The sequence below is a fragment of the Lissotriton helveticus genome, chromosome 3_2 (assembly GCF_964261635.1).
Source record: "Lissotriton helveticus chromosome 3_2, aLisHel1.1, whole genome shotgun sequence".
In the NCBI taxonomy this organism is placed as follows: domain Eukaryota; kingdom Metazoa; phylum Chordata; class Amphibia; order Caudata; family Salamandridae; genus Lissotriton; species Lissotriton helveticus.
The window spans coordinates 261,488,362-262,065,077 of NC_136062.1; the positions used below are offsets into that span (position 1 = coordinate 261,488,362).

General features: G+C 43.9%; 1 protein-coding gene across 1 annotated transcript; it reads left to right on the top strand.

Annotated features, from left to right (window-relative positions):
- Positions 1-119,292: 119,292 nt before the first annotated feature.
- On the top strand, positions 119,293-376,743 carry AQP9 (aquaporin 9). The gene is made up of 6 exons (XM_078685164.1): positions 119,293-119,507; positions 208,975-209,101; positions 285,022-285,159; positions 306,650-306,768; positions 337,633-337,850; positions 376,374-376,743. Exons 1-6 carry the CDS (start codon positions 119,406-119,408, stop codon positions 376,576-376,578), a joined length of 909 nt encoding a protein of 302 aa, XP_078541290.1. The 5' UTR covers positions 119,293-119,405; the 3' UTR covers positions 376,579-376,743.
- Positions 376,744-576,716: the final 199,973 nt, after the last annotated feature.

Here is a 576,716-nt window from a genome sequence, read left to right on the forward strand (position 1 = left end):
TTAAACCCAACACTACTATGAGTTTTCCTTCGGTGGAAATGTACTGCACAGAGTCGGTGTCTCCTGGTTGTCTGAAGGAGAAGATAAAAGAGAGGGAGGCACAGAAGGAAAGAAAATTATGATATATGTAAGCCTGTAAAGCCAATGTTACTTAATGTCAGAGATTTAGTAAAGATTATATTGCCCTAGACTCACTTAATAAAAATTTACAGAGTGACAAAAGTGTTCCAAGGAGCTACCAAAATGGAAGTTTGATGCATTTAGTATTTGGAACTAGCATAATATGTTGGTACTGTTTACTTGTATGCGTTTCTGTTCTTGTTAGTTAAAGGGGCGATATGTGGTAACGTGTACTTTTAGCTACTAGTTTACTCTGTGTTTTAAAATGGTTTATTCCCTGCTCTTTCCTCTAATGGTTCTTCCTTAGTTGGGTACTCCATATAGAATGTTTATCCTTGATTGTGAAAACTGTAAAAGGCAGTTAATATGGGAGGAAGCCTGCGGCTGAAGTTTCTTCCTTGTTGTAGTAAACGTACTTAAAGTTTTCCTCCACGTTTTGGAATTTCTTTGGAGACTTAAAAGCACTTCCAAACATAGCTTTTACAGCCCCTCACCACGGTCATGGTTTGCGGGTTCCCTAGGGGTCTGGCAGCCAGATTCATCAAGCGAAATGCGCTCGCAAAAGGGCCAGATTCTGAGAATCTGGCCCTTTGCGAGTGCAATATTTGCATTTGGGATTCATCATCCCAAATGCAAAAATCGCTAATAAAGAATTCGCAAATTTGCGAGGATTAGCATTTAAGGAATCTCTATTAGAGATTCCTTAAATGCCATTCATGAAACATTTAAAAATTGCGAATTCGCAATATTTGGCCGCTATTAACCACGAAGTCAGACTTCGTGGTAAATAGCGAAAAAAATAGAAAAAAACACTTTAGTGCATTATTCTCTGTTGCATGTTACACACACACATGTCCTTTGGACATGTGTGTGCGCAACACCTGTTTAATGTTGCATTTCAGGGGTGTTACAGGGTGTCCTTTGGACACCCCTGGCACCCTTGAAATCGCATCCTTATTTGCGATTAGCAAATTGCTAATAAGGAATCGCCTGTAGGCCCATAGGAATGCATGGGGAGTTATTCCTTATTTGCGATTAGCAATTTGCTAATCGCAAATAAGGAACATGTAGGAATCGCAATATTTTTTGCAATTCCTACATGAATCCCGTTTTGCAAGTCCTTAATAGCGATTCCTTATGAATCGCTATTAAAGACTTGCAAAACGGGTCTTTGATGAACCTACCTGATAGCTGCGATCCCGGGCTTGCTCTTTGCGACCCCGGTCACTGCCTTTTCGACCCCTGACCTCAGCGGTGGCAAAACCAGTGCCAGAAAGACAGGAGCAGCTTGTCCTTATAGACGTCAGTGGGGCACCACTTTACTTGTTTCCTGTCAGTTTTTTTTATCACACTAATAGTGAATAATATCATATTATTCACTATTGGCGTAATAAAAAGAAATGGAGTACAGTTAGCTGGAATATTAGCCTATCTGGCAGCTGAGATAAGTAAAAAATGCTTTTACATTTATTTTGTGTGCGTGTTTGCGGATGAGAGTGTGCATATGTAAAAGAGAGTGTGTGTACAAGTGGATGTGTGTGTATGTGTAAGCATGTGTGTTTGAGTGAAAGTAAAAGTCAAATGGTGTTTGTTGTCACTTCCATTATGCATGACATTTTGGTGAATTGACCTCCATTCCCCTTGCCTCGGATGTTGCACAGGCAGAGAGTCAAGACCCAGGAAAACATGGTCCTGAGTAACTTTGTTTACTCTCTGTAACTTCCAGGGCCACCAAACTCACAAGCTTTCTGTTTTACAAAATTAATAGATTCTACATGACATGCATGCCCCATAGAAAGTAAAAAACATTGGGGCATATCAGCAACAGCCAGCGATAATTATCGCTAAGCGCGCTTATCGTGAGGATAATTATCGCCAGCTATCGCTGGATCTTATCGCTGAGATAGTGCGCTATCAGCGACGCTTATCTCTAATGTGATAAAAATCTAAGCGATAAATGTGCGATTATCGCTGGAAATCCAGCGATAATCGCACAGCCGTAGGCGATAGCTTGGTGATAAGGCAGGGCAGACTTAGCCATAATACCACCTTCCATTGGATATAATGACTAAGTCGGAAAATAAAAGCAGGCATAAGAAAAGTAGCGATAAGCGCGTTTAGCGCTACTTTTCTTATCACTCTGCAGGTTAGCGTTTAGAATGATGATAGGAGAAATGTCGGTTAGCGACATTTCTCACTTTATTTTGGCGTGGAATGCCCACTTTGCATCTCATTAGAGATGCAAAGCTGGGCGTTAAGGAAACAGGCGCTGAAGGCATGGATTCACGCGATAGCGTGACCTTTCTGATATTGTGATAAAATTATCGCCGCTTTTTGCCCGAAAACGGACGCTAAAGCGGCGATAATTTTATCGCAGCTCCTTGATGATATGCCCCCAAGTTATTATCCACCTTTTAAAACAACAGGACGCTTCTTCACACACTAGAGCCTGCTGAAAAAGCATGGCTGCGTGACTTTGGTATAACCTCTCAGAGGAGCGTTAGGGATGAAGGCTCACATACAGGAAGAGTAGAGTCAAGGAGTGGGTGAAGTTAACTCTCCCCAGACCACAACCCTTCTGTAAACGGTAAGTTTTTCATTCCATTGAGTACCCTAACCTGGCTGGGAGGCTTCCTCGGTGCAGTATGCAGTCTTTCAGGCCAGATCATGTGATCCTTACATACTAAAGCTCTCAGGACTACTGATGGGCTCAAAACATGAATCTGAAGGATAGTACTCGAATTGCACTGTTATAACCTATTTTTCAGATGTCAAGGCGGGTGTCTGGCACACTCATCAATATGTGCATGCACATACAAAACTGCCAGTAAGCCCACGTCATATGGGAAACTGTCAGCCAACCCTGACTTTTTACCCAACAGCATTTCGCTTCAGGGAGTTATTCAGAACCACAGGTCAGAACCTTGAAACACTCTAATGCCAAGCATATTATGGGGCATTGCAGGCCCAAGGTCCTTATGTAGAATTATTATTTTTTGTTAAATCATTGTTTAATGTTTTCTGTACAACAATGAACACATTCTGTTTTAGTGCAACACAGTGAAAGCATTGATACACCATTTAATCACTTCACCGGCCACCAGTTTATCATTCATTGTTCTCCAGTCCAACATAAGGCCACCATTTTGCCCCACGTTTTAGTGTGTTTTTGTGGACAGCCCCTAGCGTGATATTCGATTGTTCCATCCTTGCGAACCCATTCACCCCCATCTGCCACTCCGTCAGGATAGGGGCATAGGGACCTCCATTTGCGAGCAATTTATGCGGAATTAATAATGCTAAACCAACTAGTGGGCATTTTCTCTTACGAGGGGGTCGCTGATGCATGTAGGCACAGAAGCTCTGAAAGAGGTTGAAGTTCCTTACTTAACCCCAAAGAGCACGAGTAAGTATGACTTTACTCATTAGAGAAGTATTCAAAGACCCCTGCTCGTAAGATTGCCTAGTTGCTTAAAGGTCCTCAGTAAACTATGCGAAAATAATGGCAGGGCCGATTCAGCTTTTCATCCTTCTCAGGTGAAGAAATTAACCGTATTACCTGGGGGTTACATGACACTCCAGTTCATGACGTGCACTACGCAGTCTGCACAAATGCTTAACCTTATCATATTTATGTTTATTATATTTATCACGTCTTTGTTGTTTGCAGGTGATCGTCTGTCATCTTGTGACTGGCTTCATGTTAATACTTTGGAATTACAGACCATTTTGTGATATTTTATGTTATAATAAAAAAAACGTTTTATATTTAAATCAAATTTAGTAGTGGTACGAGGTATGCCATATTCTGCTCTATACCTTTCATAATGGATTAGTGTCATTTGTAAAAAAAAAAAAAACACATTAAGGAAATGCTTAAATAACAGAATTTCCCTTAGTACTGTGTGAAATAATGCACGCAGCACTCCTGTCATATATAGTAAAACCATAAAATAATGTAAAATGATTCTTTATTGGCCCCTCTTTTCCCAGCAGCCTCTCTTAAACTACCTTGTAGGGTGAGTAATGGTCTCCTGCTATCAGACCCCTCACCTCTGCTGAGTGTAAGGTATCCCATAGGAGCGTTTTCTCAACCTTTAAAGTCTGCCATATCATTAGCTGATCTTTAATTTCATTTATTGGGCATACTAATGTACACTATATGTTTAATTGCTCTTAAAAAGCTCACTTTGCTTTTATGGAGGATGTTTAAACAGTCAAGCCTCTATAAATTCTTATGGATGGATTTTATAGGAAGGACATATATCAGAGAAGGTTCTGCTGAGTTTTGTTTCTTTCCTAGAAATGACGGGTAATTCTTAAAGCCGGCCCCATTTGAACAAGCATTGGCAAAGCCTATATGTCTCGCTTTTGCAAAATCTATTTGCGTATCCAATGTCTCAACCCACTGAGGCCTTTGGGAGATGCACAGCTCCAGGCTGAGTTGGGTCTTTGCAATTGTCGAGTCTAGAGCAGGCAGGCAGGGTACGGTGCCAAACATCTTCAGCAGTCTTCAGTTATCACGATGATCGGCTCTGCAGTGTCCTCTTCTTCTGTTGTCAGGTGAATCTTACGTTATGTGTCAAGGGGCCGCCTTAAAACTACATTTAGGGCCTTTAGGGGAGTGCAGAGAAGTAGCCAATGGGCTACTTACCCTTGTGGTTACTACGCCCCCTATATGACTACTACCTGTGGGAAGTGGGCATAACCATGTCCCTGTGTTCCTAATTCTGCCGTCACCAAGATAGCAGAACTTTCCTAGAGTGGGGCACAGCAGGCAGCTCACCTTAAGGGTGTGTCTGACCTGATTATGGTCCAGGTCTACTCGTATATCTAATGTTCCGTCTGTCCTGGTGCCAAATGGGCATCAGGGCAGGGGGTGGCATCTCCCAGGTCTGGGGGAAGCCACCGTTACATGTAACAAGAAGCAGCAGAGGCATTGAAGCCTCTGGCGCTGGTATGCTGAGGTACTAGCCATCCTGCATGAGGTGGTGTAAAAACCTCCTGCCAGAGCAGGCATTGATTCTGATCTCTGAGAGAGGGACTCATCTCGTAGGGTCAGAAGTGCGTCTGTGGTGGCAGGCTGGACTGTACCGGTCAGCCAGCATGCTAGAGGACTAGTGCAGTTCGGGCGTACTTCTAAGGTACCCTTTGGGTTCAAGTAAGAATAAGTCCACATGTGTAATATAATGTACCCTTCCTTAGGACTGTAAGGCCTACTGTTTGGGTGACTTACATATATTGCATGCACTGTCTGCAAGCATGGCACACTGGATGTGTGCCATTTTTAAAAAAAATTTTTTGCAGGGTATTATATAGCGCGAACTTGACCCGAATCCGAATCGGTTATCAGAGTGCTTTACATAGCACCAGTTACATTACATGAGGACACACATTCATTTTTAGGGCTCGGGCCTAAGCCACCACGAAGTGGAGGCGGAGCTTCCGAGCTCTTATGTGTTAAAAAAAAAATGCAGAAAGGGGTCCGGCTGGCACATTCCGTCGTTTTTAATGGCATCTGCCTAGTGATTCGTCTTCGCTGTGCTGTGTATTTAGTAGCGTTGACGTGATAGGCTATAAGTAATTTACGCGTGCCCGATGTGGCATATTCTGTGCGAGAACGAGCACGGCAGAGTGATTAATCTTAATTAGGAGCTGTCAGAGTGCCCGTGTAATGCAATCCAGATGGTGCGAGCGCGTTCACCATTGCATTGCATGTATCATGCGCGCGTTTAACATTTACCTTTCGCGCACGGCAGTCCATTCATTTTAATTAGGAGCTGTCAGAGTGCCGCGTTCACGGCGGAGATAATGGAAAGAATTTTGCACAGGTTTAGTTTAGTCTGTTGCTGCGTCACGTTGTTTACTAGGCACATTGAGTATTTCAAAGGACCACGTTCTTCAGGTTATTTGCGTGGTGTCTACCTGGAAGTTCTTGCTTCGCGTTTGTTTTTGCATTATGAATTTGCATATGATTTGTCATGTGTAGGTGGCCTTTAATTAGGCAGTGTATTTTAAATTGCATTTTAAGTACAGTACACGCATTAAACGGGTCGCTTGGCGCTAGAAAAGTGGAGGGTAACGGGAAAACAATCCCACCAATAGAACTTTTTACCACCCCATGTGCAGCTATGATGTGTAGATTTGCTCAAGATGGCACGGTATTTAGCACTTGAATGCAAGAAAGGTGCAAACACCCGCCTCTACTCAGCCTAATGCTGCTGGAACTTTCTGGACTTGCGCAGAGTTCCACGTGGCCTGCCCTGGCCTGTTTTCTCCCCAGCGGATTCCACGCGGAGATAGTCATGCACGAGGACAAAAACCGCGATGTGGAGAGCATTCCAGCAGCGGCTGACTGGCTGAGTCACCTATAGCTTTGGGGTGCGTCGGCACTGGAGGCCCCGCCTCTTGTAGCAGAGGTGGATGGCACCAGTCCGCCCCCACACGGAGACATTTCCAGACAGTCCTCTGCGCCTGAATATGCTTCTGAGACTGGAATGGGTCAGTCGCATGTCAGTCCCCCCGACGTGCCTGACTTCTCTAGTCCTGCCAGACTCTTAAAGAAACGGGCCAGTCCCAGTGCAATTGACTGTTCCCCAGTATTACCAGCTTTTCCAAGCTAGTTGAGTCTACATATGACCGTCAGACATAATTCCACTGGCAGACACTTCCATTACCACACCTCAAAATAACCCAGTCTGCGACTATAGTGAGGGATCAGGTCTCTGCCTGGACGCGCCAGTCACCAGCGCGTTAGGAACCCCATGGAATGGGCTTCTACTTGCCTTGTCCGTGAAGCTTCCCAATAAACAAAAACAGCTATGTAGATTGCGGCGTGTTTTATTTGCCATCACCTTGAGTTGATTTTTACGTACGTTTTTCACACACACACAGTAGTGAGGATGACAAAGCATATCTACAGGCTAGCGATGACAGTGCATCTAGGCTAGCAATGACAGTGCATAATTACAGGCCAGTGATGACACTTCATATCTTCAGGCTAGTGAAGGCAATGCATATCTACAGGCTAGCGATGACAAAGCATATCTACAGGCTAGCGATGACAGAGCATATCTACAGGCTAGCGATGACAGTACATATCTACAGGATAGCAATGACAGCGCATATCTACAGGATAGCAATGACAGCGCATATCTACAGGCTAGTGAAGCCAATGCATATCTACAGGCTAGCGATGACAGTGCATATCTACAGGCTAGTGAAGCCAATGCATATCTACAGGCTAGCGATGACAGTGCATATCTACAGGCTAGCGATGACAGAGCATATCTACAGGCTAGCGATGACATTGCATATCTACAGGCTAGCGATGATAATGCATATCTACAGGCTAGCGATGACAGCGCATATCTACAGGATAGCAATGACAGTGCATATCTACAGGCTAGCGATGACAGTGCATATCTACAGGCTAGCGATGACGGTGCATATCTACAGGCTAGTGAAGCCAATACATATCTACAGGCTAGGAAGCCAATGCATATCTACAGGCTAGCGATGACAGTGCATATCTACAGGCTAGCGATGACAGTGCATATCTACAGGCTAGCGATGATAATGCATATCTACAGGCTAGCGACGACAGCGGATATCTACAGGATAGCAATGACAGCGCATATCTACAGGCTAGCGATGACAGAGCATATCTACAGGCTAGCGATGACAGTGCATATCTACAGGCTAGTGAAGCCAATGCATATCTACAGGCTAGCGATGACAGTGCATATCTACAGGCTAGCGATGAGAGAGCATATCTACAGGCTAGCGATGACAGTGCATATCTACAGGCTAGCGATGACAGTGCATATCTACAGCCTTGCGATGACAATGCATATCTACAGGCTAGCGATGACAGTGCATATCTACAGGCTAGTGAAGCCAATGCATATCTACAGGCTAGTGATGACAGTGCATATCTACAGGCTAGCGATGAGAGAGCATATCTACAGGCTAGCGATGACAGAGCATATCTACAGGCTAGCGATGACAGTGCATATCTACAGGCTAGCGATGATAATGCATATCTACAGGCTAGCGACGACAGCGCATATCTACAGGATAGTAATGACAGCGCATATCTACAGGCTAGCGATGACAGAGCATATCTACAGGCTAGCGATGACAGTGCATATCTACAGGCTAGCGATGATAATGCATATCTACAGGCTAGCGACGACAGCGCATATCTACAGGATAGCAATGACAGCGCATATCTACAGGCTAGCGATGACAGTGCATATCTACAGGCTAGCGATGACGGTGCATATCTACAGGCTAGTGAAGCCAATGCATATCTACAGGCTAGCGATGATAATGCATATCTACAGGCTAGCGACGACAGCGCATATCTACAGGATAGTAATGACAGCGCATATCTACAGGCTAGCGATGACAGAGCATATCTACAGGCTAGCGATGACAGTGCATATCTACAGGCTAGCGATGATAATGCATATCTACAGGCTAGCGACGACAGCGCATATCTACAGGATAGCAATGACAGCGCATATCTACAGGCTAGCGATGACAGTGCATATCTACAGGCTAGCGATGACGGTGCATATCTACAGGCTAGTGAAGCCAATGCATATCTACAGGCTAGCGATGACAGTGCATATCTACAGGCTAGCGATGACAGTGCATACACTCACAAGGAGACCACAGCCAGCTGAGGTGCAATCTTCTCCCACTCACAAGAACGACATCACAGGCAGCAGCAGTGCAAGCTTCTTACACTCACAAGGAGACCACAGGCAGCAGAGGTGCAAGCTTCTCACACTCACAAGAAGGACATCACAGGCAAGTGGTGCAATATTCGCACACTCACAAGGAGATCACTGGCAGTACACACCACATGAACACACTCCATAACACATAGCAACAATACATTGGCATTTACAATGCCATTAGCTCAAACTCAAATAAATCCGAGCCCGATTGCATTTCTAATGCTTGTTTTGTTAGGCACGGGGAGATTAAGGGGCCGATTCCGATCCGGTAAAATGCGCTCCGAATTGTCGTACGGAGAGTTTTTTCCCCATACGAATCGTACCCGTAGACGTCCCGTACGTACGACGAAGTACGATCCGTACCAGGTGCCAAACTCCGTACGAGTCGTACAGGACTCCGTACGACTCAAATCTCCGTACCAGTCACACTCGGAACCAGCTGTACGCGACATCACTACGGTTCGCGGCTGGTTTTTACGACCCAGCAAGTACAATTCGTGTCGGGTACGCGCCGTACGACCCTTTTCCTACGGGAGCCGAAAACAGTCGTAAACGCAGAGTTCGCGCCGAAAAAGGTACGGAACGCCCCCCCGGGTATGGCACGTACCCCCCATGATCGCAGGGGTACGCGCCGTACCCCTGTGATCATGCGGGGTACGTGCCGTACACCCAGCGTACATGGGGTACGCACCGTACCCCATGTACGGTGGGTGTACGGCACGTACCCCATGTACGCTGGGTGTACGGCACGTACCCCGCATGATCACAGGGGTACGGCGCGTACCCCTGCGATCATGGGGGGTACGCGCCGTACGGTGTGTAGGTGATCGTGCGCTTTTCCGTACGAATCGACGTGTACCGTACGAATCGCGTCCGGGTCGGCCGATCGGGATCGGAATCGTCCGGTCGTACGGCGTCCGTACGAGTCGTACGGAAACGGCTCCGGATACGATTCGTACGGACGGGGATTTTACCGGATCGGAATCGACCCCTAAGTGATTTGCCCAGAATCACAGGATGTTTAGCGTCATTACCGAGACTCAGACCCAGTTCCCTAGGTCCGAGGTCGAGCGCCCTAGCCGTTAGGCCAACTCCTCTCCCCTGCCATGTTGTGTTTTCACTTTTGTCAGCACCATTTCACGCGGCCTGCAATGGCAGTCTGCATGAGTGAGTGAGGGGTCCCTTAGGATGGCACAGTACATGCTACAGCCCTTAGGCACCCTCTTTAGTACCCATGCCTTGAGGTACCAGGGGCACCATTTAATAGTGGCTTACTGGGGTGCTAAAGGTCTTGCCAATTTGGAGAACAACTTCGCAGTTTTAGGGAATTAATTCTGGCATTGGGTACCTGGATAGCAGGAACCCAGTGCATTTCTTTCAAAATTGCATCAGATACCAGGCAAAAAGTGGTAGTGACCATGTAAAAAATGGACTCTTTCCTACAGGTCTCATCAAGAAGGCATATCTATAGGAATAACCAAAGCAGTCTTTGTTCCCTTGCCTGAGTTTCCATGGATCAAACATATCATCCCGTCTCTATATTAACTGTAACCCAATAAGACACTGACCTCCATCAGCACATTAAGAAGGGAAATAAATACATTTATGGGGTGGTGTGGTACAGAAGTACCTGGCAGTTCAAGTTTCACCAGATTAAATGGTACTGTAGAATTAGTGGTCATCTGCTGATAGTCCTGTCTATCCACATGGATGACAGGGTAAAGGACTAGCAGGGAGGATTCTTGAAGAAGTCAATATGGACAGTGGGAACACTTGAACATTTAGATGAGAACCTATGTAGCCTTCTAAATAAAGTAGACATTAAGTCCTCTTTGGAGATATTGAGTGCATTTCCTTGCAAGCAAATGACATTGTGTAGGTAGGTGTTCTAGAATCAACTCATTTCATGGAACATGCATCTTCAACATCTTCAGACAAATACTCCCCCATGATGCTTGTCAAAGAGTAAAGATCCAATGAAAATTAAGTTACTAGAAGTGAGACCGGACGATTACAAAATGTATTCCATTTAGAGCTTGATGAGCTGGTATAACAATGTACTTCTTGGCATTACTGGAAGGTGGTTCAAAGACACACACATGGCTTGTAGATGAAAATAGTCATTTGCAATATAATTTATTTTGTAGAAACAAAGAGGAGAAAGCAGTCACCTTACACGTGCCAGGTGCCGTTAAACCAAAAGAAATTTCTGATGAACAATTCTAAAAACTATTTTAAAAAACACAGGTCTAGTGGTACTATGCAAACAGCTCAAACAACCTAATTGTGTGGGTCATGTGAAGCCCACCAGGTTGTTGCAATTTCATTACAAGACCAGAGGCTACTAATATGCACAAACCTTTTATTGCTGCGCCAACATGCAGCCTTTTAAAGAATATTAAACACATCGTACACAAACATTCCAAGTTGGAACATTCAAAACTATATATAAGTCCACGTCACACAAGTGACATGGACTTATATACACACTTGCTCCTGAACAAGATAAGTACTATGGCTTTACTTTACATGTATTATTGTTAGTGTTTTACACCTTTTACTTACTCATGTAGGTAGGTGTTCTTTATTTGGCCCTCAAATTTATGGTTGGGTTTCGTTCTTTCTTTTTTTTGCCCAACACATTTTATTACATTTTGTTTTGACATTACATGATGGGCAACGTGGCCTGTCAAACTTGCAGTGCCGTAACACCCCGTCGCCCACCCCCAATAATTCCAACATATTTTGCCAAAATCAAATGTACCATTCCTATCATGAACAACAATCTTATTGAGGATATGTGGATGTGATAGGGGACCAAAGACCTCATGGACCGCCTGCAAATTGCTCTATATTTGTGTCAAGGAGGGAGTCTACCAAATGGAACGTTGCAAGGTCCATGCCCCTGTGGTGTGCCCATCACTGATATATTTTTGCGTGTTTCTGTGGGCACCCCTTTGCCCGATATACTGCTATTTCCATGCCCATACAATGATCCATTCCTTGCTTCAGTGTACCTATTGTGGGTGGTGACACATCTTTCCACAGCCGTGCAATGTCACGTTTAGCTAGAGTTAAGCCCAAGAAGAGTAAGTGTCTCTCATATCTATTACCTCCAACTCCTTCTGTGCTATGGAGTAATATCATCTTTGAGTGAAAGGGAATCTTCTAGGACAGGACCCCTTCTAGGCTGGCAACCACTCTGCGCCACAAACTCTCAAGTGTTTTGCATTCCCATACTGTATGCAGGAAGGTGCCCTCAGTCATCCCAAATCTTACACAGACCCACAAGGCAATTCCCCATAGGCGATATCTCATGAAGTAAGCTCAATGAAGGAGTTTCAATTGGATTAGATGTAGTCTGGACGCCATGCTGCTTCACGTGGTACCATTAGAGCCTCTGTTCGGTCATCATTATCGAGTGTGGGCAGGTCCTTCTGCCAGGCCTGTCTTAAAGTTGGAAGTGTGGATGTATTGTGTGTCACCAGTGTCTGGTAAACCTGTCTGGTTCTGTGTGTACCCAAATCTCCGGTTAGTAATTTGCACTCTAGTGGGTTGAAATCCGGTAGTTCTTGCATATCGTGTAGGTAGGGAGTAAGAGCATGCCGTATCTGGAGATATCTATAGAATTGATGTCGATGCAATGGAAAGTCTGTCTGCAGTACCTGAAGAGATTTAAGAAGTAGACCCTGCATGATATCTCCTAGAGTTGGGATCCCAACAGGGACATTACCTGGCCGAAGAAGTTCCCACCCCACAGTGGCATCATCTGAGTCAGTTGGGTCCACCAGCCTATACATATTAGTGTCAATTTCCACAGACGAAACACTGTTTGGGTTGCGTGTGGGATATGACTCTCTATCTTACCACCATAAAGGAGGTGTATAGGCAAAACGTCTCCCATCACCCAGCGCTCTGTTGCATACACTGGATCTGCCCATTGTGCATACCACTTTTTATTGATAATGAAATGAAATGAAATAAAGTATTTATAGAGCGCACGGTGGCCAAACGGCTTCCTGGCGCTGAGAGCTCTACTGAACAGAACAGACAGGGCCAAGGAATCTAGCAGGGGTAGGCCTGAGCAAACAAGAATGTTTTAAGCGCTTTGCGAAAGTGTGAAAAAATAGGGCTAGAGCGCATGGAAAGAGGGAGAGAATTCCAAAACCGGGGGGCAAGGACAGAGAATCTGGTACCACCAGTGCGGGATTTACGAAAACGAGGAATAGTGAGAAGGGCAGAGGAAGATGAGCGGAGGGTACGGACAGGGGTGTGAGTAGAGATCAAGGAATTGATGAACGCTGGAGCAGAGCGATCAACAGCCCGGAAGACTAGGCATCCAAGTTTGAACAAGGATCTCTGTAAAACGGGGAGCCAGTGGAGAGATTTAAGAACAGGAGTGATATGATGGGATTTGGGAAAGTGAAAAATGAGTCGGGCAGCCTGGTTTTGGATTGCTTGAAGGCGACGGGTTTCGTAGGCAGGAATGCCCACGAACAAGCTATTTCCATAATCGAGGCGGGAGGTGATAAGGACCGAAATGATAATTTTAAGGGAGTCAAGGGGAAAAAAACGGGAAATCTTACGAATCAAACGGAGGGAAAGAAAACAGGAAGACACTACAGATCTGACCTGGCCGTGCATTGAAAGGTCGTGACTGACCCTAATGCCCAACGTTTTGACAGAGGGGACAGGGATAGGGGGGGGACCAAAGATAGGGGGCCAAAAAGCAGAGGACCAAGGGCTGGATGAGCCGCCAGTCAAAACAAGCTCAGTCTTGTCTGGGTTGAGCTTGAGATGATTGGCGCCCATCCACCCGGAAATAAAAACCAGAGTGGAACGAAAAAAAAGTAGGGAGTGGGGGGAAGAGAGATCAAAAACGAGCTGGAGGTCATCGGCGTAATTATACACAGAGACCCCCAGATCGAGGAGAGAAACAATAAGGGGACGGATGTAAAGATTAAAGAGAAGAGGGGAGAGAGAGGAACCTTGGGGAACCCCACATGACACCGGGAGGGGAGAAGCAGAAAAACCAGAGAGATGAACAGCTTGTGAGCGTCCAAGAAGAAAGGACGTGATCCAAGAAAGAGCAGGGCCCCGAATGCCCGCTGCGCTGACACGGTCAAGGAGGATGGAATGATCGACCGTGTCAAACGCAGCGGACAGATCCAGAAGCACCAAGGCTTGAGGGGAGTTGGTATCAGCCTTGGCCTTCAGCTCGTCAAGGACCGCGAGCACCACTGACTCGGTCGAGTGGCCCGAGCGGAAGCCAGCTTGGTGGGAAGCGAGGAGGTTGTTCTGCTCAATATAAGAAGAAAGACAGGAAGTGACATAGCTTTCAAGAATTTTAGCAAGATAGGGGAGAAGAGAAATGGGTCTGAAATTAGAGGGGAGGGAAGAATCAAGGCCAGGTTTTTTAAGGATGGGAAAAACAATCGCAGATTTAAATAAAGAGGGGACCAAACCGGTTGAAAGGGAAGCATTAAGAAAAGAAAGAGGAGTGGTAGAACAAGAAGTGAAAAGAGTTCTGAGCACACGAGCAGGGGCACAGTCGGCGGGAGATCCAGACTTAACTTTAATGAGTAGAGCTAAAAAAGAATCCAAGGAAATGGGCGGGAAAGAAGTAAGAAAAGAATTAGGTACAGAAGGGGCGGAATGAAGGGAAACGGAGGGAGTGGGAGGGATATTGGATTTAATTAGGAGGAGGAGATGGGAGGCGGCATAGTAGGAGTAAATGTCCGGGGCAGCAACGCCCCCATTGAAAGTGGACTGAACACAGGTCCGTAAAGCAATATGCACTGCACCCTACCCCAAAGAAACTATGTGAGGTCCGCATTGACCTGCTTAAACCATGTTGGGGGGATGGTGAAGGGATAGTTCTGTAATTGTTATAGCGTTCATAGCATAGAAATCATTTTAAAAATCATTGAACGGCCTAGTAGGGAGAGAGGCAGCGGGGACCACACTTTGATCTCCTCTTGTATTCAGGGCAGTAAAAGTGCAATATTGTGGACCCAAGCTATCGCAGGTTCTTGAGCAATATATACCCCCACATACTTAAAGCCGTCACTTTCTATGTTCAAATGAGAGACCCATGCCCTGTTCTCAGCATTCCTGTGTAGTCCTGATGTCTCCCCTAAAATACGCAGAATCTGCAGAAGTCGTGACCCGGAGGTGCGTGGATTAATGAAGAAAGATAGAGCATCGTCAGCATACAGGGCAACTCGATCTGATAATGCCTATGACCACTAAAATCCCATCAGCAAAGGGTCCAAACGGACCCACAATGCTAGAGGTTCTATTGCCAAGTCAAATAATAATGGAGAAAGTGGGTATTCCTGACTGGTGCCCCTGCCCACCTCGAAGGGAGTCGAAGTCGCTTCCGAGACCCACACCAAAGCAGTCAAGCCAATGTACAAGAGTTTCACGTAGTTGAAGCGCGGACCGAAATTAATTCTCTGCAGTAAAGCAAATAGGTATTGCCAGCTGACAGAATCAAACGCTTTTTCCATATCAGCGAGAAGCACTGCTGCCGGTAGTGCCAGGCGATCAACCATAACCAGTGCATTATAGATTTGCCTGATGTTATGACGTGTGGACTGCTGGGGCATAAAGCCCATTTGGTCTAGGTGTACGAGATCGGGCATGCATTTCAGTAGTCTATTGGCCAGAGTATTGGCTAAGAGCTCCACTTCAAAACTAAGAAGGGAGCTCGGACAGTAGGACTAGTGTAGATCCGGCAGTCACCCGGCTTCAGAAGTACAATAATCTCCACATGTCGCCAGTCCTGGGGGAGCATGCGCCATTTGATGCCTCCTGTATCTCTTCTAGTAGGGTACTGCCAAACTGTGGCTAAAAGACCTTCAAGAACTCGCTTGGGAAGCCATTTGGGCCTGCCCTGTGTGCATCTCGACCAATGGCATCGCCAGTTCCTCCACCATAAGTTTCTCCTCCAATTGTTTGCATGCGATAATGCATGTGGCGGGATGTCCCTGAGCAATTCCTGGACTAATTCTATGCTGATGTGATCATTTGGAGCATATAATATTATAATAATCTGCAAAACATTGGGCTACTTCTGCCTACCCTGAAATCAAACCCCCTTAATGGTCCCACACCACCGCCACCGGCAACACACTCCTCCCGGTCTGACACAGTCTGTGCAACATGCAACTTGACTTATCCCCTCATTGATATGTTTGTTGCTGTGTGACCTGCCACCCTGTCTTCACCTCATTTAGTAAGGGCTGCTGGTATAATTGTTGGGCCAGACTAAGCTGTAATCTCTCTATCTCTTATTGCCTGACTTCCTATAATCGCCCTCCAACTTCTCAATTTGTGTTTCGAAGGCAACCCGCTCCTGTGCTCTACACCTACGTTGTCCAGCACAAAAGCTGATGTCCAATGCTCGAATATTTGGCTTAAGTGCCTCCCATAGAACTACCTACGCGGAGGCAGTGGGTGAGTTGAATGAAAGGTATTCCGTTACCGCTTTTTGTACAGGGGTCCTATAAGTCGGGTTCTGGAGATGCCATTGAAATCCAGGGTGATTGACGCCAAAATGAAGCTCCAAGGACACAGGGGAGTGATCGGAGAGCTCCCGCGGGTGAATATGGGGCGATGACACCCTGTGGAAATAAGTGGTTGGGATAAATAGGTAGTCCAAGAGGGAAAAGGACAAATGGACCGTTGAGTAATGTGCATATACGTTCTTGGCAGCATGATAGGCCATCCATGTGTTCGCCCAACACAGTGGACAGTCTAGAGTCATATTGGACATCTCTCCCACCCTGTGGTTGCCATCTGTCCGCCCCAGGATGAATGACGTCATTCCAGTCTCTCCTTACCAAACAAATGCCACCTGGCATCTTACCCCACAAGTGGAGGAAGCATTCAGTGAAGGCGGCTCCTAGCGAAGGAGAGGCATTGACACTCAGGAGCATGAGCTGTTCACCATGGAGGTCATTCATCACTGCAACATAGCTACCGTAAGTGTCTACACACACACCCTCTGGGTGGTAAAAGAGACCCTACTATGTATTAAAATGGCTGTGCCCCTGAAGCCCCGCGTAAACCCTGAGTGGAAAACCTGTGTATGGCCCAAACCGGCTAGGCAGAGTTTTTGTGTCGCCATAAGATGGGCCTCTTGTAAGAGGAAAAAGTCCACCCCAAGGGTTTGCCATACTGGACGACAGCCCCTCGTTTTATTTTATCCAGTACCCCCCTCACATTCCACGTTACTGTGTGGAGTTGAACCCCAGTACCCTCTGAAGTGCAATTAGTCATGTATATTGATGGTAGAGAATGATCCAGAGAATGCGTGTCAGATGGGGTGTGAACAACTGAACTGAAACTGATCAATAACCAGCAAAGCATGAATGCAACAAATAATCCCCCACTACCCTCCCCTTACTTCACGCATCTGTTGCGGTATGCACCCCTACCAAACCCCAACCAAACTCCAACCTGGGAAACGGGAAGTAACACCGCCAATGGATCCCGCTATCCCAATGCCCAAAAAACATGACCCCAGAAAGGATTTCTGGGAATGACTCATTGAGGAAGCAGCTTTATAGAAGGCATTCCACCCGGCCCAGCCTGTATCTTGTAATCACATCAAACTCCCTCCATGCAACAGGCCCACACAATGTATGCCGTATGCATAGGCAATATAAATAGGTAGAGGAAGAGTGAGCGTGCTATCCCCTTAAAGATTGAAATAAAAAATGGCAATAGAACGGTTGGAACCGGATATAACAGTCAGTGTATCAGTCTCACATAGGACGACAGTCCTTTAGTAACCGCAATGATCACCATCTGTACGTGCTCTCCTCCAGGACGATTGAGATATGTTATGGGGCTTCTAAGTAGACTTCTTGGAACGGTTGCACCGGTTGCTCTGTTATGAATCAGAGTCTATTCTAGGTGTGGTTTGAGGTTTATCAACATCGATTCGTTCATCCACTGGAAGGCAGCCTCCGGAATATCGAAAAACATTGTCTGGGAATTGTACACTACTCTCAGCCGTGCTGGCTATAGCAGCATATATTGGATCTTGAGTTTTCCAACTTTTACTTAGCAGCTAGGAATAAGTGTCTCTGTTGCTGGACCATTCTAGTATAGCTGGGAAGATCATGATGTGGGCAGATTTGTACATGATTATTCTTGTCTCTGAGCATAACGGTGGACCACATCCTGATCTAAGTAGTTTCGCATTGATCAATCGGGTTGTGCACCAGGAGGGGGCTTCCTCACCAGGGCACGGTGAGCCTGTTCAACCACGAAGCATGATGACAGGCTCTCCGGTGAAAACACAGATTTCAGCTAATGCATCAAGAATTGTTTTTCCAGAGGAGACTTCCCATCTTTCCGGAAAGCCCTCGAAACATAGGTTGTTCCATCGTGCACAGCCCTCAGCATCTTCCACTCGTATGACAAGCTCCTTAGTCTTAGCTGTTAATGTTGTGACCTTTTGCTGCAAGGTTGCCACTGAATCCTCAACCTCAGACACTCTTGTTTCTGCCTTAGTAATGCAGTCACCGACTTCCTCAAATCTTGGCGCTATAAATTCATGTTGGTTCCCCCACCCCAATCTTAGCCTCTAAAAGCTTACAGTTATTAAGTAATGGGCGCAAGCAGCATGGCATTGTCAGGGCAGCCCAAAAGAGACTTTGCTTGGTCCGTACTGCCATGGTCACACTTGTGTAAAGGTCTAATGTGACCTCCGATGCAACCCTTCCTTCCTTTGCTTCAAGAGATGCCTGAAACTCCTCTTCATCAACAAATACTTTTACTCCTAGTTTACGGATCTTAGTAAAATATCGCTTGATCAGACCTAGACCCTCTGTCTGAAGCTGCGGTTCATTTGCTTCTCTGACTTTTAGACTCTCTCGAATTGTGTCTCTAGTGTTGGTCACTCTACTAGCACCTTTGATGGGTACCTTTATTCTATTGAACTCTCACCTCTTATGTTCAGTGCATGATTGCGTTTCTGTATTCTTTCACGATCAATGTGTATCGCTCTGACACCTACGGGTATAGCTAGCGCTATACAAAACGTATATAATAATAATAATAATAATATTGTTCTCCACTTGGCTGAGGTCAGTGGTACTTTATTCTTGGACATTGTGAGGGCCTGATAAACCTCCACTCCCAGGCCTGTCTGTCTGTAGCTGCCACAGGTCCTTGTTCTATTGTTCTACTCGGGCCCCCCCAGTCACAAATCACACCAGGATCTAGCATGGACGCTTCCACACTTTGGGGTGAACCGTGGCTGGTACTCCCTAACAAAGCACCATGTGGATGAGTGTACTGCCATCAGCATCCTACGGAGAGAGCCAAGGATGAGGGCTGGAAATCACTAAGGCCCACTACCACTGCGCACTGGGCAGTACTTCCCTAGACCTGGGCTGTCTACCCACAGTGTCATTTATGACAAGGCCTTACCCGCCTATTGTTCAGACCTGCAAAGGAGGGGCAGCAGGGACTACAGGGAAGCTCGGTTTCCTCCTTTCATAATCGCATTTTTCACCATGCTTGTTTATTTTTCTTCCCATTCATTTTAATTTTTTCATGCCTTTTTGTTAAACCTAACTTACAGATAGAAATTCCTATCCTGATCCTGGGCCTCTAAATTGCTCTCCATGCTAAGAAGGCGGCAGTGTCAGGCCATGTAGTGGGCTAGAGCAGACCCTGGGGCACGTGTCGTGGGCTGCAAGTATGCATCATTCTAGCCCATGGCATCTATTTGAAAGATGAGAAGGAATAGTGCAAGGAATCCGCCTCAAGGGACTAAAATACACACTCCTCCGCTCACCGAAGAACTAGGGAGGGCACATCTTCCTTCAGGGACTGTCTTGTGTTTTTTCCCCGATTGCAGAGGACTCAGCGTTTGGTTGCCATTTTCCCTTGGGAAAGCCCTTTTTGCAAAGCATACATGCCAAGAGTGCAGGGCTTTACCATGGCAATGCAAAATTTAAACTGTTGCCATTTGAGCACTGAGTGGCTGAGAAGGAAGACTATAGCTAGTATGGCTCTTTCTACCTGAAAAAGAGAGCAAGGTTATTTTGGTTATTTTAAGAAGTGTTTCACATCAAGGAAAAGGGATTCGATTCAGTTTCTATAGCAGATGAGTCCGTTTCACACGGCTCCCTGACTCTGCCCTCAGTGAGGATATTTTTAAGAGATACTTCGACAGGGAACTCAGATATTCCACTAAAAGAGGCAGTAGAAGCTGTTTTTGCCAAAATTAAAAGAAATCCTCCCTCTGATGAGGATATTTTCTCATTATCTGAAGATGATTCTCCTAGAATTTCCAAAAAGGGAGGAATGGTCTAAAAAATCACCTGACATCAGTCAAGAGAGACTTGGGACAAGGTAGCCTTGCGTGGTAATAGACTGTGGTGTCCATAGCGGCACAATAGGCAAGAATGACCATGTTGGTGCATAGGAGTTGGGCGTCCCTTCATGGCACAAAAGATGTTAAATACTCACCCAGTACAAATGCTGATGACAATTTATTTGAAGATAATCTATGTATGATCTATGGAGATCAGATGGGCAAATATGTATTTGTCCACAAGAGACCTTGGAAACTGAGTTTCTCGATGAAGACCTGGAGCAACCTTCAACCGTGAAGGCTATTTAATACCCATTGAGTGCGAATATGTTTAATCCTAACCACATTATGCACCAACTGGTGGGCTATGGACCATGTGACTACCTTTATTAAGTATTGGATAAAGAAGTCTCTTGATAAGGAGACTCGCAATTTTATATGGGCTGAATGTCCAAGTCTAGATAATAACTCAGGAATTACCCCTGACCTGGATCCCTAATGAATGACATCCCTTTAAAAATGTATTAAAGACCCTAGAAAAGGCCTTGAGCGCTGCCTTAAGCAATGCTAGGTTAAGGTATTTGAAATTCTAGTTCCCCTAGCCAGGATTTAAGGCAGGCATGGCTGAAGAGGCAAGTTAGGTCATGCCCGTAGACGTTGAATTACTCAGAGGTTGGAGCCAACTGGCCTTATGCCTGCTTGGGAATGCCAATGCCAGCTGATTGCAGAGAAGATAAGGGCCACCCTCATGAGAATTAATCCTAAATTGGGTGATCTAGCAAACAAGGAAGCACCAGGTGATCTGAATGGGTTACATTTTGGCGAACATTTTATTAAATCCCTAGACAAGTACGTATCCACATTTACTGCCTTTAGCAGAGCCCACTCCAATTTGCAACGCATGTTTAACGCAGTTATTGGAAGGGCTGACAGGAAGTGCCTGGCTGCCAGCATTTTTTGCAGAGTTTTATATAGCGCGAACTAGACCCGAACTGAATCGGGTATCAGAGCGCTTTACATAGCACCAGTTACGTTACATGAGGACACGCATTCATTTTAGGCACGGGAGATTAAGTGATTTGTCCAGAATCACAGGAGGTTTTTGGCGTCCTTACCGAGACTCGAACCCAGATCCCCAGGTCCGAGGTCGAGCGCCCTAGCCGTTAGGCCAACTCCTCTCCCCAATGGGAGCAATGGGTCACAAAGGTCCAGTACTACTATCAAGATCTGCAGGGCTACGGAAGTAACTTCCATTCCAACATGTGCTTCTTCCAGCAAAGAGGACCAAACCCCTCGCTCCCATGGGGGAAGAGGTAGATCTAAAGAATCAGGAGATCAAGCTTAGCTTCAATCCTTTACTTGGTTCTTCCCATACAAAGGTAGAGGGAAGGTATTTTATTTTCTTTCAAAACTGATTTCATAATAAAGGGTTCATGGGTGTAACAAACTGTAAAATGTTTCACAATAAAGTTTTGGGACACTCTTTACCAAAGGTTTCAACCAAGGGCATTATCTTTAGAGCCGATGATACAATGTAAATCTGCAAAAGAGTTAATAGAGAACCTTAATGTCTGGAAACGAGTGCAGAAATTCACTTCTATCTGAGGACAACTGTTTGATAGGGTCTTAACGTTTGATTCTGAAAACACTCAATAAATAGCGAGTTCTCACCTTGTAGTGTAGTTCCTATTATCCCAATAGGCTCTGCGCATTGGAATAATATCTTCAATAGTATAGACCTAGGGCAGAGGTTAACTAGGTCTTCTACCGACGATATTAGACTTAAAGTTTTGTGTTTGCCAGCTAGCTCAGAGTTCACTAGAAACTTTCTCGAATAGGCAAGGAGGATTTTAACCTCCCTGGATAGACAAGAAGGGATTTAGTTTCTGACAACCATAGAACATGACAACTTTGCTCTCCCCTAATCAAGAGTGTATCTCTAGAGTCGTGTGAAAACAAAAGACAACTTATTTTACTCAGTCAGTTCAGTGCATTCTTAGTTTCACCAGATTGTAGAGAAAAGGAAAAGACGGGCGTGTTCAATAAAAGATGTTATTTATTGATCAGTCTCCTTTCTCATACAAGAGAAATGAATCGCTATTATTGTAATACTTATAGTTAAGTAAAGTGCATACAGTAAAGACAGAATTATAAAATAATACTGTAAAAGCATTGATATGGTTTCTAAGCCATATGATACTTTAAAATGGATAAAATAGATACATACATATATACATTTGACTAATCATACTCAACTGGTGCTTCTAACCACGCCTACCCCAGTGTACCTGACCTAAGCCTAATACGTGGGCGGGAGTAGATAAGTAGCAGTTTAAGTTAAGTTTGTTTTGCCAAGGGACTGATTCGAGAATTCTCTGCAAGGGGTTATTCAGTTCTGTACCTGAGATCTAGAATGATGGAGGGCTGGTATCTCTTATCCCAGGTCTTGATATTCCAGCTGCCTGCGAGGGCTGCTTGGAAGCGCCGGAGCTGGATTTCTCAGCAGGAGAAAGGCAGCGTCTCGTTCTCAGCGCGTCAGGAAGGCGGGGCAGCGCCTGTGGGCTTCGCTCTCTGCTGGGCTCCTCGGCACGTCTCGCTGCTCCAATCTCGTCACCACCGCATGTGTTGCTTAAGGCAATGCCGGTAATATTTATACCTGAAAGGTGCCGAGATTGACGTAAGGATGGACATATATACGTCAATAAGGATGTCATATGAACGGGCTCGTTCGCACATTCTTTTGCTGAAGTTCTCGGTGAAATCAAAACAATGGCTATGGGAATTTCCCAGGTCGCTGTAGGTTTGATTTGTTTTGAGAACTCCGTATGCCTTATCAGGGGCTGGAGGAATATCGCTTGTCTAATTAGATGGCATGCGTTATGACCTAATCAGATAACGCGCTTCTGTGCCGTGGTGTGGCTTAATCAGATAACGGTTTTTGCACCGTCGGATGGCTGCTAGTTAATTATTAACCAGACCAGGGTCAGGAATAGGGGAATCGATACAGTACCTATAGGAATACATCACACCCACTCCACGTATACTATGTCCATATTTACAAATCTAGGCATAGTGAAACCAGTAGCGTTTGTGTATATCGTACCACCCCAAAATACATTCATATGTATCCTGAAAAATTGGAACTACGAAATATACGAAACACAATCACATGTACTATCACATGTACTATATGCACAAGCAGTCTAATAATGCTAAACATATAACGCATATTTTAAATTTATCATGAAAAAATGCGAAAAATACACATGAAATGGCTCCTAATACAGAAAAAAAAAGGTGCGAGACCATTTCATCACAATCATAAAGTTATGTATAATAGTGCTAGAGGATAGCGAATGTCTCGTGACTACCTAAAATAGAAATTTAGTTCTCTAAGAATAATGTCTACTTTAAGCAGAAGATAAGTGTCCCAAAAAATCGTAAATATTTTTGAATTGGGGAAAAAGCTCTTGTAGTCTGAAAAAATGATGAGAATTTTTTTTTTTCATATCCCTTTTTTAGAAGTTGAAGGCCAAATTCAGCATGTAGAGAACTCCGAGTGCTAGTTTGCTCAAAGTTATTCCTGCTGCTCTGGTGAAAACATCATATCATTTAGACTGTTGAAAAAACTGTCAAAAGCTTCTTGCGTAAGTTCCACTAATTCTGAAAAAGTTGTTACCATGCATTCATGAGCCTGAGCATGCTTGCCTCCATTGATGTTTTGATCAGCATAGCTGACTGAAGGTCGTACCTGATCGATGCTGCTTTCATCTTGTACTTCACTACCCCTCAATCGTAGTGGTGAAGTCTCCACGAATGCCGTCATCAGGATTGGTAGCCGCTGGGGACAGCACAATGCATGAGCCGTTACCGGACCCAACAAGGTATCTGCGTCCATTGGCACATCCGATAGTAGTGCCAGACAGGTGTCCAACATGCATTCTTCGCCGCATAGCAAGCACCTTAATACAGGCATAACACAACTTTGCCACATTGGTCTAAATGAAAGAGACCAAGTCATGTTCAGGTCTCTAAGCCGGGATAGTCCAAGGATTTTAGTTACCCGGTCCCGGTAGCCAATGGCTAGGATCATTTCTTCCCTTGTCGCAGGTGTTTTGTCTGTGACATGGTTTGCCATAGCGAAATAACAGGATCAAAAATAGAATACCCGCTACTAGTCCCAAAAGGAGTGGAAGTCCGCCAAAAATGGAATGGACAAAGTCTGGAAAAATACCCAGGATGGCTTTGAATGGAGTTAAAGCACCCGAAAACACTGCTTTAAATACACTGGAGACACCAGTGGTATCAGAAATATTTAAGATTTCGTTCAGTATTTCTGCGAAATGTATGGGGGAATTAGTTGATAATAATGAATGAATCTCTTCTGTTGTCCTTGCAACTTGGAGATCATACGTTTCTTTTGATGACGTGAGCCTGGTCGGCGTCTGTAGGAGCACAGTCTTCATTCTGCTTAAAGTATCTATTCGAATAGAAGCAATTTTCAAATCGGGCCATAACCTTGCCTCCCTGTCTGGAGAATCGTTCGGGATCAATACTCGTTCACAGCACATGACCTTCCTAGTCACGGTTATGAGATAAGGTTTTCCGGGCAGCAAACTACAACATCTGCGATCTACTATTAGAATGTAACTCCCGTTCGAGAGTCTCCTAAAGAATGGTTCTATTTGTGTTGCAGGTGTGCCTAGCTGGTAACATGAAAGGTTATTTGAAGTCCCTTCACAGGCTCCATGCAAGCTAATACCCTGACACAGAAGTGTACCGCTTAGTGATTTTGCACAATTATTGCCACTGAGAAACACTTTCTGGCCTTTATTACTGACACATTCGTGTGTATAGGGCAAGTTCCATATTGACTTAATGTACCCTTTACCCAACCTTTCATACTGGCCTGCCTGTATATATTTTTGGCAGAATTGAAACTGGAACGTAGTTATCGGAATATTTATTATTCCATGTATTATCCATTCAATGACAGGTCGTTCTGACATTGTCAATGGTAATCTCTCAAGTTTTTCAATGCTCAGAATTGTATAGTCAGCACCCTTCTGTGCCAAACTGATTTGTTTATCAGTAAGGTTAAAGATATTAAATAATGACGTTGTGTTGATTAAACGCCAAGGCACATAGCCAGAACGCAGATTTTGTAACGTCCAGCCAAGCTGTACAATAGAACGCAATTGGGACTGACCGTGTTTGTAACATCAGTAAGTCTTGCGATATTATATCGATTGCTGAAGACACAATGCTGTCCAGAGAATATATTCTGGAGGACAGAGTCATTAACCCATTGTCCACCACAGATAGTGATTTTTCCAAATTAATACGGTCAATTACCCGTATTTTTTCTGCTGTCTCAATTTGAGTTACTTTCCAAACTTCGTTATAAGCTGCATATATAGAGGCCGCTATGAAACGTTTTTGACGCTGTTTGCGTGGTCTCAATATGAAATCACGCAAGTCAGCACCTTCTGTAAGTAAAGTTAGGTGTTGCTTAATTTCAGCCACTGTGGACGATTGTAGCCATTGAAGGCAGAGCTTGCCCACGCTGTAGGTGGTTACTATCCCTGGATGTTGTCTTTGGGAATATCTAGGGTCTGGCCTAGTCAATGTGAACCCCTGTTTTTTGTTCAGGAATCTGTCTTGACAGTTATTTGTATCTGTGGGCCAGATCAACCATTTTTTCCATTCAGGATGTGTTCTGTTTTGGTTTAATATATGGTTTACGTCTATCTCATCATCTATAGAGCTATTACTGTTCACTGTTGGCTTTGGAATAGACGGTTTGTTCAAATCTTTGATTTTGGCTAAGCCAAGACAGGTAGTTTGTTGAATAGTGTCATTCAAGAATATAATTTGTTCTGGGATCATGCAGGCTCTAAACAATGATTCTATACCTTGTACTTGCCAATCTCTTGTACCCCAAACAGTTTTTGCTTCAATATTATTGTTCCAGAAATCAAACCCAAATGTATTCATTTGTTCAAAGAATGAATCGGAATATATCAATTTTGTGTTTGTAAGCATGGTCTTCATACCTGTCTTATTTGACAATTTGAAATAAAATGTTTCTGCATTACTTGTGTTAAACCCTGAAAAGTATGAATATTTATCATAAAATGTTTTCGAGCTATCTTTTGGAGGAGTAGCACAATGTTCCCATTGGTTATAATTTAAAACATTTCTAGGTTGTGCAGATTTATGTAGATAATGGTTACCATAGTGGTTGTAGCAGAACATCTGATCATAATTAGACGAACCCTGCAAATAATCATGTTCTGTAAATTTAGCAGACATCACAAGATCAGACATCATATCATTAATACTTTCAAAGTCCCAATCATCAGCAAATGATCTCGGTTTTACAAAGTCACTCAATGAGATCTTGAATTGGTGTGGATACTTCAGGATTTCAACCGGACCATAGATTTCATAATCAGTTTTGTCCCATGCTACACCGCCTGGTATAGGATTGGCTGTGAAGTTCACTGAAGAAAGTTCTCTTTTCTCGATGTGTGAAGATGTGTGTGGTTTAAGGACCAAGTTGATTTTCTGGCTTGCTGTGTCCATTTTAGCATATTTTCCTTCAATGAAATGTCCCAAGCATAGTACCATGATGAGCCAAAGAATGAGGATAAATGCACCTAAGGCCACCCAAAATTCAATCCATGGAGAAATCAGATAGGTTTCTTTCAGCTGTTGAAAAAGTTCCTTAGCTTTGTCTTTAAAAGTTTTTGTTGATGGCTGTTTCTTTGCTTCACTCAGGTCTTCAGATGAATCATCGAAGTTGATGAAGTAGCCGGATGCTGTTCTGTCAATTGTTCCAATTGCTTTTGGATTTTGCTTTGTTTCATTAGCAAAGTCTGCAGTTACATCATCATAGGTTGTTGTTTCTTGATGAAAAGCTTTGATTTGGGTTTTAAGAGGTTCAAGTTCCATTGCTTTGTTGCATAGTCCTTGTTGATTCACTGTAGATTTTCCAAATGTGATCAGTCTTCCAGTTTGAGCCTCTGTATTCGTAGCAAACATTGGTGTTCTGCTACTTCTTGGGAGTCCACTTGGCCTACTGTTTGTTATCGGCCACATGATTGTGGTTTAACCAGGCCGATGGATACAACTTGGTTCTCCTTTTTACCAGCAAGGGGCGGTAGTACTACTGATCTTGTCCCGTTGACAGACAAGACAGGAACTGCTTTTCTGTAAGAAGGCCCAAATTCCTTCTTTACCGCGATCTTCTCTCTGACTAGATCCCCGACTTTTGGAATTCAGACAAGCCTTGCTGGGACAGGTGGTTTCTCTTCAGTGGTTGTTGGCTGTTGTTTCAACTTTATGTTGCTCAGGTCTTTTCTTGTTTCATTTAAGTCCTGTAAAATAGCCAAACGATCTTTGATATCAAAGCTTTTGTCTTTAACCACTGAAGTCTGACTATCAAGATCTTGGATCATCATTCTAGTCCCGAACAATAGTTCGTACGGACTGAACCCTTTCAGAGAATTCCTTGGCAGGTTATTTAGACTACGTTGGACACTTATTAAATGTTTGACCCACCCAGCTCCCGAACCTAATACCTTTGCTGTTATAGATTGCTTTATGTCACGGTTTTTTCTTTCTACGATTCCGTTTCCCTCAGAATGAAATGGACAAGAATAACGCAATGCAATGCCCATGCTGGTCATGGCCTCCTTATAAGCTCGAGAGCTAAATGCAGGACCCTGATCAGAATGTAGCATGCCAATTGCGTATGTGCCGATAAAGACTCGCAAATCTTTTATAACAGTTCTGGCGTCAGCCGATCGCTGGGGCCACAACCATATGAATCTCGTGCATGAATCCACTGCGACCAAGATATATTTATAGTTACCATCCCTTTGTAAGGGACCACAGTGGTCTAGGTAAACACAGGCTAATGGTTTATCTGAGATTAGAAGGTGCGTCTGTGCTGGTCGTTTCACTGTTTATACTTTCATTCTTTGACATATTTCACATTCTAGAACATAGTTCCTTGTTTGTCTTCTCATTTGTGGCCACCAGTATCTCTGTTTTAATAATGACACTGTGGCTGAAACGCCAGCATGTACAGAAGCGAGTCCCTCGTGTGCCGCTATAATGAGTCCTAACCTATGTTCCATGTTTGGAATTGCCCTATCCCCCACTCCAGGGATTCGAGCAAATGGAACATTATTTGCATCAGTTATGTATGAGTACTTTACTGGAAAGCCTTTCGGGAGTGTTTCTATCGCATCTTTTACTGTAGCTCTGACAGCCTGTAATATTTCGCTGTCTATTTTTGTTTTTGACCGGGTGATAGCAGCTACGGAAGCCGTTTGCACTGCTGCCTTCGCTGCTTCGTCAGCCAATGAATTCCCTGCAACGTGAACGCCATCACGTTGATGACTCAGTGTATGTATCACGTGAGTCTTTTGTAGTTCCTTTTGCAAAAGAACTACTTGTTCCCAAAGCATTTTATGTTTGATTGTGCCACCTTTTGCATCTTTAAAACCATTCTGAACCCAGATCTGCAAGTATTCATTGTAAAATTGGACGCAGTAATACGAATCGCACACAATAAGTGTGGGGAATTCTCGATCGGTATTTTCAAGCGCCATCTTGAATGCTAGTAGTTCTGCTCTTTGAGCTGTACAGTCTCCTAGAGATTGCGTTTTAGTGACCACAGGTTTAAATTTTCCTTCGTGCCAGCGCCCTTTAACAATCGCGCACGCAGCACTGTAGGCTTGCTTACCCCTCACTGCGGGTTGTGCTGATCCGTCTGTATATATTATACAGCCGTAGTGTTCTAGAGGCAGAATTTCGGGCGGCGGAGGACATTCGAATTCATATTGGAGAAATTCTTGTGTTTTTAAATTGGGATCAAATTCGTATACCACGTCTGTTGCAGCAAGAGAGTTAGCCCACTGTATCCACCTCGGATGGAGTGCTTTAGCATTCGGAATGCTTGCCTTGGTTACCGCCTCTAGGGCTGGTATAGGTGTCACGATGATTATTCGTTTACCCTGTGCTAGGGCCCGCTCCTTTGCTACAGCAGTCTGTACCGCGGTCAGAATTTTTTCCGTTGGGCTAAATTTCATTTCAGCTTTTGTGTACAAGTGTGATTTGTATGCTATTGGTACCTTCTCTCCCTCATTAGAGGTCAGGTATGTGAATCCGCATCTTCCTGGGATGACTCGAATCACAAGGTTGCATGTATTGTCACGTGTTTGTAATTTTGTTTTAACTAACATATCTGTTTGTAAAGATCTCAAAATTTCTGTGTGTTTTTGAGTCCAATTGATTTTTTTAAAATCTGGTTTTATTAGTTCATAGAGAGGTTTAATTCTTTCTGCATAATTTATAATGTAAGTTCTTCCGAAATTTAGGAAGCCTAGAATTGATTGTAAGTTTTTCAGTGTTCTAGGTGCTTGGATTACAGCACATTTCTCTAGGAAATTGTCAGCCAGGCTTTTGCCTTCACTTGATAGTTCATATCCTAAAAACAGGACTCTTAGATGGGCAATCCTTGACTTTTTAAAGTTGAATTTGTAACCCTCTGCTGCGAACCCAAGTATTATGGTGTTCACTCTCTTCAAGTGAGTATCCAAGTCATCATCTGTTAGATAGATGTCGTCGACATAAGATAATGCCTCGTCATCATATGTTTGTAGTAATTCTGTTACTCTCGCTGAGAATAATCCTGGGCTGTTTTTGAACCCCTGGGGCAAACGACAGAATTTTTTTTGCGTGCCATTTATTGAGAACGCCGTCAAATATCTGCTCTCTGGTGCTATATTTTGACAAAAGAATCCATTAGAAATGTCTAATGTTGTTTTGTATTTTTTGCGCACTATGTTATTCATTAGTGCAGCACTATGCGAGTTTTGTACTGCAAATGTTTTGCAACATGAGTTAAGGTGTCTGTAGTCCAAAACAAGACGATATGAATTGTCTGGTTTGGAGACAGGAAACAAAGGGTTGTTCATTTGTGAGGTGCAAGTTTCAATCACCCCCTGGTATTCAAGTTGATCTAGGATCTCTTTTACCTGTTTTTTAGCTTCTTGCTTAATCGGGTACTGCCTCTGTGCAGTAGGTTGTGATTTTAACTGGATTTTGTGAGGAGGAGAGTCCTCATCCCATCCCACATGATTTTTATATAAGGCAGGGGCTTGAGCTACTGCCCACTTTCTTGCAAGTGTATATTTTTTATGAATTGGAATATGGTTTGAGAAGGCAGGCATAATTATTTCTTCGCCATGTGGGCACTCCCTGACAAACTCTGGAGGCCAGTCTCGTTCAGCTAGAAGGATGTCATAGCCCTTGGAGAGATTATCCCAAAATAGACCCCTTATTTTTCTAGTCTTATCCCCCTCTATACGCAATGTTATTTCATATATTTTATGAGGTTTGCTAACTCTGGTATCTGCAGTTTCCACCTGAATGTATTCATTCGTGTCCACTGTCTCCAGATGATTCATAAGGACTTTGCGAGCTATGCTCACTTCTGCTGCGCTGTCTAGCATTGTCTGAGCCCATTCTCCGTTTTTCAGCTGTGTCCTCAGTATTCTCGGCATTGTTAATTACTTTAATACTGGCTACCTTCTTTTTTGGAAATTGTAATTTTTTATTCAGATGAGCAGGTTCTTTGTCTTTGGACTTGACGTGCTCTTCCCTGTGTTCTGATCGTCCTCTTCTTTCCGATTTCTGCGAGGAAGTCTGAAAAGATTGAGAGGGACGTGTATCAATATCTTGATATCTATCAGGTTTTTTTATATTATCCCTATTTCTAAGGTTGTATTTTTTCACAGAGGGCTCCCTTTGGGGAGACTTGCATCCTTGATCAGGAGATCTATCTCTCCGCCGAGGAGACCTTCCTCTGGACTGGAATCTTTTTTCTTTAGGATTGGATTGCTTATTTCCATCCCAGCTCTTTTTTTGAGTGTTTAAATTATTTTTTATAAATACTTTTTCAGGACTTTCAACTAGTTGGGGTTTCACTGGTATTCCACCCAAACTATCTCTTCCTAGTTCTTCATAGGATTTTTCTATGATTCTGGCAATTTCAGATGGTTGGTCTGCTATATTTGTCTCTTTTAACCTCTGGCGAATCGCCACATTTGCTGCTTCTCCCTTTATGTTGGCTAATAATATTGCAGAGACCTGCTTGAAATCTTTCAGTAGTTTCATACCGAGAGTTAAAGCGGGTTCTGGACCGTATTCATCTTGAATCTGTTTTAGCACATCTGTTATTACTGACATGGATGGTACACCATGTGTTTTTGTGTAAATGGAAGCAAAGACTGTTCCCCAAGTGTCACAGTCCTCCACATGTGGTGCGATTCCCATTGGGAGACAGATAGTCAGAATCCTATGTTTCTCAACAGGGGTGGTATCTGGAAACACCGCCTCTATTTGAGTGATTTTTTGTTCTAGCCAGAAAGGAATTTGTTCCCGTTTTGCGGGTACTTTACCTAGACAGGACTGTATGTTCTGAGGTGTAATTTTATTTGTGTTCCCCTGATGAGTGGTCAGCTGTGGAATTTTAATTGCTGGTTGGATTGTTGAAGTCCGCATTACATATTGGACTAATTGTCTATGTATTTTTATTAATTATTTTAGCTGTGCTAAAAGCTCTGGTGCAGGCATTTCTTCAATGTCTGGATGTGGTGTGTATCCGGCTAGGACCGGCCACGTTGCTCCTGGTCTACCTAGTGGACCGAGCCTGGTGATGTGATTATTATGTTTTAGGGCGCCATGAAACAAGAGCAGGTGCTCTTGGAATTTGAGTGGTATTTCCACCTCCTCGAAAGGAGTGTACTCATTAGGAGGTTCCTCTATTTTGTAATAGTGGAAGTCCTTTGTTACAGCGTTTGCTGCTGGAAAGTTTATCCATGAATAGAATACCTCTGTCTGCCGATATTCGTGTGCCTCAATTACGAATATGACTGTACCACCTCTTGGTGTCAGTCCATTTTCTATAAGTTTTAGGGTTATAGATTTCCTTATGTTGACCGGGATGAGTATTGCCTCCGGGTCATTTTGCAGCAGAGTATTGTCTGCTACTAGGAGTTCAGCTGCTAGTCTAACTGTCTCCCTTTCTTCTTCACTTTCTGTCATTTTACTGACAGGAAGGTTATTCTGTTTGTTTGCAGATCAGGTTTCTATGGAAACAAAGATTAGATGCACAATATTTTGGAACAGTGTATCCTTCAACGTTGAATAAACCAAGAACCATACATAGGAGTCTCCTCCTGCGAGGTTTGGCGGATATGACCTTTCACCCACTCCAGACATCTTTGGAGTATTATGGGAAAAAAGGGGATCTGTGTGAAAAAGCACGACTGAGTTACTCTAATGTCTTGCGTTAGTTTTATCGCCTATCCAAACGTTGGGCGCCATGTAGTGTAGTTCCTATTATCCCAATAGACTCTGCGCATTGGAATAATATCTTCAATAGTATAGACCTAGGGCAGAGGTTAACTAGGTCTTCTACCGACGATATTAGACTTAAAGTTTTGTGTTTGCCAGCTAGCTCAGAGTTCACTAGAAACTTTCTCGAATAGGCAAGGAGGATTTTAACCTCCCTGGATAGACAAGAAGGGATTTAGTTTCTGACAACCATAGAACATGACAACTTTGCTCTCCCCTAATCAAGAGTGTATCTCTAGAGTCGTGTGAAAACAAAAGACAACTTATTTTACTCAGTCAGTTCAGTGCATTCTTAGTTTCACCAGATTGTAGAGAAAAGGAAAAGACGGGCGTGTTCAATAAAAGATGTTATTTATTGATCAGTCTCCTTTCTCATACAAGAGAAATGAATCGCTATTATTGTAATACTTATAGTTAAGTAAAGTGCATACAGTAAAGACAGAATTATAAAATAATACTGTAAAAGCATTGATATGGTTTCTAAGCCATATGATACTTTAAAATGGATAAAATAGATACATACATATATACATTTGACTAATCATACTCAACTGGTGCTTCTAACCACGCCTACCCCAGTGTACCTGACCTAAGCCTAATACGTGGGCGGGAGTAGATAAGTAGCAGTTTAAGTTAAGTTTGTTTTGCCAAGGGACTGATTCGAGAATTCTCTGCAAGGGGTTATTCAGTTCTGTACCTGAGATCTAGAATGATGGAGGGCTGGTATCTCTTATCCCAGGTCTTGATATTCCAGCTGCCTGCGAGGGCTGCTTGGAAGCGCCGGAGCTGGATTTCTCAGCAGGAGAAAGGCAGCGTCTCGTTCTCAGCGCGTCAGGAAGGCGGGGCAGCGCCTGTGGGCTTCGCTCTCTGCTGGGCTCCTCGGCACGTCTCGCTGCTCCAATCTCGTCACCACCGCATGTGTTGCTTAAGGCAATGTCGGTAATATTTATACCTGAAAGGTGCCGAGATTGACGTAAGGATGGACATATATACGTCAATAAGGATGTCATATGAACGGGCTCGTTCGCACATTCTTTTGCTGAAGTTCTCGGTGAAATCAAAACAATGGCTATGGGAATTTCCCAGGTCGCTGTAGGTTTGATTTGTTTTGAGAACTCCGTATGCCTTATCAGGGGCTGGAGGAATATCGCTTGTCTAATTAGATGGCATGCGTTATGACCTAATCAGATAACGCGTTTCTGTGCCGTGGTGTGGCTTAATCAGATAACGGTTTTTGCACCGTCGGATGGCTGCTAGTTAATTATTAACCAGACCAGGATCAGGAATAGGGGAATCGATACAGTACCTATAGGAATACATCACAACCTTGATCCCAGCTAAACGAAGGGCTTCAGAACCAAGTAAAGGTTCCAGCTGATGTTTACCAATGAGAGATTTTGTTAGTGGTCTAAGATTGATCAGGGTGTGGCATCTTCACTGAATTGTGAGAGGCCGTTAACAGGTTTTTTGGGATAGAGGCCAAATAATAGTATAAAGTTTGGAACAGCACCTAACAGTCTATGAACAAATCACAGTTCCCATCAAAGTTCCAAGAAAAAGGATGCAAATGACAAAACTACAGGTCCATGTTCTGCATGTCCCTCTCTAGGCTTGCTAGTTTGCAACTTGAAAAGCTGAGGGGCAGTAGACATACTCTGAATGCCTCAGGCACCGTTACATTGACATCGTACAGCAAAGTTTCTTCTCATAAATGCAGCTAATTGGCAGCTGAATCTCTTGATGGACAACAGTATGCCTGATTGGCAATCAGACCATCTTCCTTATATGTACATCCATCAAATAGCAATTGTTCCAAGTATATCTTGCCAGTCATGTATATATGTGCATATGTAAACACCAGGATGTTGTGTAGCGTTTCAATTTCTGCCTGCATGCAAGCAAGCACTAACAGCCTGATTCATGTAGCTAAAAGCGCTCGCAAAAGGGCCAGATTCTGAGAATCTGGCCCTTTGCGAGTGAGATTTTTGCATTTGGTATTCATCATCCCAAATGCAAAAATCGCTATTTAAGAATTCGCATATTTGCGAGGAATGGCATTTAAGGAATCTCTAATAGAGATTCCTCAAATGCTATTCATGACACAAAAAAAAATTGCGATTTAGCACTTTTGGGCCGCTATTTACCGAGAGGTCAGACCTCTCGGTAAATAGCAAAAACTCAGAAAAATGCTTTTAAAAGCATTTTTCTAAGTTACATGTTGCACACACACATGTCCTTTGGACATGTGTGTGCGCAACACCTGTTCAATTGTGCATTTTAGGGGTGCTACAGGGTGTCCTTTGGACACCCCTGGCACCCTTAAAATCGCTATCTGATTTGCGAGTAGCAAATTGCTACTCGCAAATGAGGGATACTCCCCATTCATTCCTATGGGCCTTTTGGCCCATAGGAATGAATGGGGAGTTATTCCTTTTTTTGCGAGTAGCAAATTGCTACTCGCAAATAGAGAACATGTAGGAATCGCTATTGATTTAGCAATTCCTACATGAATGCCGTTTTGCGTGTCCTCAATAGCGAGTCTCTATGATTCGCTATTAGGGCCACGCAAAACGGCCCGTACATGAATCAGGCTGTAAGTGTCATGATGAGCACACATAAAACATATCCAATTTTTTCTTGCCCTCATAGAAAATGTAGTCCTAAATATGAACGGGGACACAGTCTTACAGATGCACATACGCCTGACACCTTCTATGTAAGTTATCTATGCTCAGGGTCTAATTGCATCAAAAGATGTTTCAGGGGGGTTTTCAGAGGATGGTGTAGATGAAAACAATCCACCAAAATAGGTGAAGACACTTGGCAGCCAGTTCCCATGAGAAATCATCAGGCCCATACCCTTTGGAAACAATGAAACAGAAAAAGGAGCCTTCTTAAATATGAGAGTCAACAATGCCTTCATGCTCTTCTGAAATGACGAAGAAGGGTCAGGTGCTATTAAAGAGTAGTGTCAGGCGTTAACAAACATACAAGGGAAACCAGATGCATCTGCAAGGAAAAAAGAAGGCAAGTACGGTCCCACAATATGAGATTGGGATTCAGGCGGCAACTTCAGATGCATATATTTGGAAGGCAACCAAATCTTACCCCCACCATATACATATGTGCCTCTATAGTTACACATCAGCACATTCCTTATAAAACATCTACATTTTTGTAATTATTCCTGGAATGATTGTCTAACTGAATGAATCCTTAGATGATGTAGATTTATGCATGAGTTATTTTCTATCACAGGGAGGTGGTGCATATGAGAATGATGCTCATAGGAACACAAAAAGAGTGTGATATGGACGTGAACATTAATGAAATGATTATATGCAAATTCAGACCTCCATAAGAGATATATCTGACTGTTGATAAAAAGTATCTCTTGGAACTTTTCCACTGCTTGATTGAAGAATTATGTCTGCCCATCCATTTGTGGACGATAACTGCAATTCAGACACGGTTTAACACAGGCCCAACCGTTGACCAAATCTATTCCATAGTGTTTGACTTGGCCCTTTTTGCAGGGTTAAACTTTTTGCTTCTTCTTCTTATTTTTTTCCTGACCTGTTTTTGTTGGCTTTAGGACTCTGGGCACTTTACCACTGCTAATCAGTGCTAAAGTGCCTTTGCTCTCTCTGTAAATTGTGAACATAATTGGTTATCCATGATTGTCATATTTGATTTACTGGTAAGCCCCTAGTAAAGTGCACTGAGTGCGCCAGGGCCTATAAATCAAATGCTACTAGTGGATCTGTGTTACAGCAAACAAATGATGGACGGAATGCTGACAATGCAAACATTCTCCCCAAGGCAAACAATCTGGGTTAAATCCATCGTTCTTTTGCCCACTACGCCACCCCAGTTTGGACCCAGCCATATGCAAAACAGTCTTGACCCTGTGCCCCATGGGAACAGTCCAGACAGAACTGCCAGGTCCTGCCTGGACCAGAAACAAGCATCCTGGGACCGGTTTCAGGGTATATCACCCTTCTTGAGCCAGGCTAGCTTGAATCAAGTGGCACAGTGAGCAAGGGACCCACGTCTGGGCATACCCATCCCACTTAGGGCAAAAAAGTGTTACAGCAAACAAATGATGGACAGAATGGTGACAATGCAAACATTCTCCCCCAGTCAAAATATCTGGGTTAAGTCCATTGTTTTTTGCCCACTACGCCACCCCAGTTTGGACCCAGCCATATGTAAATCAGTCTTGACCCTGTACCCCATGGGAACAGTCCAGACCGAACTGCCAGGCCAGGTCCTCCCAGGATCAGAAACAAGCATCCTTGGACCCGTTTCAGGGTATGTCACCCTTTTTTCAGCCAGGCTAGCTTGAATCCAGTGGCACAGTGAGCAAGGGACTGACCCACATCTGGGCATACCCATCCCACTTAGGGCGAAACGTGTTAGAGCAAACAAATGATGGACGGAATGCTGACAATGCAAACATACTCCCCCAGTCAAAAGATCTGGGTTAAATCCATTGTTCTTTTTCCCACTACGCCAACCTAGTTTGGACCCAGCCATATGCACACCAGTCTTGACCCTGTGCCCCATGGAAACAGTCCAGACATAACTGCAGGCCAGGTCCTCCCTGGACCGGAAACAAGCATCCTGGGACCGGTTTCAGGGTATGTCACCCTTCTTCAACTAGTGGATCTGCAGCACTGATTGTGCCACCCACATAAGTAGCCCTGCAAATTTAACTCATCCCTGCCATTGCAGTGTCTGCGCGCACATTTTACCTGCCATGTCGACCTGGCAAGTGCACCCACTTGCCTGGCCCTAACCATCCTTTTTTTTACATGTAAGACACCCCTCATATAGGCCCACGGTACCCTGGTGGACAGGGTGCAGTGTATGTAAAAGGTAGGACATGTACTGGTGTGTTTGACTTGTCACGAAAGTGAAATACTGCCAATTTCGTGTTTCACTATTGAAAGGCTTTCTGTCCCATAGGATAACATGGGAGATACTTTGTAACATCTTAGAAGTATAACTTACAACTGGGACACGATGGAGAAATAACATTTAGGCTCACTGAACTCAGAATTTAATAACAGATATTTTAATAAAGATGGTTTTTGAATAGTGTGTTTGAAAATGGCACTTTTAGAAAGTCTGCTTTTTCTTGTCTAACCATTCTGTGTGCCTCTGCCTGTTTGTGTACTGACTGTCTGGTTTGGAGTGGCAGGGGCTGGGGATGTGCATTCACTGAAGACAGCAACGGGGGGGGGTATGCCTGGCCCTCCCTGAATGACTCAGAGCTGAGCTGCATAGACCTAGGCTGCATTTAGAGTAACTCGGAGGAGTTTTCCTTGCACCGGAGTAGGGCCTGTCTCCCTTGCACAATGCTGTCTCGTCCCCCTGTGGTCATACTGCACCAGTGAGGACAGAACTGGTTTGGACTGGGCTCAGAGACTCTTGCACAACGAAGCACGAAAAATAAAAAGGGGTATATGTAGTGAACCTTAAACCCCAGAACTTTAGATCACTTCTGGACTCAAGAGGAACCTTTGCCAAGGAGAAGAGCTGAAGAGCTGTGAAGAGGAGTTCTTCCCTTTGCTGTGTGCTGTGTGGGTTTGGCCTGCAGTTTCTGTTCCTGCCAAGGAAAGGACAACGACTGGAACTTTGCTGTGAACCTGCTTTAAGAAGACTCCCCATGGGCCTGTATGTGCGGGCCTCCTATTTTTAAGTCTCAGGGACACAAAGACTTTACACCCTGCTCCCCTGAATTCTACTGCTAAGAGTTCTGACATGTCAGGAGGTGCCTGTTCTAGTTTGGGGACTCTGGAGGTTGTTACTGCTGTTAGGAGCTGAAAGAAACAGAAGAAATTGCTCTTCTTGCAGCTGTTTGTCCAACGCCGCACTGCCGTGCGGACAGAATCTCCACGCACCACTGCAGCAAAGACGACGCACCGCCTTGTAACAGCAAGAACGGACGTATCATAGAATCACGGCTGAAGAAACTGACGCAGTGCTACTTGCTGCATCGATCGCCAGCGCATCCCACATTTCCATGCATCGCACCTGTGCTGCAACTTTTCCAGATGCATCACCCGCAAACCAGAATCGTTTTGGAGTCAACACATTACTTCTCCCTACAATCCGGATTTGACGCATCACTTCTCCCGTGTGCAGCAGAACTGTTGCATCGCCTTCACAAGGACTCAGTAACTGACGCATTCCTTTGTTTCTCGACGCTTCTCTACGGCTGTTTGGCCTTGTGAATTTTGACACATCTACAGGTACTTTGTCTAACATCAGGCATTCATAGTTTCCTATGGACCAAGTTGCTTTAAACCTTTTTAAAGTAATATTCTTATTACATGTATGTTGAATTTTTGTCGTTTTGGTCTTGTTGAGTTTAGATAAAGATAGCTTATTTTTCTAAACTGGTGTGGTGTCCATTTATGGTGCTATCACTGTATTACTGTGTGTTTAGAGTACAAATACTTTACACATTGCCTTTGGGATAAGCCGGTCTACTCGTGCCAAGCTACCAAGGGGGTGATCTGGGGGTATCGAAAGTCTATATCCCCCTTACCCTGACTAGAAGCAAGGGTCCCTACTTGGACAAAGGTACCTACCTCTTCCAACTAGTGACCCCCATTTCTAACGCATAGTATCAAGCTAAACTGTGAAGTCTTATCAGAAACTATTTTTTCTGACACCCCATGTGACTTGATAATGTGTTGCACTAATAACTTGGCCACAATTCTAGTATTAGGAATAGCTATTAAAGCCATGAAATGTCTTTGAAAGGAATCTATAACAATCAGTATACCATTAGATCTCTTAATTTCAGGTAAGTCAAGAGTAAAATCATTTCCAAGGTGTCCCAGGGCTAAGGATGTTAAGTTAGGAACTGTAATAATCTCTGTGTGTTTTGATGCTCACACTTGCTGCACTGAAATACTTCTCAGGTTTTTACATATTGATGGTATTGACAAATAATTCCAGACTATCAAATTTAACGAAGAAGTAAACCTGTGGTACTCTTTCTATTGGTAATATGTAACACAGTTTTAAAGCATGTAAATGCAATGATGGATTGTACACATATATATTTTTCTCTCTATAATGTAATCCTCTGAAGTGATTTGTCGTGTCCTATTCTTAACATGTTTCTAAATCGTCTACAGCAAGGCAGTCAAAAGATCAGAATAGATCATTAAGTCAATGATTCTAGTTGTCAGTATTATGTTTTGTGGATGGTATGTTCTGTGTGAATAGAGTGACAATGTGACTCTATGAGCATGGTAGGATACTAATTGTCGTGGACCTTTTATATGTCAGAAGGATGAGAACACACACATTAATGTTCTAGATGATTATTGTTCCTCGTGGGAGGAGCAGAGATTTGAGAGATAGCGTAAACATAAGGAGTTTAGAATTCTTATTAGTGAAATCTTCAGCAGAGAGGGAATTTCTACAACTATAATCTCAGAAAACGGGGTACAAATTTTATTCTATAAAAGAAAAATATTTTCAGGAAACATGGTATTATGCATAAATGCAAAGCATTGTATTCTCCAATGTACAATGGGTTAGTGGAAAGATGTAACGGAGTGCTGAGGGAGGGTGTGCAGTCTGCAATTACCAGTGGTAAAGATGTTAGAAACTTTATTGGAGAAAAAATAAGGAGTTATTATGTGACACACCCCTCAACCTCTGGTCTTTCTTAGAAATAGGATACCAAGTTCTGATCTTACTTGGAGTTGACTTTTTAAATATTATAATCTAAAGATTTCCAAGGATATACATAAAATTACTACTGCAAATGTTGTGATCAGACAGAGAAAGGTGAAGTCTGACAATCAGTATGGTGCCAAGCAGGCAAAAATTAAAGTGGGTGGTTATGTCAAAATGAAATCCCCAGTTTTTGTGGAAACAGGTGCTTCAAAATTTCTGGGCACTCACAAGGAACTTGCTGGCACATGCATCAACAATGCCATTTGCGATTCCTTATTAGCGAAAAGTAAGGATTCGCTAATAAGGAGTAATAATAATAATAATCTTTATTCGGTTTTTTAGCATTTGCAAAACCATAAAAGATATCACATAATACAGAATTAATAATTAGGATTGTTTAAAAAGTACGATTTAGAAAAGACATTTAAAAAATGTTGCATTTTCAAATATTAATACAAATTAGTCCACTGTTTTACAAGTTGTTTCGATGTCTCATGATACACTTTAAGAAGTTTAAAACATGATAGACAGTACACTCAGAGTCCAAGGTTTGGAGTGCCAGCATGGCTGGGCGACATTGTCTGTGGCCCCATTTTTTAAGTAGGGGAATTAACCAAATTTTCCGATGGGGATGATAAAACTTACAGAACAGTACTGTGTGTATGGTGGACTGTTTGGAAAGGTCGTCGCATGGACATGGGTCTAACTGTACATTCCAGTTGTTTTTATCAGGTAAAGTCACTAGCCTGAAAAAAAGATTCATTCTGAATCTTGTTAAGAGCATTTTCTCGTAAACTGTTAGCTCCATGGTCAGATATAACTGAATTCTCAAGGACTGCTGGGTCATAATTGCGTGGGTAACAGATTTTTTTGTGATCTGCGTAGTCAGTCTCAGTGATTCCAAATGGCCCAATGCAAGTCGTTTCAGTTCTTTTTTGGAAGTTTCTCTCAAAGTTTCTGGGGTGTAAAAGAACTTTCGTAGGCCCAAATCAGTAAAAAAGTGTCTAACATACGAGAGCCATGCGATTTTATGAGTATGGTCCAAATCCATAGTGTCCTGTAGGATGCTTTTAGTCAGAGTGTTTTTTTCCGACAGCCAGGCTCGCCTCCAGAGCAGGAGAGGTTGAATTTTTATTAAGTCTTCAATGTGAGGGATTCCCAGCTCTAAATGTGAGGCATAGGTGGAAGTGCCTCTAGGAATTGAGAGAAGGAAGCTGATGAAGATGTTCTCTTCTTTTTGTATTGAGCAGGAGGAAACATGGCCCCAAGTCCCTGCTCCATACAATGCAATAGATTGGCATTTTGCGGCGTAGATCTGAAGCAGTTCAACTGGTGCTCTTTTTCCCAGTTTATTAGAGAATTTTATCAGCGCCATGATTGCTCTTTTGAAGAGATGCCTCCTGGTCTCAACCGCCGCTTTCCAGTTTAGGGCATCATCGATCATGATGCCTAGGTACGGGTATTGTGAGGTCTTTTCAATTTTTTCACCATTCAGAAAGATCGACTTGGTTGCTTTTCTTGATCCGCCAGCTACCATAACAAACGTTTTTTTGATGTTGATACGCAGATCCAAAGCCCCCATGAAGTCTGCATATTTGGTTAGAGATTTCTGCAGTTCGTTGGGGGTGCGAGCTAGAATGACTGCGTCGTCCGCATATAGGAGCGCGGGGATCAAGCGACCTTTTACACTGGGGAGGTCCCTCGCCCCTCGCAGCATAGACTCTTCTAGGCCGTTTGTGTACAGTGAAAAGAGAAAGGGAGCAAGGACACACCCTTGCCTTACTCCCCGCTCTACCCTGAATGGTGCTGTCAGTTCTCCGTTTGTTCCGTATCTTACTCTCGCCGTGGCTTCACTGTATAGTTCCCTCAGAAAGTTCAGAAGGGAAGGGTCAACCCCCATTACGCTCAGCAGTGACCAAAGCTTCGCATGCGATACGCAGTCGAATGCGGAGGATAAGTCCACGTAGACCATGTAGATGGAGCCAGGTTTAGCGTGGGTATATTTTGAAGTTAACAGACTTAAGTTTAGGGCCTGTTCGACTGTCCCAAAGCCCTCCCTAAACCCAAACTGTAAGTCCGAAAGGATGGTTTTGTCTTCTACCCATTGCTGTAATTTTTCAAGGAGGACTCTTCCAACTACTTTTCCCAGAGAATCTAAGAGCGAAATCGGTCGGTAGCACTTTGTGTCCTGACGGTCCCCCTTCTTAAAGATTGGGACCATAATTGAAGAGGACCATGACTCTAACAGGCCGAGTTCCATTGTGGCTAAACAGACTCTTGTCAGTATTGGAACCCATAAGTCCGGCAGGTGTTTGAACAAGTCGACTGGAACCCCGTCAGGGCCAGGAGCTTTCCCGCTTTTACTTGAAGACAGTGCCAATGCTAGGTCCAGCATGTCAAGGTCCATGGTTATTGGATAGGCGACTAAAGGGATGTTGGAGTGATTTTCTTCGCTGTTTGGTGTCAGTTTGAAGATTTCTGTGAAATGGTTCACCCACGCATCCTCGTCGATGGCCACATCTATTTTTGGACCGGCAGAGTCAGCTAGCGCGGGTGATTTAACAATCTTCCAGAAGGTCTTACTGTCTTTCAGGAGTGCACTCTTATGTAGGGCGTTCCACAGGGATAGTTTCAGTTCTTTTTTCCTCTCTTTTCTGGAAGTGATGTACACTCGTCGGAGAGCTTGGATCTCTGTTGCATCTCTATTTGGTTTTCCGAGAGCTTTCCTTAATTTGGTTTGTGCTTTTGTACAGTCTCGGTTAAACCAACCTGTGGAATTTATTTTTGTTTGTCTAGGTGTTTTAGTCAGCTGTTTTTTAACTTGCTCTATTATTATGCTGAAGTTTTCCAGAATTTGTTTTGGCTCTGCATAAGGGTCAAGGCAGATCAGAAAGCTGTTGTAGGAGGATTCTACTAGCCCTTTTGTTAGTGTGTTTGGGTCCACCTTTTCCCATTTTATGGTATAACCATTGTTTTTCCCCAGTTCCAATCTATTCTGCGCCAGCGTGTTTGCTATCGATGCCATCAGTGACCTTGGTTGATGGATATAGAAGCTCAGGTTTAAGGCAGAATGATCACTAAGATTATTTTCCAGAATTTTGAAATTTTTGGTAAGGTCTTTTAAGGCTTCTGTCACAAGTACAAAGTCTACGGTGGTCGCGTGGCCCCTTCCTCTATAGGTAGGTTCTAGTTTGCTATAACGCTGTTGTATAGGGTTCAGAATTTGTAGATCCAGATCAGCTAATGTTCTGTTCATGACGGTCCCCACTCCTGAGTGGGAAAAGTGTACCAGTGGATTATCGTTTTCATCCTTTATCCCACATGTGTCGTTCAAGGGACAAGGGTTTATATTAAAGTCTCCTCCCCAGATTATCTGTGGTGTTTCCTTTTTCTGTTTGGCATGCCAATGATCAGTTATTTTTGATCGGATTAGTGAAAGAACATTCAGGAAGATGTCATCCTCTAAGTTGTTGTAGAGGTTTATTATTGTGAAACAAAGTTTTTTCCCAATTATAAGTGTGAGAATCTGGAAGTGTGGAGTTAGGTCTACCTTAGTAATCTTCAGGTCAGAAATTGTGTTAGCCAGGTATGTTACCAGACCCCCTTTCGGTCTACCTGCGATGCTGGGAAGGGCGGGGGATGAAAATGTCCTATAACCCGCAAGATGTAAAGGTATCATTGTCCAGGTCTCTTGTAGACAAATGATTTGTGAGTCCTTCAAGAAACCAGCGGCCGAGCCGTCCTCTATTTTGTTTCGGAGGCCTGCCACATTCCAGAAGATAATGGATAACGGTGAGAGTGCGTTGTCTAGAGGTGGTTTTTCCATTTGAGGAAATTCTATTGTAGAGTTAGTCGGGTCCACAGTTGTTGGTGCTGACTCCGGGGAATTGCTTCTTTGTCAATCGACCATTTCCAGGCCGCTAAAACGATTCATTAACGGTATCCCTTGCCAGTTTTGCCCATTAGTGGGCTCTCTGTAGCTGGTGCCATATGGATTCTGCGGTGGTCTCTCCCACTGCTCCCAATTTCTAGATCTGTTATGTGGGCCCATGATCTGCCATGGTGGTTCTCTTTGCTGGTGGTTTTGGTTTAATGGCCACCAAGGGTGGTCAGGCTCGTTATGTCGCGGCATTAATTTTGGACCCGCGACGTCTAGCTCCCATGGTTGTAGTATTGGTTTCCTCCAAATACTATCGGTATCACAGGAATAGTTATTGTTGTGATATCGTTTTGGATAGAAATATGACAAGGGTCTTGTGGCAATTCCCCCAGAGATATTAAACTCCCGGGAGCAAATATATTCTGCTATGGTTGGATCCTCGAACGTGATTACTACACAATCACCCCGGATGGGTTTTTTTCTGTGTCCCACCCACGAGGTCCGGGAGACTGAGACTATTGTGCTTTTCCAGTGTTGGGGAACAGGGCGATTAGTGTTCAGCCAATACTGTACTTTATTCTTAAGTGACCAGTTGGGTTCGGCCCCCTCCCCAGTAAGTTCAGGGACCCCTGTCATGACCACTACGTATGGACATGCCGCGGGGGGCAGGTTTACAGAGGGTCTTTGGTCAGTAATCTCTCTCGGGATTCCTTTTGTTTTTGTTTGTTTTATATTTGTTATGGCAGGGGTTATGGGGGCAGGGGGGTTTGTCGTAACGGGGGTTTTAAAGGAAGGGGTATTTATGCTTGGGGAATTTACTATTGGTGTGGGAAGTGGGTTGGGTGGTGGGGGGATGGTCAAAGACTTAGGAGTGGTTTTTTGGACAGTGGGAGGATTTGGTACTGTTGAAACCTTTACTGTAGGTTGTTTTTTGGTCTGTGGAGGAGGCAACGTTACCGATTTCTTGTTTGGGTGAGTTATGGTCGAGGAATCTGAAGAAGGCTTTAGAGGGGCTTGTGAGGGTGTGGTTTTGGGAGGGCTGGAGATTTTTGAAATTAGACTCTCGATGTTACTGAGTCTAGATTCTAAAGGACGAATATAAGAGTTCAGCAGAGAAGCTATCTCCTTGATTAATCTGGCTGATTCTCTTTCTTTTCCTAGTTGTCGTGGGCTTTTTGGTTCCGGGATTGGGAAATCTTGAAGATCGTGTGGAAGTTGATGTATCATTGCTATATTACTGGGCGGGGGGCAGAGTGAAGGGGAAATACTGCTGGATTTGTGTCGCCTACCAAGACTATGAGGTCAGCCGTTTCGATGTTTTCGATGTGGTCTGGTTTTTTGCTAACGTTTCTTTTTTTGATAGCTCCCTCCCTCCTCCCTCTCGTTTGCCTTACTTCTTCAGGAGTTGGATCGGGAAAGATGTCTGGGGGTTTTTCTAGGTCACTGTCCGAGAAAGCTACTGAGAGTTGGGTGGCAGAAAGGTCTACATTGTTTGGGAGACTGAGTCTGTTCACAGACACAGTCGTTGAGGTTGGCGTTGCCTGGGCATCTGGGGTTCTTGCGGTAGCTAGTAGTCCCATTGAGGATCGGCGTGCAATGGCGAGTTCAGTTGAAACTCTCCCCTCTATTAAGCTTATGCTTTGATCGATGAATGTGTTTGCTTGGGCGAGGAAATCGTCCATTGGACCAAGCAATTTATCTCCTATCCCATTTTTTTTTGTGGCTTTTTTCTGTTTGTGAGATCGCGTATTCATTTTCCATGGGTGGATTTGAGGGGATCAGAGCGTAATAAGTGCCTATGTGAAGATAGCCGTGGAGGAGCAGTTAGGGGGGTGGGCCGGACCGGACTCTCTCGTACTCGAACGGCCTCAAACGGCCCGCTCTTTGCCCGGTCTTCGCCCCGAACTGCGTCCCGCGCGCGTCCCGCGACGCGCGTTCCCTAGGTGTTTTATAGGAAGTGGGAAATTGTGGGGGTGTGTCACTGGGAGGGGGCGCGCCTCTCACGGGAAGAGGACCAGCTAGAGATGGTGCATGCTGGTCCTCGCAGTCCCGGGGGCGGCGCCTCTCTCTCCTCTGCGGCCACGCGGTGTTTTCCGGCGTCCCCGCCGCTCCAACAACAGCAGGTGAGGATCAGTTGGCTACTCCTGTAGCTTTACACGGTGATTCAGGGCTCCAGCGAGGGACAACAACAACAGGAAAGTTTGTAGCGAGTGGCTATGCATGTAGAAATCGCTAAAAAAAAAAAGCGATTTCTAAACATTCCTTAATTACAACTAGCAAATTGCGAGTCGCAATTAAGGAAAACCTCACCATTCATTCCTATGGGCCTCGAGGCCCATAGGAATGAATGGGAAGACATTCTCAATTTGCGATTCTCAATTAGAGAATAGCTGCATGACAACCAGATGCATCCGTGAAACCGTGAGGCTGGGCACAGGAACTGGGGCAGTGGACAAAGGATGTGGGGGTCCCCAGCAGAGTGACTGGGCGTGGCCCACCCTGAATCGAGAGCCAAAGAGTGACCTGACATCTGCTGACTCTGGCAAGCAGCCACAGGACCGTATTATGATCCTGGGGCTGAGAGGCCCTTCTCCCCGAGGCCGCGACGCCTTAGTGATGACCAAGCTGTGTGGCCCGAGACTGGGACCAGCCGAGCGAGCTGAGACGAGGCACGGCCACGCGCCAAATTCAAAGAGCCGCCACACGATGATCACTGCGGACAGACGGTGAGTGGGGGCGTGACCTGCCCCAGTCAGCCTGAAAGTCGACAGGTGGCTGGGGAGATTGGAGGGCCCGGTGCCGGGGAGTGAGTGCCCCACCCACAATAGAGAAGCTAGGAGAGAGCGGCTGATGGGGCCTGTGCAGGGAGGCCGCAGGAGGGCCTAATAATTTGGGCCCATGAGATATAAAGCTCTTGGCACCCCCAGATAAAGGGAACAATTCCAACAGAGGTGTTGAATAGGAACTGGACCAGGATACCCTCTGGAAGACTGTGAGGGAGATGACATAGCGTACAGGCACACAAATACTAAGAGGTACACAATCCATACTGCTTGATCTCCACATCTCTTAGTGATTGGGGGAAGAAAGGCCTTGGCAACAGCCAAGTTATTGGGTTCCATCGTAGTGAAGTGGCTGAAAAGAACAGCTCAGTGATGATGTAAGGCAAGTGGAGCATATACTAGAGGCAGCGCCTGAGAGAAACCTGATGAAGAGAACAGATTACTGGGACTCAGCCTGGTGCATCTGGGCAAATGTTGGGATACAATATTGAAAACTGCGACGTGCACTTGGGAACTGTGTGGAATGCCCTGTATGAGTAAAATACATGCAAATAACAGTGCAATGGGCAAAACCTCTCTCAGATGGGAACCAGACCCTAAGGGCACAGCAGGGGCTGCTCTGGAGAGTGAGGGAGGGCCCACCTTGCTGGTGCCAGAAAAAGACCCCTCATTATCAGATAAACTGCAAGCTATCACTGCGTCCAGAATGGCGCTCAAGACTAAGATCAACACCCTGAGCTCTTATCTGGGCCTCTTGCGAGATGATTGCAAATGATTGGTCGAGAGGGTCACCACATATCGCCTTCACTTGCCTTGACAGCAGAACGCCTGCAAGCTATGGAGTCCAATATCCACACCCTGGAACTCAGAGCAGAAGATGCGGAAAACCGCTCGCGCCGCAATAACATACGAGTGATGTGGCTGCTAGAGAAGGTGGAAGGTACAGACATAATCGCGTACCTCAATCGATGGATATGAACTGAAGTAGCTCAGGAAGGCCTCTCTACGTTTTTCGCTCTAGAAGGAGCACATCGAGTTCCAGCGCGTTCGCTCATGCCGGGAGCCCCAGTGCGACCGGTGGTGGCGCACCTTTTGCACTTCAAAGATTGAGACCACATTCTCGCCCAGGCTCGCGGCAGAGGAGAACTCCAACACCGAAATATGAATTTTGCCAGATTTCTCCCATGAGGTGCAATGGAAAGTAGTCCCAGTCAAGGCAGCTAAGCTACAGTTGTGTCAGCTTGGCTTCCCATGTACCATGCTCTACCCGGCCAGGTTGAAGGTTGTAGCAGAAGATGGCACCAAATTCTTTCTGACACCGCAAGAAATCTGGGACTGACTGGAGCAAAGCCCGCAACAGGGGAATGCAGACAGGCCACAACACAGAAAACTGCAAAAACAACAGTTGATGGCCAGAATGCAGAACAATCTCATACATTCACCCCAGTACAGAGATCTGGTCCTAAATCCATCGTTTTTTTGCTCACCATGCCATTCCAGTTTGAACCCAGCCATATGCAAATCAGTCTCAACCCTGTGCCTCATGGAAACAGTCCAGCCTAAACTGCCAAGCCAGGTCCTCCCTGGACTGGAAACTGGACTGGAAACAAGCATCCTAGGACCGGTTTCGGGGTTTCACCCCTCTTCAGCCAGAATAGCTTGATTCCAGTGGCCAATAGATAATGGTCCAAAATGCGGCGGCCAAGTTTGTGTTGGATCTACCCAAACGGGCGTCGGCCACCTCCGCGATGAAGGTGTTGCATTGGCTCACTATTGAGGACAGGATTTCTTTTAAAATCTTGTGCCTGACCTATGGCGCCTTAGCGAGAAATAGGTCAGGGGGGGTTGGGGCTCTACTGGCCCCCTAAGCCCCTCAAGGAAACTGCACTCTGCCAACAAATCTCTGCTATCTGTACCACGCACGTCAAATGGGGTGGCAGAGCTTTTTCCACTGTAGCACCAAAAATGTGGAATGCTCTTCCGGTGGAAATTAAGGCCCTTTCCACTCTTCCGTCCTTTAGAAAAGCCCTGAAGACACGGCTATTTGCCAAAGCATACCTGTAGTTTTGCCTCTGCCTTTTTGTGATTCTTTTTGATAGGCGCCTTGATGCCTTCGGGTTTTAGTTGCGCGTTATAAATTTTCTTTCATTCATTCATTCACATGCACACTACGCCAAAGAGGTATAAAGTGTTCTCCTACCTCAATGGGAGAGGAGCGTAGATAGCACTACTGCAAGAGACACACCTCATGGTGAAAAAGTTACAGGTGCTACAGCAACATTGGCGAGGCCAGGCATTCTATTCCACATACTCCGCATAAGCTAGGGGGTGATGATCTAGATTAGAACTTTGGTCCTATTTCAGCACATAGACAACTTGACAGACCCTGAGGGCCGTTACATAGTGGTGTGGGGTCAATTAGAGGTCAGCCATTGACTATCACAAACATATATGCCCTTAACACTGGGCAAACCACCTTTTTTTCACACCTAATGCACCACCTTGCCCCATACTTTATGCCCTCTACACTTATGGAAGGAGACTTCAATTGTGTGACTGACGTACACCTAAATAGATCTCACCTGCCACTTCGCTACTCCCAGACAGTGCACACGGCCTGGGCTTTTGGGACCTGGAGATGGTACTGACTGCGGAGTGGGACCTTGGAGACTTTGAGCAGAGGCTGCCGGGACACCCGTAACTCCAGTCAAAACTGCAGGACACCAAGGAGGAAGTAGCGAAACAGACTGCAAGACATTGGTGCTCTGACTTTAAACAGTGTATGGACCGAACGGGACAAGTTGGAGTCCCTACTGGCTTGGCTGGCGAACAGGGGCTTGCCTGTGGTTGAGCTAAAAGATGATGAGGTGGACAAGAAATACACCCAGGAGGGGATCAACAATATGTTTGCTCAGTACTACTCCAACCTGTACCATAGTACTTCAATACAGGATGGTGTTGCAGTCCAGGACGATCTGGAGGTGTTGCAACAGCCACAGTTAGAAGGAGAAGTGGCAAAGGCACTGGGCACAGACATTTCCCCCCAGGAACTGAGAGCAGATATTAAGCATATGGCGCATAACAAAACTCCAGGAATTGCTGGCTTCCCAGCCGAGGTCTATGCCACCTACCCGGGAGAACAGATGCCTTGGCTGGTGTCACTGTACTCTGTGGTCTATACTGCAGGGACACTATTTGACAGCCCCAGGGAAGCACTCATAAAACGACCTCTGACCCTACTTGCAGGCAGGTCGCCCCCACGCCGCTGCTCGCCACCTGCTTGATGCCCAGTGTTCTGAGCCTGTTTTCTCACCTTTTCCCACTGCCTGTGCGCCAGTTCCCCTCCGCCCCCCTCCGCTCCCGTCTCAGGCCCTTCCCACCGCTACTTTCCTGCGGCCCGCCCCCCTACACACCCATTGGCCTCCCCGCTTCCGCCTCCCTGCTGCTCCTCCCTCCCAAGCCTCCTCTTAGGCAGACCGAACAGCGGTAGCAGGAGTGACCTCTGACCCTGCTTGCAGGCAGGTCACCCCCACACCGCTGCTCGCCAACTGCTTGCTGCCCCGTGTTCTGAGCCTGTTTTCTCACCTTTTCCCCCTGCCCATGTGCCATCTCCCCCCACCCCCCTCCGCTCCCGTCTCAGGGCCTTCCTGACGCTGCTTCCTTGCGGCCCCACCCCCCTACACCCCCATTGGCCTCCCCGCTCCCGCCTCCTAGCTGCTTCTCCCTCCCAAAGCCTCCTTATGCAGGCCGAGAAGCAGACGCACGCTGGCGGGTCAAAGGCAAACCTGTCTACGCCCGTCTGTGCCTGGACCGCACCCAGTTCCAGAACCCCGGGACCCCGCGAACGCCACAACACCAGAATCCACTACGACGCCAGCACCCTCCGCACACTCAACACCGGCCGAAACCACACCTGCTTCCAAGCCGCCCCAAAACTGACCCTTCTCCTGCCATACTTGCAGCTTCACCTGCGACAGAACCACCAAACCTCCAAGCACTGGACGCAACCACCTCCGCTGCATACTCCTCAACACCCGCTCCACACGCAAACACGTCATCGAGCTCTGGGATCTGCTTGACACCTCCTCCCCAGACGTGGCCTTCCTGACCGAGACCTGGTGGACATCTCCTCGGCACCACACATTGCCATAGCGATCCCGGACGGCTACAAGATCACCCACAGGGACCGCGTCAACGGATTCGGAGGAGGAATAGCCATCGTCCACAAGTCCACCCTCAAGGTCGCCACCCACGCGGACGACACCCTCAACATCGCTGAACACCTACACTTCCGGATCCACACCGACCCCAACACCACCCTCAGAGGAACACTCATCTACAGACGCCCCGGACCCCGGGCTCAGTTCAGCGACTCCATCGCCGACCTCGCTAGCACACACGCACTCGCCTCCACGGACTACATCCTCCTCGGGGACCTCAACTTCCACCTCGAGAACAACAACGATGCCAATTCCGCAACCCTGATCGACAACCTTGCCAACCTCGGCCTCAGACAACTCGTCACCCCACCCACCCACGCCGCCGGCCACACGCTTGACCCTGTCGTCTTCACAGGCTCTCACATCACCTTCAACCACACCACCGAACTCCACTGGACCGACCACACTGCATCCATTTCACCTTGAAGAAACCAACCACGTACCACCACACCCAACAGCTGCCTCGCCGCTGCTGGAGCAAAGTCACCTCCCTCGCCAAGAACCCACCAACCCAGACGCAGCAGCCCGCAACCTCAGACAGTGGATCAACGACTGCACCAACACCCTCACCCCACTCGAGAAACCCTCCAACAGCCACGCCAACAAGAGAACCACCTGGTTCACCAACGAGCTCCAGGCCTCCAAACGTGCATGCCGGAAATTGGAGAAGACATGGCTCCACAAACGCACACCGGACAACCACGCAGCCCACAAGGACGCCACCCGCAGACACCACCAACTCATCAGATTAGCCAAAAGAACCTCCTTCAGAGACTGCTTGGATAACAACGCACACGACAGCAAAGAGCTCTTCAGCATCGTAAAGGAACTCTCCAACCCCAGCGCCAACGCCAACGACATCCCGCCCTCACAAGTACTGTGTGACTCTCTAGCCATCTTCTTCCACCGCAAGATCTCTGACATCCGCGACAGCTTCAACACCATGACCGCTCCGACTACGCCAGACTCCACCCCCCCTGTGAACACCACCAGCGCCAACCGGCTGACCTCCTGGTCCAACGTCAACGACGACGACGAGACACGCAAGGTCATGAACTCCATCCACTCACGATCTCCGCCTGACCCACGCCCACACCACGTATTCAACAAAGCAGACGCTGCCATCGCACCCCAACTACGGAAGGTCATCAACATCTCCTTCGAAACAGCGACATTCCCGGAAAGCTGGAAGCACGCCGAAATCAAAGCCCTCCTCAAGAAGCCCAAAGCGTACCCCAAGGACCTCAAGAACTTCCGACCCATCTCTCTGCTCCCGTTCCCGGCAAAGGTCATCGAAAAAATCGTCAACATGCAACTGGCCCGGCACATGGAAGACAACAACATCCTGGACCCGTCCCAGTCCGGATTCAGACGAAACCACAGCACCGAGACAGCCCTCATCGCCCCAGAGACAACGTCAGGCACCAACTAGACAACGGCGAAACATCAGCCCTCATCATCCTGGACCTGTCAGCCGCCTTCGACACGGTCTGCCATCGTACTCTAAAGACACGCCTCTTAGAAGCCGGACTCCAAGAGAAGCCCCTTGACTGGACCACGTCCTTCCTCTCCGGAAGAACCAAGAGCGTCCGCCTCCCACCCTTCCGATCCGAAGCCACCGACATCACCTGCGGCGTCCCCCAGGGCTCATCCCTCAGCCCAACGCTGTTCAACGTCTACATGGCCCCTCTCACACATGTGGCCCGCCATCACGACCTCAACATCATCTCCTACGCCGACGACACCCGGCTCATCCTATACCTCACCAAGGACCCACGCATCGCCAAAACCAACCTCCACGAGGGAAAGAAGGCCGTCGCCAACTGAATGAGGAGCAGCCGTCTGAAGCTGAACTCGGACAAGACGGAGTTCCTCATCCTCGGTCCCACCTCCTCAGCCTGGAACAACTCCTGGTGGCCGACCACACTGGGAACAGCACCAACACCCACCGACCATGCACGCAACCTAGGATTCATCCTCGACTCCTCCCTCTCCATGTCGAAGCAAGTCAACGCCGCCTCCTCCTCCTGCTACTGTTCCCATGAGGCACAGGGTCAAGGCTGATTTGCATATGGCCATGTCTGAGCTGGGGTGGTGTGGAGTGCAAAAAAACGATGGATTTAGGCCCAGATCTCTGCACTGAGGTGAATGTATGACATTGTTCTGCATTCTGTCCATCAACTGTTGTTTTTGCATTTGTCACCCCGAGCTCAGACGTGAGTTCCTTGCTCTCCACACCACTGGAGTCAAGCTATCCTGGCTGATGATGGCTGATAGCCAGAAACCGGTCCTAGGATGCTTGATTCCGGTCCAGGGAAGACATGGCTTGGCAGTTCGGGCTGGACTGTTCCCATGAGGCACAGGGTCAAGGCTGATTTGCATATGGCCATGTCTGAACTGGGGTGGTATGGAGTGCAAAAAACGATGGATTTAGGCCCAGATCTCTGTACTGGGATGAATGTATGACATTGTTCGGCATTCTGTCCATCAACTGTTGTTTTTGCATTTGTCACCCCGAGTGGAACAGGTATGCTCAGACGTGAGTCCCAAGCTCTCCACACCACTGGAGTCAAGCTATCCTGGCTGATGACGGCTGATAGCCAGAAACCGGTCCTAGGATGCTTAATTCCGGTCCAGGGAAGACATGGCTTGACAGTTCAGGCTGGACTGTTCCCATGAGGCACAGGGTCAAGGCTGATTTGCATATGGCCATGTCTGAACTGATGTGGTGTGGAGTGCAAAAAAACGATGGATTTAGGCCCAGATCTCTGGGCCCGATTCACAGAACTAACTTAAGACAAAATCCTAAACTTATTACTTTTGGTATTCATAGAAATTAGGATTTTGTCTTAAGTTTGTCTGAAGACAGACTTAAGACAGACTTAAGACAGACTTAAGTTAGGATTTTGTCTTAAGTCTGTCTTAAGTCTGTCTTAAGACAAACTTAAGACAAAATCCTAACTTCTGTGAATACCAAAAGTAGTAAGTTTAGGATTTTGTCTTAAGTTAGTTCTGTGAATCGGGCCCCATGTACTGGGGTGAATGTATGACATTGTTCTGCATTCTGTCCATCAACTTTTGTTTGAGGATTATGATAGGACAGCAGTGGCTGTGTTTGCAGTGGATATAGAGAAGGCATTTACCAGGCTCAAATGGCACTTCCTCTACGAGGTGCTGTGCAAGGTGGGCCTAGGTGGAGGCTTTCTAACATGGACAAAGTTATCGTATGCGAGCCCGATGGCCAGAGTGACTGTGGAGATTTTGGCCTGCTGCGCGCAAGCAGGGCAAGACTATCAGGGACCTGCAGTGCGGGACTCGCAACACTGCATTGCCCTGTATACAGATGATATCCTGATATTCCTTCGATACACAGGAGAGGATTAGGGGTTAGCAAAGAGTATGCTGGATAGCTTTGGCCAGCTCTCGGTCTGAGATTGAATTGGCAGACATCCTGACTTTTCCCTATGATGCCCAAAAAGCTTCTCCCAGATGATCTAGACTGCCTCCAATGGAAACCCAGATGCCTGACGTACCTAGGGGTATAGATATATCATGATACCTCTGACCTATTGGAGAGCAATATAGGTGGCGTGATTCACTCCCTCTGCCCCTCCAAGGAGTTCTGGAAATCATTGCCGTTATCAGTGGCGGTAGAGTAGCCCTTCTGAAAATGGTGGCGCTGCATCGGCTGCTATACTACTTTAGCACGCTTCTAGTTTGTATACCTCAGGCGATGTTCTGGCCCTGGATTCTCAGGTCACATTGTTTATCTGGGGAACAGGCCTCAGGTGACTGGCGCTGGCAAAGTTACAGCGCTCCACAGTGGCTGCAGAACTGGCTGTACAGGACTATGAAGCGTACTATATTGCAGCACAGCCAAACTGGCTGATCCAGCGGTTGGCATCCAGACAGGTCCATGAGCCCATTTACGCTGACGTCCTCTGACCTTGAATAAGCATTATTACGCATAAGACGACGACCCGCTGGGAACACTAGAGATCTCAGAGTCATAATCCCGTACTGGGCTAGATTTTTGCAAAAGACTCACAGTAGAACTCCATACTCTCCTGATTTATTCCTCGGCACACTACGACATTTGCCACATGCAAGAAGCTGGGCAGACCTTGACACCTGGGGTTGCAGTGGGGGCGACTCGGATGGGAGATCTCTTTCGAGAATAGAATAGTCCTCAGCCTTCCATGCCAAACCCACATCACACCACACTTTTGATAACACCACTGGCTCCTGATACACAAGCTCACACTTCAGACTTCTCATCCACAGCTACAAAGCAGTCAACAACAAAGGTCCTGCCTACCTGAATAACTGCATTAATTTCCACCAACCTTCCAGACATCTCCGCTCTGCTGGACTCTCACTAATACACACCCCATGCATACACAAAAGCACAACATGGGGTAGAGCCTTTTCATATCTGGCTCCTAAAGCCTGGAAAAACCTTCCACAATGCATCATAGCTTTCTCCTCTCTTCTTGACTTCCGCAAGAAGCTGAATACCTTGCTCTTCGAGTAAGCCCTCCAGGGGTGGCCTCAAAAACCTGTATACCCCCAGGGGTAATACGCATGCTATAAAAACACTGATAACATATTGTCATCATGAATGCTCCAATATCCATGTAATTCTTTCGCTTTGGCAAAAAGCAAGCAGATCATGTTCTACAATCGGAGGGACTTTGGCAGGATGTACATGATGTACATCTTGCTTCTGGCTGGTCATTATACTTTGGAATTAAGAACAAGAAGCAAGTGCCAGGTCCCAAATCCCTGGCCACTGAAACAGTTGTTTATACACATGGTTGCCATCCATCAACTATTGCAGGTTCTAGGAGCACACTCCTCAGCATTTTCTCAACTGTAATCTATTTGGCTCAATTGCTAGCAACCTTAAACATTCTCGTACTGGAGATGCTTGAACATTTATTGGACATGTACCAAAATTGGTGAGAAAGGTAGCAGCTATGCTAAGAAAAAGGAAAAGTTGATATGCTGAGGAGTGTATTGCCATATCTTGCAATACCATCCATCAGTTGTCCTGATTGAAGGTCTATGGATACTGGGGGCAAAGAACACCAATATGTGGATAGCCCCTCTCTTTTTAACCACCTCCTCCAGGATTTCCTGGAGTAGTGTGGCTCAATGGTTAGAGCGGCAGCCCCTGATGCAGAGGTCTGGCCGGGACCAGGGTTCAATTCCCGACGCGACGGGGTCTTGGGCTCAATATCCACGGACTCGATAATTCTCGCCTCGGTGCCTACTCTAATCGTGGGTCCCACTCTGCAACTCTGGGCAATAGCTTCCTTAATCTCCACAACGGCCCTAAAAGTGCTGGGATGCCTGGTCTCACCTTGGGGGTGCCCAGTAAAGGGAGCATCTCACAGAGAAAGCCAGGACGGGTTCCACAGCGGTATACAGCGCCAAGATGCCTGTCAGGTGATAGTGGGCTTTACAAGTATACATACATTTACATTTACATTTACATTCCTATATACTCCATTAGTCGCTTTCCTCTTATCCCTTAGCTAAAGCACAGGTGTTCTGCCATTATGTATGCATTGCTGAGGGTCATTCCTTAACACTGAATTTGACCTTGGCAACAACTTTTCAACCTGCCCTTCATTAAGCAAACTTTGTTGGAGTCACTGAATAATTTAAAGGTGCACTGCCCATTAACCCAGAAGGGTTGGAGCAGGTCTCCAGCCAACCTCTCTTGGCTCTCTCAATCACAATGTGTTATTTGCCAAGATTCTTTACGTTAGCAGCAACAGAAGAAACTGTGTCGATGTGTGGTGGCAGTCCACCATGAAAATATTCAATACATACTCTGGTGGGGCTGAAACACTAGGAGGAGGATTTCCTGCTTACTACCTTAGTGTTAACTGCTATAACACTAACAGTAGGAACACTATCTATACACATGGCATCATACCCTCAGGTCACCACAAAGAGTTAATATTGTGCTAAATGTGTACATTTTCTATTTTATAAGTCTTCCGCATACGTCTCACCTTTTCAAAGACACATGCATAGACAAACTTAAAATAAGAGAAAGTACTCTTTTGAGATCTAGGGCATAGATGGATGAAATCTTATAATATAGCGGGCAGATTTCTATATCTTAGACAAATGATAAAATATTTTCAGTGATAAATTCTTAGCAGCCTAAAACAACACTCAAGAACATTTTATGTTATTCAATTCCCTTACTAACTGATGAACATCCCATTGCTTGCTACAAGAAGAACCTATTTCCTTAGATGACAAACAAGGTCTACAGTTATCTAAATTTGTGGCCATAATAGTAGAAGAAGGACTCCTTTATGGTTGGATTCGGTCTTGTTCCAATAAAAAGCTGTGATAAAAATAATATTAATGAAGCCGAGTTTGAATCCTAAGAATCCTGCCAGATACAGGCCAATTTGCCTGTTACACTAGTCCAAACTGTTATGTTTCATAGGGTACCCCAGTATAGGTCAGAGTATTCTCCCAACCTTTCACCTAAATTTACCGTACCATTACACTACAGAACGGGTTTTGGTATTGACCTTTTACCTGGTGCACAGACATAATATCGACTCCAAAATATCGTTTGGACAGAATATCGAGTTTTAAATATCGTTTGGAGAAAATATCGACAGGACAGAATATCGACAGCCAAAATATCGTTTTTAAGGTAAGTGAAGTAATATCGACTGTAAATAATATAGAAAGTAAAAAATATCGTTTTTTATATAATATGTAATTATTTATAGTGTTTTTATGTTATAATATGTGTGAAAAGTGTCATTTTATGTTAAAATTATTTTTAATTAATGATTTTTTTTAAATTATTGTGTAATTTTATTCTGTAGCGGGTTGTGGGTTTATAGGGGAATAGGGTAGGAAGTAATTTAGTTATAATTAATTAAATATGTAAATTTATTAATTGGTAGTAATAATTAATTAATTGGTAATTAAATAATATATGTTAATTATTTAAAATTTAATTGGTAACTAATTTAATTTAATTTATTAATTGCTAATTATGTAAATTAAAATAATGTATTTCCTGTAGCGGGTTGTGGGTTTATAGGGGAATAGGGTGGGAAGTAATTTAATTATTATTTATTAAATATGTAAATGTATTAATTGGTAGTAATATTTAATTTATTGGTAATTAAATAATATTTGTTAATTAATTAAAATGTAATTGGTAATTAATTTAATTTAATTGATTAATTGCTAATTATGTTAAATTAAAGGGGTATTTTTAGGGTTCAGGGTCAGTTTTTAGTTTTTGGGTAAAGGGGTATTTTTAGGGTTCAGGGTCAGTTTTTAGTTTTTGGGTAAAGGGGTATTTTTAGGGTCAGGGTCAGTTTTTAGTTTTTGGGTAAAGGGGTATTTTTAGGGTTCAGGGTCAGTTTTTAGTTTTTGGGTAAAGGGGTATTTTTATGGTTCAGGTTCAGTTTTTAGTTTTTGGGTAAAGGGGTATTTTTAGGGTTCAGGGTCAGTTTTTAGTTTTTGGGTAAAGGGGTATTTTTAGGGTTCAGGGTCAGTTTTTAGTTTTTGCGTAAAGGGGTATTTTTAGGGTTCAGGGTCAGTTTTGGGTTTTTGGGTAAAGGGGTATTTTTAGGGTTCAGGGTCAGTTTTTAGTTTTTGGGTAAAGGGGTATTTTTAGGGTTCAGGGTCAGTTTTTAGTTTTTGGGTAAAGGGGTATTTTTAGGGTTCAGGGTCAGTTTTGGGTTTTTGGGTAAAGGGTTTTTTTAGGGTTCAGGGTCAGTTTTGGGGTACAGGGGTACAGGGGTACAGTGTAAAAATAAAGTAAAATTAAATTTACATTAATTTAATTTAATGAAATTAAATTAAATTAAATTATATTTAAATAATTTTAAATAATTTAAATTTTAAAAAATTATTATATACTTACCAATACTTACGTTGTAATGGTAGTGCGTTGTAAAAGTTGCGTTGTAACGTCATATATCCACTGTTGCACTCTTTTCAGTGGGAATAGTAATTTTTACTCTTTTGTATTTGTACGTTAATAATATTGGCTATTATTTAATTACATTTTGTTACTATATATATATATGTTTTAAGAAATATGATTAAAAAAATATTATTTTTTTACTTTCATTAATTATTTAATTATTAAAAGTTATTTTAAGTATTGTTAATTATATTTTAGTAATTAATTTTTTATATTAATGTAATTAAACATTGTTTTTATTAAAGTCGATATTTTTTACAACTATATTTTTGTAAACGATATTTTGTACTCGATATTTTTGTACTTACCTGTTTGTACATACAAACTCGATATTTTGGTTGTAGATATTTTTTCCTCGATATTTTGGGTAGTCGATATTTTGGTAGTCGATATTATTTCAGTGATCCCTTTTACCTAGTTAAGTACTGCATAAGATGTGTGGTATTCCCCGAAAACTAGCCTCATTAATTATGCATGAAGATTCTCAGAATCAAAGCAGGATTACCATCCTCTACATAATAACTATGTTTAAGGGTATTCCCTTCCGTCATCCACGACCGCCATGACACAGCAAGGTAGAATCCTCTGAGGGTACTTTTGAGTATATATACACCATATCTTTGCCAGGCAAGCAGAGGAGAAAGACTTCCATGCTGACACACTGATGCAAGACGCTGAGGTTCCTGCTCGAAGACACTCCAGCTTGCAGGGGTCTGACATCCCTCGCGGGGTGTCCATCTCCAGACCAAGACAGGGTCCCACAGTCTCTCACTTCAGGTAATGGGGTTGACTACAGCCTAGGGGGATTCTTGGCTCTACACCTACATACATGCTTGGTACACTTAGGTACATCTAGTCGGGGTTGCATCGAAGGAGTGCGCAGTATTATTGTCATGTATTTATATGCTTGCATATATCTATTATTTTAGCATTATAGTAGAAATCTACCATCCATTTACTCTGTTTGTGCTTAATATCGTTTATATCTGTTTCTGTCTTATGGTTGTTTCAGCACACCTATTTTACACTAGAATGACGCTGGTTCAATAATTGCTAATTCAAAATGCCCTCACCGTGTATTCTGTGCATGTCTCTAAGACAAAGAGAGCACAAGTGACTGCGCGAAAAGTACTGTTCTGTTTACACGATCCCTGATGGGACAGAGTTGTCATGTTCGATAGTTGCCAGGAACTATTATTCTCTCCTTGGTAAGAGGAGTTTACAGTGGCACTGTGAGCTAGCTAGGTATACAGGTGAACATACTAGGTGGGGGGTGTGGAATCAGTCTGGACACCAATCCCACAGTCTATGTTGTCTAAATGCACAGATCCTATATAGGTTTTTAGGGACTACACGACATGGGGCTGCCACCGTTGGTTTGGTATGTTTTTAACTGTCAAAACTGAGTTGGTTCAGTCATGCTTTTCTCAGAGACCCCTACTCATATTATTCTAGAGACGTCTGGAGTGGGAGGGAAAAATCCGCCACAGCTCAGTAGACATATCCTATGTATTGGCTGTAGGTTTATTCAAGCTTGAAGGACAAACAGTTCCTATTTGCATAAAACCTTATCTCAGTTTCCTTGAAACTTTTTTAACAATGGCTGACACTGCACTGGCACAACGTGTGAATGCAGTGGAGGAAGGAGAACAAGAAGGCAAAATAAACATTTCAGAAAATGTCAGACCCGCCCTTACTTTAAAACTAGCAGACTGTGGAGTCACAGGTACGGATGGGACCGTAGCGTTTGTGATTGAGGCACATGAATCATATAGAACGGAGGTATTCTATTCATGGGTTAAATTTTCTCAAGCATATGCATGCACAAATACATTTCTTTCTTACACTGAAGATGAAACAACAGAGGAATACTGTCCATATGAGGATATTGAAGGTCCGCTCATCTACCAGAAGCACATAAACTAGTTTAAAGGAACCCTCCTACATACAAGAGATAAAGTAAGACTCAGTCCACTCCGTGACTTGGCCGGTCCTAGCGGCTAACACACCGCATCCAGACATTGGCACAATGCCGGTAGCACACAAAGAAATAATAAATTTTACAGAAACCTGACACCGTTCATGATGAGAACACTCACTCGTCAGCCAACGCTGGACAGATTCAGGGATCTACAACTAAAATAACTCCACAAACGCTACACACAGTTATTGGTAAAATGCCCACTAGACGTGAGCAAATGGCATTCTGGATAGCTCAGAAAAATAACACAGCTACAGGCAGAATTTCCACACACAAGCCCTCAAGAAAAACACAGAATGCTGACAATCTGCTTGCTAATGGGGATAGCTCCCCTGATAGAGGATTGTACCACTTGGGGAACAGTTTTCACTGCCATATGTACCAGAACTCATGGTATTCCCTTTAATAGCAGTAATACCAGATGTATTAAGACAAATCCGGTTGTGTAGTTCCTATATACCCTATACAGGATCTGCACATTTGGATAACATAAACTGCGGGATTGGTGGCAGACTGGCTCCGTGAACCCTCACAGGGTATGTCAGCCTGTCTGTATCAGCTAGCTCACAGTGCCAGAGATACACAGAATAAACATACTGGGCATTTTGTCAATAAGAATTTATTAAACAGTTGTTATTCTAGTGTAGAATAGATGACCTGTAACATCCATAAGGCAGTAGCAGAGATATATGATTAGCAGTACAACGAAAGTGAAGGGATGGGACAGTTCTACCATTTTGCAGTAATCATGAATATATACAAGTGCATAAAATACATGATAAAAAATGCATACTCCTACGATGCCTCCCTAACTAGATGTACCTAAATGTACCTAGCATCTATGTAGGTGTTATGTGAAGAATCTAGTCAACCCCATTACCTGAGAATGAGAGAATATGGGACCCCGTCCTGGTCTCGAGTTGGACACCCGACGAGGGATGTTAGACCACTGCAAGCTGGAGTGTCTGCATGCAGGAACCTCAGCATCTCTGGTCCTTGTGTCAGCCGGGAAGTCACGGTCTCCTCTGTCTGTCTAAGCAAGACATGATGTCCTACCTTGCTGTGTTACTGTGACGGCCTGAAGGATGACGTTAGACCTGAACTTTATACAGAGATGTTATACAGGAGATGTGCATCCTGCTGTCAGTCCTGCTGTGCTTCCAAGAAGCATCATGCATAATGTATGTGTTTCGAACTAGGGAAAAACATGCGTTCTGAATGCAGTGTCGTATCTATGTAAAAGGTCAGTCCCTATGAACCATTATGTATGTAATGTAGGGAAGGATATAGGTGAAAGATGGCAGTGTTAAATGTGCCTATATAGGGTACCTATATGGAATATAACACCCACTCCTCTTTCGACTGGACGACATAGGTAACCTATAATTGTACTACCATTCTAACTAGACATTGGTACCCACAAAGTGTTAAAATCATTTCTTTAGCTAAAAAATGTTTACCAACGACTAAAGATTTCTAAAAGACTTAAAAATGTGATAAAAATGTCAAGCCCTAGCTCTAAAAGTGTCCGTAGCTATAGTCCAAACCACTATAAGCATTAGCAAGCTATGTATGCCCAATACAAGGAATGTCAATTTTGTATCTGAGTTCCAAATTGAGCTTGTTATTAAAAAGAGCGAATTTTCTTCCAGTACACAACGGGCCAAAAATGAGTCAATTGTTTATTTGTCCTGGCTGGTAGACACAACATTTTTGTTGCTTGCTTCCACTTGCTTTCTCAGTAGATGGCCCCTGTAGCACCTCTCAGAGTATGTCAATTGAGCACAGATGATGTTCCATGCTGTCCGCAGCAGGTGCTGGGGCAGCCGGTGCGCCGTCCAAAGCCTGGGTGTCAATGGAGGAGCCGGTGTCCACAGCAGCCTTGACTATTCAGCATCAAGTAACTTCCATTTGAAAGCAGCCCAAATGCTGGAGTAAGCACGGCAGCTGGGGCACCCCTCAGATGACAAGACAAGTTCACTACAGAACCATTACAAGCCCTGTGCAGCATTATATCCTGACATATGAGTGATGCACTTAAACCGTTCACACAGTTTGTACAGCTTAGAAACACTTTTTGATCCCCACTCCGGCATCAACATCTCTATGGTAATTCCAATGTATTCCTTACCTATTTTTTCATATGTGACTGCCTGCTTTTGTTCAAGGCAATACTGAAACTGAAAAGTAGTGACCAGTAGATCATGTGGCCATGAATTAGCCATTCTGTGGACGGTGATTCTGCCACTGTAAATGGTAATCTATCCAGTTTTTCGATACACAGCATTGTATATTTTGCTCTCCTTTGTGCCATTTCTATCTAGTTATCTGTTAGATAGTATTCAGAAAACAGAGACGTACTGTTGATAAAACGCCAAGGCACATATCCTGCATGCAAAGATTGCAGCGTCCAACGTAACAACATGATAGAACGTAATTGAGATTGCCCGTTCACAAATGTTTGCACAAAAGTTTGCTTATTTTTCTGGATTTAATACATCAGATCCACGCACATATTATTATATGCTTGCACCTTCATCTGCAAAGAAAAGTATGCTGACTAACACAAAACAGATATATTCAGTGTCCTTTATTGACTAACTATCTGAACAGGGTTTTGGCCAATGGAAAGACACTATAGACATAAAAACGGTCGAGGGGACTAAAGATTGGCAGGTTCAGGGAACGGAGGCACTATTTAGAGCATGCCTCATACCACAACAAATGATTTTCCTGAACAACACTGTGCAACAGACTTCCTGTCTTGGGTTAGCCAAGATTTAGGACTTGAACATACCATACATTCCCTTATGTTCACACTTCGAGGATTGGCAAAATTACACAGAAAATGGTGAGGGTACACTAGATGACATTATGCAGGGCATTTCATACAATTCAACAGACCCCAATTGGAAGGGAAGGTTAGTTTGGCCTATCAGCACAAATAGGTGTCAGTCAAGATTCAGGGGTACCACTGAAGGGTTTAGTATCCATAGGCCTGACTTACGCTATATACAACAAGAATATCCAGGGGTGGTGACATCATACAGTGTTGGGAAGTTATGCCTAGATAGGCTAAGAACCTCAACACTATCTCAGGTGAAACAACACTTGTCCCTACTGTCAGATGGCATGGATCTCAGGGATTGTTTACTAGGTTCCCGAAAGCCATGTCAGAACGCTTCTTATATGCCACATATAATGACATTTGGAAAATCTCAGGAAGCAGCGGAGAGATTGCGTGAAATTTACAGAATTAACTTGGAAAAAGCTTTGGCTGGGGTTGACAATGGCATGTCCACACTAACATCCAGGATTATTCATTGGACAACATTGTATCTTCTGCTATAGATATAATGGAACAGGATCTGTCCATCTAACAAAACGCACAAACACAGTTACGTTCTATTATGTTATTAAGCTGAACGCTACAATCCTTGCGCTCTGACCATGTGCCCATGCGATATATCAACAGTACGTCTCTGTTCTCTGCATATAATTTGACTGAAAAGCAGATAACAACAGCACAGAGGGATGCAAAATATACAATGCTGCGCATTGAAAAGTTAGTCAAATGACCTTTTACCGTGGCAGAGTCACTGCACCGAATGGTTAATTTATGGCCTTATATTTATTTATTTATTTATTTATTATTATTTATTTTGTGCGATTTTTAAAGCGCGCAAATACCCGGGAGGGTGTCTCGGCGCTAGCGTAACAGAACTCTTCCTGTGAGAAAAAATGGTAATTTTATGCTGAGAACAACCATGTCTTGAGTTTCTTTCTGAAGTTCATGAGCGTAGGAGCGGTTTTAATGTGGAGGGGCAACGTGTTCCAGAGTTTGGCTGTTGATGTGGTAAAACATCTGTCTCCCCAATTGGCCCTTCTTGTACGAGAAACCCTCAGCAGGTGAGCTGATGATGAGCGTAGGGTTCTTGGATGCTCAAGCGGGCAAAAGGCTTTTTTTAGAAATAGTGGGCCTAGATTATTGATGGCTTTGTAGGCTAATCATAAAGCCTTGAATTTAATCCGACTCCTCACTGGGAGCCAATGCAGCTGTTGAATGTGAGGGGAGATGGATGTGAATTTGGGGATGGTTAGTAAAGTCCTGGCCGCGGCATTTTGCACCGTCTGCAGTCTGTTAAGGACCTTTTCTTGGGCATTCAGTAATAGGGCATTACAGTAATCTGTTCTCGAGAACACCAAGGTACTGATAAGAGTTTTGCCCGCAGAAGGAGGTAAATATGGAAGAAGTTTTTTGATCCTTTTTAAAATGTAAAAGGATGAGGAGACCACAGAGTTGGCGTGTTGAAGGAAAGTCATTTTGTTATCAAATATGACTCCTAAGTTGCGTACCTTGGCTACCGGTTGGGGGGGCACACCCATCTGAGGCGGCCACCATTGGGGGGACCAGCTAGGTTGCAAGTTCCCGAATGTCATCACCTCTGTTTTGTCAGAGTTTAGTTTAAGACAGTTTGATGACATCCAGGAACTTATTGCCTTCATACCCTCCTGGAAGTTCGCCGCTACCGAAGTACCATCATTGTATACGGATAACACCAGTTGGGTGTCATCCGCATAGGTTGTTAGGGCAATTCCATAAGATTTTATAACCCTCGCTAAGTCCGAAACATAAATGTTAAAAAGTGTCGGACTTAGCGAGGAGCCCTGTGGTACTCCGCAAGGGAGAGAGAAGGTCTGGGAGATGTAATTGCCCATCTTAACTGTCTGAGGACGGTTGGCCAGGAATGAGGCAAGGAGTTCTTTAGCTTTGTTTTTTATTCCTAAGGCCGAGACACGGTCGATCAAGGTGACATGATCGACCGTGTCAAAAGCTGCGGAGAGATCTAAAAGTATTAGTACCGCGGATCCTCCCTTGTCCATTGTAGTTCTTATCTCATCTGCTGCTTTGAGAAGCGCTGTCTCTGTTCCATGGCCTTGTCTAAACCCAAATTGGGTGTCATCAAGCAAGTTGTTATCATTTATAAATTTCGAAAGTTGAGTGTTCATGATTTTTTTGAAAATCTTTGCCGGGAAGGGAAGACAGGCAATGGGTCTGTAGCTGGCAGGAAAAAGAGGATCTAAAGTGGGCTTTTTTAGAAGTGGCTTAATAATAGCCTCCTTCCAAACAGATGGATAGATGCCTGTTAGGAACATTGCATTGCAGATTGTGGTCAGGGCAGGAGAGATGGCTTCCGGGATGAGATTAAGGATGGCGGGTGGACACGGGTCAAGGGGAGACCCCGATGTAGTGCAAACAACAAGATGTCGGATGTGTTCCTGCGTAGTCGCTTCGAAGGTCAGAAAGTTTAGTGCCTTATTGGTGGGGGGTGCCATAGGGGTGGAAGAAGGGGAGGAATGGGAAAAGGTCGAGAAGATGGAGCTAACTTTATCTTGCTAAAGAGTCCGAGAGAGACTGTGATCCTTCCAATCGTGGAGCAGTGGGGTTGGACAAATGAGTGACCACCTGGAATAATTCTCCTACTGAGTTTTTCGCCTGGTTGATTTTGGATGTGTAATAGAGGGTTTTTTCAGCTGCAATGAGTTTTTTGTAGTTGGAGAGGGCGTTTTTATAGATCATTTTTTCGGCAGGGCTTAAATGGCGGTGCCACTGCCGTTCCAGGTTCCTGCAGTATTGTCTCTGCAGTCTTAGGGGTTCCGTGAACCAAGGGGCTGAGGGGAGTTTTCTACGGCGGTAAGATGTTTTAATCGGAGCTAACTTATCACAAGCTGTGATTAGGTTGCTCAGATAGTTGGTGGACGCTAATGCAGGATCTTGTTCATTAGGGGCAGTACTGTCGCGCATCATCTCCGCAAGATGATCTAGGTTAATATTTTTCCAATCTCTAAAGGAGACTGGGGCAGAAGATATAGAAGAGAGTGTAATGGAGTTGATTTTGATGGAGAAGCAGACGGCAGCATGATCCGTCCAGATGAGGGGAATTACCTGGGAGACTGATATATGTGGGTTGTTGGTGAATAGTCCATCTAAAGTGTGTCCCGCTTGATGAGTAGGTTCTTTGACAATTTGCAGAAGACCGGCTGCAGCTAGATCGTTAATTAACAGCGATGTGTCAGGGTCGTTGTTAGCTTCAAGATGAAAATTAAAATCTCCCAATAAGGTGAAATATGGGAATCCTACTGAGGCCTCAATCAGATTACTTAAAGTTGCGAGGAATTTAGATCTTGACCCAGGAGGGCGGTAGATTAACATACCTTTGAATGATGTTTTTCCAGAGAGGCTGATGGTAAATAGAAAAGCCTCACAATCAGAGTAGTTTGCTTCTGTAATAGTGACTTTGAGGTGCTCTTTATAAATTATGGCTATACCACCACCCTTTTTTTTAGGTCTGTCTAATCTGCATACGCAGTAGTTTGTCGGAGTGGCCGCTCTAAAATCTGGGCCGGAGGATTCGTCCCCCCATGTCTCCGTAATAAATAGTAGATCCAGGGTATATGAATCGATTAGTTCGGATATTTCTGTTTTATGTTTGGGAAGAGATCGCACATTTATAAGTGCTGCTAACACTGGTCGCGGGGCAGTGGTAGGTAGGGCGATTATAACATTGCCAGTAACAACTATCAAGTTTCATTATTGCCTAGAACACCACCAGGTAGGCAGGAATGAAGCAATGAGTAGGGAATTCATCCCCGAATCTTGGGAATTACTGCATAGATTTAAATGTAGGAACGGGGGCACTGAAGTGTTTCTCAGTGGTACAGACTGCGAGAATTCAGGGATTTTAAGGAGAGGTTTTTCATTTTTAAATAAAGGTGTCCTTATCAGGACTGCTAGTGGGCTAACTAAGGACAAGCTGGTTCCATGGAATTTCATGATTAAGTCCTGATTTATCCGTTTTTAATCTGTGCACCGAAAGTTGTTCTTTTTCTAATAATTTGTTTGTTATCCCTGTGTCGCAGTTTAGTTTCTCAGTGATGGACCACCTTACATCGTTGTCAGTGTGTGCCTTCCCTAGATAACGTGCAGTCAGTTTAGTTCATTTTTTTTGCACCGCATTGTGCATCTATGTTCGCTGATTGTTAGATCTGGGGGTCTCTAGATGGCAATGGTATTCACCTTTGTCCAAATAGGGACCCTTACTTCTAAGTCAGGCTAAGTAGATTACACTCCTAAATAACCCCTGCTCACCCCCTTGGTAGCTTGGCATGAGCAGACAGGCTTATCTCAGAGGCAGTGTGTTAAGCATTTGTGAATATACACAGTAATACAGTGAAAACATTACAGATGGACACAACACAGGTTTTATAAAAATAAGTATTCTTTATATAGACTTAACATAAGACCACAAACGACAAAACTCCACAATACTACACTTATGAATACTTAAAGATGATAAAACGTTACTTAGTTCAAGATGATCAATGCGGAATATTTCTCAACAAAGTACCTGGATGCGTAACGCAAAGTAAACAAAAGGCTCGCAAAAGGGGAGATGCGTCGGTTTCGTGATCCGGGGGAAAAAATGCCCTGTGCCTCAATGCTTGCGCAGAGTAGGCGATGCGTCATGATCCTTACCGGTGCGGAGGTGATGCGTAGATTCTCGGCCTGCTGACTCATTAAGGTGCGCAAGATGGCGCCTTGATGCGATGCAATGATCCGGTTGCGATGCGAGAAGATGGCGCCCTTGATGCGGTGATGCGATGACGATGCGTAGACGCCCTGGCAGCCTTGCGACGACTCTGTACTTTGGAGCCACGACAGGCCCTGCGACACGCTTCTCCGGTGATGCGATGGCGACTCTCTCGATGGCGTCACCCTTCTCCGGTGATGCGACAGCAGGCAGCTTCGATGAACACACGCTTCGATTTCAGCTGCGGCGGACACGCTTCCTCTCGATGCCTCGTGCTTCCAGCTCCCAGCTACACGCGAATGCCTGGAGTCAGAATTCCCAGCAAGGAAATTCAGAGGGGAGCTGGAGATGAAGTCTTTTGTCCCTAAGACTTCAGCAGGAGGCAAGCACAGTTCGAGCCCTTGGAGAATATTCTGTGAATGATGAAATTCCTTAAAAGTTCCTTCTCCTTTCCTTGGTAATGAAGCAACCACTGCAGGCCAACCCAGCAAACAGCACACTGGCAGAGGGGCAGTAAAACCCCTCAGCTTCCTTGGTTCTTCTCCTTGGCAAAAGGTTTCTTGTTCCAGAAGTGATCTAATTTCTTGGGATCAGGGTCCCAATATTTATACCCCAAAATCCTTTGTTCTCTGACAGCAGAGAGGCCTCTGCCTAGTCCAAACCAGTTCCTGAGCACTTTGTTTACATGACTCTCTTCTTCCTTTCACTGTGCGGGGCAGAGACATCAGCCGCCCCACAGGAGGTGGAGCCAGCACAGGGGAGGGAAGGCACAGCTCTGGAGCACTTTGTTGACAGGATTCCTTCTCTCCTTTCACAGTGCAGGGCAGAGACATCAGACACACCACAGGAGGTGGAGCCAGCATTGTAGAGGGACAGCCCAGCCCTATTCAGGTCCCAGGTGCAACTCCTCCCTCCCATCTAGATGCAGATCTCTCTATTCACCACTGGGTTGCCCCATCCTGTCTTCTGGAATCCCACAGCTCTGTCACTCACAAACCCCAGACAAGGAATACACAACCTAGCAGAGGCAGGCCTGGACAGTTAGGCAAGAAAATACCTACTTTCTAAAAGTATGTTAAAACCAATTTTACTAAAAAATATATTTTATCATTCTGAGTTCAGGCATACTAAATTTGAGTTTCTACCATGTTCCCTGAGTCAGTTAGGATTATAGGAATGTAATAATCTAACTGCCCATTCTAGTCTATGGAGAACTGGTAGCCTTCAATAGTGAAAAACGAAAATGGCTGTAATTCACTATTAAGACATGCTACACACACCAGAGCATGTCCTACCTTATACTTACAATGCACCCTGCCCTTGGGCCTACCATAGGGGTGTCTGATATGAAGTAAAGGGAAGGTTTAGGGACTGGCAAGTGGGTGCACTTGGCCAAGTCAACAAGGCAGTGCTAGAAAGCCCATAGGCCTTGCAATGGCAGGCCCGAGACATACTTTACAAGCTGCTTCTGTGGGTGCCACAACCAGTGCTGCAAGCCCACCAGCAGCATTTGATTTACAAGCCCTGGGCAGCCATGGTGCACTGTACTAGGGCCTGATACATAAATCAAATAACCCAATCATGAAATCACTAATTATTATATCAATTTAACATAGGGAGCAATTGCACTGCGGCACTAATCAGCAGTGGCACAGTGCCCAAAGCATATAACCAGCAAAAACATATTAAAACAGAGGAGGCAATCCGTCAAAAATGGAAGGCAGACTCACACCAATGATGCCAGGTCTAACACTGATTCTAATTTTGATTAACCAGGTAGTCATCCCTATGTACCGCAGCCCACAGGGACAGGTGATAACATACATCACTTTGCAGCTGTTTCAGGCTTCTCTGTCCCTATGGTGTTTGGAGGCCCAGAACTATTTGCTTCATTTGAATGGTAAGCGGGCATACTAAACAGGTGCCCACAAGGGAAATGTCCAGACACAGGGTGAAGGCCCCAAAGGTCTGTTTGTCTCTCCAATGGATGTTTCCATGTGTTGCTTTTATACTTTTGTTTCGTTTGAATTAAAAAATAGGTTTTTCCCAACTCAGTTAATTTGACGTAAGGGTACGCCAATGTTTGTTTATTACCCTTTTAAGATAATTTGAGGAATAATTATATGCACTAACGCAGATGAGGGAGTTAGCTTCCACTTTGGTTTTCTTCCAAGGATGCCTTGCGAGGGTGTTACATGCTCTTTTCTGGGCATTTTCAATTATCCTAGTCGGATACTCAATTTCTTTAAGTTTTTTCGTGAGTTTTCCTGATTCTGTTTTGAAGTCACGGAGATCTGAGCAGTTTCTTCTGATCCTTGGAAACTGTCCCACAGGAAGGTTTTCTCTAAATGCTCAGGTGGGCTCTGTTGAATGGAGGGGACTGATACAGCTGTTGGTTTTGTATAAAGTAAAGAGACATTGTTGATTATTCCTGTTGGTGGTCATGGTGAAACACAGAAATGGGTTCTGTTCGTTCAGTCATACTTTGAACTCTTCTGTGGTATCCTCATCACCTTTCCAGATCACCAGGATGTCATTGATGTACCGTTGCCATAGTCATATCTGGTCTTGGTAAGGGTTGTTGTTCCAGATGTTCTCATCTTCGAACCATCTCATGTAGAAGCAGGCTATGCTTGGGGCAAAAATGCTCACCGTCGAAGTTTTATGTTGCTGTAAGTAGATCTGGTTCTCATACTTAAAGAAATCTTCGGTCAAGGCCAGTCTGGCTAGTCCAATTATTCATTTGACTGGGGCGGTCCATGGCCAGTCTTGGTTCCAAAGTGTGTTGGCAATTACCCGTAGACTCTCTTCCTGTGGGATACTGGTGTGTAATGAGTCTACATCGAGGTAAATCATGATCTCTGTGGAGGGATCATATTCCACTTCTTTCAAGAGATTTAGTAGATGTTTCGTATCTTTGACATAAGACCTGATGTTGGTGACCGGGGGACGGAGAAACCAGTCTGTGTATTGCTATATTGATTCGAGTATTGATCCAATACCGGAGACGAGTGGTTGATTGGTGATTTAGCTGTAATCACAAAATGTGGAACTGTGCCCGAGGCCAGGGAGACAATGTGGCATCCTCTTGTGATAGGATGTGGTGTAAGGTCCACAGCTGCTGACTACGGAGCTGGGAAACCAGTTTCAAGTTTCAGTGTCAACTTAACATCCTTGATTCTGGGCAAATCACTTAATTTCCCTGTGCTTACAAAAATGACTGTGTCCTTGTGCAAAGGAACTGGGTGCTAATGTAAAGCGCTCCAATACCATCGGGTGGTGTTGGCGCTATATAACAGTGCTCAAAAAAACTAAAAGAATCACAGTATTAGGCTGGTTTCAAGTAGTGAACATGAGGAAATACATTACATCGACAACCACATCAAAAAGACTACTTTTGCCATGACCACATATAGTGTAAACACGCACACACACCTAGTACCCTCAGAGACTACACGTGTGCCAAGTAAAAGCGCCCATGCACACATGCTCCAATCAGCACATCAGCTATACACTAACAAGGCATTATAAGTCAGAACACCACTGACTAGAGTGAACCAGACTACAATGGAGATTTAAAGCAGTGACGGGGTTGCAGCAAGGGGTGATTTGTGGATGGAGCATGCACCGGGAGGAGCGAGGGAGCAAGCAGTGGCTGGAAAGAGGAGGTGGAATATGAAAAGCAGCAATGATGAGAAAAACAGTGACAGGTAGGGGATGATCTGTGGATGGGGCAAGCACCAGGAGAAGCGAGGGAGAAAGAAGAGATGAGAGGGAAGGTGTGGGGGAAATGGAAAGCAGCAACGAAGGGAAAAGCAGTGACGTTTGCCATGAACACTGAGGGGCAGGCAGACCTTGATGACATCAAGACTCAGCCTGGCTCTTATAAAGAAAATTCATGTTAAGCAGCAATGGTGCATGAAAACACATCACCAGTGAATGCCGAAAAAGTAAGAAAGTGTCCAGATCAGAGAAATTTGAAGAAATAGAGCCCCACCCTATGAAATGAGAAGCAACAAGGTGAGACACCAACAGTTCAATCATTTTTCACAGGATAAATGTGGCAATGGAATTACAGCAGATGACACAGGTACTTTAGCAGCTCTGAAGTGCCCTGTGATAATGCATACCTGATTCACTTAAGGTCTGATTTTTCAGCTATAAACACCATTGCCGAATTACCACATATGGTGTAACCATGCACACACACACATAGTACCCACACATGAGGAAATTAAACTACACATGTGGCACACATGCTCCAATCAGCCAGTCAGTAATACACTAACAGGACATTAAAAGGCAGAATACCACCTCTCACTAGAGCGAAATAGACTACAATGAAAGTTTAAAGTAGTGGCGGGGTTGGGGCGGGGGTGATTTGTGGATACGGCAAGCACCAGGAGGTGCGAGGAAGCAAGTAGATACGGGAGGGAGGAGGTGGGGAAACAGAAATCAGCAACAAAGGGAAAATCAGTGATGGGGAGGGGGTGATCTGTGGACTGGACATCAGGGCGGGCATGAGGGAAGAGAAGGGGCTGGTAAAAGCACGAGCACTGTGGTCCTAAAACGGTCGTAAAAATGGGAGCAGTGGATGTTTACCAGTACTTGGTCAATGCTCCGGGGGGAGGGCTAAATACAAGAAGAGGCATGACCATGCATGCCAGGGACAAATGGTGAAAAAGAATATGAGGCAGATGATGGAACGAGCACATGGGAAGCCTTTGGGCGGGCTGAAGCTCACAGATTAAACACAACATGCCTTTTCAAGACAGTGCATGCGCTGTCTAGCCGAGACCTAAAAATGGATTCAATTCAAAGCTGCATGTATCAACTTTAAAATAACACTGTCCCTCATTCCTAATCTGGAAATTTAAAAAAGACCCTTAGGTGAAAAACCCTGATATAAATATCTGAAATGGGGCTGCAAATCATTTAGGTACCAGGGAGCTAAATTGCCGAACCAAATCCACCTGATGTCAGAGCTCAGTCTGCCCTCCAGTCTTTTAGGGCAGCATTAAAAGTGTGGCTGTTTAATTTCTACGTTCATGCATAACATCGTTTTGTGATGCAGCTAACACTTTTAACTGTATGTGAACTTTATAAAAGAATCCATGCATAAAATGCACTTTTTTGTTCTATGGTTCTTGTAGGGTTGCAGAAAAGTACATGAACACCTTGTTGATGACTCACTAGAAAGCAATTGCAGATGGACATTTCTCATTCTAGCACCACCAGCTTCTTTTCAGCCCTTCTAAAGGTTTCATTGGTTTATTTTGTCATCAGCTACTTAGAGGTGCTCGCCCTCAGTCTCTCTCTCGCTTTCTGTCTTTCTGATTCTTTCTTTTTCTCTAGGACTCTTTCTCTCTATATGTCTCTCTTTCACTCTCTCTGACTCTCTTTATCTCCAACTCTCTCTCTGATACGCTCTCTCTTTTTCTCACTTTTTCTCTCTCTCGTCTCGTATGTTGGGTGAGGTTGACAGGAATATGGCCAGATGCAGATAAGGCTGTATGGTACTTCCCTTTTCTTCTTAAACGTCGATTCTGTTAAATACTTAAGGTACAGTCCTACTTTTAAGAGTCAAATGGGTAAACAGGGAGCAAGTATTACAGTCGCAGGCCCTATTTTCAATAATGAAAACAGTGGATGGTTGAAAAACTAAGGGGTATATTATCAAGGGGTTTTATCTCCGCTTTTTTGGCTTTAAAAGCCAAGAAAGCGGAGATAAAATTATCTCCCTATTACCAAGCTGTCGCTAACACCAGTTAGCGACAGCTAATAGGAGATAGCGACCATCATGGGCCCCACTTTGCATGTCAGTGATATTTATCACTAATGATATGCAAAGTGGGCGTGCCAAGATGTTAGCGACTGGAAACAGTCGCTAACATCGCTATCTCCTATTACCAACTTTTGGAGATATTTGCGCTAAAGGCGAATAGCTCCAAAAGCTAACACCTGCCCTGAGCAGTTCTTAGCCATGTTATCTAATGGGAGGTGGATAACTTGGCTAAGAGCATTTGCTCGATAATGCATGAATATCGCTGACTTTTCAGCGATATTCATGCATTGCGGGCGTTTTTTATCGCATTTGCGATAAACCTTGCTTATAGCAAGGTTTATCTGCGATAAAAATCGCCGATGTGCGGCGATAATTTTTGTCTCTAAACAAGTTAGAGACAAAAATTATCGCTAGTTGTTGATAATATACCCCTAAGTTAGTCCAGCGTCGATTTAAATGGTATGCAGCTTACACACATAGCTAAACTATCCCACGGGGATTAAAAAAAACAGGGGGTATATTATCAACAACTAGCGATAATTTTTGTCTCTAACTTGTTTAGAGACAAAAATTATCGCCGCACATCGGCGATTTTTATCGCAGATAAACCTTGCTATTAGCAAGGTTTATCGCAAATGCGATAAAAAACACCCGCAATGCATGAATATCGCTGAAAAGTCAGCGATATTCATGCATTATCGAGCAAATGCTCTTAGCCAAGTTATCCACCTCCCATTGGATAACATGGCTAAGAACTGCTCAGGGCAGGTGCTAGCTTTTGGAGCTATTCGCCTTTAGCGCAAATATCTCCAAAAGTTGGTAATAGGAGATAGCGATGTTAGCGACTGTTTCCAGTCGCTAACATCTTGGCACGCCCACTTTGCATATCATTAGTGATAAATATCACTGACATGCAAAGTGGGGCCCATGATGGTCGCTATCTCCTATTAGCTGTCGCTAACTGGTGTTAGCGACAGCTTGGTAATAGGGAGATAATTTTATCTCCGCTTTCTTGGCTTTTAAAGCCAAAAAAGCGGAGATAAAACCCCTTGATAATATACCCCCAGATTTGTTTTGAAGCCACATGAACCTGAGATACCCAATACGGATTAAAACCTAAGATTTACAAGTAAACTTGATACGTAGCCTGCAGCTCACAAACACCTCTCTTCGGATGGGAATCAACAATATGTGCTATTTTACTGGGATTTGAATCTCTGCAGTGTACACATAGCCCGATTGACATTTCTCAACGGTATATAAAGTACATATAATCTTCAGGCTAAACAGACTGCAAAAGGTGCATCAATCCACAAGGTCCTGATTACGAGCGGTCTGATAATGATCGCATCTGATAAAAACCCAACGCAGAGGTGTTCGGAATTCATCGTATACGATAATTGTTACCTATTTGGATTTTTAGGGAATACCGTGAATTTTGTGGCTTGAGTCATAGAAAGCCTGCATGAACTGGTAAATGCCAGGCATTTTCCTCTTGTTAATGTTCAGCTGTTTTGACCCGTTGCAATTTAACAAACAATAACGGGGTATATTATCAAGGGGTTTTATCTCCGCTTTTTTGGCTTTAAAAGCCAAGAAAGCGGAGATAAAATTATCTCCCTATTACCAAGCTGTCGCTAACACCAGTTAGCGACAGCTAATAGGAGATAGCGACCATCATGGGCCGCACTTTGCATGTCAGTGATATTTATCACTAATGATATGCAAAGTGGGCGTGCCAAGATGTTAGCGACTGGAAACAGTCGCTAACATCGCTATCTCCTATTACCAACTTTTGGAGATATTTGTGCTAAGGGCGAATATCTCCAAAAGCTAACACCTGCCCTGAGCAGTTCTTAGCCATGTTATCCAATGGGAGGTGGATAACATGGCTAAGAGCATTTGCTCGATAATGCATGAATATCGCTGACTTTTCAGCGATATTCATGCATTGCGGGCGTTTTTTATCGCATTTGCGATAAACATTGCTAATAGCAAGGTTTATCTGCGATAAAAATCGCCGATGTGCGGCGATAATTTTTGTCTCTAAACAAGTTAGAGACAAAAATTATCGCTAGTTGTTGATAATATACCCCAACATCTTTTATCACACCTGGTAATTACTGGGTGTGATAAACATTACAATACTTGTAATGCGCGATCCCTGCACAGACACGCGTTTCCATAGGGAGTACAATTCAACAGCGCCTTAATGCCCCTGGGCAAAGCCCGCGCTTTCAAAATGTTATATTCATTCATTCATTCATTCAACGGGCCTCTTTGTGATCAGGGCCATTGTATAAAACTTACATACATACTTGCGGCTGTAGATGGAATATACAGAATATGTACTGCACATTTTAAATCAAATATCTGGAGGCAGTTTTTATTCTTATTCTTATTATTACGACTACTACGATTATTACTATTATTCGTACTATTGATTTTTATTATCATTATTGTTATTTTCGTCGCTATTATGATGATGGCGATAACAGAAGTTACTGATTTCAGCAATCTCAGAAGAATGGAAAGCCTTGTTGGTTCTTCTGAGTTCCAAAAAATGAGCACGAAGGTTCAACAAATCTATGCAGTAGATGTGTTAAATGTGTGATCAACTTTACCAGAAATGGTGGTTCAGAAATGGAGGTTGGTTTCAAACCCCTATTGGAATGCGCTTACCCCATGCGTTTTCCTAAGTGCTGTGAGTGCCTTACACATGAGATCACACACGATAAGCACAACAGGTGGTTGATGAGAGCGACTGCTGCAAAGCATTGCTTGGTTCAATTTTAGGTGCTCTACAAGAAAGCTATGGCTGACTCAGGGCTGTGATATCAGGGGCGCTGTTAATCAGGGTAGAGGTGCACAGAGAGAACGCTGGATGTGTCAGTACAATGGATTACAAAGAGTTAATGCTACGGGATAGGAATGTGTCATGAGAACACATGAGTACTTGGTGCCTGGCTATGTAGTGTCATTGTGCTAAATTCTGAGGGGCATATTTACGTCTTCTAGCGCATCTCTGCAAATCAGCAGGGATGCGCCAGAACCGATGCGTCATGCAATTCCCTCCTTGCACCACCACAGATGCGTCGCATTTACAATGCGGTGCACCATAGTGCAAGGAAGGGCAGATGCGTGACGCATCATGTGGTGTACGGGCGGCACATTGCTGGAGTCGCGTCGCAAGCACGACGCAACTCCAGCAATGCTCAGGGCCGCCCAATACTTAACATGCTGCGTCAGTTCTTACGCCTGCTTCAAGCAGGCGTAAGGAATTGATGGCAGCGTCGCAGAATTGCCTGCGTGAAATCTTGTAGATTTCACACAGGCACTTTTGCGAGGCACACAGGCGCCGGAACGCCCACCCTGCGTGGGAACGCCCCCATTGTGGCGCTGGGCTTTATAACGTGACACGTCTCACGTTGTAAATGCCGCGCAGGGATGCTTCACGTTTACGCCGCTGTTGCGTGATGCAAGGTGGCGTAAACGTGGCGCAAGGGGCTTGTAAATCTGCCCCTGAGTTTTCAAGTTCACCTTTCACATGAAGACCTTTGTATGATAAAAACCAAGACATATTGTGAGAGCTCTGTAGATAGTTAAGAAGTATGAGAAGGGAGGTCGAGTACCTCATCTAATCCAGCCCCCTTCTCTTATAGCCTAATACATGAGGACTTCAGATATCAGCATACAAAATAAATACAAATACAAATAAAAACAGATAAAAACAATAGGTCTGGATTTAATGTGCGAGCAAATGCAAATACCATTTATGCATGCCTTGGTCTGGGTATTCAAACAAAATAGAAAAGCAAAAATATCACCATACCAAAATATTGTGATATGGAAATATTGTCCGCAAGGATTTTAAGGTAATTAAAATTCATTTTTAAAATATCTAAGTCATTAATATCATTTGCAAAATGTTGTTGTTTAAAATGTAGTTTTTTAATTATTGTTATGTATTTTAGTATATATTTTATATGTATATGATGTAAAGTTTTTGTATAATCATTGTTGATGTTTCCTAATATATTTGTTAAATTTGTTGTAGTCATTAAATTAGATTTTATAAATTTTTGTGATTTTTAGTGCTCTAGTGGGTTGTGAATTTATGGAGTATGTGGTTTAATTATAGTACATTAGTGATTATTTTTTATTTCATATAACATTCGTGTCTCCTGAGGCGGAAGCCGGGAGCTAGACTAGCGCATTTTAACTGTTTGAGTGTCACTATTTGCTTTGTTGTTTTTAAAATACTTTGACTTCTCCTACCTTCTCCACGTTCTTGGAATTACCCGCGCAGCGGATATTATCGCTGGCACGGGCACAAAAGCCACTCTAAGGCTTTCCCCACCGTCACCGGCACGAAGCACGGACACGCCCCCTTTGACGAGGCCACGCCCACCAAAAGCCCACTATTTAGGCGCCGCTGACTACAAGCAACGCTGATAACATTCGTGTCTCCTGAGGCAGAAGCCGGGAGCTAGACTAGCGCATTTTAACTGTTTGAGTGTCACTATTTGCTTTGTTGTTTTTAAAATACTTTGACTTCTCCTACCTTCTCCACGTTCTTGGAATTACCCGCGCAGCGGATATTATCGCTGGCACGGGCACAAAAGAACTCTAAGGCTTTCCCCGCCGTCACCGGCACGAAGCACGGACACGCCCCCTTTGACGAGGCCACGCCCACCAAAAGCACACTATTTAGGCGCCGCTGACTACAAGCAACGCTGATAACATTCGTGTCTCCTGAGGCGGAAGCCGGGGCTAGACTAGCGCATTTTAACTGTTTGAGTGTCACTATTTGCTTTGTTGTTTTTAAAATACTTTGACTTCTCCTACCTTCTCCACGTTCTTGGAATTACCCGCGCAGCGGATATTATCGCTGGCACGGGCACAAAAGCAACTCTAAGGCTTTCCCCGCCGTCACCGGTACGAAGCACGGACACGCCCCCTTTGACGAGGCCACGCCCTCTCGAGGCGCCGCTCTATCCCTATAAATATGTGCCTTTTCTGGACGCGCAGCGGACAAGCGCAGCGGGCGCGACGTTTGCGCGCCGAAGGCGCGCCTAAGGCAAGCCCGTCTGTGCCCGTCCGTGCCGCGGCCGGGCCCAGGGGGAGCCATGATGTCCAAACCCTGGTACATACTTCCCAAATACCTACTCTCACCAGAGAAAAGATTCTTTCCCTAAACCATAAGACTAAAAACTGCCATAAACTCATTAACGTCGACAAGTGGTTAGGGCCAATATGCTGCTATACATGTAGAACCCATCTTACTCCTGAGCAATGGCCACCAAATAGTGAACAGGAGATCCCCCTTCGAGGAGGATTGATTAACGCCAGGTCAATGTTTAAGAACGGGGCGCATATTCACGACCTAGTTACGGAGACTGATCTCGACATGCTCTTCGTAACAGAAACTTGGCTTAAAGCCTGGTGCAACCCGGTAATAGCTCAAGCAGTTCCCCAAGGCTACCTTATTCAGAGGATCGATAGGCAGGAACAGAGAGGGGGTGGCCTGGCCATCATTTATCGGGACTCTATCAATTGCACCGCGTTCGAACTCACGGACATAAAGGGGGCAGAAAGCATGGGTTTCTGCATCCAGATAAATGAGGAAAATACCTTTGCTGGTGCTCTAATTTATCGCCCACCAGGACCACAGAATGATTTTCTAGAAAGCTTTGAGGAAGCACTCAGCAATCTAACTCTCAAATTCGCCAATTTTACAGTACTAGGCGACCTAAATTTCCACCTTGATAATACTAATGACCCTAATGCAATATGGCTCAGGGACCTAACCAAGGTTCTAGGACTCACAATACTGACCAAAGTACCCACACATAAAGCAGGTCATATCTTGGACTGTATCTGTACCAACATCAAAACCCTGACAGTTGAATCCCCCCGGATTCAAACTTGGACGGACCATTGGTTGGTCCCTTTCAATCTGACCACAAATAAGAAAAGGGTCAAAACAGCCAATAGGAAAATTGATGTTCAGATAAAGAGAGACTGGAAAAAATTAAAAGATTCACCTAATCTGCATCTTATCGCTGAGGATACTAAACCACCCCTGACTGGAAACACTGAAATAGACTACAACAGCTTCTGAAAATGGGTCACAGACTTCTGTGGACCAGCAGATTCGGAAAAAGTGAGTAAAAAGCGGAACAAAAAGTCCGCCCCATGGTTCTCCCTCCCTCTAAAAGAAAGACATAAAGAGGTGAGAACCCTGGAAAAGAAATGGCGCCGTACTTATGAAACAGATGAACTCATTGCCTATAAAACCTCTAGGAGACAATATCACACAATGATAAAAAACGCCAAAAAAGATCACTTTCTAGAAGCCATCAACTTTTCTAACAACAGACAGAAAGAAATTTTCAAAATAGTTGATGACTTTATGAATCCCAGAATCCTTAGACAAGAGATCCTGCCCTCACTTTCACTATGCAACTCCATAGCAAATTATTTTGAACAGAAAATACTTAACCTTACCAAAGACTTTCCAGACTCACTAGGGTCCTTTTCTGCTGAAAACACAAACCCAATGAATAGTAAAATTCAACTAAACTTTTTCTCTCCTGTTAGTCTTGATGAAACCCGTCAGGCTATCCTCTCCAGCAAGTCAGGTTCCCCTTTAGATCCCTGCCCCCCTCTGTTGCTACATGCTCTAGTGGACACCGTAAATCCAAGCATTAATGCTATCATCAACTCTTCTTTGGTCACTGCCGCCATCCCATCTGAATGGAAACTAGCCGCTGTAAAACCTTTGCAAAAAAAAACCCTAGCTGACCCCACTACGCTCTCTAACCTCCGCCCTATTTTCGCTGCTCCCACTTCTTTTTAAACTCACGGAAGCAGCGATAAACAAACAACTGACCAGGTACCTAGAGGACAATGACATCCTACACCCAAACCAAGCAGGCTTTAGAGCTAAACACTCCACGGAGTCAGCACTACTACACACGGTGGAGACACTCAAGATTGCAATGGATCAAGGAAAAAAGGCCGTCCTGGTTCTGCTAGATCTATCGGCGGCCTTTGATACGGTCTCACACCCCGTATTAATTGGCCGCCTAGCAGAATCAGGAATAGCAGGAACTGCTCTTGAATGGCTGAAAAATGTTCTCAGCCACAGGAAGCAAGTTACGATACTAGGAAGCCATTGCTCAGATGAAAAAGCGTTAAAAACAGGGGTACCACAGGGCTCCAGCCTGAGTCCAATACTTTTTAACCTTTACATGACCCCTTTGATTGACCTTGATTGACACACTCTTAAAAAAAACGGACATTGAACCTGTAAATATGGTTACTAATGAGTTGGACAATCTTGTACAGATCTAGACATAATGATGCACTTTACTGTGAACTTGTGACCATGGTTATTAATGAGTAGGAACATTTTTGTACATATCCAGATATAATGATGTATTTTATCGTGAAATTGTCTTTTAACTTACATTGGAATAATTGTAAGTGTTATTTTGTATGGTTGTAAAAAAACAAATAAAGAAATTCTTCTTCCGCAAGTAAGGGCAACGGGGCCAGGAGTAATGAAGATTACCGGTACGAAACTGGGCATTACTCTGATCCCTGGTCTTCCTCATCGCAGACCTAACACTATGAGCCCCGTCTTGAACACTGTACAGTTTTCCCTATAAAGATTCATTGCTTTACAAATTAATACCACACTCTTTTTGCTGGGACCATAAAGAAGGGATCAACTCGCACCACTATCTGTTTTACAAAAGCATAAACGGTATCACGGAATAAATTGGTGATTATCAACCCTACTCTGAGTGCGCATTCTTCCGTATTTTTGAACTTTGAAAACATTGATCGGCTTGGGCTCTGCCGATAATGCGTCAACTGACAAGGGACTGATTCGGAAAGGACCCACCATATATATATATATATATACACATCGCCCTTCTCATCTGTCTTCCTCGTCCCAGTCTACAAATTATGAGCCAGTATCAAAGTAAAAAGTAAAAAGCAAAAAGTAGAAAACCTTGTATTTTTTCCTTGCAATCATAAAAGTCGTTTATTTTCAATTAGAAAAAAATCAAACAATTCTTCTCAGTTACTGTTAATGCAATACACACATGAAGAAACTACCTCCCCCAACACGTAATTTATAATGAGAAATAAAATAATGATGCGAGACCCATGTAGGAGCTGCACAAATGTCTCTAATTGAAGCTCCGCTGAATGCTGCCAGGATGTATCTGGTGGTATTACTCTGTATCATGGATGGAAGGCGAACCTCTGATTTCTGATATTAGCTCAACCAGAAGGTACACAAAGAAAGTCGGCTTAAACAAAAGAAAATGCCCGTTGAAATCGACAAACCCAGTTAAAATCCAGAGATGCCACTGAATTTCCCGAGAAGAAGCAGGAAAGCGGTACAAACTGGAAGCAATAAATCAAGCAGCAGGTTATAAGCACAAATAGTTTTAGGCAGGAAAGTAGAATCTGATATTAATACCACCTCCTCATTTGAATTTAATGAAAGGATTTATTGCAAGCAAATGCCCTATCTTTTCCAACCTCTGCCCTGAACAGACAGCTACTCGAAAGAAAACTATTAGGGTTAGGAATTTTCAGGAATACTTGCAGAGAGGTTAGAAAGGATCTCCCTGTAGCTTTTCTAAAACTATCAGAAGTTCCCTAGATGGCACAGAAACACACCACTGGACATTTTAGAAAAAACTTTAGAGAAGACGAAAGTCTAGGGAATCAAATATCACTGCGCTGGGATCCATAATGGCCCTAACATAAAAATAAATCCCAATGCATAAAAATATCTATTCCTCAAAAATTCCAACATATTTCCTCCTTCACAAGATTCTGACTGTAAAATTTAGAACTGAACTATTTTCTGTAATTTTCTAGTTCCTTTCATATATTCTGAACATACCTTGCCTTCAGGAATTTTGCATAGAAGAAGCCGTCTCTGTTGTACAACCCAAGGACTCTAATCACATCCTCTCCAGTTCCGACCACCCAGGGACAGATATTTTAGGCCTAAATGTGGAAGATGCTGAGACGTGAGATGTGATGGAGATATTGGGACAATACAAGATGGCTCCTAGCTGTTGTAGGTTTGAAAACTATGGCTTCCGGTTCCAGGTTGCGGCCACTAGTAATACCTCTTCATAATAATCGCTGATCTTTCAGATGATCCTGCTAAGGGAAAGAAAAAGGAGGGAAAATATTCTGAAGCTCACTGCATCCACTATACAAGGTTCCTGAACTGGCAGAAAGAAAAAAAAGGTCAGAAGGAGAGAGTTCTCTGAGGGAGCAAAGAAATCCATCCAAGGCTTCATGGGCCCTCTCCTGGATGCTTAGAAAGAGACAGGGGAGAGATAGAGGCACTGGGGAGCGAGAGAGTTGGCTCAACTTGCCTGTATGCATTTTCTGCCTCCCTGGAAGATAGATCACTGAGAGGGAAAGGAGGTTCTACTCTGCCCAGGTCCTATCTATTATGCTGGGTGTGCTAGGCCTGGAACTCTCAAGTTTCCCATATGAGTCACATGACAACAAGTGATCTGAATGTCCATTTGAACTTGTACATACTGGTCCTGAATCAGTTTAGCAAAACATAGCACAGCTTTGCACAGTGTGCTAGTTCATTCTAATTCTTTCTAATTGGATAATGTTTATTACCTTTATTTCTACTAGCGCTCCTAGGCTAACTCATCTTATAGACTGCCCCCTGCTACTGGCATCTGTTGTAATTACAGTCGAATGAGCAGGAGCTAGAGAAGTGGCCTTGGGTTGATTGTTTTTAATTAACCACCACTGGAGTTTGTGAGAGACATCTGAAGTTACTGATGTTATAAACTTGTAGGGCCATATTAACAACACGTAGTCATAAGTATCGCTAAACGCGCTTACCGCGTTTTTTTCTATCGCTGGATTTTATCTCCATGATAGCGCTGTATTAACAACGCTTTGCGCATTAGAGATATAAAATCCAGCAATAGCAGCCAAAAACCCCTTCAACGCGAGAAATCCAGAGATAAATGATCAGCGATAACGGCAGAACTCGCTGATATTGAAGTGTGGATTTAACTTCACAATCCACCTCCCATAGGACATAATGCTTTTTGCAGATGTTAAAATCAGGCGATAATAGGGGCTTAGCGCTAGTTCAGGCATCACTTTGTGGGTCCCCTGCCGGCTTGTTAATTTGGCGAAGCTGTGTCAGCGCGTATTGCAATGCTGTATTCCTCAGGAACGCCTACTTTGCGATGCAAGGTGGGGTGTTAGGAAAACAGCTGCTAAAATGCGCTAATGCATGTTAGCGGTGCATTGTAAATATCGCAAAATTATGATTGCCGCTTTTCCAGAGCTACGCGCCGGAAAAGTGGCAATATGTCCTTTGTTAATTTGCCCCGTAGTTTTCTGAAGCTGGAGTACAATGGAACAGAAGATATTCACAAGTGGGTGCATTTGCAGAGGTGCCTAAAGAAACAAGAAGGAAGAGGCCGCAGGGTCACCCTGTACTTACAACCACTGCCTTGCTGGGGCTCCTTAGCACTGAAGATGTATGCTCAGAAATTTTTTCAGATTCTATAGTCTCTGTAGATAAAGGAATAAAGCCATCACATAGGCTTGTACTTGCATCCTAGCAAGTTTATTAAAAAAGCCTGTTGCAGTGAAAAAATAAAGGAATGCTTTGTGTTTTGTTCTGAATATCTGTGCGACATAAAGAATTGAATGAAACAAAACGTGTGATGAATGATTGCCCATTTTTGATTCAAAATGTTCCTAAGGTCCCCTAGGTTCCTATATTGTAGTTTAAGCCACTTTATCAACTACGGCTATATTGTCAATCAATCAATCAGGTGGTTCTTGTAAAAGCATGACTGCTTACCCGTAAGGGACTCAAGGTGTTGAGTGTGGGGGAGGAGATGCAGTTCAGTCGTAGAGCCACGGCTTGAGGTCCTTCCTCAATTGAGGCAGTGACAGCGATTGCCTGAGATGCAGAGGCAGGGAGGTCCAGGTCTTCTAAGCGAGGTAGGAGAAGGCAAGTTGATACGATATTTTCAAAGTCTGATTACTTTGACCACAATATTGTGGCATAAATTTGTCTCTCGTACACTGGAATAGAAACACCGTAAAGGAGGCACAGTGATTTAGAGCCTGATTTAGAGTTTAGCGGATGGGTTACTCCATTGCAATTTCCTGTTCTTTTAGGAGTTTTATATAGCGCTGACACAACGCAAGGGGTATCAGAGAGCTTATATAAATGACAGATATCAGAAACAGTCACAGTATCCTAGGGCACTTGTAATAAGTCAGAGAGGATATCCATGATGGAGTAACCCATCTGTCATACTCTAAAATCAGGATTTTAGTCATCACTCCTGGCTCTGGAATTCATATAGCGAAGGGAGCCCTTTTTGCTCAGAACAAATAGTGGCATAACCGGGAATAGGGAATCCTCTAGTGGCATAACCGGGAATAGGGAATCCTCTAGTGGCATAACCGGGAATAGGAGATCCTCTAAGATTTTCTCACATTATGGGCCATCTAAAATTAGACATGGGTGCTTGGTCCCAGTTTTCTTTCTGGGATGTCTGAATCTACTATGTGACTTACAAAGCTTTAAGTTGGGTAAAAAGCATGGAGCACTAAGCGACTTGGAAATAAGAGAGAGAGAGAGAATGTAAACACAGCAGAGAGGTTATTAGGAAACGCAGGAGGTTTGAGAAAATGGGACCGGTTCTCTTCAAGGGAGGACCTTTAACCACAAAGTGGTGCAACGGTGAATTGGTGCGTATCTGTGTAAATGTATGTGAGTGACTGTTGATTGTAATGTTTGTCATTCCTATAAGTACTAGAATGAGCTACTAATGGCTGGCGTGGCACAATTCAGTAGGTAGAGAAAATCCTGCATTAGGGATAGGAATCAGGCACAACAGTGGGTGAACATTTTGTAGGGGAGCATCTGTGTGAAGGGCGGAGGGGAGTCACAGAGGCAGGGAAGGGATGCAGAGACATGGACAATGATAGGAGTGGAAGGTTCTCTGCTGATGAGAAATTACAACACTATTGAATTGGCCCTTTTGCACATGCAAATGCAGCAAGCATTGGCATAGCCAATAGGTCTCACCTTTGGGACCTTATAAGTATTGAACTATGCACCACAATATCCTTGGTGCAACATCAACTGATGCATGGCTAAACATTTGTCACAAAGGCGAGACGTATTGGCTATGCCAATGCTTGTTTTTATGCCGCTCTAACTCTCTAGTACCACCAATGCCTTTGTGGATTCACTTGAACTATACAAATGATCAGATTGATGACTCTACTGGTGAAGCAACTCGCTTTGTGTGTATACACAGACAGTCTCACTAGTACATATTTTACAGTCGTTTGTGAAAAAACCAATTCTAAAAAAAAACATTACTTTAGTAAAACTCAGGAGTTGTGTGATCAAAATTCCCTGACGATTGTGTTACTGTTGTGAATAGCTCATTAATAAATAATAGACATGAACCCTCACCAAAAACACGCTGGCTCAGGTGGTGCAAGACAGTCTGCACACCCTCAACACATAACACACAAATCGGCTGGGCCATGGGACAAACAACCAAGATTTCCATGTCTGCAGTCCATTAAAGCGGCAAGTACCACTCTGGGTGATGCCTAGAGACACCCATTCAAAAATCACAAGTGCGCTGATAAAAGGCTAAAATGTGAAGACAAATCTGTACTCAATGAAAACAGAGGCGGAATCAGCAGTATCACATGTAAATAAAGAAGCTGCCTGCTGTAGTAAAACAATATATGATACAAGTAGTCTTTCGAAATGAAGCACAAAACACATTGATAATATGCTTTGGACAGTAGAATTTGGTACGCTGTAAAACGATTAGCCTACAAATGCATTACTTACTCAATGTAAGAATAGTAAAACCTCTTACTTACCTCTTACAAGGTAAGGCGGTATGGCGCAAGATAATTAAAAGACATATGGCCCCTGCGCGCCTGTAGATGCTGAGGGAGGAGGGGTGGGAGAGTGCGCCCGTGAGCACCCATTGCGCTTCCCTTGCGGGAGCGAGCAGGGGCACCATCTGTTTGAAAGTTAATTACAAACAGATGTCGCCAAGTCTCGCCCCCGCAAGGGAATCGCCCAACGTGCACGCGTTGCCATTGAAAGCAATGCAAAGCGTGCAAGTTTTTGGGCGAAAAATGCGAATCAATTCCAAGAGATCCACTCCTATTAGGCGAGACCTAATAAAAAACGACTCCTGGTCCACAGGCGATTGAACTGAATATTCATGCCTAGAAAGTGTGGAAAATTCATGGCGTGCCTCACCTTTAGCCATTTGCAACACCCTTTAACGCTGGCCCCTTCCCCCACATTGCCATTCAACTCGGTTTGACGAGTACCTGAACTTCTGCCCTCCCCCATTTGAAGCGTTACATTATTGGAGGCAGCCAGTATGTGTGTATTATCTGTGTCTGTCTCAAGTCCATCTATATCAGCATCCGATGTCTTCACCCCGCCAACAGCAATGTCTCCAACATTTCCAAGAACTACTATTTGACAAATAAAATCCACATCTCCTTGAATATTTGGAGAGGGGGTCCTTTCCTTACTTTTCACAACCTATTGATGCCTGCTGGATCTTTGACTCTCTGTGGTACGTTTCTTCTATAAGGTGTGCCAGGTGAATCAGCTGGTGTCTATTCATCATAGCTCTCCCAGTGGCTTACTACGGTCAGGGGGGACATGTTTTAGCCAACTGAGAGCTCGCTGGCAGATGTCTATCTGTGACCTGGACAGGGGAGACACAACCTGTGATAAACTGCTAAGGACAAATCTACTGCAAATGTGAAAGATGTCCTCACATAATACAAATCCTAAGTACCACTGCATTATTAGAACCATTTGACGGTAGTTTTCATCTAAGAGGCATGTGCTGAAACATTCTAATCTCACAGCACCACACTTTATTCAAAGAAATAGTTAAGACATCATGATTTTAACCGAAAGGCCATCCCGAACTACTTATACAAATGCAAAAAATGAAGCCTTGAAAAGGATAATATTTAATCCTTAGGATCGAACTGATTCGATTCTAATGGTCAAAGATTAATCAGACAATGGGTTGCCCACGTCATACAGCAGAAAACCTTTGCATAGGACAGGATGTAGGTAAACTGTTGGAAGCACCACGGGCTCCTCTGATTAACATGAACTGGGAGGCAAGGGAGTTACATTTACATGAAACCTGCACTGTCAGAGGCGTGCAGCGGACGCAAGCCCAATGGCAACCCCAATCCTGACACTGCAACTCGCCACAATGGGTGAGGGAACAAGGAAGTTCATCTTTGTAACCATAATGTAAGGCCATTCCATGATATGCAAGCGAAAATGTGGGCAAGTTCTTCAAATTCTGATTGTGAAATCTCCAGAGTACAAATCTTTTTTCATTGTTTCCCATTCTTATTTTATTGTTTCTTTTCCTTGTAGGAAGGCCCCTAAACAAAAACAAAAATCTTCATACAATCGGGCGAACACACAGAAGCCACATTGTCATAGATATAGTCGGAGAGCAAGCAATTACAACAATGAGAAAAGAAGTCAACAAAATAAACGATTAATACCTTTTCAAAATGAACAACGTTAAAAATAACACGAAAGAGGAAGAACAAAATCTCAAACTGTATCTACGTATTAAGCCATCGGTGATAATTTTAAATAATAGGGTTAACTAAAATTTTAAAATTACGGCTATGTACCATCAAAGACCAAAAAATAAACATGACAATACATATATTTTATTAGCAAAATTGATGTAAAGAAAAACCTCAATCGATAGGGGGAGGGGGCTACAATTGCCACCCCAAAAGTGCTCCCTTTGAGGCCTGGTGCGTGACTGGCGTGCCAGATGGAAATTAAAGGTAATTCCAGGTAGGCAAACCAATAAATCATAATTATGAAGCCACGCAAAGCCACCTTGCGTGGCTTTGAATGCCTCATAAATATAAAATGAAGGCAAGGTCGCGTAAATCTCTGCATATGCCTTGCTCTGCGCTAGGCAGGTTTGACATGGGCATTGCGGTTGGTGTTTCCACGCAATACCCTTGGATTTTGACGCATCTCCAGATTACAGATTTCCTCAGGGAAGGCGCAACAATGAGAAATTTCACTATTTCTCCTAATTTTTTCCTCTTTCTGTGTGTGCTGCATTATGCAGCACACTTAGAAAGAGGATAAAGCCTCCTAGGATTGTTTTTGTACAGGAAGGTGCCCCTTCCTGCACAAGGGTGTCTCTGCTGCCACTAGGCTGCCGAAACAGCACCAGCGCAGGGTGAAAGGATAGGAATAATCTGGATGCCAGAGACACAGCTCAGTCCTGCACTTTCCTTTTAACACAGGTCAGTGCAGCAAGATGACTTGATGCACTACCCTGTGCCAAAATCTCATAAATGTGTCCCTTGATCTACGTTCAAACGACCTTACTTTTCCTGAAAATGTCAGCAATTGTTGGTCCTTTCTAGGCCCTTTAAATATTAAGGGACATATTTATAAGCCCCTTGTGCCACCATGTTGGGTCACTTTTTGTGACTCAACTGCAGCGCAAACCACCAAGTCATATTTATGAGGCCAAGCACAGTCACTTTGCATGGCAATGATTAGCCTCATAGATATGGAGTAAAGCAAGGCAGCGCAAATCGCTATGTTGCCTTACTCAGTGCTAGAGAGCATTCCATGGACGTTGTGGTGGATGTTCCCAAGCAACACACATGGATTTTGAAGCATCTCCAGATTTACAAGACAATGTAAACCTGTGGATGCGCCGAAACATTTCGCCTCTCCAGGGGAGGCGCAACTTGAAGAAATAACTTTTTTTTTTCTCTTTCTATGTGTGCTGCATTCTACAGCACACATAGTAAGAGGAAAAAGCCTTCCAGGATTGTTTTTGTGCAGGAAGGTGCTCCTTCTTGCACAAAAACAATAATTCTGCATACAACGCAGGCACCTTGGCACCATGGTGCAAGGGTGCCTGCATTGGCGCTAGGCTGCCGAAATGGCACCAGCATGGGGAAAGGACAGGAGTGTGCTGTATGTCATAGATTCCTGCCCTTTCACTTTGGTGCAGTGCCTCAAGGTGACTTGCTGGGCTGCCCTGCACCAAAACCCTATGATATGACCGATGACCTCAGGACCAGAAAATGGTGGAATGTGTGTGACAAAGATCCTCGGTCGGCAAAGGACTGAATAGTAACCCAAATAATCTTATAATTCATGGTATTATTCATCTAAATTTACAGCTATGCAACTCAATACAATGTCTTATGTGCATCAGTGGAATGGCTTAACAAGGGATGAAAGCAGGGAGGGTGTGCCTAGCCCCCAGATGACCACAATATAGTCCAGGAAGCAAATACAAAGGTCTGCATCTAAAAGTAGGGCCTCAGAGAGCATGGATGACTTCAAGTGATTGAATTTGGAACATGTATTTCAGGATGGCAGCAAGCAAATTAAAGCTCAATATATTTGGAAGGAAGGGTTAACCTACGCTGCCGTAACCACTGAGGGAAATGAAGGGTAGCAAATCAAAAATAGTGCAGGGACGCAAATAGTATGAACTATGTGCCCAACTGAAGGACCCATCAACCACGAGTGCCATGCAAGGTATAATACTGCAACTGGTGCTTAAATCTACCCAGCTCTTACTGATCCTGAAGTTGTTTGGAACCTTCTGGCTCCTGCCAGAATGTTTTGGCTCTTTCGGAATGTCTCGACTCTTTCTACTTTCCCCTAGAACGGTGTTATTCTGTGACTCCACTCTCCTTCGCCTCACCCCCTGCAACTGGGCCATCCTCCAGAGTTTCCAAGGCTGTCCCACAGCAAGTATGTATTGTGGAGTCCCAGAAATGTGACTGGGTCCGTGCAACAATGGACAGTATCCCCCAGGAGCATGAACTCAGGGATTCCGGACATCCACTTGATTTAACATTTGCTTTTTAATTTGTAGATGCCAAAATTAACAGTATCGTGCTCAAATTAATGCATTTGATCTTGAAACATAAATACTAGACACCGTCATATGCCACACTTTACAAAAGTTAAGGTATTAAAGTGGCTTGAATTTTGTCCTGATGATAACATGCTGAATGGATAATCTGAAAGGAAGGGAACTTGTCTGCAGTCACAAACAAAGAAGCCTACACATTTAACTGTAATTTGAACATTGTTGAAATACTAGTTATTTATTTACCAAAAACTTGGTTGTTTCCCTATTCATGCAACAAATGTCCATCCCAAATTCTCAAAGTGGCAGTGTTAGAACCGGGAGTCTCTGGTTGGCAGAGGTAAGTACCTTAGCCCAAGTAGGGACCCCTGGTTCCGGTCAGGGTGACGGAATAACCCTCTGAGATAACCCCTGCTCACCCTCTAGGTAGCATGGCGCGAGCAGTCTAGGCTAAACAGAGGCAATGTGGATAACATTTGCACTTAAAACAACAATAATCCCCAATCCACCACAAACTGAGACCACACAGGTACGTATATTTTATAAAAATATATAGCTTTATCTAGTTTCAGCATGTAAATGAAGCAGTTGCATGATAATCACTTCTTTAGACAACTTAGCATTTCATCTTACAGGTTGCACTTAATTTCTAGGATGGTACTTGTAAATAGGCAGTTCTTGTCATTTAAAACAATAGTCTCAGGTTCCAAACAAAAACAGTCTCTAGTCTCTCAGATCAGGAGTCTCAAAATAATGCTCCTGATTCCTATTCATTCCACTCTCCAAAACGAGCAGTAAAAAACAGTGCCAAAGCGAAGTTATCCACCACCAACCTCTGTAGGCGCTTAGCCCCCCAAGCGCAGCAAGCGCGCCTCCCCCGGTATCCGGGGGACTTCTTTTCTGCGGTGTGGGGGCTTCCGCGTGCACCGGATGGTCTCAGGCGCCTCGCGCCTAGAAGCGCACACTCGCTCCTTGCCCCGGCCGGTCCCCTGGTGCTCTCCCGCCCGCTCTCGACAATCCAACGAGCGGCGGGGGATGCAGCACCTCGGGGGACGACAGGCCCGGGGCGGGGAACGCACGCAGACTCACTCCCTCGGCGAGGACGGTCAGCCAGCTGCTCCGGCGGTCGGCTCCTCGCTGGGGGGGGTAATCCGGTCGCGATTCCCTCGGTGGCTTCCAGGCTGCTCCACGCTGCGGCCAATCAGGTCGCGGCCCTCTGGTCGAGCCCCTTCAGTGCCCGGGAGTCAGCCAATGGCAGAGCGGCTCCCGGGGCAGGCTGGCAGTGACGCTCCGCTATTTCGGCCAATCACGGCCCACTACAGTTGATGACGCTGCGCCGCACGGGCCAATCCCGTCGCGGCATTAGTGAGGAGGCTCGGCTCCCTCCACCAATGGGAGCACGGCGCCTTCGTTCTTTGGCGCTTCAGCTCCCCTTCGCTAGGAAATCCACGGAGGGTGTTTTCTGGCCCCGGGCCGCGTCGGTGATTTGGCGGCAAGGTTCCCTTGGGTGCTGGGATCGCTGCAGGACGTCTCTGTGGCCCCCCCAATCAGCAGGAGGGGAAGAATCCTCGTTAAAGGACCACACCACGGTCTCTCCTCGCTCCTGGAATCTGTGCCGATGAGCACAGCGAGCTCCAGACAGCTGGCAATTGGGACCCACGGGTTGGGGCCGCTCCCCACGCGATCTTTCTGTAGTTTATGGCAAAGCTTCAGGAACCTTTAGCCCTGGGTTCCAAGCAGGAGGCCAGCTCTTCTCAGGCCCTTGGAGATTCAAGTTGCAGACACAGCACACAGCAAAGTCTTGGCAGTTTCAAGTAGGCAGGGTCACAGCACACAGCAAAGCCCCTTTCTTCTCCTCAGCTTCCAGGTAGACAGTAGAACAGGTCAGCCCTTAGAGCACACAGCAAGGCAATCTTCCTTTGGTTCTCTAGCCGTCCTCCTTCCAGCCGAGGTTCCTTCTTGGTTGCAGAATTTCAGAATCTCCCCTTCTGTAGTCAGGGGTCCTTTCCTTATACCCCTCAATGTCTTTGAAGTTCTTTGAAGTCTTTGTGCATGGAGGCCCTTGGTCCAGTCTAAACCAGTTCTGGGGGTTGCGGAGCACTGAGGTGTCTCTGGCTCTCTTCTTCCTGTCAGCTTCAGGGCCAGAGGTGTCCGTTGTCCATCAGGAGGGGGCTAGCAGTGGGAGGCAGACCAGCACAGCCCAGCACTTATCAGGCTTCCTTCCTCCCACCTCCCAGGCAGGCAGATGTGCCCTTTCATCCCCGGGATGGCTCCGGCCCTCTCCTCTGGGGCTCTGCAGCCCCCCCTGTCACATCCAGACCAGGCAGGCATTCCACAAACCCAGGCACACAGAAAGGTTTAGACAAGAGAACAACCACTTTCTAAAAGTGCTATTCTCCCACACAGGATTTAAAAACACCCTTCACTAAAAGATGTGTCATTAAATTCTGAGTTCAGGGATATCTTTCACTTATGTCCCATCTTGTTCCTATGGGAAGATAGGCAGGTATCACATGGGCCCAGCCTCCTCCATGTTAATCTATGGAGCAAGATAGCCTTTCAGTAGTGAGCACATAAAATGGCTGCAGCCCACTACCAGAGCATATTACCTGCACTAGTACATGCTCTACCTTATCCATACACTGCACCCTGCCCAGGGGGGTACCTTGAGCCTTCCATAGGGGTGACTGATGTGCACAGACAGGGAAGGGTTAGGCCTAGCCAGTGGGGACACTGGCCAGGCTGACATGGCAGTCACTGACTGCACACAGGCTCTGCGCTGGCAGGCCTGAGTCACCAGTTTAAAGCTACTCATGTGGGTGGCGCAATCTGCGCTGCAGGCCCACTAGTAGCATTTGTCATCACCAGCCCTGGCACACCCAGTGCACTTTACTAGGGACTTCGTGGTGATACAAATATGCCAATCAGGTATATTCAATCAATATCACAATTCACAGAGGGAGCACTTACACTCTGGCACTGAGCAGCAGTGGCAGAGTGTCCCAAGCATCTAAATCAGCAAAAACGAAATCCAGCACAGCATCAAAACACATGAGTCAGAGGCAAAAAGATGGGGGAAGAACCACGCCAAAAGGTGTCAGGTCTAACACGTGTCCCCTCCAGCTGAAAGTGGGGAGAACTACCCAACCTCTTGGGAGTCCTCATCACTAAGGCGGAAGAATCTGGACAGACCGTCAGCATTGGCGTGTTCTGTACCAGGGCGGTGCTCCACCGTAAAGTCCATCCCCTGTAGGGAAATGGACCACCTCAGCAATTTTGGATTCTCACCCCTCATCTGCATTAACCATCTGAGGGGCCTGTGGTCGGTCTGAACACGGAAGTGAGTCCCAAACAGGTAGGGCCTCAGCTTCTTCAGAGCCCAGACCACAGCGAAAGCTTCTCTTTCAATGGCACTCCATTTTTGTTCCCTGGGGATTAGCCTCTGGCTAATGAAAGCCACTGGTTGATCTCCTCCCTCCTCATTGATCTGTGAGAGCACTGCTCCCACGCCTTGCTCTGAAGCGTCAGTTTGCACAATGAACTCACTGGAAAAGTCAGGTGCCTTAAGCACCGGTGCTGTGCACATGGCAGTTTTGAGGGTGTCAAAAGCAGTTTGACAGGCCTCCGTCCAATTCACTTTCCTGGGCTGATTCCTAGATGTCAGCTCTGTCAAAGGGGCCACGATGGTGCCATAGCCTTTGACAAACCGTCTGTAATACCCGGTGAGACCTAAAAAGGCTCTCACCTCAGTCTGGGTCTTGGGGGGTTCCCAAGCCAGAATGGTATCAATCTTCGCCTGTAGGGGCGCCACCTGGCCGCTCCCCACCTGGTGTCCCAAGTACACCACAGATCCCTGCCCTATCTGGCATTTACTGGCCTTAATAGTGAGGCCTGCCTTCTGCAGAGCCTTCAACACTTCAGTGAGGTGTTGCAGGTGTTCCTCCCAAGTGGAGCTGAACACCGCAATGTCATCCAGGTAGGCTGCGCTGAATTGCTCCAGCCCTGTCAGTACCTGGTTGACCAATCTCTGAAATGTGGCGGGGGCATTTTTCAACCCAAAAGGCATGACCCGAAACTGGAAGTGTCCTTCTGGCGTTGAAAATGCTGACCTCTCCTTTGCCCCGTCAGTTAAGGCAATCTGCCAGTACCCTGAAGTCAAATCAAAAGTACTCAGGTACTGGGCAGCTCCCAACCGATCCACCAGTTCATCCGCTCTGGGGATGGGGTGCGCGTCAGTCTTGGTGACCGCATTGAGCCCACGGTAGTCCACGCAGAACCGAAGTTCTGGGGTGCCACCGGGGGTAGCAGCTTTCTTAGGCACTAAGACCACTGGGCTAGCCCAGGGGCTGCTTGAGGGCTCAATAACCCCTAGCGTCAACATCTTGGAAACCTCTTCCTTGATGCTGGCTCTGACCTTGTCAGCCACTCTGTAAAACTTCTGTTTCACAGGCAGACTGTCTCCAGTGTCCACGTCGTGGACGCACCATTTGGTGACACCTGGGGTCAGGGAGAACAGGGAGGCGAACTGACCCAAGACTTGGCGACAGTCACTCTGCTGCTCTGGAGTCAGGGTAGGGGAGAGGACCACACCATCCACTGACCCATCTTGCTCCTTGACTGCCAGGAGGTCAGGGAGAGGATCACTATCCTCCTCCCCTCCAGCATCTGTAGCCATGAGCATCATCACTTCAGTCCTCTCAAAGTGGGGTTTGAGGCGGTTCACATGCAGCACTCTCAGGGGCTGCCTGGGAGTCTTCAGGTTAACCAAATAGGTAACCTCGCTCTTGCGCTCCACCACCTCATATGGCCCAGACCACTTGTCACGGAGCGCACAAGGCTCCACTGGCGCCATCACCCACACTTTATGACCAGGTTGGAACTCAACCAGAGAAGTGTTCTGGTCATACCACCTCTTCATTTCCTCCTGACTAGCCTCCAGGTTCTCTTGAGCGAGCTTCCTGAAGCACTTGGTCTGGTTGCGAATGGCCAGCACATAGCTGAACACATCCTGAGGGGTTTTCCCACGGGATTTCTCCCACCCCTCCTTCACCAGAGTAAGAGGCCCTCTGACAGGGTGGCCATACAGCAACTCAAAGGGACTGAACCCTAAGGATTTCTGAGGCACCTCCCTGTAGGCAAACAACAGGCATGGCAACAAGACATCCCATTTCCGCCTCATGGGCTCTTCCAGGCCCATAATCATGCCCTTCAATGTGCGGTTGAATCTCTCAACCAAACCATTTCCTTGAGGGTGGTAAGGAGTGGTGAATTTGTATGTCACCCCACACTCACTCCACAGGGACTTCATATACTTAGAAACGAAGTTTGTCCCGCGGTCTGAGACGACCTCCCTGGGAAATCCCACCCGGGAAAAGATCCCCATCAGGGCACGGCCCACCACTGGGGCGGTGACTGTCCTGAGCGGGAGGGCTTCCGGGTACCGAGTGGCATGGTCCACCAAGACCAGGATAAACCTGTTGCCTAGGGCTGTCTTGGGATCCAGGGGCCCCACGATGTCAATGCCCACCCGCTCAAAAGGGGTGCTCACCACGGGAAAGGGTTGGAGGGGGGCCACGCGCTTCCCTCCACTCTTGCCACTGGCCTGACAAGTCTGGCAAGATTTACAAAAGGCAGAGACGTATGTCTTCATCTGGGGCCAGTAGAAATGGGTGACAAGCCTGTGATAGGTCTTGTCTTGCCCCAGATGTCCTGCGAGAGGCACGTCATGAGCCAGACCCAGTAGGAAGTTCCTGAAGCGCTCCGGTACCACCAGCACACGGGCTGCACCGGGCTCAGCGAACTTAGGCTCACTATAAAGTAAGTCATCCTCCCAGTAGATCAAATGCTCCTTGGACCCCAGGCCTGCGGCCTGGTCTGCAGCCTGCTGCCGCACACCAATGAGAGAAGGGCACTCCTTCTGAGCCTGGCAGAATTCCTCCCTGGAGGGACCACCCTCTTGCTGCCACTGGGACAGCTCAGGCAATTCCCCTAGTTCGGCCACCTGCTCCCCTGTAGGTTCCAGGGCATCCCCTTCCGGGTCTGCCTCCTCCTGGACCGTGGGAACAGTGGGGGCCGGTTTCCCGCGCCCTCTACCCCTTCCTCTCTTGGCAGGTCCCTGGGCCATTGTTCCAGGCTCCAGCTCTGCTAGACCGCCCTCTCTGGCTGTCATTGCATGGGTGGACACACAGATCCACGCATGCAAACCCAACATCTCCAAGTGAGTCCTGTGCTCCACCTCTTTCCATGGGGAGCTCTCCAGGTCATTACCTAATAGACAATCTACAGGCAAGGCATCACTTACAACAATTTCCAAAATACCGGAGACTCCTCCCCATTCAAATGGAACTTTCGCCAACTTGCAGTAGCGCACTGAACTGTCAGCTGCCACCACAGGCCGGAGTACCTGGGGAATAATTTGCTCTTCCGACACCCACCGACACCTAACAAATGTCACGCTGGCCCCTGTGTCTCTCAGAGCCTCCACCACCTGTCCATTGATGGTCTCCTTCTGCCCGTATTTCTTAGTATTGTGAGGCAGCAAGGTTTCCTGGGCCATCTCTTGGTCTCCTAGAGAGACAAGGGTCATCAATGCTAACCCCTCCTCCCCACTAGAAATCAAATCCCCTCCCAAAGCTACACTGGCCAACGCCGGAGCTGGAGCTGGAGCACCAGTGGGTGCTGATTTCTTCTTTGGACAGCTTGGAGCAATGTGCCCCACCTCCCTGCATGAATAGCAAGTAAGGGTCTTTTTGTCCTGCGGGCCCTTATGGGGCCAGGACTTCTTAGGCTTGGGGGGTTGAGACACCTTCTCCTGGGAACTACTTTGGGGCCCTTTAGAAGACTCCTTTTGATTACCCGTGTCCCCCCCACTCTTCTGCTGGGGACCCTGTCCACCTTTGGCTGGGGTACTTACCACCCCCTTGTGGACCCTGGTGCTTGTCCACCGGTCCGCCTCTTTAGCAAGCTCACTGGGATCAGTTAACTTGCTATCCAAAAGATGCTGGCGCAGCTCTGGGACACATAAACTACTTAAGTGCTCCCTACTAATCAAGTGACACAACCCCACATAATCAGTAACTTTGCTGCCCTTCATCCAACCTTCCAGTGCACGCGTGTACATACTCACACACTCCACCCAAGTACTTGAATCAAGCTTCTTGAAGTTCCTAAACTTCTGGCGGTACTGTTCAGCAGTGAGCCCATACCTGAGGCACAAAGCCTCCTTCATGGCGGAGTAGGACAAAGCATCCTTTGCTTCTAAGGGTGCCAAAACATCCCTCCCAGAGGCCTCAAAATGCTTCCACAATCCTGCTCCCCAATTCTTCTCAGGCACTTCATTCATCTTTAAGGCAAGTTCATACGCTCTGAACCACGCATAAATATCCTCACCCCTCTGATAATTCTGTACCAGATCCTTTGGTATGTATACCTTACCCGCCTGTACTGGTTGTGCGCTGCCACCATTAGAACTGGACACCCTCTCTTTATATTTGAAGTCCAACTCCTTCATGCTCCTCTCATGAGCCAATTGGAGCTTCTTTTCCTCCAAAGCGAGAGTATGTCTTCTCTCCTGCGCCGCTCTCTCCTGCGCCTCTTTCTCAACTTCCAGGCGCAGTCTCTTCTCATCGGCTTCCGCTCTGAGCTTTAAAAGCTCAATCTCATGGGCCCTAACTCGCTGATTCTCCTCTATTTCCTCTGGAGACATAACCCTACTGGAGTGGTCGCTGCCGGTCCTAGACCCTGGCTTCCTCACTGGCAATTCACTGGGCAAAAACCCATTCTCCTGTGTGTCTCCCTCTCCAGTAGCAGCTTCCGGGGCACCATGTTTGGCCTCCCACCAGGCCCTCAGAGCTGTCCGTAGCTCTTCCTTATTTGCGCCGCCCCTTACTGGGCATTCAAGCTGTTTGCAGACTTTCCTCAGTTGCTCCTTGTTATAGGTTAACAACTCTCGGATTTCAAATTCCACTTCCACGTCTCCATTCACGCTTGGCGCTTTCCGAGACATGATGCTTCCTAACCTTTTCAACTAAAAAGGTTTCACCAAAAAGAAAAAAAATCTTGTGCAACCTGTTACTAAACTAGACTAGTGATGTACAAGAGTTCACTGCCGGTCAAGTGCAATTATTAGTTCAAAAATCCGCACAGCGAGCCACCAATGTTAGAACCGGGAGTCTCTGGTTGGCAGAGGTAAGTACCTTAGCCCAAGTAGGGACCCCTGGTTCTGGTCAGGGTGACGGAATAACCCTCTGAGATAACCCCTGCTCACCCTCTAGGTAGCATGGCGCGAGCAGTCTAGGCTAAACAGAGGCAATGTGGATAACATTTGCACTTAACACAACAATAATCCCCAATCCACCACAAACTGAGACCACACAGGTACGTATATTTTATAGAAATATATAGCTTTATCTAGTTTCAGCATGTAAATGAAGCAGTTGCATGATAATCACTTCTTTAGACAACTTAGCATTTCATCTTACAGGTTGCACTTAATTTCTAGGATGGTACTTGTAAATAGGCAGTTCTTGTCATTTAAAACAATAGTCTCAGGTTCCAAACAAAAACAGTCTCTAGTCTCTCAGATCAGGAGTCTCAAAATAATGCTCCTGATTCCTATTCATTCCACTCTCCAAAACGAGCAGTAAAAAACAGTGCCAAAGCGAAGTTATCCACCACCAACCTCTGTAGGCGCTTAGCCCCCCAAGCGCGGCAAGCGCGCCTCCCCCGGTATACGGGGGACTTCTTTTCTGCGGTGTGGGGGCTTCCGCGTGCACCGGATGGTCTCAGGCGCCTCGCGCCTAGAAGCGCACACTCGCTCCTTGCCCCGGCCGGTCCCCTGGTGCTCTCCCGCCCGCTCTCGACAATCCAACGAGCGGCGGGGGATGCAGCACCTCGGGGGACGACAGGCCCGGGGCGGGGAACGCACGCAGACTCACTCCCTCGGCGAGGACGGTCAGCCAGCTGCTCCGGCGGTCGGCTCCTCGCTGGGGGGGGTAATCCGGTCGCGCTTCCCTCGGCGGCTTCCAGGCTGCTCCACGCTGCGGCCAATCAGGTCGCGGCCCTCTGGTCGAGCCCCTTCAGTGCCCGGGAGTCAGCCAATGGCAGAGCGGCTCCCGGGGCAGGCTGGCAGTGACGCTCCGCTATTTCGGCCAATCACCGCCCACTACAGTTGATGACGCTGCGCCGCACGGGCCAATCCCGTCGCGGCGTTAGTGAGGGGGCTCGGCTCCCTCCACCAATGGGAGCACGGCGCCTTCGTTCTTTGGCGCTTCAGCTCCCCTTCGCTAGGAAATCCACGGAGGGTGTTTTCTGGCCCCGGGCCGCATCGGTGATTTGGCGGCAAGGTTCCCTTGGGTCCTGGGATCGCTGCAGGACGTCTCTGTGGCCCCCCCAATCAGCAGGAGGGGAAGAATCCTCGTTAAAGGACCACACCACGGTCTCTCCTCGCTCCTGGAATCTGTGCCGATGAGCACAGCGAGCTCCAGACAGCTGGCAATTGGGACCCACGGGTTGGGGCCGCTCCCCACGCGATCTTTCTGTAGTTTATGGCAAAGCTTCAGGAACCTTTAGCCTTGGGTTCCAAGCAGGAGGCCAGCTCTTCTCAGGCCCTTGGAGATTCAAGTTGCAGACACAGCACACAGCAAAGTCTTGGCAGTTTCAAGTAGGCAGGGTCACAGCACACAGCAAAGCCCCTTTCTTCTCCTCAGCTTCCAGGTAGACAGTGGAACAGGTCAGCCCTTAGAGCACACAGCAAGGCAATCTTCCTTTGGTTCTCTAGCCGTCCTCCTTCCAGCCGAGGTTCCTTCTTGGTTGCAGAATTTCAGAATCTCCCCTTCTGTAGTCAGGGGTCCTTTCCTTATACCCCTCAATGTCTTTGAAGTTCTTTGAAGTCTTTGTGCATGGAGGCCCTTGGTCCAGTCTAAACCAGTTCTGGGGGTTGCGGAGCACTGAGGTGTCTCTGGCTCTCTTCTTCCTGTCAGCTTCAGGGCCAGAGGTGTCAGTTGTCCATCAGGAGGGGGCTAGCAGTGGGAGGCAGACCAGCACAGCCCAGCACTTATCAGGCATTCCTTCCTCCCACCTCCCAGGCAGGCAGATGTGCCCTTTCATCCCCGGGATGGCTCCGACCCTCTCCTCTGGGGCTCTGCAGCCCCCCCTGTCACATCCAGACCAGGCAGGCATTCCACAAACCCAGGCACACAGAAAGGTTTAGACAAGAGAACAACCACTTTCTAAAAGTGCTATTCTCCCACACAGGATTTAAAAACACCCTTCACTAAAAGATGTGTCATTAAATTCTGAGTTCAGGGATATCTTTCACTTATGTCCCATCTTGTTCCTATGGGAAGATAGGCTGGTATCACATGGACCCAGCCTCCTCCATGTTAATTTATTTATTTATTTATGAAGCTTATAGAGCGCGCAGCTACCTCCGATGGAGGTGTCCCGGCGCTAAAATTACATGACTGTCCCCATGAGGAGTAACCAAGATCATATCTTACAGAGAAAAAGGGGAACGGTGAGGAGTAGGTAGTTCCAAGTCCTACCGCCTAGTGAACAGCCAGGTCTTGAGTTTGCGGCGGAAGGCTGGCTCAGATTCGCAGAACCTGAGGTCAAGGGGGAGGCTATTCCAGAGCTTGGCGGCAGTGACGGTGAAAGATCTGCCGCCAGTCCGAGAAAGCCTGAATCTAGGAACCAACAGAAGACGGAGGTTATTGGATCTAAGATGTCTGGCTGAAACAGAGATCTTGAGACGCTTTTTCAGATAAAGTGGGCCAGTACCATGGATAGCCCGAAATGTCAGGGTCATGATTTTAAAGTCTATACGTCGTAAAATGGGAAGCCAATGGAGTTCTTCTCGGTAGGCTCTAACTGAAGTACGGGCAGGGATGTTCCCGATGAGCCGGGCTGCCGCATTTTGGACCATTTGCAGGCGGTCAATAAGATAGTGCGGGGCACCTGCATATAGACTATTAGCATAGTCCAGATGGGTGATGATAAGGGCCTGGACTACGGTTTTGCGTGAGGATAGTGGGAGGAAGGGGAAGATTTTTCTAATCATGCGGAGTTTAGAGAAACAGGCCCCTACCACTTTGTTAACTTGGGCATTTCCGGACAAAGAGTTGTCAAAAATAAAGCCCAGGTTACGAGCTGCCTTCACGGGAGAGGGTGGGGGATTCAGAATGGTAGGCCACCAGAGGGTTGCAGGGGGGGGGGATTTTTTACTAAAAAAGAGAACCTCGGTTTTGTCGGTGTTAAGGGCAAGGTGATTGGCTGACATCCAGGAGCATATGTTACCAAGGCAGTTTCTAAAGTTGGAGAAGAGGGAGTCAGAATGGTCTCGAAAGGAAAAGATAAGCTGAGTATCGTCAGCGTAGGAGACCACCCTGACGCCCCAGGATTCAACTACCTTGGCCAGAGGAGCCACATAAGCATTAAACAGTAGAGGGCTCAGGGCAGAGCCCTGGGGCACTCCACACAGGAGGGGTTTGTCTTCAGATTCAAAAGGGTGCATCGTAACCCTTTGGGAACGGCTAGACAGGAAAGAAGTAATCCAGGCCAGCACTGTCCCACCGACCCCTAGCTGCTGTAGGCGGGAGGTAAGTATTTTGTGGGAGACAGTATCAAAAGCAGCGGATAGGTCGAGGAGGACCAACATGGCCTCCTCGCCCCTATCCACTGATTCCCTAATAGTATCAGAAACTTCAAGCAGCGCAGTCTCGGTGCTATAGCCGGATCTAAAACCGGACTGAGTGTCGTGTAGCAGCTGATTTGACTCTAAGTACAGCGCCACTTGTTTCTGAACCACCTTCTCCAGTATCTTGGCGGGTTTAGGCAAGAGAGAAATAGGTCGATAGTTGCTAAAAAGCATAGGGTCTGCACCAGGTTTTTTCAGTATGGGGACCAACCTGGCCTGTTTCCAAACTGAGGGGAATAGACCTTGCGTCAAAGAGGCATTCCAGATGGAAAGGAAAGGGTTCACAAGGATAGGGGCGAGATTACCCATGATTTTGGCAGGAACAAGGTCCAGGGGGGAACCAGACTTAACGTTGCGTAATAAAGCTAACGCGAGGTCAGGAGTTAGCTCGCTAAAAGAGTTGAGAGAACAAGAGGGGAGGCCAAGGCAATCATCAGAGAAATCCGGAGCCATTGCTGCAAAGGAGGAGGAGAGTTTAACTATCTTCTCTTGAAAAAAATCAGACAATCCATTGCAGAGATCTTGAGTGGGAGTAGAGAGGGATTTCAAAGCAGGAGGATTTACGAAGTCATTCACTATGGAAAAAAGAGTTTTGGAGGAATTCTGCGCCTGTTGAATTAAATTGGAAAAGTAAGCTCTCATGGACGAGCGTGTTAGTTTGCGGAACTTACTCAGGGCAGATTTGTAGGCCAATTTGGCTACAGGATGATAGTTCAATCTCCATTTACGTTCCAACTGCTTACACTTGCTCTTCTCCTCACGCAACAGGGGGGAGAACCAAGGGGCAGAAGGACGGGATCTGGAAGAAGTGACGGGGACCAGAGGGGAAACCGAGTCAAGTGCATTCGAGAGGACCGAATTGAATCTCAATGTTTCTGAATTGAGGTTATTTAGCTGGTTAAAATGAAAATGTAAATGAGCTTCCAGGGAGTTACATGTAACTTTGGTCCATTTACGACCTTTAACTCGATTAAGGGGGATAGGGGGAGGAGGGGAAAGGGCCGTGAAAGAAAAAGGGATAAGATAATGATCGGTCCAAGTCAAAGGAGTGGGGGGAAGAGTGGAGAGGGAAGGAAGATTGGAAAAAATGAGGTCAAGAGTATGGCCTGCTATATGAGTAGGACCTGTCACTAATTGAGGCAAGGTGAGTCCTTGTAAGGTTTCTAACAGAGAGGAGGCAAGTGTACAGGAGGGATTATCAATATGAATATTAAAATCTCCTAAAACAGTAAAATGGGAGTGTTTGAGAGAAAAATCGGCGATGGAGTGAATCAGAGTGATAAGGGAGGAAGAGGTGACGGCCGGGGGATTATAGACCAGTATGCCTGCACAGATGGAACAAGCTGGGTCCAAAATTGAAAAGTGAGCGGCTTCGATGATGCCAAGGTTGGGAATTTTCGTGAGGTTTAATTTGAGATGGGATTTAGCAATGATCGCAAGACCTCCTCCGGTCTTAGAGTTATCTCGATTAATGCCAATAAAATGATAACCAGGAGGAGTAGCAAGAGTAATATCCGGTTTGGAGGAGTCTTTTAACCAAGTTTCAGTAAGAAACAATAGGTCCCAATTGTGGGTTTCAAGAGATAGCCATATGTCATGAGCATGGGCTGGGAGAGATCTACAATTGACTAATGCGGCCTTTAAGATGGTGGATGGCTGATCATTGATTTTAGAGGAAAGACACCGAGGTCTAGGTACTATGGGAAGAGAAAAGTTACAGTGAGGGCAGGAATAAACAGTAGTATCTAGGCTAACGATGTTACAGCAAGTAAAGGGGGCACAGGTATCAGGACGGAGGTAAAGAAGTTGATCAAAGGACCAACGAATTTTTTGGGCAAGTGGAGCAGGGGTTCCGGCGTTGGGCGCGGGTCCGGCGCGGACGGGCGCAGACGGGCTTGCCTCTGGCGCGCCTCCGGCGCGCCGCCGGCGCGCCCGCTGCGCCCGCACGCTGCGCGGACGGCCGGTGATGTTGTTTTTATGCATACTTTGGGCGGGGCGGTAGGAGGGTGGGAGGGGCGTCGAGCTCTCCGGCGAGCCTGCCCAATCCAAGATGGCCGCCAAAATTGTCAAGAGGTGTTCCCTGCGCCTCAATGGATCGAGGCTAAGGAAATGGGGTGCCCAGCGAAGTAATCTCGCTGATGGGGGGTCAGAGAAGTATTAAAACACACCAGTTAAAATATAGTACAGTTTTTAAAACGAATTTCGAGTCGATCGTTTTTTTAACAAAAACAGGTGCAAGAGAGCACAATAGACCTCTGGCTTTCCGCCTCAGAGGGAGCAGCAAGAATAACCTCGCGGAGGCGAGTTATGCCCTATTAAATACCCAGGGAGGGCGGGAGGGGCGTCGAGCTCTCCGGCGAGCCTGCCCAATCCAAGATGGCCGCCAAAATTGTCAAGAGGTGTTCCCTGCGCCTCAATGGATCGAGGCTAAGGAAATGGGGTGCCCAGCGAAGTAATCTCGCTGATGGGGGGTCAGAGAAGTATTAAAACACACCAGTTAAAATATAGTACAGTTTTTAAAACGAATTTCGAGTCGATCGTTTTTTTAACAAAAACAGGTGCAAGAGAGCACAATAGACCTCCGGCTTTCCGCCTCAGAGGGAGCAGCAAGAATAACCTCGCGGAGGCGAGTTATGCCCTATTAAATACCCAGGGAGGGCGGGAGGGGCGTCGAGCTCTCCGGCGAGCCTGCCCAATCCAAGATGGCCGCCAAAATTGTCAAGAGGTGTTCCCTGCGCCTCAATGGATCGAGGCTAAGGAAATGGGGTGCCCAGCGAAGTAATCTCGCTGATGGGGGGTCAGAGAAGTATTAAAACACACCAGTTAAAATATAGTACAGTTTTTAAAACGAATTTCGAGTCGATCGTTTTTTTAACAAAAACAGGTGCAAGAGAGCACAATAGACCTCCGGCTTTCCGCCTCAGAGGGAGCAGCAAGAATAACCTCGCGGAGGCGAGTTATGCCCTATTAAATACCCAGGGAGGGCGGGAGGAGCGTCGAGCTCTCCGGCGAGCCTGCCCAATCCAAGATGGCCGCCAAAATTGTCAAGAGGTGTTCCCTGCGCCTCAATGGATCGAGGCTAAGGAAATGGGGTGCCCAGCGAAGTAATCTCGCTGATGGGGGGTCAGAGAAGTATTAAAACACACCAGTTAAAATATAGTACAGTTTTTAAAACGAATTTCGAGTCGATCGTTTTTTTAACAAAAACAGGTGCAAGAGAGCACAATAGACCTCCGGCTTTCCGCCTCAGGGGGAGCAGCAAGAATAATCTATGGAGCAAGATAGCCTTTCAGCAGTGAGCACATAAAATGGCTGCAGCCCACTACCAGAGCATATTACCTGCACTAGTACATGCTCTACCTTATCCATACACTGCACCCTGCCCAGGGGGGTACCTTGAGCCTTCCATAGGGGTGACTGATGTGCACAGACAGGGAAGGGTTAGGCCTAGCCAGTGGGGACACTGGCCAGGCTGACATGGCAGTCACTGACTGCACACAGGCTCTGCGCTTGCAGGCCTGAGTCACCAGTTTAAAGCTACTCATGTGGGTGGCGCAATCTGCGCTGCAGGCCCACTAGTAGCATTTGTCATCTCCAGCCCTGGCACACCCAGTGCACTTTACTAGGGACTTCGTGGTGATACAAATATGCCAATCAGGTATATTCAATCAATATCACAATTCACAGAGGGAGCACTTACATTCTGGCACTGATCAGCAGTGGCAGAGTGTCCCAAGCATCTAAATCAGCAAAAAACGAAATCCAGCACAGCATCAAAACACAGGAGTCAGAGGCAAAAAGATGGGGGAAGAACCACGCCAAAAGGTGTCAGGTCTAACAGGCAGGTTTTTAAAACGCTTGTAGAATTTAAAGGTATCCCAAATGCTTTGCATCTCTTTCTGAAGTCTGACATCTTGAGAGTGCCTCACAGTGATGCATGCACATAATTATTAATAATGAAAAGGATGTAAGATATTTGCTGACATGGATGCTCTGTAAGGAGCAACAGGGCCAGGATTGACAAATCTTGCTTATCCAGGATGTCCTTGGTCAATTTGCTGACTCATTTCCCCCATTTCAAAAGATGCATTTCTTGGACATTATATTTTTATCTTTTCACCTTGCCTGACTTGCCTTGGTTTGTTGATTTGTTAGGCCTCACTGTTGCACTTACCATCAGCTACTCTCTGGAGCACACTGCATACCTGTTGGGTTGGAGCCTCGGAGGTTGCTGTCTCCGGCACCTACTGAGCAGGCTTCTTCTTCACCCTGAGGGGCAGTGATGTTTAGCAGCTCCGAGGCCCTGAGTATTACTAATCAGTGGGCCATGCTGCAGGCTCCACCCTGATGCTGATGGAGCCCTGAGAGTGTGCTTCCTGAGACATCACTATGCCTTGGTTTCAAGCCAAGGGCAGGGCCATCTGATTTGCAGTAGTTTTCAGCAGTTATGTAGAGGTGAATTATGTGTTCTAGATGCCTGAGAATTCACCAAGCTGTTTGCTATGTTTTGCAGCTGCTCGCGGATTCACCAAACGAAGTTCCTCCTGCTGCATGTGCCCTCTCTCAATATGGATTTCACTGTCTGCGGTTTCCACTGCTGCCTGTAGCGGAGAGACAGAGGAACCCAAGGAGGGAGCTTGACCTGGGAGGAGCCGCTCTGGGCTCTGTCAAGAGTGTTTCTGCTTTGCAGTCTAGCTGTTAACAAGTTAGTTGATGCTCTGGTATGAGACATTAATGGTTATTATTCAATTTCTTAACCCACACCATGAAATGAGCCAGGGATTTACCAGGACACCCCCAGCACCTCCAACAGCAGTGGACTTGCACTTTATTGAGATTCCCGCCATTAGGCCAGGGCTGAGGGATCAACAGGGATACCTCTTGGAGAGTGACTTCATACAGGAGTGGACATCTAACAAGGTGAGGGAGTGAAACCCTCATTGTAGTCAATACACAGTAAGCTAGATGATCCCATAGAAGACCAATACTAGACCAAACACTTACTATGTCCTTGAGGACTGTCCTCCTCCCCCAGTAGCGGTCGGTGGTGGGAGTGCTGCCAGGTGGTGATGTGGGGTGGGGAACCGCTGCGGGTCCCCGGGTCCAGCACTCCACTCCCAGCACTGGTCGGGCCTGCCGCTCAGCCCAGGGCAGACGTCGCTAGTAGGCCCCGATGTCGAGCCGCCCCCTCGGACCGATGAGCAGGCGATCAGGCGCGTGGTGGCAGGTGCGTTCGCCGCAGCGAGGCAACGCCAGTGGTAGACGGTTCCGGCCCCAGCCAGGGGGGGTCAGTGCACGCCGGTAAATAACTGCTCCCGGGATCAGGCCCCGCCAGGTTCTCGGGCACTCCATCAGGGCCCAGGCGCCCCGCACCAGCAGCAACCGGCAAGTCTCCGCAGGTCGCGGCCGCCTCAGGGGTCCGCAGCGCCGCCCCCACAGGCCCCCCGCAGTCGGCAGGGCACACCAGCGCCACAGTTCAATCGCCCAGTGCGAGCAGAGCACCCCCGCTGAGTCACCGCAGCGCCAGGCAGGGCCAGGGCCGCCCACAGTCCCCAGAGCTCGAGCAGGGAGTCCCTCTGGTGCCGCGTCCGCCAGGCCCCCGCAGCCACAGGAGGCACTCAGTCCCCTCACCTGTGGGCACACTCGACTGGGCACCGCATCAGCTCCACACTAGGTCGGCCCATCCGCCGCCGCCGTCGATCGGTCGTGAAGCCGGGGTCCCGACCCTCGTCACAGCCGGCGACCGGCCGGCCCTCACCGCAAGGTCGCCACCTGATTAATTGATGCCGGGGATGAAGCAGAGCGCACAGGCCGCAGAAGATGGCCGGCGCCGCCCGCAAGATCTCGGACGCGGCGCGTCTTTGCACCGCCGCTGGGCCAGTCTCACCGCTCCGGGCCGAACTTCAATGCCCGCGGCTTGGGATGTGGTCAAACCCAGTCCATTAGGGCCTGCAGGAGAAAGTAAAGCAGGATAATCGGGGAAGGCAGGTACGGAGCACGGAGCTCACACGTCCATTCTCGCCAGTGGCCAAGCCACGCCCCCACCGCCCGCCACAATGTTAAAAACAAATGCACGCATTTGCATAATCGAAGCGGCAGGCACCGCGCGGTGCCTGCTGCTGCGATTATGCAAATGCAGGGGGGTACCACAGGTACCCCCCCGTGTGCCACCCCCCTTTGGCCGTCACTCTAGGGGCCCACAGGGGGCCCCCGCAGCAATCACCGCCTGCCTTTCCACCGCAGAAAGGCCCCTAATGTAAGCCATCGTAATATGGCTGGCGGTGTCCATTGGACACCGCCACCATATTATTCCATCACCGCCGCGGTCGCAAGGCGACCGCAGCTGTAAAGCGGCGGACGGTCTTTCTGTCCGCCGCTGTCCCCCCCGCCATCCTAATATGGCGGGGGGGGGAGATCCAGGCATTGGTGTCGGGCGGATTGCCTCCGCCAGGCCGGCGGTGCCCACCGCCAGCCTGGCGGAGGCAATCCGCCCGACATCATAATGGGCCCTTTAATATTAAGTCTATTCCCACTAAATCCATCAGACTAAATATCATCTATTATGTACTGCGAGATAACCAGACAATTGTCAAGTAGTATATTGATTCCTTTACCTCACACCTCATCTAATAATAAGCATACTTTCTAACTCAAATAATACTGGGAAAATCTAAGAACACCACAAATAATTTCTTCCTTTTTGCTTATGAATGGCTCAATTTAATACTCCCCGAAATTGGAGCAGCAAGGATGTTTTAGGCAAACTAGAGGACTTTGTATGGGAGGAAAATCTCATCTTTGTGACTAAGGATTTTGCTAGTCTAACACATGCATAAAGCTGGAATCTGGTTTGGAAGTAAATAAGTTCTATCTTTATATATGTAGTGCCAGTTAGTTGAAACATACACAAATGCTACTAAAGATGGCACAATTATTCTTCCATGAAATGTATGTTTGCATGATGGCATCCGGTATCTTCAGAAGCAGGGTCCTCAGCGAGTTTCAGGTTAACCCCCTCTTATGCAAATATTTTCATAGGCTTTTTTGAGAGGGGACATGCCTGGGGCCCAGACACTCACCAGTGGATTATTAATATTCTCTTTTACAAAAGGTGCATAGATGACATCATCATAATATGGAAGAGGATTTACAGGCCTATCATACTTATTTGAATAACAATAGGTTCAATATACATCAGACCTTGAAATATGACAAACATGAAATTGATTTTCTTCATCTTTGGTTATATGTTTCTATTCAGGGTGATATTTTCAAAAAAGAAACAGCATGCAACAGTGTTTTACATGCTTCCAGCTCTCATCCAAACTCTGGGGGTCATTACGATGACGGACAGACTTTAGTCCGTCCGCCATCTTCACGGGGATTGGGACCAACCGCCTATATGGCGGCAGTCCCGCAAGTGCAATTACAAGGCGACCGCCACTGTGGCGGTCTCATTGTGGATGTTTACCATTGCGGTGTGTGCTGCTGGGTGCAGCACCCACTGCAATGGTAAAAATGCAAGTTTTGCATTTCCCTGCACTATGGGGCACATTAGGATGGCGGACGGACCTGCGTCCGTCCGCCACCCCAGAGGAGGAGGGACCGTCCGCAGGGGCAGCGGCGGTCCCTCCGTGTCAATTAGGATGTGACCGCCACCCTGGCGGTCACAGCCTGTATCATTAACATTGCGGCGGGTGCTGCTTGAAGCAGCACACGCCGCAATGTTAATATATGCATGTTTACCTTTGCATGCACGAAGCTGCAGGCACCGCGTGGTGCCTGCCGCTTCGTGCACTCAAAGGCAGGGGGGTACTATAGGTACCCCCCTTGTGCACCCCCATCCCCCTTCACCCCTGGGGGCCCGCAACAGGCCCCCAAAGTAAACACCATATGCCTTTCCACGGCGGAAATGCTGCTGTGGAAAGGCATAGGATCACAGCCATCCTAATATGGCTGGCGGTGTCTGATAGACACCGCCAGCCATGTTAGAGCTTTTCCGCCGCGGTCGGAAGGCGACCGCGGCGGAAAAGCGGCGGACTGAAAACAGATGCCCCAGCCATCCTAATCTGGCGGGGGTCTTTTCTCAGTCCGCAGTGGATAATCCGCATCCTCCGGCCCGGAGGATGCGGATTATCCGCTATCATAATGGGCCCCTAAGTGTGGTGCCTGCCACATGATTAAGGGAAATGTTGGGAGGCACCTAAGTGCAAAACGAACATGCCCCTGCTTAAGAGGGGCCTGCTACAGACCCCCAAAGTACATCACCACCAGCCTGTGAATGGCGGTTGAACAGCCAATCACAGGCTGGCAGGGATCCAGCATCCTAATCTGGCGGATGTTGCCTGCTCAGCACTGCCACTAATTTGTGGATGCCGGATGGGTTGGACCTGTGGCGGTCAGACTTCCCGTCTGCCATCCTTATCTGGCGGGCAGAGAATTACCCCACAATGGCGGTGGATCCGCCACCCGGCAGGCTGCTGGTGGCGGATTCACCGCTATCGTAATAACCCCCTCTGTAATTAATTCCATTCTATAAGTAGAAATGATGCAAGCAAGACAAAATTGCAGTCAGGATTCAAGCTTCTAAAAAAGGCTGTCTCAAATAAAACAAGGATTTCATGACCATGGTTATGACATTAATTGCCTACAAAATGTAGAGCATAGGGCTTTGAAATTAAATTGCAAGCAGACTTTGTCACAGGTTAAGAGCCGATAAGAAATTGGAAGAGGTTTCTTTTCATAACTCAATATATTCAGTGGACATATTTACAATATTTTCAGAAAGAATTGCCACATACTGAAAGGGCTCACCATGCCCACTGGCAGTATGTCAGACAAATCCCAGATGACCTATACGAGAGAAACGACCATCATGGCCAAACATAACAGTAATTGGATTTTAACAAAACCTGCTGATGGATTTTTTGTATGTGGGATTTGTAATTTATGCAATTTGGGATGCAATAGGATGAATGAATTCTGTTACAATGTGAGCATTAAATATACCATCAATAGCTTCATAAATTCCAACACCTCTCACACTGTGTTTGTTTTAGGATTTACCCGCAGTACAATGTATATAGGGAGCAGTATGTGTCCACTCAAATCATGCATACAGCAGCATATAAGGGCTATTAGGAATCATGGTGAAGGATATCCAGTTGCAACACACATTAACGCTGTTCATCTGAACACCCCTACAATTTGGTTTTATGCCTTAGAACAGATCAAATGCAGCAAAAGAGTAGGCAATACCTTTTGATACAATCAGAAGCCAAATGGATTTGTAGACTCAGGACTGTAACTATGGGACTCATTATTAATAATGAATGGCATCATGTGTTTTCGACCTGCCCCTTCAAATAAACTCTGAGAATGTACTTTAAAGGGGAAGGATAGACCTCTCACAATCTCTTGCTGTAGACAGAAGCCCTCAACAGCTACTCTCAAAACCAAACAAAATTAAGAATGTGAGATGCAGACTCATTGCTGCAATTTGATTAGTTTATGTACAGAAAGAATAGCAGTCCTGGCACTTCAGCACCTTTGCCAAGAGGTTTCTGTTTCAAGGTGGCGGAGAAGGGTTCTAAACCCCTGTGTTGCTGAAGGAATTAAAAACTAGGGTGACACTGGCTCAGGAGTGAAACACTCTGCACATGAATCACAATAGTCACTGGACCCCATAAACAGCACACAGTTTTGGTTTCTAAAGGATCAATGAAAGCAGTGGCAGCACTTTGAGGCAGCGGTTTGGGTCACTTTTCATTGTCTTGATCAATGCTGGGTGTGGTGGCGATTTGCTGTTACTACTTGCTTGTCACCAGTGTCCGCTGCACCTTTGTAAGGGTGGCAGTACAATGCAGAGGAGGAGGCCAGTCCATGTGGTATGAGAACAGGGCAGGGTACTCCTATCTTCTGACAGCATGAGCAAGAAGCTCCTGCTTTGCATGTTTTGGGTCACCAATTGGCTGGAGAGCGGTGACTCTCAAAGGAAGGCCTTCTGCCACTGACCTTATCTTCCACCTCCTCCTTGCTGTTGCTGGTAGTGTTAGTGGGGCTGGGGAGCAGAGTGGTATTTGTGCTCACAATTCCGTTCCCCTCCTTCCCCCTCACCTGAATCACCTATTCAGGTGCTAAATGAGAATTGAGAGGCTCTAGGAGCCACTGAAAGGGAAGTGAAAATGAGGTGGAACGAAGGCAGACAAGGTAATTTATGCAGCACTTGAAGATAATTCAACTGGCGCAGGTGCCCATGAAAAACATTATGGATCAAAGTATGTTTCTGGGCAATTTCAGTACTCCCTTCTGCACTTAGGGGTCCAACATGCTAAAAGCTGGTCCTGGGTATTGAAGGAAAAGTCCTTGAGTGGTTCAAATATTATCCTGCTGACTGCTTGTAATTCCTCAAATTGGAACACTTAGGGGCCGATTAGGATGGCGGGCGGACGGACCAGCTGCCAGTGGTGTGGCGGTTCCGCACCGGCGATTAGGATGCCATCGCCGAATCTATGACAGAATATCGACGGAAATAATATCGACCTACAGAACATCGATGCTGGAATATCGAAGGGAAGTATATCGACACCCTATCTACAACATGGTAAGTACAACAAAAATATCGAAACCAAAATATCGATGTTAAAAATATCGTAATTAAAAATATCGGGTTTTTTTCTGTGAAAAAAAAGTAAAATGAAGTAAATAATACTTATAAATAAAAGAAACATATTTAATAATGTTTAAAATTAATAAATAATACATATTGAATAATATAACTTTAATTAAAAATAAACATAACATATGATATGTACTTACCTAATAATACATTTAATTAATTATTTTAATTACTTATAAATTATTAAAGTATACTATAAATTACAAAAATATCTACACACATGAAATAATAACATACATAAAATAAACAAATATATTTAATAAATTAAAAAAATTAAATATTCTTTCAATATTTTTAAACTTAATTAAATACAACAGTATTCAAAATAATACAAAAAACATTAAATACATAAATAAATAAAACTACTATATAAAGTCCAAAAAAAACTACAGTAATGAAAACATTGGATAGCGTAGAATGTAAAATTACTATTCTGACTCCAGAAAATTAAACAGTAGGGAAAGCGTTAAATAGCGTAAGGGTAAAAATTACTATTCCCACTCCAGAGAGTGAAACAGTAGGGAAAACGTTGGATAGCGTAAGGGTGAAAATTACTATTCCCACTCCAGAGGGTGCAACAGTAGGGAAAGCGTTGGATAGTGTATGGGTAAAAATTACTATTCCAACTCCAGAGAGTGAAACAGTAGGGAAAACGTTGGATAGCGTAGGGGTAAAAATAACTTTTCCAACTCCAGAGGGTGTAACAGTAGGGAAAACGTTGGATAGCGTAGGGGTAAAAATTACTATTCCCACTCCAGAGAGTGTAACAGTAGGGAAAACATTGGATAGCGTAGGGATAAAAATTACTATTCCAACTCCAGAGGGTGTAACAGTAAGGAAAGCGTTGGATAGCGTAGGGGTAAAAATTACTATTCCAAATCCATAGGGTGCAACAGTAGGGAAAGCTTCGGATAGCGTAGGGGTAAAAATTACTATTCCAACTCCAGAGGGTGTAACAGTAGGGAAAACATTGGATAGCGTAGGGATAAATATTACTATTCCAACTCCAGAGTGTGTAACAGTAAGGAAAGCGTTGGATAGCGTAGGGGTAAAAATTACTATTCCAACTCCAGGGGGTGCAACAGTAGGGAAAGCGTTGGATAGTATAGGGGTAAAAATGACAATTCCAACTCCAAAGGGTGCAACAGTAGGGAAAGCGTTGGATAGCGTAGGGGTAAAAATTACTATTCCAACTCCAGAGTGTGTAACAGTAAGGAAAGCGTTGGATAGCGTAGGGGTTAAAATTACTATTCCACTCCAGAGGGTGCAACAGTAGGGAAAGTGTTGGATAGCGTAGAATTTAAATATAACATACTTATAAATAATTTTTACATTTAAAATAATGAATAATTACATTTTAAAATAAATATACATCATTTACAAACAATTAATAATTATTAAAAGCAATTACATTTGAATAATTATTTAACAATAAATTAACAACAAATACCAATAAATATTAATTAATAAATATTACTCACCAAATAATAAATATTAAACAATAAACTATTTTTCATTACAAAAAATAGTACTCAAAATTGATTCACAATTAAAAATTATTAAACAATAAAATTATTTTTTATACCAAATAATACTTTTTATAAAACATTGATTACAAATATTTTCCAATTAATAAGAAATAATTACCAATTAAAAATATTAATTGCTAATTAGCAAAATTATTTACCAATTAAATATTTAATTACCAATTACAATTTTTTTCCCCAATTACAAACATGAATTACCAAATAAAAAAATTAAATACCAATTAAAAACATTAATTACCAGTTAAAAAAACTAAATTATCAATTTAAATAATTAATTTCCAATTAATAATTAATTATAAATAAAATAATTATCCATAACAAAATTATAAATCATTAATTAATTACAATTAAATTACTTCCCACCCAAGTCCCCTATAAACCCACAACCCGCCACAGAAATAAAAACAAAAATTAATTAAAATTAATTTATAATTTTTAAAAATTATTAATTAATTAAGTATATTTTAATTACTTCCTACCCTATTCCCCTATAAACCCAAAACCCGCTCCGGTACTAAAACATAAAATTTACTTAAAAATAACATTATTAATATATACAAATAATACACATATAATTTAAAAAAATTAAAATACTTAACAAAAACATATTACACATACATAATTAAATACATAAAAATAATACAAATATCGATATTAGTAACATCGAAATTAGTTACATCGATATATATGCTATCGATATTATCAACTTCGATATTACTTACATCGATATAAATAAATTTGATATTACTTACCTAAGGGTCGATATTCTGTCCAACGATATTCTTGACATCGAAATTCTGTACCTTTGATATTTCGAACTCGATATTTGTGTAGGTCGACAATTAGGAATCGATATTTAGACTGTGTACCGCCATCGCCACCGTGGCACCCTCTATTCCCAGCATTGTGGCGGGTGCTCACTGCACCTCCCGCCACATTGGTGGGAAAGCACTTTGTGCATTATCATGCACAAGGTGACAGGCACCAAGCGGTGCCTTCCACCTTGACAATTACAATGTAGGGGGTACCATAGGTACCCTCCCATGTGCACCCCCTACCCCCACAATACCCTGGGGGCCGCAACGGGCCCCCAAAAGCAGACTCCGTATTGCTTTCCAATGCGGGGTCTCCGCCATGGAAAGTCATGCACCGCTGCCCATGCTAATATGGATGGCGGTATCTAGCAGACACTGCCACGATATCTAGCCCCTTCTCCGCCCGGTCGACTGGTCGACCAGCGGAAAACCGGTGGACGGTCTTTCAGTCCGCCGGGAAATTGGTGGCGGGCGGGGTATGATGTAGGGCGGATTGCCACCGCTATGCGGGCGGTGGCGATCCGCCCTACATACTAATGGACCCCTTACTATCGTACCTGGCAGGCTGAACTCAAGGGGCTCCTGTCTCTAGCTGGAACCTCGGTTGATATCATAAAAAGAATCCAGAAATTTTTTGAAATAATATGCTCATGACATGCAGCTCTATTTGAATATTTAATTTCCTGTTGATATCTCCTCACTGGCCTCAGATCCTCATAGCACACAGTACTGGGTGACAATGCACCACATAAAGTTCAACCCTAAAAAGCAGAATTACTTTTTATTTCGCCCTATGCATCCTTTAGCCAGTATGGGAAAAGCTGATCTCCATAAATCCCTCCATCATTAAAAACACTAAATCTGCTGGTTCAATTGTAGACAATATACGTAATCGTCAGTATCATATCAATACTTTGCCCAGCTCACACTCATCAGGGGATTACACATGTGTTACCTGAACTGTATCTAAAATAAGTTATACTCATAAGCTTTGATGATGTCCTATCAGACTTCCCAAAATTCATCTGTCCCTTCCGAACCCCTCTTTGCATACCACAGCCTGTTTGTTCTCAGAGGCAGACCCTTTAGTCATATCATCAAGATTTTATGTTTTTTGAGTTGACTTTTGATTGATGATCGATTCACTTTCAAACGCACCTGCCTTTTTCATAAACCCATTCACTCTGACAACTCACACTGTCTAGCAAAGACAGTGGAGGGCCTCTGTGCTCTGACTTGCTGTTCAAACTCTTACTTTTGGTTAGAAACATACATCTGACCAGTTCTTCTGGGGCTGCACACCCAAAGTGTGGCGCTCCATACATCAACAATTGTTTCCTCGCAGACTTTCAATAAAAAAATTACAATTCCTCTCCAGCCAGTAATCCTTGAGCTCCTCCCCTAATTTCCCTGCCTCCAGGTGAGAGACAGTTTAGTGCTCTTTGGTTACACATTTGTCATGCTTCAACATACACTATAATGATTCCTCGCTGCAGTACTGAAAATGGACTAATACAAGCTCACATTACATTATGGATGGCCAGCGCCTGGATACACTCACAGGAGACAAGAAGCGCTTTACAAATCTACTGATTGATTGATGGTGCCATCCTGCTGAATATTCCTTGTTCCACGCCACTCTCATTGTTGATATTGACGAATACAAATGTCTTTATTCTTTTAGAGGCTGTGCCAGTGCTGATTGCTGCCTAAGATTATGTCCAGGGCTACTTTTTAAGCTGTGTTTTATAGTTAATGCTTTGGTTTACTAGACGTTTGGCACCAGTTGATCCTGCACGTTAGAGTTTAAAGAGGGAATAAATATGTATTCATTCATTTTGTAATGAATGAATGAATAAATGTACGCAAGTGTTTATATTTCTATGGGGTTGCTGTAATTCTGTTCTATCAATTTACATTGTTAATATTGTGAATTGCGCACTTAAGTAATACTGCTACGCTAATAGGTATTTACTAAATTTACTAAAGCCTTGAACACACAATATAAAAAGTCCACCGTAAATAATAAATGGGACAATAAATATTGTTTTGCACGTCTATTAATGCCAAGAAATGCTTCCGAGTGCAGTACAGAATACAAACAGAATAAAATTGTCGCTTAAGCTTAATCTTGAAATATAGATTAGAAGCATGGAATACACAGACGTCCCCTTACCCAATAGGTCCATCTTTCATTAAGAATCTTTGCCGGTGTTAACAGCTCTAGCTTTTAAATGCAATTGTAGGCTCACCTTTGGCAATGCTTTTTCATGTGACATACTTAATCCCTCTAATGACTTTTTCCATACGCTGTACATGCATAGAAAACGGGAAAAAACCTCCAAGCTAGATGAGATTTGCATGTGGCCCATGCACCACTTTCTCCTCACTGGCAGGATACATGGGATATTTGGAGCAACGTACAAAAAAAGCAATTACAATACATAAGAAGCAGGTGCAGTGCAAACTATCTCTATGTACAGGCACGCATGCATATAATGTTGAAAGCAAAAATGGTACACCATGGCGAGACGAACGAAAAATCAGTGGCATTGCAAAAATAGGAAGAGAGGTCTTTTCCAGCGCATTGTTGTAACTTGGCCTCCCATGGCCACATAATCCTAGTGTATCCGAATAAATGTATATTTTAATTAGAGTTTAGGCAATAATTAGCTTGTTCTGATCAAGGGTTTTCTCTTTTTCTCTGCTCGGAACAATGTCCTCGAGATTCCTAATTTGAGTGCCTAGAACCCCTCGTCCCACTGGTCCCCGGCACCACTGCACCTACCGCATTATTGACAGCTACGCCCCCGTCTAGCAGAGCGGAGGTAGGGTGGACTTTTTTCAAATGAGCTTGGAGGTCAGGCAGAGTAACACGGTCAATGACTTTACAGTGAAATGATTTGGCTGCTGGCGCTATATAAACCCACCCCTTAAGCTGTGCGCGGAAAGAAGATCCCGTTTTCCTTGCATCGTCCTCCGCGCTGGCTCGTGACACTGACAACCACGACCAGACCTGCAGAGGACGACTGGCGCGTGCGGCTCGGCGGGAACAGCGTACAGAGGCCATGGGCACGGAAGCCAAGAAGAGCCTGAAAAACAGGCTCGCACTGAAGAGCAGCCTGGCGAAGGAGACCCTGGCTGAGTTCGTGGCCACATTTGTATTGATTGTAAGTAGAAGGGCCTTTTACTGCAGTAGCAGTCCGTGTTAACGTGTTATTGTTTACTTTAGCAACATTCGTATTTTATGCCTTATGTTTCGATGCCAATAAAAGATCACGTTTGTTGAACATTTCTCGAACCTCTTTACTTTAGAAGCGTGTGAGCGGTACACGTTTCATTTCTTTTGCTGCAGTGGAGTAACATTGTCTGCGTAGGTGAAAGATTTCCTTGTTTGCGTTTACAGGTGCGCCCAGATTTACCGCGCTTTACATGTGCCCATTTGGCATGCAGTTTTTGTGTAATCCATGGTAATGGAAAAATGTCAGTGTTCTGCCTCAGCGTGCCCAGCCGTTGCATCATTGTGCCACGGGGTTAGAACACTTCCTTCCTTTTTAACATCTGCAGAACTTTTAGAAGTGTTATTTTGGTCAACTGTCTCAACACGAATTGAGAATGCACTTTATTTACCTTCTTATGGATTTGTTTCTGCTGTTTGGCAATAGCTCCGCCATTATACTGAATGGAAGTGTACCTCATCTAAATTGAAATATACCCGATTTTGCAACGAACTCTGACTATACTTTTTTTTAAGTCTGCAAACAGTGACAAGGCAAATATAATTAGGAAATTACAGAAACTATGCATTAGGCAAATTGTACTTATCAATTCTTAGACCGGTCATCCTTAGGGTGGCCTTCCTCCACACTTTTTTCCCGGTTACCTCCTCTTTTTGCTGTATCTTTTTGTTGACCTTAGTACTCTGATTACTTTACCACTGCTAACCAGTGCTAAAGTACATGCGCTTCTACCCTAAATATGGTGACATTGGTGTATACATGTTTGACATAATTAGTTTACTTATAAGTCCCTTGTTAAGTGGTGTACCGGGCTACCCATGGCATGTAATCTAAATGGGACTAATGGTCCTGCAGCAATGGTTGTGCTAACCATACAAGTAAACTTTTAAACCTGTCTCAGGCCTGCCATTGCAAGGTCTGTGTGTACAGTTTACTGCCGCTTTGACCTAGCATTTAAAACTACTCGCTAAGCTTTAAACTCCCCGTTTATTACAAATATGTCACCCCTAATGTAGGCCCCAAGTAGTCGAAGGGAAGGGTGCTGTGTAACTAAGAGGTAGGACATGTACTTTGAAGTTTTACTTGTCCTTTAGTGACAAACATCTATATTCATTTTTCACTACTGTGAGTACTATTCCTCTCATAGGCTAGCATTGGGGATTCCCTAAAACACCTTTGAACTGTAATTCCTGAATAGAAAGGTATGGCTGTATCATGTTTCATATCTTTGGAATGGTAATGATAAATCCTATTTACTGGTAAAGTTGAATTGGACATTACTGTTTTAGAAATGTCACTTTTGGAAAGTGGACATTTCTCTGCTCTTACTGCCCTTTGTGCCTTGAAGCCTGTCTCCAATAGACATTGGGGGAGGGTGACAGCTACACTTTTGCATTCCCTCTAGACAGCCACAAACATAGGAAGGGTGGGTGTGATAGAGAACTCATCTGCATTCATCTACATTCTGATAGCTCTTCCTGGGCAGGACGAGGGAGGGGAAGCTGACACACATCTGAATAGGCAGTGTCCTGTGTCCTCCACAAAGGGCTGATTACGCCCCAAAGATAGCCTGGCAGACAGTACTGGGATGAAATGAGACCCTTTGCACTTCAAGAGTCTGATTTGAAGTCACCCCTACTTCAAAGGCACTTTTGGGTATTAGTAATGGGGCTCTGACCCTACAAAGACAGTACACTACTGTACCTGTGAAGAACTCTGCCAAGAGTAAAGACTGCTGTGCTACAAGGATTGGCACTTTGCATGACTGCTTCTCCGAAGGAACTGTTTTTTGAACTGCCTTGCTGCCTACTGATCACTGCTCTGCTGAGAACAAGGACTGGACCCATATCGCTTTAACCCATAGTTTCTCCAAGGGCTTGTTGGTTTACCCCCTGTTCTGAGGTCTCAGGGCCATCAAAGACTTCCTTCAACCCTGCAACAGCACTTTGACTCTGCCATCTTTGAGTCTTGCCCTGACAATTGGTTACAATTCAGTCCTGGGCTCTTGAAAGTTGATTGTTTTTGGCTGCCCAGAATCATCAGAATCAATGCAGTGACAACTTTGTGCCGATCAGAACCAACGCTTTGGCCTTCGATGGCGACATAGGAGCTGATCGACCATATCACCTCAACGGACTGCGCGGCTTGACACCACTGGACAGTGCAGCTCAATGATGATGCAGTGCCTGCATCGTAAAGAGGTTCATTGACAAACTCTTCATTGACTGCAAGGATCGGCACCAATGCTTCTCCCCAATCCTCAAGATCGACCCCAAAGCTGCACCTCCTCGACTCCTCCCATCGAATCTTCGGCGTCAATGCTTGCTGCATCCAAGGTACTGTTTCAGCGGCACCAGCGTAAGTCCTGCTGCCGGTCTGCTCTCTCTCAGGTCGGCCTGAACTTTGGGTTTGCCCAGGTCCAGCCAGACCTCAAATAAGTCTTTAATGCTATTGACCTCTAAGCACTCCTTTTAGATATACTCTTTAAACATTCGTAACTCCAGTTCTACTTATTGGATTTTTGTTGTTCTGGTCTTGATTTACTCATAAAATTATCCTCTATTTTTCTTAACCTCTGTGGAGTATTTTTGTGGTGTTTTCATTGTGTTACTGTGTGTGCCTAAAAAAAATTAAACTTTAGTTATAGATTTCAGTATGAGTTCTATAGTATATGCCACATGAGATACAAGGCTAGATCCGCAAAACACTTTGCATACTTAGGCTCTCGTTACATGTGGCCCTCAGTGGTATCCTAGGGGCAACTGCTCTGAGCCATTCAAAATGGTGTCTCTTGGCTCAGAATTACCGGGTCTAAAAGCTCCAGTCTAATAATTCCAGTCCCTTAAACACCAGTCCTGAGCTTTCGAGCAGGACAGCGGGTAGTAGCTGTGTTCAGCCCCAACTGCCCTATAACTGCTGCTTGGTGGGAGCAGCAAACACCCCCCAAACTTACTGTGCTTTCCTACTGCCTTTAGATCTCACAAGACCCACAATATGTTCCTCTAAAAAAGCTGCCACAAAGGATGCCATGTGGGCCTGTTGTGCATTCCACTCACAGAACTAAAATAATATTTAGAATATGCTGTGTAAATCATTGTTTAGAAATATATTGTTAGACCAGCGTTCAACAATGGTTTTGATTGTTGTCTTAACAGAACTGTATCACAAACTTAAAAATACTTTATGAGATAGGGAGGAGCCTAGCCGGCGAACAAGATGGCCGCCTGAACCCTCGGCTCCGCTGCCCCGCTCGTCTTCCCTCCGTACCGTTGCTTATCCTGTGATTTGTCCGGTCTCCTTGAGACGGTATTGGACTCTGGAAGAGATGCTGATTCCAGCGGTGTGCTCCCCGACTTGCTCCCTGCGACGGGACTGATTGAACGTCCCTGTTTCCTTTCCAGCATTAATGGCGGAGTCCGGGTTATTGTTCTTGGAGCGGGCTGACCCTGACCACCGCGGCAGCGGCCGCTGACGACAGGACGGAGCCGACCAGCGGATAGCAGCCACCGCTTCATGTTTCTGCAGCAGCGCGCTTTCATTTCTTTTCTCTCCGCATCTACTCGACCAAGCAGTTTCCAGTGTAACATTGTATCCTTGCCCTTGGCCGGCTTTGTGTGCTTCTCCTTCTCCTGGGCTGTGAAGGGAGCCATTTTAAACCGAGTGCTCGGCGAATGTACCAGGTGGCCTGACCGACTATTGAAGGGGCTTACAACGGCCGACCTCACGCTATGTCTGGGTGTGGCGTCGGTGTGAATCGTGCTGCCCCTGCCCCCGTGACCTGGCTATACTTGTCGGGGCGCCCATGGGATGACGGACTGAGGGAAGGGGACGCCGGCGTATGGCCTCGAGGACTGCCTCCGGTCGTCGAGCCCTGTGTACGAGGCGCTCCATCATCCTCCTTTCCGGAGGTGCCCCTTCAGATCGCTGATATTCTGGGCGCCCTGGTTGCCTTACGATCTACTTGGTGTGGTCATGCCCGGGACCTGGGGGGCCGCTTGGACGCCCTTTTGTCTACGCTATCCTTATCTGGCCGAGCTGGAGATCGCGTGCAGACCGCTTCGCCACACCCTGAGCCTGCCTATGGTGACCTATCTATCCTGCGGTGCATGGAGACGCTGGGGGTGCGAGACCTGGATACTGTTGTGACTCTATTTGCTACAGCTGTGGAGGGATGTGAGACTGCTGGACTGGCGCTGCAGCTGGATAGTCGCCTTTGGGCGCTATGTTCTGCACCTTCTTCGAGATCCGCTGGCGATTCTTCTAATGGTGTCCTGGGCGCGCTGCTCCTTCTTCAACTGTTTCACCTTGGGGGACTGACATTGCGAACTGCCCCTTTTTGTACACCGGTGGCCCGGGCGGCTTTGTGTTGGACAGGTCTTAGTGGACGGCGTCCTGTCCTGCCGTGGTTCCTGCAGCTGCTTATCTCATGCTGGGGGGCTGTTTTACTGTTGCTCTTCGTTGTTGTGCTGGATCGTCAGGGACAAGGTTGAACACGCTTTTACTTTTCCTCACTGTCATCTGCTTTGCTGGGACGGTAATGTGTAGTCGGGGGAGCTGACTGCTGGATCTGTTCTATTTGGGGGTCGAGGGGTAGGGCGGCCGAGAATATCCTGATGGGTTGTCTTTAGGACACATAAATCTGGCCCTCCTCCGGTATTATATGTACATTTTTTCCTCCTTTCTCTTCCTTCTTTATTTCGGGTACTCTTTATTGGGCGACAGGCACGCTGTTGGGGGGGGGGGGTAGGCCGTAGCCTCTACATGTGTGCAGGGTGGGGGGTAGGGGGGGGGCTTTGTTTTGTCCGTTTTAGTTCCTATGGGCCTTATTTTTCCCTTTTTCTTCTTCTCTTCCTTTTCTTTCTTTTTCCCTGGGTCAATGGTGTGGTTAGGGGTGGGGTGGGCGGCGATTGCCGCACGACTTCATGTGTGCTTCTCGATCCTTTTCAGTTATCGCTGTGCCGCCATTTTGATTCTGTTTACGCTCGCTGCCTTTCCTTGATAGAAGTCGCCCACCTCTGTTCTGCGTGTATACTGTGACCTTTGATCCTTTCTAATGTTTATTAATTACGTTTGTTTATGAACATTATAAAATTGAACCTTCATTTCTCCTGCTTCTCGGTAGAGTAAATGCTTCCGTGTAACCTGTATTGCCTGTATTTGGATTTACTTTGCTACTGAGTTGACATATTGCTTGCTACAGTGCTCCGATTGATGTCGAGGCCAGCCAGTTGGTTGTGGGCCCGTAACTGTTTATGAGTCTGTGCAATAAAGGTTTATAAAAAAAAATAAATAAAAAAAATAAAATAAAATACATTATGAACTAAGACTGCGAAGAAAAAAAATATCTGCTGAAACATGTATCTTACAGAAAGAGGTATCACAATTACTTAATTCTTTAAAAATGTATCCCAATTAGTTATCAGCCTCATTATTTTACGAGACCCCTTTGTTAACTTCTACCAGTCTTATTTTAAGCTTTTTAAAAATAAAATATATATATTTAATTTCTCTTTCTTATTTTTCACTCATTTAATTTTAACCAAAGAGCTGCATGCCAGTACCAAGCACTATCAGAAAGATAAGGTAATTTAATCACACACCTTACTTTGCATGATCTATACATCATATTACACCTCAGAAATTAATCAAACTAGATGCATCCCCATGCAAGTGCGGTAGTCCCCCGGGCACTGGTTGCAAAGTCTTTCAATGGCGGTTTCAGTGGTTGACTGGCTAAATTATGAAAACAAAACTCTATATATTTACACGCCCCTTAATTTCTCTGCATGTTTTCTCTACTCAATCCTTAACTTTCTCGGCACCTCTTGCGACAGCGCGAGATGCGCTCTAATTTTCTTATAAATTCGTACGCTCATCGTTCCACTGAATCACCATTCACCTTCATTTTTGTCACACCGTCAAGTACATATTCTTCTGTTACCAGAGGGTTAAGGTTTTTAGTGGCACTCTTCAAGTTCATTTTGAGTATATTGATATTAGATATTTGTTACTATTGCAGAACATCCCCAGATGAAGGCTTCACAGCCGACATGCTTTGGGATCACTAAAATGTATGCATCAACCACATTGCATTCTGGGAAATGATGTTTAATGAGTTCGTACTACAACCATGGAATTGTGATGCAACAATTCCATTAAAAAGTGAAACTCAAGGATACAGAGTGGCGTTTTCATAATTTAGCCAATCAACCACTGAAACCTCCATTGAAGGACTTCGCAACCAGTGCCCGGGGACATAACCCACTTGCATGGGGATGCATCTAGTTTGATACATTTCACACTCTTGTTCAGTGAGTGTTACCCTGGAGCTCGGCAGAGTTGTACAACTTTACTCACCCTAGGTATTGCGCACACTAAACCCTCTACACCTCAGGAATAAACCACTAGTGCTTAAGAGGCCTCCACATCTATGCATGATGGAAACAGACACCAGCCATTGATGGAGGCGCGTCTTACATTATTAACCCTATGTATATATGTGTGTCTTTTATGGCCAACCGGCCGAAATAAAGAAATAAATAAATTAACCCTTCTTGAACAAATCACATTATTCAGCCTTATTAGATCACAAGCTCTCACCCATGGCGGTGATCCTACCTGCTCCTATTGACAACACCCTACGACTTACTACATCCATATTACTTGTATCTTTGCAGCTTTGAGAAAGCCCCAGGTTTTAGAGCCACTTAGGGGGTGAAACATATGTCAGGTGTTCACAGAACATCATTATCATATATGTGTAAAAAAAGAAGTTGGATTAATTCACATTGGAAGAAAGAATTTGTCAACAAGCAAAAATAAAAAGGAAATCTCAAAGCGGTAACAAAGGACTCGGGGCATTGTTTATTACATAGGCAAATACACTTGACTTTCTCTATACGTATAAGAAATACTGAGGCTAAGTAGGTCAAAACCTAATCAAGTAGACTACCCCCCAGGACTATGGGGCTTACTCAGCGAGGAGGGAGAGCTGGACCTTGGTGCTTACCATTGTAACATCTTAAATAATATTTGCAAAAATATACCTCAACTGTGTGTAGATTTCTCCAGTGAGCCATCTTGTTTTGTTGATAATATTTCAAACATATTTATGTATGACGATATTCTGATAAGGATATTCCGGTACCTTTGCAGCTGAAAGATCACCCTCTGAGAATGACCTCCACATTATGTCTGTTCAAGTTTCATAGATCACTATGAGGTGCATCTATGAACGGAGAATTTAAAGGCTTGGATACTAGTCCAATCACAACTTACCTACATGCTTCACAATTCTGGGAATAGGCTATTTTTGGATTATGTCTGAGCTTTTTCTGGACTACATCTGTGATCCATACATTGTGGTTGTACTGGGCTACTTATGGGTTACCACTGTGCAAGGTTTATCTCTTGAGTGGTCAAGCAGAAATATTTGTAGGGGACATAGTATGGGTCAGCTTCTGAAGAAAGCTCTGGCAACAATTTCAGAATGGCATATTTATATTAAGGAACGCATGAAATGTAATGTTAGCTATTAGATTTATCATAGTGCTTTTTTGTACAAAGGCAAATTATCATAATGTAAAAGTATCTGAATGCATACTTTCAGAAACGGACTACTTGGTAGGAGGTAGCTTGCTCAATAACATATCTTGAGGTTACGTAAAGTGGCCTTGCATTATAATGCATGGATGGCCCAGCATTTTTTTACTCCAATACACCCACCAGTACTGATATTCCTACTTACGGCTCTAAGGAACCAAGCAACATTGTATTGGGCAATCAGGTGTACTGTGGAAAAAGGGATCAGATTTAAAATTGATAATTGATACAGCTTGTCCCTCCTTCACACATGCTCTCATATGTGCACTAGAATAGTTTATTCTCTTTACTCTAGTCTCAATTTTGACTGATACTTAACTCTAGGTAGTCTTAAACTTCTCTTTCCACCTCTCCCACCATTATTTTGGCAATAAATGAAAGAATTTATATAGACCAGTAGGGTGAAGGGTTTGTGTAACAACAACTTTATGTCTTTTAGGTAAATGCGTAAGCACTTGTTCTAAAAAGGCTGTAAATTCACAGGTGAACCCATCATGTTTAGTATATCCAGTGTCAAGGCATCTACATGTAATTTAATTAGAAAGTGATGACGAGATTCTGCTGTAGGGGATCATGATGCTCTCGGCTTCTACTTTAGTTGGAATGGGTCTGCTGTCATTGTGCTACTGGAGTAGTGTTCGCCCATCTCCAGCTATATGCACCTTGATATTGCACCAAGGGTTGTAGTGAGGCCACTGATGATGTAATGTTAGCAAGGGTCAAACAACTTAGAACTGCAAATACCCACCTCGATCACATGTGCAAAGTTCATCTTTTGTGCGCAAGCATTCATCGACGTGTGTGGCCTTTAGTGTGTTTTTCCTGGCATGTTTATCTGTGTGTGATCTGGGCTCGTTCCAGTATTACTCTTATCTTTATCTCTGCTTACACACCGAAATCAGATCTGCAGTGAATCTTTTATTAGTGAAATACATTATGCTTTTACTTTGAATGATGTGTTTTTTCAAGAGTTGCCTAAATGCCATTTTCATCAAAAGCACCAGCACTTACTGGAGCGCTCTGATAACTGCTTGAGTAATTAAAAAATGATAATAAACGATTCAAAACTAAATGCTGAGATTCCTAATATATTTTTTATTGGAGCTATTGGAATGTAGTAGTCAACAGTCCCATCACAGGTGTCGGCAGCGCGTGCAGATAATAAACCATGGTCTGTTAAAACCTGATATTAAATGTTCTGCTATAATGGAGGGCAGCTGCAGAAACATGTAGCTGGTCTACAAGTTCTAAGTGGTGAAATATACATTTGACGTGGTATTTCCGTTGGTGTATGGGTGTTCAGTAACTGATTAGCTCTCAACAACATGTTTGGCAAGTTTTGGCCGAAATTACGCTGACAAATTGACTAATTTGGCAAATTCACAGAGCTTGCATACATTGCATGTAACTGTTCGGCTATCATGATGTGATGGTGCCTGCTATGTAAGGTGACATGCAAGTCTTGATGAGAAACCGTAGCTCATAGCAGCGTATTTCTGATACTGCAGACACTACAAAATAAATCAGGTACAATCCTGAATCCCATATAAATTATCTGTAAAAATGCCACTGCCAATTGCAGGGTTTTCAGCATACTACCTCAACATCGAGCCAGAAAATAAATAAATAAATAAATATTTTGGATGTTTCAAATTTCACTTCTAAGAATTCTTCAGTAGGGAGAATCAGGCTTGCTTTTGTCACTGGACCTTTTAGCTACGTGTGTCATTAAAGACCACTGATGCTGCAGTTTACCAGCAATGACCGAAGTTTCATATATGCACTGGGGCAGTTTTGCACCTTCCGCAGGGATTTTGATGTGTGTTCAATGGGGTTTGTCTGTCCTTGAAGAAGTCAAGGGTTATTTTCAAAGGAATCCTTACGGTCTCCACTTCAATTTAACATGTATTTAAATAAACCAGATCATGTCTTCTGTAAGAGGGGCTAACTTGTTACATTTATTGATGAGAATCACTGATTCTTTTTATTCCGCGCTCAGCAATTTAACCACAGTTAGTTAATTTAAAACTTGATCCAAAACTGTAACCTAGGAAACTGGAAGATCCTTCAAGTCATCTAAGATTAAAATGATGCATACAAATTCATTAGTGTTTTGTTTCACTGTAATATTTTCACGTACACACAAAAAATAAAACTACGGATTATTTTCTCGGACTCTATTGCCTCACTTGAACTCCAGATTACTGCAACATAATCTCCCTACTTCAATACAAACCTTTCCTTAAAACTATTATTTAAAGTTCACTTTGGGCCATATCACTAAAACAGTTTTATTTTAATGATATTTTACTTTACCATCAGGACTGTCCATATCACATAAACAGATTCGTATTAGCAGCATTTAAATTTGTCAATGCTAAACACTTTGCTTGGTGTTTGAATTTTCAGCAGTAACTAAAAGTGGGCACTTGGTGTTATCTCCAAAGTACATCGTATGATGTGTTTTTCATTGTTGCCAACAGTAATTCAATAATTAACATTTTGCACAGAAAATGTATATAAAAAAGTCCATACATTTTACAGTGAATACATTAATATACTGTCAACACAAGTCTGTTTTCCTAATATGGCCAAAATTGCGTAAAAACGCAAATATCACTGAAGCAATGATCAACCGTGTGTGTGAGACCAGTGAGAAGGTAAACCTATCCACAGAGCACTGTATAAAACAGTGAGGGTAGAGTAGGTCACAATAAAACAGCCACAACAAGGGAGGAAGATACAAAGGAGAAACGAATTAGCAGATTAGGAATTGGAAGTTGATTGTCAGTAGGGAGATATTAGCAGAAATCAGCGATCAATGTCTTCATTATTCATTCTCCAGAGTCTTTATTGGATCCAGGTGAATTAATGGATACATTTTAACATCTTTTTACTCAGAAGACCCTTCATGAAAGGGATCTGCATTCAATCTTAGTTACTGTTCTTCCTAACTGACAGTCAACTCTCAGAGAATGAGCTTTCTTTTTCCTTGCATGAACTCTTTGGAAAAAAGACCATACGTTAAAGGTTTATGCAACATTATTGACCACAACAATATTGAAATACACAAATGTCACACAAAAATATTGCTTACAAAAATATAAGCATCCTATATTTAAGAAGTAAAGCACAAATGTGAACTGCAAAACATAGTTGTACAAAATGCCTAAATTACCGTAATATCGACAGCACAAATAAAGAAATACAAAATATTGGTGTTGCAATAAATATATGCAGCACTACCAAAATAATGAAATCAACAACAAAAATATACATAAAAATGACGTGAATAAGCCAGAAAAAAGTAAAAAAAATATTAAAATGTATTTATTTATTTTGAAAGCTTTATAGAGCGCGAACAAGAACCTTGCGGATATCAGAGCGCTTTACAATCAGTGATGAGAGTTATACAACAACATAGAAACAGATAGATAGATCAAATATACATAACATATTGTGCAAAGTAAAACAAAAAGGTGCAAAACAGGAAAGTCACTGTGGTGCCTAGATTGTCTGGTTGGACCCGTGTCATAAAAGGACTACTGGTGGAGGTACTAGTGAACTCATAGTTTCCTTAGATAACGATCATGTGAATTTTTAAATGAGAATCGCTTTTTCTTCGTTTTTGAAAAATGCCGTAGAGGTGATAAGTTTGGTTTCTGGGGGTAATGCGTTCCAAATCCTAGGTGCCATCCCTGAGAAGGAACGATTATACGTTTTCGTCTTGTTAAATCTGTGTGGCTTCAATAGTAGGTTTTCCGCACTACTTGTGGATCTAATACCACCAGAGATAGTCAATTTCTGAGTGAGATAGCTGGTTGCATTGTGGTGTATAGCCTTATGTGTCATACAGGCAATTTTCAGGTGAATTCTGGCTTCAAATGGTAGCCAATTCAAGGATTTTAGGTCAGGGGAGATGTGGGATCTTCTTTTCAAGCCCGTGATGAGTCTCGGTGCAGCATTGATGGAGGCTCTTAGTGGGGCAGTTGTCGCTTTGGGGAGGCCACAGAGAGAGACACTTCCATAGTCCACCCTAGGGATAACTAGTGCTTGAACTGCCATCTTGAAATCATTGATCGGTAAGAAGGGTTTCAGCGTCCTCAATGTATTTATCTGGAAGTTTGCCCCCTTTGTTGCGTTGCTAATGTGTTTATGCATGTTGAGGTTGCAGTCAAGGGTTATACCCAATGATTTTGCTGAGTTTACAAGGGTTGGTTGAACGTTGAATGCCGTAAGATGTTTGAACCCGTCATGCAAGAGGGGTATTTTGGCGGGTGGTGCTATTAGGATGAATTCAGTTTTTAGTGCGTTTAGTTTGAGATGGTTCTCAGATAGCCGTGACTGGGTGTTCAAAAGCGTTGTGTTAAGCAATTTGATGTCTTCTGGTGTATGTATCTTACGGTATCAGCCGTGGCCCGTGGAGGGAGTTCGGTGGGGCAGGGAGGCGGTGCACGGGAGGGGCAAGGTGGACAGTGGTAAACACCGGAATATGGACACTTGCAGGTAAGTAAGCAATTAAAAGAATAAAACGCAATGCAGCGCACGCTACAAAATTCTTTTTATTTTTTAAATTGTTTACTTACCTGCAATTGTCCATATTCCGGTGTTTACCACTGTCCACCTTGCCCCGCCCCACCGAACTCCCTCCACGGGCCACAGCTTTAAGGTTTAGTTGAGTATCATCAGCGTACATGTGAAATTGTACGTTGGATGCTTGCAACAGAACAGTAAGTGGTTCCATAAATAAATAAACAGTGTCTGGGATAGTGCGGACCCTTGTGGGACTCCCAAAGTTACTGGCACGGATTTGGACAGGGAGTTGTTGACTTTGAATTTTTGAGTCCGGTTTTGAAGAAAAGAAGTAAACCAGTTAAGCACTGACCCTGATAGGCCCAATCTGTGATTCAGCAGATCTATCAGGTTCTCGTGATTGCCCGTATCAAAGGCTGAGAAGAGGTCTAATAGGATGAGTAGGCATGATCCGTTCTGATCAAGTATTTGTAAAGCATCGTCAATTATGTGTGTCATAGCTGATTCCGTGCTGTGCCCTGCTCTGAAGCCTGATTAGTGTTTGTCAAGAAAGTCACAGTGGTCAATGTGTTTTGTCAATTGGTGGAGTACACATTTTTCCAAACGTTTGGCCAGGGTAGGGCTATTGGAAATAAGGCGATAGTTGTTTGGGTCCGTGGGATCAGCTGTGGGTTTCTTTAGGATGGGTGAAACCTGTCCTACTGTGAGGGTGTCCGGGATGCAACCTTGATGGAGAGAGATGTTGATGATTTAGGTCCACAGTGGCAGAATCAATGGGGTTAAGTCTTTAACAGCGTTAGCGGGGATAGGATCGCTGGTGTGATTGGCCGGCTTCAGTGTGCTGAGAATCTTGTCTATTGCTTCTTTAGTGTAGGTATCAAAGGAAGACCAAGCTGCGTCGTTTTTTAGTTCAAGTTTTGAGGTGGTTTGCTGTGACGACGTTGGAAGAGTAGGGGGTGTTTTGGTGTGAGCACTTGAATGTAAGATTAGGTAATTGAGGAGATCTTTCTTGATGTTATTAGTCTTTAGATTAAAGAAGGTTCGGAATTGTTCACAAGTGGGTTGTGTACGATCGATGTCTTGTAGTCGTTGAGGTTCATCCTTAGATTGGGTTTTGATTAATTCAAAACGTTTTTTGGGACGGTTTCTTACTTGGTCTAGATGGTGGCTGAAAAAGTCTGCTTTAATGCTCTTGATCTTTCTATAGTAAGCATTTCTCTTTTTTCTTAGAGTTTTGAGGTGCTTGGTGGATGGGACTGATCACCAATTGCATTCGTAAGTTCTAAGAGAGCGTCTATCATCATTCAGCAGATCGTTGTACCAGGGTTTAGAGTCTTTCGAGGAAACTCTCTTTAGTTGAAGGGGAGCAACCTCATTAATAGCCGAGGTCATAGATTTGAGGTAATGGTTGGTGAGGTCATGTACGTTGGAGACACCAGCCGGAGGCTGGAGTAGCTTGTGGATGTAGGCAGGTAAAGTGTTGGGGTTGAGTTTTTTCAAGACTCTTTTCCATATCTTAGGTTTAGTGGATTGAGCTACGTTAAGTTTCACTATTTCCCTGATAAAGAAGGTGATGATATGGTGGTCTGACCAATGACAGGGTAGGATTGACTCAAGCTGAATGGAGTAACTTTTGGAGATTATTAAATCCAAGGTTGCGCCTTTGTTGTGTGTGGGGCTGTTTCAAATTTGGGTGAGGTCTAGCGTGCCGATGAGGTTTTTGAGACTGTTAACCACTGAGTCGTTGTGGTCGTTCCAATGGAGATTGACGTCGCCAAGGAATATTTGAGTGTTTTTTCGTCCGGTGTTTGTTGTGACCATGTCCATGAAGTGCTCAGTGAAGATTTTCGAGATGGTAGTGGTGGGAAGCCATTATATGTGCCATCAATTGATCTGTATGGTGGTGGTTGGGTGTCTTAACATGTGCTGGCGATTGACCTGTATGGGGTTGGCTGGGATGTGTGGGTTCTATGTTAGGGGTGGCGTTGTGAGGTACGGGTGGCGTGGTGGGAGAGAGGATTATGGAGGAGGAGATGGTAGCAGAGGGGTGAGCTATGCTCGTGCTCGTAGGGGGTTCAGTTCCTGTAGGGGGTACGGATGTAGTCTCAGTCATGCTAAGTGGAAATAATGTGTGAGGGTTAATTAGAATGAGATGGGGGTGTTGGTGGGAGGTTAAGCAGGGTGGAAGAAGTGTGTGTTGTCTCAGTCGTGCTAAGTAGAAGAAATGTGAGGGGGTAGGGAGAAGTAGAATGGGGTGTGTTGGAGGGGGGTAGTCCGGGAGGAAGGGGCGTATATGGATCCGTTGCCTGTGGTGGATGGGGATGAGGAGGGAGGAGGGTGACAGAGGGGGATGGAGATGTGGCGACATGTACGTTGGCGGTGGAGGTGGGTTGGGTAGTAGTGAGGGGATTTGATACTTGGTCTTTAATGATGGGAAAGATGTTCTCTAAGAGATTTAGGCTACGATCCGTGGATTGCATGAGGATAGTTCCGTTATTGTAGATGGTAATGGTTGCTGTCGCTTGGAATAGCTGTGATGGTGCAATAGAGATTCCTAGGCCATGGGCGGATTTTCTAGTGGAAGAGATCGAGAATAATGCTAGGAATGCTTTCAGCCATTGGGCTCTTTGTTTGGTGTGGAAGATGAAATCAGTAGTTATGTTCCCGTTGTGTATAGAGAGGGAGGGATCAGCTAAGAGGGTTTCAGGGTGTAATTTTATGAATTTGTGCTTGAAGCGTTTGGCAGATTTTTTTGAGAGGTTTGGGGGATAAATGATATTGTAAGTATGTGTGCCTGTGAGTTCCATGATACGTGTTGCGGAGTAAGAGAGGTGACGAGGGCGCACAAGTGTATATTTGTGGTGAGGGACTCCGTCGGGATGGTAGTAAGGTACGAAGGGTAAGGGAAGGAGGGTGGGAATGCACAGATGAAAATAACTGTGCCTGTGACTAATTTAAGCTGGGCTGAGGTATGTGTGTGGGTCTGTGGCTTCAGTAATATGTACAGAAAAGTATGGTGGTGAGGGCAGTGAAGTAGAAGGGTGGGATGTCAGATGTTGTGGGGGTTTATCCTGAAGGTGCAGGCTAGGGATGATGGGTACAACAAAGGAAGTGAAGACATGGGGTGGAAGAGAAGAGTAATAGAAGGGGATACACTGAGGGAAATATGTAGCGAACGTCAGAAGTGAGATGATAGAGAGGAAAACGTTGTGAAGTGACTGGGCCTAAGGTAGGTAAGGCTAAGGCACTGTGGTAATGTCAGTCAAAGATGGTTGAATCATTAGCTGAGGTCTTGCTGAACCACTATATAGTCCATTATTTGTTTCTGTTACCAGGGGGGACCCCATGAGGTCCTGATTACTGTCCAACAAACTGATGGGGAGATGTGAGGGGATAATCCAGGGCCTGTTTCACTGTATGTCCTCAGATTAACGTCAATGGTCCCCTATCAGTTGCAATGCATTTATATACCAGCAGCGATAATGTAGAAACCAACAAAAGAGCGAGCAGAGGGGGATAAAATGAGGAAAGCTTGCAGCAGGGGGAGAACCCATGTGGTCTTCTTTACTGTCCAACAAACTGATGGGGAGAAGTGGGGGAATCATAGAAGACCTGTTTCGCTGTATATCCTCCATTAAAGACTATGGACCTCTTTCAATTCCAATGAAAATATGAATAGACACAATTATTATATAAACCCACTAAGGAGTGGCCAGAGGGGATACACAGAAGAAAGCTTGTAGCTAAAACATCTGAAGAGAGATGGGAGCGAGGAACCATCGGAAGCTGACTGGGTCTACGGTAAATAGGGCTATAGCACTGTGGTGATGTCAGTCCAAGATGGCCTAATCCTTAACCAAGGTCTTGCTGAACAATTGTATAGTCCTCTGTTTGTTTCCAGTACCATAGAGGGAACCCATGGGGTCCTGTTTGCTGACCAACCGGCTGAGGGGGAATTGTGGGGGAATCAAGGAAGTCCTTTTTCACTGTTAAGTCTCTTGCAATTACAGTGGGGTGGTAAATAAACAACAGTGCTGTAGAAACCCAGTAAGGTGTGGCCCGAGGGTGGGGGAGGCCCCTTGCCCTTGTTTTTATAAACAAATGGCCATTTTGCGCTAGGTAAATACCCCATCAGACATTTTGCAATAGAGAAGATCAACCTTAGTAACCACAAAATAAATTATTTACAAATGTTGTTAGACCTGTTAGCATTTGGGTGGTCTTTCCCAGAACGTTTTGACCTCACCAACCATTTGCTCCTCAACAACAAAGTCTCTTCCTCGGACACCCCCTGCAGCCTTCCACAGCTGAATATCTCTTCCAGACAATATTTCTTGAAATTTCACTTACTTTCAAAGCACCAACAGGACCCAATACCCTTCTTGTATCCTACCCATGCGCCATCGGCCATATTTTTCAGAGCGACTACATGTCCTTGGTTGTCACCTTAATCTTTTAGGCGCTAGTTTTTATCTTAAAATTAAAAGAATCGTAGCTCTAGTTCTACTGATTGGATTTTTGTTGTTTTGGTGTTGATTAATTTATTAAAATGTACTCCATTTGTTTAAATATGTATGGGATTTTTCTTTAGTCATGATTTTTCTGTCTCAATTTGTGTGATGCAAAAAGGGAAACAGTTATTACAACCCGGCTGTTTCACCACATACCGTTACATTGCAAGCGTTACCATACATACGATGTAACAACGTGTAGTCATTTATTTATTTATTTATTTATTGCAGGTTTGTATAGCGCTATGAATCGACTCCCGAAGGAGTATCTCCGCGCTTCTGGCGTCTAATCTGATGGAACTGTAGCAATAGCAGTAGAATTAAAAACTATGATTCTAGGGAACAATAAGCTAAATTAGCTAATTAGACTAAACAGGAACGTTTTCAAATTTTTTCTGAAAAGCAGATGATCAGAACATTGCCTTAATGATAGAGGGAGCATGTTCCAATATGTGGGACCCACTACCGACAAGGCCCTGCCGCCAAGTCTGGTCTTGTTAATTTTAGGTACTTTTAACAACAGCTGCTGGCTGGATCTATGGGTACGAATGGGGTTATATGGAGCAAATTTAGTAGACAGATATTCAGGTCCTAAATCGTGGAGACTTTTATGAATGATACAGCAAGTCTTAAACTTGACTCGTAGACGTATGGGCAGCCAATGGAGTTTACGCAATAAAGGCTTAGATGGGGATCTGGGGGGTGCATTAAGCACCAATCTAGCCGCAGTATTCTGTATTACCTGCAAACGGTCAAGAACCTCTTCATTAGCTCCTGCTAAAAGACCGTTGCAGTAATCTAGACGGCTGATCACCAAAGCCTGGACTAAGGTTCTTCTGTAAGAGTCAGGCAGAAAAGGAAATATCCTGCGGAGAAGACCTATCACGTAGAAGCAAGATCCCACTGTTAAAATAACATTCTGTTTCATGGTCAGCTCAGGTTCCAGCCGTACTTCCAAATTCTTAATTGTAGATTTGGATTCAGGGACTGGGCCTAGGTCTAGAGGCCACCAATCAGGAGACCATTGGATTTTGGCTTTCCCAAAGAGCATCACCTCTGTTTTCCCAACATTACATTGTAGAAAATTACAGGACATCATTACTATGCATTTTTTAAAATCGTTTGTGTTTTTACCACGCATGCCTTTACAGCGACTTTCGTTGTAAAGGCATGTGAGGTAAAAGCACATGTGATGTAAAAAAGTATTGGCGATCCACCTCGTGAGGAAACAGAGGTTCTTCTGTTTCCTCACAATGACGTGCACCGCCTCTCAGACCCGACGTGCAGCAGGAACCAGGAGGAGAGAGAGGAACCACGAGGAGAGAGAGGTAAGGGGGATTGAGCCATGGGTGGGGGTTACTTTTTTAAGGGTAAAAGGGGGTCAGGGTGGGATGTGTGTAGTGCAGGGTATTGTTTTAGGGTAGGGTCAGGGGTGTTGTAGAGGGTAGTGTTGTAGGGTAAGGAGAGGACTCTGGGGGTTGGGAGAGGGTCATGCAGGGGATAGTGTTTTAGGTTTTAGGGTAGTGTCGGTGGAGTCGTGCAGGGTAATATTTTAGTGTAGGAAGAGGACTGGGGTCAGGGGAGGGTCTTGCAGGGGGTAGTGTTTTAGGGTTTAGGGTAGTGCCAGTGGGATCGTGCAGGGTAGTGTTTTAGTGTAGGGAGAGAACTGGTGGTCAGGGGAGGGTCATGCAGGGGGTAGTGCTTTAAAGTTTAGGGTAGTGTTAGGGGTCGTGCAGGTTAGTGTTTTAGGGTAGGGAGAGGACTGGGGTCAGGGGAGGATTGTGCAAAGGGTAGTGTTTTAGGGTTTAGGGTAGTGTCGTGGGTTGTGGGGTCGTTTTTTAGTGTAGGGAGAAGACTGAGGGTCGGGGGAGGGTCGTGCAGGGGGTAGTGTTATAGGGTTTAGGGTTGTGCCGGTGGGGTCGTGCAGGGTAGTGTTTTAGTGTAGTAAGAGGACTGGAGGTCGGGGTGGGTCATGCAATCATACTAAATTAGGGTTCAAGGTAAGGCAGGGTAGTGTAACTTACCTTACATACTTATACCAAGAGCATACCTTTACCACACATACCTTTGCGTTGTAATAGTGTAAATAACAACAGGAGTGAAACCCATAGACTAGGTTGAGATCTGGGTAAGTAAGCAAAAACTAGCAACAATGTCTCAACCGGTATCAACGAGGAAGACAAATACAAATGTATATACACAACATTACAAAAAGGGACTAGGGAGACTCAGGCTTTGTTCAAAACTGCTCATGGCATCATATATTTGAAATCGCAGTTCATACAAGACAGTTATATCAGAGTATCAAATTGTGTCTTGTATGAACTGAGATTTCAAATATATGATGCATTGAGCACTTTTGAACACATCATGAGTCTCCCTCTTCCCTTTTTGTAATGTTGTGTACATACATGTGTATTTGCCTTCCTCATTGAAACCGGTTGAGACATTGTTGCTAGTTTTTGCGTTGTAATGGCATGCGTGGTAAAGGCATATTCGTGGTAAAAGTATGCAATGTAATGGTAGGTGGTGGTAAATGGCATTGCGTAGTAATACCCGCGTAGTTATGACATGCGTGGTGTTAGTAGAATTTGTAACGTGTCATATTACTGCAAAAATACTTTACACATTTCCTCTTAGTTAAGCCTGACTGCTTTTATGCCAAGCTACCAGAGGGTTAAGCACAGGTTAATTTAGTGACTTTAGTAGTTCAGCTTAACAGGGATTATGGCTGTTGCGGGTTAACACCAACATCTATTTTCTCACAAATATTTCATAACGTATATTAAATTAACATAAAACTGAAAAATTTAGATATTATTAAACAATATATAATATACAAAGTAACGTTAAACCAACTTCTACTAAACCTTAAACAAATATTTAAACAACATATTCACCTAAATTAACGTGAATAAATGGAATAAATGAAATATTTATTTCATTAACACACAAATATGAATTATTGCCAACCGATTTAGTACTAAACTGAATAATAAAATGTAAACACACTAACTAATGCATACACTTAAATTGCCACTATAATGACACAAAATTATGCTTTAATTTGCAAAACACATGCCAAACCTGTAGAAAGCAACACAGTCTGCTTCCATACTGAACAAAGAAGAATTTAACTAACAAAAATTACACGCAACTCTAAAAATTCAATAATATAGAGTAAATTATTACTAACTAAAAATAATATAATGCTTTATCTTCATATTTTCCTAACATAGGAACCAAGAAAGGAGCAAATCCAAAATCCACAAAATGAAAAAAATGAATCCAGCTTTCCAAACTCAATACCCAAGTGTCACAAAGTAACTAACATAAAATTAGTCCTGCATCTAGGAATTTTATTTTTTAAACATGTAAAACTTACAAACATTGTTTTTTTAATCAGGCAAAAGTTGAGCACCTGCCCCATACATTTCCCCCTAAAAAAGACCTCAAAAAATATTTCTAGAAAATATATCAACATCAAATCTGTATGTATAAAATGGAAAACATAGTGCATGTGCAAATGTTCCTGTTACTTAAAAATATAAGGATTACAAATATTTAATAAATATATAACTTTAAAAATGACAGATATAATGGCAGCCCCGCTTGCAAATGAATAGGCTCTGCCCTGCCTTCTCTCAAAGAACTTCACACATTATGTATGCAGCCCTGCTGAAACTGGGGCAGGGGAGACATTGAATTCCAAGCACTTCAGAGAAAATCTTTAGAAACTTCTCCCTACTTCAAAGAAGGTGTGAGGTATATAAATAGGGGACTCAGACCCACTCTTCAGTTCACCTTCTGGACCAGCCTAAGTATTCTCAGCGGACTGCCTGCTGCTGTGGCCTGCAGTATACTGCAGTATAAATCAGAATACTGCTTTGCTACACCTAGAAGAACTACTCTGTTGCCTCGAACCATCAGAGGTCAGCCCTGTTGCCCTGTTGCTTGAGCCCTTGTCCACTGCTTGATCCCAGGACTACCAGAGTGACTTCAAGGGCTAGATGGCTGGCCTTGTGATTAGAGCCTCAGGGACACAAAAGGCTCCACCGATATTGAACCCACACCTGGACCCAGCCTGAGTGAGTCCTGACCCTTTAAGTGGTGCCTCTCTAGTCGTGGAGCCTTGAAAGTGGCTCTAACGGTGCCCACATAGTCAAAATCTAAAAGATGGTACTTATGATATTTTTGAGCTAAAAGTGCTCTGAGAACCAATAGAAGACTGGGACCTACCTGCTCGTTGATCCACCTAAGGTGCATCGCTGGTTAGCCAGACTTTGCAGCAGCTCCTACTATGTTCTCTGCAGCAGGAAATGCTGTTCAGCAGTCCTCCGCAGAAAAGGTATCCAGAATTGTAGAGCCCTCGTTGGCTATAGCCTGCAGCCTCATCCCACTGGAGGTTTTCCTTCCACTGCCATTCCTGTGAGGAACAGGAGGATACACTAATGCTGTTCCTACTTTGATCTTTATGCACTAGTTTTTACCTTAAACTTTAACAATTCATAATTTTAGTTCTGATGATTGGATATATGTTGTTTTTGGGTCAAATAATTTATTAAAATCTACTTTTCTTGTGTTGTGCTTTCACTTTATTACTGTTTGTGTGCTGCATAAATACTTCATACATTGTATCTAGGAAAAGCCTGACTGCTTTTTGACAAGCTACCAGAGGGTTAAGCACAGGTTAATTTAGTGTCGTTAGTGGTTTACCCTGACAGAGATTGTGGCTGTTGCTTGAGAAAGGTTTCCACCCCACTCAACCTCAACCCAATTTCTCACATTGGTGCTCAGCGCAGGGTTCCAGGACTTTTGTTTGGGCAGTACTACACAGTGATTTGAATAACACAAAAAACCCATTTAAATATTTGATACCCCATTCAACTTTTTGCCAATTCTCCTTGATTGGCCATATTTTCCCTTTTTCCAAATTTTATTCCTGCCTCACATTTTTTGTGTTTGTGACTCTTGCCTGCAAAGATGTAGTTGGATATTGAAAACATTATCTACAGACAGGGTCGAAGTGAAGGTTCCTGCATTGTGCTATTCACCTTACAAATGATTTTTGCTTGGCTGAAAAGACTAGGACAACAAATGATTAAATATTACACAGAATTACGTGAGGATGTAGCCCAGCATTTAGCGCTATTTCCCATAATACAAAATGCACACTCACATCCAAAATGCACCCAAGGATGTATTTTGTGCTAAGAAAATTGTGCTAAATGCAGCAGAACACGAACATCAGCAGCTGCTTGCACTCTGTTACTGTGCTCTTTGGTAGGCCTTTTACCCCATATTACTCTAGATTAAAAAAACCAGCATAATTGTGGGGGGCACTAGTGAGCCTGATGCAAGATGGCTGCACTTTAGTTCAGCTCCGCCAGTCAGGCAACTACTATCCGTTAATTATCCGCCCATCCGACAGTCCTCTTGCTTAACATAGAAGCACATGTGTGCTGTGCCATCCTGAATAAAGAGCGGGTAGAGTATGTAGGATGAGCGGCCTTGTTGGGCCCGAGCCGCTGACGAATACGTTGGAGGTAGGCCGCATGGTGGATAATCACCTGTGGGTTGCTGCCTAGAAGAGAACGGCCTATGATTTCTGCAGTCCAATCGTCAACAGATCGTGGGCTACTAACCTGTCCTGGGGTCACCCGGTGCTGCCGTGTGAGCCGTGGCTGAAGATGACGTGCGGCCTGTGAGTGTCTGGTGTGGCCTGGCCTACCCGGAGAGCGCTGAGGCAGCGGAGATCCACTGAACAGGCTGGGCGGCATGCACCGCAAGCACGAGGCTGATCCGGTGGCAGGCTCCATCGGGAGCTGTGAAATCGGCAGGCGCAGGGGAAGGCGGCCCCCAACTGGAGGTACAAGGCGCCGGGAGGCCGGTATGGCTGCTGGCGCGGGGCCGCTGGGATTGCTGCCACTGGCATGGAGCCCTGAACTGCTGCGATAGGCGCTGTGCTCCTGCGGGGCCGTCGACAAAGACCTGACTGTTGTGATGAGGCCAACACTGGTGACATTGAGGACGGACTGTCCATGGCCAGCGGGCCAGCTCTGCTAACAGCTGTGGTGTGGCAGGCGTGGTGGCCCGGTGCAGTTGGATCGTGTACCACGGAGAGGGCCCACCGAGCTATGATCTGGGACAATAACCAACTGATGACACATTAAGTGGACTGCGCATGGGTCTCTCGCCTGCCTTGGAGCACTGCAGTCCCACTTGCACGAAGCCAGAGTGGGCACTCTTCCTATTCTGCTGACAAGGACATTTCTGTCTATCGAGCAGTGTGGAGTCCCTAAGCACAATGGGAACATTGGAGAAGGGGCAATTGAAGCTCACGTTTGAAGCAAAGAAAGTAACACGCTCCACACAAGGTGACCAAAGTGACTCAGACCTAGATCCTACAGCTCAGAACTCGCCACAACTTGCAGCGACCCTGCAGGCCATGCAGCAGAGTCTGGTCTCCATAGACAGCAAGATGGACTCATTAAATCAATGTATGGACTTCATGTCAGCCAAACTGGATAAGCAGGCCTCCATGATTACAGAGGCAGAGCAGCGTCTCTCTACAGTGGTGGATGATGTGCAGGCCATGACTTGTACGACTAGTAAATGCTCGGAAATGGAAAAGCTTCTCCACATTATCCAGGCCAAAAACAAGGATTGGAAACACGCTTGTGGTGCAGTAACATACGCATAGTTGGTATACTGGAGTTCACCAACACCGAAAGTATGGAGGTATACGTGGAGCAGATGCTGACTGAGATGTTTGACCGGGAAAGTTTCTCAAGTTTCTCTGAAACTGAAAACTCGGACTCATTGTTTGTTGCAAATACCTGATAAGTTAGGAGTCCCACCACAAGGTGATGCACATGGGAAGAAGCAATAGCTGCCTTAGACAATACGGAACGGTTTATTGATATATAGCTATTTGAGTATAGTGTGAATATGTATTTTTGATATGTTGATTTGCTCAAAATAATGATGATAAAACAAGAAAATTGATGAAAAATAGTAAAATAAAACAAAGTTGAATTAAAAAGTAAGGTGTACATGTTTATGAAATCTAGACAAATCGAGCCAACAAGGGGGACACTCTCCTCAAGCAGCCCACATTATTAGAACTGGGATGACTGAGCTAGGACTTGTTGATGTGGGGAGGGTCCAAAATACAGACACAATAGAAGGCACACACATATCTTCCGCATATGGAAGCTGGTCTAGACTGGACTACTGGCTGCTGAGCGAGAATGCGAATACATGGGTATAAGGTATAGATAGGCTCACCAGAACCCTGTTGGACCATAACCTGGTTAAGTTAACTTTGCGCATTCCGGTAAATGTGCCCAGCAGTTCACATGGAGATTTAGAGCGGATGCATTGCTGGACCCCACATATAACGCTACGATCAGAGAGGCGTCCACGCTTTGGTAGGCTTTTAAGGCCACTATAAGGGGGACAAATATCAGTACCAGCACAGGTATAATGAAAGACATCCGCTGGCAACTATCAAAGATCGAAGCAATGCTGAAAGAAGCAGAGCGAGATCAGGATGCTTCCCCTAGTGACGCCACACTAGCTCAAATTAAAAACATAGGGCCCGATTCACAGAACTAACTTAAGACAAAATCCTAAACTTACTACTTTTGGTATTCACAGAAGTTAGGATTTTGTCTTAAGTTTGTCTTAAGACAAACTTAAAACAGACTTAAGACAGACTTAAGACAAAATCCTAACTTAAGTCTGTCTTAAGTCTGTCTTAAGTTTGTCTTAAGACAAATTTAAGACAAATCCTAACTTCTGTGAATACCAAAAGTAGTAAGTTTAGGATTTTGTCTTAAATTAGTTCTGTGAATCGGGCCCTTAGTGCTAGAATATAACGAGCTGGCGGAAGGGGAGGTGTGCTATCTGTCAAAAGGGCTTGTTGCGCGTGCATACAGAGAAGGTGGAAGACCTGGCCATAATGTTGCGGTCAAAATTAAGCGGAGAGCTGCGCAGCACACTATAGATCAGTATGACGCAAGGGTAATTCTGATGCAATTTCAGGGGTTTTACACAGACTTATATAACTCTCGGGGTGGTGCGGGCCCTACTGAATTGGAGGATTATCTGCCAGATATTTCACTGGCTTGATATCTAATGGACAACAGGACTATGTGTGCCAACCTTATGAAGCGACCAGAATACAGGATGCAATTAAAGCTCGCCCGATTAAGAAAGCACCGGGACCTGATGGGCTCACGACTGAGTTTTATAAGGAGTATGCGGATGAACTCATACCGCATATGATCGATATGTATGGGGAGGCTTGTGAATCAGGTATACCACCCCGTCGCTCATGGAGGCTCTATAAATCACACTCCTGAAGAAGGATAGAACACCATTTAAATGTAACGCATACCGCTTATAAATACTGATGCCAAGATTCTAGCAAAGATGCTAGCAACCGGACTCCAACCTCTGATGCCAAACTTGGTCCTACCGGACCAATCTGGGTTCATACCGTAGAGCTCCACGACGCACAATATATGCACGATTTTTGCCATGTATCATTTGCTGAACCCGGACCTACAGGCCATTGCAGTGTTATTGGATGCGGCCAAAGCATTTGACCCATCGAGTGGAGTTACATCTTCCGTATCCTACAAAGGCTGGGAATACCTGAATACTTCTGTAAGCTAGTGGGACTGCTATACACTGCGCCCGCAGAGCGGATCCGAATAGAGGGACTCACATCAGAGCCAGTTCATATTTTGCAGAAGGACACGGCAAGGGTGCCCACTCTCGATGCTCTTTTTCTCATTGATACTCAAGCAGCTTGACTGTGTTGTACGGCAACATCACCGTGAATCAGCATTGAGATGTGCACATAGGCCTGTTGGCATATCGTTATACGCTGACGATATGGTGCTTTACGTTGGTGAACCGCACAGATACCTATCCCCAATATTAAGAGAACACATCAGGTTTGAGAGAATCTCAGGGCTTAGCATAAACTGGAGTAAATCGATTATAGTACTTCTACCGACATGCACTGAGACCCATGCACTGGAGTTCCCCCTTGAATGGTCAGTTAATCCGGTCAAGTACCTAGGAGTATGGATTCACTGTGACCCCCAAATAGTGATTAAGGAAAACTATGGTGCTGCTTATGCTGTGCTAGAAAACCAGGTCGCCGGGTGGATAGAGCTGCCATTGTCGCTTCCAGACCGCATAGCTTTTGTCAAAATGCTTGTCCTTCCAAAGTTCCTGTATTTGTTTAGTAATATCCCCATGAAGTTAACCAGACAGTTCGTTAAGAACGGTCGATCTCTGCTGGTGAAGTTGGTATGGGTGGGAAGCAGCCTCGTGTAGCCTGGGACACGCTCACTCTAGATCACTTTAAGGGAGGTTTCAATTTGCCAGATTTATATCTAAATTATTTATGTGCCCAGACGCAATATGCACATTATTGGTATAATTCTCATACATTTATACGGCACGTGGCGGTAGAGGATGGAAACGCCCATCCGATCCAGCTGCGCAGCATTATATCACATAATAATAGGGGGACACCATAGTCTGAAATCAACTCTATAGACTGTTGCAGCCTGAACATGCTGTAGGGCAGTCAGCATCGAAGCTTCCGTTATATTCTCCCATGCTCCCAATAGTGCACCATACCGCACTCTCAGTTACACAGGAAGCTGGGCCCATGCGCTTTTTAACACTAGCGGGTATAGAGAAAATGCAGGATCTATATCCTAATGGCAAGTTTATCACGGCTGCGGAACTTCAGCATATACGAAATAAGACGCCCCAGTTCATGTTCACATTTAATAGGCTGTGGGCAGCAGTACGGGCACTGTATCACTCCTTCCCAGACGAGCTGCCGACACTACAGTCCTTACAGATACTACTGGTTAGCCCCACAAGACACAACCTAGTCACCGAGGGGCAGATTTAATACTTCTGGTGCATCTCTGCAAATCAGCAGGGATGCGCCAGAACAGATACATCAATCAATCCCCCCCTTGCGCCACCACGGATGCGTCATATTCGCAATGCGGAGCACCATGGTGCAAGGAGGGGCAGCTGCGTTACGCATCTTGTGGCGTACAGGTGGCGCATTGCTAGAGTCGCGTCTCAAGCGCGACGCAATTCCTGCAATGCATAGGTGCCGCCCAAACATAATGTGGTGCATCACTCCTTATGCGTGCTTCAAGCAGGCGTAAGGATTTGATGCAGAAGCGTCGGAAAACTGACTCCGTGATATCTTGTAGATTTCACTGCATCAGTTTTACGGGGCTTTCCTGCGAGGGAACGCCCATGCTGTGACAGAACGCCCACATGAAACCTGACGCAGGTTTCATGTGGCGCAGGGCTTTACAACGTGACTCATCTGCATAGATGAGTCACATTGTAAATAATTCGCAACATGGTGCATGGTTTACACCGCCGCTGCGTCACAGAAGTGATGCAACGGTGGCGTAAAAGTGTCTCAAGGGGCTTGTAAATCTGCCCCCAAGTTTTATAGAGCGGTAAGAGACGAGCGAGTAATTGACACATTTGGTAGCCTAACTCGCTGGATTGAGAAGCTGCAACCACAGCTTACACAGAAAGACTGGGAGATCAGCTGTCGTGTCACAGAGACACTGATGACAAATGGCAGCCTACGCATCATTCACTTCAAATATCTCCACGAAGTCTACTATACACCAGTCAGGCTGCACAAATATGGTCTTAGAGAAAGCGATACCTGTAAAAGATGTGCCTTGTAAGGGGCAGATATTTTGCATTTGGCATGGGAGTGTCATCGAATGCATGCCTTTTGGGTGGAGGTAGTCAACAGACCACAGACTATGGTCAGTCCTGAAATGCAATGTACTCCACATGGGTGTCTTTTGGGCATCACACCTTCACTAAAGGGTGTTACTGGCAAGTTCATGAATATTGCGCTGTTGTTGGCAAAAAGGAGGGTGGCGATGAATTGGGACAGCAAGATGGCCCACAAGCCGGAACAATGGGTAAAAGACTCACTGTATTGCAAATAGACTCTTAACCTATATGCTGAGGAACAACCGAGGAGGTCTAGACCCAAGGATATATGGGAACCACTAGTAAGTTACCTGAGATCAAGGGAGCTATTTGCACTAGAGGTGGAGGAGGCATGAAAACTTGTATGTCATTCTTACTGTCATGCTGTGTGTATGTAATCAGTGGGCCATGTATTGTTCTTTGCTTGTTTCTTTTCTTGAAAGTGATAATAAAAAATAAAAAAAACTTACATAATTGTGTAATTTACTCACAAGAGTAAGTAATAAATTACTCCAATTACTCAGGCGTAATTAAAATTGAACTCAGGCCTAATAAAAAAGTCTGGTGGGAGAAGATAGAAGGAAAGAAACAAACAAAGAAAGGAACAAAGAAAGAAAGAAAGAAACCGACACAGACAAAGAAAGAGGAAGCATAGAAAGAAAGATGAAAGAAGAAAAGAAAGAAAGAGGAAGCCAATCACAGCAATCATGGCGGCTCCAGGGCAGCTCCTTTGCTGGACAAAGTGTAAAGTGTAAAGCCTCCTTCCCACCGCACACATATAACATGACCTCTGGCTGTGTGGGCCTGGAGCTGAGAGAGGGACAGTAGAACAATGGACGTTCTGTGAACTCGGTAATAGTTGGTGGTGTGGGTTGTGACTGGTACCAACATGGCTGGCAGAGTCACAGAAGCTCAAGCCTATATGTCTCTGGTAGAAGATGATGTCTCCAAGTTGAAAATGAAGGCTGCAAGACTAATGTCTCAACCTGCAAAACTTGCAGGAATGGGCAGAGGATGCCGAAAACTGCTCCCAGAGCAACAACCTTAGGCTGATCGGCTTTCCCGAAGGCTCAAAGACACCAAACCCATCAGTATTTTTGGAAACAATACTTAAATCCTGGGTGCCAACAGACAAGTTATCAGCTTGGTTTGTGGTGGAGTGGTCACACAGAGCATTTAGGCCAAATGGCACACAAGGGGCCCTAACAGGACTTTTTCCCAAATGAGTGAAAGTTATTTTTGAGGGCAAAACTATATTCTTTGTCAAACCAGAGGCTGCATGGAACTTACTGATTGAAAAAAGGTGTATACCGCAGCCCACTCGATCTACCCAGACCCCCAGAAACATTCTCCTCGGAGGGGTGGGGTGGCGGGGGAGTATGCCAAGTGGCCCTCCAACACAACCAGCAGCCTTGGGAAACTCACTGTGCCTACATCATTATGACACCCAAACCGAAAGCTTATAACATGCTATGCCCCTGATGCAGACCCACCGACTACCTAAACCAAGGGGTAGGCAAGCTTGGAACGAAACTGAACTTAATTTTATATTGTACGACAACTAGTCTGAGATCCTTACAGGAGGTGGTCCACCAATCCACGTCTAGATAATGTAATGTTTAGGGGTTATGTTTTAGTTAAATGGGTGACACAGGCTTTGGGGTGGAAGTATGGGTTGGTGGGATGTTAGGGCGTTTGTTTAATTTCACTGTGGGGGGTTTTGTTTTTATTTGTTGTTCCATCAATGGCACTAAGCTACATCAATAGACACAACTGATTACTCACACCTGCACGCAAATGACGACTGTCCTAGGGTCCTGCCACCCTCGGTAAGCGCCGGGTGACAGATGTCCAGGTCTTGTTCTGGAACGTTAACATGCTGTTAAACTAAATTAAGTGGTGCACGGTCATGTGCTATGGACACTGCTTCCTTTCGTTGACCCTAATACTTCAGGAAATGCACTTACTGGGCACCCAATGTCCCTTCCTGTGCCTCTATGGGTATAATAGAGTTGCCGGCTTTGCACGGGGCTTCCAAGGGGTGGCTGTCCTCCTCCACCACTCCTTTCCCATGGTAATCACCTGAGTCCTCCCAGACACTCATGGCATATATGTCACCATAAAGTGGAAGGACACAGCCTTAATCTACTGTGTGTCTATGCCGCTCCCCCTGTTGGCGAGTGTTTTCTTCAAATCCAAACAAATCTTATCCTAGCATTCCCAGACGGTACCACGGTGGTGGGGGGATTTCACATCTGTCCTTTATCCCCTCATTGACTCCATGAGCATCCCTTCAGGAAATAGGTGCACTAGGGCCCGTCAACTATCCAACTGGGTCGACACTCATGGTTTATGTAACATGTGGAGGCTATGGCACCCGCAACAATACATGCACACCTCAGCGACCCATCAAAATGGTGCATATGCTTAATGCTTCCTTTCCTCTGTTAGTCTTAGGAATTTTAATCATCATTTTCTCTTTTGACATATTTTAATTAATCAATACAAATCAAGTTACTTTCTTACTTACTGGCTCAGTGGCGAAGATGTAAGAAACAAATCCAGAACAAATCCAGACCGAGAACGGCTCTAGACAAATTGTCAGCTAGCTCTGTATGACGGGGCCTTAGGCATGACCAATCTTTACTTGTATTACCTGGCATCTCATACCCTTGTCATCAATGACTAGTTTAGTGGGAGCTGGTCGGACCTAGCGTTGACCTAGCCTTGATGGGCTTTGAATCTGTTCTAGGGATTCTGTATGGCACCCCATTCCCCAAGCACTCCTTGACGTCAGCAACGTGGTCCTTCTCTGTTGGTGTGCAGCTCTTCGATATATGGGCTGGGACTCTAAACTTATAGTGCAGACCCTCTTATAGAAAAGGACCTGACTGTGTGAGACGGCCGACCTAGAAGGCTTAGTCCAGAGGTATCTCCCTATTGGGGGATGACGGGTCCAATGGCCATATGCACTCCTTTAAGGAGCTTCAACCAACCTTTGCACTGTTGTCCACGCAATTTCATAAATATATTCAGTTGCAACACTCACTGAGGGTGCACATCACTCCAGACATTGAACTCCCCGAACCAAGCCCACTAGAGATCAGGCTATTAATGGGTGTGCTGCTTAAAGAGGGGATCTCCCAAATCTACTGCTTGCTGGTCATAAATGCTTCAGACTAATTGTGCTGCTGCAAACCCAATGGGAGGAGTGGGTCAGGTCCTTGGAAAAGGAAGACTTGCGGGAAGCCAGGAAGATCCCTCGCATCATAGTGATCTCATCTAAACTAAGATTAGTGCAAGTGTACTACCTCCACTCTGCCTATATTAACCGAATCACCTATATTGGCTGCGTCTCCTCCCCAGCCCCACATATTTCAAAAGTTCCTCTCGCACTAGACGACTTCTATCGCGATATGGACATGCCCGTTAATTCCAATTTACTGGGGAGAGGTGAGTCGGACACTGCCATGGGTGCTGGGATGGGAGGTGGCGTTGTCCCTAAAGATTGCTCTCCTGAGGACTTTGGAGGGGATGGGGGCTTGAGAGCCGACCAAGAATTAATCGGCATAGATAAAATGGTTGCAAAATGAGACATAGCCCGGAGATAGAAAATGATTAATCAATCAATCAGTAAATCAATCAATCAATCAGGGCCTTTTACAGTGCGACTAATCACCTGTAAGAGTCTCAAGGTACTAGGGGGGGAAGGTTCTGTGGTGCAGTCGTAGTGCCAGGTCTTCGCAGCGAGGTAGGAGAAGGATTTTCATCCATCCAGGGTCTTGCAGATCCATGGGATAGTGGCCAGGGCCAGATGGGAAGAGTGTAGATGTCTGGCCAGTGTGTAGAAGGAGAGAAGGTGATTGAGGTATTCATCGTCCCATGCAGAGGAAGTGGAGCTCAGGATGAGGAGTTTGGTTTTGTCAGAGTTTAGTTTGAGGCAGCACTCCTTCATCCAGGCTGCTACTGCTTTCATCCCATGGTGGAAGTTGCTCTGAGCGGCTGTGGATTCGTCGGTCAGGGAGAGAATCAGCTGGGTGTCTTTGACATAGGAGACAATGTTGCATCTGTGTTTTCTGACAATGGCTGCCAGCAGGGCTATGTAGAGGTTGAGGGTGGAGCAGAGAGAGGAGCCCTGGGGGGCTCTGCAGCTGATCTCTGTAGGTTCTGAGAAGAACAGTGGGAGACTGACTCTCTGGGTACAGCAGGTGAGGAAGGTGGAGATCCACTCCAAAGCTTTGCCGCAGATGCCGGCGTCGTGAAGTCTTGTGCAGAGGGTGTGGTGGGAAATGGTGTCAAAGGCAGAATAGAGGTCCAGGAGGATGAGGGCTGCGGTTTTGCCTCAGTCGAGGAGAGTGTGGGTGTTTTCAGTTGCGATAAGGAGTGCAGTCTCAGTGCAGTGGTTGCTCCTGAAGTCAGATTGGGAGAGGTCCATGGTGTGGTCTGTTCCAATGAATTCTGTGAGTTAGGTGTTGATGGCCTTCTTGATTAATTTGGCAAGAAAGGGGAGATGAGAGATGGGCTTGTAGTTCTTGAGATCCATCGGGTCGGCAGAGGGTTTCTTCAGCAGGGGGTTGATCTCTGTGTGTTTCCAGTCTTCAGGGAAAGTGGTAGATTCGATGGAGCAGGTGACGGTGTGGCAGAGTTCGGGGGCGATGGTGACGATGGCTTGGTTGAAAATGTGGTGGGGGCAGAGGTCTGAGGGGGCTACAGAATGTATAGTTTTCATGATCCTTAGAGTTTCGTCAGAAGTGAGGGTGTTCCACTTGAGCAAGGTCGGCTAGGATCTGAAACATTCGAGTGCTGTGATTGTGGTTGGGATGGGTGGGTCCCCAATTGCGAAGCTGTCGTAGATATCTATGATCTTGAGGTGGAAGAAGGTGGCAAGGTTGTCGTAGAGGTCTTGGGAGGGGGGATGTCTGTGTTGCCCGTGCATGGTTGGGCAAATTCTCTGATCACAGTGAAGAGTTCTTTGTTGTTGTGTGTGTTGGTGTTGATGCGTTCCTGTATGGCAGATTTCTTAGTGTTTCTGATGAGGTGGTGGTTTGTGGCTAGGGCACTTTTGAAAGCTGTTTGGTCTGTTAAGGTCTTTGCACTCCTCCATGTTCTCTTGAGCCATCTGCAGGTGCGTTTGGCCTCTTGGAGGGCGGTGGAGAACCAGCTGGCTTTCCCAGAAGGCTGCGTGTTGGGGGTTTCCTAAGGGGGGCCAGTGTGCTGGCGCAGTTGGAGATCAATTGGTGGAGGTTGTATGCTAAGGCATTGGTGGTGGTCGGAGGTGGAGTTTTACTGAAGGAGGTGGTGAGTTGATCTTCAGAGACCTTGTCCCAGCTTCTACTCGGGTCGCGGTGGACGCGGGGGTGTTCGGTGGGTTTGGTGAAGGAGAATTAGATGTAGTCGTGGTCTGTCCAATGTAGTTAAGAGAAAGGAGAGAGGGAACAGAGACCCATAGAGATAGAGGCTGTAATCACAAGTAAACCACGTTTATCATTTACAGAATGTAGTACATGATAAGTTGTTTAGACAATTAGGAAATGTAAAAGAAGGTGTATAAAAACACAACACTATGATTATCAATGTTTGGTAATTTTTGTGTTATTTTAACCTAGAATTTGTCCTGAAGAAGGTGCTTTATAAAGAAAAAAAGCCGAAACGCCGTTGCGACATTTCTTTGATTCTTGTGCTTTGTATTAGATTTTGAATTTTTAAATTGTGAATTATATTAAATTGAGAATGTTTTTAACCTATTTTTAACAAACCTGAATGTGATATTAATAAAATTGTATACATTTTCTAAAAACTAATAGAGAACAGCCTCATTAATTTACCTTTGTGTGAAAACCGTGTTTTAAAGATATAGGATTTGGTGGGACAAATTACTCTGTTGTATAAGAATCTCTTGCCTCTCACTTGTGTCTGTTTTGCAGTAGCCATAGACAAGACCATTGGTGTCTCCATGTTAGATCTATTTCTATATAGTAGACCCCTAGCATCATTTGGGGATTCCATATTGGGACAACCCGTGCTTTCAATCTCTTTTACCCCTGGTCCCAGATAAATCCAGAGAGGGGGCCTCCTTATAATTTTTTAGCTATTTCATTGTAGACAGGCGTTTCTTTACGAACTGTTATTTGGGTCTCAAGAGGTACAAGTTCCATGGCCTTGTTGCATAGTCCTTCTTTTCGCAGTGCAGATTCTTCAAAAGTGATGAGTCTCTCAGTTTGAACCTCTTGGATAGTAGCCAGATTTGGGTGTCTACTACATCTTTGGAGTCCACTTGGCCTACTACTTATGATCAGCCACATGATGTGGTTTCACCCGGTCCATGGACACAAACCTGTTCTCCTTCCTTCCAGTAGGGGCGCAGTAGCAATGTTCTTGATCCATGGATGACTTGCACAGGTACTGGTTGTCTGTAAAAAGGCCCAAATTCCTTCTTGTCCACGATCTTTTCTCTAACCAGATCCCCAATATTTGGAATCCAGACAGGTCTTGCTGGAACAGATGGTTTTTCTTCAGTGGTTGTTGGCTTCAGGAGTACGTTACTTTGTCTGGATCTTATTTCATTTAAGTTCTGCAAAACAGCCAAACGATCTTTGATATCAAAGGGTTTTTGTTCCACCACTGAAGTGTGACAATCAAGGTCCTGCAAAATCATTCAAGTTCCAAAAAGGATTTCATATGGAGTGATACCCCCTGGAGAACTTCTTGGCAGATTGTTAACACTATGTTGGACACTTATTAGATGTGACCCACCCATCACCCGAGCCTAATATCCTAGCTGTTATGGATTGCATTATGTCCCGTTTTTTTCTCTCCACTACCAAATTTCCCTCAGGATGGAATGGACTAGAATACCGCAATGCAACGCCCATGTTGGCCATGGCCTCTTTGTAAGCTCGAGAGCTAAACGCAGGACCCTGGTGAGAATGTAGCGTGCCGACTGCGTATATGCAGATAAAGAGTCGCAAATCTTTTATAACAGTTCGAGCGTCAGCCGAGTCATGAGGCCACATCCAAATGAATCTTGTCTTAATATTTATGGGTCCGCATCTGTCGATAGGGACGTCTGCGTGTAGAAAGTCTAATGCTGTCTAACAATGGTGTCTGTACTGGGCTGGCTACACTGTAGTCAGGTATTTGAGTGGATAGTTTTGAAGTATTGCTGCATCGCTGCCTTTGCTTGTCGCATTGACAGCTAGCATTATTTCGCCGTCTATTTTCGTTTTTGAATGAGTGATTGCAGCTACGGAAGCCGTTTGCACAGCTGCCTTCACGGCTTCATCAGCCAATGTATTCCCTGCAAACGTGCACCCCATCACGTTGATGACTCAAAGTATGGATCACATGAGCTTTTTGTAGTTCTAGTTGTAATTGAACTACTTGTTCCCATAGCAACTTATTCTTGATTGTGCCACCTTTTGCATCTTTGAAACCGTTTTCAATCCAGTTCTGCAAGTATTCATTGTAAGATTGAACGCAATAATATGAATCGCACACAATATGGGGCTCATTAGGATCGCGGACGGACTTGAGTCCGTCCGCGACCCCAGAGTAGGAGGGAACGTCCGCATGGGCAGAGGCGTTCCCTCCGTGAAGATTAGGATATGACCGCCAGGGTGGCGGTCACATCCTCTATCTTTAACATTGCGGCGGGTGCAGCTTCAAGCTGCACCCGCCGCAATGTGCAAAATGCATACATTGCATTTGTATGCAGAAAGCGGCAGGCACCGCGCGGTGCCTGCCAATTTCTGCATACAAATGCAGGGGGGTACCGTGGGTACCCCCCATGTGCACCCCCCACCCCTCCTTCACCCAGGGGGCCTGCAACGGGCCCCCGAAGTCAAAGTCCGTATGCTTTTCCACGGCGGAAAAGCCGCCGTGGAAAAGCATCTCTTTTACACTATCCTAATATGGCTGGCGGTGTCTGATAGACACCGCCAGCCATGTTACAGCTTTTCCGCCGCGGTTGTAAGTCAACCGCGGCAGAAAAGCGGCGGACTGAAACCAGGACCCACCAGCCATCCTAATGTGGCGGTGGGTCCGCAGAGGATTTTCCGCATCCTCCGGGCCGGCGGTGGCTTCCGCCGGCCCGGAGGATGCGGAAAATCCTCCATCCTAATGAGCCCCTAAGTGTGGGGAATTCGCGATCAGTATTTTCACGCGCCATCTAGAATGCTTGTAGTTCAGCTCGCTGAGCTGTACAATCTCCTAGAGATTGAGTTTTAGTGACCATAGGTCGGAATTTGCCATCTCACCAGAGACCTCTAACGACCCTGCACGCAGCACTATAAGCTTGTTTACCCCCAATAGCAGGCTGTGCTGATCCATCAGTATAAATGATACATTCATACTGCTCTAGAGGCAGAATTTCAGTAGGCAGAGGACATTCTTGTTCATATTGTAGAAATTCTTGTGTTTTGAAATAAGGTTAAAAAACGCATTCAACATCTGTTGCAGCAAGAGAATTAACCCATTGTATCCATCTTGGATGCAAATCCTTAGCATTTGTATTGCTCGCTTTTGTCACTGCCACTAAGGCAGGTACAGGAGTAACGACCATTATGCGCTTACCCTATGCGAGGGCTCTCTCTTTTTGCGACTGCAGTTTGAACCACTGTCAGAATTTTTTCTGTAGAGGTAAATTTCATTTCTGCTTGTGTGTACAAGTGTGATTTGTAAGCTATTGGTACTTTTTCTCCTTCATTAAATGTTAAGTATGTGAATCCGCATTTTCCTGGAATGATTCGGATCACTAAGGTGCGTACGTTTATGCGTGTTTGCAAATGTTTTGTTGCCAACACGTCCGTTTGGACTGAACGCAACATTTCTGTGTGTTTTTGAGTCCAATTAATTTGTTTGAAATTTGGTTTGATTAATTCGTACAGAGGTTTAACCCTTTCTGCGTAATTTAGAATGTAAGTTCTTCCGAAATTTAGGAAACCTAGAATCAACTGTAAGTTTTTCAGCGTTTTTGGAGGTTGGAGCAGCACACATTTCTCTAGAAAGTTTGCTGCAATGCTTTTGCCTTCACTTGATAACTCGTATCCTAGAAAAAGGACGTTGAGGTGGGCAATTTGTGATTTCTTAGAATTGAATTTATACCCTTCAGAGGCGAATCCCAAAATAATGGTGTTCACTCAGTTCAAGTGCCTATCCAAGTCATCGTCTGTGAGAGAGATGTTATCGACATATGATAATGCCTGATCATCATAGATTTGTAGTAACTCTGTTACTCTGGCTGCAAATAACCCTGGACTATTCTTGAATCCCTGGGAGAGACGTCAGAATTGACGCTGTGTCCTCATGATTGAGAAAGCGGTCAAATACCTACATTCATGTGCATTGTTTTGACAGAAGAAACCGTTCGAAATATCTAATGTGGTTTTATATTTTTTTCGCACAATGTTATTCATTAGTGCTGCAATGTGTGCATTTTGTACTGCAAAAGTTTTGCAATAAGAGTTTAAATGTATGTAATTCAAAAGTAGACAATATGTATTGTCAGGTTTGGAGACAGGAAATAAAGGATTGTTCATGGACGAGGTGCATGTTTCAATCACCCCTTGGTATTCAAGTTGATCTAATATCTCCCTGACTAGTTTTTTAGCTTCTTGCCTAACTGGGTACTGCCTTTGTGCAGTTGGTTGAGTTTTTAACAGGATTCTATGTTGAGGAGAATCCTCATCCCATCCTACATGATTTTTAAATAATACAGGAGCCTGGGCTACTACCCATTTCCTGGCATGGGTATTTTTTTTTATGAATTGGAATATGATTGGAGAAAGCTGGCATAATGACAAATTCAGGTGGCCAGTCTTGTTCAGCTAAAAGAATGACCTAACCCTGAGAGAGCTTCTCCCAAAACAGTGCTCTTATTTTTCTAGTTATTTCCCCCTCCTTCCGGTGTGCTACTTCATATAACTTATGTGGGACACTAACCCTGGCATCTGCAGTTTCAACTTGGATGTACTCATTCAAGTCCACTGTCTCCAGATGATCCTTCAAGTTCCTGCGAGCTATGGTGACTTCTGCTGTGCTGTCTAACATCGTCTGAGCCCATTCCCCGTTCTTGAGTTGTGTCCTCAAGATCCTTGGCATGTCTGATTTTTAGACCTGCTACCTTTTTCCTGGTGAATTGAGTTTTCTTTTTGTTCTGCTCATCCTTTTCTTTCCGATTTCTGTGAGAAAGTTTGAAAGGTAGGAGAGGAACGTGTATCAGTATCTTGATATCTATCAGGTTTTCTCAAATTATCCCTATACCTGAGGTTGTACCTCTTTTCAGTGGGCTCCTTTTGAGGAGACCTACCTCGAGATTGAGAACGCTTCTCTTTAGAAGTTTGTTTAGTATTCTCCCACTTCTTTTTGGGAGGGGTAAGAGTGTTTTTAATAAAGACCTTTTAAGGACTTTCAGTCAGTTGGGGTTTCACAGGTTTACCACCCAAACTGTCTCTTCCTAATTCTTCATAGGATTTGTTAATTATTCTGGCTAGTTCCTGAGGTTGCTCAGTTACATCAAATTCTCTTAACTTTTGGCGGATTGCCATGGATGCTGCTTCACCTTTAATATTAGCTAATATTATTGTTGAGACCTGTTTGAAATCTTTCAGTAATTTCATACTGTTGCGGGTTCGAATGAATGGGAAGTAGGCCCGGTCGGGTCAAATATGTTTTTATTTTTCCAAAGTTACGATTTTGTTTTGGAGTCTGCCTCTCCTTGGTAAAAGTGTCAGGATCCGTGGTAGCAGAGGTTCTCTCCCTTCTCTCCAGGGAACTAGGTTTGCTCAACTTGACGTGCTCGGGCTCTTAGGGTCTGGGGTCTCGAGGATCCGTCCGGTATGCGAGCGGGTTCAGGCAGGAAACAAAAAGAAGGAACAAAAAAAAGAAGTATCAGGACTCTTTCTTTCAGAGCCAAGGTTGTAAGAGGCCAAGGAGTGAGGAGAAACACCACACACAGTGCAATATGTGAGACACGAGGAAGGGGTAGGGACTGTGCTCGTGTGGAGTTGCTGAAGGATTATTTACAAATTGGTCGGGGTTGGAGGTATCTCGGTGGTTGGACTGCACTCCTTCCTTCCCACCCACCCCGAGAACTTGCTCCGTACCTGGTCAAGCCACACTCCTCCAGGGGCGTGGCACGGCGAGTCGCGGGGTCGTTGGCCTCCTTGCTTTGTTGCGAGTTCAACCAAACTCGGTCCGCGGTCTCCGTCACTTCCTCTTGCTAGTCCTCTCGTTACCTCCAACTCTCCAGTACGCCACTCCTTCTCTCCTCCGGTGTTGGGACATGACGGGAACCAGGAAATTACCGCAGATAACGCCGGGTACGGGCTGACGTCACCGGTGGGCGGGGTCATGTCTGGCATAAACCCCCAGTCAAAGGAGCCATCCTCCTTTTCGGGGTTTACCGGGCGCAATAAAGTTTTGTCCTCTGTTTTCCACTTGTCGTGCTGGAAGGGAACAAGAGTGGAGGAGACAGGTATAGTAGACTAACAATCAGTTACTTGTCTTGTCTGTCTGGTAGGCGAGCACACCCCGTCACACATACCTAGATTTAAGGCAGGCTCTGCCTCGTATTCATTTTGAATCTGTTTCAGGACATCTGGTATTACCGCCATAGACGGAACACCATGTGTTTTGGTGTAGATTGCAGCAAAGACTGTACCCCAAGTGTCTCAGTCCTCCTGGTGTGGTGCGATCCCCATCGGTAAACAGATTGTTAGAATCCTGTGTTTCTCATGAGTGGTAATATCAGGAAATACTGCCTCGATTTGAGTAATTTTTTGAGCTATCCAGAATGGAATTTGTTCCCGTTTTGCGGGTAATTTACCAATGACTGATTGTATAGTCTGTGGTGTAATTTTATTTGTGTTCCCTTGGTAAGGGGTGTGTTGCGGAATCCTTATTGCTATTTGGACAGTAAAGGTACGCATGACATATTGAACAACTTGTCTGTGGATTTTAATTAGCTCTTTTATTTGAACTAATAGTTCCTCATCTGTCATATGTTCAATGGCAGGATGTGGTGTATAGCAGGCTAATACCGGCCATGTTGCTCCTGGTCTACCTAGTGGACCGAGCCTGGTAATGTGATGTGTATATTTTAGGGCGCCTTTAAACCAGAGCACATGCTCTTGGTATGTTAATGGAATTTCAACATCCTCGAAAGGAATGTATTCCTCTGGAGCTTCATCTTCTTTGTAGAAGTGAAACACTTTCGATACTGGATTTGCTTCAGGGAAGATTATCTATGAATAGAATACCTCTGTCTGATGATATTCATGTGCCTCTATCACAAAAACTACCCTACCACCTCTTGCTGATAGGCCATTTCTTATCAGTTTCATAGTAATGGCTTTTCTTAAAGTTGCTGGGATTCTTATAGCATCCATGTCGGCCTCTTGGAAACCTGTCATGTCAAAAACTGCTGGATTTACTGCAGCTCCACCGGTTGCGTTGTTGTCGCCGTTAACCGACAATGTTTAATGAAAGTTGCAGAGCAAGTTTCAAGGAAAGAAAGATAAGGTGCACAATATTTTGGAACACTGTATCCTTCAACGTTGAACAAACCAAAAACTAATACATAGGATTTTCGTCCTACTCAGCTATGGCAGATATTTTATCCCTTTACCCACTCCAGACGTCTATTGGAGTATTTTACAGGAAAAAGGGGTCTCTGAGAAAAGCACAACTGAGTTACTTTATTATCTAGCGATAAATTAGTGCCTTACCAAACGTTGGGCGCCATGTAGTGTAGTTCCTATATTCCCAATAGGCTCTGCGCATTGGAATAATATATCCTATAGATTAGACGTAGGACTGAGGTCGACTAGGTCTCCATCGAATATACTAAACTTAATAGTGAGTGCCAGCTAGCTCAGAGATCACTAGAAACATTCTCAAATTCAGAAGAAGGGATTAGTTTCTGACAACCGCATAAACATGACAACTTTGTTTCCCAAGAATAAGAAATATATCTGTAGAGTCACGGAAAGAATAGATAAGTATTTTACTCAGTCAACTGTGCATGCTTTGTTTCAACAGAGTTTGTAGAGAAATAGAGAGACAGGTGTTTTCAATAAAAAGGTTTATTGAACAGTCTTCTTTCTCATACAAGAGAAATGAACTGCTACAATCGTTAAGCAGACTGCAATGTATAATGCGTACAGCGAGAATAGTATTGTAAAATAATACTGTAAAAGCATTGTATGGTTTCTAAACCATATAAAAATACATACATAAATAACATTGACTAAAAATACTCAATTACTATTACTGGGTGACACTCCATGCTGATTTTCATATAATCGCTCTCTTGCTGCTAAAACTTGAATTTTATAAACTTATTGTGTGTGTGCATACTCCCTGGTCCACTGCCAGCGTTGCTCGTTTGTTGTAGAGGGAGACTACCATTTTTATCGTATTTTAGACATACCTTTGCTGCTATTTTCTTCACTTCTGGCGGAAGGTGGTTGGCACTCTAGTGCCCCAACCACCCTCATTTAAGGGCTGCTTCTGGTAACGCGCAGCAGACGCGCTATTATTACTGGGTGACATTCCATGCTGATTTTCATTTAATCGCTCTCTTGCTGCTAAAACTTGAATTTTTAAAACTTATTATGTGTGTGCATACTCCCCGGTCCACCGCGAGTGTTGCTCGTTTGTTGTGGAGGGAGACTACCATTTTTATCATGTTTTAGACATACCTTTGCTGCTATTTTCTTCACTTCCGGCAGAAGGTGGTTGGCGCTCTAGTGCCCCAACCACCCTACTTTAAGGCCTGCTTCTGGTGACGCGCAGCGGACACGCTATTATTACTGGGTGACACTTGATGCTGATTTTCATATAATCACTCTCTTGCTGCTAAAACTTGAATTCTTTAAACTTATTGTGTGTGTGCATACTCCCCGGTCCACCGCGAGCGTTGCTCATTTGTTGTGGAGGGAGACTACCATTTTTATCGTGTTTTAGAAATACCTTTGCTGCTTTTTTTTCACTTCCGGCGGAAAGTGGTTGGCGCTCTAGTGCCCCAACCACCCACATTTAAGGGCTGCTTCTGGCGACGCGCAGCGGACGCGCTATTATTACTGGGTGACACTCCATGCTGATTTTCATATAATCGCTCTCTTGCTGCTAAAACTTGAATTTTTTAAACTTATTGTGTGTGTGCATACTCCCCGGTCCACCACGAGCGTTGCTCGTTTGTTATGGAGGGAGACAATTTTTTTTCTCGTGTTTTAGACATACCTTTGCTGATATTTTCTCACTTCCGGCGGAAGGTGGTTGGCGCTCTAGTGCCCCAACCACCCTCATTTAAGGGCTGCTTCTGGCGACGCGCAGCGGACGCGCTATTATTACTGGGTGACACTCCATGCTGATTTTCTTATAATCGCTCTCTTGCTGCTAAAACTTGAATTTTTTTAACTTATTGTGTGTGTGCATACTTCCCGGTCCACCGCGAGAGTTGCTCGCTTGTTGTGGAGGGAGACTACCATTTTTATTGTGTGTTAGACATACCTTTGCTGCTATTTTCTTCACTTCCGGCAGAAGGTGGTTGGCGCTATAGTGCACCACTCACCCTCATTTAAGGGCTGCTTCGGGCGACGCGTACCGGACACGCTATTATTACTGGGTGACACTCCATGCTGATTTTCATATAATCACTCTCTTGCTGCTAAAACTTGAATTTTTTAAACTTATTGTGTGTGTGCATACTCCCCGGTCCACCGCGAGCGTTGCTCGTTTGTTGTGGAGGGAGACTAAGTTTTTTTCGTGTTTTAGACATACCTTGGCTGCTATTTTCTTCACTTCCGGCGGAAGGTGGTTGGCGCTCTAGTGCCCCAACCACCCTGATTTAAGGGCTGCTTCTGGCGACGCGCAGCGGACGCGCTATTATTACTGGGTGACACTCCATGCTGATTTTCATATAATCGCTCTCTTGCTGCTAAAACTTGATTTTTTTTAACTTATTGTGTGTGTGCATACTTCCCGGTCCACCGCGAGTGTTGCTCGTTTGTTGTGGAGGGAGACTACCATTTTTATCGTGTTTTAGAAATACCTTTGCTGCTATTTTTTTCACTTCCGGCGGAAGGTGGTTGGCGCTCTAGTGCCCCAACCACCCTCATTTAAGGGCTGCTTCAGGCGACGCACAGCGGACGCGCTATTATTACTGGGTGACACTCCATGCAGATTTTCATATAATCGTCCTCTTGCTGCTAAAACTTAAATTTTTTTAACTTATTGTGTGTCTGCATACTCCCCGGTCCACCGTGAGCGTTGCATGTTTGTTGTGGAGGGAGACTACCATTTTTATCATGTTTTAGACATACCTTTGCTGCTATTTTGTTCACTTCCGGCGGAAGGTGGTTGGCGCTCCAGTGCCCCAACCACCCTCATTTAAGGGCTGATTCTGGCGACGCGCCGCAGACGCGCTATTATTACTGGGTGCCACTCCATGCTGATTTTCATATAATCGCTCTCATGCTGCTAAAACTTGAATTTTTTTAACTTATTGTGTGTGTGCATACTCCCCGGTCCACGCGAGCGTTGCTCATTTGTTGTGGAGCGAGACTACCATTTTTATCGTGTTTTAGACATACCTTTGCTGCTCTATTCTTCACTTCCGGCGGAAGGTGGTTGGAGCTCTAGTGCCCCAACCACCCTCATTTAAGGGATGCTTCTGGCGACGCGCAGCGGACGCGCGCAGCGGGCGCGCTGGTGGAGGGCCAAAGGCAAGCCCGTCTGCGCCCGTCCGTGCCAGGACGACGCCAGAGGCCAAAACCCCTGGTTTTGTCAACACAGACCTCAAGACCACAGGTAAAATTGAGAGATACACCAGACAGGAATTATTGGCTCTCAGGAAAACCAACACCGCGTGTAACCAATCTCACCTCCCTCCAATTTTGAAAGGACCTTTCTCGTGCAGATTCTGTCAATACCAAAGTAATGCTATTAATTTAAAGCAAACCTGGGTTACTGCTGATCACTGCAAAACAACAGTTGATGGACAGAATGCAGAACAATGTCATACATTCACCCCAGTACAGAGATCTGGGCCTAAATGCATAATTTTTTTGCCCTCCACACCACCCCAGTTCAGACATGGCCATATGCAAGTCAACCTTGACCCTGTGCCTCATGGGAACAGTCCAGCCCGAACTGCCAAGCCATGTCTTTCCTGGACCGGAATCAAGCATCCTAGGACCGGTTTCTGGCTATCAGCCGTCTTCAGCCAGGATAGCTTGACTCCAGTGGTGTGGAGAGCATGGGACTCACGTCTAAGCATACCCATCCCACTCCGGGTGACAAATGCAAAACAACAGTTGATGGACAGAATGCAGAACAATGTCATACATTCACCCCAGTACAGAGATCTGGGCCTAAATCCATCGTTCTTTTGCCCCCCCACACCACCCCAGTTCAGACATGGCCATATGCAAATCAGCCTTGACCTTGTGCCTCATGGGAACAGTCCAGCCCGAACTGCCAAGCCATGTCTTTCCTGGACCGGAATCAAGCATCCTAGGACCGGTTTCTGGCTATCAGCTGTCTTCAGCCAGGATAGCTTAACTCCAGTGGTGTGGAGAGCATGGGACTCACGTCTGAGCATACCCATCCCACTCGGGGTGACAAATGCAAAACAACAGTTGATGGACAGAATGCAGAACAATGTCATACATTCACCCCAGTACAGAGATCTGGGACTAAATCCATCGTTTTTTTGCCATCCACACCACCCCAGTTCAGACATGGCCATATGTAAATCAGCCTTGACCCTGTGCCTCATGGGAACAGTCCAGCCCAAACTGCCAAGCCATGTCTTCCCTGGACCAGAATCAAGCATCCTAGGACCGGTTTCTGGCTATCAGCCGTCATCACCTAGGATAGCTTGACTCCAGTGGTGAGTACAGGACTCACATCTGAGCATACCCATCCCACTCTGGGTGACAAATGCAAAAACAACAGTTGATGGACACTCCATGCTGATTTTCATATAATCGCTCTCTTGCTGCTAAAACGTGTATTTTTTACACTTATTGTGTGTGTGCATACTCCCCGGTCCACCGCGAGCGTTGCTCGTTTGTTGTGGAGGGAGACTACTATTTTTTTCGTGTATTAGACATACCTTTGCTGCTATTTTTTTCAATTCCGGCGGAAGGTGGTTGGCGCTCTAGTGCCCCAACCACCCTCATTTAAGGGCTGCTTCAGGCGACGCACAGCGGACGTGCTATTATTACTGGGTGACACTCCATGCAGATTTTCATATAATCGCTCTCTTGCTGCTAAAACTTAAATTTTTTTAACTTATTGTGTGTGTGCATACTCCCCGGTCCACCGTGAGCATTGCTCGTTTGTTGTGGAGGGAGACTACCATTTTTATCGTGTTTTAGACCAACCTTTGCTGCTATATTCTTCACTTCCGGCGGAAGGTGGTTGGAGTTCTAGTGCCCCAACCACCCTCATTTAAGGGATGCTTCTGGCGCTGCGCAGCGGCAGGCCACAGGCAAGCACGTCTGCGCCCATCCGTGCCAGGACAACGCCAGAGGCCAAAACCCTTGGTTGTGTCAACACAGACCTCAAGACTACAGACAGGTAAAATTGAGAGATACACCAGACACGAATTATTGGCTCTCAGGAAAAGCAACACCCCGTGTAACCAATCTCACCTCCCTCCAGTTTTGAAAGGCCCTTTCTTGTGCAGATTCTGTCAATATCAAAGTAATGCTATTAATTTAAAGCAAACCTGGGTTACTGCTGACCACTGTCTATTCCTGTGGTTCCCAAACTGTGCGCCGCGGCTCCCCGGTGCGCCGTAATGAGGTGCCAGGGGCGCCGCGGGCACACTGTGGGAAATTGCAACCAACAGCCCTTAGTCATCCATCATTTGGCGGGCTCGGCTTGGACAGGAGTGAGAGACACACACTTAACGTGTAACTGTGAGAGTGAGCGCACAGAAGAAGGAGAGAGAGAGATCGATGGAAAATAAAAAGACAAAGGCACCAAGAGATAGGTAAGTGTGACAGAGAGAGAGGCAACGACACAGAAAAACAGAGAGATCAGGACAAAAATAGGGAGTGTGAGAGAGAAAGTCTTCGAAGAGAATATACAGCACTAATTTGTGGAGTTTTATATAGCGCGAACTTGACCCGAAGGCACAGAGCGCTTCACACATTTTACAGATTAAGGTAGACATAGAGATCAAAACAATGGCGGTACGTGAGCAAGACATAAGACGGCATGATTATCAGTGTCAATATGTTTGTTATGCTGTGAGACAAGACTTAAAGATATGTTTAAGCACTGTGCTGACTCGTTTCCTGGGACAGAGAAAATCAAGTAAAATCTAAATAACTTTTAAACAATAAATGATAAACAATACATTAAATTGTACAGATACGTAGTTTTGCATACAATGCAGGTCATGAGAACGTGAACCTCAGTTTGGATCCTGATTTAAAATATAAAAGGTAAAAAAAAATAGAATTGTGGACACCCAGGCTCTGTGGAGGACATGAGCCTGTTTGTTAGAAGAGCGCCTAGCTCTGTCCTGAAGGGAGGGCGCTGATGGGGGGGGGGGTCGTACATGTGTAGGAAGGGAGGTCCATCGTGCTGGCAATGTCTGGGGGTGGGGGACTCTGTAATTACTGCTAATGGGCCCAGATGAGTGGTCACTCCTAAGGCGCGAATTCCTCTCGAAGGCATCAGAGCACTTTACATTAGCACCAGTTGCGTTACAGACGGACACATTCATTTTTAGGCACGGGGAGATTAATGATTTGCCCAGAATCACACGGTGTTGCGCATCCCTGCCGAGACTCGAACCCAGTTCCCCAGCTTTAAAATCAGCCGCTCTAGTCGTTTAGCCACATCCTCTCCTGGTGACCCGTGAAATTAATGTCTGATGGTGAAACGTGTCCCTCACCACTATTCGGGGCCCTCAATGCTATGTCATACCACCTTGAGCCTATGACTGGATGTTTAGACTCCGGTGGGAGAAAGCACCCCCAGGGGCAGTGTAAAGTATTAGGATGGGAGTTGAGCAGGGCAGGGTCCTGGGGGTCTCGGGTGTGTTAGTTTATTTTATTGTAGCCCTTCCTTGGGGATAGCTCATCCCCCCCGCACCCTCCCCGTGCAAGTGGAGGATTGTTTTTTGAGCGCCATGAGACACCTGCAGGTCTCTGACAGAAATACATTTACTGAGAGACACGTCCTTCATTAGTGGTGAAACGGGAATCAGCAAGTGACATTTTTCCTTGAAGACAAACAACTCTTTCAGAGATGGGCGTATCGTTTATTCTTCCACGACGATTTACTTAAAAACTATTATTATTTTTTTTCATTAGAAACCTTATGATGAGACTGAAAGAACTATAACGAGTCTCTTTGGAGTTACCTCAAAGGCAGTGAAGTGACTGCAACAGAGTTAAGTTTTTTTTTTCATCTTGAGGCTGAAGGCAAAAATGGAGAGCTTGATAGGGACCCAGCCCACTTAAAACACTGGGTAGATGGGATCTGGTGAGCCATCTTGGGTTCATCAGAGCCATGGGCGTCCACAGAGGGGGGCAAGGGGGATTACTTGCCCCCCCTGGATCGCCAGTGAGTCCTGTGTGGGGGAGAAGGGTGCAAGGCAGAGGGGAGAAGGATGCAAGGAAGAGAAGGGTACAAGGCGGAGGGGGAGAAGGGTGCAAGGTAGCGGGCGAGAAGGTTGCAAGGCAGAGGGGAGAATGGTGCAAGGCAGAGGGGAGAAGGGTGCAAGGCAGAGGGGTTAGAAGGGTGCAAGGCAGAGGGAGTAGAAGGGTGTAAGGCAGAGGGAGTAGAAGGGTGCAAGGCAGAGGGGAGAAGGGTGCAATGGAGAAGGGGAGAAGGGTGCAAGGTGGAGGGGGAGAAGGGTGCAAGGCGGAGGGGAGAAGGGTGCAAGGCAGAGAGGAGAAGGGTGCAAGGCAGAGCAGAGAAGGGTGCAAGGCAGAGCGAAGATTGGTGCAAGGCAGAGGAGGTAGAAGGGTACAAGGGGGAGGGGAGAAGGGTTGAAGGCAGAGGGGAGAAGGGTGCAAGGTAGAGGGGGGAAGGGTGCAAGGGGGAGGGGAGAAGGGTGCAAGGTAGAGCAGAGAAGGGTGCAAGGCAGAGCGAAGAAAGGTGCAAGGCAGAGGGGGTAGAAGGATGCAAGGGGGAGGGCAGAAGGGTTGAAGGCAAAGGGGAGAAGGGTGCAAGGCAGAGGGGGGAAGGGTGCAAGGGGGAGGGGAGAAGGGTTCAAGGCAGAGGGGAGAAGGGTGTAAGGCAGAGGGGAGAAGGGTGCAAGGGGGATGGTTATGAAGTTAAAAATGTGCGCCCCCTGGAAACATATCTGCGGACGCCCATGATCAGAGTCCACCCCACGTAAACTTCTTGTAACGCCACAGAGCTCCTTGAGCCTTTCTCTAGCCTGGTTACTTTTAGTGAGAGTGCTTTATACTTCTCTATGATGGTGTTGTAGGCATTGACATGTACTTTATAAGATCTTTGTGAATGCAAATAACGTTTTATGATAGTGATGGCTACTCTCTGAATCCTTCATCACGTCTAGGCTTGATTCTTCATGTAGACCAGTGGTTCCCAAAGGGTGCGCTGCGGCACCCCGGTGCGCGGGTAAAAAAATGGTGGGGGAGCCATGGCCAACTGCCAATTTGGACAAGGGAGCCCCGGGACAAAAAAGTTTGGGAACCACTGGTCTATTCCATAAGGCCCCCCCTATACCTTGCACGCCCCCCTGTTAGGTGAGATACACCCCACAACTAGGAATAAGAGGGAAAGGAAAAATGTACTCTGCAATGTTCGCTCACTACCTAAGCATTCAACAGAAATCTGGGATTTACTCTCTTCAGCACAGCCAGATCTGGGGTTTCTAACGGAAACCTGGCTTAAGCCCCATTCCACGCCTTCCATCGCTTTGGCTATACCTGATGGTTACAAGTGTATTAGATTGGATACAATAGACAAGATGGGGGGGAGGGACTGCTATTATACACAAGGATAGTATCAAAGTTTCCGTTCTTAATAAACACTGTGACTTAAAGATGGAAGTTCTCATTTTTCGAATTGACCTGTCTGAACAAATTAGCTGGAAGGGGGCGTTGGTTTACCGCCCACCTGGTCCCTTGGCAGCTCTCTCAACCACACTGATTGAACTTTTAGCCCCCCAGATACTTGCCAGCTCCAATGTTTTATTATTAGGTGACTTTAACATCCACAGTGAATGTCCTAATAATATGGAGACATCTGCCTTTTTGAACGATCTTGCACTTTTGGACATAGGAAAACTGAACAAAAGCCCTACCCATATGGCTGGCCATACTTTAGATATCATTCTATCCAATTCCTTTAACATACACTGTGAGATACCAGAGCAACTCACATGGTCAGATCATGCTTTAATTAAGTTTGTAATTAAAACTCATAAAATAGAGCATAGGGGCCAATATCAAGAGGCTAGCAGAACTCGCAGACAATGGTAGAAGATCACCTCAGAGAACTTCCAAGCCTTGACTGTCCATTGGAATAACCCTTCTGATAGTCTAGAAGATGCGCTTATAAACGACAATCTAGCATTAACTCATATTATAGATCATCTTGCTCCAGCGATATGCTCTCCTAATTGCCCAAAACGCCAGCAAGCAACTTGGTACACAACCCATTTACTCTCTTTGAAAAAACTTTGTAGAAAACATGAGAGGAGATGGCGCATTTCCCATAAAGAAAGTGACAAAACCCAGTTTGTAGCTTCTATGTCAAACTGTCATAAGGGTATCAAGTGTGCACGAAGGGATCATATTTCCACCCAACTCTCTTTGGCTGGTAACGCACCAAAGGTTCTATATAACATTCTCAAGCAATTTATTAATCCTAAGGCCTGTGAAAACGCAGAAGCCCCCACACAACCTCTTTGTAACCAAATTGCATTACATTTCTTACAAAAAATTGAGCAGCCTTTCTCAACGATCTGCGCCAATGGATGTACTAGGACAGCCCACTTCTACGTCACTCGAAAAGTTTCCTCTACTTTCCATCACAGATGTAGAGTTCCTAATGCATCAAGTGAAGTCTGGTTCTCCTAGTGACATAATCCCTGCTAGAATTGACAATACTCTTATCCCTCAACTTGCACCACTGTTTACGCATCTTCTGAACCTATCCTTGAAGGAAGGTCATGTTCCATTGGAGTGGAAAGCAGCACAGATAATGCCTATTCGAAAGAATACGAAGGCCCCTGTGACCGACTTGTATAACCTCTGCCCCATCTCACTTCTTCCCTACCCGAGCAAAGTATTAGAGAGACATGTCAACAAATGTCTCTCTAGCTTTGTCTAATCTTCAGGCAGCCTAGACCCTTCCCATTCAGGCTTTAGGACCAAATATAGCACCGAATCAGCCCTGCTAGAGGTCACAGACAACATCAGAATGACCGTAGACAAGGGCCATTCCATGATTCTGGTGCTATTGGACCTATCTGCCGCATTCGACACTGTCTTGCACCAAATACTGCTCGGTAGGTTGTAGGAAGTGGGATTAAGGGACTCCGCATTCCGTTGGTTGGCAAGTTTCCTCTCCGGCCGGACTCAGTCGGTTACATTAGGCGTGTATCGTTCTGCACCCATGGGACTTACCAAGGGAGTTCCACAGGGCTCCTGTTTGAGCCCCATCTTATTTAACATCTACGTGGCTCCCTTGGCTAATGTTCTAAGAAAACATGGGTTCATTCCAATATCGTATTCAGACAATACACAGCTGCTTTTCCCATTCGACGCATTTACTCCGACCATCCAGGAGACCTTCTCTCGGGGCATGAATGCCATCTCACATTGGATGAGGAGTAATTTCCTCCAATGTAACGTTGGTAAAACTGAGCTCCTACTGTTTGGAGAGGCCCCAGTATTATGGTCGCCAAACTGGTGGCCCAAAAATTTTGGAAATCCTCCCATCCCTAAAATCTCTGTGAAAAACTTGGGAGTTCAGTTAGACCAAGCTCTTTCTTTTAAAGAGCATGTTGGTCAGACAGTCGGTGTTTGCTTTTACACCTTGGGCTTACTCCAACGAGTCTTTCCTTTACTTCCAGACTCTGTCCGAAAGACCCTGACCCAGGCACTTATACTGAGCCGCTTAGACTATTGCAATGGTCTGCTGCTCTCTGTTAATGAAGCATCAATTAACAGATTACAAGTGGTGCAAAACACGGCGGCTCGTCTGGTCCTGAACATGCCGCCTAGATCTGCTTCCCGACCTCTTCTCCTAAAATTGCATTGGCTCCCAATACGCCAACGAATAAAGTTCAAGATATGCTGCACCGTTCACAAGGCACTACACAATCTCGGCCCCAGTTATCTATCCGAAAAGTTTATTCCCTACTATCCATTGAGAGCCTTGTGCTCTACTACCAAATCTTTGTTGACAGTTCCTAGAATCAGGAGAGCAACACTGGGGGGTAAGTCTCTTTCATACCTCGGACCTAAGTATTGGAATGACTTCCCTCTTCCACTAAAAGAATGCTCGAACTATCTTGATTTTAGAAAATTGCTTAAAACCACTTTTTTTGTTCCTAAATAATTTAATAGTCCCCCTTAAGCGCAGAGATACTCCTCGGAGTTGATTCTGGTGCTATACAAACCCAATACAATACAACAACTGTTGCTTCTAAATACGCCTACCCCAATGTACCTAACCTAAGTCTATTATGCAGGAAGAAGTAAGTATGGTGTAGCATAGGTTTAGTAGTTTTTGCCAAGAATCTACCAAAGGTTTCTCTAGGTTCTAATCAGCTCCATACCTTGGTTTAGAATGAAGGAGGTCTGGTATCGCTGTCTCAGGACTCGATTTCCCAACACCCCGCAAGGGGAGCTTGGAAACACCGGAGCTGGATTCTCGGCGAGAGAAAGGCAGCCTCTTGATCAGTGCATTGCTGGAGGGTTGGCTTCCTTCAGCACTTGCTGTAGCGAGCTGCGTTGGGCAGGTAGATAGTCGAACTGCTCCGAACCACCATACTTTGCCATAGCAAGTGAAGGTTTATTTATACCTTGAAGGTGTTTAGGAACGCCATAGATTGACGTAAAGTTGGGCATAATAACGCCAGGAAAGAACCCCTAGGGAATAGTTGTTCTTTGCAAAGTACATGAGTTCTTGGACAAATAAATAGTCAAGCAAGGGGAAGTTCCCTAACTGCTGAAGCCGATTTTCCAAGAAATCGCTGTAACGTTTGGTATGGGTGGAAGTAGCCATGCCTGTATTTGATCTGCATGGGGTATGTCTAAATAAGGGATTGATTTTATGCCCTTGTAAGGGCAATGTGAATTGTACCTATATAAGGACATGAATCGTGAAAATTCACTCGGATCGCTAAACGCCTCACAACAGAAGCAACGCACGCTTACAAGGTCAGTGAGGTCGCTTCTTCACAGTGCAGTGGCCACCATTAAGTAGTGTTGGGGAGGATGGATGGCTTGTTAGCTGGGAGGCGGGAGGCAGAACAAAGCGACGCAGGAAGGGGGCAGGGTCGCGGGCAATGAGCAACAGCAAGGGCAGAAGGAGTGGCACAGAATAAGGGAAAAAGAAAATACAGGGAAAAATGAAAAAGACAAATTGGCTAGAAAAATAGAACAAGCGAAAGGAGGAAACAGGAAAGCAGAGACAGGCTCACCACTTGGCCACCAGGGATGAGGAAAAGGTGAGAGCCTGCAGGTGGAGGAGGGCCTAAAACACTGGACCTGGAGCTTAGCGGGCAACAGCTACCAGGCAGCGCTTCGCAGCTGGGGAGCAACGCACACTGACAAGATCAGTGAGGTTGCACTTACTCAATGGTGCTGAAGCATAGATTGGTGTGCAAGAGAGGCTGGTGAACAAGGTCTAGGGTTTCCCAAAACCCCCCACACTAAGATATAGACTTGGTACCCTGCAGTAACGTTGTTCACATGTGCATAAGCAGGTGTTTGGACAATGCTTATTCCTGGTGTGGAGCTTAAACTAAGGCTAGGTAATTATACTTGGTAGTCATAAGTGGTTAATTACTGTTTATGTATTTTTGAGCGATCAGTCAATCAATTTGGTTCTTGAAAAAAGGACTATTTTGATACTTTGTTTCAATGTATTTAGTAAATTAGCAACCTATGTTGTTTAGACATTCCTCTTTTCAGTGTTTATTTTTTGTGGACTCTGGTGGATTTTCTTTTTGAAAAGACAGGACACTATAATGGCAGAGCTGAAAAGGATTTATTGAGCTCATTACAATGACCCCTGGCCAGCCTCTGATCCTCAGCAACTTTCTGCTCCGAGATTCTTAGAATCCAGAGGCTGTATTCCAGTTGTTGAATCATCCTGTTCCCTAGGAACAGCACCTAATAGACAAGCATATCATATCATAGAACATAACACAAAAAAACAATTTCCCTATTAGCACTCTACATACATACATACTTCTCCAACTTCCTCTGCCTTGTTATTGAACATTTACTTAGGGACCTATCACCTGGATCGACATCAACCCACTCCCCATGTTGAGGTTCAACCTTTTCCAACATCGACCACGCAAGCAATTCCACTTCACGGCATTCAGACACCCTCCTTGCATTCAAGTATTTCCCATCCGACAACATGAGTGAATTTCCTCACACCTTCACCACTTTCTTAGGTTCTGATAATTTAGAAAACTCTCCCTTTCTTGACCATGTTCCCAGAACATACCCTCACATACATTCCTTCCTCATATTTCCTGCCTCCTTTTTTCATTCTCTCATTGTGTCTTTATTCATAATGTGCCTGATAATGTTCTACTTTTGTTTACAGCTTCTCATTGTTATTTATTTCTGACCCCACTACACCATCCACACTTGCATGGCCACTGTGCACGGCACTCTACCCTTCAGGAAACTAAATGGAGTCTCCCTTGTTGCAGATTGTGGGTTAGTTCTATAGTTCTATAGCATCTCCTTGGCCTGCTTCTTCCAACATGTATTACTTGCCAACGTTAATTATATGCTCTGACCGAACACGCGATTGAAGTGCTTGATGAAACCATTTTCCCATGGATGATATAATGGCGTCCTGCTCTGTATGATGCCCTATCTCTTATGAAAACAACTGAACTCTTCAGATACATGTTGCGGACCAGTATCTGTGAGAATTTCCGCAGGCCATCCTTCATTGTGGAAAATGTCTTTACAATAAGCAATTATATTTATAGACTTCACCTCCCTCATGAAGGCCACCTCTTCCATTTGGAGTAATAGTCCATGAGTACGAGCGCTTATTTCTCATTCACTCTTAAACTATCATATGGACCACATGTGTCCATAGCAACCTTCTCCCACGCCCGGCTGAGTAATGCCACAAGATTTATTGTAGTTTCTTGCAGCATATGCACCTTATTATTACATATACATGGAATTAAATCCAGAAAAAACCTCTCTATCTGCCTGTCCATCCTTAGCCACCAATAATCCATCCTGACCTTCCCCTATATTTGCAGACAACCCTCCATGATCTTTTTGCATGATTCTCAACAACCTGCTACATAAACTATCTGGCACAACCTTTTTTTTAATAACTTCTCACAATTCCATCCACCACTGACAGCTCCTCCCACATGTTTTAATAGATTATTAAATCTATATCCGACTTCCAACCTTGGGTTTTTGGTAACCTTAGCCACTCCCAACACCAACATAGGATCAACACTAATTGCCTCCTTCCATTCAGCTTGTCCTATTGCTTGACACACCTCTGACAACTCTGCCACATCCATTCTTATTCTTACAGCACCTCCACACTGTCCAAAGGCAATCTGGGCAAGCAATCTGCTGTGATGTTCTTCACCCTGGCACGTGTATCACAGAAAACACATACTCTTGGGGGTGGTACAGCCACTTTGAAATGCACTGGGTAGCTCTTCCATTTCCTGTGGTGGAGAATAGGTCTACCAATGGTCTATAATCAATTTGGAGCTCAAAATCTACACCCAACACAAAGATGTGAAAATGCTGCACCCCCTCTACCCAGCAAGCTGGCGCTTCTTTCTCCACAGTGGAGTAAGCGCTTTCCACCCACTTGCGAGTGTGTGATGTGAAAGCCACCACTCTTTCCTTCCCTTCAAGTTCCTTTATTAGCACAACCCCAAGGCCGTACCCACTTTGATCTGCTACCAAAATTATTCTGGCCTTGGCATCAAACGGTTTCAACGTCACCGCTTTCACTATTGCTTCCTTCATGACATCAAATGCCTGCTGTATCCAAGAAGTGGAGTTATGCCGTTCCTCTAATGGCAGAGTCACAGAGTCAACAAAAGACTCGGTCCAGCTGTGCCCACTTGGGGTCTACAGTTGGGAATCCATTTGTTGGATTGTAATGCCCTCACACACCCTCTCAGGTGTCATGCTTAATCATATGGGCTGCTCTTCGTTGGGTCGGTTGTGCAATACCCAATGGGCTCCCTAAAAAGGGGCACTTTATCAGAGATCTATTATCCAACAGCTATATGGTGAGGTGCGGGTGTGGGGCCAGAATGGAGTAAATGTGCAGCGATGAGTTGAAATAGGATTGGGAGTACCTAGCAAGAATTAGTTTATTCTGGGGGTCTCCTACCCTAATTAAAAACAGTGAACAAGGCACTCATCCGAGTACAATGTTAGATGTGTAATTGTTAGAATGTACTAGCGATTCTTCAGGACCGGGTCCCGGACCCGGTGGAGTGGGCAGGTCAAAAGAAGCAGCAAAAGGAAACTAACCTCCTACGCCCTTAGGAGCAAAGCCTTATGCGTGGACCACCGGGTACTGTTGATGCCTGGGCACTTAACTGAATTGGGTAGGGCCAGGTCAGGACAGGTCCATTTGCTAGTAGACACTATTTCTGCTATGAATAAACTGTGTTATTAGTAGATTTTAGGTGTAGATAGTTTTTCTTTCTTTTTTCGGTCCTGAAGAATCGCTAGCACATTCACGTTACGCTGAAAAACAGCATTAGTTCCAGGACCGTCATGCCAATCTGACCTCCCTGCAGAGTATAAAACAAAAGGCCTACTGTTTTAGAAGTACAGCACTGATGTAATGGTGTGTGTACATGTTAGAAGCTGTGTATGAGTGGGCAATCCTAAGCACTGGGAGATCTTGTACTGTTCCTAGCCTTGAATGAGATTATATAGCAGGAAAAGCTTCCTAATAATAGGCAGCATGAACAGCATCTTCACAGAAGAATATCATGTAAGCAAACATATAAAACAATCTAGCTAAAATTAAGTCTGCTAAAATGTGTCAAATATGAAACTAAGGGAGAACTAAAGTGGGCCCAGGAGGGCTTCACTACAAACGAAAGTGGCCCCACTGACGTTAGATAAAATAGAAACAAACGTACAAGCAGAGTAGGAAAAACTGTTTTCAATCCTGTCTGGCAGGAAGGAAGGGAGGCAAAGAAAATCTGAAGTTTGGGTAAAAAAAATTCATAGTAAACAAAGCTGGAATAGAAATGTGTCCATCTATTTAAAACAGGGATTCGAGCCTACAGTGCCCCTCAGGGCATGCGCCACTAACCCCATGGTCCGTGCAATGGGTACCACATGGTGATGGGTCCACCATCTCCTCTCCATGTATCCTAATCACGATGCTGAGGCCCCGCTGTGGTGTAATACTGCTAATCGTCTTGGGAAATTGCCACCAGACTGGCCTGAATGGAAGCGGGCTTCTATTGAAACGCTCTCTCACCTGATGGTGGATGGGTTTCTCAAGATGTCCCAGGCCTTCCAGTAGAAGTTTTGACTACCTCGGCTTTAGTACTGGCAGTACCTGCAGCTATGCCATTGCCACCTCAGCTGCCTTGGGGCGCGCCCTTGGGTCCTGTAGTTTTCCACGTTGCTGGCTACTTTTGGGTGTGGGGCGCCTACCACCGCATAGTGCCAGGTCTCTACAACCTCCTGATCTGTCACAAATACGCCATTCCATAATCGGTATGATTGAGGCCGTCAGAGCAGACCTTTAACCCCATGGTCCGTGCGATGGGTACCACATGGAGATGGGCCCACCATCTCCTCTCTGTGTATCCTAATCACTATGTTGAGGCCCCGCTGTTGTGTAATACTGCTATTTGTGTTGGCAATTCGCCACCAGACTGACCTGAATGGAAACTTGCTGTCATTGAAACGCTCTCTCACCTAATGGTGGATGGGTTTCTCAAGATGCCCAAGGCCTTCCAGTAGACGTTTTGAATGACTCAGTTTTAGTACTGGCAGTACCTGCAGCTATGCCATCGCCTCCTCAGCTGCCTTGGGGCGCGCCCTTGGGTCCTGTAGTCTTCCACGTTGTTGGCTACTTTTGGGTGTGGGGCGCCTACCGCCGCATAGTGCCAGGTCTCTACAACCTCCTGATCTGTCACAAATACGCCATTCCATAATCGGTATGATTGAAGGCGTCAGAGCAGACCCTTTTCCAGGGGGACTATGACTACCTCCTCGTTGCTCTCAATAAGGGGGTTCGGGAGGCATGAATAAAGCTCTGTCTTATTAAAGTGGTGAATGGCTGATACTGGTCGCCAGCTAAATTGGAGTGTGCTGGCCTTCTCCATCCCTCCTTGTGCTGGCATTGCAACCTCCCCGGCTGTAACATCCCGCATGTACTGGCCCACACTGTAGTCCTCCCCTCCTCACTGCCTTGCCCCACCATACTACAACATGATATGGCTGAGACACCACACCTGTCCCGGCACAAGTGCAGGTTCCTAGCCATGCCTCTGGCAACGGCCAAGCTTTGCGTCCTTCACCATTGGCAGTCTCCACGCCTCTCCACACATGGCTAGTGGAGATGTTTAAGGTTGTGTCACACGAGCAGCTCATATACCCCCTCAATGACAAACTGGATAGCTATTTCCAAGTGCAGGCTCCATTCCTTGATGATGACATAGGCGGGGATGGGTCCTAAATGCTGGGATGGGCCTCTTGCTCATGGTTACCTAGTGAGTACTGCCCATTACTTGACCCCAATGCCTTAATCAGGTGCCTCAGCAGTTGGATACACACACTTTCGTCCCCACCTTCTACATATCCTCACAGCTCATTCTGCCCCTGTGGCCATTGCACTGGCCCCTAGCGCAGGTCTCCTGCCTACATGACCTGTTTTACAAGAGTTATTCCATGTTTTGTGAATGCTAAATTAAATTAAAATAGAAAATGTATGTACTTATTTTTCAAGATTTCACCAGTACACTATCAGCAAACTATCTATTTTCGGGAGGATAGTGGGTATTAAAAAGTAGTAATTTCTTAGAAAGTGGTAGCCAACATACTTGCGAGTTTATGGGTTTTCACAGATATTAGTAAGGCAAAGTCCTACCACAGTTATGGTTGTAGATTTACTCTTGTCACTATCCCTGGAGAAGTGGGGAGGTCCTATTCTAAAATTGGTTGAGGTATCGGGGAATTGGTTTGTCCACATGGAAGTTTATATCATGTGCAGAGAAAGAAAAGACATAGACAGAGGCCTTAGTTTGTAGGAGAATAAGAGGGCAGACCAAAGTTTTGCTCAGAAGTCTTCAGTTGGCACTGCAGAATGTCAGGGATGGTCTAGTCTTGATTTACCCTCATGCCTCTTTACTCCACCCTTTATCTCACTCTTGTGGGATCTTTTTCATAACTGCTTTCTCCCTTTTTCATGTTTTTCAGTGCTTCTCTTTCTCCTTCTTTCTTTCTTGTGTGTTTTTCTCTATCTTACTCTAAGTCAATATGAAACTAAAGGGTGAACCGAAGTGGGCCCAAGAGGGCATCAATATAAAGGAAAGTGGACCTACTGACATTAGATAGAATACTAGAAACAATGGTACAAGCATAGTAGGAAAAACTGTTTTCAATGGTGTCTGGCAGGAAGGAAGGAAGGCAAAGAAGATCTGAAGGTTGGGTACAAAAATGTCATAGTAAACAAAGCTGGAATAGAAATGTGTCCATCCATTTAAAATAGGGATGGGAGCCTACAGTGCCCTCAGGGTATGCGCCACTAATCCCATGGTCCGTGCAATGGGTACCACATGGTGATGGGCCCACCGTCTCCTCTTCATGTATCCTAATCACCATGCTGAGGCCCACTGTGGTGTAATACTGCTAATTGTCTTGGGAAATTGCCACCAGACTGGCCTGAATGGAAGCGGGCTCCTATTGAAACGCTCTGTCACCTGATGGTGGATGGGTTTCTCAAGATGTCCCAGGCCTTCCAGTAGAAGTTTTGACTACCTCGGCTTTAGTACTGGCAGTACCTGCAGCTATGCCATTGCCACCTCAGCTGCCTTGGGGCGCGCCCTTGGGTCCTGTAGTTTTCCACGTTGCTGGCTACTTTTGGGTGTGGGGCGCCTACCACCGCATAGTGCCAGGTCTCTACAACCTCCTGATCTGTCACAAATACGCCATTCCATAATCGGTATGATTGAGGCCGTCAGAGCAGACCCTTAACCCCATGGTCCGTGCGATGGGTACCACATGGAGATGGGCCAGGTCTTCCAGTAGAAGTTTTGACTACCTCGGCTTTAGTACTGGCAGTACCTGTCACTATGCCATTGCCTACGCAGCTGCCTAGGGGCGCGCCCTTGTGTCCGGGAGTCTTTCCCGTCATTGGCTTCTTTCAGGCGTGTGGCGTCTACTGTGGCATAGTGTCAGTTATCTACAACCTCCTGATCTGTCACTCATAATCCATTCCATAATCGTATGATTGAGAGCGTCAGAGCAGATACTTTTCCAGGTCGACTATGACTAGCTCCTCGAAGGACTCAATAAGGGGGTTCGGGAGGCATGGATGAAGTTCTGTCTTTTTAAAGGGGTGAATGACTAGTACTGGTCGCCGGGGAAATTGGAGTGTGCTGGCCTTCTCCATCACTCATTTTGCTGGTATTGCAACCTCCCCGGCTGTAACATCTCGCATGTACTAGTAGTTTTCTCCGTCCTATGGTGTTTTGGGCCGAGGTGCGGACTACGCTGGCCCGCACTGCAGTCCTCCCCGCCTCACTGCCTTGCCCCACCATACTTCTACATGATATGGCTGCGACACGACACCTGTCCCGGTACAAGTGCAGGTTCCTAGCCATGGCTCTGTATTCGGCCAAGCTTTGGGTCCTTCACCATTGGCACTCTCCACGCCTCTCCACATGGCTAGTGGAGATGTTTAAGGTTGTGTCATAGGCACTGGTGGAATTTGAAACTGGTGGGGCGTAAGCAGAAGGAATCAACGTGAGCAGGCGTAGCGAGCGAGCCCGACGGCAATTAGGGGGGACTCGGTGAGGTTCTCCCCCGTGAAGAATTAAAAAAAAATTACCATCTTTTTGGTGCGATTTTCAGCACTATTCTGTAATAAATAGACTAAAAATTCACTCCTTCTAGGCAGTCATAAAAGAAAACACATACATTAGTTCAGCGAATTTCTGGGTTGCCGAGCAAGTCTGACTTCTGAAGAGGGCTAGGGTACTAAGCAAGACTGTTTTGGCTCTACCCTTCCCAATAGAAAACACGAGTTAGCGATGTGAACAAGTTCAATGGACAAATCTGGGGCCTAGGGAGAGTCCCTCTCCTGAGAAAGAAATTTAGAAAAGCTTGGCAAATGGTGCATTTTAAAGCAAATGAATGCAGCCATAAAGCAAGGCTTATTAAGCAGTGGGAATGTATAGTCTTGAAATATGAAGCACATTAAAAACTGCCCCATATCTTCTTGCATTAATTTGTTCAACAGTTACTGTAATATGTAAATTGTTCTGCAGGACAACTTTAGCCCTTTGAAATGTATGCTTGCCCAGTGCCTTGCACTGCATGCAGCATTAACTTTGGAAAAAATATGCTCTAACCAGACTTCGGGAAGCACCCACAACTGCTGGCTGTAACCAGTCATATAGAAATATGTCAGACAGGTCTTTAAGTGAGATGGAAAAAAATGGGTGCTCCCTATAAAGGAACATGCCAAATACATTTCTGTGATTCCCATAGTGTGCCATCAGACCGGTATTTTGGTTTCTCTCTGAGATGTAATTTTATCCAGATAAATGGCACAGCAACTGACATACGCCTAAAGCCTGTCAGTATGATTGGCTTTGTCACTGGGGGTTAGTTGTTTAAGATAAATGCGTAACATCAATGATTTCTAATAAATAATTAACATCGAAAATGTTTAAATTCTGAAATAGTGACTCTGTGAATTAAATAGCATTGAGGCCTGTGGAAGGAGTTTTGGCCTTCAGCTTTATGTTAGATATGTATCCTCTTTTTCTTTGCATATCTTGTCCATCTACACATCTTCAACCCCCTCTCTTTCCTCTTCAGCATCCTCTTTTCACTCTTCCCCAAATGCCCTTCCTCACATCTCTGTCACTTCACCACCCCCAACATGCACTGCACTCCCTCAAATATAAGCACTTTAATTTCTCTTACTTTTACCTTGCAAATATTTTGACATCAGTGTACCCCCTTCACACACATTTCCACAGAATTTCAGTTGCAAATGGAATACACAAATATTGTTCTGTGTGCTATGTAGAGAGGCCAACCCACTGACAGGCACTTTGTTTGGCTTTAGCCTTGGCGCCTGCGTGCTCAATCCAAGCCCCTCATAAACACCTGGCATGGCTCAAGCCTCAAAGTATGCACAGAAAAAAATACAGATAAACAACAACATTATAAAACAGCTAACTCGTGCGGATTGCAAGATCAAGGAAAGTGCCACGAGATACCACCGTCGCAAAAGGACTCAATACTGTTCTGCCTTTCCATCAGGGCATCGATAACAAATACTTTTCTGAAACAACAGAAACTGAATAGGTATCATCCTTAAAGTTTAACCTGAAGACAATTTTACATGTGATTGTAATTCAAAATCTTAGCATAGCGCTAATATTCAGAATATGAATCTCTTTTCACGTATTTATCTATTTCTTCTCACTTACATTGAGTCTCAGCTAAATTGTGAATATCACAAGCTGAACAGTTGGGGAATTCCATCCTGCCCTCCATGAAGCATGTCGTAGCCGTATTTCATATAAAAGAAACATAAATGTTAAAAATCATGGATAACACAACCATTCAAAGGGCATTTCGCGCCAGGATACTATTTTCTTAGTAACAGAGCGCGCTCTAAAAGCCTATAATAAATAAATAAATAAATTTGACCTTCAGTGTCAGCCATTAAATAGGCACTATACTGGAAGAGCTGAATCGCCTGAAACCTGACTTACAGCGTCCCTAGCGGCAGGGCTTAAAGTGTCACATTACTTTCCAACCTCAGCAATATACTTTCAGCGCATATATAATTATTACAAACATGAATAGAGCGCAAATATAATCTGCTAAATTCCCTAATTTTATTCAAATGAGAAAGAAGAAGAATACATGAGCAGTTTAGTAAAAATATAACTAAATAAAAAACGACAGGCTGCGTGTTATACTACAAACCTCTAACCTACGTTTAATTATTTATGTTTATAGATATAACTGAACAATAATACGTATGTCTCCATCTAGATTTAGATTTGTTTATTGCACAGTTAATAAAAACTCAAAATTTTAAAAGGTACAACTATATAAAAGGCAGTCAATAGCAAAACACAAAGCTTAAAAGTAACCCTGGGCTTAAAACTACGCTGACAGCGCATGCAAAGTTTGCACTAACTCGCACTTTGCAAATTGCACGTAGTGTAGCATGTAAAACAACGATATTCTAAGATGCTTTGAAAAAGCAATTTTATATGTTTAACAGCATATTACCAATGCACAAAAATGAACTTTTACAATGAAAACATTAGGTAATGAGAGAGCTGATGATTTTGGGTTCCCCCCTAACCTAGGGGGAGCACCAAGCAGATGCCTTGAACACATAGAGCATAAACAAAAAGCACATTTTGTTGAACTTCAGTGGTGATCCCATCATTTTAGGACCACCCCAAGCACAGTTATTGGCAAAAAAACAATCCCAACCAAAGGCCCTGCAAAGCATTATGGGACGAGATTAGCCGTGGGCAGTGAATATTATAGTATCCAATATCAAAATAATTCTACAAAGAGCTGCAGTTCACCTAGTTGTTACTAGATGTCCCTCACAAGTCAAATGCAAAGCATTGAAATTATTCTTACATCAAGCTGCAGTTCCACTGGTCGTCCCTAGATGTCCCTCACAAGTCAAATGCAAAACCATTGAAACCCTTTCATCAAGCATTTGCATTTGACTCGTGAGGGACATCTAGTAACCACCAGTTGAACTGCAGCTCTTTGTAGAATTCTTTTGATATTGTATACTATATAATATTCACTGCCCAATGCTAATCTCATCCCATAATGCTTTGCAGGGCCTTTGGTTGGGAATGTTTTTTTGCCAATAACTATGTTTGGGTTTGTCCTAAGAGGATGGGACCACAACTAAATCGTTCAATAAGATGTGCTTTTTTGTTTTCAAGGCATCTGTTTGTTACTCCCCTTAGGTTAGGGAGGATCCCAAAATCATTACATCTCCCACTGCTTGCTAATTTTTCAGTTTCACCATTTTGAAAGTACTATATGCACTGTAGCATATAAAGATAGAAATACTTATTTTATCATATCTGGTCATGTACAGGAAGCTTATTGCAATTATTTTGCAATTTTTGCACAGTACAGACAAGTACACAGTCTCATTAGCTACGCTACACAGACTATGTTACTATGTGTACTACGTGAAGTTTAAAGTATACTACGAGAAGCTACGTGTAGTGCTGCTATGCAAACTACGCCCAGGCTTCCTTAAAAGGAGCGGGTAGATTCACGTAATTAAAATTTTAAAAGTTACAATTTGGATTAATGCAGTCCATTAAGGTTAGGGGAAATAGGTGCATGCAGTTGTTTTGGTTTGGCTAGTGCTTCCGGTAGACCCTGTGGCTGTTTCTTTTAGTCTACTGGCCACTATGTCCAAAAATGTTGTTATCCTGCAGTTTAGCTGGGTTTTTACGGGATTAAAACAAAGCATCGCGGCCTGTCTGCAGCTTGTTATGCCCTTCTGATTCCATAGGGCTCGAAGCAGGAACGTCTTATGTCCAGAAGGTTTGTGCAGATGCAAATAATGTGTATGAGGTCCTCATTTCCAGAAGAACAGAGTCGGCAACGATTTGCTGTGTTTTCCCTTTTCCAGGGTGCTAGGTGGGGCGTTATGGGTATCTTGCCGAGGCGCATATTGAGGAACTTGTTTTTTGTTATCTGTGTGAGTCCTTTTGTTAGATACTGTTGTGGTTTGAGAGCTGTGTAGCCTTTCAACACCACCCATCCGTGCGCTCTCTTGGCTAGGGTGGCTTTGTCCTCATTAAATGAGACCATCTTGGTGACTTTCGATACCATCTTTTTGAAGGTACCAGGATCGGTTGGTGACTCCCATAGATTTGATAATCCTAAGGTCTCCAGTGATTCCATTAGGTAGTTCCTTGCTGGTGAGTTCTCTCTAATGGACAATTCAGTCCAGCGGTGGGCGTTTAAGGATCCATGCTCAGCATCTCTGATTTTCCGCCAGTTTTTTATGTATACGCCTCTTCTCTCCACCTTTGTTTCTGCAGTCTGAATTCAAGACGGATTTGAGCGGGCGATGAATAGGTGGGCAGGTGGAATATTGCCCTGTATGCTTGACTAATGGTGTTATCTAATGTCGTCGCATCTTTGCCACGCATGGATTCGCTGCCGTAAGTGAGCATTGGCTGTAAGCGAGCTCTTATTACCTGTAGGAGAGGTCCCAGTGTCCGGTCAGGAAGAGCTTTCTGCAGTGGGTTTATCGATAGGTGGAATGTCATGCCCTTCCGACGGATGGCCTCTAGTTGTTGTTTGAATGAGGCGTTGCAATCTAATATAAAATTGTAAAAAAAAAATAATAATAATATGACTCCTAAGTATTTATAAGAGACTACCTGCTCTAGCCTCTGTCCTTCCAGAAGCCATGTGAAGTTACGTTTTCTGTGATAATTCATTGTCATGATTTTTGTTTTGTTTAGATTGATTGTTAATGAGTTAGCTGTGGAGAACGCGTTGGTTTTGTCCAAAAGGTGTTGAAGGCCGATAGGGGACCGGCTGATGAGGACTAAATCATCTGCATAGAGAAGATTTGACAGTATGTAGTTAACCTTTTCTGCTGCTTTTTGCTCCTGCCCCACTTGCCTGCCTTTCCTGGAATACACATTAAAGTTAATTTGTAGTTCACTGATAGGTATTCTTATCCTCGGGTCTGCACTGTCTTACTCTCTCTCGCGCATGTGCTTCTCTCCCACATATGGCTCTCGCTTGTGTGCTTCTGCGTTCGCCACTGGGTTGTACTGTCCCTCATATGCGTTTTCCCCGCTCTCCTTGTTGTTCCCCCTGTCTTGTGCTTCTTTTTACGTCTTCCCCCCACCCAGTACCATGAAGTACTCTGTTACCTCTCTCCCACCCCAAACACCCGACAGTGCTATTTTTTTATTAGAGCTTTTTTTCTTTTTGAAGGGCTAGCCAAGAAATGACTGGTGACTATTCTGCTTTATAAATAAAAGCACTTTTGTGGTACCACATGTTCATATTTATTTTTTTACCAATCCATCTAGGATCGGTAAATTAAAAAAATGGCACTCATGTCACACGCTTACGTCATGAAGCATTAATGCACCTAAACAATGACGTGGCCACATTTTTCCCCCTTTTGTTCATGCTGCACTCCATCAGCATTTTTGTTGGTGCTGTACAGCAAGAACAAAATGCATTGACTGAGCCAGCAAGTCCCAAAGGGGAGACCTATTGGCTTTGCTGGTGCTTGTTATGTACATGTGTGGTGGCCCCCGAGTGCCCTGTTTAATTTCCTAAGCTATATAAACTGCATTGGCAGATTTAAATTTATGACCTACTGCAGATCCCTGCTGGGGCGCGGGGCGTAAACAAACCAAGCTGTAGAATTGCCTCCTGAAGCTAAATACATTTATGGTCTTGACAGGTTAAGTGTCCCTGATGAAGAGTGAACGAAGGGAGGGGTTCACTAATTGCTGGGTTCAGCACAGAGCCCTAAGCACTGTTGTGCACAGAGACTGGTGCATCCAGAGTGGACGCACAGTGGATTCATGGGTTCAGCTTCACTCTAAGAACAAGCAGAGCCAGCCAAATATAGTCACAGTACATTTTTTAAACATTTTTGTGCAACCACAAAAATACAAAAGTGGGTCTAAATAGTTTTACAAAGATTCAATCACTGCTTAAAATGAACAGTATGCAATAATGATGCATACTGGAATTTTTAATCCCCACTCTCGATGTTAAAACCAAAACTACAGAACTCCCAGAATGAAAAGCTCAGTTGGGTAAAAGCCATTTGTCACATATGACGCGGTTACACTCGGCTGCTTTTCATCCATATGCATTGGCCCTTCTTTTCAGGCCTGACTGCCATTGAAAATATACCGATTAAATGACGGTGTAGAGGCTGCACTTATGGGCTGAGTGCAGCAAACAAAAGGTTAATGGGCTGTAGGTCCTACTCCTCTAGGCCCCAAAAGCCCCGTCCCTTTGTTAGCTGTCTCCTGCGGTGATGAGGGGTAGGAATCGTACCTGCCCACCTCTATTAAATAGTGTCTCAGATGCCAAGCGTGGGTGAGGGCGGACTAAAGTCACACCGTTAGCCACACAATCGGCCTATCACGCAAATCTTTTTGTGCCGGACTAACATCACAATTTATTACTGACCAATGTTTATATGATAAAATTAAACATTGTTTACCACTACAACTTCAAATTCAGTAAATGTAAATGTGTTAGTGAATGGCTAGCACCAATGTCGAAACCCAATGCTGCAGTAAAATTATTTATACAAAACTGCCCTATAACTCACAGCCTTTTAGTCAACAACAGCCAAACTGACAAGGGCAATTCAGGTTGAGCAGAGCACTGTAACAGGAAATAGCTGTTGCGTGAGAGCTATGGTTGGCATATTAATGTGCAGTTTCCTGCAAAAAACTGTCTGGCTTCTGATGTCTGGCTTCCCACCTCTGCCTAAGGAAGTGAGAGAGCACAAGTCTGAAAAATGTATGAGTGCACCATATTTACAAGCACGTAGTTAGTTTAAACATGCTTTGCACACGAGTGTTTTATATTTAGGAGTGAGATACACAGAGTGTCTTATATTCAGTAGTGAAATGTATAGAATGTTTAAGTAGAGTAACAATAATTATAACTGTGTGAGATTAATGTAGAAATGTTGGAATGAATATGAAAACCTCATGTTCTCATGTTAAAGGAATCATGCTAGAGCTGAATAGAACTCTAAAAAAATCCAGTATATTGTGTAGGCCTTAGGGCAATTCACAGCAAATCTAAACGTGCTGCTAAAATAATGTGAGATGGAGTTGACCTGGTTCTTCCACAAATGTATTATCGAATTAAGTTTAAAATATATGCTTTATAGATGTGTTATTTTAGAAACGTATGCTAGTTAAGAATGTTGCTGTTTAAATTAAGTTAATGTTTTAAGAGTGCAGGGACCTGCTTCATGTAAATCAAGTAGGCCTGAACAGATAATGTCATATCGTTTGAACTGCCATGTGCTCGTTAGGGAAGAAGTCGAGAGGTGTCCAGCACCGAGCTTTGAGTGTGTTTTACGACCTAAAGATATGGTGGAGTCTGGAATTTGAGGCCCACTGCAGGACGAACTGTATGCAGGTGCGAGGGTCTTAATCAGCTCGAATGAAAGGGACTTTGTTCAGTGGCGCCTGGCGCAGGCCTGTAGGAGTTTCCAGGAATTTCAGGGGGTATCAGCGCACTGGAGAAGAAGCCTGGGAATCAAGGTCAACTATAACGAGGGTCTTGAAGAGTACCATCATGGAGTTTACCGCGCAAAGATGTACCACGTGAGGGGCGTCCCAAGGGGCGTTTCTATTGGAAATGTGATTTGGTATTAGGGAAAGCGACCCGGGAGGAGAGCAGAGCAGATGATTTTGGGAGCCTAAGGAAGCGGATGGGTAGGCAGATAGGCTGATCAGGAGAGACCCATTATCAGAGAAGAGACAAAGAGAAGTGCGTGATCTTCTTAGGAAGTCACCACGGCTGACACCTAGAGGGGTAAAGATCTTGCTAAGTAGGGATGTCACTTAGTATAGTGTAGGGACAGACTAACCTTAATTTTCCTTTCTGTAATGACGTTGAGGTTACAACTTGTATCCATTTTGGGCAACCCTTATGGTTTTCGAGCTTGTTCTTATTATTCTGTTTTTCAGACTCAGATTATTCAAAAAGTTCATGTTCATAGTGATACCGATTTATCTTCTGAATCTCATTTTGAGAAGTTTGTATCTTCAGTTATCTTTGACTTTATATTAAATCTTTGGAACTTAAAATTTGGTCAGTGGTCATTTAGAGTGGTGTAAGTTCTTAAATTGATTGACTTATTGTTAGATTACCTTTTACTCAATGACAGGTACCAACGATTCAGTCGACATAGTTTGGGATTTGGTAAGATAACTAGTAACCAGAAATCCCGCGTTAGCAGTTGGTAGCAGAGTGAGGATGGTTATCTTCTTGAGGAAGGTAATCTAGAGAGGTTAGTTTACCCCAAGGCCCCTAGACGTCGAGAGACGAGCAGCGGAAGAATCGTGTGCCGAAAGGTGCAGACGGTGCGAGAAAAGCAGCAGTATCGGAGGAGAGTGAGTATAAAAAGGGTCATGCGTGAACAGATTGCGGTGTTTTGTGTTGTATTTGTATTGTAATGTCTTGCGGAGTTGAATGCCTGTAGTGTGAATGAGAGAAGGTTGTGAGCGCGCGCAACCTGGTAAGCTGGTTACCTGGTAAACGGGTGAACTGGTGAAATCTTAAGTTCAGGCCAGAGCTTAAGTGGTTTTGGGTGTATCGAACATCCAGGGTAGTTGTCGACCATAGTACGGAGGTCACGAGGTACCATTGACCGCCGTGGATCCAAGATAGGGGGAGTGTAAGAGTGAGTGTATGAGTAACGGACGCTGGTCGAAAGTTACTGTGTGTGTGAGTAACCTATCGGAGAAGGCGATTGTCCGGAAGTAAACGGAAAGACATTTCACCAAAGTTAAGGTGACAACTACAGAGAAAGACTGTGGGCGTACAGTCAAGAAAGGTGATCGCTTGGACGGAAGTAATCATTTTTTCAGAGTATGAATGGGACGCGTGCATGACCGAGGAGACGAGCTGAGAAAGGAGGGGAACTGCTGCGAAGGGGGACGGGTGACGTCGGCTAGAGCCGCGCTGTGATTGAGCGGTTGGTGTGACGTTAGCTAGAGCCGCGCTCTGGTTGGGCGGCTAGAGTGACGTCGGAGGAAAGTCGCGTACGGATAGGCCAGTTAGTGTGAACGGGGCTGAGATTGGTGGAATATCATCAGGAAGTAAACAAACGCAGAGAAAGAGCGAAATCATGAAGTGTTTTAAGTGTTTGAAAGGGATTTTTAAACGTAAACGAAATGAACATTATTACGGGGAAGAGGCTCCGCCGGAGGGTATACCAGCTCATTATATGGCAACGAATGTGGGGCTGCATACCATATTATGGATTGGGGCTTGGAATAAGCTTACGGAAGGGAATGAGGAAATGCAGTTCCCGAGGTACGGGACGTTTAAGTTAGAGGTGTTACATCGGCTAAAAGCAACCATGTCCTCATTGAAACCTTTGCCCAGACCAACACAGTTTGAGGCCCTTAATGCATGGATTAGGGCTGCACACGACAGAAAATTGAACAGGCGTCAACAAAGACTGACGCGATCGGTAAGAGCAGTGCGAGATTCTAAATGGGATGAGGAAGCAAAGCGGTGGAGGGTACAGGTTATTGAGGTGGAAAAAATGTATCCGATGAGGGAGGTGGCAGGAGGAGGAGGAAACCTCATGGAAGAAGACGAGGAAAGCGAGTCGGAGGACAATCTGATAAACAGATTGTTAATGGATAGACCACCTCCGAGAGTGGGGGTGATAGAAGATAGAGGGCTCGCAAGGGAAGATGGGAATGCCATTGAGGGGTATACACCACTCCCTATATCGGAATGGACACCTACCAAAGGTGGGGAGACGCCTCAACCCAGCACAGTACAGAGTGTAGTGGGAAGGTTTGTGGTGCAGAAAACGCCAGCCACCGAAAGGGTTGAGTCCTTTGGATTGCCAGATGCTCTTCAGGTGCCTGTTACCATAGGACCTATAGTATCGATCTATAACCCAGAGAGAGATAGAGAGGAAGAACAGAGGCAATTGGATAGAGAAAGGATCGAGATGGAAAGGAGGAATAACGTGACAAATGCATGGAAGCAATTGCCAGGTTCGGTAACGTGGAACACCCCATTAGATACCTCTGTAGGTCCCAACACAGGACCGGGAGGTCAGAGAGGACTGATGGACCTAAGGGGACCGCGGCCAAAGTCCTATACAGAATTAAGAGCTGATTTGAGGGAATGGGATGGGTCCGCAGTAACCCCGAGTAATAGGTCAAGAACAGAACCAGAATGGGAAAGTAGAGATAACGGGACTGTATCTCATTGTGGGGCCAGCGAAAGTAGTCAGGGGCGGGAAGGCCAAAGTCAGGAGAATAGAGGAGTTACACGTCCTACGGAGGAGAGGGAACAGCAGGAGCAAAATAGTAGGAGTGTAGAGTGTGAGGAGATGTCCCGTCTCTGGGAGAAAGGAGGAGATGAAATGGTACGAGCTTTTCAGAATAGATTTAGGTGCCTTCATCATGTACTCGGAGAAGACGTCCAACATTGGAGAAAGGAGAACAGCGATAGGTCCCGCCACGCCTCGAATAATCAGGAATCACAGGGGAGTAGTGAAGAAAGAGGGAGTAATGGAACATCTTACCCTGTATCCCGTGAAACTAGCCAGGATGGGGAGAGAGGGGTTATGAGGCATGAAGGAGTGTTTCACCACCCACCTCGAGAAGATGGAAAGGCATGGGACCAAGAGAGATGGGAACAGGGGAGGACTCCCTATAACTCACCTATACCTAAACGTAGATCTCGGAGCTGGGATGGGAGAGATGTGGATGGAGGAGCTAAATTGAGTGTCTTGAAAGCTGAAATTAAGGCAAAGAGGCTCGATGTTACTAGTTTAAAATCAGATGTTGATGAGATAATAGATGGAACATTGCCTTTGGAAAGGATAGAATTGTATGAACAGGATGAGTTATTGTTCATGGCAAAGGATATTACTAGGAAAGCTAGAGCATTTCATGAGAAACTGACTGATTTGGCAGACAGGTATGCCGTGGATTTATCTAGGACAAGGGCATTGCAGAGTAACCACAGATTACAGTACGCAGACCAGGATCTAGATGAGAAGAGAACTACTGGATTAAAAACACACATAAGAGAGCTGGTATCAGGGATAAGAGTGTGGAGAGAATTGGACAAATGGGAAGAAAGGTGGTCGAAAAAGGGCACAGTTAGACGAAGTGCAAATGTGATGACCCCCGAGGGAAGGGTAATGCACATGGAGGCATTCCCTTTGCGAGAAATATCAAACGGAAATTATGTACATGTGCCCTGGAGTAGAGGAGACTTAGCTGCATTTACCAACTCATTTCCGAAGTTAAGGGACAATCCAGTAGAGTGGTATAAGCAGGTAGAAAGGTTTGTCAAGATCTCGAAAGTATTGTGGATCGATTTGAACACGTTGTTTGACATCGTGGTCCCATCTGATTTATGGACCCCGTGCAAGACTAGTGTTGAATGGCCAAATACTGAACCAGTGAGGGATGCTCGGACTAATGGACCGTCCGAGATTGTCATGCGAAAATATGAAAGGGTAATAGCTTGGTTGAAAGATAAGGTACCACCACAGGATATAGATTGGGTGAAAATAGACCGAACGAGGCAGGAACCCAAGGAGACAGTTCACGAGTTTTATGAAAGATTATTGAAAACATTCAAGCAATACAGTGGACTAGATGTACTGGATCCCAAAGATATAGGGCAGTTTGTGTCAAAGTTTGTCTTGGGGTTGAGACCTGATATTTGTTTGATGATACAGCAACATTTAATCTGTTGGCAGAACAAACCACTAGATGAGATTCTACGTTATGCGAGATACTGTAGTGACGAAATAGATTCTAAAGCTAAGAATTTAAAGGAGAAATTAATGGTGGTGCAAATGCAGTCCGCTGGGAAGGGGGGCCAGCAGAAACAGGGGATGGGACGAAAACCAAACGGTCAGAACAAAGATAATGAAGAAGGGCAGAGACCTAGGATAGACTTTGCCACTTTAAAGAAAACGACGAAGTGCCATCAGTGTCACCAGGTGGGGCATTGGCGACGCGAGTGTCCCTTTAACCCTGAAAATGGAGAGCTAGAAGTAGAAGAGCAGGTTCAAGAAGTCCCAACTCCAAAGGTGACAGTTCCAGGAGGCAAGGTGGCCAAAGGGGGGACTTCGGCTCCACGGGCCCAGTTCCCACAGCCACCGAAGGTAGCGACAGGGGGAAAGGTCTTTAAACAAATGCCTCTATTCATCGAGGAAGAAAAGTGTTATTACATTGATCCATTGACAGGACAACGTGTGAGCAGTGAAGAGGACTGTACCCTCGGGGCAGTCCTAGAGGTGGATCAAAGAGGGCCATTTGTTGAGGCAGAAGTGGCAGGGTGTCCCACAACGTTCTTGGTGGATACTGGGGCTACCCGATCAACACTGAGATCGGCGGTGGTCCCAGACTTGCCGATGTCAGGAGAAACAATTCAGGTGGTAGGAGTCGCGAACAAAAGAATGACTAGTCCCTTGACAGAACCAGTGTCTGTGAGGATAGGAAACCATATGAACGAGCATCAGTTTGTGGTTTGTGACTCGAGTCCGGTATGTCTGTTAGGAAGGGATTTGTTGTGCAAATTGAACTGCACCATATACTGCACCCCGCAAGGAGTGGAGGTACAGACTACCGACTATGATGCTACCTTTAAGGTGGCCAATTCAAAATCCTGTGTAGAACTATATCCTACTCTGACAGTAGAAGATCTTCCCCAAGACTTACGAGATGCAGTGGCGTCAGAGGTATGGGATTTCACAGGAGAAGAAATAGGATTGATTAAAGGGGTAGAACCGGTAAAAATACTGGTAAAACCAAATGCCGAGTTTCCAAGAACGCCTCAATACAAATTGTCCCAGGAAACGATTGCGGGGATAAAACCTGTGATCGAGTCAATGATACAACAGGGAATACTGAAAGAAATCGTGGGTAGTCCTTGTAACTCCCCGATTATGGGTTTGCAGAAACCTAGTGGGAAATTCAGGATAGTGCAGGATTTGCGAAAAATTAACAATATAGTCGTTTCATGTTGTCCCGTGGTACCGAATCCTTCAGTGATACTGTTTCAAATACCATGTCAAGCAGAATGGTTCACAGTGATAGATCTTTGCCAGGCTTTCTTTTCAATCCCATTGGATGAAGAGAGCAGGTATCTTTTTGCTTTTAAAATGGAAGATCGCGTTTTAACATGGTGTCGAATCCCACAAGGATTCACAGACAGCCCATCCATCTTCAATCAGTTGTTGAAAAAGAATCTCGAAAATCTAGTACTACCCCAGAACTCGGTTCTGGTCCAGTACATAGATGACCTACTTGTTGCGTCAGAGACAGAGGAAGCCTGTAAAGCAGATTCAATTGCCTTACTGAACCATTTAGCTGAAAATGGACATAAGGTATCTCCGAGCAAGTTGCAGTACTGTCTGACAGAAGTACAGTATTTAGGGCACCGGTTAGAAAAAGGGAAACGCAAGGTGTCCCCAGAGAGGATTGAGGCGATAATGAAGATGAATGCGCCTACAACACAGAGAGAAGTTAGAATGTTCCTAGGAATGGTGGGTTACTGCCGACAGTGGTTAGTTAACTTTTCACTGAAAGCAAAGCCCTTACAGAAACTGACGCACAAGGAGGTGAGTGATCCGGTACCATGGGATGAAGAATGCTTGGTGGCGTTCTTGCAGCTGAGAGACGATTTGTGTCGTGCTCCGGCTCTGGGAATGCCCGATTACGAGAAGTCATTTTCACTCTATTGCTGTGAGAGAGAGGGATGTGCTTTGTCAGTCTTGGCACAGACCCACGGAAATGCCCGTAGACCAGTTGCATATTTTTCGGCTACATTAGATCCAGTAGCCGCAGCGTTGCCCGGATGTCTCAAATCCGTTGCTGCAACGGGTGTCAGCATTGAAAGGAGCGAGAGTATTGTGATGGGACATCCAGTGGTAGTGTATGTACCACATTCAGTTGAATTGCTAATGACCAGGACGAAGACGCAGCATCTGACCAATAGTAGGCTCACGCGCTACGAGCAAGTTATTCTTGCCGCGGAGAACGTGACTCTCAGGAGATGCTCTGTCTTGAATCCTGCTACTTTAATGCCATTACCTACTGTAATAGAAGGCGAAGGATGTGAAGACCACGATTGCCTTGATGTGACTGAACTATGCACGAAACCCAGACCAGATATTGTGGATGAGCCGTTGTCTGACCCCGATGAAATTTATTTTGTTGATGGCTCATGTTTAAGAGACGATACTGGTCGATTGAGAGCAGCTTATGCTGTTTGTACCATTACTGGAGTTGTGGAAGCCGCTTGCCTGGAAGGAGTACATTCCGCACAGGTAGCAGAAATCATTGCCCTAACTCGTGCCTGCATAGCAGGAAACGGAAAGAGAGTCACCATATACACTGACAGCCAATATGGTTTCGGTGTGGTTCATGATTTCGGGCAGTTGTGGTCTCAGAGGGGTTACATGACCTCCTCCGGTTCGCCCATTCGAAACGGAGAATTTGTGAGATTGTTGTTAGAAGCATTACAAGGTCCAGTTGACATCGCAATAGTAAAGTGTGTAGCACATACTAAAAATACAGATTTTGTGTCACAAGGCAACAGATACGCTGATGAAGTCGCACGTTATTGTGCGGAACAAGATTATTCGTTTTCAAAAGTGGAAATAGATGGTGCTGAAGAAAAGACAGAATTAAGCATGATGTTAGAAACTGTAGACACTTGGGAGGATTTAAGAATAATGCAGGAGAACGCACCTGAAACAGAGAAAAAGGCTTGGGAAATAGCAGGTTGCGTGCGAAGTGAAATGGATTTTTGGGTTTCAGCAGATGGGAGGGCTGTGTTACCTGAAGAATTAGCTAATCCCATGGCGAGAGAAATACATGGTCCAGTACATCTAGGAAGGGATGCTATGATGAGAGTGTTTAGGCAAACTTGGTATTGCCCTAAATTTAGAATAGCAGCAGAATCAGTATGTAAGCGATGTGTTACCTGCCAACAACTGAACGTAGGTAAACGAACACCAGTCACACTGAGTCACATTGGGAGGTCGGGGGGGCCTTTCAATAGAATGCAACTAGATTTCATCGAAATGCCAAGAGTAAATCGCCTTCGGTATGTGTTGGTGATAGTATGCGTATTTTCCAGATGGGTTGAAGCGTACCCTACACGTAGGTGCGATACACTCACAGTGGCAAAATTGTTGCTCAGGGAGTTGATACCGCGCTTCGGGGTGCCTGCCTCTTTGGAATCGGACAGAGGAAAACATTTTAACAGCGAAATAGTGAAGATGTTGTGCTCCACACTGAATATCGATCAAAAGCTGCATTGTAGTTATCGACCAGAAGCTTCAGGAATTGTGGAACAAGTGAACGGCACTTTGAAGAATAGATTGGCTAAAGTAGTGGCATCCACATCTTTGAGTTGGCCAGATGCTCTTCCTTTAGTGCTTATGAGCATGCGCAGCACCCCTGACAGGAGGACAGGTCTCTCTCCACACGAGATTCTGATGGGGAGGGCCATGAGACTTCCCACAGTTCCAACTGCTGCCCTGTTGAATATTACAGATGATCTGATCTTGGATTATTGTAAAGGACTGTCTGACGCCATCCATTCTGTGTCCCTTCAGGTGCATGCGGCTGAAGTTCCAGCATCGAGGAACCTGTGTCATGACCTGAACCCAGGGGACTGGGTGTTGGTTAAAAAACACGTCCGGAAGAACTGCCTAGATGTTCGCTGGCGTGGGCCCTTTCAGGTAATCCTGATAACGAACACCGCGGTGAAGTGCGGGGGGCTACCAAATTGGATCCATGCATCCCATACTCGAAGAGTTCCAGCACCTCTAGAAGAAACAGCTCCTATCCCAGACGAAAACCCGGAAGTGGAAGAAGAGTCGCAAGAAGGGATTGAGGCAGCTGAGGGGGTGTCGGAAGAAGTTGGGAACGCATCGGATTCAGAAGAAGAGCGAAGGCAGAACGGCAGTGAGACAGAAGACGCAACTGAAGGAGAGAGCAGCAGTGAATACGAAACAGACACGGATCAGTATCAAAGTGATCAAGAACCGAGTGTGAGGACGAGATATAGGAGAACAAGGTGTGAGGCTGCCACTTGGCCGGGAAGAGACAGAAGGCTAAGTTTGAGGTCGGCCCAGGAAGAAACACTTGTTCCTATATCCGAAGACTCGGATCAGGAGGAAGATACCCAAGAGGGAACTGAGGAGGGCCCTAGAATATCAAGGAGGGTGCGAGTGCCTAGTAGAAGATACTCTACTCCTGATTGGACCTACCTCGTTGCAGATGTCGGTGGGGCACAGAACCGGGAGGGTCAGGGAAGTGAACCTGATCAGAACTGACCCAATCATCACTGTACAAATTCTGTTCCTGCTACCGGGGGCGGAGACTGAAAGGTTGCTGACACTCAACATCGTCTATCCTCCTCTCTTAAGCGGAATAAGAAAATTGATTTTAGAAACAGTTGAGTTTCCAGTTTGCTGTTCGCGATATCCAGTGTTGGAGGGAACTCTCCTTCGGTTAGAAATGCTTGAGCGAGTAGTGGAAGCTCTTGGAATGCTCATTGTTTTGGACTAACACTTTGTTGTAAAAAGACTTTTTGAAAGGACTTTGAAAATTACTGCAAGATAACCTAGCGCCGGGTGGAAGAAGAAAATTGGTAGGGGTTTCCTTTTAGCGGATGGAGAAGGGCTAGGGTTGTCTGTTTTCTACAGGACTTTAAAAATGTTTTGCGGAGTAAATTGTCGGCTTCCAAGTGTTCCAAAGAGGGACAAGATGTAAAAGAAAGACTTTGTACAGAGAGAAGAAGAAGCGAATGCCGGAAGAAAGTCAAGAACTACACTGTTTGAGAACATGGAGGCTGGCAACCCGAACCGCAGGGCAAAATGTATAGTTGGCACATTATTGGGAGTGGTAATTTCCCTGATAGTTTTAGTGGTTACTGTTTCATACATAGTGGGACATGAGAGAGATGCAGCTGCAGTCAAGGAGGTCAAGGGAGTTTCAACACCAAGAACCACTATTGCTAATGATAAGGGAAACATCAATGATAAAGACAAAGCGTTGTTAGATGCAGAAATAAAAAGGTTACACACAGATGAGTCACAGGGAAATTACAGGTCAAATGCTTATGCTAAATTGCTTTATGAATACGTTGATGCCATGGAGGTGAAGAATTGCTACGTTTGTATGCAATTACCAGCTTCTGTGGAGGAGGGTATCAGATACCATCATCTTCCATTGACATATGGAATCACATGCAGTTTGTTGTTGAGCATATTTTATGGACGAGAAGGATTTGAGTATTATTTCTCGAATTTCGACTCGACATTGCCAGAGGTCCCGAATTTCAAGCATTTGAACAAGTGGGACTACTACAAAAGCGAAGACAGATTACACAAATGGTTTATTCCATGGAAAACATTAGATACTTCACATGCTCGAAGAAACAATCTGACTTGTCAAGTGTCAGAAATTGAGAAAAAGTTTATAGGGCAGGTAGATACTAGATACAGGAGGCAGAAGATTCTGAAGGCCTCAGGACAATGGGAAACTGATTGGACCAAGGAGGAAAGGGCACATCAAAGAAAGGGTAGTATTGGTCCAATTGCTTTAGATAAGGAGAAACGGGGGAAACTGTGCATCCACAGGAGTTACTCCTATTATGAGAATTTTTATGTAGGTCAAGTCAATTGTGAACATGCCTTTCAACTGGAGTATTACTCTAAGGACTTTTTGAAAGGGATGCAAGCAATTCCAAATGTATATTTTGTATGTGGAAGAAATGCCTATGTGAAGCTACCAGATAATTGGTACGGATCATGCTATCTGGCTGTTGTCTTCCCTAAAATATATCATGTTGAGAATTTAGAAACGACAAAGAAAGAAATACCAACTAGGTGGAAGAGAGGGCTGGGTGCAGCAGAAGTAGTTGGAGATGTACTCGGTGCTGCATTCCCTTTCTTAGGACTGATATTGAATGACATTAAGATCAGGAGGTTAGCTACAGTCGTAGATAGGCTATCTGCCAGTACTGCTAGATCATTGATGCTGATAGAAGGTGAGATGCAATCGATTAGGGCAATGGTTCTTCAGAACAGACTTGCTTTAGACGTTCTGTTAGCTAAAGAGGGAGGAGTCTGTAAGGCTTTGAAGGTCCAGGAGTGCTGCACTTACATTCCAGACAATTCAAAACCTCTAGAGAAGTATATACGAAACATCACTGCCATACACTACGAGATTGAGGATCTGACAAAGATAAATGTGTGGGAAAAAGTAGGTCATGGAATGGGTAAAGTTGGAAGTTGGTTTGCCAACTTAGGAAAGGGTATCGTTTGGTACATATTGAAACCCATCATCATAATTGTGATTTGTGTAATCACTTTGTGGGGATTGGTGCGTTTGTATCAGTGGTATAGAGCAAATAGGTTACAGAGAACTATGAGGAAACAGGAGGAAAAGTTGACAGCGATGCAGGATACCCAATACAGGAGTCTAAAGGCATTAGAGACAATGAAAAGAGGTGGCACTGCCACGACTTCACTTTGAAGGGTTCTACATTTTGTGATGGTGTCTTGATGGTGATGACCCCTGAAGGTCATCAAAGGGGGGATTGAGAGAGCACAAGTCTGAAAAATGTATGAGTGCACCATATTTACAAGCACGTAGTTAGTTTAAACATGCTTTTGCACACGAGTGTTTTATATTTAGGAGTGAGATACACAGAGTGTCTTATATTCAGTAGTGAAATGTATAGAATGTTTAAGTAGAGTAACAATAATTATAACTGTGTGAGATTAATGTAGAAATGTTGGAATGAATATGAAAACCTCATGTTCTCATGTTAAAGGAATCATGCTAGAGCTGAATAGAACTCTAAAAAAATCCAGTATATTGTGTAGGCCTTAGGGCAATTCACAGCAAATCTAAACGTGCTGCTAAAATAATGTGAGATGGAGTTGACCTGGTTCTTCCACAAATGTATTATCGAATTAAGTTTAAAATATATGCTTTATAGATGTGTTATTTTAGAAACGTATGCTAGTTAAGAATGTTGCTGTTTAAATTAAGTTAATGTTTTAAGAGTGCAGGGACCTGCTTCATGTAAATCAAGTAGGCCTGAACAGATAATGTCATATCGTTTGAACTGCCATGTGCTCGTTAGGGAAGAAGTCGAGAGGTGTCCAGCACCGAGCTTTGAGTGTGTTTTACGACCTAAAGATATGGTGGAGTCTGGAATTTGAGGCCCACTGCAGGACGAACTGTATGCAGGTGCGAGGGTCTTAATCAGCTCGAATGAAAGGGACTTTGTTCAGTGGCACCTGGCGCAGGCCTGTAGGAGTTTCCAGGAATTTCAGGGGGTATCAGCGCACTGGAGAAGAAGCCTGGGAATCAAGGTCAACTATAACGAGGGTCTTGAAGAGTACCATCATGGAGTTTACCGCGCAAAGATGTACCACGTGAGGGGCGTCCCAAGGGGCGTTTCTATTGGAAATGTGATTTGGTATTAGGGAAAGCGACCCGGGAGGAGAGCAGAGCAGATGATTTTGGGAGCCTAAGGAAGCGGATGGGTAGGCAGATAGGCTGATCAGGAGAGACCCATTATCAGAGAAGAGACAAAGAGAAGTGCGTGATCTTCTTAGGAAGTCACCACGGCTGACACCTAGAGGGGTAAAGATCTTGCTAAGTAGGGATGTCACTTAGTATAGTGTAGGGACAGACTAACCTTAATTTTCCTTTCTGTAATGACGTTGAGGTTACAACTTGTATCCATTTTGGGCAACCCTTATGGTTTTCGAGCTTGTTCTTATTATTCTGTTTTTCAGACTCAGATTATTCAAAAAGTTCATGTTCATAGTGATACCGATTTATCTTCTGAATCTCATTTTGAGAAGTTTGTATCTTCAGTTATCTTTGACTTTATATTAAATCTTTGGAACTTAAAATTTGGTCAGTGGTCATTTAGAGTGGTGTAAGTTCTTAAATTGATTGACTTATTGTTAGATTACCTTTTACTCAATGACAGGTACCAACGATTCAGTCGACATAGTTTGGGATTTGGTAAGATAACTAGTAACCAGAAATCCCGCGTTAGCAGAAGGCCACAACAATTATATAAGGTTTCTTGTCAAATCACTTACACAGATTGCGGTGCGCTAGAGGTACCAAATGACCAGTCGTGGCTAGGGCGGGGGGAGTGGGGGGGTGTCATATGGGGGAGTCAGAGGGAGGAGTTTTAAAATAAAATAAAATTCTTACCTGGTCCGCGCCGCCTTGGGTTCGTTGGCGTGTTCAACAGCCGCATCACTGCTGGCAAGGGGCAACCCTTCTCAGCCAATCCAGACGCTGCTTTAAAACCCTAAAAAGAACATGCACACTCTTGCTATGCGCTCCGCCGACCACCTGACATATATGCACTTGCACTGAACTCCTGCTGCCCGGCCCCTTCTGAGCCGACTGCCTCCAGGATCCTGGGATTGTCATTTGGAAATATGTGAGATTGAGAGTGACAGACGGCAACAGCACTCACGCTTGTTACTCATCTCGAGTCGAATCATCGTGCGTGCCTGAAATTTCTTAGTGGGGCAACGCCCAAGCGCCCTAATGGACGCACCGCCCTTCACGAGCAGCTCATATACTCCCTGAAGGACAAACTGGATACCTATGTCCAGGTGCGGGCTCCATTCCTTGATGATGATGTAGGCGGGGATGGGGCCTAAATGCTGGGCTGGGCAAAGTCTGATGGGGAACAATGGGTCCCGGTCTCTGAAAATGAGTTTCAGTGGACCCCACCTGAAACCACCGGCTCAAATTAAGCATACACTCTAAGGAATGGATATGAAGGGGATCTCCCTATGCCCTTAAGGGACTGTTACTGATCTAGGGAAGGGAAACAGATGGCAGTGACATTCAGGGAGCTAAAACGAGAAAAGAGGAATAATGTGTGAAATGTACTTATAGTACAATGTGAGTGTATGTTCTTGGTAATTCATGCCCCCTCCTCCAAAAGCCACACCACCCAGACTACCCAAGTGGTTACCTTATCCAGCATGCACTGCTGCTGTATTCCCAGTAGCAACTTCAGAGAAATAGTGATAAATCCCTCTGTAGAATGGTTGTAAGCTTGCACCAGTGCAAGTCAGTGTAGTCAGTTAGAGTACATCCCATGGACAGCTTCCTTGGGTCGAGAGTGGGAACCAGTCAAAATAACGGGAGGCAGTAGACGGGCTCAAAAAAGGCAGGATCAAGAATAAAGGGTGCTTTATAAGGGTGGGCGTAGTGTGCGCAGTGGGGCTACGCGAAGTGCCACGTATGGGGGACAATCTCTGCACACTCCGCGTAGCTCCACTACCCGCCGCCCGCATCCCTCCTTCCTGCCCTATTAACAATTAAATTAGAGGTGTCAAAACAATTTAAAAGTAAGGGAAATGTCTTACCTGAGATGCGGCGTCCTCGGGCTCCCTCTTCCTCCTTCATCGCCAACTTCTTTATCAAAACTCCGCATGTACGGTCCCGCCTATGTGCAGTTTTGATGAAGAAGGTGCAATGGAGGAGGAAGAAGGAGCATGAAAATTGCGCATGCGCAGGCCTGCACATGCGGCAGATTTGATGCTGAAGTTGCGATGAAGGTGGAAGAGGGAGCTCCAGGATGCCGCATCTCAGGTAAGAAATTTTCCCTTACTTATAAATAGTTTTTACACCTCTAATTTAATTGTTAATAGGGCGGGAGGGAGGCGGGGGCTGGTGCCAACTCTGCTCTGCCGCGGAGTGTGTGGCGTGCTGTCTACTCCACCTATTCTGTGAAACGCGGACTAGACAACATACCGCAAATTCCATGGGCAGAGTGGAGCTCTCCGCCCAAGGTTAGTGCTTTCCTTAAATAGGAAGGAAAGTAAGACAGGTACTGAAACAAAGTTAGTGTAAAGTCTAACTATCTTAACAGTCAAAATATAACAGTAGGAGCAGGCTTAACCTGTCCTTTTTTAAACTGAGGAAGTCACTGAGGCACTGCCCTTCTGGTTCTATGCTTAATTAAAGGCTTTTCCGAGTTGTTAATTGATTTCACGTATGAAGGATGGGTGCGTGAGAGTATGAGAGAGAGTGAGGTTCCACCAGAGTGAGCTGCACAATAAATGCTGAGCTTACCTGCCAGCGACATCCAGCATCCTGGGTGGTTCTGGCATATGTGGCAATCCCTAGCTGTATGGAATGCCACCACTTTACTGGCCACTGTCTCTATTTTGCATTTTCCTACAGCTGCAGTCTCCAGGGGCCACCTCTTCCCCTGTAACCAGTCCTTGTGAGTAAGCGTATAAGTTGTGCCTGCAATGATGGGGTAGGGCACAAAACAATGGTAGGATGAGCAAAACAGCATTCAGTCTGCACAGTTTGCTCCTTCCCTCCAAAGTCTTCTACCTTTCACAAGGATCTGCAGACCTCTAGATACAACCAATCTATGGGCATCAACAAGCAACCTAGCAACATTATTCCAGCCCATACCCCTCCATAGATGACTGCATAACCATACCTCAAACTCTAACATCAGTTATTTACTGGACCTCATATTATTTATGTTGTTCCAATTGTACCAGAGGTGGCGTGTCAGGAATGCCTGGAAAGGGCTTACGTTCAAAGACAGGTTATAGACGAGATAGTTGGAAAAACTGAACTTAAGATGTGAAGGTAGGACCTTGTATACTGCAATAAACTTGATTAGTTGTTTGACATTTGTATGGGCCTATGTATTCATGTTTTAGGATGGAGGAAGCACCTTCAGTTTCAGGTTGTTAGTAGGGGTGGGCAAAGAATTCCGCTTTGCCGGAAGAGTTTGCAGAGTTTTGCCCACTCAAGAATCTCTACGAAGTGACACAGAGCGGAGTTTTCTCTCTCACATGGCTTAGTTGGTGAGGACTTGCGAGAAAAAATCACAAGCTAGACCTCCTTCCAGCGATATAACTCAAGGCGGGCACTTGAGGCAAGTCATGACCGATCACGTTGAGGAATTTTCCGCTTTCATTGAGGAAGCTGCTGCTCGCGTAGAATGTCCACTCGAGCGGTAGAAAGAGGCAGCACCCTCCAGCGAGATATGGAGTGCCTTTCGCACTGATTTGACAGCATAAGACAAACTCCTGGTACTTAGAATCAGGGCGAGCAGTGTGACTTCATAGACTTCGCCGCTGGCTGAACTCCACACAGCAGAGTTTTTGTGGCACTTCGTGGAGTTCTGCGGAGTAGAACTCCACAAACTCCACCCATGCCTAGTTGTTAGGTTACAACAAAGCAGATTGCCCAATGACAGAAACAGCCACATTTCTTGGTTGATGGTGAGAAACCTACCTGGTGTCTAGACTTTTGTTGCAAATAATTTATTTTCTAATATACATCTTGGAGGGATTGGATTAATTCACTGCAAGTCTCAAACAGGAGAAACCTAAGGCAATAACATAGGGATTATGTTTGGATGGCAAGCAGAAGACTGAAAGAAATAGATACTCCAATTACTGAATAGGTAGTGTTAATATATGTAAACTCAGCCAGAATAAGTAGATCAGAAAACTGTAGTCTTGTTGACTACAAAATCATAGTTGATGTTTCTCAACCATCAGATTGGATCTTCCTGAGTGTCCATCAATCTGTTGATGATATGAAGATAAATAACATAGTTGGATTCCCAACAGTTTGTCTATCGCTCTCCTGAACCTAAGGAGAGTCCTCAATTGCACACAATTTTATCTGATAATCCATTTGCTTATAGGATGTAGTGGACAAACAATTGAGCAAGGGTCTTGACAGTAGTAAGGGCATCAATTATAGGAAATTAGCCATCTTAATATAGAGATCTAGTATAACCTCAAATATAAAGAGAGGGGTCCAACACACCAAAGGGACAGGACACCACACAAAACGTTGAAGTCTAGGAATAATTCCCTTTGGGGTTTTTTTCTCTTATTGCATACCAACTATACAATCAACATGTAAACTTCACTCACACATCACTTCCATTCAATACACAGTGGGTCAAAATATAATGTTGCCAGAAAGATTATTTTCAATTAAATTGTAAAAGAAATATTTCCCAGAGGAATTTATTAAATTGGTTGATATCAGAAGCAATTATATCATTAAAAAACCTTTTCCTAACACATAAACACGTTAAAAACAAGCAGCATAAAATTACACAAAATCAATCAATGTAGCTGGAACAACAATGCATTAATTTTTCATCAATAACAAAAAATATATAACAATACAATACACAATAAATTTCATTGGAACATATTAAATAAATGTAGGCCAAAGAGCGACACGTTTCGGAGGATTAACACAGGTCCAACCTCCTTCTTCAGGCTTGCTTATAGATGTGTTCCAATAATCTATATATATAAAAGTATATAAATACATATAAACATATCATATTCACCATAATAAAATAAACAATCTTATTTACTTAATAAAAACAATAGTGTCTTCATCACAAGGTTTTTTAATTTAGTCAGCTTAATTCATGTCTCAACGTGTAACAGATAATGGCTTTACTACATGGATATACTGGCAATTATTATTTTGGGAATTGCCATTTACAAGTGGCTTTGGTTAAATGGCGCTCTCTTTAATAATAGTGGGCCTTTTTCTCCCATTCAGGATTTTTTTAACTGTGTCTGTGGGAGAACTGAGAAACCTGTTGGGACATATAAACAGTCATGGTAGGTTATGAAGTTTTGTTAAATAATAGTGGGCCTGTTTCTCCCATTCAGGATTTTTTTAACTGTGTCTGTGGGAGAACTGAGAAACCTGTTGGGACACTTCCAGACATATAAACAGTCATGGTAGGTTATGAAGTTTTGTTTTAAAATACTTAATAAGAGCACCAAGAGAGCCATTGTATTACAAACAGCACACAAAATGAATTAGGTTCATTATTCTAGGAAATGCAATAATGCAAACTGTGTTATTATCATAATCCCTACGTCATAAGTGGTCCATGCGATTTAGCATCAAGAAGAATCTGACACTTCCTATGTGAGGTTTTTGACCCGCATATAACCCTGGTGGGTAACAGATTGTCATTTTTATCAATGCAATTGCAGAACTAACAGCTATACAAGAGACTCCTCCCATAGCCTAAGTTTGGGCTGAGTAAAATAGACGTATCAAATTAGATACTCTCAAATTATTAGAAATGGAACAGATAGAACTGTCTCATTTTCTAAGTTTTAAGTGAGACCTCTTTGTGAGGGTTTGGAAATGAATAAGTGGTGGCAAGATACGAATGAGTCTGTTTGTTTTTAAGGATAATAATGTTGTGGTATATTGGGTCATTAGGTGAAAAGTGCCAGTATATTTATGTAGTAAAGCCATTATCTGTTACACGTTAAAACATGAATTAAACTGACTAAATTAAAAAACCTTGTAATGAAGACACTATTGTTTTTATTAAGTAAATAAGATTGTTTTGTTTATTATGGTGAATATGATATGTTTATATGTATTTATATACTTTTATATATATAGATGATTGGAACACATCTATAAGCAAGCCTGAAGAATCCTCCGAAACGCGTCGCTCTTTGGCCTATATTTATTTAATATGTTCCTATGAAATGTATTGTGTATTGTATTGTTATATATTTTTTGTTATTGATGGAAAATTAATGCATTGATGTTCCAGCTATATTGATTGATTTTGTGTAATTTTATGCTGCTTGTTTTTAACGTGTTTACGTGTTATGAAAAGGTTTTCTAATGATATAATTGCTTCTGATATCAACCAATTTAATAAATTCCTCTGGGAAATATTTCTTATACAACTTAATTGAAAATAATCTTTCTGGCAACTTTATAGTTTGACCAACTGTGTATTGAATGGATGTGATGTGTGAGTGAAGTTTACATGTTGATTGTATAGTTGGTATGCAATAAGAGAAAAAAAAACAAAGGGAATTATTTCTAGACTTCAACGTCGAGATCTTGTATAATCCAGGTGATGCAGGATCTGTTCGCAATGGAAGACTGGTGATAAAAATCCAATTACCAGATATGCCATTGATGAGATAATATCTTGAGCAGATGAAGTAACACTTGAGCCTTTGGATACAAGGGTTTGTACTGTGCACAAACTATGCAACTGTTCACATAGCCCTTTACATCTCTGGTCAGGATTTCGCACCAGGCGTACTAACCGTCTAACGTATTTCAAAATATCCACCATGAGATCATTCCATGAGTCGTTGTGTTGCTACTGTAGGGAACCATACCCTGCATTCATGAAAGTAAATGCTGTCATAGACTATATTAGAAACATCACTGTTCAGAAATGCTGGACCATCAGTTTATTGATAGGCTTGTAAAGTGCCTTTTCAAAGTCCTGAATACATTTCTATAATACTAAACGTTTGGAAATTAAATGAATGGGATTCATTATATTTGGCCTTCTTTTTCTTCCATGTGTATCCTTCACATGACAAAAGCTGTTGTATTCAGTGAATTTAGATGAGGTAACTATGAAGTCAAACGGAGAAAAGAAGTGAGTAGAACAGATTTGTTGCTGATTGTAGGCTTGGACGTTTTTCAAGAACCCCAAGATCTTTTGGTCTGTAAAAATAGTGATAGGATGTTGTGCATCCTCCAGATAATGCCTCGGTTCCATAAATGCCTCTTTGATTGCTAGTTCTTTCTCATTGAACATGCAGTTATTCTCACATATATAGAAGTTTTTATGCTATGGGATGTAAGTCAATGTACATATGGAATATGAATATAGGACTGTGGTTAACCTAAACAAATTGATGAAACCTAAATAACGTTATAGTGCTTTTAGGATTGATGAAGGGTGCTGATCCAAAACACATTGTAACTTTATAGGATCCATCTCAATCCATTTAGCTGGCATTGTCCGTACCCAAAGATTTAACATCATCTCATACTCTGATGACACCCAACTCATCCTCTCTCTCACGGAACACACCGCCACCACCAGAGTCAACTTCTTAACTGCCATGGCCATCGTCACCGACTGGATGAGATCTAACAGCCTGTAGCTGAACACAAACAACATAGAAGTGCTCATCTGCGGAAGAAACACCTCTCCATGGGAAGACACATGGTGGCCCACTGTACTCGTGCCCTCTCCCACCCTCACCAACCACACCAACAACCTCAGCATCATCCTGGACAACAATCTCTCCATGAAGCACCAGGTCAACGCAGTGGCCTCCTACTGCTTCCACACCCTTTGCATGCTGTGGACGATTATAAGGTGTATCCTCATCAGCACCAGAAAAACAGTGACTCAAGCCCTCGTCACCTCCCGACTGGACTACGAAAATGCACTCCATGCCAGAACCGCCATCCAGCTCCTCAAACAACTACAGACCATACAGAACGCAGCAGCCAAATTCATCCTCAACCTGCCCAAACGGACCAACATCATCCCCCACCTCATCAGCCTCCACTGGCTTTCCCATCCATAAGAGATACCAGTTCAAGCTGCTGACTCTTACCTACAATGCTCTTCACAATGCTGGACCTTCCTACATCAACCACCGCCTGACCTTCCTGCAGTCGACCAGACAAGTCTGATCCGCCTCCTTTTTTTCCTTGCACATGTCCCCCACATCTGGCAGAGCCACAGTGGAAGCCAATTCTTCTCCTACCTAGCCACCAAATCCTTGAATTACCTCCCACTGCATGTCTGTACCTCCGCTTCACTTACCGACTTCAGGAAGGAAATCAAGACCTGCCTTTTTGACTAAAGCTCCCCATACCTCGGAATCTAAGTTTCACATATAATTTATGACAACTCAACTTTAAAAGACCTCCTTCACATGGATCATGTTTAGTTATAAGGAGAAGGAAAATGTCAAAATATCAGACATATCATGACATACCGATGCAAGAAGTTGGACTAACGGCTAGGGCGGTCGACCTTGTACCTGGGGAACTGGGTTTGAGTCACGGCAATGACGCTGAACATTCTGTGATTCTGGGCAAATTACTTAATCTCTCTGTGCCTAACAAAAATGTATGTGTCCTCATGTAATGCAGCTGGTGCTATGTAAGCCTCTCTGAACCCGATTCGGGTGAAGTTCGCGCTATATAAAACTCTGTAAAATAAAAATTAAAAAAATTAAACCCATCAATTAAAAAATACTAGGAGACAGATGAATTTCAGAGGCCGAAGGTGCTCGTAGTACCTTAATGTGTGTGGTATTCTGTCTTCCACACATCAACTGTTGCTATTTGGACGGCGTATCCTTTAAGTCCAGCTTGCTGTCTATTGATGCTGACTCAACCTAACCAAGTAAGACTTAACAGTAAGACATGATGGCTTTTGATACTGGCTGCGTTCAGCTGACATTAATCGATACAAGGTCTTCACTCAGTTTCATTACTTTAGGGGGTGAAGGAGATAGGAGAAGATGCTGAAGATTTATAATGCCGGGTCAACCCTAGGTCCAATTGTCCTGTATATATTTCTGCATGATCAGATTTTTCTTTTCCGTGTGAGATATGTTCTCTCATAGTGAATAAAAGCACATGGAACAAGGTCTATTTTATAATCATATTGCCTAGGGGAGGCAATATGTCTGCTTTCATAGCAACAAAGACATTGAGGTTTGAGAATTAATGAGAGGAATATCACATATGACAATAGAAATGTATATAGAGAATGTACACAACTGTAGGAGAAGAGGGGATCACAGACATAGATGGGGTATCTTGAGTCTGATCTTAATTTCCAAGTCAATCTACTTTCTGGAATGTAAGCATCTTTGGTCGCCAATCAAACAAAGGTCTGTGTTGACTCAACAACAGCATTCCCAGGATCACTTTAAAGGCTGAAGCATCTATGACATCAAGCAATATTTGTGTCTTATGGTGGACTGTAGAGGTCATGTGCAGTACCTCCGTTTGGGGAGATATGCGCGGTCCTTCATGTAGAGCCATTGACTGACAGAATGGTTTCTTGTTGGGTTTCAGAATGGATCAGCATATGTACTGGCTCACAAATTTGGTGTCAATGAAGTTACCAGAGGACCCACAGCCCACTAAAGCTTTAACCCATATACCAGCCAACTCTCTGCGGTTAAAAAAGTCCATGACATAAAAGCAAGGAGAAGATAGTGTTTGATGATTGTTATAAGTAAAGAGGAACTAACCGACATCACCCACCAGGACCTGTTTTCCTAGTAGGCAGGGTAGTGTCCCGAGGTTTCTTTCTAGGTATTTCCCTGGCCTGTCCATGATTGGTAATTGGTTTCTATTGTGCTGGCTAAATGTGTGTCAGAGAGGGCAAGTCACCACCAGAGTGAACTGCACTACAAAAGCAGAACTTCCTTGCCAGCAGCTTCCAGTATAGTGTTGGTGTAACTTCGAGCCGCTGTCAGTGAGCACTGCTTTCTCTCTAAATGATTATAGTCTCCATTGTGCTTTTACCTGCTGCAGCAGTATCCAGGTCTGCGGTGAGTGTTAATGTTGTGCTTGCTGTGGGAGGGAACAAGATAATGATAGGACGAGAACAACGCCATTCATTCCAAACACACAGCGATTAAAACTAAATGTTTGTAATGGGGCACTTATTTTACATTTGACCAGAGGAACTCTCAAAAATTGTAATTTATAATTGTTTACATATTGTCCTAGCACAATCACTCTGATTATTTCAGCTATAATCTCATGCGATGTAAATACTCAGTGGTTTTAAAATGACCTTTTATTTTGTTTACTGCAGGTACTCGGATGTGGATGTGTTGCCCAAGCTGTCCTTAGCAGAGGGGTTGCTGGCAATGTTGTAACCATAAATATTGGTTTTGCGTTGGCAGTGACAATGGCAGTATATGTTGCAGGTGGTGTTTCTGGTAAGCAATGCTACTATTCCCCACCAAAACAGCAGTGGCATTGAACCTAAATGTGAAGTTATGGATTTTTCTACATATACCTAATAGTTTTCCAAACTGACTCATCACCCGAGTGAGAAATTACTGCACATTACCCGTAATATCCAACTTGTGTGCACTCATATGTATTGTATTCACATTTGCTATATCTGTTTCCTAATGCAGCACATAATTAAATACAAAGACCTAGTTTCCAAAGGAAAAGCGTTTTTTGTTTTGCAGTAACTTTGGTGCCGTTTCACAAATCCTCCAGACATTTTGAAAATTAATGTACTAGTCACTTCAGCTACTGTCTGGAAAGTTTTGGGGTGATCCATGAAGTGGGGGCAGAGAAAAAGGCAGGGTTCCAAAACACGTTTTCCCCCATGTTAATTCCCATATCAGTTTTGAACATGACTGCAGCCTGAACTGCTGAATGAAATGACACCAAATTTGGCAGAAAGGTAGATCTTGGTCCAGAGAAGTGCCTTTTGGTAGTTTGGTGTAAGTCCATACAGTAGTTTTAGAGATATTAACCGAAATCCAAATTTTGTATATCTAGGGACACAGATCCTCTGCAGCTATGACAGTTCAAGTGCTGTAATCTGAGTGGCTGTCAGCACTTCAACCAGGTAGTGGTGCACCACCTCCCCAGGGCTTATCTTATTATTACAGGGGGCCTGGTCGGACCCCCAGTTTCCGGGGACCACAACCTCCATGGGCTTTCATTTCAAAATAGTGCTGGGGGGCACATGGACCTCCCTGGGCTCTGGGGATGACCACCTACACCGGGCTTTATAATAAAGATTGTTTGGGGGCCACGTGGACCCCCTCCAGGGACTGCCACTTCCCCAGGGCTAACTACATTGAAATCAGGGGTCTATCAGAGCAGGCCACCGCCTCCCTGGGGCCAAACTGAAATTTTAAAGTGGGAGGGGCTGCAAGGGCCCCCCTCCTGGAGCTATAAATGGCCTTGAGGACTGTCACCCCCCCAGGACCGGCTCCTGCTATGTCATGGGGAGTCTACTCCCATGACATAGCTGTTTGCTGTGAATTGGTGGGAGCTTTGACATCTCCTGCTATGATAGAGCAAATTCTCTGCTTCCAGCAAGCGGGAGCTGAAAAATGCTGTTGCTTGCTGGAAGTTGAGGTTTTGTCTGTTTACCTGAACAGCTGAAACGATATGCTATTACAGACAAGGAGCTGCATATTTAGCAGCTTCCTGTCTGTGAGAAGAATGCAGGCTCCCGCAGGAGGGAGGAGTCAACAGGGCCTGCGGGCCAGGAGGTTCCCCACGGTCCCGTGGAAAAGAACAGAAGGAGGCAGAATAAAAGTCAGAACCGAGCAGCACGAGGCAGAATAAAGGTCATCCCCAAGCAGAAAGAGGCAAAATGAAGGTCAGCAAAGACCAGAAAGAGGCACAAGTAGGAAGAAGCAGAATGAAGGTCGATGAGCAGCAAGAGGCAGAATAAAGGTTACCCACGAGCCGAAAGAGGCAAAATAAAGGTCAGAAAGAGGCAAAATAAAGATCACAAATGAGCATAAAGAGGCAAGATAAAGGTCAGGAACAAGCAAAAAGAGACAAAATAAAGGCAGAAATTAGCAGAGAGAGGCAAACTAGCGATCAGAAACAAGCAGAAAGAGGCAAAATAAAGCACAGAAACTAACAGCAAGAGGAAAAATTAAGGTCAGAAGTACGCAGAAAGAGGCAAAATCAAAGTCTGAAACTAGCAGAAACAGGCAAAATAAATACTGGAAACGAGCAGAAAGATAAAGATCAGCAGCGAGCAGAAATAGGGCAAATTAAATGTCAAAAGGTAGCAGAAAAAAGGCAGACAATTAGCAGAACCTATTCAGACACTCATGCACCTACTCACAAAACAACACAGACACTCTCACAGCCACTCACAGACCCATTCAAACACTCATGCACCCGCTCACCGCCAAACTCAGAAACGTACATCCAACTCACAGACCCAGTCAGACACTCATTCACCCACTTACAGAATCATTCATACTCTCTCTCACCAGCTCACAGATCTACTTGAAGACTCACACCCTAACTCAGAGACCCTCTCAGAGACTCACATACCTACTCAGAGACTAACGCACCCTCTCACAGACCCACTCATGTACACACTCACAGACTGATTATCACACTCATGGAGGCTCTCGCAAACCAATTCAGACATTCTCACACCTACTCAGACACTCACACACCCAGTGAGACACTCATACACTCACTCACGCACCCACTGAGACACTCACGCACTCACTCAAACACTCACTCTCAGAGGTTACAGTTAGCAAATTACATTAAATTAATTGGAAATTCACAAAAACAAAGGTTGTAGGGATGTTATAGTTAGGAAATAGAATAAAGAAAACCTAAGAAATCCACTGAAAAAAACAAAGTACCATGACGTTATAGTTAGGGTTAGATTTCATCTGGTTTAAAACCATAGAAATCTAGCAGATATTGTTACCTGAGCTAATTATAACTTACGCCCCCGCAATGGACTGCTTATGATCTCACATATTACATCACTCATAACATCACTGATGCCATCTCACATGACATCATCGATGACAGTCACTGATGACATCATCTACAGAACCTCTCACACATCCTTTCATACCCCCATGCAACATCATACACCCACTCATACACCCACACAACCACTCACAAACCCATTCACAAACCCATACAAATACTCATTCATACCCACTTACTCATACATTGAGGCACTCAAGCACCTACACACTTACTCATACAGATACTAACACATTTACTCAGTTAACTAAACAATAACAACCACACAGCTTCACATAGGGCCTCTCGCCAACTCACTTTCTCAACCATACAGCCACTCACACGACCCATTCACTCACTATACATTCACTCACATACCCACTCACCCAGTTAGACACCCATTCACATACCCATACAGCCAGTCAGCAGCCTCTCACTCATCCATACAGGCACTCATGCACCCTCTTATTCACTATTTACAGCCACTCACTCACTCACTCACTCATACAGCCACTCATGCACTCTCTCATTCACCATTTACAACCACGTACATACCCATAGAGGCTTTCACTTACTCATAAAGCCACTGATACACCTACTCACTCATACAAAAACATACCCACTTACTCATCTATACACCAATTACACACCCACTACCTCACCCATGCAGGCACTCACAAAGCCACTTAGTCACCCATACAGCTACTCACATCCACTTATTTACCCATACTGTCACACATACATACTCACACACAGAGACACACAGTTACACAGACACTCACATAATCTATGATTTAAAATAGAATCACCCATTAGTAGTACAAAAACTAATCTAATGTAACTTTTGTTGTACCTCAGTATATATTTTTAAAGCTCAGAAATGTCTAGAAAACACTCACATTCACTGGATGATATAATCAGTGATGTCATTTATATATATATATATATATATATATATATATATATATATATATTACCTACTGGCGATAGCCAGTAGGTATATATAGTTAGGATTGTTTTCCATAGGGTAATCGCAACATTCTATTGGGAATAACTTTGGCGCCGGTTGAGGAATCTTCCTGAAATTTTCCTTAACTGTGCCTCGCGGCGCTCCGGTCCTTCCCTGAAAGTTTGGGGGGGATCCGTCAAGCGGGGGCCGAGATAAAAGGGGGGTCCCAAAACGTGTTTTCCCCATGTTAATTTCCATAGGGCGGTTGGACTCACTTTTAGCCCGAACGGCTGAATGGTTTTCCACCAATCTTGGCAAAATTGTAGGGACTGGTAGCCCGATGTGCCTTTGCTATGTCTCAAGATATATGCTCCAGTGGTTTTTACGAAAATTAACTTTGAAAAAATATATATTGGGCTACATTGGGCTATATATATGTTAGAGCCCAAATATAGCCCAATGTAGCCCAATGTAGCCCAATGTAGCTCAAAGATGGCCACCAGAGACAAAAAAAAACTAATGTAACCCAAATATCAGCCAGATGTAGCCCAACTATAGCCCAATGACAGAATGTCCCAGAGTGTTCTAAAGAACAACTAGAGCGCTAACAGTCTTACTTATGACAAAAGTATGGCACACCTAAATTCACTGAAAAAAACATAGGTTTCAGGCCTTATATAGTTAGGAATTAGGCACAAGAAAGCAGAAAAACAAACGTGTAGAATACAAAAAGGGGGCAGGTTAGAAACACCCTGACCCCTTAGGGCTGCTCAGGTGGTCCCACTAGGATATTAATATATTTAAACGTTTTCCGCTAATAGAATTAGCATTTAAAAAACCTTTGAAATTCACTGAAAAAAGCATAGGTTTCAGGCCTTATATAGTTAGGAATTAGCATTTAAAAAAACCTTTGCAATTCACTGAAAAAACCATAGGTTTCAGGCCTTATATAGTTAGGAATTAGCATTTAAAAAACCTTGCGAATTCACTGAAAAAACCATAGGTTTCAGGCCTTATATAGTTAGGAATTAGCATTTAGAAAACCTTTGAAATTCACTGAAAAACCATAGGTTTCAGGGGTTATATAGTTAGGAATTAGCTTTTAAAAAACCTTTGAAATTCACTCAAAGTTTTAGTGATGTTATAGTTAGCTGGACATTTTATTCATACAAAACCATTGAAATTGCTCCTATATAGTTAGTTGTACTAACTATATTTCGCGCACCCGCAATCCACTGCTGATGATGTCACATATTAGATCATTCATGACATGGTCAGTGACATCACTGATGACATCTCAAATGACATCACTGATGACATCACTGATGACATCATCCACGTGACAATCACATACACCTTTTCATACACTATTACAATTTTTTATCACTCTTTGTAAAATACAGAGTATCATATTTAAAACCATTGTCACAGCAATACAAGTATCTAAAAATCCACTCAGTGATTCATAGATGTATACACACATCTAATCACTTACCTATGGATTCACTCATACATGCTGTCAATGAACAATAGAACACTATCAAAAATACTTATACATCTATATCGACATTAAACAACCGCACGCATCCTATTCACATATGAAGTTATCCTACTCACTTATGCAAACAATGGATCATACTTACATATTTACTTAGCAAAACACTTATACAAACACCACTTCTTCTATTCATTTAGATAGTAAGTCATACTTAGTGAATTATAAAATCATTATTACAAGTATACAGTTATCCATACAGTCACTCACACAATAATTGTGTCTTATGTATACTTATTTATATACAACAACTGACACATACACTGCTTTTTATTTTTCTAGTTTGTTGGACATGTACCATTGAGAAATATATTTGCTCATCACCACACCCATAAAGAGATTCACTCATCCAAACTACTGTTAGAACATGTAGTTTTAACTTCATATATCTACTGAATCAACTATTCACACATCTTTGGACAGTCACACACCCCCCACCGAACCACACACACTTTCACACTCCCATACAAATACTCAGTTAACTAATCAATAACTAATATAAACTTTCACATAGCTAGTAACCAACTGTAGAATCAGTTTACACAACAACTGACAAAGTGATACAGATATTCACACAGTTTAGTCACTATCCACTATATTTAGTGAGACATTATAAATTGGTCAAGTAAACAGTCAATTACACTGCTACTAAATCCTCCATCCAAATATTGATTTATATATATCCACTTATTCTTCAATGCAAATTGCTATATATATAATGCATATTTAAATAACGAAGCAAACCACATTCACTGGATGATGTCATCAGTGATGTCATTTGAGATGTCATCAGTGATGTCACTGACCATGTCATGAATGATCTAATATGTGACATCATCAGCAGTGGATTGCGGGTGCGCGAAATATAGTTAGTACAACTAACTATATAGGAGCAATTTCAATGGTTTTGTATGGATGTATGACGTTACAACGCATACTTTTACAACGCCTACCTTTACAACGCGGTTTTTACCACGCATACCATTACAACGCATAGCGCTTTGGGGTGCTGGATAGTGAATAGTTTAATTTACTATTCCAACTCCAGTCCCCGTGGATAGTAGGGAAGGTTATTGGATAGTAAATTAACCTATTCCCTATCCTAGAGCGCCCCCCAGAGTAATGCGTTGTAATAGTTTGCGTTGTAAAAGTTGCGTTGTAATGGTAGGTCGTTGTAAAAGTTTCGTTGTAAAGGTTGTATACCGTTTTGTATGAGTAAAAAGTCCAGCTAACTATAACATCACTAAAACTTTGAGTGAATTTCAAAGGTTTTTTAAAAGCTAATTCCTAACTATATAACTCCTGAAACCTATGGTTTTTTCAGGGAATATATATATATATATATATATATATATATATATATATATATATATATATATATAAAAATCTACTGCGGTCATCAGTAGTTAGTTATTGTTAGGCGTGCTTTTTCATAGATTGAGCGTTTTTTTGGTTTGCTATTACCTTTTGGCCCCATTTGACAATTCTTCACAAAACTTTCCTCAAGAAGTGCTCATTTGCCTCAGCTCCTCCTGTGCTTCTCCAAAAGCTTGTCAGCTCAATTCTCAAGGGAGTCTTTTCAAACAGAAGGGGGTTGGGAGCACACTGCATCACCTCCCAGCACAATTCACCCCTTAGCATTACGGTAAATGCAGTTCATTTTAAATGCTTACTTGAGTGTTTGTTGAAGTGTTTCACCAAAGTTGGTGCAGGTTAGTGTTGTCAATCTCTAGACACGTGTTTCTGGATATTATCCTTCATCAATAGAGATAAAAATAGAAATATATCTGGAGTTGCTGAGCAACCTGCCACAATCATTTCAGGTCTCTGTACCTCTCACAGACACAAAGGTGCATCTCCAAAAGCTTGTCAGCCCAATGGCTCAAGGGAGCCTTTTCAATCAGAAGGGGGATGGATGCATACCGCTTCACCTCCCAGCACAGTTCACCCCTTAGCAGTATGGTAAATGCAATTTGTTTTAAATGCTTACTTGAGTTTTTGCTGAAGTGTTTCACCAAAGTTGGTGCAGGTCAGTGCTGTCAAACTCTAGACACATGTGTTTCTAGATATTATCCTTCATCAGTAGAGATAAAAAACAACATTTGTCTGGGGTTGCTGGGCAAGCTGCCACACTCCTTTTAGGTCTCAGTACCTCTTGCAGGAGCACAGGTGCATCTCCAGAAGCTTGTCAGCTCAATGTACTCCCATCCCCATTCTGTTTAAAAAGGCTCCCTTGAGCCAATGAGCTGATGAGCCCTTTGAGATGCACCTGTGTGCCAATGAGAGGTACAGAGACCTGAGAGGATTGTGCAGCTTTCTCAGCAACCCCAGATGAATTTCGTTTTTATCTCTACTGATGAAGGATAATATCCAGAAACACATGTGTCTAGAGATTAACAGCACTAACCTGCAGCAGCTTTGGTGAAACACTTCAGCAAAATTTCAAGTAAGCATTTAAACTGAACTGCATTTACCAGAATGCTGGGGGGGGTACTGTACTAGTAGGTGAAGCAGTGTGCTCCCATCCCCCTTCTTTTTAAAAAGGCTCCTTTGAGCCACTGAGCTGACAAGCTCTTGGAGATGCACCTCTGCGCCAAGGAGAGGTACAGAGACCTGAGAGGATTGTGGCAGCTTTCTGAGCATCCCCAGATGAATTTAGTTTTTTTCTCTACTGATGAAGGATAATATCCAGAAACACATGCCTAGAGATTAACAGCACTAACCTGCACCAGCTTTGGTGAAACAATTCAGCAAAATTTCAAGTAAGCATTTAAACTGAACTGCATTTACCAGAATGCCAGGGGGTGAACTGTGCTGGGAGGTGAAGCAGTGTGCTCCCATTCTCCTTCTGTTTAAAAAAGGCTCCCTTGAGCCACTGAGCTGACGAGCTCTTGGAGATACACCTATGTGCCTAGGAGAGGTAGAGAGGCCTGAGAGGATTGTGTCAGCTCTCTTAGCAACCCCAGATGAATTTATTTTGTATCTCTACTGATGAAGGATAATATCCAGAAACACATGTGTCTAGAGATTTACAGCACAATCCTGCACCAACTTTGGTGAAACACTTCAGTAAAAGTTCAAGTAAGCATTTACATTGATCTGCTTTTACCAGATTGCTAAGGGGTGTACTGTGCTGGGCGGTGAAGCAGTGTGCCCCCATCCCCTTTCTGTTTAAAAAAAAAGAAAAACACAGAAATTGACAAGTTATAGTTAGAATAGCTAACTGTAACTTGGACCCAACCATGCACTGCTTCTGATGTCACATATGACATCACTCTTGACATGTTCTACAGCATAATTTATGACATCTGAGTACTGCTAACTGTGGATAGGACCAGACCGAACATTGTAAAGATGTTTTCCTTGTAGGCAGACCATCCCACCATTTTGGGAGTTGCCTGGCTTCTGTGGGGGCCATCTTGGACCGGCCACTAGCCCGTTTGACTAGGTTTATGTTTTTACAATTTCTCACCTTTCTGTTAATTTGATTGCCTTTCACCAAAAGGACTCGCTGTCCAGGGGAGCTTGGGACTAACTCCGGGGGTTGCTGGACCCCAGTGTGCTGATTTTAGTTCGCCATGCATATTTTTAACCATCGTGCCCTAGCCCGAGCAAGCAATTCCTCTTGCCTTGCCCGCGCCCAGGGCACTGTCCTTATATGGGTGCACAGCGGTCCACTCAGCTGAGTTCTGTTAATTGTGGATCAGACCCCAACAAACATTGTAGAGTTATTTTCCTTGTAGGGAGACCATCCCTCTGTTTTGGGAGTTGCCTGGATCCCTTTGGAGCCAAAATGAACCAGGCATTAGCCCGTTTTACTAAGTTTATGTTTTTACAATTTCTCACCTTTCTGTTAATTTGATTTCCTTTCGCCAGTAGGACCCAGTCTTCAGAGGAGGTTGGAACCAGCTCTGGGGGTTATTGGACCCCAGTTTGCCACTTTTAATTTGCAACACATATTTTTAACAATCGCGCCATAGCATGATAAAGGCACGCCTCAGGCCCTGCCCATAGAGCCCTACTTACACGGACACACTGAGGCAAGCCTGTCTGTGCCCATCCATGCATGGACCATGCACAGCACCAGCCACATTGCCCGTTTGGACTCAGTACCCTTGCTACACATGACTTACTCGCAAAAGGTCCTGATTGCCTGTATGCAACCAGGTGATTCCTCAAACTGTACTTTCCTAGACCCCCTGGCCTGGTCCTCAATCACAAATCCCTCCTGCACTGGCTGTTGCTTGTGGGTGGGCGTATCATTTCTGGACCCATCCACCACCTTGGGAGCAGCTGCTTCCTCGCATGAATACAGTTGCGTGATGGGTCCACAGGTGCCTTCTGTACTAATTAACTCTAGATCTCTAATTAATCATGGGGTATAATTTTCACTCTTCTGTGATCTTCATAAACCTGGGTTAGTTTTTATTGCAGAGACTTGGGCAGATGTTACTTCTAATCCTGATTTTATAGATCTCACTCCCTTGGGTTATCACTTTTATAGGTACGATGGAAAGGATAAAAGGGGTGGTGGTATCGCAATTCTAGCTAGTTCGGAATATGTGGTAAACTGAACACCCATTAAGTCACTGCTTTGCGAATCAGCTTTATTCTGCATCCAGCTTTAACCCGATCAGTCCTTTAGGAGTATACTGATCTACTGCCCTCCAGGCCCTAGGGCCCCATTGATGCAGGAGCTGAGTGTTCTACTAGTAGATGATATTACCTGCAAGTACTTTACGGTCCTGGGGGACTTTAATTTCCATCTTGAAGCAGAGGATGATCTAAACACAGCTTTACTTACACACACGCTGTTGGCGTTATGTTTGCCCCAACATGTGTTACTTCCCACCCATTTGGTAGCACACAATTTAGATGGAATTTTTAACAATACCAAAGAGCTAAATGCCATCTCTATACTGGCGCTCACTTGGTCAGATCACAATGCCATACTCTTTAATATTGCCTGTATGCACTCCAATCCCTTACCTTTGAGTCGTCCAACCCACACCACTTCTCAAGCTTGGCAGAAGGTCTACGGAAATAAATGTTCTCAAATATTATCCATAACCTCTCTAGTGCTGCCAACCGATGTCGACATATACAAACTGGGTAGAGACAGCGTTTAAAACCTTGGCCCCTGAAAAAACAGTAAAAACGAAAAGGACTTGTATCACTGCTTTGTGGTTCTCTTAAGGGGTTAGGACCTGGAAACAGTCCTGCAGAAGGCAGGAGAGACTCTGACGCAAAAACTATGATAGCAGGAAAAGAGACATCTACAGGACCTGTTTATCCAGATACAAGGCCTCTATACACAAAGCAAAATATATTTTTTTTACCAGCAAGATCGAGCTCACTTATAATTTTGCCAAGGAACTTTTCTGTACGATAATAAAGCTGACCGCCGCCATTGTCCCCCAGCCAACAGTTTGCAATCAGGCCTTCTGCAATTGTGTGGCCACTGCTTTTCTGCTTACAGTAGAGGCGGTCTTTAACACTTTCTCCTCTCTTCCTTTGGCCCCATTGCTGAATACTTTCTTGCTTAGCCAAGCGTCAGTTCTAACTACTTGATTCCCTCTTTGCCTTCTGATACACCAAGCTTATCAAGGCCACCAGATCTTGGCCACCAGATAATCCATGTCTTCCCTCAGTGGCTGGTCTAGCAGCCGACAGTATCTGTGATACACTGTTGGGCATCTTCGGACTAGTGTGTTCCTCAGGGACTTTTCCATCAATATGGAAGAAGGCAGTTGTTTTACCCCTTATTAAAAAGTTCACTTTGGATCCGTACAAGCTGAATAATTATTGACCTATCTCTTTCCCCCACTACTGGCAAAAGTCTGGAAAAGGGGCCACACTCTCAACTGGATACACAAATCATTGCCAACAACTTGCTAGACTCTATTCAATTGGTTTTCATGCCAGTCACAGTACGGAGACCGTGCTCATTAAAGCTATTGAAGAGGTTAGGGTTTCCCTCCACCATGGAGGACATGCCACACTGATCATACTCAACCTATCAGCAGTCTTTGACATGGTAAATCATGGACAGCTGATGGGGAGGCTAAGGGGGATCGGTGTGACCGGCCGCCTTGGAAACTTTTGAAGTTGTTTCTTTCAGGACAAGTCCAATCAGTTAAACTGGTTGGACTTTCCTCCTCTTTCTGTTCATTCCCAGGGATCTTCTCTCAGCCCCGTCCTATTCAATGTCTATGTCACTCCTTTGGCTGAAGTCATCCACTCCTTCGGTTTTGCATTGACGACATATGCGGATGATACTCAAATAGTGGAGCCCTTAGCAGCAGAGGATACGGGTGTGGCATAGCGCTTCTGTGACTCTATGAAGTTAGTTGGGCAATGGCGACAACTGTCTTAAGTTGAACTCCTCTAAAACCGAGGTACTGTTGTTCGGCTTCCAGACGACCTTCTGGACCTCTAATTGGTGACCAGCCGAGCTCGGCCCTCTTCTGACACCAGTAAATTGTGTCAAAAACTTGGGAGTTCTGGTGAACAATCTAAGTGTCTTCCGCTACTATTTTTGTCCAGAAAATTATCAGTAAAATTCTTCCCTTTCCACCAGAGCACCTTCAAAAAACTGTGGGGTCCTCATTGGTGCTATCTAAGATTGATTACTGTAATGGGGTTTTCCTTAATGCTCATCAACATGTTCTAAACAAACCCCAGACCTTGCAAAATGCTGATGCCCAGCTTTTGTATAGCATCCCCAAAAATCACTCTACTTATAAACTTATTACTCAACTTCATTGGTACCTGTGGGACAAAGAGTCATATTCAAGGCCCTTTGCACAGGTCCAGATTTTCTGAGGAAGAGCTTTTCCTGGTATGCACCACGACACTCTATTCGCTCCACCTCTGCCAGACTACTTGTTATCCCCAGATTTAGATATGTGAAGTAGGGAAACAGAAGCTTTGGTTCTAAGGGCATCTAAGGCATGAAATGAACTTCCTCTCCATATCAAATCTCACTCAAATCTCTTATCATTCAGAAAGGCCCTGAAAACCTGGTTCTTTCCGAAGTGTTTGTTCTCCATGCTCACCTAGTCTCATCACTCAGCTAGCGGCAAGATGCCCCTCGGGGCAATCAAGCACTTTATACGCATTTTTACCATAACATAAAATCACTGACGACATCTCAAATTACATCATTAATGACATTGCTGATGACATCATGCAATTAGTGTGCTTGTTTGTTGTATAGTTCAGATTGTGGCAGATAACTATCATATTAGTTTTCCACTTAATTTTGTACAGTTTGGGTCCAGATAATGGGTGTAAATATTCAGAAAACGCATATCCTCCTTAAGCACCATAGCTGTGTTGTGGTACTGAGCACTGTAGAACTGGCTTTTTGGAGACTCCTCCCCCACTAGGAGAGTCAAAGCCAGCGGTGCAGGAGACACCTAGAATCTACAGGTTCTCCTCGCTTGAATCATACATTACCAAAGAGAACAGGACAACCAGCCGTGGAGGGAAGTAAGTTATTTATTAGCTCGAGCTAAGGACAGGGTCCCAGAATGGTACAAAGACAATTCTATGGAGACTGCTGCTTTACTCCGCAGCCCCCACATATTTATAGCGCTAGCCACGCCCATTTGCACAGTACAAGTTCCTTATTTAGATCAGTTCATCATCTGACAAGTTCTTTGTCAGTCTTGTGTGGTGCAACCGTGGCCAGGGGACATCTGTCTCTGATTGCACAACGTACGCAGCCCGTGCTTCCTTGTGTAACTGTTGTGGTCATGGGACACAGCCTCATGCTTCCTCTATCAGTTGGTGTGGTCACAGGGCACAGCCTCGTGCTTCCTCTATCAGTTGGTGTGGTCACAGGGCAGCTGGTCGTGACAAGCTGAGTTACCAACAATGGAAAGGATGTGGCTGAGTCTCTAGCAAAACTGGGGGGGTGAGGCACACAGGCAGCTTCTAGGAATCGGCTCGACCAAAAGGAGCAGGGAGGGTTGGGCAAGTTTTGACAGGGACGTGGAAAGCAATTCTTCACCAGGTTTCCGAGAGCATGGCAACACAAAATGGAGTCATGTGGGTCATTTTAAAATGCAGTTCAACAGTCCCTCATTTTGCCATGCAGAGGCAACAATCAATCGTCGTCTAGATCAATGTCCATCATTTCCTGGACCTCTCTCTCGATCTGCAATGCACTGTACTCCAGGACAACTTCATGACCTAAATTACTTAACTTGGAGTTTAATAAATATATATATATATATATATATATATATATATATATATATATATATATATATACACCACCATAATTAGGTCTCTCAACCTACACACATATAACTTGTATAGGGACAAAACCAGATCATCTTTTACTAATCAGAATGGGAAGCAATCCATGGGCCTTACAGCTAGTAGATACTATCATTACTCCATCTGTGTCAGTCCTTGTGTGGTATCAAACGGGCCATAGATATTATCAATGCTTTCAGGTGAAATGGTGATACTCTTTGTCTGAGTACGGGCTTGATACTGTTCTACTAAACAGAATACTACTCTTAAATGATGCCAGCAAACAGTAGGAACAGTCACACAAATTTACTTCTGTTGGACCATTTTGGATGCTAGAGGCGGAGCCACTTCCTTAGCAATTCAGTCAAATGGGAACATATCTAACATTCGCTTTATATCATTGCACTGGAATTGCTTATGCAACTATGCCCAAAGTCCGTTCTAAGCCTCTTTGGTAGGCTTCTATCGTCCATCAAACCTGCTTCCATTTTCTTCTTCCGCGTTGGTCCTCTCGATCCAGGCCTTTACATGAAAATAGTGCGTCTTAGTATCTGTTGGAGTGCCCTCCTGGCAAACACTCACAGCTCATTAGAAAGTCTCAATGTCTCAAGGCAGTGCACCAATATCTCTCCTCTACCGCAGGCACTACAGATACCATGCTCTTCGGTGGTTGTGGGCGCAGATCATATTGTGCAAACCCAAGTACTGTTAATAAGGAAAGAGCAACAGGGGCCTACGTTCAGCAACACTCTCAGGCTCCGACACTTGTTATTCAGTGTCAGAGGACGCTTGGGCTGCTCTTCCATTCTAATTTTCCTTTCAACATAGGTATTACAAATATAGTGCCTTTTGTCAATCTTGGATCCTCCGGTGCACTGCCCTTCTGTTGGAGCAAAGGAAAGGAGGGGGTGTGGTCAAGACTTAGGCCAAGGGGGTCAAAGAACCGCGCGCTGTCGGAGGTTATCAGCACATGACAGGTAGAAAACTGTAGCCTCAAACCAGCCCTGACGTCAACAACAGGGATCCTTCTTTTGTGCTCCTTTGCACTAAAATTCTTGTTCTGTGGCAAACAGGGAACCAGCTCCACTTTCTTCTCTGATGTCCAACGCTGTCTGATGAAGCAAACACAATACTTTGGAAATACCATTGATGATACGCTGGCGATCGCTGTACAGCCTTGCAACTTTCTGGGTGCTGGGACTGTAGGTCCAAGACGTCCACCCCTCATCTGTAGCTGTCACTGATGGGAGTTAGGACTCATCTTTGTCACTGTTCTGCAGGTTATTATGACTCTTCCTTTTAATCTGGAAGATCCAGCACAACCTAGTGATGTAGGAAATGTGACACAGTTGTTTGTTTCCTTCAAATTAGCGAAAAAACTATTTATTGTATTTAACAATGGGACTGCAAGCAGGTGACCTGCAATCTTCAAGGGAGTGGCCAGACGCCATGGGACAGTCAGACTGGAAAACATCAAAGTGGGCCTAAAGAAAATTCTTGAAAACCAGCCTGGTCATACAGAAGGGATTTATACATAATATGGGGGTCCCTGGTACATCACTGCAGTCTGGGAGTGTGAACTTGAACAATACATCAACAATAATAAAAGGGCTGACTGGTGAAAGGAGTACAGAAAAGGGAAATGGGACTAGGACACAGCTAAAATCCCCAATAACTAGGCACAATGCGAAATCGATCAGGGAAGAAGCGGCAAAAGAAAAATCTATAGAAAGTACAAGAAATTACTTGGGTGATAGTCAGGCATGTGACACAGCACCAAGAGTACGGGTGATACACAAAAGACCAAAATAGTACACAAATTTTAACTCTACCACCGGCTGCTACACCATATACTGGAATCTCAGCTACTGATCCAGTTCCTTCCCTGGGGAAAATTGGTTTCCTTTGAGGAACACAGCCATACACTACCTAGGAAGCAGAACAGGATTAACTAGTGCAATATCATGAGAAAAGTTTAAGTCACCTTTAGCAAGAGCCACAGATTTATAGTTCCTCCTTAGGGTCCAATCAGGGAGCATGTAATCAAGGGCCGCCCGTCCCTTAAGGGAAGGGGCAGCAATGTGACTAACTGCAGGTGACACGCATTTAATCCTGTATAACTGCACTGGTGAAGTGTTTTCTCTCCTGTTCACAGTATGAAATATCATATCTGTGGAATTTAGTAACCAGAACAAGTCCAACCAACTGTTGCGTAGCGATGGGCATTGTCATGACCATCCCCTCACAACACAGGGGAGCTTGTAATAGTATCAAAAGTAAAATTTGTCAAAACAACGCAAAAACAAAAAAAGCACGCATAAGATAAAAACTCACATGCCAAGCCATCAGGTATACTTGCTATATACCAAGCACAAAAAGCATAAACAAATTACAGTAGCACATGCAAATGAGCGGTGACTCACAATACTATGTCAGGTAGGTACAAAAGGGGGTGGTGATGGACGGAGCATCTGAACCAATCAAACACTCACAACTAGTCAAAAGATCTGGGTTTAATCCATCACCGTTCTTTATCCCACTCTGCCACCCCAGTTCAGACATGGCCATATGCAAATCAGTCCGACCCTGTGCCTCATGGGAACAGTCCAGCCCGAACTGCCAAGCCATGCCTTCCCTGGACCGGAAACAAGCTTCCGAGGACCGGTTTCTGGCATTACAGCCGTCTTCAGCCCGGCTTCCTTGAATCCAGTGGTAAAGTGAGCAAGGGACTCACGTCTGAGCATACCCTGCCACACTTATGGCGGCCAAAGCGGTACAAAAGGGGGTGGTGATGGACGGAGCATCTGAACCAATCAAACACTCACACCCAGTCAAAAGATCTGGGTTTAATCCATCACCGTTCTTTAGCCCACTCTGCCACCCCAGTTCAGACATGGCCATATGCAAATCAGTCTGACCCTGTGCCTCATGGGAACAGTCCAGCCCGAACTGCCAAGCCATGCCTTCCCTGGACTGGAAACAAGCTTCCGAGGACCGGTTTCTGGCATTACAGCCGTCTTCAGCCCGCCTTGCTTGAATCCAGTGGCAAAGTGAGCAAGGGACTCACGTCTGAGCATACCCTGCCACACTTATGGCGGCCAAAGCGGTACAAAAGGGGGTGGTGATGGACGGAGCTTCTGAACCAATCAAACACTCACACCCAGTCAAAAGATCTGGGTTTAATCTATACTATGACACAATACTATGTCATGCACTTCATGCACAGTGAACCTGCAGCCCAAAACCCAATATTTTGGCCTGCTTAATTTGTCAGGTTTAAAATCAAAATTCAATTTCCTTACTTTCCTCACCCTCCTTTTGACAGCAGGTCACCTTAGTGGTGATCGGCTGTCAATACAACTTACTGTGTCGCTTCTGACACACAGGACCAGCAGGAACAATTCATAAAAGGACAAAATGCACAAAAATAGAAAAACATACGAACATTTCTTTTCAAAGGAGTTATGCAAAAACACATCTTTTTTCAACATACTTCTGACAGCACCCCTATTTTTGCAATTTGCATGTTGATTAGGTCCACCAGGTACATATGGAACACTCGTTCCACCACCTCGTGGAATGGACCATCACTGATGCGTTTGCTGTTGACCTCTGCTTTTCCACTACTTCCCTACACCTACTGTAACATTCTTTGTCCGTTCTAATCTTGTTTTACCCTGATTTCCTACCTATAGTCATTCAGGGCACACATTTCACCTTTTTCCTCTCACAACTATGACTTTTTTTTTTTTAAACCAACTCACGTGTCTTGTCAGCCTTAAAACCACCCAGAACAATCCATGAATGATCTGTGGGCAGAAGCAAAAATACACAACACACAAAAAAAAGAAACACTTCTCATAACACATAAAAATATCAACTGTAACTTTTAATCAGGAGATAAAACATAATACACATTAACGGAACACAAAATAGAAAATATGCTTAACTGTAACCATCTTGTCAACTTTGCAATGACTAAACATGTAAGCATGTTAAGCCACCTTAATTCTGACTTTCTAAAAGCAAAACCTTTTCACAGACACTCTGTGTTTCCCTTGCGCCACAATTTTTTCCTGTGAAAAATAAATCTGAATTTGCTAATCGTTTTTACCTAGGCGTGTAGCCCACAAAATTCTAAGAAAGATCTTTATCTAAGACTAATGCAACATTTTATTTTCTGTTAAATGAAGGCAACCATGAACCCACATTTATCTAAAACCTGCCGGAGTGTTACTGTTGCCATTTATGCCAACAACGTGATCTCTCCAGACAGGCTGTACCTCCCTCATTGGAAAACCCTTATTTAACAGAACACCAGATAAAGAGTCTCTGTAGGCTACTAGCGTGATCAGATCGCATAATAGTGCTGGGCCCTGTATGTCCCCTTTTTCAACCTTATGGCGAAGGTCCGACAGACTCGGGGTGGATCTAATTCTACAAAATCCTCCCACATTTGGATCAGTATGTCACACATTTCACAAAAAGTATCAATCTGTTGGATGCGTGTCCACTGATCCATCGTCATCCATATATCCTGAGCGATGTACATAGTGTTATTTTCCATCCACCTACGAGCCTTTTGACTCATAGCTATTGTTCCTGTGAATTCCCTATCAGTCTGCGCAAAGTGCGTCATCTCGGAGTGGGGGCCTAGGCGAAGTGACATAAGGGATATAATCACGGACCACTGACCAAGCATTCGCTAGTAGCCCTGCACTGGGGTAAGGTGTCAGACGACTGTCAACAAGGAATGTGTTAGTTGCAACGGAAGTTGAAGGCATATTAAGTTGGGCAGGCACGGGACCAGTGGAAGGTGTAACAAGGGGAAGGGAAGGGTGTACCTGCATTGGTACAGTGGCCTGAATAGTCGGGGCATTTGGAACAAGTGGCTGAGGAATCAGACAAACCAGGGCATGGGCAGGGGCAACAAATGGAGCAGTAGCGGGAGCCAATTGTGCGGGATCAGTGGGCGGATACATGGTGGGGGTACAGGGTGGAGGGGTGCTCAACATAGAGGACATGAGAGGGTCATCCTCCTTGTCCCGGGCCCTTCCGGGAACCTTCTTTGTAATGTAACATCCATCTATCTGCATGCGATGTAATCTGTCATGTATTACTATATCCTCTTCTATTCTCTCATTATCGTGATTCTGGGCTTTCTGAATCACACTCCTACGTATTATTTTAGCTTTGTTTTTTTGAGTTTGATTTCTTTCTGTTTGGACTCCTTGCGCCAAACCCGAAAGGAATCAAACATCGCAGGTCTAGCTTTTCTTTTAAACTAGTGCCAAAGTGAGCAAAACATAATTGGGCCGACGCCATCTTTAGCATAAACTTCATGATTAGGGGTCCCCAAAGTAGGAATCGGACAAGATTCCTCCAATGCGGAGTCCTGTGTACAATAACAACATCACCATTTCCGAAACGTACTAAATCCAGGCATCTCTAGACGTGTATCCTGGTTCGAAACATCAAAGGGTGAAATCTAACGTTTACAGCATATAACTGTACTTACCCTTTGGTTTTCGGCTTTTGCAAAAGTCGAACAATACCCAAAACAAAGATACAAATCACCAAAGAAGTGGGCCACTCCCACTCTTACCTGACCATTAATCTTCCATCACAAAGGTCCGATCTCCCAAAACTAGAAACCAGAACTGGGGCGTCCGTCGGGGCCGCAGTCGGGTAGCCCACTGGAGGGAGGAATCACGCAATCGGAGTCCTTGGGCCCACAAAGACAATTTTCAGTCAATGTAGTGGCGCGCCTCCCTTAGAGTTCGATCACGGACTCCTCACGACCACCAGGCTCGATGACGACCACCGAAGACGCCCAACGTTGGGCACCAAATTGTAGAACCGGCTTTTTGGAGAACCCTACCCTACTAGGAGAGTCAAAGCCAGCGGTGCAGGGGACACCTAGAATCTGCAGGTTCTCCTCGCTTGAATCATACATTATCAAAGAGACCAGGACAACCAGCCGTGGAGGGAAGTAAGTTATTTATTAGTTCGAGCTAAGGACAGGGTCCCAGAATGGTACAAAGACAATTCTATGGAGACTGCTGCTTTACTCCGCAGCCTACACATATTTATAGTGCTAGCCACGCTCATTTGCACAGTAAAAGTTCCTTATTTAGATAAGTTCCTCATCTGACAAGTTCTTCGTCAGTCTTGTGTGGTGCAACCGTGGCCAGGGGACATCTGTCTCTGATTGCACAACGTACGCAGTCCGTGCTTCCTTGTCCAACTGGTGTGGTCATGGGGCACAGCCTTGTGCGTCCTCTATCAGTTGGTGTGGTCACAGTGCACAACCTCATGATTCCTCTATCAGTTGGTGTGGTCACAGGGCACAGCCTCGTGCTTCCTCTATCAGTTGGTGTGGTCACAGGGCAGCTGGTCGTGACAGACTGAGTTACCAACAATGGACGGGATGTGGCTGAGTCTCTGGCAAAAACGGGGGGGGGGGGTGAGGCACACAGGCAGCTTCTAGGAATCGGCTGGACCACAAGGAGCAGGGAGGGTTGGGCAAGTTTTGACAGGGACATGGAAAGCAATTCTTCACCAGGTTGTTGAGAGCATGGCAACACAAAATGGAGTCATGTGGGTCATTTTAAAATGCAGTTCAACATCACGTTATAAATCTTTGTATTCTAGTGTAACTATGTGTACAAATTCCAAAACAATCTGAGATGACGAATACCTGGGAAAAGGGGTTACTGCAGGGTCGTTAAAGTGTGAGTGAGTGTAAACCACCAATGCTCTTGTAACAAGAGCTCTAGTGTAGTAAACACAACAAACACACACATGCCGGGGGTTAGAGAAAATGATTTGCATCTACCACACTCGTTTGATGCACTTCCATCACTATCCTTCCCAGGCCATGCTAGTTTGCTAGTTGACACAATGAGATCTCTTGACTTTATCATGTCAAATTATATTCCATGGGGTAGTGTACTGAGAGGAAACAGGCTGTGTCATTTATGGAGAAACATTATATTTCCCTGAACATTTCAATATTAATCATTGGGTTTTGAATATTTATTATCTTAATAGGGTCCACGGTTTAAGGGCAAGGATTTTGATTTTGATACTGAATTGGCATGTGTCAAACTTTGATTTTTTTAAAATAATTCCCAGCAATGTAGCCTAGTTCATATTCTGTACCTCAAGAGTCCTTAAATATTTAAATTAGGAGCCAACTGACTAAAACTGAGCCTGCAAAAGGAATTATGACTGCTTGGGGTACAAATTGCATCAGACTTATTCGCCAGAGTCACAAGCCATGGATGTAGCCTGCATCAACTTAAAAGAGTGCAAGTCAACCATCCGTCCAAAAAGAGTGGCCCAGCAAAGCGTGTGCCGATGTTGGGTTGTTGCAGGCTGGTTGGAGACAACTATTGGACTGCACCACTGTCAATGGTAATTTCTGTAAAGGGGAAGTGTACATGGTGGTCACCTGAATCCGTGTCATTATGAGAGGTTTCCATCCCTATGCTTTTATGTGACAAACTAATGCATTCTGGGTGTTGCAGTCTTGGTTTGTTTCCATTGAACTGTGTAAACTAACCCACCCACTCGCAATAATTGCTGTGTTAAAAGCTCAAAAATGGAAACAGTGTTGGTAGATCCTTGGAGTGAGGTGGCCAGCCTAGATGAAAATGCAGATTGGTGTAGATCAGGCCGGCCAATCACCCCTTTTCTTTCACCCTTCTCTAAATTTGCCCTTAATTTTTACAGTCTTCATGCTCATGAACTGCAACCCCAGTCCTGTGCCTTGCTCTGTGCAGTAGTCTTCCCTGAGCAAAGCCTCATGTTGTGAAACGTGACCTTTCCTTGGGGATATTTCATATCATATGACCTTGCATGTGCTGATATTAAGTGTTCTTAACACAGATCATGTTTCGTCGATTGAGAGAGAGATAGAGCGACATCACACTTCATGTTCGGAATTGCTGGCCGCAGAACTTGGCAGAACAATCTGTTAACATTATCTTTTACAATCTATATATGAAACGGGAACATGTCCAGCTGTTGTTCTAGCTTTGTTTTACAGTGTCTTGTGGCCCTCACCATCACAGTGTGACAAGGTAAACCAGATAATCCGGATATCTCATTAAAGTCCTCTCTTTATTTTGTTAACAACAGGTACTGACATCAGAGAGAGACCTTTTAAACATACAGAGGCTGTGGGGCCCTGTGCTTTCTAAGGCAAATCACGGCACTCGCCACCGAGCATCCTGTGCGCAGACAGAAGATTTTTGTTGCATTACAGTAGTAGTTTTAGCAAAGGTAGGGGCAGATTTAGTAACAGGTTATGCTGGTGCAAAGTCACAAAAAGTGACACACATTGGTGCAAAGTGTTGATAAATTATTTATTTTCCAGGGACAATTTTATTTGCTCAGGAAATTAGCCTGTTAACTAACGCAGGTAGCACTTTGAGGAACATGGCGTTCTCACAATACCACCCATGGCTTGTGATGTAACGTCCTATCTACTGACAATAGTCGACAGTTATGTGCCAAAAATAGCGCCTCCTCGATGCAGACATTATTTTGTTAGAGCACACATCCAGTGTGTGAACAGTTGAAAACTTCTAAGAATAGTATTTTGCACTGAAAGCCTGCCCGGTTCTAATGGGGATGAGGAGAGGATTACAATTCCACAATAATTGATTTCTCAACAATGACTGTAAAAACCTTTCCCAAATCAGCGAGGTAGTTTCTATTTACATTTCACATTCTACTTACTCTAGCCTTACCTAAATGTATTTGTTTTTCCAGATTTTGTGTTTCCTTTTTTAAAAAATAATAATTTTTAATGTTTTTTTTTACAAAGAGTAAGAATAATCACTTACACATGCAAAAATAATTGGTTAATACATTAGTCCTAGATGGGCAGATGAGCTTATATTCAGCTATAACTAATGCCAATGGCACCATATTGTCACCACTTTTTTTAACTGATCGAGGACCCCGAACTTTAGCAATAGCAATTTCACATTCATAAATTTGACAAAGAATAGTCCAAAATTCAGACATCTTAGGGAGTATGGGATCAATCCATGCCCTAGCGACACAGAGGCGAGCAATAACAATTGTAATCATGATTCATGTTCTCAGACTAGGGGCCAATCTATCTTTATTACCCAACATAATGTCCTTATCGTTCAAATTGATTTGGATCCCAGTATGCACTGTAATCAATTCAAATAAGCTGTCCCAATAATCGTTGAGCCTAGGACAGTTAATAAACATGTACACTACTTCCAGTGCGTATAGCTTGCCTCTGGGGCAGTATGAGCATTCTGAAGTCCTGTCTGTACCCCATTTTGAGATGTGATCAGGTGTATAGTATAACATACAGATTGTCTTAAATTGCGGAAATTTAAGACTAAACAAGCTAATTGACTGATCTAGGACAGCTAATGCGTCCTTTAGCTCGGCCATCATGACGGTAGTCAGTCAGTCAGCCAGTCAAAGTTAACTTTATTTGGTTTATCACAACCCTAAAGTATACATATAAAAATAACAATCAAATGTAAAAGAAAAAATACAAATTCATATTCTTAAAATGATTACTATTTCTAAAAGAAGTTCGCTTTCCAGAGCCAAGTCTTAATCTATTCAACTTTCGAGAGTAAATTCTCTACTAGAGTCATAAATTTTACTCCCCGGCATATAAGAATGATCGAAATGGCACCCATCCAACTTGTGACCGCCTGCCTGCAGTTGTGAATTTTTAAAGAGTTTAGCACTGATTTCAACAAAATTCTTCTTTCCTCTTTTACTGTCTTGCACGTGCACATTAGATGGTACAGACTTTCTGTGTGGTACCCACATAGGCGGCATGTCTTTTCTTGCTGTTTACTTTTCCACGTCGGAATCAGGTCTTTTGAGCAATGATCGCCCAGTCTGTATGCCATGAATTTCATTTTTAGCGATAGCCGGAAGTGAGCTTCAAGATAAAATTGTGGTTTTAATCTTTTATACGAATTGATTACAGTCCATGCATGACGGAGTTTGGCCAAAATCATTTTGTCTTCTACCAAGGATAGTGACTTTGCATTTAGTTTACAAATTTTGTTAAATGCTGTTTGTTCCAAATGGCTGTTCCAAATATCCTCGATGTTTAGTGTTTCCAATGCAATTCGCAAGTAGTCGCCCCAAGAATTTGGTTCTTTTTGGTCATATTGTTTCTTAATTTCGAGCCAACACAGGTTATTCAATGATCCTGTTTCTGATGCTCTAAGTTTCCAGCACCATTTTGCGAAGATAGGTTTCCTTTGGTAGACTTGGTTTTGTAGACCAAATTCCAGGCGTATTTGCGCTGGGGATGATCCTTTAAAAAGATTGAACACGGATTTATATACTTTTGTCTGTAATTTATTTAGGGTATCAATTTCTTTCCCGTGCCATATTTCCAACCCATAAGACAAGGTTGGTAGCAGTTGGGCTGCCATTACTTTTAAAAGGTGGCCATATGAGGGGCATTGTAGTTTCTTTGGAAGCAGTTTGTAGGCAAAGGTGAGCGATTGGGCTTTAGCTGTGTTTTCCCATTTTTGATCCACCAGGGACATGTTTCTGCTCAGTTTAATACCCAAATATTTGTATGTTGTTTTCTCCTCAATTTGTGTATTCTTTGCATACCATTTGAATGTTCCTCGGCTTGGGCCCGCCAGTCGCACTACCTTTGTTTTTTTATTATTCAGTTCCAGGCCTACTAGGTCGAAATAATCGGTTAATTTGTTTATGACCCTTTGTAGGCTTATCGGGGTTTGACTTAATACCACGATGTCATCGGCATATTGTAGAAACTGAATTGATTCATTTGCCAGTTTTGGTGGATGTCTGTTTACATGTTGCAGGTGACTATTTAAATCTGCTAGGTATACATTAAAAAGGCTTGGAGAGAGCATGCAGCCCTGTTTTAGGCCATTTCTTATGTTTATTTGTGATGATATCCTTCTCCCATCTCCAAGCTTTACTTTGGCCCATGTTTCACTATATAAAGCTATTATAATATCTAGTAGTTTCTGCGGGAGGCCCCATGATTCTAGTTTTTTCCACAGACGGTCTCTTGGAACTCTATCGAAGGCGAATTTTAAATCTATGTAGCATGCCAGTAATTCTGTCTTCTTTTTTTTCTGCTTTTTCTATTAATAGCGCCAGTACTGAAAGATTTGTGGTGCAACCCATGCCTTCCCTAAAACCAGTTTGGAACTTCGGAACTATTTTGTTTTTGTTTATCCATTCCTGTAGATGACGTAATAGGCAGGATACGAAAAGCTTTGCCTCTACATCGATGAGGGCTATCAGCCTGTAATTCCCGGGTTCCATTCTGCTCCCATTTTTATAAATAGGGTGGAAAATGTTACCATACCAGGACCGTGGGATCTTTTCGTCCATAAACAGTTGGTTAAAAAGTGGAGTGAGATAGTTTGCCCAGAAGTCAGGATCTTGTTTAAATAGGGTGTTTGGTAGCCCGTTTGGACCTGCAGCGCCTTCAGCTTCCAATTTGTTTATCAAAAATTTTGTTTGTTTCACTGTTGTTAATGGGAATAGGTCTTCAGGTTCCCCACTGGTAGTTTCTTCTTCTCGTTCTTCTTTTTCATGTGTGGTTACTACATTTACCAATTCTTTGCACGGGGATTGGTACGTGTGGGTATTGTACAGGCTGTTGATATATTGTAGCCATGTTGTTTCACTTATTCCTTTATTTTGCTGCGCTCCTGTTCCTTTAGATAATTTATTGATTATGCCCCAAAATTCTCTGCTATTTGGTAGTTTACTTGTCCATAGCAGGTCTTCCCATGTTTTCCCAGTGTGAAAGCCTTTTTGCCCTTCTTTGTATTCATTACTCATTTTTCATTATCTCACTATTGTCTATATCCTTTCCCATTCTGTTTGTTGCAGCCTTTAATCTTAATTTTTTAGCAATTTCCCTTTTTTTATCTCTTAGCTTTGTGGTATACCATGGCTCTTTGTTGGAATCATATGCAAGTTTCACTACCGGCTTAGCCGGAAATTTTTCTAGCAAAAGGGTGTGTAAATCCCCCCAATTTTTTGCGAATAAATGGGATTCCAGGGCCGCCGTGTTGTCTACGTGCGTATACACTGTTTCCATTATCTTATTGATTATGGGGCCTCTCCATTTGAGTTTCCTTAGATTATATATTTCCGGGATTATAGCTAGTGACGCGATACTCGTTTTTTGTTGGATGTTTAAGCTTAGTATAGTTTCTTGCGGGAAATGGTCGCTTTCCGGTCGTTTTACAATGCCGAAGTGATTGACCAGCTGTATGAGGTCTTTGCTACTTAATGTGAAATCTATTGTGGAATTTTTTTTTCCACCTGAAAAGGTGATTCTTGCAGGTTGATCGCCCTTCGTGTTTCCATTTAGAGTTAGTAGTCCCAAAGATTCCAGATCGTTCCTTATTATTTGGATTTTGCTTTTGTTACCCTTGACTCTTGTCAGGTTACTATTGAAATCACCTGTAATTAGCATCCCGTGAAATTGGTGTGTTGTTTGTAATGTTTTTAATAGGTTTGTTAGCTCTAACAGTTTTTTTATTTTTGTAGACTTCTCAGGGTGGATGTATACGTTTAAAACCAGTAACTTCAACCCTACTCCATTTGTGGGTTCTTTATTTTCTAGTTTTATGACTTGTATCCAATTTACCCCTGGCTCCATTATCTCTGTCTTCCAATTGAGTTCATTTGTTATGTATGTAGATAATCCCCTCCTTGGGTGTCCGTACTTTGCGGTTTTTTCCGCCATTACGTGGTGTTCTTCGTATCCCGCGATTTGTCTGGGGGTAACATTCCATGTTTCCTGCAAGAGAATTATATCAAATTTACTCAGGAAGGAAATAGTCTCTTGGTCTTGTTCCATTTCTTTGAAACCATGGACGTTCCAAGAGCAAATTCCTATTTTTCTCTCCAGTTTATTGCGTTCCTCGATGTTTCGCACTTGCTCTTCATGGTATAAATCATTTCCATCAGGATCGATGTGAATTCAATACGTGTGGGATCCAGGACCAATCCTGATCTCCCTCCGGCCGATGGTTTAGTTGTCCAGTTTTTGTACTATTAAACGCGGGTTCCCTCCTTATTTGTTGGTTGATTGTCTTATTTCTTGCTCCTATTAAAATGGAGGATGTATTTCCTTTTGTGTTTGTAGATTGAGGTACCACACTGTTTAATAGTGGGTATGGATACTTTATGGGTGTAGGATACACCAGTATTATGCCCCATGCAGCAAATTCTGCTCTTGTGGAGAAAATGAGCTCCGTTAACTCTTTTGATGCCCATGTAGTGCTACTTATTTCCCAGTCTGTCTCCTTATTCATTTGAACAAATTCTACTGCTATGAGGTCTTTTGATGTTATTCCCCTTAATTTCGGAATCTCTCTAAATAGCCTCAGTATGTTCTCCCGGTTCAGCGTATCCATTTTTCCTTTTGTCGGGTATTCTGGCTTAAATAGTAATATACAGCCTGTCTCTATAGAACCCGTTTGGAATTTTCTGATTCTGACTGGGTTCACTTTTTTCCTCTGTTTGATCCCGAGGGTTATTTTATCTTAGGCGTTCGACAATGGATACTTCTGATGGCTTGGACCCTAATAATGTCGCAGATTCTCTGTGATACCATATTTCTGGCTCAACTAATCTGAGATTCGTAGTTGGCCTCTCAAAATCCCTTTGGGTGATTCCCAGGGGTGCATTACATGTCCTTCCTTTATTTCCTACCGTGATTGTTAAATGGGTGTTCATACTCATAGATTGATCTGCTTGGTCCTTGCATTTAATTTCTTTTTTAGTTTGATTTGCTTGTTTTTCATCGTTTCCCCCTGTGTTTAATTTTATATGATCTTGCGCCATTGAGTCGCATTGGGATTTTTGTGTTTGGACATTTTCCTGAGGTTTTTGCTGTTTGTGGACTGATCCTCGTTGATTACTTACTGGATCGACCACTATACTTGGTATTTTTATTTGTTGATTTTATTTCTGCGTTTTCTTCTTTACTTTAATTTACATTGTGTATTTGACGTTTTTGTCTTATGCCTTGAATTTTTCTATGGCTCTGTTATTCCTTCTATGTTTGCCTCTTGGTTGTTTAATTCTATTGTGTCGGATTCTTCTCTCTGATCAGTTATACTCTTATTCCTCTTTTGTGCAAATATGGCGAAATTTTGACTGTCTTCTTTGATTTTAGTGGCGTTCTTCCTTGCTTTCCTTGCCCGTTTATGTTGTCTTTTGGTTTGAGTTTCTGTTGTACCAGGTGTCGAGAGTGCTTTATTTTTGCCTTTCCCTCTTTCATTAATTTCACTTACTTCAGCTAAGTTTATGACTTTTTCCTTCTCAATGATTGGTCTTGTTCTATTGTGCTTTTCGATCTTTGAGGACTTGCCCTTATTTTCTTGGTGAGGAGATTCTTTGAATTTCCTTGTTGTACGTGTCACACGTAGGATTTCTGACAGAATTTCTCTTAATGAGGCCAGTTTATCTATTATCTTCCCACAGACGCAATTTTGTTTCATTGATTTAGTTTTTGATTGGTTTTCTTTTTTTGTTTCTTTTGAAATGTGAGCTGAAATTGTATCCAATTTTGTGTTTATTGCCGCTATATGTGTTGCGATTAGATTCATTAAATCCACCTGAACATCTAGCATGTCAGATTGGAAGTTTAGAACGTCGATTGCTTGCTGTAAACTTCTTAGTAATTATTCACTCCGGCGGACAGGCTGTATGTTTATTGGTTGCATCGGGGCCCCTGTTGTGGAATCAAAACCGCTGGCGGAGGAAATTGTTATAGGCGAGTGTTTTTTTGTGTTTCCTTGTCGATGGCCACTTTTCTCATTTTTATATTCCATCCATCGGATGGGACTAGATGTAAGTTTTTTGGGGGTTAAGGTAGCTTCCAGTTTTTCTCCCTTTTCTCTTATTTCCAGTGGCTCTGTATCTTTATATTCCGCTTGTCTGTTTTCCCCCGATTCCTCTGCATTTTGTGTATTTACTTCTAGCGTCTTCAGGAGTTCATCTTCCTCAAACATTGAGAAAGATCTTGTCCAGTCTATCTTTTGTACCATTTTGTTTGACATCCAATTTGACTTTGATCGTTTTTTAAAGTTAGATTTTTCCATTGTCTTCGTTGTTTGCCTTGTCCGGTGTGGACATGAGTTGGCAAAAGGGAGCATGAATCTGTGCTGTAGTTTTTAGCAACCAATTTTTGATCGTTGATTTTTTTTGGGTCAGTATACCTGTGCTGCCTTCCAAATCGTTTCTATTTTTGTATTGTGACTGTAGTCGTGCTTGTTGTTCTGGTTAGTCTCTCAATGGGTCCTGCTGTGCCTGGCCATTTCCTTCCTGTTTGTTCGGTGTGATTAAATCTGTTGGTTTTATTGGGCTTTGTAAGCTTTTTGCTTCTTCAGTTGTTGCATAGATTGCGGCCATTTGATCTTTTAGAAAATGGAATTTGTGCCTTAAGTTTTTTCCCCCAAACTTAAATGGTTCTGGCGTAGGGACTGGAATCAAGCCCTTTTGCTCCTTTCCGGTAATCATCTTTGTTTTATTTTTGTTTGCTTGTTTGCTTTGATCTTTTGTAGCCACTCTTCTCTTGTTTTTATGTATAGGTACTTGACGGATTTTTCCTGACCGCATGGTCCTAGTTCGGTTATTTGATCTGGTTGCCTACCAGTGGGCTGCCTTGGGTTACCAATTTCTCAAAATGTTACGGATGTTCCAATGATGTTCAGAAGCCTCCTGCTGGTGTGAGTGATATTACAACTCACTCTGGCGTTCTGGTGGTCTGGCCTAAAATGCCTGTTATCTCAAGTGACTCTATGTGTTTACACTATTTCAGATGCCTCCTGTTGGTTAAACAATATTAGACAAATGTTTGTGGCTCACTCTGACCCTCTGACGATGATGCGGTTCACTCTGGCCCGCTCCCACTTCCACTTCACTCCTGCTGCCTATTCTGCAGTGGCTCCTATGGCTCCCCAAAATGTCCTGTAAACAGGGAGCTTAGGAGACTGGGGAGTTAAGGGCTGGGGAATCAGAGGTCTGAGTGTCTAAAACATATGTACTTAGTCAGCCAATTATTCTATCGATTTTTAGTTAGTAACCGTGACCAACCGTACTATTTCTCCACCTCCCCAGCCTGTGTGCACTTTTTTCCTGCAGACTCGCTATTGGACCACCAACACCGCTCGGTCACCAGATAATGTGTGGTCACCAACACCGCTCAGCACCAATCACAAACAGCGCATCGTGGGTTAGTGGCGGCGGCGTGAAATTCCAATAAGATTCAAGTGTCAAACCCCTGATTTCTGCAGGTACTAGGAGCACCAGCCATCGGGGTCTAGCAGTGGAGATCAGTAGGGCACATACAGGTAGATGTAAAGGTGGCCCCCACCATATAGTGGCTCAGTCAGCAGTGCGTTGAAGTTGAAATGCTCCTGGACCCTTTCTTGAATGAATGCCTTCCTTATGGCCTCGAGGTCTAGTTTAATATGCCTACTGTGTTACCTGTTCCTCCCTTTCACCCTTTGTAGGTCCCCACAACACCAGAGAGTAGTTGCTCACCTCTGCTGGGGTCAGGGGTCTGCTGTCAGCTGTCTGCTGTCTCTCCGGACGGCCCCTCTGGAATTCCACAGTCAAACGGTGATCTCCAGTGATTTGCAGTGATCACCAGGCTCTGAGAACCTGAATGTCCCCGGCGATTCTCGCGGCTCCTGTGCCTCTTAGGTAACCCGGGTGCCTTTTGTTGGTTATATGTTTATTTTTTCCTGCTACATTGGGCCTGGTGTCTTTCTGCTCTAAACGCCCGCCAAAATGCCAAATGGTCCTTGTGGCTGGACCTTGTAGCTGTGGCAGCCTTACCGGTATGCTCGCTGTTACTCCCGCTGTGCTCCCGCTTGTCACTGCCAAGTGCCCAGTCGCTCCCTGGCTCCGCGGCCCCCATCGCGGGACCCGCCTCCGCTGGGTCATCCCCCAGTCGCTTCCGGGTTTAGCCGCGGTCGAGCGAGAATCCGCACCGAGGGACTTAGAAGTGGGGTGGGGGAGGGTGGCTCGGAGCAGCGAGGACGAAGCAGGTCAGGAGCAGAGGGTTCGCAGGGTTCGGAGGCTCCCCCCGGCTTCAAGCGCCTCAAGCGCCACAACAACGTCTCAGGCGGAGCGCAGGAGCACAGGGGCTCCCCCTCCTCCTCGTAGGCCTGTCCTGCACAGTGACGACTGCTCGCTGCGCTGGCGGCGGCTCTCTGCTGACCTCTAGCGGCAACTCAAGGACTACGTAGGTGAGTGGGCACTCATTGGTAGTCATCAAGCGCTGGCTCCATTTTAAAGCAAGTTGAGAACTATCGTCAGGGACACAGAGCATGTAATTCTGATAGATTATACGTATTCTGAGCATTTTAGCTTCCTGTCCAGAATAATAACAAGTAAGAAGGTCAGTCCCTCACCTGAAGATATTAAAAAAAATATTGCTGCAGGACCCCAAATGCAGGCTGTAGTGAAGTGAATGTCCAGAAACCATGCCTATCAACCAACTGTCCTAGATTAGCTATACCCGTCTGAACCCAGTGTCGCCCTACGTTGCCATGGAATATATTGGAAAAAAGAGGATTGCCCCAAAGCGGGGTCAACTAATGGATGATTGGTAATGAGAATCTTGTACAGATTACTACTTTGAACCTCACCTCCTTAAAGTAGTTGGGATCCATCAATTTGTGCATAAATAATCGGGAATCAATTCCTAATGCTAGTTGTTACCCATATTCAATTGGTCCAGCCTTGTATCCAACCAAAAAGCTTCGAATACAGCCAGTGAATGATGGCCAAAAATATTACTTAAAATCTGATAGTTTAAGTCCACCATGTGTATAAGGTAGCTTCAAAATGCGAATAGCACGCCTAAGTCTCCCATATCCCCATATGAAACTGCTGATTTCCCCGTCCAGTCGTTTAAAAAAAATAGTCTGAAACTCTGAGTGGTTTTGAACGGAACAAATACAAGAACTTTGGAAGTATACTCATTTTCACAATATTACATCTACCCAGGATGCTCAGCTGGAGTTTATGCATTTGGCTCAGTTTCACTATGACTCTTTTCAAAAGAGGTTCATAGTTAAAAGGGATAATCTTCCCATAGAGCTACACAGGCATATACCAAGATACGTAGCAGAATCTGCCACTCCTATCACAGGGGTGTGTAGCTTAAAATTTAAAATGGCCTGCGTCTTGGAGAGGTCCAGCTTGTAGCCAGAGAAGGATCCCAATTGTTCAGCTTCCTTAGCTATTATATTAACAGCATCCTTCGGGTTACTAGCAAAAACTGCAACATCGTCAGCATAAGCTATCATTTTCAGATCAATACCGTTCAGCCTGACAGGTTGTATGCCCTTGTTCTGGATTATATAAGGCTCAATGTACCGGGCAAACAGCAGGGCAGAAAGTGGACAGCCCTGCCGTGTGGCCCGACCGAGCGGGAAAGACGGAGGCGAGTGGCCAGCAACCATTACCTTAGCGGCCGGGTTCTTATAAAGCCTCTGTACAATGATTAAGGTCTTGGCCTATCTCGCCGGTGGTGTTTTCAACGTGACGGTGGAGTTCACCTATGCACCAACCTCTTACAAAGGGCGGCATATATAGAGAGGTGTTCAGGGGGTGGCACTACTAGTGTGGTTGTCAACGGTCTTGGTATAGGAGATAAAAAACCCATGGGCGGTATCGTTTGGTTAGAAATGGGCTATGAGGCTAATGAGGACAAAAAAAAAAAAAAAAAAAAGTGTAATAAATCGACTGCCTATTCCACATTTATCCATAATCAGCCAAAGTGCTCCCCAGGTAACCCGGTTGAAAGCTTTCTCCGTGTCCAGCATGATCATACCTATATTATACTTAGCTTTATCGGTCACATTAAAGGCTGCAATTGCAGTGTTAATATGAACCATAATGTCCCTGCCAGGTATTAACCCATGCTGTTGTTCTGAAACCACATTATGCATAACTGCATAGCTAGGATTTTAGAAAAGACCTTTGTGATCGCATTTATCAGGGAGATAGGTCGTTAATAACTCTGTTCTTCAGGAGGCTTGTTTTTTTTTAATATAAACAACATTTGTATTTCCTCATGATAACAGAGCTGCCTCTCCAATACTAATAGCAGTAGCCAGATCTAAGAGCTCGGGTGCGAAACCATCTATAACAATGTTATAAAATTAGAGCGCTATAGAATCTTCCCCAGTTGCTTTCTCTGAAGATAGTGCATTTATAGCTATCACAACCTCACCAAGACTTATCTCCCCCTCAAGAGCCTGTTGCTGTTGAAAATTTAGTCTGGACATACCCCATTCCTGCAAATAAGGATTGGACACCATTGTCTGTGATGATAGTCTTGGGGATGGCCTCCCTGGAGAATACCTCAGTTAAGAAGTCAGTGAGGGTCTTAGTATTGACAATACTGACAAATGTGTGAGATATCCAGTGTGAGAAATAATCAATAAGTACAATTAGGTACTTTTGTGGGGACCCATGGCCTGTAGAAGCCCCGCAATGTCCAGACCCAATTTGTCCCACGGGACCGTAAGTACTTCTACGGGGATGAGGGGTGCATGCCTGATACACTTAGTTTTGTCACTAAGACTACATGCCTGACAATCTCTGACTTTCTCTTCCATGAGGTGATCCATGAAGGGGAACCAATAATCAGATTGGAGCTTAACCTTACAAAAACTCCTCCACTGATGCCCCTCATGAGCGAATTCAATATTTGGTCACTGAGGCCTTCTAGTGGGACAATTTTGCCAGACTTCAATACCAAATCCCCTTCTAGAGATATTTCATCCCTTACATTCCAGAAGCACTGTAGTTCCTCTGGAAGATCCCTGCATCTGTGGGGCCATCCGTTGACAATGAACCCTTTCACCTCCTTGAGCTCACCATCTTGTTCAGAAATGGACTCCCACTGACTCTGTATCACTACAGGTACTCAATCCACCAATATGGCATACTCCATGAACCTTTCCTCCTTTGTCACAGGAGACCTAGATAAGTAATCTGCAGCACTGTACTTGCAACCAGGGACATATGTTATACTGAAGTTGAAGGTTTGGAGTCCCAGGACCCACTTAGCTATGCGTGGCGTGGTGTTCTCCATTTCTTTGTTTGCAAACTGAGACAGTAAAGGCTTGTGATCCGTTCTTAGTACAAACCGGTAAACCCCACAAGTAAAATTTGAAGTGGGTACCAGCCCAGAAGCAAGCCAGTGCCTCCTTCTCTACTGTCGAGTAATTGGCTTCAGCACTAGTAAGAGTTCTGGATGCAAATGCAACCATTCTCTCTCGGTGGTCTATTCTCTGCGACAGTGTGGCTCCTATACCCTTGTTGCAGGCATCTGTGGTAAGGAATGTTTCCCTCTCTACACTGAAATTACCAATGTGGGGGGCATTGGCAATAGACCTTTTATCTCCTCAAATGCTTCGTCATGCTCACCCTCCCATCCAAACACTGACCCTTTCTTAAGTAAGTTTGTGAGAGGTTACGGGGGAAGCACACTATTCGCATGACAGTATCATAGAGCAATTCCGCTCTTTTTATACAGGCCTATACACGTCCAGGGGAGGCATGCCTGAGTCGGCCATAAATGAGTACCTTGATGATACGGCATGTGCATGGCTATCAGATGTGCACAGAAAATATCTGAGTTTGCCCATTGAGGTAGAAGATGTTAAAGAGGCCATTCTCGCTCTGCCGAAAAATAAGGCGCCGGGGCCCGATGGCCTGACGGCAGAGTTTTATAAGCCATATGCAGATCTCCTGGTGCCGCATATGTTGGAAATGTATGCGGAAGCCCATGAGACAGGCTATCTCCCTCAATCCCTTAGACAGGCCTTAATCATTATCCTATTGAAAAAAGATAAACCTCCAGAGCGGTGTGACTCCTATCGCCCGCTATCCTTAATAGATTTGGATGCAAAGATACTAGCCCGGATCTTGGCCACTAAATTACAACCTTTAATGCCCCTGCTGGTATTACCGGATCAATCCGGGTTTATTCCGGAGCAGTCCACCTCTTTTAATCTCTGCACGATATTCGCCATGTTCCACGTGCTCAATCCGCATCTGCAGGCTGTGGCTGTTCTTCTCAATGCTGCTAAAGTATTTGATTCAATAGAGTGGAAATATATGGTGTATATTCTTCATAGGATGGGCCCCCCCCCCTGTCTTTATCCGCTGGATCCAGGTCTTATACACTGATGTCTCTGCCAGGGTTCGGGTGGGTGGGCTAACATCTGAGACTTTCAGCATAGAACGTGGCACTCGGCAGGGTTGTCCCCTGTCCCCGTTCTTGTTTGCCATAGTTTTGGAACTGCTTGCATGCAAAATTCGGCAATTGCATAGGGCGGCCGCATTGAATTTCCATAATCGTCCGGTGGGAATATCTCTTTATGCGGACGACATGGTCCTGTATGTCCATGAACCACAGCATTACCTGGCACCTACACTGTGTGAATGCGTGAGGTTTGGTCTTTTCTCCGGTCTGCAAATCAATTGGGAGAAATCGGTTCTAATTCACCTGACGTCTGCCACTGTTTCATCCCAGGTGGAATACCCCCTTATATGGTCAACAGAACCTGTTAAGTATTTGGGGGTCTGGCTCCATCGTAATCCCGAGGTCGTTCTCAGGGAGAATTATGGCCATGCATATACAACCCTGGTGCAGCAGATTGATCGCTTGTGCTGTCTGCCTCTCTCCTTGGCGGACCGTATAGCGGTGATTAAGATGATTATACTTCCCAAATTTTCATACTTGTTCTGTAATATTCCGATCCGACTATCCAAGCAGTTTTTTAAAACAATCCAGACCCAACTGTTGAGGCTCGTCTGGGGGAATAAACAGCCGAGGATTGGTTGGCATAAGTTGACGCTGACATTTGAGAAAGGGGGTTTCAATGCACCAGACCTTTATGTGTACTACCTGTGTGGGCAGGCCCAATATGCATACTTCTGGTTCCGGGCGCATTACTTCATACTGCATGTAGCAGTGGAGGAAGACGATGTGCATCCAGTACCCTTGAAAGGCATTGTCACGCATACATGCAGACACACACCCAAAGGGGAGATAAATACATTGGACACCACCATTTAAGCGTGGCAGGAGATAGGGAGACGGGCTCACAAATTTCCTTTGTACGAGCCTGCGCTGCCTATAGAGGGGTATTTTGCACTGTCGGTGGAGGGAGAGAGGGCCCCTGTCATGGCACTTAGAGAGGCTGGGCTTACTCTGCTGAGTGATTTGTACGTTGAAGGGAAATATATCTCCAGGGGTGTTCTGAGCTACATACAAAATCCCACTCCACTCTTCCGATACACCTGCTACAGAATCCGACAAGCAATGACGGACCATTACACATGTAGAAACAGATGAGCCTGTAGTGTTACAAGTGTTGCAGCTGATAATAGTTGCCCCCTCTAGGAAGAAGCTGCTTACCAGATTGTACAGGGCGGTGCAAGCAGAGACAGTCCGGGAGGTGGATAGCAGAATGGGACGCTGGAATGAAGTGCTTGACCCCCCGATCACGGCTGAAATATGGGAACAAATCTGTATGCTCACAGGGAGGTTTACATCTAATAGCAATCTGCAAATTATACATTTGAAGTTCCTTCACCAGGTATACCACACTCCATATAAGATATGTAAGCTTTGTCTTAGAGACTCTGACTGTTGTAGGAGGTGTGGGCGGGATGGGGCTGATTTTCTCCATCTTGGTTTTCTGTGCAGACCTGTACATCACTATTGGGAGGGGGTTGTCACTCTGCTACACTCCATGACTGGACAGGTGATAAATTGCACGCCATTTAGAGTGTCTATTGAGCTACGTGCATGGACTGAGGGCAGCAGTGGGCAGGTTTGTTAGGGTGGCACTGGTGTTGGCCAAAAGGCGGGTGCTGTTCACGTGGAATGGACGACTGTACTTGAAAGTAGATCAGTGGCTAAAGGATATGGTGTACTGTCGGGAGCAATTAGACCTGTACGCGGAGGAGCTACCGGTGTCCTCTAGGCCTAAGGACATATGGGCCCCACTAAAGGAGTATCTGGTTGCTCAGAGCGAACAGGGTGATGATTGATTACTGCGGGTAAGTGCTTTCAGGGATTCTCATGGCCTCGGTCACATGTAATACATGGTGGGACGAGGTTATCATGTAGACATGAAAGGGAGGATATTGAACCTATGGCAGTAACGTGATTGTAATTTTTTACTTCTACTTTTGATGCAATCCTATTGCGGGACTCGGCTCTGAAGTTTCTTTACTGTTCTTGTTTTTTTCAATTTCCTGGTGTTTGGCACCATGACATGATACTGTATTGGTAGATGCTGTATATGCTATGTGCCATTGTAACACTGCAAAATGTTTAATAAAAAATAAAAATAATAGTTCCTGAGAGGTTGGTTGAGGACAGAGAAATTCTTTATGTACTTAACCATATATTCTGCAAGTCCCAAGAAGGACTTGCTGCCGTATAGCTGCCACTAAATCAGCTTTGGGTTTGAGTCCTTCCTCTGAGTTGGTGTGACCTAAATAGTCTACCGAAGTTACTCCAAGCTTTCCTTGGTAGTGAAACCTACTTCCTTTAATTTGTTCAAAACATTTCTAAGATTGTAATTGTGTTCACATTCACTGGACCCATAAATCAGTAAATCATTTTGAAAACACAAAGGGGCCCATTAGGATGGCGGGCGGATTGCCCCCGCCAGGCAGGCGGTAGCCAACGCCAGACTGGCAGGGGCAATCCGCCCGCCATCCGCACCTAAATTCCCCCCGCCATATTAGGATGGCGGGGGGGGGGACCGCGGCGGACGGAAAGACTGTCCGCCGCTTTTTCGCCCCGGTCGCCTTGCGGCCGGGGCGGAAAAGGTTTAATATGGTGGCGGTTATTAGACACCGCCAGCCATATTAGTCATATTAGCATTGCCCAAAACAGATGCCGCCACAGAAAGGCATGCGGTCTTCACTTCGGGGACCCACTGCAGGCCGCCGGAGTGAAGGACAGGTGGGGGGTGCACACAGGGGGTACCTGTGATACCCCCCTGCATTTGCATTAACATGCAAATGCATATGTGCAATTTTAGCATTGTGGCGGGCGGTGCTGAGAGCACCGCCCGCAACAATGCTAAACATGCAGGATGCGCCCGCCACAATGGGGTGCATCCTAAACCCCCCCCCCCCTTATGGGACCCCATCCCTTATGGCGGGCGGTCCCAAACACCGATAGGATGGCGGCTCGCCATAGTAATGACCCCTAAAGTCTTTACACTTTCTCTCAAAATGTGCTGCATTATTCGTTGCAATGCCACAGCAGCTGATGCAAGAACACATGGCATTCTCAAAAATTTTAAATTACCAAACGGGGTGGTGAATGTAGTCAACATTTGGGAATCTAGATGCAGAGTAACTTGGTGGTACACCAGAGGATAAATCCAAGACACTGAAGTACTTTGCGCCCTGTATGGTACTCAGCATCTCATGTATCCTTGGCAAGGGATGCCTGTCTACCCAGATGTTGGTGTTGAGGTCTACACAAAGACGAATGTTCTTTCCATTGTCCTTGGTGGTAAGAACAATCTGCGCCAACCACTCTGAGCAATCAATTTCTTTATTCACCCATTGTTGTACCAGTTTATGCAACTTGTCCTCACAAGGAGGGGAATCAATCTGGTTTTGTGAACGGCGGGGACAGCTCCCTCTTTGAGCGTGATCTTGTGCAAATATTTTTTTAATCTTCCCAGTTGCTCAGAAAACACTTCAGGGAATTCCTTGGTGATGTTGCTGCCTACCTCCGATGGTTCAAATAATAACATTCGGTCAATGTTGTTGGGATCGACAGTGATGCCAACTTCCTTTTGGTATTTTCACCCAAATAAACAGGAACCCTTCTTTGTGATGTATACCTTTCCAACCAACCAAGACAAAATCGAAGTAATGCTGCTAGGTCAGATCCAGATATCTGGTACCCGGAATGGTGGCCAGACAGACTGGGTGACTGTCCATCCCCAGTCAACAAGGTGAAAAAACTAGGTATGACACTGACCAACACCCTTTCTTTTGACTGGGCGTCAAAAGAAAGTATGTTGTCCAGTGTCATACTTAGTTTTTTCTCCTTGTTGACTGGGGATGGGCAGTCCCGTACCTAGTGCGGTCAAAATGGCGTCTTCAGTGTGGTACATCCCCCTTGATTCCCGGAAAACGGTGGTAACAGCTCTGGCCCTATCAAGGCTAGATTATGTGAACGCCCTGGATGCGGGAGTACAGGCCCAGCACCTAGCAAAACTACAGCGCCTGCAAAACGCAGCAGAGAGGCTGGTACTGGATGTCCCCAAGTACGAACCAATTGCACACAAACTAAGTTCCCTCCATTGGCTCCCAATTCACAAAAGAATAAAGTTCAAGTCTGTATGCTTGGCCTACAAAGCTATTCATGGATATGGATCCCAGTTTCTAAAAACTCATTTAAAACTATACGAGCCTTTCAGGAATCTACGATCCAGCCATGCCAAACTGATTCAGGTTCCTAAGTACAAAAAGGCCAGATGGGGGGGAGAAGCTATCTGTGGCATGCCGCTAGGGCTTGGACCTCCTCCCACTATCCGTCAAAAACATCCCATCACTACTGTCCTTCAGGGAAGATGTAAAAACGTGGCTATTTACCTCTGGTTAGTTATTTGTTCCAGCAAGATCCCGAGTCTCTCAGAATCTACACAGCACCAAGACTCCCATGGGCAATCGCGTGCTCTACAAATTCATAAATCAAATCAATCAAATCAAATCAATCAACCTTGTGTCTTCCCTTGAAGGATATTCTCATTCTTACCAAGCCCACCAAAGGAATGGGTTCCCTGTTGTACCCACCAGGATGAATGTCATCAGACTTCACAACAAGATTATGTGTGCTAAACATTCTCTCAAACAGTTTCTCTTCTATAAGAGTATAAGGTGAGCATGAGTAACACCAGGATACTGACCCCCTCAAGAGTTAGATCACACGTCGGATATTGTACAGGTTCATCCACTCCCCCTTCCTTATTTGAAACCCATAGGGCCCGATGTAGGTAAATCTGATTTACCGACTCTAGAATACCAAATTTTACCGATTCGGTATTCTAGATTCGGTAAATCAGATGTAGGAAAAAATGTGGTAATTTTTACCGAATCTGTATGATTCGGTAATTACCGAATCGGTATTTACCGATTCGGTAACTGCCATTGATTTCTATGGGCCTTGAGGCCTATAGGAAGCAATGTCAATTACTGAATCGGTAAATACCGACTCAGTAAAATTACCGAATTTGCAAGGGGGACAGGGTGTCACTTTGACACCCTGTTGCACCCCTGATTCTGGCTTGTGTGCCATGTGGCACCCATACATGCCCTTAGGGCACATAAGGTGTACAGGCCCTTAGGTGTACATGCACAGATGTGCATGTACACAGGAATTCGTTATTTACCATGACATAGTATGTCATGGTAAATAACGAATTCTTAAGGGCCGGTGGCACTGTTTTCAGTGCCACCTACATGACAAAATTTCGATTCAGTAAATTTACCGATTTGGTAATTTACAGATTCGGTAAATTTACAGAATCTGTAAATATACCGAATCGGTAAATTTAAGGCCCCCTACATCTGTAACTCCAAATACAGGTCGGTAACGGCCGAAATCGGCCGTTACCAACCGGTATTTGGCCTCCTACATCTGGCCCATAGTCTTTATTCTCGTCCACTTTGGGGCCAGGACCATTTATCCAATGCCTAGCCACCTGCGCCATGGTATGTCTGGCTCACCTAAGGGATTAACCGCATCAGCGCTAGCGGTTTTCCCGCTGTGCGCTGACTTTTTTAAAATACCGCGTTACATGACGAGCTGAGCTCGTCATGAGCGCGGAAGGGGTTAAGAAAAGGCGGGGGTTAGGTCATGCTTGCTGCTGCCATAATGAACAAAAACGGACAAGAGAGAAGCAGATGAAAGGATAAATTCCTCACACACTTTCCTCACTAAAAGAAAGTAAGCGCAGAACTCTTATCCTGTGGAAAAAACTGTGTTAATAAGCAACTGAACTTCAATCGTAATGTAAGGCTGCAAAATAGACTGTTAATTTGAATTTAAATACCATGTACAACATTAGAAGGTTTCTAAATTAGTGCGTGTGGAAAATCACAATCCTCTTTATATGACTCTTAATGTGAGTCAGACACGCCCTGAAGAAAAGTCCCAGTCAGGAGGATCCGGAGACACCGCCCAGAGGAGCTGAGGCGAAGGGAGGAATTACTTTTACTAGCCTTGGATACACGGTGGGAGAAAGGAAGAGACCAGGTGATAATATAACAAGTCCATCTACCTCTTCTATCAGAAGAAGTTCGCAAAGTCATAGCGACTGGTTTTCTAGCTTTCATGATGGTATCTCCCTGTATAAAGACTGTTTGAGTAGTACATATGCGTGATTCATACCCCAGATGCTTCAATACTTGTCGATCTTTAAATGCCAGATGTGTTTCAGTAACCCCTATGATTTGTGGCTTACATGCTGCTAGTTTCTCACAAATAAGCTGTTGCTTCCTTGTCTGGTTTAAGCCTGCCATATTCCAAAACATTAATTTAACACTTTTCATTAACTGACCAAACTATCCGTTAATGCTACCTCGCTAGCATCTCAGATTTCCTCTTAACCCCTTCGCTGCTAGGCCTTTTCCCCTCCTGTGCTGAGGCTTTTTTTGGCGTTTTGGAGTAGTGCGCGCTTAGGCCCTTGTAACTTTTTGACCACATAAGGTATCCACGCCAAATTTGCGTCCTTTTCTTCCAACATCATGTGGATTCTAAAGGCGCCCAGGGTTTGTGGATTCCCTTGGAGGGGTCCCAGAAATTAACCAAAATATAGTGATTTTTGTTTTTTTCAGAAAAATGGGAAAAACGGGCTGCAAATGAAAGCCTCTGGGTTTTTCCCTGAAAATGGTATCAAAAAAGGGTTTGTGGGGCTGAAATCTCCATTTTCTCAGCTTTTAGGGAATGACAGTCTTTTGTCAGAGAACCGAAATTTTTCACTCAGTTTTGGCATTTTTCTGGGACATAGCCTATTTTTGCTATTTTTCGAGCTTTCCACCTCCTTCCAGTTAATGGTAGAAATGAGTTTGAAAGCAATAATGGATTCTGGAAAGCTTTACATTTTCGAAAAGTAGACAAAATTCTGAATTCAGAAAGCGGTGATTTGTTTAAATCCATGAAGGTTTCGTTATAGAAACTAACAGTTAGATATTGGAATATTTGAAAATTTGTTGAAAAAAACAGCCTTTTGTCTCAATGTTTTCACCTATAACTTTTTCTAATTTTGACAGCTCTTGGAAAGCAATATACCGTTACATTTGTTAGACCTTCCTGGTTGTGGGGATATATAGGACTTGTAGTTTCACCAAGAACCTGACGAACCCAGATCCAAAAACTGAGCAGCAACTTGCAATGGTATTTTTTCATTTACTGGGTATAGTGCACTTTGTCTTGGAAAATGTATACATGGAATAATCTGTATGAAAGACACCTATGTATTTATGAATTGGGTACAAATTATAGAGTTCAGAAACAGTATGTAATTGCACATTTTCAAAGTTGGGAATACTCATACTAGCATGAGAATTATTGGTCATTTTTCATAAAGATTTTTTTTTTACACAATGTCTTTCATTCAAAGGGAGAAATGCATGAAAGCTCAATTGGTAATAACAGTTGATTTACAAATCTGAATTACCCCAAGTGTCCCGATAAAAACGGTACCTCACTTGTGTGGGTCGGCCTTGTGCCTGCGACAGGAAACGGCGCAAAATGCAACGTGGTCACACCTAAATTTTGCAGTTACAAATTGACCCTTTTTTGGCAAAGTGCCTACCTGTAGTTTTTACACCCTAGCTCTGCCGGCACCTAGGGAAACCTAGCAAACCTATACATTTTTGAAAATTAGACACCCAGGGGAATTCAGGATGGGATGACTCGACTGCCTACCACCAGGTTTTGTTACCCAGAATCCCTTGCAAAGCTAAGATTTTGACAAAAAAAACACATTTTCCTCACATTTCTGTGGTGGAAAGTTCTGGAATCTGCGTGGATCAACAAATTTCCACCCACCCAGCGTGCCCCCAGGTCTCCCGAAAAAAATGGTACCTCACTTGTGTAGGTCGGCCTTGTGCCTACCACAGGAAACGGCACAAAATGCAACGTGGTCACACCTCAATTTCCCAGTGAAATCTTAAGCTCTTTGGACAAAGAGACTACCTTTTGTTTTTGAGCCGTAGCTCAGCCAGCACCTAGGGAAACCTAGCAAACCTATACATTTTTGATAACTAGACACCCAGGGGAATTCAGGATGGGGTGACTCGTCTGCCTACCCCCAGGTTTTGTTACCCAGAATCCCTTGCAAACCTAAAAATTTGACCAAAAAAACACATTTTCCTCACATTTCTGTGGTGGAAAGTTCTGGAATCTGCGTGGATCAACAAATTTCCACGCACCCAGCGTGCCCCCAGGTCTCCCGAAAAAAATGGTACCTCACTTGCGTGGGTAGGCATAGTGGCTGCGACATGAAACAGCGCAAAATGCAGCATGGTCGCACCTCAATTTCCCAGTGAAATTTAGCACGTTTCGGACAAAAAGACTACCTTTTGTTTTTGCGCCGTAGCTCTGCCAGCACCTAGGGAAACCTAGCAAACCTATACATTTTTGAAAACTCTACAGCCAGGGCAATTCAGGATGGGGTGACTCGTCTGCCTAACCCCAGGTTTTGTTACCCAGAATCCCTTGCAAACCTAAAAATTTGACAAAAAAACACATTTTCCTCACATTTCTGTGGTGGAAAGTTCTGGAATCTGCGTGGATCAACAAATTTCCACCCACCCAGCGTGCCCCCAGGTCTCCCAAAAAAAATGGTACCTCACTTGCGTGGGTAGGCATAGTGGCTGCGACATGAAACAGCGCAAAACACAGCATGGTCGCACCTCAATTTCCCAGTGAAATTTAGCACGTTTCGGACAAAAAGACTACCTTTTGTTTTTGCGCCGTAGCTCTGCCAGCACCTAGGGAAACCTAGCAAACCTATACATTTTTGAAAACTCTACAGCCAGGGCAATTCAGGATGGGGTGACTCGTCTGCCTAACCCCAGGTTTTGTTACCCAGAATCCCTTGCAAACCTAAAAATTTGACAAACAAAACACATTTTCCTCACATTTTTGTGGTGGAAAGTTCTGGAATCTGTGTGGATCAACAAATTTCCACCCACCCAGCGTGCCCCCAGGTCTCCCGAAAAAAATGGTACCTCACTTGCGTGGGTAGGCATAGTGGCTGCGACATGAAACAGCGCAAAACGCAGCATGGTCGCACCTCAATTCCCCAGTGAAATTTAGCACGTTTTGGACAAAAAGACTACCTTTTGTTTTTGCGCCGTAGCTCTGCCAGCACCTAGGGAAACCTAGCAATCCTATACATTTTTGAAAACTAGACACCCAGGGCAATTCAGGATGGGGCGAGTCGTCTGCCTACCCCCAGGGTTTGATACCCAGAATCCCTTGCAAACCTAAATATTTGACAAAAAAAACACATTTTCCTCACATTTCTGTGGTGGAAAGTTCTGGAATCTGCGTGGATCAGCAAATTTCCACCCACCCAGTGTGCCCCCAGGTCTCCCGATAAAAATGGTACCTCACTTGCGTGGGTAGGCCTAGTGGCTGCGACATGAAACAGCGCAAAATGCAGCATGGTCGCACCTCAATTTCCCAGTGAAATTTAGCACGTTTCGGACAAAAAGACTACCTTTTGTTTTTGCGCCGTAGCTCTGCCAGCACCTGGGGAAACCTAGCAAACCTATACATTTTTGAAAACTAGACACCCAGGGCAATTCAGGATGGGGTGACTCGTCTGCATACCCCCAGGTTTTGTTACCCAGAATCCCTTGCAAACCTAAAAATTTGACAAAAAAAACACATTTTCCTCACATTTCTGTGGTGGAAAGTTCTGGAATCTGCGTGGATTAACAAATTTCCACCCACCCAGCGTGCCCCCAGGTCTCCCAAAAAAAATGGTACCTCACTTGCGTGGGTAGGCATAGTGGCTGCGACATGAAACAGCACAAAACGCAGCATGGTCGCACCTCAATTTCCCAGAGAAATTTAGCACTTTTCGGACAAAAAGACTGCCTTTTGTTTTTGCGCCGTAGCTCTGCCAGCACCTAGGGGAACCTAGCAAACCTATACATTTTTGAAAACTAGACACCCAGGGCAATTCAGGATGGGGTGACTCGTCTGCCTACCCCCAGGTTTTGTTACCCAGAATCCCTTGCAAACATAAAAATTTGACAAAAAAAACACATTTTCCTCACATTTCTGTGGTGGAAAGTTCTGGAATCTGCGTGGATCAACAAATTTCTACCCACCCAGCGTGCCCCGAGGTCTCCCAAAAAAAATGGTACCTCACTTGCGTGGGTAGGCATAGTGGCTGCGACATGAAACAGGGCAAAACGCAGCATGGTCGCACCTCAATTTCCCTGAGAAATTTAGCACTTTTCGGACAAAAAGACTACCTTTTGTTTTTGCGCCGTAGCTCTGCCAGCACCTAGGGAAACCTAGCAAACCTATACATTTTTGAAAACTAGACACCCAGGGCATTTCAGGATGGGGTGACTCGTCTGCCTACCCCCAGGTTTTGTTACCCAGAATCCCTTGCAAACATAAAAATTTGACCAAAAAAAACATTTTTCCCACATTTCTGTGGTGGAAAGTTCTGGAATCTGCGTGGATCAACAAATTTCCACCCACCCAGCGTGCCCCCAGGTCTCCCAAAAAAAATGGTACCTCACTTGCATGGGTAGGCATAGTGGCTGCGACATGAAACAGCGCAAAACGCAGCATGGCCGCACCTCAATTTCCCTGAGAAATTTAGCACTTTTCGGACAAAAAGACTACCTTTTGTTTTTGCGCCGTAGCTCTGCCAGCACCTAGGGAAACCTAGAAAACCTATACATTTTTGAAAACTAGACACCCAGGACAATTCAGAATGGGGTGACTCGTCTGCCTACCCCCAGGTTTTGTTACCCAGAATCCCTTGCAAACATAAAAATTTGACAAAAAAAACCAATTTTTCTCACATTTCTGTGGTGGAAAGTTCTGGAATCTGCGTGGATCAACAAATTTCCACCCACCCAGCGTGCCCCCAGGTCTCCCAAAAAAAATGGTACCTCACTTGTGTGGGTAGGCATAGTGGCTGCGACATGAAACAGCGCAAAACGCAGCATGGTCGCACCTCAATTTCCCAGTGAAATTTAGCACGTTTTGGACAAGAAGACTACCTTTTGTTTTTGCACCGTAGTTCTGCCAGCACCTAGGGAAACCTAGCAAACCTATACATTTTTAAAAACTAGACACCCAGGGGAATTTAGGATGGGTTGACTCGTCTGCCTACCTCCAGGTTTTGTTACCCAGAATCCCTTGCAAACATAAAAATTTGACCAAAAAAACACATTTTTCTCACATTTCTGTGGTGGAAAGTTCTGGAATCTGCGTGGATCAACAAATTTCCACCCACCCAGCGTGCCCCCAGGTCTCCCAAAAAAAATGGTACCTCACTTGTGTGGGTAGGCATAGTGGCTGCGACATGAAACAGCGCAAAACGCAGCATGGTCGCACCTCAATTTCCCAGTGAAATTTAGCACGTTTTGGACAAAAAGACTACCTTTTGTTTTTGCACCGTAGTTCTGCCAGCACCTAGGGAAACCTAGCAAACCTATACATTTTTAATAACTAGACACCCAGGGGAATTTAGGATGGGTTGACTCGTCTGCCTACCTCCAGGTTTTGTTACCCAGAATCCCTTGCAAACATAAAAATTTGACCAAAAAAACACATTTTCCTCACATTTCTGTGGTGGAAAGTTCTGGAATCTGCGTGGATCAACAAATTTCTACCCACCCAGCGTGCTCCCAGGTCTCCCGAAAAAAATGGTACCTCACTTGCGTGGATAGGCATAGTGGCTGCAACATGAAACAGTGCAAAACGCAGCATGGTCGCACCTCAATTTCCCAGTGAAACTTAGCACGTTTCGGACAAAAAGACTACCTTTTATTTCTGCGCCGTAGTGTTGAAAATTAGTACGTTTTGGTGAACATTATCTGCGCCATCTTGCCTCTTCCCCTGATGCCACACTTTTGTCGTGCGCGCCCGCCATTTTTAAGATGTCCCGATCAGAACGAACCCTTTTGCATGCCGCTGGCCCCTGGCATAGCCCTTCGCCTTCACTAAGCCTGCACGCTGACCACCCCCTGCTAGCACCTGCCTTGAGTCATAAACCCCTCTTCGGCGCTGCTCTGCCCCAGGCCCTCATCCTGTTCCCAGCGCGACACCCCCCTGCTTCCCTATCATGATCTCCGGCCCTTAGATGCAAACCCCCTTCTTCCCCGTGTGCCCGTTTTGTCTTCCCCGTTCCCAGGCCGACACCCAGCTCTGCCGATACCATTCCTTGCCCCTCCCCGTACAATAGAAAGTTTCCCCCATCAAAGGATCCCCGGGTTGATCAAAGCCCCCACTCCATGAGATCCGATCAAACCCCCCACATTCCGTGAATCGGCGGAATATCCAGCTGCGTGATACTCATCACCTGTTGTGACTAGGGTGGGGACTTCTACTGTAGATATGTGTGGGAACGGGCCCAAAAGGGGGATTCCGGGAATGTCTTTCCGTATATCAAAGCTTTGTCATGTGTATGTAAACTGTAATAAAAACCACAAACACTGTATATAAGGGGCCAGGCCTCAAACGTAAGTTAGAACACCTCAGAACGATACCTTCTGCCGGTTTTGTTGTGTTCTCCTCCGGAGAGAATAAAAACCTTGTTTCCTGCTTTCCAGTCTCCAGCGCCTGCCTCTTCATTGATTAAATGACTAGAGGGTCACAGAGGCAATACCGCCGGGCAAATATCGATTGTCCCCGACCCGACACAGGTTTTAACAATTGGCGCCCAACGTGGGGCCCATCAGCGACTCGTGGATCCAGTGGGAGAGGTCCCGACGACAGAGTGAACGACTGCAACGATCGGGAGAGCTCTTGCCCAATAGACCCTCGTCTGGCAGCCGATCATCCGAACTTCACTAGTTCCGAACAGACCTCTCTCGAGTGATCTACGGTCCTGACTGGGGACCATCAGGAGTGCCGTGAGAAATACGAGAAAAAGAGGACGATCGGGCGCTGGATTCGGAAGACAGGAAACTGTCCACATGGTCCGGGTAAGGTCGTGTAATCACGACAAGTTGCGAAATGATTGCTTGATTGTTTGATTGTTTAAAAATACTAGTATTGCTCTTTATTTATTTGGAGATTCACTGTCTACAAACGGAGAAACAACGGGCTCTCTCTTTGCAAGCAGTGGAGGATAGGTAGGGCAGTAGCCGTGCTTATTTTTTCTCCCCCACTCAATAATTACTTGAAACTGAACTGTTGTTCGCAAAACTATTGTTTCCTGGAGATTCCCTGTCTGCAAACAGGGAAGAGACCACCCTTTTTGCAGATAGTGAAAAGGGTAGGTAACGCAGATCTTTGCGGACCTACTCATTCTCCCCATTGTTATTTATTGGTCTTTTTGTTATTTTTGATCCATGAGGTATTCACTGCCTGCAAACAATGTTGAATAGAAATATTCTGTCCAGTCTTTGCACCTAGTGATAAGATAGGCAGTGCTGACTTTTTAGTCCCTCGTTACGAGCTGTCATGTCTGTCTTCTCCCCACTGATTAATAGCCTGTTTAGCCCGGACCGTGTATTAGAGGTGGACCATATAGCTCCACTAGAAGGCACCCCTAATAAGGACATGTTCATAAACTATGGATTAGTCACCATAGCCTATAATAAATTGTGGCACAGGTATACCGAAGAGAGTCAAGACAAACAGTGGCCACTGGCAGGATCCTTTGACCTTGATAAAATAGAAACGTTAGAAATAGCCCTTCGAAATAATAAGACAACGCCAATTATGCTCGACAGTCTCGGTATGTGGCGCAGAGAGGCTATGCAACGACAGAGAAAAGACGAGGACAAACCAAGTAGAGAAATATACCGACAGGACAACCCCAGGACACCGCTACCCACAACTTATCCCCCGACACTATGCAAAAGACGACCAGACCAATGCGCTTTTTGTAGGTATGTCGGACACTGGAAAGCCCAATGCCCGACTCTACTGAGCGTGAGTAAAGGCAAAGGGCCGACAGGAACGACAGACCGGCAGTACGAGAAAAAGCGCGAGACAAAGAAGAACCCGACTTACATAGACAGACCAGACAGAACCACCACGTTCGATTATGCCCGATGGCACAGATTTCGCCAGGACAATTTCAGCGGTATGCTCAAGTTCTCCTAGGTCGGGCAACGACAAGACGGGAACCCAGCCTCGTTTCAAATTCACAGACGGAAAGAGATAATTATAACCAATAACTGTTTTATATTCGTCTTGGGTCTTTGTATGTCGTACTTGTACTGTCCCCCGTCTGAGTTTGTGTGTATGTAATGTACGAATCTGCGTCATCCCTCTACACGTGTTTCCGTGTTACTCAACCTCTGTTAGCAGAAACTTAGCATAAAAGCAAACCTGGAAAGAAAGAAATGGTAAAACAAAATCCGTAGACCATTAATGAACTTGAACTTTTAATTTAGCACAACAAAGAAGGAATAATAACGGTAAACTGTAGAAAATGAAAGTCAAACAGAACATTCGCCCCCCCCATTCTGGAACCTTCCAAAGTAGGGCAGGGTTACGGCTACGCCCAACCAACGGCAACCCATATAAGGCGGGCCCGGCCGCCAACTCTTGGTCAGGAAATCTTAACGTATGGGGGAGCCGGAGGAGAGGCAGGAGCCAGCAGCCGGGGCAGTTGTAGGTAGTCCCGCCACATGTCTCTTCAGCCAGCCGCAACGGGCCTGGATAGACTTAAGTAGTCCCGCCACATGTCCAGAGAAGAACGAGGCACCTCTTCCTTTTCTCTTCCGTAACAGCCGCAGCAGCTCTGGACGGCGGGATGTCCTGCACGTACCTCCACAACAATTTGTCCAAGTTGGGCTGGGAGGGAGAGGCGACGCGGACGAGCCTCTCCCACCTCCACCGATAGGAGGTCTCCCAGCCCCCGGCCCGACGCCGAACACCCCCAGTCAGGCGATGGTGCCAATACTTCCACAGCACCGAACACACCATGGTGGCGCCCCAGTACTTGCGCAGCACCGAACGTACAATGGTGGCCATATTTTCGGAACACCGAACCTGCAATGACTGCACTGATACTCGTGCCGCGCCGAATGCGCGCCACAGGTGGCCATACTCCCACAGCACTGAGCACAGGACTTGGGGAACACCGGATGTGGAGAGACCTTCACGCGGGGCGATGAAAAAGAACAGCATGGAGTGCACCGGGAGAAGGAGATGGCGCGAACGAGTCTCCCTCGCCCCCCCAGGTGGGGGCATCACAGCTGCACCCCAGCTGAACGTCCCGCTTTCACACAACAGGGACCTCTTCCGTTCACTCCGAAGGATCTCTCCCACTCTTGCAAACTCGACGAGAGTGGCCCCTGTAGGGCCTCAAAATGGCGTCTGGGTCCGCTGGAAGGCGGGCCCCGGCCACTAGAGTAACTTTGACCAGCAATATAACTCGAACATTTGCCCCCTGGAGCACGAGCCCCCATCTCCGACAGCATCTCCGCAGCCTTGAAGATCCTACAAAGGTCCCCGGCGGAACCTTCGGCCTTTGCAGGCTTCCGGTAAGGGACGGCTGCCTTGATCGCCAACGAAACAAACATGACATTGCCACTCCTTCTGTTAGCATGAATTCTAGAACTGCCGAAAAGGACTCTGGTCCAAACTGCCGGTAATAGGAAACATTTCCCCCTGATGCTGCTTCCGGACTGAGCCGGCCCCGCCCAAAATGGCACTGGTATCAATCGGAACTTACGAACACCTCGTGGTGTTCCTTCGCACTAATATAAACTTGATGTTCTGAGATTTTATATGATCCTTTGTACACTTGACTAGAAAAGACAAGGAGAACTCACTCGACGAACAGTATGAAAAGATCCCCGTTACAAATGTTGATTACAAATGTACAATGTATTATATTTTTATAACTGATGTAAGCCTCATTTACGACGCACACGTACGGTATGCATATAGGAAATCTGATTACAACTATTATGATTATGCTTCTAAAAATGCCCCCGATCCCCCCAGCCAATTGATAGACGTTTTAGTTTCTTACAAATGAATGAGTAAAACTTTCCGATGTTTTTATTGCTGCAAACGACACCCCCCTCTGTATGCACTTTAGCCATTACCACGACCGGCCAAATACGACCGCACCCTCATAATCCACATGCTGAAATGATTTTGCAAAATAAAGTTTTTGAAACTATGGACGGGTATTGCATGCTTTATTTTAAGAATGTGGGATCGGTGGGAAAGTTCTTTTCTGTGCACCCTACTCTGCTCTCTCTTTAAGGTTAAAAGAAGATGGTTGCCCAGCCCTGGAGGACGGATCAGATCGACAACACGACACTCCGCCTTCAAAGTACGCGACTGACTCATGAACTCTCGCGTAGAGGAAGACCTGGACTTCCAAGGATGGGTAAAACGAACGGTGTAAATGAGGGAATGTAAAAGGAGGGTGAAATGAAATAATGTAAATGTGATAAAGTACAACGTTCCAAAGTATCAGGGAACGGAGCTGACCCAAGAACCGAAGAACCTTAGAACGCCACAGCGTTGAAAGAGGTTTAAGGATCCCGATAGTGAGGTACATCCTTTTGACTAGATACCTCGCACTAAGCACCTCTGGTTTCCTTTTTACGTTTCCCCGCACACGACCTATATGGACGCACTACCCCCCCGACTCCAGAAACCATGTCCCCGGGGACCCTGCCCCGAGGAGGAAAGACGAGTAAGAGGTAAGTAAAGGACTTATGAATCCATGTATTTGAATATGCGCGAATGCTGTCTCCCCCACCCCCCCCCTTTTTTTCCTCCCTCTGCAGGTTACATCAGAGATTACAGCCGAGGTGTGGCGAAGATCTGAAGTCTTGCCATGTCTAATACACGAAGCGGACTAGCGCCGCAAGGTGGTGTCTAAGCGCGCCTGCAAACTACTCACGTATCGAACAAACCCGAAAAATTAGCACAACCTGATAAAAAGTGATCACCCTTAAACCAGACCGGACGAATGAACCCATGTCACGTATGATGCGAAACTATGAGGGAATGTGTGTGTGTGACTGAGGCGTCGACCCAACTGGTCGAAGGACCGAGAATGCGAGAAGTGCGACAAAATGGTACCTCCTTTCTTCTTTCCTTTTCTCAAGGCACGTCCCCTCTACCCTGTCTAATGCTCAAACTGCATGATTACAAGATTCTAATGCAGACCCGTGAATGCCCTTTACTGTGTAATGCACTAAATAGCCTTTCTTGAATACACTGCCACCCTCTCTGTTGCACGTGTACTATTTAGCCTGCCGTTGCGCTCTCTCTCTCTCTCTCTCTCTCTCTCTCTCTCTCTCTCTCTCTCTCTCTCTCTCTCTCTCTCTCTCTCTCTCTCTCTCTCTCTCTCTCTCTCTCTCTCTCTCTCTCTCTCTCTCTCTCTCTCTCTCCCCCCCCCCCTCTATTTTTGCACTCCCACTCTTCCGAGTGATTAGCCCCGAAATTGGCAGACTGCCACCCCTAGCACACCACCTAATTGGCTTCAAATACCGTCAGTATTTGCACAAAAACTTGTCTTTAATACAATCACCCTGAGGCCGCGTCATTACCTCTCCTTTTCCGCTAGAAGTCAATGAACCGAGGTTGGGCCGTAAGGGAAAGGACAGGTAAGACGACAGAGGTTCCCTAATCTGACCCGAAATAAGGGAACTACATGTCAACGGCTCCTATGGTATAAAACAAGAACCTCAGAATACGCGACCCTCCCCTCCCCGAATTGTCGCAATACCCAAACCGGAAAAATGATCACCCCTGTTACCTCCCCTGTATCAGCCGCCCAAAAACTGGAATTATGAAACTACCCCTCGTTTCCGGTTGTGAGAGATGGGTCGATTTATGCCCTTACCACAAGTTTCCTATGTCCCTGGTTGTTCCCCATAAAACCCCTGTCCTTCCTAATTAAGTAATCGGGCTGTAAAAGGTTACGTAGGATCCAGAGTGATGTTTTACAAGGTTAACAGACTAGTCCAAGGTAAAGAAATCATCGAAATGAACCCCGTGGTAGTTGAAAAGCAGGATGCGTCGATAGAAAGGAAATGTTTAGCCATGTTCGTCTCTCAGCAAAATACCTGTGTAGTGCCATGTTGACGACTCACAGTACCCTTTGTAAATATAAAACTCTAGAGAACGGCATATCTTTGCCAGGTTCGTCTCACGAAGGTGGGTCACCATCAGATGAACTGTCGTGACTGTAATAAATAATTGTAAAGGAAAATCATAGTAAATCCAACAGGCCCGTCACCGGTCATTCATATGCCAGTTGTGAACACTAATATAACGGGCATTTTTCATTCTTTGCCTGGAGCTGGGAGAGAAATAGACTTTTTGATTATCTTCATCTGCAAATTCTCTAAAGACTGTCTTTTCAAACTTGTTTAAGGGTACTGCTGTTGGAGGAGAGAAGGACCGGATGTGGGAGCACGAGGCCTGACTGCAGACTAAGGAACACCTGCGACATTAGCCAAGGCGAGACCACGACAGAAAAGAGCTGCAGGACGAGGCACTGTTTTCGACAACATGAGAAGAAAGGGTCGACCTGATGCCCCTGCTCGATGTCCAGTGTCTGTCGACAAGTCCCCGCTCTCTGAATTCGGTCACACGCCCGCCTATTTGAAGTCTCTCGTTCCCCTAGTTTGTTCCTAATTTGGCCTTGCTCCATCCCCCTTTTTTTTTCCTCTGACCTACCCTATGGACTGTTTTGTACGCTCTTCTTCCATCTGAACTTTCTGACAATCACCTCAAAGGACACAGGGCGAAAAAGGACCTTTCCGACCAGAAACGCGAGGAAAGGGTCGTGCCCTGCAACGCAGAACTTAGAACAGAGCTGGACTTGTAGCTCCACCGCCGGTGCTCAACAGCGCCAACGAAAGGCAACAAAGAATGATGAGAACTCGTTAAACTTCGAACATTTGACATCCCCAATCGCCGTTTCTACTGAACCTCGTTTCTCTCCCAGCCGCCATTGTATTGATCATGCTCCAATCCGAACCTGATATATATATAATAACCTGCCAGTATGAAATATCCTTGCTGCTCTCGCTACAGAATCGTTTTTGTATTGCATTCCTATGACTTTCCTGCTAAACAAATTGATCAAAGTTTATCAAATAGGCCCACCTCCTAAAAACTAGAAATGTTAAAATGTATTGTTTACAACTCTTTTCCTCTAGGGTTCCTACCGTTTTCTCTCTCATGCCCACCACAATAGAACCGAGTAGAAAATGAACCAGCAAGATGTCTTGAATATGTTAAAGGGAGGACTGTTGAAAATTAGTACGTTTTGGTGAACATTATCTGCGCCATCTTGCCTCTTCCCCTGATGCCACACTTTTGTGGTGCGCGCCCGCCATTTTTAAGATGTCCCGATCAGAACGAACCCTTTTGCATGCCGCTGGCCCCTGGCATAGCCCTTCGCCTTCACTAAGCCTGCACGCTGACCACCCCCTGCTAGCACCTGCCTTGAGTCATAAACCCCTCTTCGGCGCTGCTCTGCCCCAGGCCCTCATCCTGTTCCCAGTGCGACACCCCCCTGCTTCCCTATCATGATCTCCGGCCCTTAGATGCAAACCCCCTTCTTCCCCGTGTGCCCGTTTTGTCTTCCCCGTTCCCAGGCCGACACCCAGCTCTGCCGATACCATTCCTTGCCCCTCCCCGTACAATAGAAAGTTTCCCCCATCAAAGGATCCCCGGGTTGATCAAAGCCCCCACTCCATGAGATCCGATCAAACCCCCCACATTCCGTGAATCGGCGGAATATCCAGCTGCGTGATACTCATCACCTGTTGTGACTAGGGTGGGGACTTCTACTGTGGATATGTGTGGGAACGGGCCCAAAAGGGGGATTCCGGGAATGTCTTTCCGTATATCAAAGCTTTGTCATGTGTATGTAAACTGTAATAAAAACCACAAACACTGTATATAAGGGGCCAGGCCTCAAACGTAAGTTAGAACACCTCAGAACGATACCTTCTGCCGGTTTTGTTGTGTTCTCCTCCGGAGAGAATAAAAACCTTGTTTCCTGCCTTCCAGTCTCCAGCGCCTGCCTCTTCATTGATTAAATGACTAGAGGGTCACAGAGGCAATACCGCCGGGCAAATATCGATTGTCCCCGACCCGACACAGGTTTTAACAGTAGCTCTGCCAGCACCTAGGGAAACCTAGCACACCTATACATTTTTTAAAACTAGACACCCAGGGCAATTCAGGATGGGGTGACTCGTCTGCCTACCCCCAGGTTTTGTTACCCAGAATCCCTTGGAAACATAGAAATGTGACTAAAAAAACAAATTTTCCTCACATTTCTGTGGTGGAAAGTTCTGGAATCTGCGTGGATCAACAAATTTCCACCCACCTAGCGTGCCCCCAGGTCTCCCGAAAAAAATGGTACCTCACTTGCGTGGGTAGGCATAGTGGCTGCGACATGAAACAGCGCAAAACGCAGCATGGTCGCACCTCAATTTCCCAGTGAAATTTAGCACGTTTTTGGACAAAAAGACTACCTTTTGTTTTTGCACCGTAGCTCTGCCAGCACCTAGGGAAACCTAGCAAACCTATACATTTTTGAAAACTAGACACCCAGGGAAATTTAGGATGGGTTGACTCGTCTGCCTACCTCCAGGTTTTGTTACCCAGAATCCCTTGCAAACATAAAAATTTGACCAAAAAAACACATTTTCCTCACATTTCTGTGGTGGAAAGTTCTGGAATCTGCGTGGATCAACAAATTTCCACCCACCCAGCGTGCCCCCAGGTCTCCCCAAAAAAATGGTACCTCACTTGCGTGGATAGGCATAGTGGCTGCAACATGAAACAGCGCAAAACGCAGCATGGTCGCACCTCCATTTCCCAGTGAAACTTAGCACGTTTCGGACAAAAAGACTACCTTTTGTTTTTGCGCCGTAGCTCTGCCAGCACCTAGGGAAACCTAGCAAACCTATACATTTTTGAAAACTAGACACCCAGGGCAATTCAGGATGGGGTGACTCGTCTGCCTACCCCCAGGTTTTGTTACCCAGAATCCCTTGCAGACATAGAAATTTGACAAAAACAAATTTTCCTCACATTTCTGTGGTGGAAAGTTCTGTAATCTGCGTGGATCAACAAATTTCCACCCACCCAGCGTGCCCCCAGGTCTCCCGAAAAAAATGGTACCTCACTTGCGTGGGTAGGCATAGTGGCTGCGACATGAAACAGCGCAAAACGCAGCATGGTCGCACCTCAATTTCCCCGTGAAATTTAGCACCTTTCGGACAAAAAGACTACCTTTTGTTTTTGCGCCGTAGCTCTGCCAGCACCTAGGGAAATCTAGCAAACCTATACATTTTTGAAAACTAGACACCCAGGGCAATTCAGGATGGGGTGACTCGTCTGCCTACCCCCAGGTTTTGTTACCCAGAATCCTTTGCAAACATAAAAATTTGACAAAAAAAACACATTTTCCTCACATTTCTGTGGTGGAAAGTTCTGGAATCTGTGTGGATCCACAAAATTCCACCCACCCAGCGTGCCCCCAGGTCTCCTGAAAAAAATGGTACCTCACTTGCGTGGATAGACATAGTGGCTGCAACAGGAAACGGTTCAAATCGTACGGTGGAGAATTTACATTACCTTATTGCAAAACTACCTTGATTTTGGGGGGGGCATCTGAGTTTGTGGCCCGGGGCTCGGTGGTATTCTTTGCAAAGTAGCAAACCCAAACAGTTCTGAAAACTAGACACCCGGGGGAGTCCAGGGAGGTATGGCATGCGTGGGTCCCCCAATGTTTTCTTACCAAGAACTCCTTGCAAACCTTAAAATTAGGTAAAAATAGCACTTTTGCAAATTTTTTAGCGTGGGATCGCCGTGCCGGCAAAAAAGTCCTACCACCCTGCATTTCCCTTGTTCTCCCGAGTAAAAGGATACCTCACTTGTGTGGGTGCCCCAAAGCAGAACACCCCAAAAATGAATTTTGAAAAAAGTAGTTTTTAGTCATATTCAAGTTTTACAAATTAAGCCCCCCAGCCTGAGTCACATGCCTTTGGCCCACCCACACAAGTGAGGTATCATTTTACTCGGGAGAACAAGGGAAACGCTGGGTGGTAGAATATTTGTTCCGGCAGCGAGATCCCACCCAAAAAGGTATGGAAAAGTGGGTTTTTTTACCACAATTTCAGGTTTGCAGGGGTTTCTGGGTAGGAAAACATTGGGGGACCCACGCATGCCATACCTCCCTGGACTCCCCCGGGTGTCTAGTTTTCAGAACTGTTTGGGTTTGGTAGTTTCCAAAGATTCCCGCCAAGCCCCGGGCCAAAAGCTCAGGTGACCCCCTCAAAAAATAAGATTATTTGGCTAAAGGTAATGTTTTGGTCTCCACAGTATGAATTGGGCCTTTTCCTAAAGCAGCCACTATGCCTACCCACGCAAGTGAGGTACCATTTTTATCGGGAGACCTTGGGGAACGCTGGGTGGGAGGTAATTTGTGTGAGTCCAGTGATGCCACGCTTTCCCACACTAAAACGTGTGAAAAAACAGATTTTTTCCAAGCAAAAAATGAGGTTTGCAAGGGATTCTGGGTAAAGGAACTTTGGAGGATCCACGCAAGCCATACCTCCTTCGAAGCCCCCGGGTGTCTACTTTTCAGAAATGTGTGGGTTTGGTAGGTTTCCCTAGATGGCTGTCTCGCACGGGGCCAAAAACCCAGGTAACCCCTCTTGCAAAAGCTGGTGAACTTAACATTTTCACCATTGTTAAATTCACCAGCTTTTGCAAGAGGGGTTACCTGGGTTTCTGGCCCCGTGCGAGACAGCCATCTAGGGAAACCTACCAAACCCACACATTTTTGAAAAGTAGACACCCGGGGGCTTCCAAGGAGGTATGCCTTGCGTGGATCCTCCAACGTTCCTTTACCCAGAATCCCTTGCAAACCTCATTTTTTGCTCGGAAAAAAATCAGTTTTTTCACACGTTTTAGTGTGGGAAAGCGTGGCATCACTGGGCTCACACAAATTACCTCCCACCCAGCGTTCCCCAAGGTCTCCCGATAAAAACGGTACCTCACTTGCGTGGGTAGCCATAGTGGCTGGAACAGGAAAAGGTCCAAATCGTACGGTGGAGAATTTAAAATACCCTGAAGCAATATAACTTTGATTTTGGGGGGGGGGGCTCCTGAGTTTTTGGCTCGGGGCTGGGTGGTATTCTTTGGAAAGTAGCAAACCCAAACAGTTCTGAAAACTAAACACCCGGGGGAGTCCAGGGAGGTATGGCATGCATGGGTCCCCCAATGTTTTCTTACCAAGAACTCCTTGCAAACCTTAAAATTAGGTAAAAATAGCACTTTTCTAAACTTTTTGGCGTGAGATCGCCGTGCCGGCAAAAAATTCCTACCACCCTGCATTCCCCAAGTTCTCCCGAGTAAAAGGATACCTCACTTGTGTGGGTGCCCCAAAGCAGAACACCCCAAAAATGAATTTTGAAAAAAGTAGTTTTTAGTCATATTTAAGTGTTACAAATTAAGCCCCCCAGCCTGAGTCACATGCCTTTGGCCCACCCACACAAGTGAGGTATCATTTTACTCGGGAGAACAAGGGAAACGCTGGGTGGTAGGACATTTGTTCCGGCAGCGAGATCCCACCCAAAAAAGTACGGAAAAGTGGGTTTTTTGACCAAAATTTCAGGTTTGCAAGGGTTTCTGGGTAGGAAAACATTGGGGGACCCATGCATGCCATACCTCCCTGGACTCCCCCGGGTGACTAGTTTTCAGAACTGTTTGGGTTTGGTAGTTTCCAAAGATGCCCGCCAAGCCCCGGGCCAAAAGCTCAGGTGACCCCCTCAAAAAATAAGATTATTTGGCTAAAGGTAATGTTTTGGTCTCCACAGTATGAATTGGGCCTTTTCCAAAAGCAGCCACTATGCCTACCCACGCAAGTGAGGTACCATTCTTATCGGGAGACCTTGGGGAACGCTGGGTGGGAGGAAATTTGTATGAGACCAGTGATGCCACGCTTTCCCACACTAAAACGTGTGAAAAAACAGATTTTTTCCAAGCAAAAAATGAGGTTTGCAAGGGATTCTGGGTAAAGGAACGTTGGAGGATCCAAGCAAGCCATACCTCCTTCGAAGCCCCCGGGTGTCTACTTTTCAGAAATGTGTGGGTTTGGTAGGTTTCCCTAGATGGCTGACTCGCACGGGGCCAAAAACCCAGGTAACCCCTCTTGCAAAAGCTGGTGAACTTAACATTTTCACCATTGTTAAATTCACCAGCTTTTGCAAGAGGGGTTACCTGGGTTTCTGGCCCCGTGCAAGACAGCCATCTAGGGAAACCTACCAAACCCACACATTACTGAAAAGTAGACACCCGGGGGCTTCCAAGGAGGTATGGCTTGCGTGGATCCTCCAACGTTCCTTTACCCAGAATCCCTTGCAAACCTCATTTTTTGCTTGGAAAAAATCAATTTTTTCACACGTTGTAGTCTGGGAAAGCGTGGCATCACTGGGCTCACACAAATTACCTCCCACCCAGCGTTCCCCAAGGTCTCCCGATAAAAACGGTACCTCACTAGCGTGGGTAGCCATAGTGGCTGCAACAGGAAAGGGTCCAAATCGTACGGTGGAGAATTTAAAATACCCTGAAGCAATATAACTTTGATTTGGGGGGGGGGGACCTGAGTTTTTGGCTCGGGGCTGGGTGGTATTCTTTGGAAAGTAGCAAACCCAAACAGTTCTGATAACTAGACACCCGGGAGAGTTCAGGGATGTATGGCATGCGTGGGTCCCCCAATGTTTTCCTACCAAGAACTCCTTGCAAACCTTTAAATTAGGTAAAAATAGCACTTTTCCAAACTTTTTAGCGTGGGATCGCCGTGCCGGCAAAAATGTTCTACCACCCTGCGTTCCCCTTGTTCTCCCGAGTAAAAGGATACCACACCTTAACAGAGTTACTCAAAAGTCAAACATTCAAGCACGGCTATCTATTCCTCAAAGACACACACATACAGGTTGGATTTGGCACGAGGGGGAGTGATGGTTCAGTACATAAAATTTTATTAACAAGATATTTCAAAAAAATGAAATGGTCTGTCAATAAATAAATGCATAAAAACCGAACCAGTGACTCGCAACTCGTGAGCTGTAAAGCCACGACAAGGCACCAACCGTTTTACAGGCCATTCACGCACCTTTCATACCTGATACAAACCAGACCATTGACAGCATCCGAATGGAAAAGCAACACATTACAACAATCACAATAAGGGACAAGGTACACCCTAATGCAGAAAGAGAAGAAAAAAAAACTATTACTGCACACCCATCTAATCCGCAAGCACACACACATACTGGTTGGATTTGGCACGAGGTTGAGTGATGATTCAGTACATACAATTTGATACGCAAGTAATTTCATCAAAAATGAAATACACTGCGTATAATTGAAAGTATGATAAACTGAACCACTGACTCACAGCTCGTGAGATGTAAAGCCACGTCAAGGCACCAACCTCTTTACAGGCCATTCATACACCTTTCGTACGCGTGACACATACAAAACATTCACACCGCCAGCCGCGGACCCATCATATTTCAACACTCACACCAGCAAACAGCGCCATTCAAGGGCCCATCACTTTCACACGCCCACATTTCTGACACTGCAACCACACAAAATGATGGACTGTGTGGAGTGTCACTCAACTAGCAGTGTGTGTAGTGACCAACAGAAAGTAACTACTCACACACCGCCTGCCGAGCACCAGTCCACCCACACCAGGATCCAAGCACCAGACCATGCACAGAGCCAGCCAAACACCACTCAGCGCACACCGACAGCCAAGTACCACTCCACACACACCACCAGCCAAGCATCACTCCACGCACACCACCAGCCAAGCGCCACTCCACAAACACAACACCAGCCAAGCACCACTCCACACAGACCGCCAGCCAAGCATCACTCAACGCACACCACCAGCCAAGCGCCACTCCACAAACACAACACCATCCAAGCACCACTCCACACACACCGCCAGCCAAGCACCACTCCACACACACCGCCAGCCAAGCACCACTCCACTCACACCGCCAGCCAAGCACCTAACCATGCACTCCGCCAGCCAAGCAAAAATCCACGCACCCGCCCAGCACAACTCCAATCCATGCACTATGCCAGCCAAGCACCAGACCACGCACACCACCAGCCAAGCGCCATCCACTCACACCACCAGCCAAGCACCTAACCATGCACTCCGCCAGCCAAGCAAAAATCCACTCACCCCCCCAGCACAACTCCAATCCATGCACTATGCCAGCCAAGCACCAGACCACGCACACCACCAGCCAAGCGCCAGTCCACGCACACCAACAATCCAAGCACAATCCTGCACACACCACCATCGAAATTAGAATTTTTTAAAGAAATACCACAAATCAAATGTAGAAACCTACAAATCTGCTAACACAAATTCAAAAACTAAATGCTTTGCACTAATGCAAACCTTAAAGCAGACTAAAAAATATTACAGAATACAGACCAGACAGTACACTTACAAGCTCAATGAAACTCCCAAAACTTCTTTTGTGTGTGGTAGGATTTAAAACAAGCTGGCACACACAATCCAGGATTTGAAGGACACTCAGGACAGTGCATACGAGACTCCCTCCGCACTTCTCTTCGCCAACAGACTCTACATCTTTTAGTGGGATTGTCTTTTGCAGTTGTGGGAGGAATGTATTCTGGAAAGTGGCGATCTTTCAGTCTAGCCACTTCCTCCACCAATCCAAATCTTGGCACACTTGCCTGTTCCACTATTACAAGGCTGCCTATTATAGTCTCCTGAAACTTAACAAAAGGCATCTTTGACTCAGGACAAGATTTCTGGAAAACAACAAAAGCATTAAAGGATGCCAAGTGGAAAAGATGGATAGCCAACTTCTTGTACCAAACGTAAGCCTTTCGCAGAGCAGCATAAGGTTCCAACCTCTGATCTACTCTGTCAACACCACCCATGTACTTATTGTACTGTAAAATGCACACAGGTTTACGCACTTCAGCAGTCTCACCCCGAACTGGCAGAGCTTCAGTGCTTTCATCATGGATAGTAGTCAGCATGTAAACATCTCTCCTGTCTGAAAACTTCACAGCTAGAAGCTTCCCACATCGCAATGCAGTAGACTGTCCCCGCACAAGCCTTTTGCAAACAAGTTCTATTGGGAAACCTTTCCGGTTACTGCGCATCGTGCCACATGCAACAGTGCCCACTTTGGCCAACTCCTTGAACAAACGCACACTAGTGTAGAAGTTATCTACATATAAATGGTGGCCTTTGTTAAATAATCGTCTACCTAGTTCCCACACAATTTTCTCAGTCACTCCAAAAGTGGACGGACAAGCAGAAGTGTTAATGCTGGAATCCTTACCGGTGTACACCCTGAAATTATAAACATATCCAGTATCACTGTCACACAGCATATACAGTTTGATTCCATAGCGTGCCCTCTTACTAGGAATGTATTGCCTAAAAACCAAGCGGCCCTTGAACAATACCAAAGACTCGTCCACAGCTATTTCTTTTCCAGGTGCAAAGATCTCAGGAAAACGATCAACAAAGTGATCAAGGACAGGCCGAATCTTAAAAAGACGGTCACAATCAGGGTGATCGCGTGGCAACGCTAAATCATTATCAACAAAATGCATCATGCGAAGAAGAAGCATATATCGATCACGAGTCATAACTGCTGGAAATATAGATGTTGCCATCAAGGGACTAGTGGACCAATAAGAAGACATTGATGGCTTCCTTAGCAAGCCCATCAAAAAAGTTAATCCCAAAAACTTCTTCATCTCTTCAACATATGTGGGAGACCAATGGGTAGCTCTAGAATGGGGCTTAAGGCTGGCACTGTGGTCCCTCAAATACTGCTCTGCATACAAATTAGTTTGCTCCACAATCTCCTGCAAAAACTCATCGTCAAAAAACAACTGAAAAAATTGAATTGGCAAAAAATTGTCAGTATTCACTCTACACCCTGGAACACCAGTGAAGTCTGGCAATTCCGGCTGCACCATGCCAGGGGCAACCCAGACGTCATCACTAACATCGGGAGAAAAAGCCACCCTAGCCTGCAGCCCAGATGCCTCTTGCTGCACTACATCAACGGGAACACTAGCATCCCCAGATGCCTCTTGCATCACTACACCAACAGGAATACTAGCATCCCCAGATACATTTTGCATCTCTACACCAACAGGAGAACTCACATCCCCAGCTGCCTTTTGCATCTCAACATCAACAGAAGAACTCGCATCCCCAGATGCCACTTGCTGCTCAACAACAACAGAAAGCCTAGCAGCACCAGATGCCTCATGCTGCTCTACAACAGGAAGACTGGCAGCACGAGATAACCCTTGGCGCACCACAGCAATGTGAAACCTTTTGGGCGCAGCCTTTACCACACTTGCCTCTTCCCGACGAGAAAAAAAGGGAAACCTTGAGGACCTAGGCTGCCGCTCACATGGCTCTTGCCTCTCTACCGGCACATCAATGTCCCTCTCTACCACAGGCACTTCATCAGCACTAGAAGAAGAATCATCATCCGATGATACCATGCGAAGAGAAAACTCACTGCCTGAATCTTCTGCACCTACCTCATGCTCCGAATCGGAGTCAGTGTCTGGACCATGGTCAGAGGAAGACTCAAAAAGCAAACTAACAACCTGCTTAGCAGTCATCCTGCGAGCAGCCACTATCCTTACAAAGCAAGAAGACTACACACACAAGTGAACAACAACCTACACTGTGCAAAGTAAGAAGTAAACAAGGTAGAGTCTTCACACAAAAATCAATACACTCAAAAACAATTCAAATCTAACCAAATATAAGAACACTCACCAGCACCTACTCTGCTGAAACACAGCAAAAAGAAAGGAAATCCCACTGGAAAGGAAAAAAAAAGTATAGATTAGACAAAGTACACATCAAGCAGCAATACAAAAAAAAGTTAACAATCAAGAAACACAAAGCCACACAAACAGCAATAACTCCACTTTTCATATAAACACATTCATCTAGGAAAAGTAGTACAAAAACATTTACTTACCAAGCACATGCAACTACACAAGCTGCAAAACCAGCATTAACTGAACCACAACCTACACCAATACAAACAGCAAAAGCCTGGATCAAAAACAAAGAAGAAAAAAAAATTAATGCTACATTTCACAAACAACATAACAAATGAATAAACAACACACAAATTTACCCCCAAAATCACATCCACACAGATGGGCCATCAAAAAGGGCAAAACGGACAAAAGTACGGGTTAATTTGCCCACCGGGGGGCCAGAAAATCTAATTTTAAAATCCGACCCACCTGGAAGCGACCCTTGCCCAAGGTGTCACTTCCTACAATCTAAAATAAAATCCCTGGTGCTAGTGGGGGCATTTCCACCACACAATCGCAATGCTGTGCGCGACCGTGAGGCAGAAATGCCCTGCAAAGAGACATCAGGAGAGAGGAAATTCACTTGCCTCTCCCCTGATGCCTCTTTGCAGCCCCAAACCCCCCCAAATATCTCAAAACCAACCTAACACCTCAAGGCGCAGGAAGCAAATGGCTTCCCGACCACCTGGGAATCCCTGAAGATGTTGGCGCGTGCTGTGCGCGCTGACATCATCAGGGATTCTCATGGGGAGGGGGGCAGCAGAATTACTGTGGTTAACTGTGATGCTGGACAGAGGCACTTGCATCCTTGATTTTCACAAGCGCAATCCAAAAACAATTCCTATGACCAGGAGCTTCTTTCTCCCCATCTGCTGCTCTCATCAGTCTCTGACCATTTATACACATAAGAGGCATGTGAACTCACACCGAAGACCCCCGTTTGGCCACGCCCACCAACTAGCGGAGTGCACCATCTTTCCTAAATTTACCCACTATGATGGACAGCTCACTCAAGGGACCTGTGCACACATCGGTGCGATGGCATAGTAACACACACGGTCACTGGAGACAAAGCAGGTGATCGAGTTGCAGCACAAATTCAGGAAAACATTCATCAGCCCAAAAAAATTTGTGACCTTCCCACTATGATGGACAGCTCACACAAGGGACCCCTGCGCACATCTGTGCAATTGCATAGTAACGCACACATGGACACTGGAGACAAAGATGGCGCTCGAGTTGCAGCAAAAATTCAGGAAAACATTCATCAGCCCAAAAACATTTGTGACCTTTCCACTATGATGGACAGCTCACACAAGGGACCCCTGCGCACATCTGTGCGATTGCATAGTAACTCACACATGGTCACTGGAGACAAAGATGGCGCTCGAGTTGCAGCACAAATTCAGGAAAACAATCATCAGCCCAAAAACATTTGTGAGCTTCCCACTATGATGGACAGCTCACTCAAGGGACCCCTTCGCACATCGCTGCGATGGCATAGTAACACACACATGGTCACTGGAGACAAAGCATGTGTTTGAATTGCAGCACAAATAAAAAAAAACATTCATCAGCCCAAAAACACTAGTGAGCTTTGCCTAGGCAGGACAGGTGTGTTTTTTAGCCACTTCAGATAAACACAAAGTAATAGAAATGAAGGACAGAGGCACTTGCATCCTTGATAAATATTAGCACAATAATACTATTTTCAAAATGTCCCCCATAAGCATTTTATTTTGAAAAATCGACCATTCCTCAACATAGGAGGCACACAAAGACATCCAAATTAATGATCCCCAAAAAGGGGAGCGACCCTTCCCCAAGGGGCCGCTCCCCGAACAACGAAAGTGGCAAAAAAAATAAATAATTAAAATCCCTAGCATTCCAGCTGCACGATCGCACGATCGTGCAGCAGGAATGCTCTAAAGTTGCATCGAGGGAAAGGAAAGGCCTTTGCTTCCCCTCGATGTACGTTTCAGCAAATTCCCCCCTGCGCTGACGTCATTGATGACGCGGGCGGGGGGAGGCAGGGGAAGGTCTTCCCCTGCCATCCCGGCAGAAAAGCAGAAAATCGGGCAGACTCGGGGGGAGCGCTGGCGCTTCCCCCGAGGGTGGGGCTCATGACGAGCTGGGCTCGTCATCAGCGTGCGAGCGCCCTGCTCCATGACGAGCCCAGCTCGTCATCAGCCCCGAAGGGGTTAACGTTACATGCTGAACACAGCAGATGTGTTTCCATTGGCTTTTTTAAATGTGATATATGAGACTTCTGCAGCGCATGCTGTGAACAGAATCACCTCTAGGTGTCTTTGTAAATTCAGTGTATGTGTGGTCGTGACTGAGAACAAATGAGTGCCAAATAAAATGCTGTTTTTACAGCTGAGGGGAGAGAAAGAAAGAGGGGTAAGAGGGAGAGAGAGAGGGTCCACTACGTTAAAAAAAATGATTTAAGAGATTTAAAAAAGGTATATAAATAAAAAAAACAAATGCTAAATATTTTGTTTTTAAATATTCTGTAAATATGAAGGAATTTGAAATTGTATTCTAATAATGAAGTCAGTATACTCAGAATGATTTGTGGTAGCCTTGCAAATGTATCAAAATGAATATAATATGGATAATGAGTGGACTCAATTGAATCAAGAAAAGCTCCATCCTAGCCATTAAAATTAACATTTTAATTTCGTTTGGCTGTTTGAATTAAATAAAATATTTCATCATTTGTGTATTTATTTGAAGAATGCTCACTTCTGTTTTGTTTATGTACTGTTTTGAGCCTCAAATCATTGAAAAGGCTTAGGCTGGGATCCCAGCTTTTAATAATGACTCAATTGAGGTCACCAGATTCCAATAGGGATTCATTGGGGCTCCCCAGATTCAAGTAATTATTAACCCCTTCCCTGCTGCCGTTGGCCGCCGCGAGCACTCCGTCCCCAGTGCTGCGCAGGACCAACGGCCGACGCAGCCCTGCCCACCCTTTAGAACGCCCGCACTGCGGCTGAAAAACCGCCGTGGTTAAGGCGTTAAGTGGGAGTCCACAGAAGTCAAAAGGCTAAAAAACACTACTCCATGCTGCACATGTGATTAGAAAAAGCATTGATATCTTCAGCATGCACATTAGCCACCAGAGGTATCTTACCATTTTTATACCCTCAAATTGATGGGCACACAAAGATTTCTGCAGCAATTGCTTGTCTTTTCCCCATAAGATATATTATGGAAGAGGTGTGGCGCAGCGGGCAGGGCAACTGACACCAGATGCTGGGGATCACGGTTCGATCCCCGGCGTCAGGGGTCTGCCCGGCACCATGTGACTCTGGGCAATAGCTTGCTTAATATTCCCAACGGCCCCCAGTGCCGGTTAACCTACGGGTAGCTGTGCGCTTTACAAATACAGGATTATTATTATTATTATGGCCAATTAAGTAAGCCAGAACAAATTTGCTGTCATATTTGCCCTTGTTGACATGACTGTGCCTCTTGTAATTCCACCGTCTTTCTGCAGGCACACCTTGGCCCCTAATTTATGAGTTCCTGGAGTAATTTGTTTATATTTCCCACACTGTCTGGATGCAATAGTGGAGTACACACCACTAAGCTGGATTTCACTATTATAGTTTTCTTACCTCGGTCTAAATGTGTCTCTAGGATCTTGAGACTTCTAAACCTTCTGGGTTCATTCTACAAAGGAGTCTACTGGTGGTGCATAATGTTCTCCAGTGCTCGGGCTCCTTTCACAACTTGGCAGAATCCATAAGGTAATTTACTGGTGGTCTAACAATGCCTTCAAGGCTTAGGCTAGTGTTGTGCTCAGGACCGACTCCAACCATTCTCTTACTCTTTCCTGCCAAGCAAATCATGGATCTCACGCCCATAAAGAGCAATGAATGTCAAAGCCAATAGTATGCAGATCAAGGACAGAGACTTGGGCTCTCTTAAAAGTGGTACACAAATGATCTTGAACAAGCTCTCACTCTCACTTTTGTATACCTGTTTATGTGGCAAGCATGTTTACGTGCTGCTGTGACAAATTTTGAGCACACTCAGGGCACTCAAGCGTATAAAAATGCTACACTTTAGATGAGATCCCAACTAACCTATTAGCCTACACGGAATGTGATTAGAAGTCTCAACAAGGGGTGCAGAAAGAGCTATAAAAATGATAATACGCTATTTGATGATTAATGATAAGAATTTATCACAGGTGGTGTCTATAAAAAGGTGATAGGACTTGGTTAAAGTCAATCACGTGTCAGGGAATACTTCAATTAAATTGTCTTTCAGCATGTGTCTGAATCAGTCCACGCTTATAACCACTTTCAGAGATACCACCTTCTTATAAAATCACTCTATTCATAAGTGCAGTTTAAAATCATTTTGTACCTTTTCCTCATATCTTAACCTGTGGTGCTTAAATGCGACACACAATTTCTTTTAAAAATTATTTGAGAGAAACTACAAGTCCCATGTAAAATTATGTTTAAATCTGATTGCATTTGGAGGTTACTGAACCAGTATAAATTAAAATGAAACAGTTAACAGTTTTCTCCTAAACACATGACGAGAAGCCTGGCTCTCCATAACTATGAAATCATATTTTATTTTTCAACACTGTTATTTGCCTGCACAGTTTTAAAAATCTCCATTTGTCCTTCCTGCTTCCAAAAGTACCCCAAAGCAACTCCTAACCCTGTGTAAAAGTTGGTTTAAGTACTCTCAACTTTTGGCAAGTGACACAGCAGTATCTATTACAATGAATCATTTGCTATGAATGCTCAGGTGTACAGTCATAATATCGAGTCAATTATTTCGACTGGACAGAATATCGAGTAAAAAATATAGAATGGACATAATATCGACTAGACATAATATAGACAACAAAAATATCGACTAGAGAAAATTAATATCGAATAGAATGGACATAATATCGAATCAAAAATATAGAATGGACATAATATCGACTAGACATAATATAGACAACAAAAATATCGAATTTAAGGTAAGTTAATAATAATTTTTATTTTTTGTGTAATATAAGTCTGTAGCGGGTTGTGGGTTTATAGGGGAATAGGGTGGGAAGTAATTTAATTCTAATTAATTAAATATGTTCATTTATTTATTGATATATATTTAGAATTAATTGTTAATTAATTATTAATTGGTAATTAATTAAAATATAATTGGTAATTAATTATAATTGATTAATTGATAAATATTTTAATTTTAGTAATTTATTTTCTGTAGCGGGTTGTGGGTTTATAGGGGAATAGGGTGGGAAGTAATTTAATTATAATTAATTAAATATGTTAATTTATTTATTGATAATAATTTAGAATTAATTGTTAATTAATTATTAATTGGTAATTAATTAAAATATAATTGGTAATTAATTATAATTGATTAATTGATAAATATTTTAATTTTAGTAATTTATTTTCTGTAGCGGGTTGTGGGTTTATAGGGGAATAGGGTGGGAAGTAATTTAATTATAATTAATTAAATATGTTAATTTATTTATTGATATGTTTTAAAAATTTAATTGTTAATTAATTATTAATTGGTAATTAATTAAAATATAATTGGTAATTAATTATAATTGATTAATTGATAAATATTTTAATTTTAGGGTTCAGGGTCAGTTTTCAGTTTTTGGGTAAAGGGGTATTTTTAGGGTTCAGGGTCAGTTTTCAGTTTTTGGGTAAAGGGGTATTTTTAGGGTTCAGGGTCAGTTTTCAGTTTTTGGGGTAAAGGGGTATTTTTAGGGTTCAGGGTCAGTTTTCAGTTTGTAGGTAAAGGGGTATTTTTAGGGTTCAGGGTCAGTTTTCAGTTTTTGGGTAAAGGGGTATTTTTAGGGTTCAGGGTCAGTTTTCAGTTTTTGGGTAAAGGGGTATTTTTAGGGTTCAGGGTCAGTTTTCAGTTTTTGGGTGAAGGGGTATTTTTAGGGTTCAGGGTCAGTTTTCAGTTTTTGGGGTAAAGGGGTATTTTTAGGGTTCAGGGTCAGTTTTCAGTTTGTAGGTAAAGGGGTATTTTTAGGGTTCAGGGTCAGTTTTCAGTTTTTGGGTAAAGGGGTATTTTTAGGGTTCAGGGTCAGTTTTCAGTTTTTGGGGTAAAGGGGTATTTTTAGGGTTCAGGGTCAGTTTTCAGTTTGTAGGTAAAGGGGTATTTTTAGGGTTCAGGGTCAGTTTTCAGTTTTTGGGTAAAGGGGTATTTTTAGGGTTCAGGGTCAGTTTTCAGTTTTCGGGTAAAGGGGTATTTTTAGGGTTCAGGGTCAGTTTTCAGTTTATGGGTAAAGGGGTATTTTTAGGGTTCAGGGTCAGTTTTGGGTTTTTGGGGTACAGGGGTACTTTGTAAAAATAAAGTAAAATTACATTTAAATTACATTTATTTAATAAAATTAAATTATATTAAATTATATTATAATATTTTTTATTAATTTATATTCAAAAAATTATTATATACTTACCAATACTTATGTTGTAATGGTATGCGTTGTAAAGGTATATGCGTTGTAAAATCTTGCATTGTAAATGTATGCGTTGTAAAAGTTTTTGCGTTGTAAAAGTTTTGTTGTAATGGTAGGCGTTGTAAAAGTATGCGTTGTAACGTCATACATCCCTGGAGTGGGAATAGTAATTTTAACCTCTACGCTATCCAGCGCTTTCCCTACTGTTGCACCCACTGGAGTGGGAGTAGTAAATTTTACCTCTACGCTATCCAACACTTTTGCTAATGTTGAACTCACTATAGTTGTAACAATAAATTTTAAACATTTTCTAAAATGTTATATATGTTTATTTAATAATATGTTTAAATATATATATATATATATATATATATATATATATATATATATATGTGTGTGTGTAATTTTTGGTGATATAATTTTTTTAATTATATAAATTATTTATTAAAATTATATTTTTTTAATAGTTATTTCTAAGTTTATATTAAATATATGTATTACTATATTAGTTTTAACTTAATTTTAAGACATTTTAAAAAATCGATATTTTGACAGTCTATATTTATGTAAGTCGATATTTTGGAGTCGATATTTTGGTACTTACCTGTTTGAAGATAGGGAGTCGATATTTTGTCAATCGATATTTTTGACTCGATATTTGTGTATCTCGATATTTGTGTCGTCGATATTATGTCAGTGATCCGAATGCTCAAAAACAGTTTTGGAGAGAACTAAGAATGGGATACCGTACATGACATTTCATTTGCTAACCTTGTAATTCAAATTGCTGAAGCGCAAACTACATGTACACAGGCAATAAAATGCGTTATAAGAAAAAGAATGGGATTCCGCAAGTATTCTTTCACCAGGGCTCGACAAAACATCCTGAGTAGCCTGTTGTGTGGACAGATGTGAGATCAGTAAGGAGGAAAGCTGATGTTATCACATCATCCATTAACAAGTGAACAGCTGGGAATGCCATGACACTTCATTTCAACCAAAGACAAGGAATGCAAGCTTGATCAGAAGGCAGTTTCACATGGGTGCTGGGCAAGCCCAGGGGTTGTACCTACTTGATCCAACATTCCAAGGTATGTGTTACTTTCATTTCATAGACATGCCCTTATTAAGCGGATATTGTCAGAGTCTAAACAGATCTCCAGAAATCCTGCTTTTTGCCCACTTTCCCCATGTGTCTTCCTGGCCCACCCAGGCTTCTCAACAGCCCTTGCTAACAATCACTAACAATAAGCATTTTTGGATCTCAATTTCTTTGATGATGAACTCTTAGGTTTTGGGATCTCTTGTGTCATCCTTCACCATACGACCCCTTTAAAACACTTTGCACAGATCTATAGATTTGTTTCTTATTTTCTGCCTTTTGTTATATTACATCTAGCAGCAAACTACATATCAGTGTTATGTGGCAACCCAGAAGAATAGCAGCCAAAAGTTTCACCTGTGCATGTTTATATGTATATCTTACTTTGACTCACCTATAGGCTGAAAGTGGGTTGTCTGGTGGCATAAGCCTGTTATAAGTGAACAGTGCTGACAATTATTCTGTTCCATACACTGAAAACCAATGAGGAACTATCTGATTCTGCAACCAGTTTAATTGTCCCAAGCACCGGAAAGATTATTTTATGACCCTTTTAATTCCACTGCAGATCTTAAATTAGGGACTAATTCAAATGTTGTTGGAGAGGAAACTCTGTCACAAAGGTGAGAGAGGACCATCCCTACCACAATCATGGTCTGCCTGCCTGATTTTGAATCATGTGTACCATAGTTTGATGAATATTATATCAACCAAAAAGGCTCAGGGGAAGAAGAAATGTTAAAAAATTGGAAAGATATCCAATGTATTAATTAGAGAAGCCCTTCACAACAGCCTCATTATGCATTTATTTTATTATTTATTATTATTTAATTTAAGCCACAGAGAACCGTCGACGGCGTTTCGACCGATACGTTATTTAACGGTCATCTTCAGGACTCAAAAGTGTTCTTGTGCAAGAGATCTGTATTGATGATGCAAACCACATCCAGGTGTATTGCAGGCAGGGAACCTTGCAAAATCGTGTCGGAGGACGTAAATCTCTCGCTGAGGCCGTGCTCTAGATCTGGCCAATCAATATGCCAACTATCAATCCTGATACTTCTAGGACAGAGTTGTGAAAGTCACATGAATCTACAGTACGAGCATACCGGCCTCATGTAGGGTAGCTGCTCCGTGGTTCAGGATCCTGAATTAATATAAGGACACAGTATTTATGTTTATGGTGTTCCTTCCTTTTTCGTGATATGTATTGTTGTTGCCACTTGTCTGGTCTATATGTATTGTTTTTTGTATACCAGCGTTTTTCTTGCTTGAGATTATCTGTATGTCCAAACAAAACCTTCTGAATAGTCAAAATAAATAAATGCATAATTTTGATACTATGAGGCTGTTGTGAAGGGCTTCTCTAATTAATACATTGGATATCTTTCCAATTTTTTAACATTTCTTCTTCCCCTGAGCCTTTTTGTTTGATATATTAATTATTTGTCCCGGGTTCGGGGTTTGTGGACAGCCCCTGTAGTTATTAATCATAGTTTGATGAAGGCAGAGACTACTCCGTCTCCGCTTTGGTTAAACTTCTTAGACTGCACTATAGCAATATAAGCCATTTTTCAATGCCTGCCACTGCCAGGAAAAACCTGGTGGTAAGGAGCAATGAAATGTGCTCAGTGTCCCCTCACCATGGGAGGAAACTCCCATGGCGAGGGAGTTTCCTCCCATGGTAAGGGGGCATTTTTTTATTTTCAAAAAGAAAATCCCTCTTTGGAATTTTCTTTTTGGGAATCATTTTGTTTTTTACTTTGCCACACAGCTCCCCTCATGTTTAACAGAGCCATCCGACAAAGTTACTATGCATTGGCAGAAACCTCAATGACTGTGGTTCCTGTCAATGCTTAAAATGTCCGCCAGGCCGGCTGACATTTAAAATGTTACTCTGTCGCCCTGCAGGACGACGGATCGACCACCCAAATATAAATCAGCCCCTCAGTTCTTGAAATAGTAATAGTATAATTTCTGGGCACTTGTTTCCCTCCAGGCCAGTTCTCCTAGTTGTAAATTACACTTAGGTTTAAACTAAAGGCAAGATGATGCAGCTATAACACTGAACAGTAATGTAACACTGAAGGCCTACCCGAGCTTTACATTCATAGGCCTGGCAACCGCCTGACATCTGTAGGAGTCCAGCTAAGGATCCAGTAGGTGATGAACCCTGATCCTGAGTGTCAGAGGTAGGATTTCAGACCTTCACATCCCTGGTCCTAACATAGTTTCAGCCTGAAAATGATTTGTTTTTGAACCGTACTCCTTTTCTTATTGGACTGTTTCACCTTTCTTCAGCCTCCATTTTTTATTAATTGGCAGTCTCAGTCACTGTCCTTTAAAGACTAAACAACAGTGTTTTTATCAATTTTGACTGATGCATTTATCTTCTTGGCCTGACAATAGGACAGTTAGATGAGTTCCCATGAAGTACCTCTTAGACTGGTTTTGAGGAATTCATACACACACTGATGCAAGACTAGTATGTTTTGGATGAGGGTAATTGTATCCAGAATTGAAACCGTTGAGGCTTGATTATTGAGAAGTTATAGAACACTGATTGATAAACTTGGGTGCATACATTATATCAATGGCTATATCATAAGCAGGGGTGAGTTTTCAACTGCGTCATTATTTTCTGCACAACTCTAAATTGGTGACAAGACTGCATAATATTACATTTGGTTGAAGTGAATGAAATGTTTTATCTGCGTTAAGGAATGTGTTGACCCTCGCTCTGTAGTACTTCACATGAGTCAAAAACCATGGGTTCCTACCCTTCCCCTCTCAAAGTAAAGCTTCTATTGTAAATGCATTAATATTTCAATAATCTAGCTTATGATCAACACACATCACAAAGTCAATGTTATTAATGATGTGAATAGCTCTCAGAGAGTTTTGTGTGAGACCTTTTTAGCATTGAGAGCTGCATACCACATATGAAAAGAGAATCAGTAAAGGCCTAGCAGAAGAGGGTTGTCCTTTTTTGTTCTACTATGTATTGATTTAAAGCTTGTCTGAAAATATGGATGTTTAGTGTTTTCACATATTTTAGGAGGGAACAGTTTCCTTTCAGTGTTCCCCATTTTAGTATCATCTACTGAATATGTTGTGACCGCCTTCTTACACTAGCTGGGGAATTTGGACCCTGACCGCCTTTGTTGGATCTGACAGACCTTCTGTAATTATACTGTTTAGTCAGTAGTATCCATCTGCTAAATTTCTATATGTATGATGCATTGTCTCTTAGATTAGACATGTTGGGTTGCCAGTATCGTATGAAGAGGAGGTTGATATTAAATCAATAGACAATACATCATGCGTGACACACATTTTTGTTGACTGACTGTGAACACTGCATATTAAATGTTTGCCTTGAACAAAAAGATGCACACAACAGAAGACTGATGACTATGATAAGATGCACTCCAGTGTATGTACCTTCTAGACCACAGAACACTAGCACTTGGCTTGATCTATTACAGACAACTAGAAAATAAAAAGAGTTTCAGTCCCTATACTAGCATACATTGGTAAAGCCAATAGGTCCAGGTTTAATATGTTGACATGCAGCATAAGCACACTAATGTCGAACAAATGTATATAAAATGAAAGAGTGCATATATAAAAAGCTGCCTTGCCTTCACTACTGTCATGCTTTAGTCAAACAAAGATCGGATGGCAAGAGAACCTTCATTATAATGTTTCTTTACATTTATGACAAAGAAAGAACGCAAGGACGAACATGAAGTTTCCATGAATCCCGAAATAAATTTGACATAGAAACAAAAGAAAACTGTATTGAAAGCAAGGGGGGCTTCAACACTGATAGCCTTTTATTTCTAGACAAGCCCTGGTGGCACTAATGAAAAACCACCAAGAAGAAAGGGTGGGCAGTGGGAATAGGAAGAACACAGGACAAAGTGGGCAGCGGGTGAGAGGGGGGATAGGGGGAGGCAGGCAGTAAGAATGAGGAGAAAACATCAGGGAAAAAGAGAGTTTTGATAAAGAGAAATGAGTGGAGCTGGTGGGAGAAACAGGAGAGGCAGACACTAAAGAAAGATGGTGGGCAGGAGGGAGCCAGAAGAAGTGGAAGCAAGAGGGAAAAGTGGAAGGGCAGACAGGAGGAGTCAAAAGAAACGCCAATTTTTGTTAAAAAAAGTCCATTGTGACAGGAGGTCAAAAGCTACAACCTATTAGCAATAGTATCTGGTGAGAGACAAACACTACCCTGGCTGTGCCAAGATGAGATTTATAAAGTCTCAAGCCAATAATTGATGGAGGCTGGTCTGAAAACCCAGTGGTTGAAAGAGGGGACTGAAAGCCTACTTTAAGTAAATTGCAATTAATAGGTCTCTTTAACAGCTTTATTATCATAACCTGGTCCTCAAACTGAAATACAAGCATTAATATACCGATATACACATTGGTAGGTATCCTAGGTAAACTTAATACTATTTTGTGTTGGTAAACTAACTTTTTCCAGCACCTAAGACGTTTCCCTTATTTTTTAACAAGAGTAGTTCTTTTTGTCAGGAAAAAGTCACAATACTTACTAATTTGAATAACAACTACTGTATTTGATTTAAGTTTGGCATTTGTTTGCATCTCCTGTATTAGGCTGCTTGCATTTGACATTGCTACATGGTTGATTTTGAATTACTTATTGTTAAATGTATTCAGCTCTGCAAGAGGAGATCAAATCATGAGTTTCCCAAGTTTTCAAATGAAGTTGTGTGCAGTTCCAGTTATTCATGATATTTTGTGTCTGATAATAAACACACTCATCATTATAATTTATTTTTCAGGTGGACATGTAAACCCTGCCATTTCCTTGGCCATGTGTGCAACTGGGAGGATGGCCTGGTGTAAATTCCCTTTTTATGTATGTGCGCAGATGCTGGGTGCCATGGCTGGCTCAGCAGCGATTTTTGGAATTTATTATGGTAAGTGCACAAACTCTTGTCTTTTTCCACAACACATCCACAATACTTCTGCAGGCAAGGTGTTGCCCTGACATTGTTGGCGTGGGTTTCCCCCAACTTTTACCTTCCAGGCCGTTTTATCTGACTTTGTTTTAGCTGGCTTTAGGACTCTGCTTACTCTACCACTGCTAACCAGTGCTAATGTTTGTGTGCCCTCTCCCTTAAGCATGGCAACACTGGCGTGCATCCAATTGGCACATTTAATTTACTTGTAAGTGCCTAGTAAAGTGGCACTACATGTACCCAGGCCCTGTAAATGAAATGCTACTAATGGATCTGCAGCAGTAATTGTGCCACCCACTTAAGTAGCCCTCTAAACAGGTCTCAGGCCTGCCATTGCGGCCTGTGTGTGCAGCTTTAAACTGCCAATACGATCTGGCCAGGAAAACCTTTTGCCATGCCCAAACCTTCCTTTTTTATACATATAAGTCACTTCTAGGGTAGGCCCTCAACAGCCCAGAGGGCAAGGTGCAGTGTATTTAAAACGCTGGACATGTACTTTTATGTTTTACATGTCCTGGTAGTAAAAAGCTCTTAAATTAATTTTTCACTATTGCAAGGCCTGCCTCTCACATAGGATAACATTGGGTTAACGTCTTACATTAAATTTGTGATACTGTTCAATTGGGAGTGTAGAATTCACAGTTCTGAAAATGTCACTTTAAGAAGTTTGGCATTTTCTTGCCCTTAATCATTTGGTGCCTGCAGCCTGTATCCTGGGTCACATGACCGGGTGTAGCTGGCAGTGGGTGTTTGTGTATTGCTCCCAGACAGTCAGACAAAGGAGAATAGGTGTTGGCAGGATGGGCCAACTGTGACTGGAAGAGGAGGCGGAGCTATCACCTAGCCCAGTTGCACATTCGAACGGGCACTGCCTGAGCACACTCAAGAAGGGTTTGACGCTAGTCTTTTATGATCCGAGACAAGCTGGGTGCAGGGCATGGCGGTAGAAAATTCCACAATCCTCTGGAGATGGAAACCTCCAACACCTTCTCCTACTCCAAAGTGGGCACAAGATAAAAATAATGAACCCAATGACCCAACTCTTTAGTACACCTCTGTACCTGTGTAAGACTCAGAAGGACTGCTGTGCTGCTCTGCAAGAAGTACTGCTACTCTGTCGCCCCTCCGCCCTACTGGAGGAGTGAAAGGACTGGACCTACATCTTGAACCTAGACCAGCAGAGTCACTTCAAGAGCTAGTTGGCTGGCGTCCTGATCAGAATCACAGAAATAGAAAAGGCTCCAGCCACCTTGAACCCCACATCTGGATTCTGTCTGAAACCTAGCCCCTGTGGTGTCATTTTAGTCATAGATGATTTGAAGTGAACCTGATGGTGCTCTGTCAGCCCAGCTTGGATCCTGTGTTCAGAACTAACGCAGCGAGATTCTACTCATAGACACAACAAAAAAGCAGCATCACAACGCATCACCGATGACAGACCTCGCATCTCAGTGTCTTCAGAACCACTGCTGCATGATGATTCCTTGAGGCAGACCTTCGCAACGCAAGCCCCTCATTGAGGGTATCCACTGAAACCAGAAGAACTCTGCATTACAGCCCCACAGATTCTTCGAAACTGCCAGTATGTGACATATCTTCGATGAAGCACTTTACATCGCAAGCCCCTCATCAATAGCATCCTTTACAATGACACAGGGCTCCACAACACAGCCCGGCAACTCAGTGGATCCACCATGGTGCAATGCATCCTCTACACAGGATCTAGCAATGCTCCACAAACCAGGATTTAAGGTACTTTTTTCAGTGGACCTAACAAGAGTCCTTCATCTGGCCATGCTCCATAGTAGACGACCTGAACTTGTGACTTTGTGACTTGTCCCACAGTCTGGGAGAATCAGATCCTGAGGGCCAAGCCCGGAACCTACAATGGAGGACTTTGCCACCCTAGGAGACAAACCTTAACTGAACTGACGGTCTAGTCTCCCCTCCCTCCCTGACTACATAAGGGCTCTGCACTCACGCGCTCGATCAGATTGATTACTAACATCGTAGCGCTAGTGTGTGTATTGAAATTACATTGCTGCTAGGGTTTTTTAACCTGATTATTTTTAAAACTGTGCTTTTAAAATTGTTGTTACCCCTGCCACTTGGCGCGCTGACTCCCCGGTCCACCGCAGCAAATTCATGCTGCTTGTTGTGGAGGGAGGAATAGCACTTGCACTTCCTGGTGGTTCCTCGGCGGGCGGCCATCTTTCGAGGGTGACGGTCTAGTCTCCCCTCACCTCCCAATCTACTTAATCTCCAGTCCACTCGCGCAGCGGTGATGCGCAGCGGGAGCGCCTTAGACGCGCCGAAGAGGCTCCAAAGAGAAGCCAGTCTGCGCCAGTCCGCGTTCAGACGCGCCCAGATCCCTGTCACTGCCTGGTACCATGGTAGGAACTTGCATTACATACAGCGCCTCCTCTCTGCTGGCATTAAGACCCACCGTTAACCCTCTTTGTCTACACTCGGTTCTTCCTATAAAACATCCTATAAAACTCTGGTTTCCATCTGGCATGCCTGTCTTGGCCCCCCTCCCTCTCCTAAACCCCATATCAAGAGCCTTGGAGTCTGGCTCGACAAAGCACTAGACTTCTCTGTGCAGGCCACCAAAACGGCCTCCACCTGTGTCGGACTAATGAGAATGCTCCGGAAGATACTCCCACTGCTTCCTTTCCAGGCAAGGAGAATCATGGTTCAGGCCTTGATACTCTCCCGCCTGGATTATGGAAACGCGTTATACCTAGGAGCTCCGGTAGCAGTGATCAACAGACTCCAAGTCACACAGAACTGCGCCGCCTGACTTTTGTTAAACATCCCTCGTTGGCAGTCAGCAAGGAAGGCCCTAAAAGAACTCCATTGGCTTCCAATAGCGGCTAGAACACACTTCAAGGCCATGTGCATTGTGCACAAAGCCTTCCACCAGCCATTTTGCTCCCTCTGGTTGCACCTTACACTCCTTCAAGAACCCTCCGTTCCTGCGCCTTGCATCTAGCCACCACTACTAAAATCAATAAAGCTCGCTGGGGAGGCCGGGCTTTCTCACATCTGGCGGCGAAGATGTGGAACTCCCTCCCGCCGAATCTCCAGTAGATCAATAACCGGATGGCTTTCAGGAAAACGTTGAAAACCCACCTGTTTGTTAAAGCGTGTTAACTACCCATGCCCTCGCCACAGTAATCAGTTGAAGCGCTGCGAGGCCTCCGGGTATGTACGCGCTATATAAATATAATTTTTCATTTCATTTCATCAATTGGTGGAAGAAAGGAGGTCCAACCAGAGAGCATTTCTGCAGAGTGCAGAAGGAGTGCCCTTCTCTGGAGGGTCTACGGCTGCAGGCAGCTAGCAACACCTTTGGTGATCACCTGATTTACTGGGAGAATGGTCTACTGTACAGTGAGCCTAAGGTTCATGAGCCTGGTGCAACATGTGTGTTGCTAGTCCACTAGTTCTACCGGGCCTTTCTACTTGAACTGGCTCATGTTGTTCCCCTAGAAGGCTATCGAGGGCAGGAAAAGACCTTTGGCAGGCTTGTGACCCATTTTTATTTGCACAGATGAAGATAGGCTCAGATGCATTATGCATGTCATGCCCCACCTGCCAGACCATTGGGAAGCCAGGAGGGAAGTGCAAGGTTCTTTTGGTTCCCTTTCCCGTCAGTGACATCCTGTTTGAAAGGGTGGACATCAACATTGTTGGGCCTTTGAACCCCAAGACCCAGCCCTGGACAACAGGTTCATCCTGGTCATGGGTGGATCACGCCATCCAGTACCCTTTAGGCTGTACCTCTGAGAGCAGTGATTGCATCAACAGTGGCCAAGGCACTGTATGGGGTTCCCCAAAGAGGTAATATCTGACCATGGTACCAACTTCATGTCAGCATATATGGAGTCCATGTAGGATAAGTGTGGGGTAACATGGTACCATACAAGTTCTCCACCCCCCTATTACCTCCAAACTAATGGGCTTGGTGAGAGATACAACAATACCCTTAAAGGCATGATCATGGGCCTGTCAGAGCACTTGAGGCAGAAGTGGGAAAGCCTTTTGTCATGCCTGTTATTTGCGCAGAGAGGTACTGCAGAAGAGGGTTGGATTCAGCCCCTCTGAATTTCTATATGGGCACCGGGTTTGAGGGCAGGAAAAGACCTTTGGCAGACTTGTCAACCATTTTTATTGACCTAGGAGTAAATACATTTGTTGGTCTTTCTTGAGGAGCACAAGAATAAACCAATAACTAACACTGAAAAAGCTAAACTAATTTCACTGTCAGACTACAACTAGCATTGGGTTCTCAGATTAGAATGCCACTCTTAGACAAACTATTCAGCATCGCGTCAGGGGCAGCAAGCACTAGAGAACCCCAATTTGGCAATGCAGCCATGATTGGGGATGTGTCTTAACCAAGCTCCCTGCTCAGTGCTTTATAAATCCCTTGGGCAGCTATGCGCTTTATAAATCCCATAAACACAAACACCAACCAGTCTGCACTACAGTCTTTGCCCATGAAGGAAACTGCTAAAGACATCAACAGCTCTGCTCCAAGATGGAGAGGTGGACCATGGCTTGCTTGGTTTTTCAGAGGGGTGCGGCTGGGGCGCAACTACGTCTACAGACTGGGCAGGCCTGACTGCATTCTGCCTTTGCTGGATGGCACCAAACTAGGTCTGCACTGTGGTGGATCTAGCATTTCCCCTCGCTACTACCTGGCCTCGGGTGGGGTAGAAAAGTGTCACTGCAAGGTTTCTCCATCCTGTATTGACCTGTTTCCCTTCCCTCTTCGCTGTTTTGTCACATCAGTGACATAGTATCATTGAAAACAAAATCAATTCAAAAAAATATCAGGAAAAGAACATTGTTTTAAAAAGTATTGGTGTCCTAATATTTATTAACAACAACACAGAAATCAATTACCAAAATATCAGTAAGAAAATTTTGTTTAGATTAATATAGAAACCACCCAACATCGTAAACAAAATATTGTTACATATAAATAGTTAAAATTGTCAGAACACAATATCAACTACACAAATATCCCAAAAATAAAGTCAAATATTACAAAATAAAATAAAAAATCTATTTTAATTAAAAAAACAAATACAATTAAACTCCACATCAATCAATACATCGTCTAACTACATTATTTGAATTTTATAACAATAAAATTAACTTGAAATACTTTCAACAATTATTAGAATATAAAAAATCTACTTTTATCAATAAAAATAAACAAAATGTATCCAAAATAATGCAAAAGACAGTAGTATATATCTCACAATAAAACAGAAACACTATTTAGCATCCACCATAAAAAGCAATAACTGAAAAGAAAATTCAAACTAAATGAACACTGACCGATAAAAACTACCATAAAACAAAGAAGCCAATAAAAATAGGAAATTCATTAAAAATACAATGTAAGAGGAGGTAAAAATGTCAACACTTACTCCAAAAATAACTTTAAAGCTGTAAGACAATGACACTCTGCTGTATTGCCAACAGAAACCCCAAAAAGAAAAACTACCTTAAAACAAAAGTAAAACATTTATTTTAACATAGTTGAAAGAGTGAGCTACTCCATCACAAACGTGATGGATATCCCGCCTGCTGTATTACAAGTACAATAGGATTTAATTAAATTGTAATACAGTGGATGGGATATCCGTTTCAGTTGTGATGAAGTGTCCCAGTCCATCAAACTCGTAATCAGGCCCTCTGTCTTTAATTATCTTCCAGACCAAGGTCAACCAGTAAAGTAAAACAAAAAATGAAACCCTCAACCCCTACCAACTGCCCACAAATAAATGTTTTTCCCTCAACAGAAAATAAACAATCAGATCCACATTAGAACACCTACAACGGAAAATTGAAGAAAAAAAACTGCAATTATAATCAACATCAGTTGCAGAACAATGTTCTTAATTATTTATGGACATTTGCAAACAAAAGTAAACACTACAATGTATTGTATTATTACAATATTTTCAGACAGATACACATGCATAATAAAATATAACATTTCCCACCCACAAATAAATAATTAACTTAATTTAATTTAAAGGTCTGTAGCTGTAGCTCTGTGTTTGTGTGAAGTAAAAAAAAGCACAAAGAAAATGCAAAAATGAAAAAGCCGGAAGTAAATTTATACACCATAGAAGGTGAATATTAAAACACTTATAACACTCATATATGCTCTGCTACTTAATAAATAAAGTTGCACTTACTACAAACCACTACATCATATTCGAATCAAAACAAACAATTACTCCCCACATAAAATAATAATCAACTTTGAACAAGTCTTGATACAAACAATACTTAAACTATAACCACACAGCCATTCAAGGCTGTTACTACAACTTTAATCAAAGCGTTAGGAGACATCTGCAAAAATCTGTCCTAAGGCCCTGATTATGAGTTTGGCGGTCCAACTGCCGGACCGCTGTTGTGGCTGTTGGGAAAAAGCCGCCAAACCGGCGGCATCCCGACCTCCGTATTATGATAACACCACCAGGCTGATGGTGTTGTGTCGGCGGTGCAATGGTGTCGTCATGCTTCGGCTCACTGAAAGGCCCTGAAGCATTTGCTGGCACAATGACAGCATCGCTGGCACATCAGTGCACTGTATACCATACACTATGTTGTGCATGATTTGATTTGATTTGATTTACAGACTTATAGAACGTATGCCCAAGGGCGTCTTGGCACTAGGAATGACAGAACAGCTGACATTCTGCTGATTCAATTGTACTTCTGACCTTTCAGTTCTTAAACAGCCATGTTTTCAGCAGACTTCTAAATGACAGTGACTTGCTGTTTTTTTATCGACATAGGAAGAGAGTTCCAAACCTTCACAGTTCCTAAAAGGAAACTCCTTCCTCCCCAGCGAACCTGCTTGTACCTAGGCTAACAATAGTTGTGCCTGAGCCGACTCTTACATTTCTAGATGGCATGTATTTCCTGAGGTGTGTTCTCAGATACAGTGGCCCTTTCCCCTGTAAGGCCTTATATGCCAGACATTGTGCCTTGAATATAATCCTCTTTCCCACTGGCAACCAGTGGAAGTCCCTCAGTCGATGAGATACTGATTCATGTTTAGGAATATCCAGAATCATTCTTGCCACTGAATTCTGCATACGTTGAAGTTTGAGTAGGAGCTGTGACTGAAGTCCCACATATAAGGCATTTCCGTAGTCCAGTCGTGATAGGACCAGTACAGTGACCACCGTTTTTAAAGTATCCAGGGGGATAAACAATGGATCTTCCTTATCATTTTTAAAAGACCCCAAAAGGTAGAGGCAAGCTTATTGATTTGACCTTAAAATGTCAATCTTTGGTCAAATACTACCCCAAGGTTCCTAACCTTTGTGACAGGAAATAGGCATTCGCCCAAATCAGCCGGCCACAATCTTGGGGACCAAAAGGAGGTGTTTGACCCTAGTAGCAGAACATCTTTCTTGTCGCCATTTACTTTAAGGCAGTTATTTTGCATCCAAGTATTGATCTGTAACATTCAGATGCACGCATGACAGTGCAAGCAGGGGGGTCACAACATGTACCCCCATGCATATCCCCCCCATGGGAAAATTTACCCTGGGCCCTGTCTGGTGCCCCTTCTCGACCTTTGAACAGGTTGGCGGAAAGGCAGATCTTTATCAGCATGGCAGTGTTAGTATTAGCAATGCTGCCATTGATCACTGCTTTCCACACTGCCGCCCCGTCGGGATCCCGAAGGCTGGCGGTGGCGGCAAACGTGCATTGGACATGTGGCGGTCTGACCGCTAACCTAATAATCGGGCGGTCGGCCTACCAAAGTGGCAGCGGTCGGAACACCACCGTCTCGTAATTGTGCCCAAAGTGTAGAAAATGCAACAAACAGCCAGTTTGCCTTTGAACCAAAATAAATAATTGCACTTGCCTGTATGTCCCTTTAACAGAGGCCGATAACCCACTAAAATTTACTAATACCATTTTACCAATGGAAAGAACACAAACTAAGGGGCTCATCACGATGGCGGATGGACTTCTGTCCATCCGCCATCGTGCCAGGACCATCCGCCTGTAATGTGGCAGTCCCCCACAAAAGATTATGATGCAAACGCCACTTTGGCGGTTGCATCGTGTATCTCTGACATTGCGGAGGGTGCTTCTGGCTGCAGCACCCACCGCAATGTCAGAAATACACTGTTTGCATTTCCCTGACCTACGTGGCAGGCACCACGGTGCAAGAAAATGTAGGGGGTACCGTAAATACCCCCCAGTGCATGCCCACCTCCCCCCAACACAAGGTGGGCTCACTCTAGCTTCCCAAATGCAATCCCGCCAGCCTGTAAATGGCAGTTTTCCAGCAATACACCGGCTGGTGGGGAGGCAGCATCATAATATGGCACCGCCACCATATTGTTGATGCAGGGTGGGTCCGCCAGGCAATCGTAATGATTGCCTGTGGCAGACCCGTGGTGGACAGTCTTTGCGTCTGCCAGCACACCGCCCACCATTGTAATTTGGCGGGCGGAGAAGTGCCGTACGATGGCGGTGAAACCGCCACCGATAGGGTGCCGGTGGTGATGTCTCCACCGTCGTAATGACCCCCTAAGCTCCCTAATGAACTACTTTGAAGACACTTGAGTTGGCAGACTGCAGTGCTCAGGACACAGATGCCAACCCAAATTCCAAATATCTTGCTGGAAAGTCTACGATAGCTTCATGACTCAAGTAGACAAAACCAACAACACAGCAGAAGGATGGCACAATGTATTCCTAGCCATTCTAGGGAAAACCCAACCTACACTCTACAAGTTCATAGAAGCCTTACAAAAAGGAACAAAGCTACAACTAAGAATCGAGTAATCTGTAACCCAAATTAAGCCAAAAGTAAGAAACCAAACCAGTAGAGAGTACAAAATGCTAAAATTTAAAGTTAGAATCTTTATAACCATCAAAGGAGTACACTACTTAACCCCTTCCATGCTAATGACGGTCCCCCAGCCGTCATGCACTACAGTGCTCATGTGCTGATGACGGCTGGGGGCCGTCATGACCGCACCCGCGCTGAAATCTTCAGCACAGGAGCAGAATGGAAGGGGTTAAAATCAATAGCGAAAAAAGTATTTTTATACATCAGTCACAAAAACATACAAATAATATGAAAAAGAAAACTGGTGAATAAAAAAATCAACAATCACAGAGCACATAGAAATAAATACAAAATCGAACCAAGTAAATCCAGCACGTAGAAATGTCAAAATAACACATTGTAATTCCAGCAAATACGCATACAGACTATAATGTAATATTCCCACCCACAAATAAATACATTTATTAATTATCTTTACATTTCTGTAGCTCTCTCTTCATATCCATGTTATCAAAATATAATTCATCAGGAAGGGAAAAGTGAAGTCCAAAAAAGCCCAAAATAAAGCAAAAATGAAAAAGCTAAGTTACATTTTTTGAAGTAATCCAAAGTCATAAGCACCCATCAAAATGCTGAAGAATAGGAGAAACAAAACATACCAGAAAACCTGACAACTTGAAAGAAATTAAAAATAATAATATTGGTTTACCAGGAAACAAATTCATTTCATTAAAAAAAAAAAAAAAAAAAAAAAAAAACGACAGGCCCACAGGAATACTACCGATCCGTAAGCCTGTAAAAAAACATAGAATACGCACCCACACCAAACACATATCAGCCCGATTATGATATCAGGTGATCGGACCACAATCCGCTGTTGTGGTGGTCAGGAGACCAAGTCTAACCACAATATTATGATATGACCACTATGGTGGCGGTCGGAAAGTGCTGCTTTGCAGTGCAGGGTAAACAACCTTTACAACGCGGTCAAAACACCGCAGTGCCATTACGACGCATCTTTTACAACGCAAGACGTTACCACGACTTGCGCTGGAGGGCACTCTAGACTAAGGAATAGTAGATTTACTATTCCAACACCTTCCCAAATGTACGTAGGTTGGAGTTGGAATAGTAAATCTTACCATTCCTAAGTCCAGCACCCTACAGCGCAAGTCGTGGTAACGACACCCAGATTGTGGTCTCGGTGCTCCCGGGGACAGAGGTGGGTGTGGCAGTCAGGTTTCAGGACTGTATGTCAGCAGTTAGTTCCTGGATGGCAAAAAGCTGTTTAAAATTGAACTCCTCCAAGACTGAGGTGCTTATCTTTGGGTCAAACACCAGTCTTTGGGGCCCCAGCTGGTGGCCCACTGACATGGGACCGCCACCTTGCCCGGTTTTGAAGGTGAAGAATCTCGGTGTCATTATTAACAACCAACTCTCCTTCAAACCCCAAGTCAAGGCATTGAGCTTCTCCATACATTGGACCCTGAGAATTATTAGGAAGGTTCTCCCCTTCCTACCGGAGGGAAGTAGAAAGACGGTGGTGACAGCTCTTGTACTTTCACGCATCGACTACTGCAACAGTCTTTTCCTCGAGGCACAACAGGGGGTGCTCAATAAACTTTAGGTCCTACAAAATGCGGCCGCCCGCCTTATTGGGGGACTGCCCAAGTTTTCCTCAGTTACCAAGGAGCTGGAGAAGTTGCACTGGCTCCCGATGCGGAAGCGGATTCTGTTCAAGGCCCTCTGCATAGTCTTCAAGGCATTACATGGTCTTGGCCCTCGGTTCCTTCAGGATCATTTTCAATGGTACAGACCAGGTAGACAACTTAGGTCGGCCAGTCTAGGGCTGGTTAAAACGACCCGGATCAGGGAGGTGCGTTGGGGCGGAAGGAGTTTTGTTAGGGGAGCAGCGCTGGCGTGGAACTCCCTCCCTCTTTTCCTTAAACAGAACGAGAATCTGCTGGCATTTAGAAGGGATCTGAAAACATGGCTCTTTTCCCTCTAGTTCCCGAAAACTCCCTCCCTGGGGATTATCACTTCAGCGCCAGGACACCGACTGGTAATAGCGCGCTTTATAAGTGTTATAAATAAATAAATAAATAAAATAAAAGATGCATTGTGATGTACCACAATCATTTTGATCTCGTTGTAACATCATACATCCCAGTGCAGCTTGTGCTGTAGCCCAGAAAGCAGGCGGCAGCAGAAGCTGTGGTGTTGTAGAGCACGTAGTGCACATCCATGCACTGTGTGCCATGGACCTTTTGGTGTATGGCTCACGGTGCATGGATATGAGTGGGGGCACAACATGTGCCCCAGGTTCACTTTGCAGTGGCCCACGAGAGACAAGGCCCCTGTTTGTCCCCATGAAAAGGCTGTCAGAAAAGGACATTGTAATCCCAACGGCGGTGCCTGCCTCAACACCGCTGTCTTTCAAGGAATACAATTCCAACTGCTGCCCTGACAGGGTAGATCCTGTCAGAGGTAGCAGCCTTCCCCTCGATGGTTTTGGTCTGACCACTTGGATCATAATGCGGAGGTCGGACTGAAAGGCTGTCTGTCATTAGGACTGCCAACGAAAGGCGGTCCCAGGCACATCGTAATGAGGCCCAATGTTCAAATACAACATAAGCATTACATGACAAATTAGAACATGGCAATATCTAAAATGACACTAGACAATTGTCAAACTCTCAGTAGGCTTAATGCACAACACTACTAAACAACAGAACATAGACTATCTCACTAACCCGCAAAATAAAAACTGACACTACAACTCATATCAACTAGTTCTACCCACATTCTGTCTACTCCCAAAATACACTAGAAAAACCTAAAAAAAAGATCGTACCTTATCCAACGATCAGCAACAAGTAACCAAAAAAAGGGTTTGAAATTATTTAAGAATTCGAAATTTAATGTAACCATATAACTCATTGCCTAGGAGAAGTCTACAATAGGGCTATACCACTCTTGACCCAGAAATTACACAAAACCTAGGAAGTAAGTACTAGCCTAAAATGAGGATAAGTGGTCTAGTGTTCCAGCTCTCATAAGTTTCCACTGGCTGTTTTCTTGTGCTCCTAGCCGCTGTAAGGTTGATACTGTGCCTAAAGCACGACACTTACCCTGGGCCAAGGGCAGGTAATGTTTTACTTTATTGAATGCAGTTTTGCCTTGCAACAAGTAACCACGCCTTGCTTCCAACAAATCAAACTAAAAATGAAAGGAATACACTACAAAAGTACACTTAGGGGGTAAAAACATGTCTACCTAGGGCCCGATTTGGCCCCACAAAGGAGTCTGAGTCTGTGCCTCCTGGGTGATGAACCCTTGGCTCGCAACAGTATTGTCCCTCTCACCTGGTCACCTAAAATACATTATGGTGCACTGCAGACGCGCTTGCAGGGCTCTCTTCTCCCATTAATGAATGTCTGCAGCTGTGGGTGCTGGGCCCTTGCTACTGGCCCTCAGCGCCATTTGGCCCCCCATCTGGATTGACACCAAACTATGGTGCCTCGTCCACGTGCCATGGCCCTTTTCCCCGTCTGGAGCTGGATGTGACCCTCTTGGAGGGAGTGACTCCGCTAGGACACACTACATGCCTATCTGGGCCCTTCTCCATGCTGAACCCCTGACATCTGCTGCCCCGGCGGAGGGCCATGTCTTGACTTCACTGCACTGGTGAGGGTCTCACTTTCTGAGGACTGTTCTCCCATTACCTGCCTCGCCGGGCGAGGTGCACTGGGGGGACGCTAAATCTGGGCGCTGTGTAATCTACCCCTTTTATCTCATGCTGCATTGAGCCCATTTTCTTTCAACCACATTCCTGGATCCCCAGACTGGTGATGCCGATCTTCAGTGGGCTCCCCCTGGATGCATACTGCTGTATCATAGCCTTGAGAGGTGGGAGCAACTCAGACAGCCTTTGTTGATCTACCTCGACCTCCATCAAAGCACCCAATTGGCTGTGCCTGGCACACTTACCTCTCCCTGGATCACTGTCTCCTACTGTGACAGACCACACTACTAAGTGGTCATTGCCTCTCAGTCTCTAGTGCCTTACTTTGAGGTGGAAGTTTATGGAATACCAGTGAGTACTCCACAGAGATACCTGACTACTGTTCACTTTCAGCTCCTTCTACTTCAGCGAAAGATCATCCCACCCAAGTGGGCTGGCTGCTTGTGTTGCTGCACTACTGGGCCTGCCACGGTGCCGCCAAGCCGTCCTGTGGGATAGAATCCCATCTCTCTGCCTAATGACCTCACTACTATCCTTCAAGCTATCCTGACATTGCAGGCTGCAGTGGAGGTGAAAATAGGAGAGTTGAGAATGGATGTGGAACTTTGCCACGATCTTCAGAACGCTACCACGCACATCACAGAATCTGAATCTCGGATCTCTACGGTTGAAAGTGATATCTCCACCTGCGTCTCCACCCATTGCAGTCAGACTTATAGGCAGAAGGGGAAGACTTGGACATCCCATTATTTGATGATACTCACATTGTGTTGTTGTGCACCCACACTGTATGTATTGCTGTTGCGCCCCAATGTGATCCCAATGCGACCCGACTTGGGCAGGAGTATCTTCAAGAGGGAGGGCACATCTTTTTGCTACTTTGGTATTAAGATCTATCATTCAGACCAGAACCTTCTGGACAAAATCTTACCAAAGCAGTGCTCTTTATTAGATCCTAGGTTTTGGTCTACTTTAAGTCATGAGAAACATTGCTGTCTTGGACATGGTGATGCTACTGCATTTATTTTTCTAATTTCCCTTTCCTTCTTGGGAGATAGTTCTTCTGTGACTTGGACATCCGATTTAGGGCGCTAATACTGCACAGCTATCAATGTTAAATTGCTAAAGCCAAGATTCAACTCCCGGTTGAGTGGGGTAGGTTAGGGGCCCTGAATTTTTAACACTATCACCTGGCAATCCAATTCAAATGGGTGAACCATGGGCTTTTTTGCCTTTCACTGGAAAAAACCTGCTCTATGCATGCCCATTGGGCTTGAATGAACTGTGTCAATCTTCTGCTTCCAGAGGTTAGGTAGGGAATAGGGATACCTTGGCTACTCCAGGAGTCAATGAGCTGCTATACCAGAGCTCTCATGATCACAAGCTACATTGAGCCCTATGCCCCTTCTTGGTTTTCCTAAACAATTAGGTCCTCTCAAGGCCACAGACTTAAAATACTTGGAGGTGGCGGGCATTCTCTCACTGGGAGACTGATTCCAGGACAGCCAGCTCCTTACCTTTAACGAGCTCAGGGAACAAGTTGATATTCATAATATTCAATTACAGCCATACTAGACAATAGTCGTGGTTCTCTGGATAAAATGGCAAATTAGAAACTCAGAAATTAACCCAAAACACAATCAGTGCTATATACCTTGTTCATAATTGGAAATGGAAGGAGACGTATCACCTGGTTATATAAATCTTTCGAGGAGAACACACCTAAACGTCCTTACCTTCCCTCCAAGATATGTGGGTCCTGAGAATGGCTGGGCATTTTACAATAAAGTATATAGCACAGTGCTCTCTTACCGCCACACAATCTTATGAAATGCCGAATTTAAATACATACAATTTAATAACTTGCACAGGGCTACGTCTTCCCTGATACAAGTAATAGGTTTTCTGCTCAGGTCAGCACCTCCTGTTCCCACTGTACAGCATCTTCAGCAAATCTTCACCACATGTTCTGGGCCTTCCCCTGTCCGGCTTCCTACTGGTCTCAAGTCTTGCATTCATTGAAGACTGTCACTGGCTTGGCGTGTATGGATAGTTGGGAGGTACATGCGTTAGGGCTTTAATAAGAACCTAAATAAGTAAGGTATGTGCATGCTTTCTAGACCACGCTAAACTTATTGCCAAACGAACGATCATCATGAGGTGAAAGGTGGCACCACCTTCCTCTTTCTGCATTTCAGGCATGGGTTGTTCAATCATAAGATGAGCTAAGGTTCAGGGTAAAGCTCTATGTAGAGAAAACATAAGAGGTTAAGCCTCCTCCTCGTCACCAGTAACTGGGGTGCTATGCTTCTAAACTTTATGGAGTATACCAAAGAAGACCTACTGCCACCGTGACCATAGAGTATACTCCTTATGGGGTTACAGGAGCCCCTGGGTCCCTAGAACTAAGTCTGGATCTCTCTACACTGGACTTTCACACTGGACTTTCGCCCCCCCATTCCACCTTGTGTCCTCCATTCTCCCTCCTTTTTGCAGTCAGGACGGATCACAGTTAGACATATGTTGCCTGCCTCACCCTTTTTTGTTTACTATATTTTCTATCAGGACACCCCAAACGCTGCTTCAGTTTATGACATAGTTAAAAACGTGTCTTTGTCAAAGTACAGCACTCCACTGCCTTTTGTCTAGAAATGACCTATACAAATACCACAAACATACATACATATGTACATACATGCACTATTAACCAAATGTCTCCTAGCACTAATTCTGGATTTCGGGACTGATTCTTCAATACAGCACAGAGATTGTATGCCCCATATGGTGGGAAGGATTTTCCTGTTATAATTTCTTAGAACATCATGAAGTTGGGGGTTAGACTTAATTTGAAAAGAAAATGTAATCTGAAAGGACAATTTTGAAGAAAGGAGCTCTTTGTGTGTTCTGAGTTCTGACGAGAACCCCAAAAGATGTGCAATAGGGTACGAAACGTGTTGACTGTTTTTTCACCAAACAAGTTTTCTATCTATGCATTACCATTGAGGCACATGGTATGAATTAATGTAAATTACAACTGTGACTGTTTTTAATTAGCCCAATAGGCACACTGTTTGGTATTGCCCTTGTAGAAAGAAGAAAAGTGTGTTGTAAAGCCAACTTGAAGGGTGCTTTCGTTCCAAAAAATCACAAATTGTTTTCTCAATTCAAATTTCTTTATTTACGGTTTAACAAACCATAAAAGAAGCGACCATAGGGATCCTAAATTACACTTACAATTAAAAGAGTATTTCAATAAACAATGTGCAGATAAGAAATAAAAACGCTCAAGTTGACATTAAAAGGATGCAGCGTCATATAAATAAAACAATATCCACAGCGGTCATGACTTGGGTCTCACTAACATAATTATTTGGGAAAAGTGTCATTAATATTTATACAACTCAATTTCCAAATTGATACCCTGTGCATTAAACCCTTAATCAAAAAGCAAGGTGCCAATACTAATCAGAGAAACCTGGTTAATGCATAAAATAGAGCCCTAAAGCAATTTTAAGGATTTAGAAATTTCAAAAAAGAGCATTATTTGATCAGAACAATCTTAATTGGTCAGCACAACCTATTTTATCCATTAATGCCAGTTAGCCTTATGGGTTGTGCCTTCCTTCTGATCGCCCAGGAGTGACCTAGAAATGTTGCAGTGGCACAGGTGAAGAGAGGTCTGGCATCTGATTTTAATATCCATAGGGCGTCTTTGGAGCTCAGGGTCCCTAGTTGTCTGCACACAGGAGCTAACCATTTGCTTCTTGGCTTTGCGTATTCTTTACAGGCAAAAAGTACATGGCCAATAGATTCACGTGGACATGAACAGGAAGGGCAGCCCTTAGGATGAGATCTGCTATTCTGCCAGGAGCTAATAAAAGCATTAATTGGTAAGCTACCGGGTCTAAATTGTGTGTACAGCTTCCTGTCGGCTGGGACCTTAATAATATCAAAGTAGCTTTCTATGTGGCAATTAGGTTTCAGGTCGATGAAATTGTTTTCATTATTACAGAACCTGAGCAATTAAAACTTTTCTATTAGGTGATCAGAATTGATGTACTGTCTTTGTGATCTTTTGTTGTATTTTTTGTATTGTTGTAATGAATGTCACTTTTTGTGCAAATATATGGTCATATCAATTGCAATGTGTGATCATGGTGTTTGATGGCATTGATGAATTGAAATCAGTATTGGCATGCGGGTAGTTGTTTGATTGTTAAGAAGGCCTAGCCTTACTGATTCCGGGCCTATCCCTTTCTAGTTTATGTGTCTTCAATAATGGAAGCCCTAAAGATAACTTAAACTCATGAAAAACAATGACATGAGTAAGAGAAGAGTTAATTATTCAGAATAAAGTCTGTGTGTCCATTTAAAGGCTTCATAATGATGTACTGAGGATAATTGGCAACTTCAACGATTGACCAGTACAAAATGCACCTCATAAACCATTGCTGTTTACATAACATAACCTGCTTGTACAAAAACTCCAACAGTCCTTGGGCCTTACTCTAAAGACTTATATAAAACTTCGATTTCAAATATAGCATATGGTCCTTGTTTTTTAAGGAATGCTGTTAATTTTGTCAAAAGGGTTTTATTCTGTCTTTTTTTTAATCATGTATCAATTTTTATTATCGTTACAAATAAATTGAATACACAGTGGAGTTCGAACCAGACACAGTGATTGGCGGTTGTGTGTATGGTTGTACAGATTGGTTAGTGGAAGAATACAAAACTGTATAAAAGGGATGAATGGAAGGCCTCTGTCAGTGTGCCAATGATTTTTTAAATATATTTTTTTATTATTTATATAAATTGTATACAATCACAAATGCTGTTTCATGGTTAACCACGACTGGTAGAGCACATTAGTACATTACTGTTTAAGCGGTTACCACCTTACTGGCTAGATTTTTGCTAGAGAAGTAGGTGCAGGAGGAAAGGAATGTTTTATGTAAGACTCCGCTTATCAGTTACCAGCCAGTTGCCTGGTTTACAAGTGTATGTCATGTATTAAATATGCAAGAAAATATAGATTATTATGGTTGTCTTGATGTGTCTTCCTATCTTTTGTCCAAACCCTACACTGATGGAAAGTAAACAGGCACCTAGGAAAGCAGTGTTGGAAAGAGCACATCTGCTGACGTGTTGCTCTGTGAATCCCCTGAAGCCCCTCTTGTTGCAAAGCAACAACTCCCTCCACCCTGACACCATTATCAATGGGGAGATGTTTATCACACCCGGATAAATTTCGCACACTCCCTTAACTTTTCGGCAGATAAAACATACTGGATATTAACTGGGAAAAGGCCTGTTACTAACTAGACCAGACCATGTGGATTTTGGTACAGTAGCCACCAATTTATGCATGTTAGTCCTCAAAATGTCTGAATAGGCGCATATCATCAAGCCCTAACACTCTTTGCCAAAAACAAACCACATTCAAAGGAAGAACCCCGATACTTAGTAAATGCATATGACAACCTCATGCAAAGTGCAATACGATCTCCACAGAATACTATAAACAATAACATTTTGAACAACTTTATTTCAGTTTTATTATAAAGGAGAACGTGGTCATATATCAATTAGTGTTATAGAAACTCAGGGTGTAGTGTCATGACTACATGATTTGGTAACCTATATTACAGGACATCTTGAGAGCTTGGAAAGCAATATAGGGTCAATACATTAACATATTTACATTTCCATACTACCAATGGTGCTTTCAGAGGAGGGTGACATGGCACACAAAGTATACCTGCACTACAAGGTTAGATTGTGTGAAAGAGCTCCTGCAAAGGGAAGGTCTCTTGTCACATATTTCTTGAAGATCAGCAAAATGTTTACCAATGTTTGCATTCTATCATTTATTAAAGCAGATAGTTTTTCCACTGCGTAACTAGTCAATAGTTTCATCCATCATATTGATAATGGGAGTAGATTGTAATTTACAGCTGTGCTTTTTAGTAGGTCTACTAACTAGAAGAAGATGTGATAAGTGTGCTTGTTAATGTTGTGAATAGATATACAATATATTCGCTGAGGTCACTCAGTTATAAGATAATGGGACAGAGAATGTCCTTCCATAAAGGCACAGCTGTGGATTCAGGACCACCACATATGTTGCAAGGATTCCTGGTTTACCATATTTCTTCCATGATCAAGTATTGGTAACAGGTCTAATTTCTTCATTTGTAAAGAGTGTGGGCATAACTTGCGTAGTTTGCTGTAGCGTAATTATGTGTAATTACAGTGAAATGCAAGATTATGTAGGATTATGCAAGGAGCATGAATCACTATTTTCTTAGCACAAAAGCCACTCTTGCTTCCAGAATACGGATGCATTTTGCACTAAGAATATAGCAACAAATGCAACAGAACAGGACAGCAGCAGCACCCAGTAGTTGTTTCTGTGCTCTTGAATTGGCCTTTTTGCCCGAAAGTACACAAAATTATGCAAATGGGCATAATCAGGTAATGTTTGGTAATTTTACGTCACAGGAGTAATGCACATTACTGAAATTAGTCTGATTACTGTGGCATGCTGAAAGGTTTACCCAGGCCTACTTCTAATAGAACACACCGAGGCCATTCCTCACTGCTGACCCTGGATCACTGCTCAACAACATCTGTGTTCCTGTGACGTAACTGGGAAACTGCTCATTGTTCTTGGCAATATCAATAACTTCTCTCACCACCAAAACCCAAGATGAGGATTACTACTCCTTACTGTTAAGGATGGAAAGCTTTCAATTGACAAGAATATTGAAATCACTGTAACTCTGAACTGGCCAGCACAACACTTTTTAGTGACGTTCAAGCAAAATCTGCCACTGTAGCACATATTGGCGTGAGGTTCTTCCTCACTGACGCGCTGAGGTGTCACCACCCCCTTTTGTACCGCTTTGTTCGGGTATGCTCAGACGCGAGTCCCTTGCTCACTTTGCCACTGGATTCAAGTAAGCCTTGCTGAAGACGGCTGAATTGCCAGAAACCGGTCCTAGGAAGCTTGTTTCCGGTCCAGGGAAGGCATGGCTTGGCAGTTCGGGCTGGACTGTTCCCATGAGGCACAGGGTCGGACTGATTTGCCTATGGCCATGTCTGAACTGGGGTGGCAGAGTGGGCTAAAGAACAGTGATGGATTAAACCCAGATCTGTTGACTGGGTGTGAGTGTTTGATTGGTTCAGATGCTCTGTTCATCACCACCCCCTTTTGTACCGCTTTGTTCGCCATAAGTTGGCAGGGTATGCTCAGACGTGAGACCCTTGCTCACTTTGCCACTGGATTCAAGCAAGCCTGGCTGAAGACGGCTGAAATGCAAGAAACCGGTCCTAGGAAGCTTGTTTCCGTTCCAGGGAAGGCATGGCTTGGCAGTTCGGGCTGGACTGTTCCCATGAGGCACAGGGTCAGACTGATTTGCATATGGCCATGTCTGAACTGGGGTGGCAGGGTGGGCTAAAGAACGGTGATGGATTAAACCCAGGTCTGTTGACTGGGTGTCAGTGTTTGATTGGTTCAGATGCTCTGTCCATCACCACCCCCTTTTGTACCGCTTTGTTCGCCATAAGTTGGCAGGGTATGCTCAGACATGAGTCCCTTGCTCACTTTGCCAATGGATTCAAGCAAGCCTGGTTGAAGACAGCTGAAATGCCAGGAACGGGTCCTAGGAAGCTTGTTTCCGGTCCAGGGAAGGCATGGCTTGGCAGTTCGGGCTGGACTGTTCCCATGAGGCACAGGGTCAGACTGATTTGCCTATGGCCATGTCTGAACTGGGGTGGCAGAGTGGGCTAAAGAACGGTGATGGATTAAACCCAGATCTGTTGACTGGGTGTGAGTGTTTAATTGGTTCAGATGCTCCGTCCATCACCACCCCTTTTGTGTGTCACCATCCTTTTGTCCATCCCAGGTGAAAGTCAAAACATTTACAAACCACAAGTATAAGGTAAGGTTCATTGGTTAACACCTCAGCCACAGCCCTCCAGTCAACTGATCCTTTTGGAATTTCCAGGCTCAGAGCATACATTCCATAATGAAACACACACAAGTCCTTCATGTCCCAAAAATAATTTTGCTAGTGTTCTAGCGCAAACACCCTAGCCCTATTTGGGCTGATAGGTTTTGTGCCAGCTGACATATTTTCCAGAAAAATAGTTGCCTTTAATTCCCCCCAAAATGCTCTTTTGAGTGCCTTATATTGTTGTCATATATGTTGTCTTTGTTAGTTCCATGTATTCAGACTCAGTTGCCCCCTTAGCACAGACAACTAGTAAAAGGCATGCTACATCGAATAGATGTATGTTTTTTAGGGTCTCAATTGCCTAAAGAAAAAATTACAATACGGGGAGAATGACCAATTCAAACCTATCTTGGTTGAATTAATAGAGACGGTATGGCATCTGTGAGCTAATGGAATTACCAATTAATAGAATACTGTCTTACAAATAACGTAATCATCCAGATCCTCCATAAACTACTACTCTTGTGAAACTCCTAGTCAGTATGGTATTGGGTAAAAGTATTGATGGTAGCAAGGACTTGTCAAGGACTCGCCCAGCCTCAACCAGTCAATTCATCAGCTGATAGCACATAAGGTTGTGAAATTACACATAAATATATTGATTATCGAGATCCTTATACATTATATCTCCGCTGTGAATCTTTTTCAGTCTACTCTTTTGAACTTTCATTGTATATGGCTAAACCTTCTAGTGTTGATTGTTCGCCTCACATCTGGATTTTGCTACCACATTAGATTATGCGATAAAGTTTTTCTCAAGTATTGCTGCTTTATATTCGATAAAAAGTATCTAAAGAAAACCACTGATGCCTTATTCTTTTATAGATGCATTTATGTCCTTTGCTGATGGAAAGCTTGCAGTATCAGGACCAAACGCAACAGCACATATTTTTGCCACGTATCCCGCACCATTTCTTTCCATCACAAATGGGTTTGCAGAGCAGGTAAGTATGCACCAGTCCCAATCCTGTGACAATTATATACAGCAGTTACTGTGACTGTAAACTTCTAAACTACATACCAAGAACATCAGATTGTAAACTTTTAAACTACATGCCAAGAGGGTTTATAAATTTAACTTGATCTTTCTGCAGTAGAACAATCTCTTGTGTTTAGGGAAAGATTGAGACAAGACCCTTCTACACAGAGGAGGTTATTGAATATAGACAAAATGATCTGTGTTGTGACCATGGTTATCCTTGACAGGCCAGGGATGCACTGGCAGAACTTTACCTTGCACATTGGTGGGACACGCAGCAAAAGTTGTCAAAAGTGACATCAAGATGCTAAAGGAGCAAGCCCATGACTTTTCCAGTAGAAAGTGAATTAAGATATCAGAATGTACTTCAAACTAATCGTTCCAGATGAGATGAGATGGAGGTGTGCTTGACAGGTTCAGGTGGGCAGCTGTCATTAGTAACATTGGTAATGGACAGTTAGGCTTGAAGACCCAGAGGAGAGTAAGTTTGCCCTTATATGGTTCCACCTGTAGAATCAGTGGGTCAGGATCTCCAGAGAAGGAATGGATCAGGGCAATAAGATCCCTGAATAAAACTAGCGCCAGAAAGCAATGACGAACTAGAAGTTGTGACAGTGTCCAAATTTCTAAGCAGAACAGACAGCGAAGAGGATGGGATTTTCTTTATTTTTTTACCAGATGTGAGTAATGATGGTAGATAAATGACTCTCTCATTTGGGAGCAGTGCTGGGGCAGGGGAAAGATATTTGTATGCCTTTCCATTTTTATTGTTAGAATAAGTGGATGCCTCTACCTTTTTGTTCTAAATGTACAGACTGAACAGCTGGATCAATCATAAGCTAATAAGACTTGGTCTATCCCCAATAGAAACAGTCTAACCAAAATGCCTTGCCTGGTCTTTCGGCCAGACGTGGGTCCTGTGCATGCTGTGCCTTAGGATCCTCTTCTTGTGTTTGTCCCTCCCTTGGACAATAGCTTTTTTACCATTCTTTTGATTAGAGGAGTTATATCCTTCCACTGCTTCCATTTGTGGACCTACTTTTTCTTTTGCTTTCAGCATACCATGGGAGTTTTTCTCTCCCATCCCCAAGCTTATCCATTGCTTCTTCCACCCATCACTGCCCTGCTCAGCATTGTTTATACTCTCCTGGCTCCTCCATTGCCCCGTCCACTCATGTCCTGTTTTAAAAACAATTTTTTGCACTTAATGTTTTAACTTTTAAAGTGGACCCACAGCTGCAATTTGCTACTGGGCTTCCCCTTTCTCCATTTCTTTTATTTATCTCTCCAATTTGGGCATCCTGCATCATTGAATGGTAAATAAAAAACAAAATACAAAATGGCAGCCATAAGAATACACCCACATGTTTAGTAATGCATGCATGCTTTTATGTAATAAAGCTGGAGCAAAAAGCCTAAATGGCCACTGTGCATTGACATATACACATGCATGCATGGAGACGCATGCTTCTTCATCTTTGGGTCAGACATTGACTTTTTCGCCAATACTGTTCAGCATCAGCAACAAGCATTTCTTTTCCTTTTCCCCAAACTGTTAGGCATCAGCAATAAGCCATGGCAAAGCCAAAAGGTCAGCTAAAAGTCTTTCAAATGGAAGACTATTGGTATTACCAATACTTGTTTCTCCTCTCTAGATCGCGAACTTTGGGGTGTTGTGGCAAATCCATGTGGCTCTTCTGCTGCTACCACTCTCATCAAATATTCACATAGGCTGCAAGTGGAATCATAATGGTAGCAAATAACAACCCTGGCGACATATGACATATTTTCCTGCTTTAAAAATCAGGAATGTATCTGTTGCTGTGCAAAGTCATTGTACCCCACTTAGGAGTTTGAGACTGGGCATCCAGTAATCTCAAAGTAGATTTGTTATGAGTGACTTGTGTGCTGAACATTGCAGGGACTTCATTCAGTAGATGGAGTTGACAAGAAGGAATTTACTGCAGCTTTCTAATACAGCAATGAGCTCTGTGGTGGGGTGTATGCTGCTCTCACTTCCCGTTCGATGTGGATCTCACTTCCTCTTAACAGTGGAGGCAGTGCTTAATTAGAGCTAATGGTTTCCGGTGCTCAGCACCGACACTTAGATGTCAACACTGGCACTTGTAACTGTATGCCACAAGGTGACGCTGTCTGAGATGACCATAACAACAGTCAATTATTAATTCAATATACATTAAAAATTACGTTTACCTGCCTCCCAAGCCATTTATATAGCTTTGGAGCCTGGAATAGTCTGAATTGTCACACTTGTAGGAGTGTGATGGTTAGTAATTGTGCTGTTACTATCATTGGCAACATGACAGGAGCAATGTGTCACGCGAACTTCAGTGGCCTCCTGACGAGAGCCCTGGCACTTATTTATTTACAAATTAAGCACTGAGTGGAGGCATGTTGCTTGCAGTGATCTGTCCCCTTAGATATATATCCCATTCATGTCTGATGTCAACATCAACAAAATCAAAGCTTTATTTCGATATGCAAGATGTCATAAAAGCACATACAAAATATAAAAACCACAATTCATAGACATTACATTTTAAAAAGTAGGTTACAATAAAACCATTCGTATTACAATAAATAGTTTAAAAGGCATATTAAACATTAGCAGCTTTATTTATTTATTTATTTATTTTTGCAACTTATACAGCGCGAACAAATGCCCGTAGGCGTCTCGGCGCTAGAAACTGTGTATGGGTTCCCAAAGGCTGGGCCAGTAACTATTCCTGATCAAACAACCAGGTCTTTATTTTTTTGCGGAATTGCATCAAGGACGGGCTTTCTTTGATAGATGCTGGTAGGGAGTTCCATAATCTGGGAGCTTCCACTAAGAAGCGTCTATCGCCCCAAGTGACTGTTTTAGTTCGTGGAATCAGCAGGAGTTTGAGGTTGTTAGATCGGAGCGATCTTGTGGATGACTGGAACCTGAGTTGGGATTTCAGGAAGTGCGGACCATAGTTGTGCAGTGCATTATAGACTATGCACAGCGCTTTGAACTTGATCCTATTCCAAATCTTGAGCCAATGAAAGTCCCTTATTGTCTCAGAGATTGGTGAGAACTTCGGGGTTCCAGACAGGAGGCGGGCTGCAGCATTCTGGATAGTCTGCATTTTGTTGGTCACTCTGGCTTGGGCATTGATGAATAAGCCGTTACAGTAGTCGAGGGATGACAACACTAGGGAGCTTACCAGTGTCTTACCTGCTGCAATTGGTAGGAATGGCATGATTTTCTTGATCAGCCTAAGTTTATGGTGGGCGGTGGCTGCTATTTTGTTTGAATGGGCCATAAAGTTTAGTTTATCGTCGAAAGTCACCCCAAGATTTCTGACAGTGGGGACTGGTTTAGGGGGGGATCCATGCGTGGGGGGCCACCAGGTGGTTGACCAACCGGGTGAGAGATGTCCAAAAATGACAACCTCCGTTTTTTTAGAGTTCAGTTTTAGGCAATTGGAGGCCATCCACTCTCCGATCGCCCGCATGCCCTCTTGGAAGTTTTCTGCCACCTTTTCTCCATTCCCGTTAATGGCCAACACAAGCTGCGTATCATCTGCGTATGAGGTATGGCTCATCCCATAGGCATTGATGACAGAGGCCAAGTCCGACACATAGATATTGAATAGTGTCGGACTGAGGGATGAGCCTTGAGGTACCCCACACGGTAGTGAGAGCTTGTGTGATTGAAAGTGCCCCAATGTGACCACCTGTGATCTCCCAAACAAGAAGGAGGAAAGCAAATTTTTTGCCGTATGGCGGATGCCCATGTTTTCGACACGGTCGACCAAGATCTTGTGGTCGACCGTGTCGAAGGCTGCGGACAGGTCGAGCAATACCAATATTGCTGTACCTCTTTGGTCCCGGATCACTCTTATGTCCTCTGTTGCTTTAATTAGGGCAGTCTCCATACCATGGTACTTACGGAAGCCAAATCAGGTGTTGTCCAATAATTGATGTTTCTCTATAAACTCTGTTCATAGCCTTCTCCACTACCTTAGCTAGAAAAGGTAGGCTGGCTATGGGGCGGTAGTTTTTTAGTTGGTCCTTGTCCAAATTGGCTTTCTTCAGTAGGGGTTTGACCAGAGTGTTCTTCAGGGAGTCCGGGTATATCCCTGTTCTGAACATTGCATTGCAGATTGAAGCAATGTCAGGGGCTAGGTAGTCCATGATCGGACGAATGACATTGAGAGGACAGGGGTCTAATGCTGAGCCTGATTTAATGGTAGCAGTTATGTCCTTAATTTGTGTTTCTCCAAGGTCTGTGAACTGGGACAGTTCGGTATTTTGAGTCCCATTGTCGAGCATGGGTGAGTTGATTACTGTTTTAGTGGAAAACGCTTGGTATATATCATTCACCTTGGTGAAGAAGAAATTGGCCAATGAGTCACAGAAGACTTGGGATTGTGGCGGATTTAAGTCCGGCGTGTTTCCCGCTAAGATCTTAGTTATTTCGTAGAGTTTTTTACTGGAGTTTTTAGCAGTGTTGATCTGTTCAGTAAAATAGTTTTTCTTAGTCTCAACAATGAGGGATTTGTATTGTCCAAGTACTTCCTTATAGCTAGCCTTACTTTCCGCGCTATAGGATCTGCGCCAGTGTCTCTCCCTATTTCTGCAGAATTGTTTCTTATTACGTAGTTCCTCTGTGAACCACGGGGCCGATGGCGTTGTTCTGTTTCTAGAGTTTTTTTATTGGGGCTAGGGAGTCAGTGGCAGTTCCTAGCCACTCCTGAAATTGTTGTGTGGCAAAGTTAGGATCAGTGGATGGATCAGGTCGAGTTCTTTCGAGTAGAGCCGTTAGCTCCATCTGATCAATGTCCTTCCACACCTTGAAAGCTTGTGGTTTCCATGCGGGGTCAGGTCTAATTCTATTAGTTTTGACTGATATTCTTATTAGAATGGCGAAATGGTCAGTCCATGGCATTGGTAAGGTTTCTGTTATTTTTATGCCTTGCATATTAGAGAAGATGCCGTCTAAGGTGTGGCCAGCTTTATGGGTAGGGGTAGTGACCAGTTGCCGAAGACTCAAGGTATCCATATCAGATATCAAGGTACGGGTATCCTTGTCGGAGGAGTTCTCAAGATAGAAGTTCATATCGCCCATTACTGTGAATGAATCTTCCAACGACGGAGCTTCTAGTATTGCGCCTAGGTTAGCTAGAAAGCTGGTACGTGCGCCTGGGGGTCGGTATAGGAGGATTCCTTTGAAATGGAACGACGAAGTGAGTTTAAGATCGAAAAAAGGGCTTCACAGGAGGTGGAAGGGATGTGTGATATTCTTACAGTTAGGTGGTTGCGGGCGATGATGGCTAGACCTCCTCCACGCTGCCCTACTCTATCTAAGCGGTAGGCTTTATAGGCTGGGGGGGTCGCAACTGCCATGTCTGGATCTGATGCTTCATCTGTCCATGTCTCTGTTAGAAAGAGGCAATCTAAGTTGTTATCCGTGATGAGGTCATGTACCTCCTGCCGGTGCTTTACAAGGGATCTTGCGTTAATGAGTGCTACGGAAAAATCTGTGAGCTTAGCTGCTGTGGCAATGTTTGGTTTGACCTTTTCATTGGCTATCTGTAGCTTTGTGTTGCAATGAGGGCATATGAATTTTGTGATATCCGGAAGTGTATACGGATTATATAGAGCACATTGAGTGTTTATCGTGCGCAGTGCCATCAGTGTAGATTTGGGGTAGGCTAGTGGAACCTGTCGAGGATATTGATCAGGGGTTCTGGCCCTAGGCCCGGTCCCGGCACGGACGGGCACAGACGGGCTTGCCTTAAGCGCGTCTTCGACGCGCAAACGGCACGCCCGCTGCGCTCGTCCGCTGCGCGTACAGAAATGACACATTTGTATGGGATTGTAGGGTTCGTCAAGTGGGGGCGTGGCCTCAGAAATGGGGCGTGGCCGTGTTTCGCGGCAGGAATGGCGGAGGTGAGTTAGCTTGTTATCCCTCCCGCAGCAGCGCTGAAATCCGCTGCGCGGGTGAATCAAGGAGCCAGCGATCTGGTATAATCTGGTGAGAGAGTCTCTATTTAAAAATACACAACACAATATTCGTGACAATCAAGGTTAAAAATGGCTATCAGCTCCCGGCTTCCGCCTCAGGAGACACAGTTACTAAGAGACGCTAGTAGTCAGCGGCGCTTATATAGTAGCGAGATTGTGGGCGTGACCTCAGAAAGGGGGCGTGGCCGTGTTTCGCGGCAGGAATGGCGGAGGTGAGTTAGCTTGTTATCCCTCCCGCAGCAGCGCTGAAATCCGCTGCACGGGTGAATCAAGGAGCCAGCGATCTGGTATAATCTGGTGAGAGAGTCTCTATTTAAAAATACACAACACAATATTCGTGACAATCAAGGTTAAAAATGGCTATCAGCTCCCGGCTTCCGCCTCAGGAGACACAGTTACTAAGAGACGCTAGTAGTCAGCGGCGCTTATATAGTAGCGAGATTGTGGGCGTGGCCTCAGAAAGGGGGCGTGGCCGTGTTTCGCGGCAGGAATGGCAGAGGTGAGTTAGCTTGTTATCCCTCCCGCAGCAGCGCTGAAATCCGCTGCGCGGGTGAATCAAGGAGCCAGCGATCTGGTATAATCTGGTGAGAGAGTCTCTATTTAAAAATACACAACACAATATTCGTGACAATCAAGGTTAAAAATGGCTATCAGCTCCCGGCTTCCGCCTCAGGAGACACAGTTACTAAGAGACGCTAGTAGTCAGCGGTGCTTATATAGTAGCGAGATTGTGGGCGTGGCCTCAGAAAGGGGGCGGGCCGTGTTTCGTGGCAGGAATGGCGGAGGTGAGTTGTGAATATTAAAAAGATTCAGCTAAAACTAAGGTCATCTAGTAGCCTTTGATCTAATCAGCCAAGCCCAGCTCAGAAATTTGGCAACCCCACACACTAAGCTTGTACTAGTGTCAGCCTTGAGTATTCTAAGTGCTGAGGAATAATCCCTGGTTCAAGCAATAAACACACGGGTTTAAGCCATTTCTGTCTGGGGTTTACATAGGCTGGGCATACAAAGAAGACGTGGGCGATATTTTCAGTGACACCTTCACAAATTGGGCAGTCAGATGAGGTTTGGTACGGGGGCTTCCACTTACAGGTATAATCATGGAGGGGAAGATTTCCCAACCTAAACTGAATAAAAAGGGATCTGTCTCTTGGTTTCTTAATAAAATCCAAGTAAGGCTCCAAGCGAGGCTTAGGTTTGTGCTGTTTAAACGCTTCAGTCAACCTGCCTTGGTTTGGGTCCCTTAGATCTTGGTTGTCAACCCAATTCCAGTAGGCTCGCTTAGTTTCGGCCTTGGATAAAGGAACCCAAAGCTCCCAATCAGTTGGCAAGCCAGATTCGTGCAAAAGCTTCTTTATATTGCGAATCCAGCTAATTTTATGAGCACCATTAAGATTCATGACCTCTTTCAAGTCATCTAAGTACTTCGAGAGCTCTGGGGTCTGCCATAGCCTAGCCGAGTATAAGAGAGGGCGTAACCTGGCTAGGTCCTGAATGGAGCGGCGACCCAGATCACTCAATAATGGTTTAGTGGGAGTGCTCCTTAGAAGGGATACCAGCTCCCTAAGGAACTTATTCTAAGAGGTGATCAGGGCGTTAATGCAATCGAAACCCCACAGCTCTGCACCATAAAGGGCGCAGCGCACAGCTTTTGCAGCGTAGATATCCAAGGCAGGAGCAATGGGCTTAGAGATGGATATACGATGTTCTCGCCCTAATGCACCAACCACCCTTTTATGATTTAAAACCATTTTATCAATGTGAGGTTGCCACTTTAAATTTTGCGAAATTCTACTTCCCAAGTAGTCAAATTCTTTTACGCGTTCCAGTGACTCTCCATCAAGGGAGAGGGTGGATCTGGAAGACTTACTTGGGTTAAAATAAAGGAGCTTAGTTTTCGAAGTATTTATGACAAGGCCCCTAAGCTTACAAAACAAACAGAAGCGGTTCAACAACTTTTGCAGACCTACGGGGGTTTTTGAAACCAGCAACGTATCGTCTGCAAAAAGCAGGGTGGGCACTTTGTCACCCGCCAGAACCGGAGCATCTGTGTTTATTTCAAGCAAAAAAGAAACCACACCATTCACAAATAACGAAAAAAGTGTTGGGGCTAACACGCAGCCCTGGCGTACCCCTCGATTCACAGGAATTCTATCCGTTTTTTGCCCTTGGGATCCCCATCTAATACGGGCGTAGGTGCCATCTGGCATGCGGGCCAGAAGATTTAGGATTGGTAGTGGGATCCCCATCTCCTCCAAGATTAACCACAGGCGGTCTTGGGGGACCAGGTCAAAGGAGGTCTTTAAGTCAATAAATGCCAAATAAAGACCGCCTTTGCCAATGGTAACCACCTTCCAGTGAAGGAGTAACAACGTAAATCCTTGGTCAACCGTACCTGTGCATGCCCTGAATCCTGCCTGAAAAGGAGAGATGATTTTATTCTCCTCTACCCACGAGAGGATCCTCTCCAGGAGAACCCTGCCAACCAATTTCTGCCCTGCGTCTATAAGACTAATTGGGCGGTAGTTGGCAGGGTCCTCCCTAGGGCCCTTCTTGTAGATAGGGATCACCTCGGCTGCCTTCCATGAATTAGGAACAGGTGAACCTGCTAGCAGTGCATTTATCAGAGTAGTAAAATAAATGGCCCTACCGTCAGGATTGGCTTTAAAAAGGTCACCTGGCACACCGTCCTGCCCTGGGGCTTTAGCAGATACTATTTTAGCTATTGCCGTAAGGACCTCTTTTTTGTCAACTCTAGTGATAACGAGCTGCCGGGAACCAACATCCAGAGCACCGCTCAAATGCCCTGGGGCTCCGGGCAGTTCATTCCCACCATAGAGTTTAGCAAAATGTTCAAACCATTCACTGTCTGTAATATGATTTGGAATTTGATTCGAGTCACAGCCAGTCGATCTTCTGACTAATGCCCAGAATAAGTTACCATTCTTAGTTTGGCTTGCATCTCTGAGGCTTTCCCAATGGGATTCTTCCCAAGCCCTTTTGGCGGCTATTATAGCCTGTCTATACTACAGTCTGGCCAGCCGGACATATACTGGATTAGAGATTTAATGGCAATAATTAGATTGTATTTCATCCTTCTACAATTACTATCAAACCAATTCTGGGCTGGTTTGATAGTTGTCAGGCTCTTTTTAACTTGGACTGTAAACAGCTTGCCAATCTGATCCATAGTGGCGGTATAGATGGCTTCTACCTCTGCTGGCCCAGCCGCCTCATTGCATGCTACAGATAGCCTTAGTGACTGCTCAACAAGGATTCCATCCAGCGCGCTCAGTCTAGGTTCATACAAGCAGAACTTAGGCCACTTAAGAAATCTATTACAGTTGGATGGTATAATTTGCTTAGTTATTAGCCCCCCGCTATTTGATGATGTACGTTCCCTTCTGTGCCATGGATCTAGCAATGTAAGGGACAGGGGGTTATGGTCACTCTCCACCGATGGTATAATGACCATATCCACCACTGACTTCCAAGCCCTCCTGTCTACCATTATATAGTCAATCCTACTCTCACACGATACTCCGTTGTAGGTATTTGCTCCCTGAGCATCAGAGGTAGTACGGCCGTTGACAGCTCTTAGACCTGTTTCAATCATTAAAGCATTCAGTCGAATGACTACAGGAGACCATCTCCTCACAGGCTTGAGGGTAAGAGGTGGGACGCCCCATTGTGCGTCATCCTCATGCACTCCAAAAATATCATCTACTGCCAAAGGTTCAAACGAGCAGTTAAGGTCCCCAGCAACAAGGACCAAGGAGTTAGGAGCACACAGTTTCAGAAAATCAGTTAAAATATCAATGGTAGACGACTTGGCCCCCCCTTGGGTGCCTCTTGCGTATACATTGAAGAATTCCCTAGCGGGGGCACCATTCATACCCTCAATAGAGAGTCTCATAATATCCAAACAGGAGGAGGTGTGGTGAGTAATCTTAAGGTTAAGGTCGACCCTTACCCATACCATAAGACCTCCAGAGGGACGGCCACGTCCAACCGAAGTAGCAGGTACATGAAAACAAGAAAATCCCTGCTTATACAGCGGTTCCAAACTCCATGTCTCCTGAAACATACAAATGTCGTACCCATCAATAAAACTATTCCAATCTGATAACAAAAGCTTGTTTCGCAGACCTGCCACATTCCACGAAACAATTTTAAGATTGTTAATGTAAACCTTACTGAGGACTGGGACACTTGTAGTTTCACCTAAGACCTGGCTGACGTCAATGTTGATAATACTCACAGTATCCAGGACTATATCAGAGGACTTAAGCCCCATAGACTGTTGCGATACAGGTGAGTCTAAAGAGCAACCACCCGGGGGGGAAGGGGAAATACTTATTTCTCTTACTACAGCATCGGGTCAATCAACTGCCTCCAGACAGTAATAACGATTGTGATGAAAAAAACTATCAGTGTTAAAGGGGGGCATAGGCCATTCTCCCTGAGCTGGGCCCCTCCCGCTCCAGTGAACCATTGTCCATCCATCGAGCTGAGGAGCAAAATGACCAGGGGGATAGAAGTAAGTCAGTGGGAGGGAATGGACAGTCGTACCTGTGCTAGGGTATCTCCAATTGCAGATATAATCAACAATTCTAGGGTTGTTAAAGTTAATCAGAATACAATCACCCCTTATATTTTTAGCCAGGTGTTCAACCCATGGTGTCCTTCGGATCATAAGTATTTTAATGTCTGGTGTGTTTTATGGCTTCCAAGCATCACCTTTCACATACACAGGGGATTTAGAACACCAACTAATGGAAGGAGTTACTGTCCAAGGAGGTGACTGAGTGTTCTCACCATTTCTGAGGGCTTCAACCTAGAATCAAGAAATTGATCAAAAAGTCAAAAGACGACTAAAATGTGCTTGTGACCTTTGGACTAAACCATGTCCCTCCCCCAGGTAGAAGTCTTCTTTAAAGTTGTCCTCTCTGCCAGAATATGGAAGGGGTGTGGAGCAAAAGACAAAAGAGGTCAAGCATCAATGACTTTGAATGCTTCATTGGTCTTCATTGGACTGTCAAATGTAAAGTTGGATGCCAGGCCCAACTTATTGTTAAACTTTTAGACAGTCTCAGTTTCAGGCATCTGGGTTTTGGATATTATACTAGAAAGATATGACCACAGTTTCCCGTTTGGCATCAAGATCTAGGGTCATTGCGACTCTTCTGCCCAGGAATCACTGTAGCAGTTCACTCAATATCAGGACAGTAAAGATATCCTGCAGAAAGGCACCATCATTCCTGTTCCTATAGGGGTGGTGGGATGCAATTTTATTAAATTCTATATTTGAACTTGAGTGTGTCAGGATTTCCAGCGTGTTACCAGATTGAATATAGCAGATCAGTATTTGTACTAGATCTCTTTCAAGGTAGAGACTATCCATTTGACCATTTCTCTTCTTCGGTCTGTGGGGTATGTGTCCTCATAAGAGCTCCAATAGATCAATCGTGATGAGTGCAAATTAATTTTATTTGGCTAATTCACCCGTGTTTTTCTCTTCTGATGGGGATCAGTCATGAGGCAGGATCACCTACCCTTGTATGGATGATTGCCTGGTCCAAGCGCTGTCTATCCATTGTGCATGTCAGGATACCCAAACAATATCTCTCCAAAATCGCTTTTTGTACCCTCAGTTTCTACACATATTTCCACAAATTTAGCTTTGTGATTTTGGTTGCATTTACTGACTTACTAGTTAAACACGATTGTGAACATACCACATTTGTTGAAGTTTATTGCAGAGAGTTGTGAGGTGTTTTATGTTTTCTATGTTCTTGATTGCATTCTGGTTTGAAAGTGTTCAAAAACTTCTTTAAAACCCTATTTTAAATTTTACGGTCGATTTCCAGGAGAACATTCAAAATTTGGTAGACTTTTGGTCAAACACTGATTATATTCCGGGCGATAAATTCGTCCTCGAACAAAATCAGTTGTGCCCTCATCTTTCATACATATTTCTTGGAACCATGTCTAGAACTGAAATTTAGAGAAGCATTGACTGTCCTTTCACCTTTCATAGTTAGAAGCTTCATAAACGAACAAGTCAAATTATGGCAGTTATCGTCGTCCCTTGGCCATTGTGACTTCCTGTTCAAGAGCAAATGATGACACGCATTTTCACAGTCAAAAATCAAGCTCCACCACAAGCATTTGGTCTGTCTTGCCCTTTCCTAGAAAACATTGAGGGGCTTATTTATGAGCCCTTGCGTTACTTTTGAACAGCTGGTACATCACTTTTTGTGACACACCAGCAGCGTAAAAAATGCACCAGGTTGCTTCATATTTACAAAGTGACGCATCTAGGTAGATGGGTCACTTTGTAAACCAATGCGCCGCATTATACCTGTGCCAGGTATAATGTATGAAGGGTGGGCGTTCCGACGCAAGTAAGCCTCGTAGAAGTGACGCAGTGAAATCTATGAGATTTCACTACGCCACTTCTAGGACGCAAATGGGTCAATATCTTACGCCTGCCTCACAGCAGGCGTAAGACTGACGCAGGCACATTTGAAATGGGACTTGACCATGTGAAATGACCCATTGCTGAATTTGCGTCACTTGTGTGACACACTCCAGCAATGCGTCATTTTTGTGCCTACAGATAAGTCAGAAATACTGACGTATCTGTAACTCCTTGCGACATGATGCGTCATACTGTAAATATGATACAACCAGCGTGTCGCAAGGAGGGCGCAATGAAAAGTGACGCATCCCTGTTTTCACGCAACGATGGGTCACTTTTCATAAATGAGGCCCTGAATCTCTGGTTATCAGCAATCTGATTGTAATGCATCCTGACCTTGCACAGAACCTGACCTTCTGGTTCATCCTTGAATGGATCAATCTGAATCCAGCAGATCAACTAATTGTCACCATAGTGGGTAGGAGGTTGGGGTTGAAGACCATCACGTTTGATGCTCTCTGAGATAATAACTACCTCTGATTCTTTTTTATTCTGTCAAAGCCAATTGAGTTCCATTAAATGGAACGTTAACCTCTAATAGATGTTTTCATTCCAGCTAACTACTCAAGGTCAAAGAATCCACTTTCTTGAGGAGGAGGCTGCTCTTTCTCCTTGCCATTGCCTCAGATAGTTCTGTTTTTGTGTCCCCTGCTTTTGTTTTGTCATCGGTTCTTTGTAAAATCATGAGGGTTTGAAGTAGCCTTAATGGTCTCCTTCTTTTGTGCAAAATGCATCTGCGCCAGTCCGAGGACCCTCCTTTTCACACCTTGGGCACCACGAACAACACAGGGAGTTATGAGATTAGAACAGATCTCATTTTAAATTTAAATAAAACAAGAGATGAGGAAGAGTATATCTTGAAGATTACAAGTAGGTAATCAGGTATTACCATGCTTATGTGGAGTCAAGTTGCCTAAGCATCGATTTACTTCTCAGTTTTCAGCTAGAGGAAACTAACAATGCAGATTAATAGGTGATGCATAAACATTTCATCCTGAGTCACATGTAGGAGTATTCCTGGAAAACACTAACGCCCTGAGGTGGGTGAGTTTAGTTGAGGGACCACAAATCCAGAGTTTCAGACTCCAGAATTATACTGAGACAATTTCATACCAGCTGCCTATAAAAGAGCCATAGTTCTGACCAACATTTCAGATAGATATGCGACAATTAAAAAGGCGGCAATGTTGAATGCCTTTCACAGAACAAAAAAAACTAAATTGAAAACGTTTTCAGCTACCCTTGCAGTGTTCAAAGTTTTGGACATGTATTTATCTTTTTTAATGGTGCATTGTAAAAATACAAACTTGAATTATTATTCATTTTTGGATTGGGGTGTGACGTAAAATTTCTATTTTTAGCTTTATAATGTTGGTTGCATTTACTGACTTACTGCTTGAACACGGGTTGTGAGCATGCCACATTTGGTGATATATCCTGCAGAAAGTTGTGAGGTGTTTTATGGTTTATGTGTTCTTGATTGTGTACAGGTTGGAAAGTGTTCAAGGACTGCTCAAAACCCCATTTTAAGTTTCACGGTCGATTTCCTGCAGAACATTCGAAAATTGGCGGAGCTTTGGTCAAACCCTGATCGTGTTCTGGGTGATAAATGTGTGGATTTGAAAGTGCAACATTACTTGAAAAATATTGACATTGCACTAGTAAAGCACATCTGCGCTCGCACATCTATATTCTAAAGGTTAATCTAAACTACATAGATGTTCATTCCTATTGTAGCCAAATGACCTGTGATCTCTTGATTAATTGCAAGCAATCTTCATTACGTCCTCTTCTCGGTCCTTATGTAAAGTGAGTCCTCACTTTGAGACAAATAACCCTATATTCTAGAACTGAGTAAAAAGTTATCCTTTTTAAAATACTGTAAACGTCTTTCTTTCTTTTCTATTATAAATCCCTGCCTCCTTTACCTATAGCATGTCCAAGATTGTCCAAGGATCCACTTGTCCATATTAAGCACCAATTAACACAGAGTCCCAACAAAAGTGCCACATAGTTGGCCTTTGAAAGGGGAAGATGCATAAATGATGACTAGGACAAGGAAGACTTGGGGCCTGATTACGAGTATGGTGGCCCTAATCGCTTGATCACGATCATGGCAGTTGGACCACCACAAGACCGCTGCCACCGCCAGGAATTTGGATCTTGCAGGGGTGAGGAAAGCAGTGATCAATAGTGGCAGTGCCAATGCCAACACCAGTGTGCTGATCTCAATCTGCATTTTGTGGACCGTTAATGGCAAGGATCCTGCCATGAGAAGGTTGGCAGAATGGTAGGGAAGGGTCCTCAGGCAGGGTCCCATGGCGATTTTGCCCGTGGGGTGTGTGCATGGGGACACATGTTGTTCCCCTTTCTGCTTGCACTGTCATGAGCGCACTCTGTGCTATGCACAATATGAGCATAGTACACAGTGCACCGACATGCAAGTGGCAGTGCCATGGCGGCATCATGTGGTGCAGAAGGGCCAATGACAGCAGAGCTATAACATTGCATAGGAAACAGACCCCCAAAAACGTCAGAGAAAGTCAAGCAACAGCCTGGCAAGTGAAAGCTGTATACAACTCAGCCAACAGCAGAATAAAGACAGCAAGGCCATAGAGAAAGGCAAAGAGTCATAAACATTTTGGTTAGGTAGACAAGCAAGCTGTAGGAAAGTAGAGTCTTTCTGTCATAGATACTCCCACTTTTTGCCTGGTGTCAGTCTGTTTTGACTGCAGTTCCTTGGGATCCTGTTAACCAGGACCCCCGTGAAAGTGCTCTCCCCTCTACATTTACTGGTAAGGACTTTTGTACACCCCACAATTGGAATACTGGGGTACCATTTTAAGTCCCTAGTATATAAGACTGAGGTACCCAGGGCATTGGTACACCAGGGGCCTCCTATGGGCTCCAGCACGTATTATGCTACCTACAGGAGCACGTGCAAACTGTGTCTGCAGAAGCTTACATTGCAGTCTGTGTGATAGGGTGCACACACCCTTCACTTCAGATACAAAGTTTCCTTTATATGCCAGTCACTGCACTTTAAACCTATAAGTCACTCCTAAGGTAGGCTCTTCAGTCCAAGGGCAGGGTGCATGGTTCTAAAAGTGTGGCACAAGCAGAGGTGCTCCAACAAACCCTGTATTCCATTTTCTGAGCTTTGTAAGTGTGGGACAGCCATTATAAGGTATGTAGTGGACATAGCAAGTTGAGATATCTAACTACATAATGGCTGCCCCGAACCTGGTCTTGTTTGGTATCATACATGTTGGAATCATGCAACTACGCTGATTCCAGTGTTAGTTGCATGATGCCATGTACTGGGGGGCTCATTAGAGGATCCTCCCAATACCTACCTGTGTAGCCTTATGGGGTCTGACTGCCAGCCCACGCTGCTGCCAACCCTAGACAGTGTTCTGCCCCCCTGCTGATGAGCTTCACTCTGTCAGGGTAAGTTGAACAAAGGATTTTCTTTAGAATTATGTAGGGTGGGGTCGCTTCTGAGCACCACTAGGCTGCAATGGAGGGCGCATTTGGTGCCCTCCATGCATAAACCAGTTTTGCCCAGTGCAGGAGCCCTTGGCTCCCATTCTGGTGTGAAACTACACAAATGACAGGGGAGTGACCACCCCCTATCAAGCTCCTCCCTAGGGAGGTGCCCAGACCTCCTCCAGGTGGCAATGTGACTCTGCCATGTTAGATTTTGTCCCCTGGGAGAATCTGACTGAATAGGATGTCCGAGTGGGGTCTGTGATGTCCTCTAATAGGTGGGTTACCAGAGAAGAGGTCCTTTGCCTTTTTAGGTTTACTTAAGGGCTCCTCTTAGGGAGGGCCCTTAGATTCGTCCCAACAACAACTTCTGGAACCGACTGCCCGTCGCTGAAGATTGTTCACAGACTCTTCTTCTGGTGGACACTGGAACTCTGCTGTTCTTCAAGGCAGGACTCATGACAAGACTGCTCCCAGTAGAATGAATCCTGCTGCATCTTCGTCCCTGTGGTTTTCTGAAGCTTTGCAAATCAGTGGCTGTGAATTCGCTGAGCCACCAAGGATTCTGCCTGCATCCAAGCATGAAGGAATCTCCCGTAAAGTGAAGGAGTCACTTCTTTGCATCTGCAGACACCTCAACGTCGATGATCGATTTGCTGATCCTGTTGTCCCATGGACACCGCCCAGTTTTCCAACACATGTTGTGGTGTGTTGGTTCTCTAGAGGCCTCACTAGTTTTCTCTGCAATCCCTCTCCAGCCAACGTGGACCGCCTCCCTATGGACTGCATCTTTTTGGAGTTATCAGGGCTTGTTGGCTTTCTTCAGTGAAGATCTTCAAGCTCCAAGCAGCCCCTGCTTTCGATACATTGTGGACCATCTTCTCTTATGTGCTCCTGGGGCTTTCTTCCGACCTCCTGTGCCCGATTCCAGAGGATCCTCAAGGGGGCTACATATATTCATGCTGGATCAACTGCTTTCTCTGAGGGCCGGCCCTGACTTACTCCTGCTGGTTTAGTACCACAGACCTTGCAACCAAGCATCTTCTCCCGTTGCTTGCATTTGCCAAGGCTTGTTGATGATCCTGCCGGCCACTGACCTTGCTGCATTTGTCGAACAGCATGAGACAGCTCATGAAAGGCTCCTGGGCTTCCACAACTCAGCTTGGCCTCCACAGATTCTGTTTCCTCTACACCAAGAACCTGAAACAGGGCTGGTATTGTGCTCCTGTGCCACCTGGTCAACTCCGAGTAGTTTGGACACTGTCACCTCTGCTTTCAGGTTCTTCTCATCTGGATTCTTTGTCCTGGTTCCACCGGCCTGGTCAATGATGCACTGTAGCTGCCGAACTTCCACGACCCTCCATTGGCACCTACAGAGGTTTCAAGCACCACTACACCCCTTTGCACCTGGGCTGCGTACGGGGGAATTTCAACGGTTTTGTAGGAGTGAAATGTCCAGCTAAATATAACACCCCTGAAACCTATGTTTTTTCTGTGAATTTCTAAGGTTTTTTAAATGCTAATTCCTAACTATAACGTGCCTGAAACCTATGGTTTTATCTGTGAATTTCTAAGGTTTTTTAAATGCTAATTCCTAACTATAACGTGCCTGAATCCTATGGCTTTTTCAGTAAATTGCAAAGGTTTTTTAAATGCTAATTTCTAACTGTAACTTTAACGTAACTGAAACCTCAAAGCTTTTTTAAATGCTAGTTTCTAACTATGCCTACAGAGGTAGGACATGTGAAGAAAGAAGAAAAAACACAGAAAGAAGAAAAAGAAATGCAGAAAGAAGCAACAGAAGTCCTCAAAGATGAAGAAAAGTGCAGGAAGAAGGATGACGTGCAGAAAAAACAAACCGAGGAGCAGAAAGAGGCCTTGGTGCAAAATCATCCTGTACCCTCAACTTTTTCAGATGGGTACTGGTGGTAACTGACTCTGACTAACCAGTCCTAGAGCCAGTGCTATTGTAAAACACACTTAAAATACAGTTAAAACACCTACATACACCAGCGAACACTATGCGTTGGGGTACCCCTGTTATTAGCATGACCTCCTCTGTAAGCCCCTAGTAAATAATAGGGCAGGGAGATTAAAACGACCTCTTAAAATGCGCCACAGGGCGCGTTTGCACACTGGTAAAGGGAGGGGGGTGGCTGAGCCGACGTGTGCAAACACGCCCTGTGGCCATTTTAATTTGGGGGATAAAGTCCCCTTAAATCCTGAGTGTCCCTTGGATACAACTAGCCATCAGGTATGTCTAGTTAGCACCACAGAGCTGCCTTGCAGAGAAAATGGGCATTGCATCACCTCTATGCAACGCAGCACAGTGGTGCTTACTGGAAGCACCTGGTGGACTAGTTGGCCCCCAGGGGCCCTCAGGATTGAAGGGGAATTATTTCCCCAACTTAAAACGCGCGGTAGGGCGTTTTTGCACAAGTCACCTCAGGCCCGTCCCCTCCCTTCCCCACTCTGTAAACACGCCCTGTGGCCATTTTAAGTTGGGAGATTAACTCCTCAGGGCGTGTTTTAAGTTAGAGAATTAATTCCTCCTCAATCATGTGGGTCCCTGGGGGCCAACTAGTCCACCAGGTACCTCCAGTATGCACCGGGGGCCTGCGTTGCAGAGAGGTGTTCAGAGGCAATGCCCCTTTTTACAACACTCTGCCACGCTGCTCCGTGGCGCTTACTGGAGTTACCTGGTGGGCTAGTTGGCCCCCAGGGACCCTCAGGATTGATGAGGAATTAATTCCCCAACTTATACCGTGCCACAGGGTGTGTTTGCACACGTGAACTCAGGCCCCGCCCATTCACTTCACCACTGTGCAAACGCGCCCCAAGGCGCGTTTTAAGTTGGGGGATTAACTCCTCTTGAATCCTGAGGGTCCCTGGGGTGCCGCTAGCCCACCAGCTACCTCCTCTAAGTGCCACAGAGCTGCGTTGCAGAGAGGTGTAAAAAGGGGCGTGGCCTCAGAACACCTCTCTGCAACGGGCCCCCTGGCGCAAACTGGAGGTACCTGGTGGGCTACTTGGCCCCCAGGAACCCCCAGTATTCAAGGGGAATTCGTACCCCATCTGCAAACGCGCCAGGGGGTGCATTTGCAGAGTGCTGAAAGGAGGGGGCATGTCCTCTGACGCGATGCCGGTATTTATTTTTTTATTTTTAAGAAGTGGGCGGCGTAGCCTCCCTTCTTTTTCTTAAAAAAAAATGTAAAAAATTGGGAAGGGGGCTGCGTGGCCCCCTTCTGAGGCCTTAATCAGCCCCAGGGACCCTATGCCCAGGGGCATTGCCTTTTTTATTGTTTTTTTTTTGGGAGGGGGGCTGCGTTGCACCCCTCCTCTGGCCACTTATGGCCCACGGGACCCCATCCCCCGGGGCCGGCCTATCTATTTTATTATAATTTTTTTAATTTTGGGGGAGGGGGGGCTGGTTGGCCCCCCTCCCGGGCCACTTGTAGCCCCGGGGACCCCATAGCCAGGGGCTAACCCTCTCCGTTGGGGACCGTGGGGGGGTCCCCAATCCCCCCACTGTCCCGCCGGCTCCCCGCGACCCTCAGGAGCCGGCATTGCTTTTCCACATGGGGAGCTGCTAACATGCAGCTCCCCGTGTGGAAAAGCAATTTGGTTTGAATTTTGAAAGAGAGAGCAGGTTTCCTGTCTATATATACATATATATATATATATATATATATATATATATGTATATATATATATATATATATGTATATATAGACTTATAATGTATCCACCACCTTTAAATTAATATAACTTCATTTATTCTTTATCTACAAACAAAAAGCAAAAAGTAATAGCACAAAAGTTTTAATGATCCAACAAAAGCTAGACAAGTTTCTGCGGCGTACTGTCTTGGTCACTACGTCTAGGTCACACTACTGTACAGATTATATACACTTCACTCATGTCAGGGTTGTCATGGATACCACACGGGCACCATCAAAGACATAGAGGGTTCCTGTTACATAAAATAGCATGACAGTGCATAAATAACAGAGAAACGTACATATGATGCCAGTAATGTCGGTACATTATAGTAAAATAACAAGAACAATGTAAACGTATTGATGGCATAGCATTTACAAAAATAAAATAAATGTTAATCAACATGAGAAACTGGATGCTAGTTTCTGCCCATGTGTGACATCATCAGACGCTCATGTGTAGCGATAAAGAAAACATTTCAGCGCCCGTTAGCCTACGATCTGCATGAATGTTATGAAAACAAGTTTTTGGGGCAAAGGGGAGGCTCAAAATCTTTCCGTCTTAAAGAATGTTACAAACTGGTTGGTGTATGGTGTGTGATGATGCCGGTGGTGGGCGTTTAACCTGTAGTATACCCCGGGTAAGTGCCTTTTAGATCGTCAAGATAAATCGTACGGCAGTTTAAGAGATGTACGTGCAGGTTGCTAGGGTCTGTCGTTTAGGCAAAATAATCAGTGTAGGAGTAAGACTGGGTGCCCGTGTGGCTGGCAAAGAGTCATCAACAGAAAATCACAGAGGGCACATGTTAACTAGCGTGTTGCTTAAGTACGTATGGTGCCTGTAAGAGAGTGTCTCGTTTGCCTGGGACATAGTAAACAGGGGGGTTCCAACCAGTGTAGATACTGTCGTTAAAGTACTCCAAAGGAAGGTGGGTGCTGCCCAAGTGGGCTAAGGACTAAAAAGCGGCTAATTGAACAAGTGTAATCTAAAAACTAGAGAGACGTGAGCCTCTGCTGCCAAAAGTGAGGCGCAGTTGAAGGTGAGAAAGTGAGATTGGCGGGCACTGTACATGAGGTGAGGGTGAGATGTCACAAGATCATTAAATCGTGAGTTAGAAGTGGGAAAAAATTTGTGAATTAGAAATTAGAAAAAAGGTGTGTCCTAACATCGCAGAGTCTGGAAAGAGAAGAGTGACAAGCAGCGAGAGCCACAGTTAGTGCTTCATCTGCCTTCATCCCATTGGGAATTTTGGAATTATACAAAATGATATAGCGCGATTCAAGCCTTCTTAGTGCAAGTAGCCTGTTGCCCCCTCTTGGGTTCTTGGGGATGGTGTCTACCACATAGAATGAAAGATCTTGCGCCCTGCCACTGTGGGCTGTATTGATGTGTTGTGCAACAGGATATGTAGGGTCGATATTTGCAATTGCTCTTAGATGTTGTAAGATGCGTACGTGGACTTGGTGGGTGGTGCTGGCCACGTAAATTTTCCCACAGGTACAGGACAAGACATATACAGCAAAGTCTGATTTGCATGTATAGTACCCTCTGATGATGTAGGGGGACTGTCTAAAGGGTAATGTGACTTCCTTGGTATTCACACCGTGTTTACAAGCCTTACATTTGGCACATTTGAAAAAGCCCTTGGGTGATTTTAACCATGAGCCACTAGCCTTAGTTTTGCAAGGAGCGTTGTTCACTATCTCCTGTCTCATTGATTTAGCTCTTCTGAACGTGATTTGGGGATTTTTACTGGAAATAGCTCCAATGACAGGGTCATTTCTAACAGAATTCCAGTATCTGTATACTGTTTTTCTGACTTGGGCATGGTATGCATTAAAGCCTGTTATCAGTCTAGGTGTCTAAGTGCTAGTATACTCCTTTTCAGTTTTTTTGGCACTGGTGCTAGTTTCCAAGTCTAACAGCTCTCTGGGTGTTTTATTTGCTGCTTTTGTTTCTGGCTCTGGTAAGCGTTTCCTGACTGTAGCCTCTGCGCGACAGTCTGTCGCAGAGTTCCCCTGTTGCTTGTTCTAGGCTGCTGGTGGTGCTGCAGTTTTGCTTCATGCGTAGGCATTCGGCGTAAGGTATACTTTCCTTGAGAGAGGTTGGGTGAAAGCTGTGCGCATGCAGTATGGTGTTGCCTGCAGTGGGCTTTCTAAATGTTTTAGATTGCAATTTGCCTCCCTCAACATGTACCTCTAGATCTAGGAAGTGTATGCTTGCACTGCTCGTATTACAGGTGAAACCGAGATTCAATGAATTGTGGTTGATCTCGTCAGCGAAGATTTTGGCACTCTCTTCGGATCCTTTCCGCGATATAGAAATGTTGTTGATATATCTGACATACATTATTACATTTTCAGCAAAAGTTGCAGAGTGCACCACCATGAGCACTTGCTCCTCCCACCAGCCCATATGCAAATTAGCATAGCTGGGGGTGAAGCAAGTACCCATGGGCGTGCCCTGCAGTTGTTTATAAGTCAGATTGTCAAAAACAAACACATTGTTGTCAAGACAGAACTCAGCCATTTGAACAATCATCAGTGAATGCTGGAACATGGGCATTGGTCTTTTGCCTAAAAAGTGGTGTAGTGCATTGAGACCATCAGTGTGTCTTATGCTCATGTAGAGTGTATTAACATTAGGCCTAGGTGGTAAATTCCGTTCCACTCGCGGAATTTGGGTAATTTTACGTTCCGCGGGGAACGCGAAATTGCCAAAAATTCTACGTTCTGCGCCTTCGTGGTATTTTTTGCTTGTTTGCGTTCTCAAAATGCGTGTTCGTGAGATATTTCCCCCCGTGCACCCAAACAGTGATCGCGAACATGAAAAAAGCATCGCGAACAAGCAATCCCGCGTGTTTGCTGAATTTCTGCGTACTCGCTGAGATTTCTTACCGTTTCGCGGAATTTTGCGTAGCGCGACTACTCAAATTCTGCCCACCCCTCATTAACATCAAGGATCATTAGTAGGTAGTTCATTTCCCATTTTACCTCATAAATCTTTCTGAGGAAGCCCCCTGTATCCTTGATGTATGCTGGGAGTGCCTGCACAAATGGCTGTAGGAAATGGTCTATGTATCTGGAGGTGTTTTCCTAGAGTCCGCCAATTGCAGCAATTATTGGTCTTGCAGGCAGGCACACAGGGTCCTTGTGAATCTTTGGAATTAGGTATAGTTGGGGCAGTACAGGATAATCACACTTTAGATACTCAAATTCTTGTTTGGTGAGTAGACCTGCCCTATTCCAGTCATAGAGGGCTTTGTGAAATCTTTCTTTAATTCCTACTATGATGTTAGGGCTCACACGGCTGTAACATTCTTTGTCTGTTTGTGGGCTTCAATGTTTTACTGGTCTAGGGGCTAGAGGACGACATTTCCCCATTTATCTGACCAGCGTACCACCACCTCTTGTCTTAGTTTGATTTTATTCATCAATTCGTTGTACTTAGTCATTTTGTTTTGATTACTGGTCACAAATTCTCTGCTACTTTTGTATGCCAATTCTTTAAGATCTTTCGTGACATTTTCCACGAAAATATCCAAGCCATCCTTGGGCATTATGGGCATAAATGTGGATCTGGGTTTGAACGGTGATTTGGTGGTGCTAGATGTTTCAAACCCCGATGTTGTGGCGAATTCCATTATCGTTTCTGGATTAAGTGTGTCTTCCATATTAACAAGGTCTTGCAGCAGGGCCATGTCTTTTACTGTTAGTGAATTAGGGTCAATTTCAGTATCACTAGTGTTAGAGCTGTTTTTTACTGTGTGAAAAAAATGTTTTTGAAATTTGAGTTTCCTCAGGAAATGAAAGAGGTCTATTCTGGCCTGGGCATAGTCGAAATTGTTTTTGGTGCAGAACATGAGCCCAAGTGAAAGAATTCGTTCCTCTTCAGGTGAAAGCACCATCTTAGTTAGATTGATTACTGTGTTTGCTGTATCAGTGTGGGCGCTCATCTGCGTTGATTGTTTCTCTGTGTGCAAGTGTTTTTGCTTTGTTTGTCCTTTGCCCCACCGTCTGTTCTTTCGTTTCCTGTTGACTGTTTTTTTGGAACATTGCTGTTCTCTGTCCTCGGTGGTGGTGGTCTTAGGCTCATAAGTCTTTCCTGCACCACCGTGGGTGCTTTATATATTGGGCAGAGGTGCTAGCAGGAAACGGGCACATATGTGAGGTCACAATTGTGTGTGTCTGTTAACACATATAAATATATGTTCATATATATATATAAATATATATTTTTTAATATATATAAACACACACGCACAGTTGTGACCTCGCATATGTGTCTGATTCCTGCTCGCACCTCTGTCCAATTCTTGCCTATGATAGACTTCATTGACAACCAAACTCTAAAATCTCATGTGAGATGCCTATAGAATTTTGCAGAACACCCTATTGAGGTGCTTTGAGACTAAAGTACTTCCCTTTTCAATAAGCCAAGCCATAGGCTGGACAGTCAGTTATTTTATCTGTTGTGTGACTGCTTGAGTTTTGAATCTCTAATCCCCACACTACCTCTCAGAAAAGCCTTTGACTGCTCGCTCTCACTACCTTGAAAGTCAAGTGCAGATGGGGATACTTGGCCAAGTTTGCAAAGCCATTGTAGAACTGACTCTAGGACACAAGAGGCAAACTATCCCAACCATCATGGTTGTGTCCTAGTTGCACCTGCTTGCCCTGTGGCCCCTCAAACGAGGACAGACAATAGGTAAAGGGGGCAGGGGTTTAATATAGAAAGGTAAGAAAGATTCTTCCACTGTGTTAAAGAAATAGAACTGCTTTCTTTCCAGTCATTTATTATATGGTTATCTGGTTATTATATTGGTGCACCTAAATAATCCTGGGCAGAAAGACTGACCTGCTCCCCGCCCGAGGACGGGCTTGACTTCACTCCTTCCCACACTGTGTTTGTGCTCTGTTTACCTCACGGGCTCGGAGCTGTTCTAAGGAGCTGACCGGCCGGTAAGCTAGGAAACTACAGCCCCCAGCAGCCCTCAGAACACGAGACCCGTCACCGCAGCGCACCAGGAGGCGCATAAAGACGCGACCGGTCCCTCATCCCGCGAGGACGCGCGCGGGACGCGCCGGGCAAAGCCCGGGCAAAGGGCGGGCCATCTGTGGCTGTCAGGGGCTACAGGAGGCTGGGCTGGGCCTGCCTTCTTACATCACGGCCAGGACCTTATCCTGAATTTCTGACTTAGACACAGTAAGCTGTTCCCGGTCTGACTCCATTAACCGTTATTGTCATATGTCTATTACAGTTCCGGGACTTATCATTTAGTAGACCACTTTTGATTAATTTTCAAATTGCTATCGATCTTAGGTTCCAGTATGTCTACATGTACACCAAATGCCTTACCCTCTACTGTAGGGGTTTCAATACTAGGACCCCTAGATAAATATTTTGCCAGGGCTACTCGAGAAATAGATAGAGATTTCGCACTGGCTGAGAGACGTGCTGAGCGTCGGTTATCCATCGAACTTCTCAAACACAAGTCCTTATCCCTGGCCCAGAAGGACGTAGCCACTCCACAACAAAATAACAACACGTTAGCAAACGCAGACTCAGAGCTATTTAGCACTGAAAGTATCCCCTTAATTTTTCAAGATAGATCTCCAACAATTTCTATCAATGAGATAACTAACGATACTAATACCAATGAGCCACCTCCTGTATCTAACTCCCTAATAGAGTTACACTCTCCAATAGACTTAGACGTAGCTTCACAGTCAAATATAAATGCCTCACTTCCTTTATCTAACTCACTAGTAGTGTTGGAAGTAGTGTCGGAGACGCACTCTCCGATAGCAATTAGTGTACCAAAAGAAAAGACACAAACCAAAAGGCATCAGGGAGCTCAACGTTCACCACCTAAAAAAAGAAGGAAGAAGGGAGGGGACAGAAAAAGGGGTAAATGCTCAAAAATACCTTTACCATCAGCGGATTTAACGAAAAAGGTAGCAAAGGACTTAATGAAGGACGTACCAACAGGGCTTACAGCAACAACAAGTTTGCTCCCAGAAGGCTCGTCCCTAAAAGGGATAATGGAGGCTATGGAAGGCCTCCTAAAATCTCTTTTGTTACCGCTTACAGAGAGAGTCAAAAGGCTGGGTGATCAAATGAATTGTATATTGGCAGCTTCCAATCCCAACGAAGTCCCAAAACAAACTAAACCTCAGGTAAATGGGCCATTAATTAAACATCCATCACAGAGAACAATCAGGCCCCAAGTGGACTACCCCATACCTAAACGAGTGACTCCCCAGACAATTCCCCCGAGACCGGTGGCGCCTCAAGATCTACACAGAGAGAAAGCTAAATTATGTTCCTCGAAACTCCCTACTATTAAAAGTTTACCTTCAACCAAGGCATCCAAAACGCATACAGCAAAACCTAGTATCAGGGATAACGTAGATTTACCTCCAGAAGCATCTAACTACGTCATTATTCTGACTGGAGTCCCGGTTGTGCCAGATGGAATCTCAGAAACCTACACTAGTCTTAAAAACGAAGTCATTTATTGGCTACGTAACAACAGACCTCTCCTAAATGGAGATATAATATCTGTTAGACGGTGTAACTGGGTGGGTTCCCGACCAAAAGATATTGAGGGGGACGTTGTGATAGTTAACTTTAGGGATCATAGAGTTATAACGCATGTCAGTGATTGGTTTCCAGGGAGAGGTGATGGGAGTGCCTCATCCCGTAACCTGAGCCATTTTTATCCTGAAGCTCTGATGACGCCTCTCAATTATCCACCAACCCTGAGTCGTTACAATCCCCCGCAAATTCCCTATCGTAACTCTCATTTCACAGTATTAAGTAATAAAACAAACAGTTTTCCCCCCTTTTTCCCACACCAACGCTCCAACAGGTTCTTCCTTCCTTCTGGTAACAGATATCACCCCACAAACCCAAATGGGCATTGGAATATTCCATTATATAATCCATTTGATCCCCTCTCTGGTTTAGATGAAAATGAATGACTCACTTTATCTGATCTTCAATTAGGATGTACTCATGAGTATTCGAGCAAATCTAAAACACCTAACGAACCTATTATTTTTACTCCTATTTCCACCAGTAGGCCATCTGAGCCCCTACAAGTAACATCGGGGGATTACTTTCTATTACAATCAGATTTGAATGTGAGCTTAGGGGTTGGCCCTGAGCTTTCGAATTCTACCAAAATGGGAAATACTGTGTTAAATTCATCTTACTATGACGCGAAAAATGATTGCTCCGCAGGGTGTAACTTAACACACAACAGTATTGCTAGCTCGATTACAATTGGTGAGCTTATCCCTGGAAAATCTCCTACCCCGTTTTCTCAGCAAATAGAAACTAATTTAGTGGGGGATGTTGGGAACTATGATACTGTCTTATCTCCTAATCCATGTTCTACTACTTATGGTAAAAAAAAAAAAGGTGTTGTGCCATGCATCCTACACACATACCTGTTTCTTCCCCCAACTTTTAGTTCTTAACTGGAACGTGGCAGGCCTTGCAATTAAAACTGGCTTCCAACCATGGTTGGAATTAGTGAATAGTTACACCATCCTATGTTTCCAGGAAACATGGGCAATAAATCCTGTCCACCTTCTTGGGTTTCAGACCTTCCATTCACCAGCTCTAGCAAGTAATCAGGGAAGAAACAGGGGCGGTTTATGTGTTTATGTGGACTTACTGTGTTGAAACACATTCCTACTGAATTTTACCAGGTTGTCGTGATTAGATGGGGTAACTCACTTAATCTGTTCTTAATAAATTTCTATAATAATGTGGCCTCAGAAAATTTGTCACGAATTATAAATGAATTGAGTCACACAATTGTCACCCTAAAAGAATCTGAAGGCGGGGAGTGTGTCCTCGCTTGGCTGGGTGATTTCAATTGCAATATTTGCCAGTATGGCCCGAAGGGAATCTGTGGCCTTGGGTCCCCTTTGGATGACACTCCGAATCATTTTACCCACTCCAAAACAGGGGACATCTTAAATAATTTTTTCTTTTATTTTAATTTGTCCTACATCAACGACTTATGCTCACCTTCCATACCTTTTCAGCCAACGTTTCATGGAAGAGGTTCTAATACTGTGATAGATTTCACGCTTTTTTCCAAAACACATGCTCATTTACTCTCATCATGGAAAATGTTAGATGATATTTATGGCGATCACTATGCAATAGCTTTTACTATTAATAAGTCCTCACATAAGCAGGCATTTAGGGATAATTCTACTATCTACCAACAACCTATTTCCATCGGGCGTACCAATGGGTACACCCTTAAATGGGATAAGGTAGATCCCGCGGTGCTCCTTGATAAATTATTCATTGCAAGAAAGTAAGAGATTGACATTTGTTTATCTCCATCAGAACACCCTTTAAAAATCTTGGATTCTTTCTCAAAGATACAAGAGTCGTTAAAATACCTACTCTCCCGCCAGTTCAAGTCAGGACCTTATAAACCCAAAGGGTGGTTTGATAAGAACTGTACATCTGCACTAAAATCCCTAAAAAAGGCCTTACATGCCACGCCTAGATCCCCATGTGAGATCCGCCAGGCCAGACACCAGTATCGCTGTGCAATTAAGACTAGGGAGAAAACCCTGAAACATGAGGCTTGGCAAGCTTTAATATCTTCCTCTGAAAACAGGGATCCAACTGCCTTCTGGAAGGCTGTAAATGCCCCCTTTGTCCGGGACAAAAATCCTGAGATGATAGATATAGCAATAAATGGGGATACCTGGGTGGCCCACTTTCAAAATCTGTACGGTAACTCATTCCCCACCCATTTATCTCTCCCGGCTCTTACTTCATCTTGCGATAATACTAGATCCTGCCTGGGAACTCTCCCGTTGGATATTGTTTTTACTTGCGAGAAGGTCACTCTGGCCAAAAGAGAGAGCCCCTCAGGCACGGCACCGGGCCCGGATGCGATACCAATTGATGTTTTTAAAGCTGAAATCGATCTTTGGGCCCCTTTATTAACCATCGTGATGAACTGTGCTAACACCCATGGACTTATTGCAACGTGGTCAGAAGCGATAGTTGTTCCTATATTTAAAAAGGGGGACAGACAGGATCCATCCTGCTATCGTCCAATTTCCCTCCTTGACGCCTTAATGAAGGTAGCTGGCCGTATCATCTTAAAGCGTGTGCAACAATGGACTGAGGATGCCAACATTCTATCGATTTTTCAGTATGGCTTTCGCCCTGGCATGGGAACGGTTGAGCAGAGCCTAAATTTATATTTTTTAATTTCTAAGTATACTGAAGCTAAGAAAGGGAACCTTTTAATACTTTTATTGATTTGAGTTCAGCATTCGATTGTGTTGACCACAATCAGTTATGGTCCACACTTGAGGACCTGGGTTTGGACCCTTTAATCCTTAATTTCATCAAGGAATTATACAGGGATGCTGGGGCAAGGGTGCGCTTTGGACAACGAGGGGAGTGCTCGTCAAGATTTTCCATCAAGAGGGGGGTGAGACAAGGGTGCATCTTAGCACCCCTACTCTTCTCCCTCTATATTAACACTATTGGCGACCACCTTAAGAGCTTTCAAAATGATTACCCCTCAGCCCAGGGCCACCCGTCCCCATTTTTCTGTATGCGGATGACGCTGCCATTATGTCCCAAACCAGGCTGGGCCTACAAAGGGCTGTCTCAAAGTTTACACTTTTTATGAGGGAAAAGGGACTTAAGGCGATCGGAGCTTAGCAGAATTTTGCGGTTAAAATTGGGGGTAGACCCGTTAAGGAGTTGATTGTAATATACAAGGCGAAATGTGTATCTACGGCCACCTATGGTTCTGGTATCTGGGGGATTGATACTTCAATTTCAATTCAACAATCCGAAAACTGCTTTCTCAGATACCTCCTGGGGGTTCCCAAATCTACAGCTAGCTATTTTGTACACATAGAATTGGGTCTCCCCTATATCTCCGATATAATAATGACTGAGCCGATTTTGTTATGGCATAAGCTGTGGCTAACCCCAGAGACAGTCTTTAATCGCAACATAATATCTGATTGCCTACACCTTGATGGTGTAAAGCAAATTAAATGTATGGCTGTCTTTTGTGGAAAAAATGTTGACAGAGATTGGCCACCCTGAGTTTTTTAAGAACCCATCTAGTATGGAAAAAATGCCGAGGAAAGTGCTACGTAAATTGGCTATGGACCACCTAGCGAATAAAAGATGGTCCACGGAAAAACTTAAAAAATCAGTGTTAGCTTACCAACAAATTACAATGGAACAAGGCCTGCAATTGTAGCTGGCAAGTGACATTAATTGCTACACTAGAAAGCTTCTCGCAAGGTTTAGATTGGGATCTTTTTATCGTTTAATTACTTTCCCAGCCTGTAATGACTGGTCGAGAGAAATGCCGCCCTGCCCCTGTGATGATCTCGCCCCCCAAACTAATTTGCACTGTATTTTATTCTGTAAATTTTATCAGGTTCCAAGAAAGATCCTACTTAAACCAATTCTTAAGGAGTGGGGCCTCCGGTCTTGTAGAAATGCTTTCCTTAGACTACAACGGCTGGAAAATATGGAAGTGGTCCACACCCTAGCTAAATTTTTGAAACTTTTGGCAAAGTTTAGTAACTCGATGTAATATATTAAATGTATTTACGTATTTTAGAAACTTTTTAAATGCATAATATTTTAAAGATCGCCTTATTCTTAACTCTTGATTTTATAAAAATGCACTTGTCACTTTTTGATAATACCCCTCTTCTTCTTAAAATGTTTGATGCTCCTAAAATGGAAACGCACTGGCATCTTGTGACTTATATCTGCTTTTAACAATGTATGCTTTTTTAACAATGTATGCTTTTATGATATTACTGTGTATATCGAAATAACGCTTTTTTGAATTTGAATTTGAATATATGGTTATCTGTCTAAGGGTTAAGATTCAACTCAAGTATGTAAGGACTAGGATGAGGAAAACAGATGTGTGGGTACTGTATTTTCCCCTGCATACTTAGAAGTAACATCCCAAAAAAACTTTCTTATTAAAACAAATTATATTTGGAGTGAAGACATCTTTGAAATGAGATACACTTTTGAACACACCTTTGAAATTTGCTATTTTATCTTCCCATTGAACAGGTGGCATCAACAGCTCTTCTCGTTATTTCTGTGTTTGCTATTTTCGACTCCAGAAATAAAGGGGCACCTCACGGAGTGGAGCCAGTGGCTGTCGGTCTGCTCATTTTCCTTCTAGGCTGTTCCTTAGGGATGAACTCTGGCTGCGCCATGAACCCGGCCAGGGACCTTGGCCCAAGAATGTTCACTGCAGTGGCAGGATGGGGTCTTGAAGTTTTCACGTAAGTTCTGTCTAATGAGATTTTGTCTGCTTATTACAAATTTCAATAAAGTAAGTAAACATTAAGAGATAGTATGAAAGTAATATGTAAGAAAAGTAGAATAGAACTTAACCTGTGTTGGTCAGCAGAATTACCTGTTGCACTGGTGTCTGTTCATGCCAGTGCCTTTCTACATTTGAACAGCGGCGGCTTATCTGCTATGGCGCAGGAGCGTCAGCCCCTGCCAACAGGCCAAAAAATGAAAAATAAAACGATAATAAACCTGTGTTTGTTATAATTTTTTTTTTCTCTGTAGCGTCGTATCTAGGGGATGGAGTCACGGGGATGACAGGCAGAGTGGGAGTGGTAGGTATGACAGATGGCCAACCCGACATGCGCCCTGAAGCTGTCTCCAACCCGAGCTGCGTTGCCGGGTTGGAGACAGCAGGCGCAGGCTCCCAGTCTACCTGGGAGCACAAATTCAAAGTGCTCTGGCCAATCCTGATGCTGCTCTCAGAGCAGCGTCATGATTGGCCGCTGGGGATTCTGGGAGTCTGTGCCTGCAGTACACAGAGCCAAAGGGGAGCATCGGAGGGGCAGTTATGTTTTTTTTGTTGTGTTTATTTTGGATGTCCGTGGTCCCCAGTCCAGAGGCGCAACTAGAGCCAAATTTTGGGGGGGGGGCTAGGAAAAATATTTCGGCGGGGGCTGAACCTTTAATCAGTAGGCAGAGTGGAGCTGCAGGGGCTCCAACAAGGGGTGAAACAACAGCAAGGCCTAATTAACATTCAAATGGTCTTTTAAAGACCAGTGAAACGTTCGGGTGCGGCTCTGTGTGTGCCCGGGATCTGTCTCATCCCGGGCTGCCACACACGACGGGGGGGGGGGGGGGGGCTGAAGCCCGGTGAGTTCAATGGGTGTTGCGCGCCTGCCCCAGTCCCCTCACCCCCCCGCCCTGACACTTTGCATGGACACCGGACGCTACTGCATTTGAAGCCACTACCTTAAACAGAAAAAAGGCTTGAGGGGCTAGTTGCACTACACCTGGTGGCAGAAATAGGCGATCACTGGTGTCAGCCATGCCAAATACAGGACAAGGCAAGAGCGGGAAAGGGTAGAGAGTGGTCACCTTCAAAAGAAAATGAATGCGAACTTGGCATAAACGGTATGAGGAGAATGCACTATTCATGATTTCTTTATCAGAAAAATCGGCAGCAACTCTCATTTTCTTGGTAGATAATTTACTATTAGTCTCATTCTGCAAGGTGAAATTAAAACTTTTTTCTGTCTGCCGTCTAAGGCAAACTAGCATCTGCACTGGAGAGCCATTAATCATAAGAAAGCAAAAAGGGACTCTGAAATGTGAAAGTACCATTTATTTCAAGTGGCAGATGGGTACTAGCAAGTGAGCGCTTGAGACTCGAAGAAATCAGGACTGCAACTTAACTCTGCAGGTGAAAATGTCCACTGGCGCGTGGGTACACATGCGTCTTCAAGATTTCTTGTAATGGGCAAATTGCACGGGTGTGATCCAGCGGGCTATAGAAAATATATCATAAACTACGCTACCCAATTTCATAACCTATAAACAAAATTCTAAACTATACATGGACCCATTTATGAACCTGATATATTTTTGGGCCTACTGAATCAGGTGGTCAAATAAATCTATATACACATTATTTACAAACTATAAACATTTTATACATTAGCAGAAAGAATATTGTCATTAGAATAAAACCCAAACATTTAAATGACCACTATAGGCGACGTGATCTAGCTAAAGGTAACCTATACTTCTAAATAACCAAGACCAGCTTGTTTGTCAAAAGTAAGATTTTATTTTCTAAATTATGGTATATAAGTTGTAAGTTTTATAATCGAATTTTATTAGCATTAAAGCAAGCATGATAGTAAGAAATATGGAAAAATACAATTTAAGCAATTGAATCAATTTTAAAGAAATTATATAAAGTTTAGCATTTCTAAAACCTATTTCCCTAACTGAGCTAAATAGACAGAAATTAAAGTAAAGTTCTTTGAGGATTCTTACGTGCTCCACGCAAAGTCCAGCAGCACATCACCCTCATCGGAAAGTCAGAAAGCAGCAGCCAGCCCGACCCTAAGGGCATGACTTTTTATACCTTTCTACGCTAACTAAACTAGCAAAGGAAAGTTTTCAGAAATACTCGACGTCCCATTGGCTGAGAGTGACAAGTGACATGTCACCCGATTCTTAAAAAGTTCCACAAAATCATGTCTTACAAAGACCATTGTCTCTTCCACGTGAAGCCAGAGGCTTCCTGCGATTGCAACTTTGTTTTAAGTCATCCTCGCAGCTTCCATAGTCTTACAGTGCAACTTCCGCGGATGCCAAGTTAAGGACTGACAAAAAGTTCACTTTCGACCTTGGCCATGTCCGACAGAATGATGTCAGCTCATCAGTTTTTGCTTTGTGAATGCAGCCTCAATAAACGTTTTAATTCAGAATGGGCGTCTCGTGACTTTCTGCAGAAATATGAATTAGCTCTTTTTGTGCGGCTCAAATAGTTAGGCCTCAAAAGCAGGCAACTTATGATTTCTAGTATAAAACAAACACAAGAAAAGTATTAATGTAAGAAATAAAGTATATTCTGTATCCACCCCATGGTTTACTAATTAATTAACCCACCCGATTAATCAAAATGTTACCTAGCCATTGCAAACAAATAAAGCAGCGTTTATATTTACCAGTCTTCGTTTTTCTATGAGACCCATATGCACCTAGAATAGTAGAAATGACATCACACAGACAAGAAAAAGCAAAACAAGCACATGCTTATTTTAAATATGCAGCAGTTAGTAATGACAAAAACGAAAACAATAAATTATTTTATTATTTTGCACGAACAAAAAGATGCAACATTTATGCACGTTTATGAGCACACATGTTAGTCCCCCCACGTGTAAAGTTTAATCTAGGTTGTATTAGCACGACATATCACAAATCATTAATAATTTTATTCATGTTATGGAAATGTGACTTTGCGAGTTTAAACAAAATTTTGTTTTCTATCTCGCTCCATCAACTCCCTCATCTGGTGATTAACAAATCACCACACCAGCACTCAAAATTTTGGTAAATTTAATTTATAAGAAATCGATTCAAATTCATTGTATTAGTAAACCTAAAAGTCTGTTTCAGCATAATCCTTGCAATTAACATGACGCTCTCTATGTAACTCCTGCAACTCAATCTCCCTTTCCTCTTCTTTTCTGAGTTTATAAATTCTCTTCTTTTCTCTTAAATGCTTCTTTCTTTTATGCAACAGACAACCTACTTTAGTCAAAATAAAAATGAATATAATTATAATCAAAGGTGCCAGAATCTTGCCAAGAATTGAACTTCCGATATTATGAAACCAGTTTTTAATTGCTTGAAACCTATTTGAAAGTTTCCCAGTAAAATCTTCTTCTTCTAAAGGAATTATTTCAGAATGCATTTGTGTAATATTCTTAATATACATTTCAATATTTTTACTTTCATCCGGTATATATGTACAGCAATGTTGGACATGTAAAATGCCACAGACTCCTCCCTCTTTTGCTAGGAGTATGTCTAAAGCAAGACGATCTTGAATTACCATGGATCTAATAGCAATAACTTCAACATTCACTAATTGAAATCCATCAGCAGTGTCAGTTGATAATCTATCAACTATAGTGGACAATTTTCTGATTCTCCCTGCATTTAGGGTTATACCAACAAAAGGTATTACAGCTTGAAAAATATCTCCCAGAACTTCAGTAAAAGTTTCTCTTTTAGCTCTATTTACATAATTGTGAATTTTAAATAATCCTTCTGAATCTCTGTCAACATGAAACACTTTAGGAAAAACAATTCCCACATAACAAGTTCCATACCAATGGTCTGGAAGGTTGTAGTAGGCTTTGTCACCACAAACAAAATAAATTCCAGGTAAGATAGGATCTTTTCCACCTTTAAATCCCCAACCTCCCAAAATCTGATAAGTATCTTCACAGTTGCTTGCACCTACAAAATAATTATCAAAAAGTGTGTTATCTCTTCTAATGCAAAGCTTTCCACTAACAGGTTTGTCTATGTGAATTGCAATATTTTCAAGCATTTTGCCATTTAGTTTCTCATCCTCTTTTTGCCAGAATGATGACTTAGTCTGCTTGACTAATTCATTTCTCTTATAAATTGCTCTTCTCTCCTCAACCATATTCAGAAATTTCTTCCCTTCAGCACTTAATTTACATGTTAGATTATTCTTGTAAGCATACTCATAAGTGAGTTCGTTAGTAACAAGGAAATATTCTCTTAATTGTTTAGCTTTCTTATGCTTATTTAAAGCATTATCAATTTTAACATTAGCAAAAATCTCATCATAATTTGAATAGTAATATTCTAAACGACCAGTTTGATAAAATAAACTAGTTAATACACTACATGTAACAGCATAAGTGAGAGGAAGCATATTATATGTTACTCCCTCAGAAACAGAAGCGGGCAACTTAACGCATACATAACAATCCTTTGCATCCATTACCTTTACATATTCACTCAAAAGCTTTGTGAAAGTATTGCTTGAAAAATCACCTATTGATTTATCTTGATGAATGTTAGGCTGATGATCAATTACTTTTGCAGATGCACTATGTTTAGTTTGGCTAACCAGAGCTTTGCTTGTTAAATTAACTTTGTGTAATTCTCTATTCATTTCTAAAGGTATAATCACAGCTAGTACCAACCAGAGCAGAACTAAAATGAGCAGACATACCAGAGTCATCTTACAGCATCTTTTAAAAACAGAGCATTTTGAAGTGCTCTCCTTAATGTAAGGCATTTTTAGGTTAGTTTTAGCCTCAAAATAAAAATAAAAATAAAAATAAATTTTAAAATTTATATACACCCCCCTTTTAAAATATTTTTCTTTTTATAACCCTAAACAAGATTTCTTCGACCTTATGTCATACATAAGTTTTTCTTTTACTAGACAGTTTTTCTTCGACCTTGTGTCAACTAACAGGATTTCTTCAGCCTTATGCCAATTTAATAAATTTGTACTTCAATCATTGTCACTAATTTCTTGGATTTCGTTTTCTTCTTCACTACTATCATATATGTCTATAACAGGTGGAATTACTAAGTAAGTCCACTCAGGAGACTTGTATTTCTGGTTCGGTCTAATTATTCTCTTCCCTTTTCTTGATATCACTTCTATTTTCCTTCCAACTCCAACCTCTTTTCCAGGACTCTTTTGACTACTGATTTCTTCAACTTGTTCTATTGGCTTTTTAATCAATCTGACTCTCAATCTTCCACCAGGCCAGTAGTCTGCTTTTCTTACGTACTTTTTCTTTGGTTCAGAATTATTCGATTCTGACTTCCAAGTCCTTTTCTTTCTGCTTTCACTTCCACCTTCCACGTCACTTTCCTCAGTTTCGTAGTCTGAAATTTCAATTGACTCAGGAACTTCTCTATTCGGCAATTTCACTCCTTCAGGAACTTCACTTTGTCTTCCATCACTGGTACTCGGTAATTCGTTCTCTTCCTCTTCCTCAATTACCTCTAGCTTCCCAGATTTCGGATTTTTGTTCCTTACTTCAGAGCTTGTTCTCTGCCTTTCGATACTCTCCTGGTCTGAAACTTCTTTTGGTTCAGCTTCTCTGTCTTCAACATAGACAATCGAATCCTCAGTTATCTTTCCTTTTAACAGATTCTCTTCACCTTCAGAATCTATTTCAATTATTTCTAAGTCTTTTCTTGTCAGATTTCCATTCACCGGCACAGTTTCCAGATGTCGACTTTCTTGTCGATCTTCAGAATCTGGAATTACTTCACCTTCTGTTCTGTCTTCTGCTTCAGAATCAGAGTCATCTGTGGTATCACTTTCAACATCAGAATTCTCAGGAGTTGGTATTGGAATAGTATGACTTGGATGAATCCAACGCTTCAATCCTCTGCACTTTACAGCATTAGTAGTGATCAAGATTACCTGCCTAGGTTTCTGCCATCTAGGAGATAGACAATTCCTCCTCCGATGTACTTTCGTTCTGACCCAGTCTCCAGGTCTCAGATCATGTGTCAAAACTTTGTCATTTGATTGTGCTTCAGTTCCCACCTGATTAGACACAGAAGTTACCATATCAGATAACCTTTTACAGTAATCCAAAATTGCACTGTCATTTATGCTCAACAGTTTACCTACAGGTACAAAAGCTTGCCTCATAACTCTTCCCATCAAAATTTCATGAGGACTCAAACCTGTCTTTTTATCTGGTGTACTTCTTATTGACATCAAAACAAGTGGAAGAGCATCAGTCCACTTAACTCCTGTTTCTAGACACATTTTTCCAATTCTGTTTTTGATAGTTCCATTTATTTGTTCAACTACACCTGATGCCTCTGGTCTGTATGCACAGTGTATTTTCTGCTCAATACTCATAGCTTCGCAAATTAACTTCAACAGTTTATTATCAAAATGGCTTCCTCCATCACTCTCAATAGTGACTGGAAAACCGTACCTTGGGATTATTTCTCTGAGCATTAGTTTTGCTACTGTAATTGAATCACAATGTCGTGTAGGAAAAGCTTCTACCCACCTTGAGAACAAGCATACAATTACAAGTACATATTTCAAACAGTTGTGTAAGGGCATTTCAATGAAATCTATTTGTAACCTGGTGAAGGGACTACCCTCTCGACCAATTATTCCTGTCCCCACCACTGATTTTCTGTTTGGATTCATTTGTTGGCATGATAAACACCTTTGACAAAAAGATTCTGCAATGGTTCTAAACTTGGTATTGAACCATGTCTCTTTAAACAGTCTGACCATAGAATCTCTTCCTAAATGTGCAGGACCATGATATAATCTGGCCATGTCAGAAATCATGCAATTTGGTAAAACTACTCTCCCATCTTTGTAAACCCACACTCCATCTTCATCACGTTGTCTACAATCTGATCTTAACCACTGGTCTTTTTCTTCATCATCTGCTTCGTTTTGTAAATCTCTAATCTCATTCCATGTTTCTACAATAGTTGTTAGCATTAATGAATTTGAATCAGTTTCTGTACTTCTATTCCGATTGTAAGAATAATTTTTCCTTGCGCAGTACTTTGCTGTTTCATCTGCGAAGGCATTTCCTTTGGAAATATAATCAGTTCCTCTAGTGTGTGCTGCACACTTGACTATGGCAATTTCTTTTGGCAATTGTATTGCTTCAATTAATCTTCTAATGAAAACTGCATTTTTAATTGGTGACCCTGTTGATGTCATGTATCCTCTCTGTGACCAGAGTTGTCCATAATCATGCACAACTCCGTACCCATACTGACTATCAGTAATGATGGTAACTCTTATATCTTTTGATATTTCACATGCACGAATTAAAGCAATCAATTCAGCCACTTGTGCTGAACGAACTCCTTCAAGACATGATGCTTCTTTAATATTTTCAACTGTACAAACTGAGTATGAAGCTTTCAAGACACCACCTTCGGATCTTAAGCATGAGCCATCTACAAAGTAGACAAAATCCGATTCAGACAAAGGTCTGTCTTTGATGTCTTTTCTGGGTTTAGTGCAGAATTCCATGACATCTAAACATTCATGTTCTGTCTCAATGTCATTAACGATTTCTGAATCAGGCAGTAATGTAGAAGGATTCAGATTCAAACATCTTGAAATCGAAACATTATCTGCTCCTAGTATGATTTTCTCATACTTTGTCAATCTGCTACTTGTTAAATGTTGAGTCTTACCTCTTGTCAGTAATATTTCAACTGAATGAGGCACAAAAACTTTTACAGGAAATCCCATAATGATTCCTTCACTCTGTTCGAGACTGATACTTGTAGCTGCAACTGCTTTTAAACAACCTGGTAATGCTTTTGCAATTGGATCAAGAACTGCAGAGAAATATGCAATAGGTTTCTTTAGGTTTCCATGTCTCTGAATTAACACAGATAATGCACATCCTTCTCTCTCACTGCAATACAGTTCAAAATCTTTCTCATAATTTGGCATACCCAAAGCAGGAGCTTGGCATAAGCTCTTTTTCAAGTTTTCAAAAGATTCCATCTCAACATCATTGAGAATAATTGGATCTTTTACATCTGATTTGGTCAGTCTTTGTAGTGGTTTCGCAATTACTGAAAATCCACTTATCCATTGTCGACAGTAACCTACCATTCCCAGGAACATTCTGACCTGTCTTTGTGTTCTTGGCGGTAACATTGCTTGAATCATTTTTATTCTCTCTATTGTTACTTGTCTTTTTCCTTTTGCAATTCTGTGACCAAGATATTTCACTTCCTGTTTGCAAAACTGTAGTTTTGCTGGGGACACTTTATGTCCTTCTTCTGCAAGGCGATTTAACAGAATTATTGTGTCTGTTACACAATTTTCTCTTGTCTTTGCAGCTATTAACAAATCATCAATATACTGCACCAACGTAGACCTACCTGGTAAGTCTAAATCTTCTAATGATCTTTTTAACAGTTCGTTAAAGATTGAAGGACTTTCTGTATAGCCCTGAGGGATTCTTGTCCATCCAAGGGTCTTACCTTGGAATCTGAAAGCAAAGATTTCATAACTGTCTGGGTGTAGAGGAACAGTAAAGAATGCATTGCAAAGGTCAATGACTGTGTACCATTCAGCATCATATGGAATCTGAAATAGAATTACTGCTGGATTTGGAACCACAGGACAACATGGAATAACAATTTGATTAACCTTTCTCAAATCTTGTACGATCCTAAATGTTCCGTTAGCCTTTTTAACTCCCATAATTGGTGAATTACAAGAGCTACTCTTCATTTCTTCCAATACACCTTGCTTGATTAATTTTTTAATTACAGGTGTAATACCTTCAATTGTCTCTGTTTTCATTTTATATTGTGGAGTGTTTGGAAATTCTATTCCCTGCTTCAATGCAATTTTAACAGGATCTACGTTTTTCATCAGACCCATCTCATTCCCAGTAAAATCCCATATCTCAGATTTCACTGTTTCTTTTAGCTCTTCAGGTAAATCTTTTTCTTCAAATGCAGGAAACAATTTTGTTTCTTCTGCTTCCATCATCATCATTGTCATTCTGTACAAACCATCTTCCTCCATTGTTTGTAATTCAACTCCTTCAGGAGAACAATATATTCTGCAATTCATTTTACATAGGATGTCTCTGCCTAATAGATTTACTGGACTACTATTACAAACCACAAATCTGTGTTTGTCTCTGTAATTTCCAATTTCAACTGGTACTGGATCAGTTAAGTCTGTTTTAATTTGCTGATTACTTACTCCGACAACTTGGATGGTATCCCCAGAGAGAGGTAGGTTTTCAATTTCCACTGATCTAACAGTAGAACGGGTAGCACCAGTGTCCACTAGAAAAGTGATGTCTACATCATTAACTTTCCCGTTTACATAAGGACCAGACTGGTCAACCTCAAGAGTGGCTCCAACAACACACTCTTCCTCCTCTCTCGGGCACCGTCAGCAATAATCATCAGAATCACTGTCTTGGCTTTCTGTTAATAAAAATTGTTGTGAAGCATTTTGCATTTGAACCCTTTGCTGTTTTTGCTGTTTTTGTGGTTTTATTACCTGTTCACATCCCTGAAATCCCACGTTTGGATTATATTTTTGAACTCCCCCACAATTCGGAAAAGGTGGTTGTGGCAACTGGTCTTGACGATTATTCACCTGTTGTTGTTGCTGTTGTTGTAATTGTCGCTGAATATTAAATTCATTTAACCCCTGTTGCATCTGTAGCTGTTGCTGCACGTTAACACCATTCTGCATCTGTGGATTCAATAAGGGATTCTTTAAGTTTCTAGGAGGATGAGGACACTCGTCCCTCCAATGTCCAATTTCGCCACAATTAAAACAAGGTAATCTTTGTTTCAGTTCTTCTATCTTTGGGCTAAATTTCTTTTGGAAATTATTACCTTTAAACTTTCCTTGTATCTGGTTCGTATTTCCAGTTTGAACAAAATTAGTGTTCTTATTTCCCATGCTGGCAATCTGTTGCTCAGCTACCTTTACCTGTGCCCACATGGCTTTCTCCTTTAGCTTCTTCTGTTTTACTTCTAATTCATCGCTACAATATTTTGCTTTTCTCAGAATATCATCAATAGATAGTGCTTGCCATCCGACAATACTAGTTCTGATCATTTCTCCAATTTCAGGTTTTAGTCCATAAACAAATCTATAGATAAAATGACTCATGTCTTTCTCATCTAATTTCTCATAACCACTGTATTGTTTAAAGATTAACAGTAGTCTTTCATAAAAAGAATGAACTGATTCTTTTGTTTCCTGCTCTGTTCTTTCTATTTTAACCCAATCAACTTCTTTGGGTGGAATTTTGTTTTTCATCCAAACAATTACTTTCTCGTAAAAATCCATTACAAGTGGATTTGGGGCACCTGTTTCTTTGATTCGCTCAGGTTCTGTTTTTGGCCAACTAATAGATATTTTACATTCTGTCCAAAGATCAGATGGAACAACAATGTCAAAAAATCCATCCAAATCAATCCACAGAACTTTTGACACTTTGATAAATCTATCGACTTGCCTGTACCACTCAACAGGTTTCTCTCTTAATTTTGGAAAGTCATTTGTGAATAACAGAATGTCCTGTCTCGACCATGGGACATGAACATATCCTCCACCTGCAACTTCTCTCATTGGAAATTGTTTTGACAATTTTTCTAATCTTTCATCTTCCTTCCTTTTAGTCCATTTCACTCTCCATTTGTTCAGTTCTCCTAGCTTTTTGATATAGACAATCAAATCTTTAATGTGAACTATTCTTCCCATTGAGTTCAAACTCTCAATGTCACTTTCTGAAAAATCTAATCTGTAATGTTTTGCAAAATTCTTTTGTTTACTCACATCGATTTCAAGTTCTGCAGCTAGATCCTCTAATTGATCATATTTATTTTTCGTTTTCCATTGAATACTTTTGCAAATGAATAGTAGTTCATCATCCCGATAGTAATTTAAACTATCTGGGCCAATTGTTCCAATTATTAATTCTTCTATATTTGCTTTTAATTTGGCCACATCAAGCTTTGGTGTGGTTACCCTAACTTCAGGACTTCCTACATCTGACATAGCACCCATTGGTGTTTTTGGAGATAAATCCTCATTATAGGTTAAATCAGGCATTCTCGATCTAGAAGTGTTTAATTCTGTCAAATCTGAATAAAATTTTTCAGCAGGCTTTTGAATTTCTGTATTTAAAGGAATAGTTAATCCAGTTTTGTTTGTATTTCTTTGATCAAATACAGGCTGAACAGGACCTATTGTTACTGGAACTGTGACAGCTTCCATGCCTTTTGTCATTCTTTTGATTAATTCTTCTTTAGACCTTAAGTATTCATTATAATCATCATCTTCAACATTTCTTGTTTCTCTTGTATAATCTTTTGGAGGTTCCCTTGCTCTTGGAGTCATTGAAAATTGTCTACCCTCATTTCGAGCATTCTCAAATTCTGGTCTTCTAGGAGTTTCAGTGATTTCACAATTATTTGGATAAAGTTTAGGAGCTTCATTAATTGGAGGTGCACTCGGTGAAGTTTCAGTAGAAACCACCGGAGTAGACCATGATCTAGGAGGTCTCAAAGGCTGATTAGGCTGTTTCTTTCTAGCAGTTGTATATATTTCTTCCATAACTGCATCCTCAGATTCACTTTCCATAGATTTCCCTGTAGGAGAACCCATTACCATTTCATGAATTAAATACAATCCTTCACTCATGTTTCCCTGTCTCCACATTCGTAATCTATCTTCATGAGTTTCCCTTTTCCATGATGGATTTTTAGAAGGTCTTTTAATTCCACTAGCTTCTCTTTGTAACTGATACATCTCATCTTCCCACTCAACTAAAGCTTCAAATTGAGTTGGTCTCGGTTTTGGAACAAGAGCATTCATTTTCTCTCGTAAGTTTCTTAAAACCCTTACATTAAATGAACCATCATCAGGCCAAGCCAAAACACCATCGTTTTTAGTATAACGTTTCCAACTGTCGAACCATAAGACAGTATGATATCCGTATTCACCTTCCATGTACGCTGCAGGTGTTTTATACTTATGAAGTAGTTTACCACCTCGCGTTTCGATTTTCTTGTCAGGTGAAAATAAATTCTTAAATTTCTGAAATAATGTTGTCTTTTTCTCAACATGTTTAAAATGATAACTCATTTTTAAAAGTAAAATTTAATTCACAAAATCGTTCGTAAAATATTTCCGGGATGTTCCGCAAACAACCAATCCGTGCGCGAAACACACCAACAAGCCAATGACAGTTGAGCTACGTCAGTTTCCTGCTCAACCAATAATTTTGGAGATTTTCCTAAGGACCAATCAGCTCACAGGCCGTCAGAGACTCAGGAGCCAATCAGAATACAGCTTGTGACGTAGGTCACCCAATCCCAGCGCGGCTCTGTGACGTACACAGCAGCTGCGGTTTCTCGCTTCTCACTCCTGGCGCTTACCCCTCCTTCACAAAATCTTTTCACAGCGCCATTTTAAGAACACTTTTCAGTGTAAATTAATTCTTAACAATGACTTATAAAGACAACATCTGTTCGTTTCACTAATTAGGATAGTTTACATACATTCAAGTATCCACACTTCGGAATAGACGGCGCTATTCACACTAAGGATAATATTCAATTGTCAGTAGAGTAACCTTACCCCACCCTTCAAGCAAGTATAATTATGAACTCGCTTTGCTCTGAACCCACCGCGAAGTGAAAGTTCTAAGAGTTCCACTTGAACATAAAATACAACTCAAACTCGCACTTTTACACGGAAAATTCCCTAAATTCAAACACACACGAAATCCTTACAGGACTCTCACCTGTTTATAGAAATCATGCACCGTTAGCAAAATAACGACGTTATCCGTACAGGGCTCTCACCTGTTTATAGATATGAAACATGTACCCGTACAGGACTCTAACCTGTTTATAGATAATCATGCACCGACGCTAATTTACCCTTCACTCAAGCTCGGATATAACTAATACTCTCATCACAGTGAGTTTTATGGAAGGCGCTTTGTCCCTATTCTCATGCTGCTTTGATTTCTTAGAAAATCCTCACTATACAAGATTCAGACCTAGCCCTAAAACTGTGCTGCTCGGCGACAACACTATGGTACACGGCGATACCTCTTGTGATACTCGGCGATATCACTACAAACGAACAGATGGCTTGCGTGACTAATTTCTCGCCACACAATCTATACCGGTATAGCTTACAGATAGGCACGAAAAACGAACTTAACAAGTTGTTAAAACATTGATCCTATTTTCATACCATGACGCAATCCTTAGCAACCAACATGTTACCTTGGTTACCCCTTAGCAACCAAACCATCCTCTGCTACCAGATAATTGATCCAGCGGGCTATAGAAAATATATCATAAACTACGCTACCCAATTTCATAACCTATAAACAAAATTCTAAACTATACATGGACCCATTTATGAACCTGATATATTTTTGGGCCTACTGAATCAGGTGGTCAAATAAATCTATATACACATTATTTACAAACTATAAACATTTTATACATTAGCAGAAAGAATATTGTCATTAGAATAAAACCCAAACATTTAAATGACCACTATAGGCGACGTGATCTAGCTAAAGGTAACCTATACTTCTAAATAACCAAGACCAGCTTGTTTGTCAAAAGTAAGATTTTATTTTCTAAATTATGGTATATAAGTTGTAAGTTTTATAATCGAATTTTATTAGCATTAAAGCAAGCATGATAGTAAGAAATATGGAAAAATACAATTTAAGCAATTGAATCAATTTTAAAGAAATTATATAAAGTTTAGCATTTCTAAAACCTATTTCCCTAACTGAGCTAAATAGACAGAAATTAAAGTAAAGTTCTTTGAGGATTCTTACGTGCTCCACGCAAAGTCCAGCAGCACATCACCCTCATCGGAAAGTCAGAAAGCAGCAGCCAGCCCGACCCTAAGGGCATGACTTTTTATACCTTTCTACGCTAACTAAACTAGCAAAGGAAAGTTTTCAGAAATACTCGACGTCCCATTGGCTGAGAGTGACAAGTGACATGTCACCCGATTCTTAAAAAGTTCCACAAAATCATGTCTTACAAAGACCATTGTCTCTTCCACGTGAAGCCAGAGGCTTCCTGCGATTGCAACTTTGTTTTAAGTCATCCTCGCAGCTTCCATAGTCTTACAGTGCAACTTCCGCGGATGCCAAGTTAAGGACTGACAAAAAGTTCACTTTCGACCTTGGCCATGTCCGACAGAATGATGTCAGCTCATCAGTTTTTGCTTTGTGAATGCAGCCTCAATAAACGTTTTAATTCAGAATGGGCGTCTCGTGACTTTCTGCAGAAATATGAATTAGCTCTTTTTGTGCGGCTCAAATAGTTAGGCCTCAAAAGCAGGCAACTTATGATTTCTAGTATAAAACAAACACAAGAAAAGTATTAATGTAAGAAATAAAGTATATTCTGTATCCACCCCATGGTTTACTAATTAATTAACCCACCCGATTAATCAAAATGTTACCTAGCCATTGCAAACAAATAAAGCAGCGTTTATATTTACCAGTCTTCGTTTTTCTATGAGACCCATATGCACCTAGAATAGTAGAAATGACATCACACAGACAAGAAAAAGCAAAACAAGCACATGCTTATTTTAAATATGCAGCAGTTAGTAATGACAAAAACGAAAACAATAAATTATTTTATTATTTTGCACGAACAAAAAGATGCAACATTTATGCACGTTTATGAGCACACATGTTAGTCCCCCCACGTGTAAAGTTTAATCTAGGTTGTATTAGCACGACATATCACAAATCATTAATAATTTTATTCATGTTATGGAAATGTGACTTTGCGAGTTTAAACAAAATTTTGTTTTCTATCTCGCTCCATCAGGTGCACATCAGCATGTGTGCAAAAAAGCAGGGGCATAGTTTGAAGGGGGTATCTGGGGGCGTGACACTCCCCATATAAATGCATTCTTGGCTTGGTAGTTGGGCCTAGGGGGGCCTGAGTCAGGTCTGCTATCTCTGTGTTGGTTTTCCTCTCTGTGGACCAAGAATGAAAAACAAAACCGTGACCTTTGATCTAAACTGGAGAGAGAGAGGCAGAGATACCATGAACTTCAAAATGTAAAAACAGCTCAACTGGAATCAATACTGGGTTCCCTGCTTGTCCAAACTGTGAGGTCCTTGGCAAATATTTAATTTCACAGAGCCTCCTGCTTCTTTATTGTCACGAGTGCACTTTTAAAAACTTAAGTTCAGGATGTGAACTGCGCAAGCAGCTCTTTTATTTGATTTTATAGACTGCAATGTTGCTCCATCTATATTACACCATGTTTAGGTTTTACATGACTACTGACTTTCTTCCTAGCTTACTAATGGGATTTTCATTTGGGTGGGAGGGGGGAGCCATGAATGTTTCTAAAATCTTTCACTTTTAATAAATGTCTGTTTATGCAGTGATGTTATCTATTGTACTAAGGTGAAAAATGTTAAAGAAAAAACGCTTTCTAAATTTTGTAGAGATGGTACCATCTTTTTATATTATGTCTGTTGCATGATGTACATGGCAAACTTTTTCATGGTTCGGGTCGTGCACAAACTCTTAGAGCCAACCCTGACCCATGGCTCAACTTTGGATGGGCCCGCTCTATTAATTTGCCTGTGCAAACTTGTCAATTTGAAGCTCGAGCTCAGTATATAGGGCTGCCAGTCACTTGATGAAATGATTTTTAGAAGGCAAGCACTAGAAACGTGTAGCCAGTATTGCTGGAACAAGTTCCAGAGTGGGGGTGCTGCCATCAGCATTACATCAGTGAACTCAAAGGGAGTATGACAAATCCAAGTGTCACATAAAGCAAATGAGCCATGTCTATTTGTGTTAAGGGTGTAATATGTAGCTGGTGTTGTATTTTGGAGTACGTTGTCGCAAAAATATTAGTGAAGCTTGGTGGCAGCACACCACCATTTACCATTTACAGACGGCACATTCACCATTGAAAAGGCCATTACATTTGCAAAGACATGCAGTTTTGCTGACAAAATTATATTATGCACGAACGAAAATGTGTGGAGATCAGATTTCAGAGAATTTTTGTAATTGGTGCATCACCGAGTAAAGTGCTTCGATTTGCTTTAATCCTATTAAAATCAATGGGCACAATTATGATGCTGGACGGACAGCCACCGAAAGCCTGTCGGTGGCGGTCCATCCGACATCTGGTGGCGCGGTCCGACCTCTGCATTACGATGTGTGGCGGTCAGAGGCAGAGGGCGGAGGGACCGACTGACGTTTCCAATGGGCTCAAGGAGCTAGTCCGACTGTCTGTCGGAATGTAATACCCTACAATGAGATGGTGCCTGCTCAGGCACCACCATAGGTATTATGATGGCCCATTCTGACTGCCTATTTGTGGCGATCCTACTGCCATGAAAAGGCAGGCGGAATTAGGCTGCGAGCCCCGAGAAGGGCACCAGTCCCCTGTGGGCCTCCACTAAGGGCCCATGGAGGCACCTGATGGGCCTGGAGCCCCTGCCTGAGGATCACTTATTTTAAATGTGTTTTTCATCTGTGCTAAAAGAAGCTTCGTTGACAGATTTGTCAATTGGTGTATGTGGGCAGTGTTGCATTCATAGGCGTTGGAATTAGATATGTGGGGGCTGCTGCAGCACCCCTAAAATAACCATGCTGGAGTTCTGAAGGTGAATGAGCATTAAAGAAGCCTTTAAATGTTGTTTTTATCTTGTCACATTTGCAGTGTGTCAGAAACAAAAGTCAAATGGCAGTCTAGTTTTCTGACAATTGCTGCTTATTCTTATAACATGGAGACTACTGTTTACCTTTCTTTCTTCATTGCAACTTGAGCAGAATTTGTAAAATAAATTAGGGCACAGCCTTGAAAGCATAGGCTGCAGGATGTTTTCTCAAGCACACAACCCATTTTAAATCCATGTACATGAACTTTACAAATATTTCAAAATCAATAAACACGAATGCGCAATTTAAATGTCTTTCTCTAATTCTGTGATAGAAACAAAGATTTTAATAGGATAAAAAAAATTAAGATACTTTTCTTGGTGATGCTCAAATAATAAATATAATCAGAAATGTGATTTCCATGCATTATTGTTTGCGAGGTATATACTTTTATCAGTCAAACTATATATCTCTGTACATTTACTAGTTCACTTGAATGGAAAATGTGCTGTCAATAATTTACAGAGTGCTACCACTCCATGCACTAGTAATATATTTATGAAAGAGTGATCCTAAATTCAACACCAGCTGCATACTACGCACTTACCGCTCTCCTGCTGAATGGGTGTGGCTCATTTGCGACATGTTTTTTCAAAATACCTATGAGTTCAGTGTTGTAACATTGATGGCAGCACTCCCACTCCGAAAAGTATTCCAGCTCCCCTGCACTGCTTGTACATCATGAACTGGTAAATATATCATATATAGCCTGGCTACCTTTCTTTCTTCTTTTCCTTCCAATATTTGGATTATGCTTCTGAAAAGGAAAAGGATATTGGTAACAGGGCACATGTTTTGCATGACACAATGTGAAGATGGCACAGACCTTGGAACCCTATACGTTTGGTGCCAGGGAAGGAAGTCTTCTGATTTGAAAGGGTAACTGTTCCCCCACTAGTGACCAAGGGAGTGCACATAAGTGCCTTAGCATGGGAAATTCACTTTTGGCAGATAGGGCACTGCAGCATTCACTGCTGGGAGACACGAAGTTCAGGCAGCTGTTTGCTGATGCTCTTGGGTGAAATCCAATGCTGCCGAAAAAGCACACCTAGTAAAAGATGACAAATCTCTTCACCCCTCCTCCCTCAGTCAAAGAAGCTACTGTACCAGTACACCCACAACAAAAAGACTCTGCACCAGCTGATATGACATTAACTATCAAAAACCTTATGTCCAGCCTCCTTACTTTCAAATGTGAACTTAGGGATGAAATAACAACCTGATATTCTAAGAAGCCTGTAAAACGTACAAATTGTCTTAGGCTCCAAAATTGATACCTTCTGAGCTTATTCAATTGGAACCAGGCTCCTAGAGGTGAGATCTAAAGCTGAAAACTGGATGATGAGATGGCCACCATGAAACTAACATTATTCCCATTAAAAACCCAAATGGAATTGGCAAACCTGAAGTGTAAGGGCCTGGTCAACAAAGCCAGGCATGTGTTACAGTTACGATGGAAGAAACTGAATGAGCGCAACAAGAATAATTATTTGTTGACTTGATAATATAAGAAAATGGTTTAATATTTGGGGAGGGCAACTTGACACTTACAAGGAATAATTACAAACCGTGTCAGGGTGAATACTTCAAGTCACTAACTTAACCTAAGCTCAACCCCCTGTACAGTACAGAACAGACAGGCTTAACTTACGGCAATGTGTAAAGTATTTATGCAGTACCAAAACAGTATTAAACTCAAAAGGAAAAACATTGAAAATCAGAAACCAAAATAAAACAAAGTAAATGTTCATAAACCAAATGACACCAAAATGGCAAATATCCAATAAGGTGAAAAGGAGATATGAATTTTTCAAGTTTCAAGTAAAAATAGCACCAAAAAGCACAAAACGGCAATCATAGTCAATGATAGTGGTAGACCAGGACATAGGTGCAATTTATGGCTGACCGTGATAGGGGAGAGGATGTTTGTCTCACAGCTAGATTGCCAACTTTGGAGCTGGGAAACCAAGGTCGACTCCACATCCTGTGATTCTAGGCAAATCACTTAATCTGCCGTGTCTACCCCAAAAATTAATGTGTCCTTGTGTAACATAACTGCTGCTCATGTAAAGCGCTCCAATACCTTCGGGTTGAGTTCACACTATATAAATCTGAACAAAAAAATATAGAGACCAGCTCGGATACACCAACCGTGTTCATCCTGGTCAAAGATTTTTCCTTACAACTTACACATTTTAAATCACACTCCACCACAGGATTTCACTTCTAAAGCTCCCAGTACCCCAGGAGCGGCACTTAGGAGACTCACAGGGTGTCAGGCAGAAGCCAACAGCACTGTCCAGTCCAAGTCCAGTTGCCACTGCTCAACTGGGTTCTTCCAGGAAAAGGCCTCTTGCAGTTTGTTGTCTCCCTGTAGCCACACAAGAGGTTAGCCAACTGGCCTCTGGAGTCCACTTCTTTGTCTTGAGTATAAGATGGAACAGATCCAGTCCTTCAGGTCTCCTCTTAGGTCACAGACACTTCTCTGTTTGGCTTCTGCAGGTCCAAAAAGCTCTGAAGTGGTTTCCTGGAGGAGCCACATTTATGCTTGGAACCAGCTAAGGGCCTGGGGTGACTCATAGGAACACCCCAATAAATGGAATAATAGTTCTTGAGGTCAATCCTATCACTTTTTCAGTCGATCCTGTTTGCTATCCTACAAAAAGGCCCAAATGTCATGTGTTAGAGCATTTTCAATGTGGTGAAAGTGTTCAGCCATACTAAACAGAGGCTTTGAGGTTTGGAGGGTATGTGGAGAGTGGACTTTGGTAATCCTAATTCTCTCTCACATCTATTACTAAAATCCTTTTTGAAACTTACTTGCCCACAACAAAGCCAGAGACAAAAGTCTGGTAGGATGAAAGCAGTGTCCTCCAGCAAGCAGACAGTGGGAACACAAGAATTGTCTTGGCATACTGTTCTCTCCCTTTCAAGTGGACCCCAAGTGTTAAGTGCGGGTCAGCTGTCCTGTTAAGTAAGATTTGACACTGTACCCCCACCCTGCATACTCTGTGGAGTTCAGAGGAGTCATCTCTGCCGATTCATATCAGCCTAGTTTTTGCTCCTAGGAGGCATTTCACACCTGTTTTACACCCATTCAAGACTAATCACTGGCTGGGAGAAGCTGCTGTGCCAATGCAAATTATATCCCTGAAACTTCGAACAGGAAAAAGTTCACTTTCTAAAACATACATTTCCTTACGATTTATTAAAAATCCAACCTGACTATTAACTTACATTTTTTATATCTATTAAAAATTGTTGTTTAGTTATTTTTTTAGCTGCTCCCATGCCCAAGATACAGTATTAGTATCTTAATCTGTATTCTGGGTTTCTACATAGGAGAGCTAGACCTGCCACATTGAAAATAGTTGTTGGGGCCTTATCACTGTAGCGACATGGTAATATTAAATCTCCACATGTTCCACTTTCAAATACCATGCACCCTACCTCAAGGGCTGCAAGACTCACATTGGGGTGACTTACCAATATTTAAAAGGGAAGATTTTACATGTCAAAAGGGATTTACTTTGACAGATCACACAGCATATTTTGCACTGTTACAGTCAGGCTATGATGTAGGGACTCAAGTCATGTTGTTTGCCCCACCACTTTAGTGGATATGTGATGCAGTCAACTAGTGCGTAAGAACGGGGAAACCCAATATACCTTGGAGACTTGGGCATTTCAAACAGTGACAAGTAAAGGTGCCTACAAGGTATTGTGTTTTTATGAAAATTTCTATAATTATTTGTTAAGGAATTTCTCCACGGGTGAGTCTAATCAGAACACAAGCCCAATTGTCAATTGACAAAACCAATAAATGAACAACACAAGCACAAACACGGGAATATCTTTTGTTGAATATACAAAAGTATTAATATTTATGAATCAAGTTAAAAAGGAGTACAAATGAACAGTTACTTCAGCAATAAGTCATGAAAGAGGTGAAATCCAATTAATCCTCTTCAGACCACTCACTGATAAACTCAGGAAGGGCAACAACAAATACCATAGGACATACCCATAAAAGATAGCTTTTGACTTCCGGAATAAGACTGATCTCTTCCCTGACAGATACAAAGCAACCTGACTCTTGGACATTAAGTTACAAAATCTAGAAAAGGAGTCTGAAGTTCCTGTGTTGTGGAACCTCCAAGATCCTTTGCAGTTCGCATCATGAATGAAGCTGAGATCGCAGCGCTGCCACCAGGATAGACAGCAGTTTAAAACTATTGGAGACAATTTGTGATGTTTGACATATCATTATGCGATCTCTAATACAAATCAAGTCATACTATATATACAGTACTAAATTCGACAACCCAACCATTCCCAGATTTGATTAGGTGAACCATCTGCCTGAATCACCAGAAGCGAATGATTCAGATAGTGGGAGAGGACGATGGGAGGAACCGGCCTCGACAATGAGACATCTGTCTACTGAAATTTACATTCTAACAGACATACTGAATAGCTGCACCATTGAGACAAAAAACTACCAACCCCTTTCAGTTTCTGCAATTGTGGAGACCCTGGAGTCTGGGAGACATAGCATCACCTATTATGCAACATATTAGGGCATAAAGGTGGAGTGTGCCCTCATCGGACTACTTGAACTATTCCACTCCCAATCACTTTTTCTTTGAATGATCGTTGAATGATCTTTAAAGGTTTGTTAAGGTTTTTGTTATACATTGATTGGCAGAGAGCAGAATACATATTATAAATAGTGATCTGGTAGACTTCAACTGTTGCAACAGACATACGCCCAGCGACACTAAAATTGGTCTTACAGGCCAATTATTACTGCATACTTTGCTTATCGTAAATGAGCAATGAGCTTAAACGTATATCTTTAACCACTTGGATGCTAAGGTGTTTTATGGCTTCCCATGTAATTTCCATTGAAGTCAATGGAAACTCCATGACGAGTTACCCTTGTCATTAGCACTGAAGGGGTTAAATGTTAAGGGTATCAATTCACCTAACAATACATCTTAGATACGCATTATATATGGAAAGAGCCTGAAGCAGATTCGCCTCCGGAAACAGGTAGGGCATTGCATGGGACACCAACCATACCATTTAGTAGTCTGCGTCTCAGCTCGACCTAAACATAATGGGGTTACATTATTTTTTATTCCACACTCATAGCCGTTTACCACATTTCACACAAGGAGGTAGGTATATCATAGCTATAGACACACTCCAGGGTAGGCAGCTCATGGTTGCCACACTATACACCCATAACTCAAAACGAGACGCTGTCCTCATTTTGTTCCATAATAGGCTTGGCAACTTGGCTATAGGAGATATTATAGTCACTGCTGATTTCAGTTCAGTATGGGTCCCTACTATGGACAGATGTGGCAGCATCACCAATCACTCAAGCACCTTCTCTAAAAAAGTGAAACAGGCATTTAAACAGCTATTGAACTGAAAGATCCTTGGAGGGAACAACATATGGATGAGGTGGCCTACACCTTTTTTCACATAGGCTTAGAACATATTCTAAAATCAACTACACCCTATTAACAATACTCTAATGCCCACTATCCTTGATACTAAAATCCGTCTGATAATAGATTCAGATAATGCCCAAAAGAACTATCAATGATGTGAGACTTGATCTAGTTCCAGGGTGGACACTAGATTTTCCACCCAGCATTTCTTCAGGATCCAATATTAAGGTTGGAACTTAAATAGCTACTAACAAAGCGGAACTCTCCTCAGACTTAAATCGCAATAAGATTGGATCCTGACTTGTGTGACAACATAGACACAAGCTACAGCAGTATTACACTGGAAATATATATTACTCTCTATTAAACAGATAGCTGAAACTAAAATGGATAACTTTTATACTGATTAATATTCTACGGAAATCCTGAATGAAAAGCAGTTGCAGTCGGTCAATCTCACATAACTGAAGAATGAGGCAAGTGAAGACCTAGAAACCCCCTTCCAGAGCCTAAGATGAAGGTACCTATTAAATCCCTTAAACTCTACAAAGCTCCGACCGCCCTGTTACAAAGACAGTGGTCGGAGTTTAAACCGGCTGGTCACACCAACTGGCTTCCGATGGGCTCAAGGAGCCCATCTGCCAGTCGTAAGTCGCACATAATCCCAAACGGACAGCTTTTCTTCTGTCGGGATTATGATTTCAGTTTCCGACAGGCTTTCCATGTTGCACTTATTGGAGTGGGAAATGTACATTTTACTGCTCCGCGATCCAACAATTTCCCTACTATTGTACTGACTGTAGTGAGAATAGTTAATTTTTTCTTTTCAGCTATCCAACACTTTCCCTACTGTTACTGACTGGAGAGGGAATAGTACATTTTACCGCTCCACTAGCAAACAGTTTCCCTACTGTTGTACTGGCTGGAATGGTTATAGTAAATTTTACCTATCACAAACCAATCATTTTCACTACTGTTGCAATTACTGGGGGGAAGCATTTAAATTTTACCAAGTTTTATTATTCGTGCATTGCATGAAGTTGGAGTTGTAAGTTTTTTATATATTTGTTATAATAGTTTGCGTAGTTTTGTATAAATTGTAGTAGTAATAGTATATTATTAAAATATATTATTGATGTTTTAATGTGTAAAATATTTTTTATTAAATGTTAAGAATCTTAAGTTTGCGTTTGTAATTTAATTAGAATGGTTTGTTTTTAAAAGATTTTATTTTATTGGTATGGGTATATACGTATATATGAGCCGGACCCCAACAGTAGTAGTCCCTCTCTTCAAATTTTTCAGTCCGTCACGCTGGAACATACACAGGCAGCTATTGTGGCCTGTAAATCGGGCTCTCCACTAGAGGCTTGCCCCCCCCCTTGATCCTTCATCAACTCAGAAATATTGTCAGTCCAGTGATCAACCATATAGTTAATTCCTCGTTACTCACTGGCACGGTTCCAAATGAATGGAAGCTTGCCATAGTGAGACCACTGAAGAAAAAGCAAAATGCGAACATGTCTAACCTCTTAAATATTCGCCCAATATCACTGCTACCAATTCTGGACAAAGTTACTGAAAGATTAGTCAATAAAGAGCTTTCGAAATTCCTTGAATCAGCTAGGATCCTTCATCCGAGGCAGTCAGGCTTTCGCCCTCAGCATTCTACAGAAACTGCCTTATTAGAAATTACAGATACGTTAAAATCCATAGCAGACAAAGGCAGGAGGGCAGTGCTAATCTTGTTAGATCTGTCCGCTGCATTTAGTACCATTTCACATGGTATTCTTCTGGCAAGGTTAGAATCTAGCAGCATTTCTAACACTGTCCTGGCCTGGATTAAGTCTTTTTTGACCAATCGTAGGCAAGCTGTTTCTCTTGGCACTTTTCTATCTGGCGAACAAACTATTACTGCTGGAGTCCCACAGTGCTCCTCTCTTAGCCCGTTACTGTTTAACATAGCTATGGCCCCCCTCATTTAGCTTATCTCGTCATTTGAGATTGAAGTAACGTCCTATGCTGACGACACTCAGCTGATTTTATACTTGGACAAAGATTCTACCACCCCAGAATCAAATTTCAAGCTCTGCTTATTGGAGGTCCTCCAATGGATGAAGGACAACCATCTCAGGTGTAATACTGATAAAAATGAGATCCTCCTGATAGGGAAAGATAACCCCTTTCAACAAAGTGCCTGGTGGCTAGAAGATGCTACAGCCCCCTCTTCTACCATTGAAGTAGCAAAAAGTCTGCGAGTTCAGTTTGACACTTCACTCTCCTTTCGACAAATGCCTTTACGGTGGCAGGGACCTGCTTTGGTCTAATTAAAACCTTAAAAAACACTCTTTGATTTCATCCCCCTTTCCGCTAGGAAGACTGTCGCAGTGGCACTGATCCTCTCACGCCTAGACTATTGTAATAGTCTTCTGGCAGGGGTCAATCAATTCACACTTAAGAGACTACAGATGGTCCAACATGCGGCAGCCCACCTTGTTTTGAAACCTTCTCATGGGCCATTGGCATCGGCAGCGCTACAAACTCTACATTGACTGCCTCTACGTAGGAACATTTTATTTAAAATTCTCTCAATCACTTTCAGAGCAGTAACAAAAATAGGCCCAGTGTATCTTTCAGCCAGATTCACCCCATACACTAGAGCTAGGACCCTCAGATCTTCTTAAGCCTCCCTGCTTTAGATACAAATCCAAGGGGGGGAAATCGGTAGCCTCTCTCTGAGACAAAGCATGGAATCTCATGCCAGCTCAACTGAGAATCGTGAAAACAGAAACTCAGTTTAGGAAGGCACTGAAGACCTTCTCAGCCCTCATCCCTCCTCTGAATGTAGGAGTCCCACAGGGTTCTGTTTTAAGCACAACCCTGTTTAATATATACATGGCCCCCCTTGCTCCTCTAGCAGACTAATTTGCATATAGGCAGGATCTGAACTGGGGTGATGCAGTGAGCTAAAAAAACGGTGATGGATCAAGCCCTGATCTCTTGACTGGGTATGAGTGTCTAGATTAATTCAGATACTCTGTCCATCACCACCCCCTTTTCTGAATCGTTTTTGGCCACTACAGGTGTGGCAGGGTATGCTCAGACATGAGTCCCTTGCTCACTGCATCACCAGGATTCAAGCAAGCCGGGCCGACGACGGCTGAAATGCCAGAAACCGGTCCCCGGAAGCTTGTTTCCTTTCCAGTAAAGAATTGGCTTGGTAGTTTGGTTTGCCCTGTTCCCATGATGCACTGGGCCAGGGTCAGACTAATTTGCATATAGCCAGGTTCTGAACTGGGGTGATGCAGTGAGCTAAAAAACGGTGATGGATCAAGCCCTGATCTCTTGACTGGGTATGAGTGTCTAGATTAATTCAGATACTCTGTCAATCACCACCCCCTTTTCTGAATCGTTTTTGGCCACTACAGGTGTGGCAGGGTATGCTCAGACATGAGTCCCTTGCTCACTGCATCACCAGGATTCAAGCAAGCCGGGACGACGACAGCTGAAATGCCAGAAACCGGTCCCCGGAAGCTTGTTTCCTTTCCAGTAAAGAATTGGCTTGGTAGTTTGGTCTGCCCTGTTCCCATGATGCACTGGGCCAGGGTCAGACTAATTTGCATATAGCCAGGTTCTGAACTGGGGTGATGCAGTGAGCTAAAAAATGGTGATGGATCAAGCCCTGATCTCTTGACTGGGTATGAGTGTCTAGATTAATTCAGATACTCTGTCCATCACCACCCCCTTTTCTGAATCGTTTTTGGCCACTACAGGTGTGGCAGGGTATGCTCAGACATGAGTCCCTTGCTCACTGCATCACCAGGATTCAAGCAAGCCGGGCCGACGACGGCTGAAATGCCAGAAACCGGTCCCCGGAAGCTTGTTTCCTTTCCAGTAAAGAATTGGCTTGGTAGTTTGGTCTGCCCTGTTCCCATGATGCACTGGGCCAGGGTCAGACTAATTTGCATATAGCCAGGTTCTGAACTGGGGTGATGCAGTGAGTTAAAAAAATGGTGATGGATCAAGCCCTGATCTCTTGACTGGGTATGAGTGTCTAGATTAATTCAGATACTCTGTCCATCACCACCCCCTTTTCTGAATCTTTTTTGGCCACTACAGGTGTGGCAGGGTATGCTCAGACATGAGTCCCTTGCTCACTGCATCACCAGGATTCAAGCAAGCCGGGCCAACGACGGCTGAAATGCCAGAAACCGGTCCCCGGAAGCTTGTTTCCTTTCCAGTAAAGAATTGGCTTGGTAGTTTGGTCTGCCCTGTTCCCATGATGCACTGGGCCAGGGTCAGACTAATTTGCATATAGCCAGGTTCTGAACTGGGGTGATGCAGTGAGCTAAAAAACGGTGATGGATCAAGCCCTGATCTCTTGACTGGGTATGAGTGTCTAGATTAATTCAGATACTCTGTCCATCACCACCCCCTTTTCTGAAACGTTTTTGGCCACTACAGGTGTGGCAGGGTATGCTCAGACATGAGTCCCTTGCTCACTGCATCACCAGGATTCAAGCAAGCCGGACCGACGACGGCTGAAATGCCAGAAACCGGTCCCCGGAAGCTTGTTTCCTTTCCAGTAAAGAATTGGCTTGGTAGTTTGGTCTGCCCTGTTCCCATGATGCACTGGGCCAGGGTCAGACTAATTTGCATATAGCCAGGTTCTGAACTGGGGTGATGCAGTGAGCTAAAAAACGGTGATGGATCAAGCCCTGATCTCTTGACTGGGTATGAGTGTCTAGATTAATTCAGATACTCTGTCCATCACCACCCCCTTTTCTGAATCGTTTTTGGCCACTACAGGTGTGGCAGGGTATGCTCAGACATGAGTCCCTTGCTCACTGCATCACCAGGATTCAAGCAAGCCGGGCCAACGACAGCTGAAATGCCAGAAACCGGTCCCCGGAAGCTTGTTTCCTTTCCAGTAAAGAATTAGCTTGGTAGTTTGGTCTGCCCTGTTCCCATGATGCACTGGGCTAGGGTCAGACTAATTTGCATATAGCCAGGTTCTGAACTGGGGTGATGCAGTGAGCTAAAAAACGGTGAAGGATCAAGCCCTGATCTCTTGACTGGGTATGAGTGTCTAGATTAATTCAGATACTCTGTCCATCACCACCCCCTTTTCTGAATCGTTTTTGGCCACTACAGGTGTGGCAGGGTATGCTCAGACATGAGTCCCTTGCTCACTGCATCACCAGGATTCAAGCAAGCCGGGCCGACGACGGCTGAAATGCCTGAAACCGGTCCCCGGAAGCTTGTTTCCTTTCCAGTAAAGAATTGGCTTGGTAGTTTGGTCTGCCCTGTTCCCATGATGCACTGGGCCAGGGTCAGACTAATCTGCATATAGCCAGGTTCTGAACTGGGGTGATGCAGTGAGCTAAAAAACGGTGATGGATCAAGCCCTGATCTCTTGACTGGGTATGAGTGTCTAGATTAATTCAGATACTCTGTCCATCACCACCCCCTTTTCTGAATCGCCTCTAGCAGAACAGCATAAGGCACACATTATATCTTACGCCGATGACACTCAGTTGTTGTTTACTTGTGAGAAGGATTAGGGACTCAAAGGAAATTATATCAACGCATTCTTGATTAAAGTGTTTGCCTGGTTCAAGCATAATCAATTACTATGCAATCCAGACAAGTCTGAAATAATTTTTTCGGACATACTCCAGGCGACAAATGGTGTCAATGGTGGCCAAGAATTTGTCTCCCCCCAGTAAAGCCAGTGTCCACCGTAAAAAACCAAGGGGTGAAAATGGACTCTGACATGTCCATGTAGTCCCAAGTCCAATCTGTGGCTGGCACCTGTTTTGGGTTATTATAAATGATGAGGAATTTCCTCCCCCTGCTCCCTATCTCACGTAGGAAAACTGTGATCCAGGCATTGATCACGTCAAGGCTGGACTATGTAAACATACTGTATCTGGGGCCTTCCGGATTACTTACTGAAACGCCTCCAGGTAGTTCAAAATGCGGCGGCAAGGGCTGTGCTTATGGTCGGACCAAGGTCACATATGACCCCTCGCCTATAGTCCCTGCACTGGCTTTCAGTGAAAAAAAAGGGTCAGCTTTAAAGACCTTGTGCTAACTTTTAAGGCCCTTAATAACATTGGGCCCCTTACATCAGGAATAAAATTCAGCCCTACAAACCGTCCAGAACCCTGCGGTCATCAACCCAGAAACTGACAATCATGCCAAAGTTCTGTCATGCATACAAGGGAGGACTCTCCTTTCTGGTGGCAGCCGCTAAGCTATGGAACAGACTGCCGCTCTCTTAGACAAGAACAAGACCTCCTTAGCTTTAGACGAATCTTAAAAACCTGGCTCTTCAAACAGTAGAAGAGATGTTTTGCTGTTAGCCTTTCACATGTTCTGATTAGGGGTCAAGTTAGCGCCGGGACACTTCTTGGAGTAGCCGTGCACTCTACAAATACCTCATAACATAACATAACATCTATGGAGCCCCAGATGACTTTGGCTGATCACTCATATAGGGATTCATCACTCTCGGCTCAACTTGATCTTCACCGGCTCAGCACCAGGATGCTCCTTCCGGAGTGATAGATGCGCTTTATAAGTACCCAATTGAATTCAATTCAATGTATTTGTTATATTATTATATTATTTAATAAGTGTGAAATTATAATTGAAATAAAAAAAATTGTTTAAAAATTGTTTTTGAGTAGATATATACAAATATATATTTATTATTATATGTATGTGTTTAACTTTTTTAATTACGTTTATTTGTTATATTTGTTAAAATATATATTACTTTTATTTTAATTAATGTTATTATTTCATATTTATTAGTTTATTTCATATATATTTAAAACTCAATATTTAATACAATGATATTAATGGCATCAATATTTTTTTCCTGATATGTTTGTACTAACCATTATAAGTATAGGATGATGATATTTTTCTTACCACAATATTTTTGTCACAATATGTGAAATTTTGAGGGTTGATATTCTGTTAGTGAACCGTCACCGGCTACATTCATGTCTTGAATACAGTTCTTATCACCAGAATTTGAAGAGGTAGCAGGCTTCAAAATGATACTACCAAATCTGATATCCAAAATTTCACACAGCCGAGGTCGTTGTTTTTGCAGTTCACTCTCCTTTTAAGTGGTCAATTAAATCTATCACATACCTGAACATACACATCACTCCTAACCACACTGATCTCTATAAGCCCAGCTACTCACAAATCTTCATAGGTCTACAGAAGACCTGAGAAAATGGTCCCTATATTTCTGTTTTATCACCCCTAACCAAAACAGAAATATAGGGACACTTTGGTGTCCCATTAGAGGATGAAAAAATACTTACCTATTGCATTTTGGTATCTGCACCTCTGCAATTAGTTAGTGATGGAAAGACTAAGCAATTTCCTTGTGGACCTTGGTAAAAACTTTGAAACTACCTGGAGGCCAGAAGTAGTCCTATGACCTGTTGCCCTACATGGGTTAGAGGTCTGAACCACTTTAAGGCCCTGATTATTACTTTTTGGCAGAGCGGTGGTGCGGCTGTGCAAACCGCCATTCCACCCCTCAGCCAAAGACTTTCAAGTAGTCTAGCAGGAGGATGGCAGTCATATGGCAGTGCCTCGCTTAAAGGAGGTGATGCCTTTGAAAAAGGCTTCACAATGGGACTGCACTACAAAGTTCCTGCACAGCATGGACTCAAAAGTCCATGCCGTGCAGGAACCTATGTGCATGCACACGGGGGCACATGTTATGCCCCCACACAGGGTGCGACATGGTTGAGGCACAAGGGGGCCCTGTCGGCCCATTTTTGTTTCCTCTCCTCCAAGGTTAACATGGAGGAAGAACCTCCATGTAAGCCCTGGAGGAGAGGAAGCTTGTAATATGCTTGGCGGGACGCGGCAGTCCCGCCAAGCATATTGCACAATCTGACTGCCACTTCAATGCCAGGGAACGGTGGTTCCCTGTTGGAGCCGGCGGTCCCAGAGCTGTCTGACCGGCCAACTCCTAATGGGGTGGTCGGACCGCTGGAGCGGCGGTGGCTAGATCCACCACCGCCGCGGCACCATGAGTCTGGCAGTCATCAGACTGCCTGAATAATAATCGGGCCCTTAGTGGATGTGGGGTACAAGGAGTGTACTGGGAATAGTAACTTTGAAATGGAATGATAAGACTCTAGGAGAGTGCCTTCTCTCTTCTTGGATTGATTGTAAAGTCAAGTCTTTAATAGTCTATTGACAAATGAATGTGAAAACTCTACTGCAATATATGTATTTGATGATCTCTTCTTGTTTGGTGTTTCTTACGGGTTGAAATGTTAGAAACTTTAGGGGATATTGTGCAGTGTTCATAGCAACAGAAGCTGTATACAGACATGTGTAATACATAACAGGTGCACACTCATCTCGGTAAAAATGATATAGTTAAAAAAAGCTTCTATTCCACCAGAATGATGGTGAAATTTGGGCACTTTGATCTGCAGGTTGCTCCTGGTCTATAGATGTCTTTTGCCTCCTGATGAGAGAAGTAAGAGGATAGGAAGGCTACACGGTTCATATGTACTGTAGTGTGGGCTAGGCAATAAAGTTTGGAAGTTATTCTTGCTTTCAGTAGTAGCCAGTGCATTTCAGGTAATATGAGAGATATGTGATCATATTTCTTCAGTGTAGATATTAACATTTCATCAAGATGGAATACAACATTTAGGGATAAGATTTGTGGCTGAGGGACACCTCTCTTTCAGATTCCACCAGCCAGCACTGCTTACAGCTACCTTATATGTTTTACCACTCTGAAAGTGAAAGTTCAAAAGCTACTATTCGCAACAGCACCCATCTCAGTGAGAAACCTACCTCGCCCACTGTCACAGTAGATGATCATGTGTATTGTTTCCATAGGTAAATGCATGGGGCTCTTCCTCAATCATCTGGGAAAATATGCACTCTATTCATTTGACTAAAACACAAGTAAATATTTTGGAATCAGTATTCATCAATATGTTCCAGAATCGTCCAAATTTTGGTGCGTTTTTTCCCGGCGTTTGGGAACATAAACATTTTTGCTTCCTTCCTCTCCTTTTCAATCTCTGCTGTAGACAATTCCTTGATTTATGACGGGTCTTGTTATAAAAGCATTACTAAGGGACTGATTTAGAGTTTGATGGATGGATACGTCACCACAATAGTGGCAGACCTTATTAGGATGAAATGCACTTGCAATACAGCAGATGGGATATCTGCCACATTTTTGACAGTATCAGTCTAGCATGGAAATTTCTTACATCAGCTCCTTATTTACCTCATATATAGGCCTACAAATTGGCATAATTTTATGTATGTCCCCAACATTAAATCACTCTATTCTCTGCAATATTACATGCAGCAATATTATAAAAGAATTGAATGTCTTGATCTTTTTCCATATTGCCTTTTTTCACATTATGACTCTTCCATTAAGTGACCTATTTTTCCTCTTTTTTTAAACTAAATGCATAATGTAATGCTCTAGCCTTGTTAAGCGACAGTAGTTGTTTTCACAGCATTCGAAAGCAATGTTTTCCAGAATCCTTAAAAGGGTTTAGGAAACCTTTAGGATTCACTATTTGAACGGGCATCTTAACGGTTTCTCTTCCAAATACCAATTCTTTATGGTAGATATTAATGTTTTGCGGTTCACTGACAATAGCGATGCACACAATATCAATATACAAAAATATGAGAAATGAAATATTGTTAATGAAAATATTGTATTGACATACTTAACTAATAAAACCACAAATAAAGAGAACACTGTTAAAATATTGGTTTTCATTTATATTAAAAACAAAAATATTGGAACCAAAAATATTGCTACCTTTAAATAAACATATGATTAGTCAAAAATATCACCTCACTCAATATTGACTACAATAATATCATCAAAGTAATTATATTATCATCAATAAACATAAAAATAACTACTTTTTACATTAAACAAAATATTAAAATAAACATGAAACAACATAAATAACCCCAAATAAACAGATAACTAAATACAAACTACAAACATTTATACAACAATCTAATTATTAATACACCCTTCCTGTTCTATGACAACCTAAAGAATGATAGACAAATCCTGATATTTCTACTGCAGATAACTTACTAAAACTAAGCCATTGTTAAACCTGGATGATGAATGAGGCCTTCAAAATGTAATCCAAACCATTCACTGAGATACAAACCATACATGGTGAATATCACAAGTCAAATATCCCTTTTATATATGCCCTTCTACCAAATAAACAAAGTAGCACTTACTACAAGCTCTTAAACCACATTAAACATAAAGCAAATAACTACTGCCCTCAAAAAATAATCATAGACTTTGAACTAACCATGATTCAATATATTTTAAAAGTTTACCCATACTCAGCCATGCGAGGTGTTACCACCATTTCAATCAAGACATATGGAGACATCTCCAACAATCTGTATTGTGTTGTGCTACTTTGGGCCCGATTCACAGAACTAACTTAAGACAAAATCCTAAACTTACTACCATTTTGGTATTCACAGAAGGCACTTACTCATGATGGTATTCACAGAAGGCACTTACTCATTTCGGTATTCACAGAAGTTAGGAGTCCTAACTTTAGGACTCCTAAATGCCTTCTGTGAATATCGAAAGTCGTAAAGTTAGGATTTTTGTCAGTTTAGGAGTAGTAAAGTTAGGACTCCTAACTTTAGGACTCCTCAATGCCTTCTGTGAAGACCGAAAGTCTTAAAGTTAGGATTTCTCTCAGTTTAGAAGTAGTAAAGTTAGGACTCCTAAATTTAGGTCTCCAAAACTGAAAAATATCCTGGGGTAGATTTATGAAGGCCTTGCGCCGCCGGTGCGTCACTTTTTCCCATGTTAAAAATGACGCACCGGCGGCGCAAGGCCTTCATAAATCTGCCCCCCTATCTTTAAGACTTTCGGTATTCACAGAAGGCATTTAGGAGTCCTAAAGATAGGACTCCTAACTTCTGTGAATACAGAAATGAGTAAGTGCCTTCTGTGAATACCGAAATGGGTAGGTGCCTTCTGTGAATACAAAAATTGTAGTAAGTTTAGGATTTGGTCTTAAGTTAGTTCTGTGAATCGGGCCCAAAGTGTCAATTGATAGCACTAACGTATGTCCCTGTCACTAAGGTAGCTAACAAATACAGTTTACTAAAAACACAATCCAAATGCCCATAGGATACGTTCGTAATTCAGATTGAACTGGTTTTTACCTGTCTCCAGGGAGAACTAGGCTTAAACTTAGGGGGTGGGGAGTAACATGTTGATTAGTGGAGGCGGAGACATCATGAGAGCTGAATCAAAATTATTTGTGGGGGCTCCCTCTGCTTTTCTGATGCAGCACATAAAACACAGACTCATTCTTTGAAACTACATGTCTGGTATATGGTCCCAATATAGATGACCCCAAGCTGTTTGAATAATTAAGCATTGAGTTGCTAGAGTGGGAGGGCGAAATGTTGGTGATGGGAGATTTTAATTGCGTAATCGATTATAAAATCGATTCCACAGGACAGGGCTCTCCTCGTAGGATGCGCAAGGTTAGGTCTGCAATTCTGGAATTGGGCAGATTGCTTAATCTAAAAGACGTATGGCGTTCTAAATATCCTAACCTTGCGGGGCATACATATTACTCAGCGCCCCATAGATCTTGTTCAAGAATTGATATGGTTTGGGCGACTGACCAAAGAGTGGGTAATTGTAAGATCGAATTTTGCCCGAGGATTACATCGGATCATAACCCGCTACTACTAGAGTTTGATAATGGGGATTCGAGGCCGGACGCAAGACAATTCACATTTCCAAGATATTTACTCACTGATTTGGGTTTTGTGACTTCTTTAAAAAAACATATTAAAGAATTTATTGAATTGAACATTAATTCAGCTACTATTAATATAGTTTGGGATGCATGTAAGTGCAGTATAAGGGGGTTCGCTCAACAACATATTTATAGAACTAATGCTGAAAATCGCAGAGCTACTATGAGAACTACTTCAAATATATTACAAATAGAACAGAAATTAGCAGACGCAACCAAACAACTAAACGCAAATACTGATGAGCTAAGAATAGAACTTCTAAAACTGCAATCCTCTCTTAAAAAGATACTAAGAGATAGATATTGTGCCAAAATACACAAATATAAATTAGTTCAATATGAAGGAGGTGATAGAATTGGAAAAATACTGGCATATAAGGTTGCAGACAAAAAAGCTAGAACAAAGATTAAAATAATCAAAGGGTCTGACTCGCATAAATATGACCAGCCAGAACAGATTCTTGATCAGTTTGCCAAGCCAAAATGTATACACTCCTGATAATATTCCCACTAGAGCTGAAATTACTCAATACCTAGATAAATACATGCCCATACAAAGAGATATTGATACAGAAACCGTCCAGCAACTCAGCTCAAAAATAACACAAGCCGAAATAAATACAGCCATTTCAGCTTTACCACCGGGGAAAGCCACTGGAGAGGATTGTTTGCCTATGGAACTATACAAGACTTGCGCACAGGAATTATTACCTCTCTTAGAATCCGTTATTGACTCCATAGACAAATCGGGTAAGGCTCCTACATCGTGGAAAATATCCAAAATAATCTTCTTTCTTAAAAAAAAAAAACCTCCGGAGGATTGTGGCTCTTATCGGCCGATTTCTCTGCTTAATGCAGATGTAAAAATCTTTTCTAAGATATTGGCAAATCGCTTAGCCCCCATCATGCCGACCTTGGTCAATACTCAACAACATGGGTTCGTGATGGGGAGGGATACTACGGCTCATGTGAAGACCGCAATTACAGCCTTTGATGTTTCCTCAACAACTCTCACCCCACTCGGAATGGTTATGTTAGATGCAGAGAAAGCATTTGATCGAGTGGGGTGGGAGTATTTGTGGGAGGTATTAAAGAAAGTAGGCATCCAGGGCCAATACTTAGAGTGGGTATGTTCATTGTACGATAACCCACAGGCCAAAATCAGCTATGGTGGAAAAGAATCTGCGAATTTTTTGATAGGGAGGGGAACAAGGCAAGGTTGCCCTCTGTCCCCTCTGCTTTTCGCTCTATCCTTGGAGCCATTTTTAAACGCACTTTTAACTCAAGTAAACATTCTTCCAATTAAGCACGGCAGTGAGAGCTTAAAAATTACTGCTTTTGCAGATGACATCGCTGTATTTACTACAGATTTAGTTAAAGCTACACCTCAAATAATAAAAGAGGCTGCAAATTTCAGGAATGTTTCGGGGTATAAACTCAACGTAGGAAAGACGCAGGTTATTGCCAACTATAAACCTTTGGAACCGATCCCTGGCCTATGTCAAAGTGCGACATACCTAGGTATTAGACTAGCGTCAAGTATCGACAAAATCATAATGCTGAACTATGATTCTTTTCTAAAAGAAACAGAAACGACTCTTAAAAAATGGCACAAGATCCCGCTTAGCTTAATGGGACGTATAAATTTAGTTAAAATGAAGATTTTGCCGAAGGCATTATATCTATTCAGATGTATCCCTCTTCAACCTAGCAAATCTTTTTTTCAAAAGTTAGAGGGTATCTGTAGCAGCTTCCTATGGGGTTATAAAAAGGCACGTAGGGCATTGAAACTCTTAGAACTCCCAATAGAAAAGGGGGGACTAGCGTTTCCTGACTTTAAGCTTTATTTTATAGCCACTTTCTTTCGTCGCATACGAAGCCTAATGAAAAACGAGAGATCGCTATTCTACCACCAATTCATGCTGGGACCTGATTGTAATCAATTTTTACATCGCTTACATGACCCTAATTACTTCAAACGAGTGAAATTTAAGTCAGCCAGGCACATTATAAAAATTTGGGACCAAATTCTGACCATTGGGAAAATATCTTTTTACAATGCTGAGCTTAGATTATGGGGCAATCCAGGACTACCCGATATTTTTTCTGACGGAGCAGGTATCCTCTGGGAGAAACATGGTATCAATACATTGGGGGATTTCTATGGCCAGAATGGCTTTTTGGATTTTGAAACACTTAAAACTTTATTTAACTTAAGGGACAATATGTACTTTAAATACATTCAAATAAGGGATTACCTGCTCTCAAAGATGAAAATCATGGAAGTAGTCGAATCAGATATACTAATATGCTTGTATTCGAATAAAATAAAATCATTAATAAGTCTGGGGTATGGACACTTAGTACAAGGTAAAACAGAAGACAGCACGAAAATAGCGGCCAAATGGTCTTCCAGACTGGGTATGAACATCAACCCTATACAGATCTCATATTCTCTACGCAACATAAACCTGATTGTTCAGTCCTCTAGCTTGAGGCTTCAGTCGTATAGAACCATTACACAATTGTACTACACTCCACAAAGAATAGCTAGCTGGGCACAGGGTACTCAGCTAAACAACAAGAAAACAAAATGTCCGAAATGCGATCTAGATGCTGCAGGCATAGAACACATGCTCTTTTCGTGCCCGGCCCTTTTACCATTTTGGAAAGGGCTGACCGATGCTTTAAAAACCAAACAAATTGCTACCCCGCCATTGACAGCACAATTGGTTCTATTAGATATCCAGGAAACCAATTGCCCTTACAAAGATTTAGTAACTATCATTTATGCATGTGCTAGGCTAGTTATAGCAAGATCATGGATATCAAAAGATGCTCCAGATGTTTTTGAGTGGTGGATTTTGATTAATGAAATAAATACTATGGAACTTTCGCTTGCAAGATATAGAGGTCCTAAGGCTTTGCAAAAGAAGGAAAAAATCTGGCTAAATTTCTTTGAACTATGATATATCTGATTTAGAAGAAAATGAGGCCAGCCTCAACCCACGTATATAATTTGTAAAACTACATTTACTTTTATTTATCTCTTGTCAAGATATGTACTTGTTGGACCTCTGCTTTCAATGCTCTTTTTTTTCGCTGCTAAATTGTTTTCTCATTTTTGTATTGTAACCTCCGTCTGAGATATACATCACATGTGAATCTTGTATTTTTGTTCTTCTTGCAATAATAAAAATATTTTTAAAAAAATAACAAAAAAAAAAAACTACATGAGGCAAATAGCGCATTTTAAAGTAAACAAGGCCAGCAACATTGCTCTTGGCATAGCAGGATTTTGGGGCTGTCCCTCAAGGAATTTTAGCACCGTGAATAACAAATGTTTTATTTTGATACACATTACGCCACTAAACCTGGTGCAATGCGAAACACCAGATTCTATTTTACATAATAATATATGGTATATCGTACAATCCAAACATGCTGGGACAGTAATGTTAACCTAAACAGTCTTAAAAAAAACCTTTTACAAGATATTTAAGCATCCTTCTCTCAAAGGAGGAGTTGCAAAATTGGAAGCAAATAATGCTGTTTAAGCACCTTTCTGTAGTTATTGTTCTATTCATGCTTCTTTTACCTGCACACATTACTTGTATGCTATTTGCCGAATATGATGTTGGTATAGTAAACAGCTTTGTTGTTGTTTGGTGGAGGCTGCCTCATATCCTAGCTTTATAGCACATGGAATGTTGAATATGTATATTCTTAGGTATTTAGTGACAACCTCCACCAAATATATTTAGCATGAAACACAACCCACATCTGAAAAGACTTCCTCTAATAATATGCAGTAAAGATAGAAACTGAGAACACAAGTATGATTACCCATGATACTCACATCACACATGGGTGTTACTCTGGTACCAAGGGTAAGAGATGTTGACCTCATTTTCTGTTTGGTGCTCATCACACTGCACTCTGTACCCCTTGTCTTAGTGAAAGGATCAGAAAATAAACAGACCTTTAAAAGTCTTATATATTTTCTTTAAGCTACATTCCAGTCTCTCTACATAGTCAGTGGGCAGCAAATGCGTCGCTGTTGTGGGTTTAAGGGATCAACCTGATGCCACTTCAACTATTGCTGGCATTTTTGTGAATAAATGTCATGGTAGCTCAGGGCTGATATCCAAACCTGCAACATACCCCTGAACTCAAATGTGAGCAGATTATTAAATAATAACTACATTCTTGAAAATAGCTAGCAACAGTGCTTGAAGAGTGACAATGTGTTGTCTCCATGTTAAACAGGGGTACCCAAAAAATGATTTTTCATGGTTGTTATGGAGCACGATTTCAGGATTTTCTGCTATGCTCTACATATTTCTAAAGCAAAATTAACATAATGTATTTTTGCCTGCAGTGCTGGTAACAACTGGTGGTGGGTTCCCGTAGTGGCCCCTATGGTTGGAGCAATTGTTGGTGCGTACATCTATATCTTGTCTATCGAAATCCATCATCAAAGCCAGCAAGAAGATAAAGAACAAGATGGCGAGACCTATGGAAAATATGAGCTTACGAACAGCGCAGATATTCACCTCGGTTCTTCGGAGAACTCATGTGCATGATGCCACCAGGAACTAACATGCACAACAATCTCAGGAACTGGCACATTTGTCTGACTGAAATACACTAATGGCTCTGGTGTAGGGAGCTGCCAGGTGATAGCAAAATGAAAAAAGTGAATGCTTTTAAAAGTAACAAAATATGTTTTTTAAGAACACATTAGTTTACCAGCCCTGTCACTGAAGGTGCTTTTATTTTGGTGGATGTGTACATTGTGCACAAGCAAACGTTGTCACCGGCTGTGAGGGAAGCCAATGGCTGAACTGCGCGAAACCATTCCCCCACGCTTTATGCTGTGGCAGATGTAAGCAAGATGTGAACGACAGTTTACCTGATCCCAGTGAAAGAAGATGGCAGGCCCAAGCCCTTTTATAATATATAATATATATTATTCTTTAGCAGAACAGTTAAAGCTTTTGCAACGGCCCTCCCTAAAATGGTGCATTCTCAAACATGGCACTTGATTCCGATTTATGAAATCTTTGTCCTGCCATATCAGTGCTGTCCTACTGGGCGAAGAGTTACAGAAGAGTTATTCAAAAGCAAAAGTCATAGTCCAGTTGTTTCGATTTTGAGTTTCACTTGACGTCCGTTTGGAGAGTAACAGATTGTGCAAGAATTTGGGTATAGGGGCCCGATGTAGGTAGGCATTTACCGGTCGGTAACGGCCGAATTCGGCCGTTACCGACCGGTAAATGCCTTTTCCAATGTAGGGGGCATGTATTTACAGATTCTGTATTTTTACCGAATCTGTATTTACCGAATCGGTAAAATTACCGAATTGGTAAATACAGACTAGGTAAAAATACTGAATCTGTAAATGCAGATGTAGGTGGCGCTTTAAACAGTGCCACAGGCCCCTCAGAATTCGTTATTTACCATGTAATACTATTGCATGGTAAATAACGAATTCAGGTGTACATGCACATCTGTGCATGTACACCTGTGCCATGTGATACACAGACATGCCCTTAGGGCATGTCTGTGTGCCACATGGCACACAAGCCTGACATTGGGGTGCTACAGGGTGTCAAGGTGACACCCCGTTCCCCCTGGCAGGATTCGGTAATTACCGAATCGGTATTTGCCATTGATTCCTATGGGCTTCAAGGCCCATAGGAATCAATGGCAAATACTGATTCGGTATTTACCGAATCGGTAAATACCAAATCATACAGATTCGGTAAATGATAATGAAAAATTACCTACATCTGCCTACTTCTAATTTACCTACTCTTAAATACCGAATCGGTATGATTCGGTATTTAAGAGTAGGTACATCGAAATTACCTACATCGGGCCCTATGTCACTCTCTACCGCTTGCTTTGGCGCCATCATTGAATCCTTTTTTTCTCATTCTTACTCATTCATTACCTTTTTAAGTTGGCCAGCGTGTTGCTCCAAAACAGTTGAGCATCTTGGAGCGGTAAAGTAATAACAAACTATGGCAAAACGCATAAATATAACGACGTCTGCTTATGCCTGTGCACTCATGGGTGGCCATCTTTGTATGTTTTTGAACGTGTTGAAAACAACAAGTCGGCCATCTTCAAACAGTAAACTAAATGATACCAAAGAAAATGAACACTTGCAAAATTTAAGGGCAGACTTGTTCGCTCTGTCAATACTTGCTTTATTTCCAATCAAAGCACAATAAATGCCTCCTGGTATGCAGGCATACTCCAGTAGTTCATTCCTGTCCAAAACACGTTACAGCCTTAACTGCGACATATAAAATACACTTTTCTCATCAATTATATGTTTTAGGAAATACATTTTCTAATGTGCAACTAGACCCTTTGAAACTAGACATTATTTGCAGAATCGTGTGCCTTAATTTAATTTATACTATTTTTGTATATTGATTCTACTTGTTAATTATTCATATGTATAAAAGTCTTGTTTGAGCAAACAGATATCTATTTTTTAAAATGTTCTAATAAAATAAAACTGATTTATTATTGCTATTTTATATGTGTGTACTTTTCAGTGGTTTTTGTGGGTGTGGTGTGGCAAACTTGGATAACCTAGTTTCCAAGCCACAATTCTGTAATCTATGCAAACATTCATTACATTTTGTGATATGAATGACGTGTGTAGTGTGAGAAGGACGTTCTTATTTCAGGAGAAAGCAACATCAGTTCTGTGCTTGTGGTTTGCCGTTCACTTGTATTCATAGGAATACTCACTACACAACTACATTTCAGACCAGATAAAGCACGCACTAGCCCATTCACTGAGTGCATAAGGTCATCGAGAAGTGCGGACTGAAAATCAACAGTCAACAATGCCCCAGTTTTGGACAACAGAGGAGCTGCATGCACTGGAGTAGATGCCTAAGGGTCAAAGGCAAGGCAATGAGCAGTGCAACACTAAGAAGCTGACTTGTGCACTGTGGTGGAGAGGAAGAGTACCCATGTAGCCGGTGCACTGAGTGAGTAGCCTTGAGCCTCTGAGGGGAAGCAAGGTGTGGGATTCAGTGCTCCACTCGTTTAAATATAGCTGTCTAAAAACTGAATATGAATTGATTATTGATTGATTGATTGATTGATTGATGCTAGACTAGTGGTCTCCAACAAGTAGCTTGTGAGCTAATGGTAACTCTTAAGCACCCACAAAGTACCTGTCAGACATGAAGCCAAGCCCTGTATCTTATTCAGGGGGTCTGTGCATATTAAAGAAGGCAGCATTGCTCTTCTCAAGACCCTTAGAGCAGCAGAAAATCAAACCAATTGCAGGGCCTCATGATAATACTGAAACACTCAATTTGCCTAATTAACAAGCTGAACTTTGTAGTACTTTTTGTAGAACTACAAAATGTACATTTTGCCTTTGTTTTGGGTTCTCTGCACTGACTGAGGAGTCTCCGCACATGAATGTACAGATTTTAGTAGTAAATGTGAGAGGGACACAGGGAAGTGGGTGGGAAAAGGGGCAGACTTACTACTATAAGGAATGTGGTTAGGGAGGTGTTTAGAAAGGACCAGAAAGGGGTTCAGGGAGGGATGGCCCCATCTACACAAAAGTAAGCCAATTGTATTACTCTGGGGTAGAGACATGTAACATACTTTTTTAGTACGTTTACAATCGGGCCTGATTCACAAAGGTACGCTTTCACTTTTATGTATGTTTACTACTTTTTGGTATTCACAAACTATGTGCGGAGTTCTTCGCACGACTGGGGAGTTCTCCAAGTGTGGGCAACACTGCACACATAACCATGGGGAGTGTGGAGTTGTAAAACTCTGCACATAGTTTGTGAATACCGAAAACGAATAAAGTTAGACAATAGTGTAAGTTTACCTTTGTGAATCAGGGCACAAGTTTGTGAAAACCGAAATTAGTAAACTTACTATAAAATGTAAATTTTGCTCAAGAATGTAGCTTACCTTTGTGAATCAGATTCACCCTGTCTATGACGTCTTTAACATGACCACCTGCCTCATTCCTCACCCTGGATAAGTCACAAGAAGATTGGCCATTTTGTAGGCCCTTCTCTGCCAGTCACACCATGTATATGAACAGTGGGTGATGAAAGAAGAGTGCTAACGGTAGCCTGAGCAGTACCCATTGCTGCCCCACCAAAGTGTGGGACTGCAGGAACCAAAGTGAAAATGTCAGTTCGGTGTATAATCAGTCCAAGAACTGAGGAGAGCATGGTTTGGAGCTAGATTTCAATTAGGAGTTTCATGTGCATGAGTCTGTGTGTGTGTATTCTAGTGTGCACGTGTGTGTGTGTGTCTGGCTGTGAGTTGTGTACGTGTGAGTGTGTGACACATGTATGGTAGTAGGACTCTGCTTATAGTGGGCCTCTGAGTACTGGGACCATTGAGGTTCATTTTGGATGACTCCTGGCTTATCATGAAAACCAAAACTGGGTTCGGGCTCTAAGGAAGTAAGGACAAGCCTCACATAACTATACAACAATATATTTACCAGTACTGCCACACTATTCAAGTCTCTTACTTTAAAAAAGGGAAGTGTATTGATTTCAAACAATATGTCCCATGGACCTATTTTTCCGTCAGAAATAAATCAATTATTTTTATTAAATTTTTTCACATATCAAAAATCAATTTTTCTATTTTCAACAATTTTTACATAATTGACATCCTAGAAAACAATATTCAATTCACTCACTCTAAATCTCTCATTCTTTGCATCCATACATACATACATCCAATAGCTATACAAATCCTCTACGCGTTTCGAACTCCCTCAGTTGAGGGGAGTTCTCTTCAGCACCACGTAGCTGGAAAAAAAAAGAATGACAATATTGTGTCAAACTCTGGGATGCCCTTACCCTATGTATTTTGACTGAGACATAGTCTACTGCTCTCTTACCTTACTACTGTTGTGATCTCCTGTTCACATCAGAGACTAAAACACAAAAATGAAAGCAAAAATTCACTCAAGGGTCAAGCAACTAATTCTAGTCGCAATTATAGACAACTATTTTTCCCGTAGTTAGACCATTCTTAGTTTTACTTACAATAGACATTTTCTAGGGCTGCCTCAACATTAAGTGGAAGAGATGGCTTTTTGATCCTGTCAAATAAACCAGATGCATGTAAGTTTTTTTTGGCCTTATGCGAGAGGGCGTGTGTAAAGTTTTCTGCATTCAGTGCCACTTACTTTAAAGCCGTTTTGAAGGCACGTGATTTCACTTCAAGTATATTTTTCAAGCTTTGGCTTTTTCGGTTCCTAGTTGGGAATATAAACAAATGATTACCTTATTTTATCCATGACTTGGTTCTCTTAAATCAATGCACTGTGCGATCTGATGGTGTCCGTTACCTATGGGATACCGCTCAGTGGACGTCTCACGGTTCGGTGTTCTGTTTGCTTGTTCAATGGTGAATGTTCTTCTAATTACGTTCGCGTGCGTGATGATCTCAACGCATTGGGCCTTCTGGGAGATGTAGTATAGGTTTCCATGTTTGGAAAAACTTTCTCCAATATGAGTTGGAATTATGGTTTTATTTTCGTAACGAACGAGTTGGATAAGATGTAGCTTTTTAGTCATCTTAAAATATGTAATCACGTTTATTGCTGTTTTTAAAAAAAATACCTTTCTCCAAAATGAGTCGGATTTCTGTTTTTTTGCATGACGGACGAGTTAAGATAAGGTGTAGCTTTTTAATCATCTTTAGAATTATGTGTTCGCCCTGTGGATGTTTTTGTTGAGGTATCTCAATAAAGTTTTATTGTGGCCCAGCCCAGGTCTCATCATTCTGTCTTTCAAAGAAATCACATAATTCTATATGAACAGGCCTTGTTTTGTTCATTATTGACAAATGCGAGGTATGTAAGAGTTGGTCTGTTGTTCGATCGTGCTTACGTTTTGTTTTTTATCTTGGGGTTTGAGTATTCCTGATTTCGATGTAATTCAAAAAAGGGAACAGTTCCACTGAGCTCTAAAAGTGTGGTTACCATAATCTATAGATTTCTGATACTTCATTTAGACCTTCGACCGCTGTATTGAATTTAACAATAAGCATTGCTTCCCTCCTTGAAAGGTTTTCTTCTATATCACCACCTCTTTGGTCACATTCAATTTTGGCAACCACTGTCCATCTCATGTCATTTTCCTTATGGTTATTTATTCTCCAGTGATTTACTAACGAAGTTGTCTGAATGTTATTTTTTATTCTCGACTTGTGTTGGGTAATTCGAGTCCTCATCTCCTGATTTGTTTTACCTATATATAGCATATCACATGGGCATTTGATGCCATAAATGACATTGCGTGATTTACAATTTGTAAATGCCTCATGTTTCCAGAATGTCTGTCCGTGTTGAAACAATACTCTTCTTCTGTAGTTGAACAACAAACACATGTACCGCACTTGCGATGTCCTTGTATGGGGGGTAGTCCTAACAATGATCTTACCGTGGACTGTTTTTTGTTTTGGACTGCTGCCCGTACTAGATGATTAGCAATACTTTGCTCTTTTTTAAATAGCGTTTTTTTCTTTCAAGGTCACATCTACATCCTGGACCAAATGCCAATTTTTGTTAACTACCTTTTTTAGGAGGTTAGAATTCAGGCAGTATGTGGACACACACACAATTCACGTGAGTGGGGCTTTTTCTTTTTTCTCAAGCAGAGCTTCTCTTTAAAGTGAAGGGCTTTATTGCGGTCTGTTTGCTTTTTGAATAGTGTGGTAACCAAACCCCCTTCTGCTGGATGTACTTCCACATCCAGAAATGCCATCTTTTCTTTTGAGTAGTTGAAACTGAACTTTATTTCTTGGGTCCGATTATTCAGCCACTCGTGAAATTTTTTCTTCATTGCCTGTCCAAATCATAACAACGTCGTAGATGTAACGACTCCAGTTAGCAATGAATTCAATAAACGGATTTTTCTGGTATATACATTTCTCCTCCTACATCGCCATGAATAGCACTGCCAATTCTGGGGCGAAAGGACAGCCCATTGCTACTCCGCCGATTTGGAAGAAGAACTCTCCGTTAAAATTGAAATCGTTTTTCTTTAAAGCAAAGGTGGCTAGTTCCATTATAAACTCTGTCAGAACCCGGACCGGTCTTTCTCTACTTTCAAGAAATGTTTCAATGGCATCTAGACCTTCAGTTTGGGGAATTTGGGTATATAAAGATACCACATCTAGTGTGACTAAATAGTGCCTATTTTCTTCAAAATCAATAGATGTTAATTTATTTATGAAATCCATAGTGTCTCTCAGGAACGATTTCACTTGCGGCAAAAAGGGTTTCAAAAAATGATCACCGTATTTAGAAACTGGTTCAAAGAGTGACTCGCAACCGGAGACAATTGGTCTTCCAGGCGGCACAGTTTCGTCCTTATGAATTTTTGGAAGGACATAGAATAGGGGAGTCCTTGGGTTCTTGCATTGTAGGTACTCATATTCTTTCTTACCCATGAAGCTATCTAAGTGGCCTTTTTCCAAGATCGTATTTAATTGATTTAATTCTGTTGTTGGATCTTTTGCAATTTTTCTGTCGCAAGTTGTCTCATTTAATTGTCTCATCACTTCCGCGGTGTATTTGTCCCAGGCGACTATTGATCCGCCCTTATCTGCTTGTTTGATTGTAACAGACATGTAATTTTTTAGTTTTTCAAGAGCTTCTCTTTCTGATTTTGATATATTATATTTCACCCATCTTCTCTTTTTTCCATATCTGATATAGCAGATAAAATTGTTTTTTCAAAAATGAGTATCTCTTTTGCAACTTTATTTGCTGGTGGACAAAATGACAATTTTTTCTTTAAGCCTGTGACTTCTAGGGAATGGTCATACGGGGCATTTGCGAAAAATGATTTTAATCTTATTTTGCGAAGAATCCTATTGCCTCAATTTTTAGTCTTACAAAATCTGTATGTTTCGATGGAACAAATGTTAGTCCTTTTTCCAATAGACTTTTTTCTTCTACCGTTAAGATTTTATTTGATAGATTATATATTGGTGATTTTACCAATTTTTGTAGTTCTGCCGGCGAGTCGACATCTCTCATGGTTGTTGATTGTATCTGGGGCGGCCCCTGGTTTGCAGTTGGCCTCTCCCTAAAAAAGGAGGACCCTGCTGTTGTTGAAAGGAACCCCTTTTATTTGTGTTCCTTCTTTTGTCACTGGTTTCCCCTTCACTGCCACTTGATGAAGAAGTGTCCGAGAACGTAATAAAATTGCTTGTAGATCTACCTTGGTATTCTAGCAGATGTCGTCTAGAATCTGGTCTTGAATAAAAGTCTGGTTGTAAATATGGGTAAACTTTTTCCAAATTGAAGTTCTTTTTATCTTTTTCAAATTGGTTCCCTTTCTGGTTGATCGTAAAGTCCTTGAACTCTTGTATATCTTTCTCCACTTTATCCAGTAATGTTTTAGAATCTGTGATCAATTGGTTAGATTTAATCTCTGATTTGAGTGTCTCTATCTCCTCCAGTTGTTGTCTCGAAATCCTTTGCGCTGTCTCCACCGTCAAGACCATCAGGTCTCTACTACACTTAGTTTCAATGAAACTATATCCTTTTTTGTAAATTGGGTCTTCTGTGAAAATTACCGGGACATTTTTGATCTGAAGTCCTCCCGGTATTGTCCCAGCTCTTAGATGTTGGAGCAAGAAATGCCCGTGTAAGTCTGTTCTTATTTGCTTTTTCTTTAGTCTTAGTAGTTAATCTGTCTCTTTTTGATTCCTAGCCGAGGCGCTCAAAGATGTCGAGGCAAAAAGGGAAGGGGCATCCAGCAGTTTTTAATATGTTCCTCACTATAGGCAAATGTTTGATTTTCTGACATTCTACACACTACTACCACGTTTCTGCCTTTCTCACGACTTTTTTAACTATTCCAAACAACCTACGGATCACTATCCGTGCTAAATCAAACACAATCAATTATAAAGCTCCGACCGGGCGCAAACAACCTTGCAGAAACCTTTCTGCTAATATACTGAAAAACAAAAATGGGTTCGGGCTCTAAGGAAGTAAGGACAAGCCTCACATAACTATACAACAATATATTTACCAGTACTGCCACACTATGCAAGTCTCTTACTTTAAAGAAAAGGGGCTTATCATGGCACAATATGGATGGTGGGTACAGCTTTCCCAGACAGCAGACTACAGACTGCATTTCTTTGACTGGAGTGCGGAGACTGAGAACCTGAAGTGAAGGAGGATGGAGACAGAGCTCCCCTCAGAAGTTGGTGACAGCCAGGTGTAGAGATCTCATGCTTCATTGTGCCATTGTATTGCACACTCCTGCATCGAGTTAGCCTCATTGACACCTGCTGTGAAAACTGAGTAAGTGCCATCTTTCTTGTATGGAATGCCCCCACCTTTTGCTGGATTGCTGATGTACTTTGACTGAGTGTGCCCTGGGTTTCTGCCAATCAGGTACCCAGGGCATGTGTTCCTTCCCTAAAACTGCATTGAAGCCTAAACCCAATTGGCATCTCTGGCCACATGTCAGCCGCTGGTAAATGGTACCCTAGGTACCCAGGGCACTGTGACCAGAGAAGATCCCTAAGGGCTGCAGCACTTATTGTGCCACCCTCAGGGGCCCTGTACCCTGACACATACACACTGCCTTTGCAGGCTGGGTGTCTTGGTGCAGAACTAAACAGAGAGTCGACATGGCACACAAGTGCCATGCCCACAAATTATTATTATTATTATTATTTAAACTTATAGTGCGCTGCAGCTACCCAACAAGGGTTTCCCGGCTCAGTTTTACGGAGTTGCGTAAAGAGAGTCAAGCAAAGGTAGGTATCTAGATGTTAAATAGCCATGTTTTTAAAGCTTTACGGAATTTGATGTAGTCTGTCTCGTTTCATAATGAAAAAGGCAAAGAATTTCACAGTGATTGCCCTAAGTAAGAAAAAGATCTTCTGCCCATCCGAGAAAGCTTGATTTTAGGAATGACAAACTTCTTTAGCGTGGAGGAGCGGAGAAGACGAGAGGGTAAATAAGGGCAGACAAGAGATTGAAGATACTTCGGAGCCCTTCCAGCCTTAATTTTATGCATGAAGCAGAGTGTTTTAAATTTGACTCGGTTATTAACCTTGAGCCAATGAAGATCCTGAAGATGTTGGGAGGTGGAAGAGGTTCTGGGGGTCTTACATAGCAATCTAGCAGCTGAATTTTGTAACACCTGCAGTTTACGTGTGGTGGCTTTATTTGAACCCAGATAGAGCACATTGCCATAGTGAATCCTTGAAGTAATCAAGGCATTGATTACGGTTTTCTTAGTGGGGTCAGGTAACATCCAACAGATCTTTTTTAGCCATTTAAGAATGGCAAAACACGTAGCAGAGGTTTTTACTGCTTGCAGGTGCATTTTGAGGGACTCGTCGATTATAATGCCCAAATTGCGTGCCTGACAAACTAGGGAGGGAAAAGCACCCATTTTAGGAGGCCAATGTTGTGGGCCCCACACATTTTTATAATTTCCGAAAATAATTTCTTCGGTTTTTTCTCCATTTAACTTGAGAAATTTTTCTTGCATCCATGATGCTACTTTAGTTAAACCTACTTTAAGTGGAGAGGAAGCATTTGTGTTCTTGGAAGAAAGTGAGAAAGCAAGCTGGGAATCGTCAGCATAGGAATACATCACCAGCCCGGAACCTTCTACCACTTTGGCTAAAGGACTCATGTAAAGATTAAACAATAAAGGACTAAGTATAGAGCCGTGTGGCACACCATGAGCAAAAACATGCAGGTCTGAGCAGGCTGTCTGAGAGAAAACTTGGAACGTGCGTTCGGTCAGAAAGGAGATGAGCCAATTGAGTACAGAATTGCGGATGCCCAGGTAATAGAGAGTGCTTATTAATACAGTGTGAGATACCGTATCGAAACACACTGCCCTGGCATACTTCAGTCACCCATCTATCTGGGTACACTACGCCAGTGGTGTGGGCACAGGTGCATGAGCCCTGTGTCCTTACAGTACCCAGGACCATTCCTGGGCACTGTAAGTGCAGTGATGCCATTAAGAGTATATGGTGCTGGGAGGTCGTCATTACGAACTCCACAGCACCATAATGGCTACACTGAAGACTGAGAAGTCTGGTATCAAACTTCTCAGCATATTAAACCCGCACTGATGCCAGTGTTAGATTTAATGTACAATGCACAACAGAGGGCAACTTAGAGTTGCCCCCTGAAACCAACCCACATCCCGTGCCTGGACTGAGAGGCTGCCTAGGCTGCCCCCCAGCAGACATGCTGCTGGACCCCTGGGCAGAGAACCCTCCACTCTCCTGGGCCTACAACAATGCATATCCTGGGACGAGGTGATAGGTCTCCTCCCCCAGGATGGGCAGGGGGAGCGTCAAAGGCATGCTGCTTTTGTGAGCTTCTCCAGGCCACTTGCTGTACTCAGCAACTGGCCCCCACCGGTTCCGACCCCCACTCTGGCGGGAAGGCAGGTGGGAAACACAAAGGAAGGAAAGGGGGTGTGCCAGCCTCTGCCAACTCCACCCCTCAGGTGGGGGAGGCGGAGTAAACACAACTCCAGGCTCTTGCCATTTTGAGAATGGGGAGCCCTACCCAATCAGAGTTAGGCTCCTGCCTCCCTCCCACTGGAGAGTGGCAGGATAGGGGGTGTATTCACCCTAGGACAGGGACCTATTGGTCCCTGCCCTTTCCCTACCTGTAACGCCCCTAAATGTAGTATTTAGGGGTAGCCTGAATCTTCCTTCCTCAGATCCCGATTTTGAAACAAGAAGAACAAGAAGAATGAAGACCTGCCGTGCAGCTGCTAACAAGAGGACAACACCAACTGACTTGGCCCCAGCCCTACCGGCCTGTTGTTCCTTGAACCTGATCCTGCTAAAACCCTGGCGTCTCCTGTGATCAGCAAAGCTCGAAAACCCTGGAGGACCTGACTGCCTTGCTCATCTAAAGACTGGGACTCTCACGAGCAGTGGTTCTGCTCAAACAGCAACAAACCCTGGTGCCAGCTAGGAACCGGGAATCACCCGCACACTCTGCATCCGCCAAGCCTGGCCCGAGCCTGAGTGGACAAAGACCACGAGGAGGACAACTCCCCGATGACTGCGACCCAGAATCCAGCACCCAAGGACCCTCCCCGACACAATCCTGACGATGCCTGCAGTCTCACAACATAGGAGCCCTCCAACTGCAACCAGCTGAGGGTAAGATTTCCCGACGCCAAAAGACCCCTGCACCCGGCGCCCCACGGCCCCTGTGCCCAACTCCTGGGTGTCTACCTATCCTCCAACATCCCAACTTACCTCTCGAAGTGGTGGTCGCACCTGAAGAATCTCCGTCCCCAAGCCTGCAGCCTTTGTTCAGCTTCCAGCTTTCCCATTGAAATACATTGGGCGCCCGAAGTTCCAAAAGCATCCTGCACCCAGCTGCCCGAGTGCCACTGGAAGTGCAGCAACTATCCTATCTTACTTGCCCTGTTTAAGTGACCAGGAGCTCAGCTCCCACAGCTGCGTGGCCAGCCTGCTAGCAGCCACCAACCAAAGGCCCACTATCCTCTATAGGATAACATTGGGCCTACTCACTCTGCACCCGGCTGCCCCTGTGCCGCTGAGGGTGTAACAACTGTACTTACCTGACCCTGGGAGACCCCTGAGTCTACCCCAAGAACCTTAACTCTGCCGGCCGATTACTCACCCGTAGACCAATAACTTGATTTTCTCCTTAGGGTAACGTTGGCTGGGTTTCACTCAGAATTTCTTCTGTCGAGTTTTGCAACTTTAAAATATTCCTTAAAAATAAGCCGATCAACGAAAACAAAATTACTCACCTGCTATCAGGGGAGGTCCCAGTGCTGTATCTTTGAGCCCTGCAAAAACAACAATTGATGGACAGAATGCAGAACAATGTCATACATTCACCCCAGTACAGAGATCTGGGCCTAAATCCATCGTTTTTTTGCACTCAACACCACCCCAGGTCAGACATGGCAATATGCAAATCAGCCTTGACCCTGTCCTTCATGGGAACAGTCCAGCCCGAACTGCCAAGCCATGTCTTTCCTGCACCGGAACCAAGCATCCAAGGACCGGTTTCTGGCTATCAGCCTTCATCAGCCTGGATAGCTTGATTCCAGTGGTGTGGAGAGCATGGGACTCACGTCTGAGCATACCCATCCCACTCGGGGTGACAAATGCAAAAACAACAATTGATGGACAGAATGCAGAACAATGTCATACATTCACCCCAGTACAGAGATCTGGGCCTAAATCCATCGTTTTTTTGCACTCCGACCACCCCAGGTCAGACATGGCAATATGCAAATCAGCCTTGACCCTGTCCTTCATGGGAACTGTCCAGCCCGAACTGCCAAGCCATGTCTTTCCTGCACCGGAACCAAGCATCCAAGGACCGGTTTCTGGCTATCAGCCTTCATCAGCCTGGATAGCTTGATTCCAGTGGTGTGGAGAGCATGGGACTCACGTCTGAGCATACCCATCCCACTCGGGGTGACAAATGCAAAAACAACAATTGATGGACAGAATGCAGAACAATGTCATACATTCACCCCAGTACAGAGATCTGGGCCTAAATCCATAGTTTTTTTTGCACTCCACACCACCCCAGGTCAGACATGGCAATATGCAAATCAGCCTTGACCCTGTCCTTCATGGGAACAGTCCAGCCCGAACTGCCAAGCCAGAGCTGATTTGCATATAGTCAGTGTCTAGCCCAGGGTGGTGTGGAGTGCAAAAAAACTATGGATTTAGGGCAGGATCCTTGTACTGGGGTGAATGTATGACATTGTTCTACATTCTGTCCATCAACTGTGTTTTTTGCAATTTTCACCCCGAGTGTGCTGGGGATGCTCAGACGTGAGTCCCAGGCTCTCCACACCACTGGAGTCAAGCTATCCAGGCTGATGAAGGCTGATAGCCAGAAACCGGTCCTTGGATGCTTGATTCCGGTCTGGGCAAGACATGGCTTGGTAGTTCTGACTGGACTGTTCCCATGAGGCACAGGGTCAGAGCTGATTTGCATATAGCCAGTGTCTAGCCCAGGGTGGTGTGGAGTGCAAAAAAACGATGGATTTAGACCCAGATCCTTGTACTGGGGTGAATGTATGACATTGTTCTACATTCTGTCCATCAACTGTGTTTTTCGCGTATCTTTGAGCCCAGCACTGAACCTGAAAAGTAAGTATAACCCTGATTTACTATTATCGCAATTTTCCTCCGTAGGAATACATTGCCTGATTTTTGCCAGAATTCCTTCTGTGTCGATTTTCAACACGTACAAATATTCTTTAAAAATCGCCTGTATAACAAAAACGATTTCTTTCAACTGTTTACAGGAGATACACCGGGGCTGAATCTAGGATCCAGCCCTGAGAAAGAAAAACCTATGCAAAGTAATTGATATTGCATTTTACTTAAAACTCCCGTTGAGCTCAATGTTATTTTGTGTTTAAACTTGTGTTGCATATTGCAACAACTGTATCTTTTGCATCTAAAAGTCTATTACTTTTTGAAAGTATTCAATTGCAATATCTCATTCTGAGAAAGTATTTATGATACCTACTTGTGGTTCTAAAATAAAAACAACTCTATATTTTAATATACAAAACAATTGGCCTAGAGTTCAGTTTTTGAGTGTGCTGACTGAGAGGGTACAACAAATGCTTTACACTGTCCTCTGATACTGCCTTACTACTCGACCAAGCTACCACTTTAGAGAGTAAGGTTATATCTAACTTTAGCCTCTGCCATACCTGTGGGGACTGTGGACTCTGTGTACACTGTACCTTACTTTGGTCCCGTATGTACAGAGCCACTTTCTTACAAAAACCACATCCTTGCACAAGGGCTGTGTCTGAGGAACACATTTAAAGGAGAACCCAACCAAACCGATTATGAAAACCTCATACAGTGGATCCACAATCCCTGTCTAGAAGATGTGCACAAAAGTGTGATTCAATCCACCCTATTTTGTTCCTGTACCAAGTTTTTCATGGCTAATGAAAAACTTGGAAAGGAGTGCTCTGCAGAGTACTCAAAGAACTTTTTGAATGAGGGATGAGGGGACATCACCAGAAAGGTGTACTTACTCCTAGAGGATTTGAGGGTCTGCCTAGAACGTACAACTCTGCCTGTTTGCTAATTAATGGATGCAGTGGGCCTGGCACCGTAGTAAAAGAAACTTTCCTGGAGGAGAAACCCAGCATGTTTTGAGTAAGGAAAAGGCCAAAGAAAGCGAGCGGCTACCAGGGAGCAAATACAGGAGTGACCATTGAGTGGAGGGATCTCCCTTTCTCCCAAAATAGTTTTGGTCAAGAACCGCATCAAGCCTGCTACAACAATCAAATATCAAGTGTGTCCTACAGTCTGTGGAGACTAAAATACTAGTGCTCCCACAGCTGACGTTGGAGTCAGTGTGCTCTGTCTTTGCTGAGAAGTGCACCCTGATTGGCCAACTACCAGAAGTCATCCACAATAGTAGTGATCAGCCAGAGGCCACAATCCCATCTGCATATGACCAAGTGAGGCCACAGCTGACTTAGTCAAGCTTATCCCATTCCAACCTAGAGAGACTGCAACTGCTGAAGATCAGAGTTCAATCAATCAATCAGGGTTTTGTAGTGCGCACTACTTACCTGTGAGGGTCTCAAGGCGCTGAAGAAGGAGGGTGTGAGCAGCTCCGTTGGGGTCATTCGAAGAGCCAGGTCTTTAGGTACCTTCTGAATCGATGTAGTGTTGGGCTTTGTAGGAGGTGAAGGGGGAGTTCATTCCAGGTCTTGGCTGTGAGGTAGGAAAAAGATCTTCAACCTGCTTTGGTCCTGTAGAAACGAGATACGGTGGTTAAGGTGAGGTGGGCTAAGCGGAGGTTTCTCTTGTGGGCGTGGAAGGAGATTTGTTCTTTGATGTATTGGGGTCCGGTCTTGTTGAGGTGTTTGTAAGTATGTTTGAGCAGTTTGAAGGTTATTCTTTTTTCAACGGGGAGTCATTGGTGGTCGAGGAGGTGTTGATTGATGTGGTCTTGTCGTGGGATGTCGAGGAAAAGTCTGGCTGCGGCGTTCTGAACGGTTTGGAGTTTGCAAAGGAGTATTTTGCTTGGCATCAAAGGGGTAAAAGTAGAAGTGGTGTACACTAAATTAAAAAGGGAACCTTCATTTAATCCCAGTGGGAGGTCTCCATAAGCAGTGAGGGCCGTGAGGTGGTATGGTGCATGATCCACTGGGCCTAGTAACTCATGGGCGATTAAAAACTTTAGGACTAGCGTCAACCGCCTTCCAGAGTTTCCGGTGCCTGGGTTTCCAAGGTGACTTTTAGGACAATATTGTCTGCTCCTCTTAAAAAATTAACCATTCTTGCCATTTCTCGAATGTGATTTTCCCAAATCTCTTCCAATTACACAGGCTTATTTTACACACTAGTGTTATGTCACGATCGCGCCACGATTGAACTACACTTCCCGGCAGGCCTAGAGCCTAAACTACATTTCCCATGAGCCTCCTCGACGCGAGCGAGAACTCGCAAGAGGAAGCATAAAAGAAGATGCAGCCAGGGCTCGGCGTCGGGAATTCCAGTCCGAACGCCAGGATTACCGGCAGCTGCACTCAGGAGTCTTCTGTGTGGTGCGGTAGGGGTGCCTATCACCGATTTCAGTTCTCAGCGGGACCTCTGAGGTTAGAGTGTCCAGTACAGCGTTTTGTTTCCAAGCTGCTCCTTGCGCTGGGTAGACACTTACTTTCGTATTCTGGATTTGATTCGGTCGGTATTGCCGGCCGACGGGGAAGTGGATGTTCTGAGATCCACAAGGCCATTCCCCTATTTGTTTTGCTTCAAGTACAGTACTCAAACAAGGCTTCCTTGGTCTATTCATACTGGGAATCACAGGGGAACATATAAGACGTATTATATGGGAAATCCCTTATCCCAGGTTATATGGAGTAACTCTCAGGAAGTGTTTATTTACACGTATCCAGTTTTGATGTGACAGCATTTCTAGATTGTGTATTAACCTTTTGTCCTTAAACTCCTTTATTTAATAGGGGTTTCGTATGAGTGGTAGTGGCTACACTCTACCCCTGTGAGACATATGAGAGTTTAGAAAAGGGTATTTTTACTGTTGCATAAGGGGAATCTTATGGGACCGTGTGGTGTCCGGTGTGTGTGTTGAGAACTCTGTTCACCTATTACAAACCTTTTGTATTTATACAGTACTACACCAGAAATCCACAGCTCATTCAGGCAGCTCTGCACACCTACGTTTCCGTATTTTCCTTTACAGGTATATGGCTTTAGATACTGTGTGGGGTAAGGAAATGGACTAGCACCCCAAGAGAGTTAGTGTTCTCATGGTATTTTGTTCTTTGTGTCTTTCAGATCTCCCTCCCCGCTGTCCCCTTCCTTCCCTTCCCCCTCTCCAACCCTTCTTCCCCCGCTTGATCCTCCCAATGCTCTGTGCCATCACGGCAATTCAGGCGTTGGTTAGATCTAGAGGTGGACACACTAAACAACAAACCGATCCTGAGGACCGTTCTTTAACATGTTAACATTAAGTCAAGCAGAAAGCGTTCATCCTCCCCCGTCAGATCAGGGTCCAAAAAACCTGCCAATATATAAGATCGTTCTTTAACCGGGGAGATGTTAAGTGTGTGTGAAATGTATTTGAAAATTTGATTCCGAAAATTTTGTAGCATCGGGCATAGCAGGAGCATGTGAGATAAGTCACCTGTGTGTGTGTTGCAATTCCAGCATAGTGGGGACTGGGTTAGATTTAATCTAAATAGTCTTGCGAGGGTCTAATATGTCCTGTTTATGATCATAAATTTTGTTTGTGAGAGAGTAAGGGAGATTTTGTGTTCGAAAGGCATTGCATGAATTTGCTTCCAGTCAGTGTAATTGTTTTGCTGTTTTGTTCTGCCTCCCATATTGCCACATTTCTCAAATGTTGTTTGCACGGTTCGGGGAGCAGTAATTTGTAAATCCTTGAGACTGTGTGGCCAGCACTCAATAATTGGGTGAGTCTTGAGGAGAGTGAGAGGTGTTAAAAATAGAGTTAACTTTTGAGATCTGGACTTTCAATTTAAAAAAATCATAGAAGTCTAACTCAGTTAAACCCTTATCTTTTTTAAGTGTGGAGAATGGAATAGGAGAAGTCTTATTATATAGGTCTTTGAGGAAGTTGATCCCTTTTTGTGACCAATCTTCCCCAAAAATGCTTTCTTTATTTATTTTTACCGCGGGTTGTTCCAGCTCTCTTGCAAATTTGAGGCACCCATTTTTGTTGTAGAGAGAGTATCCAGTCGTTTTAAAGCTTTTTTTGTATTTATTGTGACATATTTAGAGTGTTCCAGTTTATTGGTCTCCATTGTCATAATTGCTTGGAGGGGAATTCCCTTAGTGAGGTGTAATTCCACATCTATCCACTGTGGTTTGTTATTAGGGTTATCAATGAACCATGCAGCTCCCTGTTTGCAAAAGTATGCTATTTGATAATTTCAGAAATTAGGAAGGCCTACTCCTCCCATGTTTTTCCCGAGCCTCAATTTACTTTTGGAGATCCTCGCTTTGTTTCCTTGACATAGGAAGTTACTAATAGCCTTATCTACCTTATTTATAAAGTTATCCGAGAGCATCATGGGCAACATACTAATGAGATAGTTTATGAGAGGTGCGATCATCATTTTAACCGTTTCGACTGTCCCCCACCACAATAAGAATTTGGGAGACCACCCTTTTTTAAATTGATGGTTTTATTCACCTCTAGTGTGGAGATGAGATCGTTTGCGAATTCTAGGCCTAGATATTTTATTGGACCAGGTAGCCATGACAGTGCTCACTCGCCTAAAATCTCCCTGGAGCCACATAAGTTGAGTAGTTTTACTTCGGTCTTGTCCCTATTGAGTGTATAACCTGAAACTTCTGCATATACTTGGATGGACTTCATGAGGGCCGATATGGCTTTGGTTGCATACTTGGACACGACTAGTATGTCGTCAGCATTTGCTGCCACCTTGAATGTATTCTTCCCAAATTCTATGCTTGGATATCTTGGTTGGCCCATAAATGTTGGAGCAGAGGTTCAATGGCCAGTAGGAATAGAGAGGAAAGAATTCTGAAAGTGTTCCTCCCGCTCTCACCTTAGCCCTCGGTTCATGGTATAGTGCCATGATCATCTTCATCAAATACTCTCCTAGATTATATTTCCTAAGTGACGCCTCTAGGAATGACCAGTTGACTTTATCAAACTCTTTTTCTACGTCAAGCATTATTGCAACTGTCGGAGAGTTGAGAAAGTTTTCTTGCATCCATGATGCTACTTTAGTTAAACCTACTTTAAGTGGAGAGTAAGCATTTGTGTTCTTGGAAGAAAGTGAGAAAGCAAGCTGGGAATCGTCAGCATAGGAATACATCACCAGCCCGGAACCTTCTACCACTTTGGCTAAAGGACTCATGTAAAGATTAAACAATAAAGGACTAAGTATAGAGCCCTGTGGCACACCATGAGCAAAAACATGCGTGTCTGAGCAGGCTGTCTGAGAGAAAACTTGGACCGTGCGTTTGGTCAGAAAGGAGATGAGCCAATTGAGTACAGAATTGCGGATGCCCAGGTAATAGAGAGTGCTTATTAATACAGTGTGAGATACCGTATCGAAACACACTGCCCTGGCATACTTCAGTCACCCATCTATCTGGGTACACTACGCCAGTGGTGTGGGCACAGGTGCATGAGCCCTGTGTCCTTACAGTACCCAGGACCATTCCTGGGCACTGTAAGTGCAGTGATGCCATTAAGAGTATATGGTGCTGGGAGGTCGTCATTACGAACTCCACAGCACCATAATGGCTACACTGAAGACTGAGAAGTCTGGTATCAAACTTCTCAGCATATTAAACCCGCACTGATGCCAGTGTTAGATTTAATGTACAATACACAACAGAGGGCAACTTAGAGTTGCCCCCTGAAACCAACCCACATCCCGTGCCTGGACTGAGAGGCTGCCTAGGCTGCCACCCAGCAGACATGCTGCTGTACCCCTGGGTAGAGAACCCTCCACTCTCCTGGGCCTACAACAATGCATATCCTGGGACGAGGTGATAGGTCTCCTCCCCCAGGATGGGAAGGGGGAGCATCAAAGGCATGCTGCTTTTGTGAGCTTCTCCAGGCCACTTGCTGTACTCAGCAACTGGCCCCCACCGGTTCCGACCCCATTCTGGCAGGAAGACAGGCGGGAAACACAAAGGAAGGAAAGGGGGTGTGCCAGCCTCTGCCAACTCCACCCCTCAGGTGGGGGAGGCGAGGTAAACACAACTCCGGGCTCTTGCCATTTTGAGAATGGGGAGCCCTACCCAATCAGAGTTAGGCTCCTGCCTCCCTCCCACTGGAGAGTAGCAGGATAGGGGGTGTATTCACCCTAGGACAGGGACCTATTGGTCCCTGCCCTTGCCCTACCTGTAACGCCCCTAAATGTAGTATTTTGGGGTAGCTTGAATGTTCCTTCCTCAGATCCCGATTTTGAAACAAGAAGAAGAACAAGAAGAAAGAAGACCTGCCGTGCAGCTGCTAACAAGAGGACAACACCAACTGACTTGGCCCCAGCCCTACCGGCCTGTTGTTCCTTGAACCTGATCCTGCTAAAACCCTGGCGTCTCCTGTGATCAGCAAAGCTCGAAAACCCTGGAGGACCTGACTGCCTTGCTCATCTAAAGACTGGGACTCTCACGAGCAGTGGTTCTGCTCAAACAGCAACAAACCCTGGTGCCAGCTAGGAACCGGGAATCACCAGCACACTCTGCATCCGCCAAGCCTGGCCCGAGCCTGAGTGGACAAAGACCACGAGGAGGACAACTCCCCGATGACTGTGACCCAGAATCCAGCACCCAAGGACCCTCCCCGACATTCCTGACGATGCCTGCAGTCTCACAACATAGGAGCCCTCCAACCGCAACCAGCTGAGGGTAAGATTTCCCGACGCCAAAAGACCCCTGCACCCGGCGCCCCACGGCCCCTGTGCCCAACTCCTGGGTGTCTACCTATCCTCCAACATGCCAACTTACCTCTCGAAGTGGTGGTCGCACCTGAAGAATCTCCGTCCCCAAGCCTGCAGCCTTTGTTCAGCTTCCAGCTTTCCCATTGAAATACATTGGGCGCCCGAAGTTCCAAAAGCACCCTGCACCCAGCTGCCCGAGTGCCACTGGAAGTGCAGCAACTATCCTATCTTACTTACCCACTTGCCCTGTTTAAGTGACCAGGAGCTCAGCTCCCACAGCTGCGAGGCCTGCCTGCTAGCAGCCACCAACCAAAGGCCCACTATCCTCTATAGGATAACATTGGGCCTACTCACTCTGCACCCGGCTGCCCCTGTGCCTCTGAGGGTGTAACAACTGTACTTACCTGACCCTGGGAGACCCCTGAGTCTACCCCAAGAACCTTAACTCTGCCGGCCGAATACTCACCCGTAGACCAATAACTTGATTTTCTCCTTAGGGTAACATTGGCTGGGTTTCATTCAGAATTTCTTTTGTCGAGTTTTGCAACTTTAAAATATTCCTTAAAAATCAGCCGATCAACGAAAACAAAATTACTCACCTGCTATCAGGGGAGAGCCCAGTGCTGTATCTTTGCGCCCAGCACTGAACCTGAAAAGTAATTATAATCCTGATTTACTGTTATCGCAATTTTCCTCCGTAGGAATACATTGCCTGATTTTTGCCAGAATTTCTTCTGGGTCGATTTTCAAAACGTACAAATATTCTTTAAAAATCGCCTGTGTAACAAAAACGATTTCTTTCAACTGTTTACAGGAGATACACCAGGGCTGAATCCAGGATCCAGCCCTGAGTAAGAAAAACCTATGCAAAGTAATTGATATTGCATTTTACGTAAAACTCCCGTTGAGCTCAATGTTATTTTGTGTTTAAACTTGTGTTGCATATTGCAACAACTGTATCTTTTGCATCTTAAAGTCTATTACTTTTTGAAAGTATTCAATTGCAATATCTCATTCTGAGAAAGTATTTATGATACCTACTTGTGGTTCTAAAATAAACAACTCTATATTTTAATATACAAAACAATTGGCCTAGAGTTCAGTTTTTGAGTGTGCTGACTGAGAGGGTACAACAAATGCTTTACACTGTCCTCTGATACTGCCTTACTACTCGACCAAGCTACCACTTTAGAGAGTAAGGGTATATCTAACTTTAGCCTCTGCCATACCTCTGGGGACTGTGGACTCTGTGTGCACTGTACCTTACTTTGGTCCCGTATGTACAGAGCCACTTTCTTACAAAAACCACATCCTTGCACAAGGGCTGTGTCTGAGGAACACATTTAAAGGGGAACCCAACCAAACCGATTATGAAAACCTCATACAGTGGATCCACAATCCCTGTCTAGAAGATGTGCACAAAAGTGTGATTCAATCCACCCTATTTTGTTCCTGTACCAAGTTTTTCATGGTTAATGAAAAACTTGGAAAGGAGTGCTCTGCAGAGTACTCAAATAACTTTTTGAATGAGGGATGAGGGGACATCACCAGAAAGGTGTACTTACTCCTAGAGGATTTGAGGGTCTGCCTAGAACGTACAACTCTGCCTGTTTGCTAATTAATGGATGCAGTGGGCCTGGCACCGTAGGAGAAGAAACTTTCCTGGAGGAGAAACCCAGCATGTTTTGAGCAAGGAAAAGGCCAAAGAAAGCGAGCGGCTACCAGGGAGCAAATACAGGAGTGACCATTGAGTGGAGGGATCTCCCTTTCTCCCAAAATAGTTTTGGTCAGGAACCGCATCAAGCCTGCTACAACAATCAAATATCAAGTGTGTCCTACAGTCTGCGGAGACTAAAATACTAGTGCTCCCACAGCTGACGTTGGAGTCAGTGTGCTCTGTCTTTGCTGAGAAGTGCACACTGATTGGCCAACTACCAGAAGTCATCCACCATAGTAGTGATCAGCCAGAGGCCACAATCCCATCTGCATATGACCAAGTGAGGCCACAGCTGACTCAGTCAAGCTTATCCCATTCCAACCTAGAGAGACTGCAACTGCTGAAGATCAGAGCTCAATCAATCAATCAGGGTTTTGTAGTTCGCACTACTTACCTGTGAGGGTCTCAAGGCGCTGAAGAAGGAGGGTGTGAGCAGCTCCGTTGGGGTCATTCGAAGAGCCAGGTCTTTAGGTACCTTCTGAATCGATGTAGTGTTGGGCTTTGTAGGAGGTGAAGGGGGAGTTCATTCCAGGTCTTGGCTGTGAGGTAGGAAAAAGATCTTCAACCTGCTTTGGTCCTGTAGAAACGAGATACGGTGGTTAAGGTGAGGTGGGCTAAGCGGAGGTTTCTCTTGTGGGCGTGGAAGGAGATTTGTTCTTTGATGTATTGGGGTCCGGTCTTGTTGAGGTGTTTGTAAGTATGTTTGAGCAGTTTGAAGGTTATTCTTTTTTCAACGGGGAGTCATTGGTGGTCGAGGAGGTGTTGATTGATGTGGTCTTGTCGTGGGATGTCGAGGAAAAGTCTGGCTGCGGCGTTCTGAACGGTTTGGAGTTTGCAAAGGAGTATTTTGCTTGGCATCAAAGGGGTAAAAGTAGAAGTGGTGTACACTAAATTAAAAAGGGAACCTTCATTTAATCCCAGTGGGAGGTCTCCATAAGCAGTGAGGGCCGTGAGGTGGTATGGTGCATGATCCACTGGGCCTAGTAACTCATGGGGGATTAAAAACTTTAGGACTAGCGTCAAGCGCCTTCCAGAGTTTCCGGTGCCTGGGTTTCCAAGGTGACTTTTAGGACAATATTGTCTGCTCCTCTTAAAAAATTAACCATTCTTGCCATTTCTCGAATGTGATTTTCCCAAATTTCTTCCAATTACACAGGACTATTTTACACACTAGTGTTATGTCACGATCGCGCCACGATTGAACTACACTTCCCGGCAGGCCTAGAGCCTAAACTACATTTCCCATGAGCCTCCTCGACGCGAGCGAGAACTCGCAAGAGGAAGCATAAAAGAAGATGCAGCCAGGGCTCGGCGTCGGAAATTCCAGTCCGAACGCCAGGATTACCGGCAGCTGCACTCAGGAGTCTTCTGTGTGGTGCGGTAGGGGTGCCTATCACCGATTTCAGTTCTCAGCGGGACCTCTGAGGTTAGAGTGTCCAGTACAGCGTTTTGTTTCCAAGCTGCTCCTTGCGCTGGGTAGACACTTACTTTCGTATTCTGGATTTGATTCGGTCGGTATTGCCGGCCGACGGGGAAGTGGATGTTCTGAGATCCACAAGGCCATTCCCCTATTTGTTTTGCTTCAAGTACAGTACTCAAACAAGGCTTCCTTGGTCTATTCATACTGGGAATCACAGGGGAACATATAAGACGTATTATATGGGAAATCCCTTATCCCAGGTTATATGGAGTAACTCTCAGGAAGTGTTTATTTACACGTATCCAGTTTTGATGTGACAGCATTTCTAGATTGTGTATTAACCTTTTGTCCTTAAACTCCTTTATTTAATAGGGGTTTCGTATGAGTGGTAGTGGCTACACTCTACCCCTGTGAGGCATATGAGAGTTTAGAAAAGGGTATTTTTACTGTTGCATAAGGGGAATCTTATGGGACCGTGTGGTGTCCGGTGTGTGTGTTGAGAACTCTGTTCACCTATTACAAACCTTTTGTATTTATACAGTACTACACCAGAAATCCACAGCTCATTCAGGCAGCTCTGCACACCTACGTTTCCGTATTTTCCTTTACAGGTATATGGCTTTAGATACTGTGTGGGGTAAGGAAATGGACTAGCACCCCAAGAGAGTTAGTGTTCTCATGGTATTTTGTTCTTTGTGTCTTTCAGATCTCCCTCCCCGCTGTCCCCTTCCTTCCCTTCCCCCTCTCCAACCCTTCTTCCCCCGCTTGATCCTCCCAATGCTCTGTGCCATCACGGCAATTCAGGCGTTGGTTAGATCTAGAGGTGGACACACTAAACAACAAACCGATCCTGAGGACCGTTCTTTAACATGTTAACATTAAGTCAAGCAGAAAGCGTTCATCCTCCCCCGTCAGATCAGGGTCCAAAAAACCTGCCAATATATAAGATCGTTCTTTAACCGGGGAGATGTTAAGTGTGTGTGAAATGTATTTGAAAATTTGATTCTGAAAATTTTGTGGCATAGCAGGAGCATGTGAGATAAGTCACCTGTGTGTGTGTTGCAATTCCAGCATAGTGGGGACTGGGTTAGATTTAATCTAAATAGTCTTGCGAGGGTCTAATATGTCCTGTTTATGATCATAAATTTTGTTTGTGAGAGAGTAAGGGAGATTTTGTGTTTGAAAGGCATTGCATGAATTTGCTTCCAGTCAGTGTAATTGTTTTGCTGTTTTGTTCTGCCTCCCATATTGCCACATTTCTCAAATGTTGTTTGCACGGTTCGGGGAGCAGTAATTTGTAAATCCTTGAGACTGTGTGGCCAGCACTCAATAATTGGGTGAGTCTTGAGGAGAGTGAGAGGTGTTAAAAATAGAGTTAACTTTTGAGACCTGGACTTTCAATTTAAAAAAATCATAGAAGTCTAACTCAGTTAAACCCTTATCTTTTTTAAGTGTGGAGAATGGAATAGGAGAAGTCTTATTATATAGGTCTTTGAGGAAGTTGATCCCTTTTTGTGACCAATCTTCCCCAAAAATGCTTTCTTTATTTATTTTTACCGCGGGTTGTTCCACATCTCTTGCAAATTTGAGGCACCCATTTTTGTTGTAGAGAGAGTATTTAGTCGTTTTAATGCTTTTTTTGTATTTATTGTGACATATTTAGAGTGTTCCAGTTTATTGGTCTCCATTGTCATAATTGCTTGGAGGGGAATTCCCTTAGTGAGGTGTAATTCCACATCTATCCACTGTGGTTTGTTATTAGGGTTATCAATGAACCATGCAGCTCCCTGTTTGCAAAAGTATGCTATTTGATAATTTCAGAAATTAGGAAGGCCTACTCCTCCCATGTTTTTCCCGAGCCTCAATTTACTTGTGGAGATCCTCGCTTTGTTTCCTTGACATAGGAAGTTACTAATAGCCTTATCTACCTTATTTATAAAGTTATCCGAGAGCATCATGGGCAACATACTAATGAGATAGTTTATGAGAGGTGCATCATCATTTTAATCGTTTCGACTCACCCCCACCACAATAAGAATTTGGGAGACCACCCTTCTAGAAGATCTGTGATTTTTTTTTAATTGATGGTTTTATTCACCTCTAGTGTGGAGATGAGATCGTTTGCGAATTCTAGGCCTAGATATTTTATTGGACCAGGTAGCCATGACAGTGCTCACTCGCCTAAAATCTCCCTGGAGCCACATAAGTTGAGTAGTTTTACTTCGGTCTTGTCCCTATTGAGTGTATAACCTGAAACTTCTGCATATACTTGGATGGACTTCATGAGGGCCGATATGGCTTTGGTTGCATACTTGGACACGACTAGTATGTCGTCAGCATTTGCTGCCACCTTGAATGTATTCTTCCCAAATTCTATGCTTGGATATCTTGGTTGGCCCATAAATGTTGGAGCAGAGGTTCAATGGCCAGTAGGAATAGAGAGGAAAGAATTCTGAAAGTGTTCCTCCCGCTCTCACCTTAGCCCTCGGTTCATGGTATAGTGCCATGATCATCTTCATCAAATTCTCTCCTAGATTATATTTCCCAAGTGACGCCTCTAGGAATGACCAGTTGACTTTATCAAACTCTTTTTCTACGTCAAGCATTATTGCAACTGTCGGAGAGTTGAGAAAGTTTTCTTGCATCCATGATGCTACTTTAGTTAAACCTACTTTAAGTGGAGAGTAAGCATTTGTGTTCTTGGAAGAAAGTGAGAAAGCAAGCTGGGAATCGTCAGCATAGGAATACATCACCAGCCCGGAACCTTCTACCACTTTGGCTAAAGGACTCATGTAAAGATTAAACAATAAAGGACTAAGTATAGAGCCCTGTGGCACACCATGAGCAAAAACATGCGTGTCTGAGCAGGCTGTCTGAGAGAAAACTTGGACCGTGCGTTTGGTCAGAAAGGAGATGAGCCAATTGAGTACAGAATTGCGGATGCCCAGGTAATAGAGAGTGCTTATTAATACAGTGTGAGATACCGTATCGAAACACACTGCCCTGGCATACTTCAGTCACCCATCTATCTGGGTACACTACGCCAGTGGTGTGGGCACAGGTGCATGAGCCCTGTGTCCTTACAGTACCCAGGACCATTCCTGGGCACTGTAAGTGCAGTGATGCCATTAAGAGTATATGGTGCTGGGAGGTCGTCATTACGAACTCCACAGCACCATAATGGCTACACTGAAGACTGAGAAGTCTGGTATCAAACTTCTCAGCATATTAAACCCGCACTGATGCCAGTGTTAGATTTAATGTACAATACACAACAGAGGGCAACTTAGAGTTGCCCCCTGAAACCAACCCACATCCCGTGCCTGGACTGAGAGGCTGCCTAGGCTGCCACCCAGCAGACATGCTGCTGTACCCCTGGGTAGAGAACCCTCCACTCTCCTGGGCCTACAACAATGCATATCCTGGGACGAGGTGATAGGTCTCCTCCCCCAGGATGGGAAGGGGGAGCATCAAAGGCATGCTGCTTTTGTGAGCTTCTCCAGGCCACTTGCTGTACTCAGCAACTGGCCCCCACCGGTTCCGACCCCATTCTGGCAGGAAGACAGGCGGGAAACACAAAGGAAGGAAAGGGGGTATGCCAGCCTCTGCCAACTCCACCCCTCAGGTGGGGGAGGCGAGGTAAACACAACTCCGGGCTCTTGCCATTTTGAGAATGGGGAGCCCTACCCAATCAGAGTTAGGCTCCTGCCTCCCTCCCACTGGAGAGTAGCAGGATAGGGGGTGTATTCACCCTAGGACAGGGACCTATTGGTCCCTGCCCTTGCCCTACCTGTAACGCCCCTAAATGTAGTATTTTGGGGTAGCTTAAATGTTCCTTCCTCAGATCCCGATTTTGAAACAAGAAGAAGAACAAGAAGAAAGAAGACCTGCCGTGCAGCTGCTAACAAGAGGACAACACCAACTGACTTGGCCCCAGCCCTACCGGCCTGTTGTTCCTTGAACCTGATCCTGCTAAAACCCTGGCGTCTCCTGTGATCAGCAAAGCTCGAAAACCCTGGAGGACCTGACTGCCTTGCTCATCTAAAGACTGGGACTCTCACGAGCAGTGGTTCTGCTCAAACAGCAACAAACCATGGTGCCAGCTAGGAACCGGGAATCACCCGCACACTCTGCATCCGCCAAGCCTGGCCCGAGCCTGAGTGGACAAAGACCACGAGGAGGACAACTCCCCGATGACTGTGACCCAGAATCCAGCACCCAAGGACCCTCCCCGACATTCCTGACGATGCCTGCAGTCTCACAACATAGGAGCCCTCCAACCGCAACCAGCTGCGGGTAAGATTTCCCGACGCCAAAAGACCCCTGCACCCGGCGCCCCACGGCCCCTGTGCCCAACTCCTGGGTGTCTACCTATCCTCCAACATCCCAACTTACCTCTCGAAGTGGTGGTCGCACCTGAAGAATCTCCGTCCCCAAGCCTGCAGCCTTTGTTCAGCTTCCAGCTTTCCCATTGAAATACATTGGGCGCCCGAAGTTCCAAAAGCACCCTGCACCCAGCTGCCCGAGTGCCACTGGAAGTGCAGCAACTATCCTATCTTACTTACCCACTTGCCCTGTTTAAGTGACCAGGAGCTCAGCTCCCACAGCTGCGAGGCCTGCCTGCTAGCAGCCACCAACCAAAGGCCCACTATCCTCTATAGGATAACATTGGGCCTACTCACTCCGTACCCGGCTGCCCCTGTGTCGCTGAGGGTGTAACAACTGTACTTACCTGACCCTGGGAGACCCCTGAGTCTACCCCAAGAACCTTAACTCTGCCGGCCGAATACTCACCCGTAGACCAATAACTTGATTTTCTCCTTAGGGTAACATTGGCTGGGTTTCATTCAGAATTTCTTTTGTCGAGTTTTGCAACTTTAAAATATTCCTTAAAAATCAGCCGATCAACGAAAACAAAATTACTCACCTGCTATCAGGGGAGAGCCCAGTGCTGTATCTTTGCGCCCAGCACTGAACCTGAAAAGTAATTATAATCCTGATTTACTGTTATCGCAATTTTCCTCCGTAGGAATACATTGCCTGATTTTTGCCAGAATTTCTTCTGGGTCGATTTTCAAAACGTACAAATATTCTTTAAAAATCGCCTGTGTAACAAAAACGATTTCTTTCAACTGTTTACAGGAGATACACCAGGGCTGAATCCAGGATCCAGCCCTGAGTAAGAAAAACCTATGCAAAGTAATTGATATTGCATTTTACGTAAAACTCCCGTTGAGCTCGATGTTATTTTGTGTTTAAACTTGTGTTGCATATTGCAACAACTGTATCTTTTGCATCTAAAAGTCTATTACTTTTTGAAAGTATTCAATTGCAATATCTCATTCTGAGAAAGTATTTATGATACCTACTTGTGGTTCTAAAATAAACAACTCTATATTTTAATATACAAAACAATTGGCCTAGAGTTCAGTTTTTGAGTGTGCTGATTGAGTGGTACAACAAATGCTTTACACTGTCCTCTGATACTGCCTTACTACTCGACCAAGCTACCACTTTAGAGAGTAAGGTTATATCTAACTTTAGCCTCTGCCATACCTCTGGGGACTGTGGACTCTGTGTGCACTGTACCTTACTTTGGTCCCGTATGTACAGAGCCACTTTCTTACAAAAACCACATCCTTGCACAAGGGCTGTGTCTGAGGAACACATTTAAAGGGGAACCCAACCAAACCGATTAAGAAAACCTCATACAGTGGATCCACAATCCCTGTCTAGAAGATGTGCACAAAAGTGTGATTCAATCCACCCTATTTTGTTCCTGTACCAAGTTTTTCATGGTTAATGAAAAACTTGGAAAGGAGTGCTCTGCAGAGTACTCAAATAACTTTTTGAATGAGGGATGAGGGGACATCACCAGAAAGGTGTACTTACTCCTAGAGGATTTGAGGGTCTGCCTAGAACGTACAACTCTGCCTGTTTGCTAATTAATGGATGCAGTGGGCCTGGCACCGTAGGAGAAGAAACTTTCCTGGAGGAGAAACCCAGCATGTTTTGAGCAAGGAAAAGGCCAAAGAAAGCGAGCGGCTACCAGGGAGCAAATACAGGAGTGACCATTGAGTGGAGGGATCACCCTTTCTCCCAAAATAGTTTTGGTCAGGAACCGCATCAAGCCTGCTACAACAATCAAATATCAAGTGTGTCCTACAGTCTGCGGAGACTAAAATACTAGTGCTCCCACAGCTGACGTTGGAGTCAGTGTGCTCTGTCTTTGCTGAGAAGTGCACACTGATTGGCCAACTACCAGAAGTCATCCACCATAGTAGTGATCAGCCAGAGGCCACAATCCCATCTGCATATGACCAAGTGAGGCCACAGCTGACTCAGTCAAGCTTATCCCATTCCAACCTAGAGAGACTGCAACTGCTGAAGATCAGAGCTCAATCAATCAATCAGGGTTTTGTAGTTCGCACTACTTACCTGTGAGGGTCTCAAGGCGCTGAAGAAGGAGGGTGTGAGCAGCTCCGTTGGGGTCATTCGAAGAGCCAGGTCTTTAGGTACCTTCTGAATCGATGTAGTGTTGGGCTTCGTAGGAGGTGAAGGGGGAGTTCATTCCAGGTCTTGAGGTAGGAAAAAAGATCTTCAACCTGCTTTGGTCCTGTAGAAACGAGATACGGTGGTTAAGGTGAGGTCGGCTAAGCGGAGGTTTCTCTTGTGGGCGTGGAAGGAGATTTGTTCTTTGATGTATTGAGGTTCGGTCTTGTTGAGGTGTTTGTAAGTATGTTTGAGCAGTTTGAAGGTTATTCTTCTTTGGACGGGGAGTCATTGGAGGTCGAGGAGGTGTTGATTGATGTGGTCTTGTCGTGGGATGTCGAGGAAAAGTCTGGCTGCGGCGTTCTGAACGGTTTGGAGTTTGCAAAGGAGTGTTTTGCTTGGCATCAAAGGGGTAAAAGTAGAAGTGGTGTACACTAATATAAAAAGGGAACCTTCATTTAATCCCAGTGGGAGGTCTCCATAAGCAGTGAGGGCCGTGAGATGGTATGGTGCATGATCCACTGGGCCTAGTAACTCATGGGGGATTAAAAACTTTAGGACTAGCGTCAAGCGCCTTCCATAGTTTCCGGTGCCTGGGTTTCCAAGGTGAGGTGTTTAAGACAATATTGTCTGCTCCTCTTAACAAATTAACCATTCTTGCCATTTCTCGAATGTGATTTTCCCAAATCTCTTCCAATTACACAGGACTATTTTACACACTAGTGTTATGTCACGATCGCGCCGCGATTGAACTACACTTCCCGGCAGGCCTACAGCCTAAACTACATTTCCCATGAGCCTCCTCGACGCGAGCGAGAACTCGCGAGAGGAAGCATAAAAGAAGATGCAGCCAGGGCTCGGCATCGGGAATTCAAGTCCGAACGCCAGGATTACCGGCAGCTGCACTCAGGAGTCTTCTGTGTGGTGCGGTAAGGGTGCCTATCACCGATTTCAGTTCTCAGCGGGACCACTGAGGTTAGAGTGTCCAGTACAGCGTTTTGTTTCCAAGCTGCTCCTTGCGCTGGGTAGACACTTACTTTCGTATTCTGGATTTGATTCGGTCGATATTGCCGGCCGACGGGGAAGTGGATGTTCTGAGATCCACAAGGCCATTCCCCTATTTATTTTGCTTCAAGTACAGTACTCAAACAAGGCTTCCTTGGTCTATTCATACTGGGAATCACAGGGGAACATATAAGACGTATTATATGGGAAATCCCTGATCCCAGGTTATATGGAGTAACTCTCGGGAAGTGTTTATTTACACGTATCCAGTTCTGATGTGACAGCATTTCTAGATTGTGTATTAACCTTTTGTCCTTAAACTCCTTTATTTAATAGGGGTTTCGTATGAGTGGTAGTGGCTACACTCTACCCCTGTGAGGCGATTGGGAGTTTAGACAAGGGTATGTTTACTGTTGCATAAGGGGGAATCTTATGGGAACGTGTGGTGTCCGGTGTGTGTGTTGACAACTCTGTTCACCTATTACAAACCTTTTGTATTTATACAGTACTACACCAGAAATCCACAGCTCATTCAGGCAGCTCTGCACACCTATGTTTCCGTATTTTCCTTTACAGGTATATGGCTTTAGATACTGTGTGGGGTAAGGAAATGGACTAGCACCCCAAGAGAGTTAGTGTTCTCATGGTATTTTGTTCTTTGTGTCTTTCAGATCTCCCTCCCCGCTGTCCCCTTCCTTTCCTTCCCCCTCTCCAACCCTTCTTCACCCGCTTGATCCTCTCAATGCTCTGTGCCATCACGGCAATTCAGGCATTGGTTAGATCTAGAGGTGGACACACTAAACAACAAACCGATCCTGTGGACCGTTCTTTAACATGTTAACATTAAGTCAAGCAGAAAGCGTTCATCCTCCCCCGTCAGATCAGGGTCCAAAAAACCTGCCAATATATAAGATCGTTCTTTAACCGGGGAGATGTTAAGTGTCTGTGAAATGTATTTGAACATTTGATTCCAAAAATTTTGTAGCATCGGGCATAGCAGGAGCATGTGAGATAAGTCACCTGTGTGTGTGTTGCAATTCCAGCATAGTGGGGACTGGGTTAGATTTAATCTAAATAGTCTTGCGGGGGACTAATATGTCCTGTTTATGATCATAAATTTTGTTTGTGAGAGAGTAAGGGAGATTTTGTGTTTGAAAGGCATTGCATGAATTTGCTTCCAGTCAGTGTAATTGTTTTGCTGTTTTGTTCTGCCTCCCATATTGCCACATTACTCAAATGTTGTTTGCACAGTTCGGGGAGCAGTAATTTGTAAATCCTTGAGACTGTGTGGCCAGCACTCAATAATTGGGTGAGTCTTGAGGAGAGTGAAGGGGTGTTAAAAATAGAGTTAACTTTTGAGATCTGGACTTTCAATTTAAAAAAATCGTAGAAGTCTAACTCAGTTAAACCCTTATCTTTTTTAAGTGTGGAGAATGGAATAGGAGAAGTCTTATTATATAGGTCTTTGAGGAAGTTGATCCCTTTTTGTGACCAATCTTCCCCAAAAATGCTTTCTTTATTTATTTTTAATGCGGGTTGTTCCAGATCTCCTGCAAATTTGAGGCACCCATTTTGTTGTAGAGAGAGTATCCAGTCTTTTTAAAGCTTTTTTTGTATTTATTGTGATATATTTAGAGTGTTCCAGTTTATTGGTCTCCATTGTCATAATTGCTTGGAGGGGAATTCCCTTAGTGAGGTGTAATTCCATATCTACCCACTGTGGTTTGTTATTAGGGTTATCAATGAACCATGCAGCTCCCTGTTTGCAAAAGTATGCTATTTGATAATTTCTGAAATTAGGAAGGCCTACTCCTCCCATGTTTTTCCCGAGCCTCAATTTACTTTTGGAGATCCTCGCTTTGTTTCCTTGACATAGGAAGTTACTAATAGCCTTCTCTACCTTATTTATAAAGTTATCCGAGAGCATCATGGGCAACATACTAATGAGATAGTTTATGAGAGGTGCGAGCATCATTTTAACCGTTTCGACTGTCCCCCACCACAATAAGAATTTGGGAGACCACCTTTTTTTAAATTGATGGTTTTATTCACCTCTAGTGTGGAGATGAGATCGTTTGCGAATTCTAGGCCTAGATATTTTATTGGACCAGGTAGCCATGACAGTGCTGACTCGCCTAAAATCTCCCTGGAGCCACATAGGTTGAGTAGTTTTACTTCGGTCTTGTCCCTATTGAGTGTATAACCTGAAACTTCTGCATATACTTGGATGGACTTCATGACGGCCGATATGGCTTTGGTTGCATACTTGGACACGACTAGTATGTCGTCAGCATATGCTGCCACCTTGAATGTATTCTTCCCAAATTCTATGCTTGGATATCTTGGTTGGCCCATAAATGTTGGAGCAGAGGTTCAATGGCCAGTAGGAATAGAGAGGAAAGAATTCTGAAAGTGTTCCTCCTGCTCTCACCTTAGCCCTCGGTTCATGGTATGGTGCCATGATCATCTTCATCAAATTCTCTCCTAGATTATATTTCCTAAGTGACGCCTCTAGGAATGACCAGTTGACTTTATCAAACTCTTTTTCTACGTCAAGCATTATTGCAACTGTCGGAGAGTTTAATAGTTTTGCTTTCTCTATTGCATGACAAAAAATTCTGGTATTATCACTGAACAACCTGTTTTTTAGGAATCTTGTTTGAAATGAGTGGATGAGTTTAGCTATATAGTTTTGTATTCTGGAAGATAAAATCATCGCATATAGTTTGCAGTCTAGGTTTATAAGTGAAATTGGTCTATAGTTTTTTGTCAACGAGTCGTCCTTTCCCTCTTTTGGGATACCTTTAATTATGGCTTCCGATTGTGTGCCAGTTATTTGGCCAGTGGTTGCGAACTAGTGATATAGGAGTAGTAGAGGGTCACATTGGTGCTCCTCGAAGGACTTATAAAAGGATGCATTATACCCTTCAGGCCCCGGGGCCTTACCAGTTATAATTTTTTTATAGTTCAAATCATTTTTATTTTTTTATAGAAGAGCAAAGATACAAAACCAAGAAAAGCAAAGGATACTCTGAAATACATTCAAGACGATAATGCAACCTAAGATACACACATCATGGAAAAAGTAAAAAAACCATTTCAGATACATATAATAGAGGGATCTCAATCAATAAACAAGATACATCATATACATAAACATGTAATCTAAGCATCATCTATGGTAGCAAAACTGAGAACATGTGAAGAGTAGAGTAACGGGAAAGAAAAGAAAGAGAGAAAAGAGAGAGAGAGAGGGAGAGGGGAGCGGAAATAATAGAGGAGACAAAAGGAGGGGAGAAGGAAAGGAAGAAAAGGAAGGAGTATCGAATCTGCAGCAACGTGTACATATTGGGTAATCTGAAATAGGACAATGGGATCACCGTGTTCGAATCCGTGGCCTTTTAGATTACAAAAGGAAGGGATATGCATCTGGAGGCATAACTGCTAATCAGACCTAAGGCGGGTCATAGCAAATTGCCCGTGAGTCTAGTAAACTCCAGAGTTTGGAATGTGATTTACGCCATGGCGAAGAGTGGAGTACATCATTGTCTGCGCCTCTCAAGGAAGCAAGCCACTCCTGCCAGATTTTAAAAGAAACATCAGAGGCAGATTTCCACTTAGTCAAGATAACTTTACACCCTAGTGTGAGCATAAGGTCCAGTAAATGTCGGTGTGATCATTCGTTAGCCTCGGATCTGTTGCTCCCAGCAAAACATATGTGAAGTCCCTAGCAGGGCGAAAGTTGAAGATTCGTTGAATGTAATTATAAATTTTGTCCCAAAAGTTTTGTTTCAGCGGGCAGTGAAAGAGCATATGAGCCAGGTCGCCTACGTGGGATTTGCAATTCCAGCAGAGAGGGCTTTCAAGAAGTTTAAGTTTAAAAAGTTTTTCTGGAGACCAATAAACTCTATTAATCAACATGAATTTGGTCTGGGAGAGTATTGGAGATATTTTATTGGAAAAAGGGGTAAGGTGTATCTTGTCCCAATCAAGTAGCATGTTAGAGGAGTTATGTTCATTTTCCCAAGTGATTTCGCACTTCCTATGTGACTTTTGAGGATTAGGGGAGAGAAGTTTGTAGATTTTGGAGACCGTATGACCCAGTAATATGAGCTGAAGTAGTTTACTACTGATTGCAGGTTCTAGTGGTGAGATGGCTCTGGCAGTGACAAGCGCCTTGAGGCGTAAGAACCTATAGAAGTCAAGAGATTGGAGATCGAATCGGGATTGTTAAGTCGGAAAAGGCAAAGGCGAGGACCCATCATGGAGATCTTTCATTAAGTTCAAATCTTTTTTAGACCAATCATCCCAAAAGAGATACTTGCCCTCGTCCTTGAAGGCCGGGTTAAACCATAGCGAGGTCAAGTTGGACTTGTTTACTTTGACTTTAACTTTGCAGTGTCGTTCCAGATTAAGGAGGGCTCTTTTAGTGTTGAGAAATATATACCTGGAGTGAGGGAAGACTGTGACGTCCATCGTCATTATAGCCGAGAGAGGTAAGTTTCTGATGATAGCTTTTTCAATATGGACCCAAACAGGGGTGCACTCTGAGTGAGTTTGGAACCAGTTAGCGCCTTGCTTACATAGGTATGCCGTCTGATAGCACCTAAAATTTGGTAATCCTATTCCCCCCTTGTCTTTGGGAAGTTGGAGCTTTCGCAAGGAGATCCGTGTTTTTTTGCCCTGCCACAGAAAGTTATTAAAGAGCTTGTATACCTTGGCGAGGAAGTCATCATATAGCAACATAGGCAGCATACTTACTAAATAGTTGACAAGGGGTGTAATCATCATTTTCAGAGTTTCTACTCTGCCCCACCATGATAAAAATTTTGGGGACCAACCGTCCAGAAGGGAGGATATCTTTTTATGGAGGGCATGTTCATTGATTTTGAGAGTGCTAATTAAGTATTTTTCAAACTCTGTTCCTAAATATTTGAAGCTCTTTGGTTGCCAGAACAATCCAGAACTGCCCAAAATACTCTTGTCCCCTATGTTATTGAGTAATTTCACCTCAGTTTTATCTTTATTAAGCTTATAGCCCGACACAGTCTGCAATAGATGATAGCAGAGCCGGTATTGCTAACTCTGCATTTTCAGAGATTACTAGTACATCGTCCGCATAGGCTGAGAATTTGACTGTGGTACCTTCGAAGGAAATTCCTTTAATATTATCATTATTCCGGAGAGAATAAAGGAAGGGTTCGATAGCCATTAGAAAGAGGGATGGAGAAAGGGGGCAACCTTGTCTTGTGCCTTGTTCTAGATGAAATAAGGACGAAAGACAACCACCTGCTCGTACTCTCGCTGAGGGGTTAGAATATAGGGCCATTACCATCCGAATAAAGTCTGTCCCTAGCTTAAATTCGTGGAGAGTGGCCTCCAAGTACGACCAATCGACCTTATCGAAGGCCTTTTCGGCGTCCAGAGTCACTGCCACAGTTGGGGAGGTAGTGAACTTTTCTCTTTCCAAAATGTGTGCCAGGGTGCGCGTGTTGTTGCTAGACAGTCTATTTTTAAGGAACCCCACCTGGGACGGGTGAATAAGTTTAGGCAAGACCTTTTGAATCCGTTTGGCCAATACCATGGCATAAATCTTACAGTCAAGATTGATCAGTGATATAGGCCTATACTTCTTCGGGGATGTCGGATCTTTCCCATCTTTTGGGAGAACCGCAATAATAGCCTCGGCAGGAGTACCGTTGATATGTCCACTCTCAGTGAAGTGATCATAGAGGTCCTTGAGAGGCTCTATTAGGGCTGAGGAGAATCCCAGGTGCCTTACAGGTATTCTCTGGGCCTGCAGGGCGCAAGAATCGTTGTCGGATGAAGCTTTCAGCCGGAGCTCCGCGAAAGCGCGTCCTACTCAGCCATTTTGCTGGCCACGCCGCGTTTGGGTGCATTCTTGATATAAATGGACCTATTTGTATTCACTACAATGTATTTTGCTTGCTCTAATCAAGTTTTGTATTGTTTTAATTACATGTATTTTGAATTCACTGTATGTATTTATTATTGATTGTTGTGGTATTTAAGTTTAATCTGTGGATGCACTTTGAAGATTAAATAAATAAAGAAAATATTTTAAAAAAGCAAACTTTGGATGTGGATAGCCACGTCATGTTGAAGGTGTGCATACCACAAAACGATTTTTTAGATATTTACAGAGTTGTATCAGTAACTAAAAGGAAATAAAATGCCAGAGAGGAGTGCCGAAGCAAATAGGGGACCCGATGCAGAAGTGAAATTGGGGATGAGGGCAGGGAAAGCAAGCTGAGGGATGGAAACAACATGGGAGGGGCAGAGAAGCACATGATGACACCAGGGAACATTGAGGGGAGCACTGAAGCACACGGCAAGACAGAGCAACACAGACACTGAGGGCGCACACAAGCTCATAGAGAGATAGACCAACATGGAGAAAGGGGAAGCAACAAGGGGACAAAAACAACATGGAGGAACAGAGAAGCACATGATGAGACCAGGGAACACAGAGGGGAGTACTGAAGCACACGGCAAGACAGAGCAGCACTGACACTGAGAGAGCACATAAGCTCATAGAGAGATAGACCAACATGGAGACAGGGGAAGCAACAAGGGGACAGAAACAACATGGGTGGGGCAGAGAAAAACATGGCGAGACAAAGTATTGGAACTGGCCCGCTCTGCAGTAATGCTCCCAAACTTTTTGCCTTCCTCCTCCATTTTTTCTGATCTTGTTTTGCTGGCCTCAGGATTCTGTACACTTTACACTGCTAACCAGCGCTAAAGTGCTTGTACTCTTTCCCCAGAACCTGGTAAGATTGGCTCATTCCAAATTGACATATTTAATGTACTTATAATTCCCTAGTAAAGTGATATTACATGTACCCAGGTACACCTGAGTAATCCTTCAAACATCTCTCAGGCCTGCAATTACAGCCTGTGTGACCAGTTTTCTTTTTGTTTACATTTTATTGGCATTTTACATGAAAAGACAATCGATACATCAGTGGAATACTCAGTAGTGCCTCATAAAATGACATAAGCATTATTCAATAGTAATGCATATTGTACATTGATCAATAAGTACCATCTCTCACCCAGTGACTACAGATCTGTTGTGTGCTGCAACACAAACCCTAATATCCCCGTCCCTGTTGGTTATTCACTATCTGCTGACAGCGGTTCCTCTTGAGGGGGTTCACAAATATTACCTTGGAATGTATTCCATCCTCCCCACACCCGTTTACATTTTTTGGGGCATCCCTGGTAGATTTAGACTGACTTCTCAGTTATCATTATGCCTTCCATATCACAAACCCACTGTCGATGATTAAGGGTCATTCTCGAGCCCCAGTGCTGCGCTATATTGCATTTCGGCATAGCCATTCCCAGTGCCACCCAGTCTTAAGCTGCATGATTGAGATCCATGGGTTCCCAAATGTTGAGCAGACATCTCTTTGGTTCCGGTAGAACCTTGACACCAGTCACCTCTGAAATTGTATACATGATAGCCACCCAATAGGGTGTGATTGCCAGGCATTCCTAAATTGTGTGCCAAAAGGTGCCCGGTGCACCACATTGTCGTAGGCAGAGTGGAGTGTCTGCCCTGCCTAATTTATGCAGAAGGATTCGTGTGTAATAGGTGCGATGCAAGATTTTCAATTGTACTAGTTTCAGTGTAGAAGGTATCGCTACTTCTCTTGGGGACGCAAGTGCTTCCTACCAGTCCACCTCATCCAAGTCTCCTATGTCTACCTCCCATCGTTCCTTAAGGATTGTCGTGGGGTCCGGCTGATTGGTGATTATTTTCCGGTATGTTAGGAAGATGGCTTTTTTGCTCAAGTAGTCTGTTAGAAGTCTGTCCTCTAGTGGTGAAGCCTCTGGCAGTTGTGTATCTGGTGGAATTACTGCCCTAATTTGCATAAAGCTGAAGGTCTCCGCCCGTACCAAGTCATAGGTGACTTGTAGCTGGGCGAACGGGACGAACTGGCCTTTTTTCCATAGATCTCTCATGTTGGAGATGCCTATCTGGTCCCATTGTCAGAATCTCTTGGTGTTTCGCAGCTTCCCAATTTTCGGGTTTCCCACTGTGGTGTAGCTTATGTTAAAATCCCTTCCTAACCTAGTGCCCACTGTGCCGCATGCCAGACATGTACTGTGTGTGCCATCGGACCTGTGTGAGCCGTCTTTCTGGATCTAATATATAGTGCCCTCATAATCCCTTCGGCTTCTAGGAGATGCCTATCCATGCAGAATGCTTGGTTGTCCTGCTGTGCATGAAGCCATTGATTTATCATGATGAGCTGCGAGGCCCAATAGTACATTTTTATATTGGGGAGGGCGATGCCGCCATCATACCAGCCCTTCACTAGTTTCCTCATGGCGATACGGGCAGACCTCCTGTCCCAGAGCAGATCGTTGTAAAATAGGGAAGTGCCATCATCTTGAATAGGGCTGCTCTGTCCAGTAGAGTGAGCGGTAGTGAGCGCCAGTGTTTGTCATTGCGGCGGAACCTTTCCAAGGGTTTCATAAGGTTTTCTTCAATGAAGTGTGTGGCCTGAGGTGTGACATATATGCCGAGATATTTAAATCCCTTTTCTGAAATCTGGATTTCGCAGTTGTGTGGAAGTCTGGGCGGGGGGCAGTGAAGGATATAGAGAAGTGATTTTGCCCAGTTTATAGTGTAGGCCGATACCCTGCCATATGCAGCGCAGATGTCCAACAGGCAGTTGATAGAACGTGATGGGGACTTCAGATACAGCAACACATTGTCTGCATATAGCAAGATGCGATCCTCTCATCCCATGGTCCATTTCAGCCTGCGGATGACTGGATCCTGCCGTATCCAGGCCGCCAGTGGTTCCAGCACTATCGCAAATAAAAGTGGGGAGAGTGGGCAGCCTTGCCTAGTCCCTTTTCCAAGAGGGAAATCCGCGGAGATGCAGCCATTGGCCATAACTTGCGCTAAAGGTTTATTGTATAGCAGGTGCACCCATTTGCAAAATTTGGGGCCAAAGCCCATATGCCGGAGGACTGCAAAGAGGAAAGGCCATTCGACCATGTTGAATGCCATGCACGCATCCAGGGAGAGAATACCTGCGTCTTCCTCAACAGTTGACCTACGCTCCATGACACTATGGAGTCTCCTGAGATTCAGGGCTGTGTTACGGTTTGGCATAAAGCAACACTGATCTGGGTGAATCACTGTTGTAAGGTATGAATGCAATCTCATGGCCAGTATTAGCCAGTATTTTCGCTTCTGCATTTATTAAGGATATAGGCCTATAAGACATGCATTCCTGCGGTGGCTTGCCTGGTTTATGGATCGCCACTATTGTCGCTAGGCGCTAATCTCTAGGCAGCTCTCCCGTTTTTAGACTTGCCTTGTACATGTTAAGTAGTTGCAGAGTAAGTTGGGTTGCTTCTTTTATATAAAATTCTACTGGGATATCATTAGGTCCTAGGGCTTTTTCCATATGTAGTGCAATTATGGCTAAGGTAAGCGCATCTGGAGTCAGATCTGCTTCAAGCGCTAGGGCAGCGTCCTGACATAGTGTGGGCATGCAGATGTCTTTTTGAAAGGCTAGATTGTCTTCTATTGTGTTTGTGGCTGTTTGTGTGTATATAGTTCCGTAATGGGCGGCCAATGCGTCAACTATTTGCTGAGGGTCTGAGGTCATTGCCCCGTTTTCTAACCGGAGTTGGGCTATCCATCAGCTAGCTCGTTCTTTTTTTTCTAACCAGTCGAGAAGCTCTCCTGCTTTATCGCCCAGTTCGTAAATAGTCGTGAGTTTGGATTTAGCTTCCTCCCATGCAAAGGCCCTGTATTCCCACTGTGCTAAATGTAACCTATGCGCTGTGTCATCATTGGTATCTAGCGTATGGTCCGCCTTCGCCTCGGCTGCCCCCAGTTCTAAAGTTTCAATCGGTTGTCTTTGTGACTTTTTATGCCCGGCAACTAGTGAGATTCCTTGGCCACGCAATACCATTTTATATGCCTCCCACAACGTCATAAGGGAGGTTACTGAGTGTTCATTTTCAGCGAAATATTGCTTTGTGGCTGTGAGCAGACCCTTTCCAATCTTTCTGTTTTCATGATATCCTGGGTATAGTGGGAACAGTCGGCATTGTGTTGTTGTGTAGGATGCGTACGCAAAGTGTACCGGGGAGTGGTCAGAGATGCCCTGAGGTAAATGTTGGATCTCCGATATCCTTTCCAACCCTGTTGCTAACGTGAATATCTAGTCTATTCTTGAAAGACTATTTTGCACTCCCGAGTGGAAGGTATACTATCGGTCCAGTGGGTGCCTGGCTCTCCAGACGTCAATGAGAACAATAGCATCTACAAAGTCCACCAATTTGAGGTTCTCACTATTAGGGTCTCTAGGGGATTGTCTATCTAAGGATGGGTCAAACTTGGCATTGAAGTCGCCACCTATAATGATTTCCCCTTGCGGTAGTGACAGTAAGAATTTCCCCAGTGCTGGGAAGGTTGATTGATGTAGCTGGGATATAAACTGATACTAGGTTATACGGCCGACCCTCCCATTGACATGCTAGCACAGCAAACCGGCCTTGATCATCTGTCCAAGATACAGTGAGTATCAGTGGGAAGCGTTTATTACCTAGGATCCCCACACCTCGAGAACGGGAGGTAAATTCAGAGTGTACAGCCATTTTGTAGCCCCATCTATCCAGGGCCTTACAGGCCGAGCCCGTCAAATGCGATTCTTGTAGCAGTGCTACTGCCGGACCTCTGCGTTTAATATTGGAGGACCAGTCCTCTCTTAATCTTGTCACCTAATCCATTTACATTCCAGGACAACTCTGTAAAAGGAGGCCGCAGCCCCCTAGGGTCCAAGGAATGGGTATTTGCAATGTCAGTGAGTGACATCAGCTATGTAAGGGTGTAGAGCAGAGCTTTCCATACGGTGTGTCCCGACACAGTACTGTGTCGCCTGCAAAGGGTGGGTGTGTCGCAGGATGACACCGGTATTTATGGGCACTTAGCACATAACTGCTGGTAATTAAGAGGCATTAAGCTGTGCTTTAAGGACTCTGCCCGACTTCATTCACCCACTCTCCCCTGGTCTCTGTTGAAAACACCGGATTGTCTGAGAAAACATCGCCCCCTGGCGCCAACGAGATACAGAGCTGGCATGTGGGGGACCATGAGTCATTCAAATATTTTCCACGAAATTAGAGAATTTAAATACAAAACGCTGTTAGAATGCAAAGTGCCAGGCTTTCTACACAGGAGGGCAAGCGAGCAGCTCGTCCATGTGCAAAGCTTATGTCTGCTCTGTGTATGGAAAAGAAATAGAATTCCAACAATATATTCTGCAGGAAGCGAAAATAAAATTCTTTTTTTTTAACAAATATTGTTAGCTTTTTAATTGAACTGTCCGTGTCCTCGTTCCCCACCGGGTCAATTTGTTATTTTATTTTATTCTTTACAAACATATTTTAGCCTCTAAATAAATGCGTTGGCATGCGCCCATCAAACCGACATACCCCTTCCGTCTACTGTCTGGAATAGACAGAGGGAGGAGGGCGGCAGAGGGAAGAGGGCGACAGAGGAGAGAGGGCGACAGAGGAGAGAGGGCAACAGAGGAGAGAGGGTGACAGAGGAGAGAGGGCGACAGAGGAGAGAGGGAGACAGAGGAGAGAGGGAGACAGAGAGAGGGTGACAGAGGAGAGAGGGAGACAGAGAAGAGAGGGCGACAGAGGAAAGAGGGAGACAGAGGAGAGTGGGCGACAGAGGAAAGAGGGCGACAGAGGAGAGAGGGAGACAGAGGAGAGAGGGTGACAGAGGAAATAGGGCGACAGAGGAAAGAGGGCGACAGAGGAGAGAGGGCGACAGAGGAGAGAGGGCGACAGAGGGAGACAGAGAGAGGGCGACAGAGAAGAGAGGGAGACAGAGGAGAGAGGGAGACAGAAGAGAGAGGGCGACAGAGGAAAGAGGGCGACAGAGGAGAGAGGGCGACAGAGGAGAGAGGGCGACAGAGGAGAGAGGGAGACAGAGGAAAGAGGGTGACAGAGGAGAGAGGGCGACAGAGGAGAGAGGGAGACAGAGGAGAGAGGGCGACAGAGGAGAGAGGGTGACAGAGGACAGAGGGCGACAGAGGAGAGAGGGCGACAGAGGAGAGAAGGCGACAGAGGAGAGAGGGCGACAGAGGAGAGAGGGCGACAGAGGAGAGAGGGAGACAGAGGAGAGAGGGCGACAGAGGAGAGAGGGCGACACAGGAGAGAGGGCGACAGAGGAGAGAGGGCGACAGAGGAGAGAGGGAGACAGAGGAGAGAGGGCGACAGAGGAGAGAGGGCGACACAGGAGAGAGGGCGACAGAGGAGAGAGGGAGACAGAGAAGAGAGGGCAACAGAGGACAGAGGGCGACAGAGGAGAGAGGGCGACAGAGGAGAGAGGGAGACAGAGAGGGCGACAGAGGAGAGAGGGCGACAGAGGAAAGAGGGCAACAGAGGAGAGGGCGACAGAGGAGAGAGGGCGACAGAGAAGAGAGGGAGACAGAGAAGAGAGGGAGACAGAGGAGAGAGGGCAACAGAGGAGAGAGGGCGACAGGAGAGAGAGGGCCACAGAGGAGAAAGGGCCACAGAGGAGAGAGGGAGACAGAGGGAAGAGGGAGCCAGAGGGAGGAGGGAGACAGAGAGAGGGAGACAGAGAGAGGGAGACAGAGAGAGGGAGACCGAGGAGAGAGGGCGACAGAGGAGAGAGGGCGACAGAGGAGAGAGGGCGACATAGGAGAGAGGGCGACAGAGGAGAGAGGGCGACAGAGGGAGGAGGGAGACAGAGGGAGCGAGACAGACTGAGGAGAGAGGGTGACAGAGGGAGGAGGGAGACAGAGGGAGCGAGACAGACAGAGGAGAGAGGACGACAGAGGGAGGAGGGAGACAGAGGGAGCGAGACAGACAGAGAGAGACAGAGGGAGGTAGAGGGAGAGAGAGGGAGACAGAGAGAGGGAGGGTGACAGGGAGGGAGACAGAGAGAGGGAGGGAGGGAGGGAGAGGGAGAGAAAGGGAGAGAGAGGGAGACAGAGAGAGAGGGAGACAGAGGGAGAGAGACAGGGAGAGGTAGAAAGAGGGAGAGGGAGGGAGGGAGACCGAGGAACGGAGACAGAGGGAGACCGAGGAACGGAGACCGAGGGAGGGAGACAGAGGGCGAGAGACCGAGGGAGGGAGACAGAGGGAGGGAGACAGAGGAACGGAGACAGAGGGAGAGAGACAGAGACAGAGGGAGAGAGACAGAGAGAGAGAGACGGAGGGAGAAAGAGGGAGAGAGAGGAAGAAAGAGGGAGAGAGAGGAAGAAAGAGAGAGAGAGAGGGAGAGGGAGGTAGACAGGGAGCTAGACGGAGACAGAGGGAGGGAGACAATGGGAGACAGTCAGGGGGAAACAGAGGGAGAGAGACAGAGGGAGAGAGACAGTGGGAGAGGGAAACAGAGGGAGAGAGACAGAGGGAGAGAGACAAAGGGAGAGAGACAGAGGGAGACAGAGGAAAAAGAGGGAGACAGAGGAAGAAAGAGGGAGAGAGAGGAAGAAAGAGGGAGAGAGATGAAGAAAGAGAGAGAGAGGGAGGTAGACAGACAGGGAGACAGACGGAGACAGAGGGAGGAAGACAGTGGGAGACAGTCAGGGGGAAACAGAGGGAGAGAGACAAAGGGAGAGAGACAGAGGAAGAGGGACAGAGGGAGAGAGACAGAGGGAGAGAGAGGAAAAAAGAGTGAGAGAGAGGAAGAAAGAGTGAGAGAGAGGAAGAAAGAGGGAGAGAGAGCGGGAGACGGAGAGAGGGAGACAGAGAGAGGGAGACAGAGAGAGGGAGACAGAGGGAGGGAGACAGAGAGAGGGAGACAGAGAGAGGGAGACAGAGAGAGGGAGGGAGAGGGAGAGAGAGGGAGAGAGGGAGATGGAGAGGGAGAAGGAGGTAGAGAGAGGGAGAAAGGGAGAGGGAGAGGGAGGGAGACAGAGAGAGACAGAGAGAGAGGGTGACAGAGGGAGAGAGACAGGGAGAGGCAGGGAGAGGGAGACAGAGGGAGAGGGCGACAGAGGGAGAGAGAGGGAGAGGGAGGGAGGGAGACAGAGAGAGGGAGACAGAGAGCGTGAGACAGAAGGAGACAGACAGAGGGAGGAGGGCGACAGGGAGCGAGACAGAGGGAGCCAGACAGAGAGACAGACAGAGGGAGGTAGACAGACAGAGGGAGACAGAAGGAGACAGACAGTGGGAGAGAGAGGGAGGGAGACAGAGAGCGTGAGACAGAAGGAGACAGATAGAGGGAGGAGGGCGACAGGGAGCCAGACAGAGGGAGCCAGACAGAGAGACTGACAAAGGGAGGTAGACAGACAGAGGGAGACAGAGAGAGACAGACAGTGGGAGAGAGAGGGAGGGAGACAGAGGGAGAGAGAGGAAGGGAGACAGAGGGAGCGAGACGGTTAGAGAGAGAGAGAGAGAGAGAGAGGGAGACAGACAGAGTGAGTGATAACCCCCCCCCCCGAGCCCTGCCTTAGGTGGTTCGGGCTCGCTCGCTACGATCGCTCGCTACACTGCCTTACTGTGTCCCAAAATTATGCATCTCCAAAAAGTGTGTCACCAACATGAAAAGTTTGGAAAGCTGTGGTGTAGAGTGTCTTGTGGTATCCACTTCACGTTGTCATCATGTATGCCTTCTATTAGAAACAACAAAAACAAACATGGAACCATAAACTGTTCTTTGTCCCCCTCGCCCTCCCTGCCTCCCTGCCTGGCGGTCCGAGAACTACCCGCCACCACAACTGAACAGAGTGCTTTTGTCCCATAACTTGTACTTGCGTGAGGGGGAAAGTCTTCCAGTGACCCTCGGAAGCCCTCCCTTTGGCAGATCGACTGCAGCAGCCAGCACCATATACAGAGGTGTGCAGCTCCCATCTGCAGGGGGCGACTTGCTTGCCATTATTATCTAGGCAAATAAAACGCATACATAGGAAATCATAACAAATATGGGAATGGCCTGTCCTGTGGTCTTTAAACTTTTCAGTGGTTTCCAATTGTTAACTGGTTCTGATGTTGTGCATTGTAATATCAACAGTGTTTCCCAACGCTCAGGTACACTCATTCTCCTTTTTCGCTGGGTTCAGTGGATCTGGACAGTTGTCAGTCAGTCAGTCGGTATTGCTGCGGGATTCTCTTTTTTCTGGATCTTGCAGCTGGGCACCATCCTTCCAGCCATTCTCGGGACTCCACAGGTGTCACAAAGAGCTAGGTTTTCCCCTCCCCCTCTACTCTCAGTTTTGCCAGGAATAACATAGAGTATTTGAGTTCTCTGGTACGCATTTCCTTCTTTACTTCCAAGAAATTGCGTTGTTGTTTGGTGACCGCAGCTTTGTAGTCAGGATAGAGCGTGGCAGTACAGTTCTTAATTTGGATATAGGGGGCTATTCTTGCTGCCTGCAGGATGGCGTTGCGATCTCAGAAATTGAAAATGCGTGCCAGTATTGGTCTAGGGGGGCACCTGGTCGTGGCCTCCCACCCGGTACTCGATGTGCCCTTTCCACTGAGAAGAAGCTGGACAGTCCTCACGGCTGCAGCTGGTTCTTGATGAGGTCTTCCACAAAGAGTTCCAAGGCTGGCCCCCCTACATTTTCGGGCACTCCAATTATTCACACATTATTGCGTTGTGAGCGGACTTCCTGCTCATCTAGTTTAGCCAAAATTAGCTTATTATCAGCTTCTAGGTGGCTACCTGGCGTTGCAAAGTTGCCGTATCTGTGGAAAGTGACACCATTGTGGACTCGACCTCCGTCAGTCTTTTGGACATTTTGGAGAAGTTTGCTCATATTAGGGATATGTCTGTAGAGATCGTGCCGATGGAGGACTGAACCTGCTGCAGGGCGGCCATAATGTCCATCAGTGTGACCTCATCAGAGTTATTAGATGCAGGGTCTCTGTATGGGTAGTGTTCATTTGTGTTTTCTCAATCAGATCTTTGCTGTATGTATACTTGTCCAGTTTTGCGGTAGGTGGACCTCTCTGGCCCCTACCTCCATTTTGTCTTGTGCACTAAGGGTTCCATCAAGCACACAGGGGAGGGCAGTAATCTCCGCTGCCTGCCACGTGATATTTTACCACGCACGGCCTGTTGGGTTTCCTACCTCTCCCTCCCGCGGCGCTGGATGCAGGCTGCGTTGATTTGTGTTTATGTCCCGACTGTGGTGCTTCTGCAGGGCGTCAATTACTTCGTTACTTTCAGGTCCACTGCAGGGTTCGCAGGGTCTGTGGGTCAGTGTTCTCCCATATCACTCGGCCCGCTCTGGGCGCGCGTGGCCCACGGTTTGTCCAGGGCACCCCACCAGTGTCAACAAGTCACAATATCCCAATCGTTTGTGGCAGCGGGTAATTCTGTGCAGCTGATGGGCAATGGCGTCGGCCCATAGGTAATGACACAGTTTTGTTGTGGCCAAGCAGATTCAAGTGATCTGCAAGTGTTTATGGGACTCTAGGCCACAATGTCCCACTCTCTCGGACTCCACAGATGATAGTGCCCTCTCCTGAATCAAACCAAGTGCCCATACATAGTGCTTCTCCACCGGCAGCTCCTAATACAGTGCTTGATCATCCGGTGTGCCAGGAGCCCATAAATCAGCTCTGCTGTGGTTAGTTTCTGGCTTTTTGGGCCCCGGAGTTCCCAGCCGTCTCAGCCACGTCTCTCTACTTAGCTCAGAACAGGGCCTCCCGCCCTCTCAGATCCCACCGTTCTTCCGCTGTGTTGCCGCGCTGGGTACGCTGTGCCTTTAGGTTTTGCAGCCTGTCTCTGGGTCAAATGACTGGGTGTAGCTGACATTTGGGCTTTTTGTATTCCTCCACACACAATAAAAAGCTTAGTGTGCCTGGACGGGCCATCACTGGCTGGATGGGAGGATGGAGCTGGGCACAGCCCTACATCCACTTGAATATGCAGTGTCCTGCCTCCACAGATAGCCCGTAGCTAGCTAGCAGCCAAGGCTGGGGAGCCAGTAGGCCTGTGCACTTCAAAGGGAAACCTCTAGAAGCTTTTCCAACTTCAAAGAAGGTACCTGGTATAAATATTGGACCTCAGACGCCAACTCTTCAGTTCACTTTTGAACCTGTGGAGACTCTCCCAGGAAGAAGAAAAGCTGGGCTGTTGATAGAAGTGCCACTCTGCTAGACTGCTTCCGTGCTGCAATACTGCCTTGCCGGACTGCTGCCTTGTTGAACTGCTGCCCTATTGTCCAGCTGTCCTCCTGTGTGAGTCAGACTGATTGGACCTGCTTCTGAACCCAGGACTCCCAGAGTGACTCCAAGAACTAGTCTGCTGGCATCCTGTCCAGAGCCACAGGGACATAACAGGCACCCAACCACCTGCACCAGCACCCAAATCCAGCTGGAGCCTGCCCCTGACCTGCCAGTCGTGCCCTACAGGTCCTGGATCCTTGGTGTGGCCTCAGTGAACTTGAATTTATATTCTTGTCACTCTCACAGCTTGCCAACACGAACTTGGTGCACTGAATAAATTGTAAATTTTATTTATGCAAAACTGTAGAATACTGTGGACTGCTTCTGCACTGTTATTACATCAACAAAACAATGAATGTTTAGCTCAAAGCCTTGTAATGTGGCAAATCACAAAGCTTCAGCCGTAGAAGGTAGAAATAAGTACAGTTTTACATTTCAAAATGCAAAGATAGACACTGTGGTTGCAGTTGAATTTCAATGTTTTTCTGAAAGGCAATGTAAAACATGCATAGGCACAGCTCATGCACAACAAATAAACAACCAATATTCAGTAATGTGGCTTGTTGCGGCCTAGTTATGCTAACTGAACCAAACCTATGTTAAGCATTATTTTTCTAAATGAGAATTTGTTTTTCACACCTGATCCAGCGCTCCTATAGAAAAACTGTCTCAATAGCGCTACCTATCACCTCAATACTCACCATTAATCATGAAACACATATGAAGGCCCATACAACCAAAGAGACTATTTTTGAGCGACTGGATCAGGTGGTATGATTAACTAAACTATTCACATATTAGTTACAAATTATATACAACTGCAGTTTACCTATTTTTACCATAGTTTAAACATTTATCAATTATTAATCAGACCACCAAGGCGATTGAATCAACTGATGGTAACTAGATCATGAATAAACAAGACCAGCTTGTCATTTCAAATCTAATTTTATTTACTTTATTATTCATAAAGAGAAAGCGTTTAACGTTTAGAATCTTTATTTCATAAGCAATCAAGAAAGTAGCTTTTAATGAGGAAATGAATTAATAAACTGACATTTTTAAAGCAAGCTCAAAAACACAAATTATTAGCAGTATAACAGTTTCCATTCCCTAAATCTATTTCCCTGTCTAATTCTCACTTCACCTAGAAAGGAAAAATCATTAAAGTCTGCTGTCCTTACGTGCGCCAAAAGTCCGACAGCATGTCACGTCAATCAGGAATCGGAAAGAAGAGTTTTTTCTCCGCTCCAAGTGTCAGGTTTTATACCTTTCTTTCTAGCTAAACTTTCTACATTTTACATTCTTTTGAACGAATCCGAGCTTGTCATTGGCTGTCCTGTGTCAGTCCATGATAAAACATTAGGTCATGTCCGTTACTTGACCAGGCCCAGGCTTTTACATAAGCCCTATTGTCTCTCATTTCCACGTCTTCCAGCTTCCTCAGGAAAGATACTTTCTCCACGAGTTTCAAACATTTACTTCCTAGCCTTGGCAGTCACATTAAGCTCCTGTCCTTGAGCCCTTTTTCTACACGAGCACGTTTAACACAGCCAAAGAACTGCTTTTTCAGTTAATGTTGAGAATGCAGTAAGAATCTTCACAGCTGCGCATGTGCACAGGCATCACTCTGGACAATTTTCGTGTCTGCAGCTCTGTCAGCCATGTTTCTGAACCACCTTTAGGCCTCACTTTGGAAACTATTTTTAAACAAACACAAGACATCAATTAATTAAAGAATTGAGACCCATTCTGTTACCCACCCCCTTTACTAATTAATCCCGTTAATTATGTTACCTAGCAGAAGCACAAATAAGCAGCATTATATTTACTTTTTACTTCTCCTTTGGGAACTGCTGCGCGAACTCCTAGAGCTTTCGTCACAGAAAAGACATGACATAAGCACACAAAGTAAGCACATGCTATTATTTAAACAGCCGCATTTAATACTTGATAAAGACAATAGACAAGGTTAGTTTATTATTTCTTCTTTGCGTTTGCAACATAAAACACATTAGTTTATCCCACGTATACTGAAAAATTTATGATTTCTTAAACTAAGTTGATTAGTATTTCACCACAAACTTATTTATCCAGTTACTTGTTATGAGAGATTAACTTCACAAGTTTGAACAAAATCTTGTTCTTCACCTTGCTCCAGCAACTCCCTCATCTGGTGATTTTTAAATCACCAAACAATACCCAAAAATTATAAATTTTCAACCCTTGAACATGTTTTGGACTTTCTTAATATTAGATTTAGATTCATCTGTTTTTCTGCATTTTTCATATTGAGTTCTCCGAAATTCTTCTAATTCTATTTCTTTTTCTTTCTTTTTTCTAAGTTTGCAAATTCTTTTCTTTTCTACTACATATTTTCTTCTCTTCTGTATCATGCAACAAATTTTTAACAAAAGTATCACTATAGCTATGACGATTAAAGGACAAAGTATTTTACCTATAATTGAACTACCAATTTCTTGAAAGCAGTGTTTAATAGCTGCAAATCTTTTACTTAAGCGTTCTGAAAAACTATCATCTTCTAAAGGTTCTGCTTCATTATGTAATTCAGTTATGTTCCTAATGTCCATTTCTATATTCTGACTCTTGTCAGGTATATAAGTACAACAATGTTGGAAATGCAAAATTCCACAGACTCCACCCTCTTTTGATAGCAAAATGTCTAGAGCAAGGCGATTTTGCATTACCATAGACCTCATAGCAATAAGCTCTGTATTCACTAACTGAAATACACTTGCGGTATCTGTAGACAAGCTATTAACAATTGTAGACATTTTTCTGATTTTATTCGCATTCAGGGTTATACCAACCATAGGTATTAATGCACCAAATATGTCTCCCATAATTTCTGATAAGCTTTCCCTTCTAAATCTATTCAGGTGATTGCTAATTTCAAATGAACCTTTTGCATTTCTGCCACATGGAAAATTTTTGGAAAAGCTACACCCACATAACATGTCCCATACCAGTGATCAGGGAGATAGTAATAAGCTTTGTTCCCACAAACAAAATAAATTTCAGGAAAAATTGGATCTTTGCCTCCTTTAAATCCCCAACCCCCTATAATTCGATAAGTGTCTTCACATTGACTTGCACCGACAAAATAATTATCAAACAGAGTATTATCTCTTCTTATACAAAATTTTCCACTAACAGGTGTATCTATGTGAATTGCAACATTTTCATTTCTACCATTGAGCTTTTCATCTTCCATTTGCCAAAATTTTGACTTAGTATGTTTCATCATCTCATTTGTTTGTAAATTGCCCTTCTCTCTTCCACCATATTTAAGAACAACTTCTCTTCTGTTCTCAATTTACATGTTAAATTATTTCTAAAAGCATACTCATAAGTGAGTTCATTAGTCACTAGTAAAAATTCCCTCATCTGTTTAGCATATTTCACTTTATTCAAGCTATCTATCTATCAATCTCCTGAGGCGGAAAGCCGGGAGAAGTACTAACTGCATTTTACTGTGTTTTTAAAACAATCTTTATTCTGTTGGTATTTTAGCGCTGTCACGCGACCCACCTGATTATCCCTCCCGCCTTCACCGCCGCCGAGGCTGCTGGCCACGCCCACTCTTGGCCACGCCCCCTCCTGCCCCCACAGGCTTATATATAAATGTGTAACTTCAGGAAGCACAGCGGACGAGCGCAGCGGGCGCGCCGATGGCGCGCTTAAGGCAAGCCCGTCTGCGCCCGTCCGCGACGGGCCGGGACTAGGGGCTATGGTCCCTGGCCCGTCACACACTTACTCTAGGGAAACTCTGCTTAAGTTCAGGTTACCACTTTGCGCTTACTGCACCATATTGAATCCTCTCCATGCCCCTTCCATCTGCCCAGCCTGTCATCTTTCCCTTACGTCCCTCCCCTCCCTAACCAACATTGCGCTATCCGACTTTCCTCCTACATGTTCCAAATCCACATCTACAGTTACCTTCTCAACTCGGACATTGATTAGCCTAAACTGCAGATCCCTAGTGAAACACAAGAGGGAAATATTTGACCTCCTTGTCTCTGAGGAACCTGCAGCTATATTCCTTACGGAGACATGGCTAAAAGATCATTCTGGCCCAGACATTGCTGCGGCTCTCCCGGACAACTACACCTATGTCGGAAAAAACAGAGCCTTGAAAGATGGCGGAGGAATAGCTATAGTCTATAACCGACGGTACTCTTGCAAATGGGAAGACATTGTAGTGCCTAACTGCGAGGTAGGCCTCTTCAAGCTTTCGCTGTCTCCCAACTTTACCTTTTCCGGACTGCTCATATATCGTCCCCCCGGACCTGCGAGTTCTTGGGCCACCTCCCTTCCTGAGCATATAGCACCTTTCATCCAGAACTCCACCAATTTTTCAATTCTTGGTGACCTCAACCTTCATCTAAATGATCCCTGTTGCTCCATTAGTAGAAATCTTTTACAGGACCTGGCTGCATTAAATATCACCCTACATAACACAGGCCCTACGCATATTGCAGGACATCTTTTGGACCCCATTCTCTCCAACTTAGAAACTATTGACTGTAAGACCTCACTACCGATCTTATTGTCAGACCACTTCCTGGTAACTTTCACTATTACCATCGGTCACCAACTTAATATTCCCCCGAAACTAACTGAATCTAGACTTTCTAGAAACTGGAACAAATTAGATATTAATGAATTCAATCTCTGTCTTGAGAACACTAGATCTTCCAGGGAAGATAATTGTACTGAAGCTGCTGAGGTTGTTGACGCCTGGCTAGCTAAGGCTGCAAATGCTTGCCTACCCCAACGTATGCAAAAATATAATTTTCACCATCCGCCCGCACCCTGGTTTACAGCTGCCTTAAAAGCAGAAAAAAACATCTGCAAAAATCTTGAACGTAAATGGCGCTTAAAATACGATCCTTGTTCAAAACAAATTTATAAAGCCGCTTTATGCAAATACCACTCTTTATGTAAAATTGCTAAAGTTGAGCATGTTAACATTACCATTCTTGAAGCACAAAATCGCCCTAAAGCTCTCTTTAAGGTAGTTCAGAGTTTGTCGGGCGCTCTGTGTCAACACAAACAACCAAGCCTAGATGCTGCGCAGTGTAATTCATTGGCCGAATTATTTGTAGCCAAAATAGATACCATCTATTCCAATTTTGAGAAATCTGCCCCCTCCCCTTCGCTGCCTTACCCACCCACCCCTATCTTACTCACTGAACAGCTGACACTAGAGGATTCGTCTTCTACTTCAGGTCAATTTACTCCCTCCACTCCCCCAGTATCCACGACCTCCTGTGATTCCAGGACTCACCGTGATACCAGTTCTCCTTCTTCTCCTTTGATCGACACTTGGGAGCCATTTAACACCACGACTCTTTCTGATATCATTCGCAAAATTAAATCCGGCTCTCCACTGGACCCCCTTCCTCCCCATATACTTCACAAATTAGACCATTCTTCTCTTGCACTGATTGTGGATCTTTTCAACACCTCCCTTAACACAGCTTCAGTACCCGCCACATGGAAACATGCAATGATAGTACCCCTGCTAAAAAAGCCTAATGCAGACCCTAGTATCCCATCTAATTTTCGCCCAATCTCACTTCTTCCAGTTTTTTCCAAAATTATGGAAAAACACATCAACTCCCAATTGTCAACCCATGTTGAGGCTAGTGGACTACTACATCCATCTCAATCTGGGTTCAGACGTGGCTTCTCGACTGAATCCACTCTGTTAGGGGTCTCGGAAAACATCAGGTGTCGAGTTGATAAGGGTGAAACCGTGGCAATCATTTTACTTGATCTGAGTGCCGCATTTGATACGGTTTCCCATCCCATCCTTATCAATGCCCTCAGATCATCTGGCATTATCGGCACAGCTCTCAACTGGTTTGTTAGCTTTCTTTCAGATCGCACTTTTCAAGTTTTCTCCTCGTCCTCTGCCTCTCAATTCTTTACATCGGCGTACGGTGTACCGCAGGGTTCCATCTTGAGCCCCTTGCTATTCAATTTGTACGTCAGACCTTTGGCTACTATTGCAGAGCAAGCTGGGCTCACTATTTACTCGTACGCCGATGATACCCAGGTCATCTACTCCCTTTCCTCTGACTCTCATTCCTCCCTCTCTTCCCTCCGTACAGGTCTGAGTAACATCGCAGCCTGGATGTTGGACAACAAACTACAACTAAACGGGGGTAAAACTGAGGTTCTTCTGTTCGGTCCCAACACCACCTTATGGGGACCCCGGCAATGGCCTTCACAAACGGGCCCTTTACCCACTCCATCCATAACAGCTCGCAACCTTGGCGTCACCTTTGACAACCAACTATCTATGAAGAACCATGTGGTTAAAACATCATCCACTTGCATTACTATCATTAAGTGGTTGCGAAAAATCATTTGGATGCTTCCCTTGGACACTCAGAAGACCGTGGTCCAGGCTCTTATTACTTCAAGACTGGACTACGGGAACATCCTTCTTCTGGGAGCCAGTAAAGTGGTGACGCGTAAGTTGCAGACAGTTCAGAACATGGCTGCGCGACTTCTCTGCAAATTACCTAACACTTCTCCTACTTCCAATGCCCTACGTTCCCTGCACTGGCTCCGAATTGAAAATCGGACAAAATTCAAGGCCCTCTGCATCATCCACAGAATAAACTCTGGTCTAGCCCCCTCTTATCTCAACCCCTTGGCACAATTATACCATCCCTCTCGTAATCTACGCTCTTCTAATCAAAACTTACTGTCAGTTCCTAGAATCAAAAAAGCCAGAATGGGTGGCCGCTCATTTGCTTGGCTGGCCCCCTCACTCTGGAATTCTCTCCCCCTTCAGATACGAACAGAACCTAACTATCTCAGGTTCCGCAGACAGGTAAAAACCTGGCTATTCGACATCTAACAGTTCTCTTCTGACTCTCCCCTCTCACCTTTTGGTTTAGCGCCGGGAAACCTACGGGTAGCTGAGCGCTTTAGAAATTTAATTATAATAATAATAATCTACAACTTTTAAATTTGAAAAAATGTCATCATAATTTGAATAGTAATACTCCAAGCGTCCAGTTTGATAAAACAAACTAGGTACTACACTACATGTAATGCCATAAGTAAGAGGAAGCATATTATAAGTGACACCTTCAGACACAGAAGTAGGTAATTTTACACAAATGTAGCAATCTTTTGTGTCCATCACCTTAACATATTCAGTTAAAAGTCTTGAAAAGGTATTACTAGAAAAATCCCCTACAGATCTACCTTGATGAATTTCTGGTTTGTGTACAATGATTTTATTAGTCTTATCAACTATATCATGATTAATCACAACTTTACTAGTCATGTTAGTTTTATACATTTCTTTATCTATTCCAAAAGGAAAAATGACAGCTAAAATTAGCCAAGCTAAAATTATCAAGATTACACATATTGAAGACAATTTGCAGCATCTTCTCAAAATTGAGCATCTCGAATTATTATTAGTATAAGGCATCTTTTCTTTGAAACAAAAGCCCTAAAAATAAAAATTAAAATTAAAAATTACTAAATATACTCCCCTCTTTTTTTTTTAACTAACAGATAACTCTATTTTCTAACAGTTTTTCTTCGACCTTATGTCATACATCAATGTGTTTTCCAGCTAACACAATTTCTTCGACCTTGTGTCACCTAACACAATATCTTCAACCTTGCGTTACCTAATGAATGAAATCAATCATTATCACTTGCATCATCAAAATTTCTTTGACTACTGTTTACTTCTACCATCGGTGGTATAATTATGTAGGTCCACTCAGGTGATTTGTACTTCTGATTTGGCTTTATTACTCTTTTTGCTCTGCTGGTTATCACTTCTATTTTATTTCCTGCTTGAACTTTTTTTTTTGAGACTTCTTCTTTTTGACTTGTGATCTCCTTTACCTGCTCTTTTGCTAATTTAAACTTTAGGCCTTTGTTTTCATTTGGCCAATTATCTCCTTTTCTTGATAATTTTTTTTGGGTTCTGCCAAATTATACTCCACTCTCCAAGCTCTTTTCCTTGATCTTTTCACTTTCGATTCATCTCCACTATCGTCTGACTCACTTTCTGTGTTTTCAGCTGATTCATTAATAATCAGTTTCACTGTATCAGATTCTTCTTTAGATTCAGGAATTTCTTTACTCTGCAGTTTCGCTCTGTTAGGAACATCATCCTTATAGCTGGTACTTGGAATTTCTTCTTCTTCTTCTTCTTCAATTACTTCCAATTCTCCAGTTTCAGAATTTTCGTTCCTTCTTCCAGATCTTCCAATCTGCTTTTCAATACTCTCCTGATCTTGATCTTGAATCACTACTTGTTCAGTTTCTTTTTCTGCTTCTTGATCTAGCAGATCTTCATCATTTTCATTTTCTTCAGAATCTTGTATCACAATTTCTTCATTCAATGCCTCATTCGCATTTGAATCTTCCAGATTTCGACTTTCTTTTCGATCTTCAGAATCTGGATTTCTTTCAGGTTCTTCTTCTGAATCTGAATCAGCAGTTGTTTCACCTTCATCAGGATTCTCAGGTGCTGGTACACGTATGGTGTGGCTAGCATGAATCCATCTCTACAATCCCTTACACTTTACTGCATTTGTTGTGACTAATATCACCTGTCTTGCCTTCTGCCACCTTGGTACTAGGCAGTTTCTTCTTCGATGAACTTTTGTCCTCACCCAGTCTCCGGGTAACAGATCATGTGCTTGTTCTTTCTCTTTTGTAATTACTTCAGTTCCCACCTGATGGAACACAGAAGTCACCACATCAGATAGATGTTTGCAGTAGTCCATTATTATGCTATCATTAATGCTCAAAAGTTTATCAACCGGAACAAATACTTGCCTCATGACCCTACCCATTAAGATTTCATGAGGGCTCAAACCTGTTTTTCTATCTGGAATGCGTCGCAAAGACATCAGAACAAGTGGAAGTGCATCTGTCCACTTCATTCCTGTAGCTAAACACATTTTTGCTATTCTGTTTTTTATTGTACCATTCACTTGCTCAACAACACCTGATGCTTCTGGTCTGTAAGCACAGTGTAATTTTTGTTTTATGTCCAGAGCTTCACAAACCAATTGTAACAATCTGTTTTCAAAATGTGTTCCACGATCTGTCTCGACCGTCATAGGAAATCCATACCTTGGTATGATTTCTCTCAAAAGCAATTTTGCCACAGTAATTGAATCATTGCGGCGTGTTGGGAATGCTTCCATCCATTTTGAAAACAAACAGACTATCACCAAGATATATCTGAGTTTGTTGTGAGGTGGCATGTCAATGAAGTCAAGCTGTAATCTGGTAAATGGACCACCCTCCCGTCCTATGGTTCCCATGCTTACAACAGTTTTTCTGTTTGGGTTGATCTGTTGGCAGATAAGACATCTCTGACAACAAGATTCTGCAATTATTCTAAATTTCGGATTGTACCATGTTTGTCTGAATAACCTAATCATTGAGTCTCTGCCAATATGTCCTGGACCATGGTACATGCGTGCCATGTCAGAAATCATACTGTTTGGCATTACTGGTCTGCCATCTTTGTAAACCCAAACCTCATCTTCTTCTCTCTGACTGCATCCTGCTTTTAACCATGTGTTTTTCTCTTCATCATCTGCCTCATCTTGCAACTGCTTTACTCACTGCCAAGTCTCAACTACAGATGTTAGCATAAGTGAGCTCAAAACATGTTAATTTGCTTTTTCCCGATTAATTGACACATTATTTTTTGCACAGAATTTTGCTATTTCGTCAGCATATGAATTTCCTTTTGTTATGTAATCCTCTCCTTTTTGTGTGCTGTGCACTTTACAACTGCAATTTTTTCTGGAAGTTGAATTCCATCGATTAGTCTCTTAATCAACTCTGCATTTCTGATTGGTGATCCCGCAGAAGTTAAATAACCTCTTTGAGACCAAAGCTGGCCATAGTCATGGACTACGCCATAACCATATTGACTATCAGTCACTATGGTAATTTTTTGCTCTTTTCCCAATTCACATGCACGAATCAAAGCAATCAATTCTGCTATTTGAGCTGAACGAATTCCTTTGAGACAAGAGGCTTCAATTACATCTGCAACTGTGCACACTGAATATGCTGCATTCAGAACACGTTCATTTGTTCTCAAGCATGAACCATCAACAAAATAAACAAAATCTGATTCAGCTAATGGGACATATTTAATGTCCTCTCTTTGTTTTGTACAATATTCTAATACATCCAGGCATTCATGATCAACAGCCTCATCCCTGATTTCTGTTTCAGAAGTGTCAGGTAATAATGTAGAAGGATTTAAATTTACACATCTCGCAATTGAAACATTATCTGAGCCAAGGATAACCTTTTCATATTTTGTTAGCCTATTGTTTGTCAAATGTTGTGTTCTGCTTCTTGTGAGTAGAATATCAACTGAGTGTGGTACATATACTTTTACAGGAAATCCCATTATTATTCCTTCACTTTGTTCCAAACTTACACTGGTTGCAGCTACTGCTTTTAAGCAACCTGGTAATGCTTTTGCAACAGGGTCAAAAACAGCAGAGAAATATGCTATTGGCTTTCTCAGTCTTCCATGTCTTTGAATCAGAACTGATAATGCACATCCTTCTCTTTCACTGCAATACAGCTCAAACTCTTTTTCGTAGACAGGCATTCCTAATGCTTGAGCTTAACACAAACTTCTCTTTAGCTGTTCAAAAGCTTCTAATTCACTTTTTGTTAGACTGATCGGGTCTTTTATGTCTGCTTTTGTCAGTCTCTGCAGTGGCTTTGCAATTACTGAAAATCCACTAATCCATTGGCGACAATAACCAACCATACCAAGAAACATTCTAACCTGTCTCTGTGTTTTTGGAGGTTGCATTGCTTGAATCACTTTTATTCTTTCTGTTGTCACTTGTCTGACTCCTTTTGCAATTCTGTGACCAAGATATTTTACTTCTTGTTTGCACAACTGTAATTTTGCAGGAGATACTTTATGTCCCTCATCTGCCAGATGATTTAAAAGAGTAATGGTATCTGTTACGCAATTATCTCTTGTTTTAGCAGCCACAAGGAGGTCATCAATATATTGCAATAACGTAGATTTTCCAAGTAAATCTAGATTTTCCAAGGATTTCTTTAGTAACTGATTAAAAATAGATGGACTTTCGGTGTACCCTTGAGGGATTCAACACCATGCTAGGATACGCTCTTTGAACCTGAACGCAAAAATTTGTTGGCTTTCTGGATGCAATGGAACAGTAAAGAATGCGTTACATAAATCAATAACTGTATACCATTCTGCATCATGCGGAATTTGATATAAAATTACCGCTGGGTTTGGCACAACTGGGCAACATGGGACTACAATTTTGTTAACCTTTCTCAGGTCTTGAAAAATCCTGAAAGGTCCGTTTGGCTTTTTAATTCCCATAATCTGTTAATTACATGGGCTACTCTCAATTTCTTTTAGAAAACCTTGTTTTATGAATTTGTCTATTACAGGAATAACTCCTTCAATCACTTCTGCTTTCATTTTATACTGAGGAATGTTTGGATAATCTGCTCCTTGTTTTACTGATATTTTTACTGGGTCTACATTTTTCATCAAACCCATTTCATCTCCAGTGAATTCCCACATTTTAACATTCACTGTGTCTTTTAATTCTTCAGGTAGATTACTCTTATCAAACACAGGAAATAATTTACTTTCTTCTGCCTCAAACATTAACATTGTTAATTTGTAAAGCTCATCTTCTTCTGGAGTTTGTAGCTCAATACCATCCGGTGAGCAATATATTGCGCAATTCATCTTGCACAGGATATCTCTACCTAAAAGATTTACAGGACTGCTATCACAAACTATAAATCTATGCTTATCCTTAAATTTGCCTATCTCAACTTCAACTGGTTCAGTTAGATCTGTTTTTATCTGCTGATTAGCTACACCTACTACTTGGATTTTATCTCCAGAGAGAGGAAGGTTTTCTATTTCCACTGATCTAACAGTAGAACGGGTAGCACCTGTATCCACTTGGAAAGTAATTTCTACATCATTCACTTTACCATTTACAAATGGACCAGACTGATCTACCTCAAGAGTGGCTCCAAGCACACACTCTTCCTCCTCTCTCAGGCACCGTCAGAAGTAATCCTCAGAATCACTCCCTCCATCTTCTTTCAACCAATATTGTTGTGACACATTCAACACATTCACTCTTGGTGATCTGTTTACCTGTTCACCTCCGCTGAATCCTGTTTCTGCACTGTATCTCTGCGCATTTACACAGTTTGGAAGTGGCGGTTTTGGTATCTGACTTTGCTGAATCACTACCTGTCGCTGTAGCTGTTGCTGTTGATGCTGATATATCTCATTCTGCATCTGTGGATTTAATGATGAATTTTTTTAATATTTCTGGGCGGATTCTTACATTCGCGCTTCCAGTGTCCAATTTCGCCCAATTAAAACATGGGAGTTTCTGTTTTAACTCATCTATATTTCCCATTAATCTTGGCTTATTATAATTACCCTTAAATTTCCCTTGATTCTGATCAACATTTTTGTTCCCTAAAATTTCTAATTGCTGTTCAGCCACTTTTACTTGTAGCCCCATAGCTTTTTCTTTTAGCTTCTTTTGTTTAGCATCTATTTCATCACTACAGTATTTTGCTTTTCTCAAGATCTCATCTACTGTGTTTGATTGCCAACCAACTATTCCAGTTCTTACCATTTCACTAATTTCAGGTCTCAAGCCATATACAAATCTGTATATAAAATGGCTCATATCCTTTTCACTTAAATTTTCATAACCACTGTATTGTTTGAAAACTAGTAGTAATCTTTCATAAAATGAATGTACTGATTCTTTTGACTCTTGGGTAGTTCTATCTATTTTAACCCAATCTATCTCTTTTGGGGGAATCTTGTTTTTCAAAAACACAATTACCTGATCGTACTTTCTCATTACCTCTGGTAAAGGAGCACCTATTACCTTATGTCGAGGGTATTCTTTTTTAGGCCAATTTATAGTAATTTTACATTCTGCCCAAAGATCTGATGGAACAACAATGTCAAAGAATCCATCAAGATCAATCCACAAAACTTTTGAAACTTTCACAAACCTGTCTACCTGTCAATACCATTCTACAGGTTTTTCTCTTAATCGAGGAAAATCATTTGTGAACATTAAAATGTCCTGTCTGGTCCATGGGACATGCACATACCCTCCTCCTGGTATTTCTCTCATTGGCAATTCATTTACTACTTCCACCTCCTCTTTCTTTTCTCTGATAGGAAAAGCTAAGCTTGTTCTGTCTTCATCTCTTTTCTTTGTCCATTTCACTCTCCATTTACTTAGTTCACTCCATTTTCTCAAAATCACGATCAAATCTTTTATATGAATTATTCTTTCTGTGGTATTCATATTTTCAATATCTTTTTCAGCGAAATCCACCCTATAATGTTTCTGCATATTCTTTTGCTTATTCAAATCTACTTCTAATTCAGCAGCCATCTCCTCTAATTGATCATATTTGTTTTTCGTTTTCCATGTTATGCTTTTGCAAATAAATAATAATTCATCATCCTGATATGCTTTCAAACTGTCAGTTCCAATCGTTCCAATTATTAATTCCTCTATATCTGCTTTCAATTTTGCAACATCAAGTAATTTACATTCTGGGGTTTGTGTTAAATCTATTTTATTCGGACTCTTCTCCGGAGTTCCAGAATCAGATTCTGCACCAGATGGAGTTTTACTTGACAAACTTTGATTAAAAGTTAAATCAGGCATCATCATTTTCTCTCGATGTATTTCAGACAAATCTGAATAAAATTTTTCTGTCACTTTCTGTATTTCTGAATTTAATGGAACAGTGTTGCGTGGGTTCAGAAAAGGAGCGTAGACTGGGTCTGGGTATATACGGTTTTATTTTGGACAATGTTTTTTTATATCGGGTAGTTAGTCTTTCTCTTTGAAAGTCCCTGGGGTCCGTGATGGCGTTGGAATGTTCTTGACCGGTTTGAGACAGGTTCCCCCCAGTTAGTCGTTCTTGGCTGGCTTCCCTCGTCCATTGCAAGACTTCTTCTTGGTCCCCGCCGGTAGGGAAAAGAAACAATGGCAACTAGTCAGTACTGGGACCTCGGGGTCTATGTTTCCCTTTGGGAACCCAGGGGGTGAATGGGCAATAGTGCTCAAGTGATGCAATCCTGTATAAACAGTGACTCGGTGTGTGGGTCGTGAGATGGGCTATTTACACTTAAAAGGGGGCAGAGGCGATGGGTTAACGGATTAGCGCTAACTAACGGAAGAACCCCGTCTTCCAATCCAACCCGCCAAACGCCTCCGTACCTGATGCAGCCACACTCCTCCCTCGGGAGTGTGGCACGGCGACTCGTGAAACCGTTGGCCTCCTGGCTTACTGCTCCCGTACTTCTCTTCTCCGGCTCTCGCTCCTAATCCCGAATCTCCGCTCGTCTGCTCCGCTCTCCAACCTCCTTCGGTGACATCACACGCCAAGACCTCTTCTTCCTGGTATTTACCCAATGGCGGTCCGCCTTCGTCATCGGTGGGCGGAGTCGCGTTCTCTCGGCTTTGCCAGTTAAAGCTGCAGGCATCCGCTCCTTCGCCTGCTACCGTCCCCGATCTCTCCTCTTCGGAGCTCCAATCATGCTAGGAATGGGTGCGAGAAGGAGGGGACGTCAATTCCACTTGCCTCAAGTCCGAGTTTAGTAATTTTTTGACTCCCGTTCCCGTCCCCATCTTACAAACAGTCAAAGCTGATTGCCTAATTTCTTTTTGATCAAATACTGGAAGAACAGGTCCAATCGTGACAGGTACTGTTACTGCTTCCATGCTTTTAGTTAACTGCTGTATTAATTCATCCTTCGAATGATTATATTCTGAAATATTTGGTAATTCCTCATATCTTTCTGTTCTTTTTCCATTTGGGGTTACATTTCTCTGAACCGGGGTTTCATTTCTATGGACTGGAGTTTCAGCATAATTTCTATTTTCTCCCGATAAATTCGAACTACATCTTGTTTCTACTCTTTCAGGTGTTTTTCTACAATCAGGATTTGTTTTAGGAGATCTCTCATCAATAATTTCTCTTGGTGGGGCACTTGGAGAAGTCCATGAACAAACTGGTTGATAAGGTGGCAGTTTTCTAGTATAAATGTCTTCTAATACCGCATCTTCTAAATCACTTTCTTCACTAATATTATTTTTCTTTTGAGTACTCTTTTGTCCGGTTACCTCATCAATTAATCTCACTGGGTACAAACCATCACACATGTCTGCGCTTCTCCATCGACGCATTCTATCCTGATGTGTTTCTCTATTAAGATCTAGTCCTGTTCTCCTTGATATTCCTCTACTCTCTCGTAACTCAAACATTTCATCCTCCCATTCAGCTAGAGCTTCAAATTGAGTAGGTCTAGGCATTGGTACAAGTTTCATCATTTTTTCTCTTAAGTTTTTCAAAACTGCCATGTTAAATGATCCATCTTCCGGCCATGCTAACACACCATCTTTTTCAGTGTACTTCATCCAATTCTCAATCCAAAGACAAGTATGATAACCATATTCACCCAACATATACGCTGCAGGTGTTTTGTATTTATGAATTAATCTTCCACCTCGCGTTCCAATTTTCTTGTCAGATTTAAGTTTATTTTTCAATTTCTGAAACCATGAAAGCTTCTTTTCCTCTTTCATGTAATAATAATCCATGTTTTAAACTGATTTCCCTTACTTCGGTAAAGACCTTAACAACTTCCTTGTTATTCCGCAACACCAACCAATCCGTGCGCAAAACTCACCAACAAGCCAATCAGGTTATGCTACGTCACTATTCTGCTCAACCAATAGAATTACTGCTTTTCAGGATGAGCCAATCAGCTGTAAGATTGCCTAGTCACGTGAACCAATCGGTGCGCGAACACTGTGACGTATGTTAGCCAATCACAGCGCGACACTTGTGACGTATGCTGCCACTGCAGCTTCTCTGTCTCTTGCTCCGCTCCTTAAACTAAACCCCTCCTTCACAATTTATAAAGCGCCATATTTACAAATCTTATGATTGAATTCTGTTAATAACTCCACAATTAACAAACCATTTGTCTGTTTCGCTAAAATAAAGTGATAGCTTTTCAATCATTCAAGTATTCTTTTGCATGAAATAGACAACGCTATTTTCACAGAATATTTAAATTCGCCGATAAAGTAAGGCTACTTTACCCTTCTATCAGGTAATAACGAACTCGTTTCTCTCTAAATGCACATACAGAGATGATTTACACCTCCTTAAAGACAATTCAGAGATTCACTCGATCATATATTACAAAATCATTTACGCACATCCATACGGAAAATCCCTAACCATGCATACATAAAATCTTTAGTAGGACTTTAAACCCACCAATAAAAATCCTCACTCGCCAGTAAGATAGACGACGCTTCCTTACCCTTCACTCAAGCTTAGATAAATTCTACTACTCTTTTCACAGTGAGTTTTAAAACAGGATCCAAGTCCCTAAACTCGAAAGCTACGATTTCATAGACAATCCTCACTATACATTCTACCTTACACACCTAAAATCCCTAAACTTGTGCTCTACATCCACAACACTTGTGATATACGGCGATACCACTATTTGAAACAGAACAAATGCACTGTGTAACTTCACCTGTCACACTTCTCATGCCGGCACAAACCAGGAATTTTCACACTGCTGGAAAATACATTTCGACTACATATAACAACTGAACAAACTTAACACATGTTAAACATCGATCCTATGTATTTACCATGTAACATGCCAGTTACCATAGTAACCGAACTCTGCTACCAAGAAATTGATCCAGCGCTCCTATAGAAAAACTGTCTCAATAACGCTACCTATCACCTCAATACTCACCATTAATCATGAAACACATATGAAGGCCCATACAACCAAAGAGACAATTTCTGAGTGACTGAATCAGGTGGTATGATTAACTAAACTATTTACATAATATTTACAAATTATATACAACTGCAGTTTACCTATTTTTACCATGGTTTAAACATTTATCAATTATTCATCAGACCACCAAGGCGATTGAATCAACTGATGGTAACTAGATCATGAATAAACAAGACCAGCTTGTCATTTCAAATCTAATTTTATTTACTTTATTATTCATAAAGAGAAAGCGTTTAACGTTTAGAATCTTTATTTCATAAGCAATCAAGAAAGTAGCTTTTAATGAGGAAATGAATTCATAAACTGACATTTTTAAAGCAAGCTCAAAACACATATTACTAGCTGAATAACAGTTTCCATTCCCTAAATCTATTTCCCTGTCTAATTCTCACTTCACTTAGAAAGGAAAAATGATTAAAGTCTGCTGTCCTTACGTGCGCCAAAAGTCTGACAGCATGTCACGTCAATCAGGAATCGGAAAGAAGAGAGTTTTTTCTCCGCTCCAAGTATCAGGTTTTATACCTTTCTTTCTAGCTAAACTTTCTACATTTTACATTCTTTTGAACGAATCCGAGCTTTTCATTGGCTGTCCTTTTGTCAGTCCATGATAAAACATTAGGTCATGTCCGTTACTTGACCAGGCCCAGGCTTTTACATAAGCCCTATTGTCTCTCATTTCCACGTCTTCCAGCTTCCTCAGGAAAGATACTTTTTCCACGAGTTTCAAACATATACTTCCTAGCCTTGGCAGTCACATTAAGCTCCTGTCCTTGAGCCCTTTTTCTCCACGAGCACGTTTAACACAGCCAAAGAACTGCTTTTTCATTTAATGTTGAGAATGCAGTAAGAACCTTCACAGCTGCGCATGTGCACAGGCATCACTCTGATCAATTTTTGTGTCCGCAGCTCTGTCAGCCATGTTTCTGAACCACCTTTAGGCCTCACTTTGGAAACTATTTTTAAACAAACACAAGACATCAATTAATTAAAGAATTGAGACCCATTCTGTTACCCACCCCCTTTACTAATTAATCCCGTTAATTATGTTACCTAGCAGAAGCACAAATAAGCAGCATTATATTTACTTTTTACTTCTCCTTTGGGAACCGCTGCGCGAACTCCTAGAGCTTTCATCACAGAAAAGACATGACATAAGCACACAAAGTAAGCACATGCTATTATTTAAACAGCCGCATTTAATACTTGATAAAGACAATAGACAAGGTTAGTTTATTATTTCTTCTTTGCGTTTGCAACATAAAGCACATTAGTTTATCCCGCGTGTACTGAAAAATGTATGATTTCTTAAACTTATTTGATTAGTATTTCACCACAAGCTTATTAATTCAGTTACTTGTTATGAGAGATTAACTTCACAAGTTTGAACAAAATCTTGTTCTTCACCTTGCTCCATCACACCTTTTTCAAGCACACAATGTTTTCTTTGGCATTTCATGCCTATCCTTCTTTTTTGATACTAGGTTGCATTGTGGGTCTCACTTTCCTACCTCTTCACTTTGTTTGCTGCACTTTCACAAGCTAGGAATGACTGGTAGTCAGACAAGGGGTATTATTACTATTAGTACCAGGTTCTGCTGATGTACTTAAGTGCTTGAGGAAACAAAGAAAACAAGCCCCCAATGCTCCCCCTCTCCCAGGGTGTGGCTGTTGTGTTTCACAGACCTACCAGGCACTTTATGACCTGAGGTTGGTAACTAGCAGGCCTGAAACCTATTGGCAACCACTGTGAGATGGGCTGTGGAGTGGCAGAATTACAAGTGATCCTATGTGGATAGTAGTATGTAAGCCGACAAAGCCCCACAGTCTGTCAGGGACTTCGGCAAGATCACAGATTGAAACTAGGTGGCACATGAGACGACATACAGGTTGAGTCTTATGTGCCATGTCTATGGTACTGATGCCCGTTCCGCTTGTTCAGAGTGGGAATAATTGCAACTGCTCGCCACTGGCTTCTACTGAGTCATTGAAGTTGGCTTTTCCTGCTCGGAACAAAATCCTAATATGCTTTTAAATTATTATTTTCTTGAAGTTTTATATAGTGCGTACTTGGACCGAGGGGATTAGTGTGCTTTACAAGAGCACCAGCTTAAGAAGTCAAGCTGTTGCGGTACTACTTGGCAGCTGCACAACAGTTACCAAAAAATATATCAGGAACTTCATTGAATGAAGCATAAATCCGAATGTGCTTAATTGTGAATGAAAAGAAGCACTTCCAAATGTAAGGATTTTTTCTTCCTGGGTATGTCTCTATGACAGCTTGGGGGAAAGTGTTATTTATGAAAAGTGATTATTATATCTTCTGTGGGTGTATTGGTTGGACAATTGGGGCCTCATTTACAAGGCCCCACTGGCACTTTTGCACAGCTGGAGCATCACATTTTTGACGCTCCGGTAGCACAAAGTGTCATAGCATATTTACAAGGCTTCGCAAAGCCACCGTACGTGGCTTTTCATGGCCTTGTAAATATGTGCCCCTTTCATGCAGAACTTTGCACTATAGGTGAGTTCCATGTGTGTTGCTGTGGGTGTTCCCATGTAACACCCATGGAATCTGAACCATTCCCATATTTACAAGGAATCGCAAACCTGGGAATGCATCATGATCCTACGCCTCCCCATGGGAGGCGTGGGAGTGGCGCAACAAGGAGAAATACTTATACTGCTCCTAGTTTTTTCCACTTTCTTTGCTTGATGCATTCTGCAGCACTCATAGAAAGAGGAAAATGCCATGAATTATTGTTTTTTTGCAGGAAGGTGTTCCCTTTATGCACAAAAACAATCATACCCGCAATACATGATGCTAGAGTGTCTGTGTTGGCACACAGCTGCTGTTTGTGTCCTGGTGCAGGGTAGAAGGACAGGAATGCACTGTATCTTGTTGATGCTGCACATTCCTGTCATTTTCATTTGATGCACGGCAGTGCAGCAGAAAGGCCCGCAGCACTGCCGTGCATCAAAAGTTTGTAAATGAGGCCCATAGAATCTCTTTGTTTTTATCCACTGGTCTTCCTTTTACTACATTATTTTTAGTTTGATATTAACAAGTGCCAGAGGCATTTATTTAAGGTACATTCTAAATTGAATTGAGCAGTGGACAGTGATTTATAAATTGACAACAAATATGAAAAGAAAATCTGTCTAATAATTAATTGAAAATAAGTGAAAGTTCTTGTTCCAGTGCTCCCTTGTTGCCATGGCATTAGGGAACCTGCACTGCTAGCCTGTAGCTCTGTGACGTTTGGTGATATCATAGTATGAATGATGCATTCCTTATTGTGACCTATTCAGCATAAGCAGTAACAATACCTGTTTATGTGGTTCAGTATACCAGTGTCTCGCTACTTTTTCATAGAGCAAGGTTGCCGGTTGTTAGTTTCTTCGGATTCAGATTACAAATTTGATTGGTAGGTTTTAAATCAATTTTATTGATTAGGAGTTTGTCCCAGCACAAGATGATATATAGCTTAAGAGTGCTGGTATGTTTACCTAACTAAAAATTGCATGTTTTTGAAGATTTGAATCAGGGCTGATATAAAATGACTTTCTGGTGTTACACTACTTACCTCAACTTTTTTAAATAGCTAGAAAGTTTACGTTTGTGAAAATGTGCTGCACGTTTTAATGCTAATCGTTGCTGGAAAGTAATCTCTTACTTGTGAAAGTCCACTGTATTTGTTGTCTGATTTAATAGAGACGATGCAATGTCTGACACATTTCTATGTTTGCAGAATCCACTGTATGTGGGATATGGAATGTAATTTTACGAGACTGGTGTCTTTTTCATATAGTTTTTGCAGTTACATATGTCCATTGCATGTGCTGTCTCTCAGGTTTGACCACCTTTGCTGAGATTGCTTGCTTTCACCAGAATCCATAGCAGTGATGAAGTTATTTGTTTTGGCAATTTTTTTTGCTGGTGCCCGATCAGCGATTGCATTCCTACCAGGAATGGCCCCTAGTCACACCTAACCTTAACTATTCCTTAAAAAACGACGTCCCCTGGTGGGGACACTTAGCTCTGATGTGCTGACAGTGATAGAGGGCAGCGTGTCTCATCTATACACCTGTAGGTGGTCTGCACAATAAAAGTTATGACAACCTGATGTTCCAGCCTGCCTTAGTCATTTGTTGCAAAATTCAACAGGCATATTTACAAAAAATTAGTGTAGGGCAGCACACAACTCATTTTGCTACGCTGCCCTATGCCAATTTGAAAGGACAGAAATGCACTGCATTTACAAGATACAATGCATTCCAATTCTTTCAGCCAGTGCCAAATCATAAATTGCAGACATGCTTCAATGCAGGCACCTTTACACCATGGTGTAAAGTGTCTGTGTTGTTGGCATGATTATATAAGTTAAAAAAACTACGAGAAATGTAATCATTGCTTCTCGCTATGTCTGCTCTGGGGAGGCTTATCCTTTTTTGGCACTGCCCCAGATTCACGCTATGTTGTAAATCTAGGGCAGTGTCAAAATCCATGGGAATTGCATGGGAACGTCTCCCTTCCAGAATATAAGGCAATGCAGCAACTTGTGCTGCTTGGTCTTTCACCTTATCTACAAAGCCAAGAAAACCAATGCAGAGTGTTTTTAAGGGGCCTTGTAGATATTGGGCTGCACTGTGCGCCACCGGAGCATTAGGAGGGTGACGTTCCAATGGCGCAAGAGGCTTCTAAATATGCCTGATCTTGAAGTGTTCGGAGATCCCTCCATAAGTCTACGGTCACCAACTATGTGTGACTTGAACACCTGCTGTGTCTGTGGGCTCTGTCTCCCATAGTCTATACCACCCTGTAGTGTAAATAACCAAACATTAATAGAAAAGGAGAAACTGATGAAAAAAAGTGGTGGAAAAGTTTGGCAGTGCCTCGCAAGAGTAACACCAAGGGAGTTTGCGGATTGGTTCTAACCTGCATCCTCAGGTTCTCATCATCCGCGACTGTCAACCCGTAACAAAAAGTTGTAGTGAAATAAGGAAAGGAAAAGAAGTGCTCAGTGTGATATAGCGTGTTGCCAGTGCACCAGATAACATATCCGGGCATTCGGCAGTACCAACCCTGTAAGGAGGAGCGGGATCTGGACTTGAATACCGCTATTCCAAATCTAAAAACGAGTTAGGCAACCACTTGGCTGACATTAGTTGGGTTCACGAGAATCCGCTGGGGGATTCTGTTATTCATGTTAGTTGTATTTTTATTGCCGGTGCCTGATCCTATCAGGGGGTTAGCCCTGTGGGTCTAATTCACAAAGGTAAGCTTACACTTTTATGTATGTTTACGTGTTTTCAGTACTCGCAAAACTGTATTTTAATAGTGAGTTTACGAGTGTGGAGACTTTGCAATCGGGACAGAGGACTTGCCCTATCCTAACTTTTTATGTGTGGAGTACTCGGCCCCGATTTTGGAGTCTCTGTACTTGTAAACTTACTACTAAAATGCAGTTTTCTGAATACTGAAAAAGCGTAAACTGACACTTTGGGGTCGATTCTGATCTCTGTCAGACAGCTCACCTAGAGCTGCCCGTATCCTTACCTCACGAACGAATCGTACCAGGAACTAGGCCATCCGGGTGAGGAAGTACGATGCGGAAAAGTGCCAAATTCCCAACCGACTCCAACCACAATTTCCGTATGAGCTGGATCCATAAACGCCCAATTTGAGTCGCATGGTAGATTAATCACTGCAATTTCGAGCCGGTCAAGTACGATGTGTAATTCCTACGCGCCGGATGGGTCGCCACGTACAGCACGTCACAGCATCTTGGAAAGCTGCATATCAGGTACAATTCGCGCCAGAACACAATACACAGCTACGAGATGGACCAGCTAGCAATGGAGCAACAAGCAGCGTGTACGAGATGAAAACATCATGAATCCCATTGCGTAGGTCATACCAGTCCTGTACATCTATGACCGGATCAGGAACAGACTCGGACGACACAGACGGTAAGTCAGACACCCACCACACAAACAAACGACACGTACCCGCCAGATGTTACACACAGCCAGGGGGTCCATATCCTGTCCACTAGTAATAGGGTACTATAGGGGTTGCATGGCTAGCACCACAACCACCCCCACTCATAGGGGCCATGTTGACTATCACTACTGCCACCCCCACCCATAGGGGGCAATTTGCCCATCACTACTGCCACCCCCACCCATATGTTGAATGTTGCCCATCACTACTGCTACCCCCACCCATAGGGGTCATGTTGCCCATTACTACTGCCACCTCCACCCATATGTTGAATGTTGCCCATTATTACCGCAACCCCCACCCATAGGGGCCATGTTGCCCATCACTACTGCCACCCCCACCCATAGGGGCCATGTTGCCCATACGTTGCCCATCACTACTGCCACCCCCTCCCATAGGGGCCATGTTGCCCATCACTACTGCCAAACCCCCCATATGTTGAATGTTGACTATCACTACTGCCACCCCCACCCCATAGGGGCCATGTTGCCCATCACTACTGCCACCCCCAACCATAGGGGCCGTGTTGCTCATCACTACTGCCACCCCCACTCATAGGGGGCTGTGTGACTATCAGTAGCAACACCCGCACCCATGGGATGGGTGATGCGCCACACATCCATCATACATTAACATCAGGTATGTCAGCAAAACATTGTGTATTCTTTGACAAATGCCCCCAACAGTGAATATGAATTAGGACATACAATGTACATACATGTATGACCAAAAACTGAGTGTGGGCTATACAAGTAATGAATCACAATAGCACTGTGTCAATGTGCTGTAACCCCCCATCACTGTGTAGATCCAATGTAAATTGTGTGGTTCCAAATGGCAGCAAAAGTTGAGCATTGTGGTAATGGGGTTAAACTCTTCCTCAGCACAGTGACCAAAAGGTAAGTCTCATCATGGTAAAAGCAGCAAATGACAGCATGTATGATTCCTGGTCCCAACACATTAAACACTTTTGTGGCAAAGTAGTGGTTGTGTCATCCCTGTTCACATTTGACTCTGCTTCCCTGTGAGGGTGTGTGCCTGTGCTGACAAGATGGCTGACAGTGCAGTCCTGGTGTTTGTTGGTGCACAGTTCCCTTCAGGGCCTTGTGCTCCACACAACAGAGCCCAGTTGTCAGACATCTTGTCAGTCCATTTCCACTCCCTGTGAGGTGAGCATGGTTCAGTGTGAATTGCTAGGCCATGTAGGTGGGGATTGTCAGTGACTGTAACTCCCACCATGCTCTTGGCAACACCCTCCTTCCCAGCATGCCCTCACTTCCCTCCTTTTGACTATGCTTCTCTGTGAGGGGGTGTGCCGGTGCTGACAAGATGGCTGACAGTGCAGTCCTGGTGTTTGTTGGTACACAGTTCCCAGCAGGACCTTGTGCTCCACACAGCAGAACACAGTGTGGTGGATCTTTGGGTGATATTTCAATCGGGTGTGAGGCAATGCATTATCCCCGGTGAGTTTTGTGTAGTTTGTGATGAGGGGTGTGTGTGACGAAACATGCTGGTATGTATGGTCAGAGCTGTCAGTCCTCCTTCCCACCCGACCAGACACCCCACCATGTAAGGTACTTCCGTTGCAGGGCGTGCAAGTTGGCTTTCAGGATGTCAGGCAGTGGTGTCTTGCTTCTGATTTGATCACAACCCCGATCAGGGCCTTGTGCTCCACACAGCAGAACCCAGTGTCAGCCATCTTGTCAGTTATTTACCACTCCCTGTGATGTGAGCATGGTTCAGAGAGGTCTTTATGGTCCAATTGGGAGGGGGAGCATTATCTGTGACAACCCCATCATGCTTTTGGATATACTCACTTCACCAGCATACCCACTGTTCCTTCCTGTCAGTCAGTTTCACTGTGAGTTAGTGTTTGTGGTGGCATAAATGTTTGACAGTGTTTGTTTAGATCTCTGACACTGCCTTGCTCTATTTGTTGGTGTGTTTGTGCATGTCATGACGCAGTTACAAATCATTATGAGGTGGCAGGTATTGTGTTTGTCTGACTATGATACACATCTTGGGCTGATTATGTTTTTTTCCTGTGCCTTTGCAATCAGTGCATGGTTTCACTGTCTCCTTAACGTTGATGTGTGTGTATAGCGAAACAATATTGCGTATATTGGTTGTGTACTCACCAGGCTCTGGTATGTCTGCTAGGCCATGGACGCTCTCTGGTGATAGGATGTACCGCACCTTCTCCTCCCAGGACCTGAGGTATACTAGTTTGGCAGGAGGGCCACCCCCAGTGCGCCGACTCAAGGCGTGTTCCTTCTCAAGGAGCTTCTTGACCCTCCTGCGCACATCACACCACCTGTTCTGGATGACGTCCTTTGTGCGCAACATTGGTGCTTGTGCGTTCACCTTGTCCACAATCCTCGCCCACATCTTTGTTTTCTGTGACATGGGGGTCCTTTGTACCAATATACTAAACAAATGTGGCTCCACTCTGAGGATTTCATCTACCAGGACTTCTAACTCACTATCTGTGAACCTTGGATTCTCTTAGGGGGCATGGTGATGGGTGGTGGTGGGGAGTGATGTGTGTGTGAGGGTGCAAGTGAGGGTGGGTTGTCAGTTTTGGTAGGTGTATGTGAGATTGCTTTTGGAGAGGTGCTAATGTTGTGAAGGTTGTGTGATGGGTGAGTTGTGAGTGTGTCTGTGGTTGCTGTCTGAAGGTGTTCTGTGCTGGCTGGTCTGTTGAATTTGCAAAGGATCATTGTAGTGATTTTTGTCCTTTATATAGGTGGTTGTGGTTCTGTCTTTATTACAAGTTTTTTTTAAATATTTAATGACTTTGTCATTGCTTGTTTGGTCCCTTTTTTGTGTTTTTTCCTTTGTGTTTTTTAGGCATGTAGGAGACGTTCTTCTGACCGAGTCGGATGCTGATGTTGGTTCGTGCGGGCTTCTCCGAGTCTTTCATGGTGACTTTCTGCTGTGTTTCATATGCGTTGGTCGCGTCTTGGGCTCCGTGCGAGTCGGTCTGGTTTCACACACATTGCATCGTACTGTGCTGGTTGGACGTCGCGGGTACGTGTCAGTCGGGTTCATTCCTGGTTTGTGTCAGTCGTTGCAACTCGCGTCCTTTTTCTGGGAGAATTACTAGTTTCCGTATGACTGGTTCATACAGCTTGTATTCCGTACGGCTCGGTTGTACATCACAGACGTTGCATCGTACTACACAGGTCGTACGGCGTCTGTACCTGTCGGTCGAACTTCCTTCCTGATCCGTGTCGGTCAGTTCCTTTTCCAAACGGATCGGAATCGGCCCCTTAGTGTAACTTTACATTTGTGAATCAGGTCCTGTATTTTTCAAAGTGAATTTCTGTCGTGCTCCCACTGCTACAAAATCTTCAGATAATGAAGACAATAAAAAGTGCATTTTTAAACAATTCAACCACTTTCTTCATTGACTTACCCATATGTATATTATTTATTAGGTGAAGTGTCATTTGCTGTGGTCACCCCCAACATTTACAGGACACTGGGGTATGCTATCCTGTCTGATTTTCAATTTCAAATTAATTCTGAAGTTTACAGCTGGGCAGGAGCTGGCTGTAGACTTTGCAATTGGACAATGTGATTACTGAAGCACCATGCACAGCGGAGGGTGTACTCACTTCCATCGAGGTCTAAGGCAAAAAATAACAGGATGATACCTTTAAGTGGGGGCCAGTGAAGAGTCACAAGTCCCGATTCACAAAGCTAAACTTGACCTCAAGTCTAAGTTTAGGCCTGAAGTCAAAATTTAGACCTAAAGTCTAAGTTTAGACCTGAACTCTAACTTAAACTTTAGGTCCACAGGAGTCCACAGAGCTGGCTATTGTCAACATCCATATGTGAGAGTACAAGAGCATGAACTGCAGTTCTGAAGTTGTTTTCTTGAAGGATCAAGTTCACTTTCTTTAGTAACGAGTGCTTGTACCAAGCAATGTGTAGAGTGAGCAGAGCTTGGTATTAAGATTTATTTGAGAGCAGGTACTAAGCAGTCTTGCTTTTCTTGGCAACGTGTTATTTGAGGGAGAGCTTGGTGTCAAGGCTACTACGAGCGCTAGTACCAGTCTTTGTTTAAATTGGCATTGTTTTGCTTAAATGAGAAATTTGTGTCACGGGTGATGCCAAGTTACTTGATCTTCTTTCCAACACTCCTGGACCTATACTTAATCATCCTGATCCACGTTATAAAACACAAATGCCTGTAGTGGTTACAACATACATTGTAGGCAAGTTATGCCAAAGATAGCTAGAATACTCTAGTCTCTTAGCTGTAAAAGAACTCTTCTCCTCCATTCATGAAAATAATAATTTTTCTGACTTTTTTTAGGGCCATGACCTTTAAGAAATAAAATATTCCTTGCCACAGTAATGTATTCCAAATACAATCAATTAAAAAATATTCTGAAAAAGAAGCTGCTTAAAGAATTAGGCAAATAGGTTAGAAAAGCATACATTTTTTAAAGATATCGTCAGTGGAATGTCCACAGTTTCTAAAAGAGTATACTCGCTATATAACATTCTGTCCTCAGCCTTAGACCTCATGAACGGTGAGCTGAAGTTGCTACAACATGGGTTTGCACTGTGAGCTGCCAGAGTGTCAAAACAATTGACACACCGGCGGCGCACAGGGCTTATAAATAGGTCCCATAGTTTTCCGAAAATGCTCTACCAGCTGCCTGTATCATTTGTCAGGGCAAAACAAGAATGTGGACAAACCTGGCCCTCAAATACCCCTCTGCTGAGAAGTGCCTCATTTTCAGATTTTATTCAACACAATAATTAGTCCATCCGACGCTGGGCATTCATAATTAGACCTTCCCCGTGTCATTTACAATAATTATCACATCTGATAAAATTGGACACTGAGATGTTCAAGATTTTTCAAACAGGATAATTATCACCTGTGAGAAGTTGGCCTCATGTATGATGTCTCCAGTTCTGGGGGCTCCCTATATCAGTACAAACAATCCCTTATGGTGGTGGTTGTAAGTCAACCTTATAGACAAGCTATCCTAGGAGTAGCATGGACTAAGCAGCCTTAAAGGCTTAACTTCAAAGGGCGAGTAAAGCGAGCTGTTTTACCATATACAATCCTGTAATATCAAATGAAAGGACACCACACAAGTTATATATTATCAAAATATATGTATTTATTCTTAGAATAATCCCCACTACTCTTTATGAGCAATGAAGCACAAGCGTTTAAATAAAAGCACAGTTAAACATAGACAAGTTGCACGTTTTGGATGAGGCCGGTGGCCACTCAAACCATATATCAATAAAGTGGTATAACAATCACTAATCGATCTGGGGTAAGGCCTAGGGCCTTGGGAATCGCTTGGACTACGATGCACTAACAGCAGTTAGGGCGGGAGTAGCCCACGGAATTCGGGTGCAGTGCAGAAAGCACAGGCATGCACCAATGCAAAGTCAATGGTGCGTAAAAGTTATCGAGTTACAGTTTTAAGAGTCTTCCGACTGGCCTAGAAGGACAAAACTTTAGACCTAGACACTAGAGGAGCACCGGCGTTCAAGAGTTACCTCACCCACAGGAAGCGGGTGCACAGGTGCAAAGGTGTGTCGGGTTTCGTCACGAAGATCTAGGGTGCCTGGAGATGAAGATGCTGCAGGCGTCCAGAAGAGAAGTGTCAGGTGCGATCCAAGGGTGGATCGAAGTTGTAGAGTACCTGAAAGCAGAGGGGACAGAGTCTGGGTCACTAGCCAGTGACCAGGAAGGAACCAGGAAGGAACCAGGCAATGTCGGGCGCAATCAGGTCGATGTTGTGTAGCTTCTCTCCGCTGCCACGTGGTCTCTGGGGCACCGAGGATGTCTTGGAGTGAATCACGAGCTGTCCCACAAAGGCTCTCGCTGTCGGCGGTGTCGGCTTCAAGATCGGAGTCAACAGAACTTGGCAAATGCAACCCACGCAGGAATCAAAGATGGCTTAACACTCGGACCAGCAAGGTCTGAGCGGGTGCTCCTTTTCAGGGGAGCTAGTGCCAGTCTGGAGCAACCAGACTAGCTGTGTAAATTCAAGGTTTCGGCGGTACTGGGGCCACTAGCCAACAGGCCAGCAACCGGACCAACGCGTCAAGCAGAAAGATGCAAAAGGGCCCCACGCAGCACTCGTCAAGTGTGGAGGAGTGAGCTTCGGTGCACAAGCTGCTCAGGGCTGGAGCTCCTCAGACTCCAATGCACAGCTTCAAGGGGGCCTCGGATGCTGCACGGTCAGCGCTACATTGTTTCTCTAAGATGGCCGCTCCCACACTTCAGGTCGCCTCCACGGGTCTCAGTTCTGCAGGGACTGTGGGTCGGGCTGTTAGAAGACAGGCACGCTGGGTCTTGTCGATCTCTGTCACTCGAGTTCCGGCGGGAACTGCAACAAAGCAAATGTCGAGGTGCTGGATGGTGCCTGTTTGCACAGGGTGGTCACTCCTTGACCACAAGGGAGATTCTTCAGTCTTCCACGAGGAGTGGGATGTCGAAGGGTCCAGAGTTTCATTTCATAAGTTTCAGTCAGGATAATCTGATGTGCATTGGCACAGCTCCTACTTTTAAGTCGAATCAAGGGGCTGGATTACCAGCTAGGTCCCTCCTATGGGTGGGACCTGGGAAGCGGGTGGTTACACCTGTTTCCCTTTGTCCAGTTTCGCGCCAGGACTGGGGCAGGATGGCCCCAGAACCGGTTTGACTGGAATCTGCCCAGGGACACCTTGTGCGCCCCAGGCAGTGTCTAGTTTCTTTAGACCCTCCCTGCTACAATCCACTATCTCCTGTCTGGGGTGATGTGACACCTCCCTGTGACAGGAAACCCTTTGTCCAGGCGTCCTCTGCCGAGTTTCGGTCAGCAGCAGGAGGCCAGACATTTGTTTGTGGCAGCAGCATCCATTTTGTGATGCTGGGGCTCTGGTTAGGATTAACCGCGTTTTAGTAAAGTAACATGCCTGCACCCTCTAGAAGGGTGGGATGCTATCCCCATTACCAGGACTGGCAAGGGGCTAGTATTCCAATGTGTATGACACCAAACACGACATGTTTTGATAAAGCCAAACCAGAGTTGCAATAACCGTAAGGATTATAATGCACTTAAGAGTATATGGTATGGCAGTATCACTGGAACAGCATTAAGGAATTGGTCCCAACACTGCAGTCAGGCTCAGCTCATGCTAGAGCACCATCTCACATAGAATGATGCACTCTGCCTCCAGGACTGTAAAGGCCTGCCATAGGAGTGACTGATAGGTATAGATGTGTCCAGATATAGGTTTAGACATAGATATACTACATCTAAGCAAGAGGTGAGTACACCACCTTGCCCCAGCTGTGGGAACAGCCAGTTGTGTCGATTTAAGTACCAGCCAGGGGTGGCAAAAGATATGCTGCAGCCCCTGGTAGGCCTTGGATGCATCTATGCCCTTGGTACCTAGTGTGCACTGGATAGGAGCCGACAAGGTGTCCAGTACCAAATTGGTTATGTACCTATAGTACATGGAGTCCATGTAAAGAGAGAGCAGATAGCCTGGGGCCCTGATTAGCAGGATCCCAGGCCAACTAAGTCGAAAACCAGCTAAACACAAGGCAAAGAATTTGAGGTAACCATAGTCAGGTATCCACCTTCCTACATCACCTATTTGACGTGTTTGGGGGATAACATGCAGTTCTTGGTGCACACTAAAATCTGCATATTCTGGTAAATACATATTTAAGGCCAAGTGATGCAGTGCAGTGCAGCAAGTTACCTTGCTCAGCTGCACTGCGTGACAGGGAACGGACAGAAATGCACCTCATGTAAGGCAATATGGCAAATTCCTGCCTTTTGTCCTGCGCTGTCACCCTTTTGGCTGCCTACCACCAAAGCAGGCACCCTTGCACCATACTGCAAGGCACCTGCATTGTAGGGAGGTTTGTTTCTGTACAGGAAGGTGCACCTTCCTCCACAAAAACAATCCTGATGCTTTTCCCTTTTCTATGTGTGCTGCATACACACATAGAAAGAGGAAAAAATGAGAAATAAGCATATTTCTCCTCATTAAGCTGCACCTGTGGAGGCATAGGTTTTTGTAGCATTCCCAGGTCTTCTACTTCTGCAAAATCTGGGAATGTGTCAAGTCCACTCAATGACCATAGAAACGCCTCCCTAATGCAGAGCAATACAACACAGTGCTTTGAGCTGCGTTGCAATACTCAAGATTTATAAAGCCACTTTGGGCCACACAAGGTGGTCTTGCATTGCTTCAGAAATCAATGAATTGGCATAGAGCAGCACCACATGTCTTTTTGCTGTGCTGCCCCATGCCAATTTGAAAGAGGAAGAATGCACCATATTTACAAGATAGGGTGCATTGCAATAGTTTCAGCCAGCGTACAATTTGCAGCTTAGCGCCAGCGCATGCACACCTGCACCATAGAGCAAGGGTGTTTACATTATTGTCAGGATTGTTTTTGTGTAGGAAGACAAAAAAGGAAAAAACGAAGAGAATTAAAAATATTTCACCTCATTACGCCTGCTCTGCGGAGGGGTAGGTTTTGGCACTGCCCCAGGTTTACGTGATTTTGTAAATCAGGGGCAGTGTCAAAATCCATGGTTGTTGTTTGGGAACACCCACCCCAACACCTCATTACGCCTGCTCTGCGGAGGGGTAAGGTTTTGACCCTGCCCCAGGTTTACGTGATTTTGTAATTCTGGGGCAGTGTCAAAGTCCATGGGTGTTGTTTGGGAACACCCACCACATCACCCAATGAACTCCTCCTTGAGGCAGAGTAAAGCAAGGCAGCACACTCCAAATCTATGAGGGCATGCACAGCTACACAGGGCGGCTTTGTGTTGCCTCATACATATAATTGAGAGGCCTGTGCCACAGCGGCATCAAAAACAGTGATGCTCCAGCGGTGCAGGCCTCTTGTAAAAACGCCCTTAAGTGCACAGACATGGCTGACTAATATGCAGATAATAGCAAGTTACACAATGTTCTTCCAATTCCTGTGACTTTACATGATAACTCCATATTATGAAACACCCTGGACTTGCCCATTTCTGGTGCAGAGATTTACACAGCGATTAATACCAGCCCATTTGGGGGGAAGATGTTCAACCCAGGAAACCCTTGGGATGAACATATTCACCCCTGAATTTTATAAGCGATTTGCCAGTGTATTGGTAGAACCACTAAATGTGATTTACAAATAATCACTCCATCTGAGGAAATTGCATGAGGGCCTGAGGGAGGCGATACTTGTCATTATTCATGAAACAGGAAAGACCCCCATAGACTGCACTTCTTATTGTACCATTTCTCCTATCAATCTTATCAAATGATTGACCATGCATGAAATGCTACTAAAGAACTCTTTAAGCCACCAAATGATTTCATGGAGCCTCAAGCCTGTAATCACACCACCCTGGCCTTGCAAGCATTATGCAACTCTCTGGCTGACTTTTTTTGTGGATAAAATAGACATTATATTTCTTCATTTTTCAGTCAACCATGACCAGCAGAAAGATGTAGCTGATTTTAAAAAGCCTCCACCTAATGCTGTCAATACTTTGGGACAATTTGAACCATTCTCTTTGGAACAGAGGAGACACCAGAGGATCTGGGGGTTTACATGCTGCAAGTGATAAAACAAAGTTCAGACTAGAATGATATACATTTAGGTCCCTGAACAGGCTGCAACTACCAGGGGTTGCCACTTGCCATCAAAGGTTGATGTTAGAAAAGAAGGTGTCTGGTTGTCAGAGTATACACCCTGTACAAGCAGGAACCACCACTCTAGTCAGGGTAAGTGTAGTACACACTAAACGTTTATCTGTGCTCACACTCTAGTTGTTTGGCACAGAGCGGTCAGGTTAAACTAAAGAGGCAATATGTGAAGTCTTTGTGAACACACACACAGTAACACAGTCAAAACACCACAAAAGTACTCCACACCAGTTTAGAAAAATAGTCAAGTTTAATCTGATTAAAACAAAATTAAAATGACAGATATCCAACATGCACAAATCAAGATAGGAATTTTGCAAGCTTAAATAAAATTATAGTGTTTAGAAAACTATAGCTCCAACTGGGACTACCTGGTTGCGTCTGACCGGGACAATTCCACAAGTTCTGTCCGACCACGATGGAGTACAGGCCGGATACAGAAGTCAAGCAGACCCCGGTCACAGTACCTTCGATGTGTTAGAAATAAAATATGATGCGAGGTGCAGAGGAGGTGAAGTGTGGCACAGGCAGATGATGCGTCAGTTTCAGAAGGTGGGGCAGGGTTGTTGGAATGCTGGTGCTTGGGGATGATGCGTTGCACGAAGGAGGTGATGCGTCACTGTAAGAAGTGAAGCGTTGGTTCCTGGAGGCTAGTGCAGAATCTTTGAGCCGCTAATGCCCGAGGATGATGCGTTGCGCAGAGGAGGTGATGCGTCAGCTGCAGCTGTGACACCTAAGGTCTAGTAATCATTGTGGTGTCAATGATGCGTCATTTTCACAGTGCGATGCGTTGATTCCATGACATCGATGTCAAACCACTGGACCAGAGGCAATGCATCGGAATCGGAGTGGTGCATCACGGACTCCGGTGAAGTGGTTCTCGAGACTCGCGCAGTAGTGATTCTTCTGAGGTGCTGCGGCAAATCTCAGGGCTTGCGTTGTAAGTCACAGTTGTTGCTTCACACACTAAGTGAGCGGGAACCACCTCTTAGATGCAGGTTGATTTCACAGAGATTTACCGGTACCGAAGTGAAGCTTGGAGTTGATGGATTGGTTTCGATTTTCAGCACAGAAATTCACCTGCAAGGAACCAGAACTGGATTTGGCACCACTTGGCAGAGAAGGGCTCTCAGCAGACGAGCCCACGGACTGCAGATGAAGTCTTTGGTAGCCTTGAGACTTCCAACAGGAGGCTAGCCTAAATTAAGCCCTAGGAGAAACTTTAGAAAGCAGGATGTTCAGAGCAAAGTCCAGTCCTCGCGCTCCCAGGGCAGAAACAGTTGGGCCAACACAGCACAGCAAACAGCAAAGTGGCAGACCCTCCTGGCAGCACAACAGCTCATCTTCCTGGTAGAATGTCGTCATTCCAGAAGTGTTCTGAGTAGATGGTGTCCCATTTTAGCCTTTGAAATAGGGAGACTTCAATGAAAGGTCTTTAACATGCACATGACCCTGGCCCTGCCTCCAGACACTTTACAGGGGATTAGGCAGCTCTTTGTGTGGAGATAGGAACAGACCTATTCAGGTGCAGGTGTCAGCTCCTCCCACTACTCTAGCTCAGGAAGATCCATCAACCTGGTAATGGCCATTGGGATACGCAGGGCACACCTTAGCTCCCTTTGTGTGATTATCTAGAGTGAATGCCCAAGCCCAGTTGTCATCCTGACAAAGACATGTATTCATAGACAGGCAGAGGTACAGAATCATCAAAGAAAGAAAATGCCAACTTTCTAAAAGCAGCATTTTCAGACTTTAAATCTAAGAACCACCTTTACCAATAGATGTGTTCATACATTGTGAGTCCAGAGACACCAAGCTCCAATTTTCTACCTGACCCCAATGGGAATTTACACTTAAAAAATGTTTCAACCTCCCCTATGTAATAATAATAATAATAATCCACATTTGTATAGCGCACAATCACCCGTTAGGGTCTCTAGGCGCTGGGGGGCCGTCGGGAAGATTAAGCAAGCTATTGCCCAGAGTCACATGGTGCTGGGCTAACCTGCCGCCGGAGCCGGGGATCGAACCCTGATCCCCAGATTCCAGCGTCAGTCGCCCTGGCCGCGGCACCACACCTCTTCCACTTGTTAACCTATTGGGGAGATAGATTGCTTCATAATTTGGTATTGGTGTAACTGTAAGATCAATGCTGGGCTTTGTTATGGGGCTGGTTGCCACAAGACAATCATAAAGCTCTCCCTCTTCACCAGTTGGCGGTATGGATGAAGAGTTCAGAGCCGGACCGCAGACTAGGGTGATATATAGGTCAAAAGAATCTTATATTGGGAAAATGTGGCAGTGGAAAGATGTTGGGGCATATTCTCAAGGATTTATTGCCTAGTTATCGGCACTTTATCTCAGCCAAAGTGGTGATACATTTATCACCCCATTCACAAGCTGGTGCTAACAGCACATATCACCAGTTTACCTGCGATAGCAGCAGCAAAAAACATTGCCACAGATTACTCCGGCAAACATTGCTAATGAGATGCAGAGTAGGCGTTCCTGTGCAAAAAGCAACAACAACATCACACCGCAACATTCTCAACGACCACCCAGATCGGCGATAAGAACCCAAAAAAAGAGATAATGCATGTTAGCAGCAGGAAATGAACACCTGCTCTGATCTGGTGTAAAGTCGGATGATAGCCTGCACCAGAAAAGGGAGCCCAGGCCAGAGCAACACCTGAAGGGTAACGGATGCCATGGAGCCACTGATCATGCAGCTCGGACCCCCAACTGGTCCACAACACCCACCGCAACCACCCGACCCCCCTTCATCCCCCCAGACCCCTCCTCCCCCCCAGACCACCACAGAGGCAGCACAGAAAATGAAGAAGCAGACCATCAGAAAATGCACCAACCTCACAGACCCAACACTAGAGAATGTCATTGCCCACTACAGGCTCAAAAGGACAACCATCTCCACATCCTGAACACCATGGCCACAGGCTGATGGTACCAACACAGCGGACAATCAACATCCCACCTCAGACAAAGCTGCTGGCTGTGCTGCACTTGTTGGCCTCTGGTATCTTCCAACCAACAACCACCAGAGTCAGAAGAGTCTCACAGCCAGCCCAATCCAAGTTCCCCACAACTGTCTAGGATGCCATCATCAGCTTGGTACCACACTACCTATACTTCCCCCACACTGTGCAGGAACAGCTGGAGACCAAGCAAGGGGACTACACCAAAGCTGGCTTCCCGCACGTGTTAGGTGCAATTGACTGCACACATGTCCTAATTGTGACCCTGGCAACACTGCACACAATTACCTCAACAGAAACCACCCGCATTCCATCAATATACAGGCAACAGAGGACCACCGGGGAATCTGCACCAACGTCGTCGCCAAATACCCAGGCAGTGTGCATGATTCCTACATCTACCAACAGTCCATCTTCAACCAGCGCTACCAGGATGGCACCCATGGAAATGCACTGCTCGTTGGTAAGTACCAAATGAACACAGCATACACCCCAATTCCACAATCATGCAACTCACAACGCTGGGAATGCACGTTACGAACTCACATACAACATGCAAAACAACATGCCCACCCACCTAACAGGAGAGCACAACTTACTGTGGGAACCAGGGCCAGCAATGTACATAAGCCATCAACGGCATGGCACCTCAGCCACACAATAGCAGACTGTGGGTAGAGGTGGGAACTAGGCATGTGCCAAGGAGGCAAGCGACCCAAGAGTGAGAATGTACACAATGCCACGTGTGGCATGGATGTGATGGCCAGACTGCAGTATGCAGACCACACACATATCCATGTCGACATACACTGCTGGTGTATGGAGTGTAGTGGACAGTGGGTGCAACCATGTCACCCCAGCTAGTGGGCAAGTTCACGGAAATGAAGCTGGTTTCGTCCCCCCCTGTAAGTGTGAGCGGAGTGGGCTGGCCCGGCGTATGCCAGGCCAGCGTAGGGGTGTGAATACAAAGCACGTAGCTCTGAGCATGGTTTTCTTCCGGAATGCCCAACATCTCTGCCAGGCGGCACCTCTTACCCCGCCACAAGGCCGACGCCGTAGGCGGTGTTGTCTGCAATCCTGCCCGCCTACTGCTCCCCGAACCCGTCTTGGCCGCCCCTGCTCATCCAAGCCCCACTGCTCACCTGCCGACACCGGCGTGTGTCAAAGAGGGCCCACCACGTGCCAGTGCAAGCTCCAAGCCCGAGGCCGGCAGCCTATCAGACATTCTGTACTCCACACGCATACACAGCGGACAAGTAGGGGACACATTTGAAACTGAGTCTTGATTACACTATGGCAGAGAACAATTTTTATGGCAGAGTTTATATCAATATACTCCCTTCGATGTGGTGCCACCAAGTCTGTGTATAGCATTCCAACCAAACATGTGTGTGGGCCCTCGTGGACTATTGCCCTCGGGCCACACTGTGCTTGAGTAGGTCACACATTTGGAACCGAGTCTTAATTTCTTCATGGCAGTGTTTATATCATTTCACGCAAGGAGAGGTGTGACAGGAACACGCGAGTCAGTCAGGAGAAAATAAGGATCATCGTTACAGAGGTGATCAAACACTACCAACAACTGCCCTGGTGTCACTAACTCTGTGCATCGCAAGCCAACAACACGTGGCTGTGGGCCCCTGCTGACCGCTGCCTCTGGCCGACACTGCGGTCAAGTAGGCCATACATTTGGGACTGAGTCTGGATTTAGAAATGGCAGAGTTGATATCATTGTACTGGCCTCATCACAGACTGCATCCCCTCTCAGCCCTGGTGCCACTAACTCTGTTTCCCAACATTCATGGACACTCTCTGGTTGAACTTTGGTGGCGTCTGAATCTATGGCCTGGGGGTTGTCTACATCTTCATGTAGCTGATACCGACTTGGTTGTTAAAACAATGCTGTAGCATTCCACTCCTCAACTTGCAGCATACGGATGGCTTCTACCCTCTGCATCATGCCCAGGAGGACACTTTCCACTGTCCTCCTCAACCCTCCGCCACATTCACCTTCAACATCAACCTGCTCAGTCCGTGTGGCCCTACCTCAGTGCCCTGCAAGTCACTGTCCCGTGGCGGTGTGCCTGTGCCAGCCGCAGTGCATCCTGGGCCACTAACTCTGTGCAGCTCAAGTCAGGGACCCTGTCTGATGAGATATTGGATGGCCTCTGAGTCAATGGCCTTGGGGTCATCAATGTCATGTGTCTATGGCCCTGCACTGCCCCCTGCCTCCGGCCTCAACTGCGGTACACCAGGGCTCACACATCAAATCGAGTCCTGACCGGCCCGGATATCGCATCACTGCAGGAGGCACACGCCACCACTGCCAGGATCACCTCCAAACGCCAACTTCCAGAGTCGAAACAGTCGTACTGGCAGACTAACGGAGTTTCTCACACCTGTCATGGACGGCATCATCTGCCTGATACCCTGCTCAGTACTCCAGGTGCCACTAAGAAGAGATACAGAATCTCCACTGGTTCCCTGTGGTGCGACGTTCTAAGTTTAAGGGACTCTGCCTTGCCCATAAATCATTGAATGGAGCAGGACAGGAACATTTGAAACATCTCTTCTCATGGTACCACCCAAGTAGGCAGATCTAGAAGTGCCAGAATAATGCTGGTTCCCAAGATCTGAACTGCTAGCTGGGGAGGTCAGAGCATGGCCTATTGTACAGCAAAACTACGAAATGCTCTCCCTGTAACTTTGAGAGGGCTGAACTCCCTCTCTTCCTTCAGAAAACAATTACAAACTTGGCTATTTTCAAACTAGCCGCTTTGTTACCTTCCTCGTCTTCAGGTTCTACTCTAGTTCAGCGCCAAGACACCTCAGGGTATACGCGCACTTTATAAGTCTTATTAACATTAACATTAACATTAACTAACTCAGTGCACCGCGACTCATGGACCATTTCTGATTGAGTTTTGTGCTGTGGAGAGATCACGCAGTAATGCCACCTCAGGCAATGTGGAAGACCTGGGACGATGATGAGCGCCGAAGGTGCGCCAAAGGTAAGCCCGTCTGCGCCCGTCCGCGCCTGGACCGCGCCCAGTGCCAGGACCCCTGGCCCCCTCCGCCGGAAGCCGACCAGACGAACCTACGACTCCACCGAACTCAACGCTCTCAACACCGGCCGAACCCCGCGTTGCTACCGAGCCACACCGAGACGCACCCACGGACCCTTCAGCTGCCACTCCTGCAAGTTCATCTGCAACCTGACCCACGCTACACCAGCACCCACCAAGCCGAACTCCAGCAGCACCCACCTGAAGTGCATCCTGCTCAACACCCGCTCCGTCCACAGACACGCCGTCGAGCTTTGGAACCTGCTCGACACCACAGACCCAGACGTCGCCTTCCTCACGGAAACCTGGATGAACGCCTCCTCAGCGCCCGACATCGCCATCGCCATCCCGGACGGCTACAAGATCATCCGGAGGGACCACGTCAACCAGACAGGAGGAGGCATCGCCATCATCCACAGGAACTCCATCCGCATCACGACCAACACCGACGACAACCTCGCACCCGCCGAACACCTGCACTTCCAGATCCACGTCAACCCCAAGACCACCCTCAGAGGCACCCTCATCTACAGACCCCCGGGACAACGCGCACAATTCAGCGAGGACATCGCCGACTTCGTCAGCCCGCTCGCCCTCCCCTCAACCGACTACATCCTCCTCGGAGACCTCAACTTCCACCTGGAGAACAACAACGACCGCAACACCACCACCCTGCTGGACAACCTCGGACTCAAGCAACTGGTGACCACCCCCACCCACTACGCCGGACACACACTCGACCCGATCTTCTCTTCCAGCAAGGACATCGCCTTCAGCCACGCCACGGGACTCCAATGGACGGACCACAGCTGCGTCCACTTCAGCTACAGAAGGACCACGCTCCACCATCTCCAGCAACAGGCTCCCCGCAGAAGCTGGAACAAGATCACTGCAGACCAGCTCACTACTTCCCTGAGCAAGAACCCTCCCACCAGCACAACAAACCCCAGCCAAGCGCCCACCAACCTCACGAAATGGATCGGCGACTGCGCAGACGACCTCGCCCCTCTGAAGACCCAGCCGAGCAGACCCGGCAGCAACAAAGCCCCATGGTGTAACGACGACCTCAAGAGCTCCAAGAAGAACTGCAGAGCACTCGAGAAAACCTGGCGCAGAGACCCAACACCGGACAACATGACTGCCCTCAAGCTCGCCACCCGAAAACACCACCAGCTGATCCGCGCCACCAAGAAAACCGCATTCAAGGAACGACTGGACAACAACGCACACAACTGAAAGGAACTCTTCAACATCGTGAAAGAGCTCTCCAACCCCAACGCCGGAAACAACGACATCACCCCTTCGCAAGACCTCTGCAACTCCCTCGCCTCCTACTTCCACAACAAGATCGCGGACATACACAACAGCTTCAGCACTCAACCAATGCACGCCACGACCGAACCACCGCCCCCCACCGCCACCCTCCGCGCCTGGACCCCGATCAGCACCGAAGACACCATCCGCACGATGAACTCCATCCACTCCGGATCTCCAACAGACCCCTGCCCTCACCACGTCTTCAACAAGGCCGAGGCTGTCATCGCACCCCACCTGCGGGACATCATCAACACCTCCTTCGACAGCGCCACCTTCCCGGAGAGCTGGAAGCACGCCGAACTCAGCGCTCTACTCAAGAAACCATCAGCAGACCCTACCGACCTCAAGAACTACCGCCCCATCTCGCTGCTCCTGTTTCCAGCCAAAGTCATCGAGAAGACCGTCAACAAGCAACTGGCCGCCTTCCTCGAGACGAACGGCTCCCTCGACCTCTCGCAGTCTGGCTTCCGGGCCAACCACAGCACCGCCACCGCCCTGATCGCAGCTACAGATGACATTCGAGCCCTGCTCGACAACGGAGAAACAGCGGCCCTCATCCTCCTGGACCTCTCCGCGGCCTTCGACACTGTCTGCCACCGCACCCTAGTACAGCGCCTCAGCAACGTCGGAATCCAGGAGAAGGCACTGGAGTGGATCACCTCCTTCCTCGCCGGAAGGACACAGAGAGTCCGCCTCCCCCCGTTCAGATCGGAAGCCACCGAAGTAATCTGCGGCGTCCCTCAAGGCTCCTCGCTCAGCCCAACTCTCTTCAACGTCTACATGAGCCCCCTCGCAGCCATCGCACACCAGCACAACCTGAACATCATCTCCTATGCAGACGACACCCAGCTGATCCTCTCCCTCACCAACGACCCCGCCACCGCCAGAGCCAACCTGCACGAAGGGATGACAGACGTAGCCAAATGGATGTTGAACAGCCGCCTGAAACTGAACTCGGACAAGACGGAAGTCCTCATCCTGGGATCCTCACCCTCCGCCTGGGACGACTCCTGGTGGCCCCCCGCCCTGGGCAGCGCACCCAAACCAACTGACCACACACGCAGCCTGGGCTTCATCCTGGACTCCTCCCTCTCCATGACCAGACAAGTCAACGCCGTCTCCTCGTCGTGCTTCAACATCCTGCGAATGCTACGCAAGATCTTCCGATGGATCCCCACCGAAACCAGGAAGACGGTCACCCAGGCCCTCGTCACCAGCCGGCTGGACTACGGCAACTCCCTCTACGCCGGCACCACCGCCAAACTCCAGAAGAGACTCCAGCGGATCCAGAACACCTCAGCACGACTCATCCTGGACATCCCCCGCCGCAGCCACATCTCCGGACACCTGAGAGACCTGCACTGGCTCCCGGTCAACAAGAGAATCACCTTCCGGCTCCTCACCCACGCACACAAAGCCCTACACAACCAAGGACCAGGATACCTCAACAGCCGCCTCAACTTCTACGCTCCCACGCGCCAGCTTCGATCGACCAGCCACGCCCTCGCCGCCGTCCCCCGCATCCGAAGAGCCACCACAGGAGGAAGGGCCTTCTCCTACCTGGCCGCCAAGACTTGGAACTCCCTCCCGACCCACCTCCGCCTGACCCAGGACCACCTCGCCTTCAGGAAGCAGCTCAAGACCTGGCTGTTCGAGCAGTAGCGGCCCCCCCCCCAGCGTCTTGAGACCCTCCGGGTGAGTAGTGCGCTATACAAATGTTCTGATTGATTGATTGATTGATTGATGAGAAAGATGATGCAGGTGTAACGCACCCCACTGCAGCTGCAGCAGGAATATCTCGAAGGGACACAATCCTAGGCAAACTCTTCATATGAACATGCTCAACTGAAGTGCCCCAACCTCAGTGCACTGCAACTCAGGGACACTTCTGTTTGCATGTTTGGTGACCTCTGTACTTGCTCCGGCTACCACCATGATGCTCCACAGTTGTCTCTGTAATGCTTGTGTTTTCTTTTTGCATTTAATATTGTTCACTGTTCAAGTTGTTGCCAGCACCAACCACTCCGTGAGGGCTGGCTTACACTCACCCCACACACATCCAGCACAGGCATCACTGTACATGTGACGCTGCCAATAAAGGGGCCGGATGCAAGTGCCCGTAGCCAGTTCCACAAACCATCTGCGTGTGTCCATGTTGTCATAATGTATGCATGAGGGCCCCGGCCCCTACAACATTACATTGTGCTGTGTACAGCGGATGCAACCATGTCACCGCAAGCAGCGGGAAAGACCTTGGACATGTAGCTTTGTCGTCAACCACTCAATATGTAAGAGGAGTGGATTGGGCCATCGTCCAGGGTCCAGTGTGGGTGTGTGAATGATAATTGTGAGGATCTGGGCGTGGTTCAGTACAGGAAATGTGCAAATGCATGTGTTCTGTCGCAGTGTGGGTCTCCTTTGTGGGGTGTAGGTGGTCCCTGATGGGAATTAGACACCCATGTATGTGATCTAGTTTGGCTTCCATGAGCTCTGAACCCACCCTCACCTGTTCGGCCACCTCCTTTTGGCATTCTAACACCTGGCATTGGAATGCAATGTGTGCCTCGGTGATGTGTTGGGGGCCAGCCATGGTGGCGGGTGCTTCGTGCTGTGTGGTCTGTGCAGGGGCTGGGGTCTCCTCTATGTAGCTTGGCTTCCCTGCTTCTGGGGAGGGTTGCCTAAGATGTCCCAGAGCTGTTGTAGGGCATCGGTGTCGAAGGTGTGGTGGTCCTCTCCAGCATCACTGATGAGTTGTCTGGTCTGGTATGCTCTGCATACCAGACCAATGTGAAGGGGAAATGCATGTTGACATTGTGTTGACATGTATGTTGGCGCATTGTTCTTGTTTACATGCAGACTGTACGACAATGTACATTGTGACTGTTTGGGAGGTACTGAATATTTGATGCAGGATAGTGGACATTTGGACTACATGACGGATGTGAGGTTGCACCCTTACATTTCAATCTCACAGTTTCCTGCTATGTTAGATGTGATTGGCCTGTTTCAGCGCATGAGCAGACCCAGTTGTGTCCTCTGTTCTGCAGTGCTGTGTTGCACTTGGTACCACATAGTTGTCGGATGTGCTGTTATTGCTATGTGTGTCTGCTGCAGTGTGCCACGGGGATCAGGGACATGATTGTGGGTGTGCAGTGTGCTACACATCATTGTGCATGTATGCCCTTGTGCCCATCTCCCCCCGCTCCCCTAGTCCCTGGTCGTTACTCACCCTGTTGATGTTGTGTCAGGTCCTATCGAGCTGTGTCCATACTCCCAAATCATTTCACCGTCTCCACACTGATGACTGTGGCCTCCATTTCCTTCAGCTCCTCCTGTGGCACGGGACTCCCACCTCCTGTTGCGGTTGCTGCCTTCCTGTTGGCAGCGGGTTTGTGCTTGATTTGGCTTTTCACATCATGCCAGCGCCTCGGGGCCTCCTCCATTGACCTCCTGGACACTACGACTGCATTCACGTTCGTCAAATTGACGTTCAGTTGATGGTCGTGTTCTGTCACCTCCGTGACACTGATCTGCTTTTCCTGCGGACTGCATCCCGTCTTCCTATTCCTCTTCTCTTTGGCCTTCCCCGACTCTGAGGATCCTTGCTGGTGGTCTTTGGGGCTTGTGGGGTTCGCGTTGACCTCTGCACTCTGTCTGGGTGCATCCAGGGTGCTATGCAGTTTGTTTTTGTTTCCCTTTGTTTTTGTTCTGCTTTTATGGTGCCTTTTCCCGCTTGACATGTGGGAATTGCAGGCCTGTTGCTGGTTTTCGTTGATTTTTGTATCACAATTGGCCTTATCGCAACTTTTTTTGCGTTCGTGTTACGCATTTTTGCGGCATTGAGAATACGAAGTTAACACAGTGTTATTTTTCCGCAATAGACTGCGATGTGAAGAGTTGTGTTAAGCTAATTTTGGAGTAATTATCACACCTCCTTGAGAACATCCCCCGTTGGGTCTAGGAAGAGAGGAAAGGAGCAACAATAGATTTCGGAACAGCCACACGCAAGGTAGAACTCAAAAAAAAAGGTTTCAGAGGCTTCAGCAAGGTGGGAAGCAGTTGCTATGGAGCAGAGACACGGAGGGAGTGCTGCCACAATGGGGTATAAAGAAGAGGAATAGTATGCTATGGGCGTTTTCTGATCACCATGATCCTTCGAAAGAACTTTAGGGGAAAATCCATCCTGTTCACTGCAGCACAGTGTAAACTGTTTTACATAATCCAGTAGTCCCAAACTGGCACAAAGGAAAGCTGCTGGTTTAGCTTCGTTAAACCATTACAAAGGTTCAGGGAGTCCTTTTTAACATCATTTGTCAAAGGTTTTTCCATAGAGGTTTACCCAAGATTCTTCTGTTCACAATAGAAAGTAACATCCAAGACAGTCTGTATGTGGTAGATGGTTTTCTGACATGGTATCTTGAGATAGTCAGCATTGTTCTTGCATTGGTCTAATGTAACAGAGACAAGCAGAAGGTCATCAATGTACTGTACCAAACCAGGGTTCACTGGAAAGGCTAAGGTGTCTGCAGTTTTCTTTAAAGCTTGGTAAAACATCGAAGAAGCCTTTGTAAAGCCATGAAAGAGCCTCCACCACAGCAGCCAAATGAGAACATGGAGATAAACTGAACATTTTCACTGATGGATTTGAAAAGAAGGCGGAACACAAATCTACCACTGTAAACTATTTGTCATGTGCCAGGATACAGGGAAGGATAGTAGTAGAGGTTAGGAATGACAGGGAAATTGTGAATATTGAACGCACTCAAGAGTACGTTTGGTTAACAGAGGGGTATTGTTGAACATAAGAAAATGCTTTCTTCAGGACAAGAACCTTCACCCACCCGAGGGTGTCATGCATCATCTTTGGGTTCCCTCCGCATACCAGGACCAAATGGTACCTGTTATGGGCTATAACTCTTCAACGGAGAGGAGCCGAGTTGTTTTCAGTTTTAGATGAGTGCTACGTATGTGTTAGAGGCAGAGTGATTTGTATAATGTGGTGAGTCTAAATCATCTCCTGGTAGGCTGAATGTAAGTTTTATTCTGGTACACTCAGTGGATAGGGTTAAAAGAATCTGCCCCCTTCCTGATAACGCAGCACTTTTCTCAACTTAAATGAGCAAAACTGCCCAAACCAAGATGGCCGCCGTGATCTTGTGAGATCGCAACAAACCAATCATCGGCTTCCTTTACTCAGACGCTGATCGAGTGCTTTTTTTTCATTAAACCGCCACACAACGAGTCCTGATTAGAGCTCCTCTCTTCCTGGCTCGCGCTGTCTCACGCGCTCAGCCAACGGAAAGCCCAATTTACACAGAATGCACTAAAAAACACTTGAACTAATGATTCCTTACTTCCCATAAGCCACATAATAACAATTGCTTCATCTAAACATTTCTCCTGCAAAAATTATTTCTTACAAAACCACAAGGGAAACATCCTTTACAACGCAACTTTTACCACGCAGTGCTTTTACGACGCAACTTTTACAACGCAAACCATTACAACGCATTGCGCTGGGGGGCGCTCTAGGATAGGGAAGAGGTTTAATCTACTATCCAACACCTTCCCTACTATCCACGGGGACTGGAGTTGGAATAGTAAATTAAACTATTCACTATCCAGCGCCCCAAAGCACTATGCGTTGTAAAGGCATGCGTTGTAAAAACAGCGTTGTAAAGGCATGCGTGGTAAAAGCATGTGTTGTAATGTCATGCATCCAACCACAAACACGACGCTCGGATATCCTTGCTTGCAACTACCAACCAATACTCTGAAGACCCAATAATCATTATTCAACTAAAAAACACACCGCTTCTGAAAATTAGAAGCCTCCAATCATGCCTAAATACCCTCAAACTATGAAAGTACCATAGACATACACAACAAAAGGTACTTATCTGAACAGGAGCAGCATTTAAAAGAGTAGGAGAGTTCTATGCTAGAGACTTTTAGTGTTTATTAAGATTCCAGTTCTGGATTTTTTTCTTGGTTGGTGTTTAAAGGTGCTGCTGGCCGGAGTAGCAATTAAAAGATTATGCACAATGGTAGCCTCCGGTCTTGTAATGAAACTTGGAAAAATGCTCCCCTTAAAAGGTCAACATATCTTTGCTCTAGAGTGGCTTATCTCTGCTTGAGAGTGAGAAGAAATTCCATTTTGAGGAAAAGATTGCTCATCAGTCTGCTTCTATCACTGGTGTACATCACTGGTGGGCACTTCTTTATTCAGGTCTACGCACATTACTTCAGTAGTGGACATTTTTTTTATTGAAAAGGCTTTTTGAATGCTTTCAATTGTTGTCTCTTAACAATATAGTATGATGGTGGACCCCAATGAGCCCTGAGTCAAGTCACTCTAAAGTGGAAACATGTTGATCCTTTTTTAGGGGAGCAGTTTTTCTAAATTCTCCTTCCTGTTTCTTTAATTCCTATCTATTAGGGCACCAAAGTAAAACTTACATTTAGCCTACCAGGAGGTAGTTAAATTCACAATATTATGTACCTAACACTCTGTCTCTCACCTATACTCAGCATTCATCTAAAACTAAAACCCCTCAGCTCCTCTCCGTTGGAGTTGTTGCCTACACCAGGTAACATTTGGTCCTGGTGTGAGGAGAGCACTCAATGATGAAACATGCCACCCTCGGATGGGTAAGGGTACTTGTCCTAAGGAAAGTATTTTTTCATGCATAACAACACCCCCTTCTGTTAACCAGATGTACTCTTGTGTGTGTTCAATTGTTAGGGAGTAGTACATTTGTGATTGGATTTATCACTCCCAATGGACCCTTTGTGTGCATTTAAATTAGGAATATTTACAATAATTATGGCTCTCAAATCTTGAACGGATCTGTACACATTGGGCTTTCAGCTTTTTTGATGGGAAGTAAAGGAATACTCATCTGCTAACAATCAGTATTTGTTAGACCTGGCAGCCTTAGGGTGGTCTTCCCCCAAACCTTTTTCCTGTTTCCCTCTATTGTTTTTTGGTGAAATTTGTTTCTGTTGGCCTTAGAACTCTGTGCACTTAACTACTGCTAACCAGTGCTAAAGTGTTTGTGCTCACTCCCTTAAACATGGGAAAATTGGTTAACACCTTATTGGCATCTTTACTTTACTTTTAAGTCCCTGTGTTGAATGGTATACTATATACCCAGAGCCTGTGAATTAAATGGTACCAGTGGTTCCGCAGCACTTATTGTGCCACTCACTTAAATAGCTCCTTGAAGCATGTCCCAGGTCTGCCATTGCAGCCTGAATGCAGTTTTTACATGCCAATGCTATTTGGCAATATACTCCCCTAGCCAACCCTTAAACACCCTTTTATTGCATACATGTTACCCCTAATGTAGGCCCTAGGTTGCCCATAGGGAAAGGTGCATTGTAATTAAAAGATTGGATGTGTACTTTTACGTTTTACATGTTCTGGTAGAGAAAAACTCCTAACATAATTTTCCACCAAACCTGCTTGTGCCATAGGATAACATGGGGTTGAACTAACTTTTGTTTGAGACCAGGTAAGCATTTCAGGTTTGGTATCTATGAATTTTTAATAACATGCCCTCATTAATGGTAGAGGTGGATTTTAAATTACAATTTTGAAAATGCCACTTTCAGACCGTTGGCATTTTCCTGCCCAAAGTCTTTTGGTATCTGCAGCCTGTACTAGGTCCCATGACTGAATATAACTGGTATTTAGACTTTGTGAAATCCTCCACAGTCACACAATAGAGGGATTGGGTGTGCCTGAATGGGCCATCTGCTGGAAGGATGTGGGGTGGAGCTAGGCAGAACCCCACTTGCAACTGAATAGGCTGTGCTGTGCCTTCACACAAAGGGATTGTCACCACTGCATTGTTCCTACAGCCAGCTTGAAGCGAGAGCAGGAGAGTCAGGAAAGACCAAGCACTTCAAGATGAAAACTCTAAAAAATTCTCCCAACTTCAAATAAAGCACTATGTATAAAAATAGGGCCCTTAGGTCTACTCTTCAGTTCACTTTTTGGACCTACGAAAGGGTGGTCAGTGGACTTCCTGCTGCTGTGGCCTGCTGTGTACTCCACAAGACTGCACTGCTGCACCTAGAAGAACTGCTTTGCTACCTGGAACCCTTCTTGAACTCTCAGAGGCCTGCCCTGCTGCTTGAGCCCTGCTTCAACAATTGAACTAAGGACTACCAGTGTGACCCCAAGGGCTAGTTTTTTGCCCTCCTGTACAGAGCCACAGGGACATAACATGCTCCACAATCTTACTCCAGCACCTAGACCGAGCAACAGTGAGTTCCTCATCCCAAATGGTGTCCCTCGGGTCCTGGACCCTTGGTTCGGCCTCAGTGGAGATCTCATGAGGTTTTTGGGCTCTTTGCAAACACAAATGGGCCCATTCGAGCCAAGACCTTATCGCTCATGCCACCTGGCAAAGAAAAATTCCGGGAAACCAACCCTTTGGCTACAGCATTGACCATTGACAGTTCCAGCAACAACCATCTGCGATGCCCAGCCTGCTCTTCACACGAAAGCAACGCCCGGCCTGCTCAACATGCTACTACAACGACTACCCGCAACACTCTTCCTCCTTCTTCTTGCCCTTTGTAATGTATGTAGTGTAATGTAAGGTGGATTCGTAGAGCGCTATCAGGATTCTAGGCCCCTTCCACCATGAACAGAACTCTTTGCCGTGGACTGTGAAGGTTACTCTTTCAGCAGGACTGACATGCTCCCTTTATCCTGCCTGGACTCCATCGCTGTTGGCCTAAACTTATGACTGTCACTCGGTCTCGCACTATCAGGTAACTGCGAGTGACAATTTGTCCTTTTTAGTTTTATTTTCACTTAAATCTTAAAAAACTTTATAATTGTGGATTCTTTTCACTTTGGTGCCAAATAATTTATTAAAATGTACTCTGTTGTTCTAAATTGGTGAGGGATTTTTTCTTGTGTTGGGTTTAAATCCTATTATTGTTTGTGTGCTACATAAATACTTTTTGTGATTCACCCTCCCTGGGGCTGTTGCTTGACTAGGAATCACAACCTAAGGCAACCAACAACCCAGTTACTCAAAGTTACTCAGAGTACCAAGACACTTTGCTTGATAACATCTGAGATTACTGGTTGAATCCCTGCTTTGGCTTCAGGCTTATAAGAAACTGGAATATTAGGTAACTTTTTACATGATTCCTCTTCATCTTTACTGCTCAGTTGATAAGATGCAACTCAGGTTGTTGACCGCTGTGTGCCATACAGTGGAAGACACCTGAGCAAGCAATTCAGTTAGATCTTTACACCTTTCAGGGTTATTGGCAGTAAGTTGACAATTCATTTCACACAACAGGATAAGCACCTTGTCTTCCTTGCTCTGTGGCACATTGAGATGGATTACTTCAGGTGTACAGAAAACAATACAACTTAAATGTACAAATAAAATCACAACCCAATAGGTTAGCTCTTACAGTAGAGCTTGAAAGTTTACTTGTTTATGATGGAATCATGAGTTATGGGAACATGACTATCAATGTGTATTTGAAATACCGACTGATGCAGAGACAAGCCAGAGAGCGGTAGTGTAGGGAGCTCAGACCGGTCGAGGTCAGAGCAGCTTGCGCTAGTATCAATGACACAAGTGTATGCTGCTAATCGATTAATATTAGGAGCGATCTTCCAATGAAATGTAGAGTTTCAAAAAAATGACCATACAATTACAATTTTTACCCCTGTGGTCATGAGTAGAAGGCTTACCTTGGGCTACATATTGAGGTCCCTAGAAAGGAGGTGTAAATGCAGTATCCCTGAGGTTAAAAATCTAATTACCTTCAGGGATGCATAAGAAACAGGGATTCTGAATTCATAGATTAATAGGAAACTGCAAAGGAAATCAATTCCCCATGGAATCCTCATTCTCCCCCTCGGTTACTCCTAGAGATAAATGAGCCTAAAGAGCGTGGGCCAATAGTCGTACCTGCTAAAATTCTGCAGATCGTATAATTCCCGAAAGAGGCAGTACCAGGATCACCCGCTCCATCATGAACTGGAAGCATCTCCTGGTTGCGGTCAGTGACTGTGAAGTTGGGGTGCAGCTGAAGTGCTCTGCATAGGAGGTGCCCAGACTAAGGTTATGGTGGACCATCTCCCTCTGATAGGTTTGACTTCCCTTGAGTGGTACCTTGCTGCTATGGAGGCGCTTTTGCAAGTTCAGGGATGCTTATCAGCAATGTAGCAGCAGCACGTCTGCGTGGAGTCATTCTTGGGAGATGGAATGTTTAAACATACCAACTCTTCAAATCGCATGTTACTCTCCCTATCATCAGCCACAACCCTGGACCTGGGTCATGGAGGGGCGCATGGTCATCACACACAGCATCATTTAGTAATGGTGACAAGCATTTGAATTCACATGCCACTGCTGGCACATTGGTTGGATGCAAATGACAAACAATTCCCAGAAACAATCTGCTGCATTCATGTAGGAGCAGATATGTTACTAAGTTCTCAGACTGATACTCATTCACCATGCTCCACGACTTATGTTTCTCAAGGGAGCTCTCATATACATTCCCAGTCCTTCCTTCCCTCCCAGGTCACAGCTGCCAGCTTGGAAGGTGTTCACTTGTCATGGCTCTGCACTCTTGGTAGCCACGCTTTTCTCTTAACATGACTTTTAATGTCCTACCGCCACTTTTGTAGAACATGAATCATGTGTGTGGTGGCTTATTTTAAAAAGCATGATAAAATATCAAACATTGTATTGTGAACCATCTTCTTGTATTGTTCATGGGGTCGAGGGGGACTTTTTTCACTATTTTAAACATGTCCTTATTACCTAATAATTATAAGGTCGAGACATCAAATGGAATAAAAGCAATAAAATAGACAAAAATAAGAAGCTGCTGTTCCTTGACTTCTGTAGCTCAATGTGAGAATCTTTTTTTCAGAGCAGGGTAAAATGTAAAACTATTTAACTTGTCCCTTGATAAACTAAATGGCACATTTGATCATAATTTCCAAGTTTTAATTCAGTTGACTAATGAGAAGTCATTCATCTTTAAACAGGTAGTATGTCAACTTATCTAGATTAACGGGTCAATAAAATAAGGTATTTGCATACCTACGTTTCACTTAGATTCACTTAGAAAAACAAATACTGCCACTTCCAAATTAGAATTTATAGTAATGGTTCACAAAATGGAAATTTAGACTAACAAATGGATGTATTTACATTTAAAATTATGCCAGTATTGTATAACTTTTAGTATGACACATCATGGGTGTGGTGCTGGTGTTCCAGGTCAGGGACACCAACAAACGAGGACAACACACAGGTAATGGGCATTTACAAACCATCTGCAGACAGTTTCCTCCCTTGAAAATAGTCACAATAAATCTATCTCCATTGAGGAAAAAAAGGGGGAGCACTTCAAAGGCTGCTGCCTGTGTTGTAGGAGTGGTTTCTCCATGGTATAAGCTGCCTATCCATGGAGAAACATAAAGGTTCTGTAGTGATAGATCACATCTTTACATAAAAAAATGAATAGGTGTTACATTTCCAAGTTCATCACCGTTTACTTGGGCATTCCATGAAAGCCAGAAAAAAGTCGGAGCTTTTTTTGTGAATTATACCTTTACTGAAAAGGTGTGGCATTTATTGTAGGGGTGTGTGAAAGTGCACCATCTTATAGCTCACAACGCTGTATAGTATTTTTTAAATTATGAGAGATCTGCAGAATTGGTAGTGCAAGTAGTTATGAAAAAGCACTGGCAAAACCAATAGACATGCGCCTATGTGAGAGCTATTAGCTTCGTCAGTGTAATTTAGCCATGTTGTATAGCAGCACGGCTACGGTGCAGCATGGCTAAAAGTTTGAAAAAAGTACTATGATGTTGCCAGCGCTGGCCATGTCAAAGTGCTTTTTTTCTTATGGTGGATGGGGATGTGTCATGATGGACAATGAGATGGCAGGCGATAGAGAACGGGCAACACAAGCAATGGGTCCAAGGATATCAGGCAAAAGGATTGTAAATAAGATCAGTTAATAGTGTTTTTTTCACATGGCAGGTGGGAGGATGGGAGATTTAAAATCAACATGGACAAGAAGGATGGAAGGGAGGTAAAAGCAACACGGACAAACGGGAAAGGGAGGGATTACATGCAACACAGAGAAGGGGGTGTAATGTGTTAAAACCAACATAGACATGAGGGAAGAGGGGGTTTAAAAGCATAACGGACAATGGTGGGGAGGGAGGGCATTTATAAGCAATACAGACTGGGGAAGCAGGGCGTTTAAAAGCAAACCATACACAAGCGGGGAAGAGGGGCAAGGGCGGTAAAAGCTTTCATAGGCCAGACCTAAAAATGAGGAGCATCTCATGGTATCTCAGGAATGGAGCTCCTAAGCTGATCTCCTACCTTCCTGGAGAGTCAAAGCTGGTCCCCCGCACCTACATAACCAGCCAAAGCATGTGTCCCCCTCGTCACAGTGCAGTCTAGCCTAGCACCACCATCAGCCTTTTCTCCCCGCTTCACTCTGCTCTCCTGCCAGCCATTCTATTTTCCCAGGAGCTTATCCTGGCACTTACCAGTATTTCTAGGGAAGGTGCAGCCTGCTTGCCAGCAGCTCCTGCTTGTTGATATCTACTACTTAGAACAGAAAATGGTGGATGTCAGAGGAATACACAAGGCCCAACTGTCACCCACACCGTCATTTGATCCAGATTTAGGCTGCAGGCCTAAAATGGCTAAGGCAAGAAAAAATATCAACTTTCTAAAAGTGCCATTTTCTTCATAAGCTAGGTTTTTAAATTCTGGTGACACCAAAAATTAATGGGTTACCTATTCCCATTTAGAAAGTACACCCATAAAATCTAATAAGGTAAGTCCCATGATATCCGGTGGGAGTGGTAGGCCTTGCAGTATCGAAATAGGAATTTAAGAGCTTTTCACTACCAGGACACCTAAAACCTTAACGGTACATGTTCTCATTTTTAAATAAAGTGCACCCTGCCCTATGGGCTGTTCAGGACCTACCCTAGTGGTGACATATGTATTAAAAAAGGACGGTTGGGCCTGGCAAAAGGTTTATTATGCCAGGTTGAAATGGCAGTTTATAAATGCATCTATAGGCTCTGCAATGGCAGGTCTCAGGCCTTGTTCAGAAGACTACTTAAGAGGGTGTCACACTCTGTGCTGCCAGCCCACTAGTAGCATTTAACAGGAGGCCCAGGACACAGATAGTGCCACTATACTAGAGGCTTACAAGTAAATAAAATATGCCAATTGGGTGTAAGCTAACCCCAGGCATCGTACTTCTCTATGCCAGTAGAGTTTGCTGAGTTTTAACAACTCCATGCTCCACTGGGAACGCAAAGTTGGGCAAAACTCCGCCTCCGTGGCGGAGCGGAGTATGAGGTCAGCCCCATAAAAAAATAAATGTTTTTAAACACCACTTACCTTGTCTTCTGCCTTCCTGCCTCCTCACCGCGGTGTCTCACCTCTTCCGGCATCCTCCTCCTCGTGTCCCTGTAGGTATTACATCATCTGTGAACTGCGCATGCGCATTTCACAGATGATGTGATACCTACAGGCACGCGAGGAGGAGGACGTGGGAAGAAGGGAGACACCACAGCGAGGAGCAGGGCAGGCAGAAGACAAGGTAAGTGGGGTTTTTAAAAAAATGTTATACTGCTTTGTGTGGTTCCAGGGCGGAGCAGAGCTCCACGTAGTTCCACTGAGGTTTTTTTTTACTCCGTGGAACTACGCGGAGCACGACTACGCAAACTCCGCCCAGGGTTAGTGTAAGCCAGTTCTGCCACATGTTAAGGAGAGAGCGCAATCACATTAGCACTGGTTAGCAGTAATAAAGTGGGCAAGGTCCTAACAGTCAACAAACACGGGTGTAGAAAGGGCCAGCATTGTATAGTCATATGAAAATAGGAAAAATACACTTACTATCCATAGGCTAGAATTTCCCAACTTTCACAACTATGGAGTCATAACGAAAACGTTGCAGACCTCTACTTTATTGTCAACAGCTGTTTTTACTTCGTGATGTTAACATAATGAATATTCAATTATTGTTGATAATACCAGTTCTGGCTACATTTCCTGCAATTTGCTTGTCCTACAGCCAATAATGAGAACTGATAAAATTTTAGCTAGTAAATACTGTTCAAGAAACATTAATTTGTTCACTAGACAAGATCCAATAACAAAAACACTAGCTGTGTAAGAGACCAGAAATACGTGTTATCTCAAAGTGAAAGAATTCAGATATGTGTATTATGTATGCAAAATGTAACATAGAAAGAATTTCTCTATTGATAGTACAAATCAATACCTTAAAACAGCAAATAAAAGTATTTACTTGTAGCTTTCACGATCAAACATCAACTCTTCAAGCTACATGTGGATGAGTCATTGAAAAAATTGTGCACTACATTGCTTCAACACGTCCTGTGTAAAATAGTTGATAAGAAACACTTATTGCCTATGACAGAGACACAGGTTTTACATTGTACTCTAGTTCCTGTTGGTGATTCACAAAATGTAATATGCCTTCACAAACAGATTTCCTCACACTAAAAATGATACCGCTATTGCACACCTTTAATCGGGAGAGGTGTGGCACAGTGGCCAGGGCAGCTGACTCCAGAGCACGGGCCTCATGGTTCGATTCCCAGCCCCGGCGGCAGCCCAGCCCAGCACCATGTGACTATATGCAATATCTCGCTTAATCTCCCCGATGGCCTCCAGACCCTTAGCGGTGATTAGTTCGCGTTTTACAAAATATCGGGTTATGGTATTCCATGTTAAGTACACCGACAAAATGTGAAGACTAATCACATATGAGCAAGTTAATAGATTTCTCAAAGGATAACGTAACTTACCTGCGAGAAACAAAAAAATATATTTAGTGCCAATGCAATCATGTATTACATTTAAACATGAATAAAGAAATGCATGCTTAATTTATAAGTGTGTAAATGTCTATCTTTAATTCCGAGGTGTACTCTTGAAATTCTTGTAAATGCCAGGAAAGTCAGAAGCTTTCTCAAAATGTAGGAGTAAACTCAAGGACCAAATATTCAAGGCTTTTTGAGAATCATGCCCTAAAAAACATGTGGGTGGTACTGTGAAATTGGGTTTTTATTTCATGATTGTGACATTCTCCTGCATTGTGTTGCCATTAATCCGAATTCTGAATCAATGCCCTGCTATTTTGCTTCTACTACTGCAAAGACTGAGAATTAAGAGAAATCCTAATAAATAAATACTTCCCTTTCACCAAACCGCAATCACTAAGATCATCCACGTAAGTCACAACTAATATATTACCTAAAAATGGTAGTGTTCAGCTTTGTGTATGGTGCTAGCTAAGCATTATATCAAGAAATTATGCAAACACCACATAACAAAAAATATCTTAATTAGGTTAATGGAATCATTTATTTGCATGCTTTATAATCAAATCTCACTTCTTGCTGCTTGTGAATGAGGCTTTGAAAGGATCACACCCTATGTCTCAACATGTGTTGTCAGGTAGTACATTGACGTTTCTACTGCAGATCTCCTATTGTAAGTATAGGCATATTTTAATATTACGAGGAAGGAAATTGCACCTGAGAGTGGGGGTCTAAGTTCCAGATGTAGATTGTGTATAGTTTGCAATTACCAAATAGTGAATGTATCCGATTCGCTATTTGGTCATCACAAACACCAATATACAAACGTGTCTTAGACGCATTTAGCTATTCCCAGTCGGTCGCAAGTAGACGTATATAGCATGTTACATCACATGCTATTACATCGCATTCCTTTACAATGCGGTCGTTACAACAACAGTGTTGTTAGAACGCGATACCTTTACATCGCAAGCCATTAGATGGACTTGCTGTAGGGGGCGCGCTGGACTTAGGAATAGTATAAGTAACCAGCCTGCACAACTGTAGGGAAGGTGTAGGAATAGTAAATTATACTATTCCTTAGGTTGGAGCGCCCCCTACAGCAAATCGATCTAATGATTTGCATTGTAAAGGCATCGCGTTTCAACAACGCAGTCGTTGTAACAACTGCAATGTAAAGGAACAGCAATGTAATGACTGCGTTGTAAACGCTGTCTCCCCAAGTAGACCTGCCTCATTAATATTCATGAGGTAGGTCTCGGTTTACGACCAATTGGGAATTGCAAAAATCACAGGGATGGTGGCCAGTAGACCACCATGTCTGAGATTTCTTTTCACTAAACCATTTTATTTAATGCAGCCCGTTTTCCTGAAACGAAAATGGGATGCGTTTCAAAATGAAAAATGAAAAGCTTGTAGGCATTGGTGCGTGGGATCGCTGCTTGCTCTTAAAAAAATGTTTTTGCAAATATTCTCAAAGGGGAATGGATCCAGAGGGGACCCCTTCCCATTTGTAAATGGGTTACCACCTACTCGAAGTATGCAAGACAATATGAATGTTTTCAACCTCATTTTGGTTGCAAACAATTCACACATACCACTGCGATTCCTTATTAGGAAGAGACTCACTAAACACACCCCTTACTAATAACGAATCGCAAACCCAATTTGCGATTCAGTAATAGATAACTGAATTTTAAATTGGGCCTTTGTACATTAACATTTTTGATTTGGAGGTCGTAAACGACTCTATTCTGCATTTTGGGACATTTGCGACCTCACAAAAGCTTTGTACATCTGGCCCTAAGTGGTTAAACAAGTAGCTCTTCTGTTTAAAGGTACATTGTCCTACACTGGCTCCTGCCCTACACAAAGAATGAGACTGCATTTGCCTTCCTGTGGGAAGTAGCCACCTCCGGCATATAATTTCTCAGATGGAAGCAGCTACTACTGGTCAGCCAAAGGCCAGCACATTGCAGGATCTATAACCGGACCAGTGTTCTTCTTTGACTTAGAGCACATTGCCTTAATTATTGTGTATGTTTGAATGGAAACACTGACCCTGTCAGTCCACACCATGAAAAACTCATATAGTTAATAAGGGCAGGTGTTGTATTTACTCTTGTTAAATGTTGTAATTACTCTTGGTAATGTGACTAACTAAAGTTAACTTACAGTAGTTACCTTTCTCCTGTCATTATAGTACTCTAGAGTTCTGCCGGAGTCCAGACCTCTAATTGTTCGAAAGACAACTAACCACTGCATTAAGGGCAGAACTTTCTACAAAATCAAGACACCTTAATAATTTGGCCACAAGATAAGACCAACGAGTGCCATGGGCATGTCCCTGCCCCCCAATACTTAAGACATTGGGAATATGCCATCAATATTACAATCCATGATGGGCACATTTAAACTGAATCTCCCACACAGCCAGCCAAAGTTGACTCCAACAACTGACTTTAAATTGGTAAAACTGCAGCATTGCGCTGATTCACAATTTACAAAATCAGAGCAAACTAGAGAAGTTGAAGACTCTGCTGAGACCACTACCACCTTGCTCAAAGGCATGATTTGAGTGACATTTGTGTGACACAATTTGCAACAGCAACAAACAGGATAGAGATACCAAGTTACAGTTCACCTAACATAACACTCTAACATAACCCTCTGAAGACCAATGTTCAAAGGTTTTGCGATGACTCACTATCCAATATTGCCTACAGCATGAGACAAAAAAAGAAAAAGCAATCAAACCCTGTGAAAAAGCCTGAGCTTGTAGCTAGATTCATCGCCCCCTCAACAATTAATCTATTGCCTTTGGCAAACAAGTCTGAAAATGCAAAGGCAACAAGCAACAGACTAAAAAAGAGGTGGGGGGGCTTTGCTGCAGCAGAAAGTCAAGGACACTAGTTGCACAATGATGAATTATAAAAACATTTCAGTCGTACATTTAAAAAAACAATCACATTCATATTCTAATCGTGTTGAAAGCTGTGATCCAACAACTTCAGAGGAGCATGATATTGGATCACCCCAATCCTCATCCACCTCCATCAAGATCTACTGGTTGAGATGGAAAAAGCATTAACTTTTTTCATGAATACCACCAACAAGACCCCATAGTAGGGAGTAAGAGCCAAATCAACAGAAATAAGAGTGACAGGGGCTTCCTGCAACTAAATCTATACCATTCTGTCAGGTACTGAAACGCATCCTTTTGATAAGACGCAATAAAACTACAAAAATAGTGCAAAGAATCTCCATCAAAACACTCCAGCTGTACTCTCTCTCTATCAGTCCATCAAATAGCGCTACCTAAATCTGTGGAATAGCCCTATTCTCATCCCCTGCACCTGGATAGCCCTTGCTTGTTCATGTCCTGAAGCTTCTTGAGGGAAGGAGTACCTCAAGCACCCAGCAAGATTAGCACACCAAACCTGTTTACTCTGGCAGCTCCAAATCTTCGTTTCCTTTCTCCACTATCCTGTCAGTGGTTTCCTTTTTTGCCTTAGACAAGGGCCAGACCACTATTGTCCCTAGTACATTTTCACTGCTGCCATATGTTTTCCCAATTATAGGGGTAGACCCTCCACTCATAAACATGCGTTTCCAATACATGCACCAATCCACGCCTTTTTACTCAGAGGTCAAATTTTGAGGCATATCAGATGCTTATTATTTGCCCACATTCGTAAAGACGGATAATGGGCCGCCATTTCAAGGACAGGAGTTTGCTGACTATCTCACATCTTGGGCATCAGCCTTCGGAAAGTAACACTGCGCTGGTCTCAAGCAAACGGGGAGGTGAAGAGGTTCATGCGCACCCATAACAAAGTCATCCACATGGCTCATGCCAAAGAAGCGCCCCTAGAATGAGCCATATACAGCTTCCTAAGGGAATACCGATTGACACCCCATCTCATGACAGAAAGAGCACTGGGGCTGCGAGCATGGGCCGAGTAGTACAAGACACTATTCCCCATTGCCCGAACTGGGTCCCTTACCCTTACCCCAGTGACCGAGCTCGGGTCCTAGCCAAAAGGACCAACACCAACGACCAATCCAGTATCAACAGAAAAGCAAAGGAATCAAATATCCGTGAAGGAGACAGTCTATATGTCAAAGACCGACATCCAGGGACCAAGTTCTGCCTCCCGTTTGAGCAATTCCCGTGGGCAGTACCTCCCCGGAGAGACACGATGAGCACTCCCCGGAGAGGAAGGGAAGAATTTACACGGAATATGTCTTTCTTCAAGAAAGTTCATGCTGGGATGCCTACCCTCCCAGTCCGGAGAAGTAGAGAGGTAAGCCCAAGTTAAAGAATGGCTGAGGATGGTGTAACCAGTCCGGGGATGATCCCCATGGCTGTCTCGAGAGTGCCTGACCAGGTGTCCCCATCTCCACAAAGAGGCCTGGAAGGAGAACCATCCAGCTCACCACCAAGGTCTCCGGTTGGCTGCTTACCGGGAGCGGTAGTCCCGTCTCAGGTCCCATCCCGAGAAGAGCGCTCCTAGTATCATATGTGGAGCAATTTTGCCCTCTCCTCCCATCTGGCAGGATTTTTTGTGAAAGGATCCACAGTCATGTGAGAGGCTGCGACCGAGAGCTGCATCATGTAGCTAGAGGGGGACACATCCCGAACTGGTAACAGATTGTTTGGTTTCATGTTATTGTGTTTAATCAAGGTGAAGAGGAATGTAATGTTCTCAGTGCGGGGTGACGGTCCAGCTCACCTCCTTACGCAGCATACGCTTGGACTCTGGTGCAGGACGTAATGCGCTTACATAAAATAAAGAGGTGGGGCCCAGTGGCGGTAGTTGGGACCGCACTATCTAGAGTACCACATGTGTAGAATATTTCTTTTGCAGCTACAGCGCGCGCATGGTACCCCATAAACAAGACCCATTACAGCATCATACTCCCGCTTGGGTTGCCGGTCACTTAGTGATCATCGCATCTACTTCGGGCACAGCCATGTAATTTCATTCCACTCGCTCCCGCAGCATCTGTTGATGTAAATAATGCATTGATGGTCGTGGGCACCGTGAGGATTATGCAGAATATTTTAGCGAGTCTAGACAGCATAGAGAGTCATGTAAACTCCGGTCCCCATCTTGGCCCCACCCCCGAGGCCACGATGCCCATGAAGCAGACAAATAGTTTGTACCTGGGGTACTGAGGCCAAGGGGAAGCATGGGCATCTCTCTCTATAGGAAAGGGGTCAGAGAGCATCCAGTTTAATCATATTCTGGTGACGGGGCCAGAATATAGTAGTGGTACTAAATTTGGGAATGCCCTCCAAAAGTCCCAGTCTGGCCACCACAGCAAAGAGTTAACCCCACTCCAAGAAGTCGAAGGCTTTTGTGGAGTCCAGAAAGACTGCTTCATGGTCTAGGGAGAGCTGGTGTAGTAAAGCGAAAAGTATGCGGAGATTATGCTACATAGATCTGCCCGGAATGAACCCTGCAATAACAGACAGTTCACAAGAATATTTGCAAGTAGGTTCACATCCATAATTATAGGGCGACTGGATGATATGAATCTTTGTGAGATGGGGGATTACCTGGCTTCAGAAGAATGATTAGTATAGACTCCCCGAGGGACTGCGTGGTTACAATGCTTCATTGTACATTCGAAGCAAGCAGGTAGCAAGAATGTTTTGTAAAATTCTGAGGGAAATCGGTTGCTACCAGTAATCTTGAAGGTGGGGATAATAGAGATCAAAGAAGTGACCTTGTCCAGCATGATGCCTGACTCTAAGAATTGTGGAATGGGAACTTAATCAAGGCTAGCATAATGGGCTCAAAATAGGGTGTAATCCTCTGGAGATGTATCCATATGGGAGGCGCAAAGACCAGAGTAATATCTGGCACATTCCCCTAGAATGTCTTCAGCCTCAAGAGTTTCGACTTTTGTTTCTTCCAGGTGTAGAATGCCTAGCGGTGGAGTCAGCTGATGTGACAAGTAAGCTAACGTTCTGCTCAGTCTCTCTGCCGCCCCATACGTCCTGGCCACTGCGTACTTGTGAGAGTATTTGACCTCTAGGTCCATAAATTCTGATAGTTTGGTTCTGATCCCGGTCATGGCGTGGTATATTGGCATATGTGTGTACTGCGTTTCAAGCTTACGCAGTCCCCTCTCCAGTCTATCAAGACCATTGTGCAATTTTCTCCGCACAGTATGCTGCTTGGTGATGCATACCCAATGTATGCATGCCTTGAAGGCCTCCCACGCTGTGCCCACCGACGCCAATAAGGCCTCACTGTCATTGTGAGGATTTCAGACAGCAAGCCTCTCTCACAAATAGGTCCAGTAGAGCAATGGGTGATAAGCACCAAGAAAAGCAGTGATGTTTAGAGTCGGGTATGTCTAGACGTAAATTGACAGGAAAGTGGTTTGAGAGAGTGTGAGGTAGGGGCATAACCGGGCAGATTCAGTTGCAAATTTTCAGTGAGGGCCGGTGTGGCCACTATAGGTACGCTCGTTGAAGGTATTTGATTAATCTAGATTTCTATGGAGCATCAGATTGAGGCCAACTCCTTACAGGACTGCCCACAGAGACTGTGACAAACACCAGCACCAGACACTCCTGAAAACATATGAATCGGAGCCATATGTGTTAATGAGATAAGTTTGCCGGCCGCCCACCATAATTTAGACCTCGTGTCATTTCTCCATGGAGGAGTCGAAATGCCATGCCACAGCACACCAGTATAGCAATGTCCCTGGCATGTGACGAGTAGCTGGCCAGTGACCTGTGGCTATTTCATTTCAGTGTGAAGATGAAGAGTAAGTGTGCCTTAAGATGTGTCTCCTGATGTGTCTCCTGAAGGAGGACAATTTCTTCTTCATGGTGCTCAAGGTATGCTATGGTGTGTTGAACTTTGATAGAGTTATTGATGCCGCACATATTGCACGTCAAAATATGGATGGATGATTATTAGAAACTGGGTTTCTTGTTGGCAGAGGTATGTACCCTGTCTAAGCAGGAACCACAATCCTAGTCAGAATAAGTCAGATACACACCATAAATTAACCTGTGTTCATCCTCTGGCAGCTTGGCACAGAGCAGTCTGGCTGAACTTAAGAGGCAATTTGTAAAGTATTTGTGCTACACTTCAAACAGTAACACAGTGAAAACCCACCAAAATATTTCACAGCAGGTTAGAAAAATACCTTATATGTTCATGCACAAAATAAGACGAAAACAACAAAAATCCAATAAATATATTCCAGAGTTTTGGCCGAGAAGGGGGTGGGGGCATTTTTACTGCATTTTTACTGCTTTTTATCGCTTTTCACTGTATTTTATTGTAATTCATTGTATTTTACACTGTAAAGATTTTAAGTAATCTCACAGTTTATCAATAAACAAACAAGTATTCCAGAGTTATGAATTTTTAAAGGATAAATGAAAATATAGTGCTTTAAAGTCTAAAGCGACAACCGGAAACACCTTGTCAAGCTTGACTGTGGCCAATATAAAAGTTTAAGCTGACTGTGATGGAGCACGGGTTGGATACAGGGACCAGCCTTGGATCGCTGAAACAGTACTTTGGATATGTAGCAGACAATGTAAGAAACAGGGGAGGGGAGGCGATGCATCGTTGTTGATCCTGTCAATAAAGACGACGCATCGGTTCATAGCTGCGCAATGTCAAAGATATGCAGAGAGTTGAGATGTGAGAAGCACCAAAATGATGAGCTGTCGAAGAACCACTGGGTTGTAGACAATGCAAACAGCATGAAGTGATGAGTCGGTGCCGAGCCGCACAAAGTCGGTGATGCATCAGGACTTAGAGTCAATGCGCTGCACAGTCGGCAATACGAGGTCCGTGGTCTGCGCAGCAGCAGCGATGCATCAGCGTTGAGAGAGATGCCCTGGGTCTGATCAGCTCAACATCTTCAATGTGTAGATTTCAACAGTAACAGCACTTTATACACATTTCCAAGGGCCCAGGACTTGATTGGCACCACAGGGCAAGACTTGCAGCAAGCATAGCACAGGTGCTGTTGCAGGTTGTAGAAACATATTTGATGTTCCTGAGACTTAAAATAGGGAGCAAGCCACCATGCCCTTGGAGACACTCTGGGTTCAAGTGAGATGGGTCCAGTCCTTCTGCCGGCAGGGCAGAGCATAGCAGGCAGCACAGCAGAAAAACATTATTTATAGAGCAGCAGCCCAGCAGAGAGGCAGTTCTGTTAGAAGCACAGCAATCCTTCCTCCTGGCAGAGTGTTTTCACAGGCCCAATAGCATCTGATTTGGTGAGGTCAGGGACCCAATACATATATCCAGTTGTGCCTTTGAAGTGGAAGTGACTTCAAAGAGAAGCTTTGAAGTGCATAAAGGTCCTCCCTCCCAACTCTGGCTCCAGACTCACCGCTACAGGGGGAATGCAGTCCTTTTTGTGGGGACAGGACACATCCTATTCAGGTATATGTGTCAGCTCCTCCCCACCATCCTGCCCAGGATGGCCCATCTGGATGTGGATTGCCACTCAGTCACACCTATTTATTTTTGTATTTATTGAATTTGTAAAGCACAGAAATCTCTCCTGAAGGGGTATCACCAAGCTAAGGGGACGGTGTATGCAGAGCTAGGTTAGTCAATTACTGAACAATTCTGTCTTTAGGAGTTTCCTGAAGTGGAGGAGATTAGTGCACTTCTGTAGTTGGATGAGCAATTGGTTCGAGTACACGGGGGCCAGATAAGTAAAAGCTTTGCACCCTGCCCGAAGTTTTCTGTAACGGGGGAGAGCTAGCAGAGCTTTATCTCCAGAGTGGAGAGATCTGCCAGGATAGTATTTCAGGTTTTCGGCGAGGTAACTAGGGCCTCTGCCATGCAATGACTTGTGGACTAGATTGAAAACTTTACACTTGATTCTCTGGCGGATGGGGAGGCAGTGAAGCTGCCATAACAATGGCCGGGAACGGGCTCTAGGGGGCATGTTAAGATCCAAGCGGGATGCTGTATTCTGAACCACCTGCAGTCTGTTCAGCATAGATTTGTTAGTGGACATAAGAAGGGCGTTGTAGTAATCGAGACAACTGATAAGAGAAGGAGGAGGAACACTCTAAGGAGGAGGCTCAATGTGTGGAACCAGGTACCTGAGGTGACCAAGACTTGGTCTCTCATAGAGAGTAATCCAGTCGGACACCCAGGTTTTTGGGCACAGGTTTAGGGGTGGGGGCTGAGCCCAGCTCTGTGGGTAACTAGTCGGGAGACCACCTGGTTTGAGATTTACCAAACAGAAAGATTTCAGGTTTGGCTGCATTAAGCTGAACGAAGTTTTGCATCACCCTTCCAGAGATTGCTCGCATACCTTTCACAAAGCGAGATTTGGTTGAGATCTTGTCGTTATCAAACGATAAGAGGAGTTGGGTATCATCTGCATAGGAATAATGGGTGAATCCATGGTCTCTGATGATCTTGGGGAGAGGGCAACGTACACATTGAATAGAGTAGGGCTAAGACAGGAGCCCTGTGGTACCCCCTTAATGAGCTCTAGGGTGCGTGACCGGAAAGAGCACAAGTTGACAGTTTGGTTCCACTGGTCCAGGAAACTGGTGAGCTATTTGAGTGCCAGTCCCTGGACACCTATCTCATTCAGTCTATAGAGTAGCATCCGGTGAGCTATCTGAAAGATATTAAATCTTTCAAGGCAGCCCTCGTTCTTTCTCTGAGATGTAGACAGTAAGCCAGAGATATCAGGGAATTCAGAGTCACTGGGGAATTGATCGTAGATTATATTATTTTTTCCCCAAAAGGGTTGGCAATATTATCCCATAATGTCTGAGAGGGGGAGATCTGATTAGTGCAAGTTATGGGGTTGGTAAAAGAATTGAGAACTTTGTAGAGTTCGTTAGTGGAATTGCCAGCTTGGTTTAGCCGTGAGGCAGGTTGTTTCTCTCCAGGTGTTCAGTGAGCTGTCGGTTGATGGCCTTCTCCAGGACTTTGGCAGGAAATGGAATCAGTGAGATAGGGCAGTAGTTCTGGTGTTCACTGGGGTCTGCAGAGTTTCATTTAGGAGATGTCTGATCTCTACATGTTTCCATGCATCAGGAAAGGTGGCTGTGGTGATGGATGCATGGAGGATGGTGGTGAGTTGGTGCCTGACTTGTTGCTTCCTAGGTTGAAGAGGCGGTGAGGGCAGGGGTCGTGGATGCTCCTAAGTGGATGGGGTTGATGATGGCTGTGGTGTTGAGCGTGGTGAACTATTCCCATACGATGTGATATTGGCTGAGGGAAGCTTCCATTGGAGTGAGGAGGCTGAGGAGGTCACTGGGTTAGGGCTCGTAGTTCATATAGATGGTAGATATTTAAAATTGATAATTGACAAATATAGTGTTGCCCGCTCCTCCCCCACCTATCTTGCGTTTATGGATCTCTCATCCGCCTTTGATCTTGTTAATAGATCGAAGCTTTGGTCCATCCTTTCAACCAATGGCCTTGATAATACCCTTGTAAATTGTTTAGCCTATCTCCATACTGACCTGAAAGCACGGGTACGTATTGGGATGGGCGGTGAGGTATCAGGAGCCATTGACATAGGGAGGGGGGTGAGACAGGGGTGCGTTTTAGCACCCCTGCTGTTCATCATCTATATTAACGGTTTATCTACCTGCCTGAAAAAAGGCACCACAGACGTCCCAGTCATTTTAGGGAAACCGCTTCCAGTGCTTTTATATGCAGACGATGCGGTGCTTATGGCCCGCACTCCTAACGCTCTTCGTCTGCTTGTACATAGTTTTGTTAAGTTCATGGAGGATCTGGACTTGAGGGTACATTTTAAAAAATCTTTTATCATGTCCTGTGGCCTTGGCAAAAGGAAACTCAATACCATACAGTTAGGTACAGACAAATTGGAATCTGTCCCTAAATTTCCATATTTAGGGTTGGTTTTCGCTGCGAACGGCTCGTGGAGTGGGCATTTGGCCCACGCCACGAGCAAGTTCTCGAAAGCCAACAATTCTGTTTTGAGTCTCCCCCGCCCAAAGAAAATAGGTGCCACTAAGGCTATTTTAAAGATTTTTAAACTACAGTGCTCACCTGTTGCCACGTATGGAGCAGAGGTATGGGGATCGGGAAACAGCCTCTGCATCCAAAGGGAGGAAAATCGCTTTTGCAGGAAAGTGTTGGGCGCACCGATCTCCTCATCTAATTTTATCTGCCACAGTGAACTAAATCTTCCACACATAAGTGATTTTATTAGAGCAAGACCTGCACTTTTCTGGATTAGAATCTGGAGGAATGATGCTGCTGCTCTTACTCAAAATATTATAAAGGACTGCTTAAGTAGTGATCACGGAATGAGGATCCCATGGTTGTCCGAAGTTTTTAAATCACTAAATGAAGTTGACAGAGGTACTTTGTTTACTGATCCTACGTCTATAGAATTAAAGGATAAAGTTGAGGTCAAAAATGCGCTATATGCACTTTACAATAGTGAAAGGCTAAGAAGCGAATCACAAAAATCAACTGTTATAAAATATATAGGAAATGGATTGTGTAGCCAGACTTTGCCGCCCTATCTCTCCCTGCCTATGACCAGCTGGGAGAGATCATTACTGTTTCGTTTAAGGGCAGGCACTATAAAATTTATGTTGTCCTTCCCACTGGGGTGCTGTCACAGTGCTGATTCTATTTTATGTCCCTGTGATGGTGTGAGTATTCAGGATGATTTGCACTTTTTATTTTTCTGTAAATTTTATCTCAAATTGATCAAATGGTTTTTAACTCCGTATTTTAAAAAATCCAGACCACTGACTCTTAAAGACTCATACAGTATGTTGATTGCTCTGGATAGTGATGAATTAACTTTTCGCATTAGTTCCTTTTTAAGATTGGCCATACGAGCACGCAAGATGATGGAAAATCCCTGAATATAGTAATCAGTTTTATTTGTGTCATTATGGAAATGTAGCATATTGTTCTGAAATATATTATATTGTCACTGTATGGAATGGAATGTCATATGTCGTATTTTATTTATCATTTGTATGTATATATATTATCATGGTTTGTTGATGTTATGATCGGTACTTTTATGAATTTTTAAGAAATTCGAATAAAGGTCTTTTGAACTTGAACTTGAACTGGTAGATATTTTGTTGGGGAAGTGATTTGCTGTAGCGTCGCAGAGTTCCTGTGAGGGAGGGATCATGTTCTCGGTGGCTGTTGGGTAGGAGAACTCTCTGATGATGGTAAATAGTTCCTTGGTGTGGTTTGCGCTAGCCTTGATGTGGTCTGCAAGGGTGTTCCTTTTTGCGTGTTTGAGTCAGTGGTATTTGCTGAGGGCTGACTTGAAGGTGACTACGTCTGTATCATCTCTGCAGGTGTGCCATCTTTTCTCCAGTTGTTTGCAGCTGCATTTCAAAGAAAAATTACTTAATGCAAGAGGATCGCTCTCGCCAAAAAGGTCAGCAGCAGTGGAGGCACGGATGAAGTTCTTATGAGGTCAATCATCCTTGTAAGATTGCACAAAATGACTCTCAGTAAAGATGGCTACCACCATTGACATCATCTATGTGACTACTCTCGGAGAAGAGACCATTTCTGCAAATCTGTAATGCCTGCCCCCACTGTGAGCCATGGCTACTTCCTGCCTGACCAGGCATTAGAATCTGGAAGTACCTGTCCTGGCAGTGCAGTGACCTCTAGAACAAGTACAATTGTGCTGGTCACAAATAACCGATCAGAGATCTCCACTTGCACCTGCCCTGTCTCTATGAGCAAAACTCTATACCACAAGTGTGGAGAACGCAGCATGTAGAGGTATGGTTTTTGGAATAAAAGTGAAAGGGGCAACGGATAATTGGTAGAAAATGCAAACTATCTATGATAACTGGGTGGGGTTAAGGGAATTTAAGCAGGGATTAATGTGTCACGAGGAAAATTCAAAAACAAACTCATAAAACAGTTAAACACCTGGTATTTACAAAAGTTACATGTACATCTATGGCAGTATCACTGCTGACAAAACAGGTTAAAACGCACATCAGCCAGAGCGTGGAGTAAACTAAGCACCAGAGCATCCAGGCACGTGCCGAAATACTGAGAGTGACCCCAAGGATCAGTTGGCTGCACTCCTCTCCCTGGCCACAGGATATGTCCAGGCCATCAGTGGAGACACAGTGGAATATTACAAGCTAGGCAATCGCTGTGTTTACAACAGATACTAGATACCAGTAATCAGAACCAGGTACTCAGGTACCAGTCAAATGCCACAGGTTATCGCCCTTCCACAGCCATTGGTGAAAATGCAGCAGGTGGCAAGATAATTCTATGCCATTGCACAGCTACCTCCGGTATTAGGTGCTATGAATTGTTGCCCTCTGCCACAGGTGACACCATTTCCACAACAGGCACCACTAGTACTCTCTCTCATTGTATACATACATGCATTTATAGAAAGGTCTCCAGTATCTACTTTTCTTAAAATATATTACATATCTGAACTTAAACGTCCTTCTGAGCACTCAGCAGTCAATTAATCAAAGTGCATGTAAAGAATTGTCCGTCTCCAGTTGTAGGTTCGTTCGGCACAGATTCCAGGATTTATTAGTTCCAATATTTGAAAGAAAACTCAGTTCCACAGCCAATAAAATAATAGTTCCAATTCATAAGCAATAAGCACAGCCAACACGTGTTTCGTCTTGCCAGTACAAGGCAGGGCTGCAACCCAAATAACAGCAAATAAGGAAACAGCATCATTACACAACATCCATAATACTGTTCCAAGCTAAAATACTTAAATTTCTAATTAGGGGTAAGTATACACCCACCACCAACCAGTGCTCACAGAGTGGAGAAAAAAAGCCAAGTTCCCCAACAAGAAATCACCCGAATAGTGCTCCACAAACAACCCCATAACCAGACATCACTAATTAAAGGGTCCACTACCAACCTTGTGTTAACATGCAATGTTTCGTCACATTATAGGTTCAAATCAGACGGTCATGCATATCCAAATCAAACAAAATCACTGTAAAAATACAAGTAAGAAACATTTCAGTGTGTTGTCAGGACATCTATTATAAAATCCAACAATGTTCGCCAGTCAGCATACAACCTATACGCAATACAGAGTACCATAGATACTAATTAAGTGTAGGAACATCGGGCACCACCAACCACACAGGGCCACCACCCAGCCATGTGGTTACATACTACGAAAATTGTCACAATCCCCAACTGTCTGTTTTCTGGCTCACCTAATATACAATCTCCAGCAGTAATCCAATAGGTCAGAGTAATTCTTTCGTAATCCGCAAAATAACCTGTAAGTTACCAGGTAATATCACGTAACAACACCTGTTAAGCATCCGTTATTATCAATACTCCTTATAAATCAGTATTAAGCTCACCATCTGTCGTCCACGCTAAACTGTAATTGATCCTCTCAATCAGCACCCGGCTACTCGCGAGTAGCTGGGTGCTGATGGAGAGGAGAAGCAGAGTGCTGATTGAGAGGATATAGATTTGGCATGTGAAACAGAGACAAAGGATAATGCTTGAGGGTGAAGTACCATGTGCTTTAACTGCTTATTGGTTTTTCACAGACAGCCATTGTTAAAATGGAATTTGAATAGAACAACTTGTATAAAAAAGGTGGGTTGAGTGCTTGACAGTATCACTCTGTCACATGTATTGTTGAATTTGTTAAGTATTTTAATCTGTATGAAGTATTAGACAGATACACACATCACATCTTTCTTTTGTCACCATTTCATTTCAGAGGGCACTGCTGGGGAAAAAAAGAAGAGCAGGACTTGGGGCAAAGAAAAAGAAGACCTTGGCTGCTTGTGAGGGGCTACAATAACCTGGACTCCCCCGCTCAACTTATGGTTCATCAAACTTAGACCAGGCACCTGTGGGTAGGAAACCCAAACCTTGTGGTCCTGGGCCAGAGTCCCAAGATATGCAATGCGCAGACTGCATGCCATCCTCTGCTTGTGGATGGTAAAACATCTTTGTCAGGCTCTTTGTCCCCAATAGCTAAAAGAAAGAGTGACTCTGGGTCCGATTGAATTGTTGGAATATAGGGATGTAAAGTCCATACAAGAAGGATGTTGAAGTAAAATGGTTTATTGGAAAGGAACACAGGAGCAAGGTTGGACGCTGTGAGAAGTTGGCCTGATATATGATGCTCACTAGTTCTAGTGATCACCTTGTATCAGTCCGAATAACCCTTATGGTGATTGGTTGTAAGTCAACCTTATAGACCAGCTATCCTAATGGTAGCATGGACAAAGAAGTCTTAGGCTAAACTCTTTTGGCATGTGAAGCCAGCTGTTTTACCACATATAACCCCTTGAATACCAGATGAAAGGACACCACACAGGTTGTTATAAAAATAAACAGTATATTTATTAATAACAAACACCTCTGAACTCTTTATGAGATCAGAGGGCTAAGCACATGACAATCTCTTAGGAAACATACAATAAGTTGCACAAAATTACAATGGTGCCCTAGGGGCACGGCAAACCATATACTAATTAAATGGTATAAGGAAATCAATAGAAGGAATGGAGCTGTCCAGAGGCTGTAGGATCGCTGGGACTACACTATCCTAACTTTAGGTAAGTAATAGGAGGCCCACAGGACGCGTGTGCAGAGTGTGAACTCACACGCGAGATGCGTAACAATGTCTATGGACAGTACAGTTCCAGAAAAAGGTGAGTACGGACAATCCTGACAAGTTAGGACTAAAACGACTGTGAATCTGGACACTAGGAGAGTCAAGCTACCCTTGAGCACCAAAATGCTCTTGTTACCTCACCCACGGGCTGCAGGTGCATCGGTGCGAAGTCGTGTCGGGTTTCTGCGTTGAAGTCTATGGAGCCTGGAAGAAAAGATGCTGCAGGCGACCAGGAGGAAGATGTCCGGTGCGATCCACGGGTGGATCGAGGAAGAAGAGGACCTGAAAGCAGAGGGGACAATGTTCAAAGTCACTAGCCAGTGACCGGTGTGGAACCAGGAAGGAACCAGATGCAGTTGTCGCGATCAGGTGAAGAGTGGACGCTTGTCTCTGCAGCCACGTGGACCAGGAGGTGTCTTCGACAACCTGGATGGAGGCACGAGCTGTCCCATGCAGGCTCTCGCTGTCGGCGGTGTCGGATCCGGATTTGGAGTCAACAGGCCTTGGCAAAGGCAACCCATGCGGTGAGTGGAAACGGCGTCTGGAGTGGACCAGGAGGGTCCGGGGGGCTCCTCTTTTGGAAGGGAGCAAGGGCCATTCTGAAGCAACCAGACCAGCAGTGAAGATTTCAAGGTTCGTCGTCTAGCAGGTCACTAGCCAGCCGGCAAGTGACCAGACAACGCATCGAGCAGCAATCAAGCAAAAGGGCCCCACGCAGATCTCGTGGATGCTGGAGGGCTGATCTTTGGTGGAGGAGCTGCTCGGGGCTGGGGCTTCTCAATCCCCAAAGCACTTTCTCGAGGATGCCTCTGGAGTCGTGCTGGAAGCGAAGTGCAGTCTCTTCAAGATGGCCGGTCCCACATGTCTTGTCGCACCCACGGGTCTCAGCTGTGCTGCAGATGTAGGTAGAGGTCGGAGAGGTCTGGGAGTCTGGGTCTCGTCGGGCTCTGAAGTCTGGATCCGGCAGGAAGGACGACAAAGTGGACCGCTAGGACGCTTGATGGTGCCTGCAGTTGCAGGGTGGACACTCCTTGCCCACAAGGGAGATTTTCAGTCTTCTGTGGAGCAGAACGTCGAAGTCCAGAGTTTCTTCTTTGTAGAGTAGTTCAGGATAATCTAATTTGGAATGGGACCAGCACCTACCTTTATCCTGCTATAGGGGGCTGTACTGGTGACTAGGTCCCTCCCCTGGGTGGGAACAGGAAGGGGGGTGGTTACACCCCCTATCCTTTATCCGGTTTCGCGCCAGAGCTGGGGCTGGAGTGCCCCAGCAACTGGTTTGAACCGGTGTATGCACAGGGCACCTTGTGTGCCCGAGGCATGTCTCATTCCTTTCAGGCCTCCCTACCTCAATACACAAAATCCTGTCTGGGGTGGTGCTAGCACCTCCCAAGGCAGGAAACCCTTCGTCCAGGCCTCCCTCGCTGGAAGGACTCCCAGCAGCAGGAGGTCAGACTTGTGTCTGTGGTGGCAGAATTCATTTTGTAATGCTGAGGCTTCTTTTAACTTTAACCGGGGTTCACAGTTACATACATGTCGTGTCCCTCTAGAAGGGTGGAATGCTACCCCCGTCGCCAGAATTGGCGAGGGGGTAGTGTTCCAATTCGCATGACACCTTACTCGACATGTTTTGATAATGCTATACCAAAGTTAGCATTCAACCGCGAGGATTATAATGCACTTAAGAGTATATAGTATAGCGTTATCATGGAACAGCTATAAGGACTTGGTTACGTAAGCTGCAGACAGGCTCAGCTCATGCCAGAGCACCATCTCACATAATTCCAAGCACTCTGCCTTCAGTATTGATAAGGCCTGCCATAGGAGTGACTGATAGGAGTATATGTGTCCATTTTGGGGTTAGATATAGGTAACTATATCTACAGCAAAGGGTGATTACACCACCTTGCCCCAGCTGTCTTACCAGCCAGTTATGTCTGTTTAGATGGCCAGCCAGGGGTGGCATAATACATGCTTCAGCCCCTGGTAGGCCTTGGGTTCACCTATGCTCTGGGTACCTAAGGTACAGGGGCTGATAAGGTGTCCCAATACCAATTGGTAAATGCACCTAAAGTACATGGATGTCAATTTAGAGAGAGAACAGCTAGGCTGTGGGTCTGATTAGCAGGCCCACAGCCAGGGAAAGTCATAAACCAGTGAAGCAAAAAGCAAAAATCTGGGGTGACCATAGGATTGCAGACCCCACTCTCCTACATAACCCCCCCAAACTTAGGGACATTAAACTAACCTTGACCAGGTGAGTCTTCCTGTTCTAAGTGGAAATACCTGGAGAGACCATCTGCGTTGCCATGGTCAGTCCCTGGTCTGTGCTCCACTGTAAAGTCCATCCCCTGTAGGGAAATGGACCACCTAAGAAGTTTGGGGTTTTCACCCTTCATTTGATTTAGCCAAGGGAGGGGCTTATGGTCGGTCTGAATCTTGAAGTGAGTTCAAAACAAGTATGGCCTCAACTTCTTCAGGGCCCAAACCACAGCAAAGGCCTCCCTCTCAATAGCTGACCAACGTTTCTCTCTAGGGGTCAGCCTTCTACTTATAAAAGCAATGGGCTGGTCATGACCATCAATATTCAGTTGAGATAGAACAGCTCCCACACCCAACTCAGATGCATCTGTTTGGACAATGTAGGTTTTGGAGTAGTCAGGACTCTTGAGAATAGGTGCAGTACACATGGCCTGCTTCAGGTCATCGAATGCCTTCTGACAGCTAACTGTCCACTGAACTTTCTTTGGCATTTTCTTGCTTGTCAAGTCATTAAGTGGTGTCACAATGGACCCATAATTTTTGACAAACTTCCTATAGTAACCAGACAACCCAAGAAAGCTCTGACCTGTGTCTGGGTGGTTGGAGGAGCCCAGTTCTTTATGGCCTGTATCTTGCTCTCCAAGGGTTGAACCTGGCCTCCACCTACAAGGTGGCCCAGGTATACAACCTGACTCTGCCCTATCTGGCACTTGGTGGCCTTGATAGTGAGGCCTGCCTTTTGCAGGGCCTCCAAAACTTTCCTCAGGTGAATCAGGTGATCCTCCCAGGTGGAGCTGAAGACAACAATATCATCTAGATATGCTGCACAAAAGTCATCCAACCCAGTGAGGACTTGGTTCACCAACCTTTGAAAAGTGGCAGGTGCATTTTTCAAACCAAAGGGCATCACCACACATTGGTAATGACCTCCTGGGGTAGAAAATGCTGTTTTGGCCTTGGCATCCTCAGCTAACCTGATCTGCCAATAACCAGATGTTAGGTCAAATGTACTCAAGAAGGTTGCAGAAGCCAACTTGTCTATGAGTTCATCTGCCCTAGGTATTGGATGGGCATCTGTCTTGGTGACAGCATTGAGACCCCTGTAGTCTACACAAAGCCTCATCCCTCTCTTACCATCCTGGGTGTGAGGTTTTGGCACTAGAACTACAGGACTAGGCCAGGGGCTCTCTGAGGGTTCAATGACTCCCAATTCCAACATCTTTTGTACTTCTTTCTTTATGCAGTCCCTGATGTGGTCAGGTTGCCTGTAGATTTTACTCTTGACAGGCAGACTGTCACCAGTGTCCACCTCAAGGGTACACCAGTTTGTCTGACTGGGTCTCAGTGAGAACATTTGTCTAAAGGATTGAAGAACTTGTTTGCAATCCTCTTGTTGATGCTCAGAGAGGCTGTCAGAAAAGACTACACCATCAACTGACCCATCATCAGGGGTCTGAGTGAGCAGGTCTGGGAGAGGGTCACTCTCTTCCTCCTGTCCCTCATCTGTTGCCATGAGCAAGCCCATGTTCTCCCTGTCGACAAATGCCTTGAGCCTATTTACATGAAGCACCCTGTGGGGGCTCCTGGGAGTTCCAAGGTCCACCAAGTAGGTGACCTCTCCCTTTTGCTCAATAATTGTATGGGGTCCAGACCATCTGTCTTGGAGAGCTGCTGGGGCCACTGGCTCCAACACCCACACCTTCTGTCCTGCATGATACACAGTTAAGACAGCCTTTTGGTCATGCCAAGCTTTTTGAAGTTCTTGGCTGGCCTCAAGGTTTTTGGATGCCTTCTCCATGTACTCTGCCATCCTGGAGCGGAGACCAAGTACATAGTCCACTATGTCAAGTGTAGGCTTTTTGAGAGGTAACTCCCATCCTTCCTTTACAAGACATAAGGGTCCTCTTACAGGATGCCCAAACAGAAGCTCAAAAGGGCTGTAGCCAACCCCCTTCTGTGGGACCTCTCTGAAAGCAAACAAGAGGCAGGGTAAAAGGATGTCCCATCTTCGCCTAAGCTTTTCAGGTAACCCTTTTATCATCCCTTTTAGGGTCTTGTTAAATCTCTCCACAAGCCCATTGCACTGTGGGTGATAGGGTGTGGTAAACTTGTAGTTTACACCACACTCCTTCCACATTGCAGTCAAGTATCCTGACATAAAGTTTGCACCTCTGTCAGAGACAACCTCCTTAGGAAACCCCACTCTGGAGAAAACTCCAAGTAGGGCCCTGGCCACAACAGGAGCTGTAGTGGTCCTAAGGGGAATAGCTTCTGGGTACCGGGTGGCATAATCCACTACCACCAGTATAAATCTGTGTCCAGGTGCTGTTGGGGGGTCCATTGTTCCAACAATGTCTATCCCCACTCTCTCAAAGGGCACCCCCACCACAGGTAGTGGTATGAGGGGGGCCTTTGTTGTGCCACCTGATTTGCCACTGGCTTGACAGGTGACACATGAGCGACAAAACTCTTTGGTATCTTCAGACATATGAGGCCAGTGAAAGTGTGGGGCAAGCCTGTCCCATGTCTTGTTCTGGCCTAAGTTACCTGCAAGGGGAATTTCATGGGCTAAGGTGAGAAGGAAACCTCTAAGGGACAAGGGGATGACCAGCCTCCTGGTAGCACCAGGCTTGGGGTCTCTTGTAAGCATGAGCGCAAAATCCGCTACGCTCGCGGATTTTGCGAATTTTCAGTAAATCCGCGATCCGCAAACTCTCGCGAATTTACCGAAAATTCGCAATCCGCGAGCGGCGGATTCCGAGGCCAAAAGTTCAAGCCTTCCTGGCCTGTTGTTGTAACTAATTTACGATGGCGCCGGCAAGCTGCCAGCGCCATCGTAAAATAGTTACTAAATTAGCTTCAACAGGAAGCACTAATAGATAAAATCAAGCAGGCGCTCGTGCATCTGCTTTATTTTATCTATTCGAGCTTCCTGTTGAAGCTAATTTAGTAACTATTTTAGGATGGCGCTGGCAGCTTGCCGGCGCCATCGTAAAATAGTTAACAGGCCAGGCAGCTGTGCCCTCTTCCCAAATATACCATCGAAAATCGGCTGTGATGCTGGACAGAGGCCTTTGCATCCTTGACTGTCACGAGCGCAATCCTCGTGCTGTTCCTGGGGACAGGAGCTTTTATAGCTCACTCAAGGGACCCCTGCGCCCTTCGGCGCTATTGCATAGTAACACACACCTGGTCGCTGTAGACAACTCTCTGGCACTTTAGGCAGCTGTAGTGTAGTGTAGTGAAAGCACTATACATTTAGCCAACGAGGTATTGCACAAAACGGTGGCGTCTTCTTGAATAAATATAGCCCTAGTTGAAGCTTAAATTCAGTGACTCATTCATCGGCCCAAAAAAACAATCGTGAGCGTTGTCAAGGCTGGGCAGCTGTGCCCTCTTCCCAAGTATACCATCGAAAATCGGCTGTGATGCTGAACAGAGGCCTTTGCATCCTTGACTGTCACGAGCGCAATCCTCGTGCTGTTCCTGGGGACAGGAGCTTTTATAGCTCACTCAAGGGACCCCTGCGCCCTTCGGCACTATTGCATAGTAACACACACCTGGTCGCTGTAGACAACTCTCTGGCACTTTAGGCAGCTGTAGTGTAGTGTAGTGAAAGCACTATACATTTAGCCAACGAGGTATGGCACAAAACGGTGGCGTCTTCTTGAATAAATATGGCCCTAGTTGAAGCTTAAATTCAGTGACTCATTCATCGGCCCAAAAAAACAATCGTGAGCGTTGTCAAGGCTGGGCAGCTGTGCCCTCTTCCCAAATATACCATCGAAAATCGGCTGTGATGCTGGACAGAGGCCTTTGCATCCTTGACTGTCACGAGCGCAATCCTCGTGCTGTTCCTGGGGACAGAAGCTTTTATAGTTCACTCAAGGGTCCCCTGCGCCCTTCGACGCTATTGCATAGTAACACACACCTGGTCGCTGTAGACAACTCTCTGGCACTTTAGGCAGCTGTAGTGTAGTGTAGTGAAAGCACTATACATTTAGCCAACGAGGTATGGCACAAAACGGTGGCGTCTTCTTGAATAAATATGGCCCTAGTTGAAGCTTAAATTCAGTGACTCTTTCATCGGCCCAAAAAAACAATCGTGAGCGTTGTCAAGGCTGGACAGCTGTGCCCTCTTCCCAAATATACCATCGAAAATCCGCTGTGATGCTGGACAGAGGCCTTTGCATCCTTGACTTTCACGAGCGCAATCCTCGTGCTGTTCCTGTGGCCAGGAGCTTCTGTATCTTCTTCATCCGCTGCTCTGATCGGTCTCTGACCTTTTATACACACAAGAGGCATGTGCACTCGCATGTAAGCCCCGCCCCAAATCCGCTAATCCGCAAATACGCGGATTTTGCGGATCCACGATCCGTGAATACGCAAATCCGTGAATCGTGGATCCGCAAAATCCGCCCATGCTTAGTCTCTTGCCTCAGAGTATAGGAGTCCTTCATCCCAGTATACCTTGTGGGCACCTGTAGCATTCCCTGCAGCCTCAGCAGCAGCCTGCTGTCTGAGGGGTTCAAGGGAGGAACAGTCTAACTGTGCCTGCCTCAAGTCTGCCCTGGAAGGTCCCCCTGTCCCAAGAAACTCAACCTGTTCAGGTTCAAGCTCTTCTAGGACAGTTCCTTCTGGGGTCTTTGGGTCAGCCTCCTGAGAGGGCTGATCCCCCACCTGAGGCAGGGGGAAGGCTCTGCCTTAACCCTACTGTTCTTCCTCTTGGGTAGTGTCTGGTCCATTCTTCCAGGATCCAGCACTTGTTCAGCTGGGCATTTCGTGGCCTGTGACCTGGTCACAGCAAGGACATGTGAGGAGAGACCTAACATTTCTACATGAGTCCTGTACTCCACATCTGACCACAGTGAGGATTCCAAATCATTACCCAAAAAACAATCTACTGGGAGGTCTGAACTAACTACAACCCTTTTGAGGCCAGTTACCCCTCCCCAGGAGAAATTAACAACTGCCATACTGTGATTGGTAGTGACATTGCTAGCATTGGTTACTAGGTAGTCTGAACCTAGCATGATCTGATCAGGGTCCACAAATGTTGGTGTCACCATAGTGGAACTGGCCCGTGTCCCTGTAGGCCTGAGCCATTTTTCCATTGATTAAAGGCTTTTGCCTGTATTTGCCCAGAGTACTAGGACTTACAGTAGGGGCCGTATCCATGTCCCCAGTACAAACGAGAACAGCCTGAGTAGGTATTCTGACTAAGTCAGAACCCACCTCAGTTCCCAGGGTTAACCCTACTATAGCCTTGGGGGGTACACTACCACTACTAACTGTACTAGGGGGTGCAGGTGTCTTAGGGACAGTAGTGGTAGGAGTTTGGCCTTTCTTGGTGCACTCACTAAACCAGTGAGTCTTACTTTTACAGTATTGGCACCATGGTTTCTTTGGACCATCATTATTCTTCTTTTGGGAATTCTGGGACCCACCCTCCTTAGATTGTTGGGGCCCTGTTGAAGACTTCTGGTCATTTTGTGGATTCTGATTACTACCCTTTTGGTCTGCTTTCTTCTGGCCACCCCCCTGGTTCTGGCTCTGCTGCTTAACCCTGGTTCTGACCCATCTGTCTGCCTTCTTTCCCAATTCTTGGGGAGAGGTCAGATCTGAGTCAATCAGGTGCTGATGCAACAACTGGTTCTGACAATTATTTAAGATGTGTTCTCTCATAATTAGATTATACAATCCTGTGTAATGAGTAACTTTACTTCCAGGTAACCAGCCTTCCAAAGCCTTAGTGGCACAATCAACAAAGTCAGTCAAATCCTGGGCCTGAGTTTTCAGGGTCTCTCTGAACATCAACCTGTACTGTTCAGTGGTTAAGCCAAACCCATCAATCAGAGCAGTTTTCAGGACTTGGTAATCATTAGCATCCTCATCTCTAACAGTGAGGAGCTTATCTCTACCTTTACCTTCAAAGGAGAGCCACAATATTGCTGCCCACTGACTCTGGAGTACCTGCTGTACTTTGCAGGCCCTCTCCAGAGCAGTTATCCACTTGTGGATATCATCTCCTGTCTTATAGGAGGGCACTATTTTACTCAGGTGTCTATTATCAAAACTCCTGTCTTTATCCCTAGGGATATTGCTGCCACCAGTGGGTGTTACCCCACTCAACTGTTGCTCTCTAGCAAAGGCAAGTTTCTCTTTGGCAAGGGCAAGTTCTTCCCTTTGGATCCTCAGATTAACTTCCTTCATCTTTGCCTCATGCTCTCTCCTATGAGGGGAAGTCATCCTCCTCTGAGCAGATGCATGAGAGGCATGGGAGTGAACAGATCTGTTGGAGTCCCTAGAAGGAGATCTATCTCTCCTGACCCCAAAGTTAGGCCTAGTGGATAGCACTGGGGCTCCCCCAGTTCCTTCCCTATGTAGGTCTAAGTTGGCCCTGGTAAGTTTGCTGACTAAAGGTCGGCCATTTTCTGCCTCATCCTCAGATACATCCCCTTCTTCCCTACCATCTACATTCTCTGTCTCAGGTAGGTTAGAGTCTGGATCACCTGGATCACCTTCTAAGGGGGGCATGCTCCCATCTGGATTAGAGGGGCCTGCATTAGCAGCCCTTCTGGCATCATATGTCTCTAAGAGACCTAAAACAGAAAGGGAGTGGTAGGGTTAGAACCCTGTTTCAGTTTCCTGGAGGTACACAATTGTCTCATTGTGGGTTTATATAGCGCTAGAATCGACTCCCGGAGGAGTATCTCCGCGCTTCGACCGCTGGGGAACCCGTCCTGGCTCACCCTGAGAGATGGTCCCTAATGGGTATCTCTAAGGTGCGACCAAGCATCCCCGGCGGTCTGGGGGGCCGTTGTGAAGATGAGGCAAGCTAATGCCCAGAGTTGCCGAGTGTGGTCCCTGACTGGAGTAGGCACCGAGGCGAGAATTATCGAGCCCGCTGACCCTGGTCCACGACCCTGCCGCGTCGGGAATCGAACCCTGGTCCCGGGCCGTCCTCTGCTTACGGGTCTGCCGCCTCTAACCAGTGAGCCACACCACTCCACTCCTGGAAGCTGAGGGCTGCATATCTGGAAAGGACATGTGGAGGGTCACTAACCACAAGGGGAGTCACTGAGGCCTCTCCTGTGGAAGACATGCTTTCTAGTGAGGTGTAAGTGATGCACTTACCTACACTATGGGTTTTCCTACTGATCCCTTGCTAAGAGTTGTAGTCAGGGTGTGCTAGGCCCTTTCTACTACAACAGCTGGTTCAGTAGAACTCAGAGTATTTCTAAGCTTGTTATATGTACCTAAGGTACCTTATGTGCTCTTTCAAATGATATTTCAAGATTATATTTGGTAAAAATAACAGCAAGCTCAAATCCCAACCGCTGCACACCAATGTGAGAAGTTGGCCTGATATATGATGCTCACTAGTTCTAGTGATCACCTTGTATCAGTCCAAACAACCCTTATGGTGATTGGTTGTAAGTCAACCTTATAGACCAGCTATCCTAATGGTAGCATGGACAAAGCAGTCTTAGGCTAAACTCTTTTGGCATGTGAAGTCAGCTGTTTTACCACATATAACCCCTTGAATACCAGATGAAAGGACACCACACAGGTTGTTATAAAAATAAACAGTATATTTATTAATAACAAACACCTCTGAACTCTTTATGAGATCAGAGGGCTAAGCACATGACAATCTCTTAGGAAAAATACGATAAGTTGCACAAAATTACAATGGTGCCCTAGGGGCACGGCAAACCATATACTAATTAAATGGTATAAGGAAATCGATAGAAGGAATGGAGCTGTCCAGAGGCTGTAGGATCGCTGGGACTACACTATCCTAACTTTAGGTAAGTAATAGGAGGCCCACGGGACGCGTGTGCAGAGTGTGAACTCACACGCGAGATGCGTAACAACGTCTATGGACAGTACAGTTCCAGAAAAAGGTGAGTACGGACAATCCTGACTAGTTAGGACTAAAACGACTGTGAATCTGGACACTAGGAGAGTCAAGCTACCCTTGAGCACCAAAATGCTCTTGTTACCTCACCCACGGGCTGCAGGTACATCGGTGCGAAGTCGTGTCGGGTTTCTGCGTTGAAGTCTATGGAGCCTGGAAGAAAAGATGCTGCAGGCGACCAGGAGGAAGATGTCCGGTGTGATCCATGGGTGGATCGAGGAAGAAGAGGACCTGAAAGCAGAGGGGACAATGTTCAAAGTCACTAGCCAGTGACCGGTGTGGAACCAGAAAGGAACCAGATGCTGTCGTTGCGATCAGGTGAAGAGTGGACGCTTGTCTCTGCAGCCACGTGGACCAGGAGGTGTCTTCGATGACCAGGATGGAGGCACGAGCTGTCCCACGCAGGCTCTCGCTGTCGGCGGTGTCGGATCCGGATTTGGAGTCAACAGGCCTTGGCAAAGGCAACCCAAGCGGTGAGTGAAAACGGCGTCTGGAGTGGACCAGGAGGGTCCGGGGTGCTCCTCTGTTGGAAGGGAGCAAGGGCCAGTCTGGAGCAACCAGACCAGCAGTGAAGATTTCAAGGTTCGTCGTCTAGGAGGTCACTAGCCAGCCGGCAAGTGACCAGACAACGCGTCGAGCAGCAATCAAGCAAAAGGGCCCCACGCAGATCTCGTGGATGCTGGAGGGCTGATCTTTGGTGCAGGAGCTGCTCGGGGCTGGGGCTTCTCAATCCCCAAAGCACTTTCTCGAGGATGCCTCTGAACTCGTGCTGGAAGCAAAGTGCAGTCTCTTCAAGATGGCCGGTCCCACGTGTCTCGTCGCACCCACGGGTCTCAGCTGTGCTGCAGATGTAGGTAGAGGTCGGAGAGGTCTGGGAGTCCGGGTCTCGTTGGGCTCTGAAGTCTGGATCCGGCAGGAAGGACGACAAAGTGGACCACTAGGATGCTTGATGGTGCCTGCAGTTGCAGGGTGGACACTCCTTGCCCACAAGGGAGATTCTTCAGTCTTCTGTGGAGCAGAACGTCGAAGTCCAGAGTTTCTTCTTTGTAGAGTAGTTCAGGATAATCTAATTTGGAATGGGACCAGCTCCTACCTTTATCCTGCTAAAGGGGGCTGTACTGGTGACTAGGTCCCTCCCCTGGGTGGGACCAGGAAGGGGGGTGGTTACACCCCCTATCCTTTGTCCAGTTTCACGCCAGAGCTGGGGCTGGAGTGCCCCAGCAACTGGTTTGAACCGGTATATGCACAGGGCACCTTGTGTGCCCCAGACATGTCTCATTCCTTTCAGGCCTCACTACCTCAATACACAAAATCCTGTCTGGGGTGGTGCTAGCACCTCCCAAGGCAGGAAACCCTTTGTTCAGGCCTCCTTCGCTGGAAGGACTCCCAGCAGCAGGAGGTCAGACTTGTGTCTGTGGTGGCAGCATCCATTTTGTGATGCTGAGGCTTCTTTTAACTTTAACCGGGGTTCACAGTTACATACATGTTGTGTCCCTCTAGAAGGGTGGAATGCTACCCCCGTCGCCAGAATTGGCGAGGGGGTAGTATTCCAATTCGTATGACACCTTACTCGACATGTTTTGATAATGCTATACCAAAGTTAGCATTCAACCGCGAGGATTATAATGCACTTAAGAGTATATGGTATAGCGGTATCATGGAACAGCTATAAGGACTTGGTTCCGCAAGCTGCAGACAGGCTCAGCTCATGCCAGAGCACCATCTCACATAATTCCAAGCACTCTGCCTTCAGGATTGATAAGGCCTGCCACAGGAGTGACTGATAGGAGTATATGTGTCAATTTTGGGGTTAGATATAGGTAACTATATCTACAGCAAAGGGTTATTACACCACCTTGCCCCAGCTGTCTTACCAGCCAGTTGTGTCTGTTTAGATGGCCAGCCAGGGGTGGCATAATACATGCTTCAGCCCCTGGTAGGCCTTGGTTTCACCTATGCCCTGGGTACCTAAGGTACACTGTACAGGGGCTGATAAGGTGTCCCAATACCAATTGGTAAATGCACCTAAAGTACATGGATGTCAATTTAGAGAGAGAACAGCTAGGCTGTGGGTCTGATTAGCAGGCCCACAGCCAGGGAAAGTCGTAAACCAGTGAAGCAAAAAGCAAAAATATGGGGTGACCATAGGATTGCAGACCCCACTCTCCTACAGACGCAGCCTACACAGGTCTTCTTCCTCAGTAACTGAACTCTTTCCACGAAGGAACATAGAACATTGCATGGAATGCACGTGGAAGAAGAAGGTTAAGGGAAAACAATTCTAAAGGGAATACAAAACATGGCACATCTTCCTCCTTAAGGAAAGAAAAAAAAAAACAATAAAAATTAACATATAAAATCTTCCAACCATTTTGGTTTTGAGCATACCCGTTTCCTGGGAACATCATCATTAAAAAAATTAAGTTCAATAGAATCAGTATTCAGATGTTACAACATTTCCATAAACAGGTGCAGTATATACATTTTCAGATTCTACAGCTATACTCTTTCCAGAAGGCACAACAGGAGTACCAACGTTTTCAATTACAGGTGTAGCACTTAAATTCCCATTTACAGGTGTAGGACTTGCATTTCTTCATTCCGAAGTTGTAACCGTTTCAAATGTAGCAACACCACCATGTTCCTCCTTCTCAATAAATTGGTCAAAATCATCAAGAGTATCACAAGGAAGAGAAGGAGAAGTAACAACTAAATTGTTTTTACCTCTATAAATAGCAATCCTTCTAATATTCCAAGCCTTGCCGTCACTCAAAAGAACAGCATTACGCAAAACTTTTTTAACCATTAATGGTTCGAAAAATTGGGATTCACCTTTGCAAACTTTCCTGGGGTTTTTTAACTTTGACCCACATTCCAGCCTTGATATCCACTAAACCTGCACCAAACTTATCATCAAAAATGCGTTTGTTTTGTAAATGTTTTTCATGTATGTTATTTTTAACCTTGTTCATGCAAATATACAGACATGCATTTTGTGTAACCAATCTGGATTACACTTAGTTCTGGCAGTGCGACCTCTCATAATCTCAAAATGGGACATTTTTAATGCATCATGAATGTTTGTTCTGTAAGTCCAAATAGCTTTGTAAACTTGAAGTTCCCAATCTTCCCCTTTCATACCTGCAATTTGAATGGCATTTTTTAGAACTTTATTAAATCTCTCACACATGCCATTACCATTTGGGTTATATAAAGAAGGGTTTTTGTGTGTCACACCTACTCTCTCAAAATATGATTCAGATAATTTAGACACAAATTGTACTCCATTATCGCTAATTATTTGAACTGGGAGACCCTCTTCAATAAAAACCTTGACAATAAATTTAAAAACAGTAGCAGAGTCAATTTTCTCTACGATGGTAATACCCTTCCATCTTGAAAATATATCAATAATTGATATTGTGTATTTGGAACCAATGGGAGCCATGATGTCCATAGCAACAGTGTGCCACGGACCATCAGGGATGATGGGTTCACACATGTCAGGTCTTAATGTCTTACGTGCTTTATCCGAGTTGGAACAAACAACACAATCTAGATCAATTCTTTCAGCATTGAACTCAACTCCTGCCCACCAGTACCATTTTTTAACATTCTGTTTAGTTTTCACTATTTCACAATGATCATCATGACACAATTGTAAAATCGAATTTCTTAATGGTGTGGGGGGAATGGCTTTTTATCCACGAAAAATAGTGCCATCCGAAACAGATAACTAATTTCTTACTTCCCAGAATGATCTTAGGTTTGAAGTTACTTTAGATTTTTCTGGCCATCCCTTGCGCATGAAAGAAGTAATAGACACTAAATCACTTTCCTTCAAGTTCTCTTCCTTCCATTTTTTCTTCTCAACACAAAACGGGCTCTCATCATGAACAAAAGCAACTTGTAAAGAATCCCATTTGTTCACATTGCATTCTTGTAGGTCTGAAGGCATGCGAGACAGAAAATCAGCTAAAACATTACTTTTGCCAGGAAAATATATTCTATTTTGTAAACAAAACATTGTAGACACATAGACATCCTGGCTGAAGCTTTAAATAACCCTTCAGTAGTAAGAAGTTTGACAAGTGGCTTATGGTCAGATCTGACAATGCATTCTTTGCCCCACACAAAACTTCGGAAATGTCCTAAGGCCCAAACAAATGCTAAGGTTTCTTTTTCAATCACAGAAAACTTGCATTCTGGAGCTGAAAGTGCTCTAGACACATAGGCAATTATACACTCTTTGCCAAATTCATCGATTTGAGAAAGGACCCCTTCTAATCCTTTATTGCTTGCATCTACTGTAATTATAGAACAATTATCCATATTAAAAGGGCACAAAACAGGAGCATGGATGATGGCCTCTTTGATGGTGTTGAATTCGGTTTCACACGCTTCAGACAATGCAAATCTAACGTTGCTTTTAAGAAGTTGTCTGATATTATAAACCTTGCTCGAAAAACCCTCTACAAACTTTGCGTAAAATTCTACCATTCCTAAAAATGATCTAATTTCATCCTTGTTGGATGGTGGGGGGCTACTCTTATAGCATCCACTAATTTTGGTTTAGTTGCAACGCCATCAGCACATAAAACATGGCCAAGATATCACAGAAAATTTACATTTCGAGTGTTCTACGGTCAACCCTTTTTCCTCCAATGTACTTAAAAATTCTTCCAAAACAGCATCACATTCAGTTTTATCTTTTCCAAAAATAAGGATGTTGTCCTGGAAAAATAACACCTTGGGATGCTTGCCAAATAATCGATGCATAAGGCGCTGAAAAACTGGCAGCAGCTGATGCTAAACCGAAAGGCATTCTTTTAAATTGGGAGCATCCCATAGGTGTGATAAATGCAGTAAGGTGTTTACTCTCCACATCAAGTAAAATCTGATGTTATGCCGACGATAAATCAATCATATAGAGAAACTTGGCACCATTTGATAAGGACAACATTTCAGAAATATTTGGTAAAGGAAACTTATCAATCATATAGAGAAACTTGGCACCATTTGATAAGGACAACATTTCAGAAATATTTGGTAAAGGAAACTTATCTATAACTATATTTTCAATGAAATGGCGGAGGTCAATACAAAGGCACATTTGGCAATTAGATCGTCTGGCCACAACATTGGGAGAAATCCATTCAGAGGATTGAATTGGGTCTATGATATCCTATTTAACAAGCTTCTTTAATTCTTTTTCCACTTCACCACGAATCAGAATAGGAATGTTTCATGCTTTATGAATTTTAGGATTAGAATTGTTCTTTAAAACTATGTGGTGTACAAATCCTTTAAAATTGCCAATTTTTCCACTAAACACCTTAGGAAATTTGGATAACATGGAGTTCCCAATTTCATTGCCATCATCAATAACAAGAACAGGATCCATCCAAGTACAGAAGGTCCATGTTTGGCAACATATCATTTTCCTAAGGATTCTCTACCTTTGAAAATAAAATGTCTAAAATCAATCAAGACCATTTTTTCACCAGAATAGCCCTCATGAAAAATATCCGGAGTGTAGAGTTTTTTTACCCCAAAAATGTACAAACTTAGAATTCCAGACATCTTCACTAACTATTGTATAGGGAGAACCTGAATCTGCATATATATCAATAGAAACTCCCCCTATTGACATATTACAAATTATTAATTAGTTAGTTAGTAGAATCCTTAATGTTAAAGATGAATTATTTTTCTTTCTGGCTATCACTCCAATCATTTTTAACAGAACAGTGCATAATTTTTTTAACGATACACTCATCATCACTTGAAGACTTGAAGAAGAATATTGGATAACTTTCCCTTTCTTATGTTTTTTTCCTATTACAAGCTCTAGAGTAATGTCCAATCAAACCACAATTGGAAAATCTTTCCTTAATAGCAGGGCACAATTTGTTATGGGATACACTCTTTTGTTGTTGAATAAGTATAGTTTTGGGGGACTAATAGTGACTCCTTGCCCTCTTTCTCTTGTTGTTTTTTGACAATTTGTTATTAGCCAAGTGAGAATCACTACCACAATGGTAGCACTTTAGGTCATCACTTTTTTTTTTTAAATCACTAGATTTATTTTTAGTTGAGACTTTTGTTTAAAATTAGATTTGTTTTGAACCTTCGAAACAACTTGCTCAAGTGTTTCTTTATTCTCGTTCTTAATAACCTTAGCACTACGATCAGAAAGCTCAGCCTTCCTAACAACAGCTAAAACATCTTTAAGATCAGCATCTCCATTAATACAAAGTCTGTCTTGGATCGCTGGATCACAACCATGCATTACAACTTGGTCTCTAATAAATTGCTCCTAAAATGATCACATTTACAATCTTCTGCAATTTTCTTTAGAGCGGCAACATAAACATCAATAGTCTGACCCTGTTGTTGTTTCCTATGAAATAATTGTATCTTGTTATGCCTATGCATACTTTAGGCGAAAAATGGTTATCAAAATCTTTTAAAACATCAGAGAATACATTTGCATAGCCCCCACCAGTCGTTTTTGTCATTTCGTCATAAATCTTTAAACCACCAGCACCAATCGAATTTAGAAAAAGTTTTTTCTTCCTCTCTGGTTTCATTTTACCATCTTCATCTATGGTTTCAATAAAATGTAGGAAATAGGCTTTCCATTGTGGCCATTTTATACAAGGCTCTGATCCTGTTGGCCAAAAAGCCTGTGGCGATTGAATTGAAAAGTTCTGTGTAGCCATAGTGCAGTTAAAAAGAAGGTAAATGTACTTTTAAAGTTAAAATTCAATTGAATTCAAACTACACTGGAAATAGTAATAAAAGATGAAGAATGTGAAATCCTCTTTTCCAAAATTGCGAAAAACGTAGAAGAAATTTGTGAATAACTTCTCACTTGGAGAATCCTTTAATAGAAGTAGAGAAACTGTATGATAAATTACTTGAAATCCTTAGCGTAAATAAACTCCACTTATTATCAGACAATGATTTGAAGCGTAACCATGGAGACTGTAATTCCTAAAATGGCCGCTACGCAGCATTCTCTGTCATTGCGTAGCTAGCGTGTGTGACGCGCTAGAATAATATCTTCAGAAGATGATCGTCATAGGAGAGACCGGCACTTGGAATTCAGCCGATTTTACTCATCGCGCTCCATAAAAATGAAGGTAATTACTTTTTAAATATGTGCGCACAGTCAAAAGAAACACTCTTGAGTTCAAATGAAAGCAGGCAACAAAGCTTAAAAACCTTCAAATCCGTACACAAATGTTCCTCAAGGCTCTAGGTTTTGGCAATTAGAAATAGAACAAGTCTCTGTAATTCTTTATAACAGAATTAAAAGAATACTCACTACAAAGATGCCTCACACATCATCAGGATTAATCTTTTCCTGTGAAACAGATCACGGCAATGGAATACGCATATAATAGCATCAATAGTAGAAAATGCCAAAAGAAAAGGCACACAATAGAACTCCGTAATGAATAAATCCAAAAGAAGTCTTTCAGAAATCACAAAGAAAAAAAAACATTTCTTCATAAAGTGAGTCCGGAAGATTCCTGGTGTTCCTGTAACAACGCCGCCAATTTGTCAAGTCCATATAAGAAGGATTTTGAAGTAAAATGGTTTATTGGAAAGGAACTCAGGAGCAAGGTAGGACACAGCCTACCCAGGTCTTCTTCCTCAGTAACTAAACTCTTTCCAGCAAGGAACATAGAACCTTGCATGAAATGCACGAGGAAGAAGAAGGTTAAGGGAAAACAATTCTATAGGGAATACAAAACATGACAAGGGAGCTATGTTGCAACTGTAGTTTGATAATGAAAGAGATTGATCTCTGATTGGAGTAAGAACCATCAGAAATTTGACTACATGTCCACCCATGTAATGTAGATGGGCAGACATATAGCATATTTCAATGCCCATCACCACAAGGAAAGATCTGGCGGTAAGGGGCACTGAAAAGTGCACAAAGCCCCCACTCGCCTTGGGAGAAAACTACCAAGGAGAGGGGGAAATAAAAAAAAAATCCCACTTCGGGATTTTCGTTTGTAAATAAAACAAAAATATAACTTTGCTTTACGGCTCTGTCATGTGACGGAACCTTGATGGTGGGTCGTGTAAATGGTTGAAATGTCCACCAGACCAATGGACATTTCAAAATATGGGTACCGACCCCTCCATCACGCTGAGTATCGCAGAGCAATTTACTTTGTTACCCTGGTAATGGATGGGTGGACTGCCGAAATTTAAATCAGGACCTTTGTCTATTTCATAAATTTGATATCTATGTTTTTTTGGTAACAGAAGACATTTAAATATATATATCTAATACTGTCAGGACTCAGAAACGAGGTGTGTATATATATGAAATACACTCTTCTCTACAATTAGAGACAGGACGAGAAAGACTGGAATCACATGGCTGTTCTCTTAATAAAAGCTACTCAGCAGTCAGTTCCTCCAATCACTGCAATACCTGTGCAGGAGACAAGCAAAACTCAGCAAAAATGAACTTTAATGCATACTTGCCAGACATGTTCTGTGTCTAAATTTAGATTCATGGACTAATGATTCCGACTGCAATCCATTGCATCATTATGGTATTTAGGCAGTTAAGAGGTTGAATGGCTAGAAGAAAAATAGGGTTCCCTTTTTTACTATGGATTGAATGATGAATTAAAGTATCTGTTCTCTCTGGTACCAAATTAACCATCAGACCGTGATGAACTGGTGGATTCAGGTCTACAAAGTGACCCTTGACAAAATAAAAGAGTGACAAAAGATGAAGCTTGTATAAGATATTCTATCGAATCATAGAAAAAACTGATCCCAAACCTGGGTCCACCTCCTGAGAACCAAAATGCAAATTGGAGCAATAAAGCCTCTTATGACTCGAGATGAAGGAGAATAAAAATGCAAGAATCGTGTGTGCCTATTTGGTGGTTCGGCTAAATATTTTTTATGGGACTATACAAAAAAAGCAAAAATACAATGGTCAGGAAACTAGTATGCCCAGCATTGGGAAGAGTCCCAGTGCTGGGTGATACTTCGGAGAATCCTTCTGATCAAGGCTTAATTTGTGCTGGCCCCTGCTCGGCAACCAGCACATATTTCTAAACAACAGCACTTATTTATGACAGCCCACTAGAAGGCGGTGATGTCTATCTATTTGTTATCAAAACTTATCAACAAGGGGCCTGATTCACAAAGGTAAATTTACACTTGTGCTTAAGTTTGTTTTGGAATTCACAACACAGCATTTTAATAGAAAGTTTATGAGTCCAGAAACTTCACAGTCGAGGTGCAGGACTACACACTTAAAAACAATAGGCCTGATTCACAAAGGTAAACTTAGACCAAAAGTCAAAGTTTGGACCTAAAGTATAACTTTAGACCTAAAGTCTAACTTTACTGCTACTACAGTTAGACTTTAGTTCTACGTCTAGGCAAAAGTCTACCTTTAGTAGTAGTAAAGTTAGATTTTAGGTCTACGTTTAGACCAAAATTCTACCTTTAATAGTACTAAAGTTAGACTTTTGGTCTAAACGTAGACCAAAAGTCTAACTTTAGTAGTAGTAAAGTTAGACTTTTGGTCTAAGTTTAGACCAAAAGTCTAACTTTAGTAGTAGTAAATTTAGTTTTTTTGGTCTAAGTTAGAGTTTTGGTCTAAACTTAGACCAAAAGTCTAACTTTAGTTGTAGTAAAATTAGGCTTTAGGTCTAAGTTAGAATTTTGGTCTAAACTTAGACCAAAAGTCTAACTTTAGTAGTAGTAAAGTTAGACTTTAGATCTAAACTTGGACTTCAGGTTTAAACTTAGACAGAAAGTCTATCTTTCGTAGTACTGAAGTTAGACTTTAGGTCTAAACTTAGACTTTTGGTCAAAGTTTACCTTTGTGAATCAGGCTCAATATGCTTTTATGTGTGGGGTTCTCCGTCCCGACCGTGGAGTCTCCGTCCTCATAAACTTACTATTAAAGTGCTGCGTTGCGAATTTCAAAACAAACATAAACTTACACAAACGTGTAAGTTTACATTTGCGCATCAGGCCCAATATATTCAATGTGCTTCAAAAAATAATAAAACCTGCAGGTCCAGACAATGATTACATCTTCAGGCGACATGGGAGTAGTCCAAAATAGCACAATTGTATATTTTAATGGTTAATATTTGACAGTGCTGGCACAGACAGTAGGTAGGGTCAACTCTGAGCCTAACTGAGAAATACCAGGCACTAGAGTTTTACAAACTAGGCACTGCTTCTCATGTTCTAGATTAATTAGCTAAACAGATATGTTATATGGTCTTAACTGTATCTCTGTTCCTTGAGAAAGGCAAAGAGTATGTGACATCTGAATTAATTGATTCTGGAGTAACAGGTGTATCTGCATACTGGGGGATTTCTAAGGAAATGGGAAGGTCTGTGTTGAAGGTGTCAAGGTGTGACCTGTAAGGGCAGCTACTGGTAAATAATTATCCTTTGGACTGAACAATCATTGTTCAACCCAGTGTACAATGTTATGTAAATGTGGTGATGAAGAGAGTTTTTTTTATTTAATTGATGCACCTCAATATCAAATCATTTTGGAGCTACCATAGTTAAAATATTCTAATCCGGAAAAAAAAAGAGATGTGACTTTTACATCCGGTCATACCTAATCTTGCCCCATATGCTTCGATTGTGAGTAGACCCTTAGTGGGCATCTGCTAAACCTTGGGCCAGAATAAAGGTGGTATGCAAGGGTCTTTAGCTCTAGCAGCTGTTAAACATCAAATCAAAAATGTGAATTTAAATTAGTGCTGATGAAATTGACATTTGAGTTTGACACAAATGCTCTAGAAGCAGTACGATTTTTTTAATATATGCATATTTTTCTATTACAGCAAGCAATTTAAACAGCGTACAGCTATTGTTGGGAATTGTAAAGAAAAGTTAGAAATTATATTACACAATTGTACACATAATGTTGTCACAGTTTTACCGACGTATGGAAGAGGGCTGAATTACTTGCACATAGTAACTGGGCAGAGATCTTTGCCTAGATGAATGAAGAGATCTCCGCATGTAGAATTCTATTTAAGAAAATGGTTAATAAATATACTGATAAACAAATGGGGACATTAGTGAATCTTGACCTAGGCCTTTGTTCAGTAGCAGGAATTGATGTGTAAGCCATCACAACCAGCACACGCGCATATCTTGCACAGAAATTTACCATTTCTGGTGGTTTTCAGCACACCCACAGCCAGGAAACCATCAGACTGTAGACCAAGAACTGTAAAAAAAGAATGTAGAAGACAGAATGCCATTTCATCAATGCACCCATGGTCTAGACCAACACCACCATACCCATCAGTACCGTCCCAATGCTCCCCCAATTTAGGAAACAGTTCAAGACTCAAGTTTTTAAAGAACACTATATCACAATGCATCAACAATCAACAAACCAGCTACCTCTCCTATTACTCCATGACTTCACAAGTGACTTTCACCCTGTACAGAGTTTCACTGACTTTTGGTTAGGTTTGTGCAACACAATACCACATGCATACAGAGCTATGTGGCAAATGCACTTGCACAAACTGGGGTTGTGCAAAAACAAATGAGCAACCCCCTGATTTTAACATCATACTATAGGGTCTGGCCTGGTAAGTACATACTGCAACACAACCCTTATCTGCGAAGGCCGGACCCACAACTCCAAAGAGTATTCCTGGAAAATATACTATTCTTAGGTACTCCTACAAGCAACATTTTCTCATATAAAAAAAATTCCTGGTGGAAAATCCTCACACATTAACATGAAGAAATCGTTATTTGTACACATATGTTTTTTCTTGCCTGCCTTCCACAGAAGTAAGTGTGTATGTGTTGCCATTGTGGGAATTAGCTGAATGTGAACACACAAACATCTGAGTGTTTGGATGCTTACCTGTTTCTGTAGGTGGCCCACCCAGAAATATCACAGCCCAACCACTAAATTTACAACTATCGAAATTCTGCTACACTGGTGGATTGTCCTACATCTTCAATGCACTTTACAATTGGAAAATTCTAAAAACGAAAAATCATGATTCTGTTATTCTGCACGGGGAATGTGCCATCAAGTGTTTGATTTTACACATATGTGCCTCATAGCAGTGCAAAAATTGGAGTGAATTGAAGTTTAAATGAATTGCCGCAACTGTGCATTATTATATCCTGCTTGCCTTCAGAAAGTTTTTGAAAACTTGGGGGCAGATTTATGTTAACTGGTGCATCCCCAGGGATGCGCCAGTTAATGTGCGCCACAGTGCGCCACAGCTCCGCCACCCATGGTGCGCCGCATTTACAATGCGGCGCACCATGGTGCAAGGCAGGGAAGATGCGTGACGCATCTTTCGGCGTACGGGCGGCGCATTGCTGGAGTCATGTCGCAAGTGCGACATGACTCCTGCAATGCACAGGGGCCACCCCTACAATGCATGGTGCGTCACCCTTACGCCTGCTTCAAGCAGGCGTAAGGAATTGACGTAGAAAGTGACTGAGTGAAATTTCATAGATTTCACTCAGCCACTTTTGGGAGGCGTTCCTGCACAGGAACGCCTCCTTATGGCGCAGAGCTTTCCAACGTGACGCATCTCCAAGATGCGTCACGTTGTAAATAGGGCGCATTGTTTGCGCCGGCGTTGCGTCAAATTAAGTGACGCATTGCGGCGCAAAGAGGCGCAAGGGCCTCATAAATCTTCCCCTTGGCTTTTTTGCAACTAAGCCATCATGTTATGTGCTGATTTAGGCGCTAGCGGCAAGACACCCCAGGGTAACAGTGCGCTTTACAAGCCTCACTAACATTAACATTATTCAGGTGCAACAGTTGCAGGATGTCGTTGGTGAATTGTTTAGCCAATCATTAGCACTAGAATGCTCTCAGGCCACACAATGAACCAGTATGAACACTCCCATGTACTGAAGCAGTCAAAATAGATAATAGCATACTAAAGGAAATGTAAAGGAACCACCTCTTCGGGTCTTAAGTCAAATGTACAGAACACCGGTCGCAAATATTTGGTCACAAGCTGCAACAAGTATTTTTGCGACCAGTGTTCAATTTTGCAACCTGATATATGTACTAATTCTCAGCATCTCAGGGAAGTTCATTGAGGAAAATCCAAGGGATGCCCCGTGGCCAATAGTGCACCCACCCATCATGGTGGGTCATCTGCCCCATATTTCAAAAGGGAATCATGCAGGTCTATCTTATGGAGTTGGACATCAGTATGGCGACAGCTCTACTCTTAAGCCTGGTATTTCTTCAGCTGTCAACATCAGGAAGAAAATTCCTCAATTACCATGGGAGGTGAAGACATGGACAGAGGCAGTGAAATGAGACTCGTGCTATGTATTTGCCTCAACAGGTGTGTACCTGTAGATCCAAATGAGAAATGGCGACAAGAATAAAATATTTTGATATGCTTTTACATATTATTGGATCATTGAGTGATGTCCATGGGCTCTGATCTAGTTAGTAGTGCGCTGAAGACAATCAAAATCAAGCATGTTCATTTAGTGAACAGTTAGCAACAGACATACACACAAAGAAGGACGTCATTTAGGGGTCGCCAGGGGTCTCAGCTGTGACTCCTGGCTTGCCCCTTGTGACCCCTAGCACTGACTTTGCAGCCTCTGGCCTTGGAGATTGCAAAATCAGTGCTAAGAACGCGGAGGGGAAGCTCCACATTACTTATTGTCTGCCTGTTTTTCATGATATTAATAGTGTTTAATATTCTATTATACACTCTTAGTGTAATACAAAATGGAGCACACTTAGGGTGGCCCCTATGGTAAGTAAAAATGGTTTTGAATGTATCTTGTGATTAAGTGAGGGAGAGTGTGCGTATATCTGAGAAACTATTTCTGTATGTGTAGGCATGTGTGTGTGAGTGGCAGTCAAGTGAGATTTTGTGAGATTGAGGCCCAGGGCAGATTTGTCATTCTTTCACACAGCACAACACAGCAAGCCACTTTCTAGAGAGGAAAAACAAGGAGAAATAAAGATATTTCTCCATGTAGTGCCTCACCTGGGGAGGCGTAGCATTTTGACACATTCCCAGGTCTACCACTAATGGTACAGCTCGGGATGTACAAAAATCGGTGGATGGATGTTTGGATCACCCATTCTCCACTCATGGAATGCCTCACTGCTGCAGTGTTTTTGCACTGTCTTGTGTTACTCTAGATTTTTTTAAACCATGCAGGGCAACTCAAGGTGGCCTTGCATGGCTTGATAAATCACACTTATGTTTTGTGTCACCTTTGTGCCCCCTTGTGTGGTGCAAGGGTGGCACTAAATCTTGAAAATCTGGCCCTCAGTTTACTATTCTTTGATGCACGGCAACTATGCACCAAAGTTGCTGCACCGTCTTGAGTCAAAGGGGAATGAGAAAAAATTTGCCACATCCAGTACGATATGATGCATTTTTTCTATCCCCGTGAGTTAGTACACTGGTTGCACCCATGCACCAACACACATACCCTTATGCCAGAGTTCAAAGAGTTTGCAATTTCTAAATCATACTTTTGTACTGAAAGGGGTCCCTTCCAGGCCAAAAGCTAAGCCTTAGGGCTGTTCCCACTTTGAATGGGTGCTGTAAAGTGGAGCACACATGCAAGATTTGGAAAACAAGAAGAAATTAAAACAAATCTCCTTGTTACATCTGCCTCAAGAAGGCATAAACGTTTGGCACAAATTCCTGTCTACCAATGTTTGTTGATAGGGATTTGCATCAAAACCCATTAGTAGTTGCATGGGTAAGCCCATGCACCAGCCATGGAATGCTCCCTTGAATCAAAATAATGCAAAGCACCGAATAGCACAACTTTGTGTTACTATGTGCAACAGTCCAATGCAAATCATCAATAGCGGTCACCTTAGGGTCAAGGGCCATGCTTTCCTAGAAAAAAATCATGGTAATGAGTCCTGTGATGTCATTAAGGTCAATGGGTATGTGATGTCACTTCCGGTGCCCCAAGCATTTTGGTGAATTGGTGCCCATGTGTGCACATCATCTAATGGACATTTCATCTGTGGGTTACACCTAAGCACTGTATAACATGCTATTGAGTTTATAACTTCTGGAACATTTTAATAATACATTTAAAAAAAAAAATCATCTAACAGAGGATGTTTAGAGTCAGAGGAAACTGCTAAAGTGGGAGGGAGTGGTTGACCAGGGCTATATCGAGTGGGGAATCTGCTAGAGCTGTTGGTTACTTTACGTCCATATTTCAAAGAAAAGAAGATGACATGTATGTATTATCAACAATTGCTTTTTGTAATGCTCTATATTGATACTGAGGGATGTTTAATAAAAAGAAGTTACAAAAAAAATATTGGCAGGTGAAAGGATGACTTGTGTAATCTGGAAAAAAGTCAATACGGTAATAAATTACAGACCTCAAGTTCATTTAACCGTATCTACAAACATTTCATTTCAAACATTTCACAAGCAGACTATGACCTCAGGGTCCCACTATGTTTCCCAATAAGGATGTTTGACAGCTACTGGATTATTAGATTTCCCATAACTGTTCTTAAAAATATACAAAAACTTTTAAAGGACTTTAGACGCTGGAAATTAGATACATTTGGGCAGATTTGCAAACCCCTTGGGCCACTTTTGCGCCACTTTTAACATAGGAAAAGTGACACAAAAGTGGCGCAAGGGGCTTGTAAATAAGCCCCATTGTGTAAGTTATGACTCTCAATAGTATAATTTGTTTTTACGTTCCAAATTAGATAGTGCTTAGATCACAATCTAGCCACTGTGGGACTTGTAGGTTGTGTTTTAATACTGCAAATTTTGCCTCAACAATCTCAACAAAGCAAGGTTCATAGCTTATGATGTCAAGCTTAAGGCTGCCCCGACTGGTTCATTAAGGGATCTAATACCCTCAAGTATACAGGATAAAAACCTTCCATGGGAATCCTAGGTGAAAGACTCAATTATTGACTTAGGTTCTTAGGACATCCTTGAGCTAAACATGGCTCTGAAAGTGCATACCAAAATTCTCCCAAAAATCGCAAGACTAAAATCTGCAGAGGATGACTGGCTTGAGTTATCACTGAAGGCCCAATCGGACATGTGTGCCACTTTTTACCATTCCATTGGGAGGGCTTCATATCTTTCCAGCCATACGAGTCTAGACCAGAAAAAAAGACCTAACGAGGCTAAGATGTGGAATAATAAATTTGAAAGCATACAAATATGGGCTCTTAGAAGGGCTGCAGACTGTGTAATTTCAAGCATGAATCGTTACTGCATGTAGTATCCCTTTGTAGTGAATTGAAGGACTTAAGGCACTTTTCGCTAAAACCAGTATCTCCTGACCTAGGAATCCAAAAAAGTGATAACAATGTGATTGAGTGAGGATAATGTACAGCTAACATCTAGGTTTTTTAAATTCCTGAACCACGCTTAGAAAGGTAATTAATAAGAGCGTTGTATAGAGCCCTACACCTTGCAATTACTATATTTAAAATAGTATCACAACTAGCGCAGAGGGCTTTATCAAGATGATTTTAATTGTCTTTCATGTTTTTACTACTAATGTATACTAGCGGGCACAGGCACAGTCAATACTTAGAAATGGGAAGTCTTTGCAGAAGGTTTCGAAGTTTGTCAAGAAGAGGGTGTTGGATAGAGGCGTAGCTTTTTGTCTTGGTTAGTTTTCAGGAAAGCACGTTCGAGCCTGCATGCTGCACTTTTCTATGCTGGCTTCAACTGTGTATTTAGTGAGTTTTCAGGAAAGCACTTTTTGACCCGCATGTTACACTTCTCTATACTGACTTCAGTTGTATATTTAGGGCCAGATGTGCAACTCACCATTTTGAGACTCACAAATTGCATCGCATTTGCGACTCGCAATTTGTGCCTTACAAATTGGGATGTACAACAGTGTCTCAGATACTGTTTGCGATCCCTAATGGGGTCGCAAATTGCATGCCTCATTAACATTAATGAGGCAGGCACAATTTGCGACTCCATTAGGAATGTCTAGCACTCACAGGGATGGTGGCCTGCACTCACAGGGATGGTGGCCTGCTAGGGTCAGCAGACCACCATGTCTGTGAATGCTTTTAAATAAAGCAGTTTTTTTTAAATGCATCCCGCTTTCCCTAAAGGAAAACGGGATGCATTTAAAAAAAAAAAAATGAAACTTAATGACAGGCAGTGGACCCTGGGACCGCTGCCTGCCCTTAAAAAATATTTTTTGATCCATTGTCAAAGGGGAAGGGGTCCTCTGAGAACCCCTTCCCATTTGTGAAAGGTTTACCACCTACTTGAATTAGGTGGTAATTTGCAAGTGTTTTTTGGCTTGCCACATTCATACATACAAATACGAGTTGCTATTAGGAATAGACGCCCTTGGCACGCCCCTTCCTAATAGCAAGTCGCAAACCTAATTTTACGAATCTGTAAAATTTACAGATTCGCAAAATGAGGTTTGTACATGGCCATGCCCTAAATTGTGGTTGTAAACGGGCCTTATTGCCTGTTGGTGACCACAAATTAGGGTCGTTCATCTGGCCCTTAGTACTAAGTCCCAGATGGACCACAGGGGGGCCCAGGCACTGTTAGCACCCAAGATTGTGAAGCGCCTGATGGATGTTCATAATATCAGTAATAAGAGAACGTTTTCAGAGAAAGCTGTTATCCTTCTGTTTCTGCTTCTGTCACATCCCACTTATTAGAGCAGACTGTAATTGATATTGGTAGCTGATCAGGGTCATAGTAATGGCAACATTTAGGTACAAGTTGTAGGAGAGTGGGGTCTGCAATCCCTTGGCCACCCCAGATTTTTGCTTTTTGCTTCACTGATTTACGACTTTCCCTGGCTGTGGGCCTGCTAATCAGACCCACAGCCTAGCTGTTCTCTCTCTAAATTACAACCATGTACCTTAGGTGCATTTTACCAATTGGTACTGGGCCACCTTATCAGTCCCTGTACAGCATACCTTAGGTATCCAGGGCATAGGTGTACCCAGGGCCTACCAGGGGCTGAAGCATGTATTATGCCACCCCTGGCTGGCCACCCAAACAGACACAACTGGCTGCACGACAGCTGGGGCAAGGTGGTGTAAACACCCTTTGCTTTAGATATAGTATTCCTATATCTAACACTAAAATGGACACATATATTCCTATCAGTCACTCCTATGGCAGGCCTTATCAATCCTGAAGACAGAGTGCTTGGAATTATGTGAGATGGTGCTCTGGCATGAGCTGAGCCCGTTTACAGCTTGCGGAACCAAGTCCAAATAGCTGTTTCATGATAACGCTATACCATATACTCTTAAGTGCATTATAATCCTCGCGGTTAAATGCTAACTTTGGTATAGCATTATCAAAACATGTCGAGTAAGGTGTCATACGAATTGGAATACTAACCCCTCGCTAATTCTGGCGACGGGGTTAGCATTCCACCCTTCTAGAGGGGCACGACATGTATGTAACTGTGAACCCCGGTTAAAGTCAGACATAGCCTCAGCTCCACAAAATGGATGCTGCCACCGAGACACAAGTCTGCCCTCCTGCTGCTGGGAGTCCTTCCAGCAACGGAGGCATGGACAAAGGGTTTCCTGTCAGGGGCGGTGCCAGCACCATCCCAGACAGGATTTTGTGTATTCCAGGTAGGCAGGGCTGAAAGGAAGGTGACTGCAAGTGGCACCCCGGTGCTCACTGTGCATATGCCGGCTCAAACCAGTTCCTGGGGCACACCAGCCCCTGAGCTGGGGAGAGACCGGACAAAGGAGAGGGGTGTAACCACCCCCCTCCTAGTCCCACCCATAGGGCAGGACATAGTCGCGTGCCAGCCCCTTTTCTTAGTATAAAGATAGGAGCAGGCCCCCTTCCCAAATTAGATAATTCTGAATCTTGAAACTACTTTCCACGAAAGGAACTCTTGACTCTTCTGAAGACTCTCCCTTGTGGCTAAGGAGTAGCCACCCTGCACCAGCAGGCACCATCGAAGCTCTTGCGGTTTGCTGTAAGTCCATCCTCTGGATCAAGACTGCCCAGCTCGACGAGACCCGGATTCCCTGCCATCTCTGACCTCTACCTACATCATCCAGCACAGCTGAGATTCGTGGGTGCCACGAGACCCGTGGGACCGGCCATCTTCAAGACCTGCATGACGCTTCTCCAGCACGACCCCCGAGAGACCCTCGAGTAAGTGCACTGGGGTTTGAGAAGCTCTAACCCTAAGCAGCTCCAGCACCGAAGTCCAGCCTCCCAGCCTCCACGAGATCTGCGTGGGGCCCTTCTGCTTCCTTGCTGCTTGCCACATTGTCCGGTCACTTGCCCGTTGGCTAGTGACCCTCTTGACGACGTACCACGACGATTTCACCGCTGGTCTGGTTGCTCCAGACTGGCCCTTGCTCCCCTCCAACAGAGGAACACCCTGGACCCTCCTGGTCCACTCCAGATGCCATCTTGAGTCCACCGCATGGGCTTGCCTTTGCCAAGGCTTGTTGCTCCAATCCTGGTTTCAGCAGCGCCGACAGCAGACACCCTCGTGGGACAGCTCGCCCCTCCATCCTGGTCACCGACAACGCCTCCTGGTCCGAGAGACTGCAGAGCCAAGCGTCGCCCACTCACCTGGTCGAGGTGCCCTCATCCGGTGCCATCCTGGTGCCCATCTGATCACTGGCTAGTGATTAAGAACTGAGTCCCCTCTGCTTTCAGGTCATCTTCAACTCCGATCCAGGCTTGAATCCCATCAAACTTCATCACTGGTCGCCTGCCAGCAACTTCTTCTTTCAGGCTCCATAGACTGTAACGAGGATTCCCGACGTCTTTTGAACTCTATGCAGCAGCAGCCCCTGGGCTAGGTAACTCGAGCATTTCGGTGCTCCAACGTAGGTTCACTATCTAAGTGTCCAGATCCTTTTTCGTTTTCAGCCTAACTAGTCGGATTCGTCCGATAACACTAACTTTACGAAATCTAGCATCCATAGACTTTGTCCCGCATCCCGCGTGAGAGTGCACACTCTGCACCCGATCTCCCTAGGCCTCCTGCTCCTAACCTTAGGGTTCAGTAGTGTAGTTCTAGCGATCCTGAAGCCTCTGGATCTTGTTACTTACCTGCTAGTATTTCGCATTCCACTTTTGTAGTATATGGTTTTTCGTGCACCTCGGGCATTTGTGTAAATTGTGCAACTTGAAGTATTTTCGTAAGAGTTTTGTATTGTGCTTAGCTCCCTGACTCATAAAGAGTTCAGGGTAGAACTGTTATTAATAAATATCCTATATTTTTATAACAACTTGTGTGGTGTCCTTTCACTTGGTGTTCAAGGGGTATATGTGATGGTAAAACAGCTGGCTTAACACGCCCTCTAGAGTTTAGCCTGAAGACTGCTCGTGTCCATGCTACTAGGATAGCTGGTCTGAAAGGTTGACTTACAACCAATCATCAATAAGGGTTGTTTGGTATGATACAAAGTGATCACTAGAATAGTGAGCACTATATATCAGGCCAACTTCTCACACAAGTGGGTTGAGCCATTGCAGATCTTCATTACGGAACTTAAAATAATTACAAATGGGCAGTCAAGTGGCTATCAATCCAGTGATTTTAGGTAATAATGCTGGAATTAACTGGTTTTGAAAGAAATGTTTTACTTATACGTTATGATGAATATTTTATATTGTGTTAACGTGCTAAATTGTTGTGGTTTTAAATAACTGAAAACAATCAAAAACAACTTACTTACTCAGAAAACAAAAGTGCTATAAAAGCAAGAACTGCCTAAATGTGTCAAACATGACATGATGTCACATGCCACCCTGGGTGATTTCGGCAAACATTGGCAGGGAATACCTTTGCCCTTACATTAATACTCAAAAATTGCCTGGCACGAGAGGAAGTTCCAAAAACAGACCAAAAGGGCTCTAGCCTTCTCATTTGGATCTGGTTGCCTCCTTTTTTTAGCATAAGAGGGAACCAATACACTCTCTGCACCTCAGCCTCTCAATCCCAATGAACCAGCTCAGGGAAGGCCCCCTTCAATAATCTTAGCATGAAGCCTGAATATCTCCCCCCGCAGCATTCTCTGCAACACCAAGAAGTCTGAGGTTATTCCTGCGCTGGCGGTTTTCAAAATCTTCGAGCTTCCACAACATGTATGTCATCCGAGCGTTTTGAGAAGATAGCTGCCTTCCCGTAGCCTCGGCCCCAGACTTTAGCGCTACTCTCTGATCTTCCACCACCAACGTGCGCTCTGAGATTTTGGTACACATCTTATTGACCTCCCGCATGGCCCCTTGAAGCTTTTTTGTAGCCAGATGTGCTCTCTTATTATCCAATAATTTGCATTTGTTTCAAAGTGGAATAGATTAGTCCATAGTTGGCATTACCCGCGGGAGTTCCTCTTGGTGCTGACTTCCCCTCCTCCTGGATTAGATTTGTGGCAGAATAGTCCCATCTCAGCTGGCTGGCCATACTCTGCTCAGACCATCGAACTTGTAGTGTAGTTCCTATATTCCCAATAGGCTCTGCACATTGGAATAACGTAAACAATAGTTTAGATGTAGGACTTAGGTCAACTAGGTCTCTACTGAATATGTTAGACTTAATTAGGAATGCCAGCTAGCTCAGAGGTCACTAGAAACATTCTCGAATGAACAGGAAGGAGTTAACTTTCCTGAATAGACAAGAATGGATTAGTTTCTGACAACCGCATTAACATGACAACTTTGCTCCCTCCAGAATAAGGAGTATATCTCCAGGGTCGTTTAAACAATAGATAACTATTTCACTCAGTCAATCGTGCATACTTAGTTTCACCAGAAGCGCATAGAAATAGAGAGACGGGCGTTTTCAATAAAAGTAGTTATTTATTGAACAGTCTTCTTTTGTCATGCAAGAGAAGTGGGTTGCCACAATTGCAATACTTGTTATAAAGTAAAGTGCGTACAGTAAAAGGAGTATTATGAAATAATACTGTAAAAGCATGGTACAGTTTCTAAGCCATACCGTGTTTAAAATAGATAAAATATATACATATATAAAACCATGACTAAACGTACTCAACTGGTGCTTCTAAGATACGCCTATCCCGGTATACCAAACCTAAGCCTAGTACGTGGAAAGGAGTAAGTGAGCTGCAGTTTAAGTTAAGATAGTTTTGCCAAGAATCAAAAATTCTCTAAGGATCTAATCAGCTCCGTACCTTGGTTTAGAGAATGAAGGAGGTCTTGTATCTCGTTCTCAGGACTCGATCTCCCAGCAACCCGCAAGGGTGACTGGAAACACTGGAGCTGGATTTCTCGGCAGGAGAAAAGACAGCGTCTCTCTCAGTGCGTCAATGGGAGGGTCGGCTTCCTTTGGCACTTGCTAAAGCAGGGCGTCGGGCAAGTAGATAGCTGATCTGCTCTAAAACCACCGTGTGTTTGTTAGGGCAGCTGTTGGTATATTTATACCTGGAAGGTGCCGAGTTTGACGTAAGGTTTGGACATAAGACGTCACTAAGAACTTACAGTTCTTTCAGGACTCCAGGAGTTCTAGGACAAATCAAAGCAAAAGCAGGGGGGATTTCCCGGGCTGCTGGAGGCTTGGTTTGTTTAAAGAACGCGTTGTACTTTCTAGGAGTCTATGGGAGTAGCCTTGCCGTATTTGGACTGCATTGGCTATGACTAAATATAGATATGATTCTTATGCCTTTATAAGGATATGATATATTATAACCACATAAGGGCATACATCGGGAATATCTAAATAGGGTCCTAGATACGTTCACAACACCCACTCCACGTATAATGTCCATAATTACTAAAAATTAAGCAATATTAAACATATAACTATGCATGTGTTTTCCAGCCCACCCCAAAATACATAAAATGCATTTGAAATGGTATGTACACGAAAAATGAGTAGTATATTGTACGCTTTTCAAGCAATGATATCATTCAGAGTATACAAATATAGTACGTTCAAATATTGGCTGAATGAATCACGAAAGTTACATTCATGAAATGGCTCTTAATACAGAAGAGAAGGTCGAGACCATTTCATCACATATTTATACAAGATTGTACATGTGCTAGAGGCTGAATCAAAATATTTTGTCTCTAGAGTTTCAAAATAGAAATCTTGTTCTCTAAGAATAGTTCTACTTTAAGCAGAGGATTGTGTGCCAAACAATATGTAAATATTTTGGGAACGGGGAAAAATAATTTCGCTTTCAGGGCAAAAAATAGTTCCACAGTTTTTTAGAAGCTCTGTTTTAAAAATTGAAGGTCGAATTCAGTGTTCAGGGAACGCTGTGTGCTCAAAGTTATTCTCGTTGTTAGGAGAGAACATTAACTCAGATAGGGCTGCAAAGAATTCGTCTACTACAGTAGGGGAAAGTTCCACCAAGTTTGAAAAAGCAGAAATAGTGCAGACATGAGAGGCATTGCTGTCGTCGCTGTTTAGATCAGCAATGGTCACAGAAGGTGGTACCTGTGTGCCACTTTCATCTCGTACCACACCGTCACCTAATCGTAATGGTGAAGTCTCAACGAATGCCGTCATCAGAATAGGTAGCCGCTGGGGACAACACGTTGCAGGAGCCTTTACCGAACCAAGCAAAGTATCCATATCCAAAGGTACTGCTGATGGTAGTGTAAGACAGACATCCAACACGCATTCTTCTCCGCATAGCAGGCAGCGTAGAACAGGTAAGATGCAATCTTGCCAGATTGGTCTGAATGAAAGAAACCATGTGGTATTCAGATCTCTTAGTCGAGCTAAACCGAGTGCTTTAGTTATTCTTTCTCGGCATCTCATCACAAGGATCGTTTCTTCCATGGTAGCCTGAGTTTCGTTAGTGGCTGGATTTTCCATATCGGAGCAGAAGGAACAAAAACAAAATTCCTGCTACAAGTCCTAATAGAAGAGGCAGGCCACCGAACACAGAGTGCACGAAATTTGGGAAGATGTTCAGGACTGCTTCAAAGGGTGCTAATAGTCCCGAAAAAATTGTCTTAAATACATGTGCGATGCCACTGGTATCAGACATGTTTAAAATTTGCCCTAACATTTCTGCGAAAAGCACAGGGCAATTGGGTGATAATAATGTATGTTTCTCTGCCGCTGTCCTTGCAACTTACAGATCATACGTCTCTTTGGACGAGGTTAAAGGCACAGTTGTTTGTAAAAGAATGGATTTCAATCTGCTTAAAGTATCAATTCGAATAGAAGAGATATTCAGGGATGGCCATATTGCTGCCTCCTTGTCTGGTTTGCTGTTTGGATACAATACTTGCATACAGCAAATGACCCTGGAAGTAACGCTCACGAGATAGGCTAATCCTGGCACCATGCCACAACAGCTGCGGTCATTTATTACAACGTAGCTGCCGTTGGAAAGCTGTCTGAAAAAAGGCTCTATCTGTGTTGCAGGGGTGCCATGCAGTTGACATGAAAGGTTGTTTGATGAACCTTCGCAGGTTCCATGCAAGTTAATACCTTGACACAGAAGTGTACCGCTTAGTGATTTTTTACAGTTATTGCCACTAAGAAATACCTCTTTTTTCCCTTCACTATAACATTTATGTGTATAAGGTAATTTACAGGTTGACTTGATGTATTCTTTACCCAACCTTTCATACAGGCCTGCTGGTATATACTTTTGGCAATATTGAAACTGAAAAGTTGTTATCGGAATTGTAATTGTACCATGTATTATCCATTCAATGACAGGTCGTTCTGACATTGTCAATGGCAATTTTTCTAGTTTTTCAATGCTCAGAAACGTATAATCTGCTCCTTTTTGTGCCAAAGAGATTTGTTTATCAGTAAGGTTAAAGATAGAAAATAATGATGTTTTGTTGATTAGACGCCATGGCACGTAACCTGAACGCAGATTTTGCAACGTCCAGCCTAACTGTACAATAGAACGTAATTGGGACTGGCCATGTTGTAACATTAGCATATCCTGTTCTATTATATCAATAGCAGATGATACAATGCTGTCCAGTGAATAAATTCTGGAGGACAGAGTCGTTAACCCATTGTCCACTACAGACAGTGATTTTTCCAAATTAATATGATCAATTTCTCGTATTTTTTCAGCAGTTTCAATTTGCATTACTTTCCAAGCCTCGTTGTAAGCTGCGTATATACCGGCGTATATGAAACATTTTTGACGCTGTTTGCGAGGTCCCAATATGAAATCTCTCAAGTCAGCACCTTCTTTAAGTAAAGTTAAGTGTTGCTTAATTTTAGGCAGTGTGGATCTCTGTAACCATTCGAGGCATAGTTTCCCTACACTGTATGTTGTAATTGTCCCTGGATGTTGTCTCTGGGAATATCTTGGGTCTGGCCTGTTCTGTTTGAACCCCTGTCTTTTATTCAGGAACATATCTTGACAGATATTAGAGTCTGTGGGCCAGATCAACCATTTTCTCCAATCAGGATTTGTTCTGTTTTGGTGTAAAATATGGGATACGTCTATCTCCACATCTGCAGTGCTATTACTATCAGGCATTGGTTTTGGAATAGACGGTTTGTTTAAGTCTTTTATCTTGGCTAGGCCAAGACAGGTTGTTTGTTGAATGGTGTCATTCAGGAACATTATTTGTTCTTGGATTATGCAGGCTCTAAATAATGATTCTAGACGTTGTACCTGCCAATCTTTTGTTCCCCAAATGGTTTTTGTTTCAATGTTGTTTTTCCAAAATTCAAAACCAAATGTAGACATTTTTTCAAAAAATGTTGTGGAATATATCAATTTAGTGTTTGTCAACATGTTTTTCATTCCTGTCTTATTTAACATTTTAAAATAAAACGTTTCTGGATCAGTGATGTTAAACCCTGAGAAGTATTGGAATTTCTCATAAAATGTTTTTGAACTGCGTTTTGCCGGTGTGGGACAATGTTCCCATTGATTATAAGTAAAAACATTTCTAGGATTAGCAGATCTATGCAAATAGTGATGCCCATAATGGTTAAAACAATACCTTTCTTCATAGTTTGATGAGCCTTCTAAATAATCATGTTCTGTAAAGTTTGCTGACATTTCTAAATCTGACATCATATTATTAATATTTTCAAAGTCCCAATCATCAGAGAAAGTACTTGGTGATAAAAAGTCACTTAATGAAACCTTGAGCTGATGTGGATATTTCAAGATTTCAACCGGGCCATAGATTTCGTAATCAGTAGTGTCCCATGCTACACCACCTTGTATAGGAATGGCTATGATGTTCACTGATGATAGTTCTCTTTTTTTGATGTGAGAAGATCTGTGAGGCGTTAGGACCAAGTTGATGTTCTGACTTGCTGTGTCTATTGTATTATATTTTCCTTCAATGAATTTTCCCAAAATTAAAACAAAGATGAGCCATAGTAGGAGGAGAAGTACACCTAACACATTCCATAATTCAATCCATGGTGAAATCAGATATGTTTCTTTGAGTTGATGAAAGAGTTCAGTCCTTTTTTCTTTGAAAGTTTTATTTGCTGGCGTTACTTCATGTTCACTTGGATCATCAGAAAAGTCATCGAAATTGATGAAGTATTCAGATGCAGTTCTGTCAATTGTTGGAATTGCTTCCTGATTTTCATTTATCTTTGGATATATATGTTCAGATGCTACATCATTGTAGACAGGTGTTTCTTGGCAAACTGTTGCAATTTGGGTTTCAAGAGGCACAAGTTCCATGGCTTTGTTGCATAGTCCTTTTTTATTCACTGCAGGTTTATCAAATGTGATTAGTCTCTCAGTGTGAACCTCTTGGATTGTAGCAAGGTTTGGTCTTCTGCTACTTCTTGGGAGTCCACTGGGCCTACTACTTATTATTGGCCACATGATTGTGGTTTTACCAGGTCGATTGATACAACTCTGTTCTCCTTTTTACCAGCAAGGGGCGGTAGTACTACTGATCTTGTTCTGCTGATAGCCAAGACATGTACTGCTTTTCTGTAAGAAGGCCCAAATTCCTTCTTCACCGCGATCTTTTCTTTGACCAGATCCCCAATCTTTGGAATCCAGACAGGTCTTGCTGGGACAGGTGGTTTTTCTTCAGTGGTCGTTGGCTTTAGCTTTATGTTACTTAGACTTTTTCTTGTTTCATTCAAGTCCTGTAAAACAGCCAAATGATCTTTGATATCAAAGGTTTTTTGTTCCACCACTGAAGTCTGACTATCGTGGTCATAAATGATCATTCTAGTACCAAACAAAAGTTCGTACGGAGTGATACCTCCTAGAGAATTTCTTGGCAGATTATTAAGACTACGTTGGACACTTGTTAGATGTTTGACCCACCCGTCACCCGAACCTAATACCCTCGCTGTTATAGATTGCTTTATGTCACGGTTTTTTCTCTCCACTACCGCATTTTCCTCGGGATGGATTGGACTAGAGTACCGCAATGCAATGCCCATGCTGGCCATGGCCTCCTTGTAAGCTCGAGAGCCAAACGCAGGACCCTGGTCAGAATGTAGCATGCCAATTGCGTATGTGCCGATAAAGACTCGTAAATCTTTTATAACAGTTCTGGCGTGAGCCGAGCGCTGGGGCCTCATCTAAATGAATCTCGTCTTAATAATTATGGGATTGCCTTTTTCCGTCTGGATGTTTGCGTATAGATAGCCTAATGCTTTCTAATAGAGGTGTCCGAGCTGGTGCTTGGTCCGGTTCACAACTGCGATCTCTGTTGCAGTCCTGACAATTCATTGCAAAGTTATACATTTGCACGCTCATCCCCGGCCACCAGTATTGTGATTGTAATTCTATTAGAGATTTCAAGATCTCTTGGTGCCTCAGACCCATTCCCATGTGTGCTTCTTGAACCAAGTAAGCTCTCCGGTTCGTGTTTGGAATTACCCTATCCCCCACTCCAGGGATTCGAGCAAAAGGAATGGAGTTCGCATCAATTATGTATTTCCGAGTGGATAATTTAGAGGCAACGCCGCATAGTTGCCTTCCATTGAGGCTTTTACTTCTAGTAGCGTTTCTCCATCCATTTGTTTTTTAGAACGCTTTTTTGTAGCTACGGAAGCCGGTTTGACCGCTGCCGCTGTGGCTCTGTTAGCCAATGAATTCCCTGCAACGTGAACGCCATCACGTTGATGACTCAGTGTATGTATCAAGTGAGTCTTTTGTAGTTCTTTCTGCAAAAGAACTACTTGTTTCCAAAGTTTTTTATGCTTTATTGTGGCACCTATCTCATATTTGTAACCGTTTTTGATCCAAGTCTGCATGCCATTATTGTAAGACTGGACGCAGTAATGCGAATTGCACACTATTAGTGTGGGGAATTGGTGATCGGCATTTTCAAGCGCCATCTTTAAAGATCTTATTTCAGCTCGCTGAGCTGTACAGTATCTGAGTAATTCAGTTTTAGTGACCAACGGTCTGAATTTACCTAAGCGCCTGCGACCTTTAACAATCGTGCATGCTGCATTGTAAATTTGTTTATCCACAACGTAGTGTTGTGCAAATCTGTCCATGTAGATTACACAGTTGTATTGTTCGAGAGGTAGAATTTCGATTGACAGAGGACATTCATGTTCGTATTCCAGATCTTCTAGTTTTTTCATTTTTGGATCAAATGCGTTTTTCACGTCTGTTGCAGTAAGAGAATTTTCCCATTGTATCCATTTTGGATCTAAAGCTTTAGCATTTGGAATGCTTGGTCTTGTTACTGCCTCAAGGGCTGATACTGCTGTTAAACAGATATGCTCTTGCCTTGGGCTAGGGCTCTTTCTTTTGCTACAGCAGTTTGAACCGCAGTCAGAATTTTTTCAGTAGAACTGAATTTCATTTCAGCTTGTGTGTACAAGTGTGATTTATAAGCTATTGGTACCGTTTCTCCCTCATTGGAGGTCAGGTACGTGAATCCGCATCTTCGTGGGATGACTCGGATTACAAGGTTGCGTTCATTTGCGCGTGTTTGCAGTTTTGTTTTAGTTAACATGTCTGTTTGTATTGATCTTAAAATGTTTGGGTGGTTCTGAGTCCAATTGATTGGTTTGAAAATAGGTTTTATTAATTCATAGAGAGGTTTAACCCTCTCTGCATAATTTAGAATGTATGTTCTTCCGAAATTCACGAAACCTAGAATTGATTGCAAGTTTTTCAGCGTTTTTGGAGCTGGGAGTACTGCACACTTCTCTAAGAAGTTGTCTGCTAGGCTTTTGCCTTCACTTGATAACTCATATCCCAAAAATAGGATAGTGAGGTGGGCAATTCGTGACTTCTTAAAGTTGAATTTGTACCCTTCAGCTGCGAACCCAAGTATAATGGTGTTCACTCTTTTCAAGTGTGTCACCAGGTCATCGTCTGTAAGATAGATGTCATCGACATAGGATAATGCCTCATCATACATTTGTAGTAATTCTGTTACCGTGGCTGAAAATAATCCTGGGCTGTTCTTGAATCCCTGTGGGAGTCGACAAAATTGCTATTAGGTCCCCATACAGGAGAAAGCGGTCAAATACCTGCTTTCTGGTGCTATGTTTTGACAAAAGAAACCATTTGAGATATCTAATGTCATTTTATATTTTTTGCGCACGGTGTTATTCATTAGTGCTGCACTGTGTGAGTTTTGTACTGCAAATGGTTTGCAGCAGAAGTTTAGGTGTCTGTAGTCCAAAACTAGACGATATGAATCGTCTGGCTTGGAGACAGGAAACAAAGGATTGTTCATTTGTGAGGTGCATGTTTCAATCACCCCCTGATATTCAAGTTGATCTAAGATCTCCGTGAGCCAGCTAGCTCAGAGGTCACTAGAAACATTCTCGAATGAACAGGAAGGAGTTAACTTTCCTGAATAGACAAGAATGGATTAGTTTCTGACAACCGCATTAACATGACAACTTTGCTCCCTCCAGAATAAGGAGTATATCTCCAGAGTCGTTTAAACAATAGATAACTATTTCACTCAGTCAATCGTGCATACTTAGTTTCACCAGAAGCGCATAGAAATAGAGAGACGGGCGTTTTCAATAAAAGTAGTTATTTATTGAACAGTCTTCTTTTGTCATGCAAGAGAAGTGGGTTGCCACAATTGCAATACTTGTTATAAAGTAAAGTGCGTACAGTAAAAGGAGTATTATGAAATAATACTGTAAAAGCATGGTACAGTTTCTAAGCCATACCGTGTTTAAAATAGATAAAATATATGCATATATAAAACCATGACTAAACGTACTCAACTGGTGCTTCTAAGATACGCCTATCCCGGTATACCTAACCTAAGCCTAGTACGTGGAAAGGAGTAAGTGAGCTGCAGTTTAAGTTAAGATAGTTTTGCCAAGAATCAAAAATTCTCTAAAGATCTAATCAGCTCCGTACCTTGGTTTAGAGAATGAAGGAGGTCTTGTATCTCGTTCTCAGGACTCGATCTCCCAGCAACCCGCAAGGGTGACTGGAAACACTGGAGCTGGATTTCTCGGCAGGAGAAAAGACAGCGTCTCTCTCAGTGCGTCAATGGGAGGGTCGGCTTCCTTTGGCACTTGCTAAAGCAGGGCGTCGGGCAAGTAGATAGCTGATCTGCTCTAAAACCACCGTGTGTTTGTTAGGGCAGCTGTTGGTATATTTATACCTGGAAGGTGCCGAGTTTGACGTAAGGTTTGGACATAAGACGTCACTAAGAACTTACAGTTCTTTCAGGACTCCAGGAGTTCTTGGACAAATCAAAGCAAAAGCAGGGGGGATTTCCCGGGCTGCTGGAGGCTTGGTTTGTTTAAAGAACGCGTTGTACTTTCTAGGAGTCTATGGGAGTAGCCTTGCCGTATTTGGACTGCATTGGCTATGACTAAATATAGATATGATTCTTATGCCTTTATAAGGATATGATATATTTTAACCACATAAGGGCATAAATCGGGAATATCTAAATAGGGTCCTAGATACGTTCACAACACCCACTCCACGTATAATGTCCATAATTACTAAAAATTAAGCAATATTAAACATATAACTATGCATGTGTTTTCCAGCCCACCCCAAAATACATAAAATGCATTTGAAATGGTATGTACACGAAAAATGAGTAGTATATTGTACGCTTTTCAAGCAATGATATCATTCAGAGTATACAAATATAGTACGTTCAAATATTGGCTGAATGAATCACGAAAGTTACATTCATGAAATGGCTCTTAATACAGAAGAGAAGGTCGAGACCATTTCATCACATATTTATACAAGATTGTACATGTGCTAGAGGCTGAATCAAAATATATTGTCTCTAGAGTTTCAAAATAGAAATCTTGTTCTCTAAGAATAGTTCTACTTTAAGCAGAGGATTGTGTGCCAAAAAATATGTAAATATTTTGGGAACGGGGAAAAATAATTTCGCTTTCAGGGCAAAAAATAGTTCCACAGTTTTTTAGAAGCTATGTTTTAAAAATTGAAGGTCGAATTCAGTGTTCAGGGAACGCTGTGTGCTCAAAGTTATTCTCGTTGTTAGGAGAGAACATTAACTCAGATAAGGCTGCAAAGAATTCGTCTACTACAGTAGGGGAAAGTTCCACCAAGTTCGAAAAAGCAGAAATAGTGCAGACATGAGAGGCATTGCTGTCGTCGCTGTTTAGATCAGCAATGGTCACAGAAGGTGGTACCTGTGTGCCACTTTCATCTCGTACCTCACCGTCACCTAATCGTAATGGTGAAGTCTCAACGAATGCCGTCATCAGAATAGGTAGCCGCTGGGGACAACACGTTGCAGGAGCCTTTACCGAACCAAGCAAAGTATCCATATCCAAAGGTACTGCTGATGGTAGTGTAAGACAGACATCCAACACGCATTCTTCTCCGCATAGCAGGCAGCGTAGAACAGGTAAGATGCAATCTTGCCAGATTGGTCTGAATGAAAGAAACCATGTGGTATTCAGATCTCTTAGTCGAGCTAAACCGAGTGCTTTAGTTATTCTTTCTCGGCATCTCATCACAAGGATCATTTCTTCCATGGTAGCCTGAGTTTTGTTTGTGGCTGGATTTTCCATATCGGAGCAGAAGGAACAAAAACAAAATTCCTGCTACAAGTCCTAATAGAAGAGGCAGGCCACCGAACAGAGAGTGCACGAAATTTGGGAAGATGTTCAGGACTGCTTCAAAGGGTGCTAATAGTCCCGAAAAAATTGTCTTAAATACATGTGCGATGCCACTGGTATCAGACATGTTTAAAATTTGACCGAACATTTCTGCGAAAAGCACAGGGCAATTGGGTGATAATAATGTATGTATCTCTGCCGCTGTCCTTGCAACTTACAGATCATACATCTCTTTGGATGAGGTTAAAGGCACAGTTGTTTGTAAAAGAATGGATTTCATTCTGCTTAAAGTATCAATTCGAATAGAAGAGATATTCAGGGATGGCCATATTGCTGCCTCCTTGTCTGGTTTGCTGTTTGGATACAATACTTGCATACAGCAAATGACCCTGGAAGTAACGCTCACGAGATAGGCTAATCCTGGCACCATGCCATAACAGCTGCGGTCATTTATTACAACGTAGCTGCCGTTGGAAAGCTGTCTGAAAAAAGGCTCTATCTGTGTTGCAGGGGTGCCATGCAGTTGACATGAAAGGTTGTTTGATGAACCTTCGCAGGTTCCATGCAAGTTAATACCTTGACACAGAAGTGTACCGCTTAGTGATTTTTTTACAGTTATTGCCACTAAGAAATACCTCTTTTTTCCCTTCACTATAACATTTATGTGTATAAGGTAATTTACAGGTTGACTTGATGTATTCTTTACCCAACCTTTCATACAGGCCTGCTGGTATATACTTTTGGCAATATTGAAACTGAAAAGTTGTTATCGGAATTGTAATTGTACCATGTATTATCCATTCAATGACAGGTCGTTCTGACATTGTCAATGGCAATTTTTCTAGTTTTTCAATGCTCAGAATCGTATAATCTGCTCCTTTTTGTGCCAAAGAGATTTGTTTATCAGTAAGGTTAAAGATAGAAAATAATGATGTTTTGTTGATTAGACGCCATGGCACGTAACCTGAACGCAGATTTTGCAACGTCCAGCCTAACTGTACAATAGAACGTAATTGGGACTGGCCATGTTGTAACATTAGCATATCCTGTTCTATTATATCAATAGCAGATGATACAATGCTGTCCAGTGAATAAATTCTGGAGGACCGAGTCGTTAACCAATTGTCCACTACAGACAGTGATTTTTCCAAATTAATATGATCAATTTCTCGTATTTTTTCAGCAGTTTCAATTTGCATTACTTTCCAAGCCTCGTTGTAAGCTGCGTATATACCGGAGTACATGAAATGTTTTTGACGCTGTTTGCGAGGTCCCAATATGAAATCTCTCAAGTCAGCACCTTCTTTAAGTAAAGTTAAGTGTTGCTTAATTTTAGGCAGTGTGGATCTCTGTAACCATTCGAGGCATAGTTTCCCTACACTGTATGTTGTAATTGTCCCTCGATGTTGTCTCTGAGAATATCTTGGGTCTGGCCTGTTCTGTTTGAACCCCTGTCTTTTATTCAGGAACATATCTTGACAGATATTAGAGTCTGTGGGCCAGATCAACCATTTTCTCCAATCAGGATTTGTTCTGTTTTGGTGTAAAATATGGGATACGTCTATCTCCACATCTGCAGTGCTATTACTATCAGGCATTGGTTTTGGAATAGACGGTTTGTTTAAGTCTTTTATCTTGGCTAGGCCAAGACAGGTTGTTTGTTGAATGGTGTCATTCAGGAACATTATTTGTTCTTGGATTATGCAGGCTCTAAATAATGATTCTAGACGTTGTACCTGCCAATCTTTTGTTCCTCAAATGGTTTTTGTTTCAATGTTGTTTTTCCAAAATTCAAAACCAAATGTTGACATTTTTTCAAAGAATGTTGTGGAATTTATCAATTTAGTGTTTGTCAACATGTTTTTCATTCCTGTCTTATTTAACATTTTAAAATAAAACGTTTCTGGATCAGTGATGTTAAACCCTGAGAAGTATTGGAATTTCTCATAAAATGTTTTTGAACTGCGTTTTGCCGGTGTGGGACAATGTTCCCATTGATTATAAGTAAAAACATTTCTAGGATTAGCAGATCTATGCAAATAGTGATGCCCATAATGGTTAAAACAATACCTTTCTTCATAGTTTGATGAGCCTTCTAAATAATCATGTTCTGTAAAGTTTGCTGACATTTCTAAATCTGACATCATATTATTAATATTTTCAAAGTCCCAATCATCAGAGAAAGTACTTGGTGATAAAAAGTCACTTAATGAAACCTTGAGCTGATGTGGATATTTCAAGATTTCAACCGGGCCATAGATTTCGTAATCAGTAGCGTCCCATGCTACACCACCTGGTATAGGATTGGCTATGATGTTCACTGATGATAGTTCTCTTTTTTTGATGTGAGAAGATCTGTGAGGCGTTAGGACCAAGTTGATGTTCTGACTTGCTGTGTCTATTGTACTATATTTTCCTTCAATGAATTTTCCCAAAATTAAAACAAAGATGAGCCATAGTAGGAGGAGAAGTACACCTTACACATTCCATAATTCAATCCATGGTGAAATCAGATATGTTTCTTTGAGTTGATGAAAGAGTTCAGTCCTTTTTTCTTTGAAAGTTTTATTTGCTGGCGTTACTTCATGTTCACTTGGATCATCAGAAAAGTCATCCAAATTGATGAAGTATTCAGATGCAGTTCTGTCAATTGTTGGAATTGCTTCCTGATTTTCATTTATCTTTGGATATATATGTTCAGATGCTACATCATTGTAGACAGGTGTTTCTTGGCGAACTGTTGCAATTTGGGTTTCAAGAGGCACAAGTTCCATGGCTTTGTTGCATAGTCCTTTTTTATTCACTGCAGGTTTATCAAATGTGATTAGTCTCTCAGTGTGAACCTCTTGGATTGTAGCAAGGTTTGGTCTTCTGCTACTTCTTGGGAGTCCACTGGGCCTACTACTTATTATTGGCCACATGATTGTGGTTTTACCAGGTCGATTGATACAACTCTGTTCTCCTTTTTACCAGCAAGGGGCGGTAGTACTACTGATCTTGTTCTGCTGATAGCCAAGACAGGTACTGCTTTTCTGTAAGAAGGCCCAAATTCCTTCTTCACCGCGATCTTTTCTTTGACCAGATCCCCAATCTTTGGAATCCAGACAGGTCTTGCTGGGACAGGTGGTTTTTCTTCAGTGGTCGTTGGCTTTAGCTTTATGTTACTTAGACTTTTTCTTGTTTCATTCAAGTCCTGTAAAACAGCCAAACGATCTTTGATATCAAAGGTTTTTTGTTCCACCACTGAAGTCTGACTATCGTGGTCATGAATGATCATTCTAGTACCAAACAAAAGTTCGTACGGAGTGATACCTCCTAGAGAATTTCTTGGCAGATTATTAAGACTACGTTGGACACTTGTTAGATGTTTGACCCACCCGTCACCCGAACCTAATACCCTCGCTGTTATAGATTGCTTTATGTCACGGTTTTTTCTCTCCACTACCGCATTTTCCTCGGGATGGAATGGACTAGAGTACCGCAATGCAATGCCCATGCTGGCCATGGCCTCCTTGTAAGCTCGAGAGCCAAACGCAGGACCCTGGTCAGAATGTAGCATGCCAATTGCGTATGTGCGGATAAAGACTCGTAAATCTTTTATAACAGACCTGGCGTGAGCCGAGCGCTGGGGCCTCATCTAAATGAATCTCGTCTTAATAATTATGGGATTGCCTTTTTCCGTCTGGATGTTTGCGTATAGATAGCCTAATGCTTTCTAATAGAGGTGTCCGAGCTTGTGCTTGGTCTGGTTCACAACTGCGATCTCTGTTGCAGTCCTGACAATTCATTGCAAAGTTATACATTTGCACGCTCATCCCCGGCCACCAGTATTGTGATTGTAATTCTATTAGATATTTCAAGATCTCTTGGTGCCTCAGACCCATTCCCATGTGTGCTTCTTGAACCAAGTAAGCTCTCCGGTTCGTGTTTGGAATTACCCTATCCCCCACTCCAGGGATTCGAGCAAAAGGAATGGAGTTCGCATCAATTATGTATTTCCGAGTGGATAATTTAGAGGTAACGTTGCATAGTTGCCTTCCATTGAGGCTTTTACTTCTAGTAGCGTTTCTCCATCCATTTGTTTTTTAGAACGCTTTTTTGTAGCTACGGAAGCCGGTTTGACCGCTGCCGCTGTGGCTCTGTTAGCCAATGAATTCCCTGCAAAGTGAACGCCATCACGTTGACTCAGTGTATGTATCAAGTGAGTCTTTTGTAGTTCTTTCTGCAAAAGAACTACTTGTTCCCAAAGTTTTTTATGCTTTATTGTGGCACCTATCTCATATTTGTAACCGTTTTTGATCCAAGTCTGCATGCCATTATTGTAGGACTGGACGCAGTAATGCGAATTGCACACTATTAGTGTGGGGAATTGGCGATCGGCATTTTCAAGCGCCATCTTTAAAGATCTTATTTCAGCTCGCTGAGCTGTACAGTATCTGAGTGATTCAGTTTTAATGACCAACGGTCTGAATTTACCTAAGCGCCTGCGACCTTTAACAATCGTGCATGCTGCATTGTAAATTTGTTTATCCACAACGTAGTGTTGTGCAAATCTGTCCATGTAGATTACACAGTTGAATTGTTCGAGAGGTAGAATTTCGATTGACAGAGGACATTCATGTTCGTATTCCAGATCTTCTAGTTTTTTCATTTTCGGATCAAATGCGTTTTTCACGTCTGTTGCAGTAAGAGAATTTTCCCATTGTATCCATTTTGGATCTAAAGCTTTAGCATTTGGAATGCTTGGTCTTGTTACTGCCTGATACTGCTGTTAAACAGATATGCTCTTGCCTTGGGCTCTTTCTTTTGCTACAGCAGTTTGAACCGCAGTCAGAATTTTTTCAGTAGAACTGAATTTCATTTCAGCTTGTGTGTACAAGTGTGATTTATAAGCTATCGGTACCGTTTCTCCCTCATTGGAGGTCAGGTACGTGAATCCGCATCTTCCTGGGATGACTCGGATTACAAGGTTGCGTTCATTTGCGCGTGTTTGCAGTTTTGTTTTAGTTAACATGTCTGTTTGTATTGTTCTTAAAATTTTGGGGTGGTTCTGAGTCCAATTGATTGGTTTGAAAATAGGTTTTATTAATTCATAGAGAGGTTTAACCCTCTCTGCATAATTTAGAATGTATGTTCTTCCGAAATTCACGAAACCTAGAATTGATTGCAAGTTTTCAGCGTTTTTGGAGCTAGGAGTACTGCACACTTCTCTAAGAAGTTGTCTGCTAGGCTTTTGCCTTCACTTGATAACTCATATCCCAAAAATAGGATAGTGAGGTGGGCAATTCGTGACTTCTTAAAGTTGAATTTGTACCCTTCAGCTGCGAACCCAAGTATAATGGTGTTCACTCTTTTCAAGTGTGTCACCAGGTCATCGTCTGTAAGATAGATGTCATCGACATAGGATAATGCCTCATCATACATTTGTAGTAATTATGTTACCGTGGCTGAAAATAATCCTGGGCTGTTCTTGAATCCCTGTGGGAGTCGACAAAATTGCTATTAGGTCCCCATACAGGAGAAAGCGGTCAAATACCTGCTTTCTGGTGCTATGTTTTGACAAAAGAAACCATTTGAGATATGTAAATGTAAATGTAGGTGTACTTATATAGCGCAAACCTGTCACCCAAAGGGCATCCTGGCGCTTGCTTAGGGAACCCGTCCTGGTATTCCCCTGTGAGAAACCCCGGCTGGGTGTCCACAAGGTGAAAGCCAGGCATCCCGCCGCGAGGGGCCGTAGTGGAGATTAAGCAAGCTATTGCCCAGAGTTGCAGAGTGTGACCCCGTGATTCGAGTAGGCACCGGAGCAAGAATTGTCGAGTCCGTGGAATTTTTGAGCCCGAGACCCGCCGAGGCGGGGAATCGAACCCTGGTCCACGGTCAATCTCAGTTTCCGGGTCTGCCGCCTCTAACCACTGAGCCACGTGAGCCAATGTCATTTTATATTTTTTGCGCACGGTGTTATTCATTAGTGCTGCACTGTGTGAGTTTTGTACTGCAAATGGTTTGCAGCAGAAGTTTAGGTGTCTGTAGTCCAAAACTAGACGATATGAATCGTCTGGTTTGGAGACAGGAAACAAAGGATTGTTCATTTGTGAGGTGCATGTTTCAATCACCCCCTGATATTCAAGTTGATCTAAGATCTCCCTGACTTGTTTTTTAGCTTCTTGCTTAACAGGATACTGCCTTTGTGCAGTAGGTTGATATTTTAACTGAATTTTATGGTGAGGAGAATCCTCATCCCATCCTACATGATTTTTATATAATGCAGGTGCTTGGGCTACTGCCCATTTTCTAGCATATGCGTATTTTTTATGAATTTCAATTTGATTTGAGAAGGCAGGCATAATCATTTCTTCGCCATGTGGGCACTCCCTGACAAACTCTGGTGGCCAGTCTTTTTCTGCTAGCAGGATATCATAGCCTTTAGATAGGTTATCCCAAAAGAGACCTCTTATTTTCCTAGTTTTGTCCCCCTCTATCCGTAATGTTATTTCATATAATTTATGGGGCACACTAACTCTGGTGTCTGCAGTTTCCACCTGAATGTATTCATTCGTGTCCACTGTCTCCAGAAGATTCATCAGGATCTTGCGAGCTATGATCACTTCTCCTGTGCTGTCAAGCATTGTCTGGGCCCATTCTCCGTTTTTCAGTTGTGTCCTCAGAATCCTCGGCATGTTTTATTTTAATACTGGGTACCTTCTTTTTTGGAAATTGTAATTTTTTACTTTGATGAGCAGGTTCCTTGTCTTTGGACTTGACACGCTCTTCTTTATGTTCTGACCGTCCTCTTCTTTCCGATTTCTGTGAGGAAGTCTGAAAAGATCGAGAGGGACGAGTATCATTATCTTGATATCTGTCAGGTTTTCTTAATTTATCCCTATCTCTAAGGTTGTATCTTTTTTCAGAGGGCTCCCTTTGTGGAGACCTGACACCCCGTTCTGGAGATCTATTTCTCCGTTGGGGAGACCTTCCTCTGGACTGGAATTGTTTTTCTCTGGGAGTGTTTGTTTATTACCCTCCCACTTCTTTTTTGGAGTAATGAGATTATTCTTAATAAACATTTTTTCAGGATTTTCAGTTAGTTCTGGTTTTAGTGGTTTGTCACCCAAACTATCTCTACCTAATTCTTCTTAGGATTTTTCAATTATTGTGGCAAGTTCAAAATGTTGTTCTGCTATATCTGTTTCTTTCAATTTCAATTTCTGCTGCTTCTCCTTTAATGTTGGCTAATAGTATAGCCGAGACCTGCTTAAAGTCTTTCAGTAATTTCATACCTAGAGTTAAAGCAGGCTCTGGACCATATTCATTTTGAATCTGTCTTAGTACGTCTGGTATAACCGCCATAGACAGAACACCATGTGTTTTTGTGTATATTGAAGCAAAGACTGTGCCCCAAGTGTCACAGTCCTCCACATGTGGTGCTATCCCCATTGGAAGGCAGATAGTCAGAATTCTGTGTTTCTCTTTAGGTGTAGTATCAGGAAATACTGCCTCTATCTGAGTAATTTTTTGAGCTAACCAGAATGGAATCTGTTCCCGTTTTGCGGGTAATTTGCCAATGACTGATTGTATAGTCTGTGGTATAATTGTATTTGTGTTCCCCAGTACCTCACGAGATAGGCTAATCCTGGCACCATGCCACAACAGCTGCGGTCATTTATTACAACGTAGCTGCCGTTGGAAAGCTGTCTGAAAAAAGGCTGTATCTGTGTTGCAGGGGTGCCATGCAGTTGACATGAAAGGTTGTTTGATGAACCTTCGCAGGTTCCATGCAAGTTAATACCTTGACACAGAAGTGTACCGCTTAGTGATTTTTTACAGTTATTGCCACTAAGAAATACCTCTTTTTTCCCTTCACTATAACATTTATGTGTATAAGGTAATTTACAGGTTGACTTGATGTATTCTTTACCCAACCTTTCATACAGGCCTGCTGGTATATACTTTTGGCAATATTGAAACTGAAAAGTTGTTATCGGAATTGTAATTGTACCATGTATTATCCATTCAATGGCAGGTCGGTCTGACATTGTCAATGGCAATTTTTCTAGTTTTTCAATGCTCAGAATCGTATAATCTGCTCCTTTTTGTGCCAAAGAGATTTGTTTATCAGTAATGTTAAAGATAGAAAATAATGATGTTTTGTTGATTAGACGCCATGGCACGTAACCTGAACGCAGATTTTGCAACATCCAGCCTAACTGTACAATAGAACGTAATTGGGACTGGCCATGTTGTAACATTAGCATATCCTGTTCTATTATATCAATAGCAGATGATACAATGCTGTCCAGTGAATAGATTTTGGAGGACAGAGTCGTTAACCCGTTGTCCACTACGGACAGTGATTTTTCCAAATTAATATGATCAATTTCTCATATTTTTTCAGCAGTTTCAATTTTCATTACTTTCCAAGCCTCGTTGTAAGCTGCGTATATACCGGCGTATATGAAACGTTTTTGACGCTGTTTGCGAGGTCGCAATATGAAATCTCTCAAGTCAGCCCCTTCTTTAAGTAAAGTTAAGTGTTGCTTAATTTCAGGCAGTGTGGATCTCTGTACCCATTCGAGGCATAGGTTCCCTACACTGTATGTTGTAATTATCCCTGGATGTTGTCTCTGGGAATATCTTGGGTCTGGCCTGTTCTGTTTGAACCCCTGTCTTTTATTCAGGAATCTATCTTGACAGATATTAGAGTCTGTGGGCCAGATCAACCATTTTCTCCAATCAGGATTTGTTCTGTTTTGGTGTAAAATATGGGATACGTCTATCTCCACATCTGCAGTGCTATTACTATCAGGCATTGGTTTTGGAATGGACGGTTTGTTTAAGTCTTTTATCTTGGCTAGGCCAAGACAGGTTGTTTGTTGAATGGTGTCATTCAGGAACATTATTTGCTCTGGGATCATGCAGGCTCTAAATAATGATTCTAGACCTTGTACCTGCCAATCTTTTGTTCCCCAAATGGTTTTTGTTTCAATGTTTTTTCCAAAATTCAAAACCAAATGTAGACATTTTTTCATAAAATGTTGTGGAATATATCAATTTAGTGTTTGTCAACATGTTTTTCATTCCTGTCTTATTTAACATTTTAAAATACAACGTTTCTGGATCATTGATGTTAAACCCTGAGAAGTATTGGAATTTATCATAAAATGTTTTTGAACTGCCTTTTGGCGGTGTGGGACCATGTTCCCATTGATTATAAGTAAACACATTTCTAGGATTAGCAGATCTATGCAAATAGTGATGCCCATAATGGTTAAAACAATACCTTTCTTCATAGGTTGATGAGCCTTCTATATAATCATGTTCTGTAAATTTTGCTGACATTTCTAAATCTGACATCATATTATTAATATTTTCAAAGTCTCTATCATCAGAGAAAGTACTTGGTGATAAAAAGTCACTTAATGAAACCTTGAGCTGATGTGGATATTTCAAGATTTCAACCGGGCCATAGATTTCGTAATCAGTAGCGTCCCATGCTACACCACCTGGTATAGGAATGGCTGTGCTGTTCACTGATGATAGTTCTCTTTTTTTGATGTGAGAAGATCTGTGAGGCGTTAGGACCAAGTTGATGTTCTGACTTGCTGTGTCTATTGTACTATATTTTCCTTCAATACATTTTTCCCAAAATTAAAACAAAGATGAGCCATAGTAGGAGGAAAAGTACACCTAACACAATCCATAATTCAATCCATGGTGAAATCAGATATGTTTCTTTGAGTTGATGAAAGAGTTCAGTCCTTTTTTCTTTGAAAGTTTTATTTGCTGGCGTTACTTCATGTTCACTTGGATCATCAGAAAAGTCATCGAAATTGATGAAGTAGTCAGATGCAGTTCTGTCAATTGTTGGAATTGCTTCCTGATTTTCATTTATCTTTGGATATATATGTTCAGATGCTACATCATTGTAGACAGGTGTTTCTTGGCGAACTGTTGCAATTTGGGTTTCAAGAGGCACAAGTTCCATGGCTTTGTTACATAGTCCTTTTTTATTCACTGCAGGTTTATCAAATGTGATTAGTCTCTCAGTTTGACCCTCTTGGATTGTAGCAAGGTTTGGTCTTCTGCTACTTCTTGGGAGTCCACTGGGCCTACTACTTATTATTGGCCACATGATTGTGGTTTTAACAGGTCGATTGATACAACTCTGTTCTCCTTTTTACCAGCAAGGGGCGGTAGTACTACAGATCTTGTTCCGCTGATAGCTAAGACAGGTACTGCTTTTCTGTAAGAAGGCCCAAATTCCTTCTTCACCGTGATCTTTTCGTTGATCTTTTCTTTGACCAGATCCCCAATCTTTGGAATTCAGACAGGTCTTGCTGAGACAGGTGTTTTTTCTTCAGTGGTCGTTGGCTTTAGCTTTATGTTACTAGACTTCTTCTTGTTTCATTCAAGTCCTGTAAAACAGCCAAACGATCTTTGATATCAAAGGTTTTGTGTTCCACCACAGAAGTCTGACTATCATGGTCATGAATGATCATTCTAGTACCAAACAAAAGTTTGTACGGAGTGATACCTCCTAGAGAAGTTCTTGGCAGGTTATTAAGACTACGTTGGACACTTGTTAGATGTTTGACCCACCCGTCACCCGAACCTAATACCCTCGCTGTTATAGATTGCTTTATGTCACCGTTTTTTCTCTCCACTACCGCATTTTCCTCGGTATGGAAGGGACTAGAGTACCGCAATGCAATGCCCATGCTGGCCATGGCCTCCTTGTAAGCTCGAGAGCTAAACGCAGGACCCTGGTCAGAATGTAGCATGCCAATTGCGTATGTGCCGATAAAGACTCGTAAATCTTTTATAACAGTTCTGGCGTCAGTCGAGCGTTGGGGCCTAATCTAAATGAATCTCGTCTTAATAATTATGGGATTGCCTTTTTCCATCTGGATGTTTGCGTATAGATAGCCTAATGCTTTCTAATAGAGGTGTCCAAGCTGGTGCTTGGTCCGGTTCACAACTGCGATCTCTGTTGCAGTCCTGACGATTCATTGCAAAGTTATACATTTGCACGCTCATCCCCGGCCACCAGTAGAGTGGAGTTCGCATCAATTATGTATTTCCGAGTGGATAATTTAGAGCCAACGCCGCATAGTTGCCTTCCATTGAGGCTTTTACTCCTAGTAGCGTTTCTCCATCTATTTGTTTTTTAGAACACTTTTTTGTAGCTACGGAAGCCGGTTTGACCGCTGCCGCTGTGGCTCTGTTAGCCAATGAATTCCCTGCAATGTGAACGCCATCACGTTGATGACTCAGTGTATGTATCACGTGAGTCTTCTGTAGTTCTTTCTGCAAAAGAACTACTTGTTCCCAAAGTTTTTTATGCTTTATTGTGGCACCTATCTCATCTTTGTAACCGTTTTTGATCCAAGTCTGCATGCCATTATTGTAAGACTGGACGCAGTAATGCGAATCGCACACTATTAGTGTGGGGAATTCGCAATCGGCATTTTCAAGCGCCATCTTTAAAGATCTTATTTCAGCTCGCTGAGCTGTACAGTATCTGAGTGATTCAGTTTTAGTGACCAACGGTCTGAATTTACCTAAGCGCCTGCGACCTTTAACAATCGCGCATGCAGCATTGTAAATTTGTTTATCCACAAAGTAGTGTTGTGCAAATCTGTCCATGTAGATTACACGGTTGTATTGTTCGAGAGGTAGAATTTCGATTGACAGAGGACATTCATGTTCGTATTCCAGATCTTCTAGTTTTTTCATTTTCGGATCAAATGCGTTTTTCACGTCTGTTGCAGTAAGAGAATTTTCCCATTGTATCCATTTTGGATCTAAAGCTTTAGCATTTGGAATGCTTGGTCTTGTTACTGCCTCAAGGGCTGATACTGCACAGATATGCTCTTGCCTTGGGCTAGGGCTCTTTCTTTTGCTACAGCAGTTTGAACCGCAGTCAGAATTTTTTCAGTAGAACTGAATTTCATTTCAGCTTGTGTGTACAAGTGTGATTTATAAGCTATTGGTACCGTTTCTCCCTCATTGGAGGTCAGGTATGTGAATCCGCATCTTCCTGGGATGACTCGGATTACAAGGTTGCGTTCATTTGCGCGTGTTTGCAGTTTTGTTTTAGTTAACATGTCTGTTTGTATTGATCTTAAAATTTTTGGGTGGTTCTGAGTCCAATTGATTGGTTTGAAAATAGGTTTTATTAATTCATAGAGAGGTTTAACCCTCTCTGCATAATTTAGAATGTATGTTCTTCCGAAATTCACGAAACCTAGAATTGATTGCAAGTTTTTCAGCGTTTTTGGAGCTAGGAGTACTGCACACTTCTCTAAGAAGTTGTCTGCTAGGCTTTTGCCTTCACTTGATAACTCATATCCCAAAAATAGGATAGTGAGGTAGGCAATTCGTGACTTCTTAAAGTTGAATTTGTACCCTTCAGCTGCGAACCCAAGTATAATGGTGTTCACTCTTTACAAGTGTGGCACCAGGTCATCGTCTGTAAGATAGATGTCATCGACATAGGATAATGCCTCATCATACATTTGTAGTAATTCTGTTACCGTGGCTGAAAATAATCCTGGGCTGTTCTTGAATCCCTGTGGGAGTCGACAAAATTGCTCTTGGGCCCCCATACAGGAGAAAGCGGTCAAATACCTGCTTTCTGGTGCTATGTTTTGACAAAAGAAACCATTTGAGATATCTAATGTCATTTTATATTTTTTGCGCACGATGTTCTTCATTAGTGCTGCACTGTGTGAGTTTTGTACTGCAAATGTTTTGCAGCAGAAGTTTAGGTGTCTGTAGTCCAAAACTAGACGATATGAATCGTCTGGCTTGGAGACAGGAAACAAAGGATTGTTCATTTGTGAGGTGCATGTTTCAATCACCCCCTGATAATCAAGTTGATCTAAGATCTCCCTGACTTGTTTTTTAGCTTCTTGCTTAACAGGATACTGCCTTTGTGCAGTAGGTTGATTTTTTAACTGAATTTTATGGTGAGGAGAATCCTCATCCCATCCTACATGATTTTTATATAATGCAGGGGCTTGGGCTACTGACCATTTTCTAGCATATGCGTATTTTTTATGAATTGGAATGTGATTTGAGAAGGCAGGCATAATCATTTCTTCGCCGTGTGGGCACTCCCTGACAAACTCTGGTGGCCAGTCTTTTTCTGCTAGCAGGATATCATAGCCTTTAGATAGGTTATCCCAAAAGAGACCTCTTATTTTCCTAGTTTTGTCCCCCTCTATACGTTATGTTATGTTATGTTATATTCGTATTTGTATAGCGCACGGCTACTCAAAAAGAGTGTCCCGGCGCTTTTGAATAGGGAGACCTACAGCAACATAACACAACAACAGTAATAAAAAGCAAAGGGAAATACAGAAAAGAACCGAGAGAAGACAGCAGAACAGCCTAAAGAGTAAACAGCCAGGTTTTGAGGCCTTTTCTAAATGCAAGCAGACTGGTAGCTCCCCGGAGGTCTAGCGGCAAGGTGTTCCACACCTGCGGCGCCAGCAGTCCGAAGGAGCGACCTCCAATGCGGGCTCTCTTCACTCGTGGCACTGCCGCCAAGAACAGAGATTCTGACCTGAGAGAGCGAGCGGGATGGTAGAATACAATTCTCCTTTGGAGATACTTTGCTCCCACCGCATGGAGAGCTTTATAGGCCAAAGTTAATGCCTTGAAAACAATCCGTTTACGGATGGGCAGCCAATGTAGAGTCTGCAGCAAGCCCGCAGCACTGGCTCGCCTATAAAGGCCAAAAATGGCCCTCACGGCCGCGTTCTGCACAACTTGAAGCCGCTGCAGCAGGTACTCTGGCAGGCCCAGGTAAAGAACGTTGGAATAATCTAACCTAGAGCCGATCAGAGCCTGCACAGTCAGCTTCCTATGTTCCTCAGACAGAAGAGGTAAAAACCTCCGCAGCATCTTAAGGAGGCCGAAGCAGGTGCCCGTCACACCAAGGATCTGGGCTCTTAACGTCAGACCCCTGTCCATCTTGACCCCCAAATTCTTGGCAATTTGAGAAGAACAAGACGGAGGAAACATGTGACTGGGCCACCAAGCTTGCCAGTCTGGCTCCGTCGCACACCCGAAGAATTGCACTTGAGGCTGTTCAGCTGGAACCATTTAAAAACAGCCCCAAGGCAATCCCGGATGCTCTCTCCATCAAAGTCTCCTCCCCTCTTACAAGAGAAGAGGAGCTGGGTGTCGTCGGCATAGGATACGATCTGGGCCCCAAACGACTCTGCCAGTGCCGCCAGAGGGGTCATAAAGATGTTAAAAAGGGTCGGGCTCAGTATAGAGCCCTGTGGGACCCCGACTCCCAAAGGCGGCATCACGGCGGAATCTGGGGAGGCCCAGACCGTTTGCCGGCGGCCAGCTAAGAAGGATGAAAACCAGCTGAGCACCGTCCCCCGTAGGCCAATCTCATAGAGTCTTGCGAGAAGGTCGTCATGGGGGACGGTGTCAAAAGCCGCCGACAAATCCAACATCACCAGCATGGCTTTGCCCCCAGTGTCCAGAACCCCTTTAATGGTTTCTGAGACCTCTAAGAGCGCAGTCTCTGTACTGAGATTCGGGCGGAAGCCGGATTGGGTGGCGTGCAGAATCTCGTGTGTTTCCAGAAAATCGGAGAGCACCGTGTGTACATGCTTCTCCAAGATTTTCGTCAAAGCAGGCAATAAGGAAATAGGCCTATAATTGACCGGAGCCTTAGGGTCAAGACCAGGCTTCTTCAGCAAAGGAATGACCATTGCCTGCTTCCAGGCCTGCGGAACCACTCCCTGGCACAGTGAGAGATTCAGGAGTGGATTCGCCAGCGGGTTAATTACTTCCGCCATTTTTGCCAAAAATTTGGCCGGGCAAGGGTCCAAGGGCGACCCTGATTTAAGATTGCCCATGAGCGCTAAGGAAGCAGGGGCTGAAATAGGTGGAAAGACGGCCAGCACCGGACCTAACGGGGCCGGAAGGTGCAGATCATCCTCAGGATTGGACAGCCCCGCGGGCGCCACCAGTGGAAAGGAATCCTGGATATGTTTAATCTTGATGGTGAAAAAATTAGCAAGATCCAATGCCCAGGATTTGGAGGGCATATCTTGAGAAGTATTGGACCGCGGGGCCATGAATTCTCTCACTATGGTAAAGATCTCCTTACAGGAGTTGGAGGCGGCTTCTATCCTCCCTGCAAGGTAGGCTTTTTTTCCAAGGCGAATGTCGCGGTGATAGGCCTTCACCGCCATCTTATAGGTCAGCCTAGCCACTGGATCGTATTGTGAGCGCCAGGCTCTTTCGGCTGCCTTACACTGCTGTCGGGCAGCTGACAGTGCCGCAGTGAACCAGGGAGCCGAAACCCGTTTCGATGTTAGACGGGAGGCCAGCACCGGGGCAAGATCGTCCAGCCTATCCAGAAGCCATGCTTGCAGAGACTCCAGGTCCTTCTCCAGGTCGCCTGAAAGGGGGCAAGGGTGATCCAGGGCAGCCTGGGCTAACATTGCAGGGGTCACTCGATGGTATGCCCTAGGAGCTCGTCCCTGCTGCTGGGACACAGAATTAAAAGGTTTAACTGTGCCTCTGATCACAAATTTAGCTAGCCGATGGTCTGACCAAAGCACCGGGATAATCTCTTTCACCTCGAGAGGAGATGTCAAAAAGACCTGGTCGAGAGTGTGTCCCTTGTCATGCGTGGGCCCCTGAAGATAAGGGATCAAGCCCAAAGGGGCCGTAGCCTCCAATAGCTTAGTGGTGTCCGGGTCCGACGGAACGTCCATGCGGAAGTTGAAATCCCCGGCTACTATGCAGTGTTCTGCTTTACGTAATGTTATTTCATATAATTTATTCGGCACACTAACTCTGGTGTCTGCAGTTTCCACCTGAATGTATTCATTCGTGTCCACTGTCTCCAGAAGATTCATCAGGATCTTGCGAGCTATGATCACTTCTCCTGCGCTGTCTAGCATTGTCTGGGCCCATTCTCCGTTTTTCAGTTGTGTCCTCAGAATCCTCGGCATGTTTTATTTTAATACTGGCTACCTTCTTTTTTGGAAATTGTAATTTTTTACTTTGATGAGCAGGTTCCTTGTCTTTGGACTTGACGCGCTCTTCTTTATGTTCTGACCGTCCTCTTCTTTCCAATTTTTGGGAGGAAGTCTGAAAAGATCGAGAGGGAGGAGTATCATTATCTTGATATCTGTCAGGTTTTCTTAATTTATCCCTATCTCTAAGGTTGTATCTTTTTTCAGAGGGCTCCCTTTGTGGAGACCTGCCACCCCGTTCTGGAGATCTATTTCTCCTTTGGGGAGACCTTCCTCTGGGCTGGAATTGTTTTTCTCTGGGAGTGTTTGTTTATTACCCTCCCACTTCTTTTTTGGAGTAATGAGATTATTCTTAATAAACATTTTTTCAGGATTTTCAGTTAGTTCTGGTGTTAGTAGTTTGCCACCCAAACTATCTCTACCTAATTCTTCATAGGATTTTTCAATTATTGTGGCAAGTTCAAAATGTTGTTCTGCTATATCTGTTTCTTTCAATTTCTGGCGGATCGCCACAGATGCTGCTTCTCCTTTAATTTTGGCTAATAGTATAGCCGAGACCTGCTTAAAGTCGTTCAGTAATTTCATACCTAGAGTTAAAGCAGGCTCTGGACCATATTCATTTTGAATCTGTCTTAGTACGTCTGGTATAACCGCCATAGACGGAACACCATGTGTTTTTGTGTATATTGAAGCAAAGACTGTGCCCCAAGTGTCACAGTTCTCCACATGTGGTGCGATCCCAATTTGAAGGCAGATAGTCAGAATTCTGTGTTTCTCTTTAGGTGTAGTATCAGGAAATACTGCCTCTATCTGAGTGATTTTTTGAGCTAACCAGAATGGAATCTGTTCCCGTTTTGCGGGTAATTTGCCAATGACTGATTGTATAGTCTGTGGTGTAATTGTATTTGTGTTCCCCGGGTGAGGGGTTTGCTGTGGAATTCTTATTGTTGGTTGGACTGTTAAAGTCCGCATGACATATTGGACCAATTGTCTATGTATTTTAATTAGTTGTTTTAGCTGAACTAAAAGTTCTCCGCTTGACATTCCATCAATGTCAGGATGTGGTATGTAGCCGGCTAGAACCGGCCATGTGGCTCTTGGTCTACCTAGTGGACCGAGCCTGGTGAAGTGATTTTTGTGTTTTAGGGCACCATTAAACCAGAGCTGGTGCTCTTGGTATGTTAGTAAATCTCAATGTCCTTGAAAGGAACGTATTCCATTGGAGAGTTCTCTATTTTGTAGTAGCGGAACTCGCGTGTCACAGCATGTGCTGCTGGAAAATGTATCCAGGAATAGAATACCTCTGTCTGCCGATATTCATGGGCCTCTACCACAAATATGACTGTACCACCTCTTGATGATACTCCATTATTTATAAGTTTGTAAGTTACACTCTTCCTTACATTGACTGTGATGAGTATAGCCTCCGGGTCATCTTCCCGGAGACTTGTGTCTTCCGCTAAAAGTTGAGTTGCTAATCTAGCTCTCTCCCTTTCGTCTTCACTTTCCGACATTTTTCTGACAGAAAGTTTTGCAGATCAAGTTTCAAGGAAACAAAGATTAGGTGCACAATATTTTAGAACACTGTATCCTTCAACGTTGACTAAACTAGAAACTAATGCATAGGATTCTCATCCTACTAAGTTTCGGCGGATATTAATCGTTTCACCCTCTCCAGACGTCTATTGGAGTATTTACGGGAGAAAGAGGTCTGTGTGAAAAAGCACGACTGAGTTACTCTAGTATCCAGCGTTAAATTATCGCCTTACCAAACGTTAGGCACCATGTAGTGTAGTTCCTATATTCCCAATAGCCTCTGCCCATTGGAATAACATAAACAATAGTTTAGACGTAGGACTGAGGTCAACTAGGTCTCTACTGAATATGTTAGACTTAATTATGAATGCCAGCTAGCTCAGGGGTCACTAGAAACTTTCTCGAGTGAACAGGAAGGAGTTAACTTTCCTGAATAGACAAGAAGGGATTAGTTTCTGACAACCGCATTACCATGACAAGTTCAACTTTGCTCCCTCCAGAATAAGGAGTATATCTCCAGAGTCGTGGAAACAATAGATAACTATTTCACTCAGTCGATCGTGCATACTTAGTTTCACCAGAAGCGCAGAGAAATAGAGAGACGGGCGTTTTCAATAAAAGCGGTTATTTATTGAACAGTCTTCTTTCTCATGCAAGAGAAGTGGGTTGCCACAATTGCAATACTTGTTATAAAGTAAAGTGCGTACAGTAAAAGGAGTATTATGAAATAATACTGTAAAAGCATGGTACAGTTTCTAAGCCATACCGTGTTTAAAATAGATAAAATATATACAAATATAAAACCATGACTAAACGTACTCAAATGGTGCTTCTAAGATACGCCTACCCCGGTGTACCTAACCTAAGCCTAGTACGTGGGAAGGAGTAAGTGAGCTGCAGTTTAAGTTTTGCCAAGAATATGAATCAAGAATTCTCTAAGGATCTAATCAGTTCCGTACCTTGGTTTAGAGAATGAAGGAGGTCTTGTATCTCGTTCTCAGGACTTGATCTCCCAGCAACCCGCAAGGGTGACTGGAAACACTGGAGCTGGATTTCTCGGCAGGAGAAAAGACAGCGTCTCTCTCAGTGCGTCAGTGGGAGGGTCGGCTTCCTTCGGCACTTGCTACAGCAGGGCATCGGGCAAGTAGATAGCTGATCTGCTCCAAAACCACTGTGTGTTTGTTAGGGCACCTGTTGGTATATTTATACCTGCAAGGCGCAGAGTTTGACGTAAGGTTTGGACATAAGACGTCACTAAGAACGTACAGTTCTTTCAGGACTCCAGGAGTTCTTGGACAAATCAAAGCAAAAGCGGGGGGATTTCCCGGGTTGCTGGAGGCTTGGTTTGTTTAAAGAATGCGTTGTACTTTCTAGGAGTCTATGGGAGTAGCCTTGCCGTATTTGGACTGCATTGGCTATGACTAAATATGGATATGATTCTTATGCCTTTATAAGGATATGATATGTTATAACCACATAAGGGCATAAATCGGGAATATCTAAATAGGGTCCTAGATAAGTTCACAACAAACTGATCAGCTAGTCACTGAAGAGCTATAAGGGGAATGACCACAAATACCCTAATTACCTCTACTAGGAAATCTTGAGGGACTGATTGCAGGGGAAGCAAAATTCAAAAACTCAAAACTCAAAAAACCACAGGTAACGATTACGGTACGAAAACACGAAAAGAGTTCAGTAGTACGGAATAGAGGGGTAACTATGCGCTCAGGTAAAGAGAGGACGTCAGGACCAATTGCAAGACATACAAAGAAAATACAAATGCCAAAGGTGTTAAAAAAGGTGAAAGCTAACACCGCAGGAGGGAATCAGTCACTAATATCTCCGATAGCAAGGATGTTTGAGAAATCGGGAAAAGTGCCGGATAAATTTGAATTTATGAAGGATCCAACTGAAGTTTTGATGACAATGCAAATAGATGCGGAAAAAATTAAACTACAAACCCCACTCAAACCTATTAGTAGTGAGAAATCCATTATGTAAGTCACACAAAGCAACAAGAAGAAGAGTGCAACTCACAAATTAAGATTAATGAACCAAAGGATAATGAATTCCAAATTGCAGATCAAGATATATTAAGCATAACTTCACCTTCCAATGCAAATCATCATGATAATCTAAAAGAAATGGATGTATCAGGTGTACTATCTAATGATATAAATTTCTATACAAGAGATTCTGATTTCAATTATACCGATGCTAATCATATAATCGAGGGTGGTACGAATGAAGAAAAACTGCCACCTAGGTCAATGGTTCCTATAGAAGTAAACCTAGAAATCAAGAAAAGATGTCAGACAATTACCGAGGAAAGAATTCCCAGACAATTGATTAATCAAAACTGCAATGCAGGGAGCGTCATTCAAAAAGACGATGATCTTCATGGAACAAAGCAATATAAATCAAATGGGGGGGATGATTTAGGAAATAAAATAAATGAAGATACTAACTCAAAAATAAATGACATGGCCATGAAGGAATATTCAACTTCTTCTACCAGTAAAGATCAAAATGGAAAGCCAACACAAGATAAGCAAATAGGAAATAAAAGAACAAGATATGGGGATGAGCTGGGATATTTATTACCAAACCTCTACTCTGACGTTAGAAGCACTAAAGTACCAATCCAATAAAATTCAAATTCAAATTGATCTCCTTAAAATGTTGGCAAATGCAGTCGCGGGTATTGACAAAAAACTTTCCCAGCTTAATGGCCTGATAGTTAGAGCTCAAAACAGACAGTGAAAAAATGGTCACAGACTGCATTTGTATACCTATTATAGACAAGCTAGCAACAATACCGGAGGTTTTGTATACCATAATAGAAGATACCAAAAAGACCCTTCAAAAGGAAAAAGAAAATGATAATGAAAAAATTAAAGAAAAAGCCAAATTCATTATGAAGACTCATAAGGAATATAACAGTTGTGTTGAAGGTATTGATGGGCTAGAACAAACACTAGCAAGAAAGTCGCAGACAAAATCAAATACACAAGACGAAAGAGTAACATCAATAGACGTACAAACATTGGGCCAGACAAGGGACGAGGTAACCAGTATAGAAACAAGGGCAGATCAAGAAATTAAAGACCATGACACTCACGGTTTCACCATGACAAAATGTCAAAGGAAAAAATTACGTAAAGCTAGAAAAAAGACGAAACCCCAAAATTGCGTAGTAATACAATCGGATGAAGAGTTGATAACAACTATAGACACGCCAGGATATGAATCACGAAATGAATTACCAATAGAGGAAAATAAGACCTCACCAAAAACTAAGAATGGGAACAATAAATATTTTGCCATATTTGAAAAAGAACCATCAATGGAAAAAATGAGTGCCCAAAAGAATATAGCTATTAAGACAGCTAAAACAAGCCAAATGGGGAAGGAACAGAAAAATATGGAGGAAGGTAACAATCTGAGAAAAATGAAATCATCGGATAAAGGGCCGATTATAGAGCAAGCGCCGGTGTTCATAAAAAGGAGAAAATTAGAAGAACCAGTGGAACAAATGATTACAGCAAGCCCACCTCAACTTAAAGACAAGTTACTCGAAAAAGAGGAAGAAGAACATGATAGTTGCCCGATCACCCACAGTTGTCAGAGATGGAATGATAGCACTCATATAAAGGTAACTATAAAAACAAGTCAACAACAAGATCAATATGTTGACAAAAAAATAGAAACATATTTGAAATCCTATGCAAATGAGGAGGATAGAAGTAATACATTAAAAATAGTAGAGACAAAAACAAAATTACCAGACTGGGATCAACTTGTTATTGAAAATCGGGATGGGGTAAAGTAACTTACTTACAAAGCAAAGCAAGCTATGGAAACAGATAGACATGACGACCATCTATCAAATGAGAAGGCACAACTTATTTTTAAACCAGAATTTGAATCGAGAGGGAGACAAGATATATTAAATAGAGAGAATATACTTCGACTATTTAAATCAATCCCGTCATTAGCTAAAATTGCGAGTGAGGATATTGACTACATCAAATTTATGACTAATACGGATAGTCTCCAGGCACCAACATTAATTACATTAAATTCAATGTTAATAGCAGAACGAATTATAAATGAACGCAAAACATTTAACGCCTGGGGCATAGTAATTAATAAGCCAGCTCCAAAGTTCTATCCGACACCACTCATTAGTGAGATAGATCAGGCACAGAAGGTAAAGTGTAACATGCAAATTGGTACCGTACTAAAAAATGCCTGGGTGGATCTGCTCATAAAGTAGGAGCAACATCGCCGCAAAGGAAAATAGAAAAAAAATCAGGAATAAATGAAAAATGGATTACCCTGGCATTACATAGCAATAAGGATCTATGACGGAATATAACCACGCTCCCGGCAAAGAACGAAAAAGATCTCGGAAAAATGATGATGTGTTCATGGAACATAAATGGAGTGGGAACTAATATTTATAATGCACACATAGATTCTATTCCACATCCATGCCAGATTATCCTATTGCAGGAAACATGGGAAACCAATCCATTTATATTACAGGGCTATATAGGTTACTTTGAATATGCACATAAAATCCATAAATATGGCCATCCGAGTGGGGGGCTAGCAACATTTATTTCTAGTAACCTACAGGCTGAACATGAGCAATTGGACTCAATTAGCCCTGACATTCTAATAGTCAAGTTGAAATATAAAACAAGTAATCAGAAAAAAAGACCTTCATTTTGATTAATATATACATAAATCCAACACGAAGTAGTAGAGAATCATCGTGTGCAACACTTAATAACTTTTTGCTGGAACAAATGTTGGATGACCCATTAGCAGACTATATGATGACTGGGGACTTTAACCTGAACTTATTAGCACCCTTTATAAGAGACAACATCTCCCAATAACAAGATCATCAATGGTCAATCCCCCACCAGGATTTAGGAATGGAGACGAACCCCTTACGAAACAAAATCGGTATACAATTTGTCAAGGACATACAAGCAATGGGTGTACGTATTCTTAATGATTATACAATGGCATCACCTAACATCTTTCGTAATATTTCCTCATATCAGCTGGAGAAGGTTTCAGATAGTGACCATAGCCAATAGATAATAACTACAAACATCAGGAGTAATACAAACCAACTATATCAAACTGTGCCGGGGCACCTCGGAACGATAAACTATAAAAAACTTATTTGGACTGTCCATTACAAGGATGAGATGAATGATCAAGTCCAAAAACTTATAGAGAATTGTTTCAATGATAGAACATTGGAGTCGCCGATTGAACAGTGGGTGCATTTTACCCAGAAGCTGATTAAACCTCAAGCTCAAATACGATTAAATAAGAGGAACCAAAACAAGCAAGGAGATGAAATGAAAACACATATAAATCTTCCATTTACAATGGGTTAAGAAGACAAATCACATATTCCACCGATAATGATGAAATGCTGAGTAAATTAAAATCTTTAAATCAAAACTTAAAGAAACTAATATGGAATGAAAAAAATCAAGCAAAACAAGTATTCTGGTCAAAACTATTCTATGCAAGCAAACAAGCAAACGCAAGAGAATTCTGGAAAATCATAAATGGTCTAGTGCGACCTAATAAATTGGTGGTATCATCAACTTTAACGGAGCAAGAATGGGTCACCTTCCTCAAAAAACACCTAAATCGAAAAGGAAAAATAAAAACAAAAGATGAAACACAGCCTACAAATAGACTAGAGAACGAGATTGAAGAACAAATTAACATATCAAAAGCCCAATTAATGAAATTAATTAAGAAGCAAAAAGATGGGGCACCAGGACCAAATGGAATTCCATTTGCCCTCTATAAAGAAAATCCGGATTTATGGTCAGGATATCTCGTAAAAGTATTTAAAGAAATAATACAGACAGGTATTATTCCCGAATCATGGCGAGGGTCTTTAATCTCGCCAATCTTTAAAAAAGGAAACTGGGCGCTTCCTGAAAATTATAGGCTTATCACTCTACAAGACTCAGATGCTAAGCTGTTTGCAGGGATTTTGCTTACTAACTTAAATGAATGGGCAATAGAAAATAAGGTACTGCCACCGAACCAGACTGGCTTTATTAAAGGATTGGGAACGATAACAAACATCTTAGCATTATCTCTACTAATCGATAAGTCAATCAGAGCCAAATAGCCGCTGTATTTATGTTTTGTAGATTTCAAATCTGCATTTGATTGTGTCCAAAGAAACCTACTATGGAAGAAGCTCCAGCAAAAAAATATTCCAACTGAATTATTAAAACTGATTCAATTTCTCTACAGTAAAACCTGGGTTAGAGTGCGGATGGGGATGACCAAACACTATCAAAAGAAATTCCAACAACTGAAGGACTTAAGCAGGGATGTGTATTGGCCCCCCTACTTTTTAATTTGTTCCTGGCAGATTTAACAGTGTTCCTGGACGAGATAAATGCACATCCGCCGAAACTAGCTTGCAAACAAATTTCTAATCTACTATATGCAGATGATGCCATCCTTTTAAGCCAAACTAAAGTTGGAATATAGTGTCTAATTAATCGAATAACCATATACGCAAAGGAAAATGGAATGGTGATAAATGAAACCAAAACTAAAATCATGGTGGTGACTAAGAATATAAATGCAAATGGTATATGGAGAACACCCAACTAGAACAAGTCGAAGTATATAGGTATCTGGGTGTATTATTCGACGAAAAGGAAAATGATGATCCACAAAAAATGGACATACAAAGGAAGGCAAATGCTTTGACTGTAGCATTCAGCTTCCTCACAGAAATCCCTTGGTAACCTCACATATCGTCCCCTCTTAAAGATTATAGCGGCAAAACTTCTTCCGACTATCACATATGGCAGCGAGGCGCTAATTGGGAAAGATTCGGAAATAATAAATAACGCTATATACAAAACTTTTAAATCTCTTTTCTACCTCCCAAACAATGCCTCACCTGCACAAATTAGATTAGAATTTGGACTAAATAACCAATACTATGCAAGAAAGGGCCAATTTATCAAAACATGGAATCGGAATAAAAAATGATCATGATAATCAGTTATCACAGTTATTATGGCAAGAAATAAATAACAATGTAAAGTCACCTGCATGGAATTATCTTAAAAAAGTGATAGAAGAGTTTGCTGTACTGCCAATTTGTAACAACACAATAAGTAAGGCATCATTAAGAAAAATAATCAACCGACCAACAAATCAACTGCCGCTTGTAAATGATAAAGATATGCTGGCAAAAAGAAAACATGCAGGGTCAATAATAAATGGATTTACAAAAAAGAAGGTACAAGAATATTTGGAAATACCCTGGTCGGAAAACAAATAACCAAGTACTTGTTAAAGCAAGATTTGGAATACTCCCGGGACTTAGTCAACGAGTCAAAATGGAGAGTTGTACACTATGCAGACTGTGTAAAAATGGAGAGGAGAATATTGTCCACCTGCTATGTATTTGTCCTGGACTTCAGATCGAAAGAAAAACTCTACTTAAACTACCTTTTAATATACGAGGAATAAGGACATGTAGGCACGCACTGATAAGGTGTCTACAATCTAATGATATACGTATGAACGCTGCCTTCGTAAGGTTTTTACTGATAGCTAAAACAAAATAGGGAGACTAAGTTATAAAATTAAGAGGCTTAATGAGTTGTAATGAATTTTCTGATGTAATTGTTTTTAACGGTTTTATTATAATAGTATATGTTTTGTATTGGTAATATTGTAAGATTTTAAATAATCAAACAATAAAGAATTACTGTTCACTGCTACTCTGCTCAGACTCAAAACCAAGCACGTTGCACCTCACTTTTCCATTGAAATTCTCCCTTTTTAGGTCTCACCTGATCATGCGTATGCGCAGACTCAGGCGAGATAATTAGTAACTGGGTTTTAAAAGTGCTACCCACAAGCTTTTGCCGGCCACCAGCTTGCTGTTACCTGCACAAGCGTGCGTGATGTGCACAACTGCCATCTGGCTTTCTGTAATGGCTCTTTAAGCCTTACAGCTCCTGAATCCCCTCCGCTACCCCCTCCTTTCTCCCACTCCCTCCTCGTCAGCTTCATTTTCCTTTCACTATCGCGGCCGTGTCACTTTCACAGCCACGCAAAGGCTATTATTTGTTTTCTGCATAAATCCTGCAGTCCACCAAAGTGACAAAATGGTCTGGACCTGATGGGCTCCTTTCTGTAAAAAGGCGAAAAATGTTAAAAGAAATGTTTAGCATCCCGTTCCAACAGCTAAAGACATTTCACCCTTTGGCCCAATTGGGGAATCCGATTGAAAATGGCTGAAAAGTGATAACCATGTTGTGTTTAATCTCTTTGCGTTTTGGTGACTTTTGCACTTTGCTATTGCATATTCTGGATACACTTTGACCAATTTCTATTGACGTTGGGAATTCTGAGCGTATATAAGAGCAAGTTTGATTCCATTCTAATGCTCTATTTTCTCTGTGTTTCCGTTGGCAAGAATTGTGATTCTTGCGCCAGAGTTAAGGCTGCTGTGCTTTGCCAGTGCTTGATTAGCTGAAGGGTTTAGATCCTGGTTAATATATGAGTAGGTTATCTGCCTCCAGGAATCGGATTTTTATAAAAGGCCTGAGTCCTATCTCCTTTTGTTTGCCCTTGGTATGTATTCACAGGCAGAGAGATGATTCACGAAGTGTGCTTTTACTGTGAAGTTATATTTACATGTGCACATGCATGCTCACACACACATATGCTTACATACCTGTATAAACATATTGCCATTGACGCATATGCATTTCCTCTCCATATACTCATGTACATCACACATATTCAATTAAAGCGCAGCTGGAGGGCGCTGCAGCCGCTCTGTGCCTGTGTTATTAATGTAAAATGACAACCATATGTAGTCTTTCGGTAAACAAGTGACGGCGTTTAGTTTTGCTGGTCATTCATCTGTAATCCAGCAGCCCTGACTTCTAGTACAAAAAATTATTATTAGCATAAAATAAAGCCCCAAAACACACTCCTCGCAGCATTCGCTTCTCTGTTTAACCTCCGACCTAACTCCTGGAGGTCTTCCCGCTCAACATGGCACAAATGTACACCATGCACTTTGTAATTGCTAACCCGCCTCAACAGGTCCCCCTGGTGCTTAGTCGACTCTTTGATTATTAGCCAACTCCTAATAGCCCCTTGGGACTGGTGCCTCTCCTCGCTTCAGCCCACCACCCCCAGCCTCGGAGCATGCGTTTCCTGTTCTCAGACACTCGCACCAATGGCAAAATCTGTCTTCCTAATCTTTGGTGCAAAATAATAATTGTGTACTTTTGCAGAGTCCTGTTTCATTAGGAGCCCCGGCTCTCAATGAGGTGGTGTTTATAAGTACTTGGAAGCAGGCTTTGATGAGAAGCGTTGTGGAGGTGTTTAACATGAACTACCCCGGCCCTCCTCCATGATGCTTTCCTACAAACTGTACTGGGGGAGGAGGGGACAGCCTGCTGCAGTGAACAGATGCCCTCTTGCCATATGACAGTCCAACTGTTCGTCTCACCTCTCTCTCCCTGCTGCAGAGTCTTTCATGTGGATGCTGTGCTTTCACTTTCAAATCTCCACTGCACACGCTTCACCGATGATGCGCTTAAATTGTTATTTCTAAAATGTAGTAGGCTACTCTTGTGTTTTCTCTGCCCCCCCCTTCAGAAGCCAAGGAGTTGTTTCATCGCAGCACTCTTCAATTCCCCCGTCCGCACATAGGCTCCTGCAAAAAAAGACAAGTGTTGTCATTGCCAATAGGTCTCGCTTTTGGGACCTTATAAGTATTTAGTTAGGCAGCACAATATTGTTGGTGCAACAACATCCACTGTTGCATGGCTAAACACTTATAAGCTACAAGGTTTAGCCATGCAACAGCTGATGTTCTTGCACCAAGGATATTGTGCTGCAAAACTAAATACTTATAAGTTCCCAAAAGCGAGACCTATTTGGTATGCCAGTGCTTGTTTGTGAGGCCGCCCATTTTTGAGTGGCTGGTGTAGGAAAGTAGGATCTGCTTTTACCACCACTTTTTGTCTGCTGCTAATCTGTTTTTGACTGGTCTGACTGGGATCCTGCTTATCAAGACCCCAGTCTCTCTGCTTTCTCCCTTAAATTGTTATGTTCAGTACTTAGGTACATCCCAGATTGGATACTGGGTAACCATTATCAGTCCCTAGTATATGGTACCAAGGTACCCAGGGCATAGGTACCCCGAGGTCTCCCATGGCCTGGAGCATGTATTATGCCACTCATGGGAGACCATTCAAACTGTAACTACTGGCCCGCCATTGCAGCCTGCGTAAGCTGGTGCTAGCTTCACTTACTAAAGATATAAGTTTCCTATATCTAGGGTCACTGCACTTAAAACCTATAAGTCACCCCTATAACAGGCCTTTACAATCCTGAAGGCAGGGTGCTTGGTTCTAAGTGTGAGGGTGTCCCTACATGACCAGGACACCCCAACAGCCTCCATGTCCTCGATACCAGTCTTCCCGACCTGAACAGCACAAAATGGTTGCTGCTGACCAGAGACATGATTCTGCCCTCCTGCTGCTGAGCCAAGCTTGAGCAGGGGAAGGCAAAACAATAAGCATCCTGTCACAGGGAGGTTTGACCACCTCCCAGACAGGATTTAGTATATTGGGGCAGTGTGGGTGAGCTTGCCAGTGCCACTCAGTCTGCATGAGGGGCATATTTGGTGTCCCTATGCATAGCCCAGTTCAAACCAGCTCTGGGAGCCATTGCCTCCCGGTCTGGGGCGAAACTGGACAAACGATATGGGAGGAACATACCCACTGTCCAGACCCTCCCTTGGGAGGGTCTTCTGACTCGTCCCAACCCTTTCCCCAGGGTACTTAAGGGCAAACCTGCGGGTGGGTCCCTAGATACATCGTGGGGCAAGATTCAATTCAGACACCTCTTCTTCTTCTACCATCTGGGCACTCTGGACTTCACTGGACTACTTTTGGGCACACCTTTATCTCCCTTCCAGTCTGCTGTATTGTCTGTGACTGTGTACCATACAAGAAACTTCCCAGGCCTGTGGGCATCAAAGACACCTGAAGGAATCTCCCTTGGAGTGAAGGAGTCACTTCCCTGCAGGCACCGCAACTAAACTGACTGGCCTGCTGATCCTGAGCTCCTATGGACTCCGAAAGGTTCCGCAACACAAGTGGTTGTTCTCCACAGCTCACGGGACCTGCCCTGCCCTCTCACCAAGTTTGAGGTCCCTTGTGAGAACTAAAGGAACCGAACACTTGAAGTTGCAAAGGCTTGTTGGCTTCCTTCCACCAAGATCTTCAGGCTCCAAGTAGCCCCAACCTCAAGCATCTTCAGTGACCAAAGTCTATGTCCACATTGCATTGTTTGCACCGTGGCCTGCATCTTTTGGTGAGCTGCTCAAGGTCCTATTGCGATATGAGACAAAAACTGAGAATCCTGGTCAGATATAATGACTTTAGGAATACCATGGATTCGTACTTTTGGCCTGATTACGATGTCGGTTGGAAAGCCTTCTACCGACATTTGGATTTCCCTAGATCGTGTCGGAACCCATCCGCCCGACTTGGTCAGAAATAATTCCGACCGACCTATTGCGATGCTTGCGCTCACAAAGGGAACCATTCTGTTGTTCCGAATCAGTTCATGCAAGCATTCGGAATCTGGGAGGTCGGAGCCGATTCGTACAGCTCAACAGACAGCGTTTCCGACCGACCGATTACAATGTCGGATTCCAACAGCGTTTCCGACTCGGTCTGTCCGACAAGAAAGGGCTGTCAGAAACTGACTTTGGAGGTCCTTAGCAGGTCCCCCTTCATCCTGCATCATTTGGTTTGGGGTTGAGGGGGTATCCAAGGGACCCCCCTGTTAAACCTTGCACAGTGTGGCAGGCACCCTGCTTCAGGGTGCAAGGTTTTCCGCAGATACCCATTTTCCCTATTGGAGCCTGTGTTGTCAGTCAAAACACAGGCAAACATTAAAGTCAATGGGAGTCCTTTTGAACTTTGTTTTGGAAGCATCATAATCGGTCGGGCGGAACCGTCGAATGTGAGTCGGACAGAACCGAATCCGACAAGGAGTTTGACGGTTTACTTTACTACCGACATCATAATGAGGGCCTATATGTTGACTGAAGTGTTGAGCTCGCTGTTTAGAGTTCGGGACATATTTTCATGCAATACATTGGCCCATTTTAGTAAAGGCATCTACACCTACTAGAATTGTTTTATACCCTTGGATAGAAGGAAAGTCCACTGTAAGGTCTAATGTTAGAGTATGCCATGGATGAGGTGGAGTGGGCTAGGGTTCCGACCGACCTATGGAGGCTTGTCTTTCTGATTTTCCCGTGCACATGTCTCACAGGTGTTTACGTACTGATGAATGTCCTTATTCATTTGTGGCCACCAAAATTTCCTTTTCACAAAATATTCAGTCTTAATGATACTTTGAGGCCTGCTAAGGGGGTATCATGACATTCATATAGAGCTTTTTCTTTTAATTCATTAGTGGGTAGGTATAATGTTCCATCCTGGCATGGCAACTGATCACAAATTTCTCTGTTTTAATCTTGATCACCTCACTCTTGCATCTTCTTTGGTTCACCGACTGCTTTATTTGTTTTTCAAAAGTTCCATTGAGGGTGGCTTCTATGATCTTCGACTTTGGAATTATTTTCTGACCCTCAATAGAATTCTTCTGAGTTTCGATGTCAAGTCATGATAATGCATCAGCCTTTCCATTTAAACTTCCTAGTCAGTGGGTAATAACGAAATCATAGTCTGCAAAATATACAGACCACCAAAGTTGTTGTGGAGTCATGGTTCTTGTGTTTTCACAAATGTCAAGTTTCTATGGTCAGTGAATACTGTGCCCGAATGTCTTGCTCCCATAAGATAACACCTTCATTCTCTGAAGGCGTCTTTTATTGTAAGCAATTCCTTCTCTGTCATGGTATAGTTCACCTTAGCTCAAGTCAATTTCCGGGATCAAAAATAATTACAGGATGGAATTGCCCAGTCTTCTTATGTCTCTGAGACAATACTCCTCAGGCCACTTCTCCATCTTCTGATCATTTGATCATCAGCAAATGTTTGAGATGTATTATTTTCTGAGAAAACTCCTGGGGCCTCTTTTACTGTGTTCGGAATTATTTTCTTAGAAAACTCAGGATGCTACTCACTGGTGTTCTTTGCTGTGACTTGGAACTTGGAATACTAATCTTTTCATTTTGCTCTGAATATTTCTTTAAGAAAAATAGTCTAGGCCCTCAAAGGAAACTAAAACGATGTAATGATGACGCCACTTCCCTAAGTAAAACATTCAGGATGGGGCACATTACACAAGCTGCTCACAAATTAACTGCCTCAATGAAGTGTGCTGTTTCTAGCATCAGCGCTCACTTCACAATCTATTCTAGGCTGCAGGGAATAACGACTAGAGCGTAGATGGTAGGACTGCCTTAGTGGCCATCTTAGAGTTTCTCAGGTGCAATTTCACTCTCCATTTATTTGCCTTTGTTCTTTTTTGCTGAAATAGTTTATTGCCAAAGATTACACTAACTGTTTGTGTGCTGACCTTGAGGATTCTTTTGGTGATTCTGTCAAATCCATAATGTAATCTTCTACGATCTGAGGGGAATCTTTCCCAGGACTGCAATGATGGTCACTGGACGAATTACAGGTGTAGCCAATTGTAGATGTGCCGCTTGAGCAGCCTTTTCAGGATTTATTGTCATTGTTCGCATGAGGAACTGTGTCAATCATCTGTATATTCTGACTAGACCTGTGTACAAAGTATGTAGTTGTGCTGCTGTCAGAATTGTTATGTCTGGATATGGTGAGTAACCTGCTAAGACTATCCATGTTGCTCCCTTATTGCAGAGGGGACCTAGTCTAACATTATTTATTATGTGTGGTAGGGCATCTTCAAATCAATTTTGGTGTTCTTGGTATGTTAGTGGTATTTCTAGTGCTTCATAAGCTGTGTAGTTATTAGGTGTTGCAGCTATAGTGTAATCATGAAAAGTTCTTGATTGTGCATTTGCTGCTGGGAATGTAACCCAATAATAGAATACCTTTGGCCTGTCTGGGCCTCAACCACAAAGATTATGTGTCTACCTGTAAGGGGAAGTATGTGTTGATATAACACTCGTGTAACAGCAGGTCTGCAATTTACCGAAATGTTAAGTTATAATACGTCGTCAACTATTTGAATATGTGGAATATAGAGAGGGTACTGGTGGGGTGATCCTTTAAAAGGTTCAAGCTTGAACAACTTACAGCCAATAGATAGGGGATACCTACTCAGCTGAGAAGGATTTATTCCCTAACACCTTGGGCGTCTCTGGTAAGTAAGTGAGATGGGGTCTTTGGGTACACAAAAGGAAACTACTTAGGCAATTCATTAAATAAGAACCCAAGCTAGAACGTTGGTGGTGCCATGTCGTACGGCTTATACTTTCTCAGGAAAAACTGTGCATTTTCTAGACAAGATAAACATTAGAACTGTGTGAGACTGATCACACACACACTATGAGGATAGGTTGGCCTTAGTCCTGCTAGCACACAGTACATCATGTGTTCCCCAAACCTGAACAGGTAACAAATGGATTGTGTAACCTCAGAGCATGGCAACCCTGACTCCTCAAGGAAATCGTGGTAAAAGATATAGAACCCTTTTGTTTGGTTACTCATGCATACCCAAAGAGATAAACAATAAATACACAACATGCAGGTTCAATATTTATAATATAAAAATGTGTATTTGTAAAGCTCATGTTCACCCGTAGTCATCTTGGCGCAGAATACCAGGTATATTTATTGAAGCATTGTGATTCTTGAGTAGAAATTGTGCACTGCAATAATCAATAGAAGGAAACAGAATAACATGATCAGCATTATGAGAATGATGAAGAAGATAAACAGTTCAGCCATTTTGCTGTTACAGGGAATATATGCTTGCATATAAGTACTGTAAAATATTGTACTCCTATCTAGCGCTACCTATCCTAGTCTACATAGGGTAGGTGCATCTGTCAGAATCCCCATAGTATGATCAAATTCCCTCGTTACATGTGGGTAAGTGTCATTGGGGTGCCCATCTTGTTGGAGAGCTGGGCATCATCCATCGCAAGAGGTAAACAGGAATCACTTGGGATGGTTATCTGACATGGGGCAACCTCTCAGTGCCAGCGAAACTGATTTAACTGTAATTTAACTGCAACTGATTTGGAGGTATACTTTGCTAACATCAGAACACATTTTTTGCCCTGTGGCAACAGTTTAAAAAGGACCCACAATGGCCTGCCCTAATTTGCACCGAAGTTCAGTTGGTACCTCCACAGGAGACAATGGAGCAGCCCTTACCAGTTTTGACTTGTCACTACCCATACATACATACATTCTCTCACAACCATTTCCATGTGCCTTTCCATACCAGCACACCAGTGATGTTCTCTCACGCTAGCTTTAGTTAAGCTTCTGGTTTAATGTCCTAAATGTGCAATATTTATTATTTTATTCCACAACTCAATGGGAGGAACTATCCTTTTCCCACAACAAAGTACTCAACCAACAATGTTCAACACATCTCTGACACACCAAAACTCCTTCATATCCTCTGCCACCAACTTTCACCCAGGCCAACCTTTGACAACATAATCAGACACTTGTCTCCAAGTCAAATCATTAGCTATCTCAGAATCCCATTCTTCTTTGGTCAATACTGATTCCTTAATCCACAACACAGATAGTTCTGAGTCCAGCCCCACAGACTCTTCCAAAGGAAGACTAAATAAGCTGTCAGATGGAACATTTCTTTCCCCGGGTAAATACTCAATATAATAGTTGAACTCCAGCAAGCCCTTAACCCATCTTTCTATCCTAGTTGTGTCACCATTAATGTTCCAACAAGACAAAATGTGAATTAGAGGCCTGTGGTTGATTCTCAAGACAAAAGGTAATCCTCAAAAGAAAAACTTGAAATGGTAACCTTCCCACCAGCAAGGCATCGCCTCCCTCTCGATCGCCGAGTACGTTTCCTCTGCTTCCCTCAGTAAACGTGAGGCAAAAGCTATGAGCTTCTCCTCAACATCCACCACTTCTGAAAGTACTACCTCTAGACCTCTCAGGCTAGAATCTGTGGTAAGTATGGTCTTCTTGGTCACATCAAAATGCCCCAAAGTTGGCATATTCCAATCTCCATCTTATTTTTTCAAAAGCCTTTTTGCATACATCAGACCATGCAAAAACTCACACTCTACTTTAGGAGCAACCTAATATGTTGCACAAGACTAACAAAGTTGAGAATACATTTAGAATAGTGCTCAGCCAGTTCAAGGACTGACCTTACTTGGTCTTTGTCCACTGGTGAATTAGTGATTTCTAGCTTGGCATTAATCCCATCACCAGAAACAGTTTGGACCAAATATGAGGCTGAAATCACTCTGAATTCAAAGTAAAATGGACTTTTTACTGTAAGCCCATTATTCCTTAACCTTGTTAATACCTTTCTCCAGGTGACATCATGGGTTTCTTTATTCTTCCTATAAACCAAGATGTCATTCTAGAAAAACATCACACATTTGATCCCATTAACAGCTTCTTTCATCACTCTCTGAAACCATGCTGCATCAGAGGCTACACCAAAAGGCATCCTTATAAACCTGAAGACTCTCACTAGAGTGACATTTTGTGATATTTGTGATATTTGTGGGGTATTTCTAGAGCGCGGCGTTCGCTCCGGAGGGAGCATCTTGGCGCTGAATAGGAAGTAAGTGCTCTGGCATCCTCATGGAAGAGTATCTGGTGGTAAGCAGCCAAGAGAGTCTATCACACTTAAGGTACTAGCTCCAATCAACTTTGATAATGCCTCTGGTATATTGGGTAATGGCTGTAAATCTACCCATCTACATTGATTGAGATCCTTAATATCCACACACATTCTAATGTGTGTGCCAGTGTCTTTGGGGCCAAGGAGTACAGGTGCTATCCATTCTGATACCTCTATCTCTTCTATAAGCCCCATGCATAACAGTCTGGTCATTTAATCTTGCAAAGGTTGCATCATAAGTTCTTCTACTTTTCTCACATTTTGTACCACAGGCTTGGCATTTTTTTTTACAATTCTTTTGTGTTTAAAATGTTTTAACAAACCCATTTCCTCTCTAAACACTTCACTGAATTCATCAATAAAATCATCATCACTAACATTGTCAATCTAGAGGGGTGTATGATGATACAGCGCGCACCTTGTAATCGCGTGCCTTTACCACGCGTCTTTTACCTCACACAGAAGCTTACATCGCCTACTATTACATTGCTAGCTGTTACAACGTGAATGCATTGCTTTCTATTGGGCAGAACATAACCTCGCAGTACATGACCTCGCACGCCATAACCTTACGTTTTCTATGTGTCCCACAACAGTGTTTGAGGATAAGTAGCGTGAACCCACCTTTAACCCCTGGCCCCCACTGCCCCTCCCCTCCCCTGACGTTAATGTGGCGGAGTATCCCGGCCCCGGGATCTGTCATTGGGTGACTGTTGCTACTGCTTTTTGTGATTTCTTTGTTGGAGATGGGGGGGTCTGACATTTGTGACTTCTTGAGAAAGATCTGCTAAGGGGTCATCCAATGTTCTTAAACTTCGGAGAGGCGCATTATGAGTGATAAGTCCTCACCCTCAGAGTAGAGTGGCTGCGAAAGTACTGGAATGAGGAACCTCAAGACTCCCCTGAGAAAGGAGGAATTTACTTGGAAATTGATAATTCCACGTTCGATTAACTCCAAACCACCCCCAGTAATGTTGGAGTCTCTCCCTACTGTGTTACCCATAGGTATTGGCTGCTTTCTGTTGGATGCCTGCGATGAATTACCATGGAATTCATGGTGGTCTCAGAATTTTGATGCTTTCGGTAATCTCCAGTTTAACCACTCTGTAGTGCTTTACCTCCAGTTGCAGCCACAATATTATGGGCAACATAGCACTGTATTAACATTGACACTTGCTACAACTCCGTCAAACTTATATTACTGAGGTCTGTAGGGATGGAATGCAGAGTGGGCCCTGCCAGAAATCAAACCTATGACCTACAGCTTGGTTTCAGTCCGATTTCTGCATCAGTCAAAGTCAAAGTCAAAAGATTTTATTTGTGTTGGTACTCAACAGAGGACCACAAATTTAACATTAAACAAATGATAAAAAACCAAAGAAAATTTACATCATTAATCAGTATAAAAGTAACAAAGATAAAAAAAATTATAGAAATTATAGCATACAAGTTCGTTCGGAGGCTGTTTACACACTGTTAATAGTTCTTTTACCTTTGTGATCCTGCAAGTGCGATATATAGGGTTAATATACATAGCACGAGCTACTATTACGTTAGAACTAGGGCATACAAATAATAAATGCTCAATGGTCTGGTCACCCCCTTGACAAAGAGAACAGAGTGAAGATTCTCCAGATGACCATCTCGATTTAAAAGATTGCACAGGCATTATGCCTAGTCTTAACATTGAGATCGCCCTCCTTGCACTATGCGTTAGGGAGAACCCAATGTACGGCTGGATATGTTTATACTCCAGTAAGTCTGTAAAAGATTTGTAGGTAGATAGTTTTTCGCTATGTGCAAGGTCGAGGTCGTAACTCAATTTTGGGGTAAAACATTTAAGAAAAAGTTTCAATTGTGATACAGACCAGGTGAGTAAAATGTCTGGACAGATTTTTGCCATTCGAAATGCAGCAGTCATGTTCCCTAGAAAAGTTTGCTTAGCAGCTTCTGAATCAAAGGTTTCATTTTTCAGCAGGCATCTTAGCGTTCCCTCCTTTGCGTGAAGGAGGTTATAAGCCCACCTAATAACGTTAGCCACGGCCGTGGCATAAGAACTTGTTATGGAAAATTCTAATCTTAGAACTTGGACTGGTATAGAAGCTGAGACCTTCATAATTCTTTTCAGGATTTTTCCTTCTTTGCGGTCCATGTAACCCCACTGCTTTATAGGGATATATTCCGTCGCATAGGATAGGACAGCAGGAATCTTTACTCTGTATATTTTTAACAGTGAGGAAAAGTGCCTGCTACCAGTAGCACTATAAAGTCTTGAAAGTGCTCCAGCATGTAGATCGGATTTCTTTATTAAGTTATCTATATGTTTTGTATCTTTTAAATTCTTTGAGAGAGTCCTTCCAAGATATATATATTCATCTACTTCGTCTATCTTTTCTCCACCTAGCCTCCAATTATATTTAGCACTTGGTTTCCTCCCAGAAAAGGCTACAACTTTTGTTTTCTTTATATTTGGAATTAGAAAGTTATCTTTTGAGTATTTATACAGGATGTCTAATAGTGTTTGCAGACCAAAGGGAGTAAGATCAAACATCACTATATCATCAGCGTAAAGCAACGCATGTATACTTTGTTTATTAATTTTTGGAGGCAAATTCGAGCCCTGTTGTAACTGATGTGGTAAGTCACTGAGATATAGAGAAAATAGCATAAGGGCTAAGAGACATCCTTGCTTAAGACCGTTGGCTGTTTTTATTATTTTCGTTAGTCCTTTTTCACCCCCCATTTGTACTTGACACCAAGTTTTGGTATGGAGGCTTATTATTACCTGTAGCAATTGTTCGGAAATGCCGAGACTCCTTAATTTGTTCCATAGTGTAGGTCGATCGACACGATCAAATGCAGTAGAATAATCAATGAATGCTGCATAAACAGTTTGAGTATTCCGAGTTACATATTTATCAAGGATAACCTGGATGATTGCAATGTTATCCGTAACAGAGTGCTTAGGTCTAAAGCCAGCTTGAAACATAGGTATTAGACCCAGCGAAAATGCCCAATTTTTCAGATGTTGTAATACCTCCGCAGCGAAAAAATTTCCGGTGGCATCCATCAATGCTATTTGACGATAATTTCCTGCTACTATTTTGCTCCCTTTTTTATGTATGGGGATGATGATACTCCCCTGCCAAGATTTTGGTACTTGTCCAGTATTCAAAATGTGATTGAAAAGTGGTGTTAGCATAAGACTCCATTCCTTGGGGTCTGCCTGCAGGACCTTGATCGAAATTTGGTCAGGACCAAAGGCTCCAGTACTTCGAGCTTTTCGAATATGCGTTTCCACCATTATTGCCGTGGTTTTTGGTATGGATGATTTTTGCTTTTCCTTAATGTTTTCTGCACTTTTTTCAATTAGTTTAGCCGTATTTGCTTTATAAAGATCGGTCAAATAAATTTCCCAGTCTTTAGGCGGAACCGGTATAGCTTGTATTTTCTTTTTTGTTCCGGTTAATTTGGCTATTAGAGACCAATATTTGCTCTGGTTATATTCTTTTGCGGCTATTTGTATTTCAACCCAATTGCGATCTTGAAGAGTTTTTTTCTGACTTAATTTCTCTCTTCTCAGCTGATTTTTCAGCTTATTTCTTTCTTTCTTTCTTGAAGGAGAAGAGTTTGTATATTGAGCGCGTATCTGTTATTAAGTTTTTTCCTTATTAATGAATTCCGAGGTTTTTTTTCATTAATATTTTTCTGCGATTTGTTACCTATAGTATCCTGATGTAACTTATTTAATATTGCCTCTTTGAGTTCCTTGATTATGTATTCAAAATTTGCTATTGGGTCATCAGAATAAGTTTTCCTTAAAAATTGCGTATATTTAATCAGAGCTGTTATTTTGTCCATAAGAAATGAGTTCCAGAAGATGCGTCTCTGTTCACTATTTACCAAGGTTGCATTTCTATAAAGGATAATCTGTCCTGCACCAGTAGGTTGAACTGACCAGCAGGTAATTAGTTGCATCAGTGCATGATCGCTATCTGCTGTACAGTTGGAATGCAACGACATAACTGTTTCAAATAGATCCATACCGCAGATGATGTAATCTATAATGGAAGAGGTCCCGTTTCCCCGTCTAGTATATGATGCCGGGATATCTCCTTCGACATTACCATTCAGGATTACCCCATTTATGTTAGGCAGCACTGATAGCAACATTTTACCTCTTTTATCTGAGTGGATAGCTTTGGGGAATTGGGGAGTTGAAATGTCCAGTATTTCCTCATCGTATATACTTTCCCACTTTCTTATTTCGGAATTTGAAATTTTTCCGTTAAAGTCACCCATTATTATATAAGACAGAAAAGACTGGTCCTCTATTATTTGTGTGATGGTTTCCATGATATTTATAAATAAGGTATCTTGCTTTTTTCCAGGGGGGGCATATATATTGAAGAGCAGAATTGCGTTTTGTGGGGCAGTATTGTGAGTGTTTAAAAAGAACTTAATACATTGTAAATTGTCAAGGTTAGTCTCGATTATCTCCTGAGCCCACAGATGTTCTTCCCTCAGTAGAATAGCCAGACCTCCTTTAGCATGGCCCCGGTTAGCTGCTTTAGCTGGTATATCATAGACATAGTAGCCTTTCTGGGCGAAGGGTTCTATTGCCCAAGTTTCTTGCAAAGTCAGGATATCAGGCTGGTTAT

Bases quoted from the DNA above. Each gene is read 5' to 3' on its own strand.
- AQP9 (XM_078685164.1), top strand. From the start codon at position 119,406: ATGGGCACGGAAGCCAAGAAGAGCCTGAAAAACAGGCTCGCACTGAAG. The intron at 119,508-208,974 runs GTAAGTAGAAGG...TGTTTACTGCAG, and splicing joins TGGCCACATTTGTATTGATT to GTACTCGGATGTGGATGTGT. The intron at 285,160-306,649 runs GTAAGTGCACAA...ATTCTTTTATAG, and splicing joins GATTTTTGGAATTTATTATG to ATGCATTTATGTCCTTTGCT.